The 576,716-nt window shown below is 39.5% G+C and overlaps 8 protein-coding genes across 24 annotated transcripts in view; 4 read left to right on the top strand and 4 right to left on the bottom strand.

Moving 5' to 3' along the window:
• The first annotated feature begins 21,119 nt into the window (after positions 1–21,119).
• Positions 21,120–61,026, top strand: ELL2 (elongation factor for RNA polymerase II 2). 7 transcript variants are annotated; one of them, XM_082783194.1, is made up of 13 exons: positions 21,264–21,310; positions 29,187–29,234; positions 31,132–31,250; positions 42,264–42,385; positions 45,567–45,730; positions 47,688–47,947; positions 50,585–50,709; positions 50,852–50,945; positions 52,253–52,814; positions 54,982–55,051; positions 56,998–57,169; positions 58,236–58,280; positions 58,411–60,882. In XM_082783194.1, exons 3-13 carry the CDS (start codon positions 31,197–31,199, stop codon positions 58,525–58,527), a joined length of 1,785 nt encoding a protein of 594 aa, XP_082639320.1. In that variant the 5' UTR covers positions 21,264–21,310; positions 29,187–29,234; positions 31,132–31,196; the 3' UTR covers positions 58,528–60,882. The 7 variants fall into 7 exon arrangements, with proteins under 7 accessions (XP_082639317.1, XP_082639319.1, XP_082639316.1 ...); XM_082783191.1 differs by lacking the exon at positions 31,132–31,250 and having other exon boundaries at positions 21,120–21,310; positions 60,744–61,026; XM_082783193.1 differs by lacking the exon at positions 31,132–31,250 and having other exon boundaries at positions 21,120–21,310; positions 60,543–60,882.
• An 18,331-nt stretch (positions 61,027–79,357) lies between these two features.
• GLRX (glutaredoxin) lies at positions 79,358–81,302 on the top strand (the record flags this gene model as incomplete). Its single annotated transcript, XM_082783931.1, has 2 exons — positions 79,358–79,555; positions 81,195–81,302. The coding sequence occupies 2 exons, from the start codon at positions 79,358–79,360 to the stop codon at positions 81,300–81,302; spliced, it is 306 nt and encodes a 101-aa protein (XP_082640057.1).
• Positions 81,303–88,811: 7,509 nt separating this feature from the next.
• Positions 88,812–140,868, bottom strand: RHOBTB3 (Rho related BTB domain containing 3). 5 transcript variants are annotated; one of them, XM_082783383.1, is made up of 14 exons: positions 140,354–140,868; positions 139,293–139,473; positions 139,169–139,203; positions 138,437–138,616; positions 111,470–111,662; positions 108,996–109,144; positions 107,340–107,451; positions 106,213–106,578; positions 103,833–103,945; positions 99,656–99,767; positions 98,229–98,402; positions 96,826–96,992; positions 95,401–95,497; positions 88,812–92,592 (listed from the first exon to the last, which is right to left on the bottom strand). In XM_082783383.1, the coding sequence occupies exons 1-14, from the start codon at positions 140,429–140,431 to the stop codon at positions 92,477–92,479; spliced, it is 2,073 nt and encodes a 690-aa protein (XP_082639509.1). In that variant the 5' UTR covers positions 140,432–140,868; the 3' UTR covers positions 88,812–92,476. The 5 variants fall into 5 exon arrangements, with proteins under 5 accessions (XP_082639509.1, XP_082639511.1, XP_082639510.1 ...); XM_082783384.1 differs by lacking the exon at positions 88,812–92,592 and having other exon boundaries at positions 95,413–96,058; positions 140,354–140,859; XM_082783387.1 differs by lacking the exons at positions 88,812–92,592; positions 95,401–95,497 and having other exon boundaries at positions 96,832–96,992; positions 98,229–98,258; positions 98,356–98,402; positions 140,354–140,849.
• Positions 140,869–148,251: 7,383 nt separating this feature from the next.
• Positions 148,252–162,612, bottom strand: ARSK (arylsulfatase family member K). 2 transcript variants are annotated; one of them, XM_082782777.1, is made up of 9 exons: positions 162,427–162,543; positions 161,373–161,524; positions 159,406–159,535; positions 157,514–157,673; positions 156,379–156,661; positions 153,001–153,172; positions 151,376–151,600; positions 150,213–150,437; positions 148,252–150,127 (listed from the first exon to the last, which is right to left on the bottom strand). In XM_082782777.1, the coding sequence occupies exons 3-9, from the start codon at positions 159,473–159,475 to the stop codon at positions 149,838–149,840; spliced, it is 1,425 nt and encodes a 474-aa protein (XP_082638903.1). In that variant the 5' UTR covers positions 159,476–159,535; positions 161,373–161,524; positions 162,427–162,543; the 3' UTR covers positions 148,252–149,837. The 2 variants fall into 2 exon arrangements, with proteins under 2 accessions (XP_082638903.1, XP_082638902.1); XM_082782776.1 differs by lacking the exon at positions 161,373–161,524 and having other exon boundaries at positions 162,427–162,612.
• A 325-nt stretch (positions 162,613–162,937) lies between these two features.
• On the top strand, positions 162,938–213,951 carry SKIC3 (SKI3 subunit of superkiller complex). Its single transcript, XM_082782929.1, has 41 exons — positions 162,938–162,996; positions 163,970–164,067; positions 164,413–164,556; positions 165,584–165,675; positions 166,308–166,383; positions 167,972–168,112; positions 169,581–169,679; positions 170,749–170,857; positions 172,505–172,645; positions 173,847–173,948; positions 178,117–178,253; positions 178,888–178,974; positions 179,063–179,166; positions 179,270–179,396; positions 180,558–180,737; positions 181,535–181,659; positions 182,104–182,357; positions 184,803–184,905; positions 185,709–185,885; positions 187,183–187,327; positions 187,494–187,572; positions 187,684–187,745; positions 187,877–187,933; positions 189,042–189,110; positions 190,592–190,666; positions 191,326–191,467; positions 192,633–192,726; positions 193,263–193,340; positions 194,647–194,771; positions 195,596–195,719; positions 197,559–197,777; positions 198,644–198,716; positions 199,585–199,638; positions 199,750–199,861; positions 201,153–201,281; positions 201,907–202,028; positions 203,436–203,591; positions 206,315–206,467; positions 208,176–208,306; positions 209,487–209,610; positions 211,120–213,951. Exons 2-41 carry the CDS (start codon positions 163,978–163,980, stop codon positions 211,195–211,197), a joined length of 4,689 nt encoding a protein of 1,562 aa, XP_082639055.1. The 5' UTR covers positions 162,938–162,996; positions 163,970–163,977; the 3' UTR covers positions 211,198–213,951.
• Positions 213,952–216,334: 2,383 nt separating this feature from the next.
• Positions 216,335–233,358, bottom strand: FAM81B (family with sequence similarity 81 member B; the record flags this gene model as incomplete). The annotated part of the gene is made up of 7 exons (XM_082783930.1): positions 216,335–216,456; positions 219,096–219,291; positions 220,868–221,000; positions 224,782–224,888; positions 226,799–226,928; positions 230,962–231,080; positions 233,065–233,358. The coding sequence occupies 7 exons, from the start codon at positions 233,356–233,358 to the stop codon at positions 216,335–216,337; spliced, it is 1,101 nt and encodes a 366-aa protein (XP_082640056.1).
• Positions 233,359–272,396: 39,038 nt separating this feature from the next.
• MCTP1 (multiple C2 and transmembrane domain containing 1) lies at positions 272,397–553,664 on the top strand. 4 transcript variants are annotated; one of them, XM_082784282.1, is made up of 21 exons: positions 272,397–272,918; positions 369,571–369,685; positions 392,595–392,737; positions 395,410–395,489; positions 396,048–396,156; positions 418,812–418,982; positions 421,946–422,076; positions 422,195–422,224; positions 433,889–434,075; positions 439,090–439,183; positions 451,419–451,521; positions 453,710–453,812; positions 454,207–454,308; positions 454,651–454,725; positions 456,532–456,651; positions 497,818–497,937; positions 513,240–513,293; positions 543,101–543,210; positions 546,374–546,483; positions 550,058–550,155; positions 551,304–553,664. In XM_082784282.1, exons 1-21 carry the CDS (start codon positions 272,409–272,411, stop codon positions 551,373–551,375), a joined length of 2,637 nt encoding a protein of 878 aa, XP_082640408.1. In that variant the 5' UTR covers positions 272,397–272,408; the 3' UTR covers positions 551,376–553,664. The 4 variants fall into 4 exon arrangements, 3 of the variants coding, with proteins under 3 accessions (XP_082640408.1, XP_082640409.1, XP_082640410.1); XR_014319422.1 differs by lacking the exon at positions 546,374–546,483 and having other exon boundaries at positions 551,304–551,321; XM_082784283.1 differs by lacking the exon at positions 422,195–422,224.
• A 10,606-nt stretch (positions 553,665–564,270) lies between these two features.
• Positions 564,271–576,716, bottom strand: part of SLF1 (SMC5-SMC6 complex localization factor 1) — a 39,589-nt gene continuing 27,143 nt past the window's right edge. For all 3 annotated transcript variants that reach the window (XM_082782590.1, XM_082782591.1, XM_082782592.1), the window contains 6 exons: positions 575,815–575,960; positions 573,707–573,876; positions 573,084–573,211; positions 570,980–571,072; positions 570,411–570,593; positions 564,271–567,450 (listed from right to left, as the gene is read on the bottom strand). In XM_082782590.1, coding sequence (XP_082638716.1) covers positions 566,966–567,450; positions 570,411–570,593; positions 570,980–571,072; positions 573,084–573,211; positions 573,707–573,876; positions 575,815–575,960 — 1,205 coding nt within the window. In that variant the 3' untranslated portion in view covers positions 564,271–566,965. The remainder of the gene's footprint in view (positions 567,451–570,410; positions 570,594–570,979; positions 571,073–573,083; positions 573,212–573,706; positions 573,877–575,814; positions 575,961–576,716) is intronic.

The raw sequence follows: 576,716 nt of genomic DNA, 5'->3' as shown, positions 1-576,716 counted from the left end.
CCAATGCAAATTGGAGAAAGAAGTAACAGCTTCAGGCTGGGATTCACAGAGCCCTCAGAGAACACATGGAGCTTCTGATGCACACGACATTTTCACAGATGATACTACCTGAGACAACAGAACGATTTTTTAAAATTGCAACACAGGTACTTAGTACAAGATCTCTTTTGGTGTGTACAAATACTTGAATTCAAACCAGTATATATCCATATTCTGGGAAAAAACATAACAGCACAGGAAAAAAAACTATGGTACCTGCTTGCAAGAAACAACCTGGTACTTAGAATCACTTGGTAATTAGAGTAATCTGTCCTCAGAGCTTGGTTGTGGTACTGCAGCTAGCTGTACACACGGGGCTCATCTACAAGACGTGTGGCCGTGTGTTTAAACCAGATGTCTGAGGTGGAAATGCCCCACTGCCTAGCTCCACCAACAGCTCTAGCCCAGAAGGGAGGGTGATAGTAACCTGTCCTCCTGTCTGAAGCCCTGTCGCCACTTTCAGACCACCTTGTCATTTCTCACCACTGGTTTTAATAACCTACCCTAACTGTCAAATGTTATAATTCAGGCTGTGTACATTTACCATGATCGTTGGGCTAGTAATCTCCTGTCAGAGCAACAGAACCTGCTGTTGCTCTGATGAGTCCATAAGGCTGGAATGCTTGTTTTTATTTATTTATTTTTTTTTAATGTGTGTAATAACATTCTTGCGAGATTAAGTCAGATTTGGGTTTTTGTTGTTGTTGTTGTTATTTTGTTTTTTAACTCTATTCAAGGTATGTTTCACAAATTTTACAAAATGCAGTGACCAAGGCCAAGTGTAGAAATTAACATGGATAGAAGATGAGAACATGAGGTTTCCTTGCATTGTCTTCAATAGAGCACATGTCTTAAACTGTGGAGTCTGAACTCCTCACCCACAATTGTAGCAGCTGCTTTAGAAAATAACTAGTGCAATAAGAATGCAAAATGCTACATGAAAAGCTGAGCCCAGATTTATTTTTAATATCTGAAGTCTTTTTTTTTTTCTTTTTTTTTTTTTTCTTTTTTTCCCTGTGTTCTTACAGTTCAAGTTTTCAATTTGACCCAAAAGAAGGTAAGAGTTTTTGTACTCTCTCCTCATTTCCAAATTTATCACAGCTAACGTAAAGCTAACAGCTTTACATTAACTAAACAGCTAACGTTCTTTTGCCAACAATACCAATTAGCTTAAATGGCTCCTTTGCCTCCTGGACACTGACATGGATGAATTTACAGGCCATGATCCTCTCACACTTCGCACTGTGCTCAGCTAACCCAGGGGTGGTTTCTCTCATAAGGACCCACTTGACTTCAGAGGTGGTTGTCATGCTACACTTGCCCTTTCCATGCATCTTTTCCAATGTGACATTTTTGTCCTTTTATCTTTGTCAACCATATTTGTGGTCCCATTAGTAACCAGTTTAATGTGTAATGCTTTTTATTATGTTTGTATTTCAAAGTACCACAAGCCAGCATTTCATTTAGGCCAAAATAGATTAGATCAATTGCAAATCTTTTACCTTAAACATGAACATTTTTATCAATGAAGGCTGACAAATAAGTCTGGAGCAATCAATCTGAGATTGAAACTGCACTGCTTATATCACTTTTCATTTAATTCCATGCCTTACTACTGTTTCCTTCTATTTTTCTTCTAGGGTCCAGTGTACAGCTGGGACCGTGTGATGGCAGCTGCTTGGATACCCAAACAGAAGCACTGTTTTTGCAGTCACAACACTCTGCAGCATGGCTTTCTGGTCCTGCACCTTTCTCTGCTAAGCTCTCCAGTGCCCTGGAGACTGTGGGGGAAGAGTATACTGCAATCTTTAACTTCCAGCATTGGCATGGAGATCTTTTTATTCACTTTTTGGATATGTATGAGGTCACGAGCCTGCTCATCCTCCAATTATTTGTATATATTCAGACAAAACAGACAAGGCTTGAGTCTCCAGCTTAAGAACTTAAGCTAAGGAGCCAAATTCATTAATATTTTGATGTCATCTTAGCAAAACAAGTAAGTATGCTTTCTAGCTCTTTCTTTTCTTCTATTGTTCTTATCACCCCCACACTTACTGAATCTGCAGGCTCAATAGGGACCAAACAGTAGGGACTGATGGTATCTGACCCTGCTGAAGGTGCACTTTGTTATTGGTATGAGCACCCATCACTAGAGACATCGTCGCTACAAGTCCTGCTGCTTTGGTTTTCCTGCAGCACCACAAGGTTCCTTCATCCTTTTTTTAAATCTCACTTTTTTTTTTATTTTCTTTTTTCTTTTTCTTTTTCTTTTTCCATCAAATAACATTGTTACATAGTTAACTTTTGAGGAAGGTTTTGCATATTTAAAAGCATAACTGAATATTTTAAGTCTAGAAACAGGTCCAGACACAATTCTCATATCTGACTATTCCGAAACTTAGAGTTATCTGAGGTTCAAACAACATTTTTCAAGGCTGTTTAAATTACCACAGAGGGCTGGGCAATATTCCTAAAAAATATTTTTTCAAATGTAGGGTAAGATGATAATTTTATACATTATAAAAAAAAAAGTATAGCAGAAAAGAACAGTGTTACTTATCACAGAGGTGAGCATTCCACATGCAAACCAACATTTAGAAACACTAAACAAAACTGGTCAATAGTGCAGGCATTGCTACAATTCAAGCCTCGACCAAGGGATGTGCTCAGGCAAGTCTGATTTCCTCAGCAGTATTTGTATGAATGGATTTGAAGGGAGAAAAAAAATGAAAAATTGAAAATAAGATGCTTTCGAGTAGGGGGTGGGGGATAGGGAATCATTTGCAATGAAAAAGAAAATATTGCAATTTAAATCAGTTGAATTTGAAATTGTGCCATCATGAGTCACCTTAAGTACAGCCTCATGTCTATTGATCCTGGTCTCTCAGGCAGAGACCCTAATGCATCTACCTTGCCTGTAATATACTATGATCTTACTGCAGGAAATTTGGAAGCCCTTGGCCTGGTACATAAGGGCAGCTGGCTCCATTGAAAAATGGAGATGATATATCTAGGAGCATATGCCAAATGAAAATACTTCGAGGGCTGTGTATTCTCTGCTTTGTCCAGACTGTTGAAAACAAAATAAAAAAAAATAATCAGCATTTCCCCTGGACAAAACAGTTTTGATGGAAAAATTTCAATTAGATCTTCTCAGAGGATAACATTTCTCTTACAACATCTAATTCTAGATTCCAACAAAATAACTAAAACCTCAGCTCAAGAATATAGTTTGCATCACAGAAAAACACTGCAGACAAGTGTTAGTACTCAACCCTGACAGATTCCTAAGATTCTCCTTCCAGACAAGGAAATGCAAAACTAATAAAGATAGTAAGCCACCAGCAAACAGAATAATACTGACCTTAACTTAGTGGTTACTGTGCTAACAAAAGTCAAGGAAAAAACAAGCCTCCTAAGCAGGAATATCACTGGTGAAGTGTTCCTTCCATGGACTAGAACATGGTGACTTTTAAGTATTGCAGCTTTTATTGTTGTGATTTTTCTCCTCTAGTACAAGTTACATCTGCGTGAGGATTCTTCCCCACCCTTATATGCAAAAACTTTATTATAAGATTGTTTTAATTTTTATTCAGGCTTTCTTAGTAGTGCTCATGTACAAGAGCAGCACCATCTGAGGCCAGAAGGTGCCCAGGGAGCCACACAACCACACAAACCACCATCAGAGCATCCTGGTTCACAGATCTTTCTGTTGATTAGACCATAAAAATATACAACATATGACAGTAATTGATTAAAAAGTGTGTCCAAGCTTGAATTAACTCTCCACACCAGTACTAGAAGTGCTTGTTATGGCAAACCAGCCTCAGCTGAGTGCTTAATAAAGTGATATATTAGAATGAAGCCATCTATGCCATATTAAAGACCAATCAATTTTGTACATGAATAATCACAGAATCACACAGAATCACAGAATTTCTAGGTTGGAAGAGACCTCAAGATCATCGAGTCCAACCTCTGACCTAATGCTAGCAGTCCCCACTAAACCATATCCCTAAGCTCTACATCTAAACGTCTTTTGAAGACTTCCAGGGATGGTGACTCCACCACTTCCCTGGGCAGCCTGTTCCAATGCCTCACAACCCTTTCAGTAAAGAAGTTCTTCCTAACATCTAACCTAAAACTCCTCTGGCTCAACTTAAGCCCATTCCCCCTCGTCCTGTCACCAGGCACGTGGGAGAACAGACCAACCCCCACCTCGCTACAGCCTCCCTTGAGGTGCCTATAGAGAGCGATAAGGTCGCCCCTGAGCCTCCTCTTCTCCAGGCTGAACAAGCCCAGCTCCCTCAGCCGCTCCTCGTAGGACTTGTTCTCCAGGCCCCTCACCAGCTTCGTCGCCCTTCTCTGGACCCACTCAAGCACCTCCATGTCCTTCTTGCAGCGAGGGGCCCAAAACTGAACACAGTACTCGAGGTGTGACCTCACCAGAGCTGAGTACAAGGGGACGATCACCTCCCTAGCCCTGCTGGTCACACTGTTTCTGATAATCCAACGCTTTATCTTCCCAGCTTGCATATGACATACACACAGCTGTGGCGGAACTACTGTGCAGCAAAGGACTCCTGGTGACAATGTGGCTCAGCCAAACCACTGTTCCCATGTTATCAAGGCACATGAAAGAGCAAAAAAGGACAAATAGGAGGTTCTCTTACCAGCAAGTCCTGCCAATTCCTTTTGAAGCCTTTGCTGTTAAACCTGTTCTTCTACCTGATCATCTCCACGACTCAGCACAGCTCACATGCACAGGAAGGGCAAGGCATTTTGGTCATATAGTTCTTGGGAAAGTCCCGTCCATTGTTAAGGGTGTAGAGACCCTTATTTACAGCAAACTTTTAAGTTAAAGGTGCCTGAGATTATGGTGCAGAGAGCACAGGTGAGCATCTGCTTAATCTTTGAATGATGGGTTTGAATAAGGCAGCAGAAACCTCATACATTAAAAACAAAACAAAACAAAACAAAACAAAACAAAACAAAACAAAACAAAATAAAATAAAAGAATAGAATAGAATAGAATAGAATAGAATAGAATAGAATAGAATAGAATAGAATAGAATAGAATAGAATAAAGTAAAATAAAGTAAAATAAAGTAAAATATAAAATAAAATATATTTAGGACCCCACCCTAAAACCTTAAAGGTTAAAATCTTAGAAAGAGAAAACAGAGTGACTGGGCTGAGCAGACACATACACAACACTTCAGTGCTCATGTACGTTTTCATGTGTATAAATTAATATGAAAAGAGGCCTTTACTGTAGCCCAGACATTTGATAAGCAGTGAAAAAATGCAGTTTTTCTATGGCAAAATGGCTGGCTAGGATGGAGAAAAATAAATCTTAAAAAGAGTATCATCTTATGAAGTAATTGGTAGAATTACTCCACTAACTCACTCTCCACTTGCTGGTCATTACTGAAAGAACTAGACGGGGCTGCAGATGAAGAACATCCCCAGAGATGGTCAATAAAAGTTGATTAGATTACAGGAAAAAAAACCTTCCATTTGCTGTTTGAATCTCACCCTTACTTTCTAGCATGAATGAATTATTTGGTGAAAATTTGAGAAAGAAAAATGAGGAGAAAAATCCAGAGTTATTTTTTATATGCAGACCTCGCCATTTGCCAGATGGGGTGTGAAAGCCATGGGGCAGCTCCTGGATCTGCCCTACCTTTGCCCTGAGCACTTCAGCAACACAAGGCAGGACCACAACTGGTGTTCTTCAGAGATTTAAGGTGGAAAATAAGACAAGAATCCTCTTGAAAATTATACAGCACTGAAAAGGAAAAGAGGAGAGTTAAGCCTTAGCAGGATAGTTGAGAGGGGTTGCTGGCACCCCTCCAAGCCCTGCCTGCCCATAGGCCAGGAAGCAGCAGCAGGACCAGCTTGGTGTAACCCAAGCCCTTCTTCAGCCGACGCAGAAGACCACACCAAGGAAAGTAGACATGTTTAAATGCAAGTCTTGGCAATACAGAACAAACTTTCCCAGGCAGCCAGCAATAGATGCTCTTTTCCCATGTTCAAGCTTTTCTTTGTGGTGGCTGACAACATAGGCTCTGATCTCTGTCACTCAGGAGACTCATGGTATGTCCACCAGGCTCTGGAGACGTAGATACCATTTCAAGCAGATAGTCTTTTCCTACTGTGGTCACATATAAAATAAATAAGAAAAGCTTTCAAAAAATTCATCACAAGTTTGTGCAGGTGGTTTCTGCTAAGACGTTAAGAGCACTTAAAGATTAACAAACAATTTAAGTTAGAGCTTTCCAGAGGCAGGCATGCATTCTCATCTGAACACATAGGATGTGATGGTCCAAATGCCACCACACAGCAATCTGTGCGACCTGCCCCAACAAAAGCAACCACACAGCAATGAAAGCACAACCAGAAGGATTAACATGAACCAAAAAAAACACCTTTCAGGTAGCCCAATGAGAACATGACAAGTACTACATGCCGTAATGTTTCCCATTTTCCTTCTAGCATGGGAACTGCCCCAGATCCTTCGCTGGGTGTGAACGTGCTGATGACCCACGAGCACCGCTGGGACATTCCCCCTTCGCCACCATCTCCCCAGTGCTATAGTGCTAGATGCCACAGACAGGTAAGCGGGTGGACAGAGACATGGAAAGTCATTAATCTTTGGTCCTGCCTGCTGCAAATTCCCAGGCTGGTGTTTAGCAGAGATCAAATGGCATCTAGCTGCTATATTTTTTCAGCTGGCAAACCAGCAAGGCAGACTAACACCAGCTTGCCAGCTCAAGACAAGTCCCACGTTCCACTTTACAGGATCAGCAGGAAGCCCGATGTTAGTCTTTAGGATCTGTTGTTTTCTTGGGTGGTGGAAGAGAGCCTAACGCCACAATTGGCCTGAAAAATCAAAATTAACTTCACATAGCTTATGTGCTGGTTGGAAGCTGAAACCAGACATAAATTCCTCTAGCAGCTTCTGCCAGTTTCAGCCATATGGTGAAAAAAATAACAGTGAGTGTAAACGAATATAAAAAGTTCATTTGCACTGAGTGTGAACCACATCGATTTTTGTTTTTCCTTTCTTCCCCCACTCCTCACTGCCATCCCCACAAGGTTACTGGGTTCTCAGATGCACATCATTGTAGCCAACTACTGTTCCCACCCTGTCGCTCTGTACAAGAGCTGATCTTCCTGCCTCAGAAACAAGACCACGGAAGGATGGGCTGGGATACATGGTTCCAGCACCACACAAAAAAAAATATCTTACAACTCTTACAGGCTTTTAAAAGAGACATAAAGATAGAGCTTTTGTTGTAGCTGGGACAGGACAGCAATGGAAGCACCAGGCACAGCTCTTTGTGAACCTGTGTTTTGCTTTGTCCTGATTTGTTTGCTCTGCTCAGTTTGGGAGAGCAGGACTGTGGCAACACACAGCTTCCACCACCAAAGCATATTTTTGGAGAAGCATTCTGATGTGCCTCCCCATGCTGGAGAAATTCAGCTCACATGCAGCCCATGAATGGTGCCAACACACTCAGGTGTGTAAAGATCCGGGCAAGAACTGACATCAACACAAACATCCTCTCAGCAAGGCTGTCACCAGTTTCCTTGCTGAAAGGCATAAACATACAAATACAAATAATGTTACTTCTTTGAGTTAGAAATTATTTCTTCCCATGTGCTGTTGTCTGTTTTTTTTATCAGTTTGCAACACAACAGCTTGCTGCCTCTTGTGCATGCTGTGACACAAACTGAATGAGGATTTCTGAAGTGTGAGTCTTAACAGCAGCTATGTGTACTGCAACCTAAACCCTCATGAGCAGCTGGAATAAATTCCTGTACACAGTATGCTTTACAAAGTTGATCTGAAAAATGTTTTAAAGCAACACAAGCCTTTATAAAACCAATCAAAACCTTTGTTGAGCTAGCAGGCTGTCTAAGTTAGTATCTTAAACTCATTCCAAATGAACCATAAATCACAGTTATCCTGAAGAATCAGACTAGCACAATGGGAATAATTGCAAAAGCCATAATGTTTCATTAAAAGTGTAAAAAGTCTTTTTTTTTTTTTTTTTTTTTTTCATTAGGAGGCTGGAATTCCATCTTTAGCTCTGTGTCTCCAATTATTGCAGCATGAATGAAGTATGTGGTATGTGAGATTGCCCACTGTTTGGAGACTACTGAAATCTCTAGGCAAAACAAAGTGAGTTAATCTTAATTCCCTGTTTCCTGGCTTTTGTTGATCTAGATTAGTCTGCTGAAGTTATTTTAGCAAGCTTTTTGTGTACATTTTCTTTACTTTTTTTTTTTTTTCCAGTTTTAATTTCTAAAGCACATTCTAAACCAATGCTGCTGATGAGTAAGCCCTGACATGCTCCCTTTAGCCCTGAAATACGGTTTACTTGAACACTTCATTTTTCTGCACCCCTAAATATTTCAATTAGTTTTCTCTTGCTTTGCCACGCTACCTGCTCCTCCAAATGCCAAAGCTACTGGTGATGTGTGGGTTTGCTCTGCACAGAGGGCCGCAGACCCCACTCGCACACCCACAGCCCATGCACACCATCCGCAGGGTGACTTGTAAAAGGGTGCGGCACCTGACAACTCCAAGAGAGACAGACGGACAGACAGACAGACAGATAGATGTCTGTCTTGGCGTGTCCAAGCAGAGGGCAGCCTCTCAAGGGCTGCTCCCACCTGGGTGCCCGAATCCACGGCGCTATGGACATCAGCCCCCATTTCACATCGGCCCCGTTGAGGAACTTCCTGAACTGCTCATCACAGCTAACTTCACGGGAGAAGTAGCAGCATAGTTGCAAAATATTTTGCTATCCTTCCCATTCAAATAAAATGTAAGTTATTATATCTTGCATTATGGAGCAAAAATCACAAGCGATGGCCCATCACTTGTTGGAAGACTGCTAGTTCCATAATCCCTCAGCATAGAGATGCTAATACAACAGCCCTCAGCTATCTCCAGTAGCAAGCCATAAAAATTCTCCCATAACTCAAACCATGCCCTAATAATGTGACATGTTACTGGACAGCATGCTGGACCAGCCACTGGGAAAACTGGCTTTGTCTGTCAGCTCTGCCAGAGATATTTGGGCAACTTTCCTTTGGAAGTCCTTTGCCTCTCTGTGCCTGAGTCTGCCCTTGATGGCAATGCAAATTGAAGCACTGTTATCTTTTGATCTGGCAATCAAATGTGTTGAAACAACAGCAGTAAATTGTGTGAATTTCTCCCATACAAGGGATTGAAGCTTTGAACTCTAACCCTGACCACTTAATTGGCAATGATGTTAACTGTTTCACAGCTCAACTTAATTCCAGAACGAGCATGCATTTATTGGTGCTAGACACACCTGAGTAAACAAGCTGCTCTTTTTGTTCAGAAACGTACAAATACGTGGTTGCATGTTTTAGTCCAGGCCATGGGGAAAACAGAGATAAAAGGGTTGTAAATCAAGGCATTCGTTACTCCTCTCTCTAAAGAGATTCCAGAATTCAGGATCCAAATCCCAGAATGGTTTGGGCTGGAATGGACCTTAAAGCCCACCCAGTGTCACCCCGTGCCATGGGCAAGGACACCTCCCCCCAGCCCAGGCTGCCCCCAGCTCCATCCAGCCTAGCCTTGGGCACTGCCGGGGATGGGGCAGCCACAGCTCCTCTGGGCAGCCTGGGCCTGGGCCTCACTCCCCTTGGAGTAAACAAATTCTTCCTTCTTGCTCACCTAAATCTACCTGCTTTTAGTTTCAAGCCATTCTCCCTTGTCCTATCCCTGCACCCCCAGACACTGAGTCCCTCTCCAGCTCTCCTGTAGCCCACTGGAAAGTTCCTATAATGTCTCCCCAGAGCACAATCTCTTCTCTAAACCCACTAATCCCAATTTTCTCAGCCTTTCTTCACAAGAGAGTTGTTCCAGCCCCCAGAGGCTCCTCTCAACCCCTCTAAAAGATCTATGTCTCTCTTCATTTGAGATTCAAGAAATGTGTTGAGCATTGTAGGATGCTGTGGGTTTGTCCACACGTGGCTTAGTGGGGCAGAACAGACAGATTCCTCTTCTGCATGGAGCATATGAGCCGAGTGGCTGTGCTCCAGCTACTAACAGGAGATAATGATGTTCCCTATGATGTATATATATTCAGAAGTATTGCCGTTTTGCTTCACTGCTCATTTCCACACCTGGTAACTAATGTGTTATTTGAATTTACATAAAACATTAATAAATTAATGCCTTAACTTTCAGCCTACTAGCTGGAACATAATTAACTGGCCTATAATTTACATAATTAACTAATCTATAATTTTATGAAGCAATCTGTAATCTAGAGGCCAAAACTTGAAGAAAGATTTTGTCAAATGATCATATGTTTTCAGGCTCAAACAAAGGCTCATCCGACAAATAATCATGCATGAATTTAATTTTAATATACATGCTGTAAGCTCAGTTGAAGAGCATTCACAAAAAAAAAAAAATGTGGAAGCTATCTAATTATATCTTCATGAAGATTAAGACTACTGTTTGGGTCATGCTCCTCACCTTTGTTGGTTTTTACCATACAACACTGTTTAAAACAGCAGATGAGCTTGGGGCCTGCTGTCAACAGGATCTAATACAGATGTTGAATAGTTTTCTGATTTGTTTCTGATTTGTTTTTCCTCCTCCCAGGTAAGCACACCCAGGGGGAGCCTCTTGCTCCCTTCACATGCTCACAGTTCATTCATCATCTGCTACTGCAGGTTTCCAAGGAACAGCCCCTTTGACTTCAGCTATGGTTATATATCCGATCCCCAAAGGAGGATTTTATAGTTGAAAGGTTCATAATCTTGATATTGAAAGTTTCATAATTCTTGATATTATTTCCTCTGTTTGCAAATGACAGCTATCTTTTTAATTGAGCCTTTATTTATTGTTACCATGAGTTCACAATGTACTGAATGCTCTCTCTTTCATTATGCCAAAAAGAGGTAAGTCATTAAAAATACTAATAAATAGTTGGCAATTTTGAGAGTCTGATTGAATTTTCTAGAGAAAGACCACTGTCCTCATTAAAAACATTTCCAAGTATTGCTGAATCACTTTGCAGTTCAACCCTACCCTGACAAAATTTTGCTGCAAATAATCCTACAGAGTCCAAGCCAAATGAAAGAAATTTCCCACAGATGAAAAAATTCAATAGTAACCATCTGCCAGTACAGCAAGCAATGAAATGGGTTGCTCTTCAGAGGTGGGCTAGTGAGAATCTAACTTTATTGTCATCACAGCTGCATTTGAGGCTGGCTTTTTTACTGGCAGAGGTGCCAAGGCATTTCCAGAGGTTTGCCTAGAAACCTAGACATAGACCTAGGCACTTGGGCTCCATGCAGCTCATTACAGTCCGACTTGGGTCAAGCCATGAGATCAGCAGGTACTGTTGTGCAAAGCACACTTTGGCTGTGGGAGGAACTGAGGCAGCAGCAACAGCTCGTTTCACCACCAGCTGAAATCACCAGGAGACCCAGGTGCACTGTCAGCACAATCCCAGCGCGGAGCAGGAACTGATTTTGTCTCCATTTTGTGAGCTGCTCCCTCATGAAAGCAGATTTCCAGAGTGCATCATCGGTGTCTTGTGGCTTGCAACCCTGAAGAAAGACCCAATGTAAACTGTAAGGATGGTGTTCCGAAATGACTGTTGCTCTTTGGCTGCAGTCAGACCTTTGCCAGACTTTCTCATACAACCTCTGAAACTGGTTGCACCAATTCTTTTATGGGGCATCTCACAGAGTGACCAGCTGAAAAGATAATCATAGTCTACTGGCTTGGTGCCAAATGCACGCCTCTGGGCAGCAACCGTGAAGTTCAGGGTTTCTTTGCTGTTCTGCCCCCATTGATGCAATAGTTGTCAGAGATTACCTGGACATGGGCTTGCCAGAGCATCACAGAAGGCTTTGGCTGATAAGCTGCTCTTATTCAGCAAGCGTATTTTACCCAGATGCTGCCATCTCTGCAATCAATGTAGGACGTGAACATTGCTGTCTCTATAACACTTACCATAACTCCATCATGAAAATGTACCTGTCTGCAGTTGGCATATTTACCTACAATAATCTCTATTTCTAGGTTTACTAAGCTCCCACAGATTCTCAGACTGATTATTTTGTATACAAAGATCTACGGGATTCTGCAAAAGCACTTGTGTTGGACTGCAAATGCATTAAGCCTGGAAGCTCGTGTTTGTGGCACTGAGTGACAACATAAGGAACAGAAGTGGAGAGATTCCATGGAAAAGCACAAATCCTCAATCTCATACAGTCAGTAGTGACTTTATTTTAAGTGTCATGGTTAGTGTTGTTGGTAGGCTTCTTTCTGTGGCTGGGATTTGTCAGTTTCGTCAGTCCAGCCTCAGCACCTGACTATTAGTGGAAGGCTTGGATGCCTTTTTCTGCGCAGCCTCTTGTTGCATATTCTATTCCTTCTGCTTTTGATTGCACCAGCAATCATTTTCCTGAACAGTTACCCAACCCAGCTTCCCAACATAAGTGAAAACTAGTATTTTGGCAAAGGTTTGTTTCAGCAGCATTGGTGCACCGGTCTGCATGACCCCGTGGTTGCACTGCCACCCAAGCAGGAGCAATGTGCTGTTCGAGGGAGGGGAGCACCAGCAGCGCTGTGGCTGGTCTAACCACAGCAGCACGTTTCCCTTAAAAGAACCAGATGGAAGTGGCTGAAGAACAGATGGTGACTGATAATTCATATTTCCACCAGGTTTTTCAGGGAAAACTTAGGTAAATACATACAGATTCTGTTGTTGTGCACAGGTCTGCTGTGCAGCCAGCATGGAGGCATGGCCACACCAGGCTCCTTGCAAGAACACAGGGGACGCCAGGGCTGAGCATCTTCACAGGGCTCATCCCCATGGAGGAGCAGCCAGGCAGCACTGTGAGAGGAAGCTGCATTATGGGGACTTTATGTGGTGCTAGGAGCACCGTCATGCTCCTCAGAGGGAAAAATACATATAGGAAAGATAAATAAACTAAGAAAAAGACCATTTCCTGGAGTCTGAATGCTTGCCTCCCCTGGAGAATGGGCTGGAAGGAGATTTGTCACACATCTGCAGGCACTGAGGGGATGGTTGAGCAACCCATAAATGGACTGTTCTACACAAAAAACTTTTAAATTGGAAAATGAGGCCGTGAATGCCTGGAGGAAGCACTGAGAGCTGCAGGGGGAACCCCCCCAGGAATTACAGCTTTCTTTGCAAGGATCCCTTCAGGACAAAGCCTCATGTCCCCTACAAGCCAGGTGTCCTTGAAAGGTGAAGACATTAATTTTATCTTGTCAGTGAAGTTTTTGGTCCAGAGAAAAAGCTACAGGGCCCTTCTGGTTAACATCAAGAATCTAATTAGATTTGCTCCTAACTTAATGAAATCCCGACAAACTCATTAAGGGTTTTGATGACAATAAGTGACTTAGAGAAATGATAATGAGTTGCCACAGGGACGTACTATGAAAGTGAAGCTGTAAGATTTATTCCATGGCTGCCCTGGAAATAGAAGCATGTGTATGTACAGGTATACATGGTGGGTCTTAAGACAGAGCCTGCAAGATTGGCGTTTCTATAGGAGGCCTTTCCGTGCAAGTGGTCCCCAAGTTTGGGAACAGTGTCAGCCTGATGAAGATATAATTCAAGATACTAAAGCAGGGCTAGCAAAATGTCTTCGTGTCATTTGCTATTATTGGATGAAAGCAGCCCCTGCCCCCCAGCACAGGCACCTCTGCAGTGAGGTTCTGCAGGAATAACACTGCCAGCAGCGCCCTTTGTGGAGGTTGGCACCCTCTTCGTGATCACCTCACAGCACCCGGAGAACTAATTAGTAATTAATCCTAGGCCGGACTTCACAGTCGGTGGCTTTCTAGCAATGAAACTACTCTCAGGAAAGATAACTCACTCAGTAAAAGGTTTTCTGGGTTAGGGATAAATTAATTAGTTGGTGCACAACAACACAGTTAATCCCAAGCTCTCGTTCTCTAGTTTTGTAAGGCAGACATTTTATAATGATCATATTTTCACGTGTGCAGCATAACTTCCATTAGAGCAATTCAAGGCACTACAAAGGAAGGTAAACGATTATTATGTGCCAAGAAATTATGTTCTCTGTAAGCCACTGCCAAAAGCAGGAACAAAGTTCCACTGTCTTGGCTTTTATACACTCGCATGACTGTGGTATGCACCAGCTCCCCATCATGAGTCAGTTTTCCTTTATACGAAGCACCCTTGAAACTCTAGCCCCAAGTTTGGGATTGAGATTTTGTATGCATTCGTCATGAAATTAAATCGGTTTTGCCTATGCTTCAGTCATAAAGCATTCTTATGGTGGGTCAGGGCTGGGAGGAGAAAGCATCAGACAGAGCCAAGACAGCTGGATTTGTTTTATTTTGCCTGGTCCTAAGGGTCCCTAGGATGACATCTGCATTCCTCTGCAGTCATCAGCTGCTTCTCCAGTAGTTTAACTGGAATCAGAATTTCACTCCTAACACCAGAGGATAAAGTTGTTGGTATATGACAACTTTTCCTTTCTTGATCGTTTCTGAGTGCGTTTATTTATTTATAATTGAGCAGAGTGTAATCAACTGTCTAATGCTGTAGATTGCTTGAAGTACCTGATTTTTCCAACAAAACTTCTGTCTTCATTTCAAATGCATGACACAAATTTAACGTCTGGAAACTAATGTGGAAGGCAAACATTCCAAGTCATACTTAACTGTTCTGGGTGAATGAATAAGCTTTACAGAGCAAATGTAAACAAGAACCAACTGAACATAAATAAGCTGGTTTCAGCAGTTCCAGTCTATGTCTAAATTTAAACTACCCTTCTACAAAGTAGAAAAGCTTCAAGCTTACAATTAAAAGAAGACAAAAAAAAAAAAAAAAAAAAAAAAAAAAAGTGGGGGAGGGGGAGGAACAGAGAAGAAAAGTTACTTTAAAACACAAGAAAGAAAGAAAAAAGTAGTATTTTTAAAAGTGTTATGTAAAATAGGAAGGGGTGACTAGCCAACAATTACCCAATGGTATAAACAATAGCAAAGTGGGATGCACAATTCTAATTGTCAGAATTACAGTAACTGTGGTATTTTGACAGAGCTGAGGGCGTCTGAATGGTGACTATTTCTAGCAAGTAGGGTAAACAAATATTGTTCCTACAGCAGTAACTGCTACTTTGTAAAGAAACCGAGAGCTGCACGTCCCTATTTCAAGAACTGTATCTAACCATCTGGGACAATTTTATTTTTAAGAGTGATGAAGGGAAAGAGGAAAAAAAAAAAAAAAAACACACCACAAATGTCTTGCTACATACTGAGTTACATATAAATTACAGACTGCAAGTCTCAGAGAAATTACAGTCAGGAAAAACATGCTTCTAATTGGCTTAATGATTCTCCAGCATAACATAGACATATAAGACATGTATCATATGGCAAAAAGGTCGTGGTTCTATTTATGGAATGAAATTACAATAAGGACTCAACAATGTATTTTAACAAGGAGCAAGTTTAGCTGACGAACTCTTCCATAAGAAAGCATATCACGGCTGGTATGTTTAGAATTAAGCAAAAGTAGTGCAGAGTGAAAAATAATCCTTCAGATTAATTTTTTTTTTCTTTCTATATTTTATTTAAGCAATGAAACAAAAGTTATTTGATTTGAGAAATGATAAAATGTGGTATTAAAAGAGATTCCAGGGGATCTGGAAGATGTTAATGATTCCATGCCCTCAAAATAAAGAGAAAAAAATGAAAATCAGGTGGCCTTCTTATGAGAAAAAAAAAGTTTTACTTCTTACGGTGCACTATCACAGTACTATTTTCCCAGTTTTGGGAAAATTACCCAATTACAGACTCCTTTCATCTCTAAAAACCAAAAGCAAAGAGTGGAAAGCAAAAGTTACGTATATTTTCTTCTAATAACATTTGGCTTGTACGTGGCTATTTCCAGAAAGTGTAATCACAAAGAGTTCATTCATGGGAGAAACCACGAATATTACAGATTATTACCCATATTTGTAAAGTGAATGGAAACCGGAGTTTAGGCCTGTCTCCTCTACTGCTTTTCACGGGATAACAAGACTGCTTCTGACTTAATTTTATGCCTATTTTTAAGTCTGGAAATGCTAGACAGAATCAAAGACACTGGGAAGACACGACTGGAGCCTTGTCATAGGCTCATATAGTCATGGGGATTTCTTATGGGTTTACAGCATTTCATCACGGGAGGTGCTGGTGGCCCAGTGCGAGCCTCCCTAGAACAGGACTTAATATTTCACAGCCTGGTAAACTGCTGCAAACCTCTAGGACTGTGTCCACCATTTGTCCAAACAGCAATTAACATACTACATCAAATCAATTCCCACTGGAGTTCAGTGCCCGAGGGAGTTCTTCTTGCCATGGGTGGGAGGCTCAGGCCTCCAGCCTCCCTCAACCAGGGTCAGCTGCTCGTGGAGGCATTCAGATGGGGTATGGAGACTGTGAAGAAAAGCACCTAGCTGCAACATCCTCCCAGTAGAAACACCTCCATGTTTCACCAAGGGTCACACCTGATGCCTCTGTGACTGCTAAGGAAAATGAATGAGTCTGGGAGAGAAACACTGTGGTAAAATTAAGAGTACCAGATGAATTAAGCTATGTTCTTAGGGCAAAGAGAGAATATTTGACAATGTTTCTACTTTAGATGTACATGACTTTAGTTAACCATTTGTACTCCAAACAGCTGCATGCAGACTGAGCTATCAGCAGAACTGGCCTCCTGGAATCAGGGCCTAAAATACAGAAGAGCTAAATAAAACAGAGCAGCAGCAACAACAACAAATTCCCATGAACTCATTCTACTCAACTTTTTGAACATTAATATTAACTTAAATCATAATGTCTTCCTGTCTCAACCCTACACAAAACAAATTCCCCTCTGTCTACTATTTAGCCGTAATTTGGTAACAAATCACTAGATAATTTCAGGCAACTCCACAAATCCGTTCTTTTGCATCTGAAGCTACTCCTAATCAAAATTACAAGATTTGCTTCAAAAATGTCAAATTGCCTTGACATGATTACGTGAGTATATAATTGATTATAGAAGTGTATAATGTCTGATTGGTTTTCTGACTTCTTCATCCAAATCTTGGTTACCTTAGCAACCCCACGTTATCCAGCAGAATTTAAAACATATCACGGCTGTGGGACTTCTGCTACAACAAAGAAGGCACTGAATGCAGAAGGTATTTTATACTTTTCATGCAACGTTGTTTGTATACAAGAGTGTTTAACCAACTAATTCTTTGTCTGGATTGTTTCATTAAGATGAAGTTTATTTCTTATAGTCTATTTCTTATAGTCTATATTTCTTATAGTCTTATTTCTATATTTCTTATGGTCTTTATTTCTTATAGTTTATTTCATATAGTCTATTTCCTTTAAGATTAAGTTTGACTCAGCCAGTGAGTAGCAGCAAAAACAATCCATGAACCACAAATATTGGCAAGTCCAACGTGTAGCATCACACAGATTGACCTGGAAGCTCTACAAAGGACTGGGAATGCACAGGAACTGTGTGATCGGAGGCTGTGTGATATGGGCTGTGGTGCTAAAAAAGGACAGAAAGACATCACTTCTTGCTAGTGATGAGCAACCCCATGTAGGGTCTTCAGGGAAGACAGTGATAGCTAGGAAAACACAGGCTGTATAACACGTAATGTGGCATAGCTTGTATGGCAGATGGCATTTTTATGAGTGGAATGCAAGAGACAGACAAGTGGTTAAGGAGATTAAAAAGTCAACACTGCAAATCAATCCAACTGAAATATGGACCTTTAAGGCAACACTTTGGGATTCTTGTAGCTATCTTACTACCGAAGACTACCAAAATCTAAGCACTCACTTCCTATGTACATGTACAGATTTTCTTCCCACTGTCTGTGGACATATATTTTTAACCCGTATAATGAGGAAATGGAAACTTTTCTTGGCAGACCACAAAATATGCCCGCATCATTCACCACTCCTCCAGCAGCATGAATTATCACTGCAGCCTCCACTGCTCTGTAAACTACAAAGAGCGTGGAGAACTTTAAAGAAGGAGCAAGCAATGCAAGTGGCTGCTTTTTTAACAGTAATTGGCTGTTTCTCCCATACACTGGCCATATTAATTTTTGAAGCATGTTCATTAGAGTAAGTGCAAGCCAAAAGAACTTCAGGAATCCTGTTTATCCAAGCAGGCCACATATTTCAGTGGGTTTTGAATTTGATGTCATCACATAGCCATGAAAAACAAATTACAAAAACTATTAGAAGGAGAAGAAAAAAAAAAAAAAAAAGAATAACAAGAAGTGAGGCAGCAAATGTTGCTGGTGATACAGGGAGCACAATAGAGGCAGCATTTCCAAAGCTTGTCTGTTTTTTGTCCCACTTTCCCCCAGACTCTGCTGTTATGATTACACCCCACGGTAGGAGTGTACAGCACTGAACCCATAGATCTGTGGTTGCAGCAGCTATCACTACCAGACTGAGGAAGGACAACCCAAAAAAAAAAAAAAACCACAAGCTGGGCCCTTGAGCTCTGACCCTGCTGGAGGAGGCGAGCAGCAGATGTCCTGCCAATGCGCTAGCACCTCTGCCCCACTTCTCGACACCAAGCAAAGCTGTACCCGCTTTCGGCAACAGCATCACTGCAACTGCAGCCAGATCCCCACCACCTGTCAAGGAAAACAAGCGCCGTAGTAGCAAGGGAGCTGAAATGTCATATGCCTTAGCCCTGCTGCTAATGCTTGCTCGTTAATTGTGTGCGCGTATAAATGTGCCACAGCGCTGAAACGCTGAAAAGTGTTTTGGCTCATTTCAGGGCTGAATGAAACACAGGAAAAGCACTAGAAGGAATGAAAATAGCCTGCTTTTATCTGTCATTTCCCCTTGGTTGTTATATTTTCTGTGAGCATAATTGTGCACCTTTGAATCACGTCTGTTTTTTTCCATATCCCCCCTGTCCCGCAACCCTTTGGCAGACGCCAGCCTGTTACACCTCGATAGGCAGTGGATGAATTACTCTGTTGCTCAGCTACCAACCTTCTTATTTTACTGCTCCTTTCTCCAAGCAGCTCTTCTAGAGTATAACAGTCCATGGGAGAGGAAATAATATACAAAGCGAGCAGCATAATCACCTCCTTTCCTTCATACACGCTCCTTTTCCACTTCAAACAACAACAAAATGTAAGCGAACCTTGCCTGCAGGTATTGGCCTCTATTTACAGAAAGCAACCATCAGAAAGAAAGAGTAGTTATGCTTTTGAAAATGAAATTAGATTTCTCACCCCGTCACATTCAAAATGTAGTTTGAAATAAATAGTTATCAGATGATCTAGAAACTGCAGAAATCTTAAAGCTCATCTGAACTTGGAATTGGCACTTTAAACAAGTGGGGAAAAAAAAAAAAAAGCCTCCATCCATATCTGTCTGTGCCAATGGAAGAAATTATTTCACTTATCATCTGCCACTAAAGCAGTTTGGGCCAATGCCTCTTAATTCATGTTTGCAAGATAAGCTGAAACAATTTGCTGTGAAGGAAAACCTCTGTCATTAGCCTGGAGGTGTCAATTTACAAAGCTGCGCCAGTTCAAGCAGCTCAGCACGCAGTCACACCTCTAATTACACAGGTGCAGCTTCATGCACTGGCATGACCACAGCTTCTTCCCTATATAGGGAAGCTGTAAAGACCCCAAAACCAGTCAATGTGAGGCTGTTGACCTAACTGGTCCATGTGTAAGGTTTTCTTCCGGGGAGTGTTTTTGGGAATCGGGCTGTCGGGAAGCTGACAGAAAAGCCTCAGAGCCATGACCTGGGGCAGGCTGCTCTGTTCTCGGATCTCTGAGGAAGCCACGGTTGGTGCCCCCTCAAACCTACCAAACCGAATCACTGCCAGCCACATGTGAAAGCAGAAGGAAGACAAGTGAGCAGTCCCTGAAGGGCCGGGATGTCATGCTGTTCTTCCTTCTTCCCTCTGCATGCCTGTACGGGCCCCGCAGTCCCCTTGGCCCTGGGCACGGCTCCAACACCAGCTCCGCGCTATGTGGGCCCTGCGGTGCTGCTGGCTCTGTGACGGCGCAGGGTGCTGAGGGACAGCTGTGCACCTGAGAGCCCATCCCACACACGGGCAGCCTTGGTGTCGGTGGGGATGTACTGGTACTCACACCTGTACTGGTACCGGTACTGGTACTGGTACCTGCACCTGTACCTGTACTGGTACTTGTACCTGTACCGGTACCCACATCTGTACCTGTAAAGACCTCATCCCTGGAGGTCTTTAAAAGACTTTTAGATGTAGAGCTTAGGGATATGGTTTAGTGGAGGACTGTTAGTGTTAGGCCAGAGGTTGGACTCGATGATCTTGAGGTCTCTTCCAACCTAGAAATTCTGCGATTCTGTACTGGTACTTGTACCTGTACCAGTACCTGCACCAGTACCTGTGCCTGTACCTACACCTGTACCTGTACTTGCACTTGTAGTGGTACCAGAAAAGGTACCAGTACCTGCACCTGCACCTTTACCTGTGCCTGTACCTGTACCACACCTGTACCTGTACTGGTACCAGTGCCTGCACCTGTACTTGTACCTGTACCAGTACCTGCACCGGTACCTGTACCTGCACTGATATTTGTACCTGTACGTGTACCTGCACTGGTATCTGTGCCTGTACCAGTACCCGCACCGGTACCTGTACTGGTACCAGTGCCTGCACCTGCACCAGTACCTGTACCAGTACCGGTACCAGTACCTGTACCTGTACCTGTACCAGTACTGGTACCGGTACCCGCACCTGCGGTAAGAAGGGGTGAGGGAGGACATATGCGTGAGGAAGGAGGGTGAGGGACGGGGGCTGTGCGAGGAACCCCTGCGGCAGAGGGGGCAGCGGGGCGGTGTGACGTCACGCGCCCGGCGAGCGGTGACGCCAAACGCGTCCCCGGCCGGGTGGGCGTGCCCGGGGAGGGAGGGGACGGGAGGGGGGGGCGTGCCCGTGGCGTGACGTCACGGCGCCGGCCATGGCGGCGGGCGGCGGCGGCGGCGGCGGGCCCGGTCCCGGCATTAGGGGCGCGGGCGGGCGGCGTGCGGGCGGGCGGCGCGGCGCCTAAGATGGCGGCGCTGCGGGAGGGCGGCCGCTACGCCGTGAGCGGCGGGCAGGCGGCGGGCAGCAGGACGGTGCTGCACGTCAAGCTCACCGAGACCGCCCTGCGCGCCATCGAGAGCTACCGGGGCCGGCAGGTGAGACCGGGGGGCGGCGGGGACGGGAGCGGGGAGCGGGGAGCGGGGACCCCCGCCGAGGGGCACGGAGCCCCCCTGCTGGGCTTGTGCCGCCGCGTCTCGCGTTGCCCGCTCGGGTTTCGCTCTGCTTTCCTCTCCCGTGCTGTGTCCTGCCCTGCCGTATCTCACTTTATTTTGCTTAATTCGTTTTATCTCGCCCCTCCTCCCTTTTCCCCCAAGCCCAGCGGGCACCCGTGGGTGCCGGGAGCCAGGCAGGTGCCTCCCGCACGCCCAGGGGAAGGCTGATTAATTATTTCTAATTCATGAAACAGCGCTGGTAAATTATTTACCTGATTTATTTAATATATATATATATTTTTTTTTTTATTTTCCCCTAAAGCGGAATCGACCTCCAACTTAGTATAATTTCCCGTCAAATTTTAGCACATGCCTGCTCCTCAGGATGCTATGAGCCGAATAAAAGAACGATTTATAGTGAGTATAGGAAAAACATATATATTTTTAAATTATCAGGAAAAAAAACAACCAAACAAACAACAACAACAAAAAAAAACAGCACTGAAATTCTTCCTGCCTTGCTCTTTCCTCATCCCTCTTAACTTCAGTGCCTGGAGCCCCGGCTCTTCCCGCAGCTCTGCGCTCCTCGTGTGGTCCTGCAGGAGTCAGTGCCTGCCGCGGCTCCAAGAGCGGCTGGCCAAAAAACTTGGAGCTCCGAGAGTGCAGCCTCTGGAGCTTCTGCCTTTAGAAATAGCCACCTCCGAAGCTAGCACGCCCAATTGCAGATCCATGGGCTGTAGCTGGCAATACTGCTCCTCTCTCTAGCTTTTCGTGCTGCGTTGTATCGCCGACCTGTTTCACTTCTCGCCATGCGGCTGGAAGAGTTGTGACACAGGCTTAAAATCAGTGTTGCTGAGAACTTGAGAAAGTTGTGAAGTGAATGCAGGGGAGCTGACCTATAGCTCTGTAATCGCCTCTGCCCGGTGCAGAAGAACCTTATCTGTGTAACACAAGTAATATCTCCAACAGCATGTCGATGTGTGGAGTCACGATAACCCTCAAATGACCTACTTAGCCATCACTTGTACAACTCAGGCAGGCTGTGTGTGCTTAATTGCTTAACACTCAAGTTTAAATACTTTCTGTAAAGATGGAAGCACTTACTCTGCTTGCTTTCTTTGCTGAAGATTTCCTTAGCTTGCATAGCAATCAGCTCTTAAATTCTTGAATCCAGCTTCCCCCACGTGCAGAGCTGGAGATGTATCTGCAGCAGACCAGCTCCGTGCAGCTGTGTGTAGGTGAGGGCAGGGCCTGGTTCCCTGCTCACCTTTCTGCTTCCCGACGCATGGAGTGGGCTGGGTGCAGGTGGTGCAGGACGTTCTTCGTGTTCGGGTTGGCCTCAGTGCTGCTGATCGGCATGGCTTAAAGCACTCGAGCATCATCTGCGGCCGCAGCAATGGAAAGCATGACCACTTTTTCTTAAAAAACAGGTTCTGCTCAGCTACCTGATTAGATGAGCTCAAGTTATATAGCATGCAGGTCTACCCTGTGTGCCAAAATGAGCTGGGCAGGATCACCAAGTCACTTTTTGATGGCTTTGCTGTAAAGTTGGATTGCCGTGTAATGATCAGAAGCAGTGTAGGAGACCAGGTGAAGAAGAAGCAGAATGCAACACGGAGCCTCTCGCTGTTTGACGACAGCATGTAATGTCACTCCAGGTGCTGGTGGCCTCTCCTAATCTGCCAGCTGCTCCTGAAGCAGGCTGGGGAGCACTGCTCTGAGCAGTCCCTGCAGGGCAACAAGGACAGAAGTGTCTTCAGCTGATAGTGCTTTTAGCAGAACAAACATCTGTCTGCAGTTATGTCCCAGCTGTGGTTCTCTAGGTGACAGCAACTGTAAATCTCTAAGTTGTTCTGAATGCTATTAAAGCTTTTTTTTTTTTTCTTTTTTTCTGGCCTCTAAAATCTCAGCCTCCTAAACCCAGGGATAACTCTGGCTCTTAGGAATCTGTCTTGCATTTAAGTGTTTATTCTTTGAATAATCATTTGGACGTTCCAGCTGCAGAGGTTGTGGAGTCAATAAGCATATGAAATGCATGCTTGTCTGATGTTCCCCCCACTCGGAGCAATTGAAGTGGTGTCATGGGAGTCTGCTGTATTTCACTTACCAGGGCTGAAATTCCCCGTGACTCACGTCTGCCTCGAACAGCCAGGGTTTGGGCTGGGGGTTAGGAAACTGCTTTCTGGTGCAAGGCTTCATCCTCCTGGAGGTCCGTGGGAGTGAGGATGCACTTCCCCTTGTAGATGAGGCAAATGTCTTTGGTTTTGCTTTCTGCTTGCCTGTCAGTCAGCTCCAAGGTGGACTTAGAAGGCACAGGGAAGAGGATGGGGGTGAAGTGAGCTGACAGTCAACCAGAGAGTGGCTGTGAGAGGTTAAGGGAAGACACTGAAAATCCTGTTGGGAGTGGGAGTGTGCGGAAGAGTCTGGCGCCTGCAGTGGAGCTGGGAATGCCCTTGGTCATTCCCTCCTGCTGCTGCTGAAAGAGCAGAAATCTGCTACTGATACTCTTGCTCCTGGAGTGCAAGCCGCAGGGGAGCTCCCTGTGAAAGAGGGGATATGCCTGAGGCCTCTGTTTCTGTCTCTAAGTTGCCCACTTAGGTACACGGAGTGCTGATGATACATTCTGCATTTGTTTTGGTTTGGTTTCTTCAAATCTGAGGTTGTATCTCTCTTAAGATGATGCACTTGATAATGTGGAGTTAATTGATTTAGGCAACGCAAGTATTCATAATAAATGTATTTTCATCACTGGTTGATTGCAGGGCTTTTTCCCCTGGTTTCTTACGGGAGCAAGAACTGGGTGATCTTACTCTGCGTGTTTTTGCTGTGTCACAAAGTTGTGAGTCTGATTTGGGACAAATCTCTTAGCAGCAGGAGAAAAAATCGTAATCCCTACAAACTATGGGGTAGATGAGTAGAAGAGAGACACCAACATAACAGCTGAGTTACGGACACAGCGGCAGCAAGGGCTTGTGCCTCCACTGCAGACAACAGGCTCCATGTGGCAGGGATAACCTGCAGATAACCTGGTCTGTTAAATCGGTGCCACCTCAGCTGGATGCGTGCTGTGCCGCTGCCCTGTTGGCTGGCTGGGAAATACTGCTGTCTTTTGGCAAGTGTGTCAGCCTGCTCTGCTGCTAAAGAAAACCAGAAGCCCTTCTTGCTGTCCTTGTCCTTTGCTTGGCTCCCCTTCCTGCACAGGCTTCATGGTGCAAGGTCTCGTGTCGTCAGCGGCAAACCGAGCTGGGTAAGAGGGCTCACACTCGGCACCGCGATCGCAGTGCTGTAGCCAAACCGGCACATCCACTCTCAGATGAAAGAAATGCTTTTTTTTTTTTTTTTTTTCTTCCCCCTTCCATTCCTACTGCTGCACTATCTTCCTACACAATCCATGTGTCTAATGCACAGGACAGGCTGCTCTGGATAGATCAGAGATCTGGTATGAGGGTGACGAGGATGTGTATCCTGTTTCAGGTGTCAGAAGGCTGTGGTTGATGAGACATGGGACTGTAGGAAAAACTTGGGGCAGTGACATGCTCTCTGAATGAACGAGGTTGTTCCTGCTATAGAGCTGGTTTAAGGCTAGCACCTTACTGGCACCCCGTGCGTGTACTCGGTGAAGACAAAGTGGAGCTGAATATCTGCAGTGATGACTTGAACTGATCTGAGGTTTCGTGGCCCTTGACAGTGGGGAGAAAAAATACGAATCCACTTCTTTTCATTTGGGAAAAACTACCTGATTATTTATTTATTTATTTTCCAGAGTGTCTGGTTCTGGGTTAGTGAGCTGAGTTTCTGGAGGAGCTTCACAAGTGCTGGAGGGAACAGGTTCCTGGGAATAGGAAGGAAAGCTTCCTGTTTCAGGAGCTGTGCAGCAGTAGATGGCCGCGTAGCTAGAATACAGCTTTATTTTCCAAGACAACTCCTTGGATCTGTTTGCCAGCTTCCCTAGGAAGGGCAGTTGCATTTTCTGAGCCAGTACATCCACTGCTTCACCTGGGCTGGGGCTGCTTCTGCCTAACCCTGGGGGTGCTGCACTGGCTGTGTGTTTAAAGCAAACAACAACAACAAAAAACCGTAATCTCACTGTGTAATTTTAAGAGTAATCAGGGTGGGTATGCCAAAGGAGTCTGAGTTAAGGTTGCATCTCCATATCCATGCATTAAAATGGCTTTGCCAGCTCACAACGTGATTGTTTCAATACATTAAATGCTTGGAGATGAGAGTTAGCTCTCTCAACTTCATTAAAAGGAAGCCTAGCTGGCTACTTCAGTTTCTCAATCCATATAGTAATCGGGAAGTATGATGTGACCCATCTGATGGCTGGAATGTGTAGGTAAGGAATAATCCTCAGTGGCAGTGATACAGTGTCTGAGATAATATAATAGACTTTATCAGGCCCTATAGTCTTTTCTGTTGAAATGCTTTTCCTTCTGCTGTGAGGAGGGCTCTAATTCCTCAGCCGAAGTTGTGCTGATGTATAGCCGTGCTGTGAATTAACAAGTAAATTTTTACAGGCTCAGTGGGCAGCTGTAAGCCCTGAGGCAGGAGAGAGAAGCTGCTGAAGGGCTGTGGAGGGGAGAAAGGGAAATCCTTAGGCTGACACTGTTACCCTGCAACTACATCATGCCTTAGCCTTTCCGCATGGTAACTCTTTTAAAATCATCAAAATGTATACAGAGCTACTGCACATCACAATCTCTAATGTGTTGATATAAATGCATCTTCTGTTCACTGTGAGTCAACAGGCCTGAAAAACACTAGATAATTAACCTTGTATACAAGGGTGGTGCCGGATAAATATCCAAGTTATTTGCCAAGTGCTGTGTGTGTGTGCAGATCTTGTGTCTTGCAAGCAGACGTAGTCCCTGCCCAAAAACCATTAAGCAAAACTGCAAACCTGGGGAAAGTAAGATGGGTAGCTCTCAACTTTTTCTCCCCCATATTTAGAGATTTATGATCTGGTTGAAGCAGCTCTAGGTATTTTTTTTAACCAGTTCTTTGTAGGAAACTTTATCTTAATTTTTTTCAGATGGAAGTAGTGGAGTGTGCCTGCAGCTGTAGCTCATTTTTTGACTGAGCTGACATTTGGTTATTACTACTCTCACTTCACTGAGGCAATGTGCACATCGCTTCAGCTGTTTTGGGTACTGCATCTGCAGAGGGATGTGAGGAAAGGGAGCTGGCCTCCTCTGCCCTTCCCCTGGAGTGATCAAGGGGGTGTAGCAGTGGCCTACGCCCTCCCGAGAGTCCAGAAAGGCTGGGGCTTCATTTTGGAGCAAAAGATAAGGGGCTGAGGCTTGAGAAATGGTAGGTAATGTGAAGGTAGAGCTGATAGGGCCCGTATCATGCAGTGCCAGAACAAGAGGGCGCTTGATAAAACTGGTGGATAAAGTTAAAGCCAGCGAGTCTGTTCACCTGGAGGATGGTGAGCTTCTCTGCCTCGCTGTCAGGGGAGACAGGAGGCAGACGGTATCAGCTGGTTCATAAAGGGATTGGGCAAATTCATGGACAGCAAGTGCATAAATGGATTAAAAAAGCACTAATTGTGGATGTGTCCTCTAATGTAGGTGGGTGTGGGGAAGTTGGAGGAGGATGGCACAGGAAAGAGGCAGGGCCCCTGTGCTCCCTACACAGAGAAGACCGAGTAGCTTTGGGGTACAGGACATGAAATACAGTGAGCGAGGACTTGGCAAGAGATGAGAAGTAGAAAAGCCATTTGTGCCTGGTGTGAGCTGTCTGTGAGATGTTTGTTGCAGTGTCAGGCTGGCCGGCAGCCGAAGGTTTGGCTGCGGGGCCGTCCCCTTCCCTGCTCCCCACCAGCACAGTCTGGTGCTCCAGATAAGGTGCCAGCGAGGACGTGAGAGCCTTCTGATACTCGGCTAAATTTAGATTCTCGGTGGCATTTTCTCTCGCTGAAGTAGAGCAGGTTGCTGGCGAAGCCAGTGTGCTTTCCCTGGATCCGAAGCCGGCTGATGTCGAGCTCCGTGTGCGAAGGTGACGTCCGCCGCCTCGGCCTGCACGGCCGCTGCGCCGCCACCTCTGAGTCAGCGTGTGGGGAAGCTCTCCCGGACGTCACTTTCTGTGTGGGACACAATTTCCTTCCCAAAAGCTGATGCCTGGGACAGAAGTCAGGATTTACAGCGGCGTCAGACTTCATATATGTACCCCACTGCCTTCTGAAACGGGTTCGTTTGTGCGTGCTGGGCAAGCAGGTCCATTCATAACTCCACTTGTCTGGCTTCTGGCACTTCCCTGCTTTGAGCCAGAAGATCTGTAGAGCAAGCTAGTTCCCAGCAAGCCATTTAAAGGCTTAAGTTGGTGTGTGCTGCGGGCTGCTGTGCAACTTGAGGTGCTGCGTAAGCCTCCTGTCACCGACAGCAAGCACAGGCGCTGTTGAAGAGCTGGGGCCTGCGTCTGTGTCGGCTTGTTGCTGCTGGCAGGGTGGTGCCTGGCTCCTGCCTCTGCTGCCACCCGGCACGAGCAGGGTCAGTCCATTGCCAAACTCAGGGATCTGCTGCTGGTGTGTGGTGAATTTCCCTGTGAAAATGGAGACAAATGCCAGGGAGGGAGGAGGAAGCTGTGGCTGGGGGCAGGAGCTGCACCTAGCTTGCTTTCCTAGCGATACCAAGCTGTGTCCTGTGCTGACACCGCTTCATGATCCTGGATGGCACCTCGGTTTACAAGCACTTGCTTTTCTGGAGAGAAATGTTTATTAATTAGAATGTCATCCTCTGGCACAGCTCTTTCAGCGCAAGCATTTGCGGGAGGCTGACGACCTCGCTGCAAAATCCTATGGACAAAGCCTAGTAAGTCGAGCCAGTCAGCACAGAGGCCATATGTTTTCTGTCCAGCAGCGTAATTTCAGGATTCAGTAAAGCTGAGCACAGTCAGCACTGCTGCTAAAATGGGATATCCTTATCAGCATGCTCCTGCTGGCAGTGGTGTTTTTGCTCCTGTGAGCTATGTCAAGGAATAGATCTGGCCAGAACCTAACCTGTGACAAGAAAAAGTTTTCAGTTAGCAATCTCCTTGCCCCCCCTACCCCAAAACACCTGCAAGTCTTCATGGGCTGTGGCACAGGATGCTTCCATACTTGCGTCCTGTTCGGGAGCAGGCTGCACTTAGTGATGTGAAATTATAGAGGCAAGTGAGAGGTGGCTACTATTATTTTTGGCCCTGTTGCATATGTCTCTTGGTAGATTCATTGCTGAGGGAGTGAGGACTGTGTGGGGGAGACCTAAATTACTTGGCTTGGTTATGTTCCATCTCTTCTAATTTCTGAAATGAAATCTACCTCATTAGCCAAGCTGAAGAGTGGAAAAGCACCAAAGGGTGCCCAGCACTCACGAACATGTAAACATGGTATCATCAAACAGGCTCTTCAGAAACTAAGCACATCCAAAACTGTAAGCGACCAGGATGTGAAGGCAGAATTTAGGAGGGGGGGGGGGAAGCACACCTTTTGGAACTGTTTTCATACATAGGGGAAGGGAGGAGTTCTAGCAATAACAGCAATACTATGCAATAATGCTGAGCATTAATTTTCTTGCCCACCCCTCCACCCCATGATACTCAGGCATCCTTGTTGAGCGTGACAAAACATCAGCTCTAAAGCTTCTTGGTGCCATGTGGAGGACTGCTGGCAGGAGCCCTGGGCATGCATGTGTGGGGGCACTGAGCCATGGTATAGCTGGTGAGAAGGAGGCTGGCTGCAAACGGATGCACTATGTGTGCTCTTGATGAAGAAAAATACATTCTGCAGATGCAGAGAGGCTTGCACTTTGCTTACATTTTACTTGTTTTCTTTTTCTTGCAGGATCTTATTTCTGCTCAACCTTCAATTCAGTTTCAAGGACTCCAAGGGGTGAGTATTTTGTACTTCTGTAACACAGTCAAGCATAGATTATCTATTAGTTACTTAAAAAAAAAAAAACAACAACAACCACAAACACACATGCTACAGGTATTTTCAAGATAAGTTTAACACCACGTTTCATTTTATTTACTGAAGAATTTTAGTTAAAAGTAGAAAAGAGTCATGCTGTTGGTATACCCTTTTTTTTTTTTTTTGTCTTTTATCACCTGATACCCTAAATTTGAAAGGAAAGAGTATAACTTGTAAGTCATCAACTAAGAAGTGTAGGTGTAATATTGCAAAAATGACCTGGAGTGTTTGGTTTCAAGGTGTAAAGCAGATGTACAATTTTGAGGGGTGAGAGGGTTGTTTTTAATAACATGGACTATCGATGGTTCTTGTACCTTTTTTAAAACTAATATAAAGTGGAATATTTCAAGCCTGTTGATAGAGTTGAAGGAAAAAAAAACAAACGAGGAAATGTGGCCTAAAGGGTACGTGTCCTATTAAGCAGTCAGCAAGTGTAAACTGGAGAAATAAAGCTGAATATAAAATTAAACGCAGGTTGTGATCTGTGAGTATCTTAAGATACCGCGCTTAATATTTGAGCTTTAAAGGATTGTGAAAGACTCATTGTGAAAGACTGAGATACGGATTGTGCCTCTCAACCTTACTTCAGGTCATGGAATTGATCCAGTTTTCTATGTACACATGCAGTGCTTGTGTGGATACACCAAGGAAGGCATGAGAGGATGGATAAAACCTTTATTCTGATGTAAAGTAGTCATCCTGCTCAAAGAGTTTGAAACTACAGTCCTGGTCTGGTGTAAGGTGGGCTGAGTGGCGATCAGAACCAGTGTAAGGGATGTGGTTCTGCTGCCGTGGTCACCTTGCCCTCACGTAGCCCACAGAGTCTGCCCAAATCATCGAGTCGGGGATGGTTTGGGCTGGAAGGGACCTTACAGAGCACTCAGGTCCAACTCCTCTGACACAGGCAGGGACACCTCCCACCAGCCCTGGCTGCCCCCAGTCCCATCCAACCTGTGTCCTCCTTGTGCTGGGGGCCCCAGAGCTGAGCGCAGGCTCCAGGTGGGGTCTCAGGAGAGCAGAGCAGAGGGGGACAATCCCCTTCCTCGCCCTGCTGCCCACGCTGCTGTTGGTGCAGCCCCGGGTACGGGTGGCTTTCTGGGCTGCCAGCACACATTGCTGGCTCCTGGTGAGCTCCTCATCAACCATTGCTCTCGAGCAGGGAGGCAGTGGAGAGCAATGCAGCACCGTCCCCTTTTGGCACTCCACTGCATTTTTTCCTGTGTTCCTGTGTGTGACCATGTAACTGTTCAGCAGAGTGCGTTTTGTTCTTGTTTACAAAACCTGGAGAAAGTGACGGTTTTGCTTAGTTCAGAATAAGTTCTGGGCTTATAAATAATTAACCCAACTATTGGCACAAAGTTTAGGAAGTGGTACGAAGCAAAATGAAACTCACCAGTGCGCTTTATCTAGCCTGCACCCTCTCTTTCTCTGCAAAAGTTCATGTCCCTATTTCTCCCTTATTCTTTAGTAGCAGCCTTACAGGAGCCCTCTATGCAGTTTTAGGAACTACTAGGCTGGAGGAGACCTTGTTTCTCAGCAGTAAAGATCTGCTTTTTGTTGTTGTTGCTGTTGTGGTGCACCAGGCACCTACATCACCACCGCATGCGATGTACAAACGTCCCCACAGCCATACTCCATATTCTGCTCTGTGTCAGTGAAGCAAAGCATTGCAGAAGCCCAGGACAATGCTGGAAGTAGGGTGGTGGAGTTATGTATAGGATGTTCGTATGCCTTGTTAACTGATGCTGCAGGGATTAATGCTCCCGTGTTTTCCTTCTTTTTGTTGTTTTTTTTTTTTTTTTTTTTTTTTCCTCAGCTCCTGCTGCAGTGTGGTGATGCTGCATCCCCCTGCTGTCTGCTGTAGGTCTGGGCCAGGGAGGGATGGAGGCTCTCCATGTCCTGTCCTCCTCCCACTTCTCCTCATGCTTCTGCCAGGTAGAAAACAGGAGGGGAGGACACTGCCAGCCACCCATGAGTGCAGGATGCTGTGTGGTCAGGCAGGAACAGAAAAGCCTGTTCTTCTCTCCACCCCCATGGTTGCACACGTACATACGAACTCATGTACATGTTTAACAAAAACGCATGCTCCACAGAAGGCTGTAGTTGCCCCAGCTCCCTGCATCTTCTCTTTAGGAGAGAGGCAGCGCAGCTGTCTGTAACTTGTTAGTGTATCAGCGTGGGTTTAAGTCGCCACAAAACAATTGCTTTATCAGTTACCAAATGTTTCACTGAGCAAACACTTCGAAAGATGGCTAAAGGGCCCAGTGTTACTGAGGTACAATGGTGTCATCTTTGTTTCTCCAGAGCAGTTAATCTGGGCCAGCAAGGTAGAACTCCACAGCAAGGTCTGTTCCCACACTCCACCAGATGGAAACATCTGACAGGACTTCGCTGTGTGCTACAGAAGCAAACATCTCTGATGGTGCTTCTCAAATCTATGCCTAATTAGAGAAATGCAAACTAAGGAACTTACTCCAGCACATTCTTAGCTACTAAGTATCCGAAGTAGGGGCAGTATTTTAAGTTCGTTGAGGGAGATGATGAGACTCCTTTTCCTGTGGGTTTTGAGTGCTTCCAGAAGTTGTGGAGTTGCAGGCCAGGCTGCCCTGAGAGGCCTTTCCTTCATAGGGCATCATCCTCAGTGCCCATGCACCACGCAGCATCACCTTGGACGTTTGTGGAAATGGGCAACGGCACAGATCCAGGATGCAATGCTGGATTTGTCCTAAAAAGCTGCCTTCTGAAGTGCTTCATCTCTAGTTGCAGGCATCCTACTCACCTTCTTCCATGGGTAACGGGAAGGGCTCAAGTGGAGAAACAAGGAGCGCTCTGGCTTGGGGTGGTCTGCAACCACGTTAGGTGAAGAAGTTGAGAACCTGGGGCTTGGACAGGAGCCTTAGGTTAGAAAAGGCAATGTAGGAGCTTTTAGGTTGTGCGTATGTGCTAACAGGGAGCTTGGGTTTCTGCCAGAGCGAGCTGAGCTTTTTTCTGTTGTAAGGTGACGTTGCCCTGAGGGCGCCTGAAAAGCATTGGATGCGTACTGGCAGCCTCAGAGGTGCCCTAGCAAATCTGTGGACACGGTAAGGCAGTGTGCATTTGAAACAATAATAAATCACCTCTGCATGCTGTGTAATTTGCCTCCAGACACTTTTAGTGCAGTAACCACCGAAACAGTGTTCGTACAGTTTGCACCAAGCTCAGGCTGTCATTGATAAAATATACATGAGTGTTGACATGAACACACCAGGGCACGGATCAGCCCCTGAGGAGGAGAACTTTCCTCCTGGAGCATCTCACCCCTGAACCGTCCGGACCATAACGTGTGGTACGGTCTGAGCTAAGTGGGGAATGCAGAGGGGAAGGCAAGACGTGGGTCACTCTGATGGGAGAGATTAGCTTTCAGCAAATACCTTGTAATTAAAAATTTTGGTTTACACGTTGTCAGTCTGGGTAGCGTAGAAGCTACTGCGGTGTGCAGTGTCCCTGGGGAATTCCAGTATTGCCAGCTGATTTTTCACTGTGAAGCGGTAGGGATAAGTTTAAAAACAAAAGAAAATACAACCCTGCTGTTTCTAGTCCAGTATACAGTCCACACCAAGCTTTAAACAGGCGTGCCTTCCTCATGTGGTCTCACTGCTGCGTTTTTAACTTTCTCTGCAATGTCTTGTAACGTGCTAATTTGCCTCTTACGTAGACACAAAACTTGTGGCAAGCATGCTGTGTAAAAAACTGACAGCTCACCCAGCATCTTGCTGCGCTGCATGTGCCTTCAGCACGTCTGTGCTGCAGCTTCTGTCTGCTGAGGGGTGGGCACAGCGCTGCTTGTCCTTCTCCATGGGGCTTACAAAAACAGCTGTCTGGTTTGGGGAGCTGAGCAGTGTGCTGAAGTGGGCTTGTAGCTGGATCAACTGCTTCATGCACTCTGCAGAGTAAAATTACTTTTTTTTTTTTCTGTGAAGCTCGGTCCTTTGGCTTATAAATGGCTCTTGAGAAATGAGTACCTTTGTCTAAAAAGACCTGATTATGTTTGTTTGTGTATCTTTCTAGAGTAAAGCTTTCAGTGTTTTTGTCAAATGATACATTATTTCATGTGTATCACTGTATAGACCTGTTTAGTTTCAACCACCCATTGCAGTTTAAAATGAGACTTTTATACTCTTCTGTATGTTGCAGGAATTATGGTTTATTCTTCTGCATAAAGACATGTTTCTAAAAACAATATAAAATGCCTGCTCTCTTACGTCTTTTTACAGCGTATCACTTCTGTGGTGTCCTTACGGATGAGTCAGCGTGGCGGTATTCTTACTTGCTTGTTTTTCCCCGAAATGTGTCCTGTGCAAACCTTTGGTCCTCTCTCCGACTGTAATTACTTTGTGTTATCCCCCTTTGTGCTGCTTGCCCTGGCCAGGAAAGCCCAAAATGTGTCAGTGAGTGCTTGTTACTGCTCTTTCCTGCAGAACTGGCTCCTCTTGTATCCTTCTGGGAAGAGGTGTGCGGCTGTCGGAGGGGAGGAAGGGCTGTAAGCATCCCTGTCAACAGCACAGGAAGGTCACAGAGCTCAAGTGCGCACAGCCAGCAGTCCTCAGTGGAGGAGAAGTGTCCTGCAGCTGGTTGGTGTCGTGTCTGTCTGGGTGAAAACAGCACTGTCCCTAGTGCTGAGACCTGTGCAGGCAAAAACCTCGGGGAGTGAACGCTGGGCTTTTATATTATTTGAGAGAGGCTTAGGCATCTTAATCTCCCTTTAGAAAGGGTCATTGATCAGGGGTGTTCTCCAGTCTGGCTCTAACAGAGGAGGAGGAGGTTTGGTCCTTAAAGGACACAGCACCTGGCAAAAAAGGAGGATTCTGAATATTAAAACAAAAGCAATAGAAGTCAATGCTAAAACAGATTTCATGTTTAGGAGGATTTTTTGAGGCTTCAACATTGTCAAGCAGGTTTCTGGAATGCCTCTGTCTCCTTGGAGGTTTAGGCTGGACACCTGTATTAACACAACTGAAAAAGCAATGTTGTCAGTGCGAGGCAGGGATACCTGGGCGAAAGCTGCTGCAGTCAAGAGCCAGACAATGCTGTAGCAAAATCCGTCCCTTGCGGGATTTGTGAAAGAGGAATTCTTACAGTCTGGAAGAGCATCCCTGCTGAGCAGAAGTGCATTGCCACATGTGTCGCCTCCCAGCAAACCAAGTGTCAGCCAGGAAGAGCTGTGAGTAGCTTTCATCTGGGCAGGCAGCTGAGGAAAGGCTTAAACCCAAACCCAAACCTGTCGCACAGAGCAGGGACCTGGCTTCTGCACCCACTGCTCGTTGGATGCCGCAATCCCCTCATGGATCTGGAGAGGCTCTCGGGCTGAGCTGAGCCTTGGTGCCTGGGCCAGGGAGCACGTCCCAGTCCAGGCTCATGGGCTGCCAAAGGTTGCCGTGAAAGTAGGTGATGACTTGGGTGAGCAGAGCTGGTCAAAGTGGTCGGGTTGGGATGGTTTTGAGGAGGAACAGAGGGAAGAGGCGACTTGAACATCTGCTGAGCAGCGGCATCCAAAAATAGAGGCACTGTGAATGCCCTCAACCAGCCTGACATGCTGCTGGCTGTGGGAGAACAGGAGGGAGAGAGTGGGTAGATGTATTCAGGAGCAAATGAGATGAAATGAGTCAGGCTTGGAGAGCGCAATATGCCTGCCCGGAATTCAGGGTACTCTCAAGTGTGCGGCATCATCAGGAGTGATGCAAAAGAGAACTGAAATTAAGAAAAGCCATGAGCCAAAAAAAATTGCAGTCCTTCTTTTTGAAAAGAGGGAGTGTTTAGAGAAAATTCTGAAAACTGCTCTTACTTTAGAGAGCCAATGAGGATGATGTCTCGGCATGAGAGAGGATAATGATAGATCCAGAAATCAATTATGAAGAGGAAGGGATTAAAGTCAAGGGCATGAGTTGTTCTAGTGGATGTCCTCTGTTACTAACCCCACTGAATGGTACCAAGTTTCAAGCCAATGTGAGGATGCAGATATTTTAAAATGTTTTAAAGTAGGCTGCAGGGGGTCAAGAGCTCTTGACACCAGTGTTGAGTGCTCCAGCCTGGTAGGCGATGACAGTGGGGCCAGGTTGGGGCATACAAGCATTCCCAGGTACACTCGAGACCCGTGTGGGGACGCGTGAGGTTTTGCAGATGTGGGCATTGAGCCCCAGCAGTGGGGTGAAGGAAGGAGATGGAAACAGGGTGTCTGCTGCGTGCCACAGGGTGCCCTTCGGGTGACAGCCGTCTGCACGGCTTCTTTCAGGTCACTTGGGTTGAGATCATCAGGGTTGGCTTTGATTCACAATTTTGGTCTCTTGGACACGGAAGCTTATTTTCTTTTTTGAAGACTTAAAGGTGCTCTTTACCTCCCTTTTTGCTTCCAAACTGCTTGCAGCAAGAAAGCCTCACTGCTTCAGGATAAAGTCTCCAATTCCAGCAGCATGAGGATGTTGGGAATAAACCTCTGCAGAATGTCTGTTCTGTATCTGTTTTCTCTGTCCTGTGCTGAAAGTGTATATGGGGGGGGGGGGGGGCAGGGGCGTTGTTTTCTTTCAATTTCAAGAGAACCCTGTGCCAGCTCAGATCTTCCTTACAGGAATTTCCTCTAGCATCTCCAAGCTGGCATCTCGATAACTCCTGCTGCGTACAGATGAATAGGTTTGATCTTCCTGTTTTATGCACTGCAGGGCTGTGTCTCTGCATCCCTGCAGGACCGGCACAGGCACAATACCAGGGCAGTCCCAAGGGGGGCAAGAGGAGGGTGTGGTGGTAGAGCTTCTGTCTGGCAGCACATTTGCCTGGCTTCTCTGCCTTGTAAGAGCACACCTTAGTGCATTAAATGGGCATGAACACTGTTGAAGTCTTTCCTCATATGAATATCCTAAGAGATCGCATCAGCACTGGAGGTTCAGGCAGCAGTAGCAATCTTTTTAATTATTTTTTTTTGCCGTTTGGTGACAGAACCGAGACATCTGGCGTGTTCAGTTTAGGTGCAGTGCCCCCCGTGACTTCTCCATGCTGCAGTACCTGAAAGCAGTCGTTCCCTTGTCATAACTCATCTGAAAAATCTGCAAGTGAGAGAAATTCTATGAGTTAATTAAATTTGTCTGTGAATTGTGTGCAAACAGACGAAATGATTTTCTTTATGTGAACTTAGTGCAGGGCAGAAAGAGCAAATTTCCTGCAGTTACCATGGGTTCAGAGTGATCAGCTCAGCCATTCCTGTCTCTTCAGCATGGATCTAGAAAACAGTGAGGCTTTTTGCATCTCTGTCAGCCTAGAGAGATGAGTTTGACATTAATACTAAGACTTCTGTGTGCTTCTGCTGAAGTAATACAGATTCTGTAGGCTAAACAAGAAATTGCTCGGTTCCCAGAACTGGGTAATAATCCTTTTGCGATGGCTTATGGCCACCTTTTTTCACGTTACCTTCCACAAAGCCTGTTAATTGTTGCATTCATTAAAGACTTTTTTCTTCTTTTTCTTCAACCAGGGAGAATGGGGGTGATGATAAAGCACAGATGATAAAACGGTGTGAGGAGACAGCTCCGAAGTAAAGCAGAAAGGAAGCATGAGAAGGGAAGGGTTTGAAACATACAGCTGATCATCAGGGAGCAGAAAATTCTGTCAAACCTGGTTGGAAAAACCATTAAGTATTTGCCTTCCTGTACATAAGCTGCATAAGGGCCCAGAGCGTCTCCTGTATGAGGAGAGGGTGAGAGACCTGGGTCTGTTCAGCCTGGAGAAGAGAAGACTGAGAGGTGATCTGATCAATGTTCGTAAATACATAAAGTGTGGGAGGCAAATGGATGGGGCCAACCTCCTTCCAGTGGTGTGCAGCCATGGGACAAGGGGCGATAGCCAAAAACTGGAACACAGGTTTTACCTGTGTTTGTGAGGAACATCCTATCTACAGCAAGGGTGACAGAGTGCTGGAGAGGGCTGCCCAGAGGTTGTGGAGCCTCCTTCTCTGGAGATATTCCAGACCTGCCTGAGGGCTTTCCTGCCCAACCTCCTGTAGGGAGCCAGCTTTTAGCAGGGGGCTGGACTTGATGATCTCCAGAGGTCCCTTCCAAGCCCTGCAATTCTGTGATCCCAGCTGCTTGTTTTCCTGAAGTGTCTGTTATGCAGGAAAGGATTTATAAAGCATAAGTTACCTTCTGAAATAGACTGGTGCTGGCCTTAGCTACATCCACAGCTGATAAATAGTCTGTGAGATAGCAGCTGAGGCAAATTCTAAGCCAGACCTGAGCTGGATGTCAGCCAGAAATGAGCCAGTGCCTCAAGGCTGCGCAGGGTGTTGAGGTTTAACCCGGCAGGCAGCTGAGCTTGCTCCCCTGCAGTAAAGTTTGGGAGGGGAGTAAAATTTGTGATAGGGGGATAGAGGCACAAAGCAAGTGGTGCACAATACAATTGCTCATCACTAGCCAAGATCCTGAGCAGCAGCAGCCCCCTGGCCAGCCCCCACATATAATTGTCCTGCGTGATGCCCCATGGTATGGGACATCTCTCTGGTGGCTGGGGGCAGCTGTCCTGGCCCTGGCTGTCTCCCAGCCCCTCGCTGGCAGGGTAATGTGAGAAGCTGGGAAGTCCTTGGCATAGTGCAAACACTGCTCTGCAACAGCTACAGGTTGGTGTGTTATCAGCATTGTTCTCATCCTGAATCCAAAACACTGCACCATACCAGCTGTCATGAGGAAAGTCAGCTCTGTCACAGCCAAAACTAGGACACGGGGACATGAGTTATGATGTGAAGTGACGTGTGGGAGAAATGGAGTAGTGCTACCACAGCTGGCTGCATTGACGCGCCGTCTGCTCGTGGAGATGTCTGCACAATGGGCTTCCCGTGTGAAACGGGGAAAGGTGTGCGGACGCGGATAAATGTGTTTGGGTGCATAAGGAATCATCTGCTAGGAGAAAAATGATGCTCTGTCTTCACATGCTGGTACGTACCCTGGGAAGTATACAGACCACAGACATAGTAATTCAGACAAGTTTGTTAGCCTGCCTGAAACTGGGGCGATGTTTGGGGGTAGACACGTGGCTCATTTCACTAGGTTAGTGCCTAAGTGAGGGGGAGAAGTTGTTTTGAACGGCGCTGGTATGCACCTGTTTTCAAGGTGACCTTGTTTCCTTGTCTAGACACAACCTGAGTGATTCTTTGGTTAAGGTGTGCATATATTGCAGCTTCTCTTCAGGGCTTTCTCATCGTCTTTCATTGCTCCATCTGGCTGTCTGCTGGCAGGGATAAACTAGGTCTGCAGCAAGGACTTCCCTCCTCCTAGGGGAAGAGCAAAGATCAGCGATGAGTAATGCGTTGTGCCAGGGTGGGTGTTTGCTGTTAGAAATACTCTTCTTTGCCATGGGAGGGTATGGCAAATTACTTTCAAGGTAGAGCACGCCACCTGCAAGCTGGGACACTCTGTATGCATGCAAGGTGGAGTACGAATATAAAGCAGCTTTTCTGAACAAAAGCACTAACAACTGGCTTGCAGTGCAGCTTCCTGATATGGATAAGTTTATTTTCTGTCACGGATTAATGCAGTTGCAATATGTGCTTTATTAATACAGGATCCTTGACCTACTTCTGCAAGTATAGCTCAAATAGGAAAAACAAACTTTTGGCCACTCTGCTTATTGGAAGCTGAATGCAGCATCTTAATTCTGATTAAACCAAGAAGACTCGAACTCCGTATTGAAATTTTCAGAACTATAGGATACAAATTTATGGTGTAAAATGTGGCTGGTTTGTTCAAAACAGAAGGCTTATTTGGAGAAACTGATGTGTCAAACTAATTTGAAGCTCTATTTTGTCTTCCAAGATACAGAAGGGAATGGCAAGTATGCCAACAGCAATAAAACTTGATCTTAAGCATTTGGGGTGGCAGTAATTTTTGAAAACCTAGAAGTTGTCAGCAAGTTAATGGAGTAATTGCAGAAGCAGCAGTAGTCTCTGAAGAGCTGGAAAGAGGATCAAGAGAGGCAGCTCCCAGGTGCAGGGCTCAGGCCGCTGTGCTGCGGTTCGAGGTGCAGTTTTTGTGTTTTTACAGTTTTTGTGGAGCTGCTCCTGCAGCTGGCTGGTTCCCATGTTTCTGCTCTAAAAATAAGGTTCCTTGCACAGCTGCTTTCAAATGGCAGCATGCTCGCATTTTCAGACCCATCTCCTGTTTTTCAAGTCTGCTTTGACTCCATCCTCATGTATTTTGTCCCTGCCAGCTTTGTATTACCTACAGATTCAATACTTACACTTTGTTCTTTTTTTCGTAAATGTTTGGGCTTTTACTTTTGAACCATAATATGGAAAATCAGCTTATCTGATTTATTTGCATTTAATGTAACTTAAAATGCACTTTCTTTTCCCCTCAGAGCTTTTTCAAAGTTTATTGAACTGGCTTATCTGAAATACAACAGACTTTCTGCAGTAAGTTCCCTTGTTTAAGGGAAAAAGCTTTTCACTTTGTGGATACTCTGAATGAGTCCTTTTCAGAGGTTGCTAAAGCATTTACTGGGTCCTTCAGTTTCCTGGATGCAGCAGCAAATAGTAAGAAATGCGGCATTGAACTGAGTTAGCAGCCCTTCTCACCACTGTTGTTCTGAGTTCTTTAAAAACACCTCAACCTTGTATCCGCTGCATTACAAATCCAATAATTTTGGAACTGAAGATGAAACTATTTTTAATTCTCCAATTAGTTGCACTGCTGTTTTCTGTGCTTGAAGATTTCAAAAATATTCTCCCACAGTGCTTGCTTCCTCTTTACCTTAAGTCAGGGAGTGCCTGAGGAGTGATCACCTAGCTCTTGCAAAGTTTTTGAAAAACCTGTCTTGAAAAGGTGAGAATGAAAGTTAACTTCTAGATCTCTTACTTTCTGGTGAGAAGACACCTATCACAGTGGTGTCAACAGCTGGTTCCCTTGTCATCATCAGTGCCTTTCTTACAAAGCTGGGCAGGATGGGGAGCTGCAGGAAGCCTTGACAGGTTCGGGATTTGTGTTTGAGTTTGCTCAAATGGTAAGTCATTTTTGGTGATCAGCTTGATATGTTTCTGCCTGCAAGGAGGCGCATTTGTATTTTTCTCCATACCTTGTCGATGTCTTGTTTCATTGGGAGAAATAAGGCTTCACTGAAGGTAGTGGGAGAGCAACAAACAAGTTTTTAAATGTGCTCTTAGGCCAACTTCCATCTTCACATTATCACATCAAAACGTTTGGCTGGTCTGTGATTTAATATCCACAGTAATTCATCCAGACTTGTAAAGAAAAAAATTCTGGTTATAGATATTACTAATTGCTAAGGTGATTCCATGGATATACATTCTTTCAGCTGATCAACAGGAAAAAAAAAATCCCCAAAGCTTTGAGAATTAATTGAAAGCATACACAGCAACATTTAGCTACTTCAATATGTGTGGTTGTATTTCTTGACTGGCAGCCTTAGATTGATATTTGCTGTTCTTCCAAAAACTACATCAGGCTACAAGACATCCTCTTCTTCGGTGGGTTGAATCCTCAGTCCGCCACTTACAGTCCTATCAATGCCACGCATACACACCTGCTGTATGTACTGTAAAACCATTAGGCTGAAACGTTCAATCAGTGATGGCTGGTTTTAGAAAATGTAGGTGAATTCACGTTCCTGTGATCTTTTCAGACTGATGGTTACTCTGTAGTAACCTTTGTAATAGTTGAAAGGTAAGGTAGCACATGTGACCCACGATGATGAATCAGGTAACTTGCTTTATTTTCATTCTTATTGCAACTGCATAAATTGCTCTCTTAAGAATACAGCTACTTGAGGCTTAAGTAAAAGAATAATGTTCGGGTAAATTGTCTTTCTCCTTGTCCAGCTATTGCCCCGAGCTGCTGCTAAACTGTCCAGATGTTAATGATTAAAATACTATTGGAGTCTTCTAGTTTCATGTTAGTACTTTGTGCAAAATGACACTGATTTTTAGAAAGACTAGCCAAATTCACAAGTGAAAGAATAAGAAAAAGACTGTTGAGTATCACATCTAAATACCCTTTCTTGTCACTTTTACTTAATATTCCATTAAAAATTCAAGCAAATTTCAAAACAGCTTTTTAGACGTTATGCAGCCTAATTTTATGTTCAGAACAAAGTAATTGGATGGCAGTCATTTTTTGTGCTTCAGGGTTTTATTTGTAAAGCAGCACATTTTTCAATTTTTTTTTTTTTTTTCAAATGTGCTTATGCCAATAAACATTTTAGTGATTCCTCACACTTAAATTTTTCAGCTCTGGGAAAGTGTGTCACATCCTAGGCTAAGTGATTAGCTCAGCCAAGGAAATAAAGTTTTATTGTATCTGACTGAGTTTACCAACAACTATTTACATGTCATGCTTATGCAAATAATCTAGAACTGAGCAAAAGAAAAAGGCTTTTAGCGTCTGTTGGAGTTGAAATTCACCTTTGATATCCTTAGAAGTTTTACAGTTCGTGTGTTGCTGTTTCTTGTAGCTGAATGCTGATTGTGCTTCATGAGGACAGGGTAAATCACAGAGCTGGGTCGTGCACATTGCTTTGCTCTGTTGAGTTAGCCGAGCTTCAGCCTGTTTGGCTGTGCTCAGGCACTTGCATTTAAAGCTCAGTACATGCATAGTAATTCCACTTAATTGGAAGGGACTACTTGCTGCTTGTATGCCTTGCTGAATTAGGTGCCAGACTGCTTGCTGCTTGAGTGCCTTGACGACTGACTGTAGCTTTTCTGGTACAGTTACAACAGCAGCACATAGCCTGTGCTGCTTTTGGAGGGCAAATTATGCCAGATCAGACTTTTTAGTGATGTCACTGAAATCATGCTAAAGCTTTTGAAACGCATTTTCTCATTGAGAAGTAAATCCTACAAAGACTCTTATGACTGTAGCTAATCACAAGCAAAGGAGTGTAGATTGAAGTCTTTACATAAACTTTTTTTTTTCCTTTTAGGTTGTTAAAATTCCCAAAGCTGAAGTCCCAAATGAATTGCATACATTTAACTTCTACGTGTCAAATGTTGGCAAAGATAGCCCTCAGGGAAGCTTTGACTGTGTCCAGCAAACTGTCTCAAGGTAAGTTTTACTTAACATTTTCTTTCATGGCAAATTTAAGTAGATTCTGTGGCTTTATGCTATATGCTCAAACCTTTAACAGAGTCGTGCTCTTAGTGATGAGCTGCAGTTAAAAAAAATAAAAATAAAATACCTAGCAGTAGCCTGATTTTTTGCTCATTATATATAAATACTTGCTTTTACATAGAATTCTTTAGGTTTTGCTTTTAAAGAGAGTAGCCTTTTGATTGCTTTCTCACCTCTCAGAGCTATTTTTAAAAGCATTTGGAGTTCAGTATCATCCAAGCTAGACCAGATCCATTCTCCAACCATATGTAAATATGATTATAGCTGGCAGCCTGCTAGGAGGCCAGCCATGATGGATAGTTGTCTTATTTTAAGAACCACATAACTCAGTGACCTACCCATAGCTGCATGACCACCACGTTTCAGAACCCAAAGGCAATACAGCAGCGCCTTGTCCTGGTTCGTTTGAGTCAAAGTGAACAGTGTTAGGGTCTAGCTAACAGCCCAGCAAGCTCTGTGCTCTCACACCTGGCTTGCCTCAGCCCCTGGAAGAAGGCATTCAGTGTGGTGCTGGTGGGGTCGGGGATGCAGAACCACTGCCTGTCCCCACGCGTTTGCAGGAAGCTGCTGGCAGAGCCTGTGCTGAGCAGGGAAGCTGATAGCAGACAGCCCTGTGTGCATCTCTGAAAGGGGCTGCTCCTCTTCTGGCCGCAGAAAGGCTCCTGCACTTACCTTGGAAATTGGGGTTTGTCGTGGTGGAGAATTTACCAGCATTATGAATGTGAGCAGATTGAGTAGCTCTCTGCCTAGCAGGAGACCTCCGAACGTCCTCACTTCTTGTGCTAGTTCTCTCCTAGGCAGTGCAGCCTTTCTGTCAACTCGTGCAGCTGGTGGGACTGCTGAGAGCTGAACGCTTCAGCAGTGGACCTGGGGAGCCTGGGGGGTTGCCTTTTGGTGTGCTTTTTTTTTTTTGTTTTGTTTTTGTTTTCCCCCCTTGTTTACGCTGTGTCTGCAAGGAGCCAGACTGGCTGCTGATGCTGGCACAGAGTAAGCAGCAGGGGTGAGTCCTGCTTGCTCTCCCCTCTTCTGTCTGATAAAAGTTGTGTGTGCCTGGTGCGCTGAGGCTGCTGCCAGCTCCTGATTAGAAAACCTGCAAGTGGCCTTCAAGAGGGCCATTGAGGAAGACAGCTCATACTCCTGAGAGAAATTGCTTCAGGGTCCTTGTGCAGGCAAGCCTAATGTGTAGCGGTCCTCAAGTCCAACTCAAGTGTTTCACTGAGCATCTCTGTGGGCCCTTTGTTTGTGAAGGAGCAGCTTCTGTTAAATTGAACTGAATTCATTTTATAAGAAAGATTAAATTTAAGCTGCTTTAGGTCTGAATAACATGCCTAAGTAGTTTTAATGTGGTTCTGCCAATCTATTTTGAAAGCTTGTTTGAATTAGATTTTGAGTTCTTTTGTAGTCAGCTCTCAGTTTGTTGGAGTATTTTATGTAGAATCATTTAAAAATAATAATACAGAAGGGACCTTCTGCTCAAGGCAGGTCTGGCTTCAAAACTTGCTCAAATTCAGAAAATCCATAGCCCAAGGAGGGGAATTGCACTGTGTCTTCTTGGTTAGTGCTTAGCAGCTCCCATAGTATCAGCCTTTTCTCTGAGGTCTGAGCTGTGCCCCATCTCTTCTTCTTTGAAATATATTTGGGACAAGCTGCTATGGGAGCTGTTCCATGCAGATGTCTTGCCCAGTGGGGCCCTTTCTCTTCTTGAACTTTGTTTGGTTGCTGCAATCCAGGGAAGTGACAGCGAGCCACATGCACTGAGCAGCACACAATGCTTCGGTGCTGGTGCTGGTCCTTCTTAGATGAGTCCCTGTGATGGGTAAAGCAAATGGGCAATGGGTAGAGCTTGCACTCTGGGCGGCAAGAGCAATCTCTTTCTATTGTACATATGCTGTTCTGGGAGCAAGAAACAATTCCAAAAATGTAGCTCTGGGCTCCAGTTGGACAGAACCGTAGCTGTATCCTGAATATTCTCAGTGGCTTGGCTTTGTCCAGTCTTGTGGCTGTCAGAAACAACCTGGTAAGGTAAGAAGCTAGATGCTGAATGTTGTTGCTCAACCTCTCCTTTTGGAACCTTAACTGGGGAGTTTCAGGGTTGTTCAAAGTGTTTCAGGCTAGATTAGTCTGTCAGCCTCTTTCTGGACAGTGCAAGTGCTCTGCTGCACAAAATACGTGTTCACAGCTGTAATCACTAAGGTTAAATTAAGTTGCTGTTAGGCCGTGGACATGCTCATCTGGATGAGTGTGAGTGCATTTAAACTGATTCAGGGCAAACAAGAAGATGGTTTTGGGGGAAAGCCACTCTTCACCTATTTTGCAGCTTCTGCCAGCAGCTCCGTCAGTGAGATGCTGCTGATGTCTGTGGCTGGTAGAAACACGAGGCACTTGCATCCCAGAGGACTGGGCCCCTTCAGAAACCTGACGTCTGAGCTTTACTGAGGAGATGCCACACCTGCCCTCTCATTTGTTCTGTTGTACAGGGCTTTGTTTGAAGTGTCCCTTATAAAATACAAATCCCCAGAGTTAAACCAACATTGCTGTCAAATGCACAGGGTCAGCAAAAAAAAAAAAAAAGGACAACCTCTGAAGGCAGCAGTTAGTGGTGACAGGTAGCATACAGGCTTTGAGGGGAGGTCTGGCTTTGCTGTCTTGAACCTCAGGGAGACGTGGGCAGTCACGAGCAAGTTGTCGGACTTGGGCGGGCAGAGGAAGCTGGAGACTTTCAAATATGTGCTTAACTAGGTGCTGAGCATTACTCAGAAAGCCTCGAAGGCATAATGTGCAGGTAGCTGTTAGGATGCCCATGTAACTACTTCAGCTCACGTAGTAATTTGAGTAGTTTGCTGTAGTTCTTAGTACAGCCACTCATCCTATCGTGAGCTTGCCCCTCAAAAGTGGTTGTACGAGAACATTGTGATTACATTGACAGGTAACATGGATAAAATTTGGGCATTGGGCATGCAGAGGTTATTTGAAACATCTATCAGCTAGCTGTCAGAAGTGAAAAACATTTTTCTCTGCCTGTTAACACAGGTGTTTAAGTTTCTAATACAACCATACTTCTGGACTTGAAATAGTGCTTGGGCTCATTTTTTTTTTTTTTTCAATGTTTTTGTAGTTCTGGAGTCTCACAACTGAGTTGCCTGGGATCTGTACAGAATAAAATTACAGTATGTGCAACAAATGATTCCTATCAGATGACCAGAGAGCGCATGACCCAAGCAGAACTGGAATCACGCAATCGAAGTGCAAAGTTTATTAAGCCTGGTGGACCATATTTAGGTATGGTTGTATTTTGTTTTCTACTAGATGTCTGTAAGTTTTCAGTAACTATTTCCTTTGGCATGCTGTTGGCAAGTCCTAGTTTTAGGTGGCTCACTCTCACGTCGCAGATTTAAAATCTCCTGTTGCTGCGTTCAGAAGTTAGCTTTTTCCAGCCTCCCCAAAGCCTGCCAGCCTTTTCTTCCTTGTTCCCATATTGCTGGGCTGGTTGAAATTTTGACTGTTGAGCTTTTGAGGGTTTTTCACTCCCCATGCACTTACATCCTCTGTTGTAGTAACTAATGTTTTTGTTTTGTAACAGCACTCTTGACTACCTAAATACTGCACTAAACCATCACCTGAATTTGAAATGTTAAAAAAAAAAAAAGCAACACTGACGAAGCTTGCTATACAAATTCATAAGCTTACTGTTTTTTGCATATGCTGATGCTAATTAGATTTATTTTGTCTTCACCATGAATGAGCAACTGTTACCATAAGACTGTTTTTCCATTTTAAAAAAAAAACCAACTCTCAAGACAAATAATGCTGGTTCCTTAAGCAAATTGGCTGCTTAAACAGACCCCAAGTGAAAGCTTTAAGTTAAGGAAATGGGGCCTGAGGATGGGCGGCAGCAGAATGACAGGATTTGGTGGTGCTTCTGTTTCAGGCTGGCACAGGCGAAGCCCAGGTGGGACAGGCTGGGTGCTGCTAGAGCACAGAGGGTGGCTTTCAGCATGCTTTATATGGTACAGGTGGGGGTTGTCACTCGTGGTAGCAGGTGGTTATGTTTTTGGCTGATTGTTTTTAAGTGATTCAGAGACACGACTTAAGCAGGTGCTTGGCTGAATGCTACTTCCACTATCTGCTGTGCCAGGAGGCGCGCATCTAAATTGGTTTTACCTTGTCACAACATTTGGAATGCATTCAGGAGACAGCTGGCCAGCTCGTGGTGCTCTGAAAACGTAATCACATGTGTTTGTGTGGTTGGCTTTGTTCTTGGCAGCCAGGAGGGCAAAGTCCAAGGGCAGAAAGATCATAAAGGTTTGGCCTGCGCTGGAAATACATTTCTACAGTTCCTGGGGACAGCAGTAATCAGCACAGCTATGTACTGGTCTCTCCCCTGTGACTCCAGAAATTTCCTGAATTCCAAGCGTGTCTGACGGAGGAGAGGTGGAGCCTCGGGTGTTCTGACACATCCTCGTTGGCCTCCCTCATGTACCAAACGTGACTTGCTTGCTTCAGAAAAATGCCTCACATCCTCTGGCGGATTGCAACGTTTTTTTACTACAATAATATCACGTTTTATATTTTTTTTCTGTTCTATAGCAGGTGTTATTTAAAAACTGAGTAGAGAAGTTGAGGGCTGTTTCTGGAAAGCTCAGATCCAGGTTGGGCGCTGTTACTTTTACACTCTGGATGCACTGTTTGCAAGCACTTGCATTGCTCCTCCGGTTGAGAAACATGCCTCTTTGTAGCTTGATCCAAAATGCTGAGCAGGCTTTCTTTTTAAACTTCTCTGGCATGGTCCCAAGAAGTGTTAGGTTCTTGATATACTGTTTTCTGCCAAACTTGATGACATATATATGAGCTTATGTAATAAGAGGGGGGGTAAAGATTTCTGTATAGAATGAGTGACTCAGGTGATGAACACCAATTGCTGGTAGTTTCTTTAGGCAGTGGTGCAATTGTTTCTGTAGACTTGTCTTCCTAGGCACTCTTCAGTGCTTAAGCATAAAACTGGAAAAATAATAAAGCAGCATCTATCTATATAAATAAATATGTAAATTTTCCTATCACTCACTTACCTGTTTTTATTGTATTGAATAATATTTTAATTCTGAACCTGATGCATCTTTACTCTCTGAATATGCCAGTGGATCTTAAAATGCTAAGTAAATACATTTTTAGAAAAATCAATTTCCTTGGCTACTTTGAACATCCCTGGTAACGCTTTTTCGTTTTATCCTTAATTTAGGAAAAAGAGTACAGATCAGAAAAGCACCACAAAACGTTTCAGATGCTGCGCCTGAGAGGAAGAGGTCGACACCCATAAACCCAGCAAATACGATACGGAAGACTCATGCAAACAATACTGTTTCTCAGCGACCGTATAGGGACAGGGTGATTCACTTACTGGCACTGAAGGCTTACAAGAAACCAGAGTTACTTGCTCGCTTGCAGAGAGATGGTGTCAACCAGAAGGACAAGAATTCCCTTGCAGCTATCCTGCAGCAGGTCAGATCATGGTTGCCAGCATTTTTTTCTCCTGCTGTTCTTTTAATCATAATTTAGGGGTATGTTACTCCCATATTTAAATGAGAAAAATAATAAACACTTTAAATAATCTTCTCCTCATTTCAGTGTTTCAAACGGCACTATGAAGGGTCCTCCAAATGCAAGCCAAAGTGACAGAAGGAAAGACTAAAAGATCTGGGGGGTAGTTTTGTTTTTCTAGGATGGCAGGCAGCAATTCACTTTTTTTTCGCTTTGTTGTTCCTACTGCCTTTTTTCCCCATGCTTTTCTGTTGCTTGGACTGCTGAACCAGCTAATTGAGAGTAACTAACTTTACTTTCTCTCAGTTGCTTGAAATAGATCATCACAGTACTTCATATTTGTTGTGATGAGTTTACGGGGAGAAGTCAGTAGTCAAGTAGGTTCGTGTTCCACATGCAGTTTGTGGCCTGTATGTGGTATGTTGGCTCCTCTTGTGACCTGTTGTGGACTGCAGTCCGTTGAGGGGTGTCTCAGCTGTCAGTAAATGAGAAAGGCAGTGGTCCTCATTCGAGCAAAGGTTCTCTTTGCTATTGTATGAATTCTGCTTCTGTCATTCCTGCAGGGTTTTTTCTTATGCAGTAGCTTTTCCAGTGCTTCTCTGAGTTAAGTTCTGCTGGTGTTTCTTCATCATGTTCATCAAAATCACCAGTAAGCCTATGGTGTTTTACAAGGTGAAACTTGTAAATTCTGTGGTCAAGAGTGACACTAATTTTTCTACTCAAACAGTTCTGAGAAGGCTCATTAGGATATAATAATATGCAGTGGATGCTGACTTTATTTTTTTAATACTACTGGTACCCATAGACTGTGACTGAGTTATGCAAGTATATGCAAGCGTAAGCCAGGAGCATTTTCTGTCTATCTAGGATAGTTTTGAAAACTACTACAGTGAGTAAAATTTAATATTTATGCAGTTGGGGTTGTTCCTACACTGAATTTTAAACACTGGTTGCTCAAATACGTAAAGTATTGTTTCTTTGTTTGCCCAAAGCAGTGGTAGTTTTTGACCTTGAAGATGTGCAATTTAACAAAAGCTGCATTCTTACTATGAATTTAAATAGTTAATTTCATATTTAAGTTGATTTTAAAAGTCCAGAACTTCAGCTCTCTAGACTAAAAAAAAATTCTCCTATCCCATTACTTTTGGCAATGTTTACAAGAGACTTTTAGAGTCTGAAGGTACTAGTTCGTATTCAGAAATGATCGTGTTAGCAGCACCATGAAAAACCTTGCTCAAATTTTTCTTGTCTTTGTAGCCAGTTTTAGTGGAATCTAATATCAGGAGCCTAAACTTGCTAAGATCTAACATTCACAGTTTCATTCTCTGAGAATATAGCTTTAATTCAATTTTTTTAACAAATGGTTTAGTTTCTGGGTGTCTTGGATACTTTTAATTATTTTTAAGCAGGGGACACTTGCACACAGACACAAATTAGTAGCATTTATTTATAGTGTATTAAAGGATAAAAAAATAAACTCAGGTCTGAGAATAAGTCAGAAAGTGCATCAGAAAATAAAGCATGCTTAATCCACTAACACATGTAAATCCTTTTTTCTTTGATCATCGGCATTTATAACTTTTAGTAAACGCTGGGGAGAAGAATATAGTGAAAGCTGCAGAAACTGGTGGTCGTTTTTTACAGAGCGATTGAACGTTTTGTATCAGGCAAATGGACCAATGTTGTTTTTCTTTTCCTCAAAAATTTAGAGGAGGAAGTCTGAAACAGCCCTTTGGGTGGCAGCAGTCCTGAGGTTTTGCTAGTTAACTTTGAGTATACTTTGTGTTTTTCTTAGGGAAGATATTTTAACACCTCACTTGCAGGGGCACATGACTTTCTCACGACAGTGACTTGCTGCAATGAACCCTGTGTCGGCAAGAGGAAGAGTATTTCTGTGCATCTCTCCTGGAGCACTAAATCTTGGTTTTAAAATAGAAATTGTTAGATATGGCCACAGTTACCTTTTTTCATCTGTCTGCCTTTTGTGTGGCAGAATAATCCATCTTTGTAGTAAAAGTGCAGTTATCCTGTAAGCCTGTCCAACAGAAAGCTGTAGTTCCTTGCAGCGTGCAGTCACTGGGGAAAGAAACACCATTCTGTTTACCAGGCAGGAGATGACAAATAAGCTGCTCTTGCTCATTGAGGTGGTGATGGAGATGCTTGCCCAGGAGCAGCCGTGCACCACAACTGCAGTGCCGTGGTGTCCTCCTGAAGTGGAACAGCTCTGAGTCTGCACCTGGGGATGTGCATTCTCTGCTCCTTCACAGAAAATAATATTAAAAATCAGGCCTGTCCACATGCTGTACCAGTGAAGACTGGGCAGCTTTGGCATAGCTTGCCATGGTTCTTAGTGCTGTATTAAACTCAGTGTTACGTTGTGCAGATAAATTTACATGAGCATGTTTCATATATCCAAAATTGACCATGTTTTTGAGGATCAGTGCGCTCATTATATGAGAATGACTTTGGTCTTCACCTCTAAAATCTAGAACACTCGTGCTTGATTTTGTTTTCAGTGATGATTTAGCTCTGCTTTACTACTGTGGCTTGTGTTGAAGTATAATGGACTTTTTTTCTTTTATTGATGTCTGCCTGTAGGTAGCCAACTTGAATCCCAAGGATAACTCTTATACTCTGAAGGATTATGTATTTAAAGACATTCAGAAAGACTGGCCTGGATACAATGAATTTGATAAACAGTCACTGGAATTAATACTTTCTAGGTAAGTTTAGTCTCTAGGGGAAGGAAAATAAGTTTTGGAAACTTTCATCCGGGAAATGAGGAGTGTGTGTTTTCCCAGTAATGAAAGAATTATGACATGGATGTTTTTGCCTTGTAACCTGAAATATGGGTAATCCTTACAGAAGAGTAAATTCATCTCAGAATACCACCAGCACCAGTCATTTGGAATCTCCTGTAACTTCTAATAAAGATGCTGCAACAGCTTCTCCTTCCCAGGTATTTTGTGGCTTTTTAACATTATTTACAATGTATTATGATTTAACTGGCTTTTATATTGGAGTAAAAGCTGTAATGCAGAGCACTAGTATTGTCTTTATCATATGAAAAACTGAAGCTCTTATTTCTAGTTGGTCAATTACATTTTTTTTAAAGATGGTTGCACTGTCAAAGACTTTAAACCGTATGCTCACGTAGCTCAAGAGCTGCTATGTTTATTAAAATCTTCAGGAAAAAGCAGTTCCTGAATACATGTTATCTTGTAAATAAGCCTAGATCTCACAGAAGCTATCCACGTAGTGTCTGAATAGTCGAGGCATCAGCCTAGCATGTCGCTATCAATAGCACACTGACCTTGCAGGGAGCTTGCCTGTAGAGGCTGAACTTCTTGGCTACCCATTATTGTTACAGTCACATACTTTCTGATTAAATACTTAATAGTTTTGTATTGACACATAACTTGATTATCTTGGTGTGTGGGAAGGTCTTCTGAAAATCAGACATACAAGGTTTATATATATATTTATATAAATATTTGTTACACAATTGCATACATTCAAAGTTCTTTGTGAATATGGTACTTACAATACATCAAACCTGCACGAACATCCTTGTGCTGCTCTTTAAATATAATGCTCAAAGTCTAGAATAAGGACAAATTGCCATAGCAATCTACTGTTTGAGGGAATGTTTTTCTTCCTGGCATCATTTAAATACTTGTTATGGTGCAGGGTAAAAGGCAGGTCTGGATCAGTGGGAGGTACATCAGCCTTTTCCCAGCCTTTTCAAACTTAACATACATACGTCCTGTTTCTCTAAAAATAATAAAACAGGACAATACAAACTCTTTAGAAAGTGCTTAAAAAACTCCATATAAAACACACTGCTTTACGGAAAAGCACAACTCTTTCTGTGACAGAAACTGCACGTTAGTAAGTGCAACCAAAACTTGAAGGAATTTGGTTTTGCGAGCTTGTGTGTGCATAACAATAAACGAGAGAGGACCTGAAGCCTCTCATGGTTAAGGTATTTTAGTGCTGCTCGGAGCTGCCATGGTCAGCCAGGGACCTGACCTCCTCGTCTGGCTGCAGCCTTCTGCAGTCTTAGCTGTAGGCTTGGACAAAGAACTTGAAAAACCATAAGATTAAAAGCTAAGAGTAAACAAGCTACGTGTTTAGCTGCATCAATTTCTTGCTGGGTGCCATTGTTTTAGGTGTGGGATGTGTGTTCAAGATTTGCCTGTTCTTAGACACTTTTGCCCAGACCGGCAGCGAAACTGAGTTCTGCTAATCTGTTTTATTTTTCAGAAACGCCTCTGGGATTCTGACTTCATCGACCCCCTGATGAACAAGAAGCCGAGGATCTCTCACCTCACCAGCCGAGTCCAGCCATCCTTTGGCACCCAACCTCCTGCCCCTGCCAAGAAGGCAGCCCTGGCCCCACCACCAGCCGACGCGGCGCCCGCCCCGCTGCCCCTGCCCACTGCGTGCACGCCTGCCTCCAACCCGCCCCAGACCGCCAGCTCCAACTCCCCCAGCACCCCCAAAGGGCATGGGACCCAATATCTGCCCACAGACAGCATCAACCAAAACAGCAGTAGCAACTTCAAGGACCAGCAAGAAAAATATACCTCTCGGACTCCCTCGGGAACCCCAGCACCCGCTGACAGTCCGTTGGAGGATCATACTGTGCCGGCAGGAGAGGACGGCATGGTTTTGTACAAAAAGTCCAAGAAGAAGGCCAAAAAGCATAAAGAGAAGGACCAAATCAAAAAGCAGGACACTAGGAGTGCAGGCGAAAATGAGAAGGACCTTGAAAAAGAAGAAACTGCCAACCTGAAAAACCCCTCCAGTTTGGAGACAGATGAAGGTACCCATACACTGCTTTTCCTAAATATTGCATGGGTAACTGTTGCGAAAAGGTGCTGGTAAAAATGGGGGTGGAAAGGTGAATGGTCTGTTTTCTCCACTTGCTCTATATTAAGTCCCTTCCCATTATCCCTCACTTACAATCATGAATTAGGAAATCATATTTTTGCCTGCCATTGCATTACATTTTATCTTTTAGTTTTAAAAAAAGAAAAGCCCCAAAACAGATGCTGAGCTTGTTCTGCTGGAACCTGAAGTTAGGCATATATTTAAGAATTCTCACTCTGCATTACTAAAATGGTTAGAACAAAGAAATATTACATGGATTCCTGTTGGACTGTAACCCTTTAAAAGGAAGGGCTAGGTGCTAGAAAAACTCAAGTAATAGATTTTTTTTTTTTTTTTAAACTTGACTTCCATGAAACCGAAATTTACTTTTTTAATCAGCAGGTTTTAAAGCCTTTGCTCTAATAATGTATGATAGAGAAGCTTGTCAAATATATGTATTGCATACTATTTATTGAAATGCATATTTACTGAAAGACATGGATCAGAAATAAATGTATTTAATTAAGTATTACAAGACAAAGTTCATGTTACTCTACCTTTTGTTGGGTTTTCTAAAACCTGTGTAAACTGGAAAATGGTTTACTGGAATTTTGGTTTGAACACTGCTGTGTGCTCTTCTCCATTTTAGCCACAGAACCTACTACTTCAGCGAACTAGAAGTCAGGTTTGGCCCTTGCCTATCACAGCCCAAAGGAATCTTCAGAGCATGCAGGGTGCCCCTTTGAAGGATTGTGTGTGTACATAAGTGTGCTTTGAGATGGTCTTTTCACATTTACCCTGGACATACTGCCCAGTGCCCGCAATGTGGCATGGAATTGCCTTGGAAATAATTCATGCCTGACTTTACAGACATGTGAACATCTTTCTCCAGACACCAGTAACGTAATTCTGAATGGCTAGGGAAGTAAGGCTAGGGATCCATATTACCCTCCAAGTTCATGCTTATGTTGAAGTTTTCAGATGGGTCTAGCCATTTAAGCAAATAATGCTCGAGCTTTTGGAAGTAAAATGCTCACAGCCAAATTGTTCACAGAAATAGTATTTTTTTTTTTTTATGCTGAGGTTATGTTACTGTTTTGCATTTTTCTCAGAATTTATTCTTATTCCTATACTATTTTCTACCATACTTCCTGCTTTTAACCTGTGATAATATTAAAATTAAAACTAATTCAGTAGAACACATTTAAGTCTTCCTGTGATTTTGCTCAGCTTACAGCTTGGTAAAAATGGCTGAGCTTCGGCAGAAATACTGTGCTTAAACAGCAGTGATGTAAGATAGTAATTACAATAAAGGATTGTGTGTTTTTTAAGCTTCCCAGCAAACCCCAAATGAAAGGCAGGCAGATTACGAAGATACTGAACCGTACTTCCTGTTCCAGCTATTTTTCTTATTTGTCAAAAAGACAAATGTGTCTTGAAATGTTTCTTTAAAAAGAAGGACTGGAGGTTGAATGTACTGTGTTTTCACAATGCCATCTAAAAGAACAAAAGAGCAATTTACAAGTGCAAATAACTTTCAACCCCGGTATTGCCACGTTAATTGATGAACAAGTCTTTGTTGCAGGTTATTGAAGCCTGAATGCCAGTAACCCATACACAATGCTCTTGACTTTCCTGTCTACAAGAGTGCTGAAATTGAATCCAGCTTTGGATATCCAAAATGGGTAGGGAAGGAGGGACAAAAAAGTGACATGAAAAGAACTTCAGCTTTCTACTCCCTTTATTGCCATGCTCAGAAGCCTGGGTGTTGGTATATATCAAACTCTGTTCTTTGTGTGACTACATCTGCTGCTGCGTAATTTGAATTGCTGTGCAGATGCCACATCATGTCTTGAAATAAGAAAAGTTGACCTCTGAGTAATAGTTTGGTCATGCAGACCCTGTAGAATAAAGTAGCCATGCCCTCTTTGCAAACTCTGGTGCTGCCTACTGTGGAGAAGGTCTTGTGAGCACTATTATTAGTGCATAGAGCTTATTGCCAGTAATTTACTGTGAGAATAAAACTAAAGGATTTTTTTTTTCCAGTCCATCAGGTCGGTACTGTTTAGCTCTATTAAAAAGCTGTTTATCATGAGCATCAAAATTCTACTTTTCCACAGGAGTTAAAGAAAATTCCACTGCCTCCACAGATACTCCTTCATCGACAAGTGAACTACCAGACTATTTCATGTGAGTAAAATAATAATTAAGCATCATACCACTTACAGATGATTTTTCAACTACTTCAGTAAAAACTCTAGTTTAGCTACAAAACTGAAAAATTACCAAAATATAATTTTACGTTAATGACAAATTCCTTTAAAATGACAATTTCCTCTAAAGGAACACTTTGATTTAAGTCAACCAGCTGCCCTATTTGAATACCCCTAATTTTTGAAGTCTAAGGCTGTCCCTTAATTATTTTGAGGGGGAAGAAGTATTAAGAACGATTTTTAATATGCTTTAGCAGATAAATAAAAATTAAAAAATTCACTCTTCCTGAAGACCAAAATGAAAAGCCATATGAATTTGTATTGCTTTCTGTTTAGGGGTGAGGCAATACAGAACAAAGTTTGAATGCTAAATTACTCAGTACATGAAGTTTAAACACCTGTCCTGTGTTTTCACTACTTAGTACATCTAAAGTACATCTGATTAATTGGAAGCTACAGCAAAATAACCAGTTTCACCACAAAATTGTAAAACAGGGGCCTAGAGATGGTCATGAAACCTCCATTCAAATTTAAATTCTAGCTTCTTAATTATGACTACAAAAAAAAAGTACAAATGTGCTAAACTTGTATATGAAACATTGCATATCTGCAATGATTGGGGTATTGCACTCTTTACAAATGAAGAAAGACTTCCCAATTGAGTTTAATTTTAGCTCCATAGCAGATTGTCACGTCAGATGCCCCAAAATTAAAATTCACTTCCTATATAATGAAAATTTTCGTACCACATTGCAATAAGAAGTACTGAAGAGCTTGCTTTGAAATGGCGTAACAGTAGAATCAGTAGGTTGCCTAAATGCTTTATTAAAATACTAAAAATAATTTTCTAGAAGAGGATTATTCTTCACATTGTGACACAGAAATAGCTTCTGCATATTTAATGCAGCCGTGCGTCGTGGGCAACCTGAGGCACTGTGGGGCAGCAGTTTAATGCTTCCTGCGTTGGGCTGAGAATTCAAACACTTAGCCAGCTAGGAAGGGGATGTCCTCATAGGTCTGTTCAGAATGGAGAAGGCCCTGTGAAGCAGGTGAGGGTAGGTGTTTGTCTTGTTCACAGTGATTGGGAATTAGTTGAGGTCAAGAATTTTGACATAAGCAGAGTTGCCGGTCTGGATTATAGGAGAGCAAACTTGTAAACTACTCAGGGAACTAGTTAGCAGCATCCCTTCTTAGAGGTCCATCAGAGCTGGTTAGTTTTGAAGAACCACCTTTTAAAAGCCCAGATGCAGGCAAACGCAGTGTGTGGCAAGTCAAACAAGTGGGGCTGAAAACCAGCCTGGCTGAACAGAGAGCTCCTTGAACTAGGGCAGAAAAAGAAAATATATGCCCTCTGTATGCAAAGTCAGGCTTCACAGGGAGAGTGGAGAGCAGCAGCTCGCATCTGCGGGGAGAAAACAAGAAAGCCAAAGCTTGACTTGAACTGACACTTGCCATTCAGTTAGTCCTGAAGTGGCCAGGTGGTGGGACTTGATGGTCTCTGGATTCTGCTCTGTACTATCCAAACACATCCAGGCACATCGTTACACCAGTCTGGAGTCCACTGATCGCTCTCTGTTATTGCCAGGCACAGCAGGACAGGTGTCCTTTGTTGTTGTCTCCCTGAGACCTTGCTCTTTTCTGGAATTGAAGTTTCTCAAAACAACACTTCTGGTGTTTTGTCATATAATCAGCTTGTTGCGCCTAGTACATCCTGCCAAAGTGCCCAGGCCTGTGTTTGCAGCTCTGGGCAGACACAAAGCAATCAGTTCCTAGCTTCTAGGAGAACAGTTAATTCTTTCCTCACAGAGGTAAAGAAGGGCAGAGGGCAGCAATTAACCCGTTCCTCACAGCACCTGTCTGATACTATGAAATGGCTTTGGTGTACACTCATACACACGCTTGGTTTTTTTTCTTTTCCATTAGGAAATACATAGCTATAGTCTCTCATGAGCAGCGCCAGAGTTACAAGGATGACTTCGATGCAGAGTATGATGAATACAGGAGTTTGTATGCTCGGATGGAGAATATCACCAGGAGATTCATGAAGCTTGATGCACAAAGGAAACAGCTTTCTCCAGGGTCCAAGGAATATCAGGTAAAGCAGAATAAAACCACACACGTTTGTTTGTCTTTTCTCTCATCTTTTCCAAAAGTCCACATTCTCAGCACAGGCAGATGCTTCAGCATAGTAATCCATTAAATTGTATTGACAAGGTTTTAAAAGTTCAGTGTTCAGGAGAGACCAAGTGACTGGTCATATAGCTGGAGTTACCAGATTGGCTGTGGCTTTGCTAACTCTGCCCCACAGCATCCCAGTGATGTGCTGCTATATTGATGAGGGAGAAGCACAGAAATATGGAGAACAGCAGCTATAATCCTTGGGCTTTGCTGACCAGCTGTTTTCCATTATCTGAAGGAATATGTATTTAACTACATGTACTCAAAAGGACCTACAGCAACAAACATATTCAGCTTCTAGGTGGCTGGCCCAAACCCTAGCTGAAAATTTTAGCAAAGAAGGGTACTAGGAACATAGCATTCCAGTTTTTGAGCCTGGGATGACATTGTTTGAACATGCAAATTTCATCTGTTCAGTACTGGTATTCTTTAATTCTGTGTGCATGGTGAGGGTTCTTGGTAGTATCTGGCTACCCTTTATAAGCTTTTTTTGACAGATTGCAAATGTATTTGAGAGTAGAAGGAGTATTTAAAAATAGTTAGTACTGCTTGGTCAGACAAATGAGAGAAACCTTGCAGAACTCACATATGTGGTCTGACTCAGTGTGGACTAGCTCTCGTAGCCTCACAAAACCCTGCAAGGAGTTGTGTAGCCCTTAATTGAAGACTCCACCTAACTGAGCTGTCTGTGAACACAGGTATTTTACAGTGGCATGAATGACTTCACAAAGGGAATCTTCAAACACATTCTCTTCTTGTTGCTTATTTACAGGTTTAATTGCAGATCTGGGCTGTTTCCTAGGTTTGTTGGTCTGGTTATGGTTTGTTTGTTTGTTTTTTTTTTTCCGTACAGGGGAGGGATGGCTCTTGGATAAGAAAATATCTTGAGTAAACCTTTGCATTTTTACTGCTTTACATAGCTGCATTTTCTATTAGCAATGAAAAGTTCTTTATTATTGTCTTCACTTTTTTTTTCCTTGAAGATCCTTCATGAGGAAGTCCTAGAAGAGTATCGAAAGGTACAACAGGTATGTGTACCACAAGCTCTGTGGGAGTTAGAAATTGCTGTGATGGGCTTGAGGCCATTTTTAAGCAAGGGACATGAAATACTAAACTCAGAAATATTTTCATGCCCTAATTTTCTTTTTATCTTTACAGTCTAGCCCCAACTACTATGAAGAGAAATATAGATGTCAATATCTACATAACAAGCTGTCTCATATTAAAAGACTTATAGGTGAATTTGACCAACGGCAAGCAGAATCATGGCACTAGTCTTCTGCTTAGACCAGAACATGTGAATGAAAAGAAGCTTATTTATTTAAAATTCCAGATGAGTTGCTCTAAGATTCTAAGAGGCTAGAACTTTTGCATTACAAAAGTTTCAGTATTAGTATACTTGAGTTGACTACTTCTGTTGTTGGTGGTGTTGCTTATGCATATTTGAAGCTGCTTTTCCTGGTCCCTTCTTTTCTTCAAGACTTATGTTTATCCATTGAAATCCATCTTATTAGTAGGTGCTGGGATCCCAGCACATCTACGATGAAGTTGTGCACATTTTAAGAAAATATTGTAGCAAACTGAAGTACTTTTGGATAAATATAAGGCTATTTTTCTGACCTTTCTTGTTAATGCAAACTCTTTGCCTTAAATGGTAGAAGGTTTAGAAATTTGCACAAAAAAAAAATTAAAAAAAAAAACAAAACAAAACACATTGTTTTGGAGGGTTAAAGAGGCATGTATATAAGTGCTATATACAGCCCATACTTGTTACAACAGAAACTCATCACTGCAACTCAAACCCCCCATTGCAATGGTTGCCTTAAGGTGTTTGCTTGTGTGTATTTAGTGTAGCTAAATTATTAGCTACACTGCTTCCCACTTCGCTGCAGCACCTGGGAAGCACTACGTGGCCTACCAATGTCTGGAAGTGTGTGCCTGTACTGTGTGAGTGCAAGAATGTGTGGGTGTGAGCATGTGTGATGGGGAATAAAAATTAAAAAAAAAAAAAAGCTGCTACTCTAAGTAGGCCAAACGCTCAGGTTAAAACAACTGACGAGTGTTGCTGTAGGTTTTTTCCTATAAAATTGCTACTTCTTTTGTGGAAGATGAAAACATTTCCATTTCAATAGTTTGTCAGCTTTATTAATGTTGGGAAAATTGATACTTTACAAAAATTAAACAGATATATAGTTTTGGGGCAAGAATATAAAATTAAGCATGTAGGTTACCTATTTATATACTGCTATAAAGTATTTTTTGAAGAGAGATATGCAAAGAAGCTATTGCCTACATGAAATGTATATTTAAAGATTTTTTTCCTGGGTGCCAGGAATGTAACAAACAGATGTATTTAACTATGAAATACTGTGATCACCAAACAGCACAAACTTTCATTTCATGCAGTTTTTGGTTTATTTTGATTTAAACTATTGCTTGCTTTGTCATGTGAAAACACAGGTTATCTGGTCAAAATAGAGCAAAAATCTTTGTTTGTTTTATTGTTTTTGTCTCTTAAAAATGCTGCCAATTGAAAAGGGAAGCATTATGTTTACAAATCTGGTTTTGGAATATTTGCCAAAATTGTGGTAGTATCTTTAGTAAACTTTATCTCCAGCATAAAAAAAAAATCATGTTGTGTGTCACTGTAAACCAGAAAATGTTTGAGAGTTGCCAGAAAATATGCATTCAGGTAAATGGGGATATGAATTTTTGCCTTAAATTTGTGGGTTCAGATGCCTTCCATATGTGAAGATGAAAGAGGACGCAAGAGGCATCTCCCCTTCTCTTGCATGAACACTATACTTCTGTTACGTATTTTGAGACCAAGTTGGCGCTGAGTCCCTTGGCTTATACTGCACATTTCAAATGGCAAAGTGAAGGGGAGACCTCTTGCTTCCCATCAGCAGCTGCGTTCCTTTGGGCTCAAAGATGGAGCTTGGTCTTGAGCATGCACGCAGCAGTGCCCAGGTCTGAGTGCAGGGGCTGCTAACTGCACTGTAGCTGCACTGGACGGCTCCATTTCAACCCAGAAACAAAGCAGCTGCTCAGATTAAAATAAGGGGAAGCTTCTGGTATCGGGACCCACCCTGGCAGTGCTCTTTATCTAAACTGTATGCACAGATCTGACTTTAGCTGCCACTGTGGTACGTGCAGTGCTGCTCTACAGCTGCGTTGTTACCATTCGTAGTGCTACCACTGTGTAACTGAGACCCAGTGTCGTTTACTAATTTTTCTCCTTTTACGAGAAAAAGATTGATCTGTATTTGCATGCATCTTCTGGTTTACAGCCTGTGTATCTGTTGCTGGGGATTATTGTACTTGAGAGGTCCACTGCGTATCATCATGAGACCTGACAAGCTACTGTAACGACCTTAATTGAAGGTTTTGCCCATTTGCATCGAGCATTTCTTAGGCCTTGCAAGTATACCCAACAGCCTATGCAGATTTACAGCACTGTTTTGCAATACATATCTCTTGTTTCCCTTGAGCTGTCGTTCCTGTTCGTCAGATGCAGAGAACTCACTGAAGCTGGGCCTGTGACTGTATTGCCTGTCCCACGCTCCATTGCTGTCCAGCTCACTCCGAGGAACAAGCACTGGGGATAGTGTTGTCTTGGCTGGGGTTACAGCAAGCCCAGAGCAAACAGTTGATGTAGAAAAGGGGCAGCTGCATGTGCTCCTGCCTGGCTGGATCTCACTGCGGCTTGAAAAAACATGTAGTCAAGAGGCAGGCATCAGCCTGTCCAGATGAATGGAAAAAAAAAAATAATCAGAGGAGGACTGTGTTCCAATCTTGCTATGGTTTTGGGGAGGGAATCTATGCCCAAAGAAAACTGTCTCAAAACAGTAGCTCCAAACTATCACAGGAAGCACATCGCTGTTGACTGCTTCCAAGCCTTCATTTGACCTTGTCAGTTACCAAAAAGTAGTAATACAAATGTTTTGCAAGTGTTTTGTGAAACACTTGGGTAAGTGGTAGAGGCAAAGTTGCTTCAACAGGTTTTAAACAGGATTCAGGTTAAGGTGTCGATATTGTAACTTTGCTCATACGTTAGCTTTTTTAAAATGGTGATGTTACAACCAGTCTTTCTGGATATGTAAATGTAGATTCGTGTGAAGATCTATGGCTGCTTTGAAGTATGATTCTTTTCATAAGTTTTGCTTTCCTCTGTTTGTGTACCTGAGGGGAGAGGGATGTGGGCAGCAATTCCATAGCCACCTTCTGGGCAAGGATATGGAATTGTCTCAAGGAGGACAGCATCTGGGAACATGAAGGCTTACAGCAGGGCTGCGAATCCCCCTTGCTGAATTGGAGAGTATTCTAAAACTTTTTCAATCGTTTCTGTACCAACTGTATTAAAACTGTATGTGAAAGACCCTGGGGCATTTTTGTTAATGAACACTCGAGCCGTTGTTGCCCCTCTGTTCTGCATCAACTTAGGTTCAATAAAATGTTGACTTTGCAACACTGAGGTGTGGGCCTGTCCTTGTCTGGGGGTGGCTCTCCCGGGGTGTGTGTGGCCTGTCACCTTGCCGCCATGCTGAGGGGCATGGAAGTGAGAAAAATGCTGCTGGAGAGCAGGAGCTGCATTCTGCCATCCTCGACTGAGCACCCTGCTCCAGTCATCTTCTGCTTCCAGCTGGTCTCCCTTCTGTCACTCAAGGGAACATCTGGCCTCTTCCTCTTCCCTTTCCTCAGCTGCAGCTGACCCCTGATCCTTATTTTGTTATGCTGAGAGCAATTCCTAACCTGAAAGAGCAAGATGTTCAACATGCCAAAAAAATAGTGTCTGGAAAACTGTCAAAGGCCACGGGGCTTTTTTCCCAGCGCTGCATGGCCAGAGGTGAGGAGGCAGCGTTCTTCCAGGTCTCGCTGTTGGCTGAATTTCAGGCTCTTCTGCTCCAGAGCTTGGTTGCCTGTTGGTCAGTAACTGTTAGTACTGGACACTTGCATTGCTCCCCACAGGTAATTGTTGTTTACAAATGCAAAACTGATGCATGAATGAAGGGTTTAGAAGCAGGTATTTTTACGCTGGCTCACATTTCACTGTGCCCTTAAACTGCTTTTGGGGTGTGTAAATTCTGCACGTGTAGTAGTCCTGTGCATTTCTGGCTGCCAAAAGCAAGACAACACCCCTCCAGAAACCACACACTCTTTAAAACCCTAAAACCTGAACACTTCTGAAGTTCTCGCTTTGTAACTTACTGCATTGGTGACTTTTCATTTAGCACGTGTAAAAGCTTAAATTTTGATGACACACACAGATGTAGTCATGCTTTCCATGTGGAAGGAGGACTTCTGGTGCAGTGGTAAGCCTAGAAGCAGCACCAGGGCTGTGCCTCGGCCTGGCGCTTAGTAGTGCATTGGGGAGCTGTGATTCCTGCTCTGGATCTGCCACTGCTGGGATGCTGAGCTGCCATCAATGAACTGCCTCAGTTCATTGCTTGGAAGATAATTGCAGCATCAGAAAACAGCTAGATCGTAAGATGCTGATAAGGCCTTCATCACAGGAAGCAGCGTGTATGTATGTAAAAAGACACCACAGTCTTTATCAATATCTCATGTACAAAACTGAGCTCCTCTGTCTCGCACAGATAATGGGGCTGCCATGGTTCAGGCTCTTTTGGCTATTTTTTCTTGTTAGCTGAGCACTCATGGATGCTTAAAATGTGATTGCTGGTTACACACGCTGCCTGCCTGTAGCCAACACTCCAGCCTTCATCCTGAGCAAAGACCACTGAGAGCTTCGTGTGTTCATCTTCACCTTGACATCCTGCTGGGTGCTCAGCAGGGATGGGGTGAGGTTGACAGACCCTACACACTTTCCCTGGCCTTGAAGACAATGAAGTGCATGCTTTTAATATACCCGTTTTATTAGTATAAATGTTGGCCACTAGACACACCTGGAAAAAAACAAACAGAGAACACCTCTTCAAAGGAAAGCCAAAAATGCCTGGGGGAAAAAAAAAAATAATAAAAAAAAAAAGTGAATTAACTACAAGCCTGTAAAACTTTGACCAAAAGCTTGTCTTTCAGCCCATGAAAAGGACAGCAAACACTATGTCACTTGCCCTCCCCTATCAGCCCTTACCCTGCTACCGCTGCTGTGACATGGGCCCGAGCCAGCCCCGGGCAGCACTGATGGCTGCAGCACACGGCTCCAAACCAAGGCTGCCTCCCTCTGAAGCATCCTGTCCCCTGTGAGATTTCTGACCGTCCGTCCAGCTCTTCCCACAGGAAACCACTTGCAGTCGCACATTTTTGTCAGAACACCGTCAAAATTTCACCATGCAGGCTTTTAGGGAAAAGAAGATGAGCAGGCTCTCATGGGCTTACGGGAGTGACAGCGTAGATAAGATAACGCAGACTTAACAGGGTCCCGGGCTGAAATGCCACTCGCTCTCTGAGCAAGTGGAAAAGGCTGACAGGCAAAGAAAAATGCAGCGAGACTGGTGTTGATAAAGCTGCTCTGGGTCCAGGGCTGTGCCAGGAGAACAGCAGGATGAGAAGGGCGCTGCAAGGGGCTGGAGACCGCTGGCGGTCCTGCAGCTCAGCAGAAAAGGGACAAAGTGCTTCCAGAGCAGCAAGAGGAAGGTGGCCCCTGTTTGTGGGCAAACAATGGCAGTTTTTCAGAGCACGCGTGGTGTTTTTTCCCAGCAAAAGCACCCACAGCAGCATCTGGAGCTGTACTTCCCGACTCGGGAGCTTTGTGCACACCCCAGGTCACCGTGGTCGCACTGCCCGGGCAGCCTGCTGCTCACATCCCAGGCTCGCCACCGCCACGCCACCGCACCCAGCTAAGGAGCAGGGCGTTGCAGGTGCCTGCTGCCCAACGTGATACGTCCCCCTGCTCGTATCAGGGGCACACTGTTGCCAGAGCGACTCTCTGGCTGGAGTTGCGAAACTCTTTCCTATTTGCCAAGCCAGAAGGAGAGCAAAGTATTGTGCAGTCACCAGTCGCCCAGCAGGACATTCAGCCTCCATGCCAGAGACCTGAGCTGTGGGAATCTTCATGGTGTAAAGTAAGGGAAGCACAGCTACAGAGAGAGAAACAGCAAAGTGTAGGATGTTGACCTCCGAAGCCCTGAGTAAGGCAGCACTCTGCAGAGGATCCCCATCATGGCACTAGAAAGCAGTGCACAGTACAGGCCCCTGATAGCTCCAGCCTACATGAGCAGAGATCACCTACGGGAGAGGCTCAGACATCTACGGAGGTGCCTATTTGGTTACAGGATGCCACTAACAGTGGCGCTGGGTGCTGCCCAGTCTTGTTCTCTTCCCATAAAAACCTTGCCCTGGGGGACAAGCAGACCGAGGCTGTCCCATCTCCCTTTCTTGGGAAACCCTCTGCAAGCTGTGTGCAGGGCATCCAACACACCAACACTCACCAGCCGAAAGGCACAAGAGGAGGAGCCGCCTCTGAGTTGTGACACAGGGAAGTGAGGCAGCCCCAAGGAGCCAGCGGTGCCTCTCTGGGAGTTCCTCGCTCAGCACTTCCCAGCGAAGGGGCCGGGAGCCACATGGGCGTGGGGAGCAGACATCTCCTCATCTTTTATCTCAGTCTTTCTGAAAGGCTTGGAGTCCTACTGGCAAGCGCTGTGGGCAAGCAGGCATATTACTGCATGGAAGATTTCCATCCTCTGCCACTATCAGCCAGCATCTTGCATAAACAGGTTCTTCAGATTATCTGAAAAGGTGCACGATCCTTCTATTTGCTGCAGCTGCCCATGAGCTGAGTATCACAAGTGCCTTCCAGAAACACTGCATTTTTTTCTTCAGTTTCTGCAAACTGCTGTTGACAAAAAGGAATTTGTTACTGACCATGAGTTCACATTTTAAATAACCAATTTACTCAGAATCTACTCTTATGCTTTTCCTGATCCTCCTCTTATATTAGCAACAAAAGCATGCATAACATAGGGTATTTTTGCCTTCTTTTTTTTCTGGCTACATTGTTTCTTCTGCTTTTCTCTTCCTACTCCCACTGCAAATAAAAAATAAAAATAAATTATTATTATTAATAATAATAATAATAATAATAATAATAATAATAATAATAATAATAATAATAATAATAATAATAATAATAATAATAATGTGTCCTTGCCGTTTGCAAGTGTTTTAGCTGAAATGGTGCCGAGAGAAAAGTTAAAACAGGAGGACAGTGATCCCAATAGCCAATACCACACTTGTTTGTGATTCAAAGAGGGCTTATCTTGATTGTCTGTTGCTGCAGCCAGCTGGAAGTTTGCTTGTTCATTGATCTCCCTGTGACCACATTAATTAATGAAATGAGCTGAGGGCCAGAATTAGAAGCCACAGTTGTGATGAAGCACATGGAGACGTGTTTTTACATTGTGAATTTTCTCTGGCTGACAAAACAACACGCCTTTGTTGTTGGGTGTTTCTGCTATGAAGGCATCTTGAGACAGAGCATCCAGGAAGCAGACCAAGAGCACCAGTCCTTTCTGGCCAGGGCCCTGGATCTCTCCAGGCCCCATCTCCTGAGAACGCCCATGTGCTGAGGTAGAGCTGGAAGAGTGATGTCTGAACAAAAATCGCGTAGAAGTTCCCTGGACTGGCCTACAAAAGCTAGCAGCCCTCCTTCCCATGGGGCCATGACCTGCATTTCGACAGCTCACATTCATGTTCTGGGGCAGAAAAAGCTGTTTTATGGAAACTTCCAGAGGGGCCCCCAGCTGCACGTGCCACCAGCAGCCCTCTCCATGATGATGCTCCTCGGAGCAAGTGCACACCAGGGTGGTTTTTTTCCTCCTGGGACTGGCAGCTGAGGGAAAGAACAGGTAGCGTTCACACCGTTTTCAATAGTGACTATCTCTGGTTCCCTCACGGTCTTATAGGGGGCATTGCCATGAGAAATAATCCCAGGAGCAACTGCAAAAGTCACAAGGATTTGCCTGCCAAGGACAGCAAACAGGATCGTGTGACAGGAAGAGGCAGACCTGAGTATGTACATGATTTTATTTAAACTTGACTCCCTCCGTCCCCAACCAATTATGGAAAACCTGAAATTGGATTTTTCTTCCCATATATTTCTAAGAAATATAGGTTTTTTGGTTTTTTTTTTCTTCCTGAAAAGAAGCTCCGTCTATCTTTCAGGATTTAGTTTATAGGATTTCTTTGTTAACTCATTAAGTCCCCGCAGGAGTATTGATTACAAAGCATTAATAATTACATTTTGGACATAATTACAAGTGGGCAGTAATCCACAGACCTTCTGAGCACCTTTATGCAAGATGCCTCTTCCAGATGTCTTTTCTCCTCGTTTCGACACTGGTGCTTTCTCCACAAGGGGAATTAATTATAAATGTCACCCTCCCCTCCAGAGGGCGTCCGTTTCAAAAATGATTTTCTTACAAATCACCTGGGGCATTCACTGATACCATCTCTGCTGACAGTGCTGTCAGCTGCTGACTTCAGCAGAGCAAACTCATGCCCTGCTGCATTTCAGAGGGAAAACCTGTTGGGAAGGAAAAAAAAAAAAAAAGTTCCTTCAGCAGCAGGAAAAATTTTAATCAGATCATTCATCCCTCTTAGATGCCCCAACGATAACCAGCCACAAAAGATGAACCTGCAGGAAGCCAGACTTCATTAATATTGGTACCCACACAGCCAACTTTTTTCAACCCAAATAGCCTGATACGGTCAAAAGTGGCTAACACCACTTTTCCTTCCTTCCTTCCTGCCTCAGCTGTAGAAAACAATGAAAAAGAAGTTATGAGAAGGTAGTTTTGGTGGCATGAAGACAAGTAATGAAAAAAAAAGTTGTGAGACCTGCGCCCACCCGAAGACCCATGGGCAGGACCAGCTGTGTGGAAGGATCTTGAGGTGTGTTCGGGCTGTGGCTGGGCTGGGCGTGTTACAAAACCCGCTTTGGTCTCGGTCCTTTCCCCAGAGCACCAAGGTGAGGACGAAAACACTTCCAGCAGAAAACGTGATGCATTTTTCTATCTCCTATAAGCATCCCGGGCCAATTTTGGCCCAGAGGGGCAGCCAACTCAGCCAATTCAGGCACGCCTTTCGCCAAGCGTGGGCACGCCGGAGCCTGGCCTCTTCTCTTTGCCCACACAGAGCGGGATCCTGCTGCTGTCTGACCACGCTGGGGCTGCCTTTTGCCCATAGCAGGGGTAAAGTTCCTCCTTTTCAAAAGGGGGAGCTGGACCCACAGCCCTGGCATCTCACGGTCTGCATGGAAGCTGCCTAAGACCGACCCACAGAAAGCTCCCTCCCCGACCACAGGTGCTGTGAGGCGGTGACCCAGCACTTGCTGGAAGGGGCTGCCAGACCTTTTCAGAGGCATAAGGTTATGTAAAGAAAGCAGGCCAGGCTGCCTCGGAGAAGGACAACACGGTTTGTTGGTTGGAGGTCAAGGGCTGAATTTCTTTCTGCCCTCCTGGGCTCCCTGTGCTCAGATCTCAAAGCCGTGTGGCTGCTGGCACCCGGGCACAAGGAGCACAGATCCCCACCAGCTGCCTGCTGTGCACAGCGGGGCCCACTGCCAGCAACTGCTGGGGCTGAAAATAGAAAAAAATATATAAATTAAAAAAAAAAAAAAAAAAGAAAATTAAATATGACCACCTGGGGAACTGCAAGTGCAACTGTCTCGCATGAAAATCCTGGGCCCTAGAAAATTCTTGGCAAAATTTTAGGGGAAAAAAAAAAATCCAAATGAGACACAAACCAGGGTGCATATCGTGGAAACAACTCAGCATATGGAAGTGGCTGGGGAGGAGGGAGCAGCAAAAGTAGCATCCTCAGGTCGTTTGGCAGGGTGCTTTTTCTATGATTATTTATCATTATTTATCCCTGTCAACAGCTCCTGAACAGAAAAGTCACACTGATAAATATGTGCACACCTTGCTCTGCCTCCCTCGCATCATGACCTAACAGCACTTCCCTGCGTGATGCAGCTCTGCCGTAAACAAAGGGGAAGAGCTGAATCACCTAATATATTAATTGCGCTTGGTTCTCGTAATCAGAAAACTCTTCCTGTTTGTGCATGAACAAACCAGACAGCTATGCCACTCGTGGCAGGAGCACTTTTCATCGCTGCAGCACAACATGCCAGCTTTAGGAAGGTGCTCTGGCCCTAGCGATGCGGGCTACACACAACCACCTTTGCCCTTCTGTTTTGTCACTTAACAGCTTACACGCTGCTTGAGAGTAGATATGGAGCTACCCAACTGCTCTGTAAATTCCCAGTGGCTTCAAGCACGAAGCGTCTTTGATGAAGTAAAAAGCACATTGCCTCTCATGTTTTCTAGGGTACAAACTTGGGAAGAGCCTTTACACAGTGTAAGAGGAGAATTTCAGTGGCACTGGTCCTTATTTCTTCTTTCTGAGCCACCTGCTACTGTGTACATTAAATGAATTAGACACTTTGGTTTTCTACACCTTCACCAAAATGTAAACTCACCCTTAAAAAACACAGTGCTCACCCCTTGCCTTCTCCCCTACCTCACACCTCACCCCCAGTCTTGTGTATCTGGAAGGAATCAGATTACTACTGGGAGAACGTGGCAAAGTGTAAGTCCACAGGACAACTCATTGTAACGATTGTTTTAGAAGTTCCACAGCAATTTTAGGCAACGATACGTTCTGGAAATGAGAAATAAACTTGGGCTGGAATTTGCTGCTTCCACCTCCTGCAAAGAGCAGAACCCCTCGGGGGCTGAGTTAGGAGGTGGGGGCTGGCCCAGAGGGAGCTGAGCCCCCCAGCAGCCCCTGGCACCCTTCGGGGCAGCAGAGACCAGTGAGCCCATGGAAAGCAGGGCTTCACTTCTTCACTTTTCAGGAACGCCAGGAGGAAGCAGGGGAGGAACACGGACACATGCTGTGGCAATTGCTGGCAGCAGCCAGCACCAAGGCGCCTGCAAACCAGGAGCTTTGGCGTGCGGAAGGCTGGAAGGCCCGTTTGTAATTAGCCACTGGGTTATTGTCCCTTGTGCAACGGTGAGTACCCTGCTGCTCAAGGGTAACTGCAGATTGAGTCCCAGATCTCGGTGACTATTTACATGAACATCTGCTGCAAAACCAAACCAAGGCCAGGTTGATGTCCTCCATGCAGGCTGCCAAGGGGTATTGTCTACCTGGTCAGACTGTGGACATGTCCACCAACTGGTGCAAGCAGTAGTGTAATTAAGCCCCTTCAACCGTCATCATTTATTGTACAAAATATTTTTTTTCCTGCTGATTCCTGCCACGAGTGAAAGGTAGGCGCAGCCACTGATCATACCCCATAATTATCTCCACGTTAAAGATGTTTATTGCTGTGATACTGTGACACAGCACCTCTTTACAGCAGTTCCAGGCTTTACGCAACAGCGCAGTCTGAAATGCTTCTAATTTCTGTGTGTGTAAAATGCCTGTCACCCTCATAAGGCACAGCATTTTCCTTCTGATACATTTAAAAATAAGTCGTTTTCTCTGTAATACTAGAATCACCACAAGAGAAGCCCTCTCCAAACAACAACCATCAACAACAAAATAAACAAATAAGGAAAGAAAGAAATAAACACACACAAAAAAGGTGAGACAGAAATCCTCAGTGTAACTATCTCTAGTATATATGACATGTTTTCTTCTTCCCTTTTGAAGATGCAAAATCATTTTAAAGTAGGACACCCTGTGCCTCATTGCTTTAAAGGGCTATTTACACTTAAAAACAAAGAGCACAAACATCAAAAGGCACAATCTGGGGAAGGAGTCACATCCAACTTCAGCAGAAAGGATTTCCCAGGTGTGACTTTGGGTGGACAAAGCTTCCTCTCTGTGTGAAGGGCAGCCCTCTGCAGGCAGCGGGGAGGCTGGGAGGCAGCACACTGTGCTGGGGATGGGAATGTGAGCAGCACTGCAGCTTCCACACCCCATGAGGGTGCATTTGACGTGCTGATGGGGCCCTTTGCACCAGCATTGCACCCTGTTTTGACAGGAGGACAGGAGCAACCTGAAGTTGTGGAATCACAGAATGATCTAGGTTGGAAAAGGACTTCAAGATCATCAGGCTTACTGAGTCCCACCACCAAACTGTGTCCCTTAGTGCCACGTCCACACACCTCTTAAATTGCTGCAGGGACTGGGACACCACCACTTAGCTGGGCAGCCTGTTTAAATCCTTGACCATGGAGAAATTCTTCCTAATGCCCAACCCAAGCCGCCCCAAAACCATTTGAGACTGTTATGTCCCTAGCACTTCCCCATGTCACTGTGACTTTCTTCTGTCATTAGGAAACCTGAATTACTGAACCTCTCCTGCCACCCCTGGGCTCCCAGCCCAGCTCTGACAGCTCAAATGTTTGCTTCAGGTTTTTAAGGGTGGGTTCAGGCACATGGTGCTGGTGGCTCCTTGAACCCGAGCCAGCAACTTCCAACAGTCTCACTGCCTTTTAGAACACCCAACCTGTGAAGCCAGTTTGGGGAATTTTTGTTTTTAGGGAGCAAGGGGGAAGCCTTCACGGGCATGGGAAGAAGCTGCTGGAGGAAGCAAAGGCTGAGCTCTGGGTAACGCGTGCTGTTCAGCAGGAGAGGGTGGGACACCTCGTTGCACAAGGACAGGCTGATTTCTGCTTGGGAAGGGGGAACAGCCACCTCACGGACAGACCTCACGTCTCCCCTCTGCAGGAGACGCCGGGAACCGGTCCGCGTCCCGTCCCACCGCAGCACCTCCTCCTGGTCAGAGGCTCGAGCACCCGGCGGGGAGCCCCAAACATTTCCCCCTTGAACCATTCTGGTGTTTCAACAGCGAAGACCCAGAAACAAACAAACAAACAAATAAAATAAATAAATAAATAAATAAATAAAAATAAATAAAATAAAAAGGAAAAAAAAAAAAAAAGGAAAAGAAAAAAAAAATAGGAAAAAAAAAAAAAAAGGAAAATGGCATTTCACATGTAGTTATTTAGTATTTGGTGTTTTTGATGATTTTCCAAACTGCTCCACTTGTTTAACACATTCAGGGATACATTTACATGTAAGGATCATTTTTAGTTCTGATGTCGTCCCAGCTGCAACTATAAACTGTGGAAGACAGATTGCTGTGCAAACAACTTGTCTATGCCCAGAAAAAGGTATGAGGGGATCACATCTCCTTGCTTCTCCTCAGAAAATACCAACGTAAGCAATGCAGTTCTTCACAACAGAAAAAAAAATAAAAATAAAAAATAAAATAAAATTAAATGATCATTCAAAAAGAATACTCAGAAACTTATATTCATAATAGTATTATGTATAAATGTGGATAAAGATTATGTATAAATGTGACACAAATACAAAATTGAGATTTATTGGGATTTATTGGCAGAGAAGTAAAAATAAATACTCCTTTTATATGTGTATTTCTTTTCTCTTTCTCACAGCATTTTCCTTCCTCCCACTGTGCTCAATTCAATTTTCCTTTTATGAAATTTATGACCCTGGTTCTTATTCCACACTGAAACAGCTGACCCCATGGCTGATGGGTATCAACAGCAGCAAAAGGAAAATCTGTGGATGCAAAATGTCTGCAAGATAAAGTCGTGACAGAGGCTCACAGAGCACACTGAGCAGTAGCATTTTCACTAGGATATTGCTTTGAATTTTCTAATAGAAGTACAAAAGCAAGAGGAAATATATTAAATTCCAGTGTGTTAGTAGTACAGAATGATAAATGATGCCAAGCACTTCTCAGATGTAATAGTATTCAATTAAACAAATACTCCATCACCCAGGGAACATTATTACACTTAGAGAAACATAGACAGGAAATGTAATTCACAAGACAAACACGGACTAGGAACAGAAGACGGGAAATTACTAACCAAAGCCAAGCAAAGCAGGAGGTGCCTGACCAAAGTGATTCCCAATGTCCCAACACTGAAACTCATGTATGCACACAAAAGATGAATTTGGTGTCCTCTCTTCAACAGTGTAGCCAAACGAAAACACTGTCTTTTGTCCAATAAGCAAATATGAACACAAAGGCTTTTATATATATATATACACATACATATAAGGATTACTCAACATAAATTATGAAGCTACTCTGCACAAACAAAACAAACCTTCAAGTGCACTGGAAGAAAGGCCTTTTATCTGGTGTCAAGAAGGCAGAGCTTGGGGATGTCCAGAGGATTGCTTGTGTATGCTGTAATAAATTCCCTTAGCCTTGCTGCATCTCAGTTTGGGTTTTCTGATAGAAATTCACACAGCCACTGCAAATGCTTTAAATAATTCTATATAACACCTAAATGATACAAATTCTGCCAATTTTCGTGATGATCACAGAATGCTTAACATATGTAAGATCAATGAAAGTATCTAACATTATTACTAGAAAGAGTATATTTCTTTGAAAATACAAATCATGCTTTTAACCGTCCTGTGCCAGGATATGTTAAATACCTTAAGATAATAATTCTTCAAAGGGACAGGACCAAACCAGCACACCTTTCGCTTCACATACAAGCCATGTTACTCAGCAATTAATAGCAGGTGCACAGGAAAACAAGAACAGGTTGGGCATGTTCCCACTTTTCCTTTTCCTTTTCCTTTTCCTTTTCCTTTTCCTTTTCCTTTTCCTTTTCCTTTTCCTTTTCCTTTTCCTTTTCCTTTTCCTTTTCCTTTTCCTTTTCCTTTTCCTTTTCCTTTTCCTTTTCCTTTCCCTTTCCCTTTCCCTTTCCCTTTCCCTTTTCCTTTTCCTTTTCCTTTCCCTTTCCCTTTCCCTTTCCCTTTCCCTTTCCCTTTTCCTTTCCCTTTCCCTTTCCCTTTCCCTTTCCCTTTCCCTTTCCCTTTCCCTTTCCCTTTCCCTTTCCCTTTCCCTTTCCCTTTCCCTTTTCCTTTCTTTTGCTTTCTGTTTTTTCTTTCTTTTTCCTTTCTCTCTCTCTCTTTCTTCCTTTCTGTTTCTCCATTTCTTTCTTTCTTTCTTTCTTTCTTTCTTTCTTTCTTTCTTTCTTTCTTTCTTTCTTTCTTTCTTTCTTTCTTTCTTTCTTTCTTTCTTTCTTTCTTTCTTTCTTCCTTCCTTCCTTCCTTCCTTCCTTCCTTCCTTCCTTCCTTCCTTCCTTCCTTCCTTCCTTCCTTCCTTCCTTCCTTCCTTCCTTCCTTCCTTCCTTCCTTCCTCCCTTTCTATTATTTAGCCATTCCTCAGCCTCCTTCTTCAAAAAATTGGTCGCTGAGGCTTTCATGAGGGATGCAGAAGGCTCTTGTACAGAAATAAATAAATAAATAAATAAAATAAAATATGTGTTAAGAGCAAATGCACAAATATTTTCTGTGCATTTTTTTTTAGGAAATTGACAGCTACACAAAATTATTCAAATTATTGTTATTCTCTACTATATCCAATTCAAGGACAAAATTTAAGGATTGGGCTAATGCTTAAAGGAATCAAAACTAACCTAGCCACCTAGCATTAACGTCTGGCCAGGACATGGTATTCCACTAGGAAACATGAGGGGGCAGGTGCAAAATCCTGTATCTCTTTTAAAGCACAAGGCCAGGTTTGATTTGATTTTCGGTTGTCCTTGTTGGCCCAGAACAGTAAATTTTGGCATTCTGCATGTTCTGTGTGATCTTTTCCATCTGCAACCTCACATACCAGTCTATACAGTATCTTAAATACCCCTACTGGGGTGGTGCCAATCAGTACAATGACAAAGAACTAAAGCATTAATGAGGGCACCTCTGAGACCCCTGGGATAAGAGGCTGAGAGAGGTCAGCAGGAAAAGAGCTGAAGTCCTAGCAGAAGGCTATGACCGGCTCGGCAGCATCACATCAACCCAAGGTTGCTCTCCATCCCCTGATGTGGGTGGGAGCAGTGCACCTGCTTATACTGTGTTCATACTTGAGTCTCACGTAGAAATATGCTGAGACTCAACAAGCCCGAACCAGACGTTCTTCTCTCAATGGAGAAGAGGCAGCCATGGGCTCCTAGGTAGCTGTAGCTTGAATGCAGGCAATAGTTCTATGGCATCTGCCCTCCATTTCTATTGCATCCCATAGGATGCAACTCTCCATCAGTCACACCAGACTGTAGCCACGTTAATCTGCATGAAAAGGAGCTAAAACAGCCACCCTGACTGGGTGACCCCTAAAATTCGCTATCAACAGGTATAAGGAGGGACACAGGAGGCAAGACAGTCAGCAAATGCTTTAAGAGGTGCACAACATCCCCAAAGTTCCCCCATGTCTTTTCCTCAGCCCCCACTGCTGGAGTGGCCCCGGCAGTGCCCCTAACCACAACGGACCCTCCTGATCCTGGGAGAAACACAGAACTTACTGCATTTCCCACATCTGGGCAATTGTTGCACTATATTGCTGAAATAATAATAATAATAATAATGATAATAATAATGATGATGATGATGATGATGATGATGATGATGATAATAATAATAAAATATCTGTTTCTAACTAGAGGAGGAGAGAGTCTGAGGACAGGCTGTGTCCATGCTGTCCCTGTGTAAAGGGGCAGCAATATTACACTCCTGGCTAAAAGAAATGTTTTCACTGATACACACAGCTGTTCACATCTGCCACATCACCAGCATGTCCACACAGTGGACATTTCTCTGCCAACTGTTTGTCAAAGAAGCCAGAACAAAAAAGGAGCTGCAAAGCACAAGACCTACCTGGATTTCTAATGAATTACTTTTAACTATAAAAGATTTCCCAAACGCTTCATATTCACCTATTGCCAATCACCGCAAACCACATTTCCTTCAAAATCTTAGGAAGCTTAACCTTTTATCCTACAAATAAAACAGTGCAGGAAAACAGGAGTTGTGCCTTCTCCTAATCTCCTAAACGATTCAGATCAGTGTGCTGTCCTGAAACAGCTCCTACAGATGTGCTGATTGTCACTCCATGTGGGTCCTGTGTGCAGCTGGGATCCCAGATGTGCTCTCCCCTTTGTTGTAAAGCCAGCTTTAAGGGAAACAATTTTAGAACCGTGGCAGCATTACTGTTTTTGGACACTCATTGACCCCTGACTGGCTGCTAAAAATAGTTTCCCTCTGCACACATGGCTGTTTTGCTGGAATTGTCCGAGTTTGCTGGAATTTGCAAAATCCATTTCCCCTGCACTATTTCCACACCTATCTTCCCCAGCTCGAGACTGTGATTCTCCTTCTGCTGGGAGGAAAATTTCTTACCATCATCACCCATTCTGTGCCTCCTGTCAGGCAGAAAGGGCTCAGGAAGACCAGCACTTTGTTCATGTTTTACAAGGTATTTGGGTATTGCTTTGCTCAGTGGTGCAAGGTGGAGCTGTTTGGGCCCATTTTCAGGGCCGACCTGGAGTCACACCAGGTCAGCGGTGCAGGACCTAAATCCCCAAAGCTTTTTGTGTCCGTCTTGACCTGCCATAAAATACTGACTGAGCAGCACCCATGCCTCTTGTTCCCATTCCGATATTACTTTTCCTACATTAACAGCTTGTAAGACTCCTTATGTTCAGTCACAGTTCTCCGTTCATGGGGTAAAAACCCAGGCTATTATCCCTCCCATTCAACTACAAAAAACTCCAAAATTTAATCAATTTCAAAGAAAACAGAAGAAGTTAAAAATTAATCATTCGCATACACAGAAATGTGTGTGGACGTTTTTATACAACCTGATAGACATGTTTAGCTACTAGGTTTCTAGAGTTACCTTCATGCCTCTGAACTGTATGTATATATTCAATATGCCAGCCAGCCTGCCACTTGGAAATGCTGCAATCTAAATTTGTGTGGGCACCATGTATGAGGAAGAACAAACATTTTACTGCAAACGTATGTATATAAGTATTAAACTGAAACTAAATTTTCAGTTCAGATGTTCTCAGTCTGGAGATAACTTGCACATATTTAATTTATAAATGATTCATAAAAAGACTTAACAGATTTATAATCTGCTGATTACCAGAAGATAATGTTGTGGACACTTTTCAAGCTTGTATAGGATCAAGACTCAGGCAGGTACATGCTGAACGCTGTTAATATTTTTACACACTTCTTTGCGTGAGACTAACACTACACTTATCCTTCCCTTTGTCCTTACATTAGTAATGCATTTTTATGCATTCTCACAGCAGAGGTTTTCCCCAAAAGGGCGTGTACCTACACCTTTTTAGATATTCCCAGGTGAATATCTAACATTAGCGAGCCTTTCTGAGATTTTCACACTTTCATTGCAGCAACATCCAGAATAAGTAAGTGATGCTGAACCTGGGTGACACTGGAAAAGTGAGAGCTGATCCTTGCACAACCTCATCAATTACAGGCTCTTGACACACATACCAGTGAAGCCTGTGTTTATCACTGAACGTATAGCTCCAGGACACCAGGCACCAAATAACCAAATAGCCCCGCAAGCAGTGATCGCAACCCATACCCCATGGTGTGGATTGAAATATCTTAAACCAACACCCCCGGGTTTTGTTCAGGTACTTAACACAGCTGTCATACAACGTGTTCAGGAAAGTGCAGCACACATGCGGTGACACAGCCAGAACCTCTTACAGGAGGAGCTCTCCTGCACCCTGATGTTCTCTGCTGTGCGTGCAGACTGTAAATACAAATATCTTGTGAAGAGCAGCTCACATCTCTCTCCCTTCTGTATTTCAGGTCTCTCTTCCTTGTAGACCGATAGGCCTATTATATTTCTTCAGCTCCATGCCCATCTGATGTTATTTGGTGCTGGAAGGATGATACAAGTGTGGGTCATCTCTTAAACCCTTATTTTTCCTGGGAGTGTTCAGCCCCAGGCTCAATAAAAGTCTCCCAGGAGCTTTTTGTCACACTGAGTCTAACCCCACATCTTTTTGACAAGTACAGGGGCTTGGGTTTTAGCCAGTCCTGAGGGCTGTCACATAGGCAGAGAGCAGCCAGGCACTGTAGGGGTTGGGGTGCTGCAAAGGGTGGCTGGATCTCACCATGTTGCCCCCCATGCTCCAGCAAAGATATTCTCAGAGCTCTGAAAAAATGACCAAACAAGTATCTTTAGGCAAAACAAGCTTCTATGCCTCAAGTATCCACCATACTTTCCTAAAAACCATCAACTTTTAACTCTGTTAATCTGGTATATGCGGTCCACAAACACATGCATAGGTAGTGCCTAATTTTGCTGTAGCTTCAAGGTGAGAGATCACGTACTTAACCAGGTGAAGGCTGTCACAAAGGCTGAAGCACACCTACCACATAAAATAATTTCGGAAGAGCAGTGGGTCTCAGAAGTCTTCTGTTTCCTTATTACTAGTCGAGTGAAATGGAAGTTGAAAGCAGGAGAAGTTAATCTAGAGATTTTCTGTGGTGTACCAAGCACGCAGCTGATGCCTGGCAAGCATGGTGTGCAAGATGTGGCATGGTGCACAAAGAGGATACAGAGCCTAATTTTTCCTTTCTCAGCTCTGAACAAGAGTGGGTAGAGCTCAGAATACACATTTTTTCTGTACACAATAGTGCATTTTTCCATCTACAATGCTGATGTTGCAGCAAGCAGAATTTGGGAAGCTGTGTTTTGGGTAGGGGAAGAGCTCTTGTGTCTGCCTATCATGTACAAGGTTGGTTAACAGAAAAAAAAAAAAAAAGCATAAAAAAAAAAAAAGCGGAGTAGTTCTGGAGTTCTGGTGCTGCTTTTTCCCCTCACCCTGATGAAAATTACAAGTTGAATTTATCTAATTTATTCTCTGAATTTATCTGAATTTATTCTCTTGGTTTTTTAAGCCTTGATGATGTTGTAAATAGCTAAAATATGCACAGGGTGCTTACACTCGGTGAGTGGCCCAAGTTACTGCAGGGGATTTCTTACGTGTGCAGGTCAGTTCTGGGACCCTCAGTACAAGAGAGAGATGGGCGTACTAGGGAGAGTCCAGTGAAGGGCCCTGAAGGTGGGAAGGGACCAGAGCATCTCTCATGCAAGGAGGCCATCCAGCCTGGGAAAGAGAGGCTCAGGCAGGTCTCACCCACGTGTTTAGCACCAGGTGGGGGATGAAGAAGGCAGGGCCAGGCTCTTCCCAGCAGTGCCATGACCAGAGGCAATGCAGACAGATTGAAATGCAGAAGGCTCCATTTAATTGGAAGGAGGAAAACTTATTATTTATTTTTTTTTTAATTTCTGGAGACATCATGATGGACACAAGGCTGAGCAACCTGCTCAAGGTGACCTGCTCCACTGGGCTTTGTGCAGGGGGGGCAGGTGGTGTAGGACACCCTCCACCTGGGGGACTGATCCTGCAGTGCCAGGCACAGCCAAGCTCATGACAAGTTCTTCCCTGCAGGTGTGGTGGTGCCCCCATGGGCAACTCCACACCCCTGTGAGCCAGGCGTTTAAAATCTCACCTCCTTGTTTCATGCAATGCATGTTGAATCACACTGAGGTGGTTAGTAGCTTCCCCAAAATGATTTTTGAGCACTGGTCTGCTAAAATAATATTTGGGATTTTTTTTTTTCAGTTCCGAAGCTGGTTCTTCAAACAGTTTCAATTCTCTCTTCATGGCTGGAGTAAAACACAGGCACTTTGAAAGCTGAAGCAAGTCTGACAAGTCATCAAGGAATTTTGAGAACTGCAGACAGGGACCCACCCATTATGGAAAGTTTGCAGGTAGAATACATGCACACAAAATATATATATTTTTTTTTATTTTATTTTTTTTTAGCTTGTAGAATAGGAAGTCTGCATAGCAAATCTATCTGAATTTTCCCTGTTGTCTGTGCTGTCACCTCAGGGTGAGTGTCACGTCCTGCAGTGTATGAGGTGAGAGGAAAGGCACAACAAAACCCTTGAAAGAGGAGAAAGGCAATGGAGAAAATGCATCTTCAGCAAGAACATTTGTTAATGAGAAACTACAGCAAACCTTGTAACAGCACCTGACACTTGTCTGCCTACTTTTACACCACTAGCTATTTCACCGGCTTGTGGTTTCTGGCAAAATGTATAGAAAGTGGAAGTATTGCTGCTGCTTTGAAGCATGTGATTGGGTCTGTAAGAGATTACATCCTCCTGGGGAGGAGTTTTCTGGGAGGAAGGCACGGTGCAGCCCATAAATATCTGGGACTCGGACTGCTGCTGTCCCACTTGCTGTGAGTGTGCTGCTGAGGGGCGCTGCTCCTGCTTCTGCCCAGCAACATGGTCGATGCCTTTGTGAACAGCAAAATCCGACATGACAAAGTCACCCTTTTTGTAAAGGGAACCTGCCCTTACTGCAGGAATGCCGTGGCATTGTTGCAGAAATTTAACTTTCTGCCAGGACACCTGGAGGTGGTGGACATCACCGGGATGGAGGATGTGCAGGACTACTTCCAGCAGAGGACAGGACAACGAACTGTAAGTGCTGGAGCTCCTGTTCCAGAATTTTGTCTCCTGTGCCAGCTGGCAGCCGGGACCACTGCTGCTGAGGGTGAGGCGAGGTCTCCTCACCAGGTCCTTTCTGCTGCCTGGGGCTGCCAGACCCCCGGGAACACCTCATGCCTCCTCCAAATTGCTGCACAGGAAAACCCAGTGCTTGCTCTGGCTGCAGAAGGGCTTGTGCAGGGAGCACCCACACATTTTGGGGACTGTGACCCGAATTCCCCCAGTGATCATGCTCTGAAGCTGCCTGAGTCCGCACAGAGCACTTGCAGAGGAGGGAGAGCCACAAGTCTGTCTGAATTTGGGCTTGTTTTCCCCTCTGATGTCAAGCAGAAAAAAACATTTCAAATTGACTCATTTTAGCCAGCAGCAGAGTAGGCACTGTGCTTGCAAAATGTAGTGGCCGCTTATTCGGAAGCTTAATTAAATAATTAGATTCGTGTGAGGGAGCAACAATACATGCTTGGATTTCACAAGTAACTTCCTCAGAAACACTGCCGTGCAGGTTGGGCAGTTCATGCCCCAGCGTTAGCCCTGCCTTTGTGTAACCAACACACCTTCTTCTCCTCCCTGGCACCTTGCTGCCAGCAACAGCCCAGGCTACTCCTCACAGGTCACACAGGCACATGCAAAGCACCTTGCTCAGCTTCCTGGGAAGGGCACACGACACCCCAGAATCCTGCAGCCCACCCTCAAGCTGATGGAGCACCCTGGTGCACTTTTTCTGCACTGACTGCCAATAAATATCTTTAATGTTTCTTCCCTTAGCCCCAGCCTGCAGTAGCACTTGAACCACTAGACCTTTTGGAGCATAGATAATATTTCATCCCTGTATCCTCTGCCTTTCTTGAGCTGCGTGAGGCACTGCAATGTGCTGGTGGTGGTCCCTGCAGACCTCAGGAAACCTCATGGCCTTACACCTGGGCTCAGACACAGCCCTGGTGTGGAGTGATGCTGGAAATGATGCAACAACACCGTAAAAGCAGAAGTGTTTTCCCAGCAGCAAGGGAATCTAGGAGGAAGAGGATGGGTATCTTGGTCAGTGAAGCCACATATTAAAAGCAGCAGATGATTTCACAGCAGGAGAGGAACTGACAGCGTGAGTAGCAAAAGAAGCCACACACAGGAAATGTAAGGAAATATCCTGGCTGATGAGGCATGGTGTGAGGTTTGACAGTGAGAGAAGTCGGCTGCTGGAAGCAGAAAGCAAATTCATAGCACAGGAGGGATGGAGAGAGAGGGTTTGCTCACGTGCTTTGCCTAGTGAGGACAGAGGCTCAGGCCAAGGTAACAGAATAAAGCTTGTCTTGTCTGATGCTGCAGGTTATAATCTGAGTCAGGGAGTGATTTGGGCTGGAAGGGACCTGGCAGAAAGTTCTGTAATTGTTCCTGGCTGTAAGGACAGTGGCTCAGCCTGCATGGAATGGAGAGAGGAGATACAAGGCTTGCTGAGAAGGGACGAGCAGGGGTGGGGGAAGAAAAGGGAGATTTTGTAAATCATGGTCTCTGTATCACTACGTTTGCTTTCCTGACAAGTCCTCTCCCTGCTCTGCTCTTTTAGTGACCCAGTGGTTGCCCTCTTTACTGATTGATCTGTATCACTGTTTCTGTCCAGGTTCCTCGTGTGTTTATTGGGACAACCTGCATTGGAGGGTTTTCTGATCTGCAGAATTTGTATCAGCAGCTCCCTGGGATGCTACAGAAGATTGGTGCCCTGCAGTAGCTGAAGGGTAGGTAGCGGGGAGGGCTCTTTGGACAGCAGCAATGCTTTCCAGTGCCACAGACGGAATTTGAGTATAGCTGTGAGCAATCCAGCACAGGCATCCATGACAAGAGCAATACTGGACTGCCTACCTGGGTAACATGCATATTGCAGCCTTGCAGAGGACAAGATACAGCTAATATCAGTACACAGCCCCACACCTGTGCCCTTTGGCTTTTCTTGTGAAAGGCTTACTGATCAGCAGGTCAGATCTGGCTACAGGACTAAAGATGTTGCAGGACAGTCCCTTGCCTAAAATCCTGAACTGAGTTTCTCTTCGATTATCTTTTTTTTTTTTTTTTTTTTTGGAAATTAGGAAATTATTGAAGCGAATTTGTTTTCCCTTTCCCTTTCCCTTTCCCTTTCCCTTTCCCTTTCCCTTTCCCTTTCCCTTTCCCTTTCCCTTTCCCTTTCCCTTTCCCTTTCCCTTTCCCTTTCCCTTTCCCTTTCCCTTTCCCTTTCCCTTTCCCTTTCCCTTTCCCTTTCCCTTTCCCTTTCCCTTTCCCTTTCCCCTTCCCTTTCCCTTTCCCTTTCCCTTTCCCTTTCCCTTTCCCTTTCCCTTTCCCTTTCCCTTTCCTCTTCCCTTAACCTTAACCTTAACCTTAACCTTAACCTTAACCTTAACCTTTCCTTTTCCCTTTCCTTTTCCCTTTTTAATACTAAAGCATGACTTGATGGAGCAGTACTGTGTGCCATTACATGAGAGTGAAGTGCCCGTTCATTTCTGGTATTCCCAGCTGCAGGATATGCTTTATTAAATGTTTGACAGCTTGCATTCCTGTTGCTAGCCTTTGCCTAGGATCTAAACAAAAATGATTTTCCTAGGGAGAGAAGGAAGCCATTTGGGTTTCTTTTGGCCCCATCAACAATCCTGCATAGCCTTGCTCACCCATGTCCTACTAATACAGCATTAGAAGCTGTCTTTGTTGCCCATTGACGTCCCTTGCAAGTCACATCTTGAAGTGAGCACTGGCTTTCCTAGCGTCATTCCTACATGCCTGGGCAATGTTTCCAAATTCCTCTTTTCTAACCCATCCCTGCTTCCAGCTCCCTGTGCTTCATGCTAGGGCCCTGTGAGCTCCTTGTTCAGCCAGGCTGCTCTCCTGCTGCACCTACCTGCTGCCTGGAGCACCGGGCTTTGGGCAGGCCACTTCTGTGCTCAGAAGGGTAGCGGACAGGAGAGTAGGGCCTAACATCTGTGCCTGTGGGGTGCACAGAAAGGCAGAGAGGACACTGAGCGGCAGCAGCTGGTGAAGGACTGGAGGAGATGCTGCAGTGGGCTGTCCCTGGTCCTCAGCTGCACAAAGGAGCTCATGCAAGAGGCAGAGGTGTGGCTAGGAACCCTGACCCCTCTCAAGTGTAATGTGGAAGAAAAAGTCAGCCAGGCAACAGTTGTGTCCTTTAATAAGCCCCGGGCACTTGACTTTCTACAGAAGAAGGGATGGAGGTGCAGAGGTAGCCAGGTCTGCAGGAGACCAGGTCCAGCTTCAGCGAGCAGTGTGGGACACTACAGAGCTAGGCACTATGCAACAAGAGCACACCCATCTCCTGCTCTATAGGGTGCCGGTGAGACAGGCACAAAACCCTGCCTGTTGCTGCTGCTCGTTAAGCATCCCTTAACAACCTGTTGTAGCCTGCACCCAGAGGGAGATTTTTTTTTAACCTAGGATCTGCTTATCCACAAGTTAAGATGCAACTAACTGTAAAAACAGACAAGGGTGTGTTTGTGGGTGTGGGTGCATACAATTCCAATACTGTGATTTCTGCACAATAAATAGCGTGTGATCATTACAGCACCCTGAATTAAACTTAAAAGTGGGCATGTCTTCTCAGAAAGAGCAGTCAGGCATTGGGATGGGTTTGCCAAGGCGGTGGTGGAGTCACCATCCCTGCGGGTGTTAGGGAAAGGTTGGACGTGGTGATAAAGACAAAGGTTAGTGGGTGATATCAGTTGTAGGTGTATGGTTGGACCAGATGGTCTTGGAGGTCTTTTCCAACCTTTATGATTCTGTGTTTCTGTGTGGCTGAATTCCTTGCTTTATGAAGTTGGAAGTGCTGATTTCCCTCACTGAATGAAACCTGTTGGTTTGCTGTGATAGTTTTTAGCAAAGAAGACTGGAGTTAGGTATATGTATATGAAATACATATTACCTGTGTATTGTACACAAAGAAGTGTGTGCATGTACAGACGTGGACTTATATCTCTGTATATGACTTAAATTTATAGGTATGTATACACTCACTTAAATGTGTACTTAAAAGGTCTCCAAAGTCTGTTCCATAAGGGTATCTGTTTATAAAGTAATGTGTCACAGGAGTGATCTCTACCATTTATGTCCATTATTTCTGCTTCCAGGACAAAGATGACCATGAACTGTGACCTTCCCGTCTTAACATGCACACTTCTTGGAACAGATTCCTTCCAGCTGCTCTCTGTGGGATCAAATCCATCTTTTTAGGGGAATGCAACTTCTTTTCATTTCATTTATGTGTGCTTCAGCATGTCACATCTCTTCATCCTTTCTGTAGTTGCAGAAAGAAGTCCAGAATGTGAAGCAATTCAGCCTAATAAAATACACTTGCACTAAGTGGCTGTGCTCACCATTGTGTTTCTTTTCTTACATAGATCAGTTCACACACTCATTCTAAGTGCCTCTTTTCTCTCTACAATTTTTTTCTATCTGTCTCTCCCAGAGGACCTTCTGAAAATCCTCAGCATTTTCCATGCCTTGTAAAACATGTCATTAAAATGGATCAAGCTGGAGCTGCACACAGTAACGCTGGCATGCTGTAATGCAGCCCCGAAAGCAAGCACTTGCAGCCTGTAAACACTGGCCCTTGCCTTACGACCCATCATCCTTCAGCTGATGTCTCATGGCAGGGTCATGAAGGTTGAAGCAGCCTTTTTTTTCTGTAAATGTTTTGTTACAACACAGCTGCTGGCAAGAAGGGTTGTGGATTCTTCATTTCTGGCTGTAATCTAAGAGCTGCTTTGGACAGAAAATGCCTGGGGCTGTCGGACAAATCCTCAATTGAGGAGGCTGCTAATTGAAGAATACTCGACTGTGACACCACTGGTCAAATTGAGACTTCAAGTAAATAGCGTTGTGCAGGGAAACCAGACTTATGGGAAATGGGCAGTGAAGCTACTACCAAATCAAAAAATAAATAAATAAATAAAAAAAAATAAGTTTCCAGAATTGGAAGTTTAAAGATTGCTTTTAGTTGCTGAAGAGGCAAAATAGATAAGTAAATAATTAAGTAAATAAATAAATAAAACCTTCTCCATTCTTTCCACTTTTATTTCTTTCATCTTTTAGACTCTGCATTGCCTGCCGAGCAGACAAAGGCCTAATGGATGAGAAGAATCTAGAACAATTCTGGGGCCATCATGTCAGCATGGCCCCAGTGGTCACATCCTTGACAAAGCTTTGTCCTGAGCACAGCCTCTCTCCCTGTGTTGAGCTCTCATGAGACAGCACAAGCTTGTCTGCACAGCCACCACATCAGCGAGAAGCCATGCAACCTGTCCTCACTGTAAAATTTCCTAGGTGAGCCACCTCTGGTTGCTGACCTTCAATAAACTCATCAGAAAAGAAAGTGAAGATATTGTGGACTTTTCTCCATGCTAGGAAAGCAATGGAAAAGACAAAAACTCAATTCTGGGCAAGTTTAAATCCATAACTTCTTGGCAGAAGAGCAATCTCCTATTTCACAGAATGATAGGGTCCTGGAATAACGGAGTGGAATTAGTGGAATAATGAAAGCAGACTGTGTGGCTTCATGTCACTTGGCAGTACGGTCAGATAGCACAAACATCCTAAGGCTGCCCTGAGGACGAGCAGAGGGCAGGCACAAGCCTCGCTTATCTGCAGTCTGGTGCTGCTTTGGCTAAGCTGGCCAAACCAGCACAAGGGCATTTTGATTTCAGTTTAAGGATGGTTAGAGTTAGATTTATTCTTCACAGACCTAATCCAAGCCTGAGTTAAATGTTTTTAAGTGGAAACGAGAAAGGCCAGAGAGAAATTTGCCCTATTTAAACAAACCAGCCTGATTCCTCACAAGTTTTCTCTCCTGTTGAGGTGACCTATAGTCTAGAAATATGTTGAAATACAAAATACCAACCACAAAGTCATATCAGAAATTAACTGAAGATAAACATTGAATGAAAAGAGAAAAGCGTACAGCAATTCAAAGTGAGCTGGTATGGCTTGCCTTCTCTATTGATTCTGTTTCCTGCTTAGCAACAGACCTTCGTGGAAGTTACATAAAAAAAAAAAAAATGCAGAGAAACCTCTGGGTTTCAAAGGGAAAGATTATTTGGCATTAGAATTATTGTACAGGGAAGATCGGTTTTAAGAAATCATAGAATCCCAGAATGGTTTGGGTTGGAAGGGATCTTAAAGCCCACCCAGTGCCCACCCCTGCCATGGGCAGGGACACCCCCCTCCAGCCCAGCCCCATCCAGCCTGGCCTTGGGCACTGCCAGGGATGGGGCAGCCACAGATCCTCTGGGCAGCCTGGGCCTGGGCCTCACCCCCTCAGAGTAGAGAAGTTCTTTCTAGATCACCTAATCTACCTGCTTTTATTTTAAAGCCACCCCTCCTGATCCCCTGCACCCCCTGACACAGAGTCCCTCCCCAGCTTTCCTGTAGGCCCCGTTAGGCACTGGAAGTCCACTGTAAGGTCTCCCCAGAGCCTTCTCTTCTCCAGGCTGAACAGCCCCAGTTCCCTCAGCCTGTCTTTGTAGGAGAGGTGCTCCAGCCCTCTGATTCAGAGCTAAGCTTGGACAACTTAAGATGACTTATGCAAATTTGTGCAGATTTGTTCAGCAAACTTTAACATTCTACTAAGCAACAAACAGTCTGTGAACATGAGAAGTTCAACACAGACATTTCTTAGATTACATGACAGTTATGTTTTTTAGAACTGTGCTCATATTCACTGTTCCCAGTCCTTTTATGCAGCTAGAATTTCCATGGGATGAAAAGTTTAAAACCTAATAACAGAGTTTAGATCTACTACCATCTTCTGTGTCAGAGACAACGTAATGGAAGCAGCTGTAATAATTTTTTCTCTGTGTTCACACACATCCACAGGTACGTCAGAGCCACTGCTGGAGGGTGCATTTTACAGAATTGTAGGCGATGGTCAATTGCAAATGATGCTGCTGAGGGCAGCTGCTGAAAAGGTGTTAAAGTTACAGCTATGATTTTCTATTTTTAGTGCTTGAGAAAGTCAGATTGCTTCCCTTCTTGGTTAACACTTCTGAGGAGAGTTATTCTGGGGCACATTTGCAGAAGTGAAATTACATGCTGTAAATTGAGTGCTTTGGTACTGATAGGCATCAGCAAAGAGCATTTGGTCTACAACGGCACTTTCTGTAGTTTTTTTGTTTGTTTGTTTGTTTGTTTGTTTTTAAACAAAGAAATAACAGAGCTTATTTACGCAGCTCTGTAACCACATCATTATTGCAAGCTGAACTGTGAGAGGAAACCAGAAATAGCTAAATATAGAATCTGAGCAATTTTACCCCCCTCAAAGTCCTACCATGATATTTTTGTTTGTGAAATGTATTTCCAATGCAGAATAAATAACTGTGCTGGTGCACAACACCTCTGCGGCTTTTGCTCCCCCGGGGTGGTGCACAGCAACACGCCGCTTAATGCCCAGCTCTCCTTTTCATGAAAAGCATGTTCAAAAGGAATCAATGAAGAGAGGAAATAGGACAATTCATCTGAATAATCAGGAGGATATTAACACTTTCTGGCTAAGACACCATTCACCAAGAACCACAGGGTTCAACTTGGACACAGTTCTGGTTTTCACCATTTTTACATGTAAGTAACAAATTTACACTGATAGGATTCACATTATCAGCTAAGGTTTCTCAGAGGAGCTGGAATGTGAGGTTTACTCAGGTGCATGACAAAAGCACACAGATTGTGTTAAGCTGTAACTGTCAAAATATCCATGTGTCTTTCCTGGATATTCAGTCAGTTTCTAGAGTATTTATTGCAAATGGGGAAACCAAGATATTGATTGGAATTCCTAATAGACAGGAAAGAACAAAACAGTGGTGAATGAGCAGATAAAACTAAACATGAATCTGCACTTTTTTCATCCTCTTTCCAGAAAGGTCAAAGATACATTTAAGTAGTTTGCCAGACCTTAGGATGCATTATCTGATAGGGATTTCATGCATGGATTAGAGTGTATTGAGACATACTCTTATTTTACAACCTTTTGCTGTACTATATAGGTAAAACTCTTAACATAGCAAATAAGGTAGAGAGGGAAAGCTGAACTATGATTTTTAAAGAAATTCTTGAAATTTTGTGAAGTTTAAATACAAAGCTGAAACAGCACTTCAAATGATAAAAGTATGCAGACAATATAATCCAGGAAATGAGACTGTCATGATATGAACTGCAGGGTGTGGAGAGTTTCGTGTTAAACCTACAGAATGGGTGTATTCAAACCTGCAGAGCTGTTGGAACTGTATAGTCTCTCCCATTTTCTGGGCCCATCTATTTCCGTTTTACAGTAATTCCTAAAAAATCAACTACTAGGGCATGCTAAGGGTCAGAAAACCAAACGCAATCCTTGCTGGAGCAGCTGGGGCAGACCACCACTGGAGGACGGAGGCACCCAGTGACCACCCAAATGCCTCCCATGAGTGCTGGTCAGCAAACAGTGCCCACCCGAGCAAAACATCCCACCAGCAACCTGTCCGAGGAGATTACACGTGACATGGTGCTATTTTGCCTGTGGTGCAGGGCTCCAGTGATTGCTTTCCTTGTTGTGCAGTGCCTTGCTGTACTTCATGGTAAGCAAATATGTGCTGCACCGACAACATCAGCCTGGCTCACTGGCTGGAAAAGCATGACATATTGCTGCTAGTTGTCTCTTGTAATTAGTCAGCTTCTTCTTGCCTCATTATCTCTGAATCATTGTTGGGAGCTGACAAGACACAGATTAGCTGTTCTTTGCTGCATCACAAACAAGAAAAGCTATTTGAAGTACCTTACACATTTCTTCTACCCTTTATATGATTCAATGAAGACTTTGCCTGGGCTTGTTAAAGGACAGCTAACAACCCAGATGACAATGTGATTCTAATTTCAGATATGAATAAGCAGCTAAATCCCCTTTGCTTGACACAGCACCGTTCACTAAAATTTTCAGAATTTTTCATCTCGCAACCATGTGAAGAAAGCAAAAAATGTTAAAATGCCATCAAATGCAGTGCATCTTAATTTAGGGTCTGGAGAAATATGGCAGTACAAATAATTCCTTATCTGTTCCCTCACTTACCACACTGCACATAAATGATAAGTTAATAAGCTACAAAAATGTTTCCATTGCAATGCTCAAATAGTCTAATACAAATGGGAAAATAACCACGAGACCGACTAGAGAAAATCTTTTTATTTTGTAACAACAACAAAAAAAATATTAAATCTAATAACATGTACATTTAATCACAGTATGTTAAAAGAAAAAAAATAAAAACACATAGGAAATGGTGAGTTCCAGTACATGCTTAATAAAATAACTTCTCTTCCTTCTAATTATTAATTTTTATTTAAAAAAAAAACAACTATAGATTCTTAACTATAATAAGGACTATAATAAGGTTAACTGTTAGTGCAGAAACTTTCCACGTTAGTCTCTGTAGAGCTCCATGCTAGGTTGGACGAAGCCTATACATGTATCAATACAGCAAGAATGATACTGTGCAAGCTCTTACTCAACAAATTTTCTTATAAAAGTGGATTTTTAGACTTAGCTCTAATGAGAGACTCTGAAGTTAAATTTCTAATTAAATGTCAATCCTAAAATGTCATCCCAAACCCTCTAAAACCTGCTCAGCTCCTGCCTAAGTACCCAAAGTCACCACCTGCTCCTTCCTTTGAGCCCAAGGTGCCTGATGCTCTCAGAGTTGGGAGATGCTGGGACCTGTGCAAGCCCCGTGGCTTGGCACTGGGATGTTTGGGTCTCCCCACCCAAGCACTGGGGGCTCTCTGCTGCCCTGCGGGTTATGTAAGAAGTGTAGGTTTGAACCCCATCAGGTTGCGGCCGTCACTGGTTCTCCGGACTCTATTCAGAGGCAAATCTTAATTCTCCTCAGAGCAAAAATGTTCTTGTGGGCAGTTATGAGAACTGAAAACTGAATCTGTCAACAATACATTAAACTGTTTATCAGAACTCGGCAAGTCTGTTTTAAAGAGAAGTGGATGTTGCTAGCAAGATAACCGTGCATTGCAAGTGGATGTTACTAGTAAGATAACTCTACGTGAAACATCTGAAAGAGTACATTTCCAGCTCTAGCACATAAATTTTCCTCCTCCCACATTTTACTCTTTTCAAAGCCACTAGTCTGAATAATATTTTTCAGCTTCTTCATAATTTTTACTTTATACCATAGCTAACATCCTAACATGTTATGCAAAGTTATTCACAAATACCAAACTCAGTGGTGCCTTAATTCCTGACTATCCAAAATCTATATGTTCCTACATGTATCAAAATACTAAAAAATTTGCCAACAGCAACTAACCAAGCATCATGGCCTACTCTCAGCTGTGTTTTAGAATGTTAAACTATCAGCTTTAAAAACAGCTTTAAGATAAATACATTTCTACAGAAAATCAACATACTGAATAAAAATAAGAATTTATAATTACACTTTTTCTAAGAATTTAATTTTATCAGATGTTCTATGTCTGCAAAGTTAGCATATTTCCACCTGATACAGGTGGTGTTATGGGGATACTCTATAAGATGAAAAACTGTTTTAATGTCTGAAGAGTAATATGCAGTGTATATATGAATTCATAATAAATACTTTCACACTGCTTGGCTTCTCAGTATAAAACGTGTGATTACCACTGACTGTAACACATAATACCAAAATATTTCTCTTGGTTGGATACAAAGTTCATATTCCCGTAAAGCCTATTTTAAATGTCTATAAAACATTTACATAAAGTTAAAATAGCATTTTGTTATACCTTATCTACTTACATTATTGGCAACATATTATCTTTTAACAGAAAAAAAAAAAAAAGGGAAAGCTCTCAAGACATTGAAAATTTAGGACTGCATGCAACACAAACATTCACACAACTTTTGTCTCGGTTTTGTACAAGAAGTCTTTGTGAGGCATATAAATGTATCTTCTGTCAGTCGCCAGTGATGGAAGCACATCTGTGACCAAGCATGTTTCAGGTACCCGGGAAAGTTATGGTTCAGCTGTGTGCTCATTTTTGTTCATGACTTTATGGTCCAAGAAAATGTAAGTTTTACTCTTATCTATTAATTTATGCCTAGAATTTCTATTTTTCTACTAAAATGGTATCATAACTTTAGGGAGGAAATAAAATCTTTAAATTTCAATTCAATACATATTACTTTTCTAATCATTTTTCTTCCCTATTTTCAGTTTTATTCATTGGTCTTGAAAAAGTGACTTAATGTTCTGTATTTCTAACTGCTTATATGCAACATGTGGATCGTTATATCTCATCTTTAAAGAGCTTTAAGATCTCCAGGTGACAAGTTAAAAATAAAAATGATTTATCATTCTTATCTAATGCAAAACTAACTTTAGAACTTTGAGCCTGTAGCAGCCAGCTGAGTCATAATCTATTTCTTATTTTATTGTTTGTCCCAGAAAAGTACAAAAAAAACTCTGTATAATATCACCAGGGAAAAAAAAAATGATTCTAGCACAGAATATGAAAGAACAATTTACCTATGAAATCTTATTGAAATGTAAAAATAATCCATATAAGCAAAAAGATTCATCTCTAACAATTTGCAGTTTCATCTTCATCTCACAGGTGTAGTTAACTTCCAAGTACTTTTGAGATAATCTGCTGTTAAAGTTGGAGAAACGCTAAATATTTTTTTCAGTGTCCTTTCTTGGTCTTTCTGGGCTCAGAAAACACATAACAAAATTAAAGGCAGCTGGCAAACCAGAATTGAAATAAAAGTACAAGAAGACTGATAATGAAGAGTTTACTTTCTTGCTAAGATTTCACTTAGAGAAACTATCCTCTGATAGGTACCCTCAACATAAAAGTTGTGTTAATTTTGTCATTAGTATTAATACATGCACATAACTTAATGGCAAAAGAAATGAATGATTTTGGCCTGTGACCTGAAGAATACTCTTAAAGACTGTCTGCTATTGAAGGGTCATCCTATGCATAGCATTCAGGATTTACCTCTTATATCTGATAAAGAATCCATGCATTCAGAAAATACAGTCAGATTTCTATCATACATGGTAGCTTATGAACACACTATGATAACTCCATTTTAAACTGACTCCCCACTGGAGAGGGTCAAGATGAACACCACATTACAACAGGTGATGTTCCTCATAGGACCATCGTGCCTAGCTGTAGGCCACCTCCCTCCACCATTAGGACACTGATTTCAAACATTGATGCTAGGACTTCTGACCATGAGACCCACTTTTACCAGAAAAGTCACTACTGCCAGTGAGTTTTCTCCCACAGAACGTTTGAATGACTGTTTGCCCCCTGCCTATAAGAGTTCCACTGAAAGTAAAAACCTATTTGAAGTAGAAAATGAATGCTTACTAAAATATGAATTAAGCTTACCCTTTATTTTGCAAACCAATAAATGCTGCAGTAAATTTTTGTGTTCTGAGATATTTAAAGGACTTAAGAGTTGGCTTCTCAGCTTGCTTACTCTGCTACTCTTGTATTGTATACAGATGTAGAAAAAAAAAAAAAAAAGATTTGTTTTCAACAACTTTACAGCTGAAAATAACCATGAAAACCACTAAAAATTAACAATAAAGAACTTAAAAGGGGGAACAGATGCCAGTCATGACATGGCCTGGTTGAATTCTCATGAACGTGAAATCCTTATGCTTGAAATAATTCTTCATGATACGGTTCTTACTGCTTTAAGGAAGAAAGTAGAATCATTTATTATCAAAGCAAATAACATTAGTAAGTGCACTACAGTATTGCATATAATGTTCTAGGGAACATCAGTGTTTATTTTTTGCTATTGATATGATTTTTATGCTCTATATAATGCCCAATTAGAGGTTTCCCAGTCGAGTTGCACTTCGACTATGTCCGGTCTCCTTACATTACTGCACAATGACATTTCTGAGAGTGGATGTAATTCCTGTATTCAGCAAGTTGCTTCAGGTACATGTTGGACGGCCATCTGTGCATCTCTACAAAATTGCGCTCCTCCACTAAACAATGCAATAAATGAATTAAATGTAATATACAGACAGGTATGAGTGTACAGGCTGCACAAAGTTTCTTAAAATTGGTTTTAAAACATCACGGATATAAATACAATATAAAAAGTAAAGTTGGAATGAATGACTGCATCCATTTCATCAAGAACTTAGTCTAGTACCCATGATACAAAAGTTTGACATGATGTTCCATTGCTATTAAGTCAGCAGTAAATACGTTACTTAATAAAATGGATACAACACTCATTCAAAGAGCAGAGAGATCCCCCTAAAGATGGATACTCTTTATTCTTAGAAGACAAACTAAACTGCAAGAACTTTTCCATACCATAACATTGCAGGTGAGGGTATTTCAATCCTTATGCCAATTGTTCGAGATTACAAAAAGCAAGGTAAAGAGGGCAGCTAAGAATTTATCAAGATTTTTGTCTTTTATGCCATGTTTTCTGTCACTGACAATATAAAATCATGTAACAGGTATTAGTCACATTGCTTAGGTGAATTTGCTCTGCCTTTGCAGAACAATGCCTTTTCACCACTGAAGCCCACAGCCCTATAGCTCCTGGGTCGCCCTGCAGCAGCAGCTGCCTGGCCAGGTGGGACAGAGACCCAAACCCAGGCACCCAAAGAGCAGCGAGGCCAGGGAAGTTATGTTGATAATGGGCAACAGGCAGCATCTTTCATTTGTCTGAAGCAAAATGCAGAGCTGCTTTTGATGATTTCAGGGTTTCAGCTGTAGGAAAGTAACTAGAAATCAGCTACTCCATGGTCAATTGTTCTTGAAACCAGAGGTGATGCTACATTGTGATGTTCTGAACAATACAGGTCAACTACCAGTAACTGCTGCTTTCTGAGGAGTGAGCTGCCCACCGGAGCTGTACCTGTGAGAGCACTTGTGCCCTGGCAGGTCAGAACAAGACATTTTCACCTGATCCACCTGTGTTTACATTTGCCCTTTTCTTTCTTTCCCCCACCTTGCCCAGTGCAAGTTCAGTAGAGCGGAGCATGTCAATCCCTCAACAAATCATCTGGTAGAGACTGGGAGGAAAGAGAACAGCAAAGGGCAGACTACCAAAACCTCGAAGAATACCAGTCGGGCACCCTTTTCCCTTGAGTGAATATGAGCACTTTCCACCAGGAGCTGGCCCCAAAAATGGGTGTCTGTCACCGCTGAGATTTCAGACACCTCATCAAACAGCCAACAGCCACATCAGCCCTGGGTGCTTCACAAGGGGTGAGGGCACAGAGGACACTCCAGGTGATGGCACAGCAAACATTTGGTGTGGTAATATTGTACAGCTCATCCCCAAGTTACTCGGGCACTGTCAGAGCATGTCCTGACCGTTAGCAGAAGTCTCCTAAATTTCACTTGCACAACTCTCACAGGAGGCTCGTACACAGACTGACATCCACCTGTGTAGCTGCAGATGCAGGCAGAAGCACACTTACAGCTTTCCACAGCAGAAAAACATCACTTAATAAACAAATTTCTTAGAAATTCTGGATTCATACAGGTAAAATAATATTTATCCTGCTGACGTTGATAGTGAAAAGCAGCATTAGACTTTAAAGCCTTTAGCATAGCTATCTGAAGCTGAGCCTCTTGATGGAGCTCTTTCAGCACTAAAAAATAATTTACGGTGAGTGTGAAGAGACCTGCTGTGCTCAAAGAAAGTGGACTACCTCAGGGGCTGCCTGTGAAAGCCTGAGTCTCAGACAGTGCCCTGGTGGTAGCACCCTTCCAGACAGGAGAAGCTCAGGAAGGGTGAAGTCCCGCAGCAAGAGAGGTTCAGACACGCACACTCTGCCACCCCAACCAGCAGGAAGGAGAGCAAACCAAGTCTGAGGAGGATGAACCCCCATGTGGATGACTCCCACCAGCACAGGTGTCCTGCTCCCAGACGTGATCCATTTCTGACTGCATAAAATGGGTCTTTAGAAGGTGGGCAGATGGTCTGATGGAGGATAGAGCCCACGTCCAAACAAAGCAGGGAGGACCCAGCCCTCCTTCCTTTGTTCATAACTGTCACAAATCTGTCATCACACAGAGAGATACAAGCCATAAAAATGGGGAAAAAAGACTTTTAAACAATTCAGGGCCAAAGAGAGCGTCAGTGCACTACGAAGAATTTCCTTCTGAAGACACTGACCCCCTACAAACAGCCCGAATATAATCACCAGGCCCAAGAGCTGCACCTGCCAAAACCACCTTCACTTGAGTGACAAAAAGTCCTGCATGCAACAGGAAAAACTTTCTGGAATTACATGTCAGGAAACAAATATAGTCAGGGTTGAAAAATAAATCTCAATTCCCTGGAAGAACCTGGATTTAATTACTTGAAAGGATGTTAGTTAGTTACTTGGTTTCAAAGTATCTGCTGGAGACTACGACAGGAATCCTTTTTTTCCACCGACAAAAATCCCCACCCTTAAACAGCAGGTACTGGAAGTGACTCAATACAGACCACACAAACTTACAGACATAAGGGTGTGCTAGGGCTGAGATATGATGACCACATTGCCCTCATCAGTTCAGCTCTGGGTGGGACCAACTGTGCTAGTCGTCAGCACAGGGATCAAAGACAAGGGTGCGGGGTGCTGGCTGTGCTGCCCTCTGTGTGCCTCATGCTTGTTGAGCACCAGGGTGGTGAACCGAAAGGCTTCGTATTTGCTCTAGATTATGTAGCTAAGTAAGTCCTAATCATCATATGCAGAAGTAGCATTCTTCAGCATCACACTTCTAATCTAAGCAGAACGGAAAAACATTTCATTTTTTTCAAAATAATTGGTAAGGGCTACCTGAAAGATCTTGAAATTCAGGCTTTTGACTGAAGATGAGGTAGTTAGTGGCGATAAAATGAAGAAGCCAAGTTGAAAGGCAATCAGAATTGTGAAACTGCAAGAAGAAAGGAGATACAAGCAACACTTTTAATACTACCAAGTCTAAAAGTACAGGAGAAAAACAACCACACTTCCCATGCCAAAATGTATCAGATTACCACTGTCAGCACAGCAGTATATTAGATGAATTTTTTACAGGAGGAGATAAAAAAGTCGCTGGCAGAAATACTTAAACAGATGTTGACTCTTGAATGAATGATAAAACTGTCCTCCTCAAACTGATTAGCGATCTAATCCATAGGTCTTTTGGTCATGAATCTTGAAACTTTTGGCTTCTGCATATTAGCAGAACTTCAGAAAAAGTCATACAGGAGCATCCTCTGCCTCCTCTGTGGCTCAGTGAGCAGGGTGTTCTCATAGCTCCTGTGGTTGGAGCCCCCTGGGGGACAGAAGCAAATCTGAATGTGTGAGAGGTTCACCATCCGTCCTGGATGCACCTAGGTTGATTTCGAAACAGCAGCAAAGCCCAGTAGCATAACATGCAGAGCTGAAAATCCAGTGAGACATTTCAGGTGCTGCCAGTGAAGGAAATGCCGTGGAAATCCCTACTAACTTACTGAAATATTGGCACAAAAGGAGAATAACTTTTAAAACACACCTTTTAAAAAATGCAGTTAAGAAGATGTATTTTTAATAAGATGTACATCATCACATGCATTCACAGAGAGAAAACCTGTAAGTATATAGACTGGTGTCCTATCTCCTGTGGCAACTCAGAAACAGGAGGAGGGCAGCTATGTCGCTTTTACTAATCAGAACATTTCAGAATTGGGTTCACTTTTAAAGAAAAAAGTGTTTCATCACTGTAAATCAACAAGTTGCTTCTTTATGTATCTCCCAATATATAATAAATTTAATTTGCCTTATTCTCTTTTTATGACCATGGCATTTTACTCTCTCTTTTTTCTCCATAAAATCCTTTTTTGGATTTTGTCACCGAGATTTTCTGTGACAGTTAGATATAATACAATTTTCTTTTTGACTAAAAAAAGAGGTACTGCATCTTCAGTTGCCTTAAATGCACCTTTTTGGCAGGAATAACAATAAAGCTGAATTATTGCAGTGTGTCACTGATGAAGAAAATTGCACAAAATATGATATGACTGTACTTTCTGTAATAAAAGGTTGATGAAGACCTTATTTTAGCCACCCTTGTGCCACTAAAAATCCATAAGCACCAGATTATATCAACACTTGTCCTTGAAAGTGAAATTATTAAGATCTAAAAAATCATAACAGTTAGGATTAAAAAAATAAAAATAAAAATCCCTCCACTAATTATGGTGACCATATACATTCTTATTTAATATACAAAATCCATACCTTAGCTTTTTTGAGCAAGCTAACAATACTGAGACTTGTGGTTGCCAGTTCTCTACTAGGCATGCTCTGAAGCTGTGTGATAATGTACAGCTCACAGATATGCTGGAGTCTCATTACTTGGTACATCTCTGCACAGATCAAGAGGGACATAGCTTGGAGAATACTAGCTGAAAAACAACAGAATAACAGTTACAAGTACTTTACTTTTTTGAGAAGACACTCAAAAGCTGCTTTTCACAGAATGATCTTTCAAATATTTAATGCTGAACACAAAATCAAGATGCTGTTACCTTTTATTTTTCTTTATTATTATTATTATTATTATTATTATTATTATTATTATTATTATTATTATTATTATGTTTGCTATATCACTTTATTTTTCCTGATAAACTATTTAATTACCAGGAAAAAAGTAGTTAGTAAATTTTTAGAAGGCAAGAGTAATAAACTGTAATCAATATCCCATATCTTGAAGATGGTAAGTCAAATGCTACTGATCTCTTTAAATTGAATGATGAATAATAACAGGATTTAGCTTTCTAAATTCTCTTTTGAAAAAGAACGTCTGTAATACTTGTAAGAGTAAATACAGTGAAAAGGCCAAAGAAGGGAGCTTTTTTTTTTTTCAAATGTGATGTAGAGTTTGAATATTTAAACCAGTGGACAGTGAAATATGAGAAGGATTGAGAAGAGAAAAGTGAACAAACAAACAAACAAACAAACAAAAACACAACAAACTAGAATTATTTAAGAGGAACAAAAAAGCAAAATTAAGTATAACACCATAATTCATTCTATGAAAGGAAAATTATCTGTATATAAACCACATTTCATTTTTGTGACTGCTTTTGTTCTCATTAAAAAAGACAAAAGATAAGAAGCAAAGAATATTTTAGTTTTTTTTTTTCTTGACAAATACTCCAATGCACATGTTCATTAGAAGGGCTTTATAAGCAAATAAGATATCAGTGTATATACATAAGGTATTCTTGCAATTTAATTTTAGTTACATTAAGCTTAGTAAAATGTAAGCCAAACAAAAATTACAATTTGGTAATAAAATCCCAAAGTAAGATTCAAAGCAATACTGCTTAGATGCAGAAAGAAAACTCCAAATGCTGTAGTGTACAAGAAACAAAATTTCACTTTTTTTAGTCTTACTATATAAGCATAAAACTACTACAGCAATTTTTTATTAGTGATAATCGCTCTGTTTGCATATTGGTTTTACTTGAATAAGATTGATTTCTTTTTTTAGTGCCAAATATTATCAATTTTTCTTTCTTAAGACATTGTTGAAAAAAATACTGGCATTTTCTGACTAAATAAATGCTGCTACATTGCTCCCTATCCCTTCATTCTCAGTGTGGAAAAATATGTGTATTTTTAAATATTCTTACCTGGACAGCAGGAGTCGGTATAGAGATATTCTAGAAAGGAGAGGAAAGTGTCTTTGGAAACCCCATACACTGGAACCAGAATACTATTTGCTTCTAGATAATTACCATTAAACATAGCTGCCATTACCTCACAGCGAGCTACCAGAACTGCTCTGTGTGCTGGTACAGTTGCACCTGCAGGACACAAGAGAAAAAATTGATGATGAATTTATATACACAGTAAGATCTTGATATTAAAGCTTATATTATCTTAGAATGATTACACATCACTTAGCACGATTAAAAGCAATTTTAGAGTGTTTAAAATTAACAATAGCCAATAGATAACTAATACCAAACAGGTATGTATGTGCATGCAGTTGTAGATTTGCGTACTGATTAGGAGGTTCAATCACACTATGGGTTTTTACACAAACATAATGGGCTCCCATGGTGCCAAAGCATGCTTGTAAGCTAGAAAACTTAGAGCAACTCTCACTATTCAAGGATTAGTTTCAGAATAAAAATCTGTTTGCCTGAAAAAGACTAGAGTAATTATTAAATTACTAAATTTTAGTAATTACTTAGTAATTACTAAATCGTAATAAAATTATCATGGTTGATGAATTAGGAAAAAAATCGTGGAAGATTCAGCATCCATTAAAAATAGGTCCACATTTTGTTAGTGGATAAGTATGTGGTTTTTTTTAAATACATGTTGACTCATTTGCTGGTAACTTTTGTTCTGTGTAATACACAGTGGTGGTATGGTCTCACCAGCTTCCCACAGGGCCTCTCTCAGGAATGGGATGCTGAGCTGAATTGTTTGTGTCATTAAACTCGACATGAGGATTCTGTTCTCACTGCAAAGATTTTTTTTGGTTTTACTGCATATTAAACAGAACATCTAGAAAGAATCTGCTTGTCCATGCGTGCTTATTTTTGAGGGATTAATGTTTCATATTTGGCTCTGAGACTTAAAGCTAAAATAATTAAACAATTGTCTAACCCTAAAAAGCCATTTCTGTATGAAGGGTGGGTGTGAAAAAATTGAGAAAATCATTAGCATTTAAAACAATCTCATTCTTATTCTCACAGAAGTATGCACTTTTTTTTTTTTTTTTTTTTTTTTAAATCATTTTTGTTTTCAGGATGAAGGCATTTAATTTCCAGAACAAGTCATGAATGCTACTCCAGCATATTGTGCATCTGAGTACATTGTTCACAGACAAAAGAAGAGCTGGCTGAGCATGGACACTACCCTAAAGCATCCATACAGACAAGTTGAGCAAAAAAATGCTTTCCACCATGACAGGAAAGTGTATACATTTACTCAGTTTTGACTCCCATGCAGATGCACTGGAAAATACAGTCGCCTCCCTTTTTTTTCCATTATTTTTTTCAGGGAGGATAATTGCTGGAGACGTGGTGGAGCAGAGCTGCTGTACCTTGTATTGTGAAGATGACATCCGCCAGGACAGGCGTATTAAAGAACAGCCTGAGAGAAGTATTGTACAACTGTTTTATCTGGTGAGAGCTGCCATCCCTCAAATTGTTTAGCTGCAAAATAAATTATTAATAAAAATCTGACAAGTATAGCTGAACGCAAAATAAATGACTACAAGACATGATTTATGGGGGGAGACTAAGCAGCAGCCTATCGCTCTCAGCATTATGTTCTCCTGTTAATCCCACCCAATGGCATCTCCTACATCTGCAACTCCACAACCTTTTATATCTTTCCAGTCCCTGTTCCAATTCATTTCTAGCCCTCATGCTTTTGAAGAAATGTGAAGTAGAAGTAGCCTGAAGGCATGATGAAAGCCCCAAAAGAAAACTAACAAACAACCCTACCCCCAACAAATAAACAAACAACAAACGAACAAAAAACAGCAGTTCAGGCGTATTACATTAAAAGCTTTCCAGACTTTTAAAATCCAACCCTATTAACTGTTTAGCTGTGGACATGTGTGACTGGCAAGCTACAACTGAGAAATCAGAAGCTTAAAACACTAGGTAACTTTTTGATCTGTGTATTATGTTATCTCAAGATGGTGCAAGATGATTTCCCACTTACACATCAAAGAAATATTTTATGCAAGTGCTATAGTGTCAGGGAATCTATAAGCTCTACGTGTAAATAGCTGTTAAAACTAATTCTATATTATAAGTTTTTATTGACATGTAATGTGACATAGATAACATTTTACTGTGAAGTCAGTTACTGAATTACATACATTAAGCAACAGACAGATTTCCACATCACAGCATTTATAAGGGAAACCAACTCTACCAATCTCCTCCAGAAGCATAACTTTTGGCACATTTTCAGGAGAGCAAAGCTTTCCTGGGCAGCTTCTATTACATGAGAATTAGGAACACATAATCATATTGTTAGACAACGTGTGAAGCTGTAAATATCACAGAATCACAGAATAACAGAATTTCTAGGTTGGAAGAGACCTCAAGATCATCGAGTCCAACCTCTGACCTAACACTAACCTCTGCTAAACCATATCCCTAAGCTCTACGTCTAAACGTCTTTTGAAGACTTCCAGGGATGGTGACTCCACCACTTCCCTGGGCAGCCTGTTCCAGTGTCTAACAACCCTTTCGGTAAAGAAGTTCTTCCTAACATCCAACCTAAAACTCCCCTGGCGCAACTTTGGCCCATTCCCCCTTGTCCTGTCACCAGGCACGTGGGAGAACAGGCCAACCCCCACCTCACTACAGCCTCCTTTAAGGTATCTGTAGAGAGCGATAAGGTCACCCCTGAGCCTCCTTTTCTCCAGGCTGAACAAGCCCAGCTCCCTCAGCCGCTCCTCGTAGGACTTGTTCTCCAGGCCCCTCACCAGCTTCGTCGCCCTTCTCTAGACCCGCTCAAGCACCTCGATGTCCTTCTTGTAGCGAGGGGCCCAAAACTGAACACAGTACTCGAGGTGCGGCCTCACCAGAGCCGAGTACAGGGGGACGATCACCTCCCTAGCCCTGCTGGCCACACTGTTTCTTATGCAAGCCAGGATGCTGTTGGCCTTCTTGGCCACCTGAGCACACTGCTGGCTCATATTCAGCCGACTATCAACTATCACTCCCAGGTCCTTCTCCGCCAGGCAGCTCTCCAACCACTCATCTCCCAGCCTGCTTGTAGCTCTGCTTGGGGTTATTGCACCCCAGGTGCAGGACCCAGCACTTGGCCTTGTTGAACTTCATGCAGTTGACCTCAGCCCATTGGTCCAACCTATCCAGATCCTCCTGCAGAGCCTTCCTACCCTCGAGCAGATTGACACACGCGCCTAACGGTGTCATCTGCAAACTTACTGAGGGTGCACTCAATGCCCTCGTCCAGATCATCGATGAAGATATTAAAGAGGACCGGCCCCAGCACCGAGCCCTGGGGAACACCACTAGTAACCGGCCTCCAACTGGATTTGACTTCATTTACCACGACTCTTTGGGCCCGGCTATCCAGCCAGTTTCTAACCCAATGAAGCGTGCACCAGTCCAAGCCAAGAGCAGCCAGTTTCTTGAGGAGAATGCTGTGGGAAACGGTGTCAAAAGCCTTGCTGAAGTCAAGGTAGACATCTACAGCCACTAAACACTTCACGTTGTCATAGAAGGAGATCAAGTTCATCAAGCAGGACTTGCCATTCATAAACCCATGCTGACTGGGCCTGATCGCCTGGTTGCCCTGCAAGTGCTGCGTGATGACTCTCAAGATAATCTGCTCCATGAGCTTCCCTGGCACTCAGGTCAAACTGACAGGCCTATAGTTCCCCGGGTCTGCCCTCCAGCCCTTCTTGTAGATGGGCGTCACATTTGCTAGCCGCCAGTCGACTGGGACCTCCCCTGATAGCCAGGACTGCTGATAAATGATGGAAAGCGGCTTGGCCAGCTTCTCTGCCAGTTCTCTCAGTACCCTTGGGTGGATCCCATCCAGCCCCATCGACTTGCACACATCCAAGTGCTGTACCAGGTCGCCAACCATTTCTTCGTGGATAGTGAGGGCCACATCCTGCTCCCCATCCCCTTCCACCAGCTCAGGGTACTGGATATCCAGAGAATAACCAGTATTGCCGCTAAAGACTGAGGCAAAGAAGGCATTGAGCACCTCCGCCTTTTCCTCATCTCTTGTAACTAAGTTTCCCCCCGCATCCAGTAAAGGATGGAGATTCTCCTTAGTCCTCCTTTTTGTGTTGATGTATTTATAAAAACATTTTTTGTTATCTTTAACGGCAGTAGCCAGATTGAGCTCCAGATGAGCTTTGGCCTTTCTAATTTTGTCCCTGCACAGCCTCGCAACGTCCTTATAGTCATCCCTAGTGGCCTGCCCACTTTTCCAAAGATTATAAACCCTCTTTTTTCTCCTAAGATCAAGCCACAATTCTCTGTTCAGCCAGGCTGGTCTTCTTCCCTGCCAGCTCGTCTTTGGGCACGTGGGAACAGACCGTTCCTGCGCCATTAAGATTTCCCTCTTGAAGAGCGCCCAGCCTTCCTGGACCCCTCTGCCCTTCAGAACCGCCTCCCAAGGGACTCCACCAACCAGTGTCCTGAGCAGCTCAAAGTCAGCCCTCCGAAAGTCCACTACAGCGGTTTTACTGGTCCCCTTCCTGGCCTCGCCAAGAATAGTGAACTCCACCATTTCGTGGTCACTCTGCCCAAGACAGCTCCCGACAATCACATCCTCCACCAGTCCTTCTCTGTTTGTGAAGAGAAGGTCTAGCGGGGCACCACCCCTGGTGGGCTCACTAACCAGCTGCGTCAGGAAGCTATCTTCCACGCTCTCCAGAAACCTCCTAGACTGCTTTCTCAGGGCTGTGTTGTGCTTCCAGGATATGTCAGGGAAGTTGAAGTCCCCCACGAGTACAAGCACCGACGATTTCGCAACTTCTGTCAGCTGCCTGTAGAACCTCTCATCCGTGTCCTCATCCTGGTTCGGCAGTCTATAGCAGACCCCGACCAGGACGCTAGCCTTGTTGGCCTTCCCGCTGATCCTAACCCAAAGGGACTCGACCTTGTCATTCCCAGCCTTGAGTTCTACAACATCGAAAGATTCTCTGATATAGAGAGCCACAGCACCACCCCTTCCATGCTGCCTGTCCCTTCTGAAGAGCTTATAGCCACGCATTGCAGCACTCCAGTCATGAGACTGGTCCCACCACATCTCCATGATGGCAACCAAGTTGTAGCTTGCCTGCTGCACGATGGCTTCCAGCTCCTCCTGTTTGTTACCCATGCTGCGTGCATTGGTGTAGATGCACTTCAGCTGGGCCATTGCCTTATCTCCCGGCCTTGCCATTGTTCCCCCTGGCACAGCTCCAACAATCCTTGTTTCAGCCCCATCCCCCTTCTTACCTAGTTTAAAGCCCTCTCAATGAGTAATCTTGTTAGGAGACCTGCTTATGTGCTTTTTACTGATTGCATTCAACCAGCACATTACATCAGCATCTCTGTCTTTCTAAACCAGAGATAAAACACATATGAACAACCTACTGACAAAACAGTAAAAGAAAACATAAGCTAAAACTAATGTAGTACAAAGCTGACAACGAAATCTTGTCTAGAGAAGAGTTTTTTAAGAACGTAAGTAACTAATACTACCAGTTACCCCAAGAAGCTTAGGTGTACCTTCCCTGGAGTTTTCAGGATACATTTAACTTTCTCAAGCACATGTTCAGTTTTTTCAGAATCCTTCAACTTCTTTTTTATATCCTCTTCTAGTCGTTCCCACTGGCAAGCACCTGTCACAAAACCAGACAAAGTTGGCTTAAAAATTGTTAAGGCCCAGAACTTACCAGGCAGACAAAAGTTCTTATCAATACCAAACACATCCTGCAGAAATTATATTTTTTACCAAGATGTGCCCAGAAATTGGGAGATGTGATTCTGCTACAATCAAGCTTTCATGGTAAGCTGGAGATGACTTTTACAATAATATAGAATGCTTCACTATTTATTAGGCTTCTATGGCATCTGATCAACCAGCATCACTGGCTGCATTGCTTTGTAGGTGTCTGAACCAGAAAAGTTCCATGTCCAGTTATGCTGAATACTGGTAACTGAAAACAGAGCATGGTTTGCAGTGGAACTTCTTTCTTTCTTATTTTCAGAGTCAAAACCACAATATGCTCTTAGGTCTCTCCATAGTTTTCTTTCAAAAACTAAGTTGGACAGAAATAAAAAGCACTTCTTGTGATGACCTGCGAAGGCTCATAGTTGGCTTAGGCACAGATTCTGGCCCCAACTGTCAAAAATTTCTTTATGGTAAAGAAATAATATAACATTATTGCCAAATTGTAAATGCAAATCAGGTGACAGTAGCCAGATTGGGAAAAAAAAAAAAAAAAAGTTTATCCTCAAAGACTTTGCTGGGGTAAATCTCAAAGATGGGAGGCACTTCTTCAGTATCTCCCATCTGTGACCTACAGGGCCCTGCAGCCGGGAAGGTCCAGAGAGAGAAAAAAACTCAGGATAAAGAACGGGTCAGCACTGCCCTCACAGCACTCTGGTTTACCAAATGTGGAAAATGCACGCAGAAGCTGAAAGGGCATCGAGACTCTGCAGCTCTAACAGCTCCTGCATAAGGATGGTAAGTGCCTGTAATCTTGTGAGCATGATGCCATGGTCCTAACAGGCTGAAATGATGACACTGTCTCATGGCCTGATCTCTTGTCAGCCTATGCCTTAAACGTCTTCAGAAGTCTTTGCCATTGCTCAGATGTACCAAACTGCAAAGACTGAAGGCAATTCTCTTCAGGTTGTGAGCTGTGACCTCGAGCAGGGTTTCACCCACCTCTGTGCAAAGCTGTTCACCCCTTTGGTTCCCATAAACAAAAATAAAAAAATACATAGACGTCAGCAAACGCTAAAGGTAAATTAACAACACAAACAGATAAAGACACTGTACTTATCTTTCATGTGTTGAAATTCCAAGCATTATCTTCTACTCGTGCCACTAATAAATAAAATAATGGATCTATTCACACCAAAAAACAACTGCATCTGTTCTCCATGCTCAACACTCTGTTTGAAAGTACTAATGGGGAGATTTCCCAGGTTGAAAGCTGAATGAGCCTCCCTTGTACCTTTGTAAGCCTGTACTCATGTCTCAGTCACTGAGGAAAGATCCTTTTCATGTGTTAAGCAGGTATGGATCTACATACATCGACTAAGCTCCCTTATACAAGGAGTTCTAACAATATAATTATTTAGGTCATTTTTATTACCATTAACATCAGAATGTATCAATGAAAAGCCTGCTAACTTGTTCCACATATAAAAAAAGCCTATATTCTTATGTACTAACAGCTTGCAGAATATTTTATAAAGGATAACAGGAACCTCTAAAAAAAAAATATATAATATATTTCTCTTTCATCTGATGATTCCTAAGCAATATTTTAAAAGATAAATATATATATATATATTTATTGGAGATGACTTTTACAATATATATATATATTAGTTCAATATTAATATATAGCTAGCATTAATTTTGTTTGGATGAGATCACTGCCTCGATTTCATTAGCAGCAAAGCATATGCAACATAGAGAAGTTCTCTGCACCGAAACCAGATGTCACTACTTTCTTTTGAATAGCACCATGTCCAGAAGAGAAAGAGCATGTAAGATTTACTTCAGTAACACTGCATTCTTTTTAACATGTTTGGAGCATGCGGACATTTAAAGTACTTTCAAAGCCCGAACCCTGCAGCTATCATGAGTTCTATATTTTGTTGGCAAAGCTTTGAAACATCATTGATGTTAGTTTATGGCTGTAGATAAGTAAAATATCATGCTGAATAGATCTGGAGTGACAGACAATTTATTTTTTAATGGAAATATGCGGAGAGCTTCTCTCCAACAAGCATTGCTCCTCAGAGCCAGGTAGGTGTAGTGATGCGGCACAGCACATGCATGCCAAACTCAGCCTAGGGATGGCCCTTGCTTTAGTGCACGTGCTCCCAAGCAAGGCGTGTGCCACGGCAGAAATAGGCAGCAAGGTACCTGAGTATATGAAGTGCAGGATGTCCAACAGACAGGAGCAGAAGACAGAGTCCTTAACAATCACCCTGGCTGGGGGCCTGGGTTCTGCAGCGCCACGAGGAACTGAGAGCCCGGCCCCGGTGTCCACCGCAAAGAGGCTCTGCGCTGTCCGCACAACGGAGGAGTCGTGGACATCTGCGGGGCTCTTCACGTTGAAGAGCAGCATGAAGACCTGGCTCACGGAGCACAGGATGACCTTGTGAGCCTCCATCACCTTGCTGAAGTCTTCTGAGTAAAAGGCCACATCCGTGCACTGGCAGCAGAACAGCAAGTTGTGCAGGTCAGAGTCGTAATGCGAGGCCTCGCCTTTTAAGATCGGCAATTTTTCTGCAAAAGTTAAGGAGCTGGTCTGTAAAACTAAAGCAATTATTAACTGTAGAACACTTATTTTCCCAGAAATCTGATCAAATCAAGGTCAATTTTTGGAAAAAAAAATATTTGATGCAGTTCGCATACGCCTAGTGAAATACTCCTAAAATGGAAATATTTAGTAGAACTTGTTTAGCAAAGCATGTCTACCAACTTACAAAACCTTTTAAGGCACTTATGACTGAAATAAATCTTGGCTGTGAGTCTCAAAGCTACAGGATCTGAGTGTATTTTCTTGTACATGCAAGACAAGACAGCTACATATTTAGAAGCAAAATCTTGTCAATAATCCTTTCTCTGGATATGTGCATCAGGTGCTTGGACATCACATGCAGGAGGAACTCAAGTATTTTTCCTTTAAGGAAAATAGGAATTTTACTTGTTGATATTGTAGAACAATAAAGCATTAAGTAATGACTTCCTTTTCTAATTTGTATGTTCATCTTTTACTAGTTTGTACACCATAAAATACACCAGAAAATGACTCTTATTATTTGTGTCTGAAACAAATTAGAAGCCGATTGCAATGTTACATGTTGCTACACAATTCTCCCCATATTAATTAAACTACACTAAGAGACAATGCAACCAGAGCATCATAACCAGTATAGCTGATGACAGATAACACCGCTCAGAATAATTACGACAAAGCATTAATTGCATAAAGAACACCATAGACATAGCAGACAATACAGCAGAGACCAGACATCAGCGAGCACCTGGCTGTTCAAGCTGAGGGGGTTGCACACGATGGCGCTTCTGGTTCTTTTTTCTTTTCTTCATTTTTTCAGATGACTTCTGATTCAAACTTTGGATCATAAAATATTCCAGCTAAAATATAAAATGCAATTTTAACAAATCTTTTTAATTTAAGAACATACTATCCACGAATCTATGAACAATGAGTGGACCCGACATGCAGGACTGAAGTTACTGCCATTAGGAAGGGCCACCCAGGTTATCAGTGTTCTGGCACTTCCTTATCAGAAGATACCAAAGGTGATTGAAATCAGCATAATTTAAAAGACTATTTATTCACATGGTGATGGTTATCTCTCCTGTGTTTCATCTTCTCAAAAATGACAGACACAAAGATATTCAGCTTATCAACTTTAGTAGATGCTAATTACACAATTACAGAGAGGAATAAGACTCAATGTCTAATGATCAGGTGCTAGTGATGGAAACAACAAACCCTATACGAGCTCTTCAGCTTGCAATCCACACAATGCTATAGTGCCTTCTGGAAAAGCCACGTTAAAATATCACCTGTGTGAGCACAGCATTTTACTACAAGAGACAGCAAGCGTGATCACTGCAATAAAAATGTACCTCAGGTGAAATGATTAATTTAAAATGAGCAGAGGCATTAATGGTGATATGGTTCTAGGTAATGGAGGTGTTAAACCCTTTTAGCACCCAATGCATTCCAGTAGCATGCACAGTGCTTTATGAAAACTAGAAGAATATTCTGCTTGGATGAGATGTTGTGAGGATTCCTTGGTTTTAGTCGGGAATGAATGGATCCAATAAAAACTGGCTACCTTGTGCCAGATATTTCAAGCTGCTATCAAATCCCATGGAAGCACACTGCACTTATACATCAGGGACAGCTGTCAAACCATGTGAAATTACTGGGCTAAAGGAACTACATTTTTTTTTCTTCAAATCCAAATGCTACCAGGGAAGTAAATAAACGGTTCAAAAAAAACCCCGAGCTTAAAATGTTGCATAAGGTTGAAAATTAAATGCAAATGTGAAACAATTTTATGGAGAAGTCTGAAAGACTGTGGTTTGAAACTGTTCTGTGGACCTCCCTGCCTGCAGGAGAGAGGAAGAATAAAGTGCTAATTAAAGGTGAAATATTTTTAACAAGCTTTTGAGCTTCTGCCTTGTTTGACTTTACTGCAACTGACCCCAGGTTCTGCTCAGGATTACCGACAGTGCCATGACTGTTTGCTGAGAGACCACAAGAATATGCTGAAAAATCGGTCACTTCAGCAATCTTATTGTCCTCATTTCATGAGCAGGACAACAGAGGGATTGAGCAATTACAGTAAAACTTAAAAAAGAGATGAGAACATGACAGAATAACAGTTGGAATGGACCCGCGGAGGCCACCCACTCAAACCACCAGCTTCAAGCAGGTCTCCTCTTTCAAACCCACACATCAGGTTGTCAAAGGTGCCTTGTCCAGCTGGGGTCTATCACACTCAAGCAGGAAAAAAGCACCAGAAGTGTGTGGGGAGTCCCTGCAGCGTGCACCACGGCTTCCCCCGTTTCTCCAACAGGCAGTTACAGCTGGCCCGTTGGGCCCATTAGGCCCATCAGGCCCACCCCGCGCCATGCTGGGAGCCCTGTGGCCCCTCACTTACCACACCCCCGAAATACTTCTGGATATAGAAGTCGTTAAGAGTGTGCAGCTCAAGGTAAGTAGCTCCGAACTCCTTAGCAAGCTGGAGCCCCTCAGAGGTGGTAACACAGCTCCCCCGGTCCGAGGTGCACAGCGGGCAGGTACAGGGCACTGCGGAGAAAACAGGGGTGCGTGTAAGGCGTTTTGGTCCAACCACCCAGACTACCCATCTCCCTAAACAGTTGTAAGGATGTTCTGCTCAGAAAATAAAAAACAGTCAAGCACAGCAGTTTTCTGGTAAGAAATCTGCAATCATATCAACATGAACAACTTCTAGTCCATTCAAGATACCAGCTGCTATGCAAAACTCAGTTTATCCTACATTAACATTATTTTAAATACCATTTGGATTCTATTTAAATTCAATTCGAGGCAGAAGAGTTGAGCAGGACTTTCAGGACGCTGGTTTGGGGTTGGTACGTGCACCACGGGTTGCTGCCACCCTCCCGCCTGTCATACTGCGGCCTCTCTGTGCACTCCAGGCATGGAAAGGAAAAACTTCCACCAACAGTCCTGGCTGCCATGAGCACGCACATACAGCAGAGTATGATTTATTTTCAGGTTTTACATAATTCTTTATGCCATAGTAGCTATTTTTGAAGACTGTGCTGTTACTGATAGAAATCTGTTAGCCACCTGAGCTTGGCTTTGCTTAACACCAGCAAGAACTGCCTGCAAAAACGTGCTCCCAAATATGCCGTACATGCTCTACACTTGTTCCCACTGCTCTGGCCCATGGGCAACATGTGTTAACATCGCTGTTTTTATTTCTGTTGGCAGCAGCACTTGCTACTACAAAAGATTAAAATCTTAGTAATGAGTATGAGCAAGCCACCGGTCCGCACGTACCTCCCCCAAACAAAGGGGTGCAGTGCGAGCCCCAGCAGCCGGGTCATGACCCAGGCGGTGGCTGGGAGCCCTGGCCTCTCCCCTGGCCTCTCCCCATGAGGAGGCAGGCAGAGGGAGGCTGGGGAAGACAGCAAGTGCAGGGAAGGGAAAGAAATGGGGAAGCCCAGGGTTAGTTCAATGGGACGTTACCTCTGGGACGGCAGATTTATTGCCCTTGTGTAAATCACAGCATAAAAGCATTTTGTCGCTGTTAGTGACTTACTAAAGGAAATAATAAAATAAAATAAAATAAAATAAAATAAAATAAAATAAAATAAAATAAAATAAAATAAAATAAAATAAAATAAAATAAAATAAAATAAAATAAAATAAAATAATAAAATGGGAAAGAAGGGAAAGGAAAGAAGGGAAAGGAAAGAAGGGAAAGGCAAAGAATTTAAAGGCAAAGAAGGGAAAGGGTAAGAAAAGAAAGGGAAAGAAGGGAAAGATTTAATTCTTATAGAGTTCTTTAACAACCCCATCTCAATCACTGAGCAAAACGGGACGTAAATAGATGCTGGCAAAACTGAACATTATGTCCACAGAAGATATATGTCATACTGCTTAATACTTATACATATTTCACAAAGTAAATGACTATAGATATGTTCATAAACCACATCCCTTACTCTTAGCTGGAGAAATGCTCAGAAACATTGCTTTTAGTCAAACTCATAAAGTAAAACCAAGTCACAAGTTTGGCACTCATTGTCTTGGAAAGAAAACATGTAAGAAAATCAAACCCCGTGACTAAACAGACTATGAAAACCAGCAAAAGCACAATGCAAAACACCTGGAAATAGAGAATGAAGTTTATGTGGTTATTCTGTTGGTATCTGTGCTATTTTTTTTTTCTACTTTACTTCAGGATGTAAGCAGACAAAAGCTACTCATGTCTACCCAAACTGTGCGCATCTTCTTATCAGTGTTGCCCCAGTCAGCTGCGGGACACCAAGGTGTCAATCCACACCCGTGTGACTGTGGTTTCCCTAAGCGTGAAACAGCAGCACCTCCCTGCTAGCTACACATCAGTGTGCTCTGCCCTCATCGTGGGCCTCCTGTGCAGCCCGTGCGGTACCAAAGGGCTGTCTCTCTGCTCCTCTGATGACACCCTAGAGGATGCAGAGGCTTTTTCCACCACCTCAGGCTGCAGGCTGACGCACTGAGTTTTAATGCTGGAGATATGTGGAACCTGCAATAGGGCTAGAGAGAGCTCACAACTACAGAGCTCATCTCGTACACTCAAATTTATGTCTCTTTAATCCTAAACACTATATTTAATCCCCACCTCTGATGACTCCACAAGAAGAGTTGTTGCAGAGGTCAAAGCAGGATAGGATGCCTTTTGTCATCAGGATTAATTAACCATAAGGGTTCTTGCCCACATGCCAGCCTGCAGAACCACAATACATGAGCACATTACTGTCATTCTGACAGATTAATTGTTCTGTTAACAACCTGGAAAAACAATCAGCTTCTACTGAAATTACTACATGTCTAACTTCCAAGTGGCATTTTAACTATTGCTTCAGAAGATCGGATACTTACAGTTTTTTCTTGCACCAATAGCAGAAATTATTACCGGAATTGAACAGTGGTTTAATGCCTTTTTTATCATTGGGACATAACTGTCTTTTATTTCTTGAAACGAGGTCTTGTCATTGACAGAGTATTTAATCACAATAATATCAGCTCCTCCAATAAGACTGCGAGAGGTGTACCAGTCACTGTCAAATATATCCTAAACAGGGAAAAAAAAAAAAAAAAAAAAAGTCAAGAATCCCTTGTCTATAAATGAAATGATTAGCTATTCAATATAATTTAATGCAAAACCTTACAGGCATGCTTTTAACTGATAGTCTAATATCTCATTTGAAGACATGCAACAAAGACCAGAATTGATGCTCTGTAATTCTGTTATTTGCAAAACAAGTTATTCAGATAGTATTTATCTAGGGATATAATTTGCAGGAAGAAACACTGCTGTTTAAAATACTTAACTTTCATATGTTTCTATTAAGGAAATAAAAGTGGTAAGAATTTTGTAACAATTCATATAAAACCATTAATTAGAATAATATTTTAGGTAGAGGGTTACACAGAACAATAGTTTGTACTTATGAACCTTTAGATACAGCTTTTATCACTTGAGTGTAATATTTATCTGCTTCACAGAAGCTTCCAGGCAGAAACAAGTGCTAGTGTCTTCAATACAAGACTTATGTGACATAACTAACCTTCCTTTTTCAATTTCTCATTCAGTTTTTCATTACCGTGGGCTATAAGAGTAAGATTTAAACTCTAAAATTATTTTGTATCCAATTAAATTACAACTGTGCTGCATCTACACATAATATTGGTTGTTACTCATATAGTCATTTGCATGGCATCTCCGATTTCAGGATTTCTGCTTTACCAAACACTAGCTCAGAAATGGCAATGGCTTTGCACATCTGCTCAGCTGAAAACTCTTGACAGAAATCTGGAAATTTTCCAGAGAACTAAAAGTCAATTCAAAAATCTAAAATAGTATAACCTTTCAGAACAGTACTATACAGCATGAAGTAAAGCTAACATAAAATATGATCTTGAGAAAAAAAAAAAATGGAAACGAGCAATGATTAAATGCAGAAGACATGGAAGGGAGGATGAAATAGTCATAAAAGAAGAGACAAAAGAACAGGACTCAAAGTTTGGGTTGGGTGAGGAGAAATCAATGGGATCACTCCGAAAGAGTCACTGTTTCAAATCTGTGCTGAAAGAGCTGTATTACTCTTAAGTACAAGAGAAGTAGGAACTTGCTGGAAGTCTATCAATTGGCAAATATTTGCCTAGACTGTCAGCGCACATCCTACACAATTCAGAGCTTTTTTCTACACATAATTAAGCCGAGAAATAAACTCAAAGCCTAATAGGTGTTCCCATTAATTTCTTTAGTAGGTGTCCTTGTTCTGAAATAAGAGAACTATAGACAATTTACAAGTTATAAAGAATAGCTATAGTATAATGATTCACCATGCTGGCATGAGCTTTAAAAGTCTTGCTGTTGGTGGATTTTACTCAAGTCAACTGTTAGAGATTATTATAATCCCAGGTTAAGGAAAACTTTCACCATGGTTTAACAAAATTCTATTCTTTCTATTCTATTCTATTCTATTCTATTCTATTCTATTCTATTCTATTCTATTCTATTCTATTCTATTCTATTCTATTCTATTCTATTCTATTCATTTCCTCCCCTCCCATCCCATCCTGTCCTAGTCCAAAATAACTTCGCTGTGCTAATCCAGCTTTGTATCAGCTTCAGTCCTGATTCACTTAACAGAATCCCAGAATGGTTTGGGTTGGAAGAGACCTATATCCCACCCAATTTCCAGCCCCCTGCCATGGGCAGGGACACCTCTCCCCAGCCCAGGCTGCCCCCAACCTCATCCAGCCTGGCCTTGGGCACTGCCAGGGATGGGGCAGCCACAGCTCCTGTGGGCAGCCTGTGCTGGTGCCTCACCCCTCTCAGAGGGAAAAAATTCTTCCTTATAACTAATCTAAATCTACCCTCTTTCAATTGGTGATGGTTAGCTTCCTTTACATGACTATTTCATAGCATAGTCTCATCAGAGGGCTCGAACTATGTGTTTCATCTTCTGTCTGCCTCCTTGTTCACAATAAATAGATAACTATTTCCCCTGGAAACTGCAGAGTGTTTTAGAGCCTCCTGTTTGACATTTAACCCATGCCTTTTTCTCACTGGTTGCTCCTAGGCACCAGCAAAACTTCAAACCTCAGCCCAGCCAAACCAAAAACATTCAAATCTGTAGCCAGAACACACTTACTTCATAGTGAATTTATAAAGTTAAGGCAGTAACACAAGTTTAGTACCTGTAGCAGTGAGACTACCAGTTACAGTGCTTTAAGACAGCCAGCTAGATGGGCATTCACAGCACCTCATCACCATACTGCCAGGAAAAATTTGAGAACATTCAAGGGGCAGCTCTAATACTTTTTAGCTGATGAAGATCTCCACATAAATATTTTGGTAGGGTTGCATACATTTACCACATGAAAGGTTTAACGAAAAATAAAATACAATCCAAAAATAAATATAAAACGTTTAGTTGTTGTATGACAGAAGATAGAAAGCATGCCTGTTGCTTTTCAATTTCCTTCTGTCTGCTTGTGTTGAAGCTCAGGTTTGCACATTTCTATCACTAAGATGTTGGGGATCAATAACACCACCAGGGACTAGAGCAAAGATGCACAAACATACAAAAATTCTGCAACAAGCAAATGCATTCATAATAAAAAATACTTGTGGAAACTTCATACTGGATGTAATATGCGATATTTACATGTTGTCACATGTCTGTATATGGTTTGCACAGCTGCCTCCATTATAGAGTTAAACCTCCAATGGACTTTGACACCATTTCATGCCACAAAGAAAGATTTTGGGAAGATTGTTGAGGTTTTGGTGAATATGAACTCAGCATGGCCAAAGGAAAGAACCACTTCTAACCATAGTACTTAATTGGGTATCAGCCCTAGCGGCAGCTCTGGACACAACACAGTCTAACACACAAGGGCACACTGCTCCAGCCTCAGCTCTCATCCCAGCTCTCCAAAGAGAGCATCATCCCGTAAAAGACCATCCTTGAACACCCTCCAAGCCCTAACCCCAACTAGTGGCATCTCTGGGGCTCTTCCCGATCTCATCAGAGCACATTGTAGAAGACTTGTGTTTGACTGCAAGCTTGTGCAGGTAACACAACAGCGGTGTAAAGGTCAGTATGATACAGCAAGAAAATATGTATGCTTTTCCTGTTGAAAATGATACTAAAAATGTATTTTTGACAACAAAACAACAACAAGAAAGCTTAGCCATTAGTTCACAAGTAATGCACTAGGTGCCCTTTTTGTACCCTGCCACATCTCCAGCTCTGCAGGTGTGTGGAAACTTGGTGAAACCCTTACTGAAAATAACTGCATGGGTGCATAAATGCACGTCTTTGTTGAACTGCTAGGGAAAAAAGTCTTATGGGCTCTCAAGAGCAGACTGCAGCAGGTTCTTAGGTGTGCACAGCTGCATCTTGTAGCAGGTTTGTGGGTCTGTGGTTTCCTCCACTACCCCCTGCCACCACTGTGTGTCTCTGCTAATACTAAAAAGGATTTTGGTGATGTTGACAGAGCTGTGGGGATGGAGTGCACCTTCCCAGGATGAGAGCCAGTGTGCAGCATATCAAAGAAGCTAGAACAATGTTGGATGCGCCCACCCAAAGCATCACAACACCCCATCTGTATCACCCTCCTGCAGTTTCCCTAAGCTCTCCCACACACCCAAAGTCTGTTCTTCAGGATGGATGTTACTTTCACAAACACAGAGCAGAAAGACGTGTTCCCAGAGGCCTCATGGCAATTATTTCATTTTGCATCAAAGGTAGAGTAGACCATTCAGATTACTGCTCCCATGGTGGGAAAGTTCTTCAAAAACATCTCAGACAAAATGTTGTTCTCCCAGTACATCACTTGAGACAGAGCATCTGGATCCTTAGCCATGTTAAGCACTCCTTGATTATCATTTTTAGGAAAGTTTTCCTGCAGAAATGGCAGAAGAATTCCCTCAGATAATGAGCTGTTCAGATGCAGGAGTGACCTCAATTCCAGGCTCCAGCTATGCCATTTGCATTGCAGCTACTTCTCATCACACTTCCTGCTCTTGGCACAGTCCACTTCCCAAGACAGCCACCGACACAGAGAATAAGTGCATAGCTAGCGTTATGGTAATATGACCTTATTAGTTATAATTGTAGTTCTGTTGCTGTTCCTCTCAGGACTTCCTAGAAAAGAAGCTGCATTCTCCCCTTACCTGTCTCTGCTACACACCTCTCTCATGAGGAACCCTTTCCACTAGTAAATCTTTCTTGTCAAGCAGCAAAGTCGAAAACCAAGCCTTCAGGGGCAAGGAAAACGTGGTTTTCCTGCGGATCACATGGTCCCCTTAGAGGACAACAGCTGCTTTGTGAAAAAAAAAAACAATGTATGAATGCCTTCAGGGAGCCAGCAGCGTCCTACTGCCCACTGAGCCCAGCACCCTGCCCACCACAGCACCAGCACCAGCACCAGTGAGTGCTCGGTGCTGGGGCAGAGCAGCCCCTCTCTCCCCAAGCCCCCCAGCACCTGCCAGGTGCACCGTGGCTGTTGGGAGGTTTGCCCCAGTGCAGGATCTGTCCCAGGACTTGCTCCCCCAACCTAGGACTGAATCTCTCTAATATCTTTACAGCACTGCTCCAGGCGAGAGGAAAGATCAGCAGAGGTAACACAGCTAGGTTTATTGCCCTAGTGCCGCTAGGCACTAGGCACTGCTAGGCACAGTGCCGCTCATCCTGCCATTTATTTTCCAACATCACAATTAAATGAATCAAAATATGAATTGCTGTTTCTATGCTATGCTTCATTCTGAAGTTGAAGATTTACTTGCCATCAGATATTACAGACTTGGTCCACACTTTATCTGCAGTTTTCACCTGTACACATGCAGGAGCACAACAAAACTCAGCATAAAGTGACTGAAGTTGCAAAGTACACACAAGCGGATAAAACAGCAACTCACTTCCCAGGACTGTCAAATCTGACACATTCATAGCTTGCCAGGTAAAGCAACCTTTACTAGAGGAAACTCTAAACTACACTTGCAAACTACTCCTTTCAAGTCACTAGCTCCCATACTGAGTTTTATGAAAAAAAAAAAAAAAAAAAAAAGATAAAAAATTTTGACTTTCTAGTTTGATATGCATTATGAGATCACAACTTGAGCATGTGTTAGCAACCAAGTGCGCATTAAAGTCACAATATGTAGCTTGGATGTTAGCACACTTAGGTTTTCCTTAGTTCTTCATCCCTCTGCTCATGCCAGGTCTTTTTTTTTTTTTTTTTTGTCAAAGTTTGTTCCAGCCATGTGAACCACCAGGGAATTGGTCCTGTGTATCTGTCCCCTGCACATGGCAGGTATCAGCATGCAGCTTCCCAAACACAGTGTGGGACACAGCAGGCCACAGTGATAAATACACAGGGTTTGACGCATGAAGGTCGGTGTGGTTTCGGAAACAGTGGCACTGTGCTCACAGATTTCAACAAGAATGATGCACCTCTATCTCCAAAGCCAGCACTGCTTCCCTGCACCCTGCAGCTGCCACCAGGAGGAAGATCTCACAACACTCAGCTGCTCCTCTGCATGCTGGCAGTAATGCCATCCTTGTCATTTTTGGAGCACAGAAACTTCAAAGACCTTAAGTCCGTCTGTAACACTAGACAGACTGTTCCTATGGGCAGCAATTCCCAAGAACAGCTCAAACCTGCTCTGCAGTTTGGTAGCCACCTCCAGCCACCAAATACCAGGACCCCAGGGTAACGCTGATGCTGCTTCAGCGACCCCGTTCCCAGAAGGATGCCACTGCAGCACTGTTCACCTCGTGCAGACAAGACACCGGCCAGGACATGTGCACAAAGACAGCAAACGCACCCTGCACCATGATCACAACAGTGCCCACCCATGCCATGGGACCCGGGCAGCCTGCCATCCTGCAGCAATTGGTGTGCTCACCTGCCAGGTTTGTGTGCAGCACTGGCTTGCTTTGATCCTGTGGGTTTGATCTAGATAAAATACAAACCTTAGCTTAAATGGAAATTATGCTTAGATGAAACAATGCAAAGCCCACTATGTCACTGCCTCTAATATTCAGTACCCTGCATGAAATATGAATCCTTTACTGTGAGGAATATGATGCATTAGCGACGACCGCACTTGAGGCACCCCCAGTCATTGTTCTGAGCTGTTACGTAGTATTTCCCCTGGCTACCAAAGAATAGTCCTTCAAAGACCACAACGACCTAAAGCCTCAAGAATCCAGCCTACCAACAACAGTCCTGTCCTGCCTCCTCCTAGCAAGCAGGCAGCTTCACTTGGAGCAAAGAACCTTCAGAGGAGGCCAGTCCAACTCCCTGAGATGTCTTCTGCTCAGCAAAAAATGCTCACTGCTCCTCATTATTCCCAGTAATAGGCTCCCTGCCTCCCTTGGCTGAGAAAGGGAACAACAAGAGGCCAATGCTGTAAAACATAATGCCATAGACAAAAACAAGATAGCTTTTCAAGGCCAAAAGTGACAAGAGGTCCAGAGATGGAGAGCCTTGCTCTCCGCAAGGTCAGATGGACATAAAACAACATAAGATGAAAAATGCATCTCTAATCTAGGTCTGCACACTTTTCTCCTCCTACCATTCTCCAGCTATCGCTGCCTGCCTTCCAACCCCCCTTGCCAAGCGCCAGTCCTTTGAAACATCCTTTGAAGTCCTACAGCTTTAATTTACATTCAGTGGCTCCTACTCATTGCTGTGCTCCAATGAACTGAACAAAGTACACATGCAGATGAAATGCAGATTTAAAAATTAAAAAAAAAAAAAATCAGAGATCCCATTTAAAAAGAAAAAAGAAAAAGAAACGAAAAGGAAAAGCAGTGAGAAATAGAGAACAGAAAGATAGCTAAATTGGATAATGCAGCTTTAAGATTACAGGCTCCTGATATCATGTATTGCTGCACTGGTAGGATTCCCGTAGATTGGAAAAAAAAAAAAAAGTTTCCTTTACAGTGCTGCAAAAATCACTCTCAGGATAAAATTATTAAGTTCAAGCCAACTACTGTCTCAGAGTTTGATTTTGTTAAAGCTGTTAAAGCTTTTTTTTTTTTTTGGAAGGCAATCAGGTGTTATTAAGTATGCGTTATTCTAAAGTATCAGTGTCATTTCTTGCATAATCATTGACCTGCTCATACTCCTAATTAAGTTATCTCACCCATTAGCAAAAGTCCCAGTAACACGGTAGAGTGTCAGGACCCTCATTATTTACCTTCTGATGTGAGAAATCGTGCTAGGATGTGATAATTCATCACAGCAGAAGCAAAAGGACTCGAAACAGTGCATTTAGCTAGAGGACAGATAACAGAACCTGTCATTTCCCTGAGCTGGACACCTGATTGCCTTTTCAGCCTTACAGAGAAAAAGATCCTCTGTGGACTGCTGCATCCTTTCTGGTGTTTTGAGACTTGTTTTCGGCATTTTGCCATAAACCCGGTGCCACAGCACCAGCCCCGGCGCTCTCGCCTCTCTTTTTTATCGGTCGGGCCGCCCGCAGCACCGGGCATCGCCCTCCCGTAGAGACCCCCGGGCAGAGCAGAGACCTCCCCCTGTTTCAGGGGGGCGACCCCCGAAGGACGGGGACACCCGGGGGACCCGCGCCGCGCCGTACCCATCGCGGACACTCGTGGACCTCCAGCCGCACGCCGCCCAGGATGCGCGCCCGGAGCCGGCTGGGCGCGGGGCTGCCCAGCTCGGCCACCAGCCCGCTGCCCCGCAGGTAGCTCCGCACCAGCCCCGGCTGCCCCGCGCCGCCCGACGCCGCCTCCCGCTCCGTGCCCAGCGCCACGATGCTCACCGACCTGCAACGGCACCCCCGGCATCACCCCCGGCATCACCCCCCGGTACCTCCCGGTACCCCCCGATCCCCTCCGGGACTCCCCCGGCATCCCCCCCGGTACCTCCCGGTACCTCCCGGCACTCCCGGATCCCCCCCCGACATCACCCCCGGTACCCCCCGGTGCCCCGCGATCCTCTCCGGTACTTGTCCGGTGCCCCCCCGGTATCCCCCGGTACCTCCCCGTACCCCCAGCATCCCCCCTGTGCCCCCCGACCCCCCACGGGACTCCCCCGGCATCCTCCCCCGATCCCCTCCGGTACCCCCCGGTGTTCCCGATCCCCCCTGACCCCCCCCCGGTACCCTTCTCCCGACCCCCCCCCGGCCCCGCGTCGGCCCCTACATGCTCCCGGCTCTGCCTCCCTCCCTCCCGCGCTACGTCACGGACATCACACGCTGACGTCACGCCCATTTCGAGGCGGGGGGGGTGGGGGGAAGGGGGGTGGGGTGGTGGCAGGGCGAGCTGCTCCCTCCGCTGGTCAGTCCCGGGTTTTCAGGTTTTTAACCTCAAAAGGACAATGGCAGCCCCGTGTCCTGTCACCCTGTCCTGGAGGGGCTGCAGGAAGGCCGGGGAGGGTCTCTGTGTCGGGGGTGTGGGGACAGGGCAAGGGGTGAGGGCTGGAAACTGAAGGTGCAGAGATTTGGGTTAAGTATAGGGAAGAAATTCTTCACTCTGAGGGTGGTGTGGCCCAGGCCCAGGCTGCCCAGAGGAGCTGTGGCTGCACCATCCCTGGCAGTGCCCAAGGCCAGGCTGGATGGGGCTGGGGGCAGCCTGGGCTGGAGAGAGGTGTCCCTGCCCATGGCAGGGTGTGGATTTAGATAGGTTTTAAAGTCCCTTACAACCCAAACCATTCTCTGGTGCTTCTCACTCCTTCCTCAAACCTCTTGGGAGAGGAAAAGCATAGAATGGAAGGGAAGGGAAGGGAAGGGAAGGGAAGGGAAGGGAAGGGAAGGGAAGGGAAGGGAAGGGAAGGGAAGGGAAGGGAAGGGAAGGGAAGGGAAGGGAAGGGAAGGGAAGGGAAGGGAAGGGAAGGGAAGGGAAGGGAAGGGAAGGGAAGGGAAGGGAAGGGAAGGGAAGGGAAGGGAAGGGAAGGGAAGGGAAGGGAAGGGAAGGGAAGGGAAGGGAAAAAATAAAAGGAAAGAAAGGGGAAAGGAAAAAACTAAAAAGAAAGAAAATGAAAATAAAAAGGAAAGTAAAAGGCAAAAGAAAAAGAAAGAAAGAAAGAAAGAAAGAAAGAAAGAAAGAAAGAAAGAAAGAAAGAAAGAAAGAAAGAAAGAAAGAAAGAAAGAAAGAAAGAAAGAAAGAAAGAAAGAAAGAAAGGAAGAAAGGAAGAAAGGAAGAAAGGAAGAAAGGAAGAAAGAAAGAAAGAAAGAGAAAGGGGAGAAGAAAAAGAAATAAAAGGAAAAAGGAAAGAAAAGGGAAAAGGAAGGGAAAGAAAAGGGAAAAGAAAAGAAAAGAAAGAAAAGAAAAGAAAAGAAGAAAAGAAAAGAAAAGAAAAGAAAAGAAAAGAAAAGAAAAGAAAAGAAAAGAAAAGAAAAGAAAAGAAAAGAAAAGAAAAGAAAAGAAAAGAAAAGAAAAGAAAAGAGAAGAGAAGAGAAGAGAAGAAAAGAGAAGAGAAGAAAAGAGAAGAGAAGAAAAGAGAAGAGAAGAAAAGAGAAGAGAAGAGAAGAAAAGAAGAGAGAAGAAAAGAGAAGAGAAGAGAAGAGAAGAGAAGAGAAGAGAAGAGAAGAGAAGAGAAGAGAAGAAAAGAAAAGAAAAGAAAAGAAAAGAAAAGAAAAGAAAAGAAAAGAAAAGAAAAGAAAAGAAAAAAAAGAAAAGAAAAGAAAAGAAAAGAAAAGAAAAGAAAAGAAAAGAAAAGGGAAAAGAAATACAACTTAAATTTTACATGGTAGCAAACTCCATGAACTGAGAATTTGTTTGACATCTCCACCTCAGATGCATTCTGCAAGTTATGTGGGCAAGTGAAAGCAATAAAAGATTGTTTAACTGAAAGAAGAGGATTACAAAGGATTGCTTGACTGTTCCCTATTTGGCAGTCTGGACGCTGAATATCCTATGATCAGCAAACACTTCAGCCAGCAGGCATTTGCTGCTGTTGCAGACACACAAAGACAAAATTGCAGAAAAGGGAGAGTGTGTTTGACAAGACTCAGAAAACAATAGCATATTTGATCTTGTACATTTTAGACTGGGACGTTATTATTTTCTTTCAAATGATTTCTGCTGAAGCTTCCCAGTGAATATCTCAGAAAAAGCAATGAAGACAAATATGCAATCTTTCCCAACAAAAGGGCAGTGATATTTTCCATGGCAAGGAGATAAGCACAGCCAAGTCAAGGAGGAAGAATTTTTCCTTGTGGAAGCTGTAGTCTCGCTTGCATGGACCAAGACATGACCAACTGTCCCATATTTTCACATCTGTGAAATGATTTAATGAACTTGGGTTCGGTGTTGTCCTATTCATTAGCTGATCCTGCACACTACCCAGAGATTCTGCTCACTTTTTAGCAGCTTTTGATACCTGACAATCTATGTTGTTGTCAGAGAGGTAAATTTCCTTTTTTTTTTTTTTCCCCCCCCAAAGAACATAGACAATGACTCCAGGTAACAGCAATCTTTTTTGGTGAATGGAGGTGTGTTGCAAAATACAAACTCTGTAAGCCCTGATTTTACTGGTGCCCATCCACGCTGCTGTACAGTCTGGCAGCTGAGATTCTTGCACAGACAAAGCACAAACCAACAAAAGGAGTTTTTCTTTTGCTGTAGCCATCTGCCAAATCCAAGCCAACAAAAGCAGCCTGTGTGTGGGAAAGCAAGGAATGAACGGCGGGGCAGTGTTAAGGACTATGAATATTTTTCAGTACAACTATGCCAGAAAAAAAAAATAATTGTGGATTTGCTCTGGCTTGAAAGCACATAAATACTCGTGCAGCAGTGCCAGTTGTATCAATGGCACAACCACCCCCTGCCAGAGCCTGCTGCCCCTCCAGCCCTCAGCCTCACAATGCGACAGGCAGCATGGATCCCAGAACATTGCGTTGCATCCACCACTACAAATGATACAGTGCTGTGACCTTTGAAAAATCACCTTCCATGCAAATCACCTTTGAAAAACTCATTGTGCTTTTATAAAGGCGATTTATGCCTCCACTTTTACATCTGTTACATTTATGGGCTTGTAAACATCACTCGTAACTCCCTCAGCATTCCCCTATCCAAAATGAAGGGTCAAATCAAGACAACTCTTCAGCCCCTTCAGTCTCCTGATCATTTCATCTCATGATGAGATCATCATGAGATCATCTCCCACTCCTTCAGTTGTGTGGGTTCCTTCTGGAGTTTCTCAGCATTCAGCATCTGACCACCTGTAAGAAGTTTAAGTATCACCTGCAGACTTGGAGGTTTCACAGGTCCCCAGTGAACATCAGTCATCAAAGACAACCCAAGGCTCCTGTTCTGGCCTGGGGAATTCCCATCCTTGCAAGCATTCAAGGTTTGACTAGAAAAGTCCTTGAGCAATTTGATGCAATTAGACCTGCTAGGAGAAGGAGGTTCGTTAGATGACCTCCAGGAGGTCACTTCCTACCTGAATTATTATTATAATTATTATTACTGACTCTTTGGATCTCCTTCCTCCTAAAGACTGACCACTAAGCCCTATCCTTCACTTCCTGTTCTTACACCAGCTTTCAATCCAAAACCAAATCTCTTGTCCAATCTTGTGGTAACTTAGTTTCTTTACAACATTTAATAAGCTTTACAAAAAGCTTCTCAAAGGCTTTTTGAAAATGCAGGAGGATTATTATACTCACACAACCCACTTTATCCACATACTGCCCTTCCTCCAAATTCCGGTGATGCAGGACTTCCCTCCATAGAAACCACTTCTTCCAAGCAGACACTGTTTGTCCATATGTCCCTTCATCATTTTTGTTACAGACTCTCTCATCTTTTCAGGAATGAAGGGCAGTCCCACTGGTTCCACATTCCCCGGAGCCCCTCTCAAGCAGTTTTTTCCTGCCAGGCCCATAGCATGGGGCCATCTGTAAAGATTTAGCACAAGCCTCAGACCCCAGGTCAGGGGTTTCCTATCTGAGTTTCTGGGGAGTGGTCTAGCAAATGTTATCTAGTCCTAGCTACTTATTAATGTCTACTCTATCCATTTGGTCTAATGCTGCTCTATCAAAACAAGAAACATAATATCAGCCCCATACTGAATCCAAGGTGTGAAGGGAGTTGAAAATGATCTAATAGGAGGAGAACGAGAAATAAAAAGGCCACTTTCTAAATTTAAACCAGATCCGGTTTATAGCATTTATAGCAGAAGAGAGCTGCGAAAGCCACTACTGAGTTGTGAAAACCTGCTGACATGGTGCAGGTAAGCAGTGGATTATTGGAAGCCAGCTCTGCTGCTGCAGGAGTCCAGACTGCCCTTCTGGGCCGTTGACTTCAACAGTAAAAGGCTCCAATTCCCAAATCATGATGAGGAGCCTCATCACCACGGTGTCTGCATGCCTGCAACCTGCAGCACTGCTCTAAAATTCAGAGATGAAGGGCCGAAACTGATGCTGCTGTAGGTCAGGGGCAGGGAAGAGATCTGGGCTATTTTAATAATCCACTTTATGATCCCCTGGATAAGCACTTAAGACTGAGTGACACAGCACATGAATTGTACAGGGAGACGTGCCGCAAGGTGAATTAATGTGCTCTGCTTTGTGCTTGCGCACAGTTTTGTCCATTAATGAGTAAAGATTCTAGTTTTGGTCACTAAAAATACACTATATGGGTGCAGATAACACTCATGACATCAAGTAAATGAAGAGTTAATGTGAGTTTTAAGAAAATAAAATTAAGGAAAAATGATTAGAGCTGTAGATATAAATAGCCACTATACAGCCTATGCGTAACAGAATTATTTATTCACCTATGAGTGTCAAAAGTTCATGAGTCATAAATGAAACGGGAGTAGGCTTCCTGTTTAAAGTTACCTTAAAATTATTTTTATACAACTGCACTTCTCCAGAATTAAAAGAAACAGTAGCTGCCCTTATGTGGATATTAAACAACATTCAGGTTATTACAGGATGGAAATTTTTATGTTTAAAAATTTGGTTCTGGTTTCTCCAGCACTTTTAGACTACTTATTCCAAAACTGGAGCACTCTCTTGAGGGGTATTTGGCTGCTCAGGAACCTTTGCTGAATGCTAAACTGTACATTTGATGTGAGAAATGGCACACGATGAAAGAGTAGAAATGAAAACGTCTTTATAAGTGGATTTACTTTGATGAGCAGAAGCCAGTGAATGACTATTTTCCTGCCTCAAATCCTGGATATACAGTGTGCAGTCCAAGAAGTGTTCCTGTTTTGGCTGTTGTCTCCATAGTTGTGTTAATTAAGTCTCAGTACTGAGCAGCCTATTTTTACAAAACTAATAGCAATTTAGTATCTTCAAGGCTTTTCTTCTTTCAGTTGAATGTAGTCAAAGTTTACTGCTACAGGCAGATAGAGGGGAAGATATGGACAATGTTACTCTCTAAGCTTTACTTCTGCTGAAAATCAGGCTAGCAATATAAATTTAATTTGAAATGCAATATCTGCATAAATAAATCACCACTGAAAGCACAAAAGAGGACCAGGTCATAATTGCTATGGTTTCAAGTAAAAAGTTTTCAAGTAAAAGCTGACATTTTTGAATGCCAGCTCTGCAAACTGAAAATAAAAACTTAACTTAATCCATAAATTGCTCTTTTTTTTTTTTTAGTGCTCTTTTTTTTTTTTTTTTTTTTTTTTTACTTTCTCTAAGTAGAGGTAAATAAAAGTAACACAACTTACCTTTGTGGTATTTGTTGCTGGTCTAGAGGTTGCCCAGATATAAATTGACTGATTAGAACCTGATATTTTGTCGTAACTAGCTTCAGTGTCCATTGCTTTATTAATTGTGTCGTAGTTGCAAGAAAAACAAGGCCAAAGGGCTGGACTGGTCAACATTAAAGAAGCAATCAAATTTCATTAGCTCTAAAGCTCTAAATTTTTCATATTGAAGAAAAACAAACAACAACTATAACAGCAACATGAACAAATGGAGAAGATCGAGAAGAGGAATTTCCTCATATTATAGTAATGCACTGTTCTTGTATGCAAAACTCAAGTTGCATATCAGGTCTGTTTTCTACCTTCTAAGATATACCAAACACTGGAATCAATAATTTGTATTAACTTGCTTTTTTATTGCTGGTATTTTCTTATTCAAAGCTGTGGTGCTTTTCTAATGAAAGTATACACATCATAAATAGCACTTTCCTACTCTTCTAATAACCTCATAGTATGATAAATAGCTATGTATAGCTATGTATATAGCTATGTATAGCTAGTATGCTATGATAAATAGCATTGATTTGTTATATCAAAGGACCTATTTTTGCCTTATTTTCTATTTGGAATCACTGGATAAAGCTCCAAATAATCAAGATGTTCTGATATTTCTACAATCTAAGGAAGAGATACTACTAAATAAGAATAATAATAAGAAACAGTACTAAACAGTAGTATTTGCAGCATGTATTTGACATGTTTATGTCTTCTCTGAAAACATTTACAAGGGAAAAAAGATTCACACTTTTTCTGTATCAAAAGATATGATGGTTCTTGGTGATGATTTTCTTTCCACTTTTGTTTTATTTTTATTTGTTATATTTGAATCATCAGTAATCTTCAGTTAGTTTTCTACAGTAATTCTCAAATTACATCAGGATTTTCAATTAAGTATTTGGCAGTAACTTAAGCTACAGCCTAGATTGTAGATTTGTATCTACAGATATCTTGCCAGAGTTGCCTAACAATGCTTCTTCATATGACAAAAATAGGAAAGCAAAGGGCATGATGTCTGAAAAAGACCAAGCAGGGCAAAATGCTTGTGAGGAAGGTGAAAATGGAAAACAAGTAATAAAGAAGTCTGTGTGCAGTGATGTTTGCAGTTTGTACTTCATAACAAAAGTGAAAAATAAACAAACAGCAACAAAACCACTCCTGCTTGGAGTCCAGAAGTAAGAACAGGAAAATTTAAAAGGAAAAAATATGTAAGTGGAAGTTATTTGAAAAGCTTCAGTCTTTAAGAGTATTTTGCTTTCTCTCTATATAAATCAAAACATTTGTACTAATTTAAAAATGAGCTGTCAGCAAAGAGATGTTTTAGTAGAGTATTTTATATAGCATACTTCTGGAGATTCCTAGATGTGATTTAATTCACTTAGTTTTAATCTTTTATATTTATATATATATATATATACATATATATATAACTGCGCGGTTTAATATATGTTTCTCTGCTAGAGAGCTGAGAACTGTTTTAACATCTAGTCCTTTTATGAGCTTAATTCATGTTGCAAGAGAATCTTGCAACAACTAGTCAGTGAGAGCAACAAATCTGATAATGTCATCAATAACATTTCTAAACTTTCTAAAAATAGAAAGATATAGATACCTTGATATAGACTACATAGACCTCAGGCAGTGTGAACAGGTTCTTCAGAAGTCTTATCTGCCTTCGTCCAACCTCTGTGTTGTGGTATGGGGCATATATGGTAAATGCTATCCATTAGGCATGTCACAGTATAAACTTCTCTTCATAAGCTGCAGAATTTCTAAACTAAGTGAAGTGTTTATATGCGGATATTTGAGACATTTTTTAGTGATGAGTAATGGTTTGATGATCATTTTACATTGCTCTCTCATCACTATAGTGATGAGAAACTATTCTATGGTTTTGATGTTTTGAATTCTGTTGATAGTATTCTGCATCCATCTCAAATCATGACTCACCATTTATTTTAAAAAAGAAACTGATCATTTACCTGAATTTGCACTTTCATAGTTGACCACTGAAGACAGGAAAACCTCAACAACATAAAAACATCCAAGTGTAGGGTGCTATCTTTCAACTTACACTTCTTTATTAACTTTTTTATTACTTTTATTAACAGCCTGGAAAAGCTATAACTTATTTTGAAAAAGTACTGATGCCTTTAAACATGGATGAGCAGGAAATGTTTGATCCACACCTATGCTTATGAAGCAGGGGGCATGAGCATTTGCTAAATGAAGAGGGAAACACAGTGTAGCAGAACTGAGACATAAAAATGGTGAATGTTCCACATATTGTAGGCAACTGCAAATGGAAGCTGCCTTTGGTTAGCTCCATGCCAATGAAGTCTTAGAAATTTTACCAGTGCTACATAATTCTCTGTGTTTGAAATCCTCCTGAATTTCACTGTAATTGAAAGGGGGTAGCTGGATCTCAGTCTTTGCAGTGGGAAATAAACTGTAGAAAGTGTTTTAAAACTCCATGTTCTTTCCTGCTGGCTGTTTTATGACTGCAGAGAAAATTTTAAGCAGTGTTTTATGAAGTATGAATTTTACCAAAGAAGCATCAGAATGCTTATTCCCTTATTCCCTAGAAAATACTAAATTGCCAAGATTTTAATTCTTTGCCCTCTGTCTCATTTCACTTTCCATGTGCGTTTTGTTGGCAAGACTTACTTTCAGTTATCAATAAAAGAAATTCTTTCCAGTTGCCTGTAAAGTCTGGACCCATTTTTAACATTTTGAGACACTTAACTGAGAAACAATGTCAGTTTCTGCATGGATCTCCATTTAATGTTTCTTTTTATGATGCTACGTGAGGATTAGAATGAAGTCAATTCTGCCTGCCTATGATGAACTGCCATCACAGCAAAAAAGCAGCATGAGAAAAAAAAAGTATATATATATATATAAATAAAGGAATAAAGATTGATGAGATCGTAAGACCACTTCAAAATCATCACTTAAGAAAATAGGAAAACTGGTATAAAGGATTGAGAGATTGTTAAAATCAAGTTCATAAAGTTATTTCTTAATAGAATATTATAGAGGGTAGCTTGAGGATCTTGAGCATACACCAATTCATATTTACTTTTCTAATTTTAAACTACTATCTTTGAAGCAGCAAAATAAATAATGTTTCCAATATTTTTTTTCTGATCTCAACCAGCAGAAATTTTGCTTTTCCTCTTCCTTTTTTTTTTTTTTTTTTTTTTTTTTTTTTTTTTTTGTGATAAGTCAGTCATATTTTGTGTGCTTTTAGCTGAAGCAGATGTTCACAGGTAATCTAGGATAAAGACATGCCCAAAGAGTGATCCACTTTGAAAAATCCTTTTCTTTCACAAACTGGTTCTTAATAAACACTACGGTTTAAAGAGAAAAACAGTGCAGAATAGATTTTTTATCTCTCTTAGCCAGATGCCCACATGGAATAAAAATAAAAATTTGTCTCTTCAGAAGATCTATTCAGAAGTCTGTTTGACTTCTGTTAATTAAAAAAGTTTTTTTTTCTTGCCTTTATGTCAAGTTTTAAAAGTTAAAAGTTTGTTTTTATTTATTGCCTTCATATCGAGGGAGGAGGAAAAGACTTCATGTTACAAAAATTGCCAAGAGGAGGGATTACAGAGATGTATGTTCCCATTACATAGTCTTGACTCTCAGAACTGGACATCTAAATTAGTCACCTAAATGAACAACACATATATGAGGCTGAACAAGTAAAACTTGTTGATGTCAGCTGAAAATACTTGCTCACAAAATTAAAGAATGTAAAATGACAAATATCAGTTTATTTTGGTACAAGTAATGAGGATGCTTAAAATTATAAAGGTACTTTATTAATCTAGTATACTGAAAGAAAATACTAGAATGTAAAAGTACCGTCTTAGCTTCACTATTTTATTTTTAACAAGTTTAAAGAAAATTGATGAGTTATACTGCAGTGTAATTAATGAAATTCAAATTCTCATACCTTCAGACAGATTCTGCATTCTTACTTTTTTTTTAGGTAAGTTATTTCAGTTCAAATTCTTTACTGTGAAACATCTTGTGCATCTAGAGGTGAATTTATGCTTGACTTCTTTCTTGATACCGGAAAATGAAACATAATGTTATTTCAACTAGTAAGACAATACGAAGTCCCACAGCTAATCTCAATGGGACAATAGTATCAGATGACTTTGGAAGTGGAAATTGTGTCAGACGCCTGGTTACACTACAATGCAAACAGTTAGTTAGAAGAAGTACAGGAATATCTTAGGTGACTGAATATACCTAAAATTGCGTTTGATGTTTTAGAAGGAAGCCCACTTAGGTAACAGTGTAAATGAAAGCAAAAATTTGCTTCTAAACTCCAGATGATTAAACATAATGGCAAAATGAATATTAAAATATAATAATGAACATTATTACTGGTAGATATAAATGAAAAAGTTAATTATAAAAAAGGAAGCACCAGTAGACTCATGTTAAAATGATACCTCTGTTTTAAATGGAGCTTGTGCTTTTATTTCTTTTTTATTAATTTTCAACTGTAATTTAAGCTTTCCCAGTCCTAGCAGAATCATGTAATGCAAACATATCTGTTTGCTTATTTATTTATTTATTTTTGCTACAGTATCTTTTATCTTCATAATTCTACACTTTTAAGTAGGGTTTTTTACAAGTAAAAGTGCAATTACTCAAGGACAGTAAAGACATTTTGCCAACTACATCCAATTCACCTATTTTATTGCTTTTAACTGTACACTAACTGTTCATCAGACACCTTTCTTTACATCTATTAGGTTTCCAGCCAGGTGACAGCACCTTCTGGCACTCCATACAAGCGGTCTCTTCTCCAAAGACAAACTGCAATTACAGCTGCACAAAGCAGGACCTCTTCCAGTCTTTCTGTAGAGGACAAGTGTTATTCTTACCTCTGTGGCACTCTGAAGAGAAGGAATGCAGAGATGGTATTATGTTGAGGTTTATATTTACAAAGAACTGAAGTCAATTCCATGAGATCATGAGTATTCCTAAGAGGTGGGAGTTGTTCAGAGATGAAAAGACATTTGGGTCATCACCTAATGGTGCAGCTCCAATTTAGCAACTTTTGTATCTACAAACAGTCACTTTCCAGCATTCTCTTTTTGCTTTGTTTTAATTCACTCTTTGATTCAAGATTAAGAAGAAATGTGGGCACTGAGACAGTCTCAATCTGTTCCTAAAGTGATGATGGGGGGGTTGGGATGTCATCCATGAACAAAGACAATATTCTTGTCTCTGTATGTACAATGTTTATTGCACGGTATCACAGCTTAAATGCGTTACATTCATCTTAGATGTGAAAAGTCTCTAGTAACTCTCAAAGACATTTTTCCTTGCTAGGATATGTAAATAGATTTAGGCAATTTGCTTGGAAAAAAAATCTAATGGGCAATAACTGACTGCACATTTCTCCATTTCTTGACTCCCTGTGTCATTATTCATCCAAGTACAAAGTGGTACTAGAAATCAACTCTGAAGAAAGATGTCGTTTCACATAAAAGATCTCTATGTTCTTACATACTCAGAAAAAACAAGAACAATAACAACAAAAAACACCACAGGTCCTCAGTATGTCATTTTAGATATGGGACTGGACCTAAAGTTAATATACACTGTTTATGTTAATTTTTGACTCGTTTGCCAGGAATAATGGTGATCATTATCATTTGATCTTGCTAGAAAATTTTGGTAAGCATTTCAATAAAAACTTCCATAATATAGTGTTACAGTTTGAGACATACACAGAGCAATTAAGGTAAAACAAAGCTCAATTGTTGAGAATATTTGTTATACACCATGAATGGCATGGTGTATAGCCTAGCAGCTAGAGCTTTGTTGACAGAAATAGATTATGTATGTATGTTTGTGTATTAGGCATACATGTATGTACGTATAGCCATGGTTATACATACATATGCCTAATAAGGTACCATGGAGGTCTTATGGTACCTCCTTTTAATCTGAAGAAAAGAAAGCCATCTCCTGAGACTAAAGTAGTAAACCAGTAGTAAAAGTAGTAAACCAGGTACCATGAAGTGTTCTACAAAGATCCCATCTCAGCTGAGTAAGCAGCATGCCTGACTTTCAGAAGGATGCAGCTGCAGTTAATGCTCAGGAGTGTGTGCTCTGAAATTCCACTGGTTTAAAAAAAGATCTTGCAAAGAATGTGTACTGCTTGTTTTGGAAACTCAGTTCCTCCACTTTGAAATTAACCACCTTAAGCTGGTAGGCTGCCTGGCATGCTGCCACCTATTGTTCCGTATTACTGGCTGAAAGGAAGGTTGGAGATGGCTGGTGTGTGAAAGACCTTGGTATTGACTTGTTCGTGGTATTCACTCTTTAATAATAATTACATTGTTCCTGATGCATAGAAATGAAGTTGCAGAAGCCTGTTTTATGTTAAATATTAGGAGTTTGTCAAGATTTCTGGGATGATGCTGTATTCTTTCTTTCAGCTGGAACACATCTGACTAAATAAGCAGCCTAATATTCTCACTGTCACCCTTCCCACCTACAAATGCTTGATAAAGGGATTAGAGGGACCGAAGAGAACACTGTCCTCCCCTGTGATCTACCTGGTAACTAATTTCCCAGCAACACTCCAGCAGGTCCATTAGCAATTACAGCAGGAACCATCTGAATGTAAACTTTTCACCGATTTATGGATTTCACTGTGTTTGGTCTGTGAAGAAGGCACACACAGTCCCCCCGGGGTGCTGACTACACTGCACAGGGGGGAACGCTGAAGAGCCGGGTGCAAGGCAAGCCCAGCAGCTTTCTGGCAACCAGCCTTGTGCATGCAAGAGGTCACTAAAAATGTCATTGCTTAAGTAATGGAAAAGCTAATCATTACAGTAAAAGATCATAAACTGTTGCCCTTTGGGAAGGGCAGCAACTACGTGTTGTTTTCTTATCTAAAATCGCAGGAGAGAGATTTAGGACAGCTCTGGCTTTGTCTCTTTTGAACTTAAAAGAAAACAGGTTTATTTTCTTTGGCTTGAAGGACCTTTTGATTCTTCCTTGTTTCCATTTTGTAATGAGGAGATAGAGGAACACTGGGTAAATGCCAAAGTGACATTTGTATTATTTTGTTTCATTTTCAGTACTTACACTATTAATTTTTTTTCCCTAAAGGAATACTTACGGAGACCAAAATTCAGAAACATTCCAAATCTCAATTTCTGCTTCAGTTGTACAGCTATAATGTATGGATAGCATTATTCACCAAGGAATTGACAGTCAAAATTTGAAAAATGTGGAATTATTACTGCAGATAAGTTTGATATATGGAAAAGCTTAGTTGTCCAGATTAACAACCTCATAGCCAAATCTTCACTAATTAAATATAGATGCTGTATGGAAATGCTAAAACATCAGTGAATTGTGAGAAATGCAAACAGTTACCTGACTTTTTATTTTTATTTATTTTTCACTCTGGGATCATACACTGGACAAAACAATTGCTACTTCAAATGTTAAGTAGATAGGAGATGTACCATGTTGCTGTAATGATCCCTTAATGGATAAATTCATAATTCACCTGAGTTTAGACAACTCGTCTTGTTTAAAAAACAAGAGTTAGGAACAGCTGAGGAGACTGGGGCTGTTTAGTCTGGAGAAGAGGAGGCTGAGGGGAGACCTCATTGCGCTTCCCACCTCCCTGCAAGGAGGTTGCAGCGTGGAGGCAGTCGGTCTCTTTTCTCAGGTGACAAGAGAGAGGCCATGAGGAAAAGCTCTTGATTTGGGGCAGGCTGTGCTTGGGTCAGGTATTGGGAAGAATTTCTTCATGGAGGGTGTGGTCGAGCAGTGGAGCAGCCTGCCCAGTTAGGTGGTGGAGTCCCAGTCCCTGCAGCTATTTAAGAGATGTGTGGGCACGGCACTAAGGGACATGGTTTAGTGATGGGGACTCAGTAGGCCAGGTGGATGGTCGGGCTTGATGGCCTTTTCCAGCCTAGATCATTCTAGAAGGGAAGGAACATTACTGCAGATATAACACACCCATGAAAATGAATTACTATGTGGGGAACTGGTACAAGGATCTGAAGTCCCAAACCCAAATCTTCTCTGTTGTACCCATTTTTGCACAGTGCTGTTGTGTTTATGGGATTCCAAACTGTGTCCAAGGTACTTCACTTTACATCCTCTTACTAATGGTCATGGGCACATGAGGCAAAGTTTGAGGAAAAGTAAAACAGAAACAGCCAAATGAGGCAACATTATTGACTTACTATACTTTACTGTTATGACTGTTCTCAAAAACAATTTTTCCATTCTGGACTTAACTTAAAAAATGCATTCTATCCACCATTCGTTGAAAAGACTTTGGGAAAAAAAAAAAAAAAAAAAAAAAAAAAAGCCATCCCATCATCAATCTTCTTGGCAAATCCCTTTTTTGATCCTTTTTGGATCCAACACTAGCTCTCTGTGCTTTTCCTCTACCTCAGAGGAGAACTGTGTAAGATTTATTAATTGGATTTGCTTTAGTATGTTATACCATTTGTCTCTTAGGACAAGAAGCCAGGCTTCTACATAACAACTGAAAAAAATATGAGAAATTAAATCTCCTGTGAACAAGTTGTTGAAGTTATTTGCATGAAAAACAGTAACATGCAAGAACCACCTCCTTCCCCTTTCCTAGGCAGAATACGAATATAAAGTTAAAAAAAATAATAATAAAAAAATCTGTATGCAAAGCAGGTAATACATGGAGAAATGGAAATCCCTCAGCCTGCATAATCCACCAATAAATGCAGGAATTTGTCAAGTTATCCGGAAAGAAAAGGTTTGGGCTAGGAGGAAGGTATCAGAAGGGATAAGAGCATCCTTATAAGTCAGCAAAGAAGAATCTTGTAAAAGACATTCAAAGAAATAGATAACTGCTGTCAAAGATCACATTGTCCAAGTTACAGAAGTGAAACCCAGTGTGATTAGAGACGAAGACAGAGAAGTACATATTTTTAATTAACAGTATTTTTTCTCTACTGTTAAGATATCTCTAATATGTATGTCCTTACATAGATCAGCAATCAGTTATTTAAAAAGCAACAGAAAAAAATAACAAAGAATTTAATATTACATTATTTTGGTTAACATCAGGCATTGTTTCAGCTTAGCACCTGCTGGAGTATCTAAACTGGCAATGAAAATTCCAGGCCACAAACACCTGCATCTCATAACAGATATTGAGCTTCAGGTTTTCTTTGGATGCTGAGTCTCATTAAAAATATGGTGAGCAGTGGAAGGTGACATGGCCTCCTGGGATGTGCGCTGCATCTCGAGCATCTGCAGCTTTTTAACTTCAGATGCAGGTGGCATTCTCCTGGGTGCTGAGACTGCAGTGCTAGGAACACTGTGGGACATACAACCAGGCCAGGGGAAGGCAACCACTGCACTGCTCCTCCTTTTCTGGGCCAAACTGCAGCTCTAAAAGTATGTCATTTTCCCCGCAGCAATTTGCACTAAATAAGCATGCTGTTTTTTTCAGGATATTCAGAATATGCCCTGGTAAAAATACACTTCTTATTCTAATGCAGAGAGAATGTACACACGTGTCTTGAATATTATCAGCAAGCAAGGCAGAAGTAATAACTTCTATTAAACAACATATATGTGTGTGTGTGTGTGCATATATAAAGCATCACACTCCCTGATGCCTCTCATGCTCTTTATCCCCTCACCCTGAGTGCAGTGCCATTTAACCACTGGCTGAGCTGACTGAACTTGCTGACCCAGCAGAAAACCATTTGCTGTTTTTTTTTTGCCAAGGACCCTCACAGGTACCATAGCTAAGGGTGGCTCAGAGACCTCACCCCACCGGCTGCTCAGTCTCCCCCTCCTTTTTGCCTTGGACACTCTGTCCCTCACACTGACTCCAGTCCACTGAAACAGTGGCACTGAGAGCAAAAGGCGATCTCGGCACACGTGTCCCGTTTTCCTACACAAAACAACAGGCTCAGGCACCTCTTCATCAATATTATTTCCATTCCCTGCCTCCAAGAACCTTCAAAAACACTTACCAAGCCAAGTGGGCAGGCAGATGGGATGCTTGGGAACTGGTGAGAGCTGGCTCTTTAAACCTACGTCTGTATGATAGCAGAGGTAGTAACAGGAATTACTTTTCCTGGACAGAGCAGAAACTACAGCTGTAAACTTGAGAGTGCATTTCATTCCAAAATTGAGCATGAAAAGAGGGAACTGTGCAATGCTATTAAAAGGGCTTTGGCAGTGAAAATATGGTTTTAAAATTGTTGTTCATCCTAGAATTTTTTTTGTGTGTGTTCTCCAGTCCTGCAAGAACTGCTCTCACCAGTGTATGCACTTCACAAACTGCACATAAGGAGTACATTCATAAGCTTCTAAATCCCGACTTTACTATCAATTTTTACATTGAAACAGTACCTTATTTAAAGTACAGTGCCAAATGAAGCCAACAGGACATGACATAACAAGGTATTACATGTAGAAAGGAAAAATTAAGCCACCCATCCTTACAGGTACTACTGTCTAATTAAGGTTTATGGTACATTATGTTATTAATTAAGGTTTATGGTACATGAGGTTGAGGCTTAAGCTACTATGACTGCTGTCATGGTAGTGTAAACATCAAAACCCTGCTAGATCCCTGATAGAATAAATAAATAAATGTTTATTCCATTCAAGCTGCTTTTGAAAACAGCTCACAGAGCTGGATCATCTCACAGGCTCGTCATGAAAATTTTCAAGCCAAAGCACAAAATATATTTCTCTTTTCTTTGTGAGACAGATTAATGATAGGAAATCAATGCAGGGATGCAGTTCTGAACAATGCTTAGGCAAGACTGTGAGCTACTTGCTGTTGCATCTGAACATTTAAGGTCTACACATTTTTAGTCTTTGGTAATACCATAAAAGTTGTTATCATTAATATATCCATAATTTCTTTCTACTGGAAAAAAAAAAAAAAAAAAAAAAAAGTAAAAATAATATCTAAGCAATCACATGAATCAGTGAAAGTGTATCTGAAAGTCTTAACATATTTTTCTTTTACATGATGTGTGTCTTTCAATAGTACATGGTACCAATGTTTAAGTTTCATAACAGGTGAAACTAGTTGGGTGAAAATGGAGGAAAGGGAAGAAAAATTCTGTCCCCTCTTTATGTGGCCAAGCCAGTGTACAGTGATGTATCTTCCATGTCCTTTGGCATAGCAGTTGTATCACTGTACCACCAACCTCACCTTCCTACTACCTACACTTCAAGAAGAGTAAGAAGTTTATGTGTTCCTTTAAAACAGAAAAAAGAAAACACACGCATACACATAAAAACCAACAACAAATACAACAACAACAGAATCCAGACTGAAGAACTGGTCAGTAAATAACAGAAGCTTCTAGCAGTTGATCAGCTCTGATTGACCTGACAGAAGGTAAGCGCTTACATCTGATCTAGTCAGCACAGCCTGATTTAATGGCCAGTGAGAGGAGGAGGAAGAACATGTATCAGTGCTGCACTCCTTCTAAAACACAAAGCTGACACAGGTCAGATCAACAGCACCTTGAAGGTGCTCCCCTATTGACCATGCAAACAACATAAGGAGACATGACCAGAAGCAGATGCCTAAGTTTAAATAGGATGAATCCATCACACCGTGACATAAATTGAGAATGTGTTCTGCTTCTTTCATTGTGTTCAATCAGGCACAAATGTCTTTCTCTGACAGTTCCCTACACCTCCCTAATTTTAAATACATTGACATGAACAATGATGTTGACACAGACTTCCTTATCCTCCCCATACACTAAAAGCCAGATAACTTACTGCACATGAGAGAAACTTACAGTAAAGACCAAATAGCTTGAAACTGAACCCATGTAAAACAGAACTTCTGCAAACAGCCAACAAATCAACAGAAAAGGCAACATGAAAAATTACAGGCAGGCTGCAGTCACATTACTAGATGGACTGACAGGTCAGGAGCCTGGGGCTGATGTTAATCTTCACGCAGTATTCCTGTAACTGAAGGGAAGGTCTCTGAGCTCTGTGCTCTGGGTAAGAAAATCCACCGAGTCCCAGAACACAGACTGCTCTTCATGCAGCACAACACAGGGTGTGCTGGGAGCAGGGTTATCAGGGCAGATCTAATGTTATCCAGGGAACTCAAATGCAGAAACCTAACTTTTGGCTCTAAATAGAAAGCACACCCTTTATAGTGAATATATAATGTTGTTTTTTAAAATAAATAAAAACAAATAAACAAGAACTATGCAAACTATGCATGTCTTTTTTTTTTTTTTTTTTTTTTTTTTTTTTTTTTTAACCCAACAGTTTCTTTCTCATCCAACAACAGAATCAGGAAGAACAAGTTATACATGACAAATATGTGTCACATTATTTAATGAACTACCAGAAGAGTTCAATGAGGAGTAGGAGAATAAATGCTACTACATACTACAGAATCTGGTAGCAATACACAAGTGGGCATTAAAAAGCACATTAAAATACGCTCAAGTGTTGTCCTCCTCCTTGTGAAAATGTGGATTTGGATTTTTAAACATCCACAGATTGCTCAAATATCTAAAACGTTAAAATTTTCTCTGTCATTTATACAGAAGGCATTGTAAGCATAAACTGTTAAATATATAAACATAACCTTTACTCCAGGCTATTTACCTTAAACAATGTTTCATAAATGTTTCATAAGTAATAAATTACACTATATCCCCTCTTGAAAATTAAAATAATTATAGCAATACAGAATTTATAAGATATAAAGTATGATATACACTCTGCTCTAAGTCTTTTTGAAATTCAAGAGAAAAAAAAAATCAATGGCACAGGCCATGTCATATCCCCAACTAAGTAGAGCTTCTTATCTTACTAATTTCTACATTATTGAATGCAGAATATAAACATCAGAATTTAATCTTGGAACAGTCTTTACAGCCATGTTACATTTTTATTTAATTACAATGATTCTTCATAGGGACATTCACCAGCATTTTGTTTTCTAGCTACAATTTACTCTGCTGCCTGTGAGTTGCTTTTTTTTTTCAAAGCTAAATCACCATTATTTTTGTATTTGTCAGCAAAATAATCAGAGTCAAAGCTTACAGACAAATCTGGAGGACTCACATAAACGTTGCCATTGTTTACTGTAACTTTGTGAATCCTTTGTTTTACTCCTTTTGACTGCCACCGAGGTGTTGGTGATGGCTCCAAAGGGTTTATTCCTTCATATAATCCTTCTCCTGTTTCCAAAGTAATTACGTACTTATGCCAAGGACAAACAATACATGGTTGACCATCAATATCCTGAAAAGAGGAAAAAATAAAGAAAAATTATGTAATTGTATTCTGACTCTTCTCCTTTAAGAATCTCCAGGCCAAAAAATATGTCTGGTGATTCATGTCTATTCATGATTCATGTCTATCTGCATGTCTATTCTGGCAGGAACAAAAATTTCTGCTTCTAAGAGCACCATGTTACAGTAGCAAACTGGACCAGCAATCTGTTTGGTGCTGGAGCCCTTTACTCAACAGTGAACAACACCAGGTTTTCCTTGCAACTTTTGTAATACTGCTGCTAATCATAATATTCTACCATTATGGGATGCATTTACACAGCAAAGGGAATCAGATTCTCACTCTATTTGTCATCTCACCATTTCAGTCTCCCAAGATTAAAACAAACAAATAAAAAACAAACCAAGCAAAAAAAAAAAATGTAAAAAGTGTGATAGGAAGCATTATTTTTACTTAAATATCATTTTCTTTCAATGTTATGTTCAGTCAAAAGTTTTCAGAGAAAATGCATTTGAGATTTCAAAAGACTCTATGCACATGCATATTACTTTGCTTACATACCTCTATTTCTCCAAGATTTAAAGGGCCTCCTTCATCTGAAACATGGAAGAATAAAATATTAATTAATTCAGCATATGTTATGTTTAATTTTAGCAATGTTAAGAAGAACGAGCAAATATCTTACGGTAGCAGCGAGAGTCCAAAGCATGAAATTTCCCTTCATGGTAGAAAACAACAACTTCTCTGCCATTGACTTTGGCAGTTATTCTTTGGGAGTTTTTTATGTCGTCTTCTTTTCCAACTAGTACAAGACCATCCGGCTCTGCTTCAACTGTTCCTTTGCTTGAGCTGCGTAAAACCACATCCTTAAAACACACAAAAAATAATTCAAAAAGGCAGCTTATGAAGCAGTCCATGTTTGGATTTCTACATCTGGAATGGATGCAGCTCATTTAACACATGAGATGAAAGGAACAGAAGTTTTAGTAAAAGATTAACAATACGCACATGAAGCAAAGCACAGGAGTTTGGTGATAATGTTTCACCAACATGTTCACTACCAGAAGCAGAACTGCGAACACCAACTGTTGCAAACCTCATACCTGAGGCTGAGACAAGATAAATTCCAAATCATTGCTTATTTAGTCGATACTGTAGTCACTATCTCCCCTAAAGCAAACAAATCTAGTAATGCTGATTTTAAAATATTTAATTATTTAGCTATGCAATGTGTAAGCAGTAGCATTTACAAGTAAATCTGATTCTCTTTAAACAATACAATGTCTAGAAATACAAACCTATCTAGGTTGACAAAAAAGTTAAAATATCATCTGCAAAAGGAAAAAAAAAAAAAAAAAAAAAAAAAAAAAAAGTTTATTTGTGAAGCTATAATAAAATGGGCTTTTTAGCAGATATGTTTTGCCTTTCCCTTCTTCTCTTTACATATTTCAGATGTCTAAGAGCCTCTCCCTCTCTCAGGAGAGGACACGAGGCAGTTTTCCTCTTTTATCACAAAACCTGTCCTCCTATTAAATTTGCTTACAATTAGCTACTGTGTTCCAGTCACCTCAGAAGTCCTAGTGCCACAATATTACCCTCAATTCCACAGAAGATCAGCCTAAAAAAAGCTGTTGCACACACTGAGAACAAAGAGGAACCACATACATACAGATTCCAGTTGCAAAGAGGGTTAAGAGCTACAAAGAGCAGTGCAACTTATCAGGCACGCAGCAAGCCGTACAGTACCTTAGATCCACACCAGATTACAACAGAGATGAGAAAGCAGATGAGGAAATGAATGCTCAGAATAATGAGGTCCAACATTGGCTCTCTTCAGTGTTCCTATCACAACTAGGCCTGCTTTGTTCGCATAGGTAACAGCATTTATCAAAGTGCTTCTTTACATAAAGACGTAAGCCAGTGGGACTGGCCCCAATAGCACAAAAAGGCAGGCTTTATGAAGGCTCAGCACGGCAGAGGAGAGAGCTCTGCGAAGACTGATAAGGACTGGGGATGAGCTGGGGCTGTCCTGATAACAGAAGATCAGAGCTCAGAGTTCCTCTTGCTGCATTTCCCCTTGTAAGCAATGCTGCACCACCACCTGCTCCAAGTGGGACACGTCAAACTGAAACCCTGCGCAGAAGTCACGTCTTATGTCACGTAGTGTGTTCTGTGTGTACGCAGCCTCAGCAACTGCGTATTTCCTAATAACCGCTATGCTGGGAAGACTGGCATAAATAACAGTGTGGCACTGGCAAGGCCAGTTATTATTTGCTTTGTGCATAATGAAATGCAACTACCAATTCCTTGCATTCCAGTCACAGGAATTTCTACCAAGCCTTTCCTAGAAAGTGAAGTATCACAGTTGTCAGAGTCACAGTAGCATCCAATAAGGCATTCGCATTTACCTTATTTTCCTTAGAAAATAAGCATGGTGTGTAGCAACTTAACCATGAGAACTAGAATACGATATTCTTAATTTTTACTATCAGGATTTTTTGGGGCTGACTGCATATAAGCCTTCCAAACTGATCTAAACCTTAAAATACAGGTGCATGTAGTTAAGCACACTCTTGTGAGGACGCTTATAAAAACACACACATGCACACACACTTATACATACATAAACACACATATATATATCCATCTCCAGACTTGTATTAAAGTAACACATAGTAGTTTGTTTAGTGGTGATGTTTCTACAGCCATCCTGGATTTCAAACACCAAAAAAAGCCAGTCAAATCAGCCTGAAACCTGGCTTAGACTGCCAGTATCTTGTAGACCCTGCGCTAAGTGCCTGGAGTCAGCCATCAGTAGCCAACTGCTCCACTCCACAGGCCAGCTCCAATGTAAACCCCTCCGTGCTTATCTGCAGCCACCTGCAGACCAGGGACTGACCATCAGGACTGAGCCCTCGGGGCAGCGTATGCCTGGTAATGCAGTACAGAGCTTGCTAAACACGTGCTGACAGACAATTTTCTCCCCTCTGAAAAGCCACGTGGAAAAGGTCTCTGCAGCTCGATCCTCTCAGAAGCCTTCCATTGGCTGTGAGGTGGGGACGTGCCTGCAGAGCACCAACAGAAGGCGGCAGATTTCAGCCTGAAGCACTCGGAAAGCCCGCGTGGAGGCAGCTTTTTGCCTACAGGAGCCTGCCTGGCTTGTGTCCCTTGGCCTGAGCCCAGCCCCAGGCCTAGCTGCAGGGCAGCGTGCCAGCCAGCAGGACTGCAGCTCCTGGCAGTGCCCTGAGCGTGATGCCGGCTTCCCGCTGGGCCCCATGCCAGCAGGAGCGGGCTGGCTGAGGCATTAGGGGGATTAATACTGTCTTGGGGATCATGTTAATCACCTGCTGCAAGGATGTGTTAGACAGGGGTAGCAACGAGCTGAGGTATGAGGTATGCAACCTCACAACCCACAGTTTAATCATAGACTCATGGGATCAGAGAACGGTTGGGGTTGGAAGGGACCTTCAAGCCCACCCATTTCCAACCCCCTGCCATGGGCAGGGATATCTCCCACTAGATCAGGTTGCCCAGGGCCTCATCCAACCCTGTCAAGCATTAATGATTGACACCCCATCAGAACAACAACTGTGCTCCAGTAAGGAGATAAAATTCCCAGTAGTCAGGTGGATAGGAGCAAGTCAAAAGAACCCGGTGATGTCCCAGTGGATATTTGCAACCTGACCAACGCAGCCGATCAGAAATCCCTGCAGCAGACAGCTGGTGCGTGGGGATTCAGGAAGTTCTGGGGCTCTAGCTCAACCCCTGCATGACATGCTGAAGATATCAGTACAGCAGTAGTGGTGTGAGCAGGCTGGAGAACCTCTCAGCAGCTTAGAGAAGTAATGGCCTATGAGTTGTTAGGACCCCTACACGATTGAAACCCCTTTGCACTGCCAGTCATGGTAGGGGATCCAGGAGCATGGTGAGGCCTGTGACAGCAGGTAAGACAGGGTCAAGGAGAATGGTCCATGGAGTTCAGTTCAAAGCCACGGCAGGCAGCACAGAGTGTTTGAGAAGTGCTGCTTAGAACATATCTAGCCTTAGTGGATACAAAGAACGTCAGCCAGAACAGGAAGGAACATTTAAAACTACCCCTCTGTGTTTTAAAGCCCACTTTAGAAGGACAACCCTTTCCTGCTGGTTGGCCCTCAAATGGCCATGCAACCATAAGCTTTACCCCAGGGCACAGGGTGAGGGAAGTCTGAAAGAAGGGAAACTCAATGAAGATGTTCAGGAGATCGGGATCCTAACTGTCCAATAAAGGAAGCCCCCATATTTAATCCTCAGCAGCACAACAGAGTGTCATTCATAGATAAGTGGCTAGAACACATGCTGCCGTATCAGTCAAGGATTGAAAGTCCTGTCACGTGAGCTGAGGGATCTGCTCAATTAGCCAAGTTGCAAGCTGTTTAAATGGCTCTGGAAGCAGAAGCTGAAGTGACTTACACCAATTCCTATGAAGCCTGGGCAGGAGTCACTGAAGAAATGGAAGGCAAATAATTTGCAAGTTAATAACTGAGATATTTGGGGGAAAGGAATATGGCACACAGAAACCAGACCCACTGCAATGGGAGACGTGGATCAGAGGAATTCTGATCCAGTATATGTCTGGAATAACAAGACTGATAAGCATGCCAGGGCCCAATACCCAAGACCAGTCTCTTTGTTTTGTTTTCCAGGCTCATGAACATTATGTGAGAACACTCCAAGTGCCTACACTGTAGTGGAGTGCACCTAAGGCATTATCCTGTTTTTTTGTAATAATTTGACTTTTCTTTGTATTTATAATTTTACATGTGTCTTGCTTTTAGAACAGGAGAACCCTGAACATATACTGTCTCTCTTTGTTAATATGAAATATTTATTTTAAAATTTATTTTAAAATTTAAAGTCTTTGGCTCATGTTATCTTGAATCAAGAAAATGGTGTGTTTTACAGTTATATGTGTCTTTCCGATGTTTCCTGTAACAAAAGCAGGCTGGAAGGAAAAATTATTAAATTGTCATAGAATCATTGATTCATAGAATGGTTTGGGTTGGAAGGAACCTTACAGACTACCCAGTTCCAATCCCCTGCCATGACAGGGACACCTCCCACCAGAGCAGGTTGCTCAAAGCCTGGCCTTGAGCTCCTCAAATGCTGGTTATGTACCCACTCACCTTCTCAAGGTGTGACGGGATTACATCTATTAGGTGTCCCACTGGAAGCACCTCCTAACTCTTCTTGGAGAGAGAAATCAGCCAGTTGGTGCATGGGCTTCCTGTGAAGCCCTGAATCACTATGTGTCACTGATGTTCCCCGTGCTCACATTCCCAATAGACTAAATGCCTCACCTTGCCTGAATATTTCCAGAAAAGGACAGGAGCTAGGAAAGGAATACAGGTGTGAAACAATGCTCAGTTATGTGTGGAACTCCAGCATTATGCATGTCAGTAAAGACACTGGGTCCAGATGGGAATATGCATTTATTTTTTCTCTTGTGTTATACTGCAAATGGTTCAATACCTTATAACAAAATTAAGGACTGCTCATCGCCAAACCACCATCCTTACCATATGCTGAAAGATACAGTGAACTTGCAGGATTTAGTAAACAATTTTGCTTGTAAGAGCCCAGGCAGCACAGGCGCCTACCTGTACGGTGGGATGGTTACTTACGCATTCAGAAGTACATTATGGCATGGGCTGGCCAATTTTTTACCCAGGCACATTCAACCTCCAGACCCTCTAGTGGAAAGATCAAAACACATACGTATCTTGAATCCTATTTTTGAATCACAGTGTAATTGTACTTGAATCTGCCACTGCAATTCAATGGGCAATGCCACAATCAATGCAGTTTGGGCCTTGCAAGAAGAGGCATCAGGAGTATCAAAAGTAGTGCTCCAAAATTAGATGGCATTGGATATGCCATCTCTCAAGGTAGCGTGTGTGTATTGATAAATACAACCCGCTGTACTTATGCTGCTCAATCTGGTCATATCTCCATTGACATTTCTGTTCTAAGAGAATATTTAAAAACCTCCCACGAAATGGGAGAAAACAGACAGAACGCAGACATATGGGGACAGTCACTCAATGTCGGAGGTTGGTTCAGGTGTATTCTGAGGCCAATTTTGAACCGGATCATTTTGGTCTTACCGATCATAGTTTATACATTAGCAAAACTGTCTTTATATTGTCTGACATTGAGCTGTAAATGCACATTACTACCCACCAACAAACTTTTGGCAATGCACAGCACAGAAGTCACAGGTTTTTAAAGGTAATAACCCTTGTACATGTGCATGTGTGATGGTGTCAAGGGGTGGAGTGACAGGTGATGCACATGCAAGAGCTGGATGTCATAGACCATCAAGGAGGTACTCAAGGGGCAGAATTCCTGGGTATGGCATGGCTTGGTTCACTGGATGGAGTAGTTCTGACATAGCTGCAGCTATGGCAGGCTGCAGCCCCATGGTCTCCTCCACCTTGTGAGTCTCTGATGACACCATACACTCACACAGAGATAAAGGGAACGAAGGAATGTGAGTGTTAAATAAAAACAAGGACAAGGAGGTGCAAGACACCACCTGGGCAGAGCTCATCACCAGTACCAGACTGGCATTTAGTTGGTTTGAGAGGACTGAGCATGGGGCTAAGTGAAGGTCTAAAAGAAGGACCCCCCTGCTAGCTGTGGTGCCAGCAGCCATGGAAGGCAAGATTCAACCCAGCACATCCTGAGCATGGTGAGGACATTCCAGAGAAACCTCGACCAGAGGGGAAGCTCAGGGGACATGGGTGAGAGTGATAATCCATGCATCCGTGTTGCTTGCAGACAGGCATTGAAGAACTGGCCAGCTGTATCTACCTGTCAAGCTGCAGTAGAGAAAAATATTTTATTTTTTTTTTCCCTTCCTGTTCTTACTTGATTTACATTTCCCATGAGTGATTGATTAATCCCAGAATGAGAAAGCAATCGCAGACACCCCTCTACTGGTGTGTCAGTCATAGTCTGCTCTCATGGGAAGTTTTTTTTTTAGTTCTTAAGGTCTGCTGCAGTATGCATGCATTTGTGCTCTCAGTAATGTTACCAACACCTTGAATGAGGAAGGTCAGGTGAGGGCAAGGCTCCTTCCTACTTGTGCAGGGTCTCACTGGGTCTTCAGCCAGGGCTTTTTCTTGATTATTCTAGGTCACAAACATGCACTCTTTCAATGACACAGCACTTGAGGCTCCTTATATCCACACTCTGTCACTAGGCATCACCAACCTATCCAACAACACCGAGCTTTTTTTTTTTTTTCCTATACATGTACGTTTCTCTCTTTTCTATGGGTATCTTTTCTTGTTTCAAAAAGTGTCTCTTGGTAGGTGTTTGTGTTGAACCACATTTACTTGTAAAGGTACCAGATTCTGACAGGTAGTGGCAGCAGCTGAAACTCAAGCTTCCTCTAACAAAGTTAAGACTGACTTTTCACAGAAAAAGACATCATTCTGAAAACAGGTACTTTGTGTGGTATTTTTACAAAACATCATTACAATAATTCATGCTAACTTGCAATTACTGTTGATGGCAAGGAGTTATTATAAAGATTGTAAAGCTGGAAGGGTGGTATGTAAATGGGACTCAACTTTGTTCACTGAAAGAAAAAAAAAAAGAAAAAAAAAAAAAAAAAAGTGGCAAATCACAACCCAGCAGGCAGAAAAGAAGGGCGGTAAAGAGTGTCAAGGAAGCATTTGGTTGAACTCTTACCTAGAGCAGGATCACACGTACCTTACCCATTCTTGACAACTATTTTCAACTTACTTGTAATAAATTCCAGTGTCAGTTTTGATAGCCTCTCCAGACAGTCTCTTTTTATGCTTAACCATTCTTACATTATTTTCCCCAAATACCACATCAGAACAGCCATGCCTGAAAAACAAAGGCATCTTTTTCTGTTCTTGGTGACAGCAGTTTGTTGTGCTTTTATGTGACCCTATTATTATCTGGGGACTTATCAAGGTTTCTCTGAAGTCTGAAACAAACCTAGCACAACTCATAGTCCCTTGTTTATATTATATACCTTTGAATGCTCTCATCTGGTTACATCTTTCTTAAAATACAAAGCCACAAACGAAGGATATCTTGAGGATTCATTAGTATTGAGAAGAAAAAAATAATTACCTTGTGTCTTGCATATAACATTGTTTTAAATCATCCAAGAACATCCTTTGTTTCTTTTGTCATCACATCATACTGTTGATTCATACTCTTCTCCTTTTTCACTAACATCTCCACACTTTTTTTTTGTTCCTGAAGAAATTGCACCCTAGACAGGTTTCAACCTAGACAACAACCTAGTTTACCTAGAATCTATTTTTACACTTTGCTTAAAAAGATATAATAAACGTCATTGCCTAATTGCATGCATTTTTTCTCACTTATTTGGCAAGCTATTCTGACAAAGAATACAGATGATTATTTTCATGATTTGATGGCATATCCAACATTGGCAGTCTCCTACCTCTGCAATGACTTCTAGGAACTTGTAGTTACAAAAATAATTCCCATTGTTATTCTTCAGAACACTGGTACCTCACCTGCTTTTTGTTTGTCTGTTAGTTTTCAGGATATCATGACGCTCTGTTGACCTGAGTATATCTGAAAACATGCTTGACTGCATTGTTATTCCAGCCCTTCTTCTCCCTTTCAATCCCCAGTTTCTCATTATTTACTACTGACATTATGTCTTATTATCTCTATTTTTATGTATTTATCATCATTGCATTGTATGACTTGTTTAGAGTGATTGAGAAAGGTGTTTTTCCAGTTAGTTTGCCCAGCTTGCATGCTGCAAACATCATTTGATTTGTTGTAGCAATGCAGATGCTTTAGCATAATCCAGACAGTGAAGCTGAATATGATCAATTGCAAATATATCTATTTTATAGTTAAATTAGTACAGTCCTCTACCAAAACAGGCAGATTGTTTATTGCAAATAGAGGTAGTTAAGTATTAGGGGGGCCTTTGCCTTCTCTCGTTCAAAGAACTTGTGGAAGACGAAGTTTTGCTTTTAACAAATAAATTAATGCTTTCTTGTTAAATAAGCTCTTTAAGAAGACCAAATACAAAAATAAATACTTGACTATCATGGAATACCAGAATGGTGGAGGTTAACAGCACTTCTCCCAGCTAAAGAAGGGCCATCTACAGAAGGTTGTCCAGCACTATGTCCTGGACTATATAGGCCAGTCTGGGATCTGACCACAACCCTCACTACCTTACATGCCACAGAATAACTCAGAGATCATCCCTTCCTACTGAAATTCTACTTTCAGTTTGTGAGCTAGCACATTACTGGGTTTCCCACAATTATTTTGGAAACTGCCCCTGTGAACCAGCCTTTTCCGCGGTCTGTTATTCAGCAAGTTGCTGCAAGGGTTTAAGGTAGGAAGTTTGTTTTTCCATTTCACACATTAATACGAACTACACTTTTGTTAGCCTAACAGTTACAAATAAGTGCATCCTTAAAGGCTTTTGTCTTCTGAGAAATGTAGCACTGCATTCACAGAATTGACAGAACACAGTTTTCCCTAGTGATACATTTAAACATTAAGAAAGCACTGACAAAACAACAAAACAAACAAACACACACACACACACAAAAAAAAACCAACACAGTTCACTGTCATTTTATTTTGCTATATTCTGTACAATTTATTCCATTCTGTCCAGAAGTCTGGAAAGTGATCGATTTACTTATTATTTTCCTTGCTGAATGAGCCTTCATAGGGACATTTTTACATTTTTCCCTGTACTTATGCAGCCAATCTATATTAGAATGCTAAGATGTATTTTTTGTTGAAATGATTTCATCACTATCTGAACTCATTTTTGCAAGAATTGCAAAGGCACATGCTACAGGATTTAAAGGTTTATTTGAATTTAATATATACCAATAATAGTGTAGTGAGCAGTTTACAAAATGCATGTAGAGTACTTAGCCATCAGAAAATACTTTTTTTTCATGTTATTATTATTTTTTTTACAAGCTTATTGTTACTGCTGAATATTACATTAAAAATTCCAGAGAACATTTAGGTATGAATTATAATATCATCCTGAATTGCTATTATAGCTGCAACAACCATGCTTGAAAATAAGCACATATAAGTGCTGCTACAAGCATATTCTTCATTAAGCAAAAGTTAAGACTTACTAGCTAAATCTTATCTCCTTCCAAAACTGCTTTGTTTTTTGTCACATTCCTGGTAAAATGAGAAATAGTATTTTTATGTTATTTTTTTTTCTGCAACCTTCAACAGCGTCTCCTCTGTATACATTTCAGATTCCAGTTTTGCACATTAAGACATTTACCTGCAGAATCTAACTCCATAATGGGGAATCTACTCAATCAGGTTTCACCTTATGTTGTGCAAATGGCATTACCACATTTCACATAACAGCTGTAGTCACAACTTTGGTCTGAAGGTCTTATTATTATTTCCCCCCCCCCCCCGCTTAATTTCCAACAGTGACCAAAGGCCAAATTCCTCTTCAGAGCAAACATGTTCTATGAGTGGCCTATGCATATAGTGAAATTATTTTGAACAGTGAGGCATGATAAGATCAGATCCAAAAGTCAGAGATTAGAAGGCTGATCCTCAAAGGATGAAGATTCAATGATGTATAAATAGGGAATGCTGAAAATATTAAGTACTTGAATAAACTGCATTTATGTCCAGACCAGTAGTGGTTGATATCTTTTTGATGAAATCTGAACCTCTATGGCATCTCCAAACTGGATAACTGTGAATTTATTATGAACTTAAAGTCCACCTTGATGGAAAACTGGCTCTAGCACATTTCTCTGTAACTGGCATCCCACCACGCTAGGTACCATAATCCGTTTAACAGTCTGTCCTTAGAAATGCAAATTGCTGTTAAGTTCTGACACTTAATACTTGGTATTCTGACAACCAGCTAAACATTCCATACACATAATTAATACTTATGTGCTATCCTTTCTATGGATACTTAAGTGACATGGAATTATAACACGTAGAACCTAAATTTGTTGTGCTAGCTAGTTATATAAATTTTTTCTGGCTTTTTAACAAAAACCAGTAATCCTCTGATCATCTTTGCTTTAAATAGCTTGTATAAGATAGAAGTCCTAGCACTTGAAACACAACAGAATATGACAAATGCAGAATGTTTCCACATAGTCAGTCATAAGAAATCTGCATTGTTTTTATTTATTTATGTATTTATTTTATTAATTCTCTGATTCAGCCACTCATCAATTGCTTTCTCATATTTTTTTGGTTTCTTTAACCAGTCTTGATGCCATCTAAGGTTGGCAATAACAGCTGAGTAATTCTGTCCCAAACTTTGTTTCCAGCTGATAAACTGTTTTTTGTTATACTCCTGAACATAAGAAGAAACCTTTGGGTAGTTTACTACAGAGCGAAGTATTTTGTCCAAGGAATTTACAGTTTCTGGGAATTTTACGGCAACGTTTGTGAGCTCATCTGGATCAGCAGAAAGGTCTGGAACAAACAAAAAGGCAGTTAAGAGCCAGTGTGCATGTAATTGAATTCATCAATCAGTTAGGACACAAGAGTTGTAACATACCGAACAGTTGTGGAAGTACTGAATGGCCATCTGAGTATGCGATATACTTCCATTTATCAGTTCGAAGCATGTATGTGGAAGCATTCACATTGCACCCGTGGAACTCACTCAGCACCCACGAGGGCCGAGGCCCTCTGGGTGACACCTCCTCTTCAGCCTTTCCCTGTAGCAGCGGTATAAGAGAATATCCACTGAGGTTCTGTGGGACAGGAATTCCTGCTATATCTAAGCAAAGATATATATAATCAAGATACTACTGCAGTTAAAACAATATAGAAAACAAATTTTCATTAGCTTTTACTACTAGAAGTACAGTTTTATCTCTTGCCCCACATTTTCTCAAGCAACTGTAACATGCATGTGATGCTTCTTCAATAAAGAGTTTTGCAGACTGCTTTGAAAAGAACAGTTTTCTGAACAGCAGCCTAAAAGATTGTAGATAAAGCCTGGAATGGTGACTTCACCGAATATTTAGTTCCAAAGAGATCTTGTGTGACTTGTCACACAAAAACTGTTTGAAAATATACTCTTATAAGTACCTTCTATTTATTTGTAGGTAATTTGATGCAAGTCCTTTTCATTTGTTTCTCTGCTCCATAAAGGATTTTTCCATATCCAAGAAGATAAGAATGGATATGGATTATCACATTTTATTACACTTGCTCAGATCAATTGTACCTTTCCTACACAAAGACCTTTATTAAGTTTCTTCCACATGACACTTCATAAAGGAAATTCCTTTGATAAGCTGCCATCCTTTCAGATAAAATCACATCTCTGGATGCTTTTACATTGTAATTTCTATAGTGAATTATTAGATATGCATGCTAGCAAGGATTATTCATATCTGAACTATGTCTGATTGGTTCATATCTCATTTTTAAACAAATAATCGCAAATAAAATCATTCTCTGTAATTGTGAGAATGATTGTAACAGCAATAAGGAACAACACCAACTCCTTTATTCAGTTTTAATATGCACTTATTGCGTTTTGTGTTAAGTCCATACCTATGCTCCCCAAATAAATTGTTACCTCCTGTTGTGTTTACTACATTGTTTCACAAAGTGGAGACATCATTCTGTCTATAACACATATGTGTTATAGACATATATACAACAATAATTAAGTGAAAAAAAAAAGATCGAAATGACTTAACTCACCAAGCATAGTAGGATATATATCCACAAGAGACACCAAGTTTGATATTTGCTGCTGTTCTTTTATGCCTGGCCCCATAACTAAGAGAGGAACATGGGAACTTCCTTCATACATGCTCATTTTGTAGAACTGCCGGTGCTCCATAGCAAGTTCTCCATGATCAGAAGTGAATATAACAATTGTTTCTTTAAGAAGCCCAGTATCTCTCAGAGCTGAAATAACCTCACCTGCAACAAGAAAAAGGTATTCAGAAAGATACATTCAAAATATTCCTTTAAGCTTCTGTATTGGAGAGTGGCACGCAAACCCTGAGTAATCCTATTCAAAGGCTTGGGAAATCCTCCCTCTGCCACAGAAGGCTGAGCCCAAAGCATGCATCCCAGAACAATATACAGTATTATATTGTAGTAAATTAGTTGCAGCAGTCTGCTTCCCAGTGAAGCCTGGAGGGCACTGAACAACCACCATAAAAATTATGAAGGGCAGAGATGCACCACAGGATGAGGTGCATTTTTGCTACTATAACTAATAACAATTATTGCAACAGAAGCAAAACACAGCACCAAGAAGCCCTAGCACTACATCTAGAGACAAGGACTCCTCACAGCATCCACCTTACATGTAATCATGGGTGTCTTTCCTTCCTGTGCTTATGTCCCACAGGGACCCTTTACACAGACGTTTGTTCAAGGAAGACAAGGCCAAGGTCAATGAAATCAGTAACTAAGCAAAGCATCTGCATATCTGTAACTAACATAATTCTTGACTAAACAGACTAGTTAAAAACTTAAATTACCACATTAAACCCCAGTGCAGAGTTACTTAGCAACACCTTCATTTCCTAGTGTCCCCACTGATCTCTTTTATTTTATAAAATGTGAAAGCGTAATTCTATGCCTTTTAAATTAATAATTCTAAAATTGCAAAAAGATTAGCTTATTTATTCATGAATTTCAAATTAGAATGCAAGAAAATTCTTGTTCTTTCACTGCTGCTTTTAAAATTAAGAATTAGATTACCCTAAACGAAGTCTATTTTGCATTATAATTTTTATGCATGTAGACCTTATCACAGATTAGGAAGTATTCTGATTGCTTAATTAATCTTTTTCTTCTTCGTTTTCAATAATATGCTGCTAAGGAAGACTTCAAAGGTAGCTTCATTGTTTAAGCCACGGCTAGTAGTTATCATTGTATCTATGCATTTGAAATCAATCTCCAGGGGAACTGCTTGTGCTACCAAATTTCAGTTTCTTTGCAGCTTTGCTTTGCTGATCTTTCCCCTTTCCATCTATTTCTATTTTTCAGTTATCACCTAATGAAAAAACATTTAATTCTGCTGGTGCATGTCAAACAAAGCTTTACTGTACTTACTGAGCTTTTATGTACTCTTTGATAGTTCATCTTAGTATTTTTCAGAGTGAATTCACTTTGTAATTGCCTTAAAAGCTGTCCAGTTATTCATCATAGAGAGTGATTAAGTAACATCTATGTGACTTACTCTTAGGTCTGAACTGTGTGGCTTTGTTTCATTTTTCCAAAAGACCAGCCCTAACTGCATTTTCTTTTAAATTTCTTAAGAAAAAATCAGAATAAGAAAACCCACTGTGTTATGAAACTTTACGTACCTAGCATAGCATCTGTCTCTGCACACATAGCATAATAAAATGCTCTAATATTTTTCACTTCTTTCTTTGTAAACTGTCCTGTGCAATTCTTGGTGTAGGATGAATAATAGTCTACTGGATGCATCTCTGAAATAGAAGACCACTTGGGAATTTTAATAGCTTCATACATTACCTAAAAATGAAGAGGATATTGGCATTACTTTAGCAACTGAATTAAACAATTCTAAAACAAACAAACAAACAAACAAACAAACAAACACCAACAACAAAAAACAGATTTAATGTAAAATTTTTAGCATAATTTCACAGTTCTCAGTTTGTGGTGCAGGAGACAACAGCTGTCTATCTGTTATGTGGTGTTGCTACTTCCTCCATACTTCCCCTCTGTTTCCACAGGTGTTAAGTCATTTAGTTATAAAAGAGAGCTATAAAAATCAGCTAGAAACTAAGGAAAGAAGCCGGACATATGTGCTTTTCTAGCTGATGTCTTTTTAAACAGGAGGTGATAGTGTGAAACAATTTTCTAGATCTGTAATCTAGAGAAGTTATGGAAGGATTGGCATAGTGTCTCGTTAAGTGTCAAATGCCTCTAAATCATATGTATGTATGTGTGTCAGGTGTGTCTATAAAGCAAGAAATTTACTTAGTCTGGGAAGGTCTACAGAAAACTGGAGGACAAGTCCTGGCATCTTGATAAACATATTTCCACGTGTTAATCCAATTTCCTAATACAGTTCTATTTATTTCTACAAATGTCAAGCCATTTAATTATAGAGGCACAAAATCAGTTTGGAGCTAAAAGGAGGAGCCGATCAATTACATACAATGCTAGATCGCATATTCAGACTGGTATTCTCACCGATTTTGTGTGCGTAAGCACCAGCTTTAGTGCCTGAAAGTTTGATGCATACATTTGCCTAGGCAGTCACACTTGTAAGCATGCTTCTATGTAAGTGCTGCATTTAACAAAGTTAATTACTTCTGAATCACAGATTTAAAACACAAATTACCATAAAGCAGAGAACTATAGTCTCAGTATGGAAAAAATAAGTTTATTAAGCAATAAAAACACACATGCTGTTCCCATTTACCTCTGAAAATCTTCTCTAATAATCAGAGCAGAGGCCTAGATTATGATGGTGAAGAAGCAAGTTCCAATAAGTAAGCAGATCAAAGACGCTAGCATTTGCACCATAAGGAACTGAGAAACTCAGAAGTTTCAAGACATGTACAAAAGAGTGTATTTTACAGTGTGCAGCATAATACAAAAAAAAAAATGCTCTCTACTTCTTCTGTATTTTAATGACAATACTTTAGATAGTATGTAGAAAAATAGTATTTCATGAAGTCTAATATTAATTGCTAGCATGCAGTGTCAGATATACTGGTCGAATTTATAAACCTAATACAGATGAAGTGATTTCATGGATCTTCAACTCTACCTGCTTCACGCCAATGAGAAAGCTGTCATTTCACATGTGAGAACTCTGGAGAAAGAGCCCTTGACACCTCTCTGGTCCAGCAGCTATTGACATAGCTCCCCCTTCTGACTTCACTACCTACCTCATGCACCCTTTAAAACAGATTTTCACCCAAATGTGGGAAAGATAGCACCACCTCCTGTTCACAGGGTGATAGCCAATTTCATTATCCCTGAGAAATGAGAGCATACTCTGTGCAGTAGACAATACAGGATAATCTATCCAGTGCTTAGATGGAGATTCTCATGTTACAGAATCATTGTGGTCTGGAGTTCTGCAGTCACATGAAGTACATAAAGTCACATTTTAGACTCCTCAAATGGTATTTATTAGCTGTATGAGATATAATGGAAGCAAAAATCCCCATGATCCAGCAGAAGACTGAATCCTTTTATACAAGATTAGAACCTAGCTTTAAGAATTCAGCCATTATCTCTATGTCTGTCTGTCATAACTTGTAACTAGAAAAGATGCCACATGCCCCGAAAAAGAGCCAGCCAGTGCAAATTACAGTGGACCATCTGCTCAGCAGCACAGGGTTTCATAAACATACCATGCTGATACTCCATTCTGTACTAGCTCCCCTGTAAACATGTAATTTAATTCACATTCTTCATCTATACACTCAAATTTCCTCATGAGATTGATCTTTGTCATTTTCAGAGTCTGCTTTTTCCATGGCCAAAACAAATACATTCCAGAAGAATCAGGAAATGGTCACTAGGTAGTAGCATGTGGTTCACATAACTGAACTCAACTACACAGTGGGTGAAAGGATCTCAACAAACTATGGAGTTCCAATAGTCTAACTGGATTAAGTGTGCAAAAACTTGTTTGAGATGTTATAAATTTGAGATGTTATGCTGTGACGTGAAAGAAGATATATACCAGATACTTGATATGTATATACCTTGAGACAAGGTATATACCACTACTTTCCAAGAAATGTCTGTTGTAGCAATCAGCACCTAGGAAGTTTCCTTAATATCCAAACGAGATCTTGCTTTTTTCACAGGAAGGATTGTGGTGCGTTTTTTTTTCTGCCTTTTTTTTTTTTTTTTTTTTTTCCCCCCTCTCTTCCTTTCCCTATAAACTTCTCAGCATTCTTAATAAAGAATATCTATTACAGATATTAGACCGGTATCTATCAATGTCACTCAACCTTAATTTGTATATCTCTTTTTCTAAGTCTTTGTATTTTTGTTGCACCTAAACAAATTTTGCATCTCCCAGGTAGAAAATGCAAAATTCAGTTATATTAATTGCATCTGCTTTTTTCTGAAGCAAGTATGAAGTTCTTTAAAATGTGACTCTCACTTCTTCAGCTGAAGAAACTCCTAATGCCTTTATGCAGTGGGAGCTGTTGTAACCATTTTATAGATTTATGACAGATAAGGGCACCTGGAGACTGCATGAGATGGAAAAAAATATTTACGCTGTCTTTATGATGGAGTGCTATCTGCTAGCTCTGCACGTATAGACATAGCGGGACATTTTGGGACACTAAAAACAAATGATGCTACAGTAGCATAGAAAGCAGTTAAGAGAAAAAAGACTTCTGCTCAGAAAATCTCTCACTAAAACTTAGGTCTCATTATATCAATTTAATGTGTTGCCTGCCATTGAACTCCAAATTTCAAACAGTCAGCAGTTTATAACAGTTAGCAATTTAAAACAGGTAGTGGTGATAACTGCAAACAAACCTTTCCTTTCCTACAACAGAAGAAAATTCTTTGCTTCTATTTGCTTAATCTTAAATCATAAGTCCAACATCCCATCCAAGTACTACTTACTGTGTACTGAATTATCAGAACTGTGTCTGATCTGAAAACTTACAAGTAATAAAATACTTTTAAAGTTATAAATAGATTTACACTTAAATTCCATCTTCACATACCTTTTCAAGCCAATAGGGAGATGTCAAAAATGTAGAGGAACCAAAATTTTCTCCTGCATAAGGTGATGGATAGGGATGAGGTAAATTTAGTCCCAAGTAAAGAGCAAAAGGCTGAGTAAGGTTAATGGCCTCTTCCCGTATCCAAGCCACCGCTTTGTCAGTATTCCTCCAATCTGCTTCCATCACTCTGACGTGCCTCCTGTCGCCAGTAAGATTTACCATGGGTCTCCCTTCTTGCCGGAGCAGGAAGTCAACATCCCTAGTCCAGGCTTCCACACGGTTACTGAAAATACATACACAAGACACATGCTTGGTGGTAACTGCTTTCTTCATTTTTCTTCCAAGTCAAAAGAATTTAGAACTCCCAATGAACTTCTCCTACATTTGTAGCTGTAATCTATCTAATTTCTACGTAAAGGAGAATTGTGATAAACGTAATCTACATCTATCACATATCTATTTTATACTCATAGCTTTAGTCATTCTTTCCTGTTTCTGAAACTTTTTTGTTTATTATAACTTCATGTCAGAATGGTTCTTCTTCCCACATCTACACAACAATGTTTAGATATAGCATCACTACCTTGTTGACCCTGCTCCATATTCTGGCATGCATTCATATTTATCTATCTGTCTTATATTCACATTTATTTATCTATTTATCTAACTGTTTATCTGGTAAACAGGACCTTGGAATTTTGTTATTTAGAAAAAAAACTTACAACACAGCCTTCAAAAAAAACCAAAACATCGCCAGTGTTTGTGATGGTAGATTTAATATTCAAATATTATCAAATATGTTTCTCTGTTTCAGTTTTCCTATACTGATCCTATATATATAATCAACACAAGAAGACTTAAAGCAATAAAATATGAATAACCATTAAATAACCAAAATGTGAAATAACCATTCACACTGAGCAAAGCCACAATCTTGAAATTCACCTCCCAGCTAAAGGAAACAGACAAAATGAGATATGCTTATGGCTGCATACAATTACAGGACAGACCTCTACTAGGTTCCTAACACAATTTCCTTCAAATAAAAGCTCCTACCATTTCAGTCAGAGACAGAAACCACTTGCCAGGCTGTTCATTCCTGTCTATGTCATACCAGGAGCATCTCTCTGATTACCTCACTGAATGATGTCCAGATGTATAATCCAATTTCCCGTACTTCTGTGTGTGGTAGCCATGCTTCTGCATGAGATCCATCCATGTTACGTAATCTGGATCCAGACCTTTGAAGTTATTCCAAGACTCTGTTAAATGAGTGAAAAGACCGCTCCACATAGCTGGAAAACAAATGAGATATGGTTTGTGAAGAGTAAGTAGTGCTTCCTGTCTAAAACTAAGTTGAATATACTTCAGAATGGATCCATCTTTTCATTATTTTAAATGCTAAAAGTTCACATTAAGAATCAGAAAAATGGCGTTTTATATTCCCCACTCAAGTGGATCACATTTTTGTCATCATTATGAGCAGCAATTATTAAAATAATCCCCAGAATCACAGATAAAGGTCCCACCTTTCCACGCACTATAGTCATTAAATCAGGCTTTTCTGTAAATCAGGAAAAAATCCACAGCATTGCAGATCCTGATGAAACATAACGGTGCTCCAAAGCATGATCTCCCCTCACTTCAGTTAGATTTTAGTGTTAAAGTATGTTTGTGAAGAGAATTTGAGTCCTTTACTTTTTAAAAAACTATTTTATGTAATTATTATATTTATTATTTTTATTATATGTAAAGTTTTATCCTTTCCATATATTCTACTTCACTACCAGCTGTAGAAAAAAAGCAAAATTATTAACGAAGTGGTCAAAAAAAAATGAAACCAAGGAAAGGTTGAGAAGGAGCTACAATAAACATTTTTCTTATCCAGTCCCTGTTTCTTTGTAGCCTGTCTTCTTCCCAGTGGTAATTTAAAGTCAAAGGTGGATCCAAAAGCAAAACTAAACTTGTCTGTACGCAGTGGAAAAGCCAGTAACACCAGAAAACACTAACGCCAATGCTAACCATGGTGATACCCCTCCTCTCCCCACTGTCAGCCATGCCTCAGATCAGCCCTAGCTCTTCCCTTCCCTTCTAGTATTGTCTCTGACTCCTCCATGATGGATGCACCATCAGTTCCTTCAAAGTTTCCAAGCTAGTGGTTAAAGAAGAGATGCCTTGCAGGCTCACAGCTACGCCTGTCTGCTGCACGTAGGACAGGCTGCTTCCTCCTATCATGTATTACAGGAAGGGGAATCTCACCTTCAGCTATAGATGAAATTTCATTTACGTCACCTCTGGAGGATCTTTGCAACAACTGAGAAGGCTAGAAACACTTTAAGATGTAACCTTTTATTCAAGAATACAGCTTCTTTCTAACTTTCCAAGTTCTAAACTCCGCAAATGTGAAGATGCACATGGGACACTGATTACCATGAGTAAAGATGAATACTTATGTATATAATTAAAGACACTGAAGGATGCATTATGTATTTAATGCAGTGTTTAGAATAAATGTAATCTAGAGGCAAGGCTAACAGCAACCAATGTATTCAATTGGTTTTATTTAATATTTTTTTCCTGAAGTAGGAAAGAGATTTATTGCATTTCTACAGGATGGGACAAGAGTAGGTCCGAATACAGTTTCAACACTGCAGCACACAAACTGACAATTTCTTTACAAATCCTCAAGATTTTTAAAAATTTTAAAAATGCCTCAGTGAAATTGGAAAAAGACCTGGAAGCTTGGATATAATTGCACAAAAAAAAATTAAAAAAATATAAAAGGGAGAACAAAAACCTGAAAGGAAGAAGCGTGAGCCACAAAAAAGAGAAATGGATGGAACATCAGAATACTATAGGAACTTCAGACACAAATCAAAAATAAATTGGTTTTACTAAAAAAAAAAAAAAAAAAAGTGAAAGCCCCCAAATTTAAGCCTTTGAAGTTTCCAATAATTACTGTATGTTTAAATTGATGTGTGCAAGTATTTATCATTTTCTTTTATCTGATTTTTTGTTTGGTCTTACCTGCACGGGATGGACAACAAATTGGAGAATTGGTATAAGCATTGAGAAAGACAGTGCCATGTCTTTTCATGAAGTTTATGAAAGGCAATTCCACAGTCTGATTTCCAGGATAAAATGTCAAACGTCCATCCTGCAACCAAGCAGAGAAAAACATTACGTAAAAACTGCTATCCCAAATTATTGTCAGCAATACTTCTTAACTTGTGATCTTGAAATTGTACTAGTCAAACACTGCTGATTCTACTTAGGTATGGAAAATAAGGAATTGAGAAGCTCTTGTTAGATCAGTATAAAATGTATAACTCAAAAAAAAAAAAAAAAAGCCATGCACAAGACAACTGCAATTCTTCATAAAACCACTTCCTTTCTATTGCTCAACACATTCTAAGCTCCAGTTCTTCCAGAGTTATTTCTTCCTCAGGGTCCTAACATGAAGTGCTCTACAGGATCAGGTAAAAGATGAAAAGGAATTGGTCAGAATACTGATGCAGACTCGTGCAATGACTGGTGTATATCTCTGTACAAACAGAATTGATTCACAGAATCACAGAATGTTTTGGGTTGGAAAGAACCTTACAGATCACCTGGTTCCAGCCCACCTGCCATGGGCAGGGACACCTCCCACTGGATTCTTCATGCCTTTGCTCTTTTTAAAGGTTTATCCACACCACATCTCTGTGAATTTGTTTTAAACAAGGGACTGGTAAAATGATTAGCATTTTACAATGTAAAAGTGTGTATAAAGTACACCACCAGCCTCTGCATAATTAATGCTAGGAAGCAAATTTTTACCTCAAATGCATATGGGCAGTGGACATTGTGCCAAGTTATTACGTTATATTATATTACCTTATAGAGTGAGACTGGTTCATATATGAGAATACACAGTAAAACAGCTTACACATCACTGCTTGTAACCCTGATGTAACTTAATCACACCCTACCAGCAGCCTGCAGAAATGCTTTACAGGCTGTATTTTGGACTAGCCTCATTTGGCAGAATGGGGTCTTGGTAGCAGCTGGAGCCAGCAGGCATCATTGTATGACACTAAGTATGGAACTGCACTGTTTTACTGTAATTCTTCTGTTTCAGATGAGAAATAGATTGTTTAGTGAGATACTACCTCTTTCAGCAGAACACATTTAACTGAACAACCATTTTGCTCCAGCTGACTCATAATCAAAAGTTGCCAGATATGGCCAACAAGGGAGTTGCTGTCTCTTACTGCTGAACAGGTACTTTTATTCAAGTAAGCAAACTGCCGTGATTGCTTCACTGGAGCTGCTGCACAAAAACAGATGTAGACCTCTGACCACCTACTTCAAAACACAAAGAACGCGTACAGTCTCCAGGAATGCAAGATCAATGCCTTACTTCATATGAAATTTCACCTTTCAAAGAGTTTTAAGTTTAAACGGGTACAAACGCTCTTCTGGCATCTGTGTCACAGTGAAAACTCTAAAGGATAAGAGAAAATGCTTTAACTCAGAACAAAACAGGTAGATGGATGTAAGACCTCTAAGAAAACTCATTGTTTTCTATTTTTGAGGATGGTGTTTGTTTTGAAAATAACTACTGGAAACAAAACGCTGTATATAACATATTTTCCTATATGAAGCATTAAGCAAACTTACACAGAAACAATAGTTTCTTTCTGTGTTCATATTTTCATTAGAGTTTCAAGAATAGAAATCAGACAATATAAGACTTATTATCTATTTCAAACTGTGCTGTTTCTGCATGTTAGTAGATATATTTTCTGACTACAGTTTCACTGATGTCATTTTTTTGAATAGTACATGGGAGAAAAAAAAATCAGCAAAAGTAAGTGAAAACAAGCCTCAAGAACTTAAGTCTGTGTTCTACTGCTTCCAGATTTCCTAGGGTAAGCACTGATCATCCATGTGGAAAATTTACAAAGAATTAAGACAAAGAAGTAAGACAAATGGTAAGGCCGCAATCTCACAGAGTTCTGGGTGGAAAGCAATCTTCAGAGAGTACGTGATTGATCTCTCCTCCATCAGCAAGCTATTCATAAGGTCCTCCAGCGAAGATGTTTGAACAGCTGGAGCTAACAGTCTTTTCTTTGACAGTGGACAGGAAGGTGGCATGTCTATTCTACGAAAGAAATAAGTTTCCTCAGCAGGCTGAGAAGACGAAAGCTCTACAGCTCTTTTCTGTAAAACCATTCTCTAATGTTTCTGTAGCACTCGTGGATTTTGAAGTACCTGAAGTAGTACCAATCGTTCTGAGTTACAGAGGGAAGCACGTTTCATCCAGGAACTCGAGCTGCGCAGCAAGCAGCGTGAGGAGATGGCTGCCTGTCACCACTGTGCATCTCAAGCAGCAACTCAGGAGCTGAACTGCCTACGGCTGCTGTGTTCCAGCAGCAAGCCCTGTGAGCACGGTGCTTGGCGTGACACCCCACAGCACAAAGCTGGCTGCTCAAGCGGGCGGCCACTGCCTCGGAGGCTGAACGTGGTCCTGAACGACCCAGATGAGAATTTTTGTCACGCTTGACAACACAAGCGTGAATTTTGCCGACAGCAGAAAGGTGGGCATAAATTGAAAGTAAATCTGCTACTTTTTGACAGCTTTCGGGAAAAAAAAATGATGGTTTCAGATCCACCCAACTCCGCCTTGTGCTGCACTAGAAATGCGATCAGGAAGGTTAAGCACCTTCTTCAGTGTTTTTGTAGGAAGTTTGACGGAAAAATGTCTCCCTTTGTGCCTTTCCTTCTCCCAGGGGTGCCTGGCCAACGCCTCACGGCCGGTTTAGGGGAACCCTCCCCGTGCCAGGACAACATCCAGCAGCCTCACCTAGAGCTGTCCTCAGCTCCACCACCCAAACAGAGAGACAGGCAAACCCCCCTGAATTTGAAACCTGGCATAACAGCTTCACTAAAAACCTGAAATTTTGGAAAAAAAAAAAAAAAAAAAAAAAAAAAAAAAAAAACTTAATCTACAAAAAAAAAAAAAATAAATAAAAAAAAAGATGCTCTCCCGGGTGATGCACTCACCAGCGAGTCGCAGGCCACCAGCACCACGCTGTGCCCCGGGGCGGCGGGACGCGGCCTGGCAGCCGCCACATGCAGGGCGGCCGCCAGCAGCAGCGGCAGCAGCAGCGCGGCCCCGGCCCCGCCGCCCGCCATGGCGGCGGCGGCGGCGGAACGGGACGGGACGGGACGGGACGGGGCGGCGGGGCCCGGCCGGGAGGACTACAACTCCCAGCGTGCTCCGGGCTCGCCGCCGCTGGCGGGCGCAAAGAGGCCGGGCGGAACGCGTCTCCGCCGCGGCGTCACGGCGGGGACTGCGCCTGCGCGGTGGCGGCCGCGGAGGGGCGGTGAGGGGGTGAGGGGAGGTAAGATGGCGGCGGAGGGGGCTGAGGCGGGCAGCGGGATGGGCTGCCTGAGGGAGGGCCGGGCCGGGCCGGGCGGGGAACGAGGCCGAGGCAGCGCTCCGGGCTGAATTTGTCGTCTCTCCGCAGGTGGAGATGGAGCCCGGGCTCGGGCGGTGCGAGGGGCGCTGGGTCTGAGGAGCCTGAGCCCGCTGGGAGCCACAGCGCTTGTCGTCGGCAGCTGCTAAAAAGTGTGCGTGTGGCGAGTTTAAAAAATAATCTCTTTCTCTCTATATATCTATATATGTATATACAGAGAGAGAGGTTCTGAGGGAATCTCAGATCTCAGCCATCTTCCTTCACTCTTCCGTTATTAATTCCTCCCTAAGCCCTTATTCCCTTCTTCAGCTGTTGCTCTTCAGCTTTTACAAGCCGCTTTTTCGTCCTTCCAGCACGTTTCTTGGCCTGCACCCTCTGAGTTGTTCCTTAGCCACGTCCCGTCTTTGCCAGTTTTCATTGTGATGTTTTAAAGTTTTGTTTCAGGCGAAATGTTTAGATTGAAGCGAAGCAGGGTGTGATTATCTCGGACGTTACAAGCAGGAACCTCTCTTATGCTTGTACTTTAACACTTCTGTGCGGCTGTAGTGACAGAAGGCAGACCGCCCCTGAGTGTTGGTGTCATACTGACCATTGTCCTGACACAGACACGAAAATTAAAAGCTCTGATCTCAGGAGCCCCTTGAGAACATGTCTGGTGCTCACTGTGCAGCAATTCCTGCCTTACGGGAACGTACATATGGTGTCTTTCATGTGCTGACGTTCCACAACTTAAACTATGGTACCTGTCATACAACACCTCTCATCCCATTGAGGATTATCCCAGAATGAAGTTCGTGTCAAGGCTTAGGATAAGTGCTGCGTATCACTTAACTGTTTGGAGTATAGAAGTAATCCTGCGTTGAGACTAAGCGTGACCAATTGATCTTAACTATAGTATTTGTTTCAGCAAGTTTTAGGGAATTATCATTCAGTGTGCAGTTTAGGCATGTTGCAGTAACTAAAGTGCTCGGGATGCTTTCTGCTTTCTTTATGCTATTACATTAGGACATTAGCAATGTTCTGAGTTCAGTTTGTATGGCTGGACTTGATGATCATAAAGATCTTTTCCAACCTAGATGGTTTTACAATTCTTCTGTACTAACTAATTATGTGTTGGTTTTATTTAGCAGCCACAATGTCAGATAAGGAGGTGAAAGCAGCATTAAAGAGCGCTAGAGAAGCCATAAGAAATAAAGAATATAAGGAAGCCTTAAAACATTGCAAGGTAAGAATTATTTACTTGGAAAGTAAAGTGCTTTGTACTTTTTGTTTGCTGTTCCCATACGCTTAGAACTATGTAGTTCTCTGGAGTGTGTTGTACCTCACCAATGTAATAGTTAAGATTAATCGCACAGCTTAATTTCTGTTCCACTCAGTGGAACAGTTCCAATGTGAAACATTTTGTGGCATAAAAATCTCAAGTTACGAACCTTAACCTTTCCCTAAAAATGAGTTAACTTTTAATATTATCATAAAGAGGAATTCACCAAACCTTAATGAGAAAACTCAGTGCATGAATCTGTGAGATGCATTGCGTTCATCCTTTTCACCTAAAATTGCGTGTTTCTAGGCAGTCTTAAAGCAAGAAAAAAATAACTACAATGCCTGGGTATTTATTGGCCTGGCAGCTGCTGAGCTAGAACAGCCTGATCAGGCCAAAGGAGCATATAAGAAGGCTATTGAAATTGAACCAAACCAGCTGCTGGCATGGCAGGTAAGTGTGTGACCAGATTCATTTTTTCTTTCCATGAAAAGTATTCCTGTGGAGTTCAGTATGGGAACAAAGCTGAGTTAATATTTACGTTGAGTTTTCTTCAGGCACTAAGTTGTACGGAGCTTTTCGGTAACAGAAGTTAATGTTACGTGTGTACAAACTAAAGCCATGGGTGGTTGTGTGTGTGTAGAAGCATGAATTTTAGCTCTGTTGCATTTAAGCGTGTGTTTCTTCTCTAGACAAGATAGCAGCGAAATGTGCTAGGAAGAATGTAAACTGAAGGACATACAGTAAATTTATCTGTGCTTCGAATTGCCATGCTCATAACTTAACAAACATTTGAGAGTGCTTCTCTTGTATACAATAAAATGTTTTATCTAGAAACTTATTTTTCCAGCATGAAATGGATTGTTATTAATTTTTGATGTTACTTAAAAAATAACAACATACATTTAAAGTAATGTGTACTGCTGGTGTTGTGACATCCTAGCAGTATATGGCATTCAGTTGAGTTATTTGGAGACTCGTGAAGCATAAAGTTGCACGGTAGGTCTCTTGCAGATGTCAGAATCTGATATTTTTATTGTAGTAAGGTTTATTGAGTGTTCAATATAAATAGCTTCTTAAAGTATAAATACTAGTGCCTCATTTCAGGGTGTATGGAAACTTCCACAGCCGTCAGATTCTGGCTTTCTGTTATTATACATGTACAAGGTGGTGTGGTACTTAGATATAAAGCTTTTATCTGGTGAGGTGCTATTTGTATATAGTCTGGATTTGTATATAATCTAATTTGCAGGCAACATTATGTAACATTTAAAAGTTTCAAATAGTTGTATTAATTAATAAAGCGAGGAAAGCTATTATTTTAAAATAGATACAGGAATATCAATGTAGATTCTGCTCAGAGATTACTGCATTAACATGTGAAGGCAACATATTTTTTTAGGCGGAACTTGCAATGTAAATTTAATTCATAACTGCAGACATCAAATGTTACTTATTTTCTGATCTTATTTTTTTAAAGGGATTAGCAAATTTATATGAGAAATCCAACCAAACCGATGTCAAAGGAGACTTAGCAGATGTTTATAAAAAGCTCTTGGAACTCTATGAAAGGTAAAGAATATTGTACTATAATTCAGTCAAAGGTTTTTAGCTCACAAAAGTTCAGTGAATGCCATAGCTGATATGATTGCCAGGATAGATTGCCAGTTGTCTTTTTTAAGCCACTGGTAAGTGCAGGTTACTTCACCTTATGCAGGTACAGAAAAGCTATGTTATTTCTGCCTCTTTTAATAGAGCAAAATCTTTTGGAATAGTTGTGGTTGAGGTTAGCATTTCAGAAGATTCTTATGTTGTCACTTGTCATCTGTGTAACCTCACTGCCTTGATGCATTTAGCTTTGAGGGTACCAAGCCTGCATTAGTAAGCGGACTTAACTTTTCCCTCCTTTACAGGGAATGGATGTCACCCAGCTCATACAGATACAGTTCTAAACAAAAGTAACTCTTAGCTGTCAGTGTAGCTGGCTGGAGGGTTACAGTTGTTTCCTTAATTTGAAAACAGATCAAACAGAAAAGCCCAGTCCCTTAAAGGAATTGTTTACTCAGTTATAGCACTGATTTTTAAGGTAATCTGCAATGTTCTAAATATTTTTTTGTTAACTGAACTAAAACTTCATTTGTCAGAATTTGAACTGTACTGCTATTTTATGGCAATCTTAGCTTGTTTGATTTTCTTCTTTCTAGTGGAGACAAGCAGAAATGGTGTAATGTATGTAACAAGCTTGTGGAACTATATCATCAAGAAAAGAAATATTTAGAGGTAAGTGACTAATGTCATTTCTCTGTTCTTATCTAAAGGAAATTTCTTGCTAGAACTAGCTAGTCTTCATGAAGGAATCCATAGGTGTTTTGGGCTCTTGGATCAAGGTGTTTTGGATCATTTAGAATCTCCTTTTGGATCACTAGGCAGATTTTTAACTATATTCTTTTACCATATTCTTTTTTTATTTTTTTTTTCCTCCCTCTGCGTAAAAGAATTGGATGGCACCTGCTTAACTGGCAAAACTTGACAAAAATATTAGTGTATAGGCTGGAAGGGTGCAATATCATCCTTGTGTTTGATTTCTAGAAGTCCAGCATGATACCAAATGCACATTTACCCACAGCATGTGAGAGGAACTTACCCTTTGCCTAGCTTGGCCAGTTCTCCACTGATGGGACAATCTTTTCCTAGGTTGTTTCATGCCAGAGGGTGAGGTGGAATTTACATAAAAACCATGGATTAGGTACCAGATTCTGTGAGCACGATAAGGACATGAAAATCTGCTCTGGTGCACCACAAGCTTCAGACCTCCTTGCACTCCTAAAGACCTTGTCAGCGTGAGCACTGCAGGGATGGCTCTTGGCAGGTTACCACGAGGTGGAGCTGTTAAACACCTGTACAGTTCAACAGTAGTGTTATGTGCAGGCTGGTGTTATTACAGAATACTTATCTTTGCTGCTACTCTGTTCACTTTTGTGGTGTGTGCTTACACACAACACCATCTTCCCCCTTTTCCTCTGACAATGGGAAATGGGAGATTTTCCTTCTCTTTAAGCATCAGGCTGAAGACTTTGGCCTAATCTACCCAAAGATTCTTTGCATAGCAGTTTCTGAAACTAAATTTAGTGATAAGCTTAGTTTGTGGTTTCCTTCCTATGTTAGGCCTGAGCAACCTTTTTATTCTTTCTTAGTCTTGCTGAGTTTTCCACGCTGTAATTTCAGCACATATTGCTACTGTTCTTGTATTTCTGTTTGTAGTAGTGTAGATCTGACAGATACTCTGTTTGTAGGAGGACTGTTTGTCTGTTTTTTCTGTTGTTTTCTCAAGGAACCAGAGTCAGAATTCATGCTGTTGGTACCACCTTTACGTACCTTGGAAGGTAGACAAGTCCCCACGCAATGTTATTATTAAACAGTATATACTGTTTTCATTTTGTGTTATAATTTAGTGTTCACTTCCTCTCCTTCAATGTCTCTCTCTCTATATTGAAAGCATTCATTTTTCTCCATGTGATCCTTAATTACTCAGTCTGGCTGGCACTGGGTTTTCTGTCCAATAACAAGGCAGGTGAGGATAGCTTTAAATCTTCCTTTTCAAATTTTCAATAAATGATGCAAGTATATATTTGCAATAGTGTGCTATGCAAATGTAAGTAAGTGTAGAAGTGGAAGTACTCTAGCAGTATAGCGGTTTAATTTAAATTAGGATATCTTTTGACTGTTTGAAAGAATGTCACCGTCTTGTACAGCAGTGTGCCATTTTAAGAGAGGAAAGTGAAATGCGTGTTTCTTGGAGTTGACAGTACTTGGAAATTTTGTTGAATTTAAAGAGTTACAGCATAGCTTGTTTGTCTCCTATTGACAGGTTGCTGAAACATGGCAGAAACTAATAAGGATAAAACAGGAGGAAGGTGCAGAAAAAGCAGAGCTTCATCAGCTTTGGAAAAGGATGATCCAGTTACTGGCAGACAGTGAACAGAGCCAGGACAATCAGACTGTGCAAATGGTAATGTTTTTCCATTCCTATTTATCATCAGATGCATATATGTACACAGAGCAGCTAGATTCAAATTAAGCCTTAAAGTACCCATCATGTGACTCTCTCATTAGCATTCAGTGGTACCCAGCTTCTCAGGAAAAAGGTAGGTGATTGTAGCATCTGACAGAAACAGTGAAGGTGTTGCTGTCTGAAGTGAAACTTCAGTGGTATTGGGCATCTGAACACAAACAGTTGTCCTGGAGCTTTGTCCTTAACTGCCTCCTAAGTTCTGTGGGAGCCCAGGTTTGCCCTGTACCGTGGTGATGCATTGTTCTGCCCCTGCATGGTACAAGAAGCATCAGTGTATTCACGCAGCTGAACAGAATAGCTTCTAGCATATTCGAAAGTTCTGATAGAGTCTAGAATATAGGCATTCTCCAAAACAAGTGACTCCTTCTCTTCCTCTCCTGCAAACTGGAAGAGGTAGTTTTGTGCTGTTTTCCCATTTCTTCGTACCTAGTGCTCATCTTAGGTATCAATTTTTGCGTTCAAAATTTCCGTCCTCCTACAAATTGTAAGCTTTTATGTTGTAGGAGAATGTTAAAGTTCTTTGGAGCATTACAGAAAGATCATTAGTTGTACTGATTCTGTGCCCTCTACGGCCAAAGTTAATTTTATTTTATCTGTTTTATTCGTTCTTGCAAGATGAACCTCCTTCACAAGGAAGGGTGGAAATTTCTCTGGTTGATAGTAATGGTTCAGAAAGGTAGCAAATACTTGTTCAAGTACTTTGACAGAGGGAGACTGAACCTAGATCCATAAGTTCTGAGAAGGCAAATGCTCTGCCTTAAGGGCTATTATAAAAAAGAGGCGCTGAAGTCAGTACTTGCTGTCTGTTTTTTTTGTTTTGTGAGGGAGATGGAGTAGGAGGTGAGCAGGGGATTGGTACACAAAGATTAGGAATGGATTTCACCTGCAAATCTACAATTTACTGCAGTTCTGAACCTGTAAGGTTGTGGTATTGAAGGCAGCTTACTATTCATCATTTTGGTTGTGGGAAACATTATATAAAATTTAATAGTGGGAGAGGGGGAGAGTGTCAAGGAATTAAGGACTTCAGGTTTCTTCAGAGTTCAGGGGGAAGGCTGACAAATAGTAACTTTGGTTTTGTGGAACCAAGTCCTTCAAACTGGAATTGGGTACAAGGAAGCATCTGTACTCCCACAAATTTTGCATTCCTTGTACTTATTTTATAAAACTTATTACTGCTTTTTCTTGTTTTGGAAAACTAATGTGTTTTGTGTTTATGAGATGATAAAGGACCCAAGGAATATCAAAGACACCAAGATAAGGATTTTTTTTGTCATTTTCCTCTGCTTTTGGTATGAGGATAAATTTAAGGAGTAGGGTCCAGGTTTGAGTATGCACTAAACTATGATGGTAACGTTTTCTTAGAGTCATTGTTTGCTATACTCCTAATTATTTCTTATTTCAGCTTTTGAATGCATTTGAGGAGGCAGTGAACTCTGCCGACCTTGTTCCCAGTGAAGACCACCAAAATCTTTACAAAGACTTTATTCAGTGCCTGTCAAAGGTAAGGTTTTGTTAGTCAGTCTTTGTCAGTGAGTCGTAGAATCAGTCACAGAATCGTAGAGTGGCTTGGAGTGGAAGGGACTTTAAAGATGATCTAACTCCAACCCCCTGCCAGAGGCAGGGATGCCACTGACTAGATCAGATTGCCCAAAGCCCCATTCAGCCCAGCATTGGGCACTGCCAGGGATGGGGCATCCACAATTTCTCTGGGCAGCCTGTGCTGGTTGCCTCACTACCCTTACAGTGAAGAATTTTCTCTTTATGTCTAGTCTGAATCTCTCCTCTTAGTTTAAGACCATAATGATAGGACCCCCTTGTCCTATCATTATCTACCCAAGTAAAGAGTCTTTCTCTATCTTTACCCAAGTAAAGAGTCTTTCTCTATCTTCTTTATAAGGCCCCTTTAAGCAGAGAAAGGTCGCAATAAGGTCTCGCCAGAGCCTTCTCTTCTCCATGCTGAACATCCCCAGCTCTCTCAGCCTTTCTTCATAGGATAAGTGCTTCAGCCCATTGATCAACTTCATGGCCCTCCTCTGGACCTGCTCTTAACAGCTCCACATCCTTCTTGGTCTGGGGGCCCCAAACCTGGATTCAGTACTCCGAGTGGAGTCTCACAAGAGCAGAAAAGAAAGGGACAATCACCTCCCTCCCCTGCTGGTCACGCTTCTTGCGATGCAGCCCAGGACACAGTTGACCTTCTGGGCTGCAAGCACGCACTGCTGGCTCACACTGAGCTTTTTGTCCACCAGAACCCCTAAGTCCTTCTTTGCAGGGCTGCTCTCTATGACTTCTTCTCCCACTCTGTGCTCGTGTCTGGGATGGCCCTGACCCAGGTGCAGCACCCTGCACTTGGACTTGTTGAACCTCATTGAGTTCACACGGGCCCACCTCTCTAGTCCATCCAGGTCCCTTTGGAAGGCATCTCCTCTTCCGTCTTTGCTATCAACTGCACTGTTCAGCTTGGTGTCAGCTGCAAACTTGCTGAAGGTGCACTTGATCACACTGTCTACATGGAACAATCCTATTTGATAATTCACACAAATAGCTCCTTGTTTTCTTTTCCTTACAAGCTTCCTCATGAAACTGCTAAGTTGGAAAAGGCCTGTGATGACATGATGGCTTTATATCCTACTGCAAGCTATCCTTTGGAAGTACTTTGCTTGCACTACATTGAGTCAGGTGAGTAGGATGGGTTTACACACTTTGGGGGCTTAAAATAATTCTTTTTATAATTGATGTTATGATAGTCTTTTTGACAGGTTTTTACCCTTCACACCTAAATACAAGCACGCTGTTTACTTTGTCACGTTTTACCACTCTGGAAGTGAAGTGTTCACTCATGCTGCTATGGTTTAACCTGGCAGGCAGTGAAGCACCATGCATTCACTACCTCACTCCCCACCAGTGGGATGGGGGTGAGAAATGGGTAAAACTCTTTGGATGAGATAAAAACAATTTAATAAGAAAAGGAAGGAAATTAATAAATAAAAGAACACACAAAGTGATGCACAGTGCTCACCAGTAGCCAACTGATGCTCAACCAGTCGCTGAAACAAGGCAGCTCCCCTGGCCGGTTTAACCCAGTTTTACTCTTCAGCCTTACTCAGTTTGGGATATTCATTCAGCAAGTTCAGGCCAGCTGTCCTGGCTATGTCCCAGCCTAGCTCCTTGTGTACCCCCAGCCCCTCACTGGCAGGGCAGTGTGAGAAGCTGAGAAGTCCTTGGCTTGGTGTAAGCACTGCTCAGCAGCAACCAAAACATTGGTGTGTTATCAGGATTATTCTCATCCAAAGTCCAAAACACAGCACTGTACCAACAACTATGAAGGAAATTAACTCCATCCAGCTGAAACTAAGACATATGCTTTATAATTACTTGGTTTTGTAACAGAATGATGACTGTAAATGGGGAAAAAAAAAAAAAAAGTCCAACTCTTGCAATGTATTTGCCTTACAAAACTCAAAAACAGCCTTTCCAGATAAATGAATCTATGCTCTGCATTCAGTATGAAGCCTGATTCATAGGCACTAAGCCTGGAATAATGAATGGAGAAGTTAACACATAGCTCTAAGGTTGAGGAACTGTGTAGGTTACTCTTCGCCAATAAAATCCTTCCTGCCTGAGAAGAAAGATTTGTGGAATTGCTTGATGTCCCAGATTTGTGGGCTTGTAACTTAGTTGCAATATTAGTCAATTTTATCAAATTCGAATCAAAGGCATCCTGTATTTTAATGAGTCCATAATTTAAAGCAAAACAAAACAGAAAAACAGATCAAAGACTGTTGCTGAAGTTGCTAAGTTTACAAGTTACTGTCAATAAAATGTAATGCTGACACATTAAGTCATGTGCTTTCACAGCAAGACTGTTTCAGCAAGCCCATCACAGCAAATGTGTAGTTACACAGGCCTACTCTAGAAGGAAATTATTTTGATTTATTTGTGGTAGATTTTGAGACGTGGGCTTTCACCTAAGCTTGGATGAAAAGCATATGAACAAATTAGTTTCTACTAATAACGGAAGCATACCTGTATTAGTTTACTATGAGTCGTTAAAGAATTCAGATTGGCAGCTTATTTTGTTTGGTGATATTGAGTATATTGATGACTACTTGATTTTTATTTATTTATGTGTAGGGGGTATAAGCATATAGTATAATTGGAAAAAAATGTTTAATGAATAAACTCATTACCTTGAGCTTAAAGGATAAGTGTCATATAAGTATATATGTTCCTGTAAATAATTTCAGTTTTCTTGTTACATTTTTAAATCTACAGCTCAAGAAAGTGTTTCTTTTTTTTCTTTTTTTTTTTTTTTTCTGAAACCAGGTACCATGTCAGAAAAGGCCTTTCACTGTTTTTCTAAGCTTTCGGAGGTGGACTCAAGTAGTGGTCCAGGCAACATTGGTTTTGGTATAAAATGTCTCCATGAAAAGAAATACGAGGAGGCTGTTAAAAGTCTTACTGAAGGTAAATGTATAATGTGAGGTATAGGTACTCTGTCTTGACAGCAGCTACAATTAATGTTTTGGGTAGCTTAGAGTTTCATATTACATTGCCAGTTCTATTGCAAGTAGTAGAAAGACCAGCTAGCTTTTAAAATACTCAATGCTTTGTCTGACTGAAGTATATTTTTTTAAGTATCTCTTGAAGTATAACATGTCTGAAAGTCTAAGCAATCAGGCTATGCTGTGATACCCTGTATTCCTTTCACCTGGGGTTAGAATAAGACTGTTTCTTTAATTTGGATTTTGGAATATGCTATGTCACAGCAGCATACCCACAATGAAATAAGGTGACTTGCCTAAATAATGAATCAAATTTCAAATGCTTAAGAGGAAAGTCTTCCATGTAACAAATTTCTCTCTTAAATGGCAGTTGGACATTTTGATGAAACATATATGTGATTTAGAAATGCAATTGAAATTTGCTTATATTTCTGAACTGCTCTCTCCCAAAACATATTATCAGTTTTTTACTTCTAGATGTAATTCTCATAAAGGGGAGAACACAAAGAGCCTTGCACTTTGCATCAGCAGAAATGTTTCAAGTTGGAAGTGATATCTTTCCTAGTAAGCCAAGTGTTCACATTTTAGGCTCTGAAACTTCAAGGAATTATTTAATAGTAATATATTTGTCAGAAGAATCAAATTCTGTTTTATGACTGAATCTCTAATTAAGGCATTTCTCAGGAAATTCTAGTTAAATGCTTTTGCAGCCTGTTTTTTTTTTTTTGCTGTCTTGAAGTTCCATAGCTGTTCTATAGAGCCAGCCTTTTCTCGTCTCTAAGGGAAATTTTATAAAGCAGTCTACAGGCTGTTGGTGATAATTTGTGATCAAACGGAAGGACTTTTTGTGTTCTGAAACAAAAGTGCACCTTAAGCCAATATTGTGTATTTCCTCACATTTTCCCCTTTTCTCTTTATTTATATATAACATTATAGGCAAAATTAAGCCTAAGAGAGGTTTACAACTGCCATAGTCTTTCCCTTACATTTGGGTGTATCTAAGATATTTTTTCTTTGAGTCTTAGTTTAAACTAACTGCATTTTTTTTGCTGATTATTTGATGTTAGTGATTTGATGGTGTTGTACGGCAATACAGCATCTGTCAGCCACAGCATCTTTGCAGCCCTAAGCAACATTACTTTTCTTGAACTTTCTTTTACTAGGTTTGAAGAATGCTAGCCAGTGTCTGGGAGCATGGCATTATTTGGCAGAGGCACAGATGAAAATTCACAAGCACAAGAATGCTGTCCTGTCCTGTAATCAAGGTAACTGCCTGCTAATTGAAAGGGCATCTGCAGTGTTAACCGTCTTTATGCAGTCTAGTCAACGTGGCTTTTGCACACTAAGTGTGTGTTAGCAGCAGCCCTACTCCTTTGCAGCATCACTGGTTGTGGTGGGCTCTCTTGCTGCTTCTGGTTTATGACAGGTGAAAATCACCTTGTGCTGCTTAGTCTCAGGAAGAGAGGAAATATTTGGTTAATCAGAACCCGAAAGCTGTCTCAGGATTAATATTTAGATGTTTTGCACATTTTCATATGCTTCTTCAGCTGGTCGTTGACCAAGTCAGCCAAACAGCAGTTAACTGCCAGGAACTACAGAGGTGGGTGAAACACAGTGGACTTCATCAGAATCTCACCTTTTCAGTCTTTATATAAAGTTAAGAGTAAAAAGTTAAAGTGCAGAAGAATGTTGGATAGCACAGCTGCATCTCAAGAAACCTTACTTTGAGTGCAACTCTTCATCTGTGCTAGCTGGGTTTGAGGGCGGTTGTTATGATCTAGTGATACATATCTAATCTGAACAGAATCATTATTTGATGGTTATAAATGAAGGCTCATCCAAAGCAGGCTTCTTCTGACAGAGACTAATGTAACAAAAAACTCCTCAGGAAAGACTCAGAGAGGTAACAGTAATCAGACTTGGCTAAACAGTCATAGAAACTACATTAAAAGCAAGGGGAATACTTCAAATGGTGAAGTACTTGCCATTGAGGAAGATGCAGAAGGGCTATAAAGCTGGGTAGAGGAAATGTGAGAACAGAACGAAGTAGGTCAAAAGAGTTCAGGAAACATATTGCAGAAGGAATGAAAATGAGGCAATTATTTTCCCATCTGTTTTCACTGCGTAAGAGCTCAGGGAGACTTCTACACCACGACCTTTTTTTTTCAGGGGTCTTGTCAAAGAATTTACCTGTCATTATAGCCTTGATAGAAGTTACTATAAACCAAAACAGGAAAAATGAGCATTAAGAAACTAAGAGATACTGACCTAGGAATTGAACAGGGCACATCAAGATGAGATTGCTGAAGCATTAACTGTTAAATCATAGAATCACAACATGGGGTGGGTTGGAGGGGCCCTTACAGAGCACACAATTCCACCCTCCCTGCCGTGGGCAGGGACACCTCCCCATAGGTCAGGCTGCCCAGAGCCCCATCCAGCCTGGCCTTGGGCACTTCCAGGGATGGGGCATCATCAGCTGCTCTGGGCAACCTGTGCAGGTGCCTCTAATCTAAATCTGCCCTCTTCAATTTGCAAGCTGTAACCCCTTTTCCTACTACTACGCTCCCTGATAAATATTCTCTTTCTAGTGGTATGTAATCACTTGCTTAAACTGTCTTTGTACCCAACTACTTAGACATAGTTAGTGTGACTCCAACTACAGGAAGGATTGTAGGAAAGATCAGAAAAACCACAGACAAGTATAATGTTTAATGGTGAAACTACTTAAAAACTGAAAGAAGAGAGTAATGCAATTAATGTAGAAAGATGAATTCTGTGGGAATAGACAGCATGGCTTCAATAAAGTGAAATGGTTTTTTAGTACTCTTTGAAGAAGCTACCAGCACACGGGGAATGAAGTTGTAGTACAATTCACTCTGACATCCAAGTGGTAATTGATAAGATCTCATATAAGATTTTTAAGGAAACTGAGCAGTTTGGATTAAGAAGCAGTGTTATAGCACTGAGTAGGAGTTTTTTTCTTCTTTTTTTTCTGTTTGTGTTTTTTTTTTTTTTTAAATAGATTAAAAGAGCACGATATAGTAATAAAGGTCATTTTTCATGCTTGAAAGAGGCATTCCAATACCAGGACCTTGGTTGTTTATCTTCTTTACTAGTCCAATTATGAATTTTGAGTAATACATTTTGCTGCTATTCAGGGCAGAGGGGAATAAGTCTGAAAACAAATTATCAGAGAAGGTAATTAGGTGTTAAAATAACTGATGGTAGTGGATTTATGCAACTAGACAGCTGAACTTGACCACAACTGCTCTCTCACTCACCCTCCTCAGAGGGAAAGGGGGAGAAAATACAATGAAAAGGGCTCAAGGGTTGAGATATGGACAGCGAGGTCATTTACCAGTTACTGTCATGGGTAAAGCAGGCTCTTCATAGAGAGATTAAAATAATTTATTGCCAACAGACTAGAGCAATGAGAACTAAAAGCAAACTAAAACATAAAAACAACCTTCCCCTCATCCACCCTATTCCACCTCCTCCTCCCAAGAGGCACAGGGGAACAGGGAATGGGAGCTGCGGTCCGTCCCTGTCGCTTTGTCTCTGCCTCTCCTTCATGGTCCCTCTCTGCCCCTGCTCCCTGTGGGGTCCCTCCCACAGGATGCCGTCCTTCCTGAACTGAGCCTGCAGGGGCTGCCCACAGGCAGCAGCTCTTCAGGAACTGCTCCCACATGGCTCTGTCCCAAGGGGTCCATCCATCCCCCAGGAGCAAACTGCTCCAGCACGGGTCCCCCACGGGTGGGCAGCAGCTCCCCCAGACCCCTGCTCCATGTGGGCTCCTCTCCACGGGCTGCAGCTCCGGCCCGGGGCCTGCTCCTGCGGGGGCTCTCCATGGGCCGCAGCCTCCTCCAGGCCACATCCACCTGCTCCACCGGGGGCTCCTCCACCCATGGGGGGGCTGCAGCGTGGAGATCTGCTCCATGTGGGACCCATGGGCTGCAGGGGGACAGCCTGCTCCACCAGGGGCCTCTCCACAGGCTGCAGGGGAACTGCTGCTGCCTGCCTGGAGCACCTCCTGCCCTCCTGCTCCACTCACCTGGGGGCTGCAGGGCTGGCTCTCACCCCTCTCTCCCAGCTGCTGTAGCACAGCAGTTTTTTTCCCCATCGTCAATCTGGTCTCCCTGAGCCCAACCAGCATCTCTGACAGCCCAGCTCTGGCCAGTGGCAGGTCCCTTGTGGAGCAGCTGGACCTGGCTCCTTTCTGCCATGGGGCAGCTGCTGGGCTCTGCTCACAGAGGCCACCCTGCAGCCCCTCATTACCAAAACCTTGCCACATAAACCCAATACACCAATAAAATTCCATAGTCATAAAAGCAAAGTCATGCAGTTGTTAGAAGAAATGTTCTCATTAAGTTATCCTCTAGTCTTACTGCAGTAAAACACGGAAAGGTATTCATTCTGTATGAAGAAAATAGGACTGCTCCTTTTCCCCTTCTGTGCTTTACAGGAGAACTTGAAAGTCAGGAATTACAGTGAAGGGAATGGTTACTGAAACAGCACCAACAGGCAGTTGCATGAAGAACTTGAGCAGCATGGTGAATTCTTTGTGCAGTTTTAGTGCCCACCCACTCTCTAAAAGAAGAGATGATTTTGAAATCCATGAAGTTACAAATTACTTGGAAAATAAATAAAGATCATATGCTTTCTTCTCACATGCAAGATCTAGTTAGTAACAAATGAAACTAAAGGATGTCAGGCTCAGAACAAACGAAGGAGGCTTTGTTTCTTATGACAAAGTGTAAGTTAAGGTATTGTGCCTTGCTAAAAGATGCTGTGGATACTGAAAGTTGTCTTGAGTCCAAAACTGGGGCAGAAATCTAGCAGTGCTCTGTGCTTGGCCTGTTTTTACATTGTTCCTGTATATCTGCAGCTAGAGGCAGGATGGTAGGACAGACGGACTATCAGGTCAGACAGAAGATTGACATGGGTGGAAATAGAGTTAACTGACTAGTTGAGAAAGTATTTGTCTTTGGAGTGTACTTGAACTCAACAGAGATTCTCTGAGGTGAGATTATACTGCCTACTGGAGAAGTAACCAATACTGCTTACAATAGTACAGAGCTGGCTTTGCACAGGTACAGAGTTAAATCCTTGATTTAATAGCAATATTTTTCCCCTTCTGACACTGAAGTATAGAACAACAAATTTGGTTAGTGAAGGGTCATTGTTTTCTCAGATCATGGATCAGGAAAACAAGCATTCCAATTATTAGGCTAGCATCTAGGAGACAGTTTCTTACATGTCTGACATCACCTTTCTAAAATTGATCAAACTTTTGAACTTGCATAGGTAGAGATTTTATGTAATAGTTTCTTCAACACAGGAGAGAACAGTCTAATAATTAGCTTTATTAAGCGGTGTTCTCTGTAGATCCTTTTTTATTTCCATTTGATTAAACTTCTGTCTTGTCAACAGCTCTCAAGAGTCTTGGAAATCCTGAGAGTCCTAGTCTTCAGCAGAAGAAGGACCATATTCTTCAGTTGAAAGCAGAGGCTTTGATTAGAATAGGCGATGCCGATGCTGCAGAAGAAGCCATTAATGCACTTGAGCAGGTATTTTCATTGACCAAAATGTAGTTTAAGGAAAAAAAAAAATGCTCTCATCTTTATGCGCTAAAAATTCAAGCTGTGTATTTTTCCCCTTGGCTCGTTTTTGTTTTCTGTGTGGTTTAGACAGCTCCTACCAACAATGGTATAATTAAAACATGCCTTGCTCCTTTGCTTTTAGGCTTTGCTACAACTTCTTTTAAGTCACAATTCTAATTTAAAAAGCCATTGCTCCTTGCCTTATCTGGTCTTGCATAGTGAAGCTGGGTTCTTGCTAGTTCTGGGGCTATTGTTCATCATTATGGCTATAATCCTACTCCCTCTGTCCTCAATTCACTTGTTATTACACGTAAACATATTACTTTAAGATTGAATGGTGAAGCTTTAAGTGAAAATTGCTTCCCCTCTGTTACGCCTCACAGTTTCATGTATACTACTTTTTTACTGTTCAAACTTCTGTAGATTTGTCCTTTCTGTTTACAATCTGCTACCTCTTCAGCAAAACTCTATCTAAGGCTCCTCAAGGGTGGTCTCCTCTCTGTGCTTTCTTGTCTTCATGTAGAAAACCTGCTTTTGACACCTTTGATTTCTTAGTGTGTGAAAAGAATAACTTGTTTGTATCTATTATGTGATCTTCTAGATTGCGGGTGCAAGCAGCGATCCAGTGGTTTTAGCTTTCAGAGGTCGGGCTTATCTAAACAAAGGTTTAGTGGATCAAGCTTCAAAGGTTAGTGCTCTATAGTCCTTCCTGCAAGCTATGTAGAACTCTTATTTTCATATAGAAATAACTAGAGAAGGATGACATATTTTTGCAGATTTCACAAGAACTTCTGTTGTCACATCCTGATCTGGCTGAGGCGCATGCTCTTGAGGGTTTCATCCATTATTCTCAAAAGAAGTATGAACAGGCAGAAAGAAGGTAAACCTCTTTTTCTTTTTTTAACAGGGAAATGTGGGGGAAAATAGAATATAATGTTCAGCTTTTGAGGGTTTGCTTCATCTAATCTGTTCCTTTTATTTAGTTTTCAAAACGCCATTGAAAGAAGGGCTGACACTGCAGAGTATCATCAGTACCTGGGGCTCACCTATTGGTTCATGAGTGATGAGACAAAAAAAGACAAAGGAAAAACACTTACTCAGTTCTTGAAGGTAAAAGCTTCTTTAACTATTCACGTAGATTAGCATTTTCCTACATAGGAAAAGAAATACAGAAATTATTCGTGACTGGAGTTAGACACTGGAATTGTTTGTTACTATTTACAGGCCTACAGAGCCTGTAAACCACATTCAGCTGTGAAGAAATGCATGAAAGGGAGCTGTGTAATTACTTAGAATCTCCCTGTTTTTGTTTTCTTCTGTTCACCGAAATCTTGAGGTCTTTGGTGTAGTCAAAAGTAGTAGTGGTTCTTTCAATCCCCTTTCCTTGAGGGCTGTAAAGTTGAGGGCTATAGGTGAACAGTGTAGCACTTTTTGAAATGTAGAAGGCGAAACGTTTGAAAATGTAGAGGGGGAAAAAAAGGAAGGAGAGGAGAAAGAGAATGGTGTTAAAGTTTCAGTGTGTATCCACAGAAGTAAGGCTCCAAAGCCCAACTAGTTTATATGCTTTTCCTGATTGTTTGTTTTTTGTTGGTTGTGGCTTTTTCCTCGCACATAGATAAGAATGTAATCCAAAAGATGGTCTGACATCATTACTGAGAATTTGGAAGTTACAAAATAGGAATCTAGATATTGCAAAGTCACTATAAATTAGTAGCAGGTATGGGCAACTTGTATCATCGCCTACTGTTTACAATTCATTAGCAGCAGAGTATAGTGGGCAATGTATTTGAAGTGAACAGTAATCTTAATTCTAAATTATTTTATATGAGCTTTTTTATTATTGTCATAGCTGTTATTATGCTGCTTGGGGGTTGTAGTTTCTTAAGTATAAACAAATCTGCCAAATGTGCTTAAAAAGGGAACTCAAACTTTAGAAAATGCTAGAGTTAACTGTGATATAATATGGTATGACTATGAGTATAATGACTGAAACTGAGTGGAATATAAAAATGATGGGATGCAGTATGGAATTGTTTGTTCCCAACACATCTCGCTTGTTAGTACTCATGGCACAAAACATTTTGTACAGAAGGTTTGTGGCAGATTCTGCAAATATTTAAAGCTCAAGTAATCTTTTGAATACTCAGATGTACCACAGAAGATGCTTAACTAAGTTGATAAGCAGAGATTGTACAAGTAGTTATCACTGGACCTGCCCATCTGTTATTCCTTCAAAAGGTGCTCTTATATTGTGTTCATATTTCTTTATAGGCTGCAAAATTGGACAGCTACTTGGGAAGTGTCTTTTGTTATTTAGGTAACTACTACAGAGACATTGCTGGAGACAAAAGTAGAGCTCGTGGTTGCTATAAAAAGGCTTTTGAACTGGATGGAACTGATGAAGAATCTGGAATAGCAGCTGTAGACTTAAGTGTGGAACTTGGAGACACGGTATTGCATATTCAGGGCCTTGACTAATGGGTGTCTTGATTTTCTGTTAATCCTGCTCTTTGAGCAGCCACTTGAGATTTCTTCAGTATTTGAGAATAAGATCTCAAAAAAAACCCCAGATATTCTGTCATTGCTTAGCAGTTTTCATAGCTGGATCTGCTTCAACTCTGTGCTTCAACTCTGATTTAAACCTATCTGGGGAGAAAGGTGGGGGAAGCAAGCATAACGTTGTAGTCATCACATACGTGATTCAGAAGATGGGAGGATTTTTTTCAGCAGGTTACATGAAGAGAAAGTAAGTTTTCTCTTCATATTTAACTTGTGCCATTTCTTTCTCCATCCTCCCCCTTGCTCCTTTCAGAAAAAAAGCACACAAAGTCATCGGAACATTTTAAACAAGTATTTCTTACATAGCATTGTATAAAAAGTTCTTAGTCTGGTATTACAGCAAGAAAGCAGCCCACACTTTGACAGACTATTGGAATATCTGGAGAAACAGACTGAGTATCTGACTTACTGCAAAGACATGTAACCTTATCTAGTTAAAAAATCAAGTTGCCTATTTGCTAAGGCATATACATAAGAAATAATCACATCTTCAGATGTGATAATTTCCTCCTTTACTCTGCCACTCAGCCTGCCAGCTTTAAAAAGCCCATGTAATGTTTCTTCATTACAGTAACTAACAAGTTAGACAGTTTAATGGTTTGCTAGATTTGGGAGTATTCTTCTTAAACAATAACTTTCTTCTTTAGATACAGCTGTTTACTAATGTGGCATTTTTGGTGCTTTGTTAGGATACCGCTCTGTCAATCTTGAATGAAGTAACTGCAAAAGCAAACGCTGCTTCAATAAAATGGGCCTGGCTTCATCGTGGACTTTACTACCTCAGAACTGGTCAGCCGTCACAAGCAGTGGCTGAGTAAGAGAACTCGTGGTTGGTTTAAACTGTTTTCTGTAAATCCCTGTAAAACAGTCTTTGATCTTCATGATTTTCGAAATTAAATTAGCTAATCACAAGATAGCCTGTACTACACAATGGGAAATGGGTCTGAGCAAGCTGCATCTATCTCCAGTTCTGGAATTAGCACGATGCAGTTTTATCATGATAGCAGTGATCCATGCTAACAAGCCTAGTGACAGGCTTGTCATAGACACTATAACACTGAATAATGAGCCAAAATTAGTTACAATGCCTAAACTTTTATAATGTGTTCTATGAAGATTAAAACACTATTATGCAGTTTCTAAAAGTTCTATATAATTGTGTGGTTGTGTTCTGATAGTATATAATGCAAAGAAATAATTTGTTTTTGTTAACTTATATCACATTTGATTTAAATAAATTAAATCTTGATATCTTCAGTTTGCAGGCAGCTCTCAGGGCTGATCCAAAGGATTCCAACTGCTGGGAGTCTCTAGGGGAGGCTTACTTTGGCAGAGGTAGCTATGCAACAGCTCTAAAAGCCTTCAGGAAGGCCAGTGAACTGAACCCAGAGCTTGTATACAGCATTTACAGAGCTGCGGCAGTTGAGCAGATTCTAGGCAAATATGAAAATGCTATAGCTACGTATCAAGAAATCTTGAAGAAGACAGAAGAGTATGTGCCCGCGTTGAAAGGTAGTGTGTCTGAATCTGAAAATTTTAGGTCTTTCTCCTTCTATCTTGAGTTTCATGAAGAGGCTCTGATGTAGTTAGGTCTGCCTACGTAAAGGACAGTCTTGCTGGTGTAGAATGCTGTGATTCACATGTATGAAAGAAAGACTATAATAGCTTGTAAACATATGAAGACTGTTAAACCATGATGCACAGAAATGATTATTACTGTTGCAAGTAAGTAAAAAAGGTAACTATTCATACGTAACTACCAAGCCAAATGGGTAGAGGCATTGAAAATTGATGTAGTGGATGCCAGCTGATGATGCTCAGCTTCACCTAAGCAGTCAAATACTGTGTATGGCTGAACAGGCAGTGGAGTTGGGCTTCTGTGTCAAAAAGGTGGGCTATATTTATTTTCTGCTGCTGTTCTTCCTGACTTTTTTTTTCTCACCTTTTCTGTTAACCCTGGTGATTCCGATCCCTGTGAGCTCCTTCAACTGACTAAAAATAGTAGTGAGGTATCCAGAGAGGTCTTGCAAATGTTAGATGTGGCAGTTGGTAGGTTACTTTAGTATGTATTTGGGAACAGGCTAGAGTGGTCGAGCATGGAGTCCTGGTGATAGTGAAAGTGAACTGTTGATCTCAGTTTATATAACATGGGGAGTATATAACATTTTGATAGCCAATTAATAGCTCATAGAATCATAGAATCATAGAATATCCTGAGTTGGAAGGGACCCTTAAGGATCATCAAGTCCAACTCTTGACACCGCACAGGTCTACCCAACAGTTCAGACCATGTGCCTAAGTTCACAGTCCAATCTCTTCTTAAATTCAGACAGGCTCAGTGCAGTGACCACTTCCCTGGGGAGCCTGTTCCAGTGTGCAACCACCCTCTCTGTGAAGAACCCCCTCCTGATGTCCAGCCTAAATTTCCCCTGCCTCAGCTTAACCCCGTTCCCGCGGGTCCTGTCACTAGTGTTAATGGAGAAAAGGTCTCCTGCCTCTTGACACCCCCTTACGAGGAAGTTGTAGACTGTGATGAGGTCCCCCCTCAGCCTCCTCTTCTCCAGGCTGAACAGGCCCAGTGACCTCAGCCGTTCCTCGTACGTCTTCCCCTCAAGGCCTTTCACCATCTTCGTAGCCCTCCTCTAGCTGTTTTGTTCACGTTCTCAGTGCCTCTTAGTCTTCAGGCATTCTCACCCTATACATCCATCTGAAATCAAGTTTTTTGCTGCTTGGTTCTGGTATGAATTTTTATGTTGCGTTCCTTCTGTAAAAGGCCTTTAACGTTTGGATGAGTGTAAGCTGATATACAAAATATACACAAGTGTGCTTGTCATACAGTTTTGATCAAAAAATAAACAGTTTCTGAAATGAGCTGTTAGAAGTGTAGTCTTAAGGCAGATGAGAGAACATACTGATGTTGCTTGAATGCGTCTTTTCTGTGCACTTTTTATTTGTGTTGTTGAATAGTAAGTTTATTCACCTTTGCTCCAGCATTTCTCTTCATTTATAACTTCAGGGAATAAAATCAGTTTTATAAATCAGTTTTGCTTTTAGATTGGAGCTTCTTGACGTCTGAAGAGCTTATGTCCTTGGGACTTCTGTGTGGTCAATACAAACACCTAGTGAGGGCATGATAAGAGTCTCACAGAGCTGCATCTAGTTCATATGGTCTGCGTTTGTCACAATGTTATTGATGTTAATTGTTTGCCAAAATCTGCAAAGAAAGATGGTACCTACTATGATTATTAGTTTGATATAAATAGAGGGGACTAAAGCATGAGGAATGTAGATTCAGAACTGTGAAGAAAATGCTGAGAATGAACGAGGCTCAAATCCAGTGACTTATTGTCAGACAGAATCACTGCAGATACCAGCAGTGTAAAGAGGCAGTATCTTGCTGTTTCTGAAATAATACAAATAGTGGTATTAGATGTGGTTTCTTTAATTGCATTTATTTCCATATGAAGTAAATTCTTAAATAGGATTAAATAGTTGTGGTTTCAGGCAGTTCTAAAAAAAACTTCCCACTTTTCTTACCTTGGTATTATTTCTTCTTTTTGTATTTGGCAATGATTTGATAATGTTTTTGACTGAAGTGTGAACTGAATATGGCTGTATTTGTCAGACTTACCAGTGCAGAGCACCTCTCACATGAGTGCTGTAGTTAATTCTTGAAAACAAACCCAAAGTTTCAATACTATATTTTTTATAATTACACAAATTTATTTTAATATTCAGATTATTCTACAGTTCATGCTACTGGGGAAGGGGTAAAAGCAAAGTCTCTCTTGTGAGCCACAGAGTTAGTTTGGTTGTGGATTTTTTTGATCAGGCATAGTATATGTAGGGCATAAAGCATAACATGGAGCAGTCTTTCTTCATACAACCCCACCTCCTTTATCAAGTAGTAACATGGAAGCATCTGTTTTCATAGAGGATATTTTGTCTTTCTTTCAGGACTTGGTGAGTGCTATCTCATGCTGGCAAAATCAGCCCTTGATAAGTATCTTGATAGGAGGGCTGTGGAATACATAGAGCAGGCTCTTGAATTTTTTACAAGGTTAGTACTAAACATTCTGTTATTTCATTTCCACTGGACTCATGGTTTGAAGAAGAAGAGTTAAGTGTTTGAGGAGTTTCAGTTACACTAAATCAAATGGAGTGGGCTTCTAATGTAGAAGTGTTTAGTGAAAATGGTTTGAATAATGCATTGTGGACTTAGGCTGCTAGAGTGAATGGTAATTAGTTTTCTTTTTTGTGTTTAAAGACACAGAGTCCTTTGATTATAACACAAGTGTGAAGTCGCACACAGTTCATTTCAGCTTTCATCCTATGTATATGGGTAGAAGGAAGGAAACTTCTCCCAAAAATGGTGGATGAGAGGCAGTTGTAGCTTACCTTCCTCAATCTTACTGTTTTGCTTATCAGACAGAATGCTTTAGTGGCCTAAACTGAACCCTGGGATAACTGTTGGTATAGGAGAAGGTCTGCTAGGTTTCTGCAGATGTCTCATGTCTTGCAATATAAATGATAATGTTCTGAAATACAAAAGTTAGTGTTGACAGCTGATGTTTTGATAGATAACAGGTAATTTTCAGAACAGACTCTTCGTCTCCACAAAATTGCAATACGTTAGCATTTTGTAGTTTCTCTTTTTATGATTACTTTTAAGTTTTTAAAAATACAGATTTAGTAGCAAGAAAACAGAATAATAATAATTAAAAAAAAAAAAAAAAAAAACAAGCAGCCCATCAATTAATTAGAGTTTGTGCCACTATTCAAAGTGGTGAACTTTCTTTCAGGAAAGAGCATTGCAGTGTCTGAACAGATATTTTGTGGGTTTTCTTAAATATCAATTTACAGGGCAACAAAGCACCGTCCTGATGTATCTTCCCTTTGGAAACTGCTTGGAGATACCTGTACTACTGTGCATGTTATTTCACCAGCCAGAGTGAATATTCAAGTTCTAGGATTGCTTCTGGGTAAAAATGAAGGCAAACAGATGCTGAAGAAAATTGAGCTGCTCAGACTGGGAGGAAGGTAATAATTTTTTTTTTTTTTTTTTTACTGTCAAGTTCTTCTACATATCTGTGCACAGTATAGAGTCTCAAATGTTCTAGACTATATTATTTCTAGAAACTGAAACAAATGCTGATCTTTATCACCTGGATATTTAATGAAGATTAATGAGGAGGTAAAGAGGGCCTCATGCTTCTTTCAAACTATACCACTCATTTAAAGGTATGATCCCTGGATTGCTGCAGTGGCTCTCAACACTTCCTTTAGGACCTGCTCTTCTTGGTTCTGTCTCCAGAGCACGGCTATATCATGTCTGTCATTCAACAAATTGGGCTGCTCTAAATCACAGAATCACAGAATTTTCTAGGTTGGAAGAGACCTCAAGGTCATCGAGTCCAACCTCCAACCTAACGCTAACAGCCCTCCACTAAACCATATCCCTAAGCTCTACATCTAAACGTCTTTTGAAGACTTCCAAGGATGGTGACTCCACCACTTCCCTGGGCAGCCTGTTCCAATGCCTCACAACCCTTTCAGTGAAGAAGTTCTTCCTAACATCTAGCCTAAAACTCCCCTGGCTCAACTTAAACCCATTCCCCCTCGTCCTGTCACCAGGCACGTGGGAGAACAGGCCAACCCCCACCTCGCTACAGCCTCCCTTGAGGTACCTAAAAAGAGCGATAAGGTCGCCCCTGAGCCTCCTCTCCAAGATAGTACTGTAAGCTTTATGTCTGTATTTATTTCATACAAAACTGTTATCAATTTGGGCCCTAGTTATGGGATCTAAATTACATTGGAAGACGGAATTCCTTGTGCCTGTCCCTGGAAGCTCACAATAATAGAGCTAGAGATAAAGAAGTATTTACAGTTGTTTTCTTGTAGCCTCTCCTGTGGCTCCTTATGAGCTTTGTGCAGCTGGATGTGTTAGTTAAGACAGGCTGACAATGTACCTCCTTTGAAAATCTCAACAGTGATATGTGTAGTCAAAATACTTTGGAGGGAAAGTCAGATTAACTCTTAAAATTGCTGATGTTTGTTTTAATTAAAAATATGCATATTGCACCTGACATAACTTTGAAGTATTGCACATCTATAGTTTCACAAGTGGTGGGGTAATACAGATCAGGATGGATTCTGTGAAGATAGCTGTCTGAATGAAAATTAGTTGTCATAGGATTTCCATTCTTGTCTGGTTTTGTTTGTATTTATGCATATTTGTTTGGTTTAGGTTTTTAAGCACTCGAGTGTTTTTCAGCTTTCTGTTCTTCATGTTAGGGAGGCTCAGAATAATACGTGTGTGTGATTCATGTTTCTGTAGGTGTTACGGCAGAGCTTTAAAATTGATGCCTTTGCCTAACATATGGTGTGATCTTGGAATAAATTATTATCGACAAGCAGAGCACCTCACAGCAGTGGATGCTGACATGAATGAGATCAGTGAACTGCTAGAGAAATCTTTACAGGTACTGCCTGTTTTTCTGTTGCATTCTTTAAAGTTTAAATCAACTTTGGTGTTTCTCTGCCTAACCTCTCTGTCCTCAATAAGACCTAACCCTCTGGATAACTTAGTGCATAAAATCTTATTTTTTGATAATCTAGTAATTCAATTCACATTTGATTTTCTTTCAGTGTCTCAAAAAAGCTGTGAGGCTTGACAGCAAAAATCATCTTTATTGGAATGCACTTGGTGTAGTTGCTTCCTGTAGTGGTAAGTCTTTAGTGAGACCCCTAGCTGCATAATATTCTAAATTAGAAGGCAACTTAACTAATGGTGTTTATGAAATTCAGTTAGATCTAGCTCTCCTTTTTTTTCCTCCAGCTATTGGGAATTATGCTCTTGCTCAACATTCGTTCATCAAATCTGTTCAAGCTGAGCAAATCGTAAGTGCTGTAGGCAGCTGCCATCTGTTTCAAGTGGGCATTTGAAACTTTTCTTCCCCTGATGCTGTGTCATTTTTTTTTTAGAATACAGCAAGAACACATTGGTTTTAACTTGTATTTGTTCTCCCTAGAATGTTGTTGCCTGGACAAACTTGGGGGTTTTGTATCTAGCAACTGGAAACATTGAGGTAACTTTTTTTCCCATTTCTCAAATGTGGTTTCCCTTTCCACTTTTTTTTTTTTTTTTTAAGGGAATATAGTAGGGTGAAAGTGTGGGCTAAAAGTGGAGAGTGTACCTCTCAAATTCAAAAAACATACTTGCATTGAATGAAGTAAAATCAGCATCTTTCTTGAGTCACACAAATTAAGTATTTGTTCTGGAGTGGATGTAGTTAAGTGAACTTGCTCTAAATTGCTGAAGATTCTCTCCAAATGACTAAGTGGAATAGCAACTGTTCAGAAGGACTGAGAAGGACTAAATCAAACCAACTCACAACAAGTTGACTGGGAACTCTTTTAGTCACAAACCGAAACTTTGAGTTTCTGTTTTTCCTGTAGGTAGCTACTTTCTGCTCATTAATATGGCACATGACTTGCCATAGTTCTGTATAACCTTTAGAGCTTCTCTGAATAAAAATTGGAATACCTGTTAAGTGAAGTCGAGGGTTTTCATGCACCTAAAACTACATAATATCCTATTTACTGGTAAGAATTTCAGCAATTTTATTTAATTTCTGTAATGTGATGGTCAAGCTTTATTTTTAGTAAGAATAATTTAATAGTAAAAACTCCTTACTGCTAAGACATCTCAGGCTAGGACTTTGTTCACCTTGTGCCACATTAAGGGAAGAACAATGAACATGTGCAGCCTTGAGGGAAAATTATGACTTGTGGATGGTAATCAGTTTAACAATTTTCAGAATGTGTCAAACTGTTTACATGAAAGAAATGCAAATTTTGAAATCTGGATCCTAGGCTGATTTTAAAATATTAATTGTTCCAACAGTTAATCTAGCTTCTTCCTCAGAACAAGGAGGAGGAATTGTATTTGGAAGGGAGAGGAACTTTGATTTTCTAAATATTTTTAATTTTATATTTTACTTTCGAGAAGATAAACTGCTTTATTTCTGTGGGTGATATGTTGTTCTGTAAAGCACAGTAGATATTCTTTAGTAGTGACCTAATTTCATTGATGAAAATCTCCTCTAATACTACTGCATGTTAGCTACGAATACTCAAAAGCGATCTGTTACCATGCTAAACAGTTGAACAGCATCATTATCTTTGGTTCTGCAGCAAGCTCATGAAGCCTTCAAGATAGCCCAGTCTCTGGAGCCCACTTACCTACTATGCTGGGTTGGGCAGGTAAGATGTGAAAAAATCTTAACTGTGCGCCAAATCCAGTTGTTAGTGCAAGAGAAGTTTTACACTCTGTCCTAAGAATTGGCCCTTAAGCATGTTCTCATAGGATTTTAAGTAGAGGGAGCGGCTGCTTCCCCTGGGGGTGGATGGGACCCTTTGCTTCTGTATTGGTATATAATGGAAGCTACATTAATCATGTATCTTTATATAAATGTTTTTTGTGGCTAATGTAATTGTGAGTTGTATAAGAAATTATCTATTAAAAAAATCGCTTTTGTGCTCTGAAGCTTATTATTAAGTGTTCTTAACAAAGTACCATCTTCGTAAGATGCTAGCTATTTTGTCTTCTTCTGTAGGACTATCTCATTTAATGGCACTGTTTAACACACTTCTCAGTGTCCCCCTTTCTGTCTTTGCTGTTAAAAACAGTAAGTCTCTAATGTACCTGGTGCAAAAGCAGCTCTTACGTCCTGGGAGGTGCCTTCCTCCACCTACCGCTGTGGATTGGATGTGCTCCCACTGCTATCTAGGCCATCTGTGAATAGTAGAAGTACTCATGACTCATTTGTGATTGCTGTAGGTGCACTCAATAATCCCATGCTGTTGACCTGCTAATAATATCTAACTGAAACCGGATTCTAAGGAAGGACTACTGACATCATGTCAAAATTCAGCTCCCGTCATACGTTGTTATAAGTGGAACTAACATGCACAAGAAGTCTCTGTCTTGAAAAATGTAAAGTAGCTGCCCAACACATTAAGTGTCAAGTGCTGATGCCGTGGAGACTACTTATGCCCTCTTAGTAGTGTTCATTTTATTCTTAGAATTAGAGAGTGGTTTGGGTTGGAAGGGATCTTAAAGCTCATTTAGCTCCAGCTCCCTGCTGTGGTCAGGGACACTTCTCACTAGACCAGGTTTCCCAGAGCCCCATCAAACCTGGCCTTAAAAACTTCCAAAGATGGTGCATCAGCAGCTTCTCTGGGAAACTCAGTCCAGTGCATCACCAGTCTCTATTAAAGAATTTCTCCCTTACATCTCATTTAAATCTACCCTCTTTTAGTTTAATGCCATTACCCTTTGTCTTGTCCCTACACCCCCTTACAGAGACCCTCCACAGCTTTTCTGTAGACCTGTTTAGGTACTGGCAGGCTGCTGTAAGCTCTCCCTGGAGCCTTCTTTTCTCCAGGCTGAACAACCCCTACTCTCTCAGTTTCTCTTCATAGGAGAGTTGCTCCAGCCCTTTGGTCATTGTTGTGGCCTCCTCTGGGCCCTCTTCAACAGGTACATGTCCTTATCCTGGGGCCCTAGAGCTGGATGCAGTATTTCAGGTGGAGTCTCAAGAGAGCAGTGTATAATTTCATGAGAATATAAATTATTTTCATGTTAATTACCTAAGATGTGCCAGAAGTAATGTGTACTGAGGCTCTTGTCAATGTCATAATTTTTTAAGTACCTGACCACAGGAACCTTTGCTTCTCTGTAGGCTCTTGTTGCGGAAAAAGTTGGCAGCTATGATACTATGGATCTCTTCAGGCATACAACTGAACTTAGTATGCATGTAAGTGTAACAGTTATATTGTACTGAAGATTCTTTATGTCTAATCTTATGTCTAGTTAGGTGATGTATTTTTTTTTTTTTAAAAATAGGTTTCTTTAATGATGGGACAGCTAGAGTCTTGTTCCAAATGGGATTGTCTGAATTCCATGTTGGTGTTCCTGGCCTGTGCTGGCGCTGAATGGCAAGCAGTTATTTTGTTAAGTGCTTTAGTCCCAGTGGTCCAAGAACTCTGCTCCATAAGTTGTGAAAAAAAATTTCTTGATGTTCCACAGAACTGGACAGAGATCAAAGGCATAAACTGGAGACAAAAACAGGAAAGAACAAGGATACTGCCAGTATACTGGCAGATACTGCCAGAAAGACCCGGGATACTGCCAGGGTCCTAAGAAAGTGGAGGACTTTACATTGTCTTAAACTTTTCTTATTTGTCGTCTCTCCAGTGTGTCATAAGTGATACGTAAATATGAGAGTTCTTTTTGCCCGAAGGACAATTTTTGTTTGCAGCAATCCAGTTCAGTGTTTTATTGTACTGCTTAACAGTTATGTAGACTTTTAGCCAACATTGTGTTAAAACAAAGAATTACTATGATCTTTAAGCGTTTCAGTGTTACTTGAGCAGGTTTAATGACTCTCAATTTGTGTGTTTTTTATTTCCTGAGACTGAGGGAGCAAAAGGCTATGCCCACTGGGTTTGTTCAACACTGCAGGATAAAAGCAACAGAAATACTGAGGTGTATCAGTACAACATTGTTCAAATGAATGCTATTCCAGCAGCTCAGGTGGTAATGACCAAATATACAGGTAGGTAACGTAGATACCTCTCTGAATTGCCAAGCCTGACTAAGAGATGTGTTAAATGTCTACTTCTGTATACGGTCTGGCAGAGAGTGATTCAGCTGGACTAAGCTTTTATGTTGTAAATTAAGCAGACAAAATGAGGTTAATTGGTTACTGATTTTTTATTAATGCACCAGAACAAAATAGGTATGAGTTCTATCATTCCACCAGACTTCATTTCAGAAACTGAGCACAGTGAGGACCAGAGCCTTGTTATACTTGCTATCAGGTGTCTGGTATCTGACTTCACTTGAGTATATCTCTGTGTCTGTGCAGATAGCTGCTAGCTTTTTTGCCCATGTGCTAGATGTTAGGCTGTTTGTGGATGCTGTAAAACTTCATAACCTGAAGCACACAATAGTGTTAAGCTTCAGTAAGAGAAAGAAGACTTTCTTGGGCATGGTTTCAAGACAGCATGGCCTCCATGTTGTGATAAGCTTGTGTATATTTAGCCCAGAAGGTGGATGGAGCAAGTGTGGATTTTCTTTAATCTGCATCTCTTACTGTAAATATATCCTTGGACTAAATATGTCCATTGCTGGTATTTTTAGAGCTACAAACTAAGTTACAAGCACTTAAAATGAAGTAAGTGTGAGGAGGCATTTGTAAAATCCCTAAGCAGATTTCAAGAAAGGCCTATGTTCCCCTTTCTGGTCTAGGAAAAACTGTTAGAACTGAGATGACAACTGTAGCTATTGACAAGCCTTTCAATGTTGTAGTATTGAAAATAAATAAACCGTAAGGTTCTGCTAGTATCTTACTAGAGTCAGTACAAGCTGAGTAATTTAATATTTCATTACCAAAAAAAAAAACCACCACAAACCACAGTGAGCTGAAACACAGTGAGCTTAAAAAAATAAAATATATTGGATGCATCAATACCGTGTCATAAGAGTTGAAACACTTTTGAGCTAGCCTGATGTCATGTTGTGGTCTTAGTATCTCTTCTTTATTTGTTTGCAGCCTGTCAAGTAATTCCAGTGAGCAACTGACAGAAGCACTTGGCAAAGTGCTTTATATATGTGTGTGTGTGTGTGTACTGTAGCATCAACGTAGCAGTGTTTTTTCTAATGCTTTTCACAGCTCTTTCTGATTACATTCTCCTGTATTGTTAATTCTGATTTTCTAGAAAGAAATCCAGATGATGCATCTGCTTTCACGATGCTTGGTTACCTGAATGAGTATATGGATCTAAAAAGGCAGGCAAAAGATGCTTATGAGAGGTGGGTTATACGTACTGGAATGTTTACTGATAGAAGCTCCTTGTCCTCTTTTTCTATAAAGGCTTTTCTTTTCTTGCAGTAAACCTTATTTTCAATGTACTCAGCAGTACATTTCAACTAACTGTACTGCAAGGGGAATGTGAGGATGTTCTTATATCAAGTTTGGAAATGTAGAACACAAGTAACAAGGAAAAATAAAGTCATTCCAAGGCTGAGCATCTTACTAGGACATTTAGCTAATTCAGTGTATGGCATCTCTCTTTTTTTGTTTTTGTTTTTGTTGTTTTGGTCTCTATACTGATTAATGTGAGGGTTTTTTTTCTTTTCGAATGGTAGAGGAGGGTGGTGAAGGAAACCACATTTGGAGAGCATGTTTGGTGATGCATTAAACTTTGTAAGATTGTCTCTGTGCTTTCTGTGCTTATGCATAAAAAGATTTCTGTGTAAAACACTTGTCCATTCTGCTCTGAAAACTAATGTCAGAATACTTGTGTTATAGTCCTATGATAATTACTCTTAATTATGGTTATTTTAAGGGCCGCTTCATTACTGAAAAACTCTGAGGATACTGAGAAATATAATATAGCTATGCAAAACTATGGCAGATCACTGTGGTAAGTGTTTGTTGACATATTTATCCCAGCCCCTAGCTTCAGCTTTGGATGTAGTGAATGCAGTGCTGAAAAACTTATGTGAGGCCAAATGGCGAAAGGTCAACAGAGAAAATAGTTTATTAAACATCATTCTTAATTGTAGACAAGTCTGACTGAACTCTGTATGTTCTCCAGAAATGGGTACTATATCAAAAACAAATTAAAGGAATTGCACTACCTCTTGGCAGTTTATAACAGATCAGTGATTCCCTTGAACTCAGTTTGATCCTTAAATAGAGTCTAAACAGTGTAGCTGTACAGTCTCCAGGGTAAATTTTTTTTTTTTTTTAAAATTTCTCCACACTTTGGATTCAGGTATGTTTAGTTTGAATAAGGTAGCTGCTTTAAGGTTTATTAGAAGTCCTTTCTACCTGCCCTTTGAATTTGTGTTCACTTGTATGACTTTAAGCATGCATGGTTAGGATGTTGTATGCATGTGACCTTTCTGCTGCTGACCCTTTCTGCTGCAACCCTACACACAATTGAGTTCCCTTAATGGAATCATAGAATCATTAAGGTTGGAAAAGACCTCATGATTTGCTTTGAGTTCTGATGGAAGGTGGGGCACCAGTGTTAATAGATGAAGACTTTCAAACTCTTCCTTGATGTGAGATGGCTCAAGTTTTGCTTATTAGATTTTGTCAATGCTATAGGGAAACATTAATGTATTCTTAATTTTCTGTGCATGTAACTGTAATGCCTAGGCTGTGATAATGTAATAATTCATTCTTAAATTTCAGAGATTTCTGAAGCAGCTCTTCAGTTTTCCGTAGTCTCAGATGCACACTGTATGCATGGTGATTCCTGTGTGCAACTTACACGACTAACAGTTCAATAACTAATAACTAGTTCTAATAATATCTCCCTGCATAATTTCTTCCATAGTGGCCTCAGAACAAGAATTCTGTATCTGTTTGTGTGTATGTGCATGCTTTGATTTGATTTTTCTCTTGTTTTTTCACCTTTGCAATTTTCCTACTCTCCTTCCCTATTCCATTGTGCTGACCGTTAAGCTACATCTTTACATATAGCTATCCTGCACATTTTCCCCACCAACTATTTTTCATGCAAGAGGTAGTTGGAAAGAGGAACTGCTGTAACAGGAGGAGGGTAAGAAATATTGCACATTCTTGTCCTAGTGCTGCACTTTTCCAGATATGTGCTTACAACTGCTGTTCAAAACAGGATTCTCAGCTGCATGGACAGCTTTTCTAAATTCTAACAGTTCTCGCTACATACTAACAATAGTTGTGTTTTTTTTCCACAGTGCCATTGGTGAATGTGATAAAGCCATTGAGGTTTATTCATCAATACCTCTAACTGATTTTGATGGCATTGTGGGGATAGCATTAGCCTACTTCAAAAAAGGACTCTTACAAGAAAGTATTAAAGGTAAACATCTGCCTAAGTCAAAGTACCGCACTTAGAATGACAAAGTTTATTCGTCTAACCAACCTAGCTGTGGTTGAGATTATTTCACTCTTTCAGTCCCAATGTACAAGTACAAATTCTGTAGCTATTTTAATCATTTAGCTGTTGAGTGCTAGAGCTATTCAAATGTACTAAGGAAAGCTACATTTTTATAATGTTTAATTCTTGTTCATTAACCTCTTGTGCTCTTAGCTTCTCTCACTATCTCTCACTAATGGCTTTCTTGGGGAAATCATTTCTGGGTGGGAGATTAATGTAGTGTACAAAACACATTAGCTTTAGTAATAAATGTAAGTGCCATATTGTCATGTTCTACACTGCCAATATGTGAGACTTCACAAAGAGGTGTACTGAATTGTAAGTGTGGAAGTGTAAGCACTCACGGTAGAGCAGCCAGCTCAGCATTGTAAAGAACTCTGTTTTTGATTGGAGTTGTCTGCCCATCTCAAATACTATTTCATAAATATACTGTCATAGGAGAATCTTTAAACTGTACTTATTAAGCCTTTTTCTCTAGATATCCCTGCACTACTTCTCAGATTTATTTCCATTTGCTACATATTAAACAGGCTGTAAATAATCCTGGCATTTTCCAACCTACATTTGCTTTATAATGTCTTAGTTGTGTGTTCTGCAGTATGATGTGAGGCATGAAAATGTAGTGAACCTGAAACCAAAGTGCCTTGTGTGTGTGTGTATGTATTAATATCATGCCTTTCCAGAGGCTTTATGAGCAATGTCTTTCCTTCCCTTCTTCAATACTGTCTTTTTTTTTTTTTTAACAGCCTATGAGAAAGCCCTGTCTGTTGCCGAGTCTGAACAAGATAAAGCACATATCCTGACTGCCTTGGCAATAATAGAATATAAGCAGAACAAAGTGGATGCTGCAAAGACACTACTGTTTAAATGGTGAATGGAGGGAATAACAATCAGTATATGACGCTTTATTGTACTGCTAAAACTGAAAAGTCACTTTTGTTGGGGGCCTCAGGATCAAGTCGGTCAACAGAGAATTTCAGTAATGGCTGTACAGTCCCCATCTTGCCAGAAGACTCGTGAAGTTACTGAAATAGTGAAGATTCATGACTACGCTGAAGCCTGAGTAACTGATGAGTTAGCAAACTAATTAGCTGGGGAGCTGGTACATCCTATTAATCACTGCAGAGTTCTATTTTTGTCCTTAACAACAACAGTGAGAATTTCCTATATGGTGGTAGTCATTTGTGTTTAAAATAATAATAGAAAAGTAAAAAATGCTTTAGAAAAGTAACATTACAGTGAATATGTTCAGATCTAAATCTGAAGCACAATGTTGCAAATTTATACAGTGAATTTTAATTAGAAGAAAAGAGGCCTGTACATTCTAATCATAGGTCTTTGTTAGTAGGAATTTGTGCAGGGGAACTTGAAGGGCCTAGGTAGGGCACTGAGCAAGAAGATTCCTTTTTCTTCTTTCTTTGTAAGTTTACCACAGAGATTTTGGTAGTGAGTATGTCTGTGTAGCTAGTGCGATAGAGTAACTCTTCTTACTCGTGGGAGAGCTGTGCCCTTCCACCAGCTGACGTGTTCGGTGTTGGCTATTCAAGGTTGCATGTAACAGCTGGTGGAATTTCTTTTTTGCCAGGAACTGAAAACGAAATATAGAACAGGATGTTCACATTCTTGTATTTCTTTCAAATGCAGTAATTATGTAAGATTAGTTAATAGTTAAAGATCATTTATCTAAAGATTATTATTTATAAAAATTATTCTAAAAAAGCTTGATTAAGAACCTTATTGTGGTCACCTGATAAGTGAAGGTAGGCAGCATTTCATTCTGCAGTTGTGTATAGGACATGACAATTAAGTAACTCCAAATTACTGTTGCTATGCCCTATTCTGGTCTTTTTTTTTTTTTTGCCTCATTTTATTTTGTATTGTCATTTATTGAATTGCTTTTGTTGTAAGAATAGCTTCAATTAGTGCATCAGTTAACATATTTGATTTTGGTTGTTTGTAATGAGCTGTGTGTATTATGCAAAGTCAAAGTTCTGGGGATTAATTTGAGTTGAGAGTTCTCCACCTGTTCTATATAATTTGCAGAAAAAAAGTCATTCACTGTGGCTAGTAGGTCTCTAATAAAGCTGGGAGTACTGTTGAGATGAGGTTAAACTCTTTCTCGTAATGAACAGAATAGCATAACTTAGTACTGATACTAAAACTAATTCATGGTAGAAAGCATGCTTCAAGTACACTAAGTTGGAAGAAATCTTGATGTAAACAAGCTTTAATTTCTCAGAACAGCCAAATTGAAAGACCAGTTCTATGCAGCAGGCTCATTTCTGGCTTTTTCCTTCCTGGATTTCTGTTGCAAAGTTGGAAATAGGCACACTGCAACTCACTTATGACATGAGTTAGAAGTACACGTGTCTTCAGGAAAAGTAAATAGGTTTCAGTGTTAGACATTCTTTTGCCATTCCTTTTATGAGTGCTACTAAAGGGTACCTAATGTGGTGGAGCCTTGCCAAGTAGTTATAACTAATAACTACTGAGTGTAGCACACTACCTGAAATGGCACACAACCACTTTCTGTATCTTGATATCTCAAATTTACTGGTCTAGCTTGTTTCAGCATCTCTTAGTGTTAATTCAGCATATCATAGGTGATGCATGGGAGCAAGAGGACTCAAAAGCATCAAGTACTGTAGCATTGATGGTAAGTTCAATTTCTGCTCCAAAATAATGTCTCCTCTCCCTCTGGTTCAACAGCTCATTAAAGGAACCTAGTACAGAAAGTCTAAAGGCTTTGTGCACACTAGGACTGGTAAAGCAGGATGTTACACTTGCGACAGCAGCCTTAAAAGAATTACTGAAGCATGAGAAAGGAAAAGATGGGATTTATGAAAGGTGCCTTATTGCATCTGCTGTTTATGCATTACAAGGTAGAAACATGGCAGTCCAGAGAGAAGTCTCAAAAGCAATACATAGGTATGTATTTTGTTAATATTTAGATTGCCTTGTAAATGTGTTGCTTTATTGATGCTGATAAGTAAGCAAAACTTGTTTGCAACATTCTTCTCTTAAAAAAAAAAAAAAAAGAAAGTTTTTCAAACATGAAAGTGGCATGAAAGTGGCTCATTTAAGATTGTAGAATCAGCAGACAGAAGTTTGCTTTATTCTGTCTTACTTAAAGTATCAAGTGGCAAAAACTTCATGGCTTGTACGTGTTTGTTTTTTTTCTGTTTTTGTTTTGGTGGCTTCTTTGGTAGTCGAAGCAGTTCACTATGCTATAAAAGTATTCTTCATTTTGCTTACCAGATCTTTCAACTAAGAAGATCTTTAGGGCTTTTATTTAATATTTAACAGCAGCAGCTGAAGCAGTTCATTCCCTTAAATAGAAGTCTGAGTTTAAAAGTGTTTTAAGTAACCTAGGCATTACGGGAAGGGGAAATTTTAATTATTGCCTTTAAACAAGCCACACCTTAAACTCTTTCAAGGTGATTTCATAAGCTATGCTTCAAACAATGTTTTTCCCCAAAACTACAGTTAAAATTCCTTGTTCCTCAGACTAGAAGAACCAAACCTGTAGTCTTTGAGTTTGTCCATTTTCTTCCTGTGAATATCAATTTGCATATTATACACTTTTTTCTTTAGCCAGTACTATAATACAAGAGTTGTTTGTTTGTTTTAAATTACTAGACACATCTATTTACAACTGCACTTGTGCAACAACTGAACTTCTTTCTAAAAACAAAAGATCTGTTTGGTATTTACAGCAGCTGCCTACAAAGTCACAGAAGACTGGATTCATTTCTAAACCAGAAAATCTAATATGCTTGTTTTTGTTTTCCCAGTAACCCTGATAATCCCGCTCTTTGGTCTCTTTTGTCTCGACTAGTTCCACTGTATGCATTACAGAAGACAGAAGTAAGTGCATTGCTGTAATAAGTCTGTACAGTTTATAACTTGGGTGTACTATGTGTTGTTTCTTATCTGAAGAAAAAGCGTAAACACACCATGCTTCAGTACATGTGCATTCAGTAGTTAACATGAAAACTTTAAATATAAATACATTTTGAGCAGTGCACAGGTACGTGCTGAACAAATTACTTACCCAATTATTTGTGTCCTTAACGGCATGGTGAACCTTTATCTTCTTGAAATAGACTAAATCTACCAGAAGTATTTCATCAAGAAGATTGTACTAAATGTATGTAATTTATATAAAATGATTTTTTGTGTTTGTATACAATATACATTTTTTTAAAAGGTTTTATATATGTTGAATTTTGTTACTGTACTCAACTTTACTTATTTAATTACCCAGTATTTCTTTGTTGCTTTTGTACTTACTGGTAGCTCTTCTCCAAATAAACACTCATTCCCTTAATGTATGTCAAATATCTAAAAGACGTTTAGATGTGGAGCTTAGGGATTTGGTTTAGTGGGGACTGTTAGTGTTAGGTCAGAGGTTGGACTTGATGATCTTGAGGTCTCTTCCAACCTAGAAATTCTGTGATTCTGTGATTCTGTATATAGAAATAGCACCTGGAACAAATTCCTGTCTCTATGAAACTTTAATTTACAAACACAAGTTGTGGCTAAGTTCTGATCTTGAATATCTCTTCATAATTCTCTATGAAGAGATTTGTCTGTAGGAAAGGAAAATATTCCATTGTGCAAACTTTATATTTCTGATCAATACAGACAAAAAGATCTTGCCTCACAGATTTTATAATGTTTCTTAATCATATAACCTTGTTGTTTTTCTTTTTTTTTTCTTTTTATGTCACAGGGTGGAGCCATGGCAGGAAACATTGCACATGCACTTGATTCAAGATATGGAAAGGTTCGTCTCCCCTAAAATGCAGACTTTATAATTCCATTAAACAATCCTAAAATGAACTCCATCTGATCGCTTACATGTAGTGTTAAGTCACTCTTATGTTGTATTTCGTAGGAGGCCCTACTAAATGTTGCAGTGAATCAGTTGGCAGCAGGATATCACATGTTAAAAGATCAGAACGAAAATCCTCTGAAGAATATTCAGAAGGCAATCCACCTCTGTCCAGGTGACTGTGTTCTCAAATATGCTAGTGATTTTTTTTTTTACTAATCAAACACAAAATTGTTGTGCTAACAAAGTATTTGCTTTCCTTGGGTCATTCTGTTATTTTGTTTTGCCTGTCTGTGTTTTGGGGAGAACACCTTGAATGGAAATTTTAACTGTCATTGTAAGTTTAGGCTTGGTGAATTCAACCAGATGGGGAAAAAATCCCTGAGTTTCATGGCCTGTTCTGAAAACATGAGCAATTTGTTACTTCCTCAGCAGGAGAAGAGATAAGTATTATTTTGTATGTAAGAAAAAAGTAAAACACTTGTTCCCTCGGGATCAGTATGCCACACCAAGCAGAGGAGACTTACTCATCTATCTTGAGAATTAGAATTGGAAATTTTCCATTACAGTATGCTGGTTATAAACTGTAGGCAGCTGTTCACCTATTTCTAAATGGTGATCTTCATTAAATGTATAAAGTATAAATCTGGTAGGGTTTTTAAGGACTTTAAAAAGTAAGTGTTGAAGATGAAGTACTAACACATAGTTTGTTCTGCATTATTATTGCTTGGATGCATCAAGTCAGTGGGGCTGAAAGTGAAAAAAAAATTACTTACTTTCCCCCAGATATACACAAGACTGACTGCTATTCATAAGCAGTATAGTTTGCATTCTACTTTATTAGACTGTCAAGCTGTCTTTTATTTTCTTGACAAAGAAAAACCTATCTTTGGACTGAAAATTTTCATAGCTGCAATTTTTATTTGTGCTCTGTCTGATTCAGGACAGAGACCAGACTCTTACAGTTTTATGTGTTCTTGACTGGGCTAATTCAAGCTAATGCTGAGCTTGTTTTAACTGACAGTAGAAGTAGGCATCTATCTGTAATCACCATAACTTGCATGCTGGTGGTTGAACTAGAATGAGTCCGTGTGAATGGAAGCTGCGGATGGCATCGTGAGATTTTTTTCTGTCTCTCTTATGTGGCACTAAACAATAGTCAAGGTTAGTGTGTGTCACTGGAATTAAACACACTAGTGTCCATATGAAAAATACATTTGTTGGCTTTAGAAATGGCATTTTTGCCTTAAAATTTGAAAAAGCTTACTTGTTAGATGCGAATACTTGTCTGCTGCCTTGGGCTAAGCTGATGTGTGTCTGATTGGATTACTTGCTTTGTTCTCGTTACCTTTATTTACTATATGTGGTTCCATTGATGGCTATGTTTTTATGCTTAATCATTCTAAATGAACTACCGAACTATTTAGAATGGGCACGAGTTGCCTTTAACCATTGTTTTCTCCTAGATAACCCCGCTGCATGGGCAGTGCTAATGGCAGCCTGTCACACTGAGAACACTGTTGTCTGTCTAAACAACACTCAGCCAAAGCGAACAGGTCTAGAGATGACACTGGTATCTACAATTTCAGCCAAAAGTAAGATACAAAACTTTTTATTAAATAAATAAATAAATAAATAAATATAATCGAAGTGTTCTAACCTTGCAATACTATCCTGAATTTCAGAAGTTTGCATATACGATATGAATTGCTTAGTAGTAATTTGAGTTGCAGCTGTATTTTTTCCTATAAAAATACTAAATCCTAATGTAGTGCTAGTGTTAATTAATTAATTGTAGCTTGCGTTTTCATCCAGAGCCTCAAATTTTATTTTATTTTTTTAAATAGTACTTCTGAACTCTGAGATGAGCAAAGGGACACTGTTCACAAGAAGAGGCTGAAGTATTCAGTGAGCTCTGTAACTTTTCCAGCAGAATGATAACCTCAATTAATAGGCCTGCCTTGCTTAATATCCATAGTGTTTTGAAAACTGGAATTAAATCAATTATTTTCAAACCTTTAACTCAAAGGGTGGATTTGTTGTTCTATCCTCTCGTTTTCAATCTTATCATCTCTTAATACTCCCACGAATGAAGGAAGCGATGTCAGTCCAATACTCCTAGAAATTCTCCCATACTAGGTCATTCTCCCTTACATGTGACATGGTAGGGCACTACAGAGTGTACAGTAACTCAGTTTAGTGTTTTATGTGCTTTTGCAGCTGGAGAAAGTAACCTTCCACGTAATTATATCCAGACTCTTGAAGATTGGTCTCTATGTCAAGCTATCACCAGTTTAGAGGAGACTGGTAAAATCTCAGAAGCTGAAGCACTTTGTAACAAGGTACGACAGCAGCATACTGTCAGAATGTGAAAAGAGTTGTATAGAAATCATTGCATGATGAATGTATTGGGCGATGAAACTTGTTCTGCCCTTAAATATTAACTTAGAGTTAAGCAAAGCATTAGAGAAATAAAAGACAAGAAATCCACTCAGGAGACTTTCAGGGGACTTAACTGTCTTCTGATCCGTGGTTAAGTTACATTGGTAGTCAATTTCAAATCCACAAGTGGATGCTGCAAGTTTAATTATTAAAAGGAAAAATCTTGAGGCAACACAACTGGAGAAGGGGACTGTTGTGTTAATAGCCTTCAAGTGTGTATGTAAGAAGTTTGCAAAAGATTAACAAAATAGTAATTGGACTCAGCAGCAGACGTGCTTGACTTTCACTTAGGAAAGTGGCTAATCCTTTGCAGATGTCTTCCTTGCTTATAGCACTTCTATACTGGTGGGAAAGGGAATTAGTTCCTAAAAATGAGATTCATGCTGATATTTTTAAGAGACAGGAAAGTATTTTCCCCTAAAAGTGCTTGGGGTGGTGGTGTTTTCCTCTTCTGCATATCATGTCCACGGACCTTGCTAATATTAAAAAAGGATTGGATATTGCTAAAAATACAACATGGTATCTGGGGAAGGAGTAGGAAGAGATTATGGTGATTTTTGCTTTTTTTTTTTTAGTTAAATAATTTAGGAAAAAGAGAGTCAGTGCCTGCAGTTTCTGTAGAAACCAAAGACTCTCTGGTATCGTTAGCTCTCACTGAGCATTTTGGATCTTAGGATTTCCAGAAGGTGATATAACTGGGAATGACAAGTCAGGCACTGCACTCTGAATTTGAGACAGGCAACTTAATTCCACACTTGCTGTTGGGTAGAAAAATTGAAGCAAATACTAACAGCTTTTATTTTGTTTCATAAAGTCTCTGCAATCTGGGTGTTCTTCTAAGATCCAGCTTGTTAAGGCAGGAAATGTTTAGTAAAGTGCTTCTGTTCCAATGAGAATAAAGAACCCTATCTGAGAGAATCTAAACTAAACAAAAAATTGAACATTCTTGAGGTCACTTCAGTCGTGGGATAGACTTTTTCCCCCATCAGCCCAAAACTTCTAGTGATTGTCAAGCCAAACTGGAGATAGAGGTCTGCCACTTATCTATCTTTCAGAAACCTCTAATGGTAAGACAGATGCAAAATGTAGGAATGATTTCAAATGTATTTTAAGGGTAAAAGGAAAAAAAGTTTCTATTCCCATGTGTCAATTCCTGGAACGCTTCTTTCTGCAGAGTAGGGGAAAATGCCATGTTGCAAGGATCTTGAGAATGTTTTCAATGCTCTTTTTTGTAAAGGCTCAAATGGCAAAAAAGAAAGTATCTTCTGATATTTTTAAATGATCGTTCTGATTCCATCTGGTTTTAGGGTTTAAAGAGCTGTCCTGAGCACCCAGCTCTGTTTTTGCTTTTGAGACAAGTTCAGTGTAAGCAGCTGTTGCAGTCTCACAAAGAGCTTCCAGATACCATCCTGGAGGAGCTTCACAAAACAGTCATGACCAGTTCTTCAGTTGCAGCCTGGCAAGTAAGTGTGGATTGGCTCCCTGATTTTGTTATGCTGCTTGTTACAGTGAGCTCTGAGAGTATCCATGTTAAGTGGGTGAGAGTTTGTTTCACTGCTTTTTGTTGTCCTCTGACAGTAAGTAACACAGAAAATAGCTAGTATTCAATTCTTTATAAAGCTGTATCTTTGTTGATTTTCTTTAATAGTTGAAATAATGACAAGTGTTAGAAAGAGCAAGCAGACATGGGGGCAGAAATAAAAACCTAGAGATTAAACACCTGACACTTGTGTCTTTGGGGTCGTATGACTTAGCACTGTGAGAAAACAGTAAAATATTTCATAGCCTATAAGAGTAGATGTAGGTAAATTGTTTGCACTTACTTATTCTCTCTTGAGTTCCATAATTTTCTGACATCAAGTGTCACCGTACTTTCAAGTCAGTTGAGACTGGGAGGAATAGAAATCACTCATAGGAACAGTGTTTGCTCACTTCCTTTCGTGCAATTGCAGTAGGTCATTTTTAGTTAATATGAAGGTGCTATAACTGAGTTCATACGCTGCTTCTATGAGACAATCTGAGGAGACTATGAAACATGCCAAAATGTCTTTTGGGCAATGCAGCATATTTGTGTGTGTGTATATATATATATATATATATATGTATGTATATATATATATATATTTATTTTTTTTTCCTGTTGCTGTTGGTTACAGTTACTCTCTTCCTTCACTGATATTAGGAGCATGTTTCCATGAACTTTCAGAGGTTTTCACGTAGGTGCAGGAAATACAGTGTTCCCTCTGCCTGTTGAACAGGCAAAAGCTTCTTACTGGAAAGTTTCACTAAAGGTGATTTCAGTCCTAGAAGATGAGGCCAAGGCTGCTATAGAGATCACTATGTCCCTTGTTACAAGGCTGCAGGTCATCTTCCCTTCTGGAACATAAGAGTAGCATTTGTGGAAAGGTGCTTTTTTGATATGTTTTCCTTAGTCTTGTAAGACTTTGTCTTCCTGAACTGCAGAACTCATTCAGATGGGATTTGTAAAATATTCGGGTATGTAAGACATGATTATGTTGTCTAGTATTTTAGTAATAATTTTGAAAATGGAGTTCTTGAGGCATCTCTTGCATAGCCAAGTGTTGTCTTGCTTATAAGCAGGGAAGTGAAGGAAGTGAACTAAATATATATGTGGTTTTTGTTTTGTTTTAATCCAGGTCATAGAATACATAAAATACATCTGGTAAGATCTTTCCAGTCTTCAATTAAAGAAAATATTTCTCAGGGCTAGGACAGAGTTCTCAAGAAGCTTGCCTGACTGCTAAAGCTGCTCCTAGTGAATAGTTCTGTGCTTTCATGTATTCTGGCTCTAGACTTCCTAAGAGTTTGGTAAATGTTTTGTCGTACTCAGAAGTATACATCACAGTGTCCTACAGTTTTACTAAATTAGAGTGGCCATTAGCTTAGATTTTTGCTTAAGTTTTTTGGTGTATGTCTAAATGATTTTTCTGGGATTTAGGAGGGGTATTGTGCTACTGTTCTGACGGCTGTTCTTCTTGTGCTGTGGCTTACCAACGAGACAGTGAAAAATTAGTCTTGCAGGTCTGCCATGGTGCACTTGCATGAGTGTTCTCTTCTCCTTCGCATCCTGTGCTCTAGGTATCTTCAGCTGCAAAGCAGTGAGCCCAAGGAGAGGTTTTAGGGGGAGGGTGAAACACCTGAATTACTTAACAGAGCAGTCCTGCAGCTTGATGGCAAAGGTTCATAATCTCACTAGTGCTAATAAAGAACATACTAGAAAATCTGTTTTGATAAATGACTTCTGTGCATCAGAAAGGGTTATGAATTTTGACCCTTTTTATACTAGGCAGTCATTAGCTAGCAAAAGTCCTTTTCTTAAAAGCAGGATAATTCTCTTTTCAGAAAAGAAGTTGCTTTGGTTGCTTGGTTATCCAGGAAATAATACTTCTAAATGTGCCTTATGCGTTTTGATATATATCATGCATATGTCAGGGATTTGCAAAGTTGTGGCTGTCTCTCCTTGGAAAAATGTGACATGGTTACAAAATTAACAAGGGAGAAGTTAGAATCTTTTTCCTTCTCTTTGTGAGTGAATCCAGAGCTGGTGAAGCAGGTCACAGGAGCTTGAAACTCTGCACACAGGTCCTATTTTCTACTTTCTTTTTCCTGTGTAGTGCCTCCAGGATGACTGTGGTAGGCAAAGAAGCTTTGTAGTGTAAGTTATACACCCATTATCTGAGCTCAGTCTCACGGTGTAGTATCTTTCATGTTCCTGAAACTACTCAATTGTGCTGGAATCTCTGTTAACCTCTACAGAATTTTTAGAAACAAGTGAGGCACAACACAATTCTCTTTTTCTCTTTTAGCCTTTCTAGACTTTCACAAAGCCAGTCATGTTGTTTGTTCATCTGTGAGCAAACTCCAGATGAAGACAGCTATCAGATAGTTGGACATACATGTAGATGTCTGGCATAAGTTACTATAGTGAGATGTACTGCTGGCTCTGCCATCAGGAAACTACATTTTCCTGCAGGATAGTGTGCAGTGGAATGAGGGTGGGGTGAGTGGCAGTGTTTTAGCTAATGCTATACTGTGGCACTCTTTTTTTCCTTTTCTTTTTTTTTTTTTTTTAATAAAATAACACTAAATTGTATAAATTGTATTGCCTAATGGGATGCATGTTTTGTTGGCTCCCTAAATGATTTTTTTGTCTGTTTATTTTCAGTGGCTGGCAAAAGTATATCAGTCCCAAGGAATGATGGTTGGAGCAGAGATGTGTTACAGAAAGAGTCTGAAGTTGGCGTCACAGCAGGGCAGCTGGAGTGGGAAGTTATCCAGTCTGCTCAGGCTGGCTATGCTAGCACTGGAAATCTGCATGGTAGGATAATCAAAATTATATAACTGCATGATGTAACAGGAGTTGATGTAATGTAGGGCTTCTGCAGTCTTTAAATGAAACTCCTGTTTAAATGACTTAGCATTTTATGAGTGACAACTTGACTAGAGAATAAAATAAAACTTCAAGGGGCAGTGGGCTGTCTATAGAATATTCCTTTGTAAGACAGGTTGCTGTGAAATAATCAAGTAGAATCACTTGGTACGTAACAGGCTAACTTGTTCAATAAAGTTTAGTTCTCTAACAGATTCAGTTCTATCATCAAAAATGCCATACCCTTCAAATCTCTGTCCTTATGCTCAGATAACTAGCTTTAATAAATGCTTTTCCTGTACTGGTGCCTGGAGGCTTCAGTCAGATTTTAAGTAACTGTATGCTCTATGGTCATTTCTAGATATGGTGCCTTGCCTTGAAGTATAAAGACAATCTAAGGGAAGTGTACCTTGTGATATAAAGAAAATTGTTCTACTTACTCCTTGCACCGAGGGGCCAGGTGAACATAACTCAGTTCCTTGGAGAGTGTCCATTCTCTTTAGGCATTGTCACTCTAGAAACTTGCAGTGCACTGTCAGATTTCTTTCAAACTGATATAACAGGTAGATACTGTTGTGATTTTGGCTAACGCTTTCTGATGTATTTTAACAGATAATCAAGCTAACAGCCTTATCCAAAATCAGGCAAAGGTACCCCATAGCACCCTGAGTGCTTATTTAAGAAAAGGCAGGCAGCTTTACCGAGGATAAACCTGCAAAGCTGTTGCTTCTGGTGGGAAAAGAGAATCCCCATCACAGTAGACTAATTCCTTTCTCACAAGCCATCTGCTTCAAAAGCAGAATTTGTCAAGAGGCAGAATTTTTTCTTACCATGATTTTTCTGCCCTTTTTCTAGTATACTGTTTCCCATTTCTTAAGTCTCCTAAATGTCTGCATAGGTCACAAGGTACTCTTTAATTGAATTAACACTACCTCTTTAGATACTGGCCTAAATTGCATGATACTATATGAGTTCATTTTAAAATATAATTAGAGTGAAACTCATCATCTCATCTCTACGTTTGCATGAGCAGAGCAGTTGATGCATGGATTCCTATTAGGCCTCTCTAATCAGTACTGGCATAATGAAATGTACAAGAGCCTGGTCAAAACCTAGGCACCCCTTCAAGCACAGTAGTATGAATTCTATCTGGACAATAGTAAGGTTTCCTTAAGCCAAAAGATACAGTAACTTTCTCAATAGTTGCTTTATTAGGTAATTCACATCTTGGAGCTGGTTTTTACTTCTAGTAAAATGTTATATTCTCCAGTCTTTTCTGGGAATGAATTCTATATTCTAACATCGTTTTTTTAATGGGATGAAGGTTAACAAGATGAAGAGCAAACAAAGGGTTTGTGATTGAAACAGTCATTACTAACACATGTGTATAAAAACAACAACAAAAAAAGCACACAGAAAAACAACAAAAAGATTCTTCATATAAATAAGCAAGTGGAATGTAGACTTGCCCAAGACAACTTAATTTGACTTTTCCAGGCTCTTCTAATCAGTGTTTTTATGAAGTTTCCTACTAACTTGCCAAACATTCTGTGTAACTCAGAACAGTTTGAATTAAACCTTCTCTGTAGAGAGCTGCAAACAAACACTGACTTACATTTCATGCTACAATGAAGCCCTTTTCTTTTTTAAATCACAGGCTAATGTCCCAGATGAGCACTGGCCATCCTTGGTTCAGGAGGCAACAACTGAAGCTTTGAAACTCTCATCCTGCCCCTTGGCATCTCTCCTGCAAGCACTACTACAGTATAATCGCAAAATGGGAGCAAGGTATTTGTGATCTGTTAAGCTTAAATGGAATACATTGTCTAGAAGTATAAGTGGTCATTATGCCTAGATCTAACTCCAAGACCTAAAAGAAAATTGAAAACGGGAATTAATTCTTGAAGTGACTTTAAAAGGGAGGGGGGAGTGGAGGAGGTTAGTACTGTGGGGAACTGAAAGCAGCAGAATCTTCCTTCTCTTCTCAAAAAAACTGTAGATGACCTTCACGCAAAGAGAAAAACAGCTTTATGAGCCTGGCTATTAAGTCAAGGTTTTTCTCACAGATATTTTAGGTAAGCTGTGGAAAACTGGAAAATTCTAGATGTTTTTTATAGATAATTTTAATGAACTAGATTCTCCAGGTTCTGAGATGGCTTACTTTCTCTGTGAGCTTTTAGGAAGGCGACAGTTTAATGTGATTATGATAGTTGTTGTTTATAATAAAATTGGACTGGAAACTTGTGTAGTCAATTAAAATCCATTTTATTTTAATTTCAAATATTCACTTAGTTAACAATTGTTTAGATCCTGTGATATATCAATCAGGCAAAATGTTTCAAAATCCTGTAACAAGAAATTCGTCTTAACTACAAATAACAAAACAGAAACAGATGTAACCTCTCAACAGCCTGTTAAATCACAACATAATAGAAAATCATGTTTGATATAAAGGACAGAATTCTCAAAACAAAAGCCAAATCTGATTGTGTACCACTAAGCGAATGCTGTATCCTTAAACTTAATTGCAAGTTTTTGCCACATTTCTAATAATGTGATGAATTTAGAAAACGTCTTTGTTAGCTACTAGCTGACAGTTTTAGAAAGTAGTATCAGCCAAATAAGGTTTAGAACTCTTTGTGGTACTCTATTAAAAAAAAAAATCCCTCTCTTCTGCAATTTCACATCTTGCCCCTGTGTTTTACAGGAACTGTAGTATGTTTTGTAATTGCCTAGATTATATATTTGTGTATAATATTAAATTTCTTTGGGATTATTAAGACTCATCATAATAACTGCTTCTCACGGGAGCATCTGTCTTCCAAAAGATTTATTTTTGTAGCTCTTTAACAAGAGAGCGTCTGCTGTTTCTGGTTATTGTTGCTTACCGTCAGATATTGGTGTGTTACATGCAATCTAGTCAGTTAAATTTTACAGCTGATTTGAATTGTTTTGGTTATGCTTCCAGGGAGACTCGTCGGATGTTGGAAAGAGTGGTCTACCAACCAGGGAATCCAGAATCCATAGTGTCAGTGGCACGCTGGTACCTCCTGCAGCATCTGTATGCCAAAGATGATTACGAATTAATAGATGTAAGACAGTCCACTTCATATAGAAATTCAATCAATTTCCATTGAGTATTGTGCTTTTAACTTGTAAGTGGGGTAGAGAGAAGCTAAGGAAGTGGTGGCTCTTCTGTGCTACAGGTTGCGGTGTTTAGGAATTCCATGCTGACAAAACACAGCTCAATTTGTATTCAGTTTGCTTGAAAAGCCTTCTCTCCCTCCCTGCAACACTAATGAAAATCAAACAGTAAAATCTCGCTCTAATCCAAATTAGAAAGTTCTGCTACTGACTCCTCAGTAGATATGAGGACCATTTTAACAGAATTTTACCTGAATGTGATAATGCAGTCAGGGATGCTAATTTCCTCAAGCCTGTCTGGAACAGTGTGGTATGCCTTAACCCAAAAGATATGAGCAGTAGCAGGCTATGCTTTCTGTACTTACAATTTTTATTATATCTGTGATAGTACCTTTTTTTTTTCTCATAGTAAATGGTACATTATTTTTTATTCAGAGTGCTCTGCAAATTGATTTGGTCAATTTCAGAAATCCACACTGATGTAAAAGGAGGTGGTTAAATTTGGCTTGTAATTGGAATCACTTTGCTTACTCAAGCTTGGAACATTCTCTTAGTAATCTGAACACTGTGCTGATGGGCTCTTTTGTTCTGGATAACAGTGAAATGTTGAATCATTAACAAGATCAAACATTAAGTAGGCTTGGCATTGGTAAAAATCTATACACAGACACAGAGATTCATTTAAGAAGAAAACAAATTAAATCGTGAGTTGGGATGATCCTGATATGATCTCCTTATACTTGCTTCTGCAAAGTCATCTGTACTCTCTACCAGTGAGTACAACACGAATAATGACTAAAGTTAATATTTACTTGATTCTACTTAATGTTTATCATTTTAAATATGTATAATGTAATTAGATTACAAGAGAAGTGCCAGAAGCTTATAAAGATCGGTGAACGTTAGGCTGTCAGGGGAGATGTTTTAACTAGTAGAAAAGTTTGCAAATATGACATGTGGAAAGTAAACGGTGAAAGGTTAAATTTAAGTGGGGGAGGCAAGGGGAAACCTTGGCAGTTTTGTTTAAGTAGGTGCACGGAAAGCTTCTTTTTGACAAATTTAGATTTATACAAATGCTCTAGCAGGGAACAAGTGTGCATTGGCAGAGAGATGGGTCTCAACCAGCTCTGCTTGTTTCATTGCCAGCAGGGAACTTACTTACCAAACTCACTTTCAGCCTCAAGTAACAAATGATGCTACTGTAGTGCATTGCAAGTCACTACATGTTTAACGAGTGACTAGAGAGTGGTTTGGGTTTTTTTGTTTGTTTTTAAGTGAATAATGTTTTAAGCAAGCTCATGTGTAATGTTCATGTTTCCTATCTGGACTTAAGGATTACTTAAATCTCTCAGGGAAGCTAGGTAGCAGAAATTAAAATGCATTTGAGATTTCCAGTAAAATATACCAACACTAAACTTAGAAAATTCTCAATTTTTCATTGTTTGATTTCCTTGTAGGCACTTGTAGAAAATGCCAAAGCTAATGGAGATGTTAGAGCTCTGGAACTAAACACGAAATTGTCATCAAGTGCCTAGTATGTACTATCTGAAGTGGAAAATCTCTTCAAGCAACTTATTCAGGCCATCCTTCAGGAGTATATGCGGTTTGGACTTTTTTATTTGTTTGTATCCAGTTTAACTTGTTGCCCTAGCTGCAGCTTTATCCTTAGTTTCACTTTTTCTTGAACTCAAGGGGTTTTTTTGTTTTTTTTTTTTGACATGGGTCGCACCATAAAATCACAGATTCACAGAATTGTAGGGCTTGCAAGGGACCTTGAAAGATCATGGGTCCAAACCCCCCACCAAAGCAGGTTTCCCAGAGCAGGCTGCCCAGGTAGGTGTTCAGATGGGCCTTGAATATCTCTAGAGGAGGAGATTACACAGCCTCCCTGGGCAGCCTGTCCCAGTGCTCCGTCACCCTTACCATGAAGAAGTTCTTACACATGTTGGTGCGGAACTGCCTGTGCTCCATTTTGTGGCCATTGCCCCTTGTCCTATCCCTGCAAATCACTGAAAAGAGTTTGGCCGAATGTTAAAAACACATTTGGCTTGAAGGGAAAACCCTGAATTTTGTTTTTGTTTCCTTCCTCACTAATATGTCAGTACTGCTTGCAATGGGGTCTACTTGTCTTCTATTTACCCCTTGGCTACACACAAAGAAGTACAATATTAACTGCATTGGCAATGATGCAAGGTTGAAAAAGTTTCTACTTTTTCTTTTTTCGTGGAACGGAGTCTTACTAGCTAATTAGCAGCAAACTTTTGTGAGGGAAGAAGTATTATAAAACATACGCAAATTTAAAATGCCTCTATTCCTTCAATATATTTTGTTTTGATGTTGAGACCCAAATCCACTTGGAATTTCATATGTGGCGTCAGTTTATATGCTTTTTTTTTTTTTAATTTTTTTTGTTAGCTAACCTTAATTGCAGCAGTGTATCCTTGACTGCAGGCTTCAGTAAATGTTCTCATCAAGAAAAGCTTGTGATCATCAGGGACAGGGTCATATTTATAACTGTGCATAACAGGCTCTATTTATGTCTTGTTAATTCTGCTGCTGACTGCTTAATGGGATGAATCATGACAGTGGTTCTTAATACGTGATGTTATTTTGCCTTGATGTACATGAAAATAAAAAAAAAAAATAAAGCAGTGATTCTAATCTGTTAGTGTTACCATTAGCAATTTTCAAGCTGTTGACAAGAGAGTCATGATAGCTGTCCATTCCTAGTTTATCATTTCTGTATGACGCTATGTCTAGAAAAGTCTTAGAATGGTGAATATCCCGTATGAGAGGAGAGCAGACACTTCCAAGGCATGTGATGTGCTGCTGAAATAGTGGGATTGGATTGAATTCACAGCTGCTTTCAGGACCACTCGCATCTGGCTTAAAGAAAGCAGGATGCTGAGCTGGGGTGAGGGATAACTGAGGCTCCCACCCAGAACATCTTGGCATCCAGTCACACACAGTGATGCATGGAAAGCAGGTGGGAGCCACAGGCTGTCATCAGGAGCCACTGTCATTTTTAAGCCAGAAAGCTAAGCTCAGTAGGCTGGATTTTCTACTTTGTGGAGGTGAGCTCTCTGAATGGCAAGAATCCCTGCTCGTCTCCCACACTTTCGTTCTCCCACCCATCTCAATGCAAAATACCTTACTCTAAAAAGATTTTTTTGATAAATTTAGATTGTGGTTGCCTTCACAGCCTGCTCACATAGTCTAGAATTATCATTAACTGCAAATATTAAAAGGGAATGTTGGAAAAGCCAGACTCGTGACTCTCAAAACTAGCTGTAACTTTTTTTAGCTCTCTGCTATTAATAGCCTTGAGGGGTTCTTACAGCTTGTAGTTCATATCCTTGTATATGGTTTTGGTATTTATGCCTCCTACTGTAGTGGTGGGAGAGCCATCGTATCCAGCCTGATGACAGTGCAGTAAGTGGCTGCCTTCCCTTGTTTTTACTGTGTTAGACAGAAATGCTTCCACTTGAGCCTATGCTAAGCACCAATTCTAACACCTAGGAGAACAAAAGACAGCAGGCCAGAGAATCTGCCTTAAGTAACCATCAACTGAATAATCTGTGTATTTAAATTAAAAATAAAATAAAAAGTCAGTGTTTTTTTTCTTCAGAAGACCATGAAGTCAATGACTTTTGCAGTGATCAATGATGAACTCTTTGAACAAGAAAATGAAACAGCCCAAAAGCATATTACATGCCCTGTAGGGAAAAAAAAAAACAAAACACAACACATATCTCCACCACCTACTCAATGAAAAGCATTCAGGGAACTTGAGTTTAAAATTAAGCTTCTGTAAAACGAAACAATGTGAGGTAAAAATCTTGCTCTCCTCAATAACGTGCAGCCTCTACAAAGTCAGTACTCACAGAAAGCGTGCTCTACCACTGAAAAAATGGGTGAATTCACAGGGGTTGAGACAGCCCCTATTTGTTACCATTGTAGAGCTCAGCTTTAAAATTCAAAGTACTATACAAAGGCACATAAGCATTGTTGAAGAACTGAGAGCTGGTTATGAATTTCACTGACTGGAATGACATACATTTGGCTGCTACTAATGTAAAGGAACAAAAAAACATACCCAAATTATACTTAGTTTTATTGTGTTGTCTTATGCTGAAGGCAGAATGGAATGAGATCTACTGAATCTCAAGGGAGAACTTCTGATTACTTCAGTTATGAAGAATTTTTTATGCTTACACTTCTTTTTACATAAACGTGAGGAAATGGGCTTGCTTCTGAGAGTTTTTATTTACTTGGGTCTCTCATTTGTTTAATTCTCTGTATTTCTTTTGCTAGTTTGGATTTCTTTTCAACTCTTGAGGTTTCTCTCAAAATGGTATCATGAAGTACAGTGGATTATTACATTAATTTAAAGTAGTCTTGCCTAACCTGAGAGTTTAACAAAGCCACAGATGCTTACTTCTGTCTTTCAGATAGTTTTGTTTGAGAGGCAAGTTTTGCTCTGATGAGCATCTTTCATATCTGAGAACACTTAATCATTTTAATATGTAAACATAAAACTGGAGAACTGTTTTAAAGATGCGCAAATACAACTTTAACAACTTTACAATGAGAAGTTGCATCCACAGTCTTGCAGTCCAGTTGAATGTGGTCATGGATGCCTAGAACTTAGCTATCCTTTTCTCCCAAATAATTTGCTCTGTTGAATTGACAGCTGACAGTTAAGTAACTTTTTACTGTTCTCAGGGATCGTTCTGAGTTTGGTCACAGTAAGCTGTAATAAATACTGAGACAATTCCTTTACATCACTCAAACAATAGCAATGCTCTGAATATATATTCCTCTATGAACTTAATTTATAATTGCACCCCTGAGCCCTTCTAGTAGAATCACACAAATCAGTATTTAGGTAAAGCAACATTTGGTTTTTGCATATTCCCACATGAAGGAATAGGTAATTAGGAAACATGTAGTAATAGTTCTGTCCTTTCCTCTGTTCCAGGGTTAGACTCTGAAGGTTGTCTTTTTTATTATTTTTTTTCCTGGGTGATTTTTGACACCACTTGCTTTCAGAAACACATTCATCAGTAACCTTGCATTTCCTCCTTTTGCTGCTGCTCAGCAGCCAAGGTACAGAGTGTGGAGGCAATACACCAAGCCATACCAACTACCACTTCTCTGGCAGACAGGTACAAGGGTGAAAAATTGCAAGAGTGGCTAGAACAAAGTAGAGGAAGGTTGTGAGACTGCCCTTTACCAAATGTCTTGCTGTGCTGTGACTGCATTGAAAGACTTTAAGACCCCATACATAGTCTACAGTGAAGGCAAAGTACACATAAATGGACAGAATATGAAGTGACACTAAAATATGAATTCACAATAGCTCAATCTGCTGCTTATAATTAGGAGTTTGATGTTGCTGATTTCCTACTGCAAGTAGAAAATGTGACAAATGCAGATCAACCCAAAACTCTGCTCAGAAAAGTCCGGCCTCAGTGAAAAGGCAGAAATATTGTGACCTTGGTTGCTGGTTTGTTTGTTTGTTTGTTGTCTTTTTTACAAGAAGTGATCATTTTCTAGGACTTTTTAGTTACTGGAGAAGCTTTTAACACTTTTAACAAAGTTTCTCCCAGCAGGGGTGAACATGATTAATTGCTGAAGTAGGGTTCCCTACTGACTGCATCAATTCAGTTTCAGCAACCATGCTGTGCAGGTTTGGTGTCTTAAGAGAAGCCACCTGGAATCTGTGGTTTTGAGAAACCTCTTCTTCTGTAGAGCAAGAAGCACAAGAGCCTTGAGACAGGAGGTTATCTCAGTCTTCTTGAATTTCCTTCTCTTAGAGACGGATGGCGTTAGGCATTCGGGAAACAAATGTTACAGTTTAAATATTCATTTTTCTATTGCAATTGCACCATGACTGACTTATTTTGCCTCCTTGCTAAAGAACTCCTACTAGCCTCTGTTGGGAAATCAGAGTGATATGTTCCTTTTGCTCTACTCCAATTTTTTTTCCTTATTTACAGATTTATTTTCTTGTGGTTTTGTTTGTTTTTTAAGTAAAGCAAAATTTCTGATGTCAGTTACATTTTTGAGTACTATACTGCTAACCACCCCTTCATTTAGTGAAACAGAAGAGATGTGAAATAAGCTTTCTTAATAATGCATCTTCTAACAATTAACTTGCATTTTATCACACTCATACGTGATTTGTTAGCTACTTTTAATGATCCAGTAAGTTCTTACAGTCAGTCCAAGTCATGCATCAGTACCATGCCACATTTCAGGATGTTATTACTACCTACACATTGGAGCTGGAGGAATGTGCTAGGGCTGATTTTAATGTTTACACCAATCTAAAACCAGTATAGCTTATGGCAGGATGGGGCTAACGCTGCCCAAGGACTGAGTAATAGGTTTCTTAAAGTCCTTTAAATAGCATGAATGCCTTTGTATGAAATCTGCTTGCAGAATTCTAAAGTCAATCCTTAGAAAATCATGTACGTTTTATTGTGAAATTGGTATAAGCTGTTACTTTTGTGTCTGCACAATGTGATAAGTCACAAGAACATCCTGCAGGGACAGGGGGAAACGAAGGTGGGTGTGTCTAAAGACTGCTTCTTTTAATCCAGCTATGCTTCTCACTGGAGAGAGCACCTGCAAGTGTTGATAAGGATTTGCTTTTGGAGTTCATTCTCATGGGAGGTCACTCGCTTTGTATCTTCGAGTGTCTTTCTTCGTCTTCTTTTTTTCAAGCTTCAGCTTTGCGTTCTGTATTTGTTTGAGCAGCTCCAGAGACTCATGAATAGATTGAAATCCTGGCAGAAGAATAGGAACAATTAATTAAATAGTGGTTGCTTTCAATACACTAAGAAATTCTGTGTTGTTTTTTTTTGCTTTTTTTTTTCCTTTGCAGAGGTTTCTGACCCACATGTAATTCAGAGCACATTAAACCCAATCTATTTATTTCATCATTTTACTGAATACCATAGACAGGTATTAGCAGCTTAGGTTGCAAACTCCTTGCTATAGGATTAGTATCTCCCAGTGCACTGGACAATATCAAGCATGATAGAAGTTAACTGTAACTGACCTATTTATGGTCTGGAGTTAAGAAAATGCTATGTCTGCGTTTAAAACCAAGGGTACTGTTAGCTTTTGAAGTGTAATGGTCTTCTGCTGAGCACTGATTTTTATTTTATTTATATATTTGAGTTTGCAGTCCTTATTTTGAATCAGACACTCCCGTCAATGTGCTTGGTAGGAGTGCCTTTTCTGCAGCACCCTTGGAGTCTGCAGACTGGGTTTAAGTGCTTGCCCAGCACATCTTACCCATCTTGTCCATCTTACAGCCCCACAGCTTGTAGCCAGCTGTGCAATTTCTGCTGGCCTGGCATCTTACTGAGAGAAACTCAGCATCTGCAGTCAGATAACCAGCTGATACGTCGAAGGCACTAAAATGGCAAGACCACCAATTTCAGGGAAACAGATGTAGGCACGGCTGATGTGCAGTCTGCCCACCTGCAGGCAGCAAGGTTTGTGCCGTGAATCTCCAAGAGTTATAGCCACTATGAATAAAAATTACGTTTCATGTGAGATGGGCACTGTTTTTTCATACACAGCTGGGAGAGTGGGAGCTCAGCTTCACTTGCCATGTGTGCTTTGTATATAGCTATAGAAAAGAAATGGGAGTGTGCAGACGCAATTATTTTTTCTTCTAAAAACAGAAGTACAAAGCACTTTTATTGAGCCATAGTATAATTAAACATTGTTGGTAAAGAATGGAAAATTAAGTTGCTGTTAGGTAGCTGTTTCCGTTTTGCAGTACCTTTCAAGTTACATTGAAAGGTAACTTTTATAAAACATAAAAGGTACGTATAAAATATTTTATATTACATATAAAATTAATTCTTGTGCTCTTTTTTAAAAGTGCTTGTAGTAACATGACAGTTCATTACTTTTTTTTTTTTCTTTTTGAACACTTGTTTATCATGGATTAATTTTGACACTGCCACACACTAGATAGCATTCAGTGAAATCACTGCATAGGGCTTAGAATTTTATAAATTCTGACCATGTCTGATTTCCAAGATGCTGATCTGTGCTAAAGCCCAAGCAGCTGTTGAGACCATTTATAAGCTGCTTCTGTGCCATTCATGCTGCTCTGCACCTCTTCAGTGGCCTTTTCTTCCCCTTTTGGGGGATCAACCCCTGGTAGACTGCCGTGAGAAGGAGGAATCCTTGGACTTGAGTTTGAGGGCAAATAAGGCCAAAGTTCTGTGTAAACAGATCTCTTCTGTGGCTGATTTCTACAGGCAGGAATCTGAAGTTAAGAACTCCTGCTCACACACCAGAATATCATATTCTGAAATTTCTTATCCACAGAATTCTTTGGGATGCTGCCTTGTGCTTACTGGGGTGGACTTGGGCAGTCAATCCTTCCTGTGCCAAGCTCCACAAAGACCCCAGGGCTTGATTGGTTACAGCTTTCGAGCCAGGCTTGTAGGTGGGCTGCGGAAAATGAAGGAATTGGAGCTGCACGAAGGAGCTGGGGTCCTAGTTCACAGACAGCTTTGGAGATGAGAACCAGATGCTTGAGTTTCAAGCGAGAACATGTAAGATGTGAAGCACTTGTGTAATGACTTTCAGCCATCTGTTCCCTTGCAGAGATGGGCTGAGTGATTTTTCAGATAACCTGACATTTCCATTTTGTTTCCGTTATCAGCTGCAAGTAGATGGTATTGCAATGGATTGAGCGACGCAGGGTAGTTTATGGCAAGCAGAATTGTCCTTTTGAAAGCCTTGTGCTTTGTGCCAGGTAAAGGACTTCTAATTGCTGCTGAAGGTTGAACAGCCAGAATCGGCTCAGATTAGTGCAGTACTCATGTTCTCAGAATTACGTTTGAGATGGCCATATTATAAGAAGCAGCCACTGTGAATTCAGCAGTGTTACCCAAATGCTTCCCCATTCATTTGTGTAAAGTGTGGCCCATGGAGGGTATTTGTCACACATCCAGGGGCCTCTTTCTCCAGCTATTGTTAGCTGAGAGCAGGGCATAAAGGATGGAAATGATAGAGGTCATCAAACACATTCACAGGAGCAGGACCTGTGGGAGAAGGCAAGACTTGCACCTCCCAACTAAGGTTAGTGACCCCGTGAGTGGAAGAAATAAGTACTCTAAAATATTTGGAAAGCTGGTTGTGAAATTGCCTTTTAAGTGTCCTTACCATCAGACCCCCCAGGAAAAGACAGCAGCTGTGTGTGAATGTCGTGCTGGCTGCTGGCGGTGCAGGTGGGCTGACCCAGACACCTAGAAATGACACCTCCCTAACTGGGGCACAGGAGAGAGAAAGTCCTGTTAAGGTCTTTCTCCCTTTAACAGAAAGTATTTTCTGCAGCAGTAACTCACTGTACAAATTTATTTAAAAAATGAACTACATTAAAGATCATTCTCACCTGATCTGTATTCGTTCTGGATTTCCTCAAGCTCCTTCCAGATCTGTCTTTCAAATCTGGTGATTCTTGCGTGCAGGTTGTTTTCATCACTTCTCATCTGGTTCAACTCTTGTTTGTATTCCTCTGGTTTCTCTGTCTGTTCTAGCTTTAGTGACAGAAGCAGAAGCTTTTCCTCTATTTTCTTTTCTGCTGCTTCCTTTAAATGCAGAGAACAAGTTCACGGTAAGACGCTTTCAGTATGCCCACCGCTAACCTGACACCTGGCATCCTTGATCCAGTCCAGTTTTGCTGCTTCATCCCAGGAGTAACAGCACTGCAGGAGTGCAGGTGAGTTCTGGTACCCCGGAGGGAATGCCAATCCTCTCCTCCCCAACACACTAGAACTGGGGAAAGGGCTGGGCCAGGACAGAGGTGGTTTTATTATTTTATTTATTCATTTATTTTGGTCAAAACCCTTGGGTCTTGTGTCTCAGAGACTCCTGTAGGCCCAGGGCAATGCCAGGCTCTGCCTCTCAGGGAAGGTATCTGCAAACATGGCAGGCTTGTTTGAACCTGAACAGGGCTTGGGGTGGTGCTGAAAACATACTCTGAGCACCCCTGGGGGCTGAGCTGTGTTTTTTTTTCAGGGAGGAGATGCCCAGAGGACCACTGGCTGCTCCACAGCACTGCATTCACACAGCAGTAAATGCTCTCCTTGTTATTCAGTCTGCCAGGAGGTGGCTTGGAGAGCTGTAGGTCCTGTTAATACCACATTGCTTGGCACTATGGTCTCCCAGAGGAAAGAGTCACCACATATAATTGGTGCGTTTTATCAAAAACAATCACAAAAGCAGTATTGGTGCAGGAAGTGGATTCTACCAGTAGCTGTGAGACAGTGCCTGAAAGGTCAGAAACATTTCTCGTATGTGCCTGCACCAAGTGTTGGTGGTACTGAGTACTAGAGATCATCAAGCAGAATAAATGGAGACTGAAGTTCAAGGGTGTTTTAGTTCTCCTGCTTCTCAATGTGGTCTTTGATCAGCTATCTTCACCCTGGCACTGAGACGTGGTGATGATATTTTAATCAGTTTTGAACTCTGAGGTTGAGCATATAGTTGCTTATTTCAAAGGAGGGAAAGCTTTTAAAGCTGTGGAGGAATTAATTAAAAGGCACTGGTCCTGTGCCAAGCGCTAACTGCTGCTGTGGAATCCAAACTCGGTGCATTTTAATATACCAACCGCAGTATGGCGATGGGGTGTCTATATTTAAAACCAGGCAGAATTTGCATAGAAGATCCCTTACTATTCTCAGCTTGTCAGTGAATGAAAACTTGATGTTCAGTGGTGGCACTGTTGCTCGTTTTGGGTCAGGAAACCACTGCTGTAGGTACACTGGGGTTACATGAATGGGAAGAGTTACCATAACCAAGGAAAAGTGCATTTCCCATGTTGCTGGGAGTTTTGTCAGAGATACTAAAAAACTACTTGGACGAGCCCCAAGCCCTGCCTTTGCTACTGGCCCTGTTTGAGTGAAGAGTTGATCCTAGTGGCTTCCTGATATCTCTTTGAAATAAATTATTCCCCCACTACATGATTTCCGTAGTTCATCATTTTGCTGGCCGCGTCCCAAGGCACCAGGGCAATTCATTTTTTTTCCACTTGATCTCATTTCTTCTGTGTGTGATTCGGTTTTGATGGGATTAGGGTTTTGGGAGGGGGGCTTCGTGCCCTCCATCCTGGGAGCCCCACGGGCCAGCCCCGTGCCCAAGGGATGCTGTGGAGGAAAGCCTTACCAGCCTCTCCTTCATGGCATTCAGCAGCTGGTGCCTGTGCTGGGCTTGGTCCTCCGAGCGTGTCAGCTGCGCTTCTGTCCACTTCTGCTGGTGCTGCATCTGATCTTTGAAGTCGCTTAGAATGCTTGTCAACCTGAAATCATGATTATTTATTTATTTACTTATTTTTAGCAATGAGACTTAAGGTTTAGTCAGTATTATGGGGGAGTCTTGAGTCATTTGAGTAAATTAAGTTACTCCAAACCTCCTCAGTATTTTCCCAAGAAGGCCTAAGCTCAATAATTTTAGTAATCCTTAACTTGGAGGTTGTGCATACATGCCAAAATGTGATTTATCCAGTGCAGTCTAATTTAGGAAAATACCCGAGAGCTGAAAAATGTGGATTTTCAACTTGAATGATCTTTATTTGAACTGCATGAAGAAACTACACTATCCCACTGGACACCAGCTTTGTAGCTGAGCATCAGGGGGATCAAACCCCTTGTGGTTTGAAAATCAAGTTCAAAAGGATCAAAGAAGTTTGTGAGTAAAAGTTTACAAACACAATGCGGTTGCCTTTGAACCAGCAGCTGGACAGAAATCCGAAGACCCCCCCAATGCAGGCAGCACCTGGAGACATGGCAGGCCAGAGGAACCAACAAATGTCACTTGTACCAAATATACAAGCCCTCAGGCTAGAGGACTGTATGGTTTAGACTTCGTTTTTCTCATGCTGCAGCTTGTAATTTATAACATGAGCCATGACGAGACGTGAATTTAGGTCAAAGTTTAGTCATGCATCTAAATTTTCTTGCTTATGCAGGTGACCTGAGTTCATGGAAAAATTTAATGTGGTGGTATTAATTTCTAACACATATTTTCATGCAAACTGTGAGCACTTGAAATTTACTTGGGCTGAATTACAGATCAACTGCTTGGCAACACTGCAGAAACCAACAGTAAAGAGCAGGATTTTATAACCAGACTTCATGCTTAAAGTACTTGTAATACTTAATAGCACTTCTCAAAAGGGTGTTTGAGTGAAATCGTTTTTTTATAACAAGGGGTTGATAACAATTTTGCATCAGTCTAATGAAGCGATAATTACCATCAGCAGCCAGTGTAAATGTACGAAACAAATTAATGATAACAGAATTTCCCTAAGTGATACGTGTCTGCAGTTTGTTTGCTATGGATAGTGTCTTACCGAGATCGCGTACACAAACAGCTGTTAGGCCAGTTTATTATTCATTTTAATAATTCTAAGTTTTGTGTTTTTTGTTTTTTTTTTTTTTTTTTTTAACAATAGAAATTTGAAATATTGATTTTTGTCATTTATAGCCCTTACATGCATATGCAAACATGCACACACTTTACTTCCTGGAGTACTAGCCTTTGCTTTTGAGAAAATAAGATGATATTGTGATATGATGCTGGTGATACAGACCACTGTTTGATCTGTGTAGTTTATGGTGGGTAGGAGAGGTACAGTGAGCCTTCCTCAGACCTAGCAGAGCGAGCCACCTGGCTGGAATAGTACAAGTTGCCATCTGAACCCTGCTTTGGAGGGGGGTGGTAGGGATGGAGTTAGGGCTCTATCAAAGCCACTACTACCTGCTCTGAGGTTATTGAGAGCAAATTTGAGGTCAGTAAGCAAGCTGATAATTGCAAGAGTTGTAGTTCTGCTCAACCAGCAGATCAGGCAATAACAGGGCTGGTATTTCGTCAGATAGACCTTTCGTGTAGTTAATCACAGATTTTCATCCTTGAGGCATAAAATGAGGTACGATGATGCCGTTTTGTTAGCATTATTGAAAAAAAATAATGATCAATATCATTTTAATTGGTAAAGTGGAATTAAACACGTATGACTATTGATGGTCAGCTTTGTTCAAAGGTTAAAAATCAAATTCTGTGTGGGGAGTAAGATATGCAGTTGGCCTGTGACTTTGACTTTGCTCTGCATGCTCTGAACTTGGGAAAGAAGGAATTAAAAGGATTTAAACTTAAAAATGAATTATTTGAGAGCAGCGTTTAGGCAAGTTGGAAAATGTGGCAAAAACGTGGTGGTTAAGCAGCACCCTGTTTTGCTCCACTGGAACGCTTCTTAAATTGCCATCCCTACCACGTGGAGCTCACACAATTACATCTCAGGGGAGCAAGAGAGACCACAGATTTGCCATAGTCTCTGGTCCAGCAAATCCCTGAAATATTAATAAGGGGATATTTGTGGATATTTAGTAGGAACATACTCCAGCAGTGCTACAATAAATTTTCATGCATGAGACTAAATCTATTGATGAGTGAGCTGGCTTTGCTATGGATACTACAGATATTCCTAAGCTAACTGGCCTGGGGAGATAAGCATCCAGTCCCCTGATGGTGAAGGTCCACATTACCTAGGGAGTCCTGAAACACTTTAAAAATTCATCAGGTTCTCAGTAACAGTATCAGTCTGCACTTCCACAATACAACTGCCAGACTGCAAAAACTGCTGGTTGGAGACAGCTGCGTGTCAGCTGAAAAGGCAGCTCTGGGCTTCCAAGCTGATCTAAACATGCCAGCGTGCAAGTAGAAGCTCCAGTCTGTTCCAGCAAAAGAGGTTAAATTTAATTTCAGCTCTTTAAAAAGTAAGCATAAATCTGGTAGAATTTTAAAGGTGCAATATGGGAAAAGACAGATATATTTCCCAAAGAGCATGCTATTTTAATTAAAGATGATATTAACTGGAATAGAATCTCAGCATTTTGATAAATAAGCCTTTTGGATTTCATGTTAAAAGACCAACTGCAAGTACATTTCAGGGCCTTGAAAGCCATCCCTTTCAGCTTCCTATTTCTGTTGACAGTTTCAGTAAGCTCTAATTAACTTTTGAGAATCTCAGCATTTACTTCAATTCAGTTTTCCAATTTCCTTCTTTTCTGGCATTGTTCCCTTTTTCTTTCCCTCTTATTTTGTTTTTATTTCCTGTTCCTCTCACTTTGTCTTGATTCGTATTCTCTGTTCTCCATCCCTCTGTAATTCTTTTTTTATTTCCCCACTTTAATTCATTCCCAATTTTATCTGTTATTTCCCCATTGATCCCTACTTCTTTTCCTGTCCTCTTGACAGGAACATTTTTACATTTAAAGCTCTAGCATATTTTTAACTCTGAATGCAATTCAGATAAATCGTCATTCAAATACCTCAACATTTTAAGGAGTGGGTCTGTTCCCTCTGAAATACTGTTATTGCAGTATTATTATAATTAAATTTTCATCCAAGCTGGTTCTGCTTTTAATGCTGGGCTGTTCTGCATTGTCCTGAATATGGATGCTGAATACTTTCATTCATTGCATCCCTCAATGGCGCTCCCTCTTCTCTAAAACTCATCAGGTTCAAAATGACACTGTAAAAGTACTTTTGCAGCTAGAATAGGAGAAATATCCCTCATAAGAAAGAAACAGTAAATTGCAAATCCAAGGGCACATGAAGCTATGCACCTGCTTCAGCCCTTGGCTACCATCCCTGGCTTGTCCCTGCCACCTCCCTCCATCAGCAGCACCCCTGCCCCTGGCTCCTCTCTCAGAAATGGGCAAACTGAGCAAATGCATAAAGAAAATGTCTTCTGCACATTAGGCTAGTCACAAATTAGCTGCAATTATAATGGTAAATAGCATCTTTGTATTTAGTGCCTTTCTTTTAAGCGTGGAGAGGTAATTGGTTTCATACCTTTCTTCTTACAAGGTGGCATTTAGTGCCTCATTGTAACAATTAGCTTGCAAGACAATGTACTTTCATTATGTATTTTCATTATTTTATAGCATAGATCTTCATTAACCTTCTCTTAGTGTTTTGAATGGATGTTAATTAATGGGTTTGTTTTGCTGTTTCATAGCAACCTGTTCATCATACTAAAGAATCCAGGGTGAATTATAATAATGAAAATCACCTACTTGAAATCCAGAAGTTGCAATTTGTGATGTTGATCTCCCTGGACTGTCTTTAAATTTGAGCTTTGATCAGAGTTGGAAGCCTCTATCTTGCCTAATAGCTGCATTACCTAATGAGAATTCAACAGAGAACACCTTTATGAGCCAGACTATAAGCACTTATATTTAAATATGTATTATAATTGCAAGAGGGAAAAAAAAAAAAAAAAAAAGAAAAAAAAACACAAGCAAACAAAAAAAAAACAGCTAATATGAAGAACTCTGAACTCTCTCACAAATAATTACACTCAGCAAAGACAGACTTGAGCTCAAAGTCACCAAGGCTGCAAGACCAATGTCAAAGTCTTTGTGGAGATGGACTTCGCAATTAAATTCAGGGATATTCACTTACTTATCTTTTGTGCACATTTGTATCCAACACCAATTGGGCTCCTTCTCACCCGGAGCAGAGAAGGGAGGAGAGTCAGCATCTGTGGGTGACACAGAGGCCATGCCCACTATGTAAAGGGATGCTGGATGCTCAGATGCTTTTGGAAGGTGTAGGACAGAGTGACGCAGGAGGCTGGGATCCACCAGAAACCCATGTCTTGCATGGCCTCACCCTCCATGAGCTTCAGCAGCACAGCCTGGGCCAAGGCACTTACTGCTGCATGCAGATGCTTGATCCCAAAGGGCAGTCTGACCTGATGGGCTTGTGACTCAGCCTGCCTTCCCCAATTTAGTAATAATTTAGAGGGAATGCTAAATCCCAGCATTGTTCCTTGGTGATTTTACACTGATGAGGCCAGAAAACACCCTGGTGAGAAGATGCCCCCAACTATTTGGTAGCTGTGGCACATCCATGTCAAAAGATTGCCACCAAAGACTCATTACGCTGTCTTGGTACCTTATTTTTTTTGCAACAGAATATGGCTTTTTTTTCAGTTCTTTCCTTTGCTTCTGTCCTGCAGTCACATGAGAATAACTTTTCCCACTTCACTTGAGAAAGCATCATGCCTCGTGTCTCTGCTGCTTTGTGTACTGTTGCACATGACTCTGACATGCACATGCTCCGTTCCCCATTCCCAGGAACGAAGAACATTTTTACGTGTATTCAAGGAGACAGATGTCCAAATAGTGTCTTACAATAGAATTCCAGGTAAAATACTTTCATTTAAACTGTCACAGGTAATTTTAACTTGTAGAATAGGATGCATGGATAGGCAAGGTACAAAATGACTGGAACTTGTCCTGTGCAGCAGAAGATGAAGTCAAAACATGATAATGACTTTATACTGGATACCAAGTGCATGAGACTCTGAATGTCCTATACCTGCTCCCAGGCTCAGTCCCAGTGGGCACAGACAACATTTAGTTTGGGGCAGGAGCAGAGGAGTGTGTCATGCTGCATGCTCAGAAAGCCAAACTTCCCCGTAAAGTTGGACTCATGCAAAATTTTATTGCTAAGGCTCCTGATTCTGTCAGAGGATCTAAAACCGCTACTGGGTGCAGAGAACCTGTCACAAGAAGAGACTGGCTCAGAGGAACTGTATGCAGCAACAGCTGTTATTTGTTGTTGGCTTATGCTTTTTATGGAGAAAAAAAAATAAAATTAAATTTAAAAAAAAAAATCAACATTATATTTTCAAAACCTTTTGTGATACTGCCAACATTCACATAGAATTGGAGATGCTATTAGATACCTTCCTGCCACCACCTTAAAACTGAAGGAAAACCAGCTGAACTTTCCAGGTGCACTTAAAAGAGCGTCGTGATTTTTTTCACGGGTCTTGTAAATTATGTTGAGAAACTGTAAAGGGACATTAATGATCTGAGTATCCCAAGTCCTATAATATTTGTATTATCTGTTATTAGTCTACACCTATTAAAAAGGCTACTTAATTTGTATTTAAAAAAATAATAATCCTGTCATATAAGCACTGTATCCATTGTTAATGTTGGTCAGCAGAGGAGGAGAGGAAGCTCTCCATATACCCATAGTCACCACCTCAGGTATTTCACCGTGGGCTTCTGCACTCACCATCTTCTCAAAGCCACTCACAGAATACTTGAGGGTAGAGTGAAGGCTGTAAATCTCCTTATCAATCTTCTGGACCTCATGCCTGATAATGCTGATGTCTCCCGATAGCTTTGCAATACTTGCCTCGCATCTGCAATTAGAGACAAGAGATCTGCATGGAGACATGTGAGAACAGACAGTGTTGGGGAAGATCAATTTTGGAGCCACTACAGGCAAAAACCTTTCTGTTTTATAGGAAGCATTTGTCACTTTGTATTTAAACTCCTTCAGGTGCATTCACAAAAATATCTTGTCATGTGTGAAGTAGACAAATAAAGGATTTGAGAGTAACAGCATTGATTAACAGCCAAATGCCTAAAATTCTTCCCTTTTCAGCTTCTGTCTTCATTGCACCTGTACATATTGCATATGCACAATGTATATACATGTATATTTACATATATGCTTTTTGTTTGTTTGTTTTCCATAGGAGGAAGATTATTTTGTTAGCTTATTTGTAAATATTCACATAACATTGTAAAAATATTCAAATTGAGCAAGAAGATGCAGTCTTGTGCTTCTGCACCACTCCTCTTGGAGGAGAGGAGTGACAGAGTTCCCCCCTGCACATGTGCCCCCCCAGGAGCAAGCTCCAGTGTGAGCAGCATTAGAAACAAAATTATGGCAACAAATATTCTGTGTGGCAACAAATATTCTTATGGCAACAAATCAATTCTGTGTGTGCATTACACGAAGCACTGCACCTCTTAATATTAAAAAAAAAAAAAAAAGAAAAAGAAATTGAATAACAAAAACAGCTAAGTTTTAAAATGCCAGAGGAATTATCCTTTAAAAAGGAAAATTCACAGAATAAAGCCAGTGCTGTTGACAAGTAAAGGATGTCAAGAGAAATTGTGGCAGTTCAAATAGACCAGCTTTCTGTCATCTCCTGATGATGCTGAGATATTGTGACACTCCTACAGTGCCTTCACATCAAGCAAATTGAAGAAGCTTCTGCAGATAACAGAGGCTTTGTACATGCACAGATGGAATGAGGCTGCCCTGGAGATGCAGTGTGGGATTAATGCGCCAGGGTCAGAGCAGCGGGGACCCCGTTGGAGGTGTAGCCACCAAACCCCATCTCCCCATGCACTGTGTCTGTGCATCTCCCCATGCACTGTGCATGGCATAGCTCTGTGCCTTGCTGTGGTTTGGTGGATTGAGTCCTGCAGTGAATGGGGTTCCCTGGGCCTTGCTTAAATCTTGCTCCAATCCATGGTTCATGTGGGAGATGTACGACCGCTTGCAGTGAGGTCCCTGTTTTCCAGGCACAGAAATGGAAGCTGGGGAGTATGCGAGGAGGCACTGGACGGGCTGGGAAAGGTGTAGAAAAGTGCTCCTATGAGATTTGCATATAAATTAAAAAGAATAAAGTCTTAAATGCCTCTAATGGTTGTACCAAAGGATTTAATTATAGGCAGGAATATAGCTGCCTGCTATAGATTCAAGGAGCTTTACTCTTCACAGCCATGGAAGGAACAGTATATGTTGGAGTATTTTATTTGGCAAAGTATTGCGTATTCTGAAGGGTCAACTAACTTCATGGGAATGCACCAATCTAGCACTAAGCTGGACTTTTCCTTTGAGCAACAGAAAAGTCCACACGAAAAAGAAAGTATAATGTAAATATCTGTGTAAAGTGCAATGCTTATTCAGTCATTTTTTGGTGAGGCTGAAAAGAGCCTGTGTTTATAAGCAGTCAGTATTTATAAGAAGCGGTGCTTTCTTTTTTCAGTTGATTGACTTATTTTTGTTGCTCTAATACATGATCCCATTCCCAAAGGAATTATTGTTTTAATATATTTTATGAATTTAAACACAAATAAAAAATATAGCTGGTGTGAGATGTTAGCTGATGATGTTGAAGGCTGTTTTTTTTCAGTCACTGCTATTTGACACATCAATATTTACATAGTGTAGAAACATAGTCAGAATGTCTCAGATTCAATGGACAACTGCCCTATATTTGGCAAGAGGTCTTCATCTGTCTTTCAGGGAAAGACAGAGAGGGAGAAAAGAGTGACACAAATTGAATTACAAGAGCTAATCCACATTAATCCTTTACATGTGGCAGAAAACGGGGAAGAATCATCTTCCGTGAGAAAGAACGTTGGTCCACTAAGCTTTATTTCATCCTAGATACTCTTGGATTAAGGTGGGGCTGCAAATCAATAGGAAAACTGTCACTGCAAGTTTGCTGTGGGAAGATTTCTACTAATTCAAAAAAATGTGAAATACATGTATGCAGCCACTCTGGGCTGTACTTGCTATACACAGCAATTGCTTATCCTGAGACTGAAGAAACATGAAGAACCCACATATACCATATAAACATAAATGGGACCTTAAGACTTAGCTTCCATCCGAAAAAGATGATGATGCTGTCGACTTCATGGTAATCCTAACACGTGGTTCCATCTGTGTCTTTTAGGATCCTGCCCTGCACCAAGCACCAGTAAAGCTTTGTCCAAAACTGGTGCCCACATAGCAGCAGCTCCTGTCCTGTGGTGAGGGCTGCATGTGGAAAGGGAAGGCCAAGGAAGGCAGCTCATGGAGGGCAATGCTGTGGGTCCCCAGAGGAGCCCCACCTCCTTGTTATTCTGCTTGAATTTTTATTTTGTGCAAGTGGAAGTGGGCCTTTTTTTTTTTTTTGTCTCTCCAAATTTTTTTTTTTCCTGCTCTCCTTTCACGTGTTTGCTTTTTCTGCTGCAGGCCAGTGATCCAGTACAGAAAACAGGAGTGAGCCTCAGTGTACCCGGCACGAGCAATAGGGAAATGCTGGGAAAGAGTAGTGAGACACATCACATGCTGAATATTACAACTGTGCCGAAAGCATATTGTCTGTAAAGCCTGCCCATCTGAATCTGAGAACACCATGAGAAAGAAAATCTTGCAGGATCTCCTCCTACTTCCTTCCAATGCTAATCAGCCACAAGGTTACAAAAAAAAACTTTTTTTTTTTTTTTTTTTTTCCTGCCAACTGTGGATGTATTGGCTTCAGCTTCTAGTTCTGGATTCTTGAGCCTTTCTTCATCAGTTTTGGAGTACTTCAGCACCCTATGATTTTTCTCTCGTTCTCCCAGTAGCTATACATGGAAATGAAGACATCTCTGGATTTTCATTTTTAGAAACTATACATAGATGTGTACTTCTCTTGGCCAGAAATTTTCCTCATCCCACCACTACACTCCTGGTTCTTCTTTACACTGCATCAAGTTTTCACTTCAGAAAGGGAACTCTGGACCCAACACAGTATTCTAGTACCAATCTCTGTGCATGCACAGAGCTATCAAAATCTCCCTGTTGATCTCTGGTCCAAGACCATATTCCTAGCATTTCTGATACTGTATCATTGTGAGAACTCACAGTCAGTTATTTACCTACCACACTCCCCAAACTTTTCAAGGAGCATTCAGGAGTGGAGCACTCCCTCAATGGGTTTATAAAATGCATTTTTTATAAACCAGCCCCCATGGCCCCTGATCCAGGACATTCTCTGATAACTGATGATTTGGTGTTATCTACAAATATCATCAGTAGTGATTTTATATGAAAAGCATATCAGTGGCCTCTGGAGAAACAAACAAAAAAACATTAGAAACATGCTGGTTCTTCAAGGGACTTTCTTTCTTAAAGGCAACTTTTTCCAATATATTGGTTTAGAGAGCTCCTAATCCATGTATTCCCTTGATATGACACAGCAGAGTTTTGTTTTGTCATTGTTTTAATCACATTATTTAAATGACCCGTGGAAGTCCACCTTCAAAGGAAGAAATCAAGCTTGCTCAGAAAGCCCCACCTTCCAAGAGAGGAAGTGAAGAACCCTACACCACCTCCTAGTGAAACAACAGGAAGGCTTCAACTACAACAGCTGAAGGCTAGCCAGACTGGGGAAGGATAAATTCTCTACAGTCTTAAGTGTGTGAGGAAGAATGAGACAGGACAACATAGTTATTTTTCCCCCCTGGCTTGATAATTTTACTAACATGGAGAATGCACAGCACAGATCTGGCACTAAAATTGAGATATAAAATGAGTGCAAAGTATATTCATGCTTGCTCTGAACTCGCTTTGCAGAAGCTGACTAACAGAGATGAAAAAGGGGGCTGTTGTTTATTCCTTACCTTGCCACTCTTCCACGCAGGTCTCCAAGACTCTGGATGTATTTATGGTCCAGGCTTTGAACAGCAAAATTAGTTTGTGCTGTGGCACCATCCCTTGTTCTTATTTGCCTCTCCAAAACCTGTAAATTCAAGATCTTTAATGCACTATGGGCTTTCTACATTATTTATTTATTTATTTATTTATTAAATAAGGGTCAGACATGAACCAGAGTGTCAAACAGATCCCTCCCACCCATGCCATAGATGCGCAAATGCTTGTCTCTTCCCTGACGCTCCTCACTCGGCTTGCTTGAGGAAGCATCCCCAAACACACTGTCTGGCACAGAACAGTGCCCACAGGACATGGGCCTGCTGTTAAAAACACTGAAAACACACCTGTCTAGCCCCAAATGTGCACGCAGGTCAGCTGCTGCTCAGTGTCTCATCCAGGCCCATCTTGCGGCCTTGTATCAGATTTACTGCACAGCGACAATGTCTGATCTGAAGGCAGAAGGAGCGACCGCCCTGGAGGATCTGTGTGTGCCACCAGAACTAATTTTAGACAGTCTTTGGGGAGCTACCATCACCTTTTACAGACAGAAAGCTGAGGGAGCGAGCAATGCCCCAAATGCCCTGGTTTTACTGCTCGGGTTGAGAGGAGAGGCCTGGAGCTCACGTTTCAGCGTAGCGCAGCACGCCTGCTGCTCACTGCAGAGCTGCCACCCCACATCCCACCAGCACCTCCAGTCAGAGGATCATGAACACCAAATTCGTTAAGGTTGTGACCATTTTCCACTAATTACTTTGATGCAGCAGCAGCCTTTTCCAGCTGTGGCAGAGGGATGTGTTTCCCCATCTTCAGCTTCACTCCTGTGGCAGCAGCATGCCAGTGTCTTCCCCAGAGCAGAATATCCTTTTTCTGAAGGATATTCTTCCTGCTTTCAGGAAGACTTGGAGTATGCCAGTCACATTCCTGTGGATCCCCTTGTTTCTTTACAATGCTTGAGAGATGGTCATTGCTCAACTGCTCTAATTTGCTATATGCCTGGAGCAGTTCTCCCAAATTGTACTGATACTCTGGTGGCTTTGACTGACAGGTCTCACCGTGCTGCTTTCTGTGCTTTACACTCAACAAATCCTCACAGCCTCACAACAAATCCTCACATACAAAGCAAACACACACCTGAGATTAGGACCTAAATGAGAGTGATTTACAACCATGGAAAACGATTAGACTAAGAAAGCTGATAACATCTTGGGTGTTTTTCTCATAAAACAGCCCTGATCTCAGGTGAGCCAAGATTTCATATTTGATAAGACAAATGCACTACATGTCAAATACTTCTGCAAGTATGTGAAAAACAAAATTTTGAATTTACTGGCATTTGGAGGACATTTAACTCTTCAAAGGATTAAAAAAATCTCTTGAGAATTCTATTTCATGATGTTTTTGTACTGTTCACCTTTGTCCAAGAAGAAAAGCCAAAAAGTGTTGTTAAATTACACATATAAATTTGTCAAATAACCACAAATAATCAAACATATTTAGTCAGAATAAATAAATAAATAAATAAATAAATAAATCGTCACATGTATTTCTAGTACAGAATTGTCAGTCAGTTCAAAGTGTGACCTGATCCTTCATCCCAGTTTTAACTGAGCTTTGTGAAAAGTTTCAACATCTGATTTTGTTTGCATACATAATTTATGTAAAGTAGAACATCTGCATCTATAAATCTAAGTAAAATGAAATCTGAGCCTTCACATTCTATGTTAGATGAAAATGTAGTTTACTCATTTCTCTTGAATTCAGTCTCCCACACTCCAACAAAACAGAAAGCAAATGGAATCTGAACCTTTCAGTTAGAGGAAAGCAACCCCAAAACTCATTAATCTGCTCATTATTTTGCTTTACTTTCCAATTATGTTTCTTATTTTCCCTACTCCCCTCCCTTCTGTTTTTGCCAGGAACTGTAAGTGCTACTACGTGAGAAAAATCAGAATTTCCCTAAAACACAATGCTCATGCTAAGGACTTATCTGCCAATGAAGCCAGCATTAGAGATGTGCAGAAACTAGCATTTTCCCTAGCATTAGCATGGGAATAGTCCTCAGCATGTGTTACCTCTATGTCCTGGCAGAGCTTCTGAACCATTCCTGCAATGGTCTGGACATGGTTTTCCAGCAGCTGCCGGGCAGCGGTCTCCCTGTGCTGATAACCTGTGCTCTCCTGGAAGTAGGAAACAATGTCGTCCTTGACTCGGAAGGCCTGGTGGAGGAGGAAGGCTGTGGTCCTCTCCTGGCTGGAGAGCTGCTCCTCCAGCCGCCGCAACTTGTCTCTGGGGCCGGGAGCAGGGGACACGTTTCTCCTGCGAACACCAGAAAGCCTGGGTTTGGCAGCTTTTAGGTAAAAAAACATACAGCCCAAGGACCCGGATTCATTTTTTCAGTGAGGATAGTGGCATGGACATTATAAAGCTAGATTAGAAGAGAAAGTTCCCGGTGAGGTGTTAGTGGCTGGGATATGATGTGCAAGGTAGGCGAAGGAAGGGTGACTGAGAAGTCCCATGAGCCTGAGGATTCACAGTGCTTCCATAACATATCATCATTGAGATCCTCATTTTAACCTCTTCCTTCTCTGTTTTAAACTAAAGCAAGAACAAGCACAATCAGAGGCTGCCCTTGGTAGCAGCCTGGCAAACTTTGCTGGTGCAGAGCAGTCCCCAAAATGTGTGCTGGCTGGGAGCAGGCAGGCAGAGCTCGCACCAAGTCCTTGGTTTGGTATTTCCCTGCATTGCTTACACCTACCAGCTGGAAAGAAGTCTGCACACCTAATGGTTTTCTTACAGCTACCTGCTCCCCATCCGCCCACCAAAACCCAGGGGAATGAGTCCTGGGCTCGAATATACCCAGTGAAACTGCATATAAATATAGAAGAGAGGGGGAGAGGAAGGATGTTGCGTGGATCTGAAACTGACAGGTACAGAATGAAGCTTCATGCAGATAGGAACAGTCTGGAGCTTGAGGGAAACCGGAACCACTGGCTACTGCTGTGTAAAAAGCCAGAGAAATTTAATTACTGTAGAACCTCAGGTTTGCATGTTATACAGAAATTGAAGGTTGTTTTATGTCCTAAATTTAAGCCGATGGTATATTTTTTATGCTTTCAATGTTGTGTGAAATACTCCTACGTCATAAAATTTAGCTAAAACCCTTAGCTTAATGATGAGGAAAAAATACCCAGTTAGCCAGTTGGGAAAGAAATCACAGCATCAGAGAATGGTTTGGGTTGGAAAGGACCTCACAGATCTTCTAACACACACAGACACACACACACAGACACACAGACACACAGACACACACACACACACACACACAGAGACACACAGACACACACAGACACACACACAGACACACACACACACACACACACACACACACACACACACACACACACCCTGGCACTGGAATGATCCTACAGGTTTTCTCTTGATCACTGCTGTTAGACTGACATAAATAAAAATTCCAATGTAAAAATAATCTTTAAAAGGGAAGGGGAAAAGAGTTCAGCTGCCCTATTGAGTCAATAAACACAATGCAAATATGACAGTTTAATGACTGAAGTGTGCCCAAGGATACTCTGCAAAACATTTTACAGCTATATGGGCTGCAATGATGCTCTACAGCTGGCTTGTGTCTATGTGTACCAGGAGCTGCTTTACATTTGTCTGCACAATTAAGACTTTAAAATACACATAGCCTTTGGCAACCATAAAGCACAAAACAGATTTGAACACATAATTTATATCTCCTCTTGATAAAAACTCTAAAAACCAAAATGTCCAGTTGAAGCTGTGTGTGTTCTCTTCTACTATGACAGCAGAAGTCACTGGGTGAAGATGAAGTGCCCATAAGCTGTTTATCCCTTAGTTTTTCAAAAGCATCATGTTTGTTACAATGCATCAAAGGGAAAGAAGGGACAGAAGGGAATGGGAAAGGGAAAGGGAAAGGGAAAGGGAAAGGGAAAGGGAAAGGGAAAGGGAAAGGGAAAGGGAAAGGGAAAGGGAAAGGGAAAGGGAAAGGGAAAGGGAAAGGGAAAGGGAAAGGGAAAGGGAAAGGGAAAGGGAAAGGGAAAGGGAAAGGGAAAGGGAAAGGGCTGCCCTGTCTTACCCCAAGCAGGCTGGCCCCAGCTTCAAGTACTTCTGTCATCTGGGTGCACTGGGGCAGCTACATCATGTCACCATCCATAAATACCTTCTTTGTTGTTACAAACTTAGGCCATCACATGTCATCACATCATTCAAATACTTGTACACATAACAAGGGCAATAAAACACCCTTAGTGCTCTGTCAATGTGGCCAGATTGACCAGAGATTTAGATCCATTATTTATAGAAGTTAACTTCTGCTAAGAATCTTGTTGGCCTTGTAACTTAAAATTAAAATTTTAGCTCTGCTTTTGTTTTGCTTTAGTAGAGCTAGCATGGATTTAGAAGGCCCAAGGCACTTTGATTTATTAATAATCTCCCTCAGGAGAGCTGCGTGCTGTAAACAAGCCCTGTGAGCTACTGCTCCAAACATGTCAATTATTATTATCAATCCTAATTAACGCTGAGTGGAGAAGCCAAGGTTCTCAGATCCCAAGGACTGCATACCTTGGAAGCTGCTCCCACAGGTGTCAGGACACCTTCTGCAGGCAGAACACATCCCCTGGGGCTCAGGAACAAGGTAAGTATTGCCTTTTAGGTGAAGTGCAAGAGCATAAGGCTAATGGCCATAAGCACCCAGGTATTGCCAGCAGTGGGAGTTAATTTGCAGCTCTACACGTCTCCTGATTCTCTTGCTGGAAATTCTGATCTCTAAGCCACCTCAAATCTCTCTGAAATGTCCAAGGAATTCAAAAATTATGAAAAGAAGGAAGACTGGCTGGGAGGTGGAGCAACTTCTCCTACTTCATTTTTCTCAGAAAGCAAAGGCAGCGCAGAGGCACTTTCAGGGAAGCATTGCACATCAGGAAGGAAATTATTCAAGTAAGGCAAATGCTTCTCGATGCTATATTTTCTGGAATTTCTTTGTTTCTTCTTTTTACAGCTGAGAGTGGTTTTATTAAGAAAAATAAATAAATAAAGGAGAGTATTGTGCTGCTAGCATAAATTCATTGTTTTGTTAGTGAGACTATGAACATTAGCTAACAGACTTGTCTGATGGCACAGCTGCAGATTTAACTTTGGTAAGCCAAATTTAAGCCAGTGGCCTTCAGAGTGAAAGAGGAAGCAAGAAAATACCATGAAAATTCAGAGGAGGAACATTATAAATGTTACATTGTGGGCAATTAATCAATTTGCCATTGCTTAAAGTAATCTCCTCAGTCAGGAAAAAAAAGAAAAAAAAGAAAAAAGATCAATCTGCCACGATGGCACTTCATGGCCGCGACTCATTAATGTATGCCTTCAAGTTGCAGGAACCTGCAACGTTCTTGGTAGGAGCCAATCCATCCTCATTTCTCTCACATTCATCAGAGACCTGCAAAGGCTGTGGCTCAGAGGGAATTGGCTCTTTCTGTCTGACAGGAGATTCAGAGAAAATATGTCTGGATCTGAACAAAAAATCCACAGTGAGTGTGCATCCTTCCCGGCAAGCCAAAACGCAGCATGATGCTCGCTGAAGGAAGGGGAGCCTCAGGACAGGAATGAGGAAGCAAAGGCATCCTGCACAGCTGGAAAACGGCTCCTTTCCAACTGGGGTTGTTGCATGCAAGTGGGTATTTCATAAATCATCTCTTCTGTTTGTCTTTTCGAAGCCCGTATCCAAGCAGGAGGAGTTTCAATAATAGCTGATGGGCTCTTTGCCATTGGCCATGCATCCTGAAAATTTTCACCTGCTGGGGGTAAGAGCAGTGTATACTTCTGGTTTAGGTCACTCTGTCCTTTGTGTGGTGTCACAGGGACCCCTTCCCCTCCGCCAACCCAGCAGTGCATTTTTCCATCTCCTCTGACAATCAGGGATGGTACCTGTTGTGCAAAACCTCTGCTAGAAAACACCAAGGCCAGATTTAAGAACTGTTTGAAACATACAATAAATCTGGCCAGACATAACTCTTTTTTTTTTTTTTTTTTTTTTTTTGAGACTTTTTTTAAACACAGCTCTCAAAAGAGCCTTCCAAAGCCTGCAGAAATTTACTGTATAACATCACAGATTATATGAAGCTGTTGTTGCAGTACTCTGATCTGAATCTTTACAAGCTCCCTGCTAGCTCGGTTAATATAAACATTTTCCATTCTTCTGCATGGGAAAAAAATGTCTATGCCAAAAAGCTCAATGCTGGTCCTGTGTTTCTGAGTGTCTGTCTTCTCCTACCAGCAGGGATTAGCCACAGCATCTTCTGTGCTTGCAGCGGCTCCAGACAGAGTCCAGTGGGAGGGAGCCCAGTGAGCTATGAGATCCCACTGCCCTGAGATGGATGACCTCATGGAAGAGTCATTAAAGCTAATAGCTTACAGCATCATGCTTTGGCCAATAAGGCAAGGAGGAAGAAAAAAAAAAAAAAAGTGTCAAAATCTTAAGAATTCCTACCAGCTTTATGTCCCAAATTTTGAGATATGGGCTTGTGTTATTTCTTATGCAGATGCCACCTGGTGCCAAACAAAGAGACAGTCTAACCACAACAGATCCCTGCCCTCTGGGGACAGCGACAGGACCCGAGGGAACGGCATGGAGCTGGGACAGGGGAGGGTCAAGCTGGGGGTTAGGGAAAGGTTCTGCACCCAGAGGCTACTCCCAGCCACCTCCATCCAGGAGCAGAGCAAGGCCTGGAGGCGGGCAGGATGGGCAGCTCCGAAAGGAGCACTGCTTCACCACGGGGACTGAAACCCATCTGTAGAATGGGTGTGGAGAGACTGCTGCCATCCCTAACCACAATGTGGAGCTCCAGGGGAGCCTCAGAGGTCCTGAGGAAGCACATTACTAGGCTGCAGAGGCTGATAATACTCCAGCACGAATCACTCAGCTCTTAATAGCAGTTGTCTTCCTTGCCATCAGCTGCCTGACACAAACACTCTTCTGCACTGAGCAGCGCTCCTTCCCACACTCCTTCCCTGCACAAGGCAGCGCGGCCTCGTATTTCATAATTATGGTGTGATAACCAAGGTTACCCTGCAAGGGACTCTAACCTGGGAGTCAATGAATGCTGCGAGATGGTGAGTTGAATTTATTTGTGTTGTTCTCTGAGTAAGCTGCTGAACAAAATGATCGGTGATGTGACTCATCTCCTGGTATCTCTCTATAAGTATGGATGTAATTAGTGATGTATGTCCCAGAATGCTGAATTTAAGGTCCCTTTTCTAAAATTATTATCCCTTGTAGATACAGACAAGCTGAGGACAAATTTGTCAAGTAGTTTATTTTTAATTATTATATATTTATATACCCCATGAATTATTAGCTGATTTGTGTTTTATGCATTACAGGGCACTTACCTCATTGCTACTGTTGGTCAAATAAATCATTGTTAAACCTTCTGCATGAAGAGAAATGAGACTATAAAACAGGCATGTAATTGCATAGCTGTTGAATAGGCAGCCTCTTAAATAACCAACGTGCAACCGAGATGCCTGCAATTCCTCACAAAATAAAAAGTACAGCGAAATAATGTGGAATGTATTATTATGAAGGCAGCTCAATGAGGCTATAATTTGGGTAACGCACATGGCTGTACTGATGGCTTTCTAGCTCTCAAGGCTGTAGCACTAGCAGATGGGTTGCAGCAGCGGCAGAGCGAAGGTGTGAGACCAGCCTGGGAGCCCATCCACCCCTCACAAAAGGCTCCCAAAGGCTTCTGGCCATCCCAAAATACGACTGGTGGCTCTGGGGTCAGTCACCAGCTCCTCAACATTGCTTCTCAAGAGGCACTGTCTGGGAAACAGGGAGAAGAGGCTGCCGGCAAAGGGTGGGCAACCAGAGTTGCAGGTGAGTGTGAAGGATTTGATGAAATTAACCCCAGGCATGTTCCTTGCTAAAGCCAATAACAAATGTTTTGCAGAACAACACCAGCAATGATTTGTCAGCATTGCCTAATTGCTTCTGTCATGAATGAAATAATCCTGATGCTCTTATTAGCAGTTCCTTGATAACATCTGTCGGACAGGAGCTTTTTAAGCCATGACAAATATTGAAGGAGTTCAGCAAATGGCTCCTTCAGACCACTGCTTTGCCCAGATCTGTCTCCTGAATATTTATGTAAACCAGGCTGAAACAATAGCAGCCTTTTCCTATATCTGAGACAGCAGTCAGGCTGTCTCGCCTCACGGAGCTCCGTGTGGACTTGTTGAGCATGCTGCCCAGCACTGTTCAGTGCACACCATGTAGCAGCAGGGAAAGCTAGTGGGTACTTTCTGGGAAAACCATCCACATTGTGACCAAGACCATGGAGCTGAAAGCTGTGCTCTGGCCGTGCAGGCAGTGGTGTGGTGGTGCGGTGCTTCCCATGGCCCAGCAAAGCCAGGGGGAGGACAGAGGATGCTGGGGGCAGCTGCCTGTAAGACTGTGCAGTGCTCCACTTTCTGCAGGCAGCACAGGTGCTGCAGCTGTGCTGGACGTGAGCATCCAGATGGGAGGATTCAGCTCTGCCTCCTCAGCTGCCCTCTGGGTTCATTCCTTAGCTAGATTACTTCAGCCTCCCTGGGTTGTAAAACCCCGAGGGCTCTCATCTGGCTGGACTTTCCATACGACATGTGTCATCAAGTAGTCTTCCAGGAGCCACACGTAGGACACAACCTTCAGGAGCCGGTCCTGACCTACGTTTTGGCATGGGATCAAATCTCAAAAGCTGGAGCCAGAAACTTTGCCTCTCCACCACATGCAAAATCGAACCATTAGTGGTACAATTCCCCTCATGCTCTTATCACCACAGCAGGCTGGGGACACTTAGGTACATAACTCTCTAGAAGTGGAGATATCAAATGGATATGGGGCATTTCAAAACCTCAAGTCCTTTGAGAAAAATTGGTCTGCAATAAGGTGCAGTACATGGATTCAGCTAGCACAAAACTCTGTAACTGCAAGTACTTTCCCCATTTTACTCAGCCTCAGTCTTGTTTGCAAAGGCATGGGTAGAAATATAACTAATATTTGCAAGCACTTTGGCTGGCTCTGCCAGTTGGAAGCTGCATGTCTCTGCCTGGTCTCAAGGACAGCATAGTTTGCAAATACTTTGAATCATCCTCCCTAAGAAATGTGACTGCAGGTCTTATTTTGTGTATCACAACTGCACTCACAAATCCCCTTCCCATCACTCAACTGTGGCAGTTTTAGCACTGAGTGCAGAAAGGCCTGCAAGAAACTGGCTGCTCTTGGCTTGGACTGGCGCACGCTTCGTTGGGTTAGAAACTGGCTGGATAGCCGGGCCCAAAGAGTCGTGGTGAATGGAGCCAAGTCCAGTTGGAGGCCAGTCACTAGTGGCGTCCCCCAGGGCTCGGTGCTGGGGCCGGTCCTCTTTAATATCTTCATCGATGATCTGGACGAGGGCATCGAGTGCACCCTCAGTAAGTTCGCAGATGACACCAAGTTAGGTGCGTGTGTCGATCTGCTTGAGGGTAGGAAAGCTCTGCAGGAGGATCTGGATAGGCTGGACCGATGGGCTGAGGTCAACTGCATGAAGTTTAACAAGGCCAAGTGCCGGGTCCTGCACCTGGGGCGCAATAACCCCAAGCAGAGCTACAGGCTGGGAGAGGAATGGTTGGAAAGCTGCCAGGCAGAGAAGGACCTGGGAGTGATGGTGGACAGTCGGCTGAATATGAGCCAGCAGTGTGCTCAGGTGGCCAAGAAGGCCAACGGCATCCTGGCTTGTATTAGGAACAGCGTGACCAGCAGGGCTAGGGAGGTGATCGTCCCCCTGTACTCAGCTCTGGTGAGGCCGCACCTCGAGTACTGTGTTCAGTTTTGGGCCCCTCGCTACAAGAAGGACATCGAGGTGCTTGAGCGGGTGCAGAGAAGGGCGACGAAGCTGGTGAGGGGCCTGGAGAACAAGTCCTACGAGGAGCGGCTGAGGGAGCTGGGCTTGTTCAGCCTGGAGAAGAGGAGGCTCAGGGGCGACCTTATCGCTCTTTTTAGGTACCTCAAGGGAGGCTGTAGCGAGGTGGGGGTTGGCCTGTTCTCCCACGTGCCTGGTGACAGGACGAGGGGGAATGGGTTTAAGTTGAGCCAGGGGAGTTTTAGGCTAGATGTTAGGAAGAACTTCTTCACTGAAAGGGTTGTGAGGCATTGGAACAGGCTGCCCAGGGAAGTGGTGGAGTCACCATCCTTGGAAGTCTTCAAAAGACGTTTAGATGTAGAGCTTAGGGATATGGTTTAGTGGAGGGCTGTTAGCGTTAGGTTGGAGGTTGGACTCGATGACCTTGAGGTCTCTTCCAACCTAGGAAATTCTGTGATATCTGTGATATTTAGCCCTCTGCAGGGCATCCCTCTTCCCTCGTGGAGCATCCTCCTGGGTGCTCTGAAGGCAGAGACTCCCTTACTCTGGCTGCAGGCACGCTCAGAAGGTACAGACATGCTCAGAGGAACCACCAAACCTTTGAAAACCCTCTCAAAATGAAGACGCAAATAAGGATAGCCAAAAAGGATAGCCAAAGCAGAGGCTCAGAGTATGTTTAGTGTCTGGGTTTGGGCAGTTGTGCATAGAGCACCAGGAGATGTTCGTGCCATGGGCTGGCATACCAGCTGCTCTGCACCTCTGCCCACCTGCTGGAGCACCAAGACCATCCTTCAGCACTCAAGTGTCAGGTTCAACAGTTTTGGGTGGGCTTTCAGCAGGCCCACGACCCATTCTGGATGTTTCTCAGAGCAGGACACTGTTTGTGTTGACTTTTTTCCTAAGCCTTAATGAGCACTGCCCAACCCACCGTTGTGTGGAACCGGGGCTGATTTCCCAGGGAAATTTCAAATCCAGCAGTAAAAATCTTTGCTTTGTCTGGCTGAGGATGCCAGCAGGGATGATCACCCAGCAAGGAACAAGTGCAGCTTTCCAGGCAGTACCGTTGTGAAAATAAACAGTGAGGCCCCTGCATCCCAGGGCTGCCAATCCAGCAGAAACGTTTGCTTTTGAAGAGCAGCAGTGGAAAGTTTTATTAGGCAGTGTAAACACGGCAAAACATGCTGGCTGACATCCAGTAGGTCATGTCAAAGAGGAGAATGTCCAGACTGGCAATATACTGATAAATAATCATAGCCAAAAATCACATATACCAGGAAGAAATCTGGTTCTCAGAGACACAGACACAATCTTCTCAAAATCACCATGCTTGCATCAGTGTTATCAAAACCAACATTTTTGTCCAAAAATTTCTAACAGTGTTGTCAATACTGTATCAACTTATATAAAAAAAGTATAAAAAGAGTTAGATCGAATAATAAACATTTTCTTAATGTTAATTAATGAGAAATCCAAGTAAATAACTGTAATACACTCTGTCTGTCTGTAGGGCACTATCTGTGCTGTGTCATGAATTATAAATGTACAAATTAAGGCAGACAGTGTGCACTGTTACTGCTTCATATGAAAAGAAGTAGTAAAAGGCTTCTGTAATTCTGAAGTCTGAGTCAGTACTGCATGTGTAGTACCTGCTTAGGCAGCAGCACTTTAGTGTGCAAGTTCTCACTTCCAAAAAGGGTTTTAAATGTACAGACACCCGCAGAGCAGCAGAGCAGGTCTTCCTGCACACATACACAGTAGCACGGAGTTCTCCCCTCTGGCAGCAGCAACCCAGAGTCTCAGGAAAACCATGGACTGAGCACTACCGAGGGATCACCCTGTAGGATGAAACTGGTATTTTTTTTCTCCCCTTTTCTTCTGAAGCTTCACAGTTAGTCATACAAATCCTAACCCCGCACGGGCAGAGCTCCAGCAGCAATTGCCAAGGAAACCAGGGTGCTACAAACACCCAAACACCCAAATGCCTCCGAACGGCCTCCCCCGACAGCCAGCAGCCAGTTTGCAACTTCACGGGGCAGCTCAGGAGAGCAGAAGGCAAACCACAGACAGGCCTGCTGACACATCCCCAAGGCACTTGTCCCCTGGCAGTGGGCAGAGTGCTCTACACTGAAATCAGACCCGTTCGGTGCATGAACTTGCCTGTGTAGCATGTTGCCACCGGGCAGGGGGGTCAGCAGCTCCCTGTGGGCTGGCAGTGGCTGCGCTGTGTTTGCCCTTGTCTCCAGGAAACCCCAGTTCCTGTTCCGAGGAGGCAGTGAGATGGGGGTTGGCAGCTGGATGTCTCCTGTATGCCCTGCTCAAGTGATGGCCTCTTGTTCCTGGCCAGGATGCGTGGTGGGGCCGAGGGGCTGCAGCTCCCCAGCCTGGTGAACCTTCCTGTGCTGTCCTCCCACCCTGCCCCTCCACAGGGGGCTTGGCCCCGTTTCTGGCGGTCCCTGTGGCTCTGTCTGAGGTCTCTGATAAGTGCTGTATTTGGCCTCTGCCCAGGAAAACTCCGCTGCAGAGGGGTGTCCTTCGAGGGAAACACGTGAGTCATTTCTCCAAGTGAAGCATGCAGCCGCGGGTGAATAATTTCTGAGTGACTCAGGGAGCACACTGGCACAACTGCAGATGGCTTCCCTAAGAAACATCACAGAGGGCTGTGTAAGATGCCACAGGCACCTCTGCCGGCCATATTTCTGTTCTGCTGGTCATCGTGGTGCCAAGAGCGTGCCCACCATCACCCGCATTTCCAGGGGGGCCGGGGAAATGCAGGCCACAGCCAGTGTGAGTGAGGTGGGTGTCCAAGAACCAAAAAAGGTTGCTGTTTCTGTGTGAAGTGTTGCACGTGGGGATGCTGGTGGGTTGTAAGGGATAGGCTGTGCCTACACGGCTCCTTGTCAGCACCAGGAGTTATTGGTGAAATCAGCTGGTGCTTTGCTTGTGTTACGCAGCATGGATGTGCAGGGCACAACAGAGGACTGAGCATGTCAAGGTGCAAAACACAAAACACAGTCCCCCTCCTTTTTGCTGACACTTCTGCAAATAGAAAATGACTGAGATTTTTTACAAACATATGTCAAAAGCAAGTGTTGAATATGTAAGAAGCTAAAAGGCCCTTAAGGAAATATCTCTGTACATAGGCAGTATTTTAGCCTGAGAACACAGCCTACAAATGAATTTAAGTCCTTCTGTGACACTGCAAAGAATCATGAAATGCCAGCTGGGTGGCTCCAACAGGGCAGCCAAAACAGCTCCACAGCTCCTGGCAGCTCTCTGCAGCTCTGCTCTGACCCACGAAATCAGCTCACCAGGGTGTCTGGAGGCTTCCTCACACTGAATTTGGGAAGAGGAGAGGGTCCTACCTCACTGCACACACTGTGGGAAAGGCGATGTGAAAAGCATCCTCTTCGCTGAAATAAAAGTGTGCTCTGACTCCGCCGGGGCAGTTTCATAGTACCTGTTTCTGCCCAGAGGAAATTAATGGCATAGTGTCATTAATTTTGCCATTAATTTGGATACAAGGGAATAAAATCCAAAATCAACCACAACAGATTAATCACTGTTGCATTAAGGGGTGTAACCAAGTAACCTTTAGGGGTCCAGTCGGATTCAGAGTACTGAACTACCACAGTCACAGATTCACCAATAACGTACATGTATAACCACCCTTACTCTAGTCACATTTAATGAGAACTATCATGACTAGGAACAATGCAATCAAGTGCAATTTATTACAGCAACAGGTACACAGGTTCTTTGGATTACCGGGGATAGTTACTGTCTGCAAAAGCAAGCTAGCATGCATGAAATACACAGGTGACACAGGTGTGCAGCCTGGAAATTAACATGTTAAAAGACACAAAGACTCTAGAGAGATTTCTAAGTTTCTGTGCAGACACATGATATAACCAAGTGTTCAAATCTCACCCAAAGGCATCCCAATGGGGGGGAAGATAGGCTCAGCTTGTCGACTGTTCCCAGGCATTAGGAGGTCCTCAGGATGGTCCTAACGATGGTATCTTCCCTAACATCCCCTCTCTCTTAGGCCAATTTATATTATTTTCTATCTTTTAGGTGGAGCTTGAGTGGCTCTAGTCAAGCATTTCTTAGTTATGATTGGTGAAAAGTTCTCCCGTCTCCGTTTAAAATAATAGGCTTTGAGGAATTCAGAGCGCATGCTCGGTGTGGGGTGGTCGCACCTTGGAGGTGGGTAGCTTTTGGGAAGGAGGTGTGTTTTGGTATTATAATGATATTATAATGGGCAAAAGTACACTAGGGTACAGCATTTGTCAAAACATGACAGGTCCAGGGTAGCAAAAAGTGCAGCTTATCGGTCTTGGTGTGCACAAGAACAATCGAGTCCCCACCTGGTACAGAGCCTAGCCGTGGTGTCTCCACTCCACCCTACGCTCTGTACTGTTCCTTAGAGCTAGCACACCAGGTTCCCCCAGCACGATAGTATCTAAGGTTGGAAGCCTAGCGGAACACTCAGGTAATACAGCTACGCCCTACCCTGAAAGCCTCTTCAATGCTGTACATTTTCTTTAAAATGTGAATGTTAGTTTTATTTTCCTAGTTACTTTAGGCAATTGCACCACAATCACTTCAAATCTGTCCTGTCCTGTCTCCATGGTGCTCCTTTCCTCCATACAAAATATCCCCTCCTAGAACACCCAGAGGAAGAACTCCATACACCCTGTATCAGTTGCTGATGGAACGGAACATCCTAGAGGTGAGGATATTGCTTGTTTTACCAACCAAACAGAAGGATAGTTATTATTACAAACCTTGGTTCATTGAATACCAAAGCTTGTGAACAGAAAATATGTCAGAAAACTGAATTAATTGCCAAATAAAGAAATAAATAAAGGAAAAAACAAACAAACAAACAAACAAAACATGTTTTAAACAAGGATTTAAAATGCACATTTCCAGAATCTCTGTGCACCTCTGCAGTTAACAGAAGGTTTAATCCACTTCTCAGGCAGGAAATACGTAAGTATATAATAGGCCCCTTTCACAGTAACAACACCTTGCAGAAGTGTAAGAAATAATGGCCAGCAGGTGTGGTTGACATGAGGAACATGTCAATTGACAGTGAGAAGTGGTTGACATGAGAAAGGCCGTTAAAGCAATCATCTCAAAAACTAAGAGCCAGAGCAGAAGCTCTCAGTTTCAGCCAGTGGCTTACTCTAAATTACTTAACACACTTAATTTCTTTCTTTGACTATCAGAAAAGGAGGAAATTTATTTTATTTTATTTTATTTTATTTTATTTTATTTTATTTTATTTTATTTTATTTTATTTTATTTTATTTTATTTTATTTTATTTTATTTTAATTTTTGTTCCTGGTTCTCTACATGTGTAATAAAGAGCTGTGTTACCAACCCAACTACATCTTGGTGACAAAACAAACAAAGAAAGAAGCAAACAAACAAACAAACAAACAAACAAAAACAAAAAAAAAACATAAAGAGTACTGAACACAGAAAACTATCCAAAATATTATATATATATAATATATATGTATATTATATACATGTATAATATATATATACAGGTATAATGTATATACATATAATATTTTTGTTTTGAAGAGAATAGAGGAGAAGGAGTAACTGAAAATAGTTATAAATAGTACTGCAACAGCTTATTGGCAATATTGTTTTCTGAATTTTTGTCGGGGAATGACCTTGATAAGCATTAGGTGATCTGCAGACATTTGAGCTTTCCAGAATGTGCCCTTACCTTGTGACTCTGAATGGATCCCACAGCTTTGGAGAACATTTGCCACAGCATACAGAGAGAAGTGAAGATCAGGAAATCCTGACTGCCTGAACAAAATAAAAAATTGAAGTGAGTTATTATGATAAGAAATTATTTATAGAACTGGTCTCTCTTTCATGCGAAAGTTTTTATTGCTCAAATCAAGCCATGGAAAATCTTTTCCCAAGCAAAAGAATTAGGAGAAGAAATGAATCACAAAGAAGTTAAACTGAAAAGACATTAAGTTACATTGGAAAATGTAGATAAACATCTTCCTTATGTTACTTCTAAATAGTTGTAGTAAGAGCTTAAATATACAATTCACATGAGTTATTGTAATACATTGTTATAGAGACATCATCTTGTAAAAAAAAAAAAAAAAAAATGAAGAAAAATCCAAACTTGTGCTGGGTTCCATAAGCAGATTTTTGTAGCCCTTCCCAAGAGGTGAAGTAAAATAACAAATACCACTGAGAACTTACTTTAAATTTACATGCATTGGAAAACATTTAAGTTCTGCAGTGTTTAACTGTTAATATCCTGATATTAGGATAAATACTATTGAAATAAGATAAATCAGTCTATTCTAAAGCAGGTAAGATAAAAGACAAAGTGGTAGAGTCCTTGATATCTTAATTTAGCTACTGAAACACACAGTTTTTGGATACCTGGCTGTCAGGGTGGCACCCAAACCACTGGGCTGGACAGGTAGCTCTCCATGCTCCCCACACATCATTCTGTGGTGCCAACCTTTAAAAGGTGGAATTAGAGATAGCTGCAAGTGCCAGCAGTTATGGAGATGGTCCAGCACAGTGTCTCGCAGCGTAACCCTCCATGGGGGCATTCAGGGCCTTTTGAAAGTCTTGCCCTTGGCCCTTTCCTGTGTCTGAGGCACTTCTGCTCATGCCTTCCTGGCTGGTGGGAAAGAGCAGCAGGGCAATTGCAGCTCACCACTGCTAGTTTCAGCGGTGCTGGGTGACACTAAAGCTGGCAGATCGTTTTGTGGAGGCCTCTCCCCAGGTTTGGGCTTGCTGTCCCTCCATGGAGAGCATGAGGGACGGGCTCCCCGTGCCTGGCGCTGCCCTGCAACAGCACAGCCATCGCTCCCTCCCAGCACAAGGTGGAGATGAAGGCTGATCTCCGTGGTGTGTGTTACAAGCTGTGTTTTCAGACAGATGGACTCCCACAAATCGTGTACCTTGGGGAGCTCTCGGGGGGCCTGGCAGAGCTGTGTGATCACCATGTGCTTGTGAAGGCAGCCCTGCAAGCCCAGCATGGCAGGCACAGCGCGATATATTTAGTTTGGGGATGAACAGATGGGTTGTTTGCTCTGCGCCCGTACGTGCTGGGTTCCCACAATGGGAAAAGAAGGCATGTCTGGTCTAGACAGGGTTTAAATGGGGGCAGGGAGGATTCTCCTAAAAGAGCTGCTTGACTTTTCCCATTCCATATTTTCACTGGTGGCATATTTCTCACAGAAAGGTAGGCTGCTCTTAAATCAGGTTTTTGGATGCTTTCTGTTGACTGCAACTTTTCTCAATCATATCATTGTGTTCTGCATAATTAGATAGTCTACTGCCATGTATGGCATCCTTTCATCTTTTTTTTCTACTCTTTCCAGCATGTTATTCTATGCTGTTTTGCTCAGTATGTGAACTATGTGCAATTCCTTCACTGTAGATGGTTCAATACTCCGTAAGGTCCGTAGGAAGCCCAAAAGTATGGTTAGCACAGGTAACTTGGAGGTGGAAGCGAGTTTTGTGCCAAATGTGACACAAAGAAGAGAATACTGCAGAAAGATATTGAGGGATTGAGTTAAAATTGATGGCTAGTTTAATTTTGTGACTTTTTTAGTACAGCTCTGCATAGGAGTAGCTGGCTGTCAGACAAGAAGAAAGAAAGAGGCAAGAGTGGTATAGAAAAGAAGAGGGACTGTTGGTGGCAACTGTGGTGGGGCTGGTCTAGGCTCCATCATCTGTTTCAGTCCCAAACACCCCAAAGCCATCAGGAGCCACCAACACCAGTGCTGGCAGCAGAGATGAGGACCCTGGAGAAACCCTTGGCAGGAAATACCAGAGAGAATCATTCACATGAGAATCATTAGTGTGCAGCTTGTGATCACTTTGTGATCACTTAAGAGATTGGGGTGAGAGCTACAAAAACTTACAGATCCTCTTTTTTTTTTTTTTTTTTTTTTTAATCAAATGTACTACTTGCATCAGAATAGCATCAGGCTTTTCAGCTGTTCCAAAGGAAGAGACTGCTTTTGGCTTCAGCAAGAAGCGGGCCATTACTGCAGACCTGCTTTGTGAACTCAAACTTAATTATTTTTTTCACATTCTGAATGCAATTAAAATAATTGCTGTTTTTATCTCAATGTAAAATATGGTAATTCTTGCTTCTGTAAGCAAAAAACATGACAGTCTCTTATAATTGAACGTGCTGAGCTAAAAAGATTAATGTACCAAGAATACAAATATGGAGTGTGTCAGTGGGAGCAAAGATGATACAATAGCAGGTTGTAAATGTGCACATATATTCAAACAGTGTAAAATGCAAAATCTTGGCATGTTAAGCACTTAATAATCCAGGTCAATGTATGTTAAAACCTTTACAAGACAAAAATAATAATACCAATATTCTCATGCACAAGATGATGAGTTTAGTGTGATGTGCTGTTTTATTGTTTTTTATTTGTCAAATGACTAGACTGTTATTCCAATTCAATTTTATGGTTCCTATCTGAAGGATATTAGTTCTGCATAAGTAGGATATGTTGCTTCAATTGTCTTTGCAGGACATATAGTCATGATATTTTTCAATGATAAGCACTACGGAACTATTTATTAAATTTAGTGAATTAAATTAAATACAGATATAACTGTTTTATCCCATGATTAAATTATGTACAGACTTATACTGCATATAAAACATAGTAAAGCCCAGGTTTAACTACACACAGTTTAATGTAACAAACAATTCAAGCAATTTTGCTAATGCTTCTCTTTATTTGGTAGGATTAACATGCACTTTGTAAGCAACTTAAGCAACTTGGCCTCAGTAACTTTTTTTTTATTTATTTATTTGTCACCTACCTGACTCCTCTGAAGGGGTAGTTTACCTGAGGTAGGTTACATGTTATTGTCAGGGAAATATCTTTATGCTTTTGCATTAATGCAACCTGTATGGCACAGAATTTGCTTGGACTCTGGTCTTTTGCAGATATCAGTAATTTATTCTACTCTGTTTCTATTTTTTTACCTCTTTACTTTTTTCACTATAAAGGTGTTGTAAATTCTCTTTGGAAATATAAAAGATAAGCAAGACCTGTTTCTTTATGGAATGAGGACTGTAAATATTTACATTTTTTTAGAAATATGAAATTACTAAGTAATTAATTAAGGTTCCACCTATTTTTAGCATTTTTATTCTAATGATAGGATACTTTTTGAAAGATAAAATTGCATAACAACTTTTGGGAAAGATCTTAAAAAATATATATAAAATAAGAAGAGCATATACATTTTGGGGTATGTGTCAAGCCACTAGATCACCTACAGTCTTCCGTTGGTCAACAATCTTGGGTCTGCAGTAAGTGGGATGAAAAATAATTTCTGCACCATGAGCTCTCAGAAGCGAAATCTCTTCTGATTGTCATTTGAGACAAAGAGATTAAGAAAGAAAATACATTTTGTAGAAAGAAAACTTAATGTGTTTATATTTTATAGTCTCACTTTAACTTGGATTCTTTCTAAGTTTGCTCTTCCAGCAGCACAGGCTGCTGTTTCTGCATTTCTTTTCTCACAGAAATAATTTCACTTTCCTAGCTTCATGTATCTCTTAAAATAAATAAATAAATAAATAAATAAATGATGAAAACTGCTCAGTATCAGCAGCTGTAATGCTGATGATATAGAAAAAAACAACTTAGCTGCCAACCTTGCCAACCTGGGTTACTCCTACAAGAACAACTACTGCAGCTATTCCTGGGATCACATGTGTGCAGCAGGGAGGATATATTTGGTAGAGTGCCACAAAAGACCTCACAAAAGACAAATCCACATGTCATCAGTGGAAGCACTCTGTCATGAGTATGAGAATTGCATGTAAGATATAATAAAGGTGTAATCCCACATTAGTGATGCAGTAATATTGTTACACAGATTGTTTAAAACCCCCAAACTATTTGAATACGCTATTTTGTTGCCAGTCCTACAAGCATAACTAATCCAGCAGAATATTTTAGCAATGATTTATCAATCTCTATTTGCACGAGTATAATCAACACTGAACATATCAGCCTGAAGGTCTGAAAATTATCAAAGCAGTTAAAGCATATAACAGGAATGTCCTAGGAGCTCTAAAATAAGCCACCTTTCCTGTGGTCCCCATTCCTGTACAAAATTACTTGCTGTTCCAGCCTCCTCTAGGCAGTGGAAGACACCCTTTGCAATGCCGCCATGCAGAGGTGTTTGGGTCCCTTTCACAAAACCTGGTCCCTCACCACCTCTGCCAAGTCCTTATGGCTCGTGGTGGCCAGGGAGAGTGCAACAGGCCTGGACAGTTGCTCAGCAGACACCCCTGGTGATGAGAGAGGGAGAGATGCTAGACCCACACATGGCAGGATGAGGATATCTTTTCTTCAAGGTGTTTCCTGTGTGTTTTAACTAAGATGCTGTTTACTTCAACAGCTGAATATTTTACCCTTACTATTTAGTGTGAGACTGGTGTCTGGATTATTTTAGAAACGTGTGGCTTACAGTGATGGAGGCAAGATTGTCTTAAGGGTGATCCCCTCTTTGGTTGAAACTCATCTTTATCTCTGTTATTTCTTGGAGAAATTCAGTGAAAGCATGAGGCAGCTAAATATAAACTCTAATGATAAATGACTGTCTTGAGAGCCATGGAGAAGAGCAATTAACACAGTTTAAAGCTTAGAATAATAAAAGTATGAAATTGTCTCCATAGAATGAGAGAAAGGACATGTAGTCATGTTCCTCTGAAGTGTCTTGAGACACAAAACATCTTAAAATGAAAGAGCCCTTTTTGATTAGTGGAAAAACAGCAGGACTTGGCTCAGAGAAAGCTATCTTGCAATGAAATTGAAGAAAGCAATTTGGCTAAGAGCTGAGGGTAGAAATCAAATATATTTGGCTCAAATACTTTTCAGTCAAAAAATATAGAGTGTTTTGTTGCCAGTAGGGTAAAACAGATTTGATGAAAACTGGCACAGAGTACAGGATGAAAAAGAGCTCTAAGAAAGATGAAAGACAGTCGAACGTAGGAACATTGCCTAGACCTCAGCAACGTGAAAACAGTGAAAGCTGCCAAAATACAGGGGAACTTGCCCATTGTCATCACGCTGGATGGAAATAGAAGCAAAAGGACTTCTAAACCCCATTCCTGCTCCTGATGAATAAAATACCTGATTTAGACATGGGTAATTTTTAGACGTGGGTATCAAACATATCAGCCTTTCTCACACCTCAGTACTGGCAGAGACTTTTAGGAGACACCTCTGAGTGTATTGATTTCACACTTTTCTCCCACTTACAGTTTGCTGGTTTTGGCTGAACGTAGTGACACCTAACAAGCATTACAATATTACAAGTAATGCCCAGAGGAAGGAAAAGTTGTTACAAAAATCATACAAGGCTTTGCTGCACATACAAATACTGCTCCAGAAAACCTTGTCTTTTTAAACTGATTTCTATTGAAATTAGTGAAACGCTCTGTAGATGTAAATTAATAGTCTGTTATACCAAAACTATACCTAAGTTTATATAATATGCAGTATAACAACAATAGTGATATTTAATTCTTCTAATGACATGATTTTTCTGTTACATTACTTTGAACAGTTAAGTGCCATTCGATGACAGATCATCAGCTTACGAAGATCAGAAGGACATATGTATTCAAATTTTTGTAGTCAATTTAGACAGAGGTTTTTATTACTAATCCTCTCTGTTGTTTTTTTAGACATTACTAAGTAAACAACTCTCCTACACATTTTCCATAAATGTGAAGAAATTTATGGAGGATTCTTCCATACTTTTGAACCTTTGAAGGCCGTTGTTGTGCTGTCCTGTTCCAATTTATCTATTTTTTTTTTTCTCATGAGGTCAAATTAGACATAGCCAAAGGGAGTCAGAAGCTTCCTCTGCTGTTCAGGAAGAACAGATGTATTCCCATCACAGCTCCTCTGACCTTACTTTTCAGCAGTGCTGGGACAACTGGAGTAACCTTAGTTCCTGATGCAGAGTACAACAGAGGTAGAGACATTATCTTTTCCTACCTGATAGTGACTTCCCAAAGCTATGATAATGGCAAACATTTTTATTTTTTAAAACAAATATCGATGTACTTCAGGCACAAAATGACTTATCATGCCCTTTTTCTTATTTTAGCACTTCTTTGTCATTTGAGCAATATTTTATACAGGGGATCTGTAAAAGATTGAATTTGCTCTTTTTATGGCTTCTTTATGCAGTTGCCAGCCACACAGTGTCAGACAGTGGTCCACACATTTATACAGATGCTGAATATGATTATGTTTCTGTATGTAACAAGATGGTGAGCACTACTTTGCATATTCACCAGGGAAAATATTTCCTGCATCAAAATGTCATTTATCATATTATTAATTCAGATGAATGCTTGAAGATGTCTAAAAAGGTTTCATCAGCTGCAACAAGAGAGAAGGCATGGGAAAGCTCATGATAAATTCCTCCAGAATATTGCTGCTTATGTTGTCCTCCAGTTTGGCTTAACCCCGAAGTGCAGGCTGACCTGAATTCAGCTAAGAGAAATGTCATTTTTACTTAGTCCAAACAGATGTCATCCTGCCTGCTACCCACTTCCAGCCGGGCTGCGCAGTGTGGAGGTCTGGGTGAGTGGCATATTACGTCGGTCTCCATAAGGAAGTGGCACATGTAGGTAATCCCCTGCGAATTCTAATTACATGAGCTGGGAAATGGTGGTAATGATGGATGTTGACAGCGGGTTTTCTCAGCATGTGACAGTCCGCCTTTATGAAGTGATCCAAAGCTGCCGCCTCGCCCACACATATTGCTGCTGGTCTGCGCTGGGTGTTGCAGGGTTGTTTCAGGTGGGAGAGATCTGGATGTGTGTTTCTTCTGCAGAGTAATTTTTGTACCCATGAACTTACTAATATACAGAATTGCCTCCTTTTACAATATGAAGTACTCACATCATATTTCTCATAAAATGCTGCCAGTTTCCCAACAGAAAGAACCATCAACTTCTGGACAAAATAACAGTTAGCAATATTTTGTGATTACTCATTGTTTTCCACCTGACTCTGAAGAATTGGATTAATTAAGCCTTTCGACATCCAAATAAAGTAAGTGCTACATTAATAAAAACACAAATGGCACTGGAAAACCTAGTGTACATCCAAGAACCCATATTTTAACAGAACAAAATGCAGGTCAGCTCCCTGGTACATTAAGGAAACCAAATAAGAAATGGATCTGTATACCAGCCTGATACAGTGCTCAAAGTGAAAGGCAGATAAATGCATTTTCTGGGCTCTATTCCACAGTCATTTTCCATTGGAAATCCATACCAATAACAAGACACCAGATGAGGGTCATGACAAAGTAGAAGCCCTTAAGCATCCCAATCCTTGTGACAAGGGATAGAGTATCTTATCTTTATTTATTCATATTGCAACTCTCCTAAACAGTTTTCAGGCCAGCTAAACAACCCGCCAAAGAAATTCCTCAGGGAGGAAAGATACCATTTTCCTCAGTTGTTTTAGGTTGGTAGTAATATCATGGAGTAACAAACCCAAAACATCTGAGGTGGAAGATGCTATATACTTAAAGCCCTATGCTGTGACAGCATTACCAAGAATACACAATCAACCTGTGCTTCAACACCAAGAAAAGGAGAAACAACAAACATGGAGTGTTCCTGTATCCTGCAGGTATTTTGGGGCTTCATGAAGATGCTGTTGGATAGATGGGGTATTTGGGGGGCGTATGTTTTCTTCACAAACACAAACTTTAGAAGTGTGATTGCTCTTAACCTCTGAACTGGGACTACCATGACATTCAGGGCATCCAGGATGTTGGAGATGGAGCTTGTCAACCCTGAGAGCTACCTTGTGGATCTGTGCAGCTTGAGTTTCTTGGTGCAAGGTCACTTTCTTTTTCTATTTTTTTTTAATTCTTCTGGATCTTTTCTGTATTTGCTCATGTGTAGTTGAATGTCTCAAGGTCAAATGATTGGGCATGCATACTATGGTATATCTCTGCATACCATTATGTGTATGTCAACCACCCTTCCAGAGTGCAAAGTCTGAAGAATGAACATTGCAGTAGTTGCATGGGATCCTCGCTTGTAGTTACTCATACATATATTTTAGATACAGTTGGATGTTTTCTTAACAATTTTGTTTCATGCACTATCATCTCCATTTCAGGAATGCCTTATGTATCAGCAGATTTCCAGCAATATTTGGTCACTTATTAGTCCTTCTGATTTGCTTGAAAATGTTCACATAAATTTCATTGGAAAAACGTATTTTTTTTTATGTGTAATTAACAAAATAACTAGGTATTGTCAGTACATCCTTGAAGAAAAAATTGTATATACAGATCACTACAAATGAGAAATCATTAAATCTGTTTCTTTACATGATACTAGTGACTGGGTTTCTCATGGGCACTTTCAAATCCAAAGAAAAAATAAGCACGGAAAAATAACACATTCTGTCACAAGTAAGAAACAAATGAAATATCTTTTGGAAACTTATCTTTAATTATCTATGTAAAATAAACAAACAAGGAAATGTGGAAGTGTTGCTTAGGTGGATTTTACTTTTTTAATTTTCATCATATTCCTCTCAGTGCTCTAATACATCAAAGTTCTTAAATCTGCCAGTCACTGCTAAAATTTGGTGTGACAGACTGTAGGACTGGATCTGAAAGGATTTTTTGTTTCATTTGAAATGAATAGGCATAGACAACTGGAAAAAGCAAACAAGTCAAAAGAAGAGTGAATGAACGAGATGAAACAGCATCAAGAAAGGAACACACGGGGAAAGGCAGAGAGCAATCACAATGCTTGAAGAGATAAAGTGGCTGTGAAATGACAGAGGAGGCACAAGGCTGCCCCTCAGCCAGAAAGACTGTCCTGCACCTCCCATCCTGTGCCCTGGGGTTATTTTTAACACTGTTTTTTAGGTAATTTCATTATATTCTTTACAGAAAAGAACAGAAGCACGGTGCATCTTCAGCCTTAATTCCCATGTGTGCTTTGTGCTCCAAGTGAAGAATTTCTTCCTCACGTCACATCTAATCTAAGTCTCCCCTCCATTTGTTCAAAGACATTATTCCTGGTTCCATGGCTACACACCCTGACAGAGTGTACTGGGTCTGGCTGGAATGTTAACTTTCCCGGCAGCAGCCCATACAGTGCCGTACTCTGTACTTGTAGCTGGAACAGCAGTGTTATCACACCAGTGTTGTGTCTACTGCTGAGCAGCAGTGGCACAGCATTGGGCCTTTCTCTAACCCTCCTAGGGGGTGGGCAAAAAAGTGAGGAGAGAAACATCACTAGGGCAGCTGACCTAAACCAATCAAAGGGATATTCCATACCATGTGGTGTCACACTCAGCAATAAAAGGTGGAAACAGGAAGAAGAGGGGAGGGGTGGGCTCTCGTTGAGAAGACGTCGGTCCTCCTCTCGAACACCGGCTGCGTGCGTTGAGGCCTTGCTTCAAGGACATGGTCAGTCATCGCTCATTTGTGGGAAGTAGAGAGTAATTTCTTTCCTCTGCACTTCCATATAGCTTTCATTTAGTTTGTTTGTTTGTTTTCCTCCCTTTTTCCCCTTTCCCTTTTATTTCCCCTTAGTTAAATTGTTTAGTTCATGGTAGTCTTTATTTAATTATTATAATTATTTTCCTTTAATTAAATTATCCTTATCTCAACCCGTGAGTTGTTCTTTGCTTTACTTCTCCCCCTCCTCATCTAAAGGAGGGGGAGTGAGAGAGCGGTTGTGGGGTTTAGCTGCCCAGTACGGTAAAACCACCACACAGAGTCCCTCTCTGGCTTTCTTTTAGGTCACATTTATGGGTAAAAACCCCTACTGGTGTCCCCCAGGGCTCAGTACTGGGGCCACTCCTCTTTAATATCCTTGTCAATGATCTGGATGAGGACATTGAGTACACCCTCAATAGGTCAATAGGATAGTTTGCAGATGACACCAAGTTAGGTGCGTGTGTCGATCTGCTCGAGGGTAGGAAAGCTCTGCAGGAGGATCTGGATAGGCTGCACCGATGGGCTGAGGTCAACTGCATGAAGTTCAACAAGGCCAAGTGCCGCGTCCTGCACCTGGGGCACAACAACCCCAAGCAGAGCTACAGGCTGGGAGAGGAATGGTTGGAGAGCTGCCAGGCAGAGAAGGACCTGGGAGTGATGGTGGATAGTCGGCTGAATATGAGCCAGCAGTGTGCTCAGGTGGCCAAGAAGGCCAACGGCATCCTGGCTTATATAAGAAGCAGTGTGGCCAGCAGGGCTAGGGAGGTGATCGTCCCCCTGTACTCGGCTCTGGTGAGGCCGCACCTCGAGTACTGTGTTCAGTTTTGGGCCCCTCGCTACAAGAAGGACATCGAGGTGCTTGAGCGGGTCCAGAGAAGGGCGATGAAGCTGGTGAGGGGTCTGGACAACAAGTCCTACGAGGAGCGGCTGAGGGAGCTGGGCTTGTTCAGCCTGGAGAAGAGGAGGCTCAGGGGCGACCTTATCGCTCTCTACAGGTACCTTAAAGGAGGCTGTAGCGAGGTGGGGTTGGCCTGTTCTCCCATGTGCCTGGTGACAGGACAAGGGGGGAATGGGCTAAAGTTGCACCAGGGGTGCTTTAGGTTGGATCTTAGGAAGAACTTCTTTACTGAAAGGGTTGTTAGGCATTGGAATATGCTGCCCAGGGAAGTGGTTGAGTCACTGGAGGTCTTTAAAAGACATTTAGATGTAGAGCTTAGTGATGTGGTTTAGTGGAGAACTGGTTACTGTTAGGTCAGAGGTTGGACTAGGTGATCTTGGAGAATCTAGATGATTCTGTGATTCTTTAAGGTTAGGTGGCAAAAATGCAGGAGCTAGCACATTGCCACCCTATCTACCTTGTTCCTCATATTCCACATGACATTTTCCAGCTCAGGCTCTAGCCTCTGATCAGTGTAACACAGAATCATAGAAACATTAAAGTTGGAAAAGACCTCCAAGATCATCTGGTCCAACCATCACCTTGTTAGCAGTCACCCACTAAACCATGTCACTAAGCACCACATCTAACCTTTCCTTGAACACCCCCAGGGACGGTGACACCACCACCTCCCTGGGAAACCCGTTCCAATGCCTGACTGCTCTTTCTGAGAAGAAATGTCTCTTAATTTGCAAACTAATACTCCCCTGGTGCAACTTGAGGCCACTCCCTCTAGTTCTATCACTAGTTATCTGCAAGAGGAGGCCTTTTCCCTGTTCCCCACACCTTTCTTTCAGGAAATTTTACAGAGCAATAAGGTCTCCTTGAGCCTCCTCTTCTCCAGACTAAACAACCCCATCTCCCTCAGCTGATCCTCACAGTACTTGTGTTCCAGGCCCTTCACCTGCTTTGTAGCCCTTCTCTGGACATGCTCCAGGTTGTCTATAGTCCTTGCTCAGTTGCTTGTTTCACACAGTTAATACCACAAGTGGCCTTACCCAAAAAAAACAAATGCGTTTTTCTTTCTTTTTTTTTTTTTTTTTAATTTATTTATTTTACCTGAGATTATTTGTATTATAGACAAGCAGACTATCCTGAACAACAATATATTTTCCTTCTCACTCACTGGTTTTCATTGAAAAATGTTGCCTTTCCAACTGAAGTTTGCTGATCATAACTTTCTATTTCTTGAAATATTTTATCCAAATAAGAGGTCAGAAGGCAAGGGTTGGGATTACTTATTCTGCTGATGAATTACCCATAAAAATTTAACTCCTCAGTAGCTTTACAAGTGAAGTAACTTTTATGTTCTGCATAAAAGGCCTTTTTTGGCCTTGAACTATGAGACTGATGCCAGACTAGAGGTATAGTTGACCTCCTCTTTGCAGGCTACCCCCAGTCCTTCAGCATTGTCTTCCCAGGATCAAGTAAATGAGTGAAGTGTTCTGGCATCCCCTCATGACCTCCAAGTCAATAGGCAATAAACTTGAGAGCCAAATTATTTCTCATTTACAGTACTCTGGCTGTATCTCATGCAGGACAAATCTTGGCAGCATCATCTTTACTTCTTTATTTCTTTTGCTGAGAAGAGATCAGAATGAAGTATAGGGAAAATTAGGTGTATTTAAGAGTTTTATTTGCCATATATCAGCTCTACAGAGATTCTCACCCCATTGACTTCCAAAATGCTGTAAGAATCCTGAAGTTTTGAAGCAGTAAAGAGTTTTGGTTTTGTGCGTGCTGTGTTGAAATACTTAAAATCTTTAAGGAAAATGTTAGGCTGGGCTGACTTTATTCATTCTGCCATCTTGTAAAAATATTGTGCCTCTTCCAGTGAACAACAAGAGGCAACCCTGTGTTACTGCAGCAGCAACGCGCCCAAGCCATCCCCCCTCATACATCCACCCAGCCCAGTGATGCTTCACCATTTAGTGGATGCCAGTAGGACAGAAGTCATCAACAATGCCTGTGCACTGTTTTCTGATGTTTCATAGTATTTCGTATTGTGAATTACCCAGCTAGAGGTTAATTTTTTAATAATAATTTTTTTTTTCATATTTGTCTTCATTTTCACAGGCAGTCTGTTTCATATGTATCCACAGTTGTAAAAATCCTGCCCTCTTAATTGTATATGAGCAACCTATAGTTACTACAACAGTTGCTTAAACACAGGGAAAATTACTTTGTTTTTGTCTTTTATTGGTTACTTTTTGTTCAAGACAAGGTTTGCCCTGTCTGACTATGGGCCATCTGTGATCAGTAATGAGATGGGTAAGATGCAGCCTTCCTGAAGGAAAGGAAAACGTTAGGGAAAACAGGTGCTGAATAATTGCAGGTACACCTGGCCTTGGCTAAGACAAAACAACTCTTTTTGGGAGTGATTACTTACAGTTACCTGCGTGTTATGAAAGAAGCTCACGTCAGAACTGAACATGAAAAACAATGTGCACACTTATAACGTTAGACTGCCTGGGCATAGTGAAGGTATCAACTCAATTGCTTGCAGGCCACTTCCATGCCACAGATCAGCTTCCAGAACAGTTTTGCTTGGTGGGGAAATGCCAAAAGTCATGCCTAATCTGTGAGTGGGTAACAAGGGTTTGAGAGTAATGGTTATGATTTCTCAGGGTGAGCAGAAGTTAATTTGTTGTGGTTTGCTGTGGTTTGAAAGGACTTGTGTTAGTTTCATGCTACTAAAATAGGGGATTCCCTGGTCATAAGGATACAGATTCTTTCCAGCATATAACCCAACAAACAGATACTAAATACAACACTCTTTTAACATTCAAAGGTATTGAATACTGAAGAAATAAATTTCAAGTGAACCGTATAGATAATCAAACCCCAGCTGATAAACAGATGGCTAATGTGATTAATAACAGGCAGCAAAGTTTCCCCTTTCTATTGAGAAGTCATTTTAGAAAGTGCAGGAGCTCAGAGAAATTAAGATTACCATTGCCTGAACCACAGAAATGTGGTCCTTCAGCGGTGGCTTCATTTTCCAGACTTGCGTTTTTTTGGCCTCAATTCTCAATGTGGCCTACAATTTGGGAATTTAAACACAGAAATAATGGCATGTGAAGTTAAAGTGTGTGCAAATATTTGTTGGTAGACATCTGGTCTGAGATTTTCTATGCTCAATTCAAACTGTAAAAATAATAAAATATCCAAATTTCATATATATCTGTAGAGGTTGTCATGTGTACGCAGGTAATTAGATAACAAGTTACAACCACTTGCATTTGTCATCCAAACGTGCAAAAGAGTACCCAGAAAATATGACATTGTGCTCACAGCTCTGAAAATCTGTCTGCTGATGAACGCTACACTCGCCATCTGGCTTCTGCACTGTAGATGACTTTGCAAGCCCTGAAAAATCAGTATTGCTTGGGCTTGTGCTGGATCTCATGTACCAGATGGCACTTGCACTGAACTTGGCTCTCAAATAGCTGGCCACAAACTGCTGTGCCTTTTATCCATGCTGTAATAATGTTTGTCATTTAGGGAAACTTGAGTTTACCTGCACAGTTTGTTTCTCCCTCTTAATATGCCAAAGTTCTTTCTGTCATGCACATTAAATACACATGCACTTACAAACTTTTGAAAAAGCTGCCATCAAGAAATAAGCCATAAAAGCAACTGAAAAAAGCAATCCTATAAGCATATGTCAGTCATAAATTTCATACTGAAGTTACAAATGAAGAAAAAAAAAAAAGGTCAAAAAAATATTAGGTGATATTAAAAATGAGGGAAATATCTATCATTTCTTAAGTGTCTTTGACCACTAAAAGTATACTGAAAGTATAATCAGTTGTTTTAAACTTCATATGGTCTAAATTAGGGAATAGAAACATCAGCCAAAGGGAAAATCTGGCATTGAGTTGGCCCAGCAGGATTGTAAAACCTTGGCTTTCTAGGATTCTAGGTAATTATTGGGAATCATTTTCATGTTGTTATTGTCTATGTCAGTTTCTCTTTATGAGAAACTCAAAGTGCATTTTATGTTGGCTATTTTACATTGTCTATAAAATGACAGATGCAGGCAGTAGCAGTTAGATATTTAATTGTAAATCTGCACATCTGAATTCTGTCAGGATAATACAGACCTTTAATCAATCAAAGCATAATGAACATAGGAATATGTTTTTAAATCTGTCCCCACAGCATTTACATCTCCATCAGGTGTTTTATTTCTGTCTGCTACCACATGCTGTGTCCCCAGTGAGTACTGCGGATATAGACTGTTGGATATATCCAACACAAGCAAACAAATTCCATCACATTAAGTATCTGTAACTCAAGAGAGGAATAGGCAAGCTTGTGGAATATCATACTAAATGGCACTCAGGGCAAAAGCAATGCCAATATCAGCTACCTGTGGCTGCAGTTCTTTTACCCATGGTAGCTCTGGTGTTGTAGACACACTTTGATTTTATACTACTTAACTCCTGTTAACGTACTCTGGAAATTATTTGGTCTCTTCCTTCTTTCCCTGTACTTTTCAATTTCTTGTTATCAGATTACCACAGATGCTGTGTGTTGCTTTCTAGTCTTGTTGCTCTCCACCCCTTTCCACTGCATTCTGCCTCACAAACACTGACAGTTCTGTTTCTTCTTCCATTTTCTCTTCCTCATCTAGAGTCACTGAAGACTAATGCTGTCTGAGTCTGAGCTACTCTCTTAAATCCCATCCAACTGAATCTCAAATTCAGGCAAAAGGCATTTGCCTAATTCTTAGTGCGCTGTAATAGGATTTTTTTTCTTTTACATCTTTTGTTAAAAAAAAAGAAAAAAAAAAGAAAAAAAAAACTATAAATCACTTCTTGAGATGATTATCTGTCATTCCCATACTAATTCAGAAAGTGTCTTCTCTCTCTCTCTCTTTTTTTATATATATATATATTTATACATATATATATATTTATGTCTGTTAAATGTTCCTGAGACAACACAGAGGAACGTTGCCCAAAGACAATAAATATAGAGGAACAGACAATGATGAATAAAGTCACTCTTTCTCATCTTTCTTGTGATAAAAACTGGGCTGTCTTGGACTTCGTCTCAAATAGTGATAAAACAATCTTTAGACCATAATGTTTCTTGTATTGTTGATTTGTGTAGGCTAGCTTTGAAATACAGAACTTCATGATTTTCAGTGTCACACCTGTAATCCCCCAAATAATAATTCATCAATAGTCAATTCAGGAATAATTAACAATGAATACTCATCTAAGCATAGTTGTGGAGCTGACAGCATGCATTGCCCTAAATATATTTCTCACCTTTGCATAAGTAACTCCTAGACAAGGCTATGTCAGATTTCTGTGAGGACCGTGGCTCTGAAAAATAATCGATTTATTGGTGAAATATATATGTCTATCTGTTATCTTTTCTAATAGCTTTATCTAATCTTAGATTTAAAGGAAAAAAGAATAAAAAAGAAAGTATTTTTCTTATACTCTGGAGCACCAAGATGCTGTCATGTTTCAGACAAGTAAATATGTCTCTTTTTAAAGCCATTCATTCATTATCAGAATAGTCAAACAAAATACAGTCACAGCTTACACAAAAATTCATTAAGGAAACGTGATAAAATCCTTCATTTCCAACCTCAGACATTTAATGAGTCAGTAACTGTTCTCCTTTTTCAGATCAAATGCATAGAAATATAAATTATAGGGAAACTTCAAAAATAAGAAAGATCCAACATAAAAAAAAGCTTATTCAAATGCCAGAATACTAAGGGAAAAAATCTAAAATGATCAAGTCCCACAGCAGACAAAATTTTAAAAATCACACCATACTCATTTTAAAGCAACCCAGCAACCCAGAACATAAAGTACTTTTGTATCAATTACTTCCCAAGGAAAAAAAAAAAAAAAAAAAAAAAAAAAAAGCATAGTTAGTACTTAAAGTTACTTGTTATGATCTTAATACAGATCTTATTTGCAGTTTTACTAAATACACTTGTTTCCATTGGAATATATTGGAGTATTTGAAGTATTTATTCATTTTTAGTTGCATTTCTATTCTTGTGGATGCTGATCGAAAATGTTACTTTCAATTTCACCTTTTCCAAGCTATAACAGCAAGAAACGTGTAGCAGCAAGCTGAATAATCACTGGGTTCCCAGGAGGCAGGCTCATCGAACACATTTGAGCAGGTTCAGAAAATGCAGAAGTGTGACCTAAGCAGAGAGTAGAAGCAGCACCATCCTGTCACACCGCCACACACCACCAAAGCTTTGTCTCCCTGACCTTGTTGCTGTCTGAACTCCCGACATGCTGCTCGTCATCAGGTATGTTCTGCACTGTGTTACCTCCCCTCTGAATGCCTCGCAGCAGCTGAGGAATCAGCTTTGTTGCCTCACAACTTGTCATATTCCTGGCTAGAGCCAGGGGTGAGGAAGTAGGTAAAAAATAGTGATAGATGGACCATGAAGGTAGGCATGAAGGGATGGAAGTGCTCTGAAATCCTCCAGCAAAACATACAACAAGTGTTCTCTGAGCTCCCCCAGTTCTGGTGTATGTGAAGGGAAGGGAGAGCTGCTCAGGACTATCTCAGGACTAAAGGCTCTGACTTCTGCTGGCACATCAGCCACAGCATTAGCACAGCTAGGGGAGCACTGTGGTTGCAGGGCACCAGTCAATATGATGGTCACAAGGATTTAGCTAGTGGCAACAGGTTTTCCCTTCCCTTGCAAAAGTGCTTTAAGCTTTGGCTAATTTAGTCACAATAGAAGTGGATCACGGATGCAGCACAAAGAGGAGCAGCAGATGGCCTTGTAGTTAGCATGATTATCCCCAATGTAGGTGATTAGCAGCTCTGAAATCTGCAAAGAGCACGGAGAGCAGAAAAGGAGGAGGCAAACTCAGAAACTGTACTCAGTGGAGTCTCTCTAGCTGTGGGGTGGCCAGTACGAGAATGGAACCAGTAGCTCCCAGTGAGGTGGAGGTTGTTTTGGGAACCAGAACAAAAGGCAAACATACAAGCAAAAAACTCACAGCAATGGATGCTCAGATGTACATACTAGTAATGACAACTACAAATACAGGTCCTCATACTGAGGAGGACTCTGGAGGCTGGTAAAGATTGTTATAGCTCTGGAGCACCAGAGACAAATATTGGAACCTCAGGTCTGTGCTGAAATTTTCATTTCTCTAGAACTGCTGAAAGAGACCAAAAGCAAATTGTCAACAGTGCAGCTCAAAGCATGGGCACACAAAGCCTGGAAGGTGGCTGTTGAATAAAATTGCAACTGAAAGAATACATCAGAACTAAACTTTATATTAGAGTACAGTTATATGGCTACAGGAAAGTCTTTTGGTTCTCAGTGCAACCAGAAAATAAATAAATAAAAAAAATAAATTATTGAGACAGACAAATTGAAAACAAAACAAAAAAAAAGGTACAGAGACAGCCAAATATTCTTTTATTTAAGTAACTTGATAGGTAGTTTTTGATAGAAAAAGACTGAATTTACAGACAACCCAGGCACTAAAACTCTTAGTGAAAATTAAGAATTAAACATTTTTTAACTTCACACCAAATATCTATGTCCTTAGACAAGAAAACAGCTTAAAATATATGACCCAGAGGAAAACTCAGGCGGCTATATATAGCCAGATTTATAGTTTGCACAAGCAGTATAACACAGCTACTAAACTCAGTCTTCCTCCAAGAAGTTCAAGATATGCCAACAACAGTAGAAATACAGAGAACAATTTTTTTTAGAACAAAGGTTTTGCAAATGAAGGGGAAAAATATGTGGAATACTAATTGCTGTGTTACAAAACACTGGACAGCCTTGAAGAAGTAATAAGGTATTTTTGGGAAAACAAACAAACAAACAAACAGTAATTAAACAGTAATTAAACAGTAATTAAATAAAATATAGAGCAGCAAGTTAGTTAGATGGACAAGGAAAGAACAGGTCAAGTATACTGTCAGATCATAATGTGTTCAGACTGAAATGCAATAAAGAAAAACACTTAAGAAGGCTAGGACAGATGTGTGCTTAAGATTGATGCAATTGTGTCTCAGACTGGTACTCCAAAAGTCCAACAATCATGAGGTAATGCTAATTACTTAAAATGCACTGCTTGACTAGGCTTATGTAAAGCATAACGTAAGACCCAACAAAATGATCTGGAGACTAAAACACAAGGTATTTACATTCTGTGCCAGAAATCACTGTGGTCTGTGGAGGAATTCATTCAGGAAAAGACAATCTGTAAAACAGATATATGTCATATGTTCAAAACCAGAAAGAGCGATAGTATGAGTTTATATAGATTTCCATTATTAACAATAATTTGATAATAGAAGGGAATTAAATAAACTATTTGTATGAGAAATTATAGTGAAAGGAACTTGACATTTTGGTGACTGAAATAACGGAAAAAGGCAGTGTGATTCATATTATATATATATATATGTATACACACATATTAACGTGTAAGCTCCAAATGATTTTTCAGTCAGCCTTCTTTTCCATTCCTCCTAATGCTGGTGTTACAGGATGGAGGAGGAAATGAAGGAGACAACATGAGTCCTCCACAACCCCAGCTTTCAAATAGACTTGTAATTGCTCATTGAGTTGCAGGACCACAGTGACATTTCAGGTATTGAGAAGCAGTTCTAAATCTGAGTAATATTAACCTTGGGGAAAAAAAAATAGAACAACAGCAAAAATAAATAAATAAATAAAATCTTGCATCCTCTCAACATATTGGGAGGTTACAAAACATGCAGGCTGTTTGGAGGGGAGATGGTTTGATGCAGAGATGACCTGCAAATAAGTAAAATTCTAAGAGAGAAATATAATCATTAGACTCTCTAAAGTTGTCCAAAAGTAGTTGATGTGTGTTGACTGTAAAGACCAGTAAATTTTGAGGATTTTGTAGTATTTGGAATGCTAATTTATGAGCATGAGAGTGTTCCCCATATAACTACACAGGCAACATCTGGAAGAACAAACAGGAATTGAAGAAAGGGCTCACCACTGTTGATGCTTCAGCAGGGGTTTGACAGCTGTAAAGAACTACTGCTAGAAAGGTTCACTCTGAAAATCTGAGATGCTTAACATTCACATGAATCTACCAATATGTTTCTGGACCTGCAAAAGTACAGAAAAATGAAAAAGTACTGAAAAATGAAAAAGAATAAAACTGTTGTAAGAAGATTTAAAAGGCACCATGCTAAGTCTTAGGAACCAGGCAGACTCTGAAGGATGAAATGCTTAGCAACAGGAGAAGCTATAACAGGATGAATATAGAGGGTATCTGCCATATTAAAACTATTGCTTTGTTTTATTTTGTTTTGTTTCTAATGCTAAAATAAATGTTTTCTGGTTCTCAGTATCTGATAAAGTAGCCTGAACATCATACCTGCAGAGACACAGAAGCTATGGAGACACAGGTCCCAGCCTAAGGGAAAATTGTGCAATTTCACTGAAAGCTAGGCAAAAGCCTAAAAGCATCCCTCCTAAAAAGTGTTCTCAGGGAGACTGGGAAGGGCAAGAAGCTGAACCACTAATCTTTGCAGATGCTAAAGGCACACTAGAACCTGTAGTAAAGAAAATATTGAGGAGAGATGGAAAAGTGTCAGTGTTTGCCCATTGCTCTAACAGATAACGAAATTGGAATTTTGTGATGACAAAAAACCCTTGGACCAATCAGCAGAGATAACTTTAACAGTCAGTTATTTTTTGTCAGTCTTAAGCACTGATGAGTTTCACAATATAAGAATAAAAAAAATGAGGCTGGAGCTGAGATGCATCACAGAACAAAAAAGAAAAATTGATGAACTCATTCTGTTGTGAAAAAAATACTTGTCATGCAAAAAAATAAATATTCACGTAGTGGAAGAGGCCAAACAACTAACCCAATACCACCAATTACTGAAGATCCTATATATATATAAGCTTAATATATATATATAAGCATATATATAATGTATATAATATACTTTAAAAATATATTATATTATTCTCTATACGTACTTGTTCATATTATAAAAACAGCACAGGTACAGTATGGAGCAGGCAGGTAGTAGATGGCACCTTGAAAAGCTAGTGTTACATGTAGACATGCTTGTTAATGTTTGCATGTGTTAACTGGAGAAAACCCGAAGCTGTCAGCCAACAAATATAGAAGAAAATTGAGGCTGCATAAAATTTCTAAATTGATATTTAACACTAGCACTAATGCAATTTGGTGCTAACAATAATTACCAAAAAGTGAGCCAGAACTCAGTAAAAAAAGAGTTTTATATTCAATGCTGGAGATTTGAAGGGGAAAAAGCCTGCTAACAGCAGAGAAATTGCTCTGCTCAGTGCTATAGAAGGGGTGACATGCTTCTTGCCATTTGCAAGGCTATCTTGTTGGACCTCTCTCTGCTGTGGGATTTCCTTCCCAGACAGCTATACAGTCTGACCACATGGCTGGGAGTGCTGTGCGTGCTTTACGGTGCATCGCTGTGTCTTTGCACCAACTTGTGCCTCTGCACCAACTTGTGCCTCTGCCCTGTCTTCCCAGGAGCTGCATTAGACCTGGCCACACAGGTTGTTGGAGGAACCATGTCAAGTGTAAACAGCAGTGATTAAAGAAATAGTTAAGTAACATTAGCAGAAGGCCAGCAAGCAGTATTCTTGAAATATTAGAGACAAAGATACATACGGAAGGAATGGAAATCAATCTCCAGTAAATTGACTCAGCTTCTCATAACATCCTATAATACTCACAGTACTTTGTTAATATAGAAAACATTTTGAAGCTTGCAATGCTATACAGTAATGGCTGAATCTGTATTTTAATTGCCACACCCAAAAAACTCAATAGCTGGTTAAAAATATTCAGAACTGCAGTAAGGAGATGAAAAATTTTCCAGATCTTAGCTGTGATTGGCTTTGTGAGATGCTATGTTATGTCAGATTAGAAAAGCCATATGTAGTAGGAGCATAATTGTATAAAATCCAGGAAGAAATGTACTCTTTCTTGAGTGAAGAGAGGACTTGTAGTACTGCCTATAGCTAAGGATGCCTGAAGCTTCAAATTATATCACATGGTTTTAATGTTTTTAAAATTTTATGTATTTGTTTTAATTTCAAAGCCTTTAACTATTTTGGCTACAACTGTCCGTGGAGGATTTTTGTCTCATGCTGAATCCCAATTAGGAAGTTTCAGGTAAAAATACTTTTAGCCATGGCCTAAAATGAGTAAAACAATGTCGTTGCCTGCAGAATACAAAAATTCTTACAACAAGTTGTAGGAAAATTTAAATGACTACTGTTTATCAGATATCACAGATACCACATCGCAAGACCTGAAATATGCCGGTGGGTTGCCTGTGTCCCAATGTTACTGTAAGAGAAAAACAAACAACAACAAACCTTCAAAGCTGTACTTAAGAAATGCATTATAGAAAAAAATAATAATAAAAAAAAATATTGTCATTTAAAATATCACTTAGATGAAAAAAAGGAGACACAAATTCATAATAATTCACTGAGGAAACATAAAGAAGAGGACTAAATGGCAGCACTGAGCATGTGCAAATGAGGTTAAAATGCAGTTCCAGGCTGAGAAAGATCAAAATCTTGTTCAGCCTTTGATCCTAAGGCCATCTCCAGTCAAATATTGCCTCCGTAGTTGTCTTGTCTATATTTCACAATACGACCACCTTTGCTGTATTTTAGATTCTGAATAACGGGAGAAAAGATGCTGTTTCAAAAGTAGGATTTAACTGAGAACTTAGGTATATGTCCAAGTGTAAATACATATGGGTAATGACGTGAATGTCAGAGTCTACAGGGTAATAATTTATTTTTCCAAGAAATAACCAAAAAAAGAGACAGAGAGAGAGATATGTTTATTTAATCTAAACCAGTGGAGAGAGATTGGTTTTGGAGCCAGTCATTAAAAGTTTTAGGAAATAGATTTTATAAAAATCACAGTGCTTAGCATTGAGTGCTACCTTTGTTTTATCAGTTTAAATTAAACTGATTAGCGTAATGACATACATAGAGAGAACAAATACAGTTCTGTGAAGATTGTAGTCACTTTCCTCACAAAATGTTCTTCCCTTTTTGACATTTATAATTGATATGTTGGGGAAAAAAATCTCTGCTATGAATCTCCTCAGTTTCAGAAACTCCATGTTTGAAATACCAGATCTCTCTTTTGTGTGTGTGTTTTGTTTTAGCTTATGAAACATCGTTGCAATGGGGTGTAAATAAATTTTTTCAGATACTCTTTTTTATTTCCAGGGCTAATAAAAGCTTATTTGTTCATTTGGAAAAGCGTCATCCCCAGCTGTTACAGGTGTTACATCCATGTTCTTTTTAAATGTTGAGATTTCCATCTGAATGTTGCTTGATGTCTTGCTGTGATCTTTCTGCCAGGTTCAGATTCAACTTTAATAAACGAATGTAGCTCAGAGAATTCAGTGTGCAGAATGACTCATTTTATTATAGAACTGTTTATGGTGACTTGATTTGAATTAACACTAGAATAATCCCACTCTGCCTGTTACAGTGCTGCCATGTACGGCCTCCTGGTCCCAGATCCACTTCACCCCCAGGAAAATGAGCATTTCTGCAACTAAACAGCCTAAGCTACTTTGACCTTTTTCTGTCATACACAAATCCACTCTCTGGTTGGATAATCACAGAATTTCTAGGTTGGAAGAGACCTCAAGATCACCGAGTCCAACCTCTGACCTAACACAAACAGTCCCCACTAAACCATATCCCTAAGCTCTACATCTAAACATCTTTTGAAGACTTCCAGGGATGGTGACTCCACCACTTCCCTGGGCAGCCTGTTCCAATGCCTAACAACCCTTTCAGTAAAGAAGTTGGACAAGAAAAAAAATGGACATGACTTCAACAGATTTGGAAACTGTGACATAATGACACAATTTTAATGTTAGGAGAAATAATGCTGGGTCTGGTGGCAGCCAAATCAGGAGGCTTGCCTGCACAGTATTTGGGACCACTCGGCGCAGAGGTTGTCGCCATGCAGCAGGAGCTGGACTACAAATGCTGCTGCATGGTGCCTTGTGCCCACTTCTCCTTCCAGCCAGTGACTCCCAGGCAGCATCGCACTTACCAGATCAGCAGATGTAGGAATAAAGCTTACACAAGTAACAAACTTCCCATATTTCCTGTATTTGGGAAAGTTTGATCACTGGTGAAAAAGAGTGCCATTTAAAGGCATATTAAGCTGAGGCTGCTTCAGTATTTTGGTGAATAAGCAGTTATTTTAATCAAAATGTTGTATTCTTTCTATAGCTATTGTCTTTCTTAAAAGAATATTTACTTTTCCATGCCTTCACAGAAATTGCAATCTATTTGAAAACCTGTTTATTTTACAGCTGCTTCACTGTAACGTTAAAATAAAAAGAGTAAAAGACAAGGCAGATAGAAGTATTCAAATGCTTCCCTACATAGGTGTTTTTTCCCTCCCTAGGCATAGGCACAGAACCAAATTTATCTTTACTTTTACTTGATTCCTGCTTTTTGAGCCAATCCTTCTTTTCACAAGAAAGTAAGCCATATAATGAAGTTCCATTTCAGCACTTTCTGTGTGGTACCTACAACATCAGACAGATAGAGCACATTAAGTTCCAAAGGCCAACAAAACATCTGTTTTCTCCTATTTCTGTTTGGCAAAAGTCATATTGTCAAATGCCCTGCTGCAACCTTCCTTGGGAAAGCTGAATCAGAATACAGTTGCCCTAATCATCAGCTGGTATGACGAAGTGATTTGGATTGAAATGCAATCCAAAATCCAGACACAGGTATGCCTCACTTTATGCAATAAATATTTATTTACTTCAAGTTGTTCTGAAGTCATTCTGCTGCTGTTACTTTAATTAAAATAAGAAACTTCAGACAGCATTCAGCATCCAAAATGGAGTGATGGAGCCACTGGTCTGGCACACTGTGCTGAGGAAACAGAAAATATAATTATTTACAACTGTCTTCTTTATAGAAAAAGTATAAGTCAAGATAAATTGACTTTTTTTTTTTTTTTTTTTTTTTTTTTTTTTTTTTTTTCCCCCCCGACGCACACTTCCAGGAAACAGCGAGGCTGAGCTATAAATCCGCATGCACAGCTGCAGAAGGGCAATGTGCCTTGAGACACCTTCGCTGACAAACCCGGTGCGTTCTGTCGCGCCCACGGCGCTGGTAGGAGCAGTTTTAGGCTCACCTTTCTCCAGCACCGCGCCCACAAGGTGACTCCGGCGAGCGGCCGGCCTGCACCCTGCCACCTCTCGGGGAAGGCGGGCACCCTGTGCCCCCTCCCCAAAATTCTCCTCGGTGGGCGGCACGGCCCGTGGAAACCCCTCTCCCAGAGGCGGTTTTTATTTTTTTTTATTATTTATATATTTTTTTCTTTACCCCATGGAAACCCCTCTCTCCCAGACATGCTTTTTAATTATTATTATTTTTTAATTTCCCCCTCTTCTCCTCCCCCACCGCAGTCTAAATAAAGATGCCGCTGCTTATTTTTTATTTTTTATTTATTTTATCTCCCCCGCTCCCGGGAGCTGCCTGTGGGTAAAATGCAGCATCACGGCGCTGCCGGGCAGAGCACGCTGCCCTCCGCGCGGCTGTGCTCAACGCAAAAACACACATACATATTAAAAAAAAAAAAAAAGAAAAAAAAAAAAGAAAAGAAATCGGCGTGGAGGGGGGGTGAGGGGACAGGCTAAACCCACTGTGTCCTCGCAGCATATATAGGCGAGCCCGGCGGTAACTTTGGCTGCCTCCTGCCTTCGCTGCGGGGCCGGGGCTGGTGCGGGGGCTGTTGGTGGCAGTGTCGGTGGTGGCACTGGTGGTGGTGGTGGCAGCGGTGGCAGCAGGAGCAGCGGCAGCAGCAGCAGCAGCAGCAGCAGCAGCAGCAGCAGCAGGCGGCGCCGCTCCGTCCCGGCCCGCCGGGGACTGAGGGCGCCGGGCCGGCCGGGCTGTGCCGCCGGGGCCGCCGCCGGAGGACGATGGAGCCGGGCAAGGAGGGTAAGCCCGGCGATGCCGAGCCGGCCGCATCCTTCCAGGCCCGGCTGTGGAGGAACCTGCAGCTGGGGGGCAAGCGCCGCACTGCGGAGCCCCCGGCCCCAGCGAGCGCCAAGGGGGAGCCGGCTGCCACGGGGCGCTGGGGGGGGCTCCGGCGGCGGCGGCAGGCGCTGGACCGCGTCTTCTCGTCCTCCCAGCCCAACCTGTGCTGCTCGGCCGCCGAGCCCCCCGAGCAGGGCGGCGAGGCCGGCTCCGCCCTGCGCCGCCCGCCCGAGCACCGGCCGCCCCCCGGTAAGGCCCCGCCGGCCGCCCGCTCGACCCCCGCCGCCCCCTCCGCCCGGCCGGGGGGCGACCAGGGTCCCGGGGGCGGCTCCGAGCCGTGCCGGCGGCCCGGGGCGCACCTGTCCCACCAGAAGAGCTCCTCGCTGCCCAGCACCGCCTGCCTGGAGCAGCTGCTGCAAGGCTCGCCCTCCGCCGGCACCAGGAGCCAGGCGGTGAGTCCCCGGGGTCGGGCACGGCGGGGGGCAGCGGGACCCCCGGCACCGAGGGGCGAGCCGGGGTGGGTGGTGGGGTCGGGGCGCACTGGGGTGGGCTGGGCTGCACGCGGGCTGCCCTCCTCCCCTGCCCCCTGCTTCCTCTGCCTGTCACTTTGTGTGTGTGTTTTTTTCCCGAGTCAGCCCAAATTCTGTGTCTCGGCGGCACAAGAGGGACGTGGAGCTTTTAGAGGGGTCCAGCACGGAGGGACGAAGGTGATTAAGGGATTGGAGCACCTGTCCTCTGAGCAAAGACTGAGGTCTGTTTAGCCTAGAGGGGACTGAGGGGAGATCTTGCCAACCCCTACAAAAACCTGTATAAAGAGGATGGGGCCAAACTCTTATCAGTGGTGACCGGTGATAGGATGAGGGGCAATGGGTATAAACTGAACCACAGGAGCTTTCATCGCCACGTGAGGCAGAACTCTGTGGTTTGGGTGACAGAGCACTGGGACAGGCTGCCCAGAGAAGTTGTGGGATCTCCTGTGGAGATCCTCAGCACCCGCCTGCGGGCCGTCCTGCGTGACATGCTCCAGGTGTGACATGTGTGACATGGACCAGAGGACCTCTGGAGGTCCCTTTCAACCTCAGCCATTCATTGTGGTTCAGTGGCCCCGCTTGCGCATGCCTAGTAAATGACAGTAATTAGAGAATCCGTGCGCTGCCACCGCTGCACGCTGGTGGCACAGAGTCCCCTCAGTGCCCAGGGCAGGGCAGCAGCTCCAGTGGGTATCACATTGGTGACGAACCCTGTAACAAACCTGCCCTCGGGCCTTGCTGTCTGCCCTGTCCTGCCACCACTCTGTCCATCCCCTCACTGCCCAAATACCAAAACACTGTGGGCTGTTGGCGTGGCATCGGCCTGACCGTGCTGGCGATGTGGGTATTGCTCCTCATCAGCCCTTACTTTTCTGCCCACGCTCACAAAAGTGTATAGCACATTTCAAGCTGACGTCTTTGGGTTTGGGTTGCAGGAATTACAGGAGTTTTACTCTTCTGGGTAGCACAGGCCATTTTAAAGGCTACCACACATAGCAGCTAATAAATGTGAAAAGTGTCTTTACTTTTTTTTCAGTGCTGTTCCACGGCTGCATTCAGCAAAGAAACAGAGCATTTATTTACAAAACATGCCAATTGTTATTTACTTGCAGTCGAATTACTCTTATTTTGAGCAAGGTACAGTCACAATATTTGGAAGGAATGCTGCTAATCCAAACAAAGTGGTACCCAAGCTTTCCAACAGTTGTCTTTAATGAGCAGGATTATGGCCAATTTCTGCAGGCAATTTCTAGCATTAACTCGGGCAGTGCCTGCATACCAAAACTGCTGTTTCTGATGTTAAGTAAAGCTTTCCATGTCCCTGGCTTGTTGGTGGAGCTTAGAGCCGCTGATCGTGATGTTTATTCTGAAGAGATGAGTTGAAACAGCTGTTTTGTGGTCCCATACTCAGCATGTCATCTGTCCTTCTCATCGCAGGAGGTAAAGTCTCACTCAGGTTATTTAACCTGGTTTAATTCACCATCTTCAATGGGCTATAGGGTGGGAGTGGGAACATGACTCACAATATAAAGCGCTGCTGGACGCCCTCCATTGGTGTTTGGTACTCCTCAGAGGCCTGTGCGCAGCAAGTAATGAATTCTGTGACTGTCTCGGGTTTCCAGTTCAGTGTATTTCAGGAGTCAGGTCTTGTATGCTTCTGTGCTGTACTCACAGTTCAGTAAGGTCCCTGCCCAACTTTTTGGTCTTGGCTGATGAAATCAATACTAATAAAGTTCTATATGATTTAAGTGTCTTATTTCATTAGCAATCAGGTGAGAAAATGTTGCATTCAAATTAAATTAAATGCATATCCACAATGATCCAGAAATGGAATGGTTGTAATCCTCAGAGTGAAGCAAGCACCAGCATTTCCTTGCAACTGTATTCCAGTCAAATCTCAAATAAATTTTAAAGCAAGTTTTAAAACTAGCAGTATCTTAGTGTGATTTTTTGTTTGTTTGATTTTCTTTCTAAGTATTTTTAACATAGTCATATGGAAAGGCAGTATTTTGAAAAATGGAATTAAATGAGGCTCCTCCAAGCTTTGTACATGTTTATTCTGTTGATTTTATTTTCTTCAGTAACTATGTACTAGATATTTTGAGGAAGGAAAATACTTCCTCAATGATGGTGGAAAATACTGGAACTGTAATCAGGGAAAAGGACCATGAGTTAGTGTGGTGAATGGCAAGACTTGCATTTTAGGTTGCATTACTATGTGCAGATTTAATCTTGGGATTGTACTTCTAGGCACGGTCACACCATTTAAAAATAATTTGATCTAAGTAAAACATCTAAACTCTGTGCTGTAGTGAGATCACAGCGAACATGGACAATATAGCAAATGCTTTGCTTCTTTGGCATTGGATGAAGTTTCCTTTCCAGTGAGTAGGACTAGCACTGTGCTTCAAGAAGACGGACTCTCAAGCATGGAGTCTTCAGCAAAGAATCATTACAGTTGAGCACTGAATCCTGACCTGGTTCCCCTCGGAAGACTGAGTGCCTCTCAAAGCTGCCCTTGGATTGGTTTGGGGTGAGGTGGACGCTACAATCACTCTGCAGGAAACTCAGGTTCCTTTCACAGGGTAGGCAGAATGTAAATGCCATTTACTAGCACCAAGAAATAAATCTGTGCATGATAAAACATCATCCTTCTTCCTGCTTCGGAAGGGTGTGTAGCACGTTTGCTTGGCCAAACATTTCCTGAACCTGGATGTGGCATCCGTCCTCCTTCATCCGTCTGGGAGATGCACACCTGAGGGAGCCGCAGGTGGTGGTGGCTCAGTGGAGGTTTCATGGGCAGGAGATGCCAGCAGCCCTCAGGGGGTTCTGCAACTCCACAGGGGCTTTGGACATGCCCAGCACTGCCTGTGCCAGTGTGGCTTTTCTCCTGACCATGCACAGAGCTGCATGCCACCTGCAGCTTGTCGTAATCAGATAGCGAAAAACCAAAACAAAAAAACCAAAAACAAAACAAAACAAACAAACAAACAAACAACAACAACAAAAAAAAAAAACAGGAGGGTGGAAATACCAGCATTTCTGAAAGTTTGCAGTCAGAAAAAAAGCCACAAGTGTTTCATCATCCTGATCGGAGAACACGGGTGTGGGCATCTCAAATCAGTAGTGAATGTCAGCAGCATTCCTGGCTGGAAGAGTTCCCTGGCCCTGGCTGTGAGAAGTGCTGTGTGCTGCTTCCCTGGCAGGTTTGCAGGACAGTGACCTGGGAGTCACAGGTTGATCCATAATGATGAAGGTGCAGCATCCTCTCTGCCTGTCTCAGGAGATGAGGGGAGGCTGCAGGGTGCCTGCAGTGGAGGGCAGGGGGCAAGGCTGGGACTGCAGCTCTGCCTCTGGATGCGTAGCCATAGGAAAGCAAGCTTCATTAGTTCTGCTGCATGCAGAACCATTTGTTTAATTAAAATGGCATCCTTCAGACTTACAGTTACAGGACTTAAGGGACAAAAAATGGTTGTTGAGTTATATAATGCAGCATAGTGCAAGGGAGAGATGAGCCAGTGAGGAAAAAACCTGGAGGGATGTTTCCAGACAGCCTGTCTGTCTGACTCTCTGTAATATATAAATAGTTAGTTACAACGTTGGTGTAAGAGGGGGAGCTTGGCGGCACCTGGGAGGGAACTGCAGAAATGGGAGAGTGTAGCGTAGGGTCAAGTGAAGGAAGGTTGCACATTCAGGTTAAGAAGCACGGCATTGTATTGAGGTGTCTGGAAGATGAAAACAGAAGCAGTGATTAAATAGAAATAGGAGCAGAGATGGCTGTGAGGGAGCCTGAAGAGAGCAGAACTCTGAACTGGGTGTGGAAGGGCATGCAGGGCCAGCGAAACGCTGAGAGGCAGTGCTTCTCTCTCTACCAGAATACATCTACACCTGGCAGAGCGCCATTGGGGTCAGTGCAGTTACATTAGGAAAACTTGCCTTGTTGGGTCTAGTTTGTGCATCTTGAGGGTCATCTTCCTGTAATTGATCCAGCCAGTGAAGGTAAAAGAACAAAGTAGAAGGTAAAGGCAAAAGATGCTGGTGAAAATCTACACAGATGATGTTATGCAAGAATCTTAATTGCTACTTTGGATTTCTAAGAAATTGCACTGGGGAAGGAGGGTGATGAGGAAAACCAAACACAAGAATTGTTTTTCTTGTCTTGTCTTGTGCAAGAATTACCTTTTTCTGAGATAATGCTCGTACAAAAGAAGAGGAGTTGGAGACAGTTCATTTGCACAGGTATTTAGAGCATGATTTGAGGGTGACAGTCTTCTGAGAATAAAAGAACAAAATTCTGGGCAACAGGGCTTTCCTTTGGGAATCTGGCCACCGACATGTAGGGAAGTAGTAGATGAGTGAATTTTAAAGCTGGACCAGAAGAGCCTTGAGCTCCTTAATAGAAAATAAATAAAAGTAGAAATAGTAAGCAGGGGGAAAAAGCTGTTGCTAAATTTCATTTCTTTCTTAAGAAGGGCTGTTGCAGTTTCTCTGGGCTGTTTGCTTCTCCAGGAGTTTAACTACATATCCAGTTCTATCAAGGTATGTTGTGCATTGTCCCATTTCCTCGTTGTACTGATTTCTGGTAAACTGCTTACCTCCCAGTGACTGGAGATGCAGAAGTCTGTTTTATGTTGTCTCGGACTCTGACCCATCTGTTAACTTGCAGTATGTTAATACAACGCGTGTATATTGCTAACACAAAAATCAAGTGATAGCACAACAGAATTGTATTTAATTATATCCTCTGCTTAATTAACTGAAGACTCTCTCCAGAGTTTTCAAAGGGAACTGCATCATTTCTCAAAGTTGGCCAGTTGGCATTTCTTCTCATGTGAAGTACTTAGGACAGGTATTTTAAAGTGAACTAGTAGTAGCTCTAGATTTACCATTAATTTGTGACCTCATTCAAGGTTTGGCTTCTCTTTTTTTGCCTTTTTTTTTTTTTTTCCTGCCCTGTTTTTACTGGTTGCATGTAAAACTCTCTATAATATAATAATGGCATTGAGAATGATAAATGGATGGCACATAGGAATTGCAACAGCCTTTACACTAAAGGAACCCCCAAAATACTAATTTTCTCCCCAGTGACTCTGCTGTAAGGTAATAACTTTTGCTGTAGGATTAGTAACTACTTTAACTGGATTTCAAATGAGTGTCAAAGCTCTGCTACTTCAATGTATTTCATACATTATTTAAAGAGGTTGAACTTGCTATATATGAAAAGCCAAACACCTAATACAGACATATTACTAAACTTTTGCTCAAAAGCTGAAAAGTGCTTTTTCTCTTCTGTAGCGCTGGACACAGAAAATTATTAGACAGCAATAAGACTTACTGTTGGTTGCTATATTGATGCAAAGAGAACCACTTTTTTAATGTTTTAGAAAACATGACTAAAGCAGTTTTAGAGCCACCAGCATGTCATTCACATTCCTTCTCTGTAGGTAGTTCTAATTTAACTGTTTTCTTGTGATGTGGTGCTAACATATTAATAGACCTAGGCATCATCTTTATTTTTTGTCTTGGATGAATTGCTGGTCTTTGGCAAGATGACCGAGGACTCTGCATTGATCTGAAGACTGAGGTTTGGCCTTTCCTCCCTTTCTTGTTTTGTTATTGATCCTAGATCTTTCTGATTATAAGTGTTATCTTCTAGGGAATTTTAAGAAGGTAGCTATAATGTAAACCTAAAGCTGTAAGTTTAAATGAGAAAAGGAATTGAAAAAAAAAAAAGTTTTCTCTTGTAAAACAGGGAAAGATCCCTCAATCTTTACCTGTAGACTTAATATATGTAATATATAAATTAAATCACATTTAATTCAGTATGGAGTGTTCTTTAGAGTCTGTGTCTGTGCATGGAAGTAGCAGTGTACAGTCCCTGTACTGGTGAAATGATGACAAATCACACCAAGCGCACAGAAAAAGCCACCTAGAATCAGTGGATCCTCCGCATGGGCCAGTCCAGGCACTCAGCTCTGAATTTGTCTATGGTCCATCGACCATAAACCTGTTTGTTATCAGGTGATGTAACGTTTTGGAATTATTAAAATTAAAACTGTACGATTCTGTTACCATAGCTGGAGGATTTTTTTTCCTAATAGTTGTTAATTCTTTGTATTACTCAGCATCCTTTTGTTTTAGAAGTTATTAAATTTGTTGTACTATGAAGTAGCTTCCCGTGGATCTCAACTCTGAGCCTTGAAAGAACAGAATAAAAAAATGACAGACCTTATTAAACAACCTAATTCCCGTGGCAATCCCTTTGGTTCAGCTTTCTGAAACAAACAAAAACTTGTCAACTACTTTGATGCGCTCTAATGCTTCCCTCCATGTCTTTGTCATAAAGCTGCTTGGAGAAATTCGACGTCTTTGAAGAAAAGAGTTTTTAAGTTTTATCAAGAGAAAACAGTTTTTACTCTTTATCACATTTTACTCTTTATCAAGAGTAAAACCAATATTTTTATTTTATTTATATTCGATGTCAAGAATATCAAATTATTAACTAATAGGTTAATAATTAAAGTGTTTTTCTAATGTGTAGAAATGGGACTACCCAATCTAACTACTGCAATAGGATTTTCAACTTGTTTTAGTAACTAAATAAGTAAATTAGACTAAATATACTTAATGTTTCCTTTAGTTTCCCTGAAGGATGACTGAGGATCTGCTAGTGTTGCTCTGTCATCAAGTTCTTCTGTGGATGCTCATATTTGTTGCCAGTCATTAGCACTGGTAGCAGCCTGGTGATTACTTGGCATATTATCTTTAGAAATGAGAGTATATGTTTAGAGCATTTTTTTGCCCATTAAGACCACTTCTTGCTCTGGTGCCTTTAAGGCTTGGTGTCACTGATGCTAAAAGCAGAACTCGGTATGTTGTTGGATGTGGTGCAGTGTTTGTGTCCCTCCTGCTGCAGCAGGGGAGGCCTTTAGCTGCTAAGCTGGGCTGCAAGCCTTACAGCTTGGTGCCAAGCAATGGCTGCTGAGTTCTTAATCAGCTGACTTTTTTTATTTTTATTTTTAATTGTGGACCAGTGCCTTTTACCCTGGAAGATACAGGCTAACACAAGAGAAGAGCTGGAGAGCATGTGTAAACACTGCCACAGAGAGATCCTGTCACGATGGTTTGGATCCCTAGTGAAGTTTTTCTGATGTGCACACCAAGATCAAAAGAACATCGTGGTTTTCTCTGGGAGCTGTAAATCCAATGTCAGTTCTGTCAGGAATAGTACATTTGGTGGTCTTGAGACAGGGGGAAAAAGACAGAACTCTCAACTGTTAAACTTTGGGATTCTGTTGCCGAAAGACCACATACTTCTTGTTTCCCAGATATCAGAGAAATTCTGGAATAGGTGACTGAGGCTTTTACCAATTGTTGTGAAATGTATTTATTATCTACTTACCTTTCTGGTACTAATCCCCAGCTCCTCTTTTACTGAGATAAATATTACTTGCTTACAGACCTTACAAAGATGAGTAGCTCATCTTTCCAGGACCATGCCATTTTTCCCAGAAATGGGAAAAAAAAAATAAATCAAAACATAGGTTTGAGTTAATGGCATGCTTTTATGAAAGTGTGTTTTTTCACCAATACAATGTATGCCATGAATGTTGGACAGTGTTGAGGCTGGGTTATGGCATAGCAGAACACACATACAGAGGTTTTGCTGCCAATAGGAAGGGAGCTTTGACTGCTAGGACAGATTTGGATGGGCTTTCAAAACCTCCCTCGACTGTCTCTTCATTTTGCTACTGGGAAGAGCAGAACTCTGTAAGTGGTGTTTACTCCTTCCTTCAGCCTATATCCTCTGTAATGCTTGGCTATTCTTACTTGCAAGTTCTTTTTATTTAAAAAATACATTTTTTTTTAGGTGAAACACTCCCTATTGTTTCCCGCTTAAGCATTGCCTTCATCCAATTAAGATCACAAGTTGCTATAATAAATCCAGAACCAAGGTTCAATACATCTGAATGAAATCTTGTTTTTCAAACTTTGCTCAATTATGTGTAAATCTTGTTCTTTAAGTCCTTGTAGTTTTTCTCTATCCTTCCTCTGCTCATTTGAAAGGACAGAGAAGAAGTAAATTTCTGTTCAGAGAAGCAAAGGAAATTCAGTCACTTGTTTGACTGCTCTTAACTACTGGCACTGTCACAATACCTCACAAAACTGAGCATCAAACACCTTCTGTAATGCTGCAGTGCTCAAACTTTGCTCTCCTCTCTGTCCTATTCTTGGGAAGTTCTGCACCGGTTTCTCAAGAAAAGTCTTGTTCAGGAATGAGTCATGAAATGTGATACCAGGCGGATTAGATGCTTTTTTGGAGAAAGGCTGAGTGCTGTTTACATAAGGCAGTTGGCTTGAGTCTGAACACCGGGCGTGCCACAGATAGGATGCCATTTGGCTTTGTTGTGTTTGGTCTGTGGCATTTGCTTCTGCTGTGCCTGTGAGCAGGTCACCACGTTGAGCAAAGACAAAAAATCCCATGAAGGCTTGCAGACACCTGAACAAACCAGAATTAATGCACCTCATGTATATGTATCTTGCAGTTAAGCTATACAGTACATTGAAATTAATGAATATCCTTAATATGTTCCCACTTTGTGCAAGCTGTTCCTTTTTGTGTCCTTCGTGTAAGAGATGTCTGTACCCATGAGATGCCTATTTGCTGCTTCAGCTGTGTTATTAATTCAGCAGCTAGGCTACCCTGTAGCTAGTGATAAATATTTTATGGAGGTAGGTTTTAGAAAAATACCAACATCTTCCAAGTGTTTTAGAGGGGAGACAACCCAGACATTTTCTTGTAGCTCACGTTTCGTTAAGGTAACTTATGCCATAGTTTATGTATTAAGAGAAGAAAAGCTGTAGTTGACACTTTGATTGGTGACTGCGGCCAGGTTCTCTTTCTAAGCCTTTCCTACCCAGTGCTGGAGTGCACTAACCAGAAAATGCCGAAATGAAGTTTGTCTGGGCTGGCTTTTTGTTTGCTGGCAGACCTGGTGCATGGGAGAGATGCTGAGACCTTTTCCAGAAACTAATTCTCACCCATCTTGGACAGGACTTCATTTTCAACCTCTGGCAGAGCTCCTATGCTGTCAGAAAACAAAACTGCCTTCCAGGGACTCTGTGATTCCCTTTTACCCCCACATTTTCAAAACTCCACTCTTTGTCTAAGCGTTGTCTCAGAAAGTTTGTCTGTGTCTGTCTGGCAAATGGCTCTGAGCTCTTGGAGAGTGGGGTCCAAAAGCTTCCCAGCAGGAGGAAGCAAACACTGACTTCCTACTGCTGTTTCTGCTGGGCGAGGAATGATTATCAAATGAAACTTCATGCCCAGCAGAGAGAACCTGTGAAGATCTAGAAGGCTGGATGAAAGGTAGAAAGAATTGCCAAGCTGTGTGAACTGAAGGTGAGAAATGGGGCTTTGGCCTTTCATTTTAGGGATGTCCTTATCCCCTTGCAGATAAAGGCTTACTGCCTTCTTTCGCATAAACTTTCTTATTCTGTTAGAGTTGTAATTGCATTTTTAAATTATGAACATTATTGATGGTGGTTTTGATTTTCTGGTTTACTGTAGTTGATCTAACATTAATATAACAACAGGTATAATCTCAATGTCATAAAAACTGGCTTTTGCAATTCAGTTTTATGCTACATTTTTAGGGTAGTAACAGTACTGCCTCTGGGAATCAGACAGAGTCCAGGAAATGTGATGGAATAAATGCATGTGCATAGTGTAGCCTTAGTCTGATACATTTAAAACAAACAAATAAAATAATATCTACAGATAGAATAAATATCTAAAGATTAAAAAAAAACCAAACAAACAAAAAAAAAATAAAAACAACCACTCACTGGGTTACAAGTATTGGGAATTTTAATCTTTGTCATGTTTATAAGATTTGTATCTAAGATTCAGCTAGGAAATGTAGTTCAATTTGTAGGGTAACAGTTAATCTCTTGCAATTGCAGTGCTAAGATTGATGCTGCAATCTTTTCTGAGCACCAGTGCCAAATAACAGTAGAAACACTCTAATCATCTCTGTGGTGGAGATACACATTTCTGAAATGATTTACAGAATTTTCCATTTAAACTTGTTTGGTGGGTTTTGTTCTGTGCGGTGTTTTTCTTTTTTTTTTTTTTTTTTTTTCTCTCACCTCCCAGTTGCATCATGTTGATGCTTTGGTGGCCCGGCCTTCGGATTAGCAGCATGGTGGATGGCTGTGTGGTTCTGTGTGGAGAAGACACTTTGGGTGTGAGTTTGTAGCAATATCAGGGTGTATAGCACGTTCCATGTAGGACTCCAGATGACGTGTTCAGTGTAGGTGCCTTAGAAAGGTTTGTTTCCATATGTTGAAAATGGGTTCCTCAGCTTTAGAAAGCTTTAAGTCATCTAACCTGGAATTTCTGTATGTCACAGATCTGTGGGAGAACTGAGTAACTTCCCTGTTTACAGGTACTTCCTTATGTTAATTAACACTAGAAAATGAAGTAAGAATCATCCATGAAATTATGAAGTGATGGAAAAAGAAATGTTTGGAGTATCATGAAATATGCTGCGCTGTTTTTCCCGATATAACCTTTTCTAACACCATTTCAACATGCAAAGCACAGCTTTGTTTTCATTACAAAATATTTTTCATGTTGCTTTCTACTTTTCCTTAACTCGTAAATTTGAGAAAATTCTGTTCTTTTCCCGTGAGTATAGAGTACTAGGGAAAAAAATATCAACAATAATAAATTCACAGGGGGAGAGCTGTTTAGGGCCATTCAAGGTGTCCCCCCACCCCCAGATGGTGTGTTGGAGGACAGCATGTGTCTGAAGCCCCATTGAACATCCTCAGATGTTCAGAAGCCAAACATTAACTGCAGCTGTATAGCTTTCTGCTCTTTCTGCTGGTGCTCTGTCGCGCTGTTCGTCCAGACTAACATTAACTTCAGGCCTATTTGTAGCAATGTTTTGAATAATATGAGCTGTAGTTACTCATGTATTGCCAGAAGCCTCTGTCAGTTGCAGAGTGGAAGGCTCATACTGAGTTCATTTGATCTTTTTAGCTAGTGTTTTTAAATATGCTTGTTGTGGCAGGTAGAATTGCCATATTCTAGTTAATCTATTTACTAACATAAAAAAAAAAAAAAAAAAAAAAAAGTGAAAGCATACAGAAGCATGATTAACAATTGTTCCAGCTTGTTTCTGCTTTATGCATTTGTTTTGCTGCAGTGGTGAGCACAGGTGACACCGCTCAGGTGGTAGGTACATATTATTTACAAACTTCACTGCTTAGAAAGGTAGCACCAGTACTGCCACTGACAGGGACTGGCCAGTACAGCCTTATCGCACCATCTGCACTGAAATTCAGCAACTTCTGACAAAACCCAGGTGCCAGCTACTTCGATTAGCAGAGGAGAAGAAACTGAGTAGTGCACAAGGACCTTCCCCCCCATTAGAAATGTCTGGAAGCACCTGGAAGGGAAGGACCTGCAGTGACCCATCCGGAGCAGCAGGCAGAGGGGCTGGGGGATTTGGCAGTGTGTGAGTGGAGAGGTGAGGAAGGTGATGGGGAGGGGAAGGACTGAGATGCAGGGTCAAGATTTCTGCACAGTAGTGTATTTTGCTCGATTTCTGTGCAACAGAGGAGGCAAACAAACAAAGGGTACTGACATCACTTAGCTGCAATTAATTATGGGTTATCATTGCACATGCAGAGATCTTGACACATGTATTTCCATGACAGCTGCACTGGAGAATTCATAGCATGTCATGCCCAGTAGGAATGGACCCTAGACTGATAGACAAAATATTGTGAAATTGAGCAGTTATTCAAGACAAAGCTACTCAAAATCTTTGCAAGTCCCTTCCTAAGGAAAAGGCTGTCTCTCAGCCTCTTCCTCTGCCACTCCATCTGTTTTTAGCGAAGAGGAATGATTTATTCCTCTTGCTTTATCATGGTGTGATTGTTGTGATGCGTGGTTGCTTTTGTTGGTGTTGAAATAGCTGATGACTGATAGAGGAGAAAAAGAGATGGGCTAGGAGGAGGAGGGTGAGTACCATCCCTAGGGTGCTGGGGGAGATGGCCAGTCATGGACGGATGCTTTGGTCTGCAAGGTTGCTGCCAGCTGTTGTTGGGAAATTTGTTTTCAGCAGCACAGGTTTCATTTGGTTTCAGATTTGGTGAAAACATTGCCATGGAGGAGGAGGAAAGCAGGTGAAGTGTAGGGCAGTGCACAGCGATGTGCACAGAAGGTTTTGTGTTCAGCACAAGTACTCTCTGCTCGACTCCCACAGCACCTCTCCATCGGTGTCCTAGTCTGTGCTGAAGGTTTGCACGCTAAAGGTGGAAGCAAAATGAAGTCCTCTGCCAGACAATTTGTTTCAAATTCAGCCATTACCATGTGAATAGAACTGCAACGATGATGCAGTGCTGTAATGCATTAACAGCTCCTCCGCCTGCCTCCTTGTTGCATCCCTGCTACTAATGTTCAGTGTCACAGGCTATGGGTTTCCCTTTGTGCCCTGCCATACAGTTGCTTGGCAAGGCAGATCTGCAGTCTCAATTATGAAACGCATGTACACCTCATTTGCATGAGGGCATGGTGGCAGGTGGCATGGTGGTGCCAGGCTGCAGAAGGGCTGCACTGGTGCATCACCACCGAGTTACATGTATTTGGGTACAGACTGCAGAAGTCACCATGCTGTTCCCTCTCGCCACCAGGATCTGCCTGCAGGCACCTTGTCCTTTGCAAGGCGCCTGGAAAGGAGCGAGGAGAGGTTTTCCGTCACTGCAAAAGCCTAGGGTGTCCTGGCCGGGGCAGTCATCATTTGATTTTGTGAGTCTGTTGGGGAATGGAGTGGCTCTCAGCTGTACCTGCTGCGTAATGAAGTCGATATTTCAGCACTTTGAGGTTTGGCAGGAAAAAAAGGCTAGCATCTTTTATTGACTGACTTTGTTAGGAGCAGGGCGATCTATGGCCCATGAGTTTATTTTTAAAATATGGAAAGGTTTGTTATCATGTTGCTGGGCATGAGGCTGAGGTATTAGAGACTTTCAGAGTATGGCTGCCAGACATTATCTTCTTCCTCCTTACTCAAAGAGAGGACTGAAATCTGAGAAGGCAGCAATGTAAGCACACTTTTTTTTTTTTTTAAACAAAAAGTAATTGAAAAGTGAGTTATTTTTGACTAGTACAACATGAAGTTTCATATTCTGTCTTCATTCTGAAACATTTCAGAAGGGAGAAGTTTACCTATCTTGTGAAAAGTGTGCAAAATATTTAATTTGTCTTGTGAATATATGATTATATCATGTACATGCTCATCACCATGTAGATGTCCCTGCACACAAGAAGCAATAAAAGTACTGCACAGCTAGAATATTAATTTTCACAGAATCCAGGATTACTGCTTCATTCTCATTAACACATTCTCCTTATTTCTCTCAATTTGTTGCTCACTGACAATGTTATTGGATGTGAAATGCCAGGTAGAGTAATTATTTGTTGCATCACACAGCATAATGGAAATCATAGGTTGTGCCTCCTGTGCACTGCACAGATGGGAACCTGCACTTGTACTTCATGCTTTGTCTTCAAATTTGATTTTTAAAAAGTGGGAAAAAATGCAAAAGCACTGATGACAATTGCAAGCAAATAGCCCTGTTTCAGTTGTTTTGCAAGACTGAGGGCTTCTGGTGTTTGCAGCATTTCCGCATAAGAAAAGGAAGCAATCTAATGAAGTCGTCCTGTCAGAGGAACTGATGTCCTAAATAGAGCTGAATGTCAACAGAGCTGTGATTCGCAGACCCCTGTGCTTTATTCTGTTAGGCCAAGGGAAAATCCCTGTCATTCATCCTGAGCAGGACTCTGCTGCTTGTTGAAACTCACAGGAGAAGAATAAACTCGTGCTCATTATTTATTCAGTTATTTATTTATTTGTTCTGTATCAGAAGGGGCCAACCTGTTGTAACTAACACTAGCGTTTTATTTGTGCTGCTTGATTGCCGATAATGGAAAAAATGCCTCGAGGCCTAAGATGCATTAAAGTGTCGCTTTGTTCCAGATGATGCTGCAGCATCCAAAAGAGATAATTGAACAAAGTTACACGCTTCTTTTTTTTTTTTCTCCATGTATCAGTTCATGAGCCATGTCTAGATGAAGTGCTAGGAAACGTGAAAGGCAAGATTATTACTGGCCTAGCCACTATAAAAACAGAGGATGAGGAGTAATCTTTTGTGCTTCTTTTTGGCAGATGTCTAATGCTGTTTCCTGCAGTGCAGCTGTCCTTACTGTAGAGGCTGGCCAGTCCAACTACTGTCTTAATGACTTGCAGCTAGATGCAGTATCATCTCAGCCACTGGTGCCCAGATGACAATCTGTTTCATGCTGGCAAATGTGAGAAAATTAACAGACAAAACCCAGCCTTTTATCTCCTCCCACCGTTGCTAAAACCCCAACAGCTTTCTCTCTTTTAGAGGCTTATCATTTATAACATCTTATACCAAGAGGATAAAGGTGACCCAAAATGAATGTTTTCTCATTGGACTGTTCTGTGTAGAATATTCCTATTTCAGAGATTGACTTTTCTCTCTTGTGTTTGAATTGATATCAATTTAAGAATAGAGCTGTGTGTTCATCTGTGCTGATCTAGCAGTATTTTTTTATATAACTTCTGATACTTTTCAGTGATATCCTCCAAGAGACTTCTGTCCTTTCAAAATGCCAAGAGAAAGAGATTGACATGTAAGAAATGGCCCAGGAGTAAGCTGCTCTCCAAGTCAAGCAGCTTTCCTGCCCATAGAGGAGCTTTCCAGACCAATCACTTTCAAAACATGGAGTGTACTTGCTGAATGACCTAGTAACGACAGCATGAGATTAATGTGCTCTGCTTGTAAACATGAGGCTGTGCAGCATTTTGGGAAAAAATCTTTGTACATCCTGAGATACACGATTTGAGCAGTAATAACATAACTGTTTTGTCAAGAATGTATTTTGACATTTTTTAAATTGACATTTGAAAGAAAATACTCATGTATTTTCTGATTGGTTCATCTACAGGAGAGAAATTTTCTGACAATTGGCATTTCAGTGTCTTGATAGATCAGTAGATCCAATTAAAAAGCTTTTCACAGAAGAACACAATTTCAGTTCTACCCTTCAAACAGAAATGATCCATTTTTTGTGTTACTACTGCCAAAGGGCAGTAAGGCACATATGTGCAGTGGAATGAAAGTTTTTGTCCAGAGAAGTTGTCACAGCAGTCACAGACAAGCAGCAGAGGAGGACAGTGAGAGGGTTAAAAGCAGAAGAATAAACAGCCATCAGCTACTCTGTTCTGCAACTTCTGTTTCTAAGGAAGCTACTTAGAAACTGACATGTGATATTTTATGTAAAACTATGATTAATTTGTTTCCTTGCCTGTCACTGAATGGGTGGAAAATATGCCAGACTTTTCCCTCAGAATGGGAAGGATACATCTTACCTACTGTTAAAATGATGATGAACTTGTTGATATGTTCATGGAAACTGGAATTTAATTTGGAGCAAAGCTGTCTTTTTTCTCCAAGGTACCTGTTTTCCAACACTGGATTGCATAAAAGTGGTCTTCCACCAATGGCGTGCTGAATCCATCACTGGGCTCAGGATATACTAATTCGTTATGCTTTTGCATCTCCTTGCAGGTCCTGGATGCTTTCTCTAAGACCCATTTTTTGCCAGCAGTGTGAGTTAATCAATTTGAGCTGCTGCAAAGTGAATCAGTTTCACTTAGTGACCACAAAATTGCTTGATCTAATGGAGGGGAAGAAAACCAGCCTTGAGAGAGATTGAGAGAGATCTCAGATGACCTCAGTCTGATGATTAGGGCATTGAGGTGGGTGGCACTGGGTGTTTTTAAGTCCCAGCTCCCAGTTAGGCACAACAGGATTTATTCAAACTCGTCTCAGCTACATTGTAAGATGGTCCTGGTGCTGGGATATTGTATGTAGAGCAGGCATGTTGCCACCCTCTGGTTGCTTTCTCTGTGGCCCTGAAGGGGAGGTGCACACCAAGCATTCCTGCCCCATGGCTTTGCTTGGGGGCTCTGGGTGAGGAGGTGCTTTCTGTACAAGTAATGCCAGGTTTGGACAAGGGCCATAGTTTTCAAAAGCTCCTCTGTGGTGTGACGTCTCTGGAAGATGCTACTAGCCGAAATTAAAATGTGGATGTGCACCTATGTTTGACTGGCATTTCACCAGAGATGCTGAGAGTCTTGGTGGTTCTGTCAGTCCTGTACAGAAGTTCCTCCAAATTGAGCTGTGTGTCTCATGAAATTTCTTCAGTGATAGGTTTTAAGACATGACCTTGAGTGAAAAGGCTGACAAGAATATTATATGATAAATGGGAAAAATATATATTTCTTCCTTTGGTTCAGCTGAGAATATTGCAGAAAGACTTGTGACACAAAGAGAAAGATTTGGCGGGAATATCAATAGCATCAAATTCCAGAATCTATAACACACCAGTATAACAAAAGTGTAAGTGCCTGTAGAGGGATGTGTGAGATGCACAGGTCACACCTGGTTTACATAGCCCCCCTCACACAGGGATTTGCTTAGGCATTGTCATCTTTTGTTTGTGTCAGGAATTTGAAATGACCCCGTCCTATGAAAGAAAGATTTTCAAATACTTGATGTCTGCAATCTTCCTGCAACTATTTCTCCTCACTTTTTGTGCTAAATAGCAATAAAAAATCCTTGTATTTCTGACCCAATTCTAACAGTGTTTATTTTTGTAGTCTGCAGTGTGGCATGCATTGCCTTTAGTATCCTATCACTTGCTTCTAAATAACTGTAGTCTGTTTAGGTGTGCTGCTCTAGTATCTGACATTTTCAATATAGTTTTTGCCATGCAGTCAATATTCTGCTAAACCAAAGGGGTCTGCATAGTTAATCATGTGTATTTTTGGAAAAAGGAGAACTTGGGAGTCTTAAAATTGAGGGCATAATATTTTTATGCATAAAATGCTGTGAATTATTTGTAAAAATTAAACAACCTTTCTCTCCCTTGTAATCTAGCAGCAGCATTAGCATGTGTTCAGGCAATATGCAAAGTTTATTCCAGAGCCTTTCCAGCCAGGAGCCTCCATGCCTTTGATAACCTGGGATCCCTCTTGCTCCTGAGCACTAATATTCTGTTGATCAGTCTCACTGATTCTTTCCTTGCCCCTCTTCTCTGCCCACATGTGTTGGATTTTGTTTGCATTCAGTAGGATTTGTCATCCTCTGCTTGTACTTTCTGAGTTGGTGCACATTATTTTGAGTGTGGGCTATCTGAATGAAAATACAGTAAATGGTAAATGCACACTTATATTTGATACTTGCTTAATATACACAATTAATATTTTTAGCGTTCTCCTCACCTCGTGTTTTACTTTTATATCTGCTGAGGGGAGGAAAGAAAAGGGAGGAAAAGTTGTGTTGACAGAGAAATGTTCTGCCCCCCTGTGGTCCTAGATTGTGAGACATGGAAATTGAAGACCTCCACTTTCAGAATGGCCTTGTCCTGCGGCTGCTGTGAACCTGGAGATTCACTTCAGGTAAAAAGTGCCTCCCAGTCTGCAGCTGTACAGAGACTTGGTTTAGGTTGACTTCTCTGTGTTTCTTACTTTTCCTCCTCGAATGGTTGATCTAGACAGAAGAAACACAGATGAAATGGAGCGATATCATTTTAGCAGGCAATTGAAGAAAAACTAATTAGCATTTTAATTGTTTTGAATTTTAAGTGGCTTCTGCTTATTCACCATGGGTTGAAGAACTCCCTTCTATGCCTGACCTAATTTTATTAATTACTATTCTTAGTGTAGACTGCTTCTGTTATCTGGAATTAATTTTTGTGTAAGGTAAGATCCTCATCTGGTGTAAATGGGTGTACCTCTGTGATATACAAGGCATCAGATAATCAGTGCAGTGCACACCCGCTCAGGATTTGGCCTAGGTTTGGTGTAATTTGGTCATGCTCTCAGGGTATGGGTACCGTAAGCAGGGTGGATGCCTTTAATTCTGCAAGTTAAGAGTTACTACCCGAGGAGTCCCTTTGCAGCAAGCATTTAAACTCATTAAATGTGTCTTGGTTTGACTGCAGAGTTCTCCAGGGACAGATGGGCCTGCTGCATGCATGTCGGAAAGCATTGCGGTCTGAGCAGCCCCAGGGAATGTCTCTGCCTGAAATGACTGGGGACCTAAAAAGAGCGTGGGTGCTTGAGTCAGAGGCATGCTCCTGTGCAGGAAGAGATCAAAGACAGTGCGAGTAAACATGAACCTATCACCTGGCAATTAGGAAGGTGGATGCTAATACTTCTCTAATTTGTTTTGTCTATTTTCTTTTCTTTTTATTTTTTTTTCCCCTAAGGCATGCTTAATATAGACTTACGCAAGTTGAGAATTGTTTTGGGGGAGATTTTGGGTCAGTTGATTCTTTTTTTTTCCAGGATATTTAAATTTTTAGGAGACTAGACAAAAAGTAATTGGAGACTGTGTTGAAAGAAAACTTAGATTGCAGGAAATAGCTGTCTTATCATTTTGATATTGGTTTACAAGACAGGTGAAAGAAACATTTGTATGTGAAGTTGTGTATGTTACACAAAATAAGGTGTTTTTGTTTGTTTTACAACATCACTGAAGTGCTGTATTCAGAATTGATGCGTAGGTGTGATAGCAGATGCATACATAGCCAATTAGTATTCAAAGCTATCGTATAATTAGTCACAGGCTTTTCCATGCATGCTTATTCCTATGTTAATGCTAGAGACTTGTCCACTTCATTTACTCAAAATTAAAATGTGTTCATTCAAAAAAGAAAAAAGATATACTCCATCCAACTTTCAAAATTGTCATTATCACTGTTACAGTGAAAAGTGAGACCTAATTTGTAAAATTCCTTGTAAACATGGGTAATCCTTGATAACTTTTCTTACAGATTTGATTAGGTTGTGATACATGTGATGGTTATTATTATTTTTTCCTGTGTGCATATTATCTAGAAGATGACATTTTAAGTAACAAATCCAATGCAGTTTAATCTTTGCCATTAAATGAACCTTGTGGTGTCATGGACGAATAGTTTTCTTTTCTAAAATATTTTGCTGAAGGCAACCTGTTTAACTTGTCATTTTAATGTGTTTTGGCTTGGTGTTTGGAAAAGGTTGATAAACCCTACATTTGTAATAAACCCTACATTTTCTTTTCTTCTGCTGCACTGGAAGGAGCACTTCCTTGTGGAAGGTTGTGCATTTGCATGAAGCATTTTTTTTCCTTTAATTATCCAGTTTCTTAAACTTTTACATGTTTTTTTTTTTTTTTTTTTTTTTGTTTGTTTGTTTTTGTATTACATTTTATTGGAGAAAACATGTTGCTATTTGCATTATTTAGACTGAGATTGCTTCTTTTACCTATGTCATGAATAGCAGTATTATGTCAATTATTTTATTTTATTTTATTTGTGTGTGTGTGTGTTTTTGTGCTACATAGTATTTGTAGCACCAGCCAGATTCTGGCAGAAAAACAGTAAAAAAAAAAACTGAATTTGTTGATCTATTGTTGTTTCAAGAGTTGGTTAGGGTACCTCAAAAAACCCGTCTTCATGCCTTTGTAGCCCCTGAGGCCGCTGCCAGTAGCATGCAGCCCCACTGGTGTCGTGTAGTGCCCATTTCATGCCGTTTGTAGGATTTTCTATGGATGAGGATGCATCCATGGCGATGGTGCTTGTCACTTTGGAGTGCCAGAAGTGTGCATGCGTAGTCTCAGGTGAGCAAGGAGGGCTCCTTTTCTGCTCCCATTTTTGTCCAGCATGAGTGCCAGAAGCTCTCCTGCTCACCTCTCTCCATGCCCGTGCTTTGTTCCCTCTGTGCTGAGGTCCTCTTCATGCTGCTGGGGAGGTTCCTTATCTAGCGAGCCCAAGGCAGAGAGTGAGATGGATTCAAGGAGATCTCCATCACCTGCATATTTTCCTAGAGGCACTCTTGCATCCTTGGCAGACAGAATTTGGCCTGAAGAAGCAGCCTTTATGTCGGTTGCTGCTATTTAACTTTAACAGGGGAAAAGATTGCTCTGTTCTTGGTAAGAATTTGTGCTGCTGCTAATAATACTATACACAGAGGAAGCCAAACTTTTTGATGTGAGGATTTTTCTGTAGGACTGGCAGGGATGAAGGGATTTAACAGAAACTATTTACTAACTATTACTGGAAAACATTGAACAATAATAAATAATTCCATGCTGCAATTTTTGTACAAAACATAGAACTTTCAAGAGAAGTTTCAGTTGGAAATATAGCCATGGATATCCATGGAAATTAGGAATAAAACTGATTTATGATGTCTTTGAGTTGGAGTACCTTTAAGTGAGAATTTTATACAAGATAGAAGAACAATAAATAGGGCAGACCAAAGCTACTATATATTGAATAGCAGAAGGTATGTATCATGAGGTTCTTTTTGTCCTATAGCTTATGAGAATTTGTTCTGTAGGCTGCACACTTCAACTATCTCAATACATAGAATTCAAAATGATTGCATTTTTAGGTCAGAGCTCAACTGCGGAGTTAGATTAATCTCCCTAATTTATTCCTTTGTGAACGTTCATTACAAAGCTTTAGGAAAAGTCTTTGACTTGTAAGGAAGAGATGAACTAAAAATATCGGAGATGTAGTTCAATTTCTTGTAGATAACTTGCGCTAGGTAGGAGTTGTACAGATTTTTTTTCCAATTCCATAATTACTTAAGCGTCATGAATTTCATGTGGCTTCACTGTGCCTCCAGTTAAAATGTTCTTTTGTTCCTCAAAGCCTCAGAGTCCTGGGTTTTGAAGGAGTTTGGTGCTCTTCTGCAAGTGTTTTTCAAGGCAGGTGTGCACAGGCTTTCCACCTGGCTTCCTGGGAGTAGTGCTATTGATGAAATGAAGTCTTGTGGTGGATGATTTCTTTTCCCTTCCTTTTGTTTAAAACTTGAACAGTGTGTTTAAAACCAAACAAAAACAAAAACCTTATTTTTGTGGAAGTTAGAATGTCTGATAAATTATGCAGACTTAACTGAAAACCGAAGTGAGGTAAGCTGTGTGCTGGAGTTGCAGAGGCACTGAAATTCTGTCTACCTACATATGTTGCTTCCTGCTTATATCTAGTGGATAACTACCTATGTAACTATTTAAAATGCATATATTTTAAATGTTTTTTCTTTACACTGATGATACTAAATACTGAATGTGGCAATAGTATGTCAGTAGAGTTTTGAGGAGAAGGGACTTGAAAAATCTTTTCATTGTGAGCGATGAAATACTGAGCAGTATCAGGTAAATGTTGCACATAAGTAAATATCTCAGAACTTCAATACATCACTTTAAGATAATTTTATATGGCTAATGTGGTGGTAACAGATGTACCAGACAAAATGAAAAATAAGTAAAACCTGTTTTTAAGGAGAGCTTTTATTTTGAAGTACTTTAATTTCTCCAGGGCAAGTATTTTCAGAGTACCTACCCCATTTATGCACAGAGACAGCAACTGACTCTGAAACCAGCAACCTTTTTACCTTGGACCAAGAATATGATTGTATCAAAAAGCCACAAGTGTTGTGATACATCAAAAGAGAACTGATTTTATATGCAGTATGCCAAGCATATGCATGCAATGTTTGATAAATTTCAGAATGTTTAATGCCAAATTTAAAGAACATATCACATAGAAGTGCTGTTTTCCTTACAGCATACACACTTATTATTCCCAGTGACAGTGTGAAGCCTGTTTAGGCATGCAGTACTTTTTAAAGGTGTGGGTCATGTAAGTTTTGACGTCCATGTCTTAACAATTCAGTGGGAGACCTGGTTTCGAGAAGTATTCAGCACCTTGTATTACAAACGGAGCTGATAAGGGCCCTGAAGTTTGAAAAATCCAGCTCCTTATTTAAGCTCTGAAATGCAGACAAGTCCACCTCAGGCATTCATTTGAAAAACACCAGTTCTCCTGTATAATTTATAGTCATTGTTCATTGTTAGGCTGTACTTCTGCTGAGAAGAAAAAGGATTCTTGGAAAATCCTGTAGCTGATCCAAAAGATGCTTTGCTGCCTTGCAATTTTAATCTGAAAAGATAAATTGGCAGTCCATGGTGCTAGCAGTGGTTGCAGAGTGATTTTATATATAAACATGTATTTTTCTTGTAATGTGACTAGTGGTTTAATGAAAGAGCAAAACAGTAATGGAGAAAAATGAGGACTTTTCTCAACAGATTGGCTCACTAGCTTCAGATAATCATAAGCTTTAGTCAGTTACTGGCAACCTTTGCGTTCTGTATGTGAAGGAAGACTCTGTTACATGGGAAATACCTTTGGAGCGGTTGCTCCAGCTGCCTATTAAATACATTGCATAGAAGAAGAGAAGTCTGGTGGCAGGAAGGTGACACAGAACAAGGGGTTGCAGAGTCACGTCCAGGACATGCAGCACCCACTTGTGCACATGGAGCTGCTGGCTTGCTATGGCCCTGGCGAGACTGGGTCTGTAAAGCATCACTTGCAGAGCTCCTTCTTGGAGCCAGCACCTGGGGAGGAGGATAGCACAGATAGTAATAAAAAGGGTAACAAGGTAATCTTGCATCCCTTCACACAGGCTTCCATTAGCGCCTGGGATGCTGTCTGGGGGAGCTACAGGGCTTTTTTTTTTTTTTTTTTAATCTCATAAGAATAAGAATAAGTGGCACAAGAAAGCCACTCCATTACTTGTTCCTGTGGCTGCACAAGAGGGATGCTAACACACCAGAGACCGAGTTACCTTTGTGGCTATGGCCAGTGCTTGGGGCAGGGGTATCTCCTCCCTATGCCTTTCCTCCTGCCCTCCTCTGCAGCAGCAGGACCACGCAGGGAGAGTGCTCTTGTGCTGTGTGGCATCACACGTGGCACAATTGCCCAGTGCTAAAGTTCTCACAGTATGACGAGTGTTTCTTCAGAGCTGTCTGCATCTGCAGCGCCTCAGGGGATTATTTCAGAATGAAAAAGAGAACCCACGTTCAAAATCTTTGGGAGTTCCCACTTTGCGCAATCCGTTCTGGCTGCTCTAAGGCCTGACATGCTTTTTAAGCATTTTATTTTGTTTACCACAGGGGCTGAACGGTTTCCTTCCTGCTCGCTGGTCAGAGTTGCCTCACGGCACTGACTGCCCTGAGGTGGGATGTAGTCTTCTGGACCACATCTGATTTTTGCATGGGAAGTTTTGAAAAGGGCCTCATGTGGAAAAGGGATTGGATAGGGGCTGGGTGTAGAAGAGGAAAAGGCAGAGAAGAAAAGAGCCAAAAGGAATTATTCTTGAGTTTCTTCCCTCTAGATTTGTTGGTATGTTCTCAGCTCTTTGCCCCTTCCCTGGGATGCCTGCCTACAGCACGGGATAAGAAACTGATTTTGATAAGAAATGAGATGTCACAGGCATCTCTGTAGGAGGCTAGAATAGAATTTTACATGGTTCTAGTAGTATGCTCTGATTAAAAAAGCTGTAAGATAACCAAATCCTCATTACAGTTTTTAACCCTTTTTTTTTTTTTTTTTTTTTTTTTTTTTTTGATACTATCCCCATTTTGCAGGAACCCATACCCAGATTTACAAAACTACCTCTATTAACCCAGACTTCTGTCTGTGCCTCTCGGTTACTTCAGGCCTTCAGAATTCAAGTCCTGCTGTGTGATGTTGCTGCCACGGGATCAAGCGGCTGGGACGACAATTCCTGCTGACCCTGGTGAATTCCTCACACGCGGGGCACCTCAGCCTTTAAGTCTGCATTGTAAGAGAAGTTTGCAGGTGAATAGGCAGCTCCTGGTTTGCCGAGGCCTTTCCTTGAGCTGGAAATCAAGCTGTAAGACTGCTTTGAGGAACAGCACGGCTGGTGTGGCTGGCCACAAGCTGTGAAGTTAACAAGTGGTGTGAAGCTATCTGCAAGTCCCTGGTCATCCTGACCCTGTAGCACATTCTGCTTGCCAGTCAGGACCTGGTCTTAAAATTTCCTTCACATGCAGAAGCCATTTTTGCACAAATTTGCATTTTCTGGGGGTGCTGTTTACATGGATGTTACTGGCCTGTGGTCTAGCCACTTTGTATGTGCATGCAGGGTGAGTTGTTAAAGACGTCCTGAAGAACACACCTTTACAGTGCTCATGGGCTGGGAATTGTCAGGTTCCTTACAAAAACGGAGCATACCTTCTTAGACACATAATATAAACCTAGTCACAAAAGTAGAGGTGCTTTTCAGAAGACCAGATGAATTGGATATAAAGACGATTACCTAGAAACATGCAGACCAAAAGTGTTGTTCTGTGAGGACGTAGATTTAGACTTACTTAACCTCTTTACTTTACTTACTTTACTTACTGTATTTAACCTCTGCATACATTGAGAGTGCTCGAAGAACTAACTGAGGGGGGGTAAAGTAGGGGGGAAGTAATCATGCACTGCTTGTGTAGTGCAGTGTTGTGCAGCCATCCTAGGGCATTCAAGAATGACTCATGCTTTTTTTGCAGGCATAGAAACTGAGAGTGAAACAGATGTTTTGTTTGGGATGCATTCTGAGGCTTTTTTTTTTTGACTTTCAGGAAGCATTCATTTCGCCATTCTCATTTCATTTCAGAATCAAAAGCATTACAGTTTTAATAAACATGTTTTTCTTAATTTATTTTTTTTTAAAAGACTCTTCTTAACCTAAGGTTTAATATTTCACTGTGATGTATTGATTCTAGAATGACTGAAGAAACGCTGAGAATATTATGAGATCTTTGCAATCATTAAATACACCAACATTAATGAAGGATTAGATCATACAGTGGTATAAAACTATTGCATATGATTATGTTAGAAGTGTCTGAGAAAACACAAGCCTGTTATGTTCCGTATTTGTTTAGTTCTTGAGTGTTGTTTTTTCTTATTTGTTTATTGCTTTGTATGTTTTTGTTGTTGTTGTTGTTGTAATTCACTGTTAGCTGGTGGTTGGTTTATATATGTTGACTGATTTATCTTAAAGCATGAAATGACTTTTTTTGGAAAGCAAACAGGAGGAAAGCTAAACCTGACCTATTCACATTGAAGTGATTTATGGGGGAAAATGAAACAAATGTTCAACTTTTTTTTTTTTTTTTAAAATAATGCAAAGATCACCATGCAGACATACATAACAATAATGTGAGCCACAAGGAAACACAAACCATAGAGGGATACTTTTTATTTATGCTATCCCAGCATTAAGGGAAATGTTGTACGGCTGTTTATTACATAGCCTGTATTTTATCACTGTGCTGGCTGAGTTCTTTTGGTACTTAGTGCTGTGCAGATAACACAAATAAATGTGTGGGCCTGTATACATATCATGTATAATGTTTCTTATCATTGCACACTTAGTATATCGTCTACACATACACCATAAATTGACGACTTGTAAATATGTAGGCTGTGGTAAGCCAGAATAGTGGTCACCACAGAAATGAGAGCCCAGATTTTTGCTATAAGACTTTAAGCTTCAGGATTTGTATTTATTCATAAGTTTTTAATAACAGGTGTCATGCAAACCTTTCCTTAGGTCTGAATGGCTGTCCATTGCTTGGGGCCTTGTGGGTTAGGTCAATGGGTCTGGTGTTAGTTGGATAAGACTCTGTTTGTTACTTTATAAAGGCTCATAAGCAACTCCCTGTGTCCCCTGGTTTTGCTGGACAAAGTAAGAGCATAACAGACAGTATCCTAGTTTATAATTTCAGGCTAGCCATGCTAGCCATTACTCTTCCCAAAACTTTTTTGGCTGTCACCTTTTCTCTTTGTTTCTGTAATCTTGCTTCTGCCATAGACATGCAACTCTGTGCAAATCAGTTCCCTGCTTCTATATTTGTGTTCAACCTAGTCATGTGGAATTTGTCATCAGTCCCTAGTACTGTGTTTTTCACAGTGTTTTTCACAGTTCTGGCTAACAAATATCTAACTCCTATATCATTTAACTAGATTAAGCATTGCTGTCACTTCTGCAGCTTCACCAAGGCTTATGCCTGCATGTAGATCATGCCCCGCTGAGACCATGCATCCTTCAGCATGGCATTAGCATATGCTTGGAAAGGCAGGGAATGCTCAACAAAACAAGTACCCTAAAGGAAAAAAAAAAAAAAAAAAAAAAAAAAAAAAAAAAAAAACCTACTTCTATAAATGGAAAAATCACAGTGAATTTACAAGCAGTTACACTGTTGGAAAATGCAGCCAGCAAGGTTACTAGAGCACATTTTATTTTACACTAGCAATGGGCTGAAGATGTTTTCATGGGTCAGTTAATGTAGGTCAGTTAACAGCCACTTATTAAGCCACAGCAAGTCAAAAATACGTAGTTGCACTGTCTGTGCATCTGTGAGGAGAGGGCAGAACTGCTGAGCTGGCAGCTTTGCCTCCTCATCCTGAGGAGGGAGAATGCTGGTCGAGCAGTGGGCAGCATGGAGCGGGAGGACATCTCTGTGCCGTGCTTGCAGAGCAGCCTGCAGAATGGCTGCAGGCCTTTTGTGGTGGAAATGGGTGTCCTCTGTATCTGAGAATCCACGCAAAGTGCTGCTTCTGCTGTGTTATTACGGATGTCTGAGTTAATGTCATATCTGTGTAAGCAGATGGGAAGAGGCTAGAGGCACCAGGGATAACTTGTTTTAATAGAGAGGTGGAGCTGCTCACCTTAGTGGCTGATGCAAACTCCTTTCAATGTACCCTTCACCTGGTTCTTTTCCTCCCCCTCACTCCCAATGATTGTCCAGAAACTTCATGCAATGAATAACAATTGAATATTTTAGATCTTAAAACCTTTAGAAACTACTAGATGGTGGTGTGCATTAAGGCCCAGGGCTGAATGCAAGAAATGTTGCTGTTTGTTTAGCTGAAGATTTTGGGGATAACTCAAGCTTCCAAGGTGGTGACTTTTCTGTTGTTGTTATTTTTGTGAGGTTGGTTGCAGCCATCATTTTATTTTTGAATGCCTTCATTTATTTTCCATCAGCTTTCTCTTTGCTGCTTGCTGAATATAAGAAGGGTTGGAAAAAGTTGTGGGTACAGTAAAATGAAAACTGAATTTCTCAGCCTACTTCATGTGGTCTCTTTTCTAGCCTTCAAAGACTTACCTTTTGGTGTATATTTTAGAGGTGTATTTCACCTAGTAAGTTCTAGCATGGTTTGAGGAAAGGCCTATGAGTATCCTAGTTTGCATTGTGCCTGTGATACAAAGCTGTTTTGCTTTTTTGTGCAGACTCATTTGGAACCACAAAGAAATTGCAGGCAAGGAATGTTGTTTTTTAAAAATAAACGTAAACCTTAAACTTTTCTTCAGACATAATAATGTACAATTTCTGTAGCTATCTGTAGTGCCTGATACTGGGCTTCCTCTATCGAGTCAAGATGTTTGTATTATTGTCTTCCTTTCAGGGTTAAGATGGTTTGCAGGCCTTCAGACATTAACAGATTTTTCACACAGTAGAAAAAGGATGATAATGCCATGTTTCTTATTTTAGTTGATACCAGTTGGCCATGAGCAATTTTTTGTGTATCCTAATTGAAACTGGCAAAATAGATATCTTAATGAGCCAGGTCAGCTGGAGGAGCTGATTAGGTCATGTTGCTCTTTCTGGATTAAGCTGTTTGTTCTGTAAAATATGTGTTTTTGCCAGTGGTTTCAAGCAATGCTACCTGACCTGTAAATTCAGAGGTATTTTCACTTCAGGTTCACTAGCTATAAGTCTGGAGGGGATGTTTTTTTCCTTTTACTTTGCAGGGAGTGTTTGTGTGTGTATATATATATATATATATATATATGTAGTGTGTATATACCTTGCCTGTGTTTGCAGAGTAATGAAAATCACCATGGGACTGGCTGTAGTTGGTTGCTTTCTATAAATGCTGCTGCACTATTTCCAGCACTGTAAAATAATTGTTATGCTTTACAACGTGACACTTGACTGTGGCTGCCATACTCTCCACATTGGTACGTGGAGATCATGGAGGCTGTCAGTATTGTGTCCATGAGCATGCCTCATCTGCAGCCCAGCTATTTTTGTCTGGGTGGTATGGGTCCAAGGGGCCAACTCTTGCTTCAGTCTGTCCATCCATGGAAAAGCCAGGAAGGTGTCTTGGTTAATTCTTACACTACTCTTTAGACATGGTAAGGTGGGAACTGGCAAAATACCTGTTCTGTCTTAATCCAGATAGTGAATCTCTGAATCAGCAGAACAGGGTATCGGGCAGTTTGGTTCTGCTGGGAGTTGGAGGTGCAGGCATGGGTTGGGCAGCATGGCTCATCCAGGTGAATCCAGAGGTGGCCATTACGGGATGAAAACATTCATTTACTGTGATGCTGTTCAGTGCAAGCTCATGTTTGAGATGGGAAAAAAGTCCTGCCTCCAAAAGGACCCTCTGAATGCTTGTGGGCATGGCTGTATGGCTGCTTATTCTGCAGTGGCAGTCATGCTGCCGAACTGATTGCTGTGAGCTCTCCTATTGCTAGCTGTGCTCTGCATGTCCCAGGAAAGGTATAGGAGCAGAGCTCCTGCATTACTTCAGTCTTAGCCTGCCACATCCATGTCTCCAGATAAATGAGACCTGTGGGGGACTGGGCTGCCTCTCTGCAGGTGCAGCCAGGGCTCGGCTGAGTGCCAGGACAGTACGTGTCCTGTAGGGACAAAAGGGGAGAAATTTCTGAGGTACAAAATCTAGGGCACCCTCTGGGAATGGCAAGTCACAGGACTTGTCTTGTCACAAGTGTGGGACTGCCTTGGAGGGGGAACAGGACACAATAAATGGGGCAGCCTGAGAACTGCAGAGCGCTGCTTTTTTGCTGAGGTGGAAAAAAGCAGCGTTCACACCAATGTTATAGCAGGGCATTTGACATCGTCTTTTAGCTTGCTCACTAGTTTCAGGTTCGAGCTGTAGTTCCTCACTTTCCTCCAGGCTTCCCAAGCACATGGCACGTTTCTGGGTGTCAGCAGGGAGCAGTGGGGTGAAAGCTCCCCCTTCCCCTCCGAGCTGCGACTCCTTGCTGGGGTGGAAGTCTCAGGGCTGGCAGAGCACCCAATGCTCACACACCACCACTGCTGCTCCTGACATGGCCTGGACCCTCGTGGTGTTTAGCAGGGGCAGATTGCAGCTGGTGCTTTGCAGCGGTGAGGGCACTCCATGGTACAAAATGCATGGCAGAGCCCATGCTGAAAGTGCTGGCACTTGCTCACCTCAGTTAGCACACTTCTCTAGTGCAAAGCCATTGCAAATAACCAGCTCAATTCCAATGCCAAGCAGGTGTTAGCAGCGCTAGCCTTGCTTGCCCTGGGAAGAAGACGGATGTGGTTATCAGACATGGGAGAAAGTATCCAGCGGGTGACTTGCCAGGGCCAAGCGAGCAGGAATTGAAGACAAGAAGTCTGCTTTGCCGAGGAGTTGTAGCGACTCGTCCTTTTCCTGATAACTGCATACATCTGTGTGCACTTGTTTACCTTTGATTTTCCTCTCAGATTGCACCCAGCTGTACAGATGTCGCCCATGCTTTGCTGTTTATTCCCCTTGCCTGTCCAGATGGGAACATTGCCGAGAGCAAGCTTAGTTAAAAAAAACAAACCAGCAAAATCCTTGAGAACCCTTCTGGCTTTGACAGACTGCAGTTTGAACATATCCCACCTGTTTGTAGTAGCCATAGCATGCCAAACCTGTACAGTCTGGATTTTCAGGTAATTCAGGCATTTCTGGCTGTACGTGAGTTTTCTGTTCATTTCATTACAATTGCAAAGTTATGGGAATGGTGTTTATGAGTATGTACTATTAACCAAGGCAGGAGACAAAAGTGATTGTGATTTACTTTGTTTTTTAAAGTACTTTTTAACAAAGTAGCTGGTGCCGTTAAGGAAAGTTAGACATAGGTCTCCATGGTGCAAACCAGAAAAAAGCAACACCCTCAACCACAAAACCAGAAAATGCACTGCAAGCGTGTGAGTGAACCACCATAAGGAAGCTGAAGATACTGCTTATGAAATCCAGCTAGAAAGATACCCATAGAGCAAGGAGGGTTCTCTCCTGCCCACCTTCCTGTCGACTGAAGGTGGGAGCACTGCCAGAGCTGTCACCGCTGCCTCCAGGCTTCTGTCACCTGTCTGTGCCCTGAGGGACAAGCAAAGGTGTGGATGGCAATGACAAAGTGCCAATGAGTGCCTTTTTTTGAAAGGATTAACCACTTTTTGGAGGCCAGACTGTGGGGTTCAGCAGCTCCCTTTGGTCATCCCTTGGTTCTTCTTGCCAAAGGACTTGGGCTCCCGTGCAAGGTTTAGCCTTGTTGTAGGGGCGCGCAGAGCAGGAATCCTACAGCAACACATGGTGACCTTTGCAAAGCAAGCCAATATTTATTAGTCAACCTGGCTGCAGCACGTTCCGTTTTGGAGGCAGACATTAAAGAAGAAGCTTTGTCTGAGCTGGCAGCATTACCAGCATTACTTGGTGGGCACGGCCAGCATCTCGTCTGCCTCGGTTTATGTGGAGCAGCTGAATCCTCAGCAGCCAGAGACATGTCTCATGAACTCTTTTCACATGACCTTCCTTTACGTAGGTGACAAGTGATGACTGGGCAGCCCTGTGTTAAATGATTAATGCAGAAGACTATCCAGCTCATGCCAGCCTGGACCTGCTCTAGTGGGTGCTGCCCATAGCTGCCCCAGGGGAATAATTTTAACCCTTCTGTCACACAGCACATCAGTGTGTGGGCAAACTGAGTCAGATATGCACTTCATAAACGTAATTCTGAAATTTCCACATTCAGCCTGGTTGTGTGTCAGCATTTGCCTACTGTTGAGCTCCATCTGGACAGTGAAGACTCTGCAGTTACTATTAATGACACTTATTTTCTTTTAGTATGGAAACTTGTAGTTAGCACTATTTAGCTAAATATCTAGTTGATGATCTCAGTAGCATCAAGACATAAGATTGGCTGATTGTGTGAACTGACTTTGGAAGTGATTTGGCATGCTGCTGTGCTCCCAGGAAAGCAAGAGATGTTCCTCATTTAGCAAGAATATATTTTATTTTTTCCCCTTGTCCCCAGAAGGGGGGATTGTATTTGTATTCTGGTGGATTTGGTGGTGGTTGCCCAGAGAGGGCTGTTTGCTTGGATACTGCACCTCAGAAAAAGGGTTGCTGGACTCTTTTTGGCTATAGGGACCTCGTAACGTGAAGGAGCAGACCAAAGCGATGCTCCTGTAGCTGTCTCTTGTCTGAGCTTCACATAAGGGTGAAACATTCTGCAGCAAAATTCTGGTTTGTAATATTAATAATAACAATAATAATAAATTTGTCTCTGCCAAAATTGGATTAAAATCTTGTGTTCTGCTCTGGCAGTGCTGAGCACTGGCTGGTGTGGAACAGTTGCTCTCAGTTCCTCTCCTGGACAGAGGAGTTCAGACATTGTGGCATTGAGGGGAATTGCCTTTGATTCGCAGGAAGGCAGTGCAGGGAGGAGAGCTTCTCCTGGCTGTCTTTAAGAGTTTGAAGGAGAAAGCTAAAAATAAGATAAATTCATAACAAAAAGGGAAAAATGAAAGAATTTCATAGCTTGACTTTAATTTCCACTGTGCTTGAGTAAGAAGCAGAAACCCACAGAACTGATGCCACCGATGAGTGAGACAGCTAATTTGACGCTGCGGGTTTATTTTGTGTTGTAGGACACCTAAATAAAGACATGAGATTGACTTCCCATGTACCACAATCTATTCAAGATCTAGGTGCAAGAAATAAATGAAGGAGTTTATAGAGAAGTAAGACAATGGTTGCTTTTTATTGAAGTGTCAACAGGAAGAATATATATATATATTTTAAATCAAATAGTGCCCTGTAGTACTGAAAAATAGATAAAATCAAATACCAGAAAGTTCTGTCATACCCCCAGTGTTATGAATTATTAAATTTCTGGAGGAAATAAAGGAAAAAAAAAAAAAAAAGGAGAAGACGTGTACTTTAAAATAAATTCCTACAAATAAGTGTGTGGTATGCTGATTGTCTTGTGAGCCCAAGAGGAAAAAATTATTTTAAATATCAGAGAGAGTAGGGTGGTGTTTTTTCTTTTCTTTCCCCAAGCATTTTCTTAAATGCTAGGAAGCAAAGTTATTACCACTTGATGTTGCTGAATTATTTAGATCTGCAAATACAAGGAAAAACACCTATTCTTAGATTTTAAGTTGTTTGGCTATTATGAAATACAAAATAATAATTAAAAATTAAAACAAAAACAAAACACAGTAGCTTGAAATCTACTGAAAGCAAGAAGCCAGATATCACAGAGGCCGGAAAAAGTGTGTGCCCTAAAGTTCAGTGCATTATTTTAAATATGGTAACAATTCTGAGTGTACTCTCCCTCCATGACTTAAATTCATAAAAGCTGATACTGACATAACGTTAAACCTGTTGGAAGAAATTAGAGATGTTTTGCATGTGTATGTATATAAAAGTAAAGGATTTCAAACATGACTAGGCTTTTTGAATAAAATGTAAATTATTTTAGAATGTTGATATGCAAAATAATCTTTTCTTACTACTGATTTACTATGTTTTTTGAACTCTAGAACAAATGGAAGGTAAAGTTTTTTGGGTTCTTCTACTAATGTTTTAAAAACCAAACAGACTAAAAACCCTCCACCTCCTCCACCAACCAAACCCACCACAACTAACAACAAACAGCAGGTATTCCAGCTGTCCCCTCATACTAATGCTTTTAAAAGGCATTTAAGACCTTGAAGTCTGGGACATGAAGCTGACCAACAAAACCAGCTGCTCTTAAACTGGGGGTACCTGTCAGATTTCCAGTACTGCTTCCCTTTGCAGCCCAGATCTACGTGAGTTGAGTCACTGTCTGTGAACACTTCCAAATGAATGCCAGTTAGGTCTGTGATCCTTGTGTTTTTGAAGATTTAATAAATATATATATATATATATAAAATATAATATTTTTAAAATGCCCCCTGTGCAGCTCATTCAGAAGGCGTGACAAGAGGTCCCAGTTCAGCAGATTTGACATCAGAGCATACCCAAAAGTGCTTTACTGATCTGTCCTGTAGAGCTCAGTGTCCCCCCTTTAATGATGAGGTGGTGGCCAGTAACCCTTCACCTGGTGGTGGCTGTGTGTATGCCTGTGCCGACAGAGGTGTAATTCTGGATCAGAAAATCAGAATTGTATTTGCCAAGGTTTCTTAGCTGTCTGCATCTTTGCATTTGGGTGAGCTGTTCTGGAAATAGATACTGCTTCAACCCGGCTCTGCAGGTCAAATTTTACTTTTTTTGTCATCTGAGAGAAGTAGAAATACAAACTGATTACCATGTATATGCTTGTTTATGAAGAGCTTTTTCAGGGGTGTTGTTCCCAGGCTAAATTTTTTTTTCTTATTATGTTTTATGTAAAGTATGTTTCAGATACTGTAAAAAATAATAACAATAAAAAAAAATGCAGGGAGCTTCTCACTGACTGTGAGACTGGGCTGCACCGTGTCCACGCTCTGTCTCCACACTGGGCGTCTTGGCTCGCTGGCCAAGTTGAGCTTATTTGAAGGTCACAGCTGCTGTTGATCAGCCAGAACTTAACAACAAGTCAGATCTCTACTCGGACCGCAAATGGCAGAGCTTGTTCATGCTTTGGTCTCCAGAAAAACACTGCCTGAGCAGTGCTGTGTGTGTGTTTGTAAATTCCGATTCTGCAGGCTCCGGCTAATCTCCTTGTTTTGTGCAGCCTGCACAATAAAAAGCCTTCTCCCGGCTGCAGGTCCAACCATGGAGAGAAAAAGCTGCTTGCACACACCTTGTAAGACGGTGTACGGACACATGCATGGGTCCAGAGGTGTCTGCGGGGTTCTGCAGAAACATACGAAGAAAGGCGCTTTGCTGAGAGCAGTAAGTGGTTGGAGTGGGTAAGCCAAAGGTAGCTCGATGTGCTTCAGGTCAGAGCCTGTGCGAGTGCCCTGCCTGCCTAGCAGTGCATCGCTGCTCGCACGCTCTGCAAACGGGTTTAATTAGCAATTCCTTCCCTGCAGGCTGCCTTCTTTGTCTTTCGGTCTCTTCTCCTGCGCTCTTCCCATGGGGTGAGGAGTGGTGGTGCCCGTGTAGGTCCCACGAGCACTGTAAGACTCTTCTGGTAACAAAGAAGGGATGCCGAGGGTAGTCAGGGGGCTGATGGGCGTGCTGGGGAGCCTGGGCACTGTCACTCTCCAAAATCACTCAAGCATGTGGTATCTTTCTACTCACTTTTCTGTGATAACAGTATGCCTTACTGATCAGTGTCATAGTGATGAGTTAATTGCTAACCACCTATTTCTCTATCAATTATCACAGCTTCAGCAGTAAGGTCTGGGCTTGGGCTAACTAGCGTGAGTATTTCTGCTTGTTCTCTTGGCAGCTCATCCAGCTGAAGCTAAATTCAGCTCCCTCCTTGAGCTACCTGCTTTAATGCTAATGTGTGTTAAATCTCGGCCAGCTGCAGCCATGGAAAGGCAAAGCACACCTGCAGTGGAGCTCGAGCCAAGATTAGGAGACTTGATGCTGCTTTTGGAAAACTGTATTTTCTTGTTTAAATAACACTAAACACTGAACTTTGCAGTTATCTAAAATGCAGCGCACTAAAAATTTACTACGCCAGGTGCCTGTAGTGGAATAGTCTCACAATTATCATCTTTACTTAAATAAGGTAATTCCTCCACAGCAGAAGTTTAATTTCAGATTTTGACCTCAGGCTACTCATAAAAATAAATGACTCCAGCTCATACGTAATTTTGAGCATATAAGATGAGAGCTACACAAATGTGTATTCTGGTGCCAAACAATAGCAGGGCCTCGTTTCTCCACTCCCAGAAGTACTTTTGATCCTACAGATCCAAAACACAGCAGGTGTATTCTGAATCTCTGTTAAATACATAATTAATAAAGATAGTGAATTTCATTTAATTTCCATAGTTGATGTATAGTCATTCTCTGAAGGCAAATATTTTTATGCCTGTACTGCTTCAGAGAAATTTTGATTCTGCATTTTTAACATTACTTTGTAAGTAGTTTACATTAAACATAAATTCTATTTTGTATCTTTCAACAAATATGAATTGCTTTTCAGAAAGTGTGTGTGTTCAAATGTACAGCTTGTATTTCACATGTGTAATGACTTAGACTTTTTCAGACTTTTGGGAAAGAGGGTACTTCTGTTTATTTCAAGAGTAATGCAGTGGGATAAAAGCCTTTAAAACAATTCTTCAACAGAAGTTATTTACAAGACAAATTCTCCTAAAGAAACAGTAATACTCAGTTTTGGGAAGGAAGATAATCCTTCTATAATTTCTTATGTTGCAAGAATACCACAAAAATGTATATACTCGTCTTTGTGTTACTAATTTATAAATAATCTATCATATCACAGAATTAGTTTCTGAAAGCAGATCTGTTCCAGATGCTGCCTGTTCATTTATGTTTATATTCTTTTTCTTGTAGCATGCCAAAGATACAGTCAGGATGATATTTGACTTTTTAAGTGTATTCTTCATCTGAGTTGACTGATTATATGATGCATTAGTTATCTCATAATTACACATACTTTACAATTTCAAAAATTCTGTCAGACAGTTGGAAACAACTAGAGCAAATGTTTGGCCAACTTCTAAGAATAAAGAACAAAATCTATGTGTTAGAAATGTAATATGCTTTGCTAGCAGTGATCCTACAGTTTCTATATCTCTCATACTTAATTTTAGAGACTTTTTCACAAGTTACAGGTTACAAATATTCTGTATGAAGCACCACTCAGTCTCCCTTGCCAGATGTTTTGGTGATTAGTGACAATGGGTGACTACAGTACCCTGTTGCTTATAGGGAGAGGCTCTATTTCTATTATGGCTTATATGGGCTTGTTCATTAGGAATTGTTAAAATCTCTGCTGCTGTGAAATCGGCTGTAATGTATTCACCAGTGGATTTATGAGTACATCCATTCCATGCAAACTTAGCAGCTAGGCAAATTCTTTGAGAGGTTTCTGGCCTTTCCAGGTGTGCCGCTTTCTTTTTTTTTTTTTTTTCCTTCCTTGAAATCCTTATAGAAATATGCATATGTATTGGTATGTTTGCATGCAGGTGTGTGAATAAAGTCTATCTTCATTTGCATACTTCCCTGTTAAAACAAAATGAACTTGAAGGCTGTCTGCTCTCCAGTTATATGGCACTCTAAATCCTTTATCCTCTCAGTGATGCCATCCATGTTTTCAGTAGCTATTTTCTGTGCCACGGTCAAACTCTGAATCTGAATTTCTTCTGTGCAATCAGCAATGGAAACCCTTTCTCAGGGAACCGAGGAGGAAGGTGTGCCACGAGCGAAACCACAAGAGCACTGAAATATCCCACCATCCTTCTCCTCCTGTTTTGGTGATGCCTCTGTGCAATGTAGGTAAAATGTAAAATGTGCAATGTAGGTAAAGCACTGGCTGTGCTTTGTCCATGTCTTGTGTCTCTTCAGCTGTGGCCATGTGAGGGCATTACCTTAAGGATCCAGGACAGACTTGCAGCAAATGCTTGCTTAATTTATCATTGCCTTATGTTAAGCGAGGGACAGGGAGAAGAGGTCAGCTTGCTGACTCTCAGAAACTGTGTGGATCTGGTAGGGATAAACTATGTCAGGTAGGCAGGTTTTAAATCAGAGTGTGATTTGCCAAAATCAAAACTTGGCAGTTTGAGTTCAGCAAGCAAACTCTGTGTTTATGTCTGGTAAGACACTTGCCAAGTGGGAAAATACTTGTACAGGCAAGATGCAACAGTAGTAGGGATGAATGAATGTTTTCAGCTACCTCTTTACTTTTCTCTTTTGTTGGAAATAAAAAATGTTTTAGAGAGATAGGGGTCTGCTGAAAAGCTTACACACGTGAGGAAGGTGTTATTGTTTCGGTTGTATTTAGTGGCATAATTTATACAATAATTTTGAAAGAAACTATTATGTAAGCTATGCTTCTGCATCCTAATGATCTGTTTAACTAAACCTACTAAAAGTCTTTGAGAGAAAATAGGTATTTAAGAGCAATTACAGAGCAATTCTATATTGCCTGTCAGTTGAGAGTACATCACATTAGTAGTGATTATCATCAATTGCTTTTTTGAAAGAGAAAAAAATATTACCTGTATTATAAATGTAGTTCTTGAAAATATTTTGAACATGGTTTTCAGGTAAATATAAAGACACAAGTCAACAAATAGACTGTTCTTTGTAACCAAGGAAGAAAATATTAATATCACTCAGTAAACTGCAGCTGTAAGTCCTGTGGAAGAATATGGGACTACCGCTGGTACTTTAATCTAACCTCTATTCTGTTATTGACATCCTCTGCTTCTAGCAAGTGAAAACATGTTTTGTAGTTGTTGTTGTTTTGTTTTTATTTATTTATTTTAATGGTAGTTACAATGACATTTTATAAGTGAATGACAGTGCTTTTTACTGGTAATGGTTTCATTTGGAATTGCCATATTGTAGCAGTACATTAATAAGCACCAGTAATTAATTCGTACTGTTGTAAAGTTCTGTCTTGTCAAGTGCCAACAGTAAGCAGATGACAGAAGGCATTGCCTAACACACCATTGAAATCTTCAGTGAGTGTAAAGTGGTGTATACCTAAAAACCAGTGCCAGCTAGCTGCACGTGCTACCTGGTTTCTTCTATGCAGACAAGTTGTTTGATACCCAAATAGTTGTAGGATTTCAAGTTCTGTGAGTAAAAATGCTGACATCTTCTTCTTTGTTCCTTATTTCTTTTAAAAAATGGAAATAATTATAAGAATATCTGAAATAAAGATAGAAAGCTGTCTACAAAGTTGTCCTTAAAGTATTCTGACAAGACTATTAGATAAATTCATCTGGTTCATAAGAATGTACAGAAAGGTCTTTTGAACTAGTCAAAAGTACCTGAGGGATGAATAGATGAAAATCACTTGGTCCTTAAAATTTGCAAGCAAATTTCTTTCTACTTTTATGCTTATTCAACAAGAAGATTTTCTTTCCCTCTATATTTCTTTGGCTAGGGGAAGTAAGCACTGTTCCACATTTTAGGTTGTTACAAATGCTGTGCTTTGCCTTACATTTGTATAGATGTATGCATATTTGTATATATCTAACTTGATGAAAATTTTTAGAAACTCATGATGACCAGATTTAGTCAGTAGTGAACATGTACTTGTCTAGGTACCTATTGTGTTTCATTGTTTCAGCCTCTGGTTTGGTTATTTTTTGGTCTGCTATTTTAGTTTTTAGATTAATTTTTTGGTTGGATGATATTTGATGTCTTACTGTAACATCAGTGGTCTTGTGTGGATGGCCCAGTCACTGGCTGCTGCGTTTTCTGAGCAAATGTTGTACGGGTAGCATCCAGTCTCATTGGTAGGCTAAAGAAATTCCAATTTATATTCTCTCTAATTTTCATTTATGTCTGGTTATTTTCTTTGAGTCCTGCAGTCCTGACATAATGCTCTATACCTTGGTACAAATTTCACAACACTCAGTCCTCCATTCGTGCTGAGATAATCAGGGTTTATTGAATATTTTTCAAAAGACTGTGACTGGAGATGAGGTAATTTCTGGATTAATTCCAGAAACTCTTCCAGGGTTTGACTACTGCAGATTTTTACAAGATGTTGTAAAAATGGAGGTGCATGTTTATCTAGGTTTGAGCCTACCTTTTCTTGTTGGAGATTAAGATTTGTCAGCCATTCAATCTTATTGTTTCTAAGGTATTTTTCTTCTCCTTTATGTTCTATGTGCAGGAGGATCCATTCTATTATTATTACTATTTTTTTATTAAGCATGTGAAAGAAATACAAATGCAAACCTGTGTATATGACTCCCATGCACATTTCACACTGAGCACACACTACCCCTTTGGGTAGTTGCAGGCCCAAGTCTGGCTCACCTTTGCTTGTGTGGAGGGAGCTGTAAATTGAGTTATTCATAATCAACAGCTTTAGTGTGAGGTCTAGATAAGTGTTAGCTGTAGTCATTTGATGAATTATGAAAAATGCTAATTAGGGCAACTGTGTGCAAAGAACCACAGTGGACTTTATTTGAATGTGTCGAAATGTGTGTACAACATGTAACATTGGAGTTCATAATTTGGTATTGATGGCCTGTAACATTTTCTACTGTGACTGTAAGAATATTTTCTCATTAGAGATCATAACTAATATGAGATCTGTAAGGTAATGTAGCTTGTTATAATTTCATTTTTGCCTGGGAGCAGAAGCTGGCCTAAATTATGTATGTTCAAGTGGCTGTTGAAACACAAAAATATAGATTGTTAAAGAGAAATCTATACGAGAATTAATGCTGGCAAAGGCCAAATGTTGACACACAGTTCTCTTGGCATGTATTGTTATTCAAATGAGAATGAAAGAAACTTAGTGGCTTCCTATTACAAGTCTGGTATATTCAAGTACAGTAGATGCCAACCAAAGTCTGCAGCTGGTGCTTCTGTTGGCAGAGATCTAGTAGTATAGTTCAAGCATTTCAGGAAAGGAAGGGGTCTTTCATGCTTATGCTGGGGACAACTCTCAAAAATGCTGTTGAAGTGTGTAATCTTGTAGTTCAAGGTTCAGTCCCCTCCTTCTATATTTGCTGCATAAGGATGTACTTTGCAGATCTGTCTGCCACATGCCCGCATGCGGCGTACCGAAGCAGCTCCAGACCAGCTTCACGAAGCGCTGCAATCAGGAGGAGGTCTGGGGTGACAGGTTTGGGGCCAGGAGAGGTGGGCAGCAGAGCCATGATACCTTGCTTTGGGGCTGGTGATCCTGTCCCAGAGTGGGAGATTTAAGGCATAGGTCTAGCCTTTGTCTTCTGTGCCTGTGACAGCATTAGAGGAAGCTGATCTAATAGTGCGCAATTATGTCTAAAGATTTTTTGCTGCACAGTATCATTAAAACTCATGTTAAAAATAGTCATGCACAAAAAAAATAGTCATTTTCTAGCATCAGTGAACAGAAATATTTCAACAGAAGGTATCCAGGGCATCCCATTGAAGGCTTTTCAACACTTTATTTAGTGATTTAGAAATAAATTCGCTGTTAATGAAATTGGCAGACAACAGATTGTGGAAAGACATAGATGACAGTTTGAGTGACTTCACACAGTAGCCTCAAAAAAAAAGAAAAAAAAACAAACAAAAAAAAAAACAACAAACAACAACAACAACAAATATCACTTCCCAAGCACAGTCAAAACTGGTACTTGTCTATACCCTGAGGAGTGAGGAGTGCAGATCTCACCTCTACAAAAGTGGTATAGAAACCTGGAAAGGAGAAATTATAAAAGGGATCTAGAGCAAGCAATTCAGGCAGGGCACCTAGTGTAACATCACAGCAAAATGAGCTGACGTGGCCTTGAGATTTATAAAACTGAAAATCATGACTGCAAGGAGAGTTGGTTTTAATTCTGAGTGAGGTACAGCTGAGAAGGACATCAGAACATTGCATGCTGCATCTGCGTTTTTAGGAACATGTTGAAAATTAGAGCCTTTGGGTTGTCAAAAAAATGATTTTCAGGCTGAGGAAAATGTCAAACAGAGAAAACCTTAAAGTTCAATATGCTTAGCTTACCTAAAAGAAGGTGGAGAATGATTTTAATCCAGGAGTATCTCAGCAGAGCAAAGAGGATCTCTTCAGTGGATTTTTTCCTGTAGGACTGCTCGTGGTGCAAGCAGGGGAAGGGAAGTCAGTGAGCAGGTGAGAGCCTGCTTCTGGAGCGTTACATAAAACTAGGCACGTCAATCAAGTGGTAAAGAAAGATCTCTGCTTTTGGTTCTGGTTATGTAAGGCCTGAGAAGCTAGTTTCTAACTTAACAGGGTGATTAGCTTTGAGAACGACTTGCCTAGGTGCACAGCAGGCTTGCCATCTCTTTGTATCTGGAAGATGTTTGTCTGAAGAGCCTGATGGGCAGGGTGGCAGGCCAGAGTGCTTCAGAGTGATCACAAGAGTCAGCATGGATCGTTCTGTAGTCCTGCCAAGAACACGCTCTGAAATCTGGGGGGTAAGTGAAAATTTGTGGAAAATATCTGAAGTATTTGTTTGTTTGTTTGTTTGTTTGTTTTTTCCCTGATGTTTTTTATTTTCTAATGGTTACACCATGGAGCTTAGAGAATCAGACCACACTCACTTGGTCTTTTTTCATGAGGTGTATGTTATAGTGTATGTATTCCTCTCCAGAAAGCACACAGTATCACTAAGCAAGTGTTAGTGGTCTTTTGAAAAGGCATTCCATCTTTCCTGGCATTTCTGAAAAGAATTTACATGTAGCAGTAATAGACTCGCACGACACTTTTCGTTGATGCCAGTGTGGCACTTCTGACTGATCTTCCTTGAATGAGCAGACAGCATTTAATCATATAATTTGTATACCCAAGTCAGAAGTACTTTAAAGCAAAAGAATTCTTTCTGTACGGTAGACAGAATAGTTATTTAGAGTAATGGTTAAGTCATTCTGCATTTACAAGTATAAGAACTTGAATTATGAAATACATCAGTCTTTTTTTCTTTTTTTTTAATTTATTCGTGTGTGTTTTTTTTTTGATGTTGAGGTATTGCACCTGTGTTCAGAACCTCACAGAACTGAGCTATAAGACGATGAATTTCATGTTCTTGTAAATGGACGTGTTTACAACTTGTGTTCATAAATCCCTGTAACAAAGGCATGCTGAACTTCAGGGAAAACACACCTTCAGTAAGCACATAATTACAGCTGCGGTTGTAGGTGAAGCATTCTTATCTTAACAAAACAAAGGAGTGCGGGAAAGAGTAAAGTGAATGTGTAAGCAACGACACTATTGCTTGTGGTGAAGGTGAAACCTTGTGGTGAAGGTGAAACCAATTGGCATAGAGAATGCCTGAGGGTAGTATAGTTTGTAGGACAGAAATGCTGAAATGCCAGACTAGGAGGTACCACATGAATGCAGTCCTTTGTATATGGCTTATAACCATGTTCTCTAACTACATTTAGGAGCTAAGAAGCTACCTGGAAAATGAGGAATGTTTTAGTGTTTAAGAGGATGTGCAGAGCGGTTTGGCCAGAAAAACATTCGAGTAAATTTACGTACTTTTCTGACCACAACAAGTGGGAGAGTGTTCTCCTGTGTCTTCAAGCACAGAAGCATGGGCTCTGAAAACTGGCCATAACTCTGTTTTTACATTCAGAAACACACTCAGTATGCAAGTAATTTTTAAATTTACAAAAATGGGGGTTTGTCGTTAGTCAGCATCTTACTGCCTGTTGGTGTGTATAGGTAGCAGAGTCGAAGGAGAACGATCTGAGCCATGTTGATGTGTGACAGAATGAGCGGTGTTCTACAAATACTGCTTCTTAAAAAGCATTTCAATCTGTGATTTACTGAATAATTTTATACATATTAGTTTAATTGTGCCTTTCATTCTGCATGTTTTACAAAGAAGAGGCAACAAGTTTGATAGTTGAGTTATTTCAGAATAATAACTCAGTTCAAATAACTCTGTTATTTCAAAGCCTTGTTTTGTTGCTGAAGTCCTAACAGATGTGAGGAAACACAGAGCAACATCCTGCAGAATTAGTGGGTTTGTTTGCTTGTTTTATAAAACTAAACAGTTAATAACAGGGACAGGTAAAAACAGAATAAAGATACGCCAGAAAGCTCCATCCTCAGGTGTGACCTATTGTCTTTTGTTCTACTTATGCTGTCCAATTTAGGCCTGATATTTTTGCCAGCACTGGGATTTTTTCTGGCTTGTACAAGCCATGTTTTTGAAGATGTTTGGGAATTCATCATAGAAAAATAAGCTAACTACAGACAATTAGTGCTTTTGAAATGATCTCCTAACTGAGTAGTTCCCTTCTGTGTTTCCCTGCCTGTGAATAGAAGCTACAGGACTTTGGAGACATCCATCTTTTTTTCAGGAGTAGCTTCATCTGCTAGTAGATCCCTTTGTAAGGAATTCTAACAGGAGCCATTTCAGAACATGTTCCTGCAGTGGCCATTGTCTGTTCTCTTCCAGTGTCTAGCACCTGTAAAAATATAATTTGCGAGTTTTGTACAGTTCCTTTGTTAGCCCTAATATTAGAGGATCTCACTGGGATTGCCACAACTGTTTTTGCCAGGTATGGCAACCTGAACAGTTTTCCACACATTTCAGTCCACAGATATTTTTGTAGTTAATCAAAACTTAAAGCAGTCTGTCATACATTTCCTTTCTGCTCGTTAAGAAAATGGAGCTGTGGTACAATACCTTTTAACTCTCAGTTTATGCCACAGCAGTTGCATCCATGCTGTAATTATAAATGAAACTGTAATTGCCTACATTTTTCTTGAAGCACTCTAATTTCAAAACCAGTCTGTTTTATTTTGTCCTTCCTTCTGAAATGTAAGCAGACTTAAGAGACTTCCCATTGTATGGCCTGGTGTATACTTATCATAAGTTAAACAATATAACAAATTCTAAGCATCTGTTTTGATATGTTTCACATTTTCTGGGCAGTAGCTATTCTGCTTTTCAACTTGCATTTAATTAATTTTAAGCCTGTAGAGCAAATGATTGAAAATAACAATCCCAGCCCCTTCCCTGTGTTGCACAACTCATTAAACAGTTAGAGTAACTGTTTTTAAATTACTTTTAGCATGTGTGTCAAGCTTACATTAAATCATCTTTAAAATGTGTGTGTGTGTGTAATTAATTTTGTCTTATTTATAAATAAAAGCATCGTGTATTCAAAATGAGTGGTATATTAAAAAAAAAAAAAAAAGAAAAAAAAAAAAGCAGAGGTAATGCACCTCTGTACATTTAAAGGATATTTAACAATTCACATTCTCTCAGGAATAAGGTTTAACCAAATATTTGATAAAGACTCCCCAGACTCATACAACAGACTGCTGTTCCTCTCCAGTCAGTTCCTTTCAGAGACAGTGCAGACTAGTTTCTAAGAACAAGTATGTTTGTTTTTAATATTATATACTTGAAAGCAGAGACTTGGAAAGGTTTATAAATGAATACCCTGATGTAATTCAGTCCTCAAGGAAGAAAAAGTGCCGAAGGAAACTGGACTGGGGACAGTCTTATTCCCTCTGTATAGAAATGTATACAACTAAGCTTAAATGGTTTCAAAGTTCAGCTGTGCTGAGTGCTGGCTGACACATTTCGTTTAGTATATGTTGGTGTTTTGCCTCTAATTGATTCAGTTCTTACTCAGAACTTTTGGATCAGCTGTTTGCCAGGTATAATATATTGATATTTTTTCTTCTTTCTTATGACAAATTCTTAAGTCCCTTTGTGGATTTCTGCATCACTGGAAGCTTTCTAAAAAGTTCATAAATTAACTGTATTCTTGCAGCCCATTATTTACATCACAGGTGTTATGTATACATTTCAGCATAGAACAATATGAATCTACAATTAAATACAAGTAGTTTGGATAACATGTTAAAGAACACGTCTATGAGGTGTCAGAATGTAAGTGTGAAAATGTGTCTTTGGCTATTGAGCCTTTTTATTCTTTTATAGAATTCCTATTTTTGGCTTAGCTAGTGAGTATCACTTGAGTTGTAGTATTGCTGCTTGCAAGCTAGCCATCAAGTTACATAGTGCCCTTCACATCCTCCTAGGAAGAGTCTGCCTACCCAGAGGTGACAGCCCATGGCTTCTGCTTTCCCTCTGCAGTGGAGTGCAGAGGAGCAGCAGATGAGAGCTGGCAACAACTTTCTGATGCAGTCTGGGGATGGGTTCAGATGTGCTAAGATGAAGGTGATGGAAGAGCTTAACTTGGACATGACATTGGTTCCCAGATGCCCTGAGTAGTTATTGTGGTCAAACCTCAAAGCACCTTGCTGGAAAACTTCTCATTCGGGAATGATGAAAAATTGATGATTCCTAGGACCACTAATCGGGTGAACCATTGGGAATGTAGGATAAATGTAGGTTTATTATGATGGTGGTCAAAAACAAGTGCAATTTCTCTTCAAATATTATGCATTAGCATTTAAGGGTTATCAGTAGATTGAAAAAAGGAGCTGTACTTGTAGCCCTAATGTATAATTTTATTTACTCTTTCATCTGCTGCTGATCCCACTATTAGAAATATATGTAGAGGGGAACCATACTGCTTTGCTGAATTAAAAAATACATATAGGCCTCTGCTTCTACAGGCATCATGTTTCTGTGCATGCTTGTATTTTGTCTGTAAGTCTTGCAGTCATTTCTATGTACATCTGACAGCAGCGATCTCCTCCCTGTTGCTAGCTCTGTCCTGTTTTCATAGTTTACTTGAGCTTCCTTACATATTGAATCTGTTTTGGATCTAATTCTTGATGGGTCCAAATACAAACAGCTCTCAAGAATTTCCTCTTGTTCCCAGATGTCTTGGCTCTCTGACATACTCTCCAAGCTCACACAGAAACTTTCCATGATGGCTAACCTGCCTCTCTCCTTAGAATGTGCAAAAGAATGGTTTGTCCTTATATTGCCATGTGACCTCCCAGCAAACACACATACTAATACAAATATTAAAATGCATAATTACAACAAAAACATTGTATACTGCCTGAGACATGCAGGAATACATTCCTAAAGCTGGGAGTACTCCCAGGATATGTTTTATAAATTCAGTTTTTATGTTTGTATTTTCTTAGTGTTATTTCAGGCTTGTTTTCTGATGTTTCAAAAAAACCACCCCAAACCAACAAAAAAAAACATACACACTATTTAGGAGATGCAAAAAATGGGGGATACTGAATAGAAGCCTTTGTGAATTTTTTCAAGTACAGAAATCAACCTGACTAAAGGGGTTGCTTCACCTGCCAGTGCCAATGAACTCTTTCAAAGGGAGATTTCCTATTTATCAGCAGCACTTGTGTTTCAGGAGATTACACCTTTCTGCTTGGGGGTAAGAACATAATTAGCTGAAAGGCAGGAGAGCAGCAATTACTGACAGCAGGCCTGCATAAAAGTGATGGGAATAGGAGAAATAGCAGGGCTCGTTACTAATGTTAAAAATATACACAGGCTTCCAGGGATGATTAAAATAAGATGTTGCAGGGCTTAATATGCTAATATTAACATTATTACAGCTTCAAAGTGGGGATACAGACAATTCTTTGGTGTGTCCGCTGTGTGTCTTTGTCACTAAAGGAGACAAGAAAATGCATGTTTGAGCATTTTTGTTAGGAAAAACTTCACACAATTTTATCATATTATATTATTTTCTTAGAAAGTATGATTTTTATAGCACTGTGTACTATTGCTCTCTAATGTTTTATTGTCAGAGTTGCTAAATATTTGTGGGAGCATGTCCTTAATTTACAGTTATTACAAGAAATGCACTGATTTATTTTTTTAATGTAAATCAAGACTTCCAACTTTTCATTGTTCCTTGACAATATTACTGTTACATCAAAACTGTTGTAAAGTTACAGTAGAGCAAAGTGCTAATTAATTTAGTTTATCTTTCTTATACTAAAGATTGAAATAAGCTAGCAAAAGCTGAAACTTTTCTTACAATTTTATAAATATAAAATTGTAGGAAGGAAGTTTTTGCTCCTGTTTCTGTCCTTTCCTGTCTGCTGTAAATGAAGAAAATGTTTGGGGATCTGAGGCTTCTTATTCAGGGGTTTAGGATGAGAATGTGTCTCTTTTAGTATTAATTGCTGGTTACCTGTTACCCAGAAAAGCAGAGTTTTCTCAGAGGAAGAAGCTAATTCAGAAAGAAAGAGAAAAGTATGCATTAGCCTGATTTGTTTCTGCAAATCTATGTAGGGACTGATTGGTCCAAACACATAGATCACGTGTTTCTAATTGGCTTGACTGACTGAGGTGGAGGTTACAGGTTCAGGTTCCTCAAATGCAGGTATTAAGGTCCGAGCCCTGGCTGCTTAGCAAACATCTTTATTGGCAAGGAGGGAGGCAATATTCTCGGCTGCTGCAGGGAGCTGGGTTCCTTGCTTACAGAGTTGCTGGAGCCTTGGATGCCGAATCAGGACAGGCACTGCTGTCCCATACCCCTGGCTCAGGTTTCCAAATTTGTAGGAAGAGTTAAGCAATTGCCCTCCTGCGTTAGCATCTAATGTTAGGTGTATTCCCGCCTAGTTGTCACTTTATGTCAAGTGTCCTGAGGTGCTTAAATTTCTCCTTCTGTTGTGCAGGTGAGGCCTGAACTTACGCAAGGCTGTGCATTCCCCAGGCCGCTGAGGGGAAAAAATAGGCATTGCAGTGTTGTTTCAAGATTGACTTTTTTTTTTTTTTTTTTTTTTTTTTTTTTTTTTTTTTATGACTCCCTCACTGCTGCTTCCCAGCACTCCCCACCCTGTTCCTTCCAGTACTTCTTTCAAGGAGATGTCAGTCTTTGCAAGGATTGAGGCTTCTGCTTGTCTTCCTATGCTTTTCTGCAGTAAGCACAAAAAAGACTTGCAAGAGTTTCTAGGGGGGGACAGAGGGACTTACTGCAGGGTATATGCAGTGAGCACAGCTCAGGTCCTAAAATTAGAGGGGGCTTCTCATACTCAGGCTGCTTCTAGTGCAGCCTTGGGAATGAATAAACACATGGAGCAAGAGAAAGCTGTGAGCTTCTGTGTAGTGGCGCCATGCTGCAGTGTGAGCTACAGGATGGAGGTGGCTCTCCAGATGCTGTTCCTCTGCACGCCAGGCCCTGGTCCAGCCTGCGTCCCAGGCACCACTGTGTCGAAGTCTGGCTGCCATCATCATCGCTGCAGAGTCGTTCCTCATGCTTCTCCCTTTGTTGCTTCGTCGCCTCCAAATAATCCCCGCTGAGCAGAGCTGACTGCTGCGTGCATCGCATCAAGCACAGCAGTTTGCATCCAGGACTGGAGGCAGCTGTGCTGCTGAGGTGGCATTGCTGAGCTCTGTGTGGCATTCCAGAGCTGAAAGGAAAGAAGTGTGTTTTAGGTTAGTTATCAGCTCTAGTTGCTTCATAGTTAGATGATGAACTTCCAGAGCAGCCAGTCTAATGTACTGCAGAGATTATATTTTAGTTACAGTACTGTTGCTTTCATGCAAGGTGAAGTACTCTTAAGATTTTAGTTTTACCATAGTGCTTTTCATAGGACACTAAGATTAATTTAGCAAAATAATTTAGCAAAATCTTATATTCTTCAGTAAAATATTAACTTGTAGGAATTAAGATATTTTATGGAAGACTTTGCCTATGTAGATGCATCCAAAGTTTTCATCTTCAGGTACTGTAGACTTTCATTAATTGAAACCTATTGTTCAAAGGGAAATGAAGATAGAATGAATACTACTGCTCTTCTGATTTTTTGTGTTATAATGTAGAGAGGTATTTGGAGAAGGTGAGTTAAAGGCGAATTATTTTGTAGTCACACAGGAACTTAGCTCATCAGGAAACTTCTGTTCACTGTAGAATAACTTTCAGCTATGGTGCTTGCAAGCATTTTTTCATTTGACTGATTACTGACATTATACATTTAGGGAGGGCATCCAGCATAATGTGTCACTGTTATTCCATTGTTCCCAAACAATGATATTGCTCCAGGAAGGAACAGTGGTTGCAGAACTTATTCACTCAGCTGCAGAAATAACATTTAAATGAGGAGGAAGCTATATTTCTGGTGGACCTATCAGAGGTGGGTTAAAGACCTGTTAAGAGGAAAGCTGACAGTGTGGTTAGAAATACAGAACAGTTTCTTCAGAGTTTATTTTAAGGGAAGTTAAAAACTGGCTCAACAGATACATTTTAGAGTCATAAAATCTGCCCCATGTGTTGAAAGCTGCAATATGCTTTCCTGCCTGGCATGGTTCTCTCCCTCATCAGGCTAAGGACTTGGTAGTTACTGAATAAATTCCATGAATTCTATTCTAGGCCTAGTCCAATTCATAGGAAGAAAGAATGAATTATGATAAACTTCTTTTCAGGTGCTGTTTGACATCTTACTAAACACAGAAGCTGCAAAATTATCGCATTCCCTGAGAGTCTTAGAAATCCATGAGAAATAAGGAGGAGCTGAGATGTGCTAAACCAAAAATGTTTGTTCAGTGTATGAAAAGGACAATGAGCTGTGTTTCTGGAGAGCATGCTCTTTGGTGGTATTGGTGATTTACAATGTCTGTCTTCTGGCTGAGCAGCCTGTTCGTCTAGCTGGTGGTTTGTTCTACCTGTGAAAGTTTGAGGCTTTTCCTGCTTTTCCTGGCAAGTTTCTATTCTACTCCTTTTTTTTTTTTTTTTTTTTTTTTTAACATAGTGAATCATTACTCCGCTCAGGGAGAGGACAATCTCAAATCTCTAAAAACAAACAAAATATCAATGCAGCTCTGTCCATGCTTATGGTTAGGCAGCCTCAGCATCCTTCTAGATGGTGAGGAAAGGCTGGAGGTGACTTTTGCCACTAAATGGTGCCTATTACGTGAGCATTAGTCTACTGGGAGAACAACCTACCACCTTCTCTTTCCAACCCACACACAGACACCAATGTGCAGAAACACATTCATCCCCAGAAAAAAATAAAAGCCTTTGCTGTTATGATTATCATTCTTGGTATAACTAAAATATAAAAAAGGGTTGAAAATTCAGACTGCTTTACTAGGGAAGAAGAACGTTTGCTAGCCAACTTAGGCTCAGTACTTTGTTAGATATTCTTCAAGAAGTATTATTTGCTATATGCCATTTATTTATTTTTAATTTAAAGAACCAGTATATTGTATTCCTTGGTGCATCAGGAAAAGTATGCTCTTCAAACATTTATCTGTTGTTGTAGCTCAAAACTTTTCTAACCTGTAGCCCCTTCAGAGCCTTGCTAATGAGGAGAGTGGCATGACTGAAGACTCACGATTCTTTCTGGCCCCAGAGATCAGATAAGCCTGATTTATTTCAGGAATTAAATCATTCATAGAAACCAAAGTAATGGAGTAATGGGCACATATGATTTCTGTTAACACAGATGTTGCAGCATTTTCTAAGAGCTATCAAATGTTACTGCATAATAATGAGTCTCTGCATGGTTATTGGCATTCTTGCTATCTCACTGCTACTGCCTCATTTAGGTAATGAAGTGTTTGGTGCAGTAGTTGGAATGCAATACTGTGTAAGCATCAAGTATTAGTTTTAAAGATGAAAACCTAATTTGTGGTCATAAATGTTTTACATATTAGGTTGTAAGTTTCAATTTGAGTAAGTCACAGTTATTTATTCTTGAAGTACATAATATGTGAATGCATATATATACATATTTCAAAAGCATATTATTCATTTGTAATTGTGCATTAGGATGACAGTGTGATAAAATATGACATGTTATGCAACTACGTAGCATTATAGTAAGAAAAAATTGAAGGCATGTTAATAATTTCAGTCGCATTCAAAAATGAGTTATATTATCTTTAGATACAAAATCATGTGCTTTATTTCTTTGATTCTTGTGGTATCGTGACACACTCATGGAAGACAAACTAGGCAGTTTGTAATGAGTTGGGTGCTACTTTTCTGTGTATGCTGTTCTTTGTCCATTGAAAAAAACATGCAATTCTTTGAGAAAATGAGAAACGAAGGTCAGAAAGAGAACAGCGGACAAAGTTAAAGTAGTTAAATGCTGACAAGAAGAACATATAGGTCTTTCCTAGTTTTTCACATACTTCCTACAGGTCCATTGTTTCAGAAGCATTCCACCTACAGAACATCACCTTCACGAATCACAGGCTTTCTGTGACAATAAAATAATGCAGTGAAAAATCAGTTACTGATTGCCTATTGGATAATACTGATCAAGAAGTAGATTCAAAAGAATAAATCTGAATGAGCATTTTACTTTTACCCATCCTTGCCCTTGAGATTAACTTTGTATTTTAATGCTTTCAGGTTTTGTTTGTTTTGGTTTGTACTTCTTTTTTAACTATTGATGCTATGTCCTTGAAAATGTTTAAGAAATGGAACTGTCACATATAACATTATAAAATTACATAATATTAGAAGGATAAGAATAATACAAATTTTGTATTCTTTGTATGTGCTGTACTATGTGCTGTATATACTGCATATACTATGTGTTGTATTTTCTCTTTTTAACAAAGCAGATACAACTAAGACCAGGATGTGTCAGAAGCTTTAGATATGGAATAGATGTATCCTGTGGCACAAGGAGAACTGGAAGGTGTTATTTGACAAGAAAAAGGGGCTATTTCTTATTCCATTATTGGATGACTCATTGTATGAATATGCTGTCTATCCTTGTAAATCATGGCATGAAATACTATAGAAGAGCTTCTAGGTGCATCATACTGTTAACAGGCATATCTAGCAGTACTTGTTTACCTGCTCCTTGTTTTTTTCTAGCCAGCTAGCTTCAGCTAACTTTCCTGGTTTTGTATGTTTGTTGTTGTTGTTTTTTAATTTCTTGGTATTACACAATGAATAATGCAACTCTGTTACGCTGTTGGCTATACTAAGCTATTAAGTTTTATTGCAACTACAGATAATTAAATCCAATTCTCTGAAACATTATAAAGTAATTTTCTAGCATAACCAGTGGCATGAGTTACAAAAGTTCTTACTACCAATTTAAAGGCTTATTTCTCTGAGTAGGCAACCTTACCTTGGTTGAAAATTGCAGAAAATGTTTGCATTTCAGTTGATTTGCATTTCATTTGACAGTCTACCAAGTTACTGGAAGGAAGTTTACCATGAATAAAGGATGTCATGAGTAAATAAGGTGTGGAAATTTCATAAATGCAGCTGTAGAACTCTGTTTGGGCCAGGTAGTTGCATTCCAGTATTATAAATTACATCAATGGTAATCATTTACAGCGTGCTCCCAAGAGATACAAACCATGCCATCTACTTTCACAAAAAACATCCTGTAGTCTCCAAAGTAGCATGACTGATGAATGCTTTCCAGCTTACCCCTTCATTTCTATTTTTCCTGGCAAAATCCTCAAATTATATCTCATATTTATCATAATCATAATTTCCTGTATTGTTGTCTTGTTTCATAACATTAGGTTACCTGAAAGTTTCATGTTAACTGTTCCTCAGTTTTCCTGAATTCTGCATTCCTCTGCATAATTTAGATAGTGATTATTAAATTATTGTTTAAATTAATAATTTAATATTAATATAGTTGACACAGTCCTATGTGTAACATCTCATTCATAGGTTATTTCTTGTAGCATAAATATATTTACTAGTTTTACCCATCTTTTTGTCAAACGCATAGCAGTTTAGACATTACAGTCATCATAAGCTTGTCTTCCCTTATTCCTGGATTATTTTTTTTTTTAAATTATAATTTTCTGAAACATTTCAAACTTCTTGGGAACTGCTTAGGAGGAGGACTGTGTTGCAATTTTGTTAGTGTTTCTATTTGTGTGTGTGTGTTAAAGCACAACGCTGCGTCTTCTGCTGCCAAGAAGGGTGCTTCTTGGTGAAAATTATTCATCTGCCTTGGGTGATGTTTGCAGTATCCAGCCACTGTGTGTGCCTGTCCTTTAATGCTAAACAGGATAAATACCAAATGTAGACAAAAAAAAAGGTATTGAATCTGCTGCTCTTTGCTAACATCAAGGAGAATATTCAGGTGAATACAGTTTATGAAGAACATAAATATAGGCCTGGAGTTAGCCTGGACTGTAGTTGAAAATAGCAGACTATAAACATGAAAGCTGTGTATGAGAGGAACTGGACTCTCTATTTAGTCAGTGACAAGTTTGGTGCTTAACTGGCTGCAGACGAATTGCTTATGCTTTAGAGGAGTTGCATGAAGCCTCTGCAACTTGAATAAGGAATTAGCACTTTAGAAATGTAGCTCATTTTCAAAAACATTAAAAAAATTTACATAAAAATTGGCCACTTGCTACCAAGTGATAGAGTAAGGGTGACTGATGTTTTGCTTGAAATTTTAGGGAGGGGAACACAGAACAGCAGTACTCCTAGATTCATTGTATTTGGAAAACAAACAAACAAACAAAAAGCAAAAAACATGTTCTGCATATATGAAAGTGAGACAAAGGTGTGTGCACTGTAGGTGTGCTGGGGTGGTTCTGGTTGTCCTGAAAACTCCACCTTCAGTCGTGTTCAGGGCCACCAGCTTCTCCACGGGTGATGCTGAGGCTGCAGGCAGGGCACTGCCTCACCACAAGACCTTGCCCATGCAGATGCTCTTTGTGCTCATCATGAAACTTGAGAGAACATTGTTGCATGGGATTGATTCAAAACTAACTGGCAAACAATACGTACTGTTAATCCCTCTTCTAGAACAGAACATCTTTCCAGAATGGAGGATACAGTTTAATCCTTTTAAAAGCAGAGTTACTCAGTGAGAACAGAGTGACAAGACAGCATCCCTCCGTAGCTGTCCCATGAGCTATTCCTCTCTTTTGCTGAAACATTTTGCTGCCTGAGACCAGTCACCCTATCTCTTCCTGCCAATTACATCTTTTCCATAATTTTCCAGATCACTATGGGATGAAACAATATTAATACCTATATTTCTCCAGAAGCTGTTTTCCTGCTGTGATTATATTATTGCTTTTATGTATTGCATACTTTAAATAATTACATTTCTCTGCTGAGTTGTGGCACAAAAGCTGTCGAGTTAGTTGTGTACTTAATTTAAGTGTTGCTTCATAGATTTGGCAATTTCTGTCATGGAGACTAGTCTCCTCTGTCATCTCTTCTATGACATCTAAATGGTTAAAAAATATTTCCAGCTGTCCACGTGTTTTTCCACTGCAGCCTCTTCTGGAGAAACTGGCTAAAGAGCTACACTCAAAGATGCATTGTAAACCATTTCTTAAGTACTGTTTTATTTGTCAAGAGTGGTTGATTAGAAAAGATTCTAGAGTAGATTACCCATCTAACCTCAAATTCTTCATCTTTCTATTAATTTTTACTATAAATTTTACTGTAAATTTCATTTTACTGTAAATTATCAGACGTATTCATCATGAGTTGCCCATGAATTTTGGAAGAGTTTCAAATGCGAATACACTCTCCCATGAGGACTGAATGAGAAAAACACAGGACTTCACTGTGATGAGTTCCAGAGTTTAGATTAAGACTTGAGTTAGTTATCCATCTTCACGGTAGGTGTATTTTTGTGCATGTTTTGTGCACTACTCAAGGTTAACTGTCCTGCGATAAAGAGAAGCTGATCATAATACACCATGCCAGGCAGAGCATCAGTACTGAAAGCCAGCGGCCTTTATGAGCTCTTTCACCTAGCAGTAATGAAAGAAATGGATCTGACTTGATAAAAGATATTTTTCATTTCTAATTCTCTATGTTAATAACAGAGTTTATTAGAAAATTAAATGTGTTATATTGCTTCAGTTGAGGAGGATGCCACTTAGATGCTCTTACGGATGACCTTCTTAAAGGCATGTATGGAAATTCATTTCCAAATCTTTCCTTCCCATTGTGAGCAGCCTTTCCTGAGGTCAGTGAGTGACTCCTTTTTATTTTCTGCTTTCTTTATGGGTTTGTCCTGAAAATCTCTGCAAGTTATTTGGTTGAATCAGAAGTAGGAGATCTGGAGAGTAAATAATTCAGGTAGGGACATTTGAGGGTGTTCATATGGGGAATGAGGTAGAACAATTGCCTACTTTTAATGGAGGAGAAAAGAATCGGGTGAATGGCTAATACCCAGGATTCAATTTAACTTCTAACAAGTTTGTGTTGAGATTGGTGGAAAATGAAATTAGGACAGTAAAATGAAGCAGGAAACCTTCATTGGAGAGAAACTTGTTTTGTAGAGTAGGAAAGTGGAAAAAGGTGGTGAGTTTGGATGGAGACAATCTGTGAAAAGCTTGAACAGGAGAGGAGTAGAAGCAGTTGTGGAAGCCCCAGAGGTTGATGTGAGTGAGCCATGTCCCTTTGGGACTTGGACCTTGATAAATAAGTAATTTAGGGAGGGCTTACTTTTCCACAAGAATCTGTGCTGGCTGAGCAGTTCTTGTCACACAAGCGAAGAACTGAAAAACTGATGCTCTCTTCTGGGAGATGGGAACTGACGTATAATATCTAATTTTTTTTATTTTTTTTTTCCCTTTGCCTTGTGCTTGGGAGAAGGGTGGGTTTTGTTTTGTTTTGTTTGGTGTGTTTGGTTTTCCTGAGTCAGTGGTCCTGTTTAGAAAGCCTGAGGATAAGTTTCAGTCACATACATGGTACTGAATGTGTTTCCTCTGTAGCGGTTCACGGCCTTTTTTTATGTTGCATCAATGAAACAATGAAGAGTATATTCAAAGACAGAGAATGATGGTTTTGAATTAATATGAGAAAGGTGGTCATAGGAAGACATGTCTTCCTGGAGCAAATGCCTCTCCTTAAGGCATGTGAGATTACTTAGCAGAAAATGATTCTATGAAATTTGATAAGATGCACATTATTTAATAGTTGTGATTATTTCACAGATATAATAGTGCTGTGGGTTTTCTGTCCCCAGTATTGCAAGTGCTGGTCTTTATGTTCATTTTTCTAGGTGGTAAATGTGTGTTGCGTTTGTATAAATGACAAACAGTAGGTTTTGGAGCGTATGTGAGAATGAGAAAGAAATTAATTGGGTTCCCTTAGACATCAATTCATGTCTGAAAGGTAATTTATGCCCCTTGAAGTCAGTCTTATAAAAAATGCAAGATAAAGCAGCCATCAAGAATAGGTAGGATGAAGGGCGTAGTTGAATCCATAAAGAATTTCCAGTGTGATCTTTCTGAACAGACCGATACAATTATGCACATGGGCTCAAGAATGAGTTTAAGCCCAAATAAAATTTTGGAACTGTCTCTGAAGAACAACACCACATGGAAGCCCTCTCCACTCTCTTATGCCCTCTTCCTGGGAGAGGCTAGCGTTTTCTGTTTAGTCTAAGTAACCTGTTCTGTGTGTGTCTGGAGGTGTTCAGCTGAAAGATGAGTTAAGTTCTGGCCTGCCAGTTACAGTACCCAATGCACCTATTTATCAGCCTTTGCAGCGTTGCTCGCATTTTCTGTCTTCCTCTTATAACTGAACAGCTTTCTTCTTGAGCTTATTCTTGCATTTTGTTGTACATTGGTGAGTCCTAAAGCAATCATTTTGTTCCCAAGGACTGTGTGTAGGTGTGTTGAAATTTCTGTTTGAATCAAAATATTCCAGAATTGTAACCATTGCCATTTAAATATTTATGCAATAAATACCTTAAGTTTCATTCCAGTCCTGAGGTATATCCTGAGGATATACCCCTACTGAAACAAAATGGATGTTTTTGGTGAGTTTTAAGCCAGATATTGAAGAAATGAATATCCTGTTACTGCTGTGCTGTCAGTATTCTTTATCTTCAACTTGAACTTGTCTCTCTGTATGATTCAATTTTTATTCTAACTTGTCCTGTTATGCTGAGTACAAACTGTGCCAGATTGTCAATTTTGTAAGTGAATGCCTAATGAATATAAAACTGTACCTACTCTACCATGTGAATTTGATGGATTAGCAGTATAATTTACAAGGTAAGCTTATTTCTGAAGAAATATATCCTGAATAAATGGGTTAGGGAGATTTCATATTTTTATTATAAGTGTAATTTAATTTGTACTTTTGGAATAATCATCAGTGAATATAAGAGATTTTTCTGACAGTCTTGCTTAAATAAGCCTTAGCCTTTTAACTAAGCTAATTCTTTTTTAAAAGCATCTAATATAATCAGAATTCTTAACAGGAAAATTAAACATGACACATCTTTAAAAAGTTGGGGGTTTTCTTAATTCTTGTGATGTGTTGGTTGTTTTTGTTGTCCTTTTCATGTTCAATTGTTGATGTGTATATTGTTGAAGTTGATTAGAAAGGAATGGGCAATAAAGATGGAAGAAATAAATTTTAGAGAAAATTACTCAGTCATTTTCTGTGAGTGCTTCAGATAAGGTCTAAAATCAAATTGCTTATTTTTGAAGTTTTTTTTAGCCACCTGTATCTTCCCAAAAGAAAAGAATTCTGTTTCCTGCAATGTTCTCTTTGTCAAAAATTGCACTAGGGTAGAATAATTAATTTAAAGAACCATAAACTTCAAACGTTGTTTTATTGTTTTAAATGTAGCTGTGATCTCAGCACAGTTTAATGAAACTGTAAAGTTTGTCCATATAAAACTGTAGTAATGCCATCACATTCTGAAATTAAGTTATGGTGAAGTTATTTGAACTTTTGAATATTCTAGCTGTTGATTCATGCTCTTGACTAAAAACCTTTTGGGGGGTGTCAGTCAATTTCACTGATTAGTTTTTGTTAAATTAATGTCTTGTGCCTGATAAAAAATTGGTAAGATCACTGTCATTTGTGCAGTACCGAGATCAAGTGCTACAGAAAATATGGAGTCGCTGTACATAGAGAGGCATTTGGTTTAGTGATATGCATTTTGTTTGAACTGGGGCTCCTGTAATACTTGCACTGAAGGCTATTGAATGTCATTCTCACATGAGGATTTTATATTTTTAGAGGCAGCTAATTAAGAGATGTGAAGAGCTGAGTCTTGATGCTTCAGTGAGTAATTACCTCCCCTTGATACTTACGTTATTTTAAGTTTGGCTCATAAAAAGAGCAATTTGTGGCTTTCAGCAGCAGCGCAGCTGTCCCTGGGGGCGGGGGCTAGAAGCTGTGTCCTGCCACAGGCGCTGCTGCTGCTCTTGGTAGCACGGGTGCCAAGGCACATGTGTGCAGGTACCTTCAGGATGGCTCCGCCCAAGGGCTCTGCCCATCCCCAGCCCTGTGCAGGGCCCAGGTGGGTGCTCACCTCCTCCCTGGGTGCTCCCACCTCCTCTGGCTGCCCCTGGGCTGGCTCTGGGCCTGGGGATCGTGGCTCCGGGCAGTCCTGCGGCAGGCTGGTGGTCCTTCCAGCGGCACTGTGCTGCCATGCCAGAGAGCAGAGAGCAAGGAGCTGAGCATTCATCGTGCAATACGATACGGTTTGGCTGGAGAAAGACCAGGGGACCACGGCATTACCCCTTGGTACACGCGGACAGAGGCAGAAGGAAACCATTCTGACATCTGCCAAAGCTCACGGTTCTCCTTTGGGGCATCTACCTGAGCAGTGTGCATCCGTTGTCCTGTTGGCAAATTTTGGACAATTTCCAAGATAACTCACAGTTTAGTATTTTAATAACAATGCATTTAAACATGTTTCTGTAATTTAATAAGTATGTAGGTAAGGGAGATAAATTCAAAACAAATTCTTTACCGTATAGATTTTGTATAGTGCTTTCTAACAGGGTAAAATTTGGAAGCAAAGGACCATGCATGACTATCTTGGTTCATTCAGTGCTTAATTGCCTGCAGCAGGGTGTTTTGCTCCCTCGCTCCTGATGCATAGCTGGATGCCTTTTTTTTTTTTTTTTTTTTTTTTTACAAAGTCTGCTCTTGTGGAATGCAGGTTGTAAATAACTTGTGTTGTACAGAATTAATCATAAACATTATCATAGCATCAGGGAGCGGTTTGGGTTGGAAGGGACCTTGCAGAGCACCCAGTTCCAACCCCCCTGCTGTGGGCAGGTATACATGCAGGGCTCCAGGTGGGGTCTCAAAGCAGTGTAGAGGGGGGAATTGGCTACATTAAATTCATTTTGGATAACAATAAAAATAATACTGAGACTGGAAAAGAACAGAGAGTTGAGGGGAAAAAAAAAAAAAAAAAAAAAGAAGCTGTGCTTGAGAGGATTTAATAATAAAGTAGGACTGAAAGTATTTTAGTTTCATTGAACATAATTGTGAATGGTAATAACTTAATTGCTTTAAAGAAGATTGTGCCAAAACACTTCAAGGAAATGCTCATGTAATTTGTACTTGAGGGTACTTAAATTTTCCATCTACATCTGAGGCACACAACACCTGACTTTTTTCTGAGCATTTAAAAACAACTGTTGCAGGAGGGCACATTCAGTGCCAGCATCATTCATGACCCTTTGGATAACTGGCAGCAAAACAACACGATGCAAAATTCTTGCTTCTTCAGTTGGTACTTGCTGGGTTAAATGGGAATAAAGCCACCACTTTCTAGTTTACTGTGTGCTTCTGCTTTAGATGCAGTAAGAGGCCTCAGCATAGGCCTCAGGCATCAGTAGTGATTGAGATTTTTAGGTGTGGCTGGAAACTTTCTCCTTGCCTCTCCTCAAAGTGAAAATTCATCTTTCAAGGAAGAAAGGCTGCCCTGAACTGCAGGTTCACCTGCAAAGGTCTGTGGCAGTGCCTACAGCTCGTCATTTTGTCAGCGGCGAATAGGTGGCTGCTGTAGCTTGGACTAGTTCCAGGCCTCAGTGAAATAGCTGAATGTCAACGCTTGTGTCTCAGTGAAGCAGAATTAACACTCTTGCATGACTTTTGAAATTTTCTTTATATTGTGCCGTGGTCTTCCATTGACCTCTCCATGCTTGACTCACAGGAACTTTTCCTGGTCGAAGCACAGTGAAAGGAATTAAGTGATGTATTAGGTCCTCCACATCTGTTTTGATGCTATATGTTGAACTGGCACTATACTTCAGCTGAAAATTTTATCTGAGCACTCTTGGTATCATGACTGATCACGCAATGTTTAACCTTTGCTGGAACATCCAAGATCAGGACATTGGCTCCAGTGTTACTCAGATGAGTGGAGAAAGTACAGAGTAGGTACAATGTGTGGGTGAAGCAAAGCAGTAATTGTGAATGCTGATGATCTTTCCTCATGGTTTTTCATAGGGACTTAAAATAACCACATTAAATGCAGTGTGGGTAGAAAGAGAAGCATAGTAATGATTTAAGAGTTGCTTCATGAGAAGATTTTCTTCTGTTTAACAAGTTCGATGAGTGTTCTCTGTAGTGGGTACTGACAAGCACATATGAGTTAGCATTTGTTATCTGGTACAAGAAGCCCCCAGAGTTTATTTCACTAAAATTTTAATCATAATTTCTTATCATAGGTAGATAGGAAAATTATGGATGAAATTTGGGGAATTTATGGAAAACTATTAGAAACAGAAACATTTTTTTTTGTTCTCTAGTGCATTTTTAAGGTAAGATTGATAATTTACTACACTATATGTTCCTCCACAGTGACAGAGTGATTTAAAGATTAATTCAGTTTAACATATTGTTTCTGTTGTTAAGATTGTATGAAATCTATTACATGATATAGGAAAAAAATTATTTAAAGCAATAATAAAAACAAATATTGTTCCCTTATATCATCGATTTCTCCTTGTTACCTGCTATTTGGAGTTGAGAAGGCTCTGCAAAAGAGTACTTAATTCAGTCTTGTTTTGCAAGCTCTTCCAAAAGTCAAGGAAGCATCTCTATCAGTAGGAAGAAAGTAGTAAAACAAAAAATAAACAACAACAACAACAAAAAGCCACCAACATGAGAGAACTGAGCAGCTGCAGGTTATAAATGTTTTGTCTGTTTGTGTCGTTTTCATTCTTTCAGCTTGAAAAATGGCCGTAAGACTGTCTGCCAGGATTTGAGGTACTTAAGGGTGGTATGAGCTAAGCTCAGGGGAAATGAGTCTCCAGAAGCTTACTAGGTGATATTTTGGAGCTGAAACTGTAAGACAGAGATACAAATGAATTAACAAATTAACATGAACAACTTATCTGCTGATTTGGGGGGGGAGTTAATGAAGCATAGAAATACTCTCTCTCTACTATGGCTGATTCTACAGTTTAGAGATGGAATTGTCCTCTTTTAGGCTAGATTTAACAAAAAGAATTACAGTTGAGCAGATTATCAACAGCAAGATAAATATATATATATATTTAATAGCTCCCTTAAGTGCCACAAAGGAAGCAAAAGATCTATTACAGTGACAACGCAATTTCGTTGGACACCAAGGCTGAGAACTATATGTTAACCACTTGATCTGTGTAGTATCAAGTGAATTATGTGTGTATGCATGTGTTTTCATTTGCATAAGATAATACTTCTGTTTGTCTCAGAAGAGATTTTTGAGACTACTTTGATGAATTTTTGATGCATAAGCTTATGGTTCTATTTGCATGTTCTCACTTGTTTTAATACAATGATTTTGTAAAATCTTTTTCCCTCTTAATTTTAGCTGCACATGGAGGAAAGATCACCTAATAACAACCTGAACAGTCAAGTAGCCATTATGCATCCTTTTTTGTGCTCCAAACTTCAAAATATATCTGAGAATTGTTTGATTGACAAAGCATTCTGGTGATTTAAATGTTTTATATGGCAAGAGCATTTCAGTGATTCACTATCCTTTCTGTAGATAAATTTACACTTTAGCAATAAGATTCAGAGTCCTAATACAATACAATCTTCCCCTAATATATCTGATCTTCTGATTTCCTTTTTTTTTTTTTTTTTTTTCTTTTTAACTTGAGGTGACTGTTTTCAGACAAAAAGATAAAACTTTTGCTGCACTTCCTAATACGTAGGAGGAAAAGCCTGGACTTCTGGACTTCTTGAAGGATGGAATGGAAGTAAGCATTAGGGATGCCAAAGAAAAAAAATGTACAATATTTTCCAAACTTACTAACACATTGTATAAGTTTGAAAAGCATCATAAAAGTTTAGATTGTTTTAACATGTGACACATTTTCCTGCCAGACAGTTGAGTCTCTTGGATAGCGGTCCAGAATTGCCACTGCAGTGGTAGCCTCAGTAATGGCTTTTATTCCCTAAGAGGAAGTTGGTGTAGTGTGATAAATTAAGATTTCACTAACGCATAATAGCGGTGAGGGATATCTACTTCTAATTGCTGAGATAATGATTGTTTCTTAGCAGTCTACAGAACTAAATTGGTTCACACTTTCTGGGGTATGATCTCTTGTGAGGCTTAGCCAAGGAGACCCTCTCCTCCCTACATGTCCTGTGGCATCTGGTGATGTGTAATTTATTGCAGAGCTGGTCATTCAGTGACAGGGGATATCCAATGTCTGCAGCATACAAAAATGAATGTGTAACCCCCACATCTCATGAAACTAACAAATCTCTTTTGATACGTTAGCTGCTTTCATCCATGCAAAATGGAGTTGTGGAGTACTTCAGTGTGCTTTATTGAAGTTGTCTTTTGGGTGTACTGCTTCCATCTGCTAAGCAAACTGATGAATCTGTGTTAAGCTTCTGTTACCTTAAGCCAGTGAATAATTTTCAAAATAGTATACTCCTCTGCTCAAAAGTGTTTTTGTTTTTTTTTTGGATTTTTTTTGTCTTTTTTTGTTTTTGTTTGTTTGTTTGTTTGTTTTTGTTTGTTTGTTTGTTTGTTTTTTGTTTTTTCTAATTCAGATGAAAGAAGAATACATAGGTAGTATAGGGACAGATATTAATCTTTTAATTCCCAAGTATTTGTTGTTTAAAATAAATATAACTAGCAGAAAACAGAGGAAATACATCACATTTATTGGAAATGTGTCAGTATTTGTGTGTGTGCATGTATATGTATTTATTTGAAATGATGATATATTTTAAAAGTATTGTAGTTAAAAGTATAATATAACTAATTTATTAAGAAATACCTGATATTTTTCTGTGCACAGTAGTATTTCAATATTTACATTTGAATATGAGTTCCAAGTTTTATCTTTGGCTGACAGACTAAATAACACCAACACTAATTGAAGTGAGTCTGCATGCTATGAGAGTGGCACAAGATGGAACTAAACCAATTCACTTCAAAATCTTTTATTATTGATAGTTTAATTAAACTCCAGATGAAGAGTAGACAACACGAGCAATTTGTTGGATAGCAGTTGGGAAACTATAGATGGATCTTGCCCGTTGCCTCTGTAAAATGCAAACTGCTGTTCTGTACAATGAAGTTGTGAGAATCTTCCAGAATTTATCAGTGTCTTTCTCCACCTGCCCTTCTCATACTTCAGATGCTCTTTAGAGGTATAACTCTGATCACTGCTGAGAGGCATGAGGACTATTTTGGACAGGGAGCGAGGCAAACCTGATGGTGATTGTTACTAGGAACAGATGCTTCAACTGAACTATACTTCTGAAGTATATTTTGTATAGAGTAATTCTGGCACTCATTTAGGATACGAAGTTTTATCACTTTACTGAAAGTGTACCAGATCATGAACAAACTTCTGAAATATGAAATGGAAGTTTTACTGTGTAGTGCAAAATTTTGTCTTGAAATAGGAAAGAGCACTCATATCTGGGTGTTCAGATTAAAAGAAACAAACAAAAATACTATTTAAACAGGTTGTAATTGTTCTTCATTTATACTGTAATTTTGAATGTTCAGTCCAGTACATATAAGCATTTTACAAATACATAAAATATAGTAATTTTTTTTTCTGAACTAGGTGATAAAGGATATTATGGATAAAATTCATAATTGTTTTCCTTTAATGCAGTCTTACTGTATAAAAGCCTGAAGAGTGACACTCTGAGAAGCTAGAAGAAGAGCAGTAATTAATGAAGTGAAGGGTAGAACAAAAGCAAATAATAATCAAATGAGCTGAGGCTGCAGAGCCAGACATTATGTAGAACATCTAAGTAACTGTATGAACTTTCCTTGGTGAAGATTGGTGACTGATGAAAGCTTAGGAAGAAGTCAACAATGAGGTATTGTCAGTTTAACAGCTTGTTCCTTTGGACAGAAGGCATCCTGCAACTATTGTTGGTTTTGGTAAATTACTAGAAGATGTTTGTAGCATGTGATCAGGGGCAGGCGCTGAGCTCTGCGCTCTGGGGACAGCGACAGGACCCGAGGGAACGGCATGGAGCTGGGACAGGGCAGGGTCAGGCTGGGGGTTAGGGAAAGGTTCTGCACCCAGAGGTGGTCAGGCACCTGGCACTGGGACAGGCTGCCCAGGGCAGTGGTCATGACACTGAGCCTGATGGAGTTCAAGGAGCATTTGGACAATGCTCTCAGACACTGGTCTGATTTTTTTTTTATTATTTTTGGTGGTCCTTTGAGGAGCCAGGAGTCTCCTGTGAGTCCCTTCCAATTTGGATAGTTTATGATCCTATTTCCTTTCATTTGCTACAAAGCATGCGCTTGCTAGCAGTAGCAGTTAATTTCTGGTTTGCTCTCCTTACTGTGCCTTGACTGTCGCCCAGCTGTCTATTTCGTGAAGTGCCAGAAAATAAAAATCATGCCAGACATTTCATAAAGGATCAACACCAACCCTCTTATTTGTGTCCTGTGAAAATTTTGGAATCTAACACAATGGCTTCAGGCTTACAGGTTTACTAAGATTATGTTCAGTTTGTAGAGAAGAGATTTGACAGTGCACTCCCCTTTGGAAAATTACTGTATGCAGTTGATCAGTGCTTTATTTCTGACAAGATCTTAGAAAAAGTTTAGACGTGCCAGCTTTTCTCATCCCCTACTCATTTCCCTTGCCTGGGAGAATGAGAAAGCACCATCACCAGCAAGATCATAATCAGGCTTCCCTCATCTTTTGAGACAACAAGTATTACTTGTCATGGTAAAAATGACAACCAGTGTCATTTGAATACAGCAATTAATCAGTTAGAAAGTATTTGGCACACAATAGGAGACTGAACCATTAAGAAATGCATGGTGTGGTGTATGAGGAACGTGCTGAATACACACAGAGGAGAAGGACAGCTTGTTTGGTTTGGATTCAGACTGTTGGATGGATGGGTGGATGATACTGTGTGCTTTTTGCTCACAGGTGAAGTGTCTTCAAGTACATTCTGCATGTTTCAGTACAGAAACCTGCTTGCTGGTCTGGGGTGAGGCCAGCTGTGTGTTTGGCCAAAGCTGAGCAAGTCTGACCTTTGAGAGGAGATGAACAGACCTGAGAGCAGTTAATTGTGCCTGTGGGGGAGCAACCACACTTACCCTGACCTTAATTTCAAGTAGTCGCTAAGGTTTCCAATGGGTGCCAATGTTGAGCATCCAACAAAAGATATCATGGCAGTACTAAGGGTAATAGCATTAAACCTTACAGGCATAAGAGTCAGTGAGGCTTGAGATAGCAATAGACCAGGAGAAAGGTCTCTCTTTTTTTTTACCCTTACTGATGGGTTGCTTTTTTTTTTTTTTTTTTTTTTTTTTTTCTTTTCTGGAAGACTCCCTCATGTAGCAGAGGCTGCTGTGCATTGCAAAAGTCAGAGAGCAATTCATTAGTCTCCCAAGCTCCTTAACAAGGACAGGAAACCCCTGAACACATAACTTTCCCTTTGTTAATCTCCCTCTGGGTGGGCTCTCGTTGGGAAAACGTCGGTCCTCCTCTCGAACACCGGCTGCGTGCGTTGAGGCCTTGCTTCAAGGATATGGTCAATCATCGCTCATTTGTGGGAAGTAGAGAGTAATTTCTTTCCTCTGCACTTCCATATAGCCTTCATTTATTTATTTTTTGTTTGTTTTCCTCCCTTCTTTTTATTTTTCCCTTTTCCCCTCCCTTTTCCCCTTTCCCTTTTTTATTTCCCCTTAGTTAAATTGTTTAGTTCATGGTAGTCTTTATTTAATTGTTATTATTATTTCCCTTTAATTAAATTATCCTTATCTCAACGCGTGAGTTGTTCTTTGCTTTACTTCTCCCCCTCCTCATCTAAAGGAGGGGGAGTGAGAGAGCGGTTGTGGGGTTTAGCTGCCTAGCACGGTAAAACCACCACAGTCTCCCTCTGGGAGATTAACAAATCTCCCACTATGTTAATGCTTTGTAGTTTACAGCTTATTTTGTTCTGTACTTTAAGAACTGGACAATGTATTGTTTTCTTGGTGTGTAATTCATTACTAATGGTGAAGGTAACAGTAAAATTCCTCCTGTAAGGTCAGGTATTGCTCAATTTGGTAATGCATTACTGGAGAGCTAGCTGCTTTGGTTACATAAACTTACTGGAAAGATTTCCAGTAAAGCATTACCTAATTGAGCAGTGTCTGACCATGCCAGGGTTCACATAAACAGAATCACAGAATTTCTAGGGTGTAAGAGACCTCAAGATCATCGAGTCCAACCTCTGACCTAACGCTAGCAGTCCCCACTAAACCACATCACTAAGCTCTACATCTAAACGTCTTTTGAAGACTTCCAGGGATGGTGACTCCACCACTTCCCTGGGCAGCCTGTTCCAATGCCTCACAACCCTTTCAGTAAAGAAGTTCTTCCTAACATCTAACCTAAAACTCCCCTGGCTCAACTTAAGCCCATTCCCCCTCGTCCTGTCACCAGGCACGTGGGAGAACAGGCCAACCCCCACCTCTCTACAGCCTCCCTTGAGGTACCTGTAGAGAGCGATAAGGTCACCCCTGAGCCTCCTCTTCTCCAGGCTGAACAAGCCCAGCTCCCTCAGCCGCTCCTCGTAGGACTTGTTCTCCAGGCCCCTCACCAGCTTCATCGCCCTTCTCTAGACCCGCTCAAGCACCTCCATGTCCTTCTTGTAGCGAGGGGCCCAAAACTGAACACAGTACTCGAGGTGCGGCCTCACCAGAGCCGAGTACAGGGGGACGATCACCTCCCTAGCCCTGCTGGTCACACTGTTCCTGATACAAGCCAGGATGCCGTAAACATATCAAATAGTCTACTCAAAGGCGTGTTTGAAAACTGTTTTCTTTCATACTGCTGTAAAAAAGTGCCCTGTCATGGAGATTTGCCATTATATTGCTTATAAACAAGTTCTTAACCGCTTTGACCTTGTAAAAATCAAGGGTTTCTGGTCTCCTTCTATATTTAGCACAGAATTGCAGACTGGTTGAGGTTGGAGGAACCACAGGAAGTCATCTGGTCCAAACCTCTGCTCAAGTAGGCACACCTAGAAAAGGTTGCCCAAACCATGTCCAGGAGTCTTTTGAAGCTCTCCAAGGAGGAGACTCCTCTACCTCTCTGGACAACCTGTGCCAGGGCTTTGTCACCCGCACAGCACAGAAGTACTGCCTGGTATTCAAGGGGAACATCCTGTGCTCCAGTTTGTGCCCATTACCTCTTTTCCTGTCACTGGGCACAACTGAAAAAAGCCTGGCTCTGTCCTCTTTACACCCTCCCATCAGATGTTGATAGACATTGAGGTCCTCCTTTTCACCAGACTGAACAGCCGCAGCTCTCTCAGCCTCACTTCTATGGTGTCCACAAATTTAATGAGGGTACACTGTACCCCATTGTCCAGATTGTTAATGAAGATGTTAAATAGGATTCAACCCAGTACTCCCTGATCTGATTCTCTTCCATACAGGATCTTCCTTCTGCCCTCTGAGACCTCAGGTTCCCAAAGGTCAGTCTTGCTGGTGAAGACTGGGGCCAAGAAGGCATTCAGTACTTCAGCCATTCCACTCGCCTGGGTAGCCAGGAATCCTGTGCCCTTCAGGAGGGGGCCCTCATTTTCCTTACTATTTCTTTTGTTGTTCGTGTACCTATAGAAGCCCTTCTTGTTGCCTTCGTTCCCTTGATATCTGTGATGTCAAATTTCTTAGAGAACACAGTACGATATATCCATCACAGATGAAATTCCTTTTCTGCACTGGCAATGGATGCAGAGATATTTTTCTTCTGCAAATCATGACCCAAAACATGAAGCTGTCCTTCTTTTTGAAAGAGTTTGCTTCTTGCAGGCCACTGAATCACGAGAAGGATATTTCTTACACATGAAGCTATTGTTCTGTTTCCTCCTTAGTGCAGGTCTCAGTCAAACCATCCTTTGAAGTGCAGCAAAGCTCGGCTGTTACATTCTTGCATTTATTCAGATACTTTGCCTGACCTCTTCAGTAGGGTAAGGTGAAGTGATTCAGGGTTGGAAGTGGTGACTAAGATTGCTTAACGCCATTGTTGTCATCAGGGCATAATGCCACTGTCTTCTCTTTCCTGTCTGTCACCACAGCCTTGGAGTAAAGTCAAATTTCCTATCCAAGAAAATACTCAGTATTATCTGGAATATAGACAAAATACCTCCTCCTGAACTGCTGTTTTCACTTTCACTAATGGCTGTATGGAGATGCCTAGGATTGTGTGTTACTTAGGAAGCATTCAGACAGCTGTTTCCTCTGCTTTACGAAGTGCAGCATGCGCTGTCTGCAACATGTATGTATGGGTTTTGAAATCATTGCTCAGGCTTGAAAACAAAACAAAACAAATTGGGGTTAATTCATTTCTGTATTTTGAATTGATAGCTTTTGTAAGGTATTTTTCATAGATAAGGTGTCCTTCTGATGTGAGGGTTAACTGACAGAACACTGAGAGGCGTGACAGTTTGTGCACTGAGTAACGAGCGATCGCAGTGTGCCTTTCGGCAGTGATTTACCACTGGGCACCTGCACCACTGTCATGGTTCTCTTCCAAACAAATTTGTAACACAGGAAGAATGTGCAGAGATAGAAAATCCACTATAAATCTTTTGTATTTTTGTAAAATTGAGTACCTTATAAGCATCATCACAGTATTTTACCTAGATATAATCAGTAAAAGCTCAACACTGTTACGGTGCTTTTTGTTGTGCATCTCAGCAGTTACTGGTCAGACAGAGAGGTGGTTTGTCATGACTGGGCAGTAGGAGCTCCAGCTAAAACAAGAAGTTTACTTTGATCTGTCAGCACCCTACCTGTGCTTGCATTACATTACTTCCCCATCATCCCCACGCTGCTGAAAATGTTGGAAATTTCACTTTTGTATAATATTTGTACATGAATCACTTACATTTTGTGTTTGGAGTGATTCATGTACAGGAATGGCATTTTGTGTAAGTCATAGAATCATAAAAAGAGATAGGAGAAATTAATTTGGTCTTTAAATGGTAGAAAATGCTAGGCAATCAAAATGATAGAAAATGCTCCAAGGAATAGATACATAGTAGCAGTGCTCTGGATTTGGTCTAATTAACACTAGTAGAGCATTAACAAACATAAATATGAATTATCATAGTTCATAGAAAAATATTTTCAGTTGCAATATGTGTTTCCCTTAAGATTTATTTACTGAAAAATGTTAATTACTTTTGTAAAAATGTGTTAAGAAACACATTCATATTTCTGTTGAATTCTTAATGAAAGTTAGAGTGCCTATTGGCTTTGACTGAAGAGCTCTCACATCTCTGAAGTATTCCTAGCACCCTGTGACTTCTTGCACAATTTCAGCTCTATTTTCTTCATTAAAAAATTGCTATTCATTCACATCTCTCAACAGTGTCAAGTTTTATGTGGGGGCAAGTGATTTCTGTGAGAATGCCAAATGCAATTTTGAAATACCTGATTTAGTCACATTCCTGAATTACCCACCCTTGGTCACACTGTATTATTCATAATTTGTTTTATTTCCCAATGTACCAAGTTAAATCTTACTCTGTAGAGATTAGACTTCAAGTCAGAGTAAGCCAGAAAAAAAGATGAAGCGAGCAAGAGATGAAGCATGATTCTCTTAGCCATTGACCAAAGTTGCATACTTTGCAGAGGGTAATCTTGACCTCCAGTCTTCTCAGGACTGAAACTTAAAGAAGGTTGGAGGAGACATTAAAACACAGAAGAGGGGGTGGGTTTGTAGGGCCACAGAACTCATCACCAACAGGTATTTCGGTTTCTCCTGTGTTAGCGTAGAGAAAATGCCTGACTTGTTTTTAAACAAAATCCTACCTTTGTCAGTGTAAATAAAGCTTCCTATTTGAACACAAAACAAACTACCTGCACTGGCCCTTTTATATGTTCTAAATCTTCTTTGCTAAATTAATTGGCTAATTAGAGCATGAGGTAAGATGAAAGTTAGGTGTATGGCAGTAATGTCATCTTTCCAAATAGAATCTTAAGTTCTCTTTAAGAAAAAATGCCAATATGTGTGCTTGAATATCCAGACAACTTTTTGTAAATATTTGGTACGATGCTAACTTTTGGACTTAGGTAAGGAAAAAGGTTTCTACTTCTTTATTTCAGAGATTAAATGTTTGTACAAGCTGTATGGCTTCCTGCCTAAAAAGAAAAAATGAAAGTGCAGCCTATTACAAAGATGCTTTTCCAAGGTACTAGAAGAGATGATAATGGTTTGCACGCTCTATTCTCTTCCAGGAAATCTTGAGTGTTCCAGTGAATAAAAGTACTGTACCATGCAGTGACTGTTTTGAAAAGCATTGAAGCAACTGTCTGATGTAATGCCATCTCCAGCACTTTATCTTGAATATGTGTGTTTACAAAAAAAGCTGTGAATCTAGTACATGAATCTAGTACAGATTTTGGGTAGTCTCATAAATGCATTTTCATAGAATTAGAAACAAGATCTCTTTTTCACGTTTCCAGATTGGAAAATAACTATACTAGCAAATCAAAGCTTTGCTCAGTCTGTTCAATTATTGAAATATCTTGGGTCCAGTCTTTCCCTGGAGCTCATGATAAATTCTGCTCTGATTGCTTGGAAAAAACTGTTATGGGAATAAAGAAAAAGGCATACAGACAATCATGGAGAAGGTCTTTGAAAATAAAAATTATGCAAACTATTAAAATGAGGAGATGCTTCTTCCCTTGTTTAAGAGCAATAAGTAGCACAGAAAATACATTTTAATGGTGCATTAGGTATATATTTTGTCATTGAACATTTTTCATATTGTCCAGAAGGAATTATGTAGGAGTTTACTGAAAGATGATAATGGACAAAAGATTAAGCTTTCTGATGCTGGAGCATCAGAACAGTAAATAGACAATACACACAGTCAGATTTCAAAAGCCTCTGAAGCACTTAAAGACTTCTGATAATACTTAAAGCAAATTCCAGAAGTGCTTGGCCTGCTACCAGAAAGCACAGTCATGAGTTGTGCATTTAGGCTTCCTGTATAACACCAGTGGCCATGGTGAGGCATGTAGTAGTACATTACTGGTTAATACTAACGTCTCATTATTGATATTTTCTTAACGAGGAATTTCTCAAAAATTCTTAAATCGGCACCCTCTCACACTGACTATCTGTATTTTTGAGAGGTACCCTTGGACTGGAGAGCCCAGCATTGCTTTTCAAAGTGGGTGTCTCAGCTCTTTGAAAAAAGAGAGAATGTCAGTCCTTCCTTTGATCCACATCCAGAGGAAAAATGTCCACTGTCTTCATCCTTGCCTGCGTACAGTACAGTGTTATTTATAATGTCCTCCATTGGTTGAAGTTACACTTTTGGAGGGAGATACTTCAATACAAAAGTTAAAATACACTACAAAATTGATACGGAGGAAATATCTTTATGAATTTTGTATTACTTCTTTTAACACCTTTTATGTCCTTCCTGTGTAGTGGCCGTGTCACAGCTTTCATCCTCTTTACTGTGGTTATTGCAAAAGGAAAGTCCTGAAGGTTAGCTGTAGTGCTTTCAAGATAATCGTGTCTTTGATGTATTGATGAAGACTGCTTTACAGTAAAGGGCAAAGTAAGCATTTATAAAGTCAAGGGTTACAAAGGGGCATCTTACCTTGGTGAGGTATTTGTTGTTGAGGCATTTTTTCAGTCAGTTTGGGAAACATACTAGTCTTAAATTTATAAGCAATGTAATTAACCAGCATGGTGCTACACAAGATGACCTACATGAGTCTATAAAGCTTCTCAGAAAAGCTACTTTTAGTTGCTTTAGCACGTCTTAACCTGTTTTAGTTCAGAGTAGAGCTTCTTTCTTTCAGTATGGTGCTTTTGTAGCAGAAGTGACCTCTGTCATGCCACTCCATAGGCTTTCTTCCTTTAATGAATTTTGGATTTTGGCATAACTGAACATCTGTCATAACACATGTTCAGTGCACATCTTAACTTTATCCTGCTTTATCAGCAGCAATATTTGTTATGCTTCAACTTATTATTATTATTTTTTAATTAGAATTAAAAACTAGAAAACAATGACATACACAATCAAAGAAACTACATGAGGTACCTTTGAAGTTGTACTTGAACAGACTGTACATTTTCAGTGCTTAAAATAAGGAGGTATGAACGACTCTTGTATCTCAAGAGAGTCTCCTTTTACCAGTTTATTGTCTTCAGCAATTACATTGCACCAGGATTACAAGTATAAACTGAGGTGCAGTTGTTTTTCATAGAGCTTTATCTTAATTTCCACCATAAATTAGTAAGATGGTAGCTCCCTTGGATATATACCTGAATAACTGCTTATTTCACAATCCTTACTGTTTGCTTTTTTTTTTTTTTTTTCAAATTATGTTCAATTATTGACCTTTTAGATTTATTTATTTATTTATTTTTGCTAAGTCATCTTTAATAGTTACTTTATTAGAATGAAAAAAAATCATTAACAGAATTGCAAGTATGCTTGTAGGTTTTCAGCATTTTTGCATCCCCTTGTTTTCTGAACTGACATGAACACTATCTTTGTACATCAGATACTGGAAGTTCACGCTGAGTTATAAGGCGTTAATGCATTTCAAAATTAAAACTTAAAACGGAGAATCAATATTCTCCTATACTGTTTATAGGCCTATAACTTCTACTAGAAGGATGATTTCTTATTTGGGGAAATGTAACTATACCAATAAATTCTAAATAAGTGCCTGTTTTCAGGGTTTATTCTTTACCAGAAGTTCCCATCCTGCATTTCAATAACTCTTTGTTGTGTATCTTCAGCTGTGCTTTTACTCAGCTGAGATGGAAGCTATGTTTTGCAGATTAAAAAATAAATAAAATTCAAGTAATGTACTTTTCAATATGGAATGAGTAAGGACTTAAGTAAAATCTGAGTTTGTCTGCTGTGTTAGCTATGTCCTCCACTTAGCTGAAGATGGACAAACTGCTGAAGCACGCTGGCCCCAGCATCACCTCTTGGGGCGCGCTGCTGCGTACAGTGCTGGCCCCCAGCTGGATTTCGTGTTGCTGATCGCACTGCTCTGAGTGCAGCAGCCTAAGGAAGGCTCAGCCTACCTTTCTGTCTGCTTGCATAGTCTGTACTTTGTCAGCTTGTGTGTGAGGATATTATGGGAGACGGTGTTGAAAGCCTTGTTAATTTGAAGATAAACAGCATCTGCTGCCCTCTTTCCCCTTATCCAGTAAACCATTAATCTCATCGTAGCAGACTATCAGGTTTATTTTGATGTTGTCATTTAGAACTTACTCTGAACACATGAAAAATTGGTTTAGTTTTTAGTGGTGGCTTTTTTTTTTTTTTTTTTTTTTTTCATTTGCTTGTTTGTTTTTTAAGTGGTGGGAAGTGAAATGTCCTGGCTTCAATATCTATATGCTGTTGTTTCAATATCTAACTGAGTAACATGGACCTCCAAAATTTTGTACGAACAGTTACTTTTGGAGGAGCTCCTTGGAAACAGACATCTATCTTTTCACAAGATATTGGCCATCAGATTTGTCAGGCATGGTGTGCCCTTAGTGAAGCCAAATTATCTGTCGCCATCACCTCCTTATTTTCCATAGGCATTTAGCTTTCCTAACCCAATCTCTGGCTGCTTGGACAATGTCTGTATCCTTCCTAGGCTACCTGTCCTTGCTCTTACCCTCTGTATATTTTGTCATATATAACATAATCTTTATGCTACCATATAGTATGCTGTCTAAAAAATACCTAAAAAAAATAAAAATAAAAATTCTGATCTTTAAAGATTTCCTGTCAGCTTCACTGCTGTGTGGGCTGCTGCCTCTTTACAGGTGAGCAAGTTTTCCGCAGCCGTTCAGTGAAGCCATGCTCTCTGCCTAGCATGCGGGCACAGGTCAGTGCTGATTTGCAGCAGGTTTTTCATCCCATTATTGTGGTTTAACCCAGCAGGCAGCTCAGCACCATGCAGCCATTCACTCACCCATTACTCACCTCATCCAGTGGGATGTGGGAGAGAGCTGGGGAAAAAAGTGAAAACCAACGGGTCGAGATAAAGGCAGCTTAATAGGACAGAAAAGGAAGGGAAAACAATAATAATAATGATATAAAGAACGTACAAAGCAAGTGATGCACAGTGCAACTCCTCACCATCATCTGACCGATGTCCAGCCAGATCCCCAGCAGCAGCAGCCCCCTGGCCAGCCCCCCCCCATATAATTGTCCTGTACGATGCCCCCATGGTATGGCACATCCCTCTGGCAGCTGGGGGCAGCTGTGCTGGCTCTGTCCCCCCCAACCCCTTGCTGGGAGAGCAGTGTGAGAAGCTTGGCTTAGTGCAAGCACTGCTCTGCAACAGCTAAACATCTAAACATTGGCGAATTATCAGCATCATTCTCATCCTAAATCCAAAACACTGCACCATACCAGCCACCAGAAGGAAAATCAACTCTGTCACAGCCAAAACTATGATACCTTTTCACAACTCAAATTATTCTAAATAATGCCTGTTTGTGTTTTCTACTTTAAAATACTGATTTAACAGCCTCTTTGGTAGTCCTGCCTCAAGCTATTCCTTTGTGGATAGTGTACTAGGAGAAGCATTTTTTACTTCCTATTTGCTGGCAGTGTAACAGTGCAAGTCATGGGTTGGATATCCATAACTTACTTCTTATAACTTACTTGGAGAAGTCTGTTTGGTAGATAGGATCTTTCCTGGGCAATCTGCTGATGATCTGGCAGACTCACTGCTCTCTGTCTGTAGAGAAGTCTCCTCTACCAGGGTTTGCTGTGAAGTTCTTGGAAGGACAGTTGTGATCGCTGCGTTTGAGGTTTTTTTTTTTTCTGGTTTGTATCAAGGACTTCTTTGCTTCCACCAAGCTTTTTTTGTTTTTTGATTTTGTATAATACAGAGGCAGGCATGAGAAGCCCTGTCTTTATGTGTTGGGAGATGCACTCCCTTGGTTAATTTTGGAGAAGCGTGCTTGCAGGGAGCAGGACCATTCAAATAATTTCCAGGACTTCCGCACGTGCAAGGAGTAACTGGTTTCAGTTTTCTTTCCAGCTGACTGCCTGCTTAGTGGTCTACAGGAATAAGGTTAGAGGCATAAATAATCAGTAAAATCGGTTGTTATTTATGGTATTTTTTTTCATGTTTTGGTAGGAAATTCAGTATCTGAGGAAAGTGTATTTGATTCCATCTGCAGAAATACTTCATGCGGGCAGATACAAATAATAAGAAATGTAGATGAAGAATGCTGTCACTAGGCAGAGGAAACACTCAGAGGCATTCGTCAAGTTACAGGGTAATTTGTATTAGTAGTTGTACAGAAATAAATCATTCCTACTAATTGCGTCATAGTTTTGTTACCATTGGTTGACCATTATCGTTAAAGGTTATGGTTACTGTTCTGTTCCTCAATTACGAAGGTAAAGTGTGCAAACAGTGAATAAAGGAAGAAGTCCTGGCCTCAGCAGCATTTTCCATACTGAAACCTGAAAAACTGTTCCATGGCACACCAGGACCTCCACAGTGTTCATGTGGTGCTAAATTAGCCTGTAGGAGGTTAAACATTTATCAGTAGTGACAGTATTGGCATTCAGTGAAATTAAAAAAATCCTAGCACACTGTAAACTAATTTCTTCTTAAGTTGAAAGAAGTACATTGCTAGGCAGATCAATATAGAATATGATATGCATGCATCTTTCTAATCAGATGTTGTTACACTCTTACTATTACTGTCTTTTCCTGAGCTGAAAATGATTTTCCCCTTAGCTGTTGTTAGTATTGTTATAATATCTCATTAATTCTGTGTTAATTTAAAATGCTAAATCAGGAAGAAAGATCGCAAAACTGTTATGGATAATGTTTTCCTTTTGAATGGTACAGCATGCTCTCAAAGTAGATGACACTAGTCAAGAAGCTGTAAAGTTCTCTGAAGAAAAATAACACCACGATTGTCTGTTCACTGAATTATGTTGTTCCACTGTTTCAGGTCAATCTAATCTATCACGTTTTATTCAGATGAATAGATCAGAGTGTAGTTAGTCAGTTCATTATTCCTCAATATGTCACATTGACACTGAAGAAACTTTTCAGATTGTTTCAAAAGCAAAGTCATCTAACTGTAATTTATAGATGTTCTTTAGAAAGCCTGTGTTTATTGACATACGAGCTTCAGTAGAAAACTCACATTTTAAAAAACACTTTACTCAGTGTCACGGGTCTATTGTCTGCTCTCTGATTTCTCATAGCAGACAGCTATGAGACCTGTTTTGCCTTTCAAATAACTGATTTCTCATCCTCTGTTGTAGGGTTTCAAAAACCATATTTTCAAAATGTTTGTTACCCTAACAATACATCATCATGTGCCTTTAGAAACTAAGGAGAGAGGTACATTCTGAAAACAAAATTAAAAAAGAGACAAGAAAAAAACAAAAAGCTTTTCTCCCACCATAATGGGAGATGCACACCACTGTAGAGTGGGGGCTTCAGCATAATACCTTTTCTTCCAAGCTGTCACTTGAGCACTAAGGGCAGTATTTCTCAGTCCATACTTGTTTTCTTTTCCCCTCTGCTGGTTATGAGTGGCTCTGGGGGAAGACCTTGGCATGAGCAGGTGGGAAAGTGGCTGTCAGGAGCGACCATGTGGTTCGTGGGGAGAGTTCAGGAGGCATCAGTCAAGAAGGGGATACCTGGGTCTAGATCTCCAGTGCAAGAGTGCACCTGATGGAAAACCTAGTCAACTCCTTCTCCCTGTTGTATCCACAACTTTAAGGGGCTCACTGGGGTGAGTCTCTATCAGCAACCTCCCTTGTGATGTTGAGTAGCAAAGTGCTTTCTTTTGTCATCATCTGGAATGGCTGTTTAATCAGCTTTCAAGCCACTTCTGCACACAGCTCTTTCTAGGTGGATTTTGACCCTACTAAGAATTTGTTTAGTATTTATTTGTAGCAGATGGAGTTTATTGCTTTGAAGGCAGGAAGCAGTGATAAAGAACATGGCTTTAACAAATGTACAGATTAAAATTTCTTCTTGATTTCTGTAGACTTCTGTCCTCCATTACTTGCTTTTCTTCTACATAAATAAGTGAGATTCTTTGGAAATTGCTGTTAAATGAGAATAAAAGCATATGTGCTACTTGCAAATGAATTCATTGTTCTCTGGAACAGTAGCCAGGGAGATAACAGATGCTATTGTTCCTTTTGTGGACCCTCTCACAGTAGTGTCTGAGTGCTCAACATCATCTGTAAAGTAAGGGACAATTATTACTCTGCTTCCAGTAATCAAAAGCAAGGCATACAGGAATTAAATCACATGAGCAAAGGCTTGTGCATGTATCTGAAGCCATGGAAGCTACACAAATCCTTATTTTAACAACAGAAACATCACTCTCTATCAATTCAAAATAAAACTTTGCTGTTTTAGGACAAAATTCTCTTCCAGTAGAGAAAGGGGATACTTTACTCCTTATTAACTTCTTCTCCTAAGTTGCTTCAGGAGTCTGCCAAAGTCTAGGTTGTCTTGAGCTCTTCACATGGAACATTTCAGCAGTGTCATCTATGTGAACATGTCATATGTCATGTGTAACATATATGATGCTTTTTCATGCCATAGGGATGATGACTTTTGAGGGTTTCTTTTGCATGCATTTCCTATGTTTTCTGTTATTTTGGTATATTGCATCTGATCCAGGTCTATCAGAACCTGTAGTCACAGTCTTGTTCCTTGGGTGAGTGATTCTGGTGTTTACTCTTATTTTCTTTAGAAATGACTTTTTTATGCCTAGAGAAATATTTAATTCCACCATTAAACTAAGTTAAAATTATGAAAATGGTGGAATGTTCTGACCTAGTCTAGTACCCAAGTTGGTTAGTATGTGGTTGACATGAAATAACTAATTCCACCATACTTTTTTCTCCTTTGTAGCAAGGTGCTATTGAGGAATAATCTGGTATTTTTATTTATTTATTTATTTCTTCATTAGAACCAATAATGATATATATTAGATCAGTTATTTCAATGTTCCTATCACACCAACAGCTTCATGAGAGCACTGATTTTTTATGTTTGGTTACAGGATGATACATACTTTCTGGCTATCCGTGGTGTTTGAAACTTGTAGTTCACAGGCACACCACTAAATTTAAGTCTAGACTGACGTAGTACAGGGTAAACTGCACCAGTGTGTGAGGGTGTCCCAGGCATCAGTGGGATTCTCTGTGAAATGGAGAAGTCTAGCAAGAGAGAATCCACTTTTCCAGATTGTGCTCATTCATTGGCTGCTGTGGAATATTATGCTTAATGCAGGAGATCCAAAGCCTATAAAACTGAGATCGCTTAGATCAAAAGCAACGTGATGTAGAAGAATGTTAAATCTATAGTGCTGACTACAAAATGTTGAAGACATATAAGGATTTTAAAGAGAGCCATTTCTCTGCATATTCAAGATTCAAGCTAAATTAAAGCAATATTTTCTTCAGCAAGTGGAGATTAAAGAAATAAATTAAGTGCCATACTAAGGGTAGATAAGACTGGACAGACTCTAACATCATGCAAATAATGATGTGTATCCAGTTGTGGAATATTTGCACTTAATGCTCTTATAATGAAGATATTTTGAAATTCTATTGAAATTCTATTGAAAAAGATCTACATCATTTTTATCTCAGCCTTTTTATCTTCATACCTTCTTTTTCAGCTTCTGATATTTCTGTAGTGACCAAGAAGAAAAATTTTTTGAAGTTTTATAAGAGTTTAATAGCAGTTGTTACCTGAAAAGGTTTTTTTTAAGTCTGTTTAAATTAGTTAGAATCATGGAATCATTTAGGTTGGAAAAGACCTCTAAGACCATCCAGCCCAACCGTTAATCTCGCACTGCCAAGTCTACCAGTAAGCCATGTCCCTAAGCACCACATCTGCACGTCTTCTGAAAATCTCCATGAGTAGTGACTCAACTAATTGAAACAGGGCAGCCTGTTTCAATGCTGCACAAGCCTTTCAGTGAAGAAATTATTCTTAATATCCAACCTAAACATTGAGGCCATTCTCTCTAATCACTAGGTACCTGTGAGAAGAGGCTGACCTCCAGCTCCCCACACCTTTCTTTCAGGTAGCTGTGGAGAGCAATGGGGTCTGCCGTGATCTTTCTCTTCTCTTGACCAAACAACCCCAGCTCCCTCAGCTGCCCCTTGTAAGACTTGTGTTCCATGTCCTTCCCCACCTTCATTGCCCTTCTCTGGACATGTTCCAGGGCCTCAATGTCTTTCCTGTAGTGAGGGGCCAAAAACTAAACACAGCACTTGAGGTGCGGCCTCACCAGAGCTGAGTACAGAGGGACGATCACTTCCCTGGTCCTTCTGGCTGCACTGCTCCTGATACAAGCCAGGATGCCACTGGCCTTCTTGGCCACCTGGGCACACTGCTCATATTCAGATGAGCATCAACCAGCACCCCAGATCCTTTTCCTCTGAACAGTTTTCCAGCCACTCTGCCCCAAGCCTGTAGCACTGCATGGGCTTGTTGTGCCCCAAGTGCGGGACCTGACACTTAGCCATGTTGAACTTCATAAAGTTGGCCTCAGCCCATCGGTCAGCCTATCCAGATCCCTCTGTAGAGCCTTCCTTTGGAAGTGTCTTCAGAGTGAATATACTAGGGTAGAAAGTATGTATTTTCTTTGATTTTCATAAAATTCTTATGTGTTCGTGTAGTAAAACAAACATTTAAGTTTTGTATTTCTCCACTCAAGGCATTAATTGGCAAAATAAGTGTAGGGATTATCTAGGATCTAGTGTTCACAAGTTGAACTTTTGTGTGTGGTTCATGCCAGTGTTTAATGAATAAATGACAGCAACTTTCGTTTATACCACCTTCTGCGGCAGGGGGTGGGAGGGAGGAAGCAGTTTCCAGTGTTTAAAGATGTGCAGATAGTTGAGTCATTTCCTCTGAATGTGTTGAAACATATTCACATATCAAGTCTTATCTTACTTTCACTCTGAGTAGCTGCAGTTCACAGCAGTAGTCAAGTGATATTTGCACAGAGCTGTTGCTACCAGCTGGAGGTGAGCAGTTTTACTGAGCAGTTATCAGCTCACACAGCTAACTCCACTTAGCAAGTATCGTTGTGAAGCAAGAGGTTTTTAACTCACTGCTGTAATATTATTTCAAATAGGTGAAAGCTGTGGGAACTTCTCAGTTTGGACCTGATAAGGTAGGAATTTAGTTTCTTTATAAAATATAACAGGTTCTGATTTATCATTATGTATACGGATCATACGCTAAAATGCAGATAATTTAAAACTCTATGTTGAAAATAATTAAATACATGCTTCTGATGGAATCTGCATGTCCAAAGTGAGTAATACAAAATGGGGAAAAATGTTTATTCCATTAAGAGTATACAGAATCACACGAACAGAAGCATCAGTAACTTACAGGTGGACTAATGTCTGCAGCTGTTTAGAATATAGGAGGAAAATGCTATTGAAATCACACAGTTCTTGTTCTTTCACTGAAAGAACGTGTTAACAGAAGAATCTGTTTATTTAATTACTGATGGATCAGGTAGTTTGAAGACTGTCATTCTTCCTTTTAAATTGCTCTCAAATACCTGCTGCATAGTGTGTGAATTTTTTGATGGATTTTATGGCTGTAACACACACTGTGATTCTTTAATGACAGCTGAAAATATTGAAATACTTAGGCAGTTCATGTTCAATTAAATCTAACTTTGTAAAATTGAATTCTTATTTTTAATATTTTTTTGCCATTTGTATTTACTAGACTAACGTTAGCTTCCTTACAGCGATCTCTTGAACTATGAGTAAAAGCACCAAGGAAGTTTCTCTTGGTAACTGCTTAGTGTTGTTTTAATTATAGTGGCACTATCAATTTAATTTAATGTTTTAAAATGAATTTATAGTAATACAAATGTTGTGTTCTGATAATTACACTTTACAGAATTTAAAATATAACCTTGGCACATAATTTAAGCATAAAACTACTTTGTAAAGTAACCTGAGTTACTTAAAGTGTATGCGTATTTAAATATATGATTAATTAATATTATGGACAGTTAAATTCAGGATATTTTAGTATGGTTTTCTGGTGTGAAAATGTGGACAGCATAGTTTTAAATAAAATGACTGACAGTTATTTTCTTTTTAGAGAATGATGCATATGTCATATATATTGGCTGCAGGCATCTCTCATTTTGAAAGGGAGATGGCTAATTGTTCACAGATTCTTCTTTCGATATGAATGTGACACCTGTCTCTTGTTCCCTGTTGAGTTATCCTTCACGTGCAGTGTTTGACATAACTTGCGGTGTACTTGTGCACTCTTCAGGCAAGTGAGAGGATTTTTGTGCTTGATATGGCAAGTTTCTCTAGAGATGATAGAAATGCTAGCTATCAGCAATTAGATTAGTGCTGTATCTGCAAGAGACTTTAGGAAAAATGAAAATGAAAAAAAAAAAAAAAGGAAATGCAGAAAAGCAGATGTTATTCTAATGCTTCAAAAATTGATGATTTTAGGAATGTAAGGTTATTTTGAACAGGAAAAACTGTGTGACTGTAATCTGTTGGGTTTTTTTTCAGTGTATTGTCCACCCCTTTAGAGGCTGATTTTGTTTCCCTGTTCACTTTGTGCATGCATCACATGTTCATGAGTTGCCAAAATGTATTCAGACAGCCCATGTATTTTACAATAATCTTCTCAAAACCAAGATGACTGGGCAGTATTCATTCTTCTAGTTTGTCCTGGGAACTGAGTAATTCTGCACAGATGAAAGGCAGACCTAATTCAATTCATGATGCTTTTCATTTCCTGGGCTTAAAGAAGAAGATTTTTTAATTTCTGAAAAAGATTATGCTCTTGGGATTTTTGAAAAAGGAAGGTAAATTTAAAGGTTTTGTGAAATAATTTGAAAGAAATTTATTCCTGGTTCAAAGGCATTGCGTAGACTAGAATTACAGTGATTGTGAATGTGACTGGTGAGTTTGGAAGTGAACATGATCTTTGAAAATCTGTGGCTTCATTGCTCTATTGGCAAAAAATAAAATAAAAATGCTGTCAATGTCTGCTAGGTGGACTGTGTGCTTCGTACACAAATGATCTCAGAAAATGGATATCCTCAAGCTGTAGTAGGTTTGTTGAATGAGCAACTTGGCATGATCATGGGGTCTATTTATTAAGAGGCAGGTTTTGTCCTTTTTTTGTTGTTGTTGTTGTTGTTTTTTTGAGTTATGTGGTTAGGGGTTTGTTTGTTGTGTGTAACTGAGAACACCAACATCAGTAGTGCTTTTTATTTATTACTATTTTTACTTAGGATCCATGGTATGTTATATGCTTATCAATGAAGCAGCTTCATGTTTATATCTTATATAATACATTGCTATACCATTGAAAATAATGGCTTGCTTTAAAGAAAAAGTCCAAAGTGGGTAGGAGGAAAGGTTTAGTTTAAAATGAACATGAGCAGTGCAGAGTAAATTCATGGCAGAATAAATTCATGGCATGTATGTACACTTGTTTGAAGTGTTTGGTGCTCACATGTATCTTGGACATGCTCTGCTCCTAACAGGCAGAGAGGATGGTAATTCCTAATGTCAACAGTAACACTGGTATACGAGTCCATCCACAAACATGCTTCAGAAAAGGGAGCTGAGGTCATCATATGCTTTATTTGCCGTGGTATTTCAAAGCAATAGAGAAACACAGTATGGTTGAGGTTTGCCTTTGGAAGTAGCGCTTCTGAAAACTCTTGTCCGGAGCAGGGTCATCTCAAGCAGGCTGACCAGGACTGTGTCCAGTCAGGTTTTGAGCATGCCCTTAACCTCTCTAGGCAGCCTGGTGTAGTGTTTGGCCGCCCTCATACAAAAGGTTTACAAAAGGCTTTTCTCAAAGTCTGCTGAGCAGAAGGGAAATGAATGCTGAGGCATCTCCTGAAATGGGAAAAGATGGTGAAAAAAACAACAGGGGGCATGGAAAACTGTCTTTACCTTTTTCTAGGGTTTTGTTTTGCACTTGAGATAGATTTTAAAGTGTTACTCTCTAATCAATTTATCATGGTCCTGTTTACATTTAGTATGTTTTAAAATTAACTTTCAGTTAGAGGTGATTGCTTTTGTAAACAGTTGTGAGAAATTCTGGTAACTGAAGACTGAGGTCATTAATCAGCTCCATGCACCTGTGGGATAAAATCGAGAGTTGGTAACTTTTTGCACATGACAGATGAATAATCTAATATAAAACTTGCTCTAGAAATTCTTGCATAATGTTTGTTATATAAGAATTAATGAAGAGCAGTATCAATCTTTCTAATACTATCCCCAGAATTAAGAGCAAACCTTTCTCCTTTGTGATTCTAGATTTTTCTTATAAGCAACTTTTGCTCAATTTCCCTATAAAACAAAAATGGATGAAGGGACAGCATAGGGAATGAGATAAAGTGCTGCAACAAGTTTTGGCAGACAGTTCATAGAATCATCACAGAATCATAGAATGGCTCAGGTTGGAAGGGACCGTACAGATCATCCAACTCCAACCCCCTGCCATAGGCAGGGATGCCACCCACCAGACCAGGTTGGCCAAAGCCCCATCCAGCCTGCTCTTGAACACCTCCAGGAATGGGGCATCCACAGCTCCTCTGGGTAACCTAATTGACCAAATTGTCTTAAGTTTCAGTGTAACTTCTGTTCTAACAATTGTCCTCTAAGGTGTTAATGCATGTGGAGAAACTGCAGGTATGTACAGGTGCCTAGATCAAATGAAGTGTATCAGTAGTAGTGCCAAGAAAGCATCTCCTCTGGGTGTCCACTTAAAATGAGACAGCTCTAATTACTGGGAGTATCCTTTGGATTTCTAGCTAGCTGTCTGTTTGTGGAAGAAACTCAATTCATCCTCTGCTGTGTAGGCATGTGTCAGCTCTCTTGGATTGAAGAACATCCTAGTCAGCTGTGATGGATGAGGCAGAACTGGACATACCACATGCTACGTTGATGCTGCATGAGTAGGCATAGTTCCCACCGTAAGCCAGATCCTTCTCCAGCTTGAATAGAGCACTTCTTTTCTCCAAGTCCCTGACATCCCTTGTCCTTAAAAATCTGTAGTTAACAAGCAGTTGATCTGCTTATTTCTTAATACCCCAGTTCCTCCAGCTGCTCCTCATGACTTGTTCTCCAGACCCTTCACCAGTCTCATTGCCCTTCTTTGGACACCTTTGGTCTTCCATCACCTGTCTTCAGCAGAACAGCCCTGTTGGTACTTGGCTGAGGCTTTGTCATAAAACTTGAATCCATTCAGCTGGTGGGAATGCTTATCCCAATGGTACTAACTGGCACATTCGTTTTCTGCTTAAGTTTCTGATTTAGCCATCCACATTTACTTTTCCCAGTTGTAATGATGCTGGCTTTATAGGCACTTGAAGATTAATTTCTCAGTTACTTTACTGATACTCTTATTTTACTCAAAGATGCTAAGACATATTTACCTCTGGAAAATTGTTCATAGTGATTTTTGTGATATTTGCATTAAAAAATTACATGTTTTTTGTTTTTACTGGGTTGTTGTTGTTTTATGGTATGTACTCACAAGACAATATGAACTGTTGTCTTGTGAAAAATGACAGTTGGATGTTGTTGTTTTCCCCATTCTAGAAAAACTTTCTTAAGATAATAGTTCATATATGCTTCCTTATTATTTATGTCAATTAGGAATAGTTTCCAGCAGTTGTAAAGTTCTGCAAGTCCTTCAACATCATTGTAAGACCAGACTAGGTTTACAAATTATTGATGAATCAGATCTGTATCTCTTCCTGATGGAAAGGGGAAACATTTCTGAAGAGTCAGTTCTTGAACTGTCCCCTTAAGAAATTCAGGGGTTTCAGCTGCTAATAACTCAGATTTTGTCATCCATCTCCAGATGACAAAGCTGTAGTAGGCCATGTTATCTAATTGGAGAAAATTAAAGTATCTTACATTGCTAATAGAGGAAAATGGCTACACTGCTTCACCAGTCAGCAGACAGACTTCACTTCGAAAGCTGCCTGAGTTTAATTTTGTTTTCCTTGGCACTTGGCTAGTTTATTATGACAGTAGGGGTTGTTCTGGGTCTGGGCTTTGTCTTGTCATTTTCTGACACTTGCCAGAGACACACTGACTAATGGTGACGGGAAAGCACTTCTTCATTTTATCTGGTGTTCGGTGATACCAGCTCCTAAGCAAATATGCAGGCTGCAGATGACTTGGGCGCTATGGTGGATACTGCTGCTCATAGGGGAATTATTTTTAGGAGATCAGTGAGAGTTTGGTGGGGGTTGTCTTTTTTTCTGTTTGCAAAGATATTTCTCCCCATCTGATATTTGATAAATTAGTTCAAGATTCAGGTGGATTCTTGACAGGATTGGCACTGTCCAGTCCCCATTTGATGGGATTTCACAAACTTTGAGGACTTCTGCACAGATTACTTTCTTGCGTTTTTCCTTTTACATCAGCCAATGGTGGAGCTAAAATGTGAACAGCATGTGAACAGCAATTTGGGTTGGACCTGGTGATCTTTGGAGGTCCTTTCCAATCCCTACAGTTTTGTGATTCTATGTCAGGTCTCAAAGATAGGCTCGATTTTTTTGCCTTAGGTATTGACCGAGCAGTGGTGGGATTTGCCATTAGAGGACATGGCCTCGTCCTGTTTTCCAACCAAAAAGCACCACTGCTACTCTTCCTTTGAAACTGTATCCCACGCCACAGCTGGTTTCTCTCCTGGGAACTGTGAGTATTGACTGAGGTTGGGTTAATGGACAGTAGACCTGTAGCAGTACCTATGAGCTCGTTACAACTTCTCATCTTGCCACCTGGGTATCTGACTTGGTATGTGCTGTTTCTGTCTACTCCAGCTACTTCTCTGAGCTACTAAATGCCATCACTGGGGCCTCCATCAAGCTCTTGGAAGGTCTGAGCAGTAAATCCATGTCTAAAATTTAAAAAAATTCACCTTAGTGGAAGTACTGCAATCTGCTATCATGGACCAGAAATGCCACATTGCAGTATCAGTCATCATTCCCAGCATAGAGTTCTGCATTGTTGCTCATCAGTAACAAAACAAAACAAAACAAACAAATAAACAAAACAAACAAACCAAACCAAAACAAAACAAAAACAACAACCAACCAAAACAAAACAAAACAAAAACATAGCTATTACATACTTGGCCAGGAACACATTTTACTTTTTTTTTTTTTTTTCCCCCTATACTTACACAGTATTTAGACGAATCAAGACAAGTGGAGAGTATCTTAAAGTAGATGGAACAGCCTCCAGCTTTGCCATAGGTAGGAAAAAACAAAACAAAGCAAAAAAACAATGATGTAAAACAAAAGTTAGGCCTCATAGTATTACAGATACTTTCCTAGTGGAAGACCAAATTTTTGTTGTGTTTAAAACTGGAAACCTTGAATTACTCCTCAACTGGAATTTTTCAGTCAGGCTCAGTCTCCGAGATTCTCAACTATGCATATTTGTACATCTCTTTGTTCCTTGTAGAAAACTTATTTGCCATCATTTCTTTTCATCTTGTTCTTGTATCAGAGATTATGCAGTAATGTCTCTGCTGAGTTAAGGAGCTTCTGTGAACCATAAGGTTGTGGGGAGAGTTTGGTAACAATTTAAATAATGCGCATAAGCATATTAGAAGTAATAACCATCTTTAATATATTTATAGGCCTTAGTAATGAGGTCTAAAAATTGCATGTTTTAGCACTCTACTTCCTTCTCAGTATATTTTTTATTTCCATCTCATCTTTGCCAATCTTTGTTATGCTGCTCGTACTGGATTTTGGTTTAACTTTTTTTGGGCTTATAGGTTTGCCTGTTGAAGGTAGGAAGCCTTTTCATGGCCAGCACATATAAAAATTATTGCAAATTATGAAAGAAAATGCTTTTAAAGAAGCAAGGAAAGGTAGAGAATCTTCTTCAGGGATTCTGAAACATTCAGGAATGAAAAATCTATATTATTCAGTGTGGACTTGAATTTCCAGTTTTTGGAAACATTTAATCTAGGTCAAGCCAAAATGATCTTGATTAGAATTGCTGATAACAATTGCTAATAAAAAATGTCAATCCAACTGCAGACTCTGGTGAATAATTTTTCTTTTGCTACTATCTTGGTATTATGTGGCTCACTTCAGTACAGTTTGCTTGCAGCAAGAAAATATTTTTTAGGTAAGGTTATGTTAAAATATATTTCAGGTAAGGTATGTTCTAATAGTACTGTTTTAATTGGGGAAGTTTTATATTGGGAATGGATCGGTTCTTCCTGGTTTACAGCTTTTCTACTGAAAACCAAGTTATTTCTGGATGTCAGAAAATAATGTTTTGTTTGTTTGTTTGTTTGTTTGTTTTTTGTTTTGTTTTGTGTGTGTGTTTTATTTTATAAAACTCCAGGTAACTACATGCAGTCTGGAAAGCTTCTTTAGTTAACTAGGCTTTCAGGCATACATAAATAAGCACCTGAATTTTATAGGCTGTAAAGGAGAGACAATTTAGGTAATATATTTAGAAAATATTTTCCTCTGATACCTATCAAGCTTCCATTTATAATGGATGTTGCAATGGGTAAATGTTTTTTGTTGTTGTTTGTTTGTTTGTTTGTTTTACATTAGTTTTCTGAAATGGTAATTTGCAATGTCAGTTTTTGAATTAATTAACACATGGGCTCAGTGCTGTGAAGGGATGCTTTGGTTGCATTCAGGTAAGTGCAATTTGGCATACATGTTTTGCAGGCTTAGGGCTACTTTGGTTGAATGCTTTCTGTCATTTGCTGCTGAACAACAAAAAATGTTTAATATAGAATAAAACAAAACTGCCACCGGTTTTCTACAAAAGATGCCCATGTTTCTAAATCACAAAATTAGAATGTTTCCTTAAGCATTTTCTGTGACAGAAATGATATCTTAAAGAGAAAGCAATAGGAGGAGCCTTTGTTATAATCTGATAGTTAGATGTCAAATCAAAAGTGTATATATTTATCTAGCATATGTATTTAATTTATTCCTAATTTCCTCTGTATTGTTATCTCAAATGGAATTATACACAACCCATCGTTGCCTTCATCTTTAGCAATCAGCTTCTCCTGAAAAGTCACACGCAGTGGTAAGGGAAGCTTTTGTCCTTTGAGGCTGCTGATGAAGGGAAAGACTAGGAAAGCCGTTAGGGAAGAACCTCGTCTAGACATACTATTTCCTGGCTTAATGAAAGATAATGAATAAAGTGCTAACAAAAATGGTTCCACAGCAAACAGCTAAATTGGAACAAATCACTTTTCATGGAGAGGAAAACCTAAATCTTTAACCAGCCAAATTTTTAGCAAAAAGAAGTTTTGCTGAAAACAGGAGTGCTGGGAAAAAATAAGTAATGTTAAGGTCACTGAAGTGATGTATCGGTACTTACAAACTTGATCAAACTTGTAACTCAGCAGTTGAAATACTATACATGTATAGTACTTCTAACCATATGTTTTCTATAACCATGTTTTCTATAACACAGTTTGAATAAGAAGTACATTTAAAAGATTTTTAAAAATATGTATATATATATTTATTTATATAAATATGCATAATTTTACCAAAGCAGTACCAGACAAAAGAAAACAGTGGTAACATTTATTTGGACTTTCCAAAAAGCTCTTCAACAACTCTTTACAAAGAGGTTGAGGCAATATACTTTGAAGGGTCAAAAAAGGAGTAGGAACTGGAAAATGCTTGAAAAATGTTTGGTCTAAAGCTCCGTGCTTGTAGCTTGGTGTATGAAGGTAAACTGTTGTGTCTGTTAGAAACATTGAAAACCCCAGAAGGATTTGGCACAATTACAGCAGTTTCTTTTCACAGAGCAGAGTCTAGGTGTGAGCTTTTGATTTTTGGTATAACGAGGGAGGATAAGGGCTGTGGAGGGAGGGGAGCACAGCACATTTAGCAGGGAAATGTGACGGAAAGAGGAAGGAAGCCATGGCTGCTTTATTCAAGCATAATGTATGGTCTGGGTGGAGGAGGGACTGTTTGTTTTTATTTTCTGCTTGCTTTACTATCTTAATGTCTGTAAGTGACACTGCAGAAGGAAAATTTTATTCTAGATTTCATTGAATAAATAGTAGCAAACTGAGCAAACAGAATATGAAAGCAGATGGAAGAAGGAACAACTTGATCAAATCTCTTCTGATTGCTTTGCTGTGTTTGGTTTCCTCTGCTGCCAGACAGGGCTACTGCTTCTTCTGAAATGAATGATTTGAAATGTACTTCTGAATACCAAAACTTTCAAAATGTTAATATGCTTACATATTTTACTATTATTTGTTCATCTATTTGTTACAATTTCAGAAGGAAATCTTGCAAGCTGTTGAAAGTAATCAGTTTTATTTTATTCGAAAGCAACTGAAAGCAAATGCTCATTTTCAGTATCAAAGAGCAACAATAGTACAGATGTCACAAAAAATACTCCAATTATTCCACAGATATAAATGAGAGTACTGCTTTTTAATTCTTATGGGTTATTTTTAATCAACAGATTCAATAGCTTTCACATGTAGTCAAAAAGCTCAGGAAAGAGGAGGCCAAACATTTTGTGCACTTCTATCTCTTACTTAACCACAGTGTATTTCCTGACAATGTAAACTAGATAGTCACATGCAGAATATACTGACATATGTAAAAGTGTGTGTGTGTGTGTGTGTGTATGAGATTAATACTAAATTTCTGCCGTTTCTTCATTCTGCAGAAATAATCCTGAATTTATAGTTCTTCATAATCAAGACATTTCAGACTAGCATGCATCTGCTGTTGCCATTATGTGATAAAGAGCTAATATGCAAAATCTTTCACAGGTCATCTGTACATTTTATTCTAAATCTTTAAGAGCATAGTTGAGTTTTTTTACGTCCGTTGTAAGTACTCATATCAAGCCAGTGGGAAACATCTGTTGTATGGCAAACTAACAAAGTAACCAGTCCCATCTGAAGCATGTATGTGGTCAATCAAAAAACATGTTATTTGCAGATATAAAACGTTACAATAATTTCTGCATGTTTCCAATTTAAAATACCAGAATGTTCTTTTATTTTGATATTGAAATGAGTTTGCCTTTTACACCTGCCTCATTATTTAGGGAGCAAGGAAAGTAGATTGAATGAGATGAAATGGGGTGCACAACTCTTTCACTCCCAAGTTTATCAGTTCTTCCCAGCTTGCCATCAGCCAAAACACTAGAATAAGAAGTGTTGCTAAGAGTGTAATGATCATGATAACTCTAAATTAGATAGGTAAATACTTTCAGGGATATTAAAAACTCTTTATCACTTGACTTTATTATAAATTTGAAGCACAGCTAGTTCCCACTAATTGCATAAGGAGTTGACAGACACTTAGATATTCAGAATTTTCAAATCTCTTTCCTTACCTTATAAGCAGATGTTTGTAAAGCACTCTGTGTAGTTGAGCCAGAGTAGTTTGCCTTGGCAAAAGAAAATGATCTGAAAAAGTGAGGTTGAGCCAGGCAATAAATGGGGTGGAAAACTCTGCTTATGCAATACTCAAGATATTGCTTCAAAAATTTTGGTATTTTTTTCAGAAGCTGTGGTGATGCCTCATGCTATGATATCAAACCTGCAGTGTTGATGTCTCTTGCATCCACCATTCAGAACACTTTGATTTAATTTCATTTATTGTATGGACTATGAAAGGAATGCCTTTTATTTCACCATCCCATCTCCTGACTAAGACCCCAGCATGTGGACAGTCAGTGCAGACAGATTGCCAATTTCTCTTCACTGCTTTTATACAACTCTAGTTACAGTGCCCTTTTCCTTAGTCTACTGCAGGAAATGTTTGCTTATGTCAAGCCATGGCTCTGGAAAATTGTAATTATTTGAAGACACTTCCTTTCCAGGTTTTGCTTGTATGTCTGTGTTTACATTTTGATATTGATGCATTTGTTTTATATTAGGGGGGGGGGGGGGGGGAGAGGGAAGTGCTTTTTGTTTATCTTATCACTGTATTCTGGCAGAATATTGAAATGAAACATCAAATGAACAGAGTTGTAACCTGTTGTTTAAATGAGACATATATAGGCTAGATTGAAGTAATATTCATATGACTTCCTAAAATATGCCTATAGGAAAATGTTATATTTGTGATGTATGAATAAAGAATTTTTATTGTTTTTGGAAGGGGGGGTGTATTACAGCTGTTTTTTTAATATGTATATATATATTGATTAATATTTTCAGTTTTGGCACTGAACAAACAAAATCAGATTTTAAGATCTGTTCCTTTGAAGTGCTACTCAGTTTCTGCAGCAGAGAGTTCCTTAAATCTTTCATATCCCCTGAATATATGGAGTAAAGTCATGCTAATTGATAGATTTAAATTGTAGGACAGGAGCAATGCCATTAATTTCTTCAGTTTGATTAAGTGAGTAGCTTTGAAGAAAAATGTTGGTATTCATGGTGATGGAAAAGGCAATGAATAGTTTGCAGATGTTAGTAAACTCCAGGCTGTCAGCTTGGGAAAGGTTGCTGCATTAACCTGAAAATTTGTTTTGTGCTTTCTAAGAATATAACACAACTAATGTTACTGATTCTTATCTCATAGCCATAAAGTGGTAGTCTGATTTCAAAAGATTTGGTCAGAAATTTGGTAACGCCATGAGGACTATTATCAGTTTCACTGCGTTTTTCTGTTTTGTAGTGTTTTTAATCAACTGTGAAAAATGACATGGTGTGTGAATGGTGGCAATTTTGGCCATCCTATTAGTTTCAAAGCATCATCATTTTTCTCACGTGCTGGAGTGGAACTGCATCAGGAATACTTCACGCTGTGGAAGAATTCAACCTGCCATAAAATTAGACATCTTTTCCCTTTATCTGCAGCTATGTACCCAGTATGTACCTAGCAGTGAACTATCTTACAGCCCTCTTACATGCCCAACATTTATTTGGCTGTAAAAAAATAGTTTGTTCATCTAGTTGTTGAACTGCTATATCTGGAAAACACTGTGAAGTGTCCGTCATAGTACAGAAGACACAGGTTCAACTACTTGCCTATATTTTTACTTTGGTCAGTCTCAAAGGGCTTAGCAGTGAACAGTTTTATGGCAGAGTTTCCAAACTGGCTCTAAATCCAGAGTTTCCAGCTATTCCTGAGTTGTTTTGGAGAAAACTCAATATTTTTCTTTATTTCTCACAGGAATAAAATGGGAGTTGCTACCACAGTAAAAAAAAAAAAAAAAAAAAAAAAAAAAAAAAAAAGCCTTTAATTTCTTTCTTGATAACAGACTGCTTTTGCATGAGCTTAGGTGGCAGAAACCTCTCATGGCATCAGAAGACTAATTTTTTTTTGCTGAGATGCACAGATTCTTCGTACTAGTCGTGACCCATAACATGGCAGGGGCACAAGGGCACGTTCTTCCTCAGCTCCTCTCTGGCTCTTATGTCTCCAGAGTGGCTGAATGGCAGTAAACATCTAAACCCTGGAGCTGATCTAACAGGGATCAAGCATCATTTCATATTTCTATGCCAACAGCGTAGCTTCATGAATGTGCGTATTACTAACACTGTCTTTGATTTTTGGTCTTAAAATACAATACCAAGTGTTTTCCATTTGAAAGTCATCAGTTCTGCTGTTTGTTGATTGATGGTCTAATACAGCATCATTGTCCATGTGTGGTAATATGACTCTATGATCATGGCCTTGCATGGTGTAGCCCTCTAATGGAAAACGGTTCAGTTAACTTACACCTGATAAAGCAACTAACTGGTGTTGGGCTTTCTCTTTCCTGACTTCATGCTCTTGAAATAGTCTCCTTTTAGATTTCAGATAATTTTATATAATATGGAGATGGTTCTTAGGGAAGCAGGTCTTTAAAATAGGAGTGCCACTTTCAGAGGTCATCATAAGTGTGGCCAGTGTGAGCTCCATGTTCAGTTCAAATAAACATTGCATTTTCTGGGCATGTTAGGACATCTCTTCACGTGTTATGAGTCAGCAATGAGTTGTAGCTGCAGATTCCTTCTTTTTAAGGGTTGACTGTTGAAAGCCTTACCATGGATGTTTCACTGAAAGTAAAAGCAGCTCATGGTGTTGCTCACATTGTTCAGTAAGAGAACTGCCCAGGGGAGTTTAGTATGATACCTATTTAACAAAAGAGTCCAACTGATGAACCGTATGGTCATTGAGACCTTTGTCCCAACAATTTTCACATGGAGTGTTTACAAGATGATCAGTGTCTTTGCCCTCTCTATCAAAATTCACTGTCTACAAGACTTTGGTGTATGTGCAAAATCAAAACTTTCCTTTAAAGCAACCTAATTCTGATATTATGGGAAATTGTATAGTCTGGCAATTAAGTCATAATTTAGCTAAAGATAATATTCTAAAATAAGATGGTGACAGATCACTACTAAAGATTAATTCAAATGAATTAATTGAGGAATTGCCTTCCCACAGAAGTTTTTACTTATGCAAAACAATGGTTAATTGCTTTTATGCTCTTTGTCTGGAATCTCAATATTTTTCATAAAAATATAATAAAACAAAAGTATTTTCAGGTTCTTCCCTGCATTTTAAACACCAAAAATAAAGGCATGACCTTACCTCATCAGGCTTGCTGTCATCACCCATTAATAAACAGCTTTGTGTCTCATAACAACCTCTAGTTGTGATTAAATTTTTATGGCTACTGAGAACATGCAGCCCTGCTTGTTCTTGACATGATTAGCTACAATTTGGAATATAAGAAAATTTGTTTTTAAAACAAATGTTTACAGCAATTGTAGGATTTGATGTATTTGATGTATTGATGACAATTATAGGATCTGATGTATTTTCTCAAGTTTCTTGTCCAAGTATTTCTAACTTTAAGTTCATTACTGCAGAATGCACAAAAGCAGTTCTTGGTGTTTTACTAGTTGCCATTATAACTGTTAAATTTTGAAATTTAAAACGTTGGTCAAAAATGGTTCACTGACAGTTGGATATATTATGTCAACCTCCATTTTTACTTACATAATTCAAATGCTGCTTGTCTGATGCAGAAATACTGCTTTGACTGCCTAATACTTAGGGGTAGTTAATGTCTGTTGGTTTTATAACATTTGTGTAACTGTTTATGGCCTGCAGGCCTGTTACATTGCTTACCTAAGCATTTCTAGTCTCCTTGAGCAGCTCTCTGAATGAATAACTGATTAGAGTAAAAGTTAAAAAAGAAAGTGAAGTTCCATTGCAAGAAAAAAGAAGGAAAGGTGAGAAAGGGAGAAGGAGAGTAGCACAGAAATATTTACAGCATTAAATTTAATTCATAGCATGTGTTTCCCCTAAGAAGGGAAGTGAGAGAGGGGCATCACAAGGAATAATCAGGGAGGAGACTGTGTATGTTGGCAGACATCGTGGTTCTTCTTGTATCTACAGCCTCTTGAAGAAAGTCAAGAAAGGGGAAGGAAAATCTCAGTGTTCATCACTTTCTTTGGAAGTCACATTTTATCTTACACAGCACCCTGACAAATGTCAGTGCCTAGGCTGAGCCTGAGAATCAGGCCAGTAAGATTTTTTTCCTTATTCTGGCCACATTAGATACTGTGCATTGCAGAAGCATGTTAAGGGAGGTGAAGAGCAATGGGAGTCCTCCAGCTGCTTGGGCTCAGCACTGCTCCTGCCCCTCGGCTGCAGCCCAGCCCCATGCCCGGGGTCCTGGGGTCCCTTCCCAGGCTGGGGGATGCAGCTGCTGCTGTCCCTTCTGCAGTTTAAGCCGGTACCAGGACACATGGACCCTGACATGACCAGCCACAAAGGCTGCCCTGGTCAACAGTACTCACACGTGGGACTCTCGTGGAGATAGCCACAGGCGGCTGAGCCCCCAGCCTGCTCTCTGTCAGGTAGAGGCAGGAGTTCATCAGTTCAGGTCTGCAGAGCTCTGCCCTTCCTGCACCCAGATGGCCTGGGGCCCTTGGTCACACCTTACCAGCTGCGAGGTTCATCCTTCCTCCGTGAATGAAGGGTGAGGTGTGGGTAGCTCATCAGCCTGCCCCTTCTGAGACCGGGGGCCTCCTCCTGGTGATGGTCTCCTGGCTTACATGCCCTCTGTAAGGTAACCCCACTGGGATAAACGTGTCTCATTCTCTCCTGCTCTTATAAAGAAGTGTGGCTGGCCAGATGTGGTTCCCATCACTGCCTCCCTTTCTTGCTATCCCTCCTGCCTTGGAAGATGGTCCTTGACCAGGTACCCTTAGGGGAGCAGACTATCTCCTTCTACATACCCTTACAAGGCAGGGTGGAAATTCAGTTTTTGTTATGTTTGGCCTTGTAACTGCCTGTGGTCAGTAATTTTTAGGAACGAGATAGACAGCGAGGGATACACAGAGGAGTTAATCCATTAAAAGAAAATGGTGGATGACTTCTGTTCTAGTCCTACAAGGTCTTTTGATAGTTTCAGGCATGGTCAGCAGTTACTTTACAAGGACAAAAGATAAATGTTGAGAGATTTCAACATCTTCCCTCTCCAGTCAAAGCTCATCTAACCATTTTCTCTGAAGTACGGTAGTTTTGAAGAATTTCATTTCTTTGGAACTGGTGAGCATCTTGCTATGTGGTTTGGCTAGCACTGGATGTGTTGCAACAAAGGTTAACATATTAGGCTCAGGTGCGACTCTGCAATTACAAGAGTAAAGCATATATTAAATTTTTGTTATTTTGTGTTTTTCTTCATGCTTGCATGTATTAATACCTTAAAAAGAAAATAAGGTGGGCACTAATATATATATATATAAATATATATATAAATAACAAGTTTCCAGTGGTGTAGGACTTAGTGCACATAGTCCAACATATTTCTATCATGCTGCTGCCGCCTTTTTTTTTTTTTTTTTCTTACAGGGGAGCTATAATCTTATAACAAAGTATTAATGGCACTAGTCTTAGAAGTCTTACATCCTAGCATAAGACTATCTAATGTCGGTGCTCTGTATATATAATATCTGAAGCTGCTGTATATATAATGCTGTGTATGTATAATAGATACAGCCATTCTAGTATTAAAATTAAATGTGATGTTCAAAGCATGAACTGTATAAATCTAGCAGGAAATACAACTTCTCTCCTTTGTCATCTGAGACAGAAATGTAGTTACTATTCAAATGCTCCAGAGACTTCCTTTGCTTCTGACTTAGTTTATTTATTTATTTATTTTTAATTCTCTTGATACAATTTATACAAATAACTACTCTGAGAATCTTGTCTTTGCCCCTACCTGCAGGCAGATCAAAATTTATGTATTACAAATGAAGGGATATAACTACATTTATTGTCTTCAGGATATTTTTCACCAATCTCCTTCATAACTCTGTGTTAAAATCGCATAATTTGCAAAGCACTACAATAGCCACCACAATTGTATCACATTTATGTTTAGTCAATGTCTAGATTGCCACTGATGAATAAATGCAGGGTTTAAGAGTACTGATAATTACTAGTTCAAACAGCACTGCAAGGTTCAGGTTTTTTTTGTTTGTTTGTTTGTTTGTTTTTGTTCTTTTTTTTTTTTTTTTCTTATTCTGCTCTAACAGACCAGGAATGAATGTGAATGCAATTAAAAATGGAGGTTAACGTAGTAAATACAAATATCAAAGAATCATTTTTCAAACATTTTCTTTAATTTACAAATTTAACCATTGAAAAGTCAAAAAGCTATTTAAAAAATGAGAAAGAACTAAAACGGGATACTAAGGAACTGTTGTGCTGAAGACAGGCATGGGTTCTTTGATGCTGGACTGGCAGTTCTAAGGTGAAGGAATGGGACACATTCTTGTCTTAATTCAATAGGATGATAATACCATAGAAAAATACACCTTACTGAAACTCGTTGTAACAGTAGCTATTGTATTTTTATTTGTTTCTCCTCCAGAAAACAAGTTCAGTTGGAGCTAGTAATGCAGATTTTCCCTCTGAGGATCCCGGAATGTACCAATTGGACATTACTTTAAGAAGAGGACAGAATTTAGCAGCAAGGGATCGTGGAGGTAAGTGTGTGCCGGTAAACACAGCCTTAATGTTGGGAAGTTTTCTGTCTGTTGGTTAAATTTAAATGAGATTATTAAAGTTTCAATTAACAATTAAAGTTTGCATTTAGTGTTAGTTAAACTCTGTTTAAAACTATGTAGAAATTCTGTGACTCAAAAGCACACAGTAAAAGGAGCTAAGGCCGACTAAACCCACACAGGAAGAGAAATAAGATTAGCTAACATTGATTTAATTGTACTATTACCTAATTTGCCTTCATTTTGAGGAAGTTTCAAACTAAGAAAGACTTAATTTAACTAAGTACGTTATTGCTGTCTTGTTCACTACTTACTTACTTTGTTCCTTTACTGCTTAACATAAATAATGGATCTGTGCTTAAAGACAACAACTCTCTATTTGATGTGTACAGGTGTTACCTGTTGGCCAATCTGTGGATCACATGTTGGTGTTTTACAGTTTGCACTGGGACATGTACCACAAACAATTTCTGAAGGATATTTTGACCCACAGGAACACAGCTGGCTGTCTCAGTGACTCTGCATGCAACTTTAATTCAATTCTTATTTTAAGTTAGGTCAGCCAGTAATTCATTTCCAGGCAGCTATTTAAGCCTGATAATTCTGACTAACATATTGGGCTTTTGTCAAAACATATTCCTTGTGAGAGAGGAAAAACAATAGTAGGACTGCAACTAAAAAAAAAATAGTATTATACAGAGTCTTTTTGTGTCAACTTGATGAAGTTACTTCGCTGATTTTAGGTCTCAAATACTCCCTGGTATTTCTCTGATATTTATGTCACCACAACTAAAATTTTAATATTCTCACTGTTGCAAGAACACATTTTTTATTTATATTCTTCCTCTAGATGTATTGATAGCCTATCAAGCTTTGCCAGACATTCATTAAAAATAAAGATACTCAAATGTTTTTGTTTGATGAGCTGGAGAGACATCCATATAACTTGCTCAGTTTCTGACTGATTTGTTGTAATTCAGTCATATCTGCCATTGGTATTATTTCTAAATGAGCAAAAATGTGATTATAAATGTGCTGGTTTGTTCGCAAGGAAAAGAACTGTAGTAGCTTTTCCCATAACAAAGGAATCTAAAGTAAACAAGGGATGGGACATTTGTCTCCTGAGGTGAAAATCCAGGTTCTGAACTGAGTAGTTGTAGCAAGGCACTGTAAGTGTGTCAGGAAGAAGAACTTTCATTGCCATCTTGTGAACTATACAAAATCCTTCACGTCAGGAGGGAGCACACCTGTAGCTCCCCACTACTTGCTTAGGCTTCAGATCTCAACTGGGCTTGGGCTTCCAAGAGTCTTTATTTCAGAAATTTAGAGGAAAAAATAAAAACAGTACCTTGTTCAGTGCTCCTTTGTAAGGCTTTGCCTGACAATTCTGGTGGCCTTCTACAAAAATGGTTATAGTACTGGTGAATAGGAGAAGAGCAACAGACATCATCTACCTGGACTTATGCAAGGCATTTGATAGTGTCCTGTGTGACATCCTTGTCTCTAAATTGGAGAGACATGGATTTGATGGATGGACCACTCAGTGGGTAAGGAGTTGGCTGGATGGTCGCACTCAAAGAGTTGTAGTCAACAGCTCAATGTCCAGGTGGAGATCAGTGATGAGTGGTGTTCCCCAGGGGTCGGTATTGGCACTGGCATTGTTTATCATTTTTTTTTTTTGATGATATGGACGGTGGGATCAAGTGTGCCCTCAGCAAGTTTGCTGATGACACCAAGTTGTGTGGTGTGGTCAACATGCAAGAAGAAAGGGATGCCATCCAGAGGGACCTGTACAGGCCTGAGAGATAGGCCTGTGCAAACATCATGGAGTTCAACAAGGCCAAATGTAAGGTCCGTGGGCCCAGTCAATCCCAAGCACAAATATAGGCTAGGTGGGGAGTGGATTGAGGAGAAGGACCTGGTGGTGTTGGTAGACAAGAACCTCACCATGAGCCAGCAATGTGCACTGGCAGCCCAGAAAGCCACCCACAACCTGGGCTGCAAGGGGATTGCCCCCCTCTGCTCTGCTCTCATCAGACCCCAACTGGAGCCCTGCACTCAGCTCTGGGGCCCGCAGCACAAGGAGAACACAGAAGTGTTAGTACAAGTCCAGAGGAGGCCACAAGGATGATCAAAAGGGTTAGAGAACCTCTCCCGTGGAGACAGGCTGAGGGAGCTGGGATTGTTCAGCCTGGAGAAGAGAAGGCCTTGGCGAGACCTCACAGCAACCTCACAGCAACCTCCAAGTACCTAAAGGGGGCTACAGGAGAGCTGGGGAGGGATCCTGTGTCAGGGGGTGTAGGGATAGGATAAGGGGTAAAGGTTTCAAACTAAAAATGGGTATATTTTGATTAGATGTAATGAAGAAATTCATTACTCTGAGGGTGGTGAGGCCCAGGCTGCCCAGAGGAGCTGTGACTGCCCCATCCCTGGCAAGTGCCCATCCCAGGCTGGATGGGGCTGGGGCCAGCCTGGGCTGGGGGGAGGTGTCCCTACCCATGGCAGGGGGTGGCACTGGGGGAGCTTTAAGGTCCCTTCCAGCCCAAACCATTCTGGGATTCTGTGATCCCAAGCTAAAACCTGTCCATTCATGACTGAATGGCCTTGCTGCCGTGTTCTGTGTTCCTGTTTGTTTTCTCTTTCTCGTGATGTTACTCAGACTGAGGATATTGTGAGCAACTGTAGAACTGGAATGAAGGGAACTGCACAGGTGTTAAGCAAGCACTTGGAGAATTTAGATAGCTGCTGGGTGGAAAGTGCACAGAAGGGTGTTAAATTTGGAAAGTCATTTCTCTCTAAATCCTCTCTAGTGTAATACTTGATATCTTTTATTTATTTTTTCAATAATTCCTGTGGTAGCACCAATGTTATTTCCCTAAGAATGGGCATGTAAAACTGAATTCTTACTAGAATTTTGTCTGGGTGCAAGAGGAGATTCAGCAAGAACAATTCACTTATTGAAATGCACAGGGAAAAAAAAAAAAGTCCTGTTCTGAAGTTTTTTGTTCAAATTCGTTTTGCCACTGAGAAGGATGTTAGCGGGAAATAACATGTGCTTGTCACATTTGGCACCTGTTTAAAGCCCCTCGTGGAGACAGAGTACTGACTTCACCCGGACCTTTGGTCTGAACCAGTACCAGCATTTTTGTTGCATTGCCTGCATTCTGAAACACTGCTTGTGTTAGGTGTTTTGAACCAGAAAGTGATTATGGGACAGTCTGTGGGAGGCACTGTGTAAGGATATATATCCAAATGCTAAATGCAGCTGCTAAGACAGTTGTGTTGGATATTAAAATCAGAGGTTGGGAGATTTATCACAGGAGTGTCACAGAGAAGTCATAAGCTGTAAGTCTGCAGCAGCCCAGTAAGCCTTCCCTCCAAAACTTTTTTTCAGATGCTCTGGAAAAGCCCTCTGCTTAAAACCTGACACTTTTTATTTATTTATTTTTTTCCTGAGTGCTGTAAATCTCACTCCAAAAGCATACTTTAACTACTGGTTTTAAACTTATATTTTTGTTCCTTAATTCTCAAACAGCAGTTTCACATATCTTTTTAGAAACCTGCTTCTGAACATATTGCAGTCTTGGAATTCAAAGTTGAATTCTCCTTGCGTGAATGTTCTGCACACTTTGTCTTACCCACATTTATAAAAAGACAGCATAACATTCTCAGAGGAAAGGGAAAAGATTGCAGCTGTATTTATGTGGCTAGCAATGCCAGCATTGCTCATGGCTATCAGTTGATAAATAGCACGGTTGGTAGTCACAACAAGGGAAGAACAGAACATTCTTTCTTCATCAGAGGACCAACATCTTGCTGTTGTCTTCTCAGAGGGTTGAAAATAGGTCTTCATTATCACAAGCAATGTTTCTGTACCAATGTGTGCAGTATGAGAGCAGGAAATGTAACTATTCTTCTTAACTCCTCATCTTTATAGGAAAACCTGTCTTCAATCTGATCAAGCTTTCCTTCCAACTATTGCTAAGCTGTGGTACCATGGTGACATCTCAGCTTTGTGATGAGACGGTTTACAGTTTTCTTCTGGCAAAATCCTAAAGTGACCACAAGTGTAGTTTTTAGAATTTGCTTTATTTAAATGCTTCCTGAAGTAAACCATATACTTAGTTAGATTTCAAAATTTAGTTTTCAATCCTTTTTCCTGTGAGCACTGTTGAAAATCATTGGTAATTTTATGTTGTGCTTTTTTTTTTTTTTAGTTTTAATTTCTCATTTCCTTTCTGTCATGGAAAGTATTTGTGTAATATGTATATTTTAAGACTTTTTCACAAGAACTAAAATTTATATTTTAAAAAAATCTTTGATTTTTTTTTGGCTGGTCTCTCACTTCCATATAGGTTTTATGCAACTACTTCATATCAGTAACATGCCTTTATGATTTCTATGCAATATTTTAAGCAAAAAACAAACAAACAAACAAACAACTGGCCAAACAAAAAACAACAACAAAAAACCTGTGTCATTGATTCATTTTTGTTTTAAGAGAGACTTGACTTACACTGAGATGTAAACTGAAATGTTGTAGCACAACTGGTGGAAGTTAACTACATTTTAGTCATTAGTATTCTACCATTCTCTTTGGTCCAAGGAACAATATCAAAATATTCTTTTAAATGTTCTAGATACTTTTTTCTCACAGTCTTTTCTTGCTTCACTGGCGTCAGGAAGCCACTCCCTTTAGTGCTCATAGTGCACAAACTTCGGAAATAAATAGCACAGATTAATCCCACTAAGTCTTATGGTTTGCATGGTGTCAATAAACAGACTAGCTACATGATGAATTTGATCACTTCTGGTTTTAAAATCTATAAATTTTACCGGTGCACGTGAAAACTTATCTGTTCTTGCAAAATAGCAATGGAAAGTTTTGAGTGTAAATAAATTTTCATTTGGCTTTTTCACAATGATCAGGCAGTAGCTTATTTTGTGTGTGAAATCATCCAGGAAGAGTTCTTGAAAAGAGATGCTTGCAATGTCCTAAGGCCTTGGCCTGTAGTTGGATAATACCACCATACCTCTGTGTCTCTGCAGAAGACTATTTGACAGTGCTGCTTAAGACTTTGTACTAGGAGTGGAGTTTCTCAACTCCCTGGCTCTGGCACTGAAACCTGTACCTGAAATTTTAAGAAATAAAACAGAAATTTTACATTTTCAATATGAAATGTTTACCACAGCAAGAAACTAGCTGTTTAAATTGAGCATAATTGAGAGAAATGACAGTCAAAACAAGGAAAAATCCAAATAACTGCAATAATGTAAGAATATACACGTAGAGCTTGTATTTTGTCTGGTGAATTTCTCCATAACCATATACATTGTCAGGATGTGGAAGAGAAGAAAATACCAACAAAATAAGAAGTAAATAATACGTAATTGGTTGCTCTTGGCTTGGACTGGTGTACGCTTCATTGGGTTAAAAACTGGCTGGATAGCTGGACCCAAAGAGTTGTGGTGAATGGAGTCAAATCCAGTTGGAGGCCGGTCACTAGTGGAGTCATCCAGGGCTCGGTACTGGGGCCACTCCTCTTTAATATCCTTGTCAATGATCTGGATGAGGGGATCAAGTGCACCCTCAGTAAATTTGCAGATGACACCAAGTTAGGTGCGTGTGTCAATCTGCTCGAGGGTAGGAAAGCTCTGCAGGAGGATCTGGATAGGCTGCACCGATGGGCTGAGGTCAACTGCATGAAGTTCAACAAGGCCAAGTGCCGGGTCCTGCACCTGGGGCGCAATAACCCCAAGCAGAGCTACAGGCTGGGAGATGAGTGGTTGGAGAGCTGCCAGGCAGAGAAGGACCTGGGAGTGATGGTGGATAGTCGGCTGAATATGAGCCAGCAGTGTGCTCAGGTGGCCAAGAAGGCCAACGGCATCCTGGCTTGCATAAGAAACAGTGTGGCCAGCAGGGCTAGGGAGGTGATCGTCCCCCTGTCCTCAGCTCTGGTGAGGCCGCACCTCGAGTACTGTGTTCAGTTTTGGGCCCCTCGCTGCAAGAAGGACATCGAGGTGCTTGAGCGGGTACAGAGAAGGGCAACAAAGCTGGTGAGGGGCCTGGAGAACAAGTCCTACGAGGAGCGGTTGAGGGAGCTGGGCTTGTTCAGCCTGGAGAAAAGGAGCCTCAGGGGCGACCTTATCGCTCTCTACAGATACCTTAAAGGAGGCTGTAGCGAGGTGGGGGTTGGCCTGTTCTCCCACGTGCCTGGTGACAGGATGAGGGGGAATGGGCTAAAGTTGCGCCAGGGGTGCTTTAGGTTGGATCTTAGGAAGAACTTCTTTACTGAGAGGGTTGTTAGGCATTGGAACAGGCTGCCCAGGGAAGTGGTGGAGTCACCATCCCTGGAGGTCTTTAAAAGACATTTATATGTAGAGCTTAGTGATGTGGTTTAGTGGAGGACTGGTTAGTGTTAGGTCAGAGGTTGGACTAGGTGATCTTGGAGGTCTCTTCCAACCTAGAAATTCTGTGATTCTGTAAAATAAGAGCGATCAACCTTAAGATACAGCTGATTCTGTGCAGCCACGAAACATTGAAAGCACACATATGTGTAATGCAATGCACTTAAAATTATTGAAAAGACTTTTTATGTAAGCTTACCTACAGAGAATGTAATTTATGCTTGAATCGTGCATCACTATTGAAGGATATTGAAATTCAATCCTAAACTGTAGTGTGTACTGGGTAATGATCCAGATCTACAAACTGTTCATCTCCACAATACAGGTAGATTGGGATTAGGGAATGAATTTTGCTTATTGTGAAATACAGCTAAGTCTATTACAGGGTTGAAAATGATGGCAACATGTCTGTGGAAAGGTGTGATGAGAGGATTAATGGCATAAATCAATACTGTAGCACTTCAATACTTGTATCTTCATGATGTGGGAAATAGTCACAGGGCCATAGCCAAAGAGAAAAGTTACTCAGAATATAACAGGAAGCCAGAAGCCAAATTGTTTCTAGAAGGTCTTTCAGATCAGTATTTTTGTGCTACTAAATGGAAACATTTTTCAAAGCATCTTTTTAATTCTATTTCTATTTTAACATTTTTGTTGTGTCTGGAATTTTAGAGCTATTTAATACAAAGGAAATCAGATATAAATTGGTTTTGAATGGAAATCAAAGTTCATATTTAGTTTAAATGAGAATATGCAAGAGTGTTAGCTTATTTTAAGGTGTTTCAAAGGGATTACATTGTTTTATCTGAGTCACAATTATACTTAATACATTTTTATAAGCTCTCCAGGAGATATGAGGGTCTGGAACAGCTAATTTTTGAAAGCTTGGTTTCTTTACAACAGAGATACTGAGTGTATGATGCTGAAACAAGAGATCACAGCTTGGCTTGCTTCTTACCCTGGTATTCTTGTAAATGTATGTAGATGTGTGACAGCATTCATACATCATAAAAATATTTACAGGATGTTTTATTTAAAGATACATGGTCATTAGGTACACAGAGGTTTTTATTTGTATTTCACTAAAGATACCTAAAATTAAGGAAGAGCCTGTTGCAGTTTTGTGTCTCTTTTCTGTAGAGAGATGTTAGCTTGGTTAAAGAGAATTACAGCTGTGGTTTTATTTCTAACTGTCAACAGATACAGATCAGCATTGCCCACTATAAAATGCAGACTGGGAAAATACATTCCAGCTCTGCCGTAGCCTTGCTGCTGCAGTTGTTTTTCTGTAGCAGTGTGGTGGACACACAGTGTGGCACCGCCAAGGAGCTGCTGCTTGCTCTCGGGAGGCCGGTAGTGGTGTGTTCACCTTACTGAGAGGTAGACCTTAGGCAGGATCCTGGTGGCAGTGGCTCATACCTAATGGTAACTGAGGAATAATTGACAGAAGAGCAAGGAGGAAAGAGTGAAGTGCAGATCTGAGAAACGGGAGGGCAGCATACCCAGAAGGGCAGAGGTAAGCACCCATCTCATGTGTTGCAAGCAGCTTTGTCCTTCTGAGCAGAAGGTGCTGAAGTCCACAGAAGGATGGGCTTAGCTGTGTTGCTTTGGTTCCTTCTGATCTCACCTCGACATTGTGCCTGTTCTCTCACTGCACTGGTTCACCACCATCAAGCAAACTCCTTAAGTCTCCGTGCAGTGCTTTTCTTCTAATATGGCTTTCTGTTTCTGCTATAGCCAGGCATTCTTATGTGCTATTGGATATCCTCACTTGGAGGGTGATGGTATCCTACTGCCGCTTTGAAAACTTCAGAAGAAACAGGTGCTCCTTGAAGTTGAAAATAAGTCATCATTTTCACCCTACTAATCTCTTTTTCTCCCTTGTATTTTGGTAAGCATCTGATCTGCGTTTCTCTTAACACAATGTGGCACTTGTTATTTTTTCCCTCATTTCTCCATCACAAGAAGAAAGAAACATCTGAGGATACTGCACGGCAGCCTTATAAAAGGACTGCTAAATGCTTGTCGTGGTTTAACCTGGCTGGCAGCTAAACACCACACAGCCATTCGCTCACCCTCCCCCCTCCCTCTCTGGGACAGGGGAGAGAAATGGAAAGTGAAACCCGTGAGTTGAGATAAAGACAGTTTAATAAGACAGGAAAATAATAATAACAATAATAATACAATGGTGATAATAGTACTAATAGTAATAATGTGTACAAACAAGTGATGCACAATGCAATTGCTCACCACCCACTGACCGATGCCCAGCCTAACCCCGAGCAGTCCGGCCCCCTCCCCCGGCTAGCCACCCCTATATATTGTTTAGCATGACCCCAGATGGTATGGAATACCCCTTTGGCTAGTTTGGGTCACCTGTCCTGGGTCTGTCCCCTCCCAGCTCTTACTGCACCCCCAGCCTGCCTGTTGGCAGGACAGAGCAAGAAGCTGAGATGTCCTTGGCTTAGTATAAGCACTGCTCTGCAACAATGAAAACGTTGGGGTGTTATCAGCACTCTTCTCATCCTAAGCCAAAACAAAGCATTCTACCAGCTACTAGGAAGAGAATTAACTCTGTTCTAACTGAAACCAGGACAATGCTGTGCCTTTAAAGGGGAGTCTTTTACAGTGGGGAGATGGACTGTCAAGTCCGGTTCATGTCTCAAGTAAATTTATGGGATTATTAAATAATTTGAGAACATGTTCTCAAGCCACTCCTTGGGATCTTACAATTAAAAATTTTACAATTCCAAAGCAAACTTAGTCTCAGTTCCTCTGGAGACAGCAACAGGTGCTATGAATTTCCCATGGCAAGGTCTAGCCAAAGCTGCCTGTGAGTGTTGGCTGTGTGCCATGCTACGAAAATGGCAAATAGGGGTATGTTTCAGCCACCACTGTCTGTAGGCTCTTACACTTTACCAGCTTCTGCACAACCCTACTAATCAGGCATCCAAATAAAATACTGAATTTTTGGAGCCTCGGAGTGCTTTGAGCCAGAATTTACATCTGTGAGTAGCAGCGTATTTAATGCAGTGAAAATTTAAAAATAAAAATCCCCAAATGGAGTTTTATTTATGAGAGTTATGCAGATTACACAAAAATATTAGTTGATATGACTGAGTGGATATGAAACAGATATTTATGAAAGACAAAAATAACTTCATAGTTTTTTTTTTCAAACATATTTTAATGTGTTGGTTTTAGGCACCCAGATTTGAAAATGTCAGTTTGCAGTACACTGGGAAAACTCATATGCTGCAAAGGTGAGGATGTATTAAGGTAAATTGTGGGCTAAGTAAGAAGGCTGTGCTGCCATTCAGCGAGACCTGGACAGGCTGGAGAGATGGGCAGGAAGTAACCAAATGAGGTTTAATAAGAGCAAGTGTAGAGTCCTGCACCTGGGAAGGAACAAACACATGTATCAGTACAGGCTGGGGGATGACCTGCTGGAGAGGAGCTCTGAGGAGAAGGACCTGGGGGTCCTGGTGGACGACAGGTTGGCCATGAGCCAGCACTGTGCCCTCATGGCCAATAGGGCCCATGGGATCATGACGTGCATTAAAAGGAGCGTGGCCAGCAGGGCAGGGGAGGTGATCCTCCCTCTCTACTCTGCCCTGGTCAGGCCTCACCTGGAGTACTGTGTCCAGTTCTGGGCTCCCTGGTGCAAAAAAGACAGGGATCTCCTGGGAAGAGTCCAGCGGAGGGCAACAAAGCTGATATGGGGCCTGGAGCATCTTCCCTATGAGGAAAGGCTGAGAGACCTGTTCAGCCTGGAGAAGACTGAGAGGGGCTCTTACCAATGTTTACAAATATCTTAAGTGTGGGAGACAGAGAGATTTGGCCAACCTCTTTTCAGTGGTTCACGGGGACAGGACAAGGGGGTAATGGCCACAAGATAGAGCACAGGCAGTTCCACACCAACACATGAAAGAACTTCTTCACGGTGAGGGTGATGAGCATTGGAACAGGCTGCCCAGGGAAGCTGTGGAGTCTCCTTCTCTGGAGATATTCAAGGCCTGTCTGGACACCTACCTGGGAAACCTGCTCTAGGGAACCTGCTTTGGCAGGGGGGTTGGACCCGATGATCTTTAGAGGTCCCTTCCAACCCCTTCAATTCTGTGATTCTGTGATTCTGTAAGTAAGTTTATCGTATATTTGAAAATCACTAGCATATAACAAGAAGTACAGCAGGCTTCTTAATAATTCTAGGTAATTTCTAGATTTTAGAATTACAGAATTTATTTCTGATTTTTACAATAAATTCTGTCTCTGTTGGAGATAATACTAGAATCTCTATGAATCTGAGTGGGCCAGAATTTCTCCTCCTGTAACAGTCTTGTTTGTAATATAACATATGTATATATGTGTATATATTCAATATATTAGGATCCTATAAGAATGCAATAGAAAGAAAACAGTAAAATTTTCCTTAATGTCTTTGGAGGAATGCTCTTGATAGATTGCTCACTTTTTCTAGAAAAGGCCATTTGAGCAGTTGTGTTTTACAGTTAAAAAATAAATAAACAGTTAACTAAGAACTTATAAGTACTTGTGCAGATGTGATGTTTGGGCTGTATGTTTAGTATTTTGGTTACAAGTCAGTTTTAGAAGAATAGAAGTAAAGAATTTGAAGGAATGCTAATGAAACCTGAAGTACTCATACAGCATGTAACAAACAATAAGAAATGATGCCACTAGGTACAGTTGTGTAATTTGTGATCGTATAACTTGAAGTACAATACAACTTGAGATTCAGAGGAGTCCATCACTCTGAAAATATGTTCTCTAACATGTGAAGACAGCATTTTATTTTTATTTTTATTTTTATTTTTATTTTTATTTTTATTTTTATTTTTATTTTTATTTTTATTTTTATTTTTATTTTTATTTTTATTTTTATTTTTATTTTTATTTTTATTTTCAGTTTTAAGGTACCATTGGTCTCCTGGGTTTGATCCTATGATACAGTATGAGAAAGCAAAACTGATGTTTAAATTTGGTTGTAAAGCTTTTGTGCCCATACACCATTAGCTGACACTGCTGTGATCCCTTTGTTGCAGCTCTTCTGAAGTACCGGTACAGAATACTTTTGGATTAGCTTGCCTGTTCACATCAATACAGAGAAAAACAGTTGTTAGAACAGAATCCACCTGGTGTTAGCTGAATACTTACAAAATTTAGTTGTAATTAAAGGAAGAAAAAAAAATATGGAATTTTCAGACTCACCTATTGCAGAGACAAACTGCTTATCTTCCATAACCTAATGTTAATTTCTGCTGTACCTTTTCCTACCTATGCTCCTGCTTTAATGCTATCTACAGCAGTATTTTGGACTGCAGTATGTGTAATTTCCCTGGGTACATGCTCCAACCTGTACAAAGTAAAGAAATCTCTTCTCTCTGTCTTGTCACCTTGTTATACCTTTTATTACCTACACTTTTATGAATAGCATTTTTAGTTGCAATAAGTTACTTCCCTTTTCATTATTCTCAAGAAGAAATCTTCAAGTTGAGCAAATGCAATATATTCATCTCAACCTCTGCAGCCCTTTTGGACTGATTTCTCCACTGATAATGCAAAATGTTTAGGAAAGGAAGCAGTGCAGAATTATTAACAAGATAGGTTTTTTTTCGTGGTTATTTTCTAATCAGTTTGAGTTTGGAAGCTCATCTTAAAATCAGGGTTAAAATATTAGCTTATTTTTGATCAAAATATTTTATCATGACTTCTGATAATGTTTTCTTCTATATTAACTTCTATTTGATTTGCTGCTGTCATATTTGTGGTAGTTCTCACTGTCATAAGAAATGGGAGTTTTGCTAATAGGAGAGGTTAATGGGTATACTGTAACTACTCCTTGTATGACTGCAGCATACCAGTGGTGATATTGTTACTTTCTTTTAAGACACAGTTTGGTGATTAAGTGTTGGCACATGAGTAAGCTGGAATGCAGAAGATAGCAGTCCCAGCAAACACACCTTCTGCCTAAGAGCACTAAAATGTCTGTCACTGAGACCTGGGAGGAAAAAAAAAAAAATTATAAGTGGAAACCTTGCATTCTTGAGGCTGTTTCGTATTTCTTCTATATCTTCTCCTATATGATCTTATGGCTGTAAAATTCAGAGGCACTTATTTTCTGTCTAAAAATTATTTCAGCATTGACTGTGCTTAGAATTTGACTTAAAACTAGGAAATCCAAACCGCTGTTTTTCTCTGTAGTATGGTCCTACCCAGACTGCACAGAAACTCAGATTTATGAAAAGGACTTTCTGTATTTATTTCTGAAATGAAATAAAGCTCTTGATCTCTTGATAGCCTTGTATATTTATTTGCTGCCAAGTCTCAAATAGGAAAGTGAATTGTGGGCATAAATTGAGTGGACAGTCTGACCCTGAGTGAGTTGATTTAAACAGGTGGATGTAGACAAAAGACAGACAGAGGGAGATCTCACAGTGAGTCCCAATAGCAGTAGCATGGTGCAGAGGCTCTCGTGGGAGCTACATAAGGCACTGCACAGCTAGCTGGTCAAGGGCTGCTCTGTGCTGGTGTGGCTTCGCCTTCTGTTTTGTGTGTGGTTTGGGGCACCACAGCATAAGAAGGGCGTAAAACTGTTAAAGAGCGTCCAAAGGAGGGCTACAAAGATGGTGAAGGGTCTCAAGGGCAAGATGTATGAGGAGCGGCCGAGGTCCCTTTGGTTCCTTCAGCCCAGAGCAGAGCAGGCTGAGGGGAGGCCTCATGGCGGTCTGCAGCTCCTCACAGGGAGCGGAGGGGCAGGCGCTGAGCTCTGCCCTCTGGGAACAGCGACAGGACCCGAGGGAATGGCATGGAGCTGGGACAGGGGAGGGTCAGGCTGGGGGTTAGGGAAAGGTTCTGCACCCAGAGGTGGTCAGGCACTGCAACAGGCTGCCCAGGGCAGTGGTCATGGCACTGAGCCTGATGGAGTTCAAGAAGCATTTGGACAACGCTGTCAGAGATGTGAATTGCTTTGGGATGATCCTGTGTGGAGCCAGCGGTTGGACTTGATGATCCTTGTGTATCCCTTACAACTCAGGTTATTCAGTGATTCTGTGAATCTATGACACATGGCATGAGATTGAAAAGGAAGGAAGAACTGAGTTGAAGTGAGACTGATCACTTGGAAATAACAGATAATAATAGGTAGTAGAGGAACCCAGATTTTTGTTGAAGGCCAAAAGTTTCCTGCTCATCCAGTAGGAGCAGCAAGAGATAGCTATAGGACACAACGTGGTGTTCCCTACTAAGTTGCCATTATTCCAAATCCTGAAGGGTTGCTAACCAGGTCTCACATTAATTGACATCATTGAAAAATACATTGAAAGCATGTAAGATATGGCTCTGTCCTTGTTCAGGTTCTGTCTTGTAAATTATCATGGTCTGGAGGCATCATTTGGAACTTCTTCCTCTCAAACAATAAACCTGTAGTTCTGATACCACTTGTATTAGTTCCAGAAATGATAAAAATATATATTTATTTATTTTGACACAAGACTGTTAACACTAGAGATCTTTCACTTTGAAATGTCTATTTTTGGTTTAAGAAGATCAGTACTGGGAATAAAATATGTTTTGTTTTGTTTTTATTAATACAAATGATGAACATAAGAGGGAATTGTTTATCCAGCAACTGCATTCATTTAATGCTTCTCAAATCATTTCCCTTTCCTTCAGTTTCATTACCATGCTTCTTATTCTTTAAGTATTGTAGGAACGTGTTTATTATTCACTTTAATTTCACATGACAATGTGTCGTGTAGTTAAATGGATTTTTCCTTTGGTAGGTATGTGGAGTATAATGCTAGCATTGCAGATTAGAAAATGTACATGTTTGTTGCTTGTATTTGTGGTGGCTAAGCTTTCATTCCTATTTAATAGCTTTTGTTCTCAAAGAACATACGAATATTCGTAAGAGGAGGAAAAGTGTGTATGCTCCTACATACATCTCTAAGTCATTTTATGAATGCAGTTCAATGAGTAAGTCATCCCAAGTTCTAAACATCTGACTGAAGCTTTGAATCATTTTGTTCCTATAACCATGAAGTAACAGAGGTAAAGCAAGAGGACTTTGACAGTGCTAAAAATAAGGTTAAAAATAAATAAATAAATAATAGGCTGTCCAGTCACCTATAACCTGTCAGGCATAATATGTTACTAAAGTGGTATGGTTTAAATAGTGTGCCACTGTAGTACAATCAAAGATGCAGACATTTGTGTCAAAAATTGAGTGATGTTCCTAAGTGGACCATTGCAGTAGGAATTTGTACCAAGATCAAAAGATAGATTCTTCAGATCACATTACCTACTGGACAGGGAAGATGATGTAGAACTTGAGTACTTTAAGTTACCCCAGGAGCCAAAATCCTCATGAAACCTGTTGTTAGTAATGCAGATAAATTATTGCAGGTTGGTGGCAGCATCTTGACTTGGGACTTCCAGACCACTGTCCTCTGATTGAGGTGGAAGAATCTGGTCTGTTAATTCAAAGTCATTACAAGGCAATAAACACCTGTGTTTTTAAAGTGTCTAAAAGTGAATTGAAAGTTATGCTTTGTTTACATGCGACTATGTCTGTTGTGGCTTTTGTTTGTTTGTTTGTTGTGTTTCTCAGATGACCTTAAAAAAATTAAGGAAATAACAACATTAATGTTTTTTAGCTAGAAAATTAGAATGTTGTTTTAAGGCAAGTTTCACATACTGCGTTTCTGTGAATGTTTCTTCACAGTGGAAGCTCTCCTTCACATGACTTTAGCAGGGATTGCCTATGCCATGAGTATGAGTTTCAGCTGAGGTATTAAATACACATTGTACCTTTTTGTTGTGCCTGACATATGCGAGCTGCATGCTGCTAGAGGCTTCTATTTTTGTTTTACCTAACAATTTTATTTTCCATAAAATAAAAAATAAATACGTAACAGCTGAGATCAGATCAAAGATCTGATTGTATTTCAGCATTTATTTAATGTGTAGTAACTATTCTCCCTGGGGAATGGGAAAAAAATACTAATAAGAGATTGTTGACTGTATTGTTACATTGACAAGGGCAAATCACATTTGTCTATTGCAACTGTATAAAAATACATATATTATTTCTGTTAAACTGGAAGATATAATGTGTAAGACCTACAGAAAGCAAATCAGATTTTTCTGTCTGTATAAGAGGTGAAACCTCTGATTTTGCAAAAGATGTCTGTCATCACAAATAAATGGTCATGCTCTAAACAATTTCAGGAAGATTTTAATTTCAGTCATAAGCTTTTAGGAGTGGTACATCCTTTGGTCAGGGGGTGTACTTCTGTTTACCCTGAGTAATTAGAATAATAATTCATGCTGTAAGGATCACATTTCTGTAACATAAATTCTCTTTGAATGAACCTTACTTCAGCCATGCTTAAGATTAAATAAGTTTTCTTGAAATTAGGCTGACCTTTGAGTACTTGCTCTTTGTCTATCCTGTGCTATGCCAGTCTGGTTTTATCATTCCTTGTATTTCACAAGCATAATTAGTATTTATATAGATGGGTATTTATTAAACAAAGATGATTTATCATGGGCTATACTGAAATCTAGTAGTTAAGCTGCCTTTTTCATGGAAGAAATGAGTCTTCAAAAGAAAGATAAAAAACTATGACTGCTATAACCAACATTTTTTTTTTAATGGACACTGAATAATTAAAACTTTGTATTCCCTATTGACTCCTGAGTAGAAGATCTCTGAATCCTGTAGCACTTGTGTGCTCACTGTAAATTTGTAATTGGTATCTTCATTCTTAGGATATTAATATTCCATAAGTGCTTTTTAAAGTAATTAGTGTCCTTCTTAGATGAATTGGGTGGATAATTCTTTGTTAGGTGGACAGAAGGACAGAAACTAGGATTGTTGATGGAAAAGCTGCATTTTTTAGTGTACGCAATAGTGTAAGTGAATAAGATGAATTATTATTTTTGTTTGTTAAATTAATATAAAATAGCTTGTGGTAAATATTTTCCCTAGTTTTAGTAATAGACTAAAGGGGAATGTCAGTACTCCTGAGCAGACATATTCTTTATGTTTCTTTTTATGAGACTTTTCATATCACAATTTGGAAATATTAAATATGTAAAAAAATAGAAACTGATGCATGTTTTGCTTGGTATACTCAATTAACACATACTTGAGAACCATCCTCTCAGTTTTTCTTCTACCTTGGTTGTAAAAAAGAAAATGATTCGAGACTGAAAAACTTCATTATTGGAGAACAAAGTGAATGGAGTTGGAAAGAGAGAGTTCTCCAAGAAATGAATCAGGACCGAATGCTTGTATTAATAATTAAGCTTCTCAGGAATTATGATGTCAAAGTTACTGTGCATCTATGTACTTGTATGAAGTTATCATGGTGTAAATAATTAACTCTTGTTAATTATTTATACATCAGGACATAAGATTGGATTTTCTAAAATGGATTTATTTGCATAATGATTATTTGATGATCAGATATGGGTAAAAATCTAGTGAAGTCCTTTATGTGATAGTCCTTGAAGTTAAGGAAAAGTCAAAACCTTTCACAGTGAAAGTGAAGAAAAGTTCATATTTGTGACCAGGGATGGTACACAGTCAATGGATTCTACTTTTTTTTTTATTATTATTATTATTATTTTTTTTTTTTATAAGGTCTCACCCATAGGCAGTGGAGGCCGAGTTGTCTCAGCTACTGTGAAATGGAGCCTTATGAATTAAAGCGGACTGAAATTGCAGTTGGCTTGTTCTCTATGGCACACAGAAAATCTCTGCAATTTCAGGAGACACCTCATGAGATGTGCAGGTGTTCCTGTATGAAAATATCTGAAAGAGGGATGGGATTGGCCTTCAGGAGGAGTTTCAGTGAAGGTCCTCCCAATAGGTATTAGGGCCCTGTCCTGATTTACCAACTCTAGTGTCATGCTTTTAGACATTTGCTTTCTTTCTCTAAAAACTGTAGATGAAATGAAGTGATTCCAAGATTTTAATTAATTTAATTGAATTAAATTTGAATTAATTAAATTGAATTAAAATTGAATAATAATAGAAACACGTGACAGGGGTTTAATTATAGTTCCGAGAATAAATTAATTAAGAATATGACCTTATTTCATTATTTTTGCTTCCAGATGTGTGTACATTGCCTTTTTTCTTGCAGTGTTGAAAATTTATTTTCTCCTGTATTTATTGGAAGTTTATTGTTTTTTATCTTGTGCTCATTCCCACAATATTCCTCATGTGTGTTGTACAGGAGCAGGCTCTTTTTAACTAATGTGATTTCCAATTAATATTCTTTAAAGCTTGCAGCTTTTCAAAGCACTAAGCTGAACTGGGTCTAAATGTGCATTCAATCGCACATATGTAATGAATCCAAATGAGACTTTTGATTTGTATTAGGTGCAACTTTTGTAACATTACTGCTTATCCTTAGTAGCTCTGTAGGCTGGGGAAAAAAAAAAATAAAAATAAATAAACTAGCAAAACACACTGCTGTGAAAAATTGCGACATAAAAATTTCTGTCCATGTGGCTCATTTTGCAGCAGTGATTAACTGCCTACTGGGAAGAACTTAATGAATTGTGTTACTTGCTTTTTCTCCTATGACTAAAGGAGAGAGGAGAGTAAGCTTGTTTTTCTGATTTTTTCTGCTTTGCTTTCTCAACAGTCTAAAAAACAAGTGTTTCACAGGAGAAAGCTAACTTTTTTAATATTGTCCAAAAGCAGTAATTTGAAATTAGATTTTAAATTGCAGTGATGAGAATCAGAACTGTGCAGAAGCTTTTGATGGGCACAGGCTCTCTTCTCTGTCAGGAACAGGCTTGCAAATGGCTTTCTGTTCTGTTCTGAAAGTTATTCTGGACTGTGAGTGAAATGCAATGGTGGAGAAATTAATGCCTGTCATAGCTATATAGCTGCAACCAAATCAGTTAATTCTCTGGAGTGATAAATTTATTTGGTAGCTCACCATTTTTCTAAAATGCTTTTTTTCTTTTTTCTTCTTGATATATGAAGTATAAAAATACCTGTAGATGAAACAGCAGCTGAGTGCTGGTTTTCAGTATTGTTCATCTGCTTTATAATATATCTATGTACAAGCATGAACGCTTTTTGCCTGTTTTTTTTTCTGTTTTCAGTACAAGGTTTTAAAATTTGCCTTTAGACTTTCAACATCTGGTTCCCATATGATGTAGGTAAATCTTCAGCTGAGTTTTTTTGGAGAAGCTGTTTGTTTGACTTCTGCCCTCCTGGAGTCAAGCACAGAAATGCTGCACGTAAATATGGAGACGTTGCCTCTTCCTTCTCTCATTAGCTCCAGTTAAGGGGGAGCAGTCTCAAGCTCATTACTTGTCTCACGGTTACATTTACCCCTCTGTTCATTGCTGAATTTTCTTAGGTTAGCGTTTATACCATTATGTTAAATAAGATTTAATTAAGGAAAAGAATCTAGTCAACAAGAGGCCAAATATGTTGAAAGGCATGTTACAAAGCCTCAGAAACCAATTACGTTTATGTATTGGTTTTGTTGAGAATGTTTCCTTTCTATCAGATATAATGTTGATTATTATTGCGGTGAAATTTGCCTAGGAGGTATTTTCTCTCTAGTTACTCTCCTATGGTTCCTTCTGGAAAGCAGTTTAGTATACTTCTGAACAAACTCTTTCTCCTGCAAAATGCTTTTATCTTTCTGTATATCCAAGATCTAATCTAAGCCCTAAACCTGCAAAGCTAACTCCATCTTAGGTGATGTCTACATAGGGAGAAGTGTTGGATTCAGGACAGTCAGCACATCCCTATGTTTTAGTGTGTAGGTCCTGCAGGGCCAGAGGAGCCTTCTCCCACAGGATCAAGGAACAACCACTGTGGTGGTGGCAAGTTTCTCCACTGAAATGCAGCAGCATCTTTAGGTGTCTGTTTGGCTAAGCCTCCTTAGCAAAGAGAGGCTGCCACCCTGTGTGGAGAATGCTTATTGCCTTTACACAGGCAATGGTGCAGCTTCAGCAAAATATCAGTATCATAGAATCATAGATTCTATAGTTGCACAGTTTGGCTTTTTTGTAAGATTTTAAGCTCATGAGTGAAGGCTGTTTTGTAGTTAGCTGCTTCAGGTAGAATAAACATTTGGGGTATTAGGCTTTGGTGTATCAGGTTCATTTGAATGGTTTGATAACAAGGAAAACAATTAAAAAGCTGGGATTTGAGTAACAGGAATCCATGACTGGGTATCAGATTATTATTATTTTGTTTGAGGCCCATTCTGAAGACTTGTAGATTTTTACTGGGTTTGTGTGAGGTTAAGATCAAAAGTAAAATGATTTTAATAAAACGGCAAAGTTATACTTATGAAATTGAACTGAGGTTGTTAATTAAAACACACTTTATAATTTTATTATATATTAAAATCATATTAGCATATTATTAATATTGTACCATTAATGTTTCAGTATTAATATAATATTAATGCAATTATATTAATAATGCAATATTGATATTATGTATTAATAGGGATCTATAATTGCTATGTAAAAAAATATTATTTTTATTGTTATAATACATACTCAAATTGGGACCCTGTGACACAGAGCTGTGCAGGAGGTCACCTGATCCTGTTCAACAGAACACTTTAGATGGAAAGGGGTTTTGGCTTCTGCTGTGCCTTCTTTCATGCTCTGCTGCTGAGCACAAAATTCCAGAAAATCCTTTTATTTCCTTGGTGGGGTGGTGTTTAAAAAAGAATACTGGCTTGACACTTGGGCTCAGTGTGTGTTGTTCAAACACTACACCTAGGGGTTTCCTCAACTATGCAGGGCATTAGTGAAGGATTGCATGACTGATGCAATATATTTTTTATTTGTTTTTAATTTTGTCTTTCTTTATATGCAACCTTCAAAAAATCTGATGAATTGTTCTTCAAGGAATGTGAAAGGTCTGTGAAGGGCACTGTACTTCTAACTAAATGGTTCTAGTGAGCTCTTGGTTTAAAGTGGGTATGTCTCAAAGCAAGGTTCAAGCATCCATTGCACAATGTTACAAAGCCTGAGATTTTGCAATACATTGTAAATGGAAGTAACATTTGATATGCTTCACTACTAAATTTGTTGCATAAAAATGAATTAAAATTAAATTGTTTGACATCTGTGTCCTGAAATATTCATGAGCTATTAATCTCACAACACTGTTTTATATTAATTTCAAACATCAAGAGAATTTTGTGAAATTTGCAGAATAAAAAGAATTGGTTAAAGACCAGATAATCAGTAGCTCAAGGCAGCCGTGAGGATAATCACTGGGATGCTCTCCCATCACTACGGCTCGTGGGGGATATATGGCTCACATTCCTCTTGCTGATTTGTTTGTGTCCACATTCAAAGAATTTCACAGTTTGAACTCAAATATATGATCTTTGCCTTACTAATAAATTGTTACTACTATTTACATAACTAAGGAAAAAGTGATTTGTGCTAGAGTTAAGTTTTTATACCTCTGCGAGACTGCCTCAGTAATGATAAAAGTGAATGACGGCAGCCCTCTTACATGCAAGATCCCAGTTTCCACAGCTAGATTTTTGAAAGGGATATGTAATTTTAGCTAAAGAGTACTGACATCTTGTGGCTGCATGAAACAGTGCAAAGAGCTGTAGTCGTGCCAGAAGATAGCATTGCTGTTTTAATAAAAGACAATCACTGCATTTGCTGATGGTTGTAAACACAAATGTCTGGAATATGCAACCCATTAATGGTGAGAAGAAAGATTGTCCCCTGTTTTAGCTCATGACAATGTAATTTTGTTCATGTCAGATGTATTGTTGATTTTGAAATAAACTTGAATCCATTAGACTCAAATATTGTTAGGGCTGACAAACAGCTGGCAGAGAAGTAGAAAGATGAATGCCATCCGAAATTTTTCACTGAGATGAATTCTATGTACATAAATGTGAAATGTTACCAATTGGCGTTTTAGGGAAAGTAATTAGTTTGTATTTTCTATCAAATATTTTCCTTTCCTTTAAAGTCTTAACTATGTCTTTTGCAATCAAAATGCACAGTAAAAGACTGGCAGTGTTCTTTTGGCCTGCTGTGGAGGCCGTGGTTCCATGAGGACTGGGGCTGGCACAAGCTGTATGTCTCGTAGCTGTGTGGTTATCTTGAAGCAGGAGCCCACCCAGCTGTGAGCCACCCATGTATCTCACACGGAGAAGTCCCCAGAGCTGCTGCTGTCTGGTCTGGATGCAACTGGCCTTTTCTGGATGCAAGTGGCTAAAGCCTTGTGGCTCGCCATGTCCCTGTCCTTACCCCAGGTTCACCCCCTTTGCCACGTGCAGGTTTTTGGTCAAGGCATGGTAAGTGGAGTCAGATTGTTGGAAATAATATCACAGCATAATAATTTAGCAAATAGGCATGAGATCTGGTGTCAGGAGGAAGCAAATTTGGTTCTAGACAAAGCTGGTTTCAGTTCGCTCACACTGACACCCACATGCTCACAAAGGCCATGTGTTGTGCAAGGCTTTGTCCTGTGACCAGGAGGGAAGGGGATGCCAGCTGGCAGGTCCTCATACCTCCCAGGCTCCCAGCAGTGGTGTCACCACTGTGTTTTGCACATGCCATTTGGTACCTTCTGGCAGCTGGCAGTGATATAACAGTCTGTGTATGTCACCAGGTGTTTAGTTAGTGTCTGTTGTCTCCCTGTCTGGCTGTCCTGAGGAGAAGATGCAGATGTGCACCTGGGTGGATTGCTAACCTCTGTGGCCTCAGCATGTACTGTTCTTGTAGCCTTCCTTCTGCCACTCATTTTTTTGATGCTTTCACACCCATGCCCCATCCATGGCCCATTCACAGCATTTTTAACATTTCTATTTCAGTTCTTTATGGGGTTACATTTCTGGTCAGTCAACTGTTACTCATATCAGGGAGCTTAAGCCTGTGCTTGCCTGCTGTTACGTGGTTGCTGCAGGAAGCACATGAACTTTGTGGCCTGAATTTAGGGTTACTTTCCTCACCTTGACTGGTGTAGGAAGCCTTCATGGCAGAAGGAATCCTGGAAGCAATAAAGTCAATGAAGAGTTACACTGGTGATGTCTGTGGAGACAGGATTCATTCTTAACATCTGCCCATGCGTTTTCAGAGACTTAGTGTAATTAGATTAATGTATTAAATAAATTAATATTATAGTCTATTTTTTCTGATTACATTAAGGTAAGATTCTAGTTCTAATAAGTTCATTATTTTGTTAACTAAAGACTATAGCGGAAAAGCCAGTATTGAGTTTGGATTGCAAACAGAAAGTGATGCAAGTACCCATTCAATATCAGCACAGAGAATTAGCCAAGTAATGACACTGTGTAAAATAAATTGTGATAATAAAAAAGTAATTCTTTCCTCAGCTGATGTTTTTAATTTGACTATCAGTAAAAATTACATTTTTATCTGTATTGTATTGAAAGGACATAATTAACAGTATGTATTTTGTTAACAGGAACCAGTGATCCATACGTCAAGTTCAAACTTGGAGGAAAAGAAGTATTTAGAAGTAAAACAATACATAAGAACCTCAATCCTGTATGGGAAGAAAAAACTTCCATTCTTATAGATAATCTGAGAGAACCTATATATATAAAGGTATTTATGTCTGACAAATTACAACCAAAGAGCTATTGAAGGAAAAAAGTACAGGTTATAATTGCTGCAAAAGTTATTGTGAAGTACTGCATTATTAAAAATATATATTTCGAGGTGAATTACTTAAATTAAATAAACATAATAATAATATGAGAACTTACCTTTTAAAATTTGGTAGAGGTATTTTAGTTTATTTCGGGCTGTAATTATTTCATGCTTCTTGAGAAGGTCATGCCCTTAAGAGACCTTAAGAGAAGGTCACTGCAAGAAAACTGCACTGTATATTGATGGCATGCCATTTATGTGTAGAAACATTGTATAATTCTGATATGAAGCATAATCTATCCCATTAAAAGCATTTTTTTCCTGACATTAACTTGAGAATTAATCAACATATGTGCCTAATTCTCTCATTTTTTTTCTTGTTCATGCCTGAACACAATGGGTTTGCTTATATGTTTTGTAATGCTTTGTGTTTTTTCTTTTTTTTTTTTTCTTTATATTTTAACTCTACTCAGTATATCACACGTGAGGATGATTTTGTCATGACAGAGGCATCATCTATGCCAAAATATCAGATAGCTTGAGTTTAAATCAAAGTGAGGCCAGCAATGCTCAGAGTTAATTGCAGCAGTGCCATGAATATTTCTTAGTTATCCGTATTAGAAAGGAAACATCCATCTGTGTATGCATTCCATGGATTGGAAAAGCATTTTTCTGGCCCAAATTGTTTATAGTGATCTGTTTCCAAATGGGATTGTTTATTTTGTAAAACAATGTAGATAGAAGTTAAATTCTAAAAATGTTACAGGAAAAAATACAGTTTTAGGGTTCTAAATAGGATACTTTGAGAAAGATTAGAAAATTAAGTCATACCTATAATTTAATTTGTCAGAATACTCAGCTCAGTATAAGTGTTAATCTGAAATAGCTGACAAAAACTGTAACTGACATACAAAATTATAGAATTTTTTAGTAGATAAATGTCACTTAATCAGTCTTTGAGTATGGCTCTGTATTGTAAGTTTTATGTGTTCTGCTCAAATAATTATAATTCTTAACCAGCACTTTCCTGCTCTTATTACTCGTAGGGATTTGTAATGAATAAACACATGCCTAGTACTCTAAAAGAGAGAAATAGATTCAAAGGCAGATGCTTACCCATAACTACCTATTTTGATTTGTTTATGCCAAATAAACAATTTTTTTTTTCCTGGAAAGTAGGCGTTAACAGGTATAATACCTATCTATCCATGTACGTACTATGAAAGCATTGTCTAAATATTGCAGTTTTTATAGCTCATTCCGGTATTTTAAGACATGGCTAAATTATACTAACTCAACTGTAAAGGTCCACTGGACATTTTCATCTTTGTAATTTGTAGGGTGAGAAAGCAAATCTATTCTGCAATAATAACAGAGATTTTATCATTCATTTTCCTTTCACGCCAGAAAGAAAGTGAGATAGAAAAAATATGACAGTACCTGCTCAAGTACTCAGGTAGATCAGTGCATATAGTGGATTTGTATATAAAAACGTATATTCAATCCTTTGTGTCCCACAGCAGTGCTGTAGCCACTGAACTATTTATTTGTGGATGATGAGTAGCTTTAACTGCTGGAAAGAGTTTCTGTAATGCAATAGTTGAAGTAGTTATATCAAAATCAAATGCCTTGAGTCCAGGCCTCTCACTTCTCAGTTAAATGTTATTATCACTAGCTATTGATGAGTATCATTCTTACTTAGAGCTGAAGGTATGTTCTAGTCCTTAGAAATTCTCAAGACAATATTTGACAAGAAAATCTAACTTACCTGGAAAATCTGATTTTGAAAATTGACATTTTCCAACTTTTGATTTCTGCAGTTTTATGTCATAACTTTTTTTTGTTGCCATACATCTTTTTGTTTTTTTTTCCCTCCCAAAGCCATCCCTGAGTGATTTGTTATTCTTCCTTCTGACTTGAGAAAGTATAATACATCTCAAATCATGATGCAACTCAATGTAATAGCCAGAGATTCTTGTCTGGATTTCAGTAAATTTCTCCAGGTGCTTTCTCTTTGAGATAGAGAGCTAGCAGGCAGCATTCTCACAGTAGTAGTAAGCGTCACTATTTTCATACGCATATCTATATTAAGTCAACAACTTAGATTATAATATTTCTAAAACTTAAAAACTTATAAAATCTTCAAAAGCCAGACTAATACTATTTTTTCATTCCTAATACTGTCACAAGTGCTGTTAATAACCCACTTTACACAATCATATCACACCTTTCTTTCTAAACTTCATAAAGTTCATAAGGGTGTTAATTCATGTCTAACAAATCAGTGATTCTCCTTGATTTAGTTTTTCTTTTGGTCTTCCTCTCGTTGTGCCTATGTTTATAAAAAACAGCTTTTCTCATTGTGCAACAGGTGTTGTTTTCATATGCGGTCTATTAGCTGTATATGTCTGTGTCTGTACATTATGCATTCTGACTTTTAAATAAGGAGTTTAAAAATTTACCTTGTGGACAGAAAGTTACATGATGCTTGCAATTATTTCTGATTTAACATGTGGGGAACATGTGGCTTAAATCTGTAAAAGGATTTTAAAGAACATGAAGCAGCAAAATTTCAAAAAAAAAGATTTCTAATGCTGGAAAATTCTTTTGTCTCCTGTGCATCATAGGTGTTCGACTATGACTTTGGACTTCAAGATGACTTTATTGGATCAGCATTTCTGGATCTCACTTCATTAGAATTAAACAGGTATGGCACAAACAAGCCTTTGGAATAATTCTGTACGTCTGTCAATTTCATGTTTGTGGAATTGTAAATAGAACCTTATTTTAAAAAATAATAATGTAAACCTACATCACATAAAACTGGCAGAAGGAAAACATTTAGTTTTAGGGAATTACTGTAACATTAGCATTAATAATGTATTAACTGATCATGCAGAAAATTTGTTACAGCGTCTATAAAGAGATAAGTTTTATAACCACTTTACTCTTGTTCTTATTTTATTTCTGTCCACAGTATTACCACCTACTGCTTATGTTTATTTTTCTTCTTTATTTTATTTGTTTTTTTAATCCATTACCATTTTGGTTGATTTAATTACTTGAGCATGTGTAAGTACTTAACGTGGAAAAATAGCATTTAGTATTTATTTATGAGAGTGCAGTACTTAAAGAAATAAGCTAAATTTTTGACATCGTTTTCAAGTAGTTTCATATAAATGCAGATTTCTGTAATTGTAATGGTTCAGAAATGTAATTATCTGAAGGCCTGCAATCAAAACAAATACACATTTTTCTCTTGCAGGCAAACAGATGTTACTTTGAGTCTGAAGGATCCTCATTATCCAGACCATGATCTGGGAAGTATATTGTTATCAGTTCTGTTGGCTCCTAGAGAAGAACAGCGAGAAGCGGTAATTGCAAATATTTTTATAAGTGTTATCACTCTTGTGACCCCTTTATGGTTAAATGACTTAAAGCACAAGAATAAATGATATATCATGAGATTAATTTGATATTTCTAGGCCTTAGAACAATGCTGAGCAGTGTTTCAGGTATAGTTGAGAATATTTCATCTGGGTTGGATTCTCACTGAAATGGTAGTGAGTGATCCAGACAGAACATAAACAGTCTGCAATTTCAAATAAAGCCAGTTGCAGATGAACAGTGGTGATTAATATAGAAGAATATCAATGAAACATTGGTGAAGAATTTTGGACCTAGTGCTGCCATCTCCAGATAAGATCTTTTAATGCTAATCTACACTGAAAAGAAAGAAACTCAAGGAAAAGTAGTGTTTCTACTTTTTGGCTTTTAGTGTTGAATCATTACGTGATATTTTTCAACTTTATTAATTGATTTAAATTGATTTTTTTTCTGATTTTCCGTGTTTATTGTAATTCCTTCATCAATCTTAGTTTTGTAAATTGTTTAGTTAGTGAAAATGCTTTCCTGTTTTGTAGATAGATCCTGTTGTGACAAATCATCTGCTGTTTGGATGTGTTTTGTTTTTAATTTTTCATCTGTTGCTTTTTCACTTAAGTAGTAATAGCACATTTACAGTAGTAATACAAGAGATGAAATCTTCTAAAGAAGTTGTAAAATAATCTGAATTCCTTTCACTTCAGAGAGGGGAAAAGAAGTGTTAATCTGATGAAATTTTTCATTCATATTCTGTGGCCATATTGCAAACAGGGATATGATCAACTTTATAGTTTTTGTAAAAGTGTATACATTTCTCTAATGCTACAAGACACTGGTGTGACAGATAATCCTGTTACATATCTGACAAATATTGCTGTGTTGTGATACTCTTCTTTTTCCAACTTTTTCCCTAGTGCTAATTAAATAACCTAGTAACTCAGTAATTGGAGCTAGGTATTTTGTAATTGGTACAACAAATCACAGAATCACAGAATCACAGAATTTTCTAGGTTGGAAGAGACCTCAAGATCATCGAGTCCAACCTCCAACCTAACGCTAACAGCCCTCCACTAAACCATATCCCTAAGCTCTACATCTAAACGTCTTTTAAAGACTTCCAGGGATGGTGACTCCACCACTTCCCTGGGCAGCCTGTTCCAATGCCTCACAACCCTTTCAGTAAAGAAGTTCTTCCTAACATCTAACCTAAAACTCCTCTGGCTCAACTTAAGCCCATTCCCCCTCGTCCTGTCACCAGGCACGTGGGAGAACAGACCAACCCCCACCTCGCTACAGCCTCCCTTGAGGTGCCTATAGAGAGCGATAAGGTCACCCCTGAGCCTCCTCTTCTCCAGGCTGAACAAGCCCAGCTCCCTCAGCCGCTCCTCGTAGGACTTGTTCTCCAGGCCCCTCACCAGCTTTGTCGCCCTTCTCTGCACCCGCTCAAGCACCTCCATGTCCTTCTTGTAGCGAGGGGCCCAAAACTGAACACAGTACTCGAGGTGCGGCCTCACCAGAGCTGAGTACAGGGGGACGATCACCTCCCTAGCCCTGCTGGTCACACTGTTCCTGATACAAGCCAGGATGCCGTTGGCCTTCTTGGCCACCTGAACACACTGCTGGCTCATATTCAGCCGACTATCCACCATCACTCCCAGGTCCTTCTCTGCCTGGCAGCTTTCCAACCATTCCTCTCCCACCCTGTAGCTCTGCTTGGGGTTATTGCGCCCCAGGTGCAGGACCCGGCACTTGGCCTTGTTGAACTTCATGCAGTTGACCTCAGCCCATCGGTGCAGCCTATCCAGATCCTCCTGCAGACCTTTCCTACCCTCGAGCAGATCGACACACGCACCTAACTTGGTGTCATCTGCGAACTTACTTAGGGTGCACTCGATGCCCTCGTCCAGATCATCGATGAAGATATTAAAGAGGACCGGCCCCAGCACCGAGCCCTGGGGGACGCCACTAGTGACTGGCCTCCGACTGGACTTAGCTCCATTCACCACGACTCTTTGGGCCCGGCTATCCAGCCAGTTTCTAACCCAACGAAGCGTGCGCCAGTCCAAGCCAAGAGCAGCCAGTTTCTTGAGGAGAATGCTGTGGGAGACGGTGTCAAAAGCCTTGCTGAAGTCAAGGTAGACCACATCCACAGCCTTTCCCTCATCCACCCAGCGCGTCACTCTGTCATAGAAGGAGATCAGGTTCGTCAGGCATGACCTGCCTTTCATAAAGCCATGCTGACTGGGCCTGATCGCCTGCTTCCCCTGCAAGTGCTAAAGGTGCAGAGTTTTGAAAACAAGTTTCTCATCTCTTGATTTTCTTTATGACATTCTGTTAGAAATTACCAAAAATAATGGAAAATAGTAATATTGTACAGGAAGTTTATTTAAACTATATTTAATTTTTTTAACTATATTATTCTTTCTTTAAGCTATACCTTTGTGCAGGCAACTCAGAACAGTTCCTTGCAAATTTTCAACATAAAAGTGTTCATCATTTGACTTGAAAACATACTTGATTACATCATTGTTTTTATGTCTTTGAGTAAAAACAGCATTTCTGAGTCAGATGATAATAGCCCTGTCATTTCAAGTGATTTTGGTATTATCATGCTGTAATCTTAAATCGTGAAGCACAGAATAAATGTGCTTTGGTGTGCAAAACCATTACGTGGGCAGTAGAAGTTTGTTTCCTTTTTTCACCATACAGATAGAATACTTGCTGTGTCTTTCAGTCTTAAGGAAGAATATTATCACAATAATATTCACAAAGAGAGCTTATGAATATCATTGTTAAAAAAAGTGAAATTAAGACACAACAGTGTGACATGTCTTTCATATGGGTATTTGTTCAGTGAATTTAGGAACTGAATGTGCCATAGACTTGCTGGACAGCAATTTTTCACATGTCCAACTGACTGATGGTAATTAGAGGAAAAACTGTTTTTGTGCTGTTATGCATTTCATTGTTACCTTTCTATTTAGTAAGTTAATGCTTTTACTTTATCTGAAGTGACCTCTTTTTTTTGTTATTGTTATTAAGCTGTGGGGTTTTTTTGGCACTTTATTCTAAAAATGCTCAAGATTGACAATGCCCTGATTCTTAATCTCGAGTTTTCTATTTATTATTAGAAATCAGTCTTGCCAAGATATGGAACTCACAGCAGTCCTAACAAAGTTACAATAAAATTAGAGTACTTATGTCACAGCAAAGGAAAGATGACCAATAAGCTTAATACTGAATTGATGCATACAAATGTAATATAGGTTTAATAAGTCAAGCCACAATTACCTTTTACACATTAACCACATGTACTTGTACATTTGTTTATTAGATTTTATTTACTCTCTAAGGAGTAAATATATTGCAAAATATATCACTCGAACTGTCATCCCTGACTGTTTTTAAAAGGTCTTGTATAATAATGAGGATAATTTTTATTGAATTTAACTTTGTTGAGATCAATAAATTTTCAAATGCTGTGCTAGACGATCAAAGCTAATTCTTTTCTGCTATAGAAACATGTACTGTATAAAATAGTAATTAAGGAAAGTCCTACAATCCCAATCTATATAGTGTTCCATTTGAATGATTACTGCTTCCCCTCTATTTGGTTATCTCTGTATAGTACCTGTTGAAACTTAAAGATAGAAACATGTCAGGATCCTTAAATATGTTTTAATGACTGCTGCAGAGAAAGTGTGTTTTCACATTATAACCACTTTTTCCTAAGTCCTTCCAAATTTTCTTAAATCTTGTTGGTTTGATATTCCTATATAACCTACATTTCAAAAGTATATTTTCTTCTGAATAAGTTTCATTTGTTCAATTGATGACAAAATGTATGAACAGTTTACAGTTATATGAGTGGTGAAAAATGGTTAAATTACAAAGCTGAATAAGTCTGAAATTAACGGATAGCACTTATACATATTTCATGTACTTAAAGTTCCATGTTCTTAAATTATAAGTGTGCCTTAGGACCATTTTTGGGGAAAGAAAAAGAATAGCTTTAATGGAAGATGTATTCGCTTTCCCACATTGCTATAGCATAGAAGTAGCATTGTGTCTGACCTTATATTTTGGCAGCCCTGTAGTCGTAATTCAAACACCAGTCCTCTGAACAGTCCTTGCTGTTAGTGACGTATTGTTTGGGAATTTTTGCTGCAGATTAGACTTTCGAAGCAGATCATTTAGGTACCTGAATTGGAGCTACTGAGAGTGCTTTGGAGGTCTTACTGATGTGTAGATAAGGGTTGAATCTTGTGACAATACATTTTTTTGTATAGATAGAGGACAACTCTTAATAGCAAACCATTTTATTGGCATACCAAAATAGTGTAGGTTTGTATTACAAGAAGTGTCCTGTCATAGCAAGTAACAACTATTGACACTGTTAGCACCTGTGCTGGTTGATAAGATATATCAGTTGGAATTTCAGTGGACTAGTGGCAGAAAATTGGGGGCCTTATTGTGTGTTGCTTCCTGCCTGTGAGGGGGAGGTATTATTGCAAATCATTTTAAAAAGAAGCAGTTACTATGAAATAGTAATAGTTGATCATATTTTGGATGGAACTATCCTTTATGAAGCCTTGAGATGTGCAGAGATGTGAGAAATTTGGTATGGTACACAGATGAGCATTTTCTTCCTTCTTTCTGGAAGAAATTCTGACAAAATGCAAATTTTCAGTGTGCTGATAGATAAGATTTTCTTTCTAATTTATAGCTAAAAGGTCCCATTCCCTAAGATCAAAACAAACTCATCTTTAGATTCAGATAACTATTAAGAATATTAACATTTGCATATAACTATGTAAAATTATATTACTAACTGGAAGAGCTGAGAATTTATCACCAAATCCTGTTATACAGTGATAAGCAATGCTTAAGGAGTTTACAGTTTGTGTGCTTCCAGGAGAATAATATTAGACATGGTTTCAATTTAAAACAGACTTTGTATACTATGTTCATAAATAAGAACACATTGTTTGATTTTCATACTGTGTTTTCTCAGGAAAAACATGCAGAAGTAGCCTGCAATTGTCTATGAGTACGGGCGGCTGAACAATTTAACATTTCTAGCAAATCTTTGCCTTCGGTGACCTAGTGCTTTTTCTGACAGCATAAAAATCGTAACTTTTCGAGTACTAATCTCATAATATAATAACATTCAAATTATGTACCTGAATAGATGTCTATTCTTATGAGTATTGTTGAAAGGAAAAGTCAGATTTGTTCTGACTTTTGAACATTCATAAATTGTGAATCAAAATCAATGGTTGAATTGTTCTTATACACCACAGAAGTAAGAATGTCTTTAGCATTCATGAATACTAACACAATTGAGTTGCAGTAGCACTAGTTCCAGTAATTCATTTGCATTTGCTTTGTGCTGTTAACAGTACTTGTCCTTTACATTAATATCACTCTTTGAATTACTTTGCTTTGATAGAACAGACAGTGTAGTTCACTAGTGTAAACGAAGAAGACTTAAAATTAAAAAGTACACAAAAAGTATGTATATACAAAAATACATTAAAATCTATGAGCTCTACAAAAAATACTTTTATCTCTACTTGTAAAAATATGTTTATGATGCAGTCTCTTCTACCTTTTCCTTAATTTCTCCTTTTGAAGAATGTGATTTTAAAAAAGTCAGAACTAACAAAGAATCGGATTTTCTCTTCAACATGCTTGAATAAAGCTTGTTTTGTTTCTTTAATTCTGACAGTATTTACCTCTAAATACCTGTACATTATGCATGCCCGTGTGTCATTTATATTGCATGCATGCCAATTAAAAATGTGTATGAGATGTCTGCAAATTCTGTGCTTGGTGTTGTAACCATTGGTGCCGTGGTGCATGTTTTGGCTTTCTCTAGCAGAGTGCCGTCACAAGTTTTGTCACTGGAGAACTTGCACAGTGTCTGTGAGTTCCTTGGAGCTGCACGTCTGCTGTGTATTCTCTGTTTATAAGCCTAGGGCTTAAAAACAACTCTTGGCTACAGGGAATCAGAAAGTTGGGGGCTTGATCAGAACAGTGGCCTTGGGGCCAGTAGAGCTTGAGCACTACTGTTTGGCAGCTGCCAATGGCTTGAGTAACATAAAATGGAAAAAAGGAAGCATATGAGTGTTACTTGGATATTGCTCTTTGGTGAGAATTAAATTACAAATTACAGCATCTTTTTTTTTTTTTTTTTTTTTTGCCTTAAACAATCAATCCTAAATGATGTCCTAAATGATGTTCTGTTTTGTTTTGTTTTTGCTTTTGACTTTTTTGCTTTTGACTTTTTTGCTTTTTTGTCAATAAAAATATTGACAATTTTAATATGCTGTCAATTTCCTCAATTTGCTTACTGTCTTAAATCTTACAGTGTAAAACTGTCAATCTTATAGTGTAAGCTTATTTTTGTCTTTTTAACTTTGCCAAAGGGATTATCATATAATAGAAGAAAGAATGACAGAAGGGGGGTCAGGCATGGAGTATTTTTGTATCACATAGTTCCATGTAGAGTAGACCATCTATCACAACCCACAACCTGTCCCATACTATATATTTGTTTTATTGGCTGCTAAGAATGGTTTTGATTGATTCATCTCAACCTGCTACAGCTGGTGATATTGCCAGTGCACTCAGCAAGTATGTCACATTTCTTTAGCTGCTGCACACACCTAACTTAGCAAAGCTGAAATGATCAGACACATAGGTGTCTGATTCACATAACTGGGCTGAATCATCCTCCCTGCTCACAGCCTGGTCTGCAGATGTCTGGGATGAAGCAGGAAGCAGGAAGCAGATGTGTGGGAGGAAGAGAGGCACAAAGGTAGGTCAGACAGGATGCAGAAATGTGGTTACACAAGAAACGCTGCGGGCCTTGAGCTGCTTGCTCTCCACGTGCCCCTCTCATTCTGCCCAAGAGAATGGGTGAAGTGGCTTTCTCCAGCTTTGTAACAAATTTAATATCTATGAATATTTACCGAGGCTATGGTACCATTAACTTAATGGCAGGGCTGTTAAGCTATCTGACCATAGCAACTTAACAGTTTTCAGTTTTCCTCACCAGCTTTTTTCTCCTCCCAACAAACTGCATCTATTGTAACCAAATTCTGGATATTTTAAAAGTAGGGAAAAAACATATTTCATCCTGGCGTGTTTTGTTTTGTTTTGTTTTGTTTTTGTCCCCCTCCCCCCTCCATTTAATACTCATGTCATAGTGAGCAAAACACATGCATTTCAAAATTTATTTCAGCCTGAAGAACAAAACATTTTTGCAATAGTTAACTAAAAAATAAGTATTGTACTTGTTTTTCATGATCTAAAGAAAGTTTAAAGAGAAATTAATGGCCTTTGATTTATTCTTGCCCAGTGTAAGCACAAGCTGAAAAATGTTGTTAAATTGCACAAACTGATTTCTCTGTATTTCCACAGAACTGCTTTAAGCAATAGTTGTGTTCACTGATAAATTGCCCACAGATAAATTATCCATCCTGACCCGTTTTATTTACCAATTAGAAGTCTGTTTCTCTCGACACTGTTTTCCAGCACGTTTTAACAGTACCAAGGTTTTACAGATCACTTATGTAGCAGGACACAGCTACTGTGATTTGTTGTTTTGTTGTTTTTTTTAGATTGAAGGTATGCACTTTTTTCTTGACCATACATATAATTTTAGCCCATGTGAGTGCTTATCAAAAACTAGAGCTATTTTTAATGCCATGAAACTAAATAGTAGTGATAATCTTAAAATTTTTGTAATAGATGCGTGTTGTCCAAGAATCCTTACATAGGGCATAGGGTTTATCTTTATGTGGCTATGCCTGTGAGCTAAACAGTAGTGTTCTGAAGAATTGGAGTACATTAATGTTTATAAGACAGTCATTCAAGGATGAGGCAAAATTGAATTCAGTATAAATAATGGCAAATTACTTTTTTTTTTCCTTATCCAATTCTTTTTTTTTTTTTCTTAAAAAAATAAATTAAATATATATATATATATATAAATATTTTTCACATAATGCATTGTCTCCAGAAATAAGAAATTCACACCACCCAGAGAAGTATACATGGGTGTGAACACTGCTGCTAGATGTCTGGATTTATTTTAGTTTTGTGTAGTTGTCGCTGGAGTGAGTGTACGTGTTGCTGCTTCAGTGGTAATTGTGGTTAAATGTGGATTGTCCCTTTGGAGAGACAGCTGGCCTCCTTTTCTGTATTTCAGAGGAAAGGTAATTAAAATGCTCTATTTTATTTTCAGACAATGCTAATGAGGAAGAGTTGGAAAAGATCAAGTAAGGTAACTTTTAGCATGTGGTCTTCTGGCATTTTTATTACAAGAACTTTGATGTTTTACCAGATATGCCATGCAGGACTTGTGACACAAGATTTATCGTCTTCCTAATTGTGTTTTAATGAAATTGTTTGTATTCTGTCAAATCAAAATCATGAAACAGCTTAACTTTTAATGTAATTATTACATCATTCAAGTTTGTTGTAGCATTTTAGCTTGTCTTGGAAGTGATGTAGTAACTTCTGATAATGACAAGTAAAGGTGTTCTAACTCTTTTTTCTGATAGCTTTAATATCTCATGTATAAACAATTTCTTTTAACACTTACGTGTTAATGTTTAGAAAAAGTTCATGTCAGAGGGTAACTCATTTTCCTATTACTTATTATTATTACTGTTTACAATGCTTGTGTGAAAAAAAAAAAAAACATTCTGAGTGGCGGCTCTCAAAGATAAATTTCTCTGACTGCAGGACATGCACATATAGCAAAGAACAGTAGCCAGGTTTTCCAAGAGCAGAGGAATCAGTCTTCACTTTATACAGCTCTTTCGATGCATCTCCAGGCAAATTCAGTATCTGACTTTTTTACTCCTAGGAGTCATGTGAGTGAGAAAAAGGGTTAGTGTATATTCTTTTCGTCTAGGGAAAGGCTGGGAGATTCACTGTAGCAGAGTACATTCAGTCTTTTCTGGTATGTGTTTTCAAAAACATAAAGAAAACTTTCATGATTTCATAGCATTTTCAGGCTGCTCTTACTGAATGCTGTTATGCTGCTTTTGAGTTGAGTTGAGCCTTATTATTTATAATTAGAAATAATTTTATATATGAAAGTGTAAATAGGTTTAAATCCATAAGTCTTCATATGCATTGGTAGATTATTTTTTAAATATATTTTCGTGTAAAGGTGTTAAAATGAGAACAAATGAAATAGCTATAAAGGGTAACTTCATAAAATAAGTGATTTACTTTTCTAGCATACTGATGGACGAGGTCATAAGAGGTTATTGATAAACTGTGTTTTATGTACTGCTCACTTGAAAATACTCGCATGGTATTTTTAACCTTAAAAAAAAAAAAAAAAAAGAGCAGGGTTTATAATTCTTGGGCTCTGATTTGGGTTTTCACAGTTTGTTTCTGTGATACAGGATGGTATGTAATCGTTTCCTTTCTGAAATCTATGAAGCAAAGATAGTTGGTGATCTGGTGGTGTGTAATATTTTGCTTTCTCTTATGGCTTGTGTAACGTTTCCCAAAACACATACACAAGTTGCTCAAACTTCTACAGTTGTGAGGTTGGCAAAGGGCCTGGCTGTTTTGCACCCTGCCAGCACTGAGCTAAGTCTTCATCTGCTCAACGTATTGGAGGAGAGTTTGTAAAATCAGTTTAGGAAAAAATTGTCACAAACTTCTTTTCAGTTTGATGCAAATGTGAGCTTTGCTAATCCAGAATGAAAGGCATGTCATGATAGCTGGCAATTCTTCATAGTTGTTCACCTGAGTTATTCACCTGCGTTTTCCTTTGTTACATTCATTTGGCAACACTTAATTCAGTAGTCACCATTTTTGAAAAGGGGAATATCAGAAGATTTAGCAAATAGCAAATACATGAATTTAAATTTTACTTTTTTTTTTTTTTTTTTTTTTTTACATTTATCTCAGCTAAAGTCATACTTTCGCCTAAATTTGTAATACATGTATAATGTGTAATATGCATTGCTGTGCTTGTAATCGATAGACTGAAGTCTTCCAGTTAAGCCACAGAACTGTGTGATAAACTGCACTGTTTTTTTAATTAAAGTCACATTTGATCTAATCTGCTCATTTGCCTCGTAGGACTCTTCCAGAATTCCAAATCCCTGAACTGTTTTTAGGGGGGGAAATAAATAAATAAATAAATAATAAACATTTTATTTGCAAACAAATCTCTCCAAAAAAAAAAAAAAAAAAAAAAGAGTTTTCTCAGGGGTGTGGAGGTGTGGAGTGACTGATATTAAATAAGGCGTCATTTGCCCATTTAAAAAATGTTGAGAGACAGGTGCTTAATGCTTTTGGACAATATAGAAAGTTTCCTATTTGAGATCCTTCATCATGGGGAAGTATTTGTATTACATTTATGAGAGTTGAGAAGAAACTTTTTTTTTTTTTTAAATATTATAAATTTTCCATTTTTTTTAGCTTTCTGAAGTCTTTCACGTGACACTTCTAGGAAATCAATCTGATTTTGTACGTTACGATAGTGTACATTTACTGTTTTAAATTGATGTACTTTAAATCTAGATTTAAGACATAACAAATGCACACCGTTATCACATCACTATGCTACAAACGGCTTAACTTGCTTGTGACTTGAGCAGTAGCTAAAAAAGAACAGTAACTAATCTTCTGTGTGACAGTATTACACTGTTCATATCCTCACACACAATTACTTTAGATAAATACTCAATCTCTACTCCCAATTACTTCTCCCCTTCTGAATCCTATTGATGAAGTTAGGGTCTCATGAAATACCCAGGTAAATGAATCTCTGCACCTATATGCATCTATTTGTGGGTAAACATATTTCCAACCAGTGTTGTAAACATTTTTTAGTAGTGCTGCAAAAAAAATCTGCTTTTATTTTTGTGTCTTGTGGTATGTAGTAGCTTTGTTGGTTTTGTATTTGTTATTTTATTCTATTTCAAACTTTTCACTGTCATGTTTGCTTTATCTCAGACATACTCTTGATCAAAATTCATGAGACCTAGATGACTTCCACCTGTGTCTGGGTCAGAGGTAATAGTAATCTTTCACTGAATCTAGCAAAAATGAAATTCAAACAGTTTTGAAGTCAGCATATGCATCCTGTGGAAAGTCAAACTTCCTGTCTTCAGCAACAGGAGACTGCCAATGGTCTATTTTAAAAACCAAAGAAGACAAACCATCATATTTGTGCTGGGAAGGTACACTTTGCACTCTGTTTAGAATTTATTTATTTCATCCACCAGAAAACAGACGTTGCCTTAGAGCAAACTACTGGTCAGCGGTTACAACTTTGCAGGTATGACTCCAATGCTCTGGGAGACTAACTAGCTCTGCTTCTACTAGTTGCAACAGCATTCATTACTACTTCTGTACTAAGATTCATTATACCTCGAGTAAAGATGGGAATAGATTATTCAATATTTCATGCACTCTCTTGTGATCCAGGTGTTTGGTCAATAACCCCAATGTGGCCATGCTTCAGTTCCTAAGGTTCAGTTTGTTAGATATTCCATGTGGTAGCAGTCAAGGGCTACAGCAGGAAGAAAAAAAAAAGAAAAAAAAAAAAAAGGAGGGGAGGGGAGAAGAGGAAAACTATTTGTAACGTCTGAATAGTCAGAGGCATTCATTTCAACCAAGCAGATGATTTTTTTAAGCTTCCACCAGCTTTTTCAAAGGAAAAAATGAACAGCTTTGACCTCTGTCAATGGGTTTTCCTCTTTGTGCGTGGAACCTGATTTTTTTGGCTTTCTTGGTACTCCATGTTGATCACACAGTTTTTCTTTAGGGCAGGTTTTTCCTTTTTTTTTTCCTTCCCATAAAGATACACACTTGTCTTTCTCTTTATGGGAAGACCTCCTGGGTTTTGACCTGCATCCTGGTTTCCCTTCAGATTTTTTTTTTTTTAACTGAAATTATTCTCCATACCACTTAGCTTTATATGCTTCTTCACAGGCTTCTGCTACCTATGAAGTACTCACTTTGCTTTTTTTCTTTCATTTCTGGCAATACAGCTTTCTTGCTTGCTCTTGTTCTTTGGTTTGAGGGAAACAAATTTCCTTTTCTCTTGCTTTCTAAACTTTCTGGATACCAGATATGTGGTAAAACACCATTGTCTAGGATTAACAGGAGCACAGAAAAGCCCAGACTTGCCAGAGAGGTGATTTATTACTAATAGGTAACACCCACCTTGACAGTGAGATGGTTAGTGCTAATTGCTGAAGTGATTTCCATTAGAGAAACCTTGAGGTGAAAGCTAAACAGGTGATGAGAAATAAAACATTACTTTTTTCAGCATAAGCCAACACAGATGAATTGGGAGGAGCTGTTTTCTGCTTTTTGCTATGCTTATAAAAACATTAGGAAAAAATTAGTTCTGGCTTTTTATTTACTTGTTTCCCTCAGCACAGAGGCTTAATCAGTCACTGAGGAAAGGATACGGGAAGAGCCTATTAAAATGTTGGCAGCATAAAAATGAGTTAGGAATATGCACATATTACTCTCCTTCTTCTCATTTTATATTCTGTTCAGTACAGTGCTGTCAAACATAACAACAAAAAAGTTGCCTCTTTTATTAAGTACTTCCTTTCATTTTTCTCTTAGCTTCTAATGATGAAATTTAATTTATTTTGTCATTGCCTTTACTACCAAAATGTTTCTAAGATATAACCTTACTGCTTCTAGCACTTCTATAATGTGGAGTGGTGTTTAACATTGAAATCAAAAGCATAAATTTGTGATCAATCAAGCTGTAATTGTACTTCACGATCACTTTATGTTAGAGCAAATGTGTTTTTCAGTCAAAATTAAGGTCTTTTGTTTGTTTGCTTGATGTTTTTCTTGGTTATAGCTGGGAAAAGAGAAGAGTCTATATGCTTCATTAAGAAAAAAAAAAAAAAAAAGTTGGGTATTTTGTAGTTGTTACCTCCCACTACAATGCACTGACTTTTCAAGTGGCTCTCCTCGCAAAGAGTTAGTTATTTTTATAAAGATTGCTTGCTTGTTTGTTTGTTTGTTTTTAGAGATAATCCTACCTGCATTTGACAATTAATCATTTTCATTAACCTTTCTTTGTGCCACTCTTTCAAAGAACATTTCATGTTATTTTGAGCAGACAGACTTTTCTGCAGAGAATCTGAAGGTACTGCTAAATTGGGTTCCTTTCTCTCTGATGCTGTACAATTTGCTGTATTTATATTATATATCATATATATATTATTATATTATATATTATTATAATATATATATTATTATATATGTATGTACAATTTGCTGCAGGAGGTTAATTCAGAAGAGTGCAGGGGATAGTGGCGTCAGGTAGTGTGTTTATCTGTACCTACAGGATAATGTACATAGAATTTGCTTTGAAAATTTTATCCTTGCTGCATTCCATGTGAGGTGAAGGCAATAGAATATGAAAGAACGATCTTGGGAAGGTAACAGGAGGCCAACAGTGAGGCAGGTGGTTTTGGTGAACAGACTGAACCTCGCTTCCCAGATTTTCAATTGCCTCAGATATTAAAAAATCTACTTCTGTGTACATTGGACGTGAAAAAAAGACAGGAAATAGGAGTAACAACCTGAAAAGTTGTCTTCCTGCCCTAATGTGTGAACAGCCAAACTGTGCTGATGTGTTTTTTTAACCTGTGCATAAAAATCTACAGTGATGGATATTCTGCGACCATGTTATCATTTCCATTAGAATGCTGTGTTTTTGTTTTTGTTTGTTTGTTTTTTTGTTTGTTTCCCCTAGTGTCTAACAGTATCTTCTGTGATGCAAATTATGCTTATCTCTTCCTTTGACACAGATATGTTTTGTCACAGTGATTTGGGCACAATTTACTTATAATATTTTAGAGTATGTCTATGTCTGGGGGGGGGAAAAAAAAAGCTATTTTGAAAAAAATAAGTTTAGATTTAATTTGAAAGAAAGTTTTGGGGTGTTCAGAAACTAAAAATGAAGAGTCTGTAGGAAGAAACAAAGCAATTGTTTAGTCAATTAGGTTTTACTCTGTGTAAATAATGTCAGAAGGAATAGCGATAAGATGGGAGAAATTAACAAGACTGTTGATTGTTGACCACAGTCAGCACAAAGCCTTGATGCTGTGCAAACACTGTTCATCGACAGGTGTGACATCAACAATGTTTTAGAAATACATCCAAAACACAGCACCTTCCAGGCTGCTGAGGGTAAACTGAACTCCATCCCAGCCAGACCAAGTACAAGATCAAATGAAGTTTTTAATCAGACTGATTTTCTAACAACCTTTGCTGGGTCTTGGCTCACTGTTAGTTCTAGAGCATGCAGGAAGCCTTGCTGTGAAAGACTGAAGGACAGGGACTGTACAGTTTCAGATGGAAGTGCTCAAAACTATGTCCAACCTGATTTTGAACATTTCCAGTGATGGGGCATCCACAGCTGCTTTAGGTAACCTGTTCCAGTGTCTCACCACCGTCTGCTCATTGCCCAGCCTCTGTTTGGGATCGACCCAAGACCTTGCACTTGCCTTGTTGATCTTCATGAGGTTCACATGCACTCACTTACCAAGCCTGTCAAGATCCCTCTGGATGCCATCCCTTCCCTTTAGCGTATCAGCTGCACCACCCAGCTTGCTGTCATCCACAGAGCTACAGAGCTGCTGGGTGAGGAAATCTGCAGGAAAAGATAAGATGTCACCCTCTCTTCATTTAAAATTTCTATTTTTTTTCATATTTTAGAACTGCAAATTTTAGAATGCACTAGAATGTATTAGTGCTATTAATTTATATTATTAACATGTGGCGAGCTCTTTCAGTGTGACTTTGATTACCTGAAATGAAAGCTCCGTTCTTCCCAGGAATTAAGATACATTAGTCTGGGTTGCAACAGGTTATATATAAACTAAGAGTAAAATTAGTTTTTCATCCTGAAGTCACAACTGTGAAGCTGTTTTTGGTTAATTACAGTTGGTGACGAGTGCATTCATTGCCTAAGGCAAGTGAATTAAAGCAGTTCGCAGTTTGTGTTTAGATGACTGTTTTTGCTTTAATTCATCATTACAATACTTTTATACATATATCTTTAAAAACAAAATTATAACTTAGGAACAATTGAAAAAAATGCTAAATGTAATGTGCCTTCAGCTCCTAAGTGCTGACCGTTTTTTAATTTTATTTCAGATGTTTTCCTTAAAAGATTCATGTTCAGTAGCACTCACTAAAATGCCAAAAACTGTGGCCTTATTAACTGATACTTTTATGCCTAATTCAAAATATTTGCTTTATGTGACTGATTTGCCTTTTCCTAGCATGAAAAGCTGTATGAAGCATTTTTTCTATTTTAAAATTGAAGCAAATGCTTTTCTGCTGGAACAAGATGTCTCTTGAGTAGAGAATAAAACTTGGAAATAGCAAATCATGGTTTAAGGATAACAAAGACAAGCAGAAATATGGAGTAGTATGACATTTCTTAATTGAAGTAATTTACAATCAACGTAGCATCTTTCAAACAAAGTTGTTTATAATTTTAGAATAGGAGGTTGAATTACTTTGAGATGGTTTATAAGAAAATATTTTTTTAAGCTTAAGAAGATATTAGCTTTTGTAAGCCATTGGGTTCTAGATGTCAGTTTATCAGGTGTAAATAGTGCTTGAAGGAAAACTGCTAAATAATGGAATATAAGTAAAAAATGTCAGAATAGATACACCTGTCTGTTAGACGTCTGGTTATAAAAATTATGCAAATATTTGGTGAAGCTTGTATTTGCATTATGGGTACGTGAGTGGTAGCAGCTGTTATGGTTATCAATCAAAATAGCAGAGTAGTATTTCATTGGCAAGGCGGAGAGCGGGGGGGGGGGGAGGGGGGGAGGGGGTGTCTGGGTTCAGATTTCCACTTCCAAAAGCTCAAGTAGTTTTCGTCAAGTGTTAGTGGCCATTGTGCTTCTTTGTGTCACATCCACTTTGGTATTAAGACAGCAGAAAACAACATGATCATCAGGAGACCTGTTCACTTCTACATATTGCAAACACAGGTCCCAAGAGGAATTGCTGGGAGGAGGAGAAGGGTGAAGGTTAGCATTATACCAGCACAGGCTCTCCAAAAACTCCTCCCAGCACCCCTTTGTCCTGTATAAATATTTCTGCTGTTTTCCAGAAAATCTGAGGTCTAGCTAGTGCTTTTACTCCTCTTAATAGAGTTGCAACCTTCATCATATTACACATGAGCTGGCTCCAGTGTAAAAGTACAGCGTGGCTTTCCTTGCGTTTGTTTAAGTAGTATGCACAATTGTTGGACTCTGGAAACCACAAAAATTCATGAAATGTTGCAGAAGTATCAGCTGTTATTACAAATACTGCAGTGTCACCAGAAAACTGTTACAACAGTGACAATATCAAGTTGTCAGAGCAAACGTCCTAGACCGGATTTAACATGGTGGTCATATTAGGAATACACAGGGCATAGGGTAGCGTAAACTTCACAGGTTCTGAAAGGGTCAGATTAGCTTCTCCTGGAATAGAAATGTCCTCAATTAACAATTATTGTTTATCAGAAGATAAGATAAATATTCTTTCATATTACAGTAATTATCAGAAGTAATCCATTTATGAAGCTTGTTGACGAACAGTGAGCAGAAATTACAAGGAATTGTCAGAGTCCCGCTGAAGGCCTTTTTAGTAGCTCAGTAGCTATCTGTTGATAAATTCTGCAAGGTGTTGTATTTTTTCTAATTTCTAACAGAGGAGAAGAATTTTCTGTCTGTTTTTTTTTGCATCTGGTTGTCCTGTGATTTCTTGTCATGTATGCAAGGTAGCATTAGTGTCTATTGATATTCCTAATCTTTTTTTTTCTTAATTTATTTTTTTTTTCTTTGCCCCCCCCCCCCCCATTTAATTCTTATTTCATAGTGAGTAAATTAGACGCATTTCAAAATTTATTTCAGTCTGAACAACAAAGCATTTTGCAATAATTAATTAAAAAATAAGCATTGTACTTGTTTTTCATGATCTAAAGAAAGTTTAAAGAGAAATTAATGGCCTTTGATTTATTCTTGCCCAGTGTAAGCACAAGCTGAAAAATGTTGTTAAATTGCACAAACTGATTTCTCTGTATTTCCACAGAACTGCTTTAAGCAATAGTTGTGTTCACTGATAAATTGCCCACAGATAAATTATCCATCCTGACCCGTTTTATTTACCAATTAGAAGTCTGTTTCTCTCGACACTGTTTTCCAGCACGTTTTAACAGTACCAAGGTTTTACAGATCACTTATGTAGCAGGACACAGCTACTGTGATTTGTTGTTTTGTTGTTTTTTTTAGATTGAAGGTATGCACTTTTTTCTTGACCATACATATAATTTTAGCCCATGTGAGTGCTTATCAAAAACTAGAGCTATTTTTAATGCCATGAAACTAAACAGTAGTGATAATCTTAAAATTTTTGTAATAGATGCGTGTTGTCCAAGAATCCTTACATAGGGCATAGGGTTTATCTTTATGTGGCTATGCCTGTGAGCTAAACAGTAGTGTTCTGAAGAATTGGAGTACATTAATGTTTATAAGACAGTCATTCAAGGATGAGGCAAAATTGAATTCAGTATAAATAATGGCAAATTATTTTTTTTTCCTTATCCAATTCTTTTTTCTCTTCCTTTTTTTTTTTTTTTTTTTCCATAAAATAGAAGAAAAAAATGTATAAATCTTTTTCACATAATGCATTGTCTCCAGAAATAAGAAATTCTTATGTCTATTGACATTCTTAATTTTTTTTTTTGTTTTCTTTTTTGTTTTCTTTAAATGTTTTATCTGAGCTGTGTACATATACCAGAATCTGGGGAACTGAGGAACTGGTGGGTAAAGAATTCTGACTTTTTACTGGAATTGGCAGCAGTCGTTTACAATGATGGCTCTGTTTTGCTTTGCTGTATTCGTATTTACTCTGTTCAGCCATGGAGTGAAGTTCTTTGCTACACTCCTTCTTGATTGTATTTAATTTCAAGGTTCCAACCCAAAGTTAGTCTTTGGATAGATAAACTTTTGCAGGAAACATGGCTGCATCATTTATTTATTTGATTTTATGACTTTTTTTGTTTAAATAAGTTTGTGGTAGGCACACTGTTCTAATCTGCCTGCAACAGCACCCAGAGGCACTCATTATTTTGGGGGTGGCTGTGCAGACATATCAATGACAGAAGGGAAAATGTTTTCATCCAACTAGGAAATCCTGTTTGTATTAGGCAATAAAACACAGGAGGACTAATGGCTGTATTTAATTTCAGACAGTTTAGTAGTCTAGTGAGGTGAACAATAATTCACTGAAGAGTTATGTCTGAGAAGCTGTATGTGGTCATTAGCTTACTTCATCTCTTAACTGCTGAACTGTTCTCAAGCAATAGATTTTGCATTCAAGGACACAGAGGAGGGGTGTGCCCTATTGGTGTGTGTAGCAAGGAGATTTAGTAAAAGCAAATTCTGTTCACATGGGCACAAGCACTTGCAAGTGAGAGAGGTGGTTCTTCATACAGCATGAAGACTGGTCAGGTCAGGTCTGGAGGGGACAGCTCATGAGGCTTCTCCAACTAATTACAGGCTAGAGTTTCAAAGGTCACTTAGATACCCAGAGATAAACACTTAAAAGATTTTCAAAACTGCTTAGTAAAGCTTCTCTTCTATCGAAGAAAGTCATAACAAAGTTGTGTTGACTGATGCACTCATCCAGAACGTGTTCTTGCAGTCTTGGCCCTCAGAAGCCCTGTCCACAGCTTCAATAAGGTCCACGCTGAATGTGGAGCCTCAGCCCACAGTGACACCTTCCTTTAAGTCTCTGAGACGTTGCTCTGTACTGTGTCCTGAGGAGAGCACCATGGCACGTTTGGCTTTGGGAGTGGACAACACTCCCAAAGTCCTGGAGGCCCAGGACTTCCCAGTACCTAGATTTTTTCTAAGCCTAGGTTGGTTTGTGACTCAAATCCAGTACTATACGCCCACATACAGAATTTTAAGCCATGTGGTAAGATCATCTTTCAGCTCTGCTGTTTATTTGGCGGACTATATTAATCATATCTAATAGGGGATACAGTTCTATTTTGGTGTCAGCAGGTTTTCTGCTGTTGGCATCCCTAGCCTTTCTGCTACCCTGAATACAGATAGAACAGGGGAAACACAATTAGAAGCTAAATTTATCAGATCAGAAAACGTTATTTTTACATACTGCTTATGATAGAAGTATTAAAGATATAAGATATGAAGAGATGTGTGTTTTTCTCTTGCAGGCAGCTCTAAGCATCTTTTGACATGAAAAAAAATCTTTTTCAAAATCCTTTTCAAAAACCTAATTTTTACTTTCATTTGGGAAAAGAAAATTTCACAGTATGCAAGCCTCTTTTTTTTTTTTTTGATTGGTTGGTTGATTTTTGTTTTGTTTTTAATCACATTAATGCTGGTTAGCTGTGGCCTGAGATCTTGTCCTTGCTTCTATTGGAACTGTGACATTACACAGACAGCATGGCCAATTACAGATGGAAGTATTCTGAAATATAACTTTACACCTACTCCCAGAGAAATTAAAAACCTTGCAGTTTCTTTAAGTTTTTATCTGTTTGTGGCAGAAGAGTGAAACCAGGATGCAATATGCATCACCTACTTTGTTGGAAATAAGACAACTAAGAACTAGTCTCAAGAAATATTTCTTCATAGGAGCAACTAGGAAAGAGTCATGCTGATGTTTTCATTTTACTCTCATGGTTTTATTTCTGGCATTGTGGGATGGATTACAGAAGATTGCTTACATACCTAAAAAAAAGTACCTAGAATGATGCACCCGTCTCATCCTGTGAAATGAACGTCATAAGGAAAGAACTCTGATGTGAAATTAGTCTTATCTTCCATTATTTCATTTATTAGCTTTTGACAAATTTGACTTGAAATCTAGGTATTCTCCTTAGTTTTAGTTCCCACTAGCTGTAGTCCTTCTCTTTCAGTATGTCTTCCTTTTTCAGTTTGCTATTTCATGGATCTGTGTGTTGCCAATAAAGCCAGGGAGAGAAGAGCACAACCATGGTCCAAATTCACTACCTCAGAGAAGCAGCAGCAGCAAGTAGCACATACCAGTTTATTTCTAGCAGCCAGCTTCTTTTATTCCAGCAGATTGAAATTTGAGCTGTAGCTTTGCTATCAGTCAACACGCCACTGGTATCTGATGAACACTTTGCGCATCATAAACTGTATAACCTAGCTCTGACCTGAAAGGGCTTTCTGAAGCAAAACATGAATACTTGTTCTCCGGATTTCTTCTTGGTTCTTGTAAACTCCTATCTGACCCAGCTGTTCTACACTCTGTGCTGGATCATCTGGTCTTGCCTTGCCACCTCAAATGAAAATTACATTGATTGATGAAACTCACTACTGCTCATAAAAAATAAAACAAAATAAAACAAAATAAAACAAAATAAACAAAACAAAATAAAACAAAATAAAACAAAAGCAGTGTGCTTTATATGGTGGCAGCTGCTCTAATGCAACAAGTTATTTTAAGAAAACTATTGAACATAGGGAATTTAGGTCAAGTATATTCTCTAAATGATTCACTGCCTTGTTTGTGACTAGTTAGGTAAAGAGTTAGGAGTTATGCCTAAGTTTTACTTTAAGAGTTCCACAGCTGTAAATGCAAACTAATGCTAATTTTCCATGAAAATACTCTGAAATTCATCTGAATTCCCACTCAGTTCTTTAAAAAGCCCTTATGGGTTCTTTGCTGAAATGTCTCAATGAAACCACTGCTTCTGTGCCAGTAAGAACTCTCTTTCTAAGCATGCTTTGTCTCATTTTTTTGATTCCTTAACCAGTCTCTCATCACACTGTGTTTGAAGTGGAGTCAGTTTTGGTTAATACCATTCAGTTCTTTTCCTCCAAACCTTCTAAGAAACCAAACAATTAGGAAATGCTACTGCTTGTTCACAAGACAAGTTTTCAGAAGTGTTGACTGTATACTGCCAAACTAAGGGTATTATTGCTGAGGTAAAATTCATTATATTTAATAATTTTACCTTGTTGTAAATGTAATCTCTTCTAACAACTACGTTTCTTTCCTGTGTCCTAATTTTTGTAGGGTTTCTACTTTCTGGTGTCACACTGCTGCTTTATGTCACAGGTTAAGTTAAAAGTTACTCCACAGCTGAACTCTATAGTTCCTCGTTTGCCTTTGCAATAACAATAATTTTTTGAGAAACTTCTCTGCAGTCCAATCCTTCACTTCTGCAAGGTAGATCTTAACTAAACAGTGAAATATTTTGGCAGTAACCATATTCATTAGAATGAATAGCTATTAGAAATACATTACAATATGGTATGCAACATACTGCTAAAAGCATGTTACTTGGGTTTACTCTGACCCAAGTGAACCCAGTCCTTATGTATAACACTTATCCCTAGAGTTTGGTGAGAGCAGGTTGTAATTCAGTCATAATTCAGTGTACTTTTTGTAATCTTCTCTGGATACTAAATAAAGTGAAATTCCTACCCTATGCATTTGCATGGTTATAACCATCCAGTTCTGTTTACCCTGCAAAAGACTCAAACGAAATTTGCACTGAAAACCCTTAAAAGATGCATCAGTGATGAAGCTAATAATGCAACAGCATTTTGTTGCATGGATGGTTCCTGAAGCTACAAAGCCTTTGCTGCTCAAACTACATTGCATAATAAAGAGAATGCAGCCTTGATATATATTTATAGCCCAGTGTCTGTACAGACATGAGTTTTTTTGATTCCTAGGCAGAGTAATTTGTAAGTTAAATATTGTATAGCTATCTAATGTTCTGATTTTAGATAAGGCAATTCTGAATGAATACAATTGCAGAATAAGAGGTGTCCTCCCACACACCTGAGACGTGTTTTCTCTATCTGAAAAGTGCAAAAGTGGTATGTCAGTTCTCCCCACTCTTCCACCCCCAGTGGAGTTCATTGATGAATGCTGTGGCCATATGGTTTGTGGGTGTCTATGTGAACTTTTTTTCCCCAAAAGTTAGCAATTGAGAGGTTCACAACTTTCTACACAGTTCCAATTAAAGGTTCAGCAAAGTCTCATCATGAAAATCTTCAGCTAACATGTTGATACTTAATTCAATTCTCCATGCTGCAAATAGTTGTCAAGCACAGGAGTTTATTGTTTTATTTTTCTGTGATCCACACTTTTCGTGGTGGGTTTATATTATCTTAATGGAGGTTTCATTTTCTTGCTGTTCTCTGTTTTAATGTTTGTTGAAGTTCGTTCAGTCATATGCAACTCATATAACAGACTTCATAACATTTATTTGTAGTGTTGCTAGTTCATTCTGCAGGGACAGAAGTGAAGCAGGAAGAAAACAGAATTGTCTTTTCTTTTTTTTTTTTTTTTTAACATTTCCTTAAGCAGTATTAGTTGAGCTTCATTCTGCGAAGCAGAACATGACATTACCTGCACATTAGTCACAATTTTCTCTCCAAGCAATTCTTTATAATGTGGTTTACATATGTACTGTCAAATAACTTTAAAATGGCTTAAGACGGTTGTTCTACATTCATGATAATAGAAAAATGAACATTAAAACACAGGAAATCTATGGATTTGTTTTAACTAAAACTTTGTTTTTATTTCCCTGAAGTTTCAGACCCAGAGCTTACGCCTCTCAGACCTGCACAGAAAATCTCAGCTATGGAGAGGGATAGTTAGCATTACCTTGATAGAAGGTCGTGAACTTAAGGCGATGGATGCAAATGGGCTAAGTGACCCTTATGTGAAGTTCCGTCTGGGGCATCAGAAGTACAAGAGCAAGGTAATTTTGGTCTGCACTGCACATAGACTCTGTTTGAAGTAGTTTCTTCCTGTTTGAGCTTTTTTTGTCTTGCATAAGTACTTAAATAATGCTGGGGATTTATTAGCTGTCACAGCACCTGGATTCTTCTTCAAATGTTTTCTTGTATTTCATTATAAACCAAAATATAAATAAAATAAAGCCAGATAGTAAAAAAAAAAAAAAAAAAAAAAAAAAAAAAAAAAAAAAAAAGAAAAAAAAAGCACTAAAAATGTAGGCACACCATATTTTCCATACAAACTGTTGGCTTTTTTTTCTTGCTCCTGGTCCATCATTGCAGGGGACAATTTTACAGTGATTGTGACAAGTAGATACCACATCTGTGCCTTTCTGGCTTGATGCAAGTAGACTTGCATCATTTGCATAGTGGTGTCCTCGATGAGAATCATGTTTATGTTCTCATTTTGTTCATTGTGTCCTTGCCTCAAGTTTCATTAAGTTTTTGTATATGTATGTGTTTAACATGCAAGGAGGATTGATCAGGGAGAAAATGACTGCAGAGAGCTGCTTTGTTTCCTTGCTATTATTTTTATTTTCCTCATTCCTGTTGGCTTGAAAATTGCTGTTTGTGGAAGATGCTGGGATCACTGATGACACACCTTCGTCTTTCTATGGCCATGACAGCCCTTGTGGTCTTTGGAGCCAGAAGAAAGCAAAAGTCAGAAAGAGGCCACAAGTGTCTGGATGTCAACTTTTCAAACCTCAGAGCCAGCCTTAGGGCCTTCTGACCTAGGCTTATGCGGGAATTGTTGATTCCCACAGGCTACTCACAAACTGTCTAAATATATATATATAGATATATACATATAGATATATACATTTAGCTGCTGTCTTAATTTCAACGAGTGAATTGACTGATAATCTGAACACTTTGTCTGTCATCATGTAGGGTTTCAAAGCTTGTTAACTACTGTGTATAATTTGGCTTTTGAAAATGAAAAATATGCCTTGGTATTACTAAAATTTCGGTGAAGAGAACTCTAGCAGGAATCCTAATTCAGACTGTAGTTTCTATCCCACATTTGAACTGGCTATCAAGGAAGTCAATTCCATTCTCCTCTATTTCCATTTCTGTAACTGTGGTTTTTAAAATCATGTAGATTAGTGACATTTTCCCTGTCATTATTTGGAGTCTGTAAATTGGAAGAAAATAATGTTTCCTGTTAAGTATTTACAAAAAAAAAAAAAAAAAAAAAAAAAGACACTGAAGAGATGCACTTCTTTTCAGACATCTCAGACAAAATCAGAAGATACACTTATCAGTTCGAAATACAGGAAAAATATTTTTCGGAGGTGTAATACTGAATGATCATTATTTATAATCATGTGTCTTTACTGGAATAAGGTGGAGAGTAATTTACAGATTTATAAGAAAGTCAGAAATCTTTTTGTAGCCTTTTAACGAACAGCATGGGAAAGCACGTGGGCTAATTGGCAGATCTTCATCTCAATATCCTGTACATACTGTTTGCAATAATCTCCATTTTATTTATTTTACTTTATTTTTGTCTTCTGGGTAAAAAAGTGAAGCTATAAATTCATCACATTACACTGTTCTAGACCTGTCTTCACACTGTAAGGGAATTTATTTGTTCCTTTGATTGACTTTCAGTATCTTTGTTGTGTTACGACCAATGGGTTCTTTACTTTTTCTGTGATGTAGGTTGGAACATGCATAGGTGCTATGTGATTGATATACTTCCCACCCCATACCCCCCCCAAAAAAAAAAAAAAACAACAAACAAAAAAAACCACAACAATTTATATATATATTATATATATGTGTATTATATATACATATATATATTTGACCTTTTTAATCCCTTTTTATCCTTTGGCTTTGTGATAAATAACTTCCCGTGCATAGTATTGAGATTAAACGTCTCTTAAACGGCATCAGGATCCATATGCTGCTGTCAGTCCCCATCAATGCCTGAACAATCATCTGAAAATCTATTTTTGTGTCCTCACACCCACTTCAGGGTCTGTATCTACCTACCTTTTCACCCCTGTTGTCACCCAGTTTTATGATAGTGTTACTTGGTTTGAAAAAAAAATATGTATATATATACTTTTAAATCTGTGCATTCTCATGTACAAATCAAAATGAAGAAATCAAATCTCATGCTTTGAGGACTTAAACATTTCAGTAGCTTGTCTAGTCCTTAATCCTCTTTAATTTTTCCATTTTTTCAGGTCAGTGAAATGCATCAATCTTGAAAGCAGAGATAGCTTCATAGGCAAAGTACTAGGACAGATATGACCACTGTTTTGCGTTTTGATTTATAAACATACAAAGCTTCTGTACTGCAAAGCATGTTCAGAAGGACATGGACTGAAGTATGTTGAAGTACAAATACATCTTTTGTTAGAAGTAGCTGGACTGAAAAAGATTCAGAAAACTACTACTATTTGAGCAGCAAAGGAAAGGAAGTAAACTACAGTTGTTTGTTTGTTTGATTTCATTATTATTTTTTTGTAATTACATTTTTCTCCCAGTATTAATGAAGCTGGGGAAAGATGAGACAATCAAATTGTTTCTGTTTAAATACTCTTAGTCACCATCTAATTGTCATTTCAGGTGCTTTGTTCTTCTTTAGGCTGAGGTAATTTGTAGCTAACTGCTACTCAAGATAGGGCATGATTATTCTACAAAAGAAATGTATCAATTCCCAGCATAAATCCTTTGTTCTGAAGGCTTTTGAAGGTGACAGGCTGCAAGATTTTGGGTGTTGATGATGTGTCAAAGAAGCATAAGAGAACTGACCAATAGTCTTTTTAAATTATTTTTTTTAAATCCTCAATCCTTGAAATACTCATACCGCAAAAATGCTTCCTGAACACAGACTCTAAAGACCAAATTTGAAATTCAAGAGAAAGTTTGCCTTCACAATGCAGAATGTCTTTCTTTTTGCTCTTTTCAGATTGTGCCAAAAACTTTGAATCCTCAGTGGAGGGAGCAGTTTGACTTTCATCTCTATGAAGAGCGAGGTGGAATTATTGATATTACCGTGTGGGACAAAGATGCTGGCAAAAAAGATGATTTTATTGGCAGGTTTGTGCAATTACAGCCTTCTAGTTCCCTGGGGATGGGAGCAGATGATTAAAATGAACCTCGCCGTTGAAACTATTTCTTAGGATCATTTGTTTTTGCCTTTCTTTTTTTTTCAAAGGTGGGGGAGGATTTTTCACAAAGTAAGAGTGTAAGTTGCTGCATTTGTGTTATTCTTTACCTTGATGGTGTAAAATAATTTCTGTTGACCAGTAGGTGGCAGCTTTTACCAATTGATAGGTTTAGGTTTTCCAAAATGAAAACCCCAAGTTTAGAACTATAATCAAGATGCAGGAGGTTCCATATGGCAACGCCCAGCATAATTCCCATGACTAATAATAACAATGTAATACCAAAATGATATACCAAAATGTAATACCATTTTTCAGTCTACTTGGTGAATGAGAGTATTCTATGAAGGACTACTCACAGTTCAAAAATGGTATAAATCTGTGTGATTGTGCTCCCTGTGACTGCCTCAGAGGATGATAGGTGTTTTCAAACATTTGCATTAGTTGCCTTATGTTTATAGATGATGTACAAAGACAGTGCTTCTTTGAAAGCTGAAAAGTGTTTACATCATATTTTAATAGATATCCATACATTTACAATAGAAATAGTAATTAATCCTGTATACTTTGATTGTTAGAATATTGGTTATCAGTGTTTTCACTAGAACATTGATACTATTAAGTAGTATAATTGCTTTTTTGGGTGGTTAAAATTAGGAATGGAAATCCTACAGACTGAGCTATGTGCTTCTGAAGTCCATGTGGTTATGTTTCTACTAACCTTTTCCTCTCTGCTTCTGTTTAAGTTAATGGCTTTCTTTAGATCAATTGGATAATATTATGTGTTTATTTCCTACCATAAATAGTGGGAAGTCAAAAAAGATGCAGAATCTTTGGCAAGGAAACAGCCTTAATATCAGACAAAAGCTTTTTGAAAGCATGCATCACAATTCTATTTTATACAATGAAACATGGATGGAGTGATATGTTCATATTTGAAGTTCATATCACTATCTTTTCCCTTTTTTGATTTCAGTCAGCACAAAGGGTAACAATGACTATTTTTCTGAAGTAGCATAATCATTTGTCTCAATGTGTGGCAAACCTTTGGATATCATTTCTATCTTCTGCTTAGCTTTAACCTTCTTATCCAAAACATGGTGAGTTTTGGAGTTCTCACTTAGGACTTTCAGAACACAGACTTCAAAGCAATACTTACATTATTACTATTATCAGTAATTATAACATTCAGTTTAAAGTATTTTAAAGAGAACTGTATAAAATAAAGACACGGGTTTTGCTTCAGGGTGCTTGAAACCTAGATAAGAACAGAAACACAGAAATTAGAGTAGATGAAAAATAGGTAACTTTAGGCACATAAGCTATTTAGGTAGCTTTTCAGATATCTAAGAATGTTATAATGTCTTAAGCTTAAGTATATTCTTTTTAGTAACTGGAAGCTATCATGGAAGTAACAAGAGATTTCTACATTTTGTTCAGGCCCATGAAATGTGGTAGTATGAGAAATCTTCCCTTGAAGAAAAAATCTGGACACCTTTAGCATTTCTCTGTGAGAGTATCTTGTTTTGTTTTGTTATTCACCCAAACAGATGTAATTCCTCTATAGCATGAATGCCAGAAAAGATTCTCCTCTGACAAAACTCACCTGCAGTGCTACTGCAGTATTGAACTGATTTCAACAAAATCAGTGGTACTTCTCCCAAAATCTCACTGCGCTTGATTTTTGTGACCTTTCTGCTATCAGCATGCTTATAATCCCTCTTCACTTTGTCCTTTCAGAGACTCTCATTTTCACCAGAGATGGCACCACATCTGTGGATAATGTAACCTTCAAACAAATTCTTCTCCGTGAAGAATTCCATGAAAAACTTTGTTATTTGTCAAACTCAATCTGAATACAAAAATAGGTCTTAATATTCACTTTCACTAATGCTCTTCCAATCACTATGGATAAAAATCACCAGTACTTGACAGCTCTGCTTTACAGGGACCTCTTTTCCCCAGTTTCTTATTTCAAGGCCGTCTCTGAAAGCTGTAAATACTTTGGTACAGACACTACAGATTTGTTCAGAGTGTGTGCTGTGATAAATAGACATTAATTTTATAAAGCAAGATTGAGTCTTAGTCCATGAGTAACATCTGAGTAGGTCTCTCAAGGCACATAGAATAAACTGAATGTTTTAACTCGGGTTCCAGGAAAGGTCGTCATGTAGGACAGAAATGAAAGACTTCCTTGTAGTGTTCTAGCATGTCTCAGTGATGGAGAATAATCAATTTCATCTTATTATGCTCTTCCTACTTTCTTACACAATATTTGAGCAGTAGCTATTATACAGAAGTAACTTTTTTTAATGAAAACATTTTTTTTCTTGAGAAACTGCCCTGTCCAGCTAAAGTATGGTTAGGAAGAAGCCAGGCTCATTTGAAGAGATCGTGCATATTGAGAGAAACAGCAGATTGAGATAATAAAACAGAATAAAAAAAAAGTGTAAGGAGCAGTTCTCATCTCTCATCTACAATGTGTTTCTTGTTTGTTTGTTTTTTTTCGTCTGTCAAGTTCAACTGCATGCAGAGCACGGGTGAAGGTCAGCAGAATTCCCTGTGCAAAATGCAGATTGGCAATCTGCTTTGCCCGTATCCTTGTTAGAGCAACATCCCAAAAAACAGTGATTGTGGGGATGGAGAGCAGGAGTTCCCCCATGATCTTGGGATGCATTGTGGTGGGATGAGAGACGTGATGCCTACTGGGCAGCTGCAAGTCAGGGCTCCCGAGTGGAAGATTCATGGGACAAGCTCCAGGAGCTGTGCAGAAAGTGGCACTGGTAGTACCCTGGAATTGATGTATTCCTTCTGTGTTAACTTCCATAACTTGCAAATTTCATTCCAAAGTAGAATGTCATAATTTCTTCTGGAATTATATTTTGTGTCAGCTGCACCTCAGTGAAATAAAAGAACTGGGAAGTCATGAACACAGAATTCTGTGGGCTGTGTATGCATTGTCATAATCATTAGTTTGGAGCACTGTGGAGAACCAGGATGAAATCAGGATTATGACAAAGTGGAGATGGCATGTGTGCTCAGTCTGTGAGGGCTTGGGTTTGCAATCTTTTTTTGAGGGCAGGAAGATGAAAGGAGGATGTTAGAGAAGACTGGAGACATGGAAGTGAAAGTCTGGCTTTGGATCTGCGTGACAGGAGGATGGAAGTGGAAGGAGTGGCTTGTAAGAAAAAGGAAAGTATTAAGTGAGTGAGACTGACAGTGTGGTATCCTAATTCAGAGGAGAAAGATATATCTGTCACAGAACAAGCATAAAGCTCTATCTTCATCTTGGTACCCAGACACATGTGGTGCGGTGATTCCCAAAGTGAGATGTTGACTGCTTTATTTCCATTCTTAACTTTGAGACCTATGTGTTAGTCAAATTTGAGTTGCAATTATATGCACAATCCATGTGAGTATAAAGGATGTAGTGCATTATGAACTTTCATCTAAGAATAACCCCCAAAAAAGGAAATCCTAGAACCACTTCAGTGTTTAATTTGAGATTTCAAAAGCCTGAAAAAAGACCTCACACAAAAGCTCTGAAAAAAATATATTTCTGATGATCTGCTGATTTGTATAAGGAAACACTGACAGATTCATGCAGCATGAAGTGAGGGATTAAATTCTGGCATTCTTCTGAAGATCATTCAAAGAAACAAAAAAATAATCAAGAACCAATGATGTGAGGTCTTTTTTTTTTTTTTTTTTTTTTGGAAAGCACCAGCACTTAAAGTCATTGGGGCAGTTTTCTTATATTCTAATGAGCATGTGAACTTGTAGTATTAGTCAATACTTCATCTGATAAGTAGAAATACATAGGTACATGTATGTCTGTATGGTGTTAAGTCTGAGTATGTTTAATATTCACATGTTTTTGCTATGTGTAAATCATTCCTTTTCCATATTGAGTCAATATACTACTGTGATTAAAAACACATACTGTGATACATTTATGTAGGTAATTCTATGATCAAAATGAAGGTGAAATGATTTTAATCTTCATGTAATTATTTAACTTTCTTATCATCTGTGTTTCTGAAGGCGATCCTGACTGTCACCTTTACGATAATCAGCTAATAAATCCTCATGATTGTTACACCTTTATGCATAGCAGTAATCTGAACAAATTGGCTGCTGACAGCTGCAATAAATTGCCAAGAATGAGTGCTGTCAGAGAACAAGTTGTTTCTGTGAACATACAGGATAAGTAAATCCCATGTCATGCAGTTTTATTCAGCTTAAGTTATTTGCAACCCAGTACAGCAGGATTTATAGCATTATTTATTGGTATGAAAAATGCGTGTTTATCTTAAAATGACATTGACTTTCACTCCTATCTTATGCCAGGAAATTACTGTAGACTTGATCTAAATCTATTTTTATCAGTATTTATAGATGTTACCATCTTTTATCAAACCTGGTGCAAATGAAGAACAGCAGAAGACCTTCTGCATTTTATATTCATTAAAGCTATGTATTAACTCTATCAGTAGAAAAGTTCCATATGTGTTCCATAATTTCTCTGAATGTTGTCATTAAAATTCAAACTGTTTTTGTGTTTGTATATACGGGTACAGACCTTATTATATTTATTTAATTTCATCCTCTTAAAATGGATATTATGAATCCAAAGTTACAATACTGAAAATGAAATATTTTGATTTTGTTTTTCAACAGCTAATCGGCTATCTTTTTTCTGTTTAATTTTTTCATCATAGTGAAGCTACAGAGCTTTTTTTGGGTGCACATAAACAGAAGCACAATGAGAGCTATACTGCTGCATTATTAATCTGAAAGCACAGTGATATACTGCTCAGAGTTCTAAACCGAAGTGGGATTTTTATATAAAATATTTATATCTTCTCAGTTTTATTTTTCCACCCAAATTTATATAATTTCACTACGGCAGACTGAATATTATCAGCAGAGAACTCAGTTGTGCTGTTCAGCTGTGTATTGGTACTGCAGTGTGCATGTAAAGTTAAGTGAAGGACAATGTGCTAAATGTGCTACTGTGAATGTTGCTTTGTCATTTTTTTCTAAAGGTGTGGAGACTGAGGAGACTGTAATTTATATTAAAATACTGACAACTTTCTTTTTTAAATATTGTTGCCCAACAAAGAGGCTTTGAATAGTAGGTGTGAATGTCTGTGTGCAGCCTCTGTATTGAAACTGGAAAATTTTTAAATTTCGCAGAATTCTATGGAGACAAAATGGATTTTTCTGGATTTGTAAATAGGACTTTATTATGGTGGTATTTCATCTTTTTTTTAAATATATTTTTTACATGGTTGTTTGAAAAAGTCTGCACATTGCAGTAACTTTGGAGGCAAATTTTATTTTCAAAGTTTAAATCTATTGTTTAATATTCTATTGTAATGTGAGTTTTGATCTGTGTGTGAATTACACAGCAATTCTGTGTAAACACAGACAAGCACACAACCAACAGACTGTGTGTATAATAGTTTGTTGATTATACATGATGACTAAAGTTAAATCATTGCAGATGTATTTCTCTGTGTAAAATGAAGGTTTTGCCAGAAGCATTAACATCTAAAAATGCTTCTGCTGGGTCTGTCCTTGACAAATCCTGAGATGTGCTGAGCCATCTCCATTTGTAATTGTTTTCAAAGGGTAAATAGTGCATTTCGAAATCTGGCCTTCAGGTATTCCACTCCTTACTTATTACTATCTCCGCACATGTTAGCTGCACCTAACAGTGCATTACTGTTCTGCTAAAAAGCAAGAAAGGGTCATCTTTGTCTTTAATGAAATCTTAATTAAATTTCTCTTACCAGGTATTTTATTGTTCATGTTTTTTTATTGACATTTGTTACTTCCAAGTACTTTTGCAAAATTAGTAGTATTCCTGAAAGTATTAACTGAGATACAGAATGCTGCACACAAACGGGCTATCTTTATAGATCCTTCTTCTTGCCCTTAAGGTCCTGCATATGGAAATTTACATTACTGTATGAAGTAAGAGCTAAGAAATGAGAGGAAGGGAGAAGGAAAACTAAAATGGCTAACCTAGATATGGGGGCTGTGACTGTAAATATGAAGAAAATTAGTAGTGTTGAAAGGGGTATCTGAGAGTTTCTGGAAGACAGATTGGAGCCACGTGGAAGATCATGCAAAGTTGTTTTTGACCAGCTAGTTGTTTTGACCATCAAATTTCCATTGATGCAGGAAAAATCAATGTTTCTGAAAGCAAAAGAATGGTTTAGCAAAGGAAAGTGTTAATTTTGATGTGAAGAAATTACAGTGATGACAGTGCTAACAGTATGTTTCTGTAGTGCATGGCTGTACTATGAGGATGATATAGGACATACCACATAATAAACCATCTGCAAGTACTTCTTTTTGTCTACACAATTTCAAACGTAAATCTGTAGTGTTATGGTGAAGAGCTATGCTTAGGAAAATGTTGATCTCTCATTCCAAAATCTGTCGATGGGATTTTGTGGCACAGCCCATATTTCTTTTAGCAAGCCATAAATACTTGTCTGCATTCAGGTATCGCTCTGTGGCCAGCGAGGTTGCCCTGTGCTTGGTGGGGCTCTCATGTTTCCATTACCTGGACCAACTTACCGTTTCCTCGGGTCCTGCCGAGCTCTGCAGCCAGGCCATGCACTCCCACCACCCTGGGGATCTCGTCCAGTGCCCCGAGCTCCCCTGCCGTCGGTGTCCTACTTAGCTGAAGTGCCGACTCCAGCTCCTTGGGGAACTTTCCTGGTTTTCAGTCTATTGCCTCTGTCCGTCACCTATCACAAGCACAGCGTGGGGTCTGTAGTTTTATTTCTTTCTCATTATCTCTATGCTTAAAAATGCCACACTCTGGTTCCTCCAAGAACTTCATGTAACTGCAGTCCTGTCTTTTTGAGCCCTATCATTTTCTGTCGCTGCCTTGCAGAATTTCCGCTCTCCGTTTGTTTCTTGGTTTTACTGGAACATTTTACTCTGCTCATAAAGGCTACGGAGTCTCACAAATTGTAGCAGTTCGTGCCTCGCTTCTTCTGATGTGTGGCCAGCTCAGTTCTAATTGCAGAATTGCACAGTTTCCTCTCCTTGGCATCCTTTGGAGCAGCATAGACCTGGATCACAGTGGAGTTAAAAGGCTGTCTTTCTGAACAAGTCGTGACGATAATTAAGTTGCCTGGGTTGTAGCCAAGTGGTGCTTTTCTGTCCCTATCACTTAGGATTGTGCCAATTCCTCTTTTATGCTTTATTTTGTCATGTGAGAAAATGATCTCGCTATCTGCTGTCTCTCCCTTGCCTGGCCACCTGGCTTTTAAGAGGCCTTCTATGTCATGTCGCTACCTTTGTATTTCATTCATTAGCAAGGATATTTCACCAGGGTGCCAAAGCGGTCTTACATTCCAGGTTCTGTTAGAACTAGAGAGGGGAGGTGATTTTTGCCTCTTAGACCTGCTGATAATAAAATGCTACATATAGTTCTGGTTTCCACACTTTAAAAAGGATGCAGGAGAATTTCACTGGATCAGAAAAGTTACAAAAAGTCATTTGAGGGCTGTAGGAGATGTGTTCCAAGGAAATATATAGGGAGCTGGTGGTGTTTAGCATATCAAAAGGAAGATCAAGAAGAGATATGATTATGGTATATGAGTACCTTCACTAGAAGAAAATACGGGGTACCAGTGGCTTTTTTTTTAACCTAGTAGAGAAAAGCATAAAAAGAACCAAAGGCCAGATACATTCAAATTAAAAATAAATCAGAAATTCCTATTTCTAACATTTCGGGTAATTAACACACGCTGAAGACATGCTCAGAGGAAGTGGTGCATTCCCCTTAAATCTTCAAATCCTCTTTCTGGGAGTTGCACCATGTCTCAGCTGCTAGTTACCTATCACAGTCCAGTGTGTGAGCTTGAGGCACTTACATGATGTTTTCCTCCGTTCTCATGTCTCAAGGCCTGCAAATCCAGATCCACGTGGCACCTGGTAATGTTCATGTGCAGAGCTGACAAGGGAGGTAATTCGGGAAGATGTATCTATGTCAGCTACCCAAGGGCGTATTCAGTTGTCCCTTCCTGGCACTTTTAGCATTGTCATAGTTGTGCACTGAAGGGACCGCATAACATGGGGCAGTGGTATAATGCAGAATACTCTAATTACCCTAAAAGCTAAAATTTCCTGAAAGGTGATTTATAGCCATGCTTGAAAATCTGTCTGCAGAGGTAATGGCTATTTTTGCTATAGTTCTTCATGCCGGCCTCTTCACCAGAGGTAAACTTTTCCTGTCACCAGCAGCATGTGATAATAATGCCATGAAAACTGAATTCTCCAAAAATTTGTATTATCTCCTGTTTTCAATGTGACTCCAGCCATATGCAACTTATGGTCTTCTGCAAATGTCTATAATTTTTCATGGTCCTCAGTGGAGAATGAAAGACAAAAATTCCTGCCACTGCCCTGCTTGTTCTGCAGCAGCTTCTGGTAGCATTCAAGTTCACCTTCATCCTCAAAGCATCTTTGTTCTCCATGGAAACACTTGTAGGTGACAAATACGTCTAAAAGAACATCTTAACTGATGTAAAAGTGAGCTTTAAAGCTTGGAATACAGGTATGTGATCTTGGTTATGTACAACTTTGTACTTAGCATCTCCCATGCTTGTATTGATTATAAATCATTGTCTTAAAATTTAATGTTCAACCTGAACTTTCCAACACTGTTAAATCTTGAAAAGTACTTTGTGAATTCTAGATTTTGCAGGTAAATTGAGTCAAAAAGTTTTGTAGGTTTTCCTACTGGTGTTAGTTATTCTAGGATAAGATTACTGCTTAGACAATGTCTTACTGAAAACAAGCTTCCTTCATTGTTTTGCTCCCATGCAAAGATCTAATGAGAACAAAAAACAGATCTAACAAAAACAACAAATTTCAAAGGAAACTTTTGGTGTAACAAAGTTTTTTGTTTTGTTTTTTTCTTTTCTTCCCCCCAGGAAGAACTCAACTATTAATGGAAAAGATCACAATTTTTCTAACAGTGTAAATTGGAATGTTTGTATTTGCTTTTTCCTTCATCTTTGGACTGCAGTGCATGTGCTGCCAGTGCACTTGCCTTATGCCTAGTGCATCCACACTTTCTGTGAGTTAGCTGCATGCAAGTTGTATCTTCTGCAAAATGTCACCCAGAGCAGGGGATGTGGGAATGAGCAATGTGCTTCATCTGACTTAATAAGGACATTGTTGCTCTTAACTGGGATTTCCATAAAGCATGGTGGTGCCATTCCTTGATGGAGTACTCTCAGATTTTTATAAAATTATCTGTGGGCCATTCGGAGAATATTTTTCTTGTAAAATGATTAAGGCCTTCACTAGAAGAAGTTTCCAAGACACTTCCTACCTCTCTGTATGATATTAGGAAATAACTAGCTGGTGATTTTTCATGGAGATCTATCAAAAATACACAGAGACACATTTCTTTGTAAGTCTCTCTTAAACGTGGTACTTTTTCAAATATTTTTATACTTACAGGAAAAATATACAGGTAAAATCAAATTTTCAATTTATTTTAGCCTAAATAAAAAATAACACATACTTTTAATAGTTAGAGCACAAAAAGTGCTGTAACTTTGTGAACTCAAGGCACTGGAGCTTATAGAAACCCTATAATTTTACAGTCACTACATTTTTATGATGCTTGTGGGTGTTTGAGTTTTTTGTCGGAGTACAGGTAGCATTTGTTTTCTATTTTTGAGTGAGGGATGAATTATTTCTGTATCACTTATATTGTAATGGCTTTCTGATTCTTTTACTTGCTCTTAAGAGAGTTTAAGCTGGTTCTTCCAATGATTATTGGTTAAAGTTACAGAGGTTGTTTGCAGAGATATTTTTGAGGAATATCTGTTTTGAAATAAACTATCTAAGAATATTTAACACTAGAGGCATCTTAACCTATTCCTAGTTTTAACATTCGATCATAGTATTTCTTATCTTAAGGAGAGCATTATACTCCTCACTGTGGCTTAAACAAAGATTTGACTGCCTATGTGCACGTGTGAAACTTGGATTGACTGTAAACCTACATTGACAGCAACAACTTTCATCTTTCCTTAATTTCATTTCTAACACCTTATCTTCCAAAGCATTCAAAATAAACAGTAAACATAAAACTCAGAGAGCTATGTCAGTTAGAAATTTTCTCATTGTAAAATAATTGAACCTTGTTACTGTATGAGCTTTGCAGTAGTTTAATTTTGACAGCTACGCAGACAGTAAATGTTTTTTAAAAAATTAAAAGAAAATTTTCCTGTAGCAAATCTAATCTGCCTGTGATTGCACAGTGCCTATTTTATGAGGATGCATTTATTCTGATAATTGGCTATTTCCTGTCCTTAAATGCCTATTTATTCATGTCTGCCACCTTTTTCTCAGTTTATTGGCCCTGCGGTCACCACATTATCTTTCTCTTCAAAATCAATTGACATTTTATGAAAAGAGTTTGCTAGATGTTTAGCTTAGTGAGAGTGGCATATAGAACATGTGCTTGTCACATTAAATAATCACTGTTAAAAGTAGACTATTTGGTTGTTTAACTAAGTATGGAATGTATTCATACACTTTACTTTGATATTGTTTTTGTTTTTATTCAGAGTAATGTATTGGCAAAACACTACTAGTAAGTGGAAGTATTCCTAAAAGTGCTTTTTACAGAAATTCCTTTACATTGAAAAATGGCATTACATGATCTTGAAGGTCTTTTCCAGCCTTAATGAATCTATGATTTGACACAGGCATTGAATTTTTATACACATTCAGGGTTGCAATCTAGGAAACTTGAAACTTGTGAAGTATACACATGAAATTATTAATACTTCTAAGGTACATACAGAGTATGTATTTACTGACTGCAAACTATGGTTTTAAGTAAAATTTTCTGGTCAGCTCCTTGTTAGCTTTTCCTTCATAGTTCTATCTTTTATTTTTAAAGATTTTTCAACACTTGCAAAGGTTGCTGGCTAGCATGTATGAAGCCATTCTTCATTAGCTCAGTGTATGGTGTATCCCATGCAGACAGGGTTATTCAGGGAAGGATCAAGCAGGGTGGATTGGCTTCAGCCACTATTTGTGCCGTTATAAGCAGTCCCTGCTCATTACAACATGAGACATCTTATTATACAGGGGCTTGCGGCATCAAATTTTATCCTGGCTGCTTGCATGAAGCTTTGACCCTGAGCCATTCACAGCTAACTGCAAGAGAGCTGAGCCTTGGGTGGTGCTCAAGTTGTGCTTTTCTATGTTCAGTCATGTTGACTCCATCACAATTAAGTCCACACAGATTTTATATTTTCTTTTTTGTTAGAGGGGATTTTTGCGGTTACTGGATGAATGACAATGAAAAAATTCATACCAAAACTTACATTTTAAGATATATACAACAGGCAAAACTGAAAAGTAAAATTTGAATTTTTAAAATTCTCTTTGACTGGAACTCAATTAATGCATTTTAGACAACCTTGCTTCCAGTGTTCGTTTGTTTGTTTGTTTTTAAATCAATATTTCTATTGTTCACATGCATAACAAGTTGCATCTTTGAAAACACTGCTAACAAGCAAGCTACATGGGCAGAAACTGAAGAGAAATCCTTTCAGAAGCTGGAAGGAATTCCTATGGATTTGTGTTTGTTTGTCTGTTTGTCCAGCTGAATGCCGTTAAGCCAACATGCTGTTGCTTAATATGAAGAAAACCACAGGCCGATGAAAAATGTTTCTTTCTAGGTGCCAGGTTGACCTGTCAACCCTAAGTAAAGAGCAAACTCACAAGCTGGAGATGCCGCTGGAAGAAGGAGAGGGATACCTGGTGTTGCTGGTCACTCTGACAGCCTCTGCTGCAGTCACTATCTCTGACCTCTCTGTCAACTCTCTGGAGGACCCAAAGGAACGGGAGGAAATACTGAAGAGATATGTATGGAGTTCTCTTTTGCCCTCTGTTTGCAAAATGGTTGTTTGTATGAATAATAAGTATTAGGGAGAAAAGTCCAAATATACTTCTTACATCCTTAGCACATTCAGCCTACAGCAGTCATTTAAACTAGTCATTAATATTATTGCAGCTAAAACAAGTAGCATCAGGAAGGCTGCAAATCCTCTTTGTACAGTAAGGTATTTTTTACCTTAGTAATTCAGCTATTTCATTTGACCCCATGACATAAAGAAGTTTGCCTTGCAGATCGTTTTTACCAAGTGCGAGATAACTAAGAAGTTAGTGGTTACACAGTTTCTGGTGGGTGTTTATGCCAAGTGATTTGAAGTGCCAGTTGTCTGGGGTTTTTAAGCTTTGTCTAAAGAGGAAGAAATTTTTAACTGTACATTAGAGGCTGAAGTAGCATTTTATATCATCAAATAATTGTTTCAATCATAATTTCCATTTTAAAATATTCTGAAGCAAATTATTTTCATTTCCCAGCATCCTCACATTACACAGCATCTGTGCAATTTTTTCAAAGCAACAGAGAGGGGAGCTCTTACTCCAGCATTTGTTAATGCCTAAATCACTAAAAGTAACTGTCTCACTACACACAGAGAAAGGAGAAAAAAAAAAAAAAAGAGCTATTTCCACTTAAAATTACAAAGCTTTTATTGTACAATGCTGCCAGGTGTTTAGAAAGGCTTCTCTAGACACTCAGCCATTAAACCAAGCTCTGACTAACAAAGAGCCGCTTAATTTTTTTTTAGATTTTAAAATATTCCTATTCCATGACTGACATCCTTTCAATAACAGAATTTAATAAAGATGTACCTTATCAGTCTGTGCAGATAACATGAAGTGCTGGTACTAATGCTGTACAATATTCTTCAAACAGATTAGCAGGATGTGTGCTTCAGCAAATTTATTCTGGCTATCTCCCCTGAATCAGCTGTCTGCTAATGCTTGTACAACTCATACACCAATAGTGTTATCATAAACACAGTTTAATAGAGGTGACTTGGTGAGGCTAAACATAATATTCCTAAACCAACTGAGGGCTGAGGTATTGTGCAAAATCTTTGAAAAATAATTACAATTAAGAGAATTGTTTCACATTTAGGAAGCCACCAAGACAGCCTGTGGTTGTCAGAATGGATCTTTATGCATATAATAAATTTCTGGTGGATACGTTTTTGACGTGATATACTTCTAGCTACCATGTGCAACAATACCACATTTCTGTGGATTATTGTGTGTGATGATATGATGGGAGTTGAGTGATACTGATGGTTTTGATAATTTAGAAGCAGTATAGCAACATGTTGTGACTGTGTATTATTAATCAGTTTTCCTAAATTCTCATTTTTTGAGATTTAGTCCCCAGTGTAAAGCATAATTATGTGGAATAAGACTGATCTATTTATTTACATTGCTTAAATATTCATGGATTTGTGTCTTTGCTTGTATTTACATTAATGTATGCATTTGAAAGTATTTGTGTCTATGGAAGATATTCTTACTGCAGAAGGGCCAATTTCTCATTATGTGTTTTTAAAAATTATGGAATCAATAGGCCTTTTGAAAAGTCCTACATTTTTTAATTTAAATGACCTGTGGACAGCAGCAAAAGGAGATGGCAAGGATTAAGAAAATTCAAATAGTTTATTTTCACTGATGTTTGATTTATCTTTGGTATTCATATCTCTACTTCAAAGCTGATAGACAGAAAGACTCTGCAGTTACCAAGATGCCCTCTTCCCATTCGTGGGCTGTATTTTGGAGCTTATTTTTTGTGTTCTGAAAAAAATCCAGCTTCCATTTGAGAAATGTATTTTGCACCCTTTCCACAGCCAAAAACAGTTAATGAGCTGACCTTGCCATCAGATCAAATAGCCTTGGAAAATGACTCTATTACTGTCATTTAACCATTTGTAGCTGAACATCAGAGCCTTACAAATTAAACAGGCATTACTGTTTGAACCATTATTTTACCACAATTGTCTGAAAAGATTAATTCCTTTTGGGGTGAGGAGGGGGGCGCATTAATGGGTACAGACCAAGAGAGATTGTATGACCTTTTCAGAACGGGTGTGCTGAACCTACGGTCCCCCTTGTCACAGTTTAAAAACCAGAGGAGCTAGTTTAGAGAAGAAGTTGTTAGCATTCCATTTTTATTATGACATTTCACAGTCATCCGATTTAATGTCCCTTGACCAGATTGTCCACCGTGAGACGATGGGCTTGAAATGTTATTTAGAGCGTTGATAAAAGGTGAGCAGTTCTAAGATGACAGCAAGTCATAAGGCTGGTGGTGTGACATTAATTTTCTCCATAACAGAGATGGAATAAGACGTCATGGTGACAACCTGTCAATCAGTACTGGCCCCTCAGTGTATCTCGATGCCATAGGATGGGGTATTGCTTCTCCCATAATAGAGCTGAACTGAGATGCTCTCCCTGACAGCTGCTGCAGCCATACAGAAAATATATTATACAGCCTTTCATTAAAAAAATAAAGAGGACTCATCTCCAGAGCATTTCAATCTTTTCCCATCTATTGAGGGCTGAAAAGATTCACTGCAAATCACAGATTCCTCTGCTATGGAAATTTCAGTCTTCAGAAACCATAGGTTTTTGAGGCCTTCAACAATAATCATAAATAAGAAGACAGAATATAATCTGATAAATCATTACTTAAAGTTATGTATTTAAAGTAACGTATTAAAGTCATTTGCTTCTCCCAGAGTCTCTGCAGAAGCGCCGTATACATTTTCACTAGTCTCCACTGTCACGGAATGCAGTAAGTGAATCTAAACTAGCTGACTTGCTGGAACTAAAGTTCAAAAATAATTATTCTGTGGGATGTTAACAAAGGTAGCAAAATGCAACACAGTTCCAGTGCCTTTTTGCAGAACATGCAATTTGCTGGGTGAAATTTGGAGAGGGAATGATCTATAGCATTGCAGGAAAGGGAGCAGTTTTTTGTCCAGGTCTGTTTGTTTGGTGTTTTATTTTGTTTTGTTTTTGCTTTGTTTTCTTTTTGAAGCTATGTGTTTGTTTCATTCATCGTGAAACACGTAAAACCTGAAAACCTGTTTGTAAGTCCTTTCACTTTCATCATGGTATTAGAGTAGAATTATCTCTGTTGCAGTATGAGCTCTGATAAGGAGCTTCCAAACCTTGATCATTATTGAAATAAATGAGAGATGGTGCCAGCATGGATTTAAATTATAACACTGCTATCTGTACCACCACCTCTGCCACTTTCAGCTTGCATGTAAGCACACAAGCAGAGGGTTGAGTATGTGCTGGTTAAAGTTCACCGTCAGTACTTTTAAACCCTATTTCTCATTATAAACCTATTAAAACAAATAAAAATTATCAACCATTTTCCTATGATGACATACATGCATATTTGTAAGTATGTTGCGCATGTGGTACTGCGCTTAACTGGATTCCTCAGTTCAGGATAATAAGGTCAAACCTTCACTGTACACAATAAATAGTTGGGGCTTCTGAAATTAATATCGGAGTGTGATTGGACTGTTAGAATGCCTTACTGACAGAAAGAGGGAGATGTATATTATATGTCTAATGTTTTAATGGATTTTATCTACACGTCAAATTTTTGCGACATTTAATATTGCATTTAAGCAGCACCTGTGATTTTCAGATAAGTGACGTTATTGTGGTTGTCCTTAATAATCAGTTTTGACTTCATAATAAATTTCAGAATTGTTGACCTGCTGTTTACCTGGTGGTTGCATATCCTAGAAATCTAGACATTATAATAAGCAGTGAAAAAGGTTTCACCTGTTACCATACCTTCACATACCTAATTAAAATATTAGAAATGGCCATGGGAACTATTTGTGTTTTTTTGTTTGTTTGTTTGTTTGTTTTTCAGATGTTAAAATGTTTAGAAGCAAATGTACCTGCTAGCATTTATGAAAAGGACTTGCAAAAGTAACCCAAAATTAGGCCACATATGATTATGATTTAAAATGGATTTAAAAATCTGATTTTAGTTTCCTCTTCTGGAGTTCTTCCCATAGGTTATGAAGAAACTAAATGTTAATGTCGTATTTGCCATTAATTGATTGCAAAATCAAAATTGAATTCGATGTACCAGCATTTGAAGTTCTGCAACTTTTAAATTACGTTCAAAGTTAGAGCTTAAAAATGTTGGCATACCATGCCTAGCTGCTGCATTACCCCAGTTTGTTACATTTGGTCATCTGAAAAAACAGAATGCAGCTTCCATGCAGCTTTATATAACTATGTAGGCTGAGTAAATGCAATTGTTACTCTACTCTTTAATTTTTCTTCCTTTTTTAATATATGTAGATACTGCATAAACTGATGGTTAAAAAAAAAAAAAAAAAGAAAGAAAAAAGTAAAATCTTTTTTGCTGTGTAATTGAAATCACCTTCTCATTCTTTTTTTTTTTTTTCAATCTTTTATTGCCTGTATTTATTATGACACGTGTTAAATTGCTATAATCCTCTTTTGATTGTTTTTGCTTATATTATTTGCTGCATGTATGCTGCATACAGGCTTACATATAATGATCAAGAACAATGAAATTGATACTGGTCCTAAGTCACTATTCAAAATATTCTTAGAGCCTTCAAAGAGAAAACGTGAGCACAGATTTCAAAAAAGTATTAAGGGAGAAGAAATGTTTGTATTAATTCTCTTAATACATTGATGTAATTTACAATTGTGATGGAGAGTTGTTTATGTGCTATTAGGGGGATTAAGTCAGTAGAATTAGCATATTTAATCATTTATATTATAATTTTTCCTTTGTGTTTTTGATTGATAAGTTAAAGTTGCAAAATACTGAAAGAAACACCAACAACTGCATGTTTTGCAGAAAATAATAATTAAAAAGGTGAATATGTTAGAATTACACTAACATATTTGGGAGAGGGAAAAGGCTATCAACATTGCTTTCATTTTGTCATTTTTGCAATCTAGAATTGTATTTCTTATTATTGTTTTTTAGAGTCCAATGAGGATGTTCCATAACATGAAGGACGTGGGATTTCTTCAGGTGAAGGTCATCCGAGCAGAAGCATTGATGGCAGCTGATGTTACAGGCAAGGACTCATTTAGTTTCTGTGACAGTAAATAGTAATACTAGGCCTTTTTAAAAGTGATGAAAAGATGGTTAAGTTTATCAAAATATTATTGCCTGCTTGCTTAGTCTCACCTTCTCCTCATTAAAAAATCCTCAGACACACAAACAAAACTTTTGTAAGCAAGGCAGCAAGTCATTCTAATGCTAGTGGAGTCCTATGTAGGTTATTTCTGACAAGGGTGAAATATATATTTTGACCCCATCAGAGGTCTTGCAAAAAGTACTGTATGAGATACTTACACAAGATTTCTTTTTTCTAATTTGTATTATTTTATATGTTTGTATCTATTAAAGCAGAGTTCAACAGACAAGGGAAATGAAAGATGATAGACATAGATACAACTTTAAAATTTTTACCAAAATAATTGTTTGGCACCTGCCAGATTCATAGCAAGGCTGCTTTTGGTTTCAGATATTTCAAACACATGTAAAGTTTCCTTTAAGTAGTGCTTGTCTGTTTAAAAAGGGAAATAAGAATTTTTATATACGATTTTCTATTTTAAGTTATATAGGATAATTGGATAATTAAACCTGTTTCTTTTCAAAACACAGGAAAAGTACCCCAGCCATACCAAATAAATTTCTTCAGAAATATCCAAGTTATGTCCTGAAAGTAAAATCACCTTCATACTGCAAAGGCTAAATGGAGCAAAGCGAGCTTGTTCTATGTCATAAAATAGCCATCTTTATAATTTTATTTTATTTTTAAAGGCAAACTATGCTAATATAGCTGGTTGGAGTGCAATTTGGACATAAATATTTTACTACAAGAGCAGATACAGATGTATAGGATGATACTTTCTTTTTAATGGTTTTGTTCAAATTAGCATGAATACCAGTTTTGGTTTTTTTTCTTAGACAGGGTAACAGAGTAAACATTTAATTGCTGAAACTGATCTTCCAGTTTGTGGTGCACAAAATAACAGATTCTATTTTGGGGGAGCTTGGAGAAATGCTTCTAAAGATTCCTCACTCTGCTTTGACCTTATAATCCAATGTGGTCTGAACAGAGAGAGAGATTAAGTTATTCAGGGGCAAATGGGATAATTCAGTCCCTGACCTCGTTCAGTCTTCGACTTTTCCAGATCAACATGTCATTTGTGCTGGTTGAACAGATTTTTTGGAAATACATTTGATTTAATTAAAGATGTATAGAGCTACCAAAAATTTTCAGATATTGCATTTAGAATGACAGTCAGGAAGACTGGGAAGAACACTCAATAACTTGCTCATGTCCTTAGTATTTTGCTCACTAGCGGTACATATATATGCTTTTTAAAAAGGCTGTGTAGATGTAACAGAAATCCATGCATATTTTGGATAGTAGTATATGGTATTTTGAAAAGAGGACAGTGGGTTCTTATTAATTTAATTTATGTGGGCATGTACAGATAATTCATTTCAGATTAAACTTTAAGTAATAATATTTGCAAGTAGTCATTTGTTGATTGTTAGTAAATCATGTCTGTAAAAATTACAAAAAAAAAAAAAAAAGATCCTTCACCTATGTTTAGCTAAGAATACTTACTAGTTAGTTTAGAGAACACTGTCATCAGTAGTATAACTTGCACAATTAGGGATTGCTTATGTGAATAAAAACCCAGAAGTAGTTTGCTCTTCCTAATATATCTTTTTTTTTCACAGTTAATCTTTTCCCCTTCCCTGAGTCTGAAAAGTAGCTGAAACACCTGTATTGTACCTGTCTGATTTGCTTTGTTTCCTGTCTATTGAACATTTCCCATTTCACTTTCAGGAATCTTTTCATATGCAGTAATAAATCAAAATTTATTAGTTTGGACTGAATGGATTTTTAAAATCCATAATATTCCATCATTAAACATAAGCATAGATGGAAAAAAGATTTCTGTAATCTTCTAAGTAGTCATCAGTCTTACTACACAGTTACAAAGATTTTTTTTCCTTTCAAAATGTGAAATTTTTCTTTTGTTACCATACATTCATTGAGAAGCATTGTAATACTGTATTAACTCTGTGTGAATAAAGAGCAATTGAGACTCCCGTTGAATGAACGAGTAAAAAGCACAAATTACTTTTTAATGAAACCCTCAATTCTCCTCCTTTCCAGAGAGAAAGCCCATAGTCTTGTTCAGCTGAATACTACTACAGTAGGTCACTTCAGTTAAGCCCCTAATAAACTGTTGATAGTTGAGGGTAGCTTTTTCTTCTGTGTTAATAGACGAGTGTTGGACGCTGCATTTCAAATCATTAAGGTTAATACTGATTTTTAAAAGAGAGAGAGGAGAAAAAAAAATAGAAAGAAAAAGAAATTAAGGGTAAGGCCTCATTTTGCAACTCCCAGATACACACACATGCACTGAACAAGATGCCAAGGCAGACCGAAATTTCAGTGAAGCTGCAGGCAGGTGAGAAAATGGTCACTATCTATCTGAAAAGGGGGTGCTGTTTGAATGTGCCATAACTCGAAGAATATCTGAGAAAAACACGGAGTCAGACTCCTCTTCACTCTGCCCACTTTCATGGAAATGACTTGCCTGGGAAAGTGAGAGCCACAGAGGAGATGAGAGGTTCCTGATGGGTGCTTGAAACATTTCACTGACTTCAGGGAGTGCTGAAACACATGGCACCTGGCAGAACCAGGGCCTTGAAGTGTGCTGGCTGGTTTATCAGGACATCTTCCCTGGTTAAGGTGTCTCTTGACATCAGTCACAGAGTCTTTCTGTTGGTAAAACAAAACTCTGGGGTTGTCACCAGTACAAAATCATGTTCTGCTGGAAATTTTGGTCACAGCAGCTATTCTTTCAAGTAAAATATTTATATTTTAATGTTGCATTTTATATTTTAATATTGCCTGATGTTTGCCAAACAAGCAAACATCTATAACAAATGAAATTGTATTATTGACAGCACAGTTTACATTTTCTTCTATTCAGCTAAAAGAACTTGTATTTTTCCCTCTCCCCCACTTTTTTGCTCTCTTTTGTTTTCTCTGGAAGGCACACAGCCTTTCTCAAGGGTTTGGTTGCTTGCAGAGCACTGGAGTAGTTGCTTGTATGGTTATGATGAAGTCTTTTAAATGAGGAAATATTCTGATAATGCAGTAAAACATAAGGTATGATGGATTCATCATGTCAGTTGATCTCTGAAATTAATACACATTCTGTTTACCCAAGCCATGGGATGCTTGGACAGCAATAGACCTTTCCAAAGTGAAATAGTGTCAGTTAAAGCAATAAGTAAATTTCTGCTGCCAAGTTGTATATAAGTAGGGTTGAGGGGAAGCCTGCTATTTTCACGGTGTTCGCCTCTCCTTTTTGGGGACATATCCTTCCATCCTTTTCCTGATAACCTGAAATAAAATGTAAAACTCTGCCTTGTTACTGACGAGAAGGAAGCATGGTGGGAAAAGATGTGCTACAGGTTTTATCAGCGTCAGCGCAAGTCCCATTATTTTCAAGAATAATAGTTAGCAACTCAGATTCATTAGCAGAGCAAAATCTGAGCTCCTTGTGACAGTCTGCCTAGAAAACAGTTTGTTTTGCTGTCTTTGGGCTTTAATTAAGACGTGCTCCATTCTAGCCCCCTCGCCTGCTTCTCGCCCACCCCCACCCCACTTGCTGTGTCACAGACCGGCGATCAGACGCTTTCAGATGGTCCAGCCCATGACTTTGACCTTCTGCGCGGTCCGGCGTTCCCTGGGGAACCGTTCAGCTCATGAGGTCTGATTTCACACTTCCAGGATGCCTCGGCTCTCTTAACAATGACAGGGAGACAAAGCCCTTTAGAGCGGGCCGCATGGGGACTTGTTTAAATTGGAAACTAGAGAGGAGTCAAGGAACAAGGTTACAGGCTACAGAATAGTGCTTTTAATAAAGAGCTCACAGCTCTGGTTCAGCTCAAAGAGGGCTACCTCTGTACAATTAATTGAGACATTTATCTGGAGCATCTTAGGCCTCTACTTTCTCACAGAATTATGTGATAAATATCAGCTAAGAGGCAAATGAGATGTGCATGAAATGAATTTTTAACACTTTGATTACTGTGTCTCCAGTCTTCATTAGAAGTTAATTTATTTGTATTTCTGACCTCATTATTAATCAATTTTCTGCATTTTGGGGGGACTACTGAGGTTTCAGAACCTGGTATTTGAGATGGATTATATCAAAGAGCTTGGTGATATTTAGGTTTAGAGCCAAAAGCATTTCAGGTTTTGGTTTTTCCTCCTTTGAAGACCAGCAACTAAGCATAGAAAATGAGAGAGGTTTTTTTTTTTCTTTCTTTTTTTTTTTCTTTAAGTTTTATGTATGACATTCAGCCTTTCTTTTAAGAAAATTCCATGTTGAAATTTTGATTAAAATATTTGAAAGTAGAATGAAGAAACCAAGGTGGCTAGATGTGCAGAATGTAAATGAGTTTTCTAAAATCTGTTCTACTAAGATGTCTTAATACCTTTTGTGCAAAAATATTCTTTGAAATTGTTTCTTAAATGCTAGCAAATGTCAGAAATGTCAGAATGATGTATACAAATGTTAAATTCAAAAAGGCGTGGAAGTCTGTACGTGTAAAATTGAAGGAATAAATTCAAAGGCCCTTCGGAATTATGTTTTTTGCTCTGTCAATTTGCTCTGTCAATTAGTGCAACCAGACTTCAATATACACTTGAATTATCTTCACAAAGTAATGAAATCTATGGACATTACTGCCTGGTAGATAAAATCTCGCCTAATCTTCTCCATATGTTTTGCCTGAAGACATCAGTCCAATATCATGTACTGCAAAACTCCTTTTTCTTTCCTGATTAAAGTAGCAGTTTTAGGTTACTAATGGCAAACTCAGATTTTAAAAGGCATTTTCGATTAACCATAACATTTAGAATTAAAAATCCAATGAAATTATTTGTGATTATTACCACGTTTTTCTGTAAATATTCTGTGGAAATGAGTTGAGCAAGGTTTTGCCACTGCACTGAATGCCTTGAACATTCATGGAATCAGCCCATTGCAACACTGCTGAAGAGGACTTATCATTTCCATTTTAAAGATGGAAAGCTAAGAAAGGTTAACGGACTCAGCTAAGGCCCACAGAGCAAGTCCTTGTCAAAGTTGGCATTTGGCTTGGGTCCTGTGCTTAATCCATTAGATAAGGCAGCTTCTCATGCTATTGAGCCATTCCTTCTCCTGGCCAAAGGTCAGACTGACTGCTCTGTTGCAGGCAGCTGGCTGGCAGGGAGCTTGGAACAACATTAGTGACATTAGCGTCTGCATGAGTGGCACTGCCCCCCAGAGTCATGAAATGGCTGTCTTGTCTTCCCAAAAAATAAAGGCATTTTTTGGCTGTGGGGACTTAGGTCTGTAATGGACAGGCATGGCCAGCATTAGGGGAGAACCATAATAACCTATGAAATATTCAAACAATATTTCAGCTTTTATAACCAAGTTAAACTTGGATGAATTTTATGAAATTGTGTCTTATGAACTTGACTTTTAGAAGCAGAAATTGAATTGAAATCTACTATTGAATCTTGAAACTACCCAAAATGTCTCTAGTAGTCTTTCTGATTCTAGTTCAGTTTTGATACTGTAGTTTGAAAATACAAAAAATCATATAATGTTTAGTCTGGAATGTGGTCTACTTACAATCTAGCAAACACTGAAGTTGGATTTCTATCAGTTTATATAATTTTATGGACTGACTAGTAACAAGTAAGTGTTAGAGTAAGTTACTCTAACAAGTAAGTTAGAGTAAGTGTCCAATCTACATTTAACCTCCCATATGTTTTTCCTCTCCGCTCCGTTCCTTTCCTCTCCTTTCCGCTCCATTCCTTTCCTCTCCGTTCCTCTCCTTTCCTCTCTGTTCCTTTCCTCTCCGTTCCTCTCCATTCCTTTCCTTTCCTTTCCGTTCCTTTCCTCTCCGCTCTGTTCCTTTCCTCTCCGCTCTGTTCCTTTCCTCTCCGCTCCGTTCCTTTCCTCTCCACTCCATTCCTTTCCGCTTCGTTCCTTTCCTTTCCTTTCTGCTCCTTTCCTTTCCGCTCCATTCCTCCCCTCCCCTCCCCTCCCTTTTCACAAAAAATAAAATTAGGAATTTTTTTCTGGATGTATACTGAATCAATGCACGCTTTTTATAGCCACAGTAGAAACGTCTCCACAGGATTCACAGGGATTTAACCCCATGCTATCTGAAGTCCCTTGGGAGTTAATCTTTATGAAGTGCAATAAGTTTTCCAGGGGACAGGTAGGTCTGCCATATACTTCATGGCTTGAGCCTACTCTGGAAACCAATTGAATCAGTGATAGCTGCTTGTAAGACTCAATGGCAGGAAAGAAAAAGTCATTGTGTGATGGCTGATGGTCTGTTTTTTTATTTTCTTTCCTACAAGCTGATTTCTCAAAGACTGAAAACAGAAAAGCATGATGTTAGTAACTATGCACAGGTGGTTTTTTTCCTGTCTAAAGGAGGTAATTATCTTACTGCATAAAATATGGATGTTGCCATATGTTTGATTACTTAAGTCTCCCTTTTTACAATATTACCTATAAAAAATAACATAGAGCTGGCATGCAGTTTTCTGGAGACAAATGCTTACATTTAATACAGTTCTATAATGAAAGAACATCAGAGTTGAAGTTGTACAAAACATGGAAGGAAAGAAATGTAAATTTAAGGTCTGATAGCTTTTTATCAGGGAAAAGTATTTGTGTATAAGTGGAGCCAGAAAGTGAGCACAGTAGTACAATGATGTTGAACTGAAGTCCCTGTTTGGAAGAATTACTGGGAAGATTTTTGCTGGGAAGACAGTCTACAAAGAATAAAAACAAACAAACAAACAAAAAAACATTGGACAACTTTGCTCCTCGGAGACTATTGAAGGGCATATCTGTTTAACTTGCCCACAAATACAGATTATATTGTATTGCAATTTGACAGCTCTAACATTCAGGTAAAGTTCATAGTTATATATATAGAAAAGATACTAGCATCTGAATTGGTTGCATCATTCTATCTGTTGTTAAGGAAGTAGTACTTCGGGAGCTGAATTTGGGGTGAAGTCCATGCTGTTGTCTTAGCAGAATTTGTTGCCCCTACACGTGACATCCTGGACAGACTGTGGCTGACCTCAAGCATGGAAGATGATCTGCAGTGGCACATGGCTCTGAGATGGGTGCACCACATAGATTTCTGTCAGACCTAGGACATCAGTGCTTAAGTGTCCACAAGTTACCTGGCATCTTTCATGCTTGCTGATGAGTTCCAGCGAAACAAGTGAGCTGATCTAGGAATGTGGATATCCAGTGGTCTGTGAGTGGGTGAAATGGACATTTCCCCAACTTTCCTAGATGCAGAACACAACAGATCTGTTAGGTAATGCGGTGCTAGCCACTTGAGAAAAAAAATAAATTAAAAAAAAAAAAAAAAAGATAAAATAATTTAGAGGTTAAGGTTTTGTTGTTTCAATTTTCTAAATATTTTGAGAACCAATTCAAAATTGTCAAATTGTCACTATTTAAGTCTCTTTTTTTTGGTGAAAAAGAGCACTGTATGTATTTGCAGGAGCAGAAGTCTTGTTCCAGTCACCAGCATTCTGAACTCCACGTAATGAATCTGAGCTCCAAACTTACAAAGACTTTCTAGACCATGTAGGACTAAGAGTACTGAAGCAAGTAACAACTAAGATCTCTTTAGTCCCAGATTGACGTCTCTTGCAGCTTAAGCATTGCTGTAGAACTGGGCTTTTGATGGTGATGAGTTTTCAGTTCATCTAGAGGCATCTGGTAGTTCTGAGAGACCAGGTGAGAGGTAAAAGACATATGTTTTAAATAATGCATTTATAGTGTGCCACATGAGGAATGCAATGCTGATTGAAGTAAAATACTTTGCGTAGATCTAAGCGAAGCAATCTCAGATTGCATTCCAGTCTTGCTGACTGTCTAAACATTACATGCAATATAGCATAACACAAACAAGGATATCTGTCAAAGTAGATGCAATCTGTGTTTTAATGAATAAAGCGGGAGACTGCAGAAGATAAGGAGTTCTTTATTTTTTTTAAGCAAGAGCTTGCATTGTGAAGTAGAATATCTCCAAGGTGTAATTCTCAGATAGTATGGGTCTGTAATGACTAAAGAGGGGAAAAGGGTGAGAAAGATCCATCAAAAGAGAAACTGATTTCTCTTCCAGACTACCATGAGTATTATTTAAATTAGCACTTTATTTCCATCATTTTAGGAGCCCTTAGGACTTTACAAGTAGAGTCCAAAAAGCATGAAACATTACAGCAAGAAAGTGGATTAATGAGATTTGTTTGACTTCTTATTGAGGTTTACTGCAGGTTTGATTTCAGTTACTGAGAAGGTGTACTTCATTGGTTTTATTACCTACTTGTCTTACGAATTCCTTCAAACAGTGCCAAGCATAATAGTGATTAGTCCCACTGAAGTCATGGGATTACTCAAAATCATAAGTGCTGGTTTCAGTAGAGCTGGGAGCATGCTTTTAACGTGTGAATGCCTTAAGTAGAGGTGATGGTCTTGCACAGCACGGAGCACACACGTTTAGGGCTATATTTGGATGCAGTTTGTGGATGTCATCCTGATCGATAAACTTAAGTACCTCTAAAGTACTCAAATCAGAAGCTGGAGGCCTTCAAAAGGCACAGAGCAGGCTCAGTAAACACACAGGTTTGGGTAAAATTTCTTAACATATGACAGGTTATGACAGTCGTGATTCAGTTTGTAGTGAAAAGCATACATGGGATGATGATATAATTTAGACTGATGTAATTGAGCTTAGGCAGCACAAGTCTAACTGAAAGTTTTAAAGTGTACTTTTAGGACTGCTAGATGGATATCAAATTTCTGAACACACATGACTCTTTAATACTAAAATGAAAAAAAAGCATTTATTTATTTTATTATTATTATTTTTTTTCCTTAAATTGCCACTTGCATTAGCTAGACAGAATTTGTCTGAGGTTGGCTTGGTTAGAGCATGTGTTGTACTTAAGGTAATGGTTTCAAAAAGTACAGTGATGAATATATGTTGTAAATTCTTGGATTTCCTTAGTCCTAGAGACTAAGGAGACATAAGATGCAGTCTTTTATATTTTAATGTTCTTTTAAGACTTTCATTAGGAATGTTCCCATTACTTTAAACACTTGCAATGCAGGAACACTTGCCATGGCTGTCAGTGAGAGGTAAGATTGTAGTTGTTCTTTCTAATAATGAAAACTTGAAAGATGACAGATGGATGTGAGTTTCACCAAGTACTTGTACATTTCTCTGGCTTTGTCTTTCTGGATCATGTTCACTTATTTGGGTTGGTATCCAAATAACATTTGCACGTACCATATGTTTAGCATGTCAGCTAAGAGTGTTCTTTCAGATATCCCGCTTAGTTATGAGTGTTTTAACATACGGAAGGAGTGCCCATAGGCAATGGTGAAGGGCCTTGCAGATGGGAACTTCATAGCCTCCTCATATGGTAAAAGCAGTGTGCCTTTGTAAGGATATTCATTGCAAGGAAACTTCTATGTGGTAACCAATGTATTTGGGCCTTCCTTTGTACCATTTCGTAATATTTCCTTTTGTCGATGTCTCAAACTCTTCAACTTATTTCAGGGGGTAGGGGAGAGATTGGAAAAGCTGAGCATGAGAGGGATTCTTTTATTTCTGAGAACCATTTGACTTTGGTTTGATTGAGCACCTCTGTGATGAATGATGCATAGTATATAGTGTTCTTAAATGGATTTATATTCATATAAATGTATAAAGAGAGTCATTGAAAAAGTGTGTGTCAATAGATGCAGGAAATAAATTAATCTATTAAATGCTTCCCCCTTTTTTTTACAGACAGGACCTCTAGACTGTCTAGTACATTTTTACTATATCTGTATACAATTAAGAAGCACACATCACATTTCCCTGTCATATGCAAATATGATTGATGATGCTGTAAAAAAAAGGAGATAAAATAACACCTAGCTCACCTTTTGTGTCCGTTCTGCCTTGTTACTCTAGCTATCTTGTGGTTTATGATTTTTTTTTTTTTTTTTTTACAAATGCTGAAATCTAGAGAAGGTAAATGAAAATAACTTTTTGAAGTTACCTACAACTATTTAGGCTTGTTATGAAGCAGGAAAACATCAGGATGCATGATATATTCATCTCTAATGACTAATGAGTTAGTCCTTTTTCACATTTAATGGGAAAGATTCAGTGATAGAGAGTGACACAGAGATACAGAGTTTTCTAGAGAAGGTAAACGTCTATTCTAACTGTTATTTACAATGCATTAAAAACAATTATTCTTTATCATTAAAGTTAATAATATGCACATTAACCTCTGATGTAGTCTGAATCAATATTGCAGTTTGGAAGATCTGCCCCCTGGACAGCTTTGTCTAAATATTGATTTCATTGTCATTTGTATAAGGTATGAAACAAATTACATGCCTCCCTAATATCATTAATGTAGACCCATTGAACTACTCAATTTATGTCTCCTTATAATGCATGACATAGCATGACGGAATTATTGAAGATGCTGTGAAATGCAATTGCATAGTGTGCTAAATTTGATTGTGGATGGCCAAAACCAACACTCCATAACTTTTAAAAACTTTGCTATCCGAAGAAAGTCCAGAGACATGAATGCTCTACTCTCTAGTGTGCAGTTCAGTTATTAATTTCTGACAAAGTTTCCTAGGGTTCTGGAAGTAGCAATTTGTTTTCCACCTTTGTACTAACGTATTTGTAGCCTTAAATGAAAATAATGCGTGCCCTTGTGTGCTGTGCCAAAGGCAAAGGTAAGCAGGCACAGAAGTCAGCTAGGCTAGAACAAAAGAAAATTGACATTGTACAATATTTAAATTTGCTTTTAGCATACATGGTTGTCTATGAGTTTCATTTTGCTAATTGATAGGACAGCAAAATGATGAGCATTGGATTGTTCTTTTCAGTTACTGGATAAAAACAAAATAAGCAGGAGGGATCTCTCTGTCTGGCTACCACTATCATAATTTAAATATTATCATTCCCTCTTTTTTTTTTTTTTTCCCCTTTTCTTTTTTTTTTTTTTTTTTCTTTTTCCTCTTTCTTTCTTTCTTCTTCCCTCTTTGGGAAGGTCCCTTTTTACATGGCTAAACAAATGCTAAACATGAGACTCAGATGTCTAATTTATTTCTTGTTTCCAAATACAAATCCTGGCTTTGTGGATATCTATGAAAAAGCTTAGTGTAACTTCTACGTCATCCCACTAAACTTTTAGCCTGGGTGATTTTTTTTCCTGTCTCTTTGGTTGGTAGCTGATCACAGCTCACCTTTACTCGTAAGCTGCCATACAGTTAGGGGCACACACACATGCTTTTTTTATGCATTCCTTCTCTTTAGATTAAAAGAAGAAAAAAATCAAAAAAATGCCTATATCAGTCAATCCTACCATTTCCATTATCTACATATTACACTTTCAAAGCATCATCTTCATACTTTTATCTGTGGTGGCTTTCACGCTGAGGGACCTTCTTGTAAATATGTGCAGAGCTACTTCATTGTGCATTAATGTATACAAAAAGCTTAACCACATTTGAACTTCTGCTGTGCTGAGACTGCAGCCCATCATTCCAGCTGATATTTTCTTATTGTTTAATTGTACTTGTCCATTTTCTCTCTTTTGTTAGGCTTTTATCTGAAACTGTCTTTAAGTCTTTTTGATTTGGGGGAAAGGATTTGTGCAGCATGAAACATGTAGAGCATAGTAATCTTTGGATAAGTATCATGGGTGCTATGTTATTACAAATAATATGGAGTAATACTTTTCCAACATGTGAAAATGCTCTAATAATGTTATCATTACAGTCAACATAGGTTTGGAACAATTAAAGTAAAGTTCTCTTAGCCGTCTCAGAAGGGTGCTTGGCACCTTTTAGGAACATGCTGGTTTTGATGAGAAAAAAAACTATATGGCAATTTTTGTTTTCATTTTTTTTTCTCCTCTCCTTTTGCCTTCACATACACACACACAAATGTTATTTTACTGAAGAATCTTAATAGATTACAAGGATGATCAGTCTGTTATCATGATCTTGAATAAAATGCAGACTACAGGACATAGCTGAATTGATTCTTTATTGACTTAAAATTTAGAAAAAAATTTGATTTAGAAGTTGCTCATGGTGTATTTTCTCAGTTCATGAAATTTGTTCCAAATTCTCTCTTCATAGGTAAAAGTGACCCATTTTGTGTAGTTGAACTGAATAATGACAGACTGCTGACACATACCATCTACAAGAACCTCAATCCAGAATGGAACAAAATCTTCACATTGTAGGTGTTTTGGTTTTGTGAGTGTTTCATGGTGGTTCTTTTGTTTTGTGTTGTTTTGTCTGTTTATTTGAAGGGAATGTAAGTGTAAATCAAAGGTACCTACCTCAAATTCCAGTGAAAGTAACCAGTAACCAACTGCCATTTCTAAACCAAACAGCTGCACGCTTTTCTGAGGGTTAAAAACATGAAAAATAAAGTAGAGAAAAGGCAACATTTACTATTCACAAGGTAAGAAAGTAAGTTTGTTTTTTGTAAACCAGAATTGAAAAATGCTGAGCATTCCAGACTTCTGCTATCTTCAGTGGAGTTTCAAGAGCTTTCTGCTCTGGTTTTGGCCCTGAAGTTTGGACGGAAAAAAGATTCTATGACCTTCAGTAAAATGTGGTTGTTACCCTTAATGAACACTCAAAAACTATATAAAGGAATGAATTTTAAATGCGTTCATGCTTTTCTTTGGTCTTTTCTTATGGTCTTTGAATTTTCCATTTGTTATTTCTATTTGCCAACTGCACTTCTCATAATATAATGTCATAATAGTCAAATGTTGCTATTGGGCAAAATGTGGTCTTAAGTGCTTAGTTTATTGGAAAGTGATGCAGTTTTTTGTGTGTTTGTTTGTTTGTTTGTTTGTTTTTTGTTTGTTTGTTTGTGTGTGTGTTTGTTTTTCTTTCAATCCCTGTTTAATTTTGAACACAGTAAAATGTTCTGAGAAAGTAGAAAAATGTCTTGCCCAAACCAAATGTTCATATTATTTGTCTTGCTCTGTTGCCTTTTTTTTTTTTCTTTCTGCCTGTTGCAATGTAACATCAGTGAGTAGAAAACTGATCAGCTGCAGGTTTCTCTGCTACTAATCAGCTAACAATCCACTGCAAAAATAATAGAGGTTTTTTTTGTACAATTTGTGTACACTTATCTCACTTTAGCATAAGTGAAAATGATGTTATGCCATTGATCTTAAATCACAGTCTATGATGAAGATTTTAATCTTTTTTTTTTTTTTTCCTCTGAGTCTGTCACTCATATACTTGGCATCCATAGCTTTCCTTACCCTGCAGCAGTTGGCTCTCAGGAATGAACTCTGAACAAAAGAAAAACTCTCACAATAGTTGTACTTCCCATTAGCTTATTAACATCGTTCTCATTTGTGTATCTGTACAAACATGCTAAATTCTTCATTAATTTATTTTTATTTATTTATTAATAGAAATGATAACTAATCAACCTCCATTGCTCAACAGTGTTCTCTGCATAAGGAGTTGCCTGCTTTTATACAGGACAAAAGACTAATCAGGAATCAAATAGAAGAACTCAAAAGACCTTCAAGGGAAGTTTTCCCCTCTCTTACACACATATCTGCATAGACTATTTTGCTTGTCCTCAAACGTGTTATTTAATTTTGGACTAGCAATGCAGTTTCCTCTGGAGGCACATATTTTAGTGAAGTTGAAGTGCTTTGCTTGAATTCGTATTTCCTGGATCAGCTGTTTGATCAAAGATGAGTTCTCTCAAACAATTTTGGTATTTTCTCTCTGCATAAGGAATGTGATTTTTTTTCACTTGAGAGTTTACAATGTACAGCGACATTTGTTGTCCACGGTGGTGGAGTGTTTAATAGCTTGCAGGCAAAAAACAGAACTAGCTGAAAAACACGTCATTTCTTATTTCTTGTTCCTAATTTGTTGTAATGACTGCTGAGTGTTTGTAATTAAGCAAGGATTTTAGAATTAAAGAGCTCATTCTCTTTACAAGGATGCCTCATGTAGCTGATGATTGTTTTCATTTAGAAGCCTGCAGACAGCACAGTGTTTGCAGTAGGATTTGCTGCAGGGGTAGCAGTGTTCAGGGTGGCTGTGAGGCTCTCAGCCTGCTGCTTGCCGCGGTAAATCCCCAGTGCACCTCCACGCTGGCTCTCCTTGCAGCTCACGCAGCACATACGCCAGGTAGGAAATTTAAAGCAACATCCTTCAGAAAACTTCTGCTGGCAAAGCCTTGCAGAGCACAGTCGCTGCAGCTCCTGGAGAGTGCTGGGGTTACACAGAGGGAAGCCTGATTTTCTTGGATTTTGTTCTCTGCTGTGGCTTGGAAAACATACACCGGTTTCTGATTTTGCTAACCTCTTGAGCTTTTGTCCTTGGTAACTGCTGGTGTAGGTGACTTCTCTCCTCCATGTGTGCTTTTCCTTCTGTAGCAATATTAAAGACATCCACTCAGTGCTTGAAGTGACAGTTTATGATGAGGACCGCGATCGGAGTGCTGACTTTCTAGGCAAAGTTGCGATACCACTGCTGTCTGTAAGTTTCATTCACCTGACACACCAGTCTGTATTTTTCCTGCTGAAGGGGGGAGAATGAAAAAAAAAAAAAAAAAGAAGAAAAAAAAAAAAGAGGAAGAAGAAGGGAAAAAAAAAAAAAAAAAGATTTGCAGCTCTGTGTCTGTCATTTCTCAACCAAGGTCTGTAATAAGAACACTAAAATTTTAACATACTCCATTCACGGCCGTGTTGAATCCCATGATAGTTAATTTTTCCTGACAGACTCGGTCCTGGTAATGAACAGGTACTTGTCAGACTTGCCACAGTTGTTTTGGGTTCTCTGTCAGTTTCAGCAGCTGGGGGTCAGGGGTCACCGGGGGGGGGTATTCAGCGGAGACCGCGAGACAGACGGCTGTCATGTCCTTTTCCTGCAGATTCAAAATGGTGAACAGAAAGCCTACGTCTTGAAAAACAAGCAGCTGACAGGGCCAACAAAGGGGGTCATCTATCTTGAAATAGATGTGATTTTTAATGCTGTAAGTCTTAACTTTGGCTTTTTTGTACTGCTAAAGAGTTCAGTTTCATGAAAGCTTTTGTTCACGATTTGTAGAGAATTTCTGTCATTCCTCATTTTCTCTAAACCTTGATGTATACCACAGAATACTCTTCTGCCAATGCCTGGCACACCCACTCTTTTTGTTGCTGCTGCTGCTATTGCTGCTAATGCACGAAGCAGCAGCCCCTGCCTCTGTGTACATCTGTGTGTCCTGGGCTTGGCAGCCGTGACTTTGAAACTTCGTAATTTTTGCAAATCGGAGCATGTGTTATTAGTAAGGAGCGAGTAAGCTTGAAATATTGACACACATTTTAATGTGTAGGTGAAAGCCAGCATACGAACCTTAATGCCCAAAGAACAGAAGTACATTGAAGAGGAAAACAGACTGTCTAAACAGGTAAAGAGTAAGGAAACACTAATCCTTTCCAAAAGCCTTAATATCGAGTGTGCACATCTAAATATCTGGTATCGCACTGCTGAGGGTAAAGAATAACATTTTCATTACCTGTTTACAAAAAAAATATGATAGGTAGGAAGAGGCAGAAACAAAATACGTGGTTTTATTGTATCTCTTCTCTATAAACTGCAGCTTAATTTCCGTGAAATATGTGAATAAGAACACAGTTGAAACCATTAGGTTCCACACGTATCAGATTATAGCGCAGGTGCATGTAAACTAAGTCTTGCATAAATTTTTGCTGTTAACCTTGACCTGAAAGATCTCCGTTTTTGTGCATGGTAGAGACTCTTTCAGCATCATGTAGCCAAATTTTGAACAACTTCATGGAGTAAGGTTTGAATCTCAGGTGGAAGCAAACTAAAACTCCTTATCACTTTTGAGAGCCATCTGGGTAGGAAATGTGTGGACCCTATTTCTTTTTTCTTTTTCCTTTTTTTTTTTTTTCATGATTATTTGCCACTGATAATTTTAATAGTAAACAAATCTTACTTTTTTCTGCACTTGAATTACTTTTGTTTCAGTTTTTCATGTTACATGAATTATGTATTTTATATGGGGAGAACAGAGCTTTTGACTGAATCATGGCAACAGGATTTTTTTGTTTGCAGTGAAAAGACAAAAGTCTTGAAACTGATTTTATTTTGTAGAAAACTTCTGGCTTGAGTATAATTTAAGTTATCTACTGGATGAATTGAGAATATGTTGTTAGATATATTTCATTAAAAAAAATATTCCTTTCTTTACTCTTGGGAGTAAAGAGATTACTAAACCTGCATTTTTCACTGTTATGCCAGCAAAGCCAACAAGGCCTCTTATTCAAGATTAATTCTTCTCCCCTCTTTGATAACTAAAAATGGTATTGTGCTTTCTGCAGATCGCAAGAGGAGTAAACTTTAAATATCCACTTGGTGGTTTGTTTTTGCTTTTAGCTTTTGTGGAATATCCGACCACAATACCACATGTAGAAAATAAAATAAAATAAAAATGAATCTTTACATATGACTAATGCAATAGCATTTCAAACTATCCAGATGTTCTGGGAGAGAGCACATCTTACCTACCCAGCACTTTATATGCCATTCAATGCAGGAATGATTCACTGGTTTGTTCTCTTCTTTTGGTCAGGTGTATTGCTGTTTTAGTGGATTTAAGGGTAATCTTCTGAATTAAACCTAGCCCTGTAATATTTCATTTTGATAGAGATGAAGTTAAAGTTACTTTGATAGACACTTAAATCACACATGGTGATCATGTGAAGTTGTTACGAAGGAGGAAAATTGGATATAAAGAATATATTTGATCTTACAGCAGTGATTTTGCATGATGTCAAGTTAGCATCCTACAGCATCTTCTTATCGAGGACAGAATTTTCTAAGTAACTAAGAAAGGGGAAAGCCTTGCCTGTTTAATAAAACTCTGATATCTTAATAACAAAATCATATCTGACATTTCTCAAGTGGCTTTTAAAAATAGATCTCCAGTTGTCATAAAGTTGTGCGTGTGAAGACAACAATTTGTATATAGTTTAGAATTAAATTCAGCAAATGATACGTTTAGATAAATTCTCTGTCTTCCAAGTCTCTCTAATTTTAAAATACTATTCTCTGTCTGTGAGATAGACCTTAAACTAGACCGTGCTATTTTTTCTCAATCTAACCAAATTAACAGTGAGATTATAAACATGAACCTCTTCTGATGCTTTTGAGGTTTTGAAATATTTTAATTCTTTCACCTTTTTACCAGCTGCTGTTGAGAAACTTCATCCGCATGAAACGTTGTGTCATGGTGCTCATAAATGCCGCCTACTACATTAACAGTTGCTTTGACTGGGATTCACCCCCAAGAAGTCTTGCTGCTTTTTTGGTATGATCTTTTTTATATTACCGTTAATCACCATTGTGTTATTTGTGTTTAAGAGATGATGCAATCTTGATGTAGGTTTTCCTGATTTTTTTCATTTAGAGTTTTATTTAAAACTATGAGGATATCACAAATCATTTTTATTCACTTTTTTTTTTAAATACAGAATTGTAAAATGTCACACAAACAGTATTTGTACATAATTGTACAAGTAACAAGTATGTGATATGACACAATACAGTTGGTAAAGTATGGATGATACATATTGAGCTTCTTACATGTTACTTCTGTTAATTTTTGCTTGTTCCCCTCGTATAATGTTTATATTCTTATAATTTGCTTTTATTATTTAATAGAGGTGCTTTTACATATCACAAAGATGATATTGTTGTTCTGTCTTCTATATACCGATATGCTACACCTGTAACTTCTGTAGAATTACAAACTCTGAACCCAAGTAGTTGCTTGATTGCTAAGAATTAGTATCCTTGGCTAGATTAAAAACAAACAAACAAACAAACAAAAAAAAACAACCAACCAAACAAAAAACTTTAACATCATTATTGCAAACAAACTACTACCTTTAAAACATCAAGCTCTGTTTTTAGTTCATTTGGTTTTATTTAAATAAAACTTGGTTTAGATTTAAATAAAACTAATATTTCTTCATAAACATTACCGTCATTAATATTAAACTTTGTGCTCATACTAAATTTGGACAATTCCAAGCTTCATCACAGACTGTGTTTCTCAGATGAATGTCTTTTGACTTTGATTTTCAAAACTGTATAAGCTACAAATGAGACCAGAGTTCCTGTTTGTTTGGTTTTTGCATATGGGAGTTGCATGAGGAGTTAAAATCTATGCATGGTTACACTTTCTGGAACATCCAGATTAATGAAATTGGCTGAAATACTGAAGTTAGGAACTTTTTCATCAGAGATGTGAACAGAGAATGTTTCTGATGTTGCTTTGATTAATTACAGTGAAAGTGTGGTGATATTGCTATGAGCTTAGGTGCCTGCAGCTTGGGTCTCTGCAACTTGGAGAAATCAAACTAGGCATTGGAGCAGCAATACAGGATACTTTGGAGTATACTCATCTTAGGATGACCAAAATTTCATTGGAAAATGCATTGCCTACATAAAACTCATATGCTTATGCTGCTATTACTGCTCCAGTTTGTGAATATTCATCAGTCCAAGACCATTTTTAAAATGCATTTGGAACACCTACCTGTAAAAGAGAAGGGAAATGGAATTACATGATGTTTATTGTGGCAAATTAAATTATTTCTTTCTCTTGGTGCACTGCTGTGACCATGGAAAAAGACATGTTGCTATTAAATCATGGTGGTTTCTGATCATAGAACACATTCAATGTGATAAGAGAGTAGCTGGGAATGCATAGGCACAGAATTTGAGTGGAGTGGGCTGTAGCGAGCGTACTTTATTATTGTAGTTATAGTGTTGCAGTAGAATTTTGTTATTGATTATATGTATATAAAAAGATATTTGTGTTGTTGTTGCTGTTTATTTAGTTTTCTTTTAGTATTTATTTCGCTGTAGAGGATACATTATTGTTATTTGCTGTAGAGGATACATTATTGTTGGGGTCAGTACTGTGGCTTCATCAATGTGTTGCTGATCTGCATCCAGAAATTTTATCTGTGCTTCTTAAGCTGATGTTATTCTGTCCAAAGATCACATTATCCCTCTATTGGACAAAACATCCATAGCATATTTTGATCAGCTAAGTTGTATCTACATGAACTTCTATCATGATTGTAAACCTTGGATTTAGCTGGTTTCTGGAGTTTCAGAGGTATTATGGCTCCTTGAAAAATTGCGTATCTTTCATGGGAGTGGTTCACTTTCACGTGTAGTACTGAGTTGTGCTTGCACACAGGTTATGCTGCAATTCAATAGGTTTTATAAAAAAGCTGTACTTGTATGTATCATTTTCATCTCTTCACTATTATATAAATCGTATCTTCTCTTGAAGTTGTCTCCCTGAGGTTAGAGAATGTCACAGTGAAATGTCAGTCCCAGAAAGGAGATGAGAAATAGGCCATTCTGTAGGTTTCCAGCTTTGTAGGCAGACTAATAAATAATGTACTAGAAGTAAACTTTTAAACTAACCATTTCTTCCTTCTTGTTGAATTTGAAGACATACATTGACAGATGATATCACAATAGAGGCTTACAGCCATTTCACATAAGTTAAATACGTGAGCGTTGATTTTTCAGACCTCATATTGCCCCAAATTCTTAGAGTGACACTTACAGGCAACCTTTTCTCATACCTTACCCCATGGCTTTGCTTTCCAGGGGGACCCCTGCTACAAGACCACATAAGAAGAAATTCTGGTTGACTAGCTCAGTTTTCACAAATATAATGGGTTAGTTATAATGAGAGAGAAGTCCTGGAAAGCCAGACTGCTCTTGGAAAATGACAGAAAGCCTTGATTAATATGGTGACTCTATAATAAGCTACAGTTACCTGCTTTATGCTCTTTGCACTCTGAAGTGTTCACTGCAGTTTCTTTTAAAATCATTCTTCTTGGAGAGTCTCAATGTTAGCAGGAAACACTAAAGGTGCTGGTTATATATACTCCAGAACTTACATGTCTCAAACTTTTAAATTATTTGAGACGTTTTTAAAAAGGAAATGCTTTCTGAGAGCTTTATCGTGGTGCTCCTTATTCATCCTTTCTCAAAGTTATCTGAAAGTACCAGCTCAACAACTGGTGCTTCACAAACTGTACTTAGAAGCACAGAGACCTAGAAGCTAAATTTTCAACATTCTGGATTATGCATTTCCTGGGTTAAGCAGTTATTTTACCTGTTTCTGTTGTACTTCATAAGCTCTTTGCCTTCATTAGGGATTTTGCATGAATGACTTAAAGTTTCATCTTTTTTTTTTCTTTTTTCCTTTCATGTGCCTCAGTAATCCACAGTAGAAGAATAATTGTGAATAATAATTGGATGTAATTTTTTAAAAATGTTGGTGCTGATCTTACTGTGACATGATATTAAGCTGTTTTGTGGGTTATATTCCAGTTGTTTTTTCACTTGTTTGTTGTTTTTTTTGTTTGTTTGGTTGTTTTGTTTTGTTTTGTTTTGTTTTGTTTTGTTTTCCACCTATGCAAAGATATTTGCAAACAGCTCATGAAATATGGGTTGATCTGGCCATAGTGATGTGACTTCCGATTTGAACTACTGTGTTTTATATTCTTTCCTCCTTCTTTCTGTCCTGTTAAATAACGGAAGTGCATAGCAACAAAGTTAAGGTTTCAGTGCAAAGGAGCTTTTACTCTGTCACAAACATACCTGTTTTGTCTCCAAGATAATTAAAAATGTGTCACTTCTTAAGCACCTAAATACAGTATAAAAGAACGGAATATGTGCAGAGGGCCTTTGCTGTAAATTCACCTGATTTGCTGGATTTAGTGCAGATTTCTAGATTAGTTGAGCAGTTAATTTTTGTATATTTTTTTATTCCTTAATTACTATAATTCAGGCAGAAGAACTGTATTAGAGTAATGCAAAAGTTGTTTTGTTTTGTTCTTTTTCCTCTCTGGAGTAATCTACTGTGGGCACTGAATTGTCTACTAAATTGGGCCTAATTTCCATCCATTTCTTGACCAGACATTTGTGTTCTTGCAGATGTCAGTGGGTGCAGTGTAGGGGGAAAAAGTGTACTTTTTTTTTTTTTTTTTTTTTTTTTCCCAGTACTGTCATTTCTCACCATAATGAGCACAAAAATAATTGGACAACTGAGCTATCAGTAAAAGGACACACTTCAACATGAGTCAATGAATTATTTTACGGGACAAACTTTAATCTTTAAATGTGATTGTAGATAATTTGTGCTACCATCTGTCCATTTGGAATTCTTTTAGCCTTTTCAGTCGTTATACAGTAAGTGCTGCTGTGTTTAACATTAACATTTGATATTTTACACATTTAATTTCTGTACTGCTGCGTGGTCCTTGGGGAGCTTCGCTCTAGTGCTACATGAGAGAGACAAAGTATTGATCAGTTAACATTTCAGCTACATTTATGTATGTCGCAAAATTAATGAAAATGCCAGACAAAAATGTCAGAGTGCACAAAAAGGTAGAATTTAAATTTGGTAGTTTAATGAAAAGTTTAAGATGTGCATTATCAAAAATGTCCCCTTGCCTTTAAAGTACAATTCATAACTGGGTAACTAAAAGGAACCACATATTTTACTTAGAGGAACATTGAACATGAAATATGAGGGAATATATAATCTTCGAAGTGTTTGGTATCCCAAAATGGCCTCAGTAAAGCACTTTAATTGCCTGCTTGAACATTTAACTGTTACTCATAAAATAAACTTGTTTCCTTTCTAATTTGGAAGCAGAGTATCCTCACCTGATCCCACACATACTTTTCAGTATGTCTTCAAATTAATGCTCTCTGTGAACATGCCCGTACATTCTTATTCCTCTGAATCTTTCAACACATGTGCATGCGTGCACACAGAAAATATTCTTTTTTAGGCTTTGAAATATTGATAAAATGGTGCACCCTGCATCCAAGCCATTTATCAGGTCTAACTCACCTTCTCTTTGTCTTCTAATGTTACACAACTCATGTGTGGAAATGACATAATAGTGTCCCTAGCCTTTGATTAAGTGTTAGCTCTCTTGCACACACACCGTTTAATTGCGGTGGTGTCATGCTAATTAACTGAAACTGTGATGGAAATAGAAGAAAAAAAAAGAGCTGGTCAGTGACAGGAAATGAGACAGTAAAATAATTTTGTCTACTTGCTTGGCTTTTCCCTGTTGAAGAGGGAAATTCTCACTATGATACATTTCAGAAGCAGCTTTCACTAAATGCTAAAGGACAAAGATTATATTTTGGAGAAACTTGAGATGGTATCATCAGGAGGTGGGAATGCATTTCCGTTAATTATAAAATATTTTTCTTTTTTTTTCACACTGTAATTTTGGGATAAACAGAATTTAGGAGATATATTAAAGAACTCACAGATTTTTATCCTAGTCGATATCATTTTGGGGGATATGACGTATAAACACCATCAAATTGCCTTTTACTAAACCCAGTGAAGTGGTTCATTGGATTGGCTTTGCCACCTGTCGTCTAGAATTTGAAATTGGATGAAGTTCTGGTAAGGTAGTTGCAAAACCTTTTACATCCTAAAAAGCCTTTCCAAGAACTCCTGTTGGTGTCAAAACTGCCAGTTCTCAGAAGTTTGCAGAGGTAAAGCGACATGGTAGCAGCAAGGCCAGTTAAAAGATTCTTTTCCAATGCAGGGCACACACATCTACAAGAGCCTTTCAGCTTTTCATCAGGTCTGTCCCTACCAAAAGGGAAGAGAATAAGGTATACTAGACTGCTGCCATTCTGTTTTTCCAGAAGTACAGCAAACAGAGGAAAAAAAAAAAAAATCTACATCCTGTTTTCTCTTTCCTGATTTTCTATACACCAGCAGAACTGTGTGATACTGATTCAAAAATACAGTGGAATTTGAGCTTTCTGCAGCAAAAATGTGCTTGTCAGTTTTTGGAAAATGGGATAGGAAAGAAACATGTTCTTAACCTATGCATATTCCACAACGTGGTGACTTCTGGGATGTAGTTTGTTTGGTGCATAGTATTCTTGCAAGTCTGATACAAGGAAGGATTGGGCAATATTTATACGTTTAACAATTTCCTCTAGTATTTTATATTGTTTTAAAAATTAACTTTCATTTTACTTCCTTCATAGAGTGAATACATACCTAGTAAATCAGTTTAGCAGTGTGATTTGTTGCCTGAGTGCAGACTTGATGCCACTGTAGGCAGCCTAGTGTTTCCTGTGTGCTGTCCAGCTACTGTTCCAGGAGGGCATGCCTCTGTATCACATCTGTGATCACCACCCGAGTGACTGGGATACCCACCCCAGAGCATCTTAAGTGGCACTATTACCTTTAGGCACGTAAATTGCTCCCATAGCTGTTTGTTTCATCTGCATATCTTCTTTGGGTACTTACCTAGCTTCCATTGTGAGTTCTTTGGATCTTGAAGTATTTCAAGTCTCAAAGGCACCTGCGTACTGTATGAAAGTACTTCCCTTATTTAGCATGAGTAATTGAGGTGAAGAGCCTTTATGGTTTCTCAAACTGGAAACAACAGACAAGAGCATTGCTGTCACGGCTGGGTATTCCCTTATCTACCAGAGGTTTCTTCCCACTTATTTTCCTTGTCTCACTACTTAGAAAACTGTCAGTTTTGTACTGAAGGTATTTGCATATTAAAGCTTTCAAAGTGCTGATAAAACCAGATAGGTGTGATGAACCAAAATATGATTTGTCAGAAATTAAGAAAAATGATTAGATAAAATCCTGTATTTAAGGTATCCAAAAAGTTTACAAAATGAGCCTAAATTTCCTCTTCAGGCAGCGATGTGAGCAAAAGAATAGATAGCCAAATCACATGATTTACAATCTTGGGTCTGAAGTAAGTTCCATACAGCAATACCCTGAAATGATGTAGCTGTCACAAGAGACAATGACAGGTTTTGAATATGCAAAATTAAAAGTAGGGAAGAATTATATGTATAGTTTTGTAAAAATTAACACTAAATAAAATCATATGGGTATCAATACAATATTAGTACTGTGCTGTAGACAAAATGCTGACAATGTCAGGAAAAAAAAAAGAGCCTAGTATATTTTTTGATAAATGGATTAGGAAATTTTAACTTTATTTTAATATTTTATACATATGAAAGTGCTGAATCATATCTGAGAAAAGAGATTTTTTTTTTTTTCAGACTGACCACCTCAGAAATAAACGTGAACAATTTTCTTACTGCCCTTTGCCCACACAGTGGGGAGAAGGGAGGACAAACACAGGTTTATATTACCTCTGAGGACAATTGAGAATGTACAGAACTTAATGCCTGACACCCTGTCGGAATACAAGAAGACCAACTATTTTGTAGCATTAATGGATAACATACAGCTTCTAATTGACCATGCATTAATGAGTGACCATGGGTGATGTAGCACTGGAATAAGTTTCTCAGAGTGGTTGTCTCCTTGGAGATCTTAAAAAGCCACCTGTACATGGTCCTGGGCACCCTGCTCTTGGTGACCCTGCTAGAGCATGGTGGTGGAGCAGATGAATCCAGAGGTCCCTTCCAACCTCATTCTGTCATTCTGTTATGCCCAGTTTCCTTTGCCTCTATCTGCTGAAGGTAAGTGGGATTAACAACCATGCATGGCTCTGGAGTCTCTTGTTCAGAGCAGCTTGTAGGTGCCCCCAGGCTGTCTGATATTGCTGGGGCTCTCTCTGCTTAGTTTTACTAAAAGAGTGAGTTGCAGTACAGTTGCAGCTAGCCCAGCATGGCTGTGTGACCAGAGAGCAGTTGTGCAGCAAGCAAGCATCATGTACTGTTGTCGGCACTTTAATCCGGGGTGTTCAACACTCTCCTGCATACAAATAAATAAGTTAAATAAATACATAAAGAGCACCAAAATCTTGCTCTTAAAAAAGTTCATATAGCATGGATATTATATTTGGATAGTTATTTAGTAGCAGTGTTCAAAGGAGAAAGTAGTTGTGTACCTTAGTATCACTAGGTTCCCAGAGTTGTTTCACAGCTGTTGCATGACATTTTGGCAATTTAAACTTTCTTTAAGTAGTGTGCATGGGTGAATTACGAAATGCCTCAACTTTTTCATCATCTTTATGTTATGAGTCATGTAAGAACCGGATTAAATTAGATTAGATATTTGGAAGAAATTCTTCCCTCAGAAGGTGGTGAGGCCCAGGCTGCCCAGAGGAGCTGTGGCTGCCCCATCCCTGGCAGTGGCCAAGGCCAGGCTGCATGGGGACTGCTCTGGTTGAGATGTCCCTGCCCATGGCAGGGGATAGAACTGGATGATTTTTAAGGTCCCTTCCAACCCAAACCATTCTGTGATTCTATGATAATCAGCACATTTGAAATCTCATTATGAAGAGCATTTAACTTTTTATTTTAGCAGCAGTGTTATAGTTGTTTGCCTCGGAGTGAAAGAACTATGGGCAGCATTGGCTTTACAGGACTTTTCAATAATTAAAATAATCTAACATTTTATGAAATGTTTCAGTGTAGTAAAAAGTCAATAACTCGGTATATTGTATGCTATTGTGAAAAACCCAGCTGAGGAAAACTAAATACAGAAGCAGTGTTTCAAAGGTTGCATGCGGGAGGGTTAAGAAAACAGCTTGTTCAGGAGTGAAACTACCAGTTTCTTTCTAATGATCCTTAAAGCATCCTCTTTGTGTTTATATACAGTAGTTGCTTGCTTAGTAAGTATGTAGATCATAGTTGATATATAAGCTTCTGTGCCTGGATGGAAGAATTTTTTTTTTTTTAATATTTTTCAGTATGCTCAATTTTACTGCAATAAAAACATGTAATGTTTCCAAATCTTGTAATGTTTCAAATATAAATAATTAAAATGTTTGTCCTATTTATATTGTTTAACATGTAATTTTATAATTTTTTTTTGATTGCAAAAACTGAAATCCATGCCAGAAACTGAAATAGAGACCATTAATCTGAAAAAAAAAAAAAAAAAAAAAAAAAAAAAAAAAGCATAAAAAAATACTTTGTTTCTACTAGTGCTGCACCTGCTATATGACTAACAGTAATTGGTCTTCTTGGCTTGTAAATAGAGCCCCAAAAGAAAAACACCCTTAAGTAAGCATCGCAGAAGTTACCCACAAAGTTTTGCAGCATGTTCCTAAAATGGGGACAACCTAACACGCACAGATTTACCCCACATTTTGGCAAAAGAGCGATGTTGTGTGCTTCCCATTCCAAAATTGGTAGGTTTGGAAGGGAAGAGGTTGAAAGCTTGCTTCCCTCTGAGCAGAGAGTGGCAGGAAGGTGGTGATGGGTAGTGCTGCTCATGTCACGCCATGTCCAGAACTAGCAGGCCTGGCACAGAGAGGGAATGGTTAATCTGTTTCCCTCAGGACAGTAAGAAATCAAAGTGCAACAAGTCATGTGGGAGCCATTCTTCCCAAGCCTCAGATCTGGCATGTGGTATCTTGGGGTGACTCTGGCAGCTGATCAGCTCTCTTGGCCCCTCTGGGGCTGGAAACAGGACATGTCCTAGTGCTGTTCCCGTTCATTCTGCCTTGAGCTCCCGTAAGATTCGTGTAGGAAAGTTGTACAAACCACCTGGGCAGCTGTTCCTAAAGTGGGAAAACTCCTGATTTGCACAATTGTGGGAACTGCTAACAGAGTGGACAAAAGCAATAGTGTCAGACATTGCCCTTTTCTTGGACAACGTGTGTGTACAGAGTAGGCTGTCTTGAAATTTCAAGTGGGTAAACCATTGAAGCACGGTATGACAGGAGAATACTTAAGAAGTTTTGAAGTAGTCAATTTTTTTTTTTTTCATTTTTCACCTCAATCAGACACAAGCACATTATTAACATAACCCTTATTTTACAGTTTGGTCAGGTTAAACATTGTTTCCACGCGGGGTGCTTTCCATACCCAAAGAGCTGGCATTAAATCAATTTTTTTTTTTTTTTTTGGAAAGGCCTCTCTGGACCTTTACACGTAGTTCTTCCCCTTCCCCTGGTGCTGGCGCAAGGCAACAGCTGCACTCCTCAGTGACAAGGCATCACTGAGCAGCATAGTCTAGGCAGAATGTGCATGTAGATTTCTAAATTACAGGTCAAACCGATGGTTGCAAAGTTGTGAAGTCCTTTTGTAGCCTTAGCTGTGTTACTGGTAAAGGTTGGGTGTTAGTAATGGCCTATTTTGCACATTAACTTCTTTTTCTGGTCACAACAATGAATAAACAAAACTGTCTTGGTCCATTTAATTAGGTATTTTTGCAAGCAACAGTATTGTCCAGGTAGTATCTAAATACGTGAAATGCTCTTTCAGACTGTGGGGCTATGTTTTTACCAAGTGTTGTACTTAGGTGATTTAGCTTCTGTTGGAAAGCAGAATTCCAGTTGACCTTGAAGTAAAAAGTCTATGAACTGCAATAGATACTTGTTTGATATAAACAATTCATTTTTTTTTTAGTATTCAACATTCAGAAGAAAAATTTCAGGTGCTGATATCCCAAAATCTGCTTATAGTTTTGCACTAAACAAGGAAGCACAGCAAAAGTATCATTTATTTTGGTTTCACTGGTAGATTTTATTTATTCCATAAGTATTAACACTTACTCATTAGAGATAATTAACTTTGGGATCAGAATTGTTACTGAAGAGGAAAAGGGATTAATAGCTTTAAGTGCAATGGTTGTACTTGGTACTCAATAGACTTGCAACCGCATGGTAGATCTTGAATTTGTAAGTTTCCATGAATAACATCAGCAGAATTACTACTGTAGCTCTGAAGTTAAAAGACACAAACTGCTTTCCAGGAACACAAGTAGTGTAAGAAAGAATCCACTAATCTGCAAAAGAAAAAAGAAAAGGCATAATTTAGTTTTGAGATTGACCACTGCTCTCACAACTATTGTTAGCACCACAAAGTTATCTGTTAAAAGTGGTATTATGCAATTGGAACTTCTTGGGCAATTAGTGTGCAGCACTGACTGAATAGGAGACATGATTTTCTCTCCACAGCCATATAGTTGCTGTGATTAGACAAGTCTGTATTCCAGTTCTAATTGACTAGCCTCTGTAAGTAGACACTGCTCATTAATGAACACAGACAGACGCTTCCTAACCCCATTAAAAAAATATAGAAAGCTAGCAAAGAGATGTGCTCAAAAAGGAATAAAATTAATTCTGTTTTGATATACTGAATATATATTTTGCATTCATTGTTACAGGCAGTGGCACTGTATGCTTGGGAAAGTTCTGATTAAAAAAACGCAACACCTATGCCAATATAAATACATATCTTTGATTTTCTACCCTCATTATGTCTCCTCTAAATAAAACTTGAGGGATAAACACATCAAGATGATAGTAAATCTCTACTTTCATAGTAGCTCTGGCAGTACTAATGCAGGAGTTTCTGCTCTTTACTTATATTTCTTCTTATTCTTTGAGTATATGAATGTGTAATGTCAGCTTTGTTTGAAACACTCCTTTCTCAACTATTCTCATCTTAATAAAGTCAGCTTGTATAATGTTTCTGTTCTTTCTTTGTCTCTTATGAGGTCTGCCTCGTTCTGGTGTTTCTTTCATTTCATAAGGAAAGGGCAAATCTCTTCCTTATTGCAGACCAGAAGGCACAGGTGCACACATTTGGAACTCTATTTTACATATTTTACAATGATGAATTCTTCAATTTGCAGGCAAAATGTATTTTTTTTATAATTAAAAGCAGTGAATTCCTTTGAAGATGAGTGGTCAGTACTGGGTCAGTACTGTAAAGTCTACTGTTAATGATTATTTAAGCTTTTTTTTTTTTTTTTTTTTTTTTTTAAGGAAGAACGATTATACTCTGATTGGTCCACAGTATTTTTTTTTTGCTGTTTTTCCTCTAAGAAGCTCTAGTTCTAGCAGATGCTGTATTACTTTAACGTGACTGAAGAAGTTAAAACTAGATATTTTTAATATTTGCTGCCATCTTAATTATTACTTGCTAAAAGCACGACTGTTAGCAGAAGGATTATGAGTTAATAAAATGTCATAGTATTAGTATATAAAACAATATAATTTTCCCAAGATAATGATTAACAGTGTAAGGCAATGTTAAGAACGTTCAAAGCCTATTCCCTAAATGTGCTTGATTTTCATCTGTTAGGAACAGTAGCATAATATTGTAGTATGTAAATACAGAAATATAAACAGAGAAATATTTTGGAGGAATTTATTTTCAAGAAGAGGTGACTAATGAAATCTCTTCTGAGCTTGTTGAGCTCTGTTTTTGCATAATGTCACTACGTTCCTAGCATTACAACTTGAAATCAATCTGAAGAGTGTTTTTAATGCTGCGTATTAATTCACCAGTGTGACTCCAGTGAAACATATCAAAAATTATTTATTCATCACAGTCTATTAGCTAAAGCATTCATAAGATAACTTCTGTTCACTGGCAGGCCATCAGTATGTAGGTATTCCTTTCACATCCAATAACTGTTTTTTGTGGGGTTTAGTTTTCTAACCTTTTAAGACATTTTTGCTTTCTTCCCCAGCTGTGTCAGGTTTTTATTAGGTATCTTGGTTCCATCGGTACGAACAAGATACACCTCCTTAAATTATCGATGTGCTTGAGCGTCCTCCTTCACTTGCTTTAGAGCTGAAGCCCCCAGGGGAGCTCGCTGAAGTTACCTACCACAGCAGCCACTGCCCGCCAGGGTCAGGTGCCCCCTCACCGCCCTACCTGAGCACCCGCAAGCTGAGCCTGTCCCATTCAGAGCTCTAAGAACAGGCCCATTGTCACTGCAAGAATCGCTTGTTTCCGAGGGAAAATTATTCCAGTGCTGCTTCTGAATGAAAGACACGGCTGTTGTTACTCCAGGGATATTAGGCCTCACTGCTTTTCTGAGAAAACAAATTTGCTGTAACTTTATCTGTAATTTAGTACAGAATGGGCACAAATAGGATCTACACGGTATAGAATGCGAGGCAGAAATAAGAGTTTGTTAAAGCCATGAAAGCAATGTGTAACCATTATATTTCCAAAAGCGGCCTTATCAGTTGTAGGTATAAAGGAAAAAATTTCATTATGATCTTTGCATTAGCCATCTGTTTTGACTTTACTTTAAAAGTACAATTGGAAGAGTGAGGTTTCTGTCTATACGGTGAATATAGCAAAAACTACAAGTTCCTGAAAGTAAATGCACATACTTTGCCTTGACCAACAGAATGATTACACTATAGCCTACTCAACTCTTCTTTTTAGCAAGATCCATTATTTTTATCTTTCTCTTAGTAAACTTAGAAGAGCCTTCTTATTCTCAAGTTCTACTTTCTCAAAAACATAATGTCAAAGTGTTTAAACAAAATTTCCCTTTCATTGGCTGATTCTTGCTTGTCAACATCTGTTGAACAATCAAGTGTTCAACACTGGAAGTGATAATATTAATTGTTTAAAGCCTTTTTCCTATACACGCAGGAACACAGCCCTTCCAAGCAGTGCTGGTAAAGCTGGTACACATCAGCCAGGGTATTTTATTCCATCGGAGTTCACTTTCACGGTTGTGCACTTACTCACTGCTTTACGTCCTGATTAGGTGGCAAATGTGCAAACTGCTTTCTTCATATTCTTTCTCTCTCTCCTTTTTTCCCTTTTATTTTTTTAACAGAAGAAAAAAAATCCAGTTGTAGGAGTTTGATCTTACTGATTAGCAAAGTTAAAGCTAAGAACTTAATGTGGTTTCTAATCAGCTGGCAGCTGTCATTAGTGAGTGACAATGTAGTTAATCCACCCCGACATGCAGCCCTGCTCCCAAATGCAGAAAAAGCCACCTCCAGGCACACTCCCAACCCAAGCTGAGAGCAGGCAGTGAATATCTGACCCCAGGATCTGAACCTGGGAATCTCTGGTTAGTATGCTTCATTGCCTCCGGATCACCGCACTCGCCCTTCTGCTCCTTTGCTTAGAATCTCTAATATACCTAATTTAAATTAAATTATTTTAATTAAATCATTCAACTCATTCTCACAGTGCAAGATAGTTAGGAACTCTAGCTGACAGTGTTTAAAATCAGGTGTCTTGACCAAACTGATGTTAGTCAGCTGGAGATAACTGCAGATTCTGGCATAGGCAAAGTAAAAGATACGTGTGAAAAGACAGTCACAGATTAAACTGGAACGAAGAGTCGTGTCAGTTATTCCTATAAACATATCACAGCAGCTGCATTCCTGCTGGTATTTTTTTTCCTTGACATTGTGCCACACGTGCTGGTCTCACAATCTGCAGAGAAGGCAAAAGGCTGAGCAGGCTGCGTAGGGAGTTTGTGATTTCTGGATGGAGATAAAGCTCATCTTGTTTTAGCTCCTGATTTGAGCAATCTTGTCATTTTCCAGTCAAAGAATGTTGTAATGAATTGTCTGCTGTATCACCAGTCAGGGTTTTTTCATAGGTAACCCCGCAACAGCTGATGACACAGCACTGTTGTACTCCTGGGCTGGTATTTATTTTATTTTCTGTGGACACCCCCTTTTCTCTAATTGCTCATATTAAAAAGACCTAAACATTCCTTATCCCTAAGTTTTACAGCGCAATGCAAACCCCAGACCCTGAAGAGTTTTAATGCAGGTGGAGTGCTTCAAAAGCAGCTGCCTGTGCTCTAAAAGTAGTTATGGACTAATTAAATTCCGTTGTCTGCCTGGCAGTGACAAATATGGCACTTCTTTGAGACCGCTCTGAGGTCTGGATGCTTGAACAGACACTCGTGTGCAACCCCGAAGTGCAGGACTACCTAGTTGCTCTGTGATGGATCTAGTCTCTGCTGACTTTTGATTTTTAGGACTGATAGTTGAAAAGAAAATATAAATTGGTTAAAAAATGACAGATTATTTCTGGGGGCGTTTTCAGTGTTCACCTTTATGATAGTTGCATTTTTTTTTAAGTTAATGCAGTTTAAAAATCATTTTAAGTTTTCCAACACGAAGGAAAGAAATGAGATATTGGATTCGCAAACAAAAGCTTTATTGGTTTATGACAAGTAATCCATCTTTTTGCATTAGTGTAGCATTCTACCCTAGATTATTTTTCATAATTGATAATTTGTGAGTCATATATTTGTTATCTATTCTTTTATGGGTTTCTAAATAGTGAATGATGTCAAAGGTCATTGAGCTTTCATAAAGGAAATGTTTTTATTTTATTTCTTAAGTTTTGATTGGTATTCTGAAGAACTTTGTAAACGTCTCAGGGAAAAGTACAAAGAAAAAAGTGTTAGCAGTTTTCCTGGTAGAAAATTTAGGCAACATAATGTTACAGCAATTTGAAGAGGAAGTTAGTGTTAAGACACACATGAAGAACTAGAGCCAGGTAGAAATGTTTTACCAGTTATTTTACATTAAAAGTCAGTTACTATTTATATAATAGTCCTTAGGCTTCAGAAGTTAGAAATATGTGCATAGCACCTGTATATAGCAAAATTAAGAATGATATTATTTGTATGTGACTGATACATTTTGATTTTTCCTTATCAGAAATATTTTTTTACAATAACCAACAAACCATTGCTTTCCTTCCACCATGAAATGGAGGCAGGAGGGAGAGGAGGGGTGTTTCAGTCATGTGTCGTCCCCCCTCTTTTTGGAGGAATTTAATATTGGTTGTGGATTAGGAATATCTGGTGAGGAAAAATAAATGTATCTTTGCAAGTAAAATAATAGAAGGTGCACCAAAATGACATATGTTGATACAGTAGTTTGTCCCAGACAAGTAATTAGTAAAAAAATTTGAGCATATGATATAAAATTTAGTTAGCCTAATGAGACAACTCATAGGAACTTTTCCCTTTATTAATTTTCCTCTAGCAACCCATGAACATTACCACTAACTGTGCTCACAGAGCTTTCTGATGCAATTAAAAATTGGGAGAACTGAATAAAATATGAATAAGTTCAATCAGTGGGAAAGGCAACTTAAAATAATTTACGGTTAACTATATAGGAGGCATAAAGTATTTTTAAATGAATTAAATATTAATTTCAGAGCAAATTTGTTATGAATATACTATTACAGACTGTGGTTCTCTCTTCAACATTCATTAAAATGTCCTGTGAACAGTTTAATTATACTGAGACATTTCTATTTTAAAAAATGACTCAGGATTATCCTCATAATTAAAGTAGAATAGTGCTCATTTTATTGTGATGTAATCATACTAATACATATATATAAGGTTATTAAAATAATGTAAACAAGTTTTTCCCAATTTATTGAAATGAGAAAAGAATATCTGATGGTTTTCAGTACAACTATCCTTGAACTTTCATCTGAAAATCATCAATAATTGAATATTTTGTAAAATTTTTTGAACTTTAAATCAGTAATAATATTAGTAGGATCAATATTTTTTCCTTAAAATAAGATATATTTTAGTTGCCTGAGAATAAAGCAAAAGTTACACGTTGTTGGGGAATAGTGTTCATTTCATACTATAGCTTACATCAGTACATTGTTGTTGCTTTTTTTTCCTGAAACTGTGTTGTATTTTTTTAACCAAACTCTCTATCGTGTTTCTTTTTTTTTTCCTTTCCTTTCCTTTCCTTTTTTTTTTTTTTTTTTTTTTTTTTTTTTTTAATGCAATTTCTAGCAAAGCTGGAAGTACTTAATAATGTATCATAACTATTTCAGAAACATACTTTAGTCTAGACACTCCATTCAACTGGGACTGTAAAATAAAGCAGTTTTCCAGTTCGACAGATTATTAATTTTCAATGCAGTAATTATTACAAATAGAAACTATCTTGATGTTTAATCCCTGAGAAGTATTATGGATTCGGACAAAACATCTCAAAAAAAAAACAAAAAACAAAAACATCATTTTCAAGTAACCCTTTTCATAGCATTGCAGTGATACTAAAATATATCTAATTGTGCTTGTGACAGGCTGGTGTCCTTTTGTCACTATGGATATGAAATGATAGTGTTTAACAGAAGCTCTGCATTCTGTATCTAAAAGGAAAATATTCTCAGTTATTATTGTGTTATGTAATATAACATGCATTTAATAATCTTTTCTTACTTTTTTATACAACTTGGGAAAATGTTAAAAAAAAAAAAAAAAAAAAGAAGAATGAGAGAGAGAGAGAGAGAGAAAGAAAGGATCTCACATTTTTTTTTAAAGCAGGATGTACTTTTGAACTGTATGGCTTGCCTGATTCTCAGCCGATCATGAATGCAAGACAGCGCTGCTGCTGCTACAGTTACAATTATCTATTAGATGTATACTGCAGCAGTGTCTGCAGAATACTGGGCATATCACAGGACCGCTATTTCAGGACATTTAGCAGTCCTCTGAGCCTGTGCCATTAAATGTGTATCATTAAGTTCAATTCAGATCATAAATGGAGTAATTTTACACATACGCAGGAGTAAATTTACACATACGCATAAGATATTTGCCTTATTCCACCTGCAAGGGAAAATGTGTGTGTAAATGATGCACAGAAGAAAAAGCATGCACTTGGGTTAATGAAGTTTTCCAAGAATCTCTTCATGATGTTGAAAATACTGGAAATACTGCTGTATTTAGACTATTGTAAGTAATTCTCAAGACAGTTGTGCTGTATTGAATGGTGCATTGATTATACAAGAGATATAGGAGAGTAGTATATTTAAGATGGTGCAAATATGTCTTGTCCAGCAACTAAATATATTTGCAAGACCAAGCACTGAATCGTAATCTTTGAATAGTTACAGCCAAAATTAATTTTCAGAAAAGGTGTCTGAAATGTGTGTTAGAATAATATAGGTTTTATGTAATTGTTGTCAATTAAAAAAAAAAAAAAAAAAAAAAAAGCCTAATATATGAAAAAAGCCCATATATGAAATATAAAAAAAAAAAAAAGCCCATATATGAAAGCATATATGTGATAGTAAAAATGATTTAAATCTAGATAGAAAAATATTAGCAGAATTGTAAGACTTAGAGTTAAATTGGGTTTACTGAAATCTTCAGGTGTAAAGATGTAAAGAAATTCCATATGTTCCTTGCCCTGAAATGAAGATGGGTTTAATTTAGTGAGAATGCCAGTGCTGTGCTATTTTCTCAAAAAAGTAGTTTGGTTTTTTTTTCCTATCTTCCCTGAATGTTATTCTCCACTCAGACCTGTAGGTAGCACCCTTGCATCACACAAAAAATAACTGCCTTTTCTTGAGACACAATTACTATTTAGGTCGAGAAGTCTTTACTTGTGCAGACCTCTAAATGTAGCAAGTATTATTTGCATAATTTCCAGACTTTGATGACAATCTGTGATCTTAAAACAGTAGCCTAAAGATTACGTATTAAGTTGTTTGGCCTTATGATTCACTTTTCTCTTAAGACATATCCCTTTTTTCCGTGGGACTGGTAGGGGGAAGGTACAACAGACACTCTAATGAGGAGTCATGGAGGTACAGCACTCTCTCGTAATTATTTGTTTTAGCATACTGTCCATCAGGTATTAATACATTTGCATAGGTCTACAATTCTGTTAAACATTTTCTTCTCTGTTCCGCAAAATACTCAATGTGATCTCTTTTAGCACTTTGGTAAGGAAAGCTCTGAAGCTGTGAACAAACTCCAAGGCACTGCATTCACCCTCCTTGATGTGGGCCTGATCTGGCACTAGCGCAGGTCAGTGGCTCTCCGTGGCCTGGCGATGCAGGAGCTGCAGGGCAGGACACACGGACACACTGTCCCTGCTGGGGATGTGGCCACTCACTCTTGTTGCTATTACTGCTTTTCAACTTCTGAAATACACAGTAGAAAAAAAAAAAGAAAAAGAAAAAGAAAAAAAGAGAAAAAAAAAAAAGAGTAATATAGGTTTTATTTTTAAAGCCAGGGTTGTTCAGATAGAAAATTATTCTGCAAATTGTCTTTAGTTAACTTTTTTTTTTTTCCCTTTCCAGTATGTGTGGCATAATATCACTGTTTCCATTTCCAGAACCCAGCAATAGATGCCATCTCTTTAAAATGATGGTTGATTCTCCTTTGGAGTTGCTCTTCTGTCACTTAACACAGGATGTTTTTAGGTTTATTATTTTCTTCTTACGAGGCCATGCCAAAGAAGATCTGGTTATCACCATAAGCAGTAGTTACGGTACACTGAACATTTTCTGTATTTCTAAGATTGTGCTTAATTTTATGAGGATTCAGTTAGCTATGTTTAAAAAAAAATCATACCCAGCTCCTGTTAATGTACTCACTTAGTGTTTTGTCCTTGCAGTGCTGAACTGAGATATTTGAGAAGGGAACACCAGACGTTTGAGACAACCTCCTTGCGAACAAACTGATTTTGAGTCGTATTGTCTGAATGTTTGATTGCGAGTTGGAACGGGCAAAGTAAGGTGCAGGCAGGAGGGAACCAACCTTTGACTAACTGCAGCAGCCAAAAAAAAAGACAAATGAGGACAATCAGCACAGGGGTTTTCAGCCTCTCCTCTCCTCGCTCGAATAGGAGGCATTTTTGTCATAAAGCACAGATTGAGTTCCTGCACAAACTGAGCCACCCTTTGTCTGCTGCCTTTGTAGAATACGAACCTCCTCATCTTTAAAATTGTTAAAGGAATCCAGGCATTTAAAAAAAAAAAAAAAGACAAAAGAGTATTTTTTATTGGTTATTTTGCCTGGGGACGTGCAGCATGGTTAACAAGAAAATCTGACTTTTTTTTTTTTTTTTTTTGGAAGGCCTTGCTTCAATTTGTCATGCCAGTGGCCATGTTAGAAAGGCATCTGGTGTTCGTAGCAAATGTTCATATCTTAGCTGGTGAAGCAGGGGAGTCATTTTCTAGCGTGGGGGTCCCTCAGGGAAGCAGGAAGCCCAGGAGGAGGAGCTCATCACAACTGGCTGCTGTGAAACATAAGCTTTTACTCACAGTGGTGTGAGGAAAGGAAGCTCCTCCATCAACACATTAAAAAAAATCATTTTAGCAACATTTTATTTTTTAAGTCTCCCATTACATTCTCAAGCTTTTTTTTTTTTTTTTTTTTTTTTCATGCCAGATATTTTATATGCAGGTCATACATAGGTATCGATTTGTGAACCAAGAAAAAACTGTCTACAGACATGGCTGGTAGCTTTTCTTTGTATATTGCATTCCCTGTATTTCTGTTCTTGGTGTGTGGAAAAAATAAGGCTACACAAAACATGACAGGAAACCGTTTAACTGCTTGTCTGGAGGATATGATGTAAGTTATCTTTTTTAACTTTTCATAGTTAGATAGGACTAGGTAAAAATCTGCTGGGGTCTCTGGCAGAAAGATTACAAAGAAATACAGTTATATGCCACTACGGTAGATTCCCCTAAACTGCTATAGTACAATATTTTTTTCTTCCCCATTTTCTCCTCTTGCTTTTTTGAACCCCGCTAGTTGTTTTTCAAGAATTATTCAAAATATGAATACTACTTTGCTAACAATTTGCATGGGGGCATTACAGTGATATAAAACCTGTGTCTTATAGATATTATGAACAATATCTTAAGAAAAGTAAGCATTTTTAATGCTTGAAGTCGTTTAAAATTTACCTGGTAATCAGTTTTAAGATGTTCTGTCCTATGATGACATTCAAGCAATTAGATCAAACTCTTTTTCAGAAAAGGGCAGGCTCAGTCCACGTGAATGTGTTTGCTTGAAATATTCCTTCTCTTGGGGAAGAATATCTTCTATTATCAGGAAGGTCTACTGAGCAAAGGACCAGCGATTTGTCACTGTCAAGACACAAGATCAAATTTTCAAAGGAAATAACTGGAATGCAATCACAAGCTTTCACGAAGCAGACACTGAGTATTGTGGTCCTACTTTTAATGTATTTTTCTTTTTGAAATCTGACACGGATAAACATTATTGAAGTACTGTTTTAGGGGATTACAAGTATTACTTTGGTGTACAATGCGAAAAACCCAAGGCTGGATTCTGTTCTTTTTAGGCTAGTTTTACATCGGGATTTTTACTTTATTAGGTTTTCCACTTGCTTACACCATTTTTAGATCAACCTTCGGATATTTTGTTGCAGGGACCAGTTTGCTGGGGCAGAGTGCTAATAACTTCATTCTTTTAGGAGCGAAAGGATGACGTTTTATAGCAATGACATGTTCATTCAGTTTGAATTGGCACTGATGGGATCTAGAATTTACCGCTTCTAGATTTTTAACACTGGAAGGGCTATGGCTCAGTTAGCACTGTTATGTGCGTTTCTGTCATTTTTATAGTACTTTCCTGGCTAGGAAAGGGTTTTTTCCTTGCCAGTGTTGGGAAGCTGTTGTCTGAATTTGTAGTGTAGTTGTGTAAGATTCAGGAGAAGAGGACTGAAGAGAATTACAGACAGCTCCTTGTGATTTGAAGGCTCTGATTTTAGTATGACACTATTTTAAAGTGGCATGGAAATGCTGCTCTGTTTTTGGCTTTCCAAAATAGCTATACCCTTTTATTCATGCCTCCATAAAAGGAAGGTCAACAGATCTTTTTGCTCATTTTAGTGAGAAATATATTAACTAACAGCCCTCAGACTAAAATACCCAGCCATTTAAAAAGCAGCAAGCACTGTTGTTTGGAAACCTTGCAGTACTTAAAGGTTACTATAAGCTGATCCACGAAAGACCTTTCTTACACCATTTCTATCCTATTTCCCCTTAGTCTTTGGTGTTTGTGAAGAAAATTAGTCTTGGTGGTGCCAAGATGCAATCCTAGCAAAAAAAAATCTTAAAAGTATCTTCTTTTTTTCTAAGTGAGTTCTTCATACACGAATCAATAGCTTAAGTGTTATGGGCTTAAAATCTTTTGCCAATTACTTACTGAATTTTTTCTAATCTGAAGTCTTCAAAGGAAAACCAATCAACAATAGTACAATGTTATAACTTGTCCTTTTGCTTGCAGACCAGAGCAATCATTCTACCCTGAGATGAAATGTAAATCTTCCTGTTACCTGTCTTCTACTGGGAAGATCAAAAGGACCTACCAGTAAAAAGTTCAGTTTAGTTTCTCCTCCTGCTGAGATGAAAAGCTAATAGTCTGGCTTCATCCTGGTTATCCATAACAGACTCACTTTTGTCCCCACATTGTTGTCTGTAACTGACCCAACGATGAGGCATCATTCATGTTGCCCATATTCTCTTCCCAGATCATATATGATAAATACGCTGGACTAAAGCAAAATGGCTAGTGTTTTCCACTGGCTGCTGTTAGACCTTCAGAGGCACTTAGCAAATATGAAAGAGTAGTCACCTTACTGTTATAAAAGATGCCTGCTTGCTGCTGTAGCAGTTTGGCAAAATAATGTCAATGCAGTGGGAAATACGCATTGCTCGGGCATTATCTAAACACTGACACTGTTACCTCTGTCTTTAGTTGGGTACTGGCTGCTCATGATGCAGATCTGAAAGGATCCCTTTCCAGAACAGAAGTTGCATGCCTATGGCCTGCATATGTTTAGGTGTCTGGTATTTAGGGACAGAGTTTCACAACTTTTGCTGGTTAATTCTAATAGAGATCTTATGATTTATCCATCACTTCCCAAAATTTATAGCTCCATCTGTGGATTTTAAGGCTTAATTTTTCTGAACCCTGAAATTAAACATTTTGGACTTTGGGAATTAATGTTCAGTTTGGGAGTTATACGTCTATACTGGAAGATACTCATTTTAATGAATGAGGGTTTCCAGTATCTAGATTTTATTCACATTCTCATACAGTCTTGTTCTCCTCTGTCCTTAGCACAAATGCAAGTGGCACTCCCCTGCTTGTTGGGGTCTCAGTAGCATGCAACTGACCTGGGCAACACGATGTGCGAAAGGCTGAGCACACTGCCCAAACACTCTGGGCTCTACCTTGGTTTTGCTTGGATCCTTCTCTGGCCCCTCTTTATTTTCTTGGCTTTCATTCTCACTTTAAACCTTTTGTGGGTAGGTGAGCAGTCTTCATCTGGCTTTGTTTTCAGTCATATCTGTTTTACTACTCTCCAGCAGTACCTGCGAACTGCCCATGAAATAACTGGTTAAGTTAGCTGGCCATCGAAGAAGTGTGAGATCTTTGGAATGCTGTCAGTTACTGTTTGAGGGTGGTAAAGATGCTCAGTAACACTTGTAGCTGTGAAATCTTGGAGATGTGCTTTCATGTCCTAATTTTGATACGGTATTGTGTTACCTCCTTCATGCATGTGTTAAGAATGTAAATGTTATGAAATGGCCTCACACTTGTCTCCTGGCAAGAAAATTGCAAGAAAAAGAGTTGGGGGAAAAGACAAAGAAAGGAAAAAGAAATATTTCATTTTCTTATCCAAGGTGATTTAAGGTCGAGTTGTTTTCACATATTGGTATATATATATATTTTTAAATAAAATTATATCCAATGTATTATTTAACTGTTTTCTACCTGAACTTTAAGATGGAGCAATTTTTACTTCAACAGACAGTATTGCTATTAAAATATACACTTTTAACATGGCTGTAGTTATAAAGAAAGCAAAATCTTAATCGTAACTTGGAACAGAGAGTGTTGGAATTTACTTTGTGAAAATCAGTTTTAAAATGGAGGGCACTGTACCTTTGGGGTATTTAGTGTAACAGTAGCAATAATGTGTTTACATTGTCTTGTTATTCACTAGAAAGCTAAGCCATCAAATGAATCTGAGCTTGTTTATTTCACAGCTACTTTAATTTTATCTTTTTTCCCCCTCCCTGTCTAAACGTTTAAATAGACCTTTTCTTTCTAAATCTATTTAAGCTATGCAAGACCTAAATCAATCCTAACTGGCAACCACTTCTCACAGTGCTGTGTGTGGCTGTGTGTTAATTAGCTGAAATAGATTATCCCCTGGTGTGTGGCGTAGTGTTTGTGGTAACTTTTAGTGTGCATAGTTTGCAGTGAATTTCATGTTTATTTTCATGTACTGAGGCAAATTCTCAGTATGTCTTCAAATTATCTCCTTGGGGGTGTTTTTTCCTGAGCTAATCCTGACAGACTCTTCCTGCCAGATATGCCCATCATCAAGAACAGGAGAACACTGCACATGCAGGAACCTCGGTGCTTGGGGCTGTATGCAAATTTAATGCCCAGCTCATTTCTGTTTCTCTTACATGGATGACAGACATTTTAACAATAAGTTTCACATTTCCCCATGGAAATCCCATTGTATTACTGTATGTATATGAGTGCATACATACATTTCCTTTGTATATGTGTTTGAATATGATATCAGGAACACCTGTGCTTGTAAATATGTTTTATGCCCTTTTTGTGTATTTACATACAGATAAAATATGTGTAAGAAAGCTTGTGTCAAGAATGCAGTCGTCAAACAGCTCTTTATCAGAGATGTAGCTAGATCCCAGGGAGACTTATCAGATACTAAAAAATAGATAGGGTGGAAAATGTGATAAACAAGAAATTGACACTGAAAATAATTCTACAGCATTTGGGGGTTTCCTGCCTTCGTATGGTAGCGAGAAGCAAGAGCATAGAAAATAAGCTTTTGTTTTTCTGATGTTTGAAGCGGGCACAGTCAGAGCAAATGATATTCCAACAATTGCAAATAGAGCTTTCTCCAGATATGTCACAATCTTCATGACTGAAATGAATTCTCACTGGTACTATAGTTTTTGGAAGAGCTGGAAGTTGCTGAAGAGTTACTAAATTATTATTTTTTCTACATTTTAAAGGCAGTAACCAAAATGTAGGCACTTTGACACCAAAATTTGTATGTAGACACTGAAATAGAAGATGATTTGACCAGCAAAGGTGCAGCAAACCCATGTCCCTCTCTTCTTCCTGTGTGTGTGCTTCCATCTGTATGCACACAGACATGCACGTATGTATACAGCGTGTGCATCTTTTGAAAGGAATTACAGGAGGAAATGATGTCCTGTCCCATACTGAATGTGGGACACAAGCCTATTCCTCTATCTCTGTTAAACCAATGTATTTGAATGTTGATCTATATGTTTAAATTCAGATAGCTCAAAAGTGCTCTTCAGAAGAATTTTGAAATGGAGATTGCAGAAACATGGAGGGAAATTTTAAAGAATTTTTAAGACAGAGACTTCATGTGGAAAGTATTTCCTTTTTTCTTTTGAATTCAAATTTTGGTGAGAATTGTTTTTTCCTCTGGAATTCCTGGTCTACCTATATGGCAAAGTTGTGTTTCCCACCTTTCCTTCTTCATTTCTACTCATCTTAGTTTGTGTTGGTTTGGGGGCCTTAAAAAGCCATCATTACCAACATATTACTTTTTACTTAAGAGTATTATTAGGAAACTTGTACTGCTTTTCTCCTTGAGGTGGGAATGACAATTTCATGGTGGTGGTTGCGGTGCAGATGAAAAAAAAAAAAAAAAAAAAAAAAAAAAAAAAGGGAAAGAAAAAAACCACCCACCTATGAAGTATTTAGAAATTGCCATCACAGCTTGAGAATAAGTTCTATAAAACTAATACTAATATATTCAAGTATAAAAATATACTTCAGAAGTAATTCAACCAATTGTCTTTCTTTTTATTCTTAGAAACAAAATTGTTATTCAGATGGAGAGATATAGCTAAGCCTGTGTGTAGATATAGTTAGGAAATATAATAACTTGTTTTCCTCTACCTGCTCTGAAGATATATTAAAGAAAATTAAAGAAAGTACCTCATAATTGAGGTTCATTCAACATAACATATTATATCCTATCAATTTTAATGTTATTTCACAAATAATGAACACTATGTAGTAGTACTAAATAGTATGAAATAAAGTGACAGGAATGAAAGAAGTGATATAATTATCTGATGGGGTTTTGACACTGTCTTTATTTTTGTAACTGCATGGGTTGATTAGTGTTGAAACATAAGGAGTACATACAACTTTCCAGAACGTCTGTTGATTTGGTATGTTCTTATACTTATTTGTGTTACTTCTCTCTCTCTCTCTCTTTTTTTAACCTCATTATTATGTCGCCCTTTGTTTCAGATTATATTTGTTCTGTTGCTTTCTTTCTCTTTTATCGTGCTCTATAACAACATGCTACACCACTAGTTCTCAGACTGTGATTTGTAGTCACTTCCCATAGCAAGTACTTCTCAGGTATAAATCCATATTTAAAGTGTATATGTTTAAAAGTTTGATGATAAGGGTGTGTGGTAGTCTGGAAGAAATTGCGATAACTCAAAATAGCCTATCATTTCAGAAGCTTGAGAAGCAGTGCTCTAGGCAGTACAAACTCACTGGGGTTTAGCCATGTCTCGAGGGACTGAGTAAGCTAACTCACGCATGAAATGCTGCCTCATCCTTATGTGGCCTTCTTCACAGACAGAACAAGTCTGTGTCCCTCTAAAGTGGAAATGAAAGAGGTTATCCACATTCTGAGGGGACATGGGGAGGCTTTGGAGAACATGACAGTGACTTCCATGGCCCATCTATTGCAACAGCCTTCTTACAAGTTCTGTGGGGTAAGGATTTCATACTCATCTATTACTGCCAGATCAGGATTGTGCCTTGGGAATTAGCCTACCACTTTTTTTTTTTTTTTCTTTTTTTTTTTTCCACCCTTGTTGTGGTCGGGACAGGTCAGTACAATGTAGCATCTTTTTTCCTGAAAGCTGTACTGCTTATTAACATAATAATTTTCCACTAAATGTGGAAAAGCACTGGTGGGAAATTTCAGGTAGGAAAGCAGTATAAGCAAATCTAGAAGGGAATAGGGAGAAAAAAAAAAAGGAGCCTCCTTCATTGTTTCTATACTTCACTGATATCTCTTTATTTTTAACTTATTTGCACTCACTATAGAAAACTGGACCTTGATATTAGGTATAGTATGTTACGTACAAATATTAAAAGAGTGATATAAAAGTGCACTAGGCAGTAATTAAATAGAGTTTTAAGAAATTCAAGTAGTTTATGGGCCGTTATCCACTGTAGGGTTAAAGGATAATCAGATTTTCAGAAGTTTGTTGCCTCCAATGTGATAAAAAGCTTTTACTGTTCAATGAAGATGGTAAAATGCTGAACATTTGTCACTAAATTTGGAATTTCATCTGTGCCCACCCAAATCTGTATAGTCTTTTTCTTGATGTTTTCATGCAAGGTTTGGAAATTAACAACCACTTAACTGTGGTGTTACATGAAAACAAAAGCCCCATGACTTTTTAATACACTCTGAAATCATATAGGAAAAAAATAAGCAAATTAATTAATAAATAAAGGAAGCTGTAATACAGCAAAAGGAATACAACCTAAAAAGAGTAAAATAGTCTTGTCTGTAGAATTGGAAGAGATGAGAGAAAGATGCATTGCAAACTCTGTAAGAATATTTTCAAATGGAAAGCACCAGTTTTCTAATTTCCCACTGTTCCCAGCTGACATGGGGGGCAGGCCTTTAACTGCCTACCAGTGATTTCTTCTGTTCATTTATTTGTGAATGTGAATGTGCCTGCATGAAGGTGAGGTAGTAAAGAAAAAACATATATAAAATGCAGCTGGCTCTGCTGGTGGCATGGCTCTCTTGAGTCATAGAAGGTTGTGACATAAATAATGATGTGAGTGAAGATGTGATGGATGTTAGACACACAGGGTAAAGAGCAGCCCCTGCTCAGATGGCATGCGACTTTCCTCCATGAGGGATTAACCTATACAAAACATATATCCCCCTCCAGGCTTACATTACACCACTAAATGCTCCTAGGGCCTCTTACCTGCTATTTCTATGCTGTCTTGGACCTGAGATTCATAAAAAGCATAAGCTTTTCTGTCTATGGGACCCATGCAATCCAGCCAAAAGCATGGGAAGCACAAAAATTAGTTTGTAGTAATTTCTGAGTAACTCTGTACATTTATTTTGGACAATGTATGTCTTTGATTTTTTATTGGTTTGCACCATATATAGCCATGTACAACATGAGGGCAAAAACATTTCTCATCAGAAAGGAGGATGTTACTCTCTGCTCTGCCATTTGTGCTGCCAGTGGATTTGAGAAAATGGCAAAATAAGGTTCAGAACAAAGAAACTAAACATCTTCCCTTTCACTACAGTGTCATCTCCAATTTCACAAAGCACCAGACTCGTTGCTATGTTTGAGTTTGTTTTACCCCTTATGAATGGAAAGCCAAGACACCACAAAGTATCCTGGCACTACAAGATATATTTTTTTAAATTAATAAAGTAGCTTGAAAGCTGTTTTCCTTTCAACAGGAGCAAGTGGTATGCATCATTTAACCTAGGCAGAACAAGTACAAAGTAGTAGACAGAGCTTTTCTATTTCATCACATTTCTTAACTATGCAGAGAGGTTAATGATCAAATGAGGTACCAAACAATGAAACCTCATGCCAACAATGATATTGCTAAATGCTGTATGTGGCCCAAAGGACTTATGTAAAAGGTGTAAAAAGGGGATTAAAAAATATGTGAAGGAAAGATTACTGTGCTATGTGGATTTGTAGTTTTATCTGTGTGTGCATGCATGTAAAATTATGCATGCACATAATGTATATTTATCTCTTTATTTGGAACTCATTCGTTACTGTTTCTAATTGGCGTATATTATTTTTGGTGCCATGGTAGGTAACTTCCAGCTATTGTGATTTCCACCTTGCTGGTATTTCAAAGAAACCTAGCAAAAGGAATTGTGGAATCTGACAACAGTATATCTTTACTAGTTTAATTCCACTAAGAATTATCAGAAACCCAAGAAGAAGCTGCATTATTTTAAGATATGAAGAGAAACTGTAAGAAGGGACTCTAGGTAGTTTGTTCTATTTTGGACGAACAGTGCAGCTGTGAAACTGTTAATGAGGAAGACAGCTTTTGTGATTATCTTAGATCTCCACAGAGACTTTTTCCAATAACTCAGATCCTGTTCTCGTTATACACCCAAATTCCTTCTTTCTGCCTGATATTTATTGTAGGTTATTTCAGTAGTACTGTCTGCTGTTAAGATCTGTCTGTAATCTCCTCAGCTGCATTTGACTTTGTCAGTCTTCAAATTTTAGCGTTGAAGCTTTTCCTTGGGCCAATGAAGTAATGTCTTTTATTTTTGTTCTGAAGTAGAAAAAATTTATGTTTATGCTCGTCTTAAAACATTGCAACCATTCTGAGGATATATTCCTATATTTTTAAACTTTACAAGACTTCCTAAGAAGGGGTTAACTTCAGTGTTTTGCATGTTGACTTCTGCCTGTACTCTGGCGCATTATGACCAGCACTTGAGAACTGCCCTGTGTGTTAGGAGACAGTAGTTAAACGTGTCAGTTTGGCTACCATCTTCTCCCACACATTCCTTTCTTCTGCTTGCCTCCCCCATGCTGTCCTGATTCTCCAGAGCCAGCACAATGGCCAGACATATACAGGAGCTGAGAGCTAGACAATTCTGATTTGAATCCTGATTTGACTCTAGGCGGTGTTCTGGAGAGAAGCAGGGAGTGAATGGAAAGGAATGATTAGGAAGGGTTGGATAGGAGACAGTTTAGGGTTCTGCTGAGCATTGTGACAATGTGGGAGGAGCACCAGGAAGAAAGGAGAGTGCAGTTAATGAGGTGAGACCCAGCAGTGAAGGGCGAGCCCAATTTCCTTGCAGCAGGAGTTAGGTAGAGACAGAAAATAAGAGGATGAAATGGGAAGTACATCAGTCAGAGCTGCTCTGAAGAGTGAGCTCAATAAATGGGTAGAGGGGACTACACATGTCAGAATACTGTTTCCTGGAGAACATGTAGTTGAATTCTTGTATCTTGCAAATAGCCATGATGAGCGTCAGCAAAATGTTCAGCCTGCTTTCATACACTGTTGTGAAGACAGCAACCAAGCACTGCTATTACACTGAGCATCAGTTTAGTTACTAAAAGTGTGCTGCAGCTCTGAAAAGTCTAGACCTGAACATAAACCATCAGCTCACTTCAAAACAACAGGTCAGTCACACAGTACTTTACAGGATGTCTAAAATCCTAGCTGAAACTACCCCCATCTTCTTGTCCCAGATGTCAGCAAAACCTTATGTGGGAGCCGGGGAAGGAAGAATGATACCAGAAGGAAGGTGACCTACTCAAACCTCGAACCTGCTCCCTTGTATATGCATAAAATATGTAAAAAGTACACCATACATTTTTCAGCTTCTTCAATTATGAGAGTCACAAGATCAAACCTTAGTCTGAGGTTTTCAAGGTCATTATTATATATAATATATTGGCATTCCAGCAATTCAGAAGTAGATAGGGAAGTGAGATTTTTCACTACTATGTAAAACAACTGTACATTAGTGAGTTTGTGTTTGAAAGACAAAATATACACCTTTTAACCTATGGATAACCTCTTGTTGTATTTCAAAGACACGTTAAAATTAATAAATGCCTCTTTTAATATAGGGAGAAAATCCTTTGGAATGGGAAGTGTTAGGCAACAATTATGGAAGTTTCTGTAATAACTTTTTCAGCCATTTTGCTTCGGCCAAAAGATTCTGAGACTGAATAGATTGTTAAGGTATAGAAACCATATATTTACGTGTATAATTGCAAGTCTTGAGTTGTTTTCACTTAAATTTATGAAATGTCTAATTTCAGAACTTGCTCCTGTCAGTTTTTGTCTCCTTGGTATGTGTAGCACGTTAAAAAAATAAAAAATATATATATATATATGTATGTTCTTGTTTTGAAACTGGTGCTCTCATTGCTATGTTACTCTGAAAAGAAAAAAAAAAATCAGAGTGTAATAGTGTAGCAATGACTATTAAGAATGACAACATACCATTCTGTAGATAGCAATGAAATACTCTGAATTCCTCTATTCGCCTTTTAAAGATGTGCTTTGAAATGAGCATCTGTAAAATATAGTATTCTTCAATGGTTAGTACACATTATTGATGATGATGGCTCAATAAATGTGTGGTTTTTTTTGGAGCTGTAGAACATTTCTATGTTAAAGTACAGCTAACCATGTTGGAGTGGCAGGCATCTGAATACATGAAATGTAATGTTACTGAAACAGTGAACTACTAAAAGATGAGGTAGATTCTATGAAATGTCATATATTTGGAGTGCACAACCAAACGTCCTGCAAGCTCCTACAGCATGGAGAGAGACGATTTTAAAAAGAAAGACAGCTTGGACTGCAGCATATTCTGGCTGGAAAAAGTAACTATAAAAACAATGGGAAGGTTGCCAGGGCACACCTCTCTGTGCTATGTATGATTTAATGTAGTTTGTGGAAATAAAAATATAATTAAATTTATTATACAGAAACAATTGGAAGGGCATGTTTCATTTTTTTAATAGCATGGAAATATATTTTTCCCTGCAGAAGCATTACTTCAACAAAAGCAGCAGGAAACAGTTTTCCACTTAGGATCATAAAAAAGAAAATCTTGTTTTGTTGAATGTGTTTGTCTTGACAAATTACCTTATAGGTTATAGATTAAAAATTTAATTTCTCAATACAACTAACAATAGAGAAACTTAAAACTCAGATGCTAAAATCACACACACACAAATGTCTATAGGCTAGCCTGCTTAATTATGGAGTGCATTTCAGAGCATGCTTTTTATTTCTTTTAGGTGGGTTGTGCCCTATCTAGCATTTTGGTGTCCATAGAGTTTGCTGTTATTGCAGTGAACTTCTGAATATTTTCCACCTTGGTTTTTCTTTTAGTCTTTTTTTTTTTTTTTTTTTTCCAGCATCTTACATGTATATGAATGGTTACCTACCTGTAGCCAGAATGTGAGTTTTTCTATCATTCTCTAACAAAATGACATGCTTTCTCTTTTGCAAGTCTACATTCTTTAGCTTCATGCAGCACCTCTGGTTTCTCAGGGAGGCATTCTGTTTCAAAAACAGATATACACCTTCCCCACAACAGAGGGTAACATGTCAGATTTGCACTTGCCTTAGTTAGGTAGGGCAGCTCAGTGGGTATTGAGAGAAACTTCACAAGACTGAAAGTGCACCAGCCATTGTTAGGTGCGACCAGCATATTTCTTAACCAAGTATATGACTCCATTTCTTGTAAAGGATACCTACTTCTGCAGCAAATGCTGTATGGATCTGCTGCCAGTCTTCAAATGCACCTGAATAGAGCTTTGCACACCAGAGAAGTTTAGCAAAGGCATAGAGAAGTAAAACCAGGCAAACAGTGACTGATACATCAGTAATCTTACTTTAAATATTTTTTATTTATTCCAGTCTTGACTGATTCTACCAAGTCATAAAGGGATAGTTACGGCTATCTTTCCACTCATCTGTGCTCTGTTTGCAATAGAGTCTCAATTTGAAAATGTATATAAGATATCTTTTATTTAATCAATTGTATTTTAAATACTGTGGCATTTATCTCGCTGAAATATTTCATGTTCATGCTGTTTATGCTAATAGCAGGTATCGTTGGTTTACTTATTGTGCCTTTTTCCTACTTTTACCTAGAAGGATGTGAACATGCTTCAGCTTTCTTGAGGTCTGCTGCAGTTTTCTAAGGAACACTGCCAGTTAAAAATGAACTGAGTTTTATTTTGCATTTTGCTCCTAGAAAGCATTGCAGGATGTAATTATAGCTATCCTACCAGGGAACTAAAAATACATCTCTCAGTGGCCTTGGCCCAGGGACAATCTTCTTACTACAGAATTCAGGTTGTTCAAACACCTGGAGCTGCCTTGCTCTCCTGTCTAAACTAGTATTCTCTCCTGACTTCTCATTTCTGCAATCTACAATCTTACTTTGCACAAGAAAGTTTAGGGGCTTGCTAAACGCTGAAGGAAAATATATACCTAGTATCACTTCTAGACAACCCTAGCATCTAAATAAGTGTAGGCAGATCATTTGAGATGGAAGGAGGGAATACTATGTAATGCCTGTGGGGAAAGAGTGAAGCACGGTAAAGAAATGAGAAGTCAGTAATATCATCTCTGGATTAATATGAGAGTTGCAAATAGAAATAGGCACACTTTGGTGGAGATGCTAAACATAACTCTGCAAGCTTTTTCAGAACTGAAGTTGGAGGAAAGTTTAGCAATCAGTGAAGGAGAAAATTAGAAAATTACAAGACAAACTGAGAGATGAAGTTACAGAAAGTGGCAAGATAGTTGAAATGCATTATTATTCATTAAAATATGTTTACAGTGAAGTAAGTTAAAAAGTAGAAAGGCATTCTCTTACATTCTGTGACTGACTTGCAGGTTAAGCCATAGGTACTTACAGAAAGCTGGACAGTCAAAAGCAAAGAAATCTTAGGCTTTTCATAGTATCATAGAATCACAGAATATCCTAAGTTGGAAGGGACCCACAAAGATCACCGAGTCCAACTCCTGGGTCTACACAGAACCACCCAGAAAAAACAGACACCGTGTGGGAGTTCTGTCTAAATGTTTCTTGAACTCCAGCAGGCTCAGTGCCATGAACACCCTGGGCAGCCTGTTGCAGTGCCCGACCACCTCTGGGTGCAGAACCTTTCCCTCACACCCAGCCTGACCCTCCCCTGTCCCAGCTCCATGCCGTTCCCTCAGGTCCTGTCACTGTCCCCAGAGAGCAGAGCTCAGCACCTGCCCCTCTGCTCCCTTTGTGAGGGAGCTGCAGGCCGCCATGAGGCCTCCCCTCAGACTGCTCTGCTCTGTGCTGAACAAACCAAGGGACCTCAGCTGCTCCTCATACACCCTCTGTTGCAGACCCTCCACCGTCTTTGTTGCTCTTTGGTTTTATTTATTTATTCTTTACAGTTAAACTCAACCAATATTACAGACATGGTAGAACAAGAAAACAAAACCAGTCATCAGTCACAAGTGTGAACATCAACCTGAAAGGCTCGCTAAAGTGGATTGATTGATTGATGCATTGATTGCTCAGTAAAGCCAACATTAGGCCAAGTTACTTGCCTTCAAGTGATATTTGATGACAAGTAGAACCTTTCAAAATAGTTCCTAATACATAAAAAAAAAAAAAAAAGATTTTAAGGAAATCACTAGGGAAATTTGAATTTGTCTACATGTATTAGTGCTCTATTGAACAGATGTTCTCAGAATTTTGAAAAGTACTGACGCCATCTTTTGGTGATTCTTCTGCCATCCTATTCTGTGGTGGCTCCACACCTCTTCCAAACAGAAATTGTAGATCAGACTGTTTATAAGAACAGAAAGGAAACAGAAGAAGAAGAAATATTGCTTTATTCTACCTTACTTTCAGCTCTGCGTGAAGGGACAGATTCAGCAAGGGCAGTGTGACCAGTTGACATCTCTAGGACATCAGAGAAACCATTATGTTGATGCAGCTATTTCCAAATAGCGGTGGAAAAAAATTATAGGATTTAGTCTTAACTGAAAGTTTAAGCCAGAGTATCCTCAATATAGTAAGGGCAGTATAGTTCCCATCTGTGAAATGAGACTTCAAAACAGCTTGTGGAAGTCTCTCTGCTCTTTTATGGAAGCCAGTATCTCCATTTTGTTCCAAACATGAATATGGTTATAAAAACATAAATCAGAACTTTTTTGAATTTTATTAATGGAAATCACAGTATGTGTCTTATCCAGGTAACTTCAGTCTTAATTCTCATACAACTTAAATTGTTTTGCTGTCCCTATAGGTTTTCTGACAGCCAAAAGGCTTACTCCTTCAGGATCTAGACTTCTAATGGTCCATTTGTTTCAGTGGTGATTGGTTATGAATGAGTGGTGGGGAGGGGTGTTTTTTTTTTTTTTCTAGTACCAGTAGAAATGAGCCATATGTGAAGTGGAAGTAGCTCACATTCAGCTGGTAACTTTTTAAACTGTGACCTATTTTTCTCTAGAAAAAAATATCTACAAGTCTGTATTTTCCAATACTTGAGTAATGGTGACTTTTATGCTCTATTACACTTTTTATAGTGTTTGTCTTAAAATGCTGAATGATTTTCTTTCATCTGCAATTATATAAATAGCTGTAATTATCAAATATGATCCATGTTCTGATTTTACACTTTTCATAAAGTCAACACTTTGGATTTTGCTTCTACAGTGACACATACATTTACATTTTCAACCGTCCTACCCTCATAGCAGTGCAGTTGTGCTAGGTTCCAAATTTTCATGTAAAGGAACATGAGCATAGTTTTGCGGTAGAGATTTGTGTGTTCAGAAAAGCCTAAAATTATGTGAAAAGTACTTTTTAGAAATGTCTTTTGGCGTGTGACACTTCTGACCAAAATGGCATGTTTATTTCTGTAACTGTTAGGCAACTTTTAAGGAATTTTAAAGTTAGGAGCAACAGGGTTGATTTCCAATGGAAAAATCATATGCAACAGGGGGAGGACTAAATCCATCCTTTTTAAAAGCTCAGGGTAAAATTGGACACTTTGAATTGTAAAGAGGCTTGAGCTTTACACCTGGTTGTCACCCCTCTCAGCAGAACTGTGCTAAAAAGTGTATGTCAGCCTAAGAGTTCTATATTAAAGCAAAGTGAAATCAATCTGACGACAGGCATTAAAAGCACTTTTTTGCTTAGAAAATAATGTCTGTAACAGTGTTCATGGCAATGTTGCTAAACCAATGACATGGGTCATTCAGTAAACAATTAGGTTTTGTTCAGAAAATGTAGTATTAAAATGGGACCAAGGCTCAATGAACCATTCTCAGACATGCCTTTGATCTAATGTATCCTAGTAGGGCATTTGTTACTTGATACCAGGTATTATAGCTCATAGAGAAAATAGTATTGATTTCTCTGAGTTTGTCTGCATTTTAAAAGTCTTGAGACAACAAATCTGTTGAACTGCCCTGACAACAGCAGTAGGCAGTGTGATATGGGAATGGTCTCAGTGAGCCATATTTCCCTCTTCTAATTTTAACCTGACTACTAAATTTGCAGTTTTAATAATGCAGCTCAGAAGCTGTTAAATGAAGGAGAAGAAATGACCCAAGAGATTCCACATTTTGTAAATATTTGCAGATTTTTTTTTTTGCCTTTTTTATTTCCACCTAACTTTTGCTATATGAAACTGAAAACAGTGACATGAATTTTACATTACTAATTCATATGCTGTTTAAATCAGTGCTGTATTCATGCTCTGGGGTTCACTTTCTTGGAATTGTCAGCATTCTCGGAGCAAAGTCTTAGCACTTTCATCTATGGCTTCTGCAAAAAGATGTGAAATGTCAGTTACAAGTTGTAAGAAAAAAAATAAATGAAAAATTTCAAGCTTCTAACTAGAAGGTTTTATTGGTGCTGGCAATCTTGTAAAGACAGGCAGTTTACATTATGATGTGATTGGATGATAGTATGAAGGTTCTTCAGATGAAATAAGTCTATCTAGCTGTAGATGTGTTTCAAAACATCCTGGCTGGTATAAGGCGCGTTAAGTGAGTCATATCTAATTGTCAGACTTGCTTCCTTAATAAATAGCATTGCACCACACTAAGGAGAAAGAATGGAGATGTAATAGAACCATGGATTTGTTGTACAGATTATCATGAAAATACCATTATCAGAAATCTCTGCCTGGTAAGAAATGGGAATTCTTTTGCTGTTTTCTTCTGGATCATGGGACCAAAGTATTCTAACAAGAGCTGTCCTAAATACAACAAAAGCCTCACCAAGACTGATGTTAAAATAATACTTCAGTCTATTAAGTTTATGTAAATTTTTAAGTGTTCCCATGTTTTAGCCATTTTCAAGTTGACCTGTGCCTATCTAAAGAAATGGAATAACAGATAGTGTGTTTTAGATTCAAATCTTTCAGAGTCCACTGCTACCTGACACTCAGGTAACTGGATCTGAAATTGCAAGAGTGCTGAAAAAAAACTGTTGGAGGATGCTTTATAATATGTTCAAAAGACATATTTCTTCCAGACTTACCTCAACAAGGGCTCTACATTCTAAATGAACTTCCATATATATTTACATTAATAGCAGTGTGTTTGGGATCTGATACAGCTAAAGGACATATTTCAGTTTTAGTTTGTTAAATAGAAGTGCCATAGAAGATGAGAGGAGACATCATCCTCAGAGGTAGCAGACTAATATTTTTAATGGAAGAGGCTTCTGACTCTCCAAGGTGCAATGAAAATTATTTTTTAAGTCTTTTACAGTATAAACACCAAGCAGGATTTTGCTGGAGCCTTAAAACCTGCAGTACTTAATAGAAAGTCTGTACCATGCAGATATGTGAGTTATCTTTCATTCTTCCTAGTCTTGTGAGAATACATACAAGGGACAAAGCCTCAGGAAATACAATTGTCCTTTTAAGCTTAAAGGGTAAATGGATGATCTTGTGATTAGAGCACACTGTTTGGAGTTGCAGACATAGGCTGTTTGCGATTGTGCCAAAATTCTGTTCAGCCAACTTTTAAATTTCCAGGATAATCAGGAGTTGGGTAAAGCACATAGTGCACAGATATAGATAATACATAAATAAGGCTGTAAGAATACTCTTTAAAAATGAACAGAGAAAGCCATAACTTGGCAAGGAGGCTGTGGTATGAGTGACATGCACTGCGTGACATGGCAGTGACGGAAATGTCCGTATCTCACCCTACTGCTGAACACATTACAGCCTCGGACTCCAGGTTCTGTGAATGCAGATTTCAGAGGTTCCCATGTCAGCCTGGGACTTGCGAGGCGACTCATCTGCTTCGACTTCCAGTCCACAGTCACTGCAGCAACAAGCCCTGAAAGCTTAGAGGCTGGCATGCCGTGAAGGCCCCTTTACTCTTTTGCTGCAAGGTAATCCAGATATCAAGGTTGCTGAAAGGCTGGCGGTTCTGGAAAGCTCCCTACATGTCAGCTGGAAGCATCCTTTGCTCAGCTGTGTGACTTTATTGAAAGCAGGCATTTCTGTGAAGTAAGCGTTTCCTAATTTTTGTCAGAAAGTTCTCACACAGCTGTACTTGCAGGCCTCCTCCTTCAGCTGTACGCTGGTCCCTGCTGCACCTGAAGATGTGGGTCAGTGTCTCCTGTCTGGGGTGCTCCCTTTTTTGTGTGCTGTTTTCTGCTGGTAGTCAGATAGAAGGAAATGGAAAAATAAAAAGAGCTGGGAAAGACGAGGGTTAATGCTGTGAAGTCTGTGGGTGCAAACAGGGTTCTGTTAAAAATGAAATGAAATTGGGTGGAGGTAGATAAAAAGAAATCTGAAATAATTGTTCTGTAGAATATGGCCTTTCCACATAGGCAGAAATCTTTCTCTTCACTTCTGTCTGAAGAGAGAGTCAAATAGAGGATCTCATCTCTTAATTAGAAAGAAAAATACTCATCAAACACATCTCATCACTGGAAAGCTAATGATCCACAGCTGCTAGTCTGAAAGGGCAGGCTTTTTTTCTGAACAGTAGGAAGTGTTAATCATTTTGGATGAGATTTCTTTTTAAAATATACTGTAGTTTGCAAAAGAATAGGATATTCAATATTCCAACTTAAATTATTTTTTGAAGTGTTGTACACGAGGGATAGTGTCATGTGTCTCCCTGAATGATCATTTAATGCATGTGTCTCTCACTAAGAGTATCAACTGATGTGATGTTGTAAATGGCCAGTTCATGCCTGTGACTCTGAAAATCTTGATCTCATGGGGGAGAAGAAAAAGTCCTCCCTTATAGTCTTCTGTGTAGGAGATGGCAGCTATATTAAACTGTAACCTTTGAGACTCCCACTCCTCCCTTAAAATAGTTGGCTTGTTTCGGTAGTGATGAGGATCCTTTTTTTAAACAAGTTAAAGCCATTATTTCTGAGCCATCATATATTCAAGAGGGCAAACTAGATAGAGTCCATATTCCACTGGATGCTTCATAGTCACAGGCAAGTCCCAGACCTGCCCTTTTATTCTTGTTCCATAGCCTTTCTAGATATTTTTTTTTCTGTCCTTTATTTGTTTAATGGATGGATATGTAAGTTTTCTTCCCCATCATGGATGAAAAGAAGTCAAGAGAATAGCTTCACACTTCTTCCCTCTCCCCCTGTCTTTGAGGTCCTTTGTGAGTAATATTGAGCCCCTGGATTTTCTTGCTGTTTTGCACTAGATTTTGGGGTTGTTCATTTTTAATGAAAAGTTCCATCTCCTATTGGGAATCTGCTTGTTTTCTCCCTTGTGTGTTCCTGTGAGTGCATTTTTGTTCTGGGGAAGATAGTGAGGCCATTTCACTTGCAGTGCCATCACTGTGCTGGTCTCATGCAGCATACATCTCATTTGTGTTGCAAATATAGGGACCCTGCTTTCCCAGTGCCTGGCAGGTGCCTGAAAGGAAGAACTAGTTGAAATTCAGCCACGCTAGATGGAAATGAAGCTGGCAGGTCAGCAAAATAATCTAAAGGTGTAATATCCACATTGTGGAAAACGTATGTCCATACAAGTAATAAAAAGGTAATATTTTAGCATAATATCTTATTAACCTTCAAATTACAGTATTTTAAGGAATTAATAGCCTTAAGGATCATTTGGCACTCAGAAATTTCAGGTGATGTGTATTTGAATGGGAACCTATTGACGTCCTGGAGTATAGCTTATGTGATGACCGTGTTCCACAGTCTATTGTCAGGTCAGTATCTCCTGAGACCATCTGGGTTGCTGGCTTCATTTCTCAGCAGCCAGGATATTACACAAGGATTTTCTTTCCATCTTTTTAACCAAAGTTGGGATGGGAACATAAGGGGGACTGTATGGGTTACCATTTCTCAACTGGTAATCTCTGGGGTCTGTTTTGCTGGTAGTGCGATACTGTCTGCTCACTTCCAAAGCTCCCTCCATCATGTATGCATTGACTTAGGGCCTTTCTGGGGTTAATGGGTGCAAGAACTTCTTGCTTTCCTTTTGAGATGTGAATTCTGTTTATAAGTTGGTCATATCAAATTTACTGCATCGAGTTCCTGCAGATCATGCTCTCAAAAGGGTAGTTAGCAAGCTCATGGAGAAACTCTCAAAATCTGTGAGCTGTTGTTTGCTTCTTATTCATTACCATTCCTAACAGATTTCCTTTTAAACTAAACAACCTAAAAAAGATGTTTTTCTTTCAAATGAAATATTAACTGTCAGAAGTGCCAATATCCTCTTACATATGTCGCACTCAGTGCTTTTTCAGTTCTTTCAGTATTTATCGTGTTTGTCTTGTAGTCTCCCAGGACTTCTGTATGCATAGCATTCAGTGATAGGGGAGTGAGGTAGCTTAGTTGATCATGAGATAGGAGATTACTTAAAACAAAGATTTTTTTTTCTTTTATAAGGAAGCTTGTATTTGGTAAGAAGATTTTGTTTTAAATTGAAACAGAAGCCCAGCAGAAGACTGTTAAAATGCCCATTTTCTTTTTACTTAAGTTTATATATCTTGGTGACTAATTTGGCAAAATAAGCCACTTTTTAGTTTGCATGGTTATTGGCATTGTCTTAGGTTGGCAAGTTATGTGATGCAGCACCATCATTAATTTTAGTTGGTAGTAAGAAGACAAACATTCCAGAGGTTAACTATTTGGATGACAATGGCTTAGCAAGATATCTGAAGCTTAATTGTAAGATCGAGTAAATATCATGATTTGCCATAATACTTCCATTTGTGGTTTTGGCCATATTAGGAGAAAACAAACTCAAGTTATGGTTAGAGCTGGCTATAACAAGGGGGTTTTGTTCCTAAGGAAAATGGGATGTAAAATTGGTTTTAGTTTGACCCCATCTATACCCAAATATCTTTACTTCTTGTAAACCAATTATTCCACGCTTGAACCATCAGGGAAAGGTATCTAGCTGAATGTGTCTCGGCCAGACGGCTGCAGCATCTGACAAAAGTTTAGGACTTCCTGGCTCCAAAAAAGTTATCGAAAAAAGTCATCACTATACCAATTCTCAGGACTGACAGATCTAGGGCTGAAGTCCACCTTATGAAGCACGTCACAGCTCTGTGGTATACAGAGCTATGTGCTGGAGGTGGGTTTCTGAGGGGGTCCCAGTTCCCTTGTGCACTCATGGAAGCTTGCATCTCTGGGAGACATCACCCACCACGCTCCAGGCCCTTCAGCAAATGGAAGTTGTTGTAGGGGTGGACTTCGGCAGCTGCTCAACACTCCTTTCAATCCCATTTTATAATATTCTGAGGTCATTACTGTTTCACCATGTTTTCGCTAAAATACTTGCATGCTGTTTGCTTGTTACTATGCTGTTTTTTTTTTTTGTTTGTTTTTTGTGGATTTTCTGTACAAAGGAATTTTCCACATTTAATTACTTCTTCTGTTTGTGTGACATTACTACAACATTATTAAGTTCTTTATTTTGAACAGCAAATTAACTTTTTGAAATAACTAACTTTATTACATTGTGATCTAATTTTTATTCCATTTTGCATTATTTTGTCCACATAAGCATGATTTTATAAGAAAACTATTAACATTCCATCTTAGGCTATCCTGTTTCAACTTTCATAGAATCATAGAATTTTCCTTTGCAAAAGATAAGGTACAAAACAATGAAAAGATTAGCAGTTGTTTTGCACAGGTAAGTGGCTACTTGGTAAAGTGGTTTAACAAGTTGCCTGCCTAAGCATAGGTGATTTACTTTAGAATGGTTTTAATTTGTTGCTCTTAACTGAGCATAAGAATTTAATGTAATGCTGAGTTGAATCACCTTTTTTTTTTTTTTTTTTTCCTGCTCTGTCTTCTAGCTTTTTCTTTTTGTGGTCTGGAACTTTGAGCTCTACATGATACCACTGGCTTTGTTGTTGCTGTTGGCATGGAACTACTTCTTGATCATATCGGGGAAAGATAACAGGCAACATGATACAGTAAGTCTTCTCTACTTCAAGCACATACATGTCCTTTTCTTTTCTTTTTCTTTTTTTTTAACTAGATAAAACTTTGTTTTTAAATATGACATCTTTTCGAAAACGTTTCAGTTTGGAAAACTCAATGGACAGTTTCCCCACCTGCAATTTAATTTTTCTCCAGCTGGCCAATGAATATGCCCATTTTTGTTGAAAATGTCTTTTAAAAATATAGAACATGTACTATCCTCAGAATAGGGTTTGTGTGGGAGCAGAGATGAGAGGCTTATAGGTCAGGAGAAGCCAAATTCTTTGAAAATGGTTGTGTGAGACTGTGTCCTTATGTTGCATTTTTTCTTTCACATACTGAAGTTAAAGGTTAAAATGATTCCAAATTGTTAACAGTTTCAGAATGTATTACATTTTATTGGATTTCACAGTTTATCATTTGTATGTTACCATTCATTGAGTTTAGTAAAAGCATTTTTTTCTCTTCATCTAATCCTATTATATAATTAAATGCATCTACCTGGGATGTAAAGTAGCAGACATTTTACTAATAACTGATATTAATTTATTTAAAAAAAAAAAAAAAAAAAAAAAAAAAAGCATAATTCAGATTTTCAGGAGCACATATCAAAAGTTGAAGTTGTTTTCTGTGCAGTGCAAATTTTGTAGTATCTAGACAGCTTAAGGATTTTGCTGAGCTTTATCAATTTAATATTCATTTCAGTACTTACTCCCTAAAAGCAGTGTGCTGTCCAGGACACTACAATATGTATGGATAGCTAGATGGACAAGAAAAAAAAAGAAAGGGTTGTGTGATTGGTCTTAGAGGACAGTGCTTAATTAGTCGTACTCTATCTGGAGGTTGGTAACAGGTGGAGTACCACAACATAAAAGGACCTGTCCCATTTGTTGTTGTCTTCAGTGACCTATAGGAGGTGACAGACTGCACTCCCATCAAGTTTTTGGGTGACACCAGGGCGGTGAGACCAGTTGATACACCACATGTGCCAGTCAAAGAGACCTAGGCGTGCTGGTGGAATGACCAATAGCTACCTCATGAAATTCAAGAAGGAAAAATGTGAAGTCTTGCTCTTTGGGTGGAATAATACCTTGACATGGTACAGAATGGAGACTGATTGTCTGGGAAGCAGCTCTCCTGAGCTGGACCTGTGTGTCTCAGTAGACAGCAAAGTAAGCATGAGCCAGCGCCATGACCTGGTGGCAAAAAGGGACACCAGCATCATGGGCTGCATTAACAGGAGCACAGCCAGTGGACTGAAGGAGCAATTAACCTCCGCTGCACAGCACTTGCTAGGCTGCGTCTGGAATACTGCCCACTTTTGGACACCCCAGTTCAAGAAAGATGATTAATGTGAGTGAGTTCACCGGAGGGCTGGCAAGGTGGTGAGGGTGTTTAAGCACTCACCGTAAGGAGAAACGGAGAGAAGTGGGCTCAGGGGTTGCAGGTGGCCCAAACAGCTGCCTTCCACTGCCTACAAGGAGGATATCAAGAAGTTGGAGCTAGGTATTTCACACTGATATATGGTTGGGAGAGCAAGAGGCATACATTGAAACAAAAAATAATATCTTTTTTTGCCATGAGGATAGTTAAGCAGTGGAAGAGGTTACCCAGGGAGGCAGTGCTGTCTCTGTTGGAAGTTTTCAGGTCCTGACAGGCTAAAGCTGTGAGCAACTTGATCTGACCTCACGGTCGACCTTGCTTTGGCCTGGAGGTTGGATTAAACACTTTTTCAGGTTCCTTCCAGTCTTAACGATCCTATGACCTTAATGTGACCAGAAGAACTGATCCAGCCCCGATCTTGGCACTGATATTACCTGTCTGCATCAGTAAGACTGTTAGACTTCAAAGGGTCATCTAAAATTAAAGGTGGGGATGATAGAGATACTCACTAATCCTGAAGATTGTTACAAGTATAGAAAAAGCCTAAGATCAAGATTTAAGAGATGCATTTCGTAAATCACAGCCCTTAGTCTCCTGCTGCCTTTAATGCTTAAAGCTTCTCAACCTGTAGATTTTATGAGTAACTGAAATCCCTTGTGAAAGGAGAGATTTGCTTGTAAGCTGCAATACATTTAATTTCTCTCTGAAATAACACCTACCTGTGAAGATTAATTGGGTCACGTAACTTTGCCACCAAAATATTGAAGTTATTGATGAGCTCTGTTCAGGACACCAAGTGATGCTCTGAAAATGTTCCTCTTGCTGAGACTGCTTCAGACCAAGCCACACAGTTCATGTTAACCAGTCAGTTTCTTCCTAAATATTTCATATCTGTGCTATTAATTACTACTTTTTATTTATTACAAGTAAGGTGGGACCTCATTTTTAATGAATTGAGCTTGGTTATCATCACGGTGAGCATCTGTCTTCTATGAAGTGATCTACTGACTTACTGAATGTCTTTCTAATTAACTCACAAATCTTCAGTAATATCGCAAGCCCTTAGCTCAGGTCATTAGCACAGTATCATTAGATTAGGAGTCATTTAAATATTTCTGGTTTCCTATGCAGAGTGTAAATATTAACTAAATTAATTAAGCAGTGTTTCCTAGTGGCTAGAGGATGCTTCGGGATTCAGATGATCTGGCTTCTGTTTCCAGGTCTCCAGAGATTTTTTGTGTGCCTCAGTGAAAACAATGACTACTTATCTTAGAAATATTATCTGTCTTTAGAAGTTACTTTGGAATCCTCAAGTTAATGATAATGCAAAAAGATAAATGTATTTGCTGTTTCTATCTTACTGAATTAACACTAGAGAAGTGTAATTAAATATTGTTTGTACATTATACTTTTGGGCCTTGAAAAGGAGCTTAGAAGAATTCTTTCCCATTGTAGCATCCCTACAAAAACAATTATCAATTGTCTCATCAATGCAGGTATTAGAGACTGCACTTCACTGCAGATCAGTGAAATAATTCACTAAGTTTCTGTCCACATCTGAGTGTTAGTATGATTATTCTGCCACTTACTGCAATTCCAACAAGTTCAATGCACAAATACCTTCTTGAATTAATTGTGCAATGAAGATGGGGCAAGGTGGAGCCCCAGGTGTATCTACCAGTAGAATATAAGTCTATTGGAAAGTCCAGTGGCGAGGTGAAGCTGCATAGTTGGTATTATTGCTTTCATGGATTTTTCATGCCTTTCTTTGCATGACTGATCATCACTGTTGTTTTAATCAAATGCTGGCACAAACTTCAGGAAAAGCATTGGATTACATATCACTTATACATTTAGGTCAAAATTAGTTGTGTTTCTGAAAGGCACGCTTTCATCAAATACAAACTCTTGCATTAAATGCTGGGGTAACTGGAGAGGTTTCATGACCTCACAGAAGGAAGTGTAAGAGTCAGCTATACGTAGATTTAGTGGACAGTTCTCTGAGTGAGTGTGAGAATTCAGGACTGATCTAAAACGAATGAACGTTTGGTGTTAAGTCGTGTGGCTGGAACTAAAAATCACAGAATAAATATTTCCTCTGAGTATTAAACAAGGAAAAATCACTAGGAAGACATTCTTAATGCTTTCCTCTGAATTTTGCAGTAACGTTTTTGCCTGAAGCTTATCTAACTTCTGTCCCCAAGGATATTTCTTGATTTAAGGAAATACCATCCATATTCTTGCACTTCCTTATAGTCATACTCCTAAGTATCTGACCTCATGAAATAATTTATTTTTAGCATGACTGCAGTTCTGATCTTAAACAATCCCTACGGAAACACAAGATGAGAACTGAGTGGATCTTACTGCTTTCTGTGTGTGCTTTATTTATTTATTTATTTATTTCTTCCCAGTGTCTTTTCACATCCTCTGAGGGAGAGGAGAGGTATCAACTGCTGCCACTTTCCAATCCCTGCTGCCCGCTGCTCCTTGTCATCTGTGCTGTGGGAAGCAGCCCTTCCTGTCAGCTGCTGACGAAGTGCAGCCGTTACATATTGCCAGCCCTGTGCATGTTACAGGTACAGGGTAGCCAAGCATGGCACAGTGACAGACTGCCTGGGCTGCTCAGGGAGAACAAGGGTAGAGGGAGAGCAAAGGACTGGATTATTCCTCAGACACCTTAATTCTCTGGGAAACCCAAATAGCTTTGCAACAGATGAGCAACCAGATAAGTTCATCCTCCACACAGCTGTAATTGAAAGACTTATATCCAAACTAGCAGAGGGCATGCTGTGGTTTAAAGCTTCTCTTCATTCATTTTTAGAAACTGCTAAATATTTTGATGTTTTCAGATACACTGTACAAAAAAAAAATCTCTCCTTTCTAGATCACTGAGAAGAGCAGCATTGCTGTCTGGGACCTTATTTTTTCCAGTTTTATTTTTAAGCAATAGTGGTAGTTATTAGAACTCCATGAAGCTGGTGGAAAAAAAAAATGTTTTCTGATATTCTAATTTAGGCACTGTTCTGATTATCTGCTGGAGCTGCCTAACTTAAGGAGTGGTCAGATAATTCCTCAAAGTGATTAAAATTGTTCCCACTCTCCAGCTGCTCTTGTCCCCTTCCCTGCGATGAAGTAGTTGATTGTGCAGTTGGAACACGTTGTATTGCAAATGAAGCCTGGTTTGCATAAGTTACCAATTAAAATGTTTGGTATTTTTTTCAGTTAGGACAAACTGTGACAATTTCTCAGCCATTGGGCAGGCATGTTGGATCTGTTCTGATGACACTCCAAGCTCCTTTTTTTCCTTCACTAAGTAGGTTACATGGAGCCCAGGTGGTTTTCCCTTTGATCATGCCATAAAGAAAGGGCTGCAGGAGGTGTCCAAATCTGGCAGGCCAACATCCAACTGCACAGGCATTACCAACAACAGGGACTTGGTTTTCATAACCAAGGGTCCTCTTTGAGGACTTTGAGACAAGATCCACCTCACCAAGTTGGGCAAAACCACTTTTCCCAGAAGGTGGCCTACCTGGTGAGGAGAGCATTAAACTTGAAATGATGGGGAAAGGTGCAGTTGCATGCATGCAAGATCACGGAGACATGGTGGGACAGACCTCACAACTGGCATGCAGTGGATGGATGCTGGCTATGTAGTCATGACAGGCCAAGAACTTGAGTTCAGCAAAGGAAAGACGAAGAAATTGGAGGAGAAGCTGAGAGAGCCTGTTCAGCCTAGAGAAGAGGACACCCAAAGGGATCTTAACAATGTGGATAAGTCCCTGATGGGTGGGGAAGAAGGATCCAGGTTCTTCTCAGTAGTGCCCAGTGACAGAACTGGAGTCAGTGGGAACAAACTGAAATACAATATTCTGTCTGAGCACAAGAAAAACAGTTTTATTATAAGAGTAGTCAAACACTGGACCAGGTTGCCCAGAGAGGTTGTGGAATATTCGTCCTTGGAGGTACCCTTGGACATTGTCCTGGGCAACCTGCTCTTAGGTGGCCCTGCTTGAGTAAGGAAGTTAGACTAGATGACTTCAAGAGGTCCTTGCTGACCTCATCCATTCTATGATTCTCTCACTGATGTTGCTAATCCTGCTTTCCTTTTGGTCTATTATTTGTTAGTTTGTTTTTTTTTTTTCCTAAGCAATTTAAAATTTAATAAGAATAATGCACATGCCTGGAGTTACCTATGAATGTTCTTCTGCCATATACACCCCTATGGAGAAGAGGTTTAATCACTTCAGTTCACATCCTGCATTTATAGTTAATACTTAGAGCCTTAAAGGAAATATTAAACAGCTAATTTCCTCTTGAAGTTTCAAGTTGCACATGTCATTGCATAGAAAATGATGGTGAGCAGCTGGGAGTTAATGTGCCATACACAAATTCTTATGAATCTGTATAATAGAGTATATACACATATTATTAATCTTGTAAGAGTGATATAAAATGGTACAATACATCTTTTAATTTCACTGGAGATTTTTTGCGAAATAAGCTTTGATGACTTATGTTGCCAGAGTATATGTTTCTATTAAAAGTTAAAGATGTACTCATTTAGGATGAAATTTTTAAAATGGAAGAAAAATAACTTCTGTAAAAGATAACATTTCATTTTGTAATTTTGACCAGTTTGTGTGGGTTCTTTTTATATAGTCCTCCAAAGTGATAGCAAGAGGATTTTTCTGATCCTAAACAGAGTTTACAGGATATGTGGGTTTTATATGGTAATTTATTTTAAAGTAATGATCTATACTCTGATTTTATTTATTTATTTATTTATTTTATTGTGAGTGTTCTGGAAATTACCACATGAAGAAAAACAAAAGGTGGAAATGGGAAGAAGGATGCTTATATCCATCTCACTGGATTCCCTCTTTCCACACGAAAGAGTGGTGAGGGTGGATGAGCTTGAGTCAGTAGTGTCACAATCAGTTCAGCTACAGATAGAACAGCTTTTCTGAGTAGAGTCCAAATCATTTTGTCATGGGGACAAGTCAGCAGTGGGCCAGAGCCTCTGGTGTATTTGAGGCTACTCCTGTTTGGCCAGAGAGCAGTACTTTGCTATACAAACAAACCCCACCAGGAAAGGGCCTGACTCCAGGCACCTGTTCCCTGCTGGCGTGAAAGCTGTGTTACCACAAGCAAATAATGAGGTAGTGACTTGCTTTTTCTTCATTTCTATGCATTATGGTCTTAAAGTGTGAAATAATGACTCCATAAAGCTCTTAGTTTGACGGGATTTCTGCAGACAAACACAAAGTGTTTGGAGCACAAACACAAAGTGATTCAGATCCATTGCACATGCAGTATCGAGGTCTTTGTGCTTGAAGTCCAGTGCCTCTTCTGTTGGGGAGTCAGCAGGGATTTCTAGCTGAGGACTAAATTTTTGCTATGAATCTGTGGCAAAGATAGACGTTATTGTCCCTGTATGCTAGCTAGCTTGCATTCGGAAGATGTGATTTACACAAGATGATACGAAAGAGGGCCGTCAGGTTAGCAATTACATCTTGGCTTCTAGTTTTGACTCTACTTTGCTGAGAAGTTTTGCCTCCAATATGATAGCAACAGCAGCAGCCACAAAATCTGCAGAGCTTGAGGGCTGGTGGGATAAACAGAGATACACAGAAAAATATCTGTGCAAAACTAGTTTAAGTCATTGACACCTCTAATAGGAAAAACAGTTGTTTTTCTGAAATGGTTTTCAACATTATGCAGAAGGGGTCTCACCTTATGTTTGCTAACTGCTGCTAACTAGCCAAATGTACTCTGTACCTGGAAATAGAAAGTGACACTCGATCTGTTTCTGCTTGAGGCAGATGGCAATCAGCACATCACTCTGAGCAGTGCTGCGATGTCCACGAGTTTTTCTTAAACCAAGCAGCCTCCCTTACCATTGCCAAATTAATCGGAACTGCAAACCTGCTCTCCATTTGCTACTGTCACTAAAAGAATTTAGAAAGGTTTTTGTAAATAGGTCATCATCTGCCTGTGTGTGCAGCCTGGATGCTATCAGAGCACAAAGACCACAAGCAACACGTGCCTGAATATTAAGTAGTCTGCTGTCTTCATGCAGCTGTTTGTTCTTTCTATATGATCCATATAGTCAGGGAGGAAAAAGAAACGATAGCCCCACTATGGGACAGAGGCTTTTTTAATAAATCAGAAAAGAAACATGAAAATGTCAGCTTAATCAAGCATTTAAATTTTATTAATCAAGCCTAATTTTTATGAGTGCAAATAATCGCTGAAGCTGGACAAATTTGCTCTAGATTGCATCAGAAACATAATTTTAATATTTAATGGCCTGCTGAATTTAAATGGAGAATTATCTTTATGAAACATGCTCTTCATAATTTGCCATTAAATGAGAAATGAACAAATCAACATAAATCTTACATAAAGGTTATTTAACTAAATGTTGGTACTATAAATATTTTAAATGCATTATGCACTAATTTAACAGTCACAGAGTACACTATATAAAGATATAAGTTGGGCAGGAAGCATTTCTCTCCTGCAGCATAATAGAATGTAATACTGCAGTTGGCTGTCTGTGCTACAGTTAAACGAGACTGTCCACCCTGCAAGTGTAATCCTTGCATCAGAGGTTTTCATAAAATATTAGAGTATGAACTAACCCTTTGCTAAAACTTTACATGGCTGTTCACATACCAGTACCATTTACAAAAAACAAACGCACTACAGAATTGGAATATTTTGTCTGCCTTTGGTCACTTCAAGACAAAACACCAAAATCTAGCCATAGATATTTCCAGCATTTAATATATACATATATATATATTTTTTTTTCTTCCAGTCATAAATCAGTCATCTGTTAGCTTAAATTTTGCCACACTTTTTCAATTATAACCTTGCAATATTTTTGGCATCTAAGAGAAAATTGAAGTTCACTGCACATAGATGCATTTTTTCTATGAGACTGTTTTAATGATTTTTTTTTTTTTTGCATTTGCATCAAGATTTACATGGCAACAAGACTGACTTGACAACTTATAGCAGCTATTATAAACAATCAATATTTTATAAACTTAAGATCAGTTTAGTTTGCATTGAAAATTCCCGTAGTCATGTGAATTTTTTATTTAACTTCAGTTTGTTTCCATTTTCCTTAGGAACATTTTAGTTCAGTTTAGACTTTAATAACTTTGGAACTATAGTACAGTGCTAATATATTAATCCAAACGTATCAGTATCTGTTGTTTTTTTTATTTTATTTTACTGAAATTGCATTAATATATGTATTATATACATTGTCACATAAAATTAATAACAGATTTTTTTCCTACTGAAAAGCTTCTCAGCTCAAAATTATAATGTAATAGATTGTGTCACACTCACAAGCTTAGATTTATGTGGATAAACACAGTTTTGTAAGAGTCAGATATCTGGTGCTACTAGAATCCTAAAATTACATCAAGAGAATTAGTAACAATTAGAAGCACCATTATCTCTTCATACTGTTATTGATACAATAAGCTATTTTATTACGGAGAACTCTCAGAAAATTTTGTGAAGCTGCTTTTTAGTAGTCCTGTATAGCAAACGTATTGTTGATATTTAGCCATGCAGACAATGGTTTGCTTTTTTGTTTGTTTTGCTGAGCTGAAAATGAAGCATTCTAAAACCAGAAATATGACATTTTCAAGTGCACAGTACATGTTGAAGCCTTTAGATGGAGACATACTTCAAATAAACGCCTAATATTCAGTTCACAGTGTATTGTGTAAATACTAGAAAGAGCTAAAATAGGGAACCAAATATTGGAAAAAAAAAAATAGAGAGAAGACAGCCTTCTACTTATGCCATTTTGTATAAAAAATGACATATTCTTAACTATTTTAGCAACTGAATATTGAGGACATATAAAGCTGACAGCAGGAGAAAGGTTACATGTTCTTATAAACTGTATTTACTACTTATGCATGTTGCCAAGAAATTTATTATACTACAAATAAAAATTCTGTTGTTGACATTACAGAACTACATGTAATCAGTAGCATGCATCAAAAAGCATCTGATAGCCATATTAAAGTCTCATTTCCTATTAAGTATCAGACTAAATTACAACATGAGCACTTCCCAGAATAAGCTAACAAAATGCATTCTGTAAGAAGTAATTGTATTTGAGTGTCTCTGTAAAAATCAGGAAGTATTTTAGCAGCAAAGTACTAATGCTTTTCTTTTTAGTCTGCTGTCTTCTGTACTGCAATATATTCAACCTTACTGGCAAGCTTATCACACTAATTATTATTATATCTAGTGTTTCAGTTATCTTGATGATTACTGCAGATGAAATACCCCAAGGTCAAAACATTAATAGTATAAATCAGGATCGGTTGTATTCCAGATATACTACAGTACTAAATCAGAATCTGTTAATTTGATTTTTATTTTTCTTATAAATGCAGTATGAAAAGGTAGACATTTTAATTAAGCTGTATCTCTTGCAAAGTTTCTCCTTAACAATTCAGTGAAAGTAGCAGATGTCATGTTGTGAAAATGACTACAAAAACACAGCTACAGTGGGCTTACTGGTGATGAATGCCTTTGCTTCAACTTTGAAATTACCTGAAAGAGCCTAAATGATTTTACACATCATTGTTAATCCATACACATTGCATAATTTTATATTGCATTTTACACACAAACACCATGAATTGAGTGACAGGCAAACGTATAATACAGTCTACATCTAGACAATATGTGTTACATGAAATCTAAACTGTTCCGAGCAGTACAATTCTGACTGCACCCTTTGTGTGTCTAAAATGTATTTAATTCTGAACCAAATCTCATTCGCTTATATTTTGTCTTCTGAAAGTACCTTCTTCTGTACCTTTACATGAAAGTCAAAATGTCTGCAGATATTTTGACACTGTAGCATATGATATAGCATAAATTGTTTTATTTTGTTTTTCACTTAAGACCACCTATGTTTGAAGGACTAAACCAAGTAAGACACAAGCAAATCTAGAGAAACACTAACGCTATAGATTGTTGTGTACATCACATCCAAAAAAAAAAAAAAAAAAAAAAAGCTACTAAGGTAACAGACATTAGGCAAACCTGCAATCTGGTACTGCAAGTATCTCATACTGATATCATATAAAGTCATCAAAGTTACTTCTGGGCGGGTGTTTCTGTTGGATTTGCCAAAGAAATTAGAACAGAAGACAATTCATGAAGTAACCTGCGGTGTGCATGTTTTGTGTGAGAAACAGCAGGCTGACACTAAGAAAGAAGGGCATTTAAAAGTGGTGTTAAGTTTCAATGTGCCATTTTTCCATGAAGCACTTAGATTCAGGATGAATTGTAAAGTTCTCTACAATCACTGATTTTTAATTGAAGATGCTTGTAAATAATTACAATTTATAGCATACTTTGCAGGCGTTGATATTAGAAGTTGCAATTAAATATTTTTTCAGAAGTCCCATACTGGTTTTAGATCACTAGATCATTTTTAGAATAAATGCATCTTGCAATTAACTAACTTACTAAGAAAACAGCATTCTAGCCCACAAGTATTTGGGCTTTGTCTATGATGCAAATACAGTGGTTGTGCTTTCTTCTGGTAATCTTGCTTGACCTAGCTACACATAGATGCTGCTTTGACAGAACAAGCGCTTCAGTAATCTTGTATGAATTATGAATTGCACAATATTTATAGACAAAGTTCTTTTGCCTCAAAGAGGGTAGGAATGGGTCAGTAGCAATGTCAGTGTGTGGTAATTAGTCTGTATGCTCTTCCCGATTAATACATTTTTAACAGGGCTATTTTGCACAGAAAGGATCTTATTTTGCAACACTTAAACAACATCTGCTTACTGTTTAGCTGTGAAGTAGCTGACATGCCATATTTGAGGATGTCTACATGTGTTTTTTAAAATGTCATTTGTATTAGTATTACATTCAAGGAACAGTACCAAGAATCAGGTTCTTTCAAGACCTTCTACCAGTATGCGGCATATAAGTCTGTGACAAGTGACATTACAGAAGGTCATGTCACTTTTAACTGCTTGCATTAGATCTTTCTGATTTCCCCAGTGCCCTTCCTTTGTTTGATTAATACTACTTGATTTCAAGCAAGCTATCGGAAGGCATAATTTAGAGTGAGTGTTCTAGGGGCAATCTAAGATTTTTGCCATAGAACTTTTAATAAAATAACTCTAATGTTTCATTTTATCTTCATATGCTTTTTCCTGTTCTCCCTCTCTCTCCCTCTACCTCCTTTTCCTTCTCCTCCCTCTCTCCATTATATCTCCCTAAGGTATAATGGTTGACATAGAGATTTGAATAACTACTATGTTGCTTCAAACCCAAGCAGCACATACGCGCTTTATTTGAATAGCAACGAAGCACTATCAAAGGGAAAAAAAAATCCAAAATGGATTTTTTTTCTACAGTATTCTTAGTACGATGTTAAACTGAAATCTGTTGCTGAGATTCACTGAACATATCTTGAAAAGCCTTACTGTGTTCTGCAAAAATAGGTTGTACTTCAGTATACAGCTTGTGTTAGGCTTCAGCATACCAATTATTCATATATCATACAATTATGAAGAATCTGTTTTCCTTGTTTTAATTTCTGTCAAAGTTCTGAAAACACTTGAATTTGGTGCTGTAATAAATTGTATTATTGTGTCCATATTGTCTGAACATTCATGGTATTTTTAACTCTTCCTTTTGAATTTCAAGAGAAGCGAGGACGTGGACTATGCTTCATATTCTTTAAAGAATAATTCCTGCATCTTGGGCATGTGAACACTTTTACTACATTTTATTTTGCTACAGTAATTGAATTCTGTTTCCTTTCCAGACAATTCAATACTCTAAAGCTCAATGTAATTGATGGTATGACTAACCTAGAACAAGAACACAGATTGGTAGTGGCTTTTGAATTAAAAAATGGAATGGAGGAGCTGGAAATCTGGGATCAGGGGATTTCAAAGGACTTTTTATGTCCTTTGAACAAGCTAACATTTTGCTACTCTATAGAAGCTTGTAAAGTAGTTTGAGATCATTAGATGAGGAAGGAAAAAAAAAAAAAAAAAAAGTGAATTTGAAGTATTATTATCCAGATAATTTAGAATGGGTATTGTCATGTAAGTGATTTCAGTGAGGTGCCATCATTTGCAACAATTTTAGAGGTTTCCAATTCAGCTAATTGTCTCCAAGCTAACTTTAGCACTAAAGTGAGATAGGCATTACACTGTTCAATCCTGTCAAGACAAGGAATTTCTGGATGTACATAAAAGAGATCTTTAAGTGTCTGGGGAATATTAATGTTGAAAAGTAAGAGACCTAGTGAGTTTAGTCAGCTCCAGGCGTAGTCAGTATCTGAGTCAACAGATTTAGGTTTATACCTTGGGCTTTAGTCACCTAATGATGTAATTACAGACCTTTTTTGTGTATGACAAAACTGATTTAAGAGGGTTTCCATCTCATTGCAGCCCTTAACAGCTTGTTTTCATCCTCTCCTCAGTTCACCAATTCCTCTGTAGAGCTGATGCAAGCAATTATGGAGATGCTCTATAAACTGCATGAAAACCATCCACATAAGAAGTCTTAGGGTGGATTTTCTTTAAGAACTGGATCATTCCAACGATGTAGTTACAGCTGAGCTCCACGAGCACTTGGAACAGTGTAGGAAAGATAAGAGTGAGCTACCCTGAGAGGAACAAGTAGTTGATGCAGGTTTGTGAGAAACTGAAGATGTCATTGCTTCCACAGAAAGGTCTATGCAACTGTGTACTCAGGCACCTCCAAGTTGGATCCATAAAATGGAACACTGAACTAAGCAGGAGCTAACAGACATTACAAAAATACATTTTCAACACTTCCATCTCTCCATGCTAAAGGGTTCAACTAGCCTATCACTATCTTGAACATTTTGGTCCTTGTCTCTGATCCTCCTTCTTTAAGAAATAGAGCAGAGCTGACCCAGAGGGGGAACAGAGGAGAACATGGGGGGGGGGGGGGGAAATTCCTTTTCACAGCAAGTGTCTGAAGCCGAGGTGTGGTTCCTCTGGCCTTTGTGTGTTCTCATCTGCCTCTGCCTTTCTGTGAAGGCTGGCCTCAGGTCAGAGGCTGCAGATAATCCAGCCCGTTAGGCCCTTCCTGTTGAAACTGCTCTGCTTTGCAGAAAAAAAAAAAAATAGAAGAGGGGTTGTTCATTAGTTACGCAGGTTATATTACTTACATGTGCCATTGGACATGCTTACTCTTTACTTGTCTCTGTGTTTCTAGTACTGCTTTTGATTCTAAGCTCCAGAACACAGTAACCAGTAGATATAACTGGGGGCTCCTCCAAAATCCCACAGATGTTATTAGAAGTGGTTTGGAAATGGATTCAAACAAGGATGAGCATCTGGAATTGGAAATATGACCTGTGCAGCTGATGTAGGCAGAGTACTTTGCTGTGGGTGCATGTTATATCAATGTTATGTGTTGTTTACATTTTGCCTAGGCCATTGGAGCATTATTAACTGGGATCTTCTTGATGTTTGAGCTAACCCATTCCTGAATTTCGCCCTTGAATCACGTTAAAGTCCTTCAGTTCTTAGACATGGATTTCAAGCAGATGTGTTTGGGGACTAATGTTTGTTGCAGCTGTGTTTGGTGACTAATGCTGAGGTTATAATTTGAATGTGTTATCCTAAATGACAAGTACACTTAAGCCATTTGTGACTTCAGCTATATAACAAAGTAAACTATCACTTCATATGGTGGCAACTCCATAACATAGGCCAAAGTACTAATGTTTCATACTAATGTGTTTTTTTCCTTCTCTTGACCTTTTTTTCTGCGTGTTTTATAATGCATAATACATGGTTTTTGTTAGGCATCTATATGACACTGGGCTAGGTGGATCTTTGCTGAGCTTCGTTATGGCTGCTCTTACATTACAATAAGTATTTACTTATAAATAACGATATAAGTTGCCACATCTTTCCTCATATAAGTGGGTACCAGTTTATTTCCATTCTGTCAACAGAGAATTTTCTCCCATCAGGTAGGCTGAAGAGTTAATCACAGTGTTATGAGAGAGGGATTTGTGACTTCATATCATAGAATCATAGAATGGGTTGGGTTGGGTTTTGAGACAGATTCAGCCACAGCCCATGTTCAGAAAGTCATTTCATTGCTCTGTAAACTGGATTTAATAGTGGTTCATTTAATGCTCATTCTGTGATTAATAAATCATTAATATTTGTAAAATTAATTGAATGAACGTATATATTTCATAGTGTTAGACCAAAAAATATTTAAATGGAAAAATACATGTGTACATGTGGCAGCTACAGTTAGCAATGAATGTGAGGAAAGTTAGATGCACAGATTGTATAAAATCACTATTAGAAACATAGTGCTAATGCTAATAGAGCATATGGTATGTGTCACTGTTGTAGATCATAAGAGACAAGCTAATATGAATTTATTCCCAGCTTTTTATTCTTCAAAAATATCTCGATGTATGCTATAAATTTTATTTAAAATGTTACAAGTTTCTCTAGGTAACAGTAAATTTAAAGCAAGAGTGTGTGTGTTCTGTATAGCCACCAGTGGAGCTGACAAAGGATTCCTTTAGTTAAAACTATCACACATTGAATTTTGAACTACCTTTTAAATACTTAAATTGTCAAGCAAGCATTTTGTACAGGAAGGGTTTTCAGTATATAATTCCCTAATGTAGGTCAATTACAGCTATAACACTTTCCAAAATTTGAATCTCTAGATCAAGAGTTTTTTCCTGGTTGTACATTTTCCTTCTGTGCATTTATTTCAAATGTTAATAAAGTTTTCATCTACAAAAGGTTTAGAATTGACAGAACAAAACTCTTCCTTTTTAAATCATGACAACTACTACTGTTTCTGTCTGCAGGTAGTGGAGGACATGCTAGAGGACGAGGAAGAAGAGGATGACAGAGATGACAAGGTAATTATCTTTCCTAGCACTTGGGTACCTGGGGATGGGAGAATTTAGACATGACACTGTTTTTACAGACAGTTAAAAAAGGAGTTGAAGTGTTTTAGTCCAGAAAATTGGACAGAGCTGTTTATCATCCTAACAATGCTACTGTGTGTTGCAGGAAAGGATAGAGGACTATAAATCCTGCTTTTTTTTTTTTTCCTTTCTTGGTCCGGAGCTGGGTCAAATATTTTTTTTCTGCCAGGAACAAAAATAATTCAGCTTGTCTGGAACTTGATAGCTCTTGTGAAGATAACTGCAGTGACAACTGTTTTTGAAGGACAAAAATTTGTCCTGTCTTGAGTATTACAAATAGGGCTGCACTTTAGAAGGAAAATGGTGTAAAAATAGCAACTCCATACTGGTTAAAGACGGGATATTGACATCTATAATTTTCAAAGAATTACTTGGTAGAAGAATGGCTGAAATGTTTTGCACTCTGTATGACATTTAAATAATCACAATTCTCATAGGCATCCATTTGATTTGAAGTTGGCGTAGTGGCCCAGCAAGGCAGGAAACTATTGCAGATTATTCGGCTATTGGAGAAAACTGGTTCACTTTGTAGGCTGCTGGTTGGGTTGAGGATTGCAACCACAGTAAATAACAGCTCGTTTCCACATCTTATTGAGCCAAGCTATGGGACTGCTTGGATTGGTTGTCCCCCAGGGAGAAGGAAAAACCGGAGAAAAGAAATTAGAATGACCTTGCACCACTGAAGCAATGGCTAGCACTGGCAGGACACCTTTCTGGTGAGACAAGTACAGTGCAGATAGTCCTGTTGTTTCTGGTATTTTGATACCAGTGAGATGGTATTTGTGTAAGAAAAGGAAAAAGAAAAGCTAAAAAAATACAGATGATTTTGACCTTCACACACTTCTGTTGTAATAATGCAGCGATTTTTTTCTTTTTTTTCCTTTTTTTTTTTTTTTTTTTTGTGAGGAGAAAAACAGTGTATCTTAATTTATGCCCTTGACCTTTGCTTCTAGTTGAGATGTACAGTTATATACCGCTGTAAGAATTCATATGCTGGCAGCAGCATTTGAAATGTCAGAAAATTCACTGTGATTAGTTAATCCCCTGAATGATTATTTTTCTGCTGGCTAACACCTAAGATCTGAGAGATGATAAAAAAAAGGAGTATTTTCCTCATTCTGTTGCCAGCTCAAACATTTTACAATTGACAGAAAGATATTATGTGAAATTCTTCTATACATCACTTAAATCGTTAGCTACATCATTTCAGAATTGGCAAACACTGTAGTAACAAAACCTTCTTTTACAAAACACATAGGTGATGGTTTTTAACACTAAATGATATGAGCATGCACTTCTGGCAATAAAATATATGATTTATTGCAAAGGTCAGCCATGTAGCTGTGAAGAGCTTGTATTTTAACTCAACATGCTGGCTTTGAATCATCATTTCTCTTCTGATAAACAGTGATCTGCCATCCATTTGAGGCCCTTTTCTCCTGTTTGTTCCTGCTTTATTATTAGAACTGGTGCAAAAGTATCATCCCAGTAGTACGTGTGCTCCTGGATATTCTAAATAACTGTGACTAGTTCACGAAGAAAAATGCTTGGCTGCTTGTAGTTTAAGTCAGACACTGTAGTTACAACATAGTTGTTTTTGGAGATTGCTAAACAAACTCCTTAAAAAGGGAAGATGAAGGTGGGAGGCAAGCTCCCCCTCCCTGGTACCCCTTACCCAGTTCCGTGGCTGTTAACAGATGCCAGGCAGATGCACCCAGTTAGAAATATCACTCTAGGTTTCAATGCTGTGATCTAATACTTAGCTTTCTCAAATTGACAATAGAATTCATATATTTTTCTAGATATAGTTACCAATATCAAATAAAAATAAGAACTAACATTGCCACGTGCATTAAGTGAGCCCCTCTATTGAATATTTAAGAGCTGTCTTTCTTTATAGAAGGTGCTTAGGATTATCTGTATAATTTCAAAGCTGCTTCCATTACTGCAAACATTTTAAATTTTCCTAATTGAATATGCTGTTTGAACTGAAAAGAAAATTACGCTTCTTAAAAATATGTGGGCTACCATGTATATTCAATAGCCCTCAAAGCAGGCATTATTAGGCACTGTGCTGAACTGTAAAACATAAGTCCTTCTCTAGGACTGAACTTTTTGTTGTTGGAAGTGCAGTAGGGTGTTTTTTCCTTTGTGGTGCACTCGGACATACTCTGTTTACTACTTCAGGTCCTGTTACATCCTTTTGTCAAAAAGAAAGGAGTGCAGTTTCATATTATTCTAATTCACATATGTGTTTTCCTAAAGCTGTGTGCAAAATGAAGTTTTGTGAGAAAACATAGACACATTTTTAACACCAGCTGGTAGTGACCTCTGGCTTTTATTATTTCTCTGTTTTCTCATATGGTAAAATAGAAAAGTCAGGTAAATGGGTCTTCTTATGTGATAAAAGTAAAAAGATTAATAAATGTGCCAAAGCCTCGCTTTAATTGAAACTGAAGCATATGTTGCAAGTATGTAAAATATGTCCCAGATGTTTGACCATGGCTGGTGTCTTTGCTCTCTGTGATTACCACAAGGCAGCTATTAGTCCTGTAACCTTTGGACTTAACGGTAAATGGGGTATTACATGGCACAGAACTGGAGCACCTGTTTTCCATTCAGCAAAGACCCCTGGCAGGCTCTACCTAAGCCTATCCATATGTTTTCATTTAGCAGATTGTTGGGCGATTATGAAAAGTGTCTTTCTTTAGAGCCAGCTTAGATATTAGTCACTTACTTGCAGGGAAAGGGCAACTCCTGGGCTACTTGATGAGGTCCGTGTGGGCGCGCGCTGATGTAGGTTGTGAGATGCGTGATGGAGGGCTGTGGCCCAACACCCCCACATCGCAGGGCTACAGAGGTAATAAGTTGAGGATGATAAGGACTCAAGTGCATGTAATTAGTTAAAGTAGGGCATTTTATCAAAAGTGGTGTGTGCATTACTGAGAGGAGTTTGACAAGGTAGATATACACAACACATTTGCCTCTAATATTCTGGATTTTTATTTTATTTTATTTTATTTTATTTTATTTTATTTTATTTTATTTTATTTTATTTTATTTTATTTTATTTTACTTCATTTCATTTTACCCTCTGCTGCAATTAAAGTAGACAGGAGTGTCAATTTAAGGTCACAGGGTAGACAGGAGTGTCAATTTAAGGTCATAAGTTGAGGATGATAAGGACTCAAGTGCATGTAATTAGTTAAAGTAGGGCATTTTATCAAAAGTGGTGTGTGCATTACTGAGAGGAGTTTGACAAGGTAGATATACACAACACATTTGCCTCTAATATTCTGGATTTTTATTTTATTTTATTTTATTTTATTTTATTTTATTTTATTTTATTTTATTTTATTTTATTTTATTTTACTTCATTTCATTTTACCCTCTGCTGCAATTAAAGTAGACAGGAGTGTCAATTTAAGGTCACAATTCAAGGTCAACTGGAGAATATAAACTTTCATCTTCAGTTACAATATGACTAATAAAAAAATGGCAAGTACACTTCTTGCTGTATCAATTGCAAAGCAATGTTTAACAGTTCGTTACTTTTTTTTCTAATTTTGTTTCTTTTCCATGTTACCTATTTAAGAACTGAGATGAGTTTGGCTCAGACATTTGTCCTTAGTTTAATACTAGTTTTTCAAAGAAATAGCACTGGATTCTGCATCCCATATGTTCTATACTGCTTGCTAAATCTATGCCAACCAAAGATTTACAGTTTAATCTGATTTCTCTCTCTCTTCATTTTTTGGCTTCCTTCCAAACACTGGCTCGCACACTATCTTAGCAAATAAGGGTCAGTTAAATTACATGAAGTCAAGTTATCAACAAGCTATCAAAAGTGTCTTTGCACAGTTATGTAATGATAATGTAGTGGTCAATATGCATAATCTACACATGTAATAAAGATTTTAGTTTGTCATTTAAAAAGTCCAGGTACACTTTTCACATAGCTTTATTCTTTGAACAAGTCCCACATAGTTTTCAGATATTTGCAGAGAATTTCAGCTCAGCATTTTGTGGGAAGCACTCAGCATGTCACAGAATTGGGCCAGTGAGTAACGCTACTGTCACAGACTGAAGAGGAAGAAGACACACAGTATGAGCACTATTCTATTTTAATTTTTTTTATTAACAGTAACAATATTTTAGTAATACAAAATATTCCAATCATTTGTACTCTTTGATGATTCTCTCTCCAGGCTTTGTTCTTGCAAAGAACAAAATCTATTCAGTTCTCATTCGATATTAGTATGTTTCAAGATAACTAAAAGCTCTTATAATAAAGGATAGTTGAATCAAATTAAAACATTTTAAAGCTTTTAATCATCTTTGCCAGAAGGTACCAACTTTGTTTTCAGGCCAAGCCAAGTTTATAACCTGTCTCAGTAGCCTGTCCTGCCTTTTTTTTTTCCAAGAGTACATCATGAGGAGGAGAAAAGGTAAACCCAATACAGTGTATACATATATATTCTATAAAAGAGAAGCTTGTAATCTATTGTAGTGGAAGTTGATTCCTATAAAACAAATGGTGGGAAAACAAGAAAGAAATAGTCAGTCAGTGGAGTAAAAGGAGGACGTTCCAAAATGTTACTAATAGGCACACAAGTTCAGCTGTAGCTTGATTCCACCATTAGAAAGCTACATTCACTAACATTTAAATATCAGCTGTAAATAATAAAATTTAAACAGCTTGCTGCACATGAAACTGTTGTCCCCTAAAAACTTAGCTAGGTTATCACTACTTATGAAACAAACCTACAACAGAGTACTCTGGAATAATAAGTAGCTACAGAAGTCAAGCAGTTGGTTTCACCTCAGTTTAGTTATTCACAGAGGGGTAGTCATAAGGGTCATGAGGTTTATGTACCTACTAGGAGGGGTGAAGGGGCAGACTGCTTCAGCCCAGGAACTGAAACATCAGCTGATGCTCTTTTCTGATCATCCCAGTCTCAGTCGTGGAGCTAATTCTGCCTGGATGGAACTTGCATCACGTGGGCATTTTGCACAGTCACTTCCTTAACTTTCAGTTTCATAATTTCATCCCACTCAGGACTAGGGCACCAAAGGGGCTCTCTGGTCAAAGCAGGCACCTTTGAGAACAGATAACTGAGAGATTTTGACCTTGCAGGATCAGGCTTCTTTACCCCAGTGCAGTCAAAATCAGTGTAATAAAACAAATATTAGTGAGATCAGTATCACACTAATATTAGTAAGATCGTTAGTGACATTTATCTTTAAAGTCTGGCACTTTAAAGGTGTGTGAGGTTGTCTCTGGAGGACTGTGGGTCTATAAACTGTTGAACAAATTACACTCCTCCATGTATATGATTTTTTTCACCTGTGAATAATGTAGTGTGGGTAATGTTCTTCATTTATTAAGTAATCCAAGTATAATTCAATAAATTATTAAATTAAATGAAGAATATGGCTTAATTATGTTAGCTGTTTCTGAATATGACATAATTTTGCCCTACATTTTCCCTCTACCCGTAGTATTACTTCTCAGCATAACCAAGCTAAATGACATTGTTTGAGATTAAGCAAAGGTCTGTTTTTACCAAATATTTTACCAAGCTCCTCAAAAAGTGGCAGTATAAAATGATGCGTAGTAAAAGCATCTGTGTGGTCTTCTCAGTGACTCAGGGGAGACGAATGATAAGTGTTAAAGGAAAAGAGCAAAAGCTTTTATTGCTGGGTTCTCACTGAAACCTTCACATGTATGCAGGTCACTTGGCTTCTCACTTCCAAGGGCGTTCATTTGTTATGTGGCTTCAGAAGCAGGGAGAATGAACTATTTCCCATTCTCTAACATATCTTCTAGATTTTCTTTCTAGATGTAGTTGCACACAGACTCATGAGATCCGGGTTCTGTTTAAGCCACTGTCACATACTGCTTGCAAAAGTAAGCAAGCCCCTCTATCCCCTAACATGAGTATTTGTCAGCCACACAAATATTTCTTTAGGTTTATTTGTAACTTCCCATTTTATCCTTCCAAAGAGCAGCCCAAAACACCTGTTTTAGACATGTTTTTTGGTCTTGTCCTACAGCAAAATGTAGAACCCATGATACAGAACAGGTTTTCATTCAAGTTGCACAGAAAGCAGAGGTGGCAATGGATAAGGCACAACTTTGGAAGTCGGGTAGAAGAGTGAGGTGGTTTCAGACGTACTAGCGTGAGGTTGAGTGATTGCTGCTTGGACCCAGTACATGAATGTGGTGAGGTGTGAAATGTGAATGTGCACATGAATGTGAATGAAGGAGTGGCAGAAGATGATGTGGGTGAGGACGATGCCCAGTAATGTGGCTCTCTGCAGCAAGTCATGGTCTTGTTTTTCAGCTGAGGTTTGCTGCTGAAGCCAGCAGCACAGCACAACTGAAAGTCTTTCTTTAAAACTATGTAGGTGCTTTTTGCTTAACTGAAATGCTTGTAAGAAAAAGTGCAATGTGAACTACAAGCATTTCACTGGACAGTTGATCAGGTATTGCTGTGCTTTATGCAGACAGATACAGGAATAAGGGAAAATAAATTGCAGTTTCTTGCAAACAGCATGTATATATTTTGTGTGCAGCTTGACATATCAATGTGTCAGTAGATTTTGCATTGGTTAGTTAATGCTAATGTGTGGATCAGTGAAGAATTTGCAGGACAGGCCATCCAGAAAATGTAATCCTGACAAAATGAGGCAGGCACCATTGCCCCAAAGAATTTAAGTGCAAAAGCTGCTCCCAGATGAACGTGGTGTGGAATCAGCATCGGCAATGTGCAGCAGCATCCACAAAGACAGAGTGCACTGTGGCAGAGAGCAGTGTCTGCTGCCACTCAGGTTTCATTTGCAGCTCATAAACAGCTAAATTGGGTGTACATAAAGCTTGTGGACAAATACTACATATAATTGCCTTTGTTCTACTTCTTTTTAGTTTTGTAGATATCAATCTTATGCATTTACTGATCACTACTGTAAAAGATGCAAAGGTGTGGCAGTTTAGTGCGCAATCTAAATGAACTGCTGTGATCATCAACTTCAGAAAAATTCAGATATGCTTCCATTCAGAAAGGGGTAACTTTTTCCATCCATCCCAGCAGATGTTTGTGGACATTCAGCTCCTAAGTGACAGAGACTTCAGATATCTAGAGACTTTGCTACGGGCTTTTTGCTACCAGGTACCTTCTGCTACACTGCCCTGCAGTATACTTGCTTTTGGAGAGTTCAAATTATATTTGAATACTTCTGCAGATTCTCCACGGCAGAAAAAGGTTTCTTCCTGTTCCTCCACCCTGAATCCCTTCCTAGTTTCTGCTGGGATAGCAGTTCCATCTTTGCTGATTTGTTTTTGTAGCTTCTTGGTTTTGGTGTCTTTTGGGAACTGGTATATGAAATGCACCACATTTTCTAATGTTCATGCTCCAGAATGATGAAGTTTACAGGCCAATTATTTAAACACATGAACTTTCCAGTAAATCAGCATTCTAGGTTTCAACTTACAAGTGAAGGGAAGAATATATTGCTTTTCAGTGTGGAAAAAATACAGTTACTATTCTGTAAAATTTTCTGGAAAAAATTCTGTTACTATCTACCTTCCTGTACCATAGCTAGCAGAGACTTGAAAATAGCCAGGCAGACAGGTGGCTGTAATGTGAAGGATGAGGCTTTCCTAATTTCTGCAAAACTGTATCCCTGTTTGTGGTGGGAGGTCTGAGCTGGGGAAGAGGCAGCAGTTTGCCAGCACTCAGCAGAAATCTGCAGATTTGCTCCATTTGTGAATTCCCTCGTGCATTCCCATAGAGGGAATGAGCCTGCATCCTTCAGGTGGGGCTGGGACCCACCATGGCTTCTCCTGCTCAGTGTGGGCTCCTGCCAGGTCTGGACTGCATTTCCTTCAGGTTCCCTGGCTTTTCTGCTGAGTCCCATGCTGCAGGCATGGACACCACCTGTGAACCTGGTGGGAGCAGCACTGAGTGGAAGAGCCTGCAGGAGGTGGAACAGGCAGGAGATGGGGATGCAGAGGCAAAAAAAAAAAAAAAAAAAAAAAAAACCAAAGATAGAGACAACCTAGGGAATGGATTGGCACCAGGTGGGCAGGGATGCGGTAAGGAGGAGCCCAGGGGGAGCAGGGGCTGGCTGAGCATCCACGAGGGCGCGTGCAGAGCTAACCTCAAATCTCATAGGTGTTGGTTTTGGAAGACAGCTTCACCACCTCAGTAGCACTTTGGATGTGCAGCCTTTGGTGCACCATCTAGATAGAACAGAAAATTAGAATTTATGGCATATGGAAAAGCAATAAACAGTTCTATTACCACTCTTGCTTAGTATTAAGTGTGGCTTAAGGACTGGGGTGGTATCTGTGTTATCTGTGTGATCAGCAAATGTGTGTTTGACTGGTTTGGGAATAGATGAGGTAATATGATAGGTTAAAATACAGCTGTAGCAGTCTGATAATGCAATGTTTTTTATTGATTGTCTAACTGAGTAACTACACTGGGTATTTGGTTTGCTTGTCACAGTGCTTAATGCCCGGGGTAGTTGAGCAAGTTACTTTTCCACCGAGTTGACCTCAAAGTCCCACAGTCTTTCAATCAAACTCCTCAGATTTCACAAGCTGGCAATTCCTTTCCTTTTCTAATGGGTTGTAGTAAAGAAAATGTGTCACCTTTTGCACCATGTAATACTAAATCAGATCAGAATTCATGCACAATTATGTCAGTGGAAATCTAATATTACAGACTTGCTTATCTCGAGATAGCACATGGAAAAATAAACTTGCACAACTGACAGACTTACTTGATTCTACAGATAGGTTATTTGTAAGTAATTGAGCTGAAGAACATATGTGGATTATTTTCATACATTTCAAAAAGCATATAAGAAAAATGGGTAATAAATATTTATGTATTGTTTCTTTCCTCTTTCTTTTTCTCCTATTTCCTTTCCCTTTTTATCTTTTGTTAGTCTGCTTGAGTGCTAAAGTAACAAAGTCTGGGATGGCAAAAATAGGTTTTATGTTAGCAAACTGTTTTTGTTCTGAAGGCCAAAAAGTTTAGAAAAGCAAAATGGACACCACTCATTTATGTAATGTAACAGATACCTAATGGCATCTAAGTAACACAGAGGTCTGAGAAAAAAGCATTCTGTCAAAAAAGTATTGCTTTCTGTTTTTCTTTAACAGTGTGAAAAAGTCAAAACACTGGTGCTAATCTGAAGCTTTCTTGCAATCAGAAATATTTAAGATCAATTGCTCAGTAGATGTGCTTTTTTTTATATATTTTACACTAAAAAATGTTGCAGTTCCTCCTACCTCCAGCATACACAGCCATGCTTTGATATGTCCTTAATATATCGTATTAGCTATAATTTAAATTTAAGTATGGAACAGGTCTATTGGTCTTTAATTACTCTTTGGTTGAAATTTTAAGTATCAGTAGGGATAGAAAAGGTAGGGGTACTTCAGAATACCTTCTTTGCTGCTGAGTAAGACGCTGATTTCTGATTGGATTTATTTTTTTTTAACTTTTCAGGGAATTCAATATATGTGTATATGTGTGGGTGCACCAAAACATCTTCTTGCCTATTCTGTGAAATGCCTGGTCTGCTCTCCTTTCCACTCTCAAAAAACAAATGCTGAATGAATATTTTAGATCAATATGTAGCATATAGTGAAGATCAAGAAACAGTTTACTCAGCTGTTTTCTGAGGTATAGTGTACTCCCATGCATTTTGACAGAGGAATGGTTTGCATAGCAATAGTTGTGGTTTCTGGACAGTCTATTAAAAAGTAAGATTTTGTAGTCTGTTCAGGGAAAGCTTAAAGCTGCATTATCAAAAATTACATTACATAATATTATAGCCCAAGAGCCAGTTTGTTACTACATAAATTTTAAAAACATTTGTTATCCTGTGTAATCTTTCTCACCCATCTTCTTCAGGATATATTGATTCAGAAGAAAATGTGTTCTCTAGCACCATGAGTTTTTTTGAAGTTTTATGCTGAATTTTGAAGTCTTGGTGCATAAACATGGAAATGGCATTTTCTGCAAGTGCTGAAGTTTTCCTTTTCCCCAGTGGAATGTTGTCTCTTTATTTGAAAACGAACTAAAAGTGTTCAGATGACAGCTGCATACTGTCCTTTTGTTGGTTTGCTTTCTAAACTAATACCTGCAAGACCATGGAGAAGAGCTGCAGTGACTTATAAACAGCTGTATTCAAACAAGACTACAGGTGCTTTTCAAAATAATCTGACCAGGAATGTAATTACTGGTGCTTGAGGAAAGAAACAGAAGACACCAAGCAAATGAGGCCACTTTAAGGTATGAAATGCCACTGTTTTGGAGGCATCCTATTGCAGGAGTTGGGAGCTTACATCCATGAAGAGACCGCTGGAAGCTCCTTGTCTTTAAGACTGATTGTTTTTGAAAGGTCTGGCTGGACTAGTGCTGTATTTTCATCTGATGCTAGTCAGACTTCAGGGACTGTTTATTCATGGACCATAGTCCCCCAAAGCCTCAGACAAATTCCCACAGAATAACAACATACCTGCAAATGTTAGTGCACTCACGTTACTCACAAATCTTGGTCATGCAGGGTGGGTTCCAAGCCAGTGGATTCAAGGGCAGCACTTCTTATTGCTGAAGCCTTCACAAAAATGTCAGTGATAAACCTCTTTGCTAGTAATCAAGCTGTGTGAGACAGTGTCTGTTGATTTAGTTAAAGAACAGTGCGATCCATTCCTGGGAGCCTGGTGGAAGTCGTAGAGTATTTTGGACTTTCCAAATTGCTATCTCCAAATTGGTATTTTGAAAAGGATCTCAAATGTTGTTTCAGAGAGGCATAACCTGTCCACAGAATTCACAGAATTGAAGGGGTTGGAAGGGACCTCGAAAGATCATCGGGTCCAGCCCCCCTGCCAAAGCAGGTTCCTTACAGCAGGCTGCCCAGGTGGGCGTCCAGATGGGCCTTGAATATCTCCAGAGAAGGAGACTCCACAACCTCCCTGGGCAGCCTGTCCCAGTGCTCCGTCACCTTCACCGTGAAGAAGTTCTTTCACGTGTTGGTGTGGAACTGCCTGTGATCCATTTTGTGACCATTGCCCCGTGTCCTGTCCCCGCAAACCACTGAAAAGAGGTTGGCCAAATCCCCTTGTCTCCCACACTTAAGGTATTTGTAAACATTGATAAGATCCCCCCTCAGTCTTCTTTTCTCCAGGCTGAACAGACCCAGGTCTCTCAGCCTTTCCTCATAGGGAAAATGCTCCAGGCCCCGTATCATCTTTGTGGCTCTCTGCTGGACTCTTTCCAGGAGATCCCTGTCTTTTTTGTAGTGGGGAGCCCAGAACTGGACACAGTACTCCAGGTGAGGCCTGAGCAGAGCAGAGTAGAGGGGGAGGATCACCTCCCCTGCCCTGCTGGCCACGCTCCTTTTAATGCACCCCAGGATCCCTTTGGCCTTCTTGGCCACCAGGGCACACTGCTGGCTCATGGCCAACCTGTCGTCCACCAGGTCCTTCTCCTCAGAGCTCCTCTCCAGCAGGTCCAGTCTGAAGAAATACCATTTCTTACAACAAATGGTGTAATGTTACAAAAGCATTATAATGCAAGGAAAGGTGCCACATTTTAGAAGATATGATACGTAGCACATAGTCAAATATTTTTCCAGGTAACCAAAACAGAACACTTCTAAAAGGTAGAAAGTAATTATTGAACCCTAGATGTTTAGCTTTGGTTTCTGATTGTGGTTTTGTTGTTGGTTGGTTGGTTTGTTCTTATTGTTGGTTAGTTGTTTTTTAATCAACTGCATTGGCTTTTTAAATTAATTTTCCTACCTGTACAATGTTCATAATCTACTCTTAAGAAAGTGATATTTTTTTTTTCCTACCAACCCACACCAACCCCTCCTTAATTGAGACATTGGAATATTTATTTTCCCTAGACTTTGTTGGGAAAGGAAAAAGTTTTAATATTGCACTTCCAGATCATTAACAGGTGTTACTGGAAGTACCTCATATGCATAAGAATGTTTTACAGAGCTTTTTTTTTTTTTTGTCTATTCTGATTTTAATAGTGAGACATTAAGAGTATGGTTTCAGATTGTTAGCATTCAGAAGTCTGTACATGTGTCCTGAAATGGAGAGGAGAAAGAAAGATCTTTCTCTTTTTCTTTCTTTAAATATATCTTCTCCTACCTACATCCTATGCATTGGCTAAGCATAGTGCCAAATCCCGAGGGGATTAAGCCTGTGAATGATGTCATTTGTGAGACATATTAATAGTTCTAGAAAATTACTATTTGATAAGGAGCAGGACCATGCAGTAACACTTTAAGAAAATGTGGGATGAGTGCATCAGGAGAAAACATACAGGGAAGGCAGAAAATAAAGAAAAACTCCAATGTGTTTCACCTATATAGGTGAGCACAATGACTGAAGAATTTGAGAGCAAATTGTCCGTAGAGCTTTGTATTCAAAGAGCATTTTAAAAATATAGCTATGATTTGGGTAAATCAAGTGTCTAAGATAATAAGCACACAGCAGCTTGGAATTTATGGCCAACTGAATACAATTCAGTGCACAAGGGATTATTTTTGCCCCACAAATTCACAAAGCAGATTGAAGTTCAGAAAACCTAAGTGATCTTTGTTCACAGATTGGGTGAAAAAAAAAAAAAAAAAAACAACAGAAACATCCAGTCTGTGTAATTTCATGAGACTTCTTGAAGATCCAAAGTTAAAACAAACTTTAACTGGAAAAAAAAAAAAAAAAAAAAAAAAAAGATTAGAAAATCTATTAGGACCTTTTTATGGAAAGAAGTAAGGAGAGCAAAAAGGGGACAAATTCATCAGCTAAAAGGCATAATGGGAATAAGAAATTCCAGAACTTGAACAGCAAAGAAGACAATGCCAGGGAGACAATGTATCTGTAGTGCATGAGGAGGGAAATACAACAAAATGTTTAAAATCTATCTGATATTGGACATCCTTTAAAAATGTTCTCAGCTATGTAAAACAGAAAAAAATAACAGTTTAAAAGGAAACATGATGCATTTTTAATGACTGATTTGGGGGAATACTTGGAAGTGATGCTTAGACTGGTAAGAGAATTATAAGATCTTCCTGTTCTAATGACATTTCTTTTCCAAAATTCATGGCAAACTAAGAGAGTGCTGAAAGAGTAGAGAGAAGTGCATTATATTTACCATTTTTAAAACTGAAGAGGGGATTGATCATGACCATTTTTGTTCTCTGTAAACTTAAAGAAAAAGTGTCCAAACTTAAATTTATTCTCTCATTTGCACAAAGAAGCTCAGAAAACTTCGTGATGAACCCTTGGGACCACTGACATCAGTGAGCTTCACCTACACTGTTGTGTGCTGCCCACTGTAACATGTTTTTGTTGTTGTTTTGTTTTGTTTTGTTTTCATTTAAAAGGGTGATTTAGAGATCATGAGATTTACCACACGTTTGCTCTCCTTGTCGCCACTATTGGATTATGATAACAATGTGTACTTTCATTTGGAAGCATGTGATGATTATTTTTGATCAAAATAGTCCCCAAAGACAGTACCAGGATTTGGACATCCAGGTTGGTTTCCGTACCCCCTGTCAGTTTCCCAGGAACCTTAAGAGGGTTGGAGGGGTTAGTTTCCACAATCTGATCGTTTAGAAGATATATTCAGAAAATATTAATGAAGAACATTCAGAAAATGCAATATTATATTTTTCAAAGGTAATAAAAGATAAATGAAAGAGCCTAAAATCAGTAGGATCAGAGAAGAGTAAAGCTCCACGTTCTTATTTCAATATCCTTTTTTTTTTTTTTAATTTTTTATTTTATTTTTTAATGAGGTTGTTTACAAGGACAAGGTCTGTAATGGCTTCCCTGGAGTCAAAAAGCATGTGTTTCCTCAAAGACGAAACTAAACAACAGAAATACTGTTGCTGTTATGCTCTACTAATATCCTGCTTTGCTTTCTCCATCATTTATAGAGAGAGGTTAGCACTCCAACACACTTCTGCTACCTTGATATGCAGAGTTATTCCTTTCCTTTGGAGATGCTGAGACCATCCAGTCATCAAACCTGTCTTATGAGCCTGGCATGAGATTATAAAGTCAGCAATTTTTGCCAGGTTACATTCTGCTGGTACTTTGAAAGGCTTTTGACTTCCACCGTCTTTATCTTCCTTCTCCCTCCCCTTCTCAATGTACAATTCTTCCTGCACTCAAGGAGGAAATTGGAAGAGTGCTTAGATATGCTAAATTACCTCCAGTATAACCTATATATAATTTGCAGCATTTAGTTATCACTGTTGTTTTACAGATTTAGATCTCTCTTTATACCAGTTAAATGGTGGCTGAGCTTTTTTTAAATGTTTATTGAAAGTAACATTTGTAATAACAGTATGGAAAAACAGAAGCGTGAATGGGATTGAAACATTTTGTTTCACAGCGTCACAGAGTGGTGGAGGCTGGAAGGGACCTCCAGAGATCATCTGGTCCAGTCCCTGCCCAGCAGGATCACCTGGAGCATCTTGTGCAGGATGGCACCCAGGCAGGTCTGCAATATCTCCAGAGAAGGAGACTCCACAACCTCTCTGGGCAGCAAGTTCCAATGCTCCATCACCCTCAGAATAAAGAGGTTTTCCTCATAAAAATCGAATGGCTTCCTAATAGTATTTCAGATGAATAATTTGGATCTTTCCCTTAAAGATGTAAATCATTTCCAATTGCAATACTTCTGTTTTTCTCCATAATATTAGAGAAGATGGGGAGGGGGAAGCACATCACTGTGACTGGATTTGGCAAACAGCACTGATGCCACATAGATGGAATACAAAGAATTTGGAAATAAAATAACTGCGTGGAAGACAGTATTAAGTAATAGCCTCTTGCTGTCAAGCAGATCTCTGCCCTTTTGAAGCCAGGACTGGATGCAATGACACAGTGCTGTACAAAATGGTGCCCTTGTGTCAGCGGGGCATTTGCATTTGCAAATGCAGCCAAGAATACAACATGTTGAGAACTGAGGAAGGTCAGTAGCACCCATGTGTGAAAGGTAGAAAATAATGGTAATAACCAGCCTTGAAGAAGGTGGCTGCCTCTTTATACTACTTTTCTGAGAGAGAGTGCCCAATTTACACTGGTTTAACGAGGCTTGCTTTGTTATCTCACATGCTCTGAGGTAATTGTTAACGTAGTATTTAGTGCTTTTTTGCATTCTTCATCCACCCTCTGTGATGCAGCAAATGGGTTTTCTGGCCCTGCTGCAGGGTGGGCTCGTCTGGGGACGCGGGATACCTGCACTGATGGGTCCCCGTGCCCCTTCCTAGGGCAAACAACAAAAAAAAAGTCTTAATGATGGTGGTTGGTACTATTACTATTAATTATTAATATTACTGTTACTGTCATTTATTAATATTAATACCGTTAATAATAAAGAACTTGATCCATCTCCCTGCGGTGGGGAGCAATCTCAAACAAAGTCCTGGAAGCGTGCTGAAACAGGCTGTGCCACCTCCAGTCGACATGGGAACTTCCTTAAATTCCCTTTGCATTAATATAATACCACGGGGCATTTCCCAGGTGCTTCCAGGTACTGCAGAAAAATGCTTTGCACTGCCACACACTTCTGTTTTCAAATAAGCCTTGTTAGTGAATTCTTTCCCTTCTTCTCCCCCAAAGCACAACAATAATGTTTTCCACCCAACAGGAATCAAAAGTAGTAAATTCAATAAAAAGGGAATGAAATTTCTGGGCTGAGGCTATGTGGGACCTGTGAGCTCAGGAGTGCCAGCTTCTCCAAAGCTGAGAGTTGTGGTGAAAGGGAAGCTCTATTCCTCAGCACAGGGAAGAATTTCCTGCCAAACTTTGGGGCACTGACTGGCAGGATCTGATTTCTAAGCTCTTCTGTCATGTAAATTACAAGTAAGCAAACTCTAAGAAAATTGCTGTTGTGTTTTTATAGGCAGAGCAAAGGTTCTCAGGTGATTTACAGCTTGAAATCATGTTGGAGATATTCTGATTTCCCCTCCTCCCTGAGAAAGCTGGTGATCTTAAATATTTGTTCTCGTACATGCTGCTGTACAACGATGTAATAAAAATTAATCTATTTCAAAGCATGTGTTGGCAGACTTCAAGAGAAGGAAACATAAAATAGCTGTTAGGACATAACTGTTGGTGTAAGTGAATAATGTTACAGCCATAAGTATGCCATTTATTCTCTTAAATTCAATCTTCATAACTAGAAAAAAAATGATAAAATTAAGTGTTTATTTTTCTGGTATGTGGATGGTTAGCCAAAAGCGTGTGTTTTTTTTTTTTTTTTTTTTTTTTTGTTTTTTTTTTTTTTTTTCCTTTTAGAAGAAATCAGCTCTGTAGCTGGAAAGCATTTATGTGACCTCTTTGTTCAGAAAGGCTTTGGAAGTTCTGTTTTCACTGTTTGGAGAAGTTGAAAAAGCAGGAGAGTTTTTATTGTTGTTGTTCACATCTGTGCAAACCCTTTTAGAAAGAAGTGGACTTTATTTCTCAGTATTTTTTCTAGTGTACAATACCAGCACTTCCTTGATTCTGTCCATTGATTTCTTGTTTTTCTACTACTACTTTGACAGCTTTTAACAAAGATGCAGTATCTCAACTAATAAACAGCAAAGATTTCAGCTTATGTTTTATATCCTGTTTTCATAGTGACTTTATTCTGTCTCGAAGTGTTCTTGTTTGAGTTCTGTGAGAAATTTTAACTGTGTTGTGTTTCTGTCTGAAATGACGGGTAGTTGTTCTATGCACTATTCTGATAACCTTTTTCACAGGAAAATTTCCATATGCCTAATTCCTCCATTAGTTTTATTAATCTCTTCATATTAATAATGTTCTTGCAGTGATCTCCACCACTGAGTTTTGCATGGTATCAACAGAAGAATTCACTTTTACCAGTTTTACCTCTGCTGCCTTTCCAGTTGGTGGAACATTTCTCACTAGTGCCTTCTGAGAGTAATTAAGAGCCCCTATTAGCTTTCCCTAAACCGTTCATTATTTTGAATATCTTGATTATGTTCATTCATCTTCTGTATAAATTAAAATGTCCTAGTGTTTTCTGTAATTCATTGTCTTATTTTTCTTTGCAGAATTTTTATGATTTCAATAGCTCTTGTCTCTATTTTTTTTCTGGATCAGCTTTTTTTTTTTTATTTTTAACTTGAGTTCAATTCTTCAGCTGAAATTATCTCATCAGGTTATATGATGTCATTAGGTAAAGTTAAACCACCAGTGTTAGGCATACATTTAACTTGGTTATATTCCTCAGAAATTTGACATCACCTCCTTTAGTAATTCTGTCACCTATAAATTTGGTGGTTCAACCTTCTTTCTTTTTGATGTGGATTAATAAATACATTAAATAACATCAGCTCTAGTATCAAATTTTATGATAGCTCACTATTAATCTTCTGAAATATGTCTGCTCTTTTACCTCTTTCTCCTGCTAGGTTATTTTAATACCCTTTCTCTTTTAGGAGCAGTGTAAAAGATTTCTTTGGAGAACAGTGTAAATTATCATTCGCTTTTCTGGTATTGTTTGGTCTGGTTTTCCATTCTGAAATGTTTCAGTAACTCAGTCACAAATAATTTAAAAATTCCAGACTGCCCTTCACACAGTGCTTTTAAAAACAGTCTATGTGGGGCCTTGAATTTAAGCCCTACTCCTAATTTCTTGCATCTGTATTCTTTGTGGAGGAGCCAGCAGAGGTTTCCCATAAGGGTTGTGGCATAGGATCTGCTTCAAATCAAGCATGTTGGTAAAAGAGGTTATAGAACAAATCAACAAAATGAACAATAACAAATTATTGGGGGCTGGATGGCGTTTGCCCACAGGCTCTGAAGAGACCTGTGGTAAAACAGCTGCGCCACTAACAGCAGTGTGGGTGCCCAACATCCATGTGGGTGCAGACTGAGAGGCTCGTGGAGGGAAAGGCCGTTAGGAGTTATAGGGAAGAAGGATCCATCCTGTTGCGCTGGAAGCTGCTGAACCTCCATTCTCCAAATGCCTGGAAAACATTCTGGGAATCTCAGTGTCTGCTTGACCTCCACCTCCTTTTTTCTGCAGTTCTCTGCTGCTGAATGCTCTTCAGCAGAGTGCAGGAGCAGTCCTTCCATGTATTTAATAGCAAACAACCCCAGCATTGTCTGGGTTTTCCTAAGTATCATCCCATACAAATGTGGCCCTGTACAAAAAGCTGTTTTAATCCAGTGCAGGTGCTTACTGCGGTGTATTTGCTAACTGTTATGCCACAAAGTCTAGATATCTGAAGTGCCTGTCTGCTTAATTTCAAGCTGTCAGGCTGGAATACTGTAGAGATTTTTTTCTGGAGGAGTGATACCTGCTCTCTGCCTTTTTTTCTTTGGAAAAAGTGTGAATACAGTATATCCTCACAGCCAGTTGTTGCAACGATGATAAAAATTTCACAACCCTTCTCCCTGTTTACTTAGTATTGCTGTGCCCCAGATATGACAATGTGTGCAGATCCCAGAGAAATAATGAAATCTATGGAAAGCAGGCACATAGGAGAAAAAAGGCATTATATGATGGCAGCTTTATTCCCTGCTGTTGTTGGACTGCAAATGGGTACCAAGTTTGCAACCGAGGCTGAAAAGCATTTAAACTTTGTTTACTAGACAATAAATAATACAGAAACTGTTTGCTGAAAGTTGAAGACGAGAGCTGCTGTTGAATTCTTGTACTCTGGCTGGAGGTTGCTTCTTTGTGAGTTGTCCTCAAATAAGTGATGAGTTGATGGTGATTTTTTTTAATTTTTATTTTTATTTTTTAAGGCCTAATTTGTCTCCTCTGCTGAAAAGGATGACTATAGTGTATTCTAAAGAGGCTGGTCCATCTCAGAGATCATGCAGTAACACAGTCAGACGGCAGTGGCAGAACTGGGAAATCAGGAGATGATGGCATGTCACTCATACCCATCTGTGGGCAGCTGGTGGCAGCAAAGCTTTGAAGCTGTTAGAAGCTGGTGACATCCTACAAGGATCTCTGGCATTTGTGGAAATGCCAGGAAGGGATCAGGGATCTGGGAGGGAAGAGTGGCTGGAGACTGACTTTACAATTTACAGTTTTCTCTCATGAACATAAACTCATGTTGCAAAGGGTCCAATCCCAACAGGAGTCAGCATGCTTTGAATGCCAACTCTTCCTTCAGCCTTTCAAGTGCTAAACGCTGTTGGGTGCCCCTTTTGCTCATTCCTAGAAGCTTGTCTTATACATTGGTTTGCTTAATGCCCAAAATCCACTCTGAAATGTTAAACTTCAACAATTTGTTAGTTTGTTGTCAGGCTTACTACTCCCTGCAGGTTTCCTAGCCCCCCTTGCTCCTAGGATTTGTATATCTGTGGATCTTGCCACTTCCAGGTTTTCAAATACCACAGTAGGCAGGTTAGTAGATGATGAGAAAAGAAGTGGTGTGGAGAAATGCACGTGACGTGGTGACTGGTTAAAGTACGTTGTTTATGTTTTTCTCCAGAAAAGCACATAAATTCCATTAAACACCTATTTTTCATCTTCTCTATACAAGACATCTTGGCTATTTTTTCCTGCTTTGTTTGTAGGATTTAGTATAAATAGTATCATTTGTGATCCACTGTACCTTGTATGTCATGAGTACTCAGTGGGCAAGTTAATATTGCCTGAAGACTGGCAAAGTTCTGTGCTTCAGGCCATTTATTTTTTTCAGTTACTATTCTAACATTACATTAATCATCCGGATTTTGTATTTAATTTTAACAATAGTTTGTTTTCCTTCTTCATTCTAGGGTATCCTCATTAATTATCATTTCAGCTGATGAAGTTTCGTTATTTATTTCTCAAAAGTAAACTCACCTGAGGTGACTGAGGACAAGCTGATAGCTTTTTCTCCAAGGTCTTTTATTGTAAAGTAACTGCTGTATACATACAGTACACAGTCAAAGTTTTTGCTTTAAATACAGATGTTTGTTTTACTGAAAAAAAAAAAAAGGACATTTGTGTAAATATTTGCCTTTGAGCAACTCTTTTTTAATTTCTGCTATTCTATTCTGCAGTACGATATCAGAACATATAAGCCTCCAGAATGTGAACACCTCTAAGTTTTCAGTCAGAGTATAATTTACTGTGGTCCAGAATAAATATGTGCTTTTTTTTTCCTTCTGAGACATTATGTATGCTGGAGCTTGTTTAAAATGAATGTAGAACAGACTATGGTAGTGGTTAGACATTAAAATAACATTGTTACAAATTACCCTACATTGTGATTCTGCATATTCATGGACCCACCCCATCTTCATTAGATGGCTGAGCTTTAGATCCTTTCCAAACTTCCAGCAGTTTCTAATAAACAAGGAGGGATCTTTTTTTCCATTTCAATGAAATGAGCAGATATGGAGAAAACCAGCAGTGGAGCCTTTTCAGGCATTTCCCTGGATTTTTTCCCAGTTCCCGGTTCACATATCACTCCTTGCCCACTGTACACTCTTTAATTCTTTTTATATTGTTTTGCTTCAAATGCCAAGCTGTTTTTCTACTCCATGTAATTTTCCAAAAGCACAGTTTGAACTTTTTTTTTCTCCAGGAGAATTATATAAAAAATGTTTTTGAAAGTCTTTCTTCAATTTATTAATATTTGATAGACTTCTTGAATAACTGCAGCTACCATTTGAAATGTGCATGTGCATGTATATGCATTATCTTTGGAATATTATTTAATCTTTCTTGCTCTAGGCAGGATTTCTTTGGAACTGAAATAGCAGGACTCATGACATGATGATACTGTGCCTTTTGGTTTTGAGTGTTTGTAGTTCATTCAGTCATCATCTTGGTCACTACTTTGGGATTGAATCTCAAACTGCTTCCAAGACAATTTGCTTTAAATATTGGTCCCCTGTGAATAATGTTGCCCAGATCTCATATATTACTATTTTCATCCTGATTGCTGCAGATTCATGTTTCGAATGAAAGATTTTAGGCAACCGACACTTTCTGGCTTACATGAGCACTAAGCTTAATGTTCTTGTTGTCCAGATCAAGTTCTTTAGGAAAGAAATTTCTTTTAGGAAAGAAATTTTGTCTAATCATTGATCAGTCAACAGCCGTCAAGTATTTCAGATTTTAGGGCTTGATCTTCAGCTGGTATAAATTGTCAGGGTTTGGTTGAGCAGAGATAGCAAAATGCAGGTGCTGAGAATCTGGCCTGATGCTTTCAAGTCTCGGAGCAAGTTGCTCTTCACAAGTAGTGTCCCTAGCAAAACAGTTTCTTTTGCCTTAATTCATAACAAGTTCAGCTAAATTGCTGGAATCCAAAGCTGTCTTAAACATTTGATTGATTATTCCAATAGTGCTCTGTTTGGACAGCAAATACAAATGGTAAAGTCATGCCTTTATTCCTCTGCTCAGCAGTCCACTTGAGCAGGCTCAGACAGTTTAATGTTAACACTATGTATGCATATTTGGGTATGGAAACTTCAGAAGAAACCCCTTTTGATTTCCATAAAACAAAAACGTCAGAAGTCCATGACATGATCATTCTGAAATTCAAAGTGTTTTTTTATGTGTTTGATCTAAACATGTTGGTAATAACTGTAAGCATAGGAAGAAAAGGTCAGAGCAAACAGTCTGTTTAAAGAGATGGAAATTTTAGCTCAGGAAGGAGAGAGCAATACTCCTCTAACCAGTCTTTAGCAATGTGTAGTTACGTGTCTAAACTAAGGTAGTGGCATAGGAGGAGGATAGAGGAAGACAATATTCTTCCTCCTGAGAAGAATGGAGTAAGACTGACACTTTTAGAGAATAGTTCATGTTAGTTCTAAAACAGAAAACTAAGGCTGGAGTGCTGAATTCTTTTAGATCAGTATTTGATTCCTGTTTCTTTGCTGTGCTTCAGCCAGTTCTTGTGGTGACAGTTAATATGTTGATGGTGACATCTTTGAGGTTACCTTCTGTGGTCTTGCATTGGAGATGCAGGTCTTCTGGCAGTAGAAGCAATTACAGCTGCTGTCTCTTGGACTTCCCAGGTCTGGACAATAATTTAGTGTAAAATCATTATCTCTGTTTAGGTGAATGACTTATGTAAGAATTACAAGATCATTGTATGCTGTCAACATAGGACTGGGAAACTTCCAGAGACAGTGAAGTAAATTTAAATGCATACTTCGGTGCTGAGACAGTGTCCTAACTCAGAGTGGAAGTGATCTTGTAAAGCTAGTCTTTTTCCTCTGCCTACCTAAGAACATGTTTATTGTTATCATAATCTTTTCAAGGAGAAAATTAAAATTATGCTCTATATACAGTAAAACATCATATTAAGCTTTACATCTGCTACCTTCAAGCCAATTTTTCAGAACTGCAAATGAAATTTTAAATGACTGTAACTTCAGCAGAACTCCATAATCTTTTATATCAATGCGTGAGAGTGGTATAGACATTTATTGAAAGATAAATTTTGAGGTTACTTTAAACTTTCAAAAGAGAGCACCATATTATTTTGATGATGCATTCATGTTGGCAATGAGTGGACAACAAAAATGTGTGAGTCTAATTTAGATGAGTATCTTAAAAGTTCATATGTATCACTAATCACAACACTTCACTGTTCATTTTCTGATTTACCTGTTTCTCTCCTCCTAACCTGAGTTAAGAATTTTTACAGTAGCAGGTATGACGTGTTTCCAAGCACCTTCTTTTCAGGCTCTGAGTAGTGGGGCTATTCTTACTGAAAGTAGCTCTTTCTTTCAACAGATCTACCAAGCTCTTCACTTACCTTTTAAAGATTATGTGAACTTTGAGCTTTTACATACTTGAGCTTTGAGCTTTGACTTATTTGAGATTTGGGCTTTTACTTTTGATTTGTTATCCTTCACATCACAAGTAGAACTTCACAAGAACTTCACAAGTAGAACTTGAAGAATTGCATTAATGAACACACACTGTTAATTGCAATTATGTATTCAGTGTAGATAGAGGGTAAATGCTGATAGAATTGCTGTAATTTAAAATCCAGCTGTAAAGTCATGGTCAAAGTTTGTTTGTTAGTAGAACTTCAGGACTGTATTCTATCTAAATTAGCTATTGCAACCAGCTGGTGGACAATACAGCAAGATTCCTGCTTTATCCTCTCCTGAGTGGCATTGGTGTGACTGGTTACAAGAGGAATGCTAACGAGACCACTGCCAATCTCGAGTATAGTTCTTTCTGTCTTGCATGAACTAAGAAACTCTCTTGTTTAAATATAGTAGAATAGGATAAAGGTGTAAACAAGAGTCAGCCAAGGGAAAAAACTCAGGATTTTCAAAGTTGAACTTAAAGCAAATGCATCTGGTGGATTTCCGTCATCTCAATGCTTAATCCCACAGTCTGGGATTCTTAGTTATTTAAGCCTTCTACCAAAACAATGTAAAGAAAGCTACACCATTAGTTGGCATGACTTTTTGCCTCTGAATGTATCACCATGAACAAACAAGCTTCCATCCGTTTCAAGTAGTATGTTTGCTAAGACTATGTATGAAAAGAATATCTAAAAATGCTTACTGATAGCCAAAAAGGTACTGTACAATGAAAATTTCAGTGTTTGTTTCCTCACACTAGATGGCCCTTCAGTGAAATGGCATGTCACTCCCCTAATGGGCTCTATTGTGTTCATGTTCCTATTTTATTTGGTGTGTTACCTTCACTGTACTGAAATGTGCAGTGAAGGAAAGATCAGGAAGGAGCTGCATTGAGCAATACCATGCAACTTAGCAGAAAAAGATAAAAAAAATAGTATTGGCCAGAAAATTTTCATTTGAACTATATAAGAACTGCCATTAAAGTTCTTCTCTACTTCACAGAAACATCTAGCACCATTTTTCTCTAGAATTATTACTGCTATTCTTGACTTTTTTTTCTCCTGATTTTATATTTACGTTATAGCACTGCAGTAGTTCATTATATATATATTAAAAAAAAAAAAAAATCCTAATTCTTTATATAGGTCGTAGTGCCAAAAAGTCACAGAAGGTTCAAAATTATTTTTATCAACTCTCACTGTATGTTTGAGGAAGAACAGATTGTTGTAATATTCATGCTCACAGGCATGGTGTCTTCATAAGCAGTGAATCGTCAGTGTTTTTGTCCACATGTTTATATGATTTCCATTGTGCCTACTTTCTGCTGTTTTAAATATTGAATGCTCAGTAGGCAATAACATTTTATTGCTTCTTTCTTTAATAATCATGACCACAAATATAATTTCCCTCTGTAAAACACTAACCTTTTAATAATGATGTGGTTTTCTCTGTATTTTAGAAATCCTGATCCTGACTTCCATTTGGGCATCAGCAATTATTTTCAGTCCTGTTCTGCATGCACTGTTCTCTGTGGTAGAATGCACACATAAAGACCCATGTTAGCAAGTAGACTTGCTAGATGAAATTCTAGCATTTGTAAGCAACTGGGTTTTTTGTTTGTTTGGTTGGTTTTGTTTTGTTTTGTTTTAAATGCAGTCACTGAATGTGCTTTACCAGGTAAAAAAAGACAAAAGTGAAAAGTGAATTCCAGTTTAAAAAATCAGTTCTGATTCTCTAATGTAACCCTGAGATTTGATGTCCATGTTAAGTTGTGCGAGCACTGTGAGAAAGCCTGGTTCACCTGTTCCCTTTCAGGATGGTATGAGTAATACCCAGGTGTTTTTATCTATTTTTGGTGATACTAACGGTAGAACACGTGCTGGTACCTGTCTGTCTGGCATGCAGTCAGTCACTATTTAAAATAACTAAAAGTCTAGGACCTGAAGAGTTATGAGGTGGTTTCGTGGAAGGGTGGGATCTTATAAATCATTAAGCTCCCCCTGAAAGGTTTTAATCTCTTCAAGGGTCTTCCCAGAATTGATGAGACCAAACGGTTTTGGTACTCCACGGATGTCACCCTTCAAGAGGGAAGAGCAGATGAAACTACCTGACCCTCTCAGTTCATTACAGACATAATGGGGGAGGCCAGTTTCAGGTCACCCAGTGTGTCTTTCCAGGTCCTCTAGACCATGCAGCTTTACCTCACGATCTCACTTTCAAAGTCAGCCTGAATGTAACAGTATCATCATGGTTGTCTGACCTCTTTCCATTTCCCTGAGAAAAAGGTAATATAATGACTTACCCATCACCAAGTCTGAAGCCTTTTGATAGAGGTTCAGAAGACGTGGAGGAGATCAAAAGCCTCTAGAGCTGGATTAGTGTAGGCCTGCTGTCTTCTTCTTAGTGACCTTCCCAGAAAGCAGAGATTAGAACCTAGGAGGTAATTGGTGAGGCCATTAATCCCCAGTGACATGTTTTTGAGCAGCAGCCAGGCCATAGGATGGTATTCAACAGCCATTGTCTGCGTGCTCTCTCTGAGAGGTACTAATGAACCTTGACAGTAAAGGAGAAATGCATTTCGTACTGATATGTCTGGGCCTACTCGGCTGGTCTCCAAAAGGAGGTCTCCACAGGTACCACAACCCCAGCACATGGCTGAGACTTGCGCTGGGGGATGACACCTGTGACTACAGATGGTGACGCTCTACTCTGGAGGACTGCTGTTAGTTGAAATAACCTGCAGCAGTTTTTAATAGAAGTTCTTCCCCTATTCAAGTAACAGAGAGCTATGGGTTTGCTACTAAAGCCAAGGAATGGTAAGGGTAATTCCTCACCAAACTCCCTGTCACTGATGATTCTGTAGCTGCAGGTAGTGGCACATGCAAAGAGCAGTTTTTGTGTCTTGTTGTAGTCAAGTAACAAGATCAACAACAACAACATTTTCTTACAGCTTACCCAGTATATACAGTGGCTCTCAGGCAGAGATGGGGTGGTGTCCTTTCTGTGTCTCCATTACAAGTCAGCCAGGCTTTGTCTCAGTCATTTTCCCTTGCACAGAATTTATCATACTCACTTTCACAGCAAGGGGTATTTAAGGAAGATCCTTATGGAGTCTCTGTCTTTTCCAGACAGCATCTCCTTGAAGTCTCAAAATTTACTCATATTCTAGATAAAATGCTCCTGTGATTCTTGTTTTTAAGACCTGTCTCTTTCCCTCCAACATAGCAGTTATTAATAGGACAGTTATCTACCATAAGCAATTCGGAGCTTTATTCTCTATATTAAAAATGTCTCCTTTCACTTAAAGCTCTTTCTTTTTCACTACTTTAATTCCATTAACTTCAGCAAAGTTTACTTTCGAGTCTGGCTTATTTATTCTTCCTGCTTTCCCTGTCTTTTGAAATGTTTGTTTTGTAAATGCACTTCAACCTAGAGGAGAGAGAGGTTTAGGGTTAGAGATATAATCCTTTCCTAAATCACCCTATTTTATCTCATGGGATCAGAAGCATAGCCCACTAAATAAAGAGATTCAGACAACATGGTTTGTATTCAGGTTTTGAAGTGGGTTAGCTCCACAAAGTCTAGAGGAAACCATTTACTTTGTTTTCACCAAATGAAAAATACAGTTATAGCTGAAAATTGTGTACAAGAATTAAGTTTAATTATTGGTCAAACACTATATCAATCTGTAATCTGCAGTTCACTATGAAGTAGAAGGAGGACATGGTTTCAGTCTTTGGGTTCATTCCCTTTTGTAAATTCAAGTCAGACTATCAGCATGAATTTGACATTGCTTTCACAGTTTATGCTTAAACACATCCCCTGGCAAATATCTTGCTTTTCAGATACCTTAAGCCTTCTGCAAGCAAACAAATCATGGAAATTAAATAGTAATAAAACTGTTGATAGCTTTGTATAATAAATTTTATCTACTATTTAAATGGCAATTATTTCCAGAAACTTGGCAATTGTAGCCATACAAATGATGAAATTGATTCCAGTCACAGCCCATCTTTCTTTAGAAAGGAAATACCAGTAGTGTTTGAAAAATGGATTATTAAGAGCCTTGGTTTGCTCAAGGTGGCTCATATGTTGTATTTGCTAACACAGCATCTTGCTGGAAGAAAATAAACGCAGCTTTTCCTTAGCCCAGATTATTTTCTCCACAAATCTTTGGAGCAGGAAATAAAAAACATCTAATAGTTCTGGGGCATGTGGAATTAGTTTAAGAAAAGCTGAGCCCTGATCCTTCTGACCGCCTCCACTTTCCTGTGCTGTTTTGTCTATTCCTGCCTCAGAATATGTCAACAAATTTTCTTTAAGTTCAGAAGGTACAGGGAGGGTGGAAATAGTGATTCTTTTTCTGTCTCCTTCTGTCTCTTGGTTTTCTTTTTTTTTCTTTTTTTTTTTTTTTTCCTTTTTGTGTGTGTTTGTTTTAAGGGGATGATTTAAAGCAGATGTATTTTCAAAAAAGGTACAAGTTTGTCTTGTAAAATATTTGTTAAGAAAAATAGCCTCAGGACCTCTTAAAGTAAACCTTGTTGAGTTCTATAGATATCACAAAATGTACTATTTTTGTTACATTGACATAATTCTTTTCTCACACAATTTGATTATAAATCAAGATAACTTTACAGAGAGGACTGAATCTAAACTGAAGAGACAAAGCAGACAAATATCTGTGATTTCTGTATGGCTTATTGCTTACCTTTGCAGTACTAGAAAACAGATTATTCATATTTCTCGAGTACTGGAAGTATGTTTTACATGAATGAATAGAAGAGATATCTCTTTCCTGATAAGAAATGAAATGCACTGGATATATGCTGTACCTCCTCGGAAGCTGTATACCTGAGGACAATAATATTCTCAATGCCAAGGCTTCAAGGGTGTCATAAATACTACAGAAATTATATCAAAAATAACTCAGTGTTGCTGTACAGCACTGGATATGGTTGCTATTGGTGGCTGTGATTATGGTCATCCACAAAAACACTTCTTTGTGATGTAAATAATTATTGCTCTTAACTGAGAACAGAAGGCTTCTCATGTTGCTTGAGAAACTGACTTTTCTCTTGTCTCTGAGTTGTTTTGTTTTCTTAAATTACGCTCCATCACTGGAAGTAGTTTTGCCATTCCTGTCTGTCTCTCTCTCTCTCATGATTGTTTATTTTTCGACAATCTGTGTTTTGTAGCTAAATTCTTTGAACATCTTTACAAGAAATCTTGACAAAATAGTTGCAGAACCAGTGTCACTAGAATAACTTCAGATGAGTTAATGTTAAATGATGTTTTCCTCATCCAAACTGGTTTATAAAAGCAGCAAAAATAACAACAGAATAAGTGAACCAACAGACTGGCTGCTAGTAAAGCATCAGAAAAAGAAAAGAAAAACAAAATGCAACCTATGCTCCTTTCTTAGGTACTGGACTTCGGAGTCGATTACAGAGAACAATGTAGTATGTGGGTTTTGGTAGCAAAATGCTAAGGAACTCTTTTATCAAATATTTTACTGCCTTTTGCAAGTTTTGAAATATTTTTCATTACATTTCTTATTTTGAGAAAACACTAATTAAATTTGAACTAGATAGTGTAATATGTCATTGATCCATTGGAAATATTGAACATATAGTTTTGACTTTCCATGTGGCTCAGGAAAAAATAATAAAAAAAAAAAGTCAATTTTGTCTCTGGGGCCTAATTTTAAGCCCATCTAATTCTAATTTTGTGAGAGTACATTGGGCTTTGTGTGGACTTGATGTTACAGCCTGCCTGGGTTTAGAGATAGAAAGCTTTTTGGGGAGAAAGAACAGACTGTCAGAGCAGGAGGAGGCCCTGGTGAGGGAAGGTCCATGGAGGGCATTGATGTGCCATGCAGCACTTTGTTGGTGTCATCCACACCACCGATAGATATATGGTTCTTCTAGGAGGCAAAGTCTGCTCGAGTTGGCAGACAGGAGGACAACATTTGCTGTTGGCAAATCTGTCAAAGACTACAGTAAACATCTTAATGAGGGTGGGAACTTTTTGGAAACAAATGGTCACTCTGTTTTTGGGGAAAAAAAAAATAATAAAAAAAAAAACACATTTTTAAGAGGAAAAAAAAAAAGGAATATTGGTGTTAAAGAAAAGAGAAATTATGGTTAGGCTTTTATATTTCCATAAATTGATGGCTTTAAATCTGATAGCATGTAGAATACTAAGTAAGGAGATAATCAAATGGCTTCCTAGAACGATGCCTCTCCTGCATCTTTTTGTGGCTGCCATTTTCTTAGCTTCTGGAGCCACGGACTGCACTGACCATACAGTGAAGGCAGTCAGAGCTTTGTCTCCCATACTTTTCACGAACTGGAATGTTAATACAGGAAAAGGGGGAAGAGAGAAGCATGCTCACTGTCCAAGCAGAATGGCAGGCAGCATGGATGCACAATCGTGGCTCTTCTGGCACTGCTGTGCACATGGTGGGAACCAGGCCTCAGACCAAGCCGTGAGAGCCTCAGGTTTCCCATGCAGAGCTGCTATCTGCCTGGCACATGCATCAGCGAGATAACAGGCATCCTGAGAAAATGCTTTATTCCACCTCCTGGCTCTTGTTGCGTGAGAGGCTGCACAACATAGGTAGTCAGCACCCTCAACACATTTATAACCTGGAGGCCTGGGTTACTGAAATGCATGTTTAGGAACTGATGCAACAACAACAAAACCATGTGGTACTAAGTATATATACAACGTCTATTTCTGATATGCACTGTTTAAAGGGTTTAAAGGACAAAGGGATAAATCTGTAACACATGCACTTCTGAAACTTAATGGTTGGATGCATGTCATGCTTCCTACAGCCAGATATGTTTTATATACAATTACTACAATTACTACTTTTTTTTTTTTTTAGGACAGTGAAAAAAAAGGATTTATGAATAAACTGTATGCGATCCAGGAGGTGTGTGTTAGTGTCCAGAACGTCCTTGATGAAGTGGCTTCCTTTGGAGAAAGGGTAAAGAAGTAAGTGCTGTTGTGGGTGCTGCATTGCTCTCTAGTACTGTTCATATTTCTCCCAAGCTGAGAAGCAAAGTGTTAGACCCTCTACTCCTTACCCCCCCTCCTTTTTTTTTTTTTTTTTTTTTTTTTTTTGAGGTGGGGGGGATGGATTCCAGTTTTGGCCAATCTGTTGTTAAAACTCATCTTAATTTACTTTGTTCTATGGCAGCTCTGAGTTAATAACAATCCAGTCATGTTTGTTTTGGAATTTGGAAATGTATTAATTGGGGAGAAAAACAAACAAACAAACAAACAAACAAACAAAAAAACAAAAACAGAAGTAAGGCACTGAAGTGAAACAGAAAGAGAATCTTATTGTAAATCCTAACAGTAGTTATTTAAAAGTACTAATAAAGATGCAGTTTTGAGAAAGGAAATAAGCAGAGCTGAATCGGGGTATCAGAATTTAAGGACATATGTATGTTCAGTTGCGGGAAATGTTCTATTTATGTAAGTTAGCAAAACCTTTCCTCCTGGATTATATGTAATTTATAACAACTTATACATGATATATAAGAATTGCCAACAAATTTAGACATTAAGCAAGAGAGGTTTTGAGATTTATGACAGGAAGTTTGGTGTATTTTTGGCATGGTCACTGAGCAGCAGTCTAAGGATTTTTATTTGAGATCAGAAGGGTTCCAGAAACGCTGTCAGCTGAGAAGCAGGGACAGAATTGACTTGGCTTTCTGCCCTCCGAAAGCTGAGAGCAGAGCCTTGCAAGATGAAAAGTTGGGAGCAGAGCATTCACAACCTCCTTTCCACTGCGGGCAGGAAGGGTATGCAGAAAGGTGACCTGCGGGCCGTACAGACTTAGAAAACCTTCACAGGAGACTTTGCTATAAAGTTTCTGCTGATGCGCTCAGCACATCTTAAAGGAAAGTTAAAGCTGTGTATTTCTGCTTGTTTTGGGTATGCTCTATGAGCACAAGGCAACCTTTTTTTTTTCCCTTCCTTTTTTTTTCCACTGCTCCATGCAACGTGCCATGCCTTGGTGTTCCCAATTATGAGACCACAGCTCATGCAAAAGGATATGGCCCCAAAATAAATAATGTGTGTTTTAAGGGAATTTTAGAAAATTGATACATTGGGTGGAGGTCAGCCTGCAGGGAACTTAAGAGTCATCTCTCCTCCTGTTCTGCCTTGCTTTTTTTAATCTATTAGCAATGGCAAACATATCAGAATCAGGATAAAGAGGAGGTTGCCACTGATGTGTTTAAGAGCAAAGGCTCTAATGGGAAAACCTGGGAAGCATTCCCGTGGGGACGCTTCCAAACAGGCTGCATTCACAGCAGCAGAGGCAGATGTAAGCACATTATATTGCACAAGTTTTCCAGACAAGCAAAATGAGCCTCTGTGAAAGAAGTCTTTTATCAAAAGGCTGCTTACGGAAGTTGCCTTGATGATTAAGTTTCTCAAATCATGCACTTTGGAGGTGGGGTTTGTTCTATTATATACCAGATGAGAGGAACAGAATTTTCTAAGCAGAGTGAGACCGAATCTTCCTATAAATCTTTGTAATTTGTTCCTAAAACTATAATGGGAAACCTGTACTGAATGCTGTGCTAACACAGCACATAAGGAGGTTTGCTAAGTGAGGAGCCAGTGTTCCCACACATGGTGTGTCTGTGATCCATTGCACAAAGCCGAGTCACAGGAACATGAGCAGACCCTCAACCTTCTGTTCATCCCAAATGCATGCAGAAGAGGGGGAAAGAGCAGGTGTCCCCTGAGGAGAAAGGGAGTGATCCTACACCAAGTGACACTACATAATGTTCACTCTGGAGACATGTCAAAATTGCCAGGGAGAAAAGAAGACAAATAAACACAGGAAGCCAGAGCTCATTATGAAAAATATGGCTAGCAATTCAGATAATTGCAATTATTCAGCCAGAGAAGCCAAAATAATGTAATCACACTGATTGGGCATATAGTTAGTGGTAATACTTTAAAGAGTATCATCAAGCTACTTAGAGCCAAAGCCACATTTTCCTTCTGGATAAATGTCATGCTACACCTTTGACATGGTGGTGCCTTCAAGAAATGATCCCACTTAGCCCAGCTCCCTTTCACTGGAGATCCCATGGGACAATATGTATTAATTGGCCATCTGGCCTTTCTCTCTTCCTTGCTTGCAGAGGTTGGAGGGCCACAGCGTGGCTGTTTTAAGACCTATTAGCTTTCACCTCCTCCCTGTCCATACCTCAACCTCTGTAAAATGAGGTGATCAGCAGTTTTGTATCACACCATAGAGTTTTGGAGCCTTATTAAGGACTTTTTTAATATGGGGCTTTTTTGTAAAGTGCCCTGAAACCCTGATGGGATCCCAGAAGTCTTATTCCTTTATTTGTAAAAAAATATGCATTTGATTTGATTTTATCTGGAATGATCTAGTTTATTTCTTTAGCTTTTCCTGTAATGTACTTTATCTTACGCCACTCACTTTTTTACCTTCCTTCCTTTTCCTCCTTCTTCATTTTCCCACTCAGAGTAGGTGTTTTTGTCTTTCTTTCATCCTCTAATGTTGCATTATCCCTGGTTTTGGGACCAATTGTTCTCTCCCCTCCTTTTCCCTAACACTTTACCTACCCCTATTCTGGTCAGGGGAAAATGAGTGGAAGACAAGGACCTGTGCTGCCTGCACATTTGCAGAGACAGAAAATGTTTGTTCTGTCCAGTGCCTGGGGACAGGCACTAAAATTTTCATAAAGCCGAGTAGTGCTTCCTCTGGAAGACAGGTGCAGCTGGGCCAGGGAGAGGTGCCATCCAGTGGGGAAGTGAGTGACACTGGGACCTCCTTCTATTTTCATAGCATCATAGAATGGCTCGGGTTGGAAGGGACCTTAAAGGTCTTATAACTCCAACCCCCTGCCATAGGCAGGGATGCCACATGCTAGATCAAGTTTGGCAGGGCCCCATCCAGCTTGGCCTTGTACACCTCCAGGGATGGGGCATCCAGGTCCAAACCCTTCTCTCGATGGTGTCCAGCGCCCATGCATTCATTTGTAGTTTCAGTTCATTGTCATCGATGGAAACTGGCACTCCTCCCCCTTCCTGCCCACTATTCGTTCTTTTATTGACTCTGCTGGGTGACCAATGCTCTGACTTTTATTAATTTTTCACTTAGCACATTCAACTGGACTGTTCCATTCTTGAGCTGGCTGGCAATAGTTGCCCTCTGTGTGTTCACAATCATCCTGTATTTCATTCCACTGAGATACATTGTCCTTGTCTGGGGTAAGTAAAGCCTTTTTTTAACTGTCTGCACCACTTAGAAAAAATGTTTTTTAAGGGATGAATTATATTGTCAGTACTTTTCTGTATTTATGATCATGAAGCTGCTCCGTGATGGAAACAGACAGGTTAGTTAAAAATCACAACTGCGTAAAGATTTAGGCCCACCTGCAAAATGCATTTTTCTTGGCTGGCATTCTAGACTTCATCATACTATAAACATGTAGCCATGAGGATTCTTCATATATCAAAGTGTAGCTTTGTCTAGATATTACTCTGATTTATTTTCACCACTTATACACAAACAGAGGCATTTCAATCTATATAGTGCATTTAGGACAGTATGCCTTTTTTACTGCAGTACTTTATCTTGTGAAAGTGTATGTAAACGTAGCAACAAGAAACCTGTTTAAAGGGTCACCTTTAGTCTGACAGAAAGGTGCATGTGCTATCTGGCCAGTTGATAATGAACAGAAACTGAGAGGGTGGGGCAGGGGATTCTGGGGAAGGGAGGGGCACTGTGATTGAGTCAAGCTCTCATTACTTGTCCTTATATTTATCCTTTATACTGATTTTAAACAGTACCATTACTTCATCTGTTGTAAATAATGCCATAAGTCTGCATTTGTTCATTTTTAATACATCTTACATCACCAGCAGCTGTACCCTTACTCAGTCATATAAACCTATGAAGAGTTAAATCTTTCTGAAGAAAATAATCATGCCTTTATGTAAAACAAAACAAAACAAAACAAAAAAAACTTTTGAATATTCAGGACACAACGTAAAATCATTGAACTGACTGAATATTATTCTTATAATATATCAGGCAGAATTATTACTATTCATACAGTCTTCACAAATCAGTGCATCAGAATATATAAAATTGAGAAGGATCAATAATGAAGATTTTAACAAAACACAATATTGAACTGAAAGAAATGACTATATGGGCTTAGTGTTAAGAATTGCCTCAGAATTTCATTAATTCCCCAGAAACCCAACATCACTTGGGTGCAACCCAAGCTCTTAGTTTATTCCCAAAATTGCATGGTTCCTCACAGAGACAAGATGGTAGGTCTTTTGTTTAAAGAACTTGATCAATGTCCTTGTTCTGCATTTTCTTGGACACATCTTGTACACTCAATTTCATACATTCCCTTGATTTCATGCAAGAAATTAAGCTTATAATACCCCTCCAAGACCCACAAAAGTATTAAATCTGCATTGTTGTGTGAAAGGCTATACTGACACCTATCCCTGGCAATACCTTGGAAGGTACTACACTTACCCACAGATGTAAGCTCATGTCTCTGTCTCAGGTAAGCCAGAGCCTTGACTTCCAAACTCGAGTCCATGCCTCCCAAACCATTGATGAATAGCAGAATCACTGTTTTAGATGCACCTTGCTCTCTTCCCCTCTCTCTTTCATTTCCACCTCTCACAACTTACCTAGTCATACAACTTCTAGCCCCTTTGGCTCATTAGAGGTTACAGTTTCATGGTTTTCATATTCATTTCAGTTTAGGCAACTTCTTGTTCAGCATATGTGTGGAGATACCTTCATTAGGTACCTCCACATACCTTCATTTCCCTTGCATCTTGCTGGGAGATGGGAGAGGTACTGCATAGCTGTTGTTCCAGCAACCCAGACCTCCTTGGGGATGTAATGCATTAGTGCAGAGCCATGTCTTGCTGCATGAAGGGAGCAGGTCTCCTTTCAAAAAGGTCTCATTCCAAACAAATGCCTGTTTTCTCCGTTATTCTGTTTTTCTAGCCTCCCCTGTGTACAAATATTTCTTCATTCTATGCATATATCCTGCACTTAAAAGAAACGATTGCTGTGGTTTGAGTTTCCATAGGAAACCAGGCCACTCTGTGGTAGCATCTGCCCATTTCATTCTTTGGGGAGGTGTGTGTTTTCTTTTGTTTTGTTCTTTTAATGAAAATTCCTCCATACTGTAGTTAGGCTTATGTATAGTTGTCTTTCTACTGTGAATCCACAGGGGCTGCCCATTTTGGCCTGCCCTGGTAAGAAATCCTTGGTTCTTTGCTTCCTATCCCTGTTTCTCCCTCAGCAGACTGTCGGTCCTTGAACTTGTCCTTGAACATCAGCTCCAGTGGAGTAGGAACCCCCTCTGCACTCTAATCCCATTCATAGCAGTGCACGGCCCTGGTAGCTGCTACAGCTGTTTATATGAGAGAATGTAAAGAAAATAACTTCAAACTGAAAAATTTCAAGCTTTTAGAAAAGATATAATCCTCTAGTTGTATTTTACTTGTCCTGTAGCATCCTGGATCATCTGTTCTGCTCTTCACCTTTCTCAAGCCCTGACTGTGATTTATTCATGCATTTGCTTTCACAGGGAGGCTTGCTCTTTTCAGTATGAGTAACAAATGATAAGGCAAGGCCAAAACAAGTCTAGAATTCACTAGTGGGTGGTCTAGTGGCCATGTGCAATAGACAGTGGGGTAGACCTTGAATTTCTCAGTAATTTGCTGGTGTAAAGAATCTTCTTTAACAAATGTCTTTGAATCCCACATATTCTTTAACAGTACTTATTGTTTAATCTAGTGATAAAAGGATTTTGGTGATCTCCTGTCTTAACCAAATTGCTGAGAATTCATTCAGTGGACACCCCTGACTATTACCAAGCCTACTGCTAGTGCACTGTGTCCTGAAGCTTAATGTCCTTGCTAAAGCTTTCTGAAAGGCCTAGGCACCAAAGACTTCCTGGAAGATAAACGGGATTATCTTATCTCTGATAGCCTTGATAAATTACACAGAGCAGCACATTTTCAAATGCTGTCCTAGCTTTCTGCTGCTCAAACAAGAATCTGTCCAGTTTGTACCATTCCTGGCCATGATTTAGGTGTGTGCTCCCAGAGCCCACACACGAGATTCTTGCATGAATCCGAGCTGGTATGCTGGTATGTCATGGTATGTAAACAAGTTTAAGTTAAAAGCCTACTTTTAGCTTAGTTTGGGGAGGATTTTCGTGGTGCCTATGAATGCTAATTGTCAAACTGTAAGGCTATGAGGTCTGGAAGAACCATTGTGTCCATTGGATGTGCCATCAGATCATCTCTATCTGTCATCTTCAGACAGAAGTTTATGAAATCTCTTCTTAAGCCTTCACATGATGAACTGCTTCCCATCTGATTCACCATCCATAGCATTAGAAAGATGTTCCTTGCATCTAGCCTGAGTTTTCTATCCTGCTAGTAAGCCCTCTGTTACTTGTCCTATCACCACAGAGATATTCCTCATTATTCCTCTCATTCTTCCATCTTCTGCGTCATAACCATGGTTTCTGTTGTAAGGGGAGTTCTCAGTCAAATTTGTTTTAAAGACAGTATTAGAGGAATTAAGTACATCACTTTACCTTGAATCACAGGGAACCACAACAGCAGATAATGGCTTTTAGAGCTTGAGTTTATGGTTTATGCATTAATTAGTTAATGCTACTCTCAGACTTTGAAATTGATCCTAAGATCTTTCTCAGTACTTTGTCATTAAATATATACACAGTTTAAAAAAATGGTGAAAGTAACATGTGAATGCTCACTTTTGCAGGCATCAATAAATTTACGAAGAAGCTTCGAAGTCCATATGCAATTGATAACAACGAGCTGCTTGACTTCCTGTCCAGGGTTCCTTCAGATGTGCAAGTGGTGTGTATATTTTTAAGGTGTCCATACAGTTGCTAATTTAATATATAGCATCATCATTTTCTGTTTTTTGTTTGTTTGTTTTTGTTTTGTTTTAATCTGATTGTTTTGATTTGACCTTCACTTTCTTTGGCACAAAAAAGAAATTCAAACTCAAGCTGGGGATAGTCTGTGAACCTTAGGGAGTCTGTGGTACTTTGTCCAGTGAGGAGTTAACTACTACCTCAGTTATACTTAATGGGAAATCAATAAAAGGACAAGTATTTGGGAGATGGTAGTAGGTGCTAGAGCTTGTGTTAAGCAGCCTCCAGACTGTGTACTGTGAATCTTATTGGGATGAGGCACTGCAAGTTTGTTGTTTTTTTGTTGGAAATGTTGCTCCCTGAGGCCACTAGGACATGCAGACAGGCAAAAGAAGGATCAAATGATGGAGGAGCTGCACATGGGTAGAGTCACCAGCAGGCAGCTTTGCTCAGTGTCCCAAGTACTTCACAGCCTGTTTTTTCTAAAGTGAAAAATTTTGGCTACAATTCAACTGTGACCATAAAATTCTTTAAAAGTGAGCCAGTTATGAATTATAAGCTTTTATAGTGCAGTACACAACCCCTTGTGAAGGTGCAAGCATTAAGATATGCTGGGCACATAAATCATCTCCAGTATCATGAAGATTACATGCTGTCCATCTTTCTAGGTAACAATTTCGGTTCAGAGCTGGCTTGAATTGGAAGCACATGTGCATATGTCCAATCTGAATTTGACCCCCTCTGTGGTAGGCCTTTGAAAATAAGTATGTTTTTAGGAAAAAGATTGCAAAGAATATTCATCCAAAACGTTAAAGGTGATAGTCTTTATTTTCTGTTACATCTCACAGGGGTATAAAAAAAAAAATAAATCTCCAGGCAGAATTTTCCTAATGGTATTTTTTCTCTTACTTTAGGTCTGTTGTTCTGTTGTTGTTGATTCACAGCTGTAGACCCCATATAGATTGCAGGGGGATAGTTTTCATTTTTTGTTTTCTTTTGTCTTGGAAAAAAAAAAAAAGAAAAGAAAAGAAAAGAAAAAGAAAGAAAATAAATAAAAAGAAATCTTTCTTTCTTCCTTTTTCTTGCTGGTGGCCACCTGACCAGTTTCTGAACATTGTGTTTAAACAGGTGCAATATCATGAACTGAAACAAGATCCCAGTCACAGCCCAAGCAAGAGGAAGAAAAACAATCCTGGCTAGCCAGCTTCATGTATTGAAGAAACTAGCATCTGCTGGGGGAAGATAAAAGGAGAAGCCTACAGCCTAAGCAGCATTTCCTTTCTCTAAGCTTTTTATTTATTTTGCCTTTTTATCTAATGGGGAGAATTTGTAAATACTGTATAAAGGCATTTCTCATTGACTATATACTTAGCACTGTAAAGACACATTTGATGAAGGTTTCAAGTAGGGCTTTTGCTGATTGAAAGGCTTGTTAGAAATAGTGTGACACGTTAAAGAAATCAATGTAGAATGGTAAATACGCACTGCTACTCAATGGTCAGAGATATCTGAAATATTCAAATCATGATGATTAAATCTACAAAGGGTGTAAATTTAAATCTGACTCAAAAATTCTGTAAAATTTTATTTGTGAACCTTAGTATTTTTATCCAGTGAGCCACCATTACAATTTTCTATGTTTTATACATCTCAGCAGAAACACAATGTAGTGAAACCTACTGCACTTAAGTTTTAGCAAATTTTTTTGAACTCCAGACTGTGGTGTTAACTCCTGGTGCAACATATTCCTGTGCAGTAGGGCTGCCTGTAAGCTAAAGAGAAACACCAAATCCAGATGTCTTTCTGGAGCTCCCAAAAGAACTTCCTGCCATTTTTATCATTCCATTATAAGACCTAAAAATCTCTGTCTCTCTCAAAATACTGCCAGGTTTGTAATTGATTGCCTATCTGATTTTTTTATACGTACCAGTAATCTTCATTTGTACTACATAGTTTAGTGAATGAAGTCCATAGTTCTGCTGTAATGGAAATACTATCAAACTAACTCCATATTGCTTTGGGTGTCATGCTATGAACACCTTTTGTGCACATAACTATTTTAATAGAGAAATCTTGCAGAAAATGTTTTTGCTTTCAAATCACAAGGTCATACTTATATGCTTTATTATATAACACATTACCTGTTACCAATGTGAAATGTAGTGTAGAGGAAAAAATGCAGTTGTGGTTAAACTGATATACCAGTTTTATTTCCTTAGCTAATAATGTAGTCAGTTCTTCTGGTAACAACTGTGCCCTACTGCATGGAAACTGCGTTATTTTATAAATTGAACAAAATTTAGAGTAGGAAGGTTTACATTTCAGAGGTTTTAGTGGCCACTTCATAACGAGTGCTTGGGGATATATTCTGATACCTGCTTGTAGACTTTCACGCTCAGGTCCCCATGTAATGAGCAGAGAATTCATTCCTAGGGGACTACCTGTGCACAGCTCTTAGCCGTAGCTCCCAGTGACTTTAAAGGGGATTTTTGCCCAGGTGAGAGCTGCAGAATTCCGTCCTCAAGAGGAGTTCTTCCTGTTGCTCTCTGTGGGTTACCTCTCATTGGTTGCAATTGATGATAAAGTTATATTGCACTACTCTAACAATACTTTTTGAAAAGACTATTTAGAAATACTTTGCAAGCAAATGTATATATATTTCTCTAAAGAATTCTATGTTAGCTGCATTGCTCATGAAAGATCATTCTGACTTTGTTTATTTTACAGATATGTTGATAGCCAGTTTCTGATATAACAGTTATTTTGATCTTGTTATTTGTATGTTTGAAAGAATGCCACTCAAGTAACTGTTCTGTAGAAAGTCTTAGACCTAAATATGCTCTTGTTACATCATGATTTTTAATTAATTAATTAAATGAATTTAATTAATTAATTAAATTAATTAATTAATTAATTTGCAAAGCTTACTTAACCACCTTTTCGTTATATGTTGCCCAAAGAGCAGCATACTATTGATGAAGAAAGATTCACTGACAAGCCTTCTTTGTTAAAAAAAGCTAAACAAACAAGCAAAAAAAAAATTTCTACTCGACAAAGTGCGAATATTTGTTGCCAGTTGTCACTTATGCAAAGTTCTTTGATACATTGCAAGCCTTGTATTTTCTTAATATTACCCTTCATTCTGTGTGCAATCTCCTGTTGTGTTGCTTTTTTGTTTTGTTTTGTTTTGTTTTTTCTCTGTACTCAATTTCAAGTGTCCTATGTGGTGGTAATGTCTTGACTTATACACATTTACTGCATTAAACACAGTTTTAAGCATCTCTATACTAATAGCAGGAAGCATCTTTTTTTGAAGTTCTACAGTATCATTTTCCCTGAGTGGCATGAAGGACAAGTGAATGAAAGCACCGTATTTCTTTGTGCAGGATTTCAGTGTTTTAAGCTCAAAAACATGTAAGTGCATGGGCAGAGGAAGGAGGCCATAAGTTTGTTGAAACTTGCTAAGCTTCTGTTAATGCCTCAGTCTTTTAAAGCTGATCTCACTGGAAATGCAATGCACAGGAGTAGGACTGACTCAGAACACACTATCATTTTTAACTGAGGTTTCTCCTTGCCAAAATAGAACATTATAAAACTATGTTTTAAAATAATTTAATTAGTCTGAGACCCTTTTCAATATTTAAGTTTATCTCTGTGGGAGAGGCCTCTTCAGAGATTTGATCCTGCCTTATACTGCAAATACTTCAATGTATCTTCAATTTCCAGTTTGGCTCTAAAGTCAACTTCTAACCTTGTGTGGTAACCCTCTAACTTATAACCTTCTGATTTGTCTGGTATTATTCCTAAATAACTTGTCCATGTGTAAACAATCAGGATTGAACAATGTCTTTCATTATCTTGAAATTCTTTCTGCTCTAGGGAGAGAAAGTTTAACAGCTTCATTTGGGTCCACACTTCAAGCAGGTGTTGGAACACTTGGTGTCCACTGGAGGCTATTTGTCTGAAGTTCTAGTTCCATTTCTGCTGCTACCTCAGAGTACCATCAGAAGATGCAATTAAAACAATAGTGGGACAAAGAGAAATTCATTAAGAAGACCACATATGTGCTAATGTGTGCTTCAGCATCAAGAGGAAGAGCCGTTGGACCTGACAGCAATGCACTAATGTATTTCATTCCAGGGTAGCCCAGGAGTTCGAAGCAAGAAAAGAAGGGAAAAATTTATTCTCTAGTCAGCATTAGACCATGTACCAGCCGCTCAAAGTGTGGTGAGACATTCGCAGCTCACTCCCCAGCAGCAAGAGATCCCTACCTGCAGGAGAAGGGCGCATTCCACCTACGCCTCCTTTCCGTGCTCAGCTGCAGGAGTCGTGCTGGCAGCCAGACACAGGCTTCTTTACATTTCTGAGCCTGCTTTTCTTTTGAGGACAAACTTTTTCCTCCCAACTGGGCTAATTTCCAGATTGCTGTGCAGCTGCTTCTATTAAAGCTGATAATCTCCCACCCCCACCTAAACTGCAAATTTTCAGTAACTACCTCTTCCTTTGGAATTTTTCTGAAATCTCGCAGAGGAGAACAACCAAAGATTTTTAAGACATACACAGTTGCAATTATAGGTGTTTTTCAGTGTGAAGGACTGGATTTCCATTGCTTTGTGCCTAATTAGAGTACGGAATAAAAGGAATGTATCTTCTGACACTTAAAGGAGAAATTCAACTACTCCCAAATAAAATGCAATCTTTAGATGTCAACTGAGAAAAAGTGAAGGCTTTAAAAGAACAAACTGCTCTCCACTCGGTCACTTGCACCTGGTTGAAAGCATCATGCAATTGGCTGATCAGTGGAGAGGGAAGCAGGACTGAGGGTGAGTATGATGTTCATTTAGGCACAGAGTGGCTAACCTCCAGGTGGTGCTGTCCCTCTGCTCTTGGTAGGAAAAGATCCTTCTCTTCCTACCAGAAAAGTAATTAAACTGCCCTAAACAGCCTTTATCTCTCCATATTTCTCCAGGTTTAAAATATGGTGAACTGCTTCAGTTGACTAGGCTTAGCCTTTGTTGCAAATGCTACATCTTGTCCTTTGAAAGCAGCCTCTCTCTCAGGAAAAAAAAAAAAAAAAAAAAAAAGGTTGTAGCACAGCTGCTGCCAGCTGTAGATGTGAACAAGTGTAGGTCAGGTCATCTGATTGGAAGGTTTGATACTTTTTGCTGCAACAGGCATTAGAAGGTTTTCACCCCTTTCGTGTCAAAGTAATCAAGAGAAGGCATTTTTCTCACAAACTAAGATTTTTAGATCTTAATTAAATTAAAAATCCATGTGCTATAACTGTGAAAAAAAAAAAAAAAAAAAAAAAAAAAGGAAGAAGGGAAGGGAAAAATCTTAACTATCCACTTAACTATCCATTGCACAGGAAACATTGTACTTCTGGAGCATAATTTCTTTTTTGTTAGTAAGAACTTTATGCTCAAGGAATGCCAGATGTAGCCATGGAACAGGACAATTTCCAATTCTATTGAATCTTGAGAGTCCAACTCAAATTTCTGAAAGTTTGAAATTGACTTTTTTTTACTAAGGGGGACCAAAAAATACATGCAGCCATGTTTTTTCTTCTCATCAGTCTCAGTGCTGAATTAAATTTAAATGTCAAAAGCTTTTTTTTTTTTATGCTTCAGATTTCACAATATAAAAGCCTGAAATGCTTAGCTATGATTCATACAATAATAAAGATTTTTTTAAAAATTTTAATATAATCAAAAGTAATACTAAAAATGGCTTTTCTTGCTCAGCTTTTGATTAAATTACAGGAGGTGATTAAAAGAAAGGCCACAATGTTGATCATTGATATATTTTTGATTAAAGAGTGCAGATTAATATTTTCTGGAGTCATTTAATAAGTTGATATTGCCTGACCTTCTGTACCCTTACATAAAGACATATTCCTACAAAGTTTACTTTGCATAATTGTTCATATTACACATGATCTTTCTTAAGAATGTTGAAAAAAAAAAAAAAAGGCCTTTTAGAGGCACAACTGATGCAGAAAGATCCCCAGTCAAAAGTAGCAAAGAAAGTGCAGACACATTGCATGATTATGCAAAAACATGATCAAATTAATAGGGAATGATAAGCACAGAGCAGCTGCGAGGAAGAGAACAAGAGCTGGAATTCAGCATCATCCCCTCTTCAGCTACTGCGTCATCACAATTGCCACAAGTATAAGGACTTTGAAAAGAAAAATGAAAATATCAAATAAATGCCATGTGGCATCATTGCTAGATACGACTGGAAGGGGGGAGGAGAGCCATTTAACTAACCTGCAGCATGGGCACCGCCACCAGCCGGACACTCCCAGCCCTCGCACCAGATGCTGGCCCCGCTGCAGTCTGCACTGCCGAGCCCCTGCCACTGAACCAGGCACAGAGAGCCCTTCAAGGGATCTCTGGTTCCTGTTCTGCTCCTACCACGTTGTATTACTGACCTCGTTAATTAATGGCTTGGTGCAGTGGACGTTCCTCTCATTTGCATGTTTCCACCCCCTAAACAGCCTGCTCGGTGTGCATATGGCACAAAGGAAGATTTCTCTCTGCCTCCTGAACAAATACGGTAACAAAAGCAAAAAATATTCTCCTTTCCCCCAGGACGGACACGTAACAAGCTCGACAAGCAGTCTCACTCGAAGCGGGAGGAGCTGTTGCTCACGGGCACAAGATAATGGCTTGATCAGAAGAAACAGGCCTAGAGACTAAAGCAATTCCTTCTCTTGGTTACATTTCTGTTCTTCCAGCTGAGTCCCTGTAAAGGCATGTATTGAGGGAAGGAAAAGAGAAGTAAGGATGGCCCTGGATTATTAAAACCATCACTGGGAAACCGAATGGCTAGGAAGTATAACTTTAATTCTTGCAGATTTCTTTAAAGACTGTGATTCATTTAAAGGATGGAACTCTACTTGCAATATGTGTGTAAATGTAAGTGCCTCACTTAGAAGAAAGTTCAATGACAGGAATTTGCTGTGGCAGTATACAGTTCTGGAAAGAATGGGAGACCTCTTGGGAAAGAGCTGGGAGAAGAATTACGGTGGAACCAGCCTTCCTGCTGTCCTTCCCTTCCCAATACAGCCACGGCAATCCCTCCTGGCACCCCCAAGAGCACCACATCCCAAAGCTGTTGTTACATCTACACCTTGCTTTCCAGCTGCCACACGGTTTTAGTCTCTTCTTAAGGTCAGATGTTGCTGACTGCATGCTGATGAGTTGGTCCCATGCCTGCCAGTGCCAAGGCCCACTCCTTCCCATCCTCCTAGAGACCCTGGCCAGCAGTCTCTAGACAGCCAAACTCAAGGCTACTGCACCTTACCTCTTCTCCTTTATTTCCTGGCAGTTCTGATAGGACCAGTTACACCTTACTGGGGACTGCCACTCTCTGCCATGTCATGTTCTCCTGTTGCTTCTCCTCATTTTGCTTTTTGTTCTTGGTAGGCTTCTCCTTTCTCTCCCATGCAGAAATTCTCTTTGTCTTATTCATCCTCTTATAGACCTAATTCCTAGGCAATATGTTCACAAAACTTCACCTCCCTCTTCTTGGTCCCCTGCATCCAGACTCTGTCCATCCCCCACACCACATCAGAGTTAGACCCAGCCTTCAAGTTGGCTGTGAGCTCTTCGGAAGTGGTCTTTGGGCTGGTGGTCACAGGTTGGTCTTTTCAGAGCACTTAGACCTCCCTGAAAAGCAAAAGCAGTTAAAGTCAGTAGTGCTGTTGACTGTGACATGCGGCAGATCCTGTGTGGAAACTCAACAGGAACAAGGCCCTGCCTGTACGGCATGAGAGCTTAAGGACAGGGGACTTCAGGAGGATCAGGCCACACACTCTTCTCGCAGTGACCCTGCTATCTGTAGCAGGATTTTTTTCTTTCTATGCTCCAATCTAGCCTCTTCTTCCTGCTGCTCAGCATGTTTTTACTGCTGTGGTGGGTGTCGGTGGGTTGTGAAATGATTTGAAATTGTTTCCAATGAAAGTCAGTCTGGAAATGAAGAATATGAGATGAGAAAATCCACATTTAAAGGAAGCAAATCTCCTCTGGGAGTTCTGTAACCATTCTATATTATATATATTTATATATATATATGCATCTTACTGTCTGCTACTTGATTCTGAAATGTCTGCGTTTACAGTCTTGCTCCATTCCAGTTAGATCTGTACCTCTGTATGACTTCAAAATCAAATCACAACAGGCATTTGACTTTGGAAAATAAATTAACAGAAAACCATACAAAAGCAGAAAACCTATAGTTTGTGAAGAGTTGTGTTTAAAGTAGGTAACTCCAGCAAAGTATGGGTTGGAAGAAGATGCTCTAAGGAATTCTTAATGGTGGAGAACTAGTTTTCATTGTGCACTTTGCTGTTCTCGGTTAAGTCCTGAGGTTTACAATTAAATACAGTCCTATGATTTTTGCAGTTTGGCCTTTCTCTGCAGCACAATGCAGAAGCTGCACTTTGACCAGACACTCTGCAGAACAAACAGTGGCATTTTAAAAAGAAATGAATTTTTGAAGTAGTTGACACATACACTTGATGCCAGAACTGTCAAATGCCAGGAAGTTTAAAGCCAGGGCTTCTGTTTACCTTTTGATTTAAGTTGTGATAAAGCAAAGGGAGAGGTGAAGAGAGGATCTGGAGTCACGCAGTGAGTTTGCACCAACCTGTCACTGGTAGGAAATTGGGCTCACGTATTATTGAGGATACAGATTGTTGGGAGCTTGATGTGTGCAGTCTCTGGAGCTGCAGATGCTCGGCACAGCTGACAGTAGCTGAGATTAGAAGATCAGGGTTATAACAAAGGAGCCATTAGGTGCATGCTTACCTTTCTGTGAAGGGGCTTATATAATGTCTGCCCTGCTGCCCTGTCTCCAGCTGGTGCATTAGCTCATTGTTTTTGTGAGTGCTAATTTAAATGACCTACTTTAAAAATGAAAATGGCAACAGTGCCCAGGAAGGATGAACTCTCAGCCCTAATTCTGAATGTCTTGTGTTTTCTCCTTCTCAGCCTGAACATTAAATCCTCTTTTTGCTTTCAGTACACAGTTGGGGAAATGTGACAGACTCCACTGTAGCTATTTGACAAGTTCCTAGCTTTTAGAAATACCAGTTCCTACACTGATATTTTGTTTTCATTCATTTGCACACACCCCTACAGAGTGCACATTCAGCTCAGTACACATTTCCCTGGCATTGTGCACCATGTAACAGGGAAACTCCATGCATCTCAAATTCTCTCACCAAGTAACCAAATTCTGTGGTGAAAAATATATGCAAATTCCCATATTATTTCCAAATAATGTGCTTTAAAAATCATTTCTCATTCCTACAGTCAGTACTGAAAAACATTTGCCAATTTGTCTTTTAATTTCAGTCCTGTTCACCCTTCTACCAGAGATAAACATTTAGCCATGGAATGAAGAGCTAGAGACATCAAGTGTGTGTGGACTTCATATAATACACACTGCTGTTAAATGAGGGGAAAAAATAATATAGAATTAATGCAAATCAGTTTGTTAAGCCAGGGAATGAAGCTAAACTGAAGGTGGGCAGGTAGGAGTGCTCTTGGCACTCCTGGCTGGAACTTTAAATAGAAATCTGAGTAACGTGGATTTAGCAGGTGACAGCACCACTAAAGGCCTTGCGTAACTTCTGTAGACAGCATATGAGGTGTTCAGAAACAAGTGTCTTTTGAACGGTGGAAGGAGAAGGCTTAGAAGCCTGCAAGGTTCAGGGTCAGAGAGGATATGAAAGCATCCTCCCACTGAGCCCCACATCCAACATCCTAACACGGGGTCATGCAAAAGAGCAGGTGGCATCCTCCAGACGTCCTGCCTGTCACAGGGAACATGGATGGAAAAGGCAGTCAGATGTGACAGCACTTCAGAAATGAAGACCAATCCTCGATACGGATGGATGAAATTCTTAAAATTTCTCACAAACTGTAAAGACTTTTTCTGGGCCATCTTTCCAGTCAATAAAAATCTGACTGCGCTAGCAGAGGCAGGAAACAGTTGCCCAGTGGGATGTTTGCTAAGGCCCTGAAAGCTTTGAAAAAGTTGGTGAAGAGAAGATGTCCTCTACCTGCAGCATGCAAAGGCCAGAGGCTGTCAGACTGCTGGAGGGCTAGTACAGAGGTTTGGAGCTGTGCTGACGACAACCATAGCTTGGATAACTTGGATAACAGCAGACCCTGTGGCAGCTCCTTGGCTTGGCTGTAGACAATGGCACTTCCCAAGCTGGAGAGGCCTCAGTGGCCTCAAATGCACACTGCACATTTCCTAGCAGCATGATGTGGCCAACGTGGGGCTATCCAGATGAGAGAGGAGACCTGGCTAACTAGAGCAATGACCCTCTGTTGGCTTGCTGCAGAAACTGGTCCAGGGCCACTGGTGTGGGAGACAGCAGGGGCAGGAGACAGCCGGCAGCCTCGAGGGTGATGCTTCTGGAGGGCAACAGGAAGAGATCTAACTAAAACCGGTAAATCATTGTTTGCTTTTCATATGGATATTGCAGAGACATCAGTCTAGTCTTCGTGTGCACCCCTGCAGGAGAAAAGAGAACAAACGTTTCCTCCCCTTGAGAAGGTGCTCCGGCTTGTAGAAGCTTCTGGGAGAGTGTACAGTTTTGAAAGATAGGTGTAATACTTATTCTGCTTTCTGAAATGAGTCTTCCACATAGGCATCCACTTCGGGGAAATACATGGAAACCAGGGATAATGCCATCTCTCTAACTCTGAGTAAGCAAACGGGATTAAAGTGTGCTGTGACCTCATACATCCCACTCGGCTGCCAGGAGGAATGCTTCCGTTCTTCATGCCAGCTGCAGACAGTTCCCTTTTGGTTTCCCTTGTGGCTTCATTCTGATCTGGAGGAACCTCGCTCTCCCCATGCTGCTAGAGAGAAACCTGGAGAGACCTGAGAGTTTTTGCTTGGGTCTGGCACTTGCTAGAAACCCAATGTGTTCATATTCATCTGGTGTTTCCAGAGCTATACATCTGCACAGGCTAAGGAAAACACAAAAACTGTATTTCAATTTATAAAAGGGAAACCTCTGAAATGGCACCCCTTTTGCCTGTTTGTAGCCTGTCTTGCAAAGCAGAAGTTTTCATTTTTTTTCCCCTTCAGCAGGCTGGGACAGCACCCTCCAGCAGCCCAGCAGCCTGACATCACACTGATGGCTAGCACTCAGTATAGACACATGAGATGGTAATACCATATGAAATAAAACATGTCATAAACCTAGTATAAATGTGGCACAAAATGCATTTGAAAAGATTTTTTCTGGATTTATCACATACACTCAACAACAAAAAAAATCAAAACAACCACACATTAATTTAATCATGTTGGTGAACTCCCTATAAATATAGCTACGCTAGAGCCTTTGATAGCTGTACCCGTTGTTTAATCTTATCAGTTCCCTCCCTGATTTTTTTTTGTGTGGAGTTTGCAAAGGCCCATCAGGGAGCAAGTAATTCTTCGTGTTCTATGAACACTCCTGAAATCAGAAGGGGTTGATAGAGGAGATATGTTATCATCAGTCCACATGGTATCCACATGAAGTTCAATCTTCAGTAGTTCAAGAGCCATTACAGATAGCACGTCCCCCACACAGAGAGGGTGTGCTTTGAAAAGCTAGAAGTGATGATTGGTTGACCACCTCAAACTGCCAGATATTATTTGTCCTCAGAGCAAAATTTCAGCAGACATGCATGTATTGGGGTAGACAGCACAACAAAATAAGAGAGGGAGCATTAGTGAGAAATATGCCAAGTTTTAAGACTAAATTGGCAAGTGAGGTAAAACAGCAAATCAGCAAGATAAGCTATTTAGTCTGCAGTTTTATGATTATTCTTTTTTAATACAGATCTCCTTAGATTAGCTTGGTTTTTATTTTTTAAATTAGTTATGCCTTCCCTGGATTTTCAAAAGCACCATTGGTTACAAATGAGTTGGTGTATGGGTAATTATATTGAGACACTACTTCTTATTTTAAAGTACAAGAGCAAAGTGATTTAGGCGTACTGGCAGCTAAACAAGAATGAGGCCTTCTTTACATGATTCTGATGAAAAACGGTGACATTTAGCAAATGTATACAGGCTCATTTAGGTAAGACAAGAATTAGATTAATCAGACTTCAGCTGTGTGCAAGTGACAAGCCACAACGGGCAAACTTCCCTGTGTCAGCACTCTCAACAATTTGTATAAGCTGACTGTTTGGTCTTCCACTGTTTTATTTTCACTTCTCCTACGTTCAAGATTAATGACAATTTTCCAGCCTCAATAAGATAGCTCTCCTGAAAGATTAATGAAACCTGTATTGAAAGAATACTTTCTTAACAGGACCTGAGTGTAGTGGTTTTGCACTGCTTCTGCTTCTTTCTCTTCTTTCTCTTTGCTTGCCTTGTGCCAGCAGCCTCTAATACCTGGTGTTGTTACGTTGTTAACAACCAATAAATAGTCTGAGTTACCTTATAGTGTTTATTATCATCAGAGTTAGGCAGATAGAGGTTTTTTGATTGTTTGTTTGTTTGTTTTTTAATATTTCTGATTACTTTTGGCTGAAATCTGAACATGCTCTCCAACACCTGGTTCACAGATGCCTGTGCAGAAAGTGTTACTGAAGCTCTGCAGCTTTACCATTTCATCTGTTCTGCACAAGGCTCCTTGCCCGCCTGCAGGACAAATTCTGTTAAATAGTCTGTATTTTCAAACAGGTCTTTACATTTTGTTGATAAATTAGGTACATTTGTAATATCTTCATCTAAATATGACAGCAGAGATGAGTATTTGGCAAAATGTAATTTTTAGATCAGTTTTCCTGAAGAAGCATCATTTCATATCCTGGTAAATATGGTGATAAATTTATGAACTTGTATGGATCTTTATATATTACATTTTGATGATTAATACAGTATAGAATTATTTAATGTGTGTTTAACAGATTAAAAAACGAGTTATCTATCTGACAGATTTTGAACAGTATTCAGTGGGGAATAATAACTGAAGTTTTTTGTGGTGTTCCTCTGGGGTTGGCACTTGGACTGGTATATTATTTCACCAATGGATTAAATACACAGTGTTTCATATTTACATCTGCATGTGGCACAAGACATGAAGAAATCACACAGATTGATCTGTTCAGTCACTAAAGAGGATTCCCTGTTAAAAAAGAAAAAAAAAACAAACAAGTCTTACTGCAGCCAGCTCAAGCTGAATGTGGGGCCACACGATGAAAGCCATGCCTTCCTGACACTAAACTGCAGATGACTCTGGCTTTACCAGGCACTCTTGACCATAAGACAGTATGGCATGATGCACAGCATGGTCCTTGAATGTGCTAGCCCAAGGCAGAGGGCTGATATTAACGCTGCACAGGGCATTTGTGGAACTGCCCCTGATGAATGCAGGGACTAAGCAACTCAGGTGGTGCAGGAAAAGCGCTTCAGAACTGTCCAGAGCTCAGTATTTTAAAGAAGGGAGCCCTGGCACTGAGCTTTCAGTAACACCTTCCAATAACAAACTTACAATAGTTATAGAAGCCACAGCAATATTTAAACTGCGTGAGCTAAGCCTTGCTCATAAAACAAAACAGCAAAAGTCCAAGCCCGTGCTTAGTATGCTGTCTGTAGTAACTTATTTGCTAATTGTGACCATTCTGAAATCAATAAACACCCAGGAAAAGTGTCTTTACAGGTAGCACCAAGATGCACATAAATTGCTGAGCTTCATGTTCAGCAACAGCAGTGTTGTGAAACAAAGGATATGTGTCAAAGAGAATACACAAGTGAAATTCGGCTTCGTGTAACTTCTTTTTGGCCACTTTTGAGGTTTGAGCATCAACGTTGCATCCCATTACAACTCCCAAGTGCACAGCGCAGTGTGCTTTACCTTCTGTTTTCCTCCTACCAAGTATTGTGCTGCCACTGACCACCGTTCACTCATCAGGGCAGCACTTGGTGTGCATGTACGTGTAAAAGCGACATTCTCCAACGGCATGCTGAAGGTGGAGAAAACCAAGGAACTTGCTAAAGGCCTGAGTTGGCTGAGGAGGAAGACGGAAGCACTTGTGAAGTGCTTTGGCTTGTGAAACACGGGCATGCAGAGAAGGTGCGAAAGGCGGACTGGTTGGCTGGTATTGTTTGGTCTTGTAGCTAAACTGGGCAAAGGGAAATATCCTGCATACTGATCAGGATTTTAAAAAGCAGAAATATCCTACATACCTACATTTGCTAACTTTTGGACGTTTCATTTTTAATGTTAATAATCACTGAGAACATTTCTACAATACATGTATGTTGGAGAGAAGACTGAAACTAGCTGAAATAGGTAAGAAGGACTTATAAATGTCAGATTTTTTTTTTTTTCCCCAACCACACAACATAATAGCAAATAACCATACAGAATAACTTGGATTAAGCAGAGAACCCCTCTGTCAGACCAAAACAACGCTTTGCTTGCTTTCATTTCTGTCACTAGTATACTATATATATATATAGTATATATATACATATATATAAATAGGTATGAATATTCTGAAATTGCTTTTTCATATCCATCAGAATTCTTTTCCCATGGTTTTCTGAGTCACAATTATTTTAAGTTCCCAATTACCTACCAAATTCATAATTAAAGAAAACTTTAATATTGCCGACATATTTTGCATTCCTTACAAAGTATGTGAATAGCATTTCTTTCATCATGCCCTGCAACAGGGAATACTGAAGTTTATTGCTAGTTCATCTTACACAGAACAAAGGCTTTTTGGGTGTTGCTTTTTTACTTTTACTGAAGAAAAATAAAAAGGGCACAAACAGAAACAAATCCAGTATGAGCTGACCCTTTATTCTATTAGGGTAGGCTGTTCTGCATGTATATATGAAAATAATAATCCATCATTAATAAACTCTGAACATTTGTAATGAAGGTCTGGTTCCAAGACCAACCCAGTCTGAGCATCTTCAGTAGATTAATTGCTGTGAGATCATATATCTCAGCTGCAGAAAGGCTAAATGGAAGTTTTAATGTGCTGCAAGCCAGCTGCATCAATGTAACTTATTCCCTCTAGTCAAGCAACATCAATTTCAGAAGCAGCTATTATCCACACCCTTTCTTTTAAGGTTCCTTTTTTTAATATTATAAATTGCTACTACAGAAGAACTGGAAACGTTGCTAATTAGTACCTTCCTTTTGAAGGCTAAGATTTTGAATTATTCTTGATCTTTTACTGAATCCATTAGGAAAAAAAAAAAAAAAAAAAGGATCAGTTGTCCTCATTCTAAGGCAGCATTTCCTTCTCTTCCCTGGAAAGGGGAAGAGAGAAACTTCCCTTGGAAGTGTATCTTCTCAGACCTATTCTTAAACAATTTTGTTACTCAATCTCCACCAAGACGCACGTCAAGAAGAATGGTCATTGCTATATAAATGTGCAGAAAGAGCTCTCCAAAATATGCATCTCTTTGAGATCTCCAACCTCACACAGCACAATTATACAGTTCAGCTGCTGCAGGAGCCTCGATACCTTTAAAGAACCGCACAGGATTTTCTCTTTTTCTTAATTAATTAAAAGGACCATCTGATAGAATATGTAGCACACAATCCCAAATTAGGTTAGAGGATTAGTTTAGAGGATTTATCATGTGTAGTTTGCATGTATTCATAGAATGGAGAACAAAATTCTCATATTAAATGGGCTGTAATTTTTAAGGAGATCCATGCTTAGTGTCAGAATCTGATACCCAGTACATACTTAAACTGTCTTGTCTAATCCTTAGTAAATTCCCCTGCCAACATAGCTAGATTTGTACCACTACTTCCACCAGCATCTTGAGTGGAGGGAATCCCAGGCATGTTACCAAGACGATTTTACGCATTGCCAGCATACTGGATTTATCAAACCACTGCGAACCCGAACCAGCCTGAGTTAGAGTAGAGCCAGTGATACCATAAATTATGCTGCAGGTGCATGTGGCCCTCCACAGCATCATCGGTCTGGGAAGCAGAAGGATGTCCTGATGGTTTTACAGGTCCAGTCAGTGATACCAACTGGAGTCCTGTATAAAGGCTGAGTACTTCAACCAGTCTCCTTGGAGTAGTCAGTGCACAAACTAATATGATCATGAGTGCCACAGTGCTTCTTTGTGTGATCTTTTCTAACAAACTAGCAAAAACTAGAGAAATTACAATATACCAATTCTGAAATCAGAAGGTATACCTACCTTACGTTTTTAATTTCCAAAATGTAATGTCAATTTTTACAAGACAAAGATAAACAAAATAAAAATGGAGAGAATTTTTTTTTCCCTATGTTCTTCCTTACTGACAGGTAAAATATCAGTTTTATTAAAAGACAAGAAAATATGTAGGTATACACTTTTAGAAAGGTAAAACTGTTGTAGTATCCAACTCAGTTTAACAGCAGAGGCTCTACCTTTTGAGACCAAAGTGAGCTATGACATGAGACTTCTGATAAAGATTCCCAGGCCAGAAAAAGCAAAGTTTTACTTAGTGCAAATGATACAGCACCCTCCTGAGGTGGTCAAACACATCCAGAGCTATCTGACAACTAGAAGGCAATGCTAGATAAATTTTGCCTGACAAAAAAATGCACTGAATGAATACATCTGATTTCCAGGTTCAACTAGAGGAAAGTATTGATGTCATGGGTGATAAAAACACGTAGGGCTGTGAAATTTGTACTTCTTAGTTGTCAAAAAACTATTAGCTAACTGTCAATGGCCAGCCATCATGATTTAACTAATGGTAACTGTTTTTGGAAGCTACCAGTTTAAAGGATTTAAGTAAAGAGCTGATTTGCCTCTACCATAGTTTCCAGAGTTGCTAATAAAGCCTTCATCTGTTCTCCTGGAAAAATAAATATGTTTGTAGATATCTCTTGAAGAAACTGTGGTAGCTTTTTAAAAGTTTCTAGTTCTCTGAAGTACATATCTACTAACCAATCTGCAGAAAATGTACTTTCCATCTTACAGGAATCACGAGCCCTTACTGGAAGTCTACTTGAACAAGCTACCTCTCTGAGAACTGAAGGGAAGGGTGAAAACAGATTATAAACTGAACAAAAATTTAGCAGCATCTTGTTAAATAAAATCAACCACAGTTCTCTCTGCTGACTGCAGTAATCTTGTTCAGTGCGTTCATAGAATCTTTCAATTTTCTCTTCTGGATGAACAATGTTCAAAAGTTCTTGTTTTACTGGTAGGGATTGAACATAATCCAGTGGCAATTTTCCATTGGAGTCCCTCTGCTGTAGAAGGACTGGTCCTGCAAGAAAAATACAAATATTAATAATAATGGCATGTTCCAGCTGGCAGCTGATCAAGATTTTTTTTTTTTTGCCAGAAACTAAGAGTCTGTTTAAACTCATTTTTGTTATGTTGGTACAACTGATGAGCTAGACATTTGCAACCAGAGAAGGGCAACGAAGCTGGTGAGGGGCCTGGAGAACAAGTCCTACAAGGAGCGGCTGAGGGAGCTGGGCTTGTTCAGCCTGGAGAAAAGGAGGCTCAGGGGCAACCTTATCGCTCTCTACAGGTACCTCAAAGGAGGCTGTAGTGAGGTGGGGATTGGTCTATTCTCCCAGGTGCCCAGTGATGGGATGAGGGGGAATGGGCTAAAGCTGCACCAGGGGTGCTTTAGGTTGGATCTTAGGAAGAATTTCTTTACTGAAAGGGTTGTGAAGCATTGGGATGGGCTGCCCAGGGAAGTGGTGGAGTCACCATCCCTGGAGGTCTTTAAAAGACATTTAGATGTAGAGCTTAGGGATATGGTTTAGTGGAGGATTTGTCAGTGTTAGGTCAGAGGTTGGACTCTGTGATCTTGGAGGTCTCTTCCAACCTAGACAATTCTGTGATTCTGAACACACAACCTAGAACATGCAGAGAGAACATTTGTAACAGTTTCTTTATGACATAGTTTTAATTTTCTTCCTGGTTTTGCTATGTTGAAAGTGAAGGATTATTATACAGAAATGTGAATGAAATTCAAATATAACTTACCCTAAAATTTCAAGTAGCAATACATATAATATGTAAAAAATTTGTCTTATTACCAATGTACAATTTCATTAGGAAATTTACAGGCTGGGTTATTTACTGAAACTGTCTCAAAATTAAAGGCAATTTATTATGGTGTTTTTTTTTTTTTTTTTACCTTTTTGGATGGCGTGGTTAACCTTGTCCTAAGCTATGCATCAAGATAAACTACTGAGGTAGGAATCCTAGTCTTCCTCAACTGAGCTAGAAAATTTAGTCTTAGCAGATTGCTGCAAAAAATAATTACTATAATAATTGGATTTAAAGTAGTTAAGTGGGACATGGTTTTCTCATTCAGAGAATAAGAAAATATTTCTTTTCATACTACATTCTTTCAATATTTCCTGTTTATTAGTACAATGGAGCTATTAATCCTTAAACAGCTTACAGATGTCCTGATAAGTTTAAGAAAGGCCACGCCAGTTAGAAAAAAATGAAGAGGGATGAAACACTACAGGTGGTGTTTTTCAAAGGTGAAAACAATATAAATCTTCACATGTAAATTCGGGTTACTATGCAAAAGAAATGACACAATTTCATATCTTTAATATGTTTTCAGAAATATATTTTAATTACAAAAGATTACTCATTGCAAGACTTTACCATTATTAGAGCTTCTAACTTCCCTATGATTGAAGCTATATTGTTTCACTCCCTCACTATGTAAAATAATTAAGTTCTGCAAGCTGAGGACCTTTTTGCAGAAAGGGAAGAAGTTATTGCAGAGCTGTACTCTTCAGTTATTGAGCAGAGTAAATCCAGACTGAATGGGTAACACGTTTTCTAACATAGTCTTGTCAGCTACTTGACAGGCCAAAACCCGGAGTGTGACAAAGGCAAAGATAAGGGTACACGCAGCCTTATGGTTGCCAGAAAACTTTGATGAATGCAAGTGGAAGTACAGCTCTTCCCGTAGGACAACAGGATCATCCACTACCTATTCTTCACAATAGCTGAGGAAAAATGCACATCTGTCAGTGCAGTGCCATTTCCAATTGAGGAGCTGGGCTTACTACAATATTGGCTATTGCATCACTTAGACCGATGGAAGTGAGCCCAGGTATTGGCTTGGCATGTCAGATGTGTGGTTCAGTAGATATATAAAACACCTGGGAGCCCCAGAACTGAAGCTCAGCAAACACAGAGAGGTGAAACTGCAGAGGAATGAATGTATCGATTATGAGCCAGTGCTTGTACAACAGACAGAGACAGCCTTTAGGGGGCAGGAGAAGACTGTAAATACACAGGGTCTTACGCCAAGAATGAAATAAAATTTTGTTTCTCTAGCTTAATTAAGTAATAGGCCATCTAAATACAGTGCATTCTTTTACCTTCAGGCTACAAGCAGAATGATTTTTATTGAAAAAATCTGGACTCAGCATACAACAGAGATTAAATTGACACTGTAGGTCAAGAGTAAGGATATCGCAAATACTCATTTTAGTAAATAAATTAAAAGAAGGAAGAGTGGATATCCAGGATCATTCTTTGCTGTTGTTTTGTTTTAAAAAGCATGTTAAGTTAATTAGGTTGATAGGGGGTATTTCAACACAAGATACAAGTTCCTTGTCACTTAAAAAATGTATTGTTCAAAACATTTATCATGTGTCTGCCTAAGGGGCAATATATCTTTTTTTAGAAACTAAGGCGCCCCTCCCACTATTATCCCTAAACAGCAGTTATCACAATTACAATATAGATTCCTTTCTTAAACTAATTACCAAGCTAATTGTGTTCTTCAAAGACCATCACATTAATTTTCATAAATGCTGAACAAATTTAAATTGAAATACATGATTATATAGAGATTTACTGATCTATTTTTGCATTACAGTAAAAATAGATCAAAACAAAAGAAAAACCTTAGCTTTACTTGGTGAATAGGTAATATTTATCTTTAATTAGTTTGGAGGATATAGTTACAATGCATATGGGGTAAAATGCAGAATAAAAACATTATCATATTGGAAACAAAAGTGAAAATCCTGGCTAATTCCATATTCAGCTGATCAAGATAAGTGTGAGAACAGTAATATTTTTATTTTGACCAAAACAGCTTGGCTTAAAAATGTTTTAAAGTAAATATTTTATAATTAAATGTTATTTTATGCAACTACTAATAAAAGCACCACAAACTTTGTATGGACTCAGGATAATTTCCCTAAACCAGTTTATCATGTATGCACTCACCCCCATGCTGAAGTAGCAGCTTGCCAATTTCTACATGTCCATTTGACAGTGCATCATGCAAAGGAGTCACCCCGTCCACTTGACTGAGCAGGTCTACCTCTGGACAACGTTGCAAAATTTCACGGACACACACTGTGCTGCCATGGTTACAGGCTTCATGCAAAGGCGTCCAGCCAGCATAGTCTGAATTATAAATCAAGGGAAGTTTTAAAACAGCAGAAGTAGTACTAAAATGCTAATAATGTAATTCATTAGACAGCAAAACAGTTGACTTTTTAGCATTCATTATGGTGACAATGGCAACTTGTGATTTCAAAATAAGAACTTTTATTGAAAAACATCTGATAAAAAATGGCATTTAAAAAAATTGATAAGAAACATGATATTAAAGCACACTTCAGTTAAAATTAACCTTTCAGCAATGTTTGCTATGAAGTCCTGATTTTTGTTAGTTAGAATAGTAAAGGCAGTTTTCGTATCATAAATATAAACTTAATTAGCAAAAGGATGTTTAACAGTTCCTTATCTGGCTTAATTTCTTAGTTCTGTAGATAAAATGAATAACTTACCTTTAACATTAATGTCTGTTCCAGGGGAAGAGAGAAGCTGAATCAATCTTTCCACTTTGTTTCTTATGCAAGCTTCATGCAGGGCTGTCTCTCCTACCATAAAAAATTAATAGATTACACTAGACTAGGCGAGATAGCAACTAAAGAAAATAATCAAAGTGCCTGGAACTAGGAGACCTGGCTATATGCCAGAAAATTCAATAATGAGTAAGATTTTCCTTTATCCTGTTTAACCATCTTTTAAGAAAATTCAAAAAAAAAAAAAAAAAAAAAAAAAAAAAAAAAAACCCACAGCGCTTCTGTTCCACCAGAGATCCAGCAATGAAATTGTATTGCAAATGGTTTAACACAGGAATTATCTCCCCCCAGTTCAAGGTTTAAAGCTTCAATCACACTATAAAAGCACCAAGTGATCACAGAACACCAAAAATACTGGGTTTTGAAGCAATAAAACTTTAGAGTGCAGTTGCCCTCCCTTAAATTTATTCATGAACCTACGTTAAAATGTATGGTTCTTTTTACACAGCATTTATAGCTTAATTCAAATGAATGTTTCTGGCTAAGCACGAGTGCCTCTACACACTCAAGTATAATTCAGAACTTCAAATCCGTTAACAGATGGTTTGCTGTTTCTCAATAGGCTGTCTGACTTGGCTACAGTAGCAAAGGAAGGGGGAAAAGAGGGAGCAATACATGAAGGGGTCCTAATAACAATAATAATAATAATAATAATTACAAAAAAGAAAATCCTCTGAAAAAAAAAAAAAAAACAAGCCTTAGTATCATGTAAAACTGAAGTGTGAAAGATTGAACAGCAAGCAACTGAGAACTGCTGCTTATATGTAAAGACACCATTAGTCTCTGCATGATAAAAACTTCAGACCCATTCTGAACACTGTTTTGCTTTCAAGTAAATGATTAGGTTTGAACAAGAGCCAGAGAAAAATCTTGATGCCAGGTGAAAGATGATGCAACAAACATCTTAGAAACGAAGAATATCTCTGGCTAAATCTCTTCAGCGTTTGCAGTAAGATTAACATAGTGTATTTTGTTATATTAATACCTTCACTACGTAAATCTGTCAGCTCCATACTCATTCTTTCAACAGTAGATACTACTTACAATTTTGGCAGGGAAAGAACAGAAAAAAAAAGCATTTTTTCCCGTAGTCCTTCAGCTCACTTTTCTTTGTAGAAGTCAGCATGTAATAATTCACATCAATTTTACTTGCAAAAGCAATAAAGAGAAAGCGAACCAATTTTAAAAATGCATGGTCTGGCTCTGTTACTGAAGCTCTCTTAAATCCCAAAAGAGGGTGAGGTGTTTTTTTTGTACTTCAGTGTTTGTGATACAATTCTGATTATAATTTTTTGAACAATCCTAGGTTCAATTTGCTAGTTTTTCCTAAGCCTTCTCTTGGATGTCATGATTAATAGTTGTGTTTTAAGTGATATAGGTAAATTTCTGATGATGAAGATAATAAAAAGTAGTTCCAGCAAGTAATTCTGTTGAGTTAAAGCCTCATGTAAAGTACAATTTATTGCATTTGTGTAGTAAGTAGGAACTGAATGAATTACTGCAGTGCTGTTTTATTCCTTAGGTACTTGGGTTCCAGTATAGCTAAGACAAAAGCCAAATGCCTTTCATAGTCTGGGCTGAATGCCTGGAAGAAAACAGTCCATATGCTTAACACAGCTATGTAACATAGCATACTCCTCAGTCTTTGTTCACAAAATGTCTAGGACTGAAAGAGATGAAGACTGAATTATACTTTCAAATCAGAAGACGTTGATCCTACCAAGCACAGGTTGAGGTGGATTAGCAAAGTAAGGCGGGCAAGCCTGGAATGAGCTCACACAAGCTGTACACTGTATTTAATATATGGGAGGGGGAGGGGAATGAAGAAGGCAGCTTTATTCCACCATATATACAATTCCTCCTCTCAAACAGACACTGAAAAAAAAGAAACGTGAACCATAAGAAAATAATTCTTGGGCATAAGCCATCATTTTAGTTGAACATTCATAAGGTCAAGATTTTTAAACCTGAAACAGCTGATTCCAACCATATGAAGTTCTTAACATAAATTAAATACATAGAATACCTTTAACATTTCTCCTGTAAAAATGCGCCTCTTCAGCCAAAATGTAGCGATTCTCTTTGGTGTCTGAAGCCCCAACTTTCTCATTTGCTCTACGCTTCCTTGTACAGCACTTACTAAACATTAAGTCACTGAAAAGAGAGCAAAGGAGACACATCTAAAATCACTCTTATTTTTTTGGATAACGTGTATGTACTTAAAGACTTTAAAATGTTTACAGACATCATACTTAGATCTACCAATTTCAGTTATTTCTAAAATGTCTTAAATATGCAATTTATATGTCACTTAATTATAACTGTATTTAAAACAGCAACAAAATTAAATTACCCTCAATTAAACTTTTTTAAAAGGTAATTCTGTGAATGGTTCAACTTCTCTATGTATCCTTTATTTTTAATATTGGGAAAATATTACTACATCAGTCTGCATGTATGCAGAGATGGAAGATGGGGAGAAAAGGGAAACCCCACACCAGAGGTGTTACAGGTTTAAAATGGAGATTTCTGTCAGTTGTAGTAATTTGTAGACAACAAAACAGGTCATATAAAGTTCAAAAAATGTGTCAGGTCAGAAGCTGTCCCCCAAAGCAGAATAAAACTGGTGATGTTATAGGTATTACTTACGGTAGATCAGGCAGCACTTTGACTTGGTTCTGCTTATCACCACTTAGCATCTGTAATGCCCTTTGAGACTCAGGGCATGGCCGATGCCCTATTTTCTTTTTCTTTGCTTTATGCATCTTTCTTGTGTCACACATCCCTACCTCTCTCAAGGCAGGCAAATAGGAACAGACCTGTTGCAAAAGTAACATTTTCAGCGAGTTTGTGTAAAGTACATTAGAAGTCTTTTTCTGTTGCACTTCATGTACAAGCAGTCATTCACCACCCACAGGGTACTGAATCTCAGTTTTTTAAAATATGGTCCCTAAGTGACGTTTGCACATATAGGTTGTTTAAAGTCAGCTCTGCAATCTTTATTTTAATATTGTTGTAATTCACAACTCATATGCTAGCCTCAGAGGTGAGTGAGGTATGTCTGAGCCAGGAGGTGGGATATTTTTTTTTCCGTAGCCAAGAACATTTTCATCTCTTTAACTGGATATAAGACTAAAGAAAAGCAAATTGATTCTCACTTACTTAATGGAAGTATTCATAAGCTTTCTTCCCCCACATCAGGGAACAACACCCAGGGAGCAACTTAGCAAAGAAATACTCCTCTCCTTGATCTCTTCTAAGCTAAGGGTTGGAATAAGCCTTTAGACATTGTGAAAGCAATAAGCTAGTCAGTTAGCTCTTCAGTGTTCTTTCATTATTGGGATAGCATTGTAGGTATTTTGGCACATTTTTGGCAATAGAGCTTCCAACCCACATCTAACCCTCTTTTCAGAAAGTCGTGCAAGGTTTTGCAGTTTGGCAAAACCATAGTCCAGTGAGGGGACTCACTGAATGATTACAGTCATTATACCTGATCAAAGAATATTAAAGAAGGCTTTGAGTATATAACACATCGCTGAAGATTCTGCAAGCAACGTGCAATGGACAGACTCACTGTACAGTTACTTGCAGAGAGTAGGACAGCACTACTTGAACCCATAGGAAAGTGAGTCTAACTGATAAGATGCTGTATGAGAAGAGCAAGCAAAATTGGACCGTGGTCAGTATTTATCGTATGGAGCAAGAAAAAAAGAATGCTAAGGAAAGCCATAGAAACCCATGAACTTCAGGCTCTACTAACATTTTTTAAAGTTGTTGCAGAGAGTGATCAGTAGTCATGGCAATACTAAAAATAGTGATTGCTGCTACATATGTGTTGGCAACATATGTTAAATATTAGATCTAGTTGGTTTATTTTTGAAATTCTGTCAGTCTTTTGTTCAAGCTCTCTTTAAACACAATGTTTTAATAAACAATGATCTCTGTTCACAATAAACTTCTGCAAAGTTTGAGAAAACTTATATATGGAAAAAAATATTAAGTTTGACTTTGTTTTTCTTTAATTCTACCTGTCAACTTTAAGTCTTAACACTTATGAATTCCATATTCTGGTTAGACTTTAGCATTGAAGTTACTGAAATGTGGTTCTAAGTTAGGTCATGTCATTGCTGTGTGATCTTCCTGATGCATGCGTATCCTGACAGCAACTGTAGTCTTGAGAGTTTCATTATACATTTCCTCATCAGCTATCACAGTTTGTGATTTGAAGGCAAGAAAAGATTTGCAAGCAGGAGAAAGTTTTTGAGAGGAGAAATTCAGAGGAAGATGCTGCGGTTCAGAATCGTAAAGTCTTGTATCTTACACATGCTTAGACACAGTAGAATAACAGACCGTTTCCTCTTCAAAAATCTGAAGGAAAACATATTCATGGAAAACCATGCAGTATTTTGCATTTTCCTTAATTACAGACATAATATTGCAAAAAAGTATTCACATCAAAGATTATTTTAAAAAGCTTTCCTTTTGACTTTCCATGTTAGCTGCATATAAACAGATTAATTAACTTGAAGAGGTGTTACCAATTCCCTGATAAGAAAAACTTCACTGTTGTTTTCAACCTTGCTCTCAGACAGATAGAAATATAAATGCGGTAGACATTCTACAGGTGGAAGAGCATACATGTAATGACCAAGACCTTATACCACAAAAGACAGATATTTTCCAAGATTTCAGTCAATCTAATTATATGTTAAGTACTTAAGTACGCTAGGTTACTAAGGAGTGTAAGAGTTACTTACTATTTTCTGAAGAGAAAGAGGTTCTGTAGAAATAGTTACATTACTCTGTAAACACAGTTTTTTAAAAACTGCTTCTGCCACAAACATTTGAAGCCAGAGGGATGGTATGGTACAAATGAACGTTTGTAAATCATGTACTGAAAAATCTGGATAAAAACAAAGGAAATAAAAAGAGCTCTACTATTGCAGCTACTGTAAGTTATTGTCTATTAGAATTGCTAAAATAGTCATATTAAAAAAGATTTTATCCATCATCTGATAACAAGACCAGCTTTGTAGACAACGATCATCAAACTTTAAAAGGCAAAGCACCACTTCTTACAATGTTAAACACTTTAAAAAATGCTCTGAATACAACCTTATGAAAGCTCTGGATTGATTTTGAGAATGAAATTATTCATTTGATGAAATTATGCAAGTGATCACCTTTAAAATTTCATGTGACATAACACAAACACAATTCAGGTAATATGTATGTAACACAAACAAAGAAATCTGATTAAGTAATGCAGGGGGACCTACAAATTCTACAATTGACCTTAACCAGATTTCAATACTATTCAGATGTAACTGTCTTCAGGCTTAGCTCTGGCCTACCACATTGTTTTTATTTATTTGTTTGGGGTTTTGTTTGTTTGTTTTGTATTGGTTTTTAGAGGAGATGGAATTGATGATTTTTCTTAAGGTTATACTTGCATTTTGATTCTAGCAGCAGAATTTCATCAAAATAGCACCTGAAACAGGTGGAAAGCAAGGTCTGCCAAGGTCTTTACTGAACAGAGATAGTATTCTGCTCTGCTGAGAAATGAACACACAGTAACTGATATATAGACACAATCAAAACAAGAACATTTAAGTACAGATGTCTTCTACTCCAAGACTGACAGAAAAATTGTTATGGT

The sequence above is a fragment of the Aythya marila genome (assembly GCF_965140915.1).
Source record: "Aythya marila genome assembly, chromosome: Z".
Classification (NCBI taxonomy): domain Eukaryota; kingdom Metazoa; phylum Chordata; class Aves; order Anseriformes; family Anatidae; genus Aythya; species Aythya marila.
The sequence above is the reverse complement of the archived record's forward strand: the minus strand, read 5'-3'. Positions and strand labels throughout refer to the sequence as shown.

Excerpts from the sequence above, each read along its gene's own strand:
- ARSK (XM_082782776.1), bottom strand. The coding sequence starts at position 162,558 with ATGGCGGGCGGCGGGGCCGGGGCCGCGCTGCTGCTGCCGCTGCTGCTG. Across the intron at positions 159,536-162,426 it reads TGGTGGCCTGCGACTCGCTG|GATGGACGTTTGACATTTTA; the intron begins GTGAGTGCATCA and ends GCTTGGTTGCAG. Across the intron at positions 156,662-157,513 it reads TCTGGACATCATTCAGTGAG|TAACCGTGTGGAAGCCTGGA; the intron begins GTAATCAGAGAG and ends ATGTATTTTCAG.
- SKIC3 (XM_082782929.1), top strand. The coding sequence starts at position 163,978 with ATGTCAGATAAGGAGGTGAAAGCAGCATTAAAGAGCGCTAGAGAAGCC. Across the intron at positions 168,113-169,580 it reads ACAATCAGACTGTGCAAATG|CTTTTGAATGCATTTGAGGA; the intron begins GTAATGTTTTTC and ends TTCTTATTTCAG. Across the intron at positions 187,934-189,041 it reads TAGCAACTGGAAACATTGAG|CAAGCTCATGAAGCCTTCAA; the intron begins GTAACTTTTTTT and ends TTGGTTCTGCAG.
- MCTP1 (XM_082784282.1), top strand. The coding sequence starts at position 272,409 with ATGGAGCCGGGCAAGGAGGGTAAGCCCGGCGATGCCGAGCCGGCCGCA. Across the intron at positions 418,983-421,945 it reads ATCAGAAGTACAAGAGCAAG|ATTGTGCCAAAAACTTTGAA; the intron begins GTAATTTTGGTC and ends TGCTCTTTTCAG. Across the intron at positions 543,211-546,373 it reads TTTGGAGAAAGGGTAAAGAA|CACATTCAACTGGACTGTTC; the intron begins GTAAGTGCTGTT and ends TTTTTCACTTAG.
- ELL2 (XM_082783191.1), top strand. The coding sequence starts at position 21,182 with ATGGCGGCGCTGCGGGAGGGCGGCCGCTACGCCGTGAGCGGCGGGCAG. Across the intron at positions 21,311-29,186 it reads AGAGCTACCGGGGCCGGCAG|GATCTTATTTCTGCTCAACC; the intron begins GTGAGACCGGGG and ends TTTTTCTTGCAG. Across the intron at positions 45,731-47,687 it reads GCCTGGTGGACCATATTTAG|GAAAAAGAGTACAGATCAGA; the intron begins GTATGGTTGTAT and ends TCCTTAATTTAG.
- RHOBTB3 (XM_082783383.1), bottom strand. The coding sequence starts at position 140,431 with ATGTTGGACCTCATTATTCTGAGCATTCATTTCCTCATCTGCTTTCTC. Across the intron at positions 138,617-139,168 it reads TAAATCTTGGAGAAATAGAG|GATATTGATGGTCAACCATG; the intron begins GTATGTAAGCAA and ends TCCTCTTTTCAG. Across the intron at positions 92,593-95,400 it reads TGAATTTCAAGATCTTTCAG|TGGAGGAGCGCAATTTTGTA; the intron begins GTAGCCCTTACC and ends TGCATTGTTTAG.